General features: G+C 43.6%; 1 protein-coding gene across 12 annotated transcripts; it reads right to left on the bottom strand.

Annotated features, from left to right (window-relative positions):
* Positions 1-280,591: 280,591 nt before the first annotated feature.
* TNS3 (tensin 3) lies at positions 280,592-576,083 on the bottom strand. 12 transcript variants are annotated; one of them, XM_044294868.1, is made up of 33 exons: positions 575,885-576,080; positions 427,864-427,975; positions 426,836-426,873; positions 424,182-424,220; positions 421,687-421,728; positions 413,953-414,002; positions 412,686-412,857; positions 409,471-409,521; positions 404,348-404,470; positions 402,242-402,306; positions 396,609-396,692; positions 395,155-395,267; positions 392,948-393,008; positions 390,368-390,443; positions 385,013-385,142; positions 384,107-384,174; positions 375,030-375,132; positions 337,891-339,081; positions 330,277-330,443; positions 327,592-327,715; positions 326,719-326,781; positions 319,684-319,825; positions 318,878-319,476; positions 313,808-313,864; positions 306,898-306,984; positions 304,233-304,364; positions 301,495-301,590; positions 300,730-300,807; positions 297,771-297,848; positions 288,391-288,559; positions 284,744-284,812; positions 284,628-284,654; positions 280,592-283,081 (listed from the first exon to the last, which is right to left on the bottom strand). In XM_044294868.1, exons 1-33 carry the CDS (start codon positions 575,975-575,977, stop codon positions 282,940-282,942), a joined length of 4,641 nt encoding a protein of 1,546 aa, XP_044150803.1. In that variant the 5' UTR covers positions 575,978-576,080; the 3' UTR covers positions 280,592-282,939. The 12 variants fall into 12 exon arrangements, with proteins under 12 accessions (XP_044150803.1, XP_044150804.1, XP_044150813.1 ...); XM_044294869.1 differs by lacking the exon at positions 575,885-576,080 and adding an exon at positions 529,927-530,212; XM_044294878.1 differs by lacking the exon at positions 575,885-576,080 and adding an exon at positions 487,302-487,513.
* Between the last annotated feature and the right edge of the window lie 633 nt (positions 576,084-576,716).

Raw genomic sequence — 576,716 nt, 5'->3', positions numbered from 1 at the left:
TATATATCAAATGTCATAGAAAAAGGTTCAAATACCTCTGTTCATGCAAAATTAGAGTTTTTCCTTTTTAATAAACTTGCAAAAATGTCTAAAATTCTGCTTTCATTTTGTTATTACAGGGTATTCAGTGCAGATTGATAGGGGAAAACTTTAATTTGTTTGGTTTTAAAGAGGTTGTTCAACTGTTAATACTGATGACCTATGGTCAGGACAGGTCATCAAAATCAAAATCTGATCGGCAGAGGTCTGACACTCAGCACTCCCACCAATCAGCTTTTTAAAGAGAAGATGGAGCTCCAATGTGAGTTCCGTTTCCTCTTCATTACACTGTACTTTGTCTGGGAAGTGCACTGTAATACAAGTGCCTGCTCCATTCAAGTGAATGGAGGAAGTGCTTACTAATTACACTATGCCACTGATCCACAGGAGACGAGGCGCAGTGTGAAGACCAGGAAGTGACGCTTGCATGGAGCACCGCCTCCTCATCTCACAACTGATGGTGGGGGTACTGAGTGTCAGACATCAGGTCATCAATATTAATGGTTGGACAACCCCTTTAAGCATAAGGCTGCAACATAACAGAATGTGAAAGAAGTTAAAGGGTCTGAAGACTTTCTGAATTGATTGTATGTCAGTGACCTTGGGGGGGGGGGGCAGAAAAAGAGCAAAAATTCTTAATACAATAACAAGAAAAAATAACATATTTTCCTAAAAGAGATGTCAGAGTGTCATATACCAATTTTCAGTCCTGTTGGAGCATACTTGATTAGTGTAGAATTGACTCGCTGCTACAATTAACAGAGAGGAGTTTTGAGCAAGAAGGGGTCCCCAATTTGCCAGATTTTTTATATTTTCAGATTTATATTTAGACTTTTCCCAAAATCACTTTGATTTGGCTGCACATTGTAGGCGTTCATCTAGGCATTCTTCACCATTTAGTAACATGCTAGTCATTCTACTTTGGGTGTTTTTTGAATGACCAAGGGCTGTTTAGGTTTTATTGTAATAAAAAAAAATGTAAAAAATTGTCAAAGTAGAATGTGAGTAAAATAAGTGCATTCTATGATCATCACATTCTTGCATATTTTACATGCATTATTTATGACTGTAATTTTTCCTTATTGTTCTCTGACTATTTTAAATTCCAAAAAATATTTAATAATAAATCATTTAAATAAAACCTATCTTAAATAGTAAATTATGTTTTATCATGCATTTTTAGACTGTGACTCATGGCATTTTGGAGACAGATTTTTAAGATTGTAAAAGTGAAAAAAATGCTTGGTATGAGACCTGGTTTTTGAATCCTGAATGAATTTTTATATAATATAAAACTGAATAGTCGTGTCATGGATGGAGCCTGCTCACACTTTCAGCAGGCATAATGAAGCCAGCCAAAATTCCAAATATCACAAAGACACACATCCTGCCATGTTTTCTATATACATAAAGTGGAAAAACATGAACTTGTCTTGCTGAGACCTCGAGTTCCCTATGACGATAAAAGTAAGAATTCGTACCCAACTTCTCCACATGGATACTAGGAACACCAACCAGAATTCACTTTTATTACACTTAGGGCTCTTTCACACTTGCGTTCTTGTCTTCCGGCATAGAGTTCCGTCGTCGGGGCTCTATGCCGGAAGAATCCTGATCAGGATTATCCTAATGCATTCTAAATGGAGTGAAATCCGTTCAGGATGCATCAGGATGTCTTCAGTTCCGGAACGGAACGTTTTTTGGCCGGAGAAAATACCGCAGCATGCTGCGCTTTTTGCTCCGGCCAAAAATCCTGAACACTTGCCGCAAGGCCGGATCCGGAATTAATGCCCATTGAAAAGCATTGATCCGGATCCGGCCTTAAGCTAAACGTCGTTTCGGCGCATTGCCGGATACGACGTTTAGCTTTTTCTCAATGGTTACCATGGCTGCCGGGACGCTAAAGTACTGGCAGCCATGGTAAAGTGTAGCGGGGAGCGGGGGAGCAGCATACTTACCATCCGTGCGGCTCCCGGTGGCGCTCCAGAGTGACGTCAGGGCGCCCCACACGCATGGATGACGTGATTGCATGGCACGTCATCCATGCGCATGGGGCGCTCTGACGTCATTCTGGAGCGCCCCGGGAGCCGCACGGACTGTAAGTATGCCGCTCCCCCGCTCCCCGCTCCTACTATGGCAACCAGGACTTTAATAGCGTCCTGGCTGCCATAGTAACACTGAAAGCATTTTGAAGACGGATCCGTCTTCAAATGCTTTCAGTACACTTGCGTTTTTCCGGATCCGGCGTGTACCTCCGGCAAGTGGAGTACACGCCGGATCCGGACAATGCAAGTGTGAAAGAGGCCTTACAGACTTAAATGAAAAATAAGCTCAGCAATCATAAAAACAGTGGCACGCAAAGCTTTTGCCTGACCCTAAGTTTCACCATTGCAATTTCTTTTGGGATATGAGATGTGAACTCTTTCCTATTTAGCTGTTTACCATATCTCCTTATTCATACATCTTATGTAAAAACATGAAAAAAAATATATATACTGTATATAAAGCTGAGTGTATGTGTGTATGTATGTCCATTACAGGAATCCGCAACATCACATTCACAATCACAAAATTTACATAGGTACATCAGGTGTCAATCAGGAAGTTTTTAGACCGGGTCTCAGCTCTCTAGCATGTACTGTTCTTGAGATATTCCCAAAAATGCATTAGCCTTATCAGCCAATATAAGCTGGCAGGCCCTTAGTCTCCAAACACAGTTTTACACCAGGTTTCCATAAAAACCCACCCATTTTTCTTCCCCACTGTAGGTCAGCTTTAAAGGGGCATGGTGCTGTGGATCACACTGTTAAGGGAGCGGAGTGCTGTGGAGGTCACAATTCAGGGGCAGGCAGGGTGGCCATTCAAAATATGGACTTAAAAACCCCACCCACAGGTCCTGCTAATCCACACCCTCAACCTGGTTAGGCCATGCCGCCTCCCACTCCGCAGCTGACGGGGATTGAAAAGATGAAGGTAGAAATCAACTTCTGTCCGCTGCAAGGGTGGGAGGAAGGGTGACTTTCTCCCTGCAGCTCACGCTGCAGCTCACGCTCAGACAGCACAGTGCTCTTGTCTGAGAGTGAGCTGTTCAAATGGACATCCCTGTGTCCGTCCAGGCCCTTTACTGGACGAAGGACAGGGAGTCTGAAAGCTGGACTGTCCAGCCAAAAAAACTGACCTCTGGCCACCCTAGGGGCAGGCTGCTGTGGAGGTCACAGTTAAGGGGATGGTCCGTTATGGAGGTCAGTGTTAAAGGGCAGATTGTTGTAGAGGCAAATGTCAAGGGGACGAAGTGCTGTGGAAATCACTGTTAAGAAGATGTGGTACTGTGGAGGTCACTAATAAATAGGTGGCCACTGTGGTCATTGTTAAAGTGGCAGGCTGCTGTGGAGGTCACTGTTAAGGGGGTCGGATGCTGTGGAGGTCACTGTTAAAGGGGCGGTATGCTGTGGAGGTCTCTGTTAAGAGGGTAGGGAATGGTGGCGGTCACAGTTAGGGGGATGGTCCGCTATGGAGGTCAGTGTTAAGGAGCGGGGTGCTGTAAAGGATACTGTTAAGGGGGCGGGTTTTTGAAAGTCACATTTTAAGGGAATGGAGCTCTGTGGAGGTCACTGTTAAGGGGACGGGTTATTGTAGAAATAACTGTTAACGAGATGGGTTACTGTGGAGGTCACTAATAAAGGGGCAGGGTACTGTAGATGTTACTGTTATAGTGGATACTGTCGATATATTTAACGATACACACAAATATTAAATAAAATTGATGAAATATACTGTGAAGCGGGGTCCTTCTGCTAGTGTATATACGGTCAGGTCCATAAATATTGGGACATCTACACAATTCTAACATTTTTGGCTCTATACACCACCACAATGGATTTGAAATGAAATGAACAAGATGTGCTGTAACTGCAGACTGATTACATGCATCAGGTGAACGGTGTAGGAATTACAACAGTTTGCATATGTGCCTCCCACTTGTTAAGGAACCAAAAGTAATGGGACAATTGACACACGGTATTACACATACAGCCAATGCATTCCAATACAGAAGTATTGGAATGCATTGTAAAGGGGACCAGACCCCAAAGTGTGACAAAAAATAAAATGAAAAAATAAATTTGAAAAAATAAATTATAAAAGTAGAGAAATGTAAATTTGGAAATCAGCAAATTTTTCCAAATTTTAGGTAAATTTAGCATTTTTTTTATAAATAAAAATAATTTTTGGGACTCCATTTTACCACTGTCATGGAGTGCAATATGTGAAGACAAAACATTCTCAGAATGGCCTGTATAAGTAAAAGCGTTTTAAAGTTATCACCACATAAAGTGACACATGTCAGATTTGCAAAACATTTCCTGGTCCTTAAGGTGAAAAAATTTTAGGGTCCTGAAGAGGTTAAAGAGAGTGGGCTATAGAATGAGAGAACTACAACTCCCATCATGACCAGACTGTTATTACAGAGGATCATCGGACAGATTTTGTAAATTTAATAGTGACCCAAACTCGTTTATATTCCCAGCATTATTTTTCCCAAAATCACACAGCATCATTCGCTCAACCCCAGAGGTGGACCCCAGTTGATACAGCAGAGATAATGCCATTTGGGGGGGGTCTTGTGCCGTATATGTGCAGTAGCTCACTGCAGAGAAGTGGTACACTGCAAATCAGGGGTTAACATTTTATTTTTGTGCAATAAATATATTCCTATATATAAGATATATATATACAAGATATTAATAGGCCATATTTACACCCACCAACCAATAGGAATGTCTGTTTCGATTCCCAAAAAGGAAGGAGAACTTTAGAACAATCTAGAATCTAAGGCCTCATGCACACGACCGTTGTTTGGGTCCGCATATGAGCCGCCGTTTTACCAGCTCGGATGTGAACCCATTCACTTCAATGGGCCGCAAAAGATGCGGACAGCACTCCGTGTGCTGTCCGCATCCGTGGCTCCATTCCGCGGCCCCATTAAAGAAATATAACATGTCCTACCCTGGACCTAGGTACCAGCCAGGGCAAGGCCAGAAAAAACTTTACTTGGAAAAGCAGGCCAGACAAGAAAGAGAGGTGCAGAGTAGAATCTCTGTAGAGATAAGGTGTCTAAAGAGGACCAATTAGCTCTACAGCATGTATGTTTTGGAGTTTTCTTCTGGTGCACGAATATACATTGAGGCAGACTGCTAATCTGAGTAAAAGAATAAAATATCACACAGAGGACCCTATGGAAGTGTACTGTAAGTACAGCAACTTGTTAAAAAAAAAGGTGCAGAATGTAGTATTTAGTTTACAGTCTGCCCTTAGGTTGTGTTGCACACCATGCCAGGATGCTTATGTCAAAGTCAGCTAGAGAAGTGCAGTGTAAGGAAGATTTCTTTAATAGTGATAAGCAGCAGGGGAAATATTCTAATTTGTGATATTTCGTGAATATTTGGTAAAATATTCCTCATATTTTCACAAATTCGTGAATTCGAGATGATGTTCTTGATCACGAAAAATCGTCAATGTAATATTCGTGTAATTTGCTCGAAATACAGGCGTGGGTCACTATAGCTACATTTTTCAAGCTGCTAGAAGTTTCCTGAGACTAGAGAAAATGCTTGGAAATGCAGAACATTACAATAGCTTTATATGCAGATAGAGTGGTCCAATATATTTGCGATTGCGAAATCAGCACCAATAATGCAAATATTTTGGGTCAATACATGCAACTTCACATTTTAACAGGTCTGACTACTTATTAGTGATTGGTGTGAACTTGTGACATCACAGCACTATGTATGTAGCATGTATGTATGGACAGCAGAACCTATGAGCTACACTATATCACTATCTAACCTACACTGACTATCTCCCACTAACTATTTGTATTATATATATAATCTAACTATCTAATGTAATGACACAGGAAAGCAGAGAGCACAGCAATAACACTGCTGTCTCTCTCAGATCTGCAAAATACTGCATACAAGGGCAGCTGGGGAGGTTCTTATATAGCAAGGCGTAGGCAACTTTCCTATTGGTTGCTAGGGATGTTGCTAAGCTCAAAGACATTGCAGCCTTCTCATTGGCCCACAAGCAAGAAGGGAGGTTACTGTTGAAAAAAAATATGGAATATTCTCGAAGTGCCGATATTCGCGATTAATATTCGCTATTCGAATATTCGAGCCCAACACTATTCTTTCACTATGTAAAAGTTTTCCCTGAGCTTAGCTACAGCTTTGGGAAAAGCACTTAAAGGGAACCTGTCACCAGTTTTATGGTGTCCTAACTAAGGGCAACATAAATAAGTCACTGATTCTCTTAGCAAAATGCTGGGTCGCTTTCTTTAATTGACCCAGTCAATCTGCCAACATCTTGTATTGAAAAGCTCCAGCTCATAATGATGAGTCCTGAATATTCATGAGCTCCTGACTCTTCCCGCCTACGTGCTACTGATTGACAGTTATTTTCCATATGAATCAGCAGCAGGTAGGCAGGGGAGTGGCTATAGCTCTGAATAAAAAAACGCTGGACTCACTGACATCATGCTGGACTTAAATCAGCTCATTAGCATGCGGCATGTGGCATCTTTGTGTGTATATTATGAGATAACCATCTGTCACACCAGTAAGTGAATACAGCTAAGGTACTTTTTAGTAGTTAATGATCGCATATAATTAGTTAGATTATAATCAAATAACCACATGACAGGTTCCCTTTAAAGGTGTTCTCTGGGAATTAAGAAAATGAAAATACTTAAATACAAAGTATTACTATACTATAAATATATTCCCAAATACCTTTTATTAGCTATAATTAGGGATGAGTGAACCCAGACAAGAATGTTTGGGTTTGTACCGAATATTACGGTGTCTATGCACCCAAACCCGAACACCGACATTAGCGTCCGTGTTTGAGTTTGGTGTTTATATTTTAACCACTACAGGACCGCCGCACTCAGGATCGCGTCCTGGCGGCGGCCCTATTATTCCTCCTGGACGCGCCGGCGCATCCTCTCGTGATACGCGCGATTTCCTGTGAACGTGCGCACACCTGCGCATGCATTCACAGGATCGGCAGGTAAACTAGTGCATCTACAGCCTGCCAGCGGCGATCGTTCGCTGGCAGGCTGTAGATGCGATTTTTTTAACCCCTAAAAGGTATATTAGATGCTGTTTTGATAACAGCATCTAATATACCTGCTACCTGGTCCTCTGGTCCCTTTTGTTTGGATCGACCACCAGAGGACACAGGCAGATCTGTAAAGTAGCACCAAGCACAACTACACTACACCCCCCTGTCACTTATTGACCCCTTATTAACCCCTGATCACCCCATATAGACTCCCTGATCACCCCCCTGTCATTGATCACCCCCCTGTAAGGCTCCATTCAGACGTCCTTATGTGTTTTGCGAATCCGCGGAACACATACGGACGTCTGAATGGAGCCTTACAGGGGGGGGGGATCAATGACAGGGGGGTGATCACCCCATATAGACTCCCTGATCACCCCCCTGTCGTTGATCACCCCCTGTAAGGCTCCATTCAGAAGTCCGGATGTGTTTTGCGGATCCGCAAAACACATACGGACGTCTGAATGGAGCCTTACAGGGGGGTGATCACCCCATATAGACTCCCTGATCACCCCCTGTCATTGATCACCTCCCTGTGTAAGGCTCCATTCAGACAATCGTATGTGTTTTGCGGATCCGCGGATCCACGGATCCGCAAAACACATACGGTCGTCTGAATGGAGCCTTACAGGGAGGTGATCACCTGATATAGACTCCCTGATCACCCCCCCTGTCATTGATCACCCCCCTGTCATTGATCACCCCCCTATAAGACTCCATTCAGACGTCCGTATGTGTTTTGCGGATCCGCGAATCCACGGATCCGCAAAACACGGACACCGCGGATCCGCAAAACACGGACACCGGCAATGTGCTTTCCGCATTTTGCGGATTCGCACATTGCCAGAACTATATAGAAAATGCCTTTTCTTGTAAGCAATTGCGTACAAGAATAGGACATGTTCTATAGGCTCTACAAAAAACGCAGTGTTCGCCCCATCAGGCCTAATCTTGTGCTCACACTTGCATTCAGTCCGCCCCACCGCAGTGACAGAATTTTTTTTTCTGATCACTGCAAAAACACAGTAAAATCGCTGCAGCGCTATAAAAAGATCACTTTTGAGGGGCATGGCGAGTTCATAGAAGATTATTTTTTTTTGGCACAAGTTAGCGGAAATTGTTTTAATTTTGTTTTGTTTTTTTCTTTTTTCTTACAAAGTCTCATATTCCACTAACTTGTGACAAAAAATAAAATCTCACATGAACTCACCATACCCCTCACGGAATCCAAATGCGTAAAAAATTTTAGACATTTATATTCCAGACTTCTTCTCACGCTTTAGGGCCCCTAAAATGCCAGGGCAGTATAAATACCCAACAAATTACCCCATTTCGGAAAGAAGACACCCCAAGGTATTCGCTGAGGGGCATAGCAAGTCCATGAAAGATTTAATTTTTTGTCACAAGTTAGCGGAAAGGGAGACTTTGTGAGAAAAAACAAAAAAAATCAATTTCCGCTAACTTGTGCCCAAAAAATAAATTCTATGAACTCGCCATGCCCCTCACGGAATACCTTGGGGTGTCTTCTTTCCAAAATGGGGTCACATGTGGTGTATTTATACTGCCCTGGCATTTTAGGGGCCCTAAAGCGTGAGAAGAAGTCTGGAATACAAATGTCTAAAAATGCCCTCCTAAAAGGAAATTGGGCCTCTTTGTGCATCTTAGCTGCAAAAAAAGTGTCACACATGTGGTATCGCCGTACTCAGAAGAAGTAGGGCGATGTGTTTTGGGGTGTATTTTTACATATAACCATGCTGGGTGAGAGAAATATCTCTCTATAATGACAACTTTGTATAAAAAAATGGGAGTACTTTCAGGATTTCACTGGGCATTTTTACGAATTTGGATTCCAAACTACTTCTCACGCTTTAGGGCCCCTAAAATGCCAGGGTAGTATAAATACCCCACATGTGACCCCATTTTGGAAAGAAGACCAAAGTATTTCGTGAGGCTTATGGTTAGTTCATGTAAAATTTTATTTTTTGTCACAAGTTAGTGGAATATGAGACGTTGTAAAAAAAAAAATTTGAAAAGAATAATAATCATTTTCCGCTAACTTGTGACAAAAAATAAAAACTTCCATGAACTCACTATGCCCATCAGTGAATACCTTAGGGTAACTACTTTCCTAAATGGGGTCATTTGTGGGGTGTTTCTACTGTCTGGTTTGTATCACCTCAGGAAACATGACAGGTGCTCAGAAAGTCAGAGCTGCTTAAAAATGCGGAAATTCACAAACGTTATAACATTTACCCAAACCAATAAATATACACTTATTGCATTTTTTTTTACTCAAAGACATGTAGAACAATAAATTTAGAGAAAAATTTATATAGAAATGTAGTTTTAATTGAAAAAATTTACAACCGAAAGTGAAAAATGACGATTAAAATAAAAAAAAGTTAAAATGTCAGCAGCAATGAAATACCACCAAATGAAAGCTCTATTAGTGAGAAGAAAAGGAGGTAAAATTCATTTGGGTGGTAAGTTGTATGACCGAGCAATAAACCGTGAAAGTAGTGTAGTGCAGAAATGTAAAAAGTGGTCTGGTCATTAAGGGGGTTTAAGCTAGGGGGCTGAGCTGGTTAAATAAAGCTTGTTGAACGGCTGCACCACAGCCAATCAACAAGCTTTTAAACTGTGGGCACTTGGAAGCCATCACAGTCATGGCTAGTATTGTCATGGCTGTGAATGGCCGGCGCAGCACATGACCCTGCATGCATAAATGCCGTATTACGTGTGGCGCCGCCATTCTGCTCTAACTATTGTAGGAACAGGACACTGCTACAGTGAGGGACAGTGGACAAATTTAATGGTGGCCCAAACTCTTTTGCATCAGTGACAAGGAAATACAATATTTAATCTGTATGTTAATTATTTGGGTGACATAAAGCCTTCTTTTTTTTTGGGGGGGGGATACACCTGCTTTGCATCTGTGACACAGAAATACAATACTCAATCTGGCTGTTAATTCTGTCAGTGACCTACAGTCATTTTTTGATTTGAGATACAGCTCATTTGCACCCGTGACACAGAAATATAATTGTTTGTCTGTCAGTCAATTTTGTGGGTGACCATAAAAAAACAGTGCCTCCAGTTCCTTCACATTGTCTTCCACCCGGTCCCATGCTGAAAGCGCAGAGTTGGCACTGGCGGCCCATGGGCATCTGTCTTCTACCTCAACCCCTTGCACATCAGCCAAGCAGTCTGAGCCTCAAGTCGTGCAGCAGTCACTCTGCTGGAGGAGTTTCCGTGGGCCACCCACCTAGCCCTTCCCCAGAGGTGGAAGAGACTGAGTGCGCAGATGCCCAACCACTTATGTTTGAGGATGAGGACGTGGGAGGACCACTGCAGCTATAATGATGATGACGAAACACAGGTGTCAACTGCTACAGTTTTCTGCAGTGTGCAGACCGACAAGGAGGGCAGGGGTGAGGAGTGGGTGGAAGATGATGCGGAGGATGATGAGGTCCTAGACTCTGCATGGAATCAAAGGTCATCCGATTGACGTGTGCAGTTTAGAAGAAGAGGTGGTGTCACGCAGCACCAGCTGGATGACACAAGAGGAAGTAGGGTGCAAAACCACAGTGGCTGTCCCCTAGCCAGTACACCTGCTACTGCCCACTGTGCCAAGGGACAGATCTTACCAAAGCCAGCTCAAAGGAGGTCCCTGGCGTGGCAGTTCTTCAGGCAATGTGCTGATGGCGTGGTTTGCCACTGTGCAGTCAGAGCCTGAAGCAAAGCATACATTTTCTACACCTGAGCATCACCTGCATGAACAGGCATCTAACTGCAAAGCACAAGCTGCAGTGGAGTAGACAACTGAAAAACCACAAAATATCTTAGGATCCTCCTGCTCCGAAATCTGCTGCTGTCTCAGCCTCTTCCTCCCCCTCTGGAGCAATAGGGCCACCAGGCACCCCGCAAAGAGAGGACGTGACAACAATGCCACTACCAGTGTCAACAAGCATCTCAACACTGTCCCATGGAAGTGTTAAGCTGTCTATCCACACAAGCAAGCCCTGACCCTGAATGTCAGCATTTCAAAATTACGGGCCTTTGAATTGCTGCATTTCCATCTGGTGGGATGGACACTTAAAAACGTAATGACGGTGACTATCTCACGGTACATGGTTCCCAACCACCACTATTTCTCCAGGCAGGACATCCCTGCCCTGCACGAACAAGTGGCTGAAAAAAAACAGGTGTGCGATGCGCAACGCCATAAGTGGCAAGGTCCACATAACCAGTAAGCACAGGCAGGGATATTATATCTCCCTAACTGCCCACTGGGTAAATGTAGTGGCGGCTGGGCCTGAGGTGGAAAGTGGTTTGGCGCAGCCCCACCGCCACCAATGATGTTTCTTGTTGACTCCTATTGCCTCCTACTCTGCTTCCTCCTCCTATTCCTCCTCTACTGCCTTCTCATCATGTCAGCACAACACCTGCAGCACCAACTTCAGCAAAACCAGGGGGAAATGAAAGCAGGCTGTTCTGAAACTCCTCTGTTTGGGGGAAAAAAACCACACTGCCCAGAAGCTGTGGACGGACATCGAAGAACAGACTGATGGGTTGGTTCCGCTCAGCATCAAGCACCGCCTGGTGGTGTGCGATAACGGGCAAAATCTCGTAGCAGCTCTGGACCTAGCCAGTTTGATGCAGATCCCAGGGGAGGCCTGGCAGCCTTAGTCCTGGGGGGCAAATCCAGTCAAGTGGCCCATTTTAGCCATGCCCATTATTAAAATCCCCTCCTACATATAATAGGCCACTCCCAACAAACACTTTATAGCTGACATCTATAGTTGAGGTCTGTCTCTGCACATCATATGGAGAGGGGGGGCCTGTCCTGGCTGCACTGCCTGCTTCACATTATACAATAAACAGCAGGCTACAGCCAGGAAGCTCCTCCCTCCCCGGATCCTGCTCAAGGCCTGTGGTTCCCCCCACCATCTGCCACCTGCCCATGGCCTGCTGCCCCCTTTGGCCGTCCTCACCCAGCTCTGAATCCTCCTTCTGCAAATGGCAGGAGGAGGAGCCGGAGCATCTCCTCTCCTACATAGCACCACATACCTCTTGCATCCATTGATGTCACCTTTGTTGTAGACGTTCTCTTTCTTTATCTTCTCCATTCAGACCAGACCGCCATGATGATTTTTCTGCCATCTCCCGTCTCTGCAGAGATTGACAAACAGACATTAGTTTCCCACATTTCCATCATCTTCACATCTTCTGAACACCCTTTCCTGCCACCCCCCAATACTATACTGCAGAAACAGTCCCCCTGGAAATACTACTACCACACAGATAGTGCCCCCTTAAACAATTATTGGCACACAGTGCTCTAAAAAAATATTTTGCGCCCAGACACTAATAGTATAAAGATAATGTCCCCCAAAAATAATTGTGCTAAGCTAATACTATGCCAGGGTGCCCCCAAAGTAACAGTGCTCCCCAAAATCCCACCAATAGAAATAATTCTCTGCCAGAGCACACTTAGTAGTAATAATGCCCTAGTAATAGTATAGTGCCCTAGTAATCATGTTCCTCATAGCCCCCCAGTAGTAGTAAAGGTCCCCATAATACCCCCTAGTAGTACTAATTCTCCCTATAATATTACAGTACGTGAAATACCCCCGCTTAGTGCCCGCAGTTGAGCTAATGTCCCCATAATGTATGCCAGTATAAAATACCCCTATATAGTACCCTAGTAAATGCCCTCATAGTGCTCCTCTCTTCCCCATAATATGCCAGTAAAAAAATGATCCTTCTTAGTGCCCCCAGCAGATGCCCCTATAGTGCTCCTCTTCCCCAAAATGTGCCAGTAAAAAAATGCCCCTTCTTAGTGCCACCATATGCCCCAATAGTGCTCCACTCCCCCATAGTGCCCCCAAATAATGCCCCATAGTGCCACTCTCCCCTATAGTGCCTCCTATAATGTGCCAGTAAATGCCCCCTTAGTGCCACCAAATGCCATAGTGCCCCCCATAATGTTCCAATACAAAAGCCCACTTTAGAGCCCCCACTTCCCCATAGTGCCCCCAAATAATTTCCCTATAGTAACACCAGATGCCCCATAGTGCTGCTCTCCCCTATAGTGCCCCCCAGAATGTGCCAATAATTAAAAAAAATCCCCTTTAGAGCCCCCAGATACCCCCATAGTGCTCCTCTCTCCCATAGTGCCAGCTCCCCCCCCCATAATGCCATCCCCCCAATGGTGCCAGATCCCCCCATAGTGCCAGCTCCCCCTATAGTGCAAGCCCCCCATAGTGCCAGATCCCCCCATAGTGCCAGATCCCTCATAGCCATAGTGCCAGCCTCCCCCATAGTGCCAGATCCCCCTCACAGTGCCAGCTCCCCCCCCATAGTGCCAGCTCCCCAATAGCCATAGTGCCAGCTCCCCCATAGCCATAGTGCCAGCTCTCCCCGCAAAGAAAAAAAACAAACATTAATACTTACCTCCATCAGCAGTGATGCAGGCCTCTTCCGGCCTGTGTCTCTGCTGTGTGCTGCCCGACTGCGGCCTATCAGAAGTACAGGGGAGGGACACGCCTCTCCCTCCCCTACCCACAGCACACAGCTGCCACCACCGCCTCCGCAATTACATCCAGGGCCGCGCCGCCTGTGGTGATCATCGGTGCGGCCCTGAAGAATAAAAAATAAAAGTAATTTTTGTTAAAGACGGGTGGCCTAGCGGACGTTTTTTTAGGGTGGCCTGGGGGACAATTGCATCCCTTCCCCCTGGCCCAGCCCGTTCCTGCTTGCCTGTCACATGTACTGAATTTGGTGGTGCAGAGGTTCTTGAAGAATTACCCCAAGATGTCAGAGCTTCTGCAGAAAGTGTGGGCCATCTGTGCTCTATTTTGGCATTCTCACCCTGCTGCTTGCCTGTCTCCACTGCAGCGTAACTTCTGCCTTCCCACTCACCGCGTCATATGCAACATACCCACAAGGTGGAACTCCACCTTGCTCATCCTGTAAATGTGCGAGCAGCAGCAGGCAATAGTGGAGTTTCAGTTGCACCAACATGGCCAGCGCGGATGACTCTGTCATCAGCGCTACTATCCCACTTCTATGCCTCTTTGAAAAAATGCTTCAGGCGATGATGGATGAGGATGTGGCACAGGAGGAAGAGGAGGCGCAACAGGGATCATTCTCACGGTTATCAGGCCAGTCGTCCACACATGGCTTGGCGAGTGGGTTCCTGCACCAACAGCTGCCAGGTACACAACTGAGAAGTATAATTAAAAAAAGAGGGGTTATAATAACCTACTTGATATTTGGATATACATCCAGGTTATCAATAAGATGTAAAAATAAGGGTGCCAGTGGGGTGGCTAATGTATAGGAATAAAAGTACTACTCCATATATATGAGAAAAGAGTGGGAGGTACTTATATATATATATAAAAAAAAAAGAGAGTAGACGATGTTAAAACAATGGAGTCAATAGATATCAGGGTAGGCTGCTCAGTGGTTACGTGTATCAAAATTAACACGTTTTCGTAGAGTCAAATAAAAATCAAAAGTAACGAAATGACCACTGGAGAGCGTCAATCCTAGACATAAATCAAGGTATTGTTTAGAACTAATTGTTTAAATATTATCTAGATAGATAGGTGGATATATACAAACCGGATTCCAAAAAAGTTGGGACACTATACAAATTGTGAATAAAAACTGAATGCAATGATGTGGAGGTGCCAACTTCTAATATTTTATTCAGAATTCAGAGCCCATTCTGTGATTTCCTTTACAGTAGCATTCCTGTTTGTGGTGCAGTGTCGTTTAAGGGCCCGGAGATCACGGGCATCCAGTATGGTTTTACGGCCTTGACCCTTACGCACAGAGATTGTTCCAGATTCTCTGAATCTTCGGATGATGTTATGCACAGTTGATGATGATAGATGCAAAGTCTTTGCAAATTTTCGCTGGGTAACACCATTCTGATATTGCTCCACTATCTTTCTGCGCAACATTGTGGGAATTGGTGATCCTCTACCCATCTTGGCTTCTGAGAGACACTGCCACTCTGAGAAGCTCTTTTTATACCCAATCATGTTGTCAATTGACCTAATTAGTGTTAATTGGTCTTCTAGCTCTTCGTTATGCTCAAATTTACTTTTTCCAGCCTCTTATTGCTACTTGTCCCAACTTTTTGGGGATTTGTTGACACCGTGAAAATTTGAATCAACGTATTTTTCCTTTAAAATGATACATTTACTCGGATTAAACGTTTGATCTGTCATCTACGTTCTATTACAAATAAAATATTGACATTTGCCATCTCCACATCATTGCATTCAGTTTTTATTCACAATTTGTTTAGTGTCTCAACTTTTTTGGAATCCGGTTTGTAGTAAAAACTGATTAAACATATTATTGAATTAAATATATATAATAAATATAAGTGTGTCTCCTCTCACTTCACTGTGGGGGGGGGGGGATATATATATACACCTATCTACCTAGATTGGCACTCTTGAGGTACACAACTGTCCAGCCAGGGCAGAGTTTTGGAGGATGAGGAGGGTGATGCAGTGTAGGGGGAACCGAGTTCCCGTGTTCATAGCAGGGTGGCACCCAAATCAGCTCACAGGCATCAATGAAGCATGGCTGGGGGATACAAAGGACAAAGACAATACACCGAAGACAGCTTGCTGTTACCTCTGGGCAGCCTGGCACACATGAGTGAGTACATGCTGCAGTGCCTGTGCAATGGACTGCCAAGTTGCCCTGATTTGTTCCACTGCTGATTACTGGGTGGCCACCCTGCTGGATCCCTGCTACAAGGACAACATGCTGTCCTTACTTCCATCACTGGAGCATGATCGGAAGATGCGTAAATATAAGTGCACGCTGGTAGATGGCGTTCCCACCTGACAGCGGCGGCTCAGTAGAAGCATGAGGCTGAGTAGGAGGAAGTCACCACTGCAGCTGGGGCACCGGCACAACCTCAGAAGGGAAATGTCGAAATGTGAAAAAGCTTTGTCAGCATGCCATAACATCCAGCACCACCATCTGACATAGACCGATTTAGCAAGAGGCAGCGCTTTAGCAACATGGTAGAAGAGTACGTGTACACACATCTGCACGTACTGACTAATGGGTCTGCCCAATTTAACTTCTGGGTCTCCAAACTTTACACATGGCCTGAGCTTGCCCTTTATGCCTTGAAGGTGCTGACCTGGCCTGCGGCAAGATAATTGTATGAACGTATGTTTAGCACGGCAAGGGGTGTGATCATGGACAGGTGCATCCGCCTGCCCACAGTCAACGTTCATTGAAATCAACCAGGCATGGATTCCACAGGAACTTGCCCGGAACTTGCCTCCCCAAAGCAAAAGAAAACAATTTTTAAAAAAATACTCACAAACAGTAATGGCTACCCCATCCGCCTCTTCCACCTACACTGCCATGTCCACCTCCTCTTCCACTCCTGGTTCAAGATTATTATTTGTTATATTGTCAGAGTAGAGAAGTATACCGTCCGCACCCAGTCATTGTTATACTCCAGCACAGTTTGTTCTGTTTGCCATTTCCCAATGCTTTGGGGCCTCCCCAAATAAAAAAAATAAAAACAACACAAAAACTGTGTTGGCTGCCACCTCTTCCAGCTACACCACCATGTCCACTTCCTCTTCCACTCGGACCTCCACCTCCTGGTTCAAGATTATTATTTGTTATAGCTGCACAGCTATGGCTTTATTGCCATTGGGATTAAAGTCCACTTGGACCATGCTGAGAAGATCCTCGTATGATAATATGTTTATGCTATTAGAGTCTGGGTGATTATTCAGTGCCCAACAAGATAACAGGGAGTCTGGAAAGTTATTTACTAAGACGTGGGGTACTATTACAGGTTGGTTGGGAATAAAGGAATCTCTCTACTGCACTCCCCTCTAGCATAATAATTTTTTACAGGAGCTAGATGAATTAGCTGGAGACAATTATTGGCAAAAAAATTATATTCTATATGTTGCACAAGTGGTGGGTGATGGAGCTATACTTCCATTCTTGGAGCAATTCACTAACTTATCTTGGTTTAGGTATCTTCAGTTACGTTCGGCACTCTCTAGTGTAAAGGGGAAATCTCTGTTAGAGATAGACACTTCTACACCTTTAAATGATTTGACGGGAGATCTGGGTCAGAAGTTAAGATCTCTCAACTTTATAAATTCTTATTGGAAGCACGATTTAATAATACATGCTCCCCTGGACAAAGGGCCTGGAGGCTGAATTTTTTTATGAACCAATTAGATCATTGGAAAAATATAATGGTTAATTTAAGATTAGTGTCTCACAATTGTATTCACATCATGTTGCAATTTAATATGTTACATAGAATATATGTCACGCCAGTATGGCATAATTTTCCTCCCAACATGTGCAGCTGGGCTGGTTCCCATCAGGTGAGTTCAAATACCAGACTGGAGTTTAAGTGCTGGTCCGGGTTTTGGCAGCACCTGGTTGTTCTTCAACTGGGCTCAGAGCCAGGGCTGTGTCTGTGTATGATGCTTGTAGCTGGATGCATACCTGCGACCTGTCTGGGAGGACAAGGGAACAACATCCAGGACTGGGACTCTTTCTGTGGTACCCGCAGCATGGTGTGAAGTGAACACCAGGACTTGATATATTTTTATATGGTACCGGCAGTAAGGTGTGAATGGAACACCAGGATTTAAACTAAGGTGACTTTGTTTATATTTTGTTAACCTGCCAAGTGTGAATAAACACTGAACTGTTTAAGTTAAAGACTTTGTTGTTGCCTCTATACTGCGTCCACTAACCTGCCTACCAAAGCGAATTCCCACACTATCCACATTTGTTTGCAGGGCAATTGTCCTGCCCTTAACCCCAATTTGCTTCCCTTTTCAGCCCTCTAGCCCTTTCTATGACTATTTTACAGCCATTTTACAGCACCAAAGTTCGGGTCCCCATTGTCTTCTATAGGGTTCAGGTTTGATGTCAAGTTCGGGTACCGGAACTGAATTTCGAAGGAAAGTTCGGCTGAACCCATCGATTCCGAACATCCACGGGTTTGCTCATCCCTAACCACGATGTTACCACGTTATGTGACAGATACAGTGGCTCCCTAGGGACATTCAGGGATTTGTAAGCTAGTTAACGAAACTGATTAAAAAGTTTTATACTGATTGGCAATCACCAGATGGAGCAATTACACCTGGAATGCAAAGCATAATACATATGCAATATAAGAAACATTGCTGGGGGGCGTGGCCTGAGCATGCAGCCGTGAAGACGTACCTTTTAGAGCTCCCGGATCCCAGGCCCTTCTAAACGATATTAAGGGCAGCAATTGGACTCTGACTGACTCGCACAGGATGGTCAGACGATCGGGTCGTCGCGGGTCCACTTACATTGCCTCAGAACCCCATATCGCGAGGTTCTTCTCCGTCACGCCAGCTCCCGTTCCGGAACCCTCTAAGATGGCGCCGGTGGAGGGCGCCGAGACGCTGCAGGCCCCTCCCGCTGCTCGAACGGGTGATTGCTTCGTCCAGACGGGAGTGATCCCCTCAACGCCGCTCTCCTCTTCTTCGGACTGGCCAGTGATATCGGCGGCCACATCGGATCCCTCATACTTGCCGGGCAAGAGGTCCTATGTCCAGGCGGCCTCATGGTCCAAGATGGCGGCGGAAGGTACGCCAGGGATGGGGGCTACCTCCGCTACGGCCGTTCGAGATGGTTCTCGGGACTCTCCTACGCAGGCCTCACTGCAGCAGGCCCTGGTGCCTCTTACTGGCGGTGGTCCGCTCCTGCAACCCTCAGCGCCTGACACCGGGCCCATGAACTCCGGCGCATCCCCCAAGCTTACTCCGGTGAGTGAGGCGTGTGGTGACGCTACACCTACACCAGCCGCCGTCGAACTGCAGGCACAGTCTCCGATGCCTAGTCGCCCTATACTACCCGAACCCTCTTCCATGCAGCTAGGGGGACGCAACTCCATACGGGACTCTCGTGTACTTAATCAGGAGGCCCAAAATGGCGCGCAGGCCGCAACGAGGGATGTACAGCCTTCACAGGCTCTTTCTGTGGACCTCTCCTCTACTCCTGCCATTTTCCACCCTCCAGACGCCTCAGATTTGTCTGACGCTTCATCATCCTCCTCCTCATCTCAAGGTAGGAGGGCAAAGCGGCCTAGGCTGAAGGACATTTGGTCTCTCCTCAGTATGCTCCCAACTAAGTCGGATTTGGAGGTGATCTTACAGAGGGTAGAAGCCAAACATGACCAGGCTATAGCTGAAGTCAAAACTGACCTATTGGCTGTTTCCACTAAAGTGACTTTGCAGAATCAATTCTCGGCCGAGCTGGATGCCCGCCTCACCGCCGTGGAATCGTCGGTCACCTCCCAACAGGCATTAAACAGGCACCTGCTGTTACAGCTAGATGACCAGGAGAACAGGGGTCGACGAAATAATGTCAAGATCCGCGGGATCCCTGAGGATATCAAGGCTATGGATTTACGGAACGCGGTGACCGCTATCTTCAACTCTCTCTTAGACAGACCTGAGGAGTCTGAAATTGAGCTGGACAGAGTGCACAGGGTCCAGGGACCCAGACGTTCAGAAAATTCTGCTCCACGTGATGTCTTATGCAGGGTTCACTTCTTCAGGGAAAAGGAGGAACTCATTCAGAGAGCTTGGAGACGGGGTCCAGTCTCCTTCTACGGCGCACAGATTCAAATCTTGCCGGACGTGTCCAGAAGGACCCTGTTCATGAGGCGCACTTTGAAACCTCTGCTGCAGGTCGTCACCACCTCTGGAGCCACCTACCGATGGGGTCACCCGTTTCACCTGATAATTCGCAGAAATGGTGCCACTTTTGCTCTACATTCTCCAGATCAGGCGGGTGAGCTTAGCCAGTTCCTGGACAGTCCGCCTATCGCTCTACCGGACTGGCTTGATGTGCCGATTTTCTTGACCCCAACAACTAGCTCCCTGCCACGCCTGAATAATGGCTCCCAAAGAATCCGACCTCAGGTCCCACACTCTCCAGGATAGGGGATTGTGCTTCTTGACGAGTTGTTCCTGTTGATAGGGGATGGAGCCTTACCCTTCTTATAAGTTCTACTGTACCTGGAACTGTTCTAGTTGGGGAGCAGACACAGAGGACAGCGTGATTTATCTTTGCTCTCACTGTCTTCCTGTGTCTCCTCCAGATTCCTTTATGATTGCTGTTCTTTGCATCAGAATGTTTAAAAACAGATTCTGGGCCTGGGGAAAGGGTAGCCTCATAGTCTGCTCTGCTTAACCCCCACTAGGTCCGTGAGTCTTGGCTCGCTCATTTGTTTTTGGGCTTTCCAAGAGTCGCATAGTGGATACCACTTTCCACTGTATTGGTTCTTATTAGTTTGGTCTGAACTGGGCTAGCCAGTTCTGATTGCTCGCCTTCCTTTTTTTTTTTGGGGCGTATTGATATCTGTTGAACTGGTCTGTTAGTGTGGTTTGTCTGGCCTTTTGTTTCCTGTCTCGTCTTCTTCTTCCCCCCCCCCCCCCCGATTGTTTTCTCCCTTATTTTTTTTGTTTTCCACAGTCTTTGGTCATGTCTGAACTCACCTTCGCATCTATCAATGCCAATGGGCTGAATACGCCTGAGAAGCGTTCCTCCATTCTCCGGCTCTTATGGTGTAAAAAGGTGCAGATTGCCTTCATTCAGGAGACCCACTTTCGCAAGGACTCTATGCCGAAATTTGGTTCCCCCAGATACCCGGATGCCTACCACAGCTGCTACGACTTATCCAAATCTAGGGGTGTGAGTATCCTTATTGCCAGATCTACTCCCTGGGAATTCCTAGATTCGAACTCGGATGATACCGGTAGGTTTCTGTTTGTCAAAGGTAAACTAGGTGGCCAGGTGTACACTTTGGCTAACATATACCTCCCTAACACAAAACAACTGAGAGCCCTAACTAGAATTTTAGCTAAATTGGATGATTTTGCTGAAGGCACTCTATTGGTCGGAGGAGATCTAAATGTCGCACTGGATCCACTTGTGGATGTATCGAAGGGTTCCTCTCACTTGGCCTATTCCTATATCCGCCGTATCAGGAGCCTTCTCCATACTCATCAGTTGATAGACGTTTGGCGTACAGTCCATCCGGAAACCAGAGATTATACGTTCTATTCGGCCCCTAGAGATGTGTATTCTAGATTGGATTACTTTCTAATTAGACACTCGGCTGTTCCACTAGTAGCTTCCTCCTCCATTGACCCTATTACTTTCTCTGACCACGCCATGCTGCATGTCTCCTTGAAATCTCCTCTTCCTACGGCTAGATCTTGGCAGTGGCGTCTTAATGAGTCGTTAATGCAGGATCTGGTAATCTCGCAAGACATTGACCTAGCTCTCTCACGCTATTTTGAGGAAAACCAGGTTAATGATACCTCTCCTTTGACGGTGTGGGCTGCCCATAAGTGTGTGATTAGAGGGGAGTTCATCAGACATGGAGCTCGGCGTAAGAAGGAAAGGGCACTGGAAATCTCTCAAATCCTGAAGGAGATTTCAGATTTGGAGCAGTTGCATAAACGCTCCCATGCGCAATCAGCTCGTTCAGCTCTTGTACTAGCTAGGTGTAAACTCAAGGATAAGTTAGACACCCGTACAAATTTTCTTTTATCCAAGGGTAGGAGGCATTTCTTTGAGTATGGTAATAAATGTGGCAGGCTACTGGCCAGATCCTTGAGGGAACAGAGAGCTAGGAATTACATTCCCCGTATCACTCCTCCTAGAGGTCACGCTCTGAGTAACCCCGATTCCATAACGGAGGCTTTTGCCCACTTCTATCGAGACCTTTATAACTTACCGCAGTCTACCCAAGCTGGTTTGTCATTGGACTCAGTCATGAGTACATACCTGTCAGATTCAGGTTTACCTAAACTACCGAGTGAGGCCCTTAAGGGTCTGAATGGCCAAATTACTACTGAGGAGATAGGTGTAGCCCTAAAGTCGATGCAACCTAGTAAGGCACCGGGTCCTGACGGGCTTCCGGCCTCATACTATAAGAGATATCTCTCCCTTCTTCAAACACCTCTTGCTAACGCCCTGAACTGTGTGAGCTCTGGTACTCCCCTCCCTAGGGATATGTTACACGCTCACATTACTGTGATCCACAAGGAAGGTAAGGACCCGACCGCCTGTGCTAGTTACCGTCCCATATCTCTGCTTAACGTGGACATTAAGTTGTTTGCAAAAATTTTGGCCACACGTTTATCCCCCTTCCTATCTGATCTCATACATACTGATCAAGTTGGATTTGTCCCTTCAAGGGAGGCGAGAGACAATACCACGAAAGTGCTGAACTTGATTCATTGTGCCAAACTACAACGCTCCCCCCTGTGTCTTTTATCTACTGACGCCGAAAAGGCGTTTGACAGGGTGGGTTGGCCTTGGTTATTTGCAGTACTTAGCCATGTGGGTATCGAAGGTCCTCTGTTATCATGGATAAGTTCTCTCTACTCCCTCCCCTCAGCGTCCACGAAAGTGAATGGAGTGCTCTCGCCTCCCTTTGAAATTAGGAATGGCACCCGTCAGGGTTGCCCTTTATCACCCTTAATTTTCATCCTGACTTTGGAGCCCCTTCTGAGATCGATAAGGAAAAACCCTGACATTTCGGGTCTGGTGGTGGGGAATCAGGAGTTTAAGATAGCAGCCTACGCTGATGATTTGTTGTTTATGATTACAAACCCCAGGATCACCCTCCCCAACCTTATAACGGAATTTCAGAAGTTCCATAACTTGTCAAATTTGAAAATTAACTTACAAAAATCTGAGGCCCTTAATGTTTCCATTCCAAATTCCCTTGAGGCGGATCTGGCGGGCTCCTTACCTTTCACGTGGACGAAAGATGCCATCAAGTACCTGGGCACGATGATCCCCAAGGATCTGAAGGAAGTGTTTTCTAGGAACTTTATTCCCCTACTGAGTCGGATTAGGGTGGACCTAAAGAGATGGTCCAAAGGCCTGTATACCTGGTTTGGTAGGTGCGCTATATTCAAGATGAATATCCTCCCACGCCTGTTATACTTATTCCAAACCCTTCCTATCCAGCTACCAGCTAGTTTTTTCAATTCTGTTCACCGTGACCTCTTCAAATTTATTTGGGCGGGAAGACGTCCAAGGATGTCTAGATCCTTGCTGCATGTCCCGAAGGACAGGGGGGGTTTGGGGATTCCGGACTTAAGGAAATATTATGCTGCCTCCATGTTTCAGCGTGTATTAGATTGGTGCCGACACGTCCCTTTTAAACAATGGATCTCTATTGAGCAACTCTCTTCCCGTACCCCGTTGGCTTTACTACCATGGGTGGACAGGAAGACCCCTACTGAAATTTCCTCACACCCTATCATAGGCCCTACTCTACTCCAATTTAGTAAATACCGAAACATTCCTGCGATATCGCCTACGCCATCCCCATTGTTCCCAATTTTGGGGCACCCGGACTTTCCGGCAAGTATTTCGGGAGGCCCTTTTGTGCAGTGGAGACGGAGTGGGAGGTGTCGGGCGCCTTTCTTTAGGAAAACGGGACGGTGGCTTACTCACACCGAACTGCTGGAGCAATCCGAGCCATGTTCTTTCGGTCCATGGAGAGCTATGCAACTGCATCATTTCCTTTCTTCTATTCCATCTTCTCCGGATTTTGATAGAGCCCTCACTCCCTTTGAAAAAATATGCATAGGTTCAGGTGTCTATCGCCACTCTCTCGCTGAGGTATACAAGACACTGGTACTGCCTGACAAGGATTTCCGCCCTTCTTACGTACACAAGTGGACTCAGGATCTGCAGCTGGATATCTCCTCTGACCAATGGCTTAGAATCTTCCAATTGGCTCATAAGTCTTCCATTGCCAGTAAATATCAAGAGGCTAGTTACAAAATTTTGTCACGGTGGTACTATGTTCCGACACGTCTCCAAAGGATGTTTCCGACAGCGTCCCCTCTGTGCTGGCGTTGTGAATCGTCTCAGGGTTCGCTTCTACATATTTTCTGGCAATGTGACAAAATTAGGCCCTTCTGGGACTCAATTCACAGGGCTTTGTCTTCCATTTTCCCTTTCGACATTCCGAATTCGCCTGTTTTTTTCTTACTGCTCCATTCGGATTTGCCCATGAGCTTACTCAGACGCTCCTGTTTGCGACATACGGTCATTGCGGCTAGGTCTTGCGTCCCGGTGAAGTGGAAATCCCCTGTTCCACCTTCCGTTGGAATGTGGATTCAAAAAGTGGAGGAGATCCGGAGAATGGAGGAACTCACGGCATCCTTGAGGTGCAACAATAAGACCTTTGTTACGTCCTGGACCCCTTGGTTCACCTTCCAAGATTCAGCGGAGTACAAGTCGTTACTTACCTGAGCTGTCCTTTATGCTTGATTGTTCTATGTAGTCTCCCCTTGTTGGCGTGTTCCCTTCCCCCCCCCCCCCCCCCTTTTTTTTTTTTTTTTTTTTTTTTTTCCGTATGTGGTGTGTCTTTTCCTTTTTGTCGGTCTGATTACTGTTTTCAGGTCTTGATAGGTGTTCTTCAAGACTAGCTACTTTTGGAGGATAGTTTCTATTTGTCCGCCATGTCCTTTATTATTTTGTTTGGTTGCTTTCATGATTGCCGTCGGTAATGTATATTAAGACTATATTGTCAGGATACCTGTGTGTCACCTGTATTAATATGCTGGACGGGTTTCGGCTATGCATATTTGTGATATGTGATGTAACATGTCGCAAGCTTTGTAATACTTTTGAAACATATAAATAAAGAATAAAAAAAAAAAAGAAACATTGCTGAAGGCATGACAGAGCCATTTTCCCGCAAACCTATGTCTGGCTATAAGAGTATTGGTTATAGAAGAAACATTCCCCCACTGCACTGGATGAAACACCCTCAGTCATCTGCCAAATAAACCAGAAGGAAATTGACAACTGTGCTTTCTACAAGATTGTTTTACTGGGGGCAAACTTATTTGCTCTTTACTTTTATCTTTTATTTGAGGTTTGGTGTTCCTTTATTAAAGCAAGGATAGGGTATGGCCACACAGCTTTGGAAACAAGGAGTGAGCTGAACACAGTTCTTACAATGGCTTATCTTCCAGGAATCCAAAAGGATTGGGCAAAAGTGGTAATTTCACTTGACCCTTCTATTCCTTGTCATCATCTGTCAGGAGGTCCCCATAAACTTTAGACTGTCAGCCAAACAGCCGGCAGGTTCGGCCAACAGTTGACTAAAGTAAACTAGGGGCATTAATGGCCATGTACACCTTCAGGGACAATTTTTTAAATAATTTACTTATTTTAGGATACAAATCATTTTTATCAACTGGTCTTTATTAAACATATTAAGCCTTTCTGTAACAAAGGGTTAACCGTTTTTCTAGCTGTGTAAATGTAACTTTCACTTTCAGTTTGTGCTGGTCCTTCTGTACCAGTCTGTAGCGCGTCTTGTTTTTGCTTAGTGCAGTTGTCTGTATTATGTATGTATACCCCTTATCATATGTACAGCGCTATGGAATAAATGTTGTTTTAAAAATAAATAATAATAATAATAATAACCCTTAACCTTTAAAACAAGGGCCTAATTGTATTTTCTCCTGTGCATAGTACTTAAAGGGGATGTCTGAGTTATGCGAAAGAATCAATAAATAGGTATTGCTGGTGGTCAGCTATATATACATAAGCTAAACAATTTTTAGACAAAAAAATTATATTTACTTATTTCCATAATTCTGTTCTGGCCCTTTGTTGACATGCAGTTGCAGAGTTGTGGAGGCGTGCAACAACAATCTCTGAACATTTGTTGGTGTAAAAATAGACTGCCTCTATTCTGCAAAGGGAGTCAATAAAATTGCTGTCCTGTCTGCAGTCTGACTGCTGGAATACTCATGTGGTATGTGTGGGACTACAAGTCCCAGCTATACAGTACAATGACACTGCTGATACACACAGGACCTTCACCCTACTTGTTCTTGTGCAATACTCTACAGACACTTTCTCACAGCCAACATGAGCACAGAGGAGAGAACTTTAGGTTTTTTGGCACCTGGACCCAAACCCAAACATTTACGTAAAAGTTCGGGTTCGGGTTCGGTGTTCGGCGATTTTAATGGCGCTTTTTTAAAGGCTGCAAAGCAGCCAATCAACAAGCATCATACTACTTGCCCCAAAAGGCCATCACAGCCATGCCTACTATTGGCATGGCTGTGATTGGCCAACTGCAGCATGTGACCCAGCCTCTATTTAAGCTGGAGTCACTTAGCGCCGCCCGTCACTCTGCTCGGATTAATTTAGGGAGAGGCTGCAGCTGCTGTGAGGGAGAGATCAGGGAGTGATCTTATCAAGGACTGGTTTATGTACTCAGCGATCTACAGAAAAAGTGTTTTGTGGGTGCAGTGCACAATTTTTTTAAGCCTGCCCTGAGCCAACTACTGCTGGAAAGTGGAAACGAATTTATTTTTATTTTATTTCATTTCATCAATATCAATACCTGATCAGCAGCCAGAAATATAGCTTTGGCATACTGGAGTAAAAAAAAACTCTAATATACTGCACATCTGGGATTAGACAAGCATAAGTGACTGTCACATTTAGGGCAGAAATACAGCTTTTTGGTTAGGGTGAAAAAAGCCTTTTAATATACTGCACATCTGTGATTACACATACATAAGTCACTGTCACATTTAGGACAGAAATACCGTTTTTTGGTTACTGGGGTGAAAAAAGCCTCTAATATACTGCACATCTGTGATAACACGTGCATAAGTCACTGTCACATTTAGGACAGAAATACAGCTTTTTTCTTACTGGGGTGAAAAAACCCTCTGATATACTGCACATCTGGGATTACACATGCATAAGTCACTGTCACATTTAGGACAGAAATACAGCTTTTTGGTTAGGGTGAAAAAACCCTCTAATATACTGCACATCTGGGATTAGACAAGCATAAGCGACTGTCATATTTAGGACAGAAATACAGCTTTTTGGTTACTGGGGTGAAAAAAGCCTCTGATATACTGCACATCTAGGATTAGACATGCATAAGTGACTGTCACATTTAGGCCAGAAATACGGCTTTTTGGTTACTGGGGTGAAAAAAGCCTCTGATATACTGCACATCTAGGATTAGACATGCATAAGTGACTGTCACATTTAGGCCACAAATCCCGCTGTCATATAGAGTAAAAAAAAATAATAGAGAGTGCAATACCCTACATCAGGGTTTATATTGGCGGTTAATTATTTTTAACATACTTAACCACTTTTTACTTTGCTTTGTGAACGCTAACTATGAGGCAAACATCTAGTAAGGGACGCGGTCGCGGTGGTGGTGTTGGTGGAGTCTCTGGTGCAGGGAGAGGACGTGGCCGTTCTGCCACAGCTACACGTCCTACTGAACCTACTACCTCAGGTCCCTAAGTATGGTAAGGCCTGAGCAAGTACAGGCGCTAGTCAATTGGGTAGCCGACAGTGGATCCAGCACGTTCACATTATCTCCCACCCAGTCTTCTGCAGAAAGCGCACAGGTGGCGCCTGAAACCCATGCCCATCAGTCTGTCACATCACCCCCGTGCATATCGGGGAACCTGTCTGAGCCTCAAGTCATGCAGCAGTCTTAGGCTACTTTCACACTAGCGTTCGATCGGATCCGTTCTGAACGGATCCGATCATAGTAATGCACACGGAGGCTCCGTTCAGTACGGATCCGTCTGCATTAATAACTTAGAAAAAATTCTAAGTGTGAAAGTAGCCTGAGCGGATCCGTTCAGACTTTCAATGTAAAGTCAATGGGGGACGGATCCGCTTGAAGATTGAGCCATATGGTGACATCTTCAAGCGGATCCGTCCCCATTGACTTACATTGTAAGTCTGAACGGATCCGCTCGCCTCCGCACGGCCAGGCGGACAGCTGAACGCTGCAAGCAGCGTTCAGCTGTCCGCCTGGCTGTGCGGAGGCGAGCGGAGCGGAGGCTGAACACCGCCAGACTGATGCAGTCTGAGCGGATCCGCTCCATTCAGACTGCATCAGGGCTGGACGGAGGTGTTCGGGTCCGCTCGTGAGCTCCTTCAAACGGAGCTCACGAACGGACCTATGAACGCTAGTGTGAAAGTAGCCTTATGCTGTTTGAAGACTCTGCTGGCAGGGTTTTCCAAGGACATCCACCTAGCCCTTCCCCAGGGGTGGAAGACATAGAATGCACTGACGCACAGCCACTTATGTTTCCTGATGAGGACATGGGAATACCACCTCAGCACGTCTCTGATGATGACGAAACACAGGTGCCAACTGCTGTGTCTTTCTGCCGTGTGCAGACCGAAAAGGAGGTCAGGGAGGAAGAATGGGTGGAAGACGATGCAGGGGACGATGAGGTCCTAGACCCCACATGGAATGAAGGTCGTGCCACTGACTTTCAGAGTTCGGAGGAAGAGGCAGTGGTGAGACCGAGCCAACAGCATAGCAACAGCAGGAGCAGGGTGCAAAAGCAGAGCAGCCATCGCCAAAACAGTTCGCCTGCTACTGGCCACCGTCAATAGGGACAGAGCACACCAAAGGCAGCTTCAAGGAGTTCCCTGGCATGGCACTTCTTCACACAATGTGTGTAATGACCGGGAGGGAGGGAAAAGGGAAAGCCCTGCCCAAGGGAGAGGGAAAGGTGGTGACCTCTGACTCACCTTGCGGCTGGCACCTGACTGCCCTGACGTCCCTAGATGGGTTCCTCACCCGTGCGGTGATCACGTGCCTAAACCCTGGCTTTCCCTAAAATGAGCCCTAGATAGTGAACGGGCCGGTGGGATCGCTAGTCCGCACCACTGACACTAAGAGGAAAACACCAAGGAGAGGACAGACAATACAGACAAACATATAATCCCAGGTGGGCGACAACAGCAGACCACAAAGGTCCAACAGGGATCCAGAGGGAAACATTCTGGACCAACAACCAAAGAACGCAGCAACACAGCTCCAGTGGGTCAGTATAGAAGTCCAGACAGGAATCTCTATATCTGGCAAACAGAGAAGTGAGAGAGGGGAATATAAGGAGGTTGGGAGTGCTGGACAAGGAACAGCTGAGGAGAAGGAGCTACGGATCCCTGAATGAGCCAAAAAGGGTTGCAAAGCAAACCCAGAAAGCTACCATAAAGAAACAGCCCTATCTATCTACATAGAGCACGCAGCCAACCGCTGCGACTTCCTGACCCCGGTTATAACGGAGTCAGGCGTGGTTCTTGACACCCTCGTGACAATGTGCTGACGACAAGACCCAAGTGGTCTGAAGCGAGGCATTAACGTTCTGAACCTTAGCACAACCTGCATGACCAGGCATCTACATGCGAGACACGGGCTGCAGTGGAGTAAGCACCTTCAAAACCAAGAAAGGGCTCAGGCCCCTCCTGCTCCCTCTTCTGCTGCTGTCTCGGCCTCTTCCTCCGCCTCTGGAGGAACATTGGCACCGGCCTCCTGGCAAACAGAGGATGTGCCACCAACAACACCACCTCCGTCACCAAGCATCTCCACCATGTCACACGGAGGCGTTCAGCTCTCCATCTCACAAACCTTTGAGAGAAAGCGTAAATTCCCACCTAGCCACCCTCGATCCCTGGCCCTGAATGCCAGCATTTATAAACTACTGGCCTTTAAAATGCTGTCATTCAGGCTGGTCAAGACGGACAGCTTCAAATAGCTCATGTCGCTTGCAGTCCCACAGTACGTCGTTCCCAGCCGCCACTACTTCTCCAGGAGAGCTGTGCCCTCCCTACACAACCAAGTATCGGATAACATCAAGTGTGCACTGCACAACGCCATCTGTGGCAAGGTCCACCTAACCACAGATACGTGGACCAGTAAGCACGGCCAGGGACGCTATATCTCCCTAACTGCACACTGGGTAAATGTAGTGGCGGCTGGGCCCCAAACGGAGAGCTATTTGACACACGTCCTTCCGGCGCCAAGTATCGCAAGGGCATCATTCTTTGCCTCCTGTTGCCTCCTCTTCCTACTTGGCTTCCTCCTCTTATTCTTCCACCTCCTCAACCAGTCAGCGACAGACCTTCAGCACCAACTTCAGCACAGACAGGGGTAAACGTCAGCAGGCCATTCTGAAACTAATCTGTTTGGGGGACAGGCCTCACACCGCACAGGAGTTGTGGAGGGGGTATAGAACAACAGACCGACGAGTGGTTGCTGCCAGTGGGCCTCAAGCCCGGCCTGGTGGTTTGCGATAATGGGCGAAATCTCGTTGCAGCTCTGGGACTAGCCGGTTTGACGCACATCCCTTGTCTGGCGCATGTGCTGAATTTGGTGGTGCAGAAATTCATTCATAACTACCCCGACATGTCTGAGCTGCTACATAAAGTGCGGGCCGTCTGTGCGCGCTTTCAGCGTTCTCACCCTGCTGCTGCTCGCCTGTCAGCGCTGCAGCGTAACTTTGGCCTTCCCTCCTACCGCCTCATATGCGATGTGCCCACCAGGTAGAATTCCACCGTGCACATGCTGGAGAGACTGTGTGACCAGCAACAGGCCCTAGTGGAGTTTCAGCTGCAGCACGCACGGGTGAGTCGCACTGCGGAATAGCACCACTTCACCACCAATGACTGGGCCTCCATGCGAGACCTGTGTGCCCTGTTGCGCTGTTTCAAGTACTCCACCAACATGGCCAGTGGCGATGACGCCATTATCAGCGTTTCAATACCACTTCTATGTCTCCTTGAGAAAACACTTAGGGCGATGATGGAAGAGGATGTGGCCCAGGACGAGGAGGAGGAAGAGGGGTCATCTATAACATTTTCAGGCCAGTCTTTTAGAAGTGGCTCAGAAAGAGTATTTTTGCAACAGCAGAGGCCAGGTACAAATTTGACCAGCCAGGGCCCACTACTGGAGGACGAGGAGGAAGAGGATGGGGATGAAGCATGTTCACAGCGGGGTGGCATTCAACGCAGCTCGGGCCCATCACTGGTGCGTGGCTGGGGGGGATACGGAGGACGCAGACGATACACCTCCCACAGAGGACAGCTTGTCCTTACCTCTGGGCAGCCTGGCACACGTGACTACATGCTGCAGTGCCTGCGCAACGACTGCAGAGTTGCCCACATTTTAACATGTGCTGACTACTGGGTAGCCACCCTGCTGGATCCCCGTTACAAAGACAATGTGCCGTCCTTAATTCCCTCACTGGAGCGCGATCGGAAGATGCGCGACTACAGGTGCATGCTGGTAGATGCGCTGCTGAGACCATTCCCTACTGACGCCGGGGGACAAGTGGAAGCACAAGGCGAAGGCAGGGGAGGAGGAAGAGGTCGCCAACGCAGCTGTGTCAGTGCCAGCACCTCAGAAGGCAGGGTTAGCATGGCCGACATGTGGAAAAGCTTTGTCACCTCTCCGCAACAACCGTCCCCAACTGCTGATATGGAGCATGTTAGCAGGAGGCAGCATTTGAACAACATGGTGGAACAGTACCTGTGCACACGACTACATGTACTGACTGATGGTTCTGACCCATTCAACTTCTGGGTCTCCAAATTGTCCACATGGCCAGAGCTTGCCCTGTATGCCTTGGAGGTGCTGGCCTGCCCTGCAGCCAGTGTACTCTCTGAACGTGTATTTAGCACGGCAGGAGGAGTCATTTCAGACAGCCGCAGCCGCCTGTCCACAGCCAACATGGACAAGCTCACGTTCATTAAAATGAACCAGGCTTGGATCCCACAAGACTTGTCTGTACCTTGTGCAGAATAGACATTTATACCACCATCAAACAGACATTCTTGTACTCAAGTCAAGTGCAATCATTCTTTGTTTTTTGTTTTTTTTATTTGTCCCAATATTTTGGGGGCTACCTACCCAATAAAAAATAAAAAATAAACATTGTTGGCTACCTGTTCCTCCTCCATTGCTGCCTCCACCTACAACACCACATTCGCCGCCTCCTCAACCTCCGACTCCATGTCCACTTCCTTCCCTGAGTTGCAGGTTAATAATTTGTAATTTTTTGTTATTTTATTTCATTCTAAGCTATTTCCCTATCCACATTTGTTTGCAGAGCAGTTGCCATGCTCTTAAGCACATTTTACTGCCTTTTACATCCCTCTAGCCTTTTCAATGACTATTTTAGAGCAATTTTAGTGCACTAAATTGAAAAAAATTCTTATTTTCAATTGTCGGGTGACATTTTACCATTTTTGGCATATACAAACCCCTGCTGTGCCTGGATGACAGTGGCCTAAATCTCTCAAAATCCTCTGTTCTATTGCTGGATGACATGAACCCCCTTTTGACGTGAATGAACCCCTGCTCTTCATTGCTGACATGGGCCTAAATCTCTCAAAATCCTCTGTTCTATTGCTGGGTGACATGAACCCACTTTTGCCGTGAATGAACCCCTGCTCTGCATTGCTGACATGGGCCTAAATCTCTCAAAATCCTTTGTTCTATTGCTGGGTGACATGAACCCCATTTTGCAGTGAATGAACCCCTGCACTGCATTGCTGACAGGGAACTAAGTTTAGTGAAAACATCTGTTACTTATAGGAAGATGCGCGACTACAAGCGCGCGCTGATGATAGCATTCCCACCTGACAGCGGGGCCACAGTGGAAGCACAAGGCGAAGGCAGAAGAGGAGGAAGAGGTCGCCAATGCAGCTGGGGCATCGCCAGCACCTGAGAAGGCAGGGTTAGCATGGCACAAATGTGGAAAAGCTTTGTCAGCCTTGGATTTGCTGACCTGCCCTGCAGCCAGTGTATAGTGTGAACATGTGTTTAGCACGGCAGAGAGCACTATCACAGGCCACAGCCAATGTGGACAAGCTTACGTTTATTAAAATGAACCAGGCATGGATCCCACAGGACTTGTCCGTACCTTGTGCAGACTAGACATTTATACCAGCCTCAACCATCTATTCTTGTACTCAAGTGCACTTATTCTTAGTTTTATTTTATTATATATCCCAATATTTTGGGGGATACCCCAATTTAAAAATAAAAAATAACACAAATCAGTGTTGGCTACCTATTCCTCCTTCACCGCCGCTTCCACCTACACCGCCACATCAACCTACACCGCCACATACACCTATCCACCGCCTCCTCAACCTCCTACTCCTAGATCCAGATTGTTATTTAAAATGTTTCTGTATTTTATGTTATTTTAAGTCATTTCCGTATCCACATTTGATTACAGAACAGTTGCCATGCTCTTAAGCACATTTTGATGCCTTTTGCAGCCCTCTAGCCCTTTCCAGGACTATTTTAGAGCCATTTTAGTGCCCAAAAGTCCGGGTCCCCATTGACTTCAATGGGGTTCGGGGTCAAGTTCGGGTCCCGAACACAAACTTTTTTTCAAGTTCGGCCGAACCTGCCGAACCCAAACATCCAGGTGTCCGCTCAACTCTAAACCTCTCCAGTCTTTGTCAGCTCTATGTTTGCAGTGAGGAGGGAGAGGGGATCCTGTGCACAGCATTTGTCTCTTCAGGGACTGGAGGAGAGGCAACCCTGAGCCTGTGCTGCGTATTGTAAAAGCAGGGGAGCGCCCAGGAATTTTGTCTAAGGGGGGGTCCAAAAGGCAAAAAATCTGGCACGTGTAGCGCGCTGTGCCAAATCTTTTGCCTGCCCATTTTTCAAAGTCCTATTCATATTTAAAAATGTGGGGCACGTAGCATGCTGAGCTGATTCTTTTGCCTGGACATTTCTAAAAGCCCTGTAGGAGCGGAAAAATGCGGTGACCGCAGCGTGCCATGCAAATTGTTTAGCCCCGCCCATTATTAAAAAGCCCTTCCTACATATGATAGGCCACTCCTAACAAACACTGTACAGCTGAAATTCTATTTTTCAGGCCTGTCTCTACTTATCATACGAAGAGGGGAGGGTGTGTCCTAGCTGCACTGCCTGCTTCACATTATACCATAAACAACAGCAGGCTACAGCCAGGAAGCTCCTCTGCTCTCCTCCCTCCCCAGATCCTGCTCAAGGCCTGTGGTTCCCCCCATGGGCCTGCTGCCCACCTTGGCCACCCTCACCCAGCTCTGCAACCTCCTTCTGCAAATGGCAGGGGAGAAGCCGGAGTAGCTCCTCTCCTACATAGCGCCCCATACCTCTTACATCCAGTGGTGTCACCTTTGTTGTAAACGTTTTCTTTCCGCATCTTCTCTATTCAGACCAGACCGCCATGATGATTTTTCAGCCATCTCCCATCTCTGCAGAGATTGACAAACAGACATTAGACATTCCCACATTTCCATCATCTTCTGAACAGCCTTTCCTGCCACCTCCAATACTATACTGCAGAAACAGTTACCGTGGAAATACTACTACCACACAGATAGTGCCCCCTTAAACAATTATTGGCACACAGTGCTCTAAAAAATAACTGCGCCCAAACACTAATAGGTGGTGTAAAGTTACCATTGATCATTTGTGCAGGCATCTAAACTGTTGTTTGCAGACAGCAGATCGTGCTGTCTAAACACACTCTGCAGCCGGCAAACAACAGGTCTGTTTGGGGATGAGCGATGGCATTAGTGATCGCTCCTCCCCATACTGAGAAGATCACTACATGTAATAGCAGCAGCCTCCTCACTGACGAGTGGGCGATTGCCAGGAAGGAATGCTTTAGATTTCTTTCACACTCCTGTTAGTAGTTTCGTCAAGCTGTTCCAGCAGAAAACAGCCTGCCGGAGCTCTCTGGAGTTGGCATTACTAGATGTTACCAACCCCATTGACTATAGTGCATGCATGTCTGGCCGAATCCCGGCATATTTGCCAGGTAGCAACCAGGTTTTCCCCGGACCCTGTTAAGGTCAAAGGGGTGGGCATTCCGGTAACATCCAGCAATGTCGTCTCCAGAGAGCTCTCACAGGCTGTTCTTTGCAAAACTAACGGACCACAATATGAAATATAAAACACCAGATGTAAAGTTTATTAATCTTTGATCCTCCATAGATCGCCACGAAATACTGGTATTATTTCCTACTCTACCTATAGAAACACAATGGCCATTAAATTTTAACTTTAAATCTCTACTGGTCACTAGAGAAAATAAATACACACTTAATCGGCTCCATCTCTACAGGTTTGAAAGCTCCTTAGCTAACCATGACCTTTGTGAAGTATATGACTGGGGCTACACGGCAATAAGCACTGTGCGACCAAAGATCACTGTGTAACAAAGCAGCCTTAAGACTTAAAGGAACTGAATGAGATTTCAGAAAAGCTCTCAAGTTGCCAAGACCACAACCCCAAAAGAAATTAAAAAAAACACCATTTTGGATTTTTTATAACTTTCAGTTCGTGCTTCAACCCCATTCAGTTTCATTATATTTTGAGCCTGCTCTGCTACACAGCAATTTTCGATCGTGCCACACTTGTTGCGACCTGAAAAACTGTGAAGAAGTTGTAACTAGTTAAGTAAAGTTCCATTTAGACGTTGCGAGGAACAGCCAATTGTCAGGAATAGAGTTGAGCAGACACCCGGATGTTCGGGCTCGACGGGTTCGGCCAAACTTCACAAAAAAGTTCGAGTTCGGGACCCGAACTTGACCCCGAACCCCATTGAAGTCAATGGGGACACGAACTTTAGAGCACTAAAATGGCTGTAAAAATGTCATGGAAAGGGCTAGAGGGCTGTAATTGGCATCAAATGTGGTTAAGAGCATGACAAGTGCTCTGCAAACAAATGTGGATAGGGAAATGACTTTAAATAGCATAAAATAAGTTAAAAAATATATATATATAGCGCAGTGGAGGAGAAGGAGGTAGCCTACACTGCTTTTTGGTTTTAAATCTTTTTTTAAAATTAGGGTACACCCAAAAACATTCGGAAATATAACCTGTGATAACCCCCTCCAGTCATGCTAAACACACGTTCAGACAATACACTGGCTGCAAGGCAGGCCTGCATCTCCAAGGCGTAAAGGGCAAGCTCAGGCCATGTGCCCAATTTGGAGACTCAGAAGTTAAAGGGGGCAGACCCATCCTATAATACTACTCCACCATGGCGCGCATCCCTGTGATGTCCACCATCCAATTGAATATCTTCTCTATCAACTTTCGATGTTCTTTTATGCGCCTACCATGGTGATCACGGGTGGTGGGGAATCAGGGTTCCAGGCCAGAGAGGGAGCCTGAGAAAGGGATACCACATCCAAGAGAGGTCAATGGATGAAATTAAACGTAATTGAGCGGTAATGTGGGACAAAGTATTGAAGCATAAGCTTCCAAGTTAAGGAAGTGGCCCGCGGCAATTACCCACTCCCGAATCGGGGAAGTAGTGACGATAAATAACAATACAGGACTCTTAAGATGCCCTGTTATTAAAATTATAGGGAATGTCACTGGGGTATTTTGGATTTGGAAACGTTAGCCAAGAGAGGCCCTGCTGACGCTTTGTTGACTCTAGATAAATTCTGCCTGAACGCACGTCCCTGTGACGTCCACGATTCATTTGGATATCTTCTCTATCAACTTTCAATGTTCTTTTCGGAGCCTACCATGTTGATCATGGTTATCGGTGAATCAGGGTTCCACACCGAGAGGGAGCGTGAGAAAGGGAGACCTCATCCAAGGGAGGTCAATGGCTGCAATGGGATGAAGCGGAAATGTGGGACAAGTAATTAAAGCAGAAGGATCTAATGAAAAGGCCAATTAACCCCTTAAGGACACGGCCCTATTTCACCTTATGGACCAGGCCATTTTTTGCAAATCTGACCAGTGTCACTTTAAGTGCTCATAACTTTAAAACGCTTTGACTTACCCAGGCCGTTCTGGGATTGTTTTTTTCGTCACATATTGTACTTCATGACACTGCTAAAATTGGGTCAAAAAAGTTAATTTTTTTGCCTAAAAAAATAAACATTTTACCAAAAATTTAGAAAAATTTGCAAATTTCAAAGTTTCTGTTTCTCTACTTCTGTAATACATAGTAATACCCCCAAAAATTGTGATGACTTTACATTCCCCATATGTCTACTTCATGTTTGTAGCATTTTGGGAATTATATATTTTTTTGGGGGGATGTTACAAGGCTTAGAAGTTTAGAAGCAAGAAGCAAATTCCCACTTTTTATGGACCAGTTCAGGTTTGAAGTCATATTGTGAGGCTTAGATAATAGAAACCTCCCAAAAAGAACCCCATTCTAGAAACTACACCCCTCAAGGTATTCAAAACAGTTTTTTCAAACTTTATTAATCCTTTAGGTCTTCCACAAGAGTTAATGGCAGATTGAGAAGCAATTTAGAAATTTCAATTTTTTTGAAAATTTTCCAATATAATCAATTTTTTCCAGGAGTAAAACAAGGGTTAACTGCCAAACAACACTCAAAATGGGTTGCCCTAATTCTGTAGTTTGCAGAAACACCCCATATGTGGTCGTAAACTACTGTTTGGCCAAACAGGAGCACATAGAAGGAGGGGAACACCATATGGGTTTTGGAAGGCAGATTTTGCAGGACTGGTTTTGTTTATACCCTGTCCCATTTGAAGCCCCCTGTTGCACCCCTAGAATAGAAATTTCTAAAAAGTGACTCCATCTAAGAAAGTACACCCCTCAAGGTATTCAAAACTGGGTTTACAAATTTTGTTAACCCTTTAGGTGTTCCACAAGAGTTAATGGCAAAAGGAGAAACAATTTTGAAATTTCTATTTTTTTAAAATTTTTCCAATATAATCAATTTTGGTAGTAAAACAAGGGTTATCTGCCAAACAAAACTTAATATGGGTTGCCCTGATTCCGTAGTTTACAAAAACACCCCATATGTGGTCGTAAACTACTGTTTGGCCGAACGGGAGCACATAGAAGGAGGGGAACACCATATGGGTTTTGGAAGGCAGATTTTGCAGGACTGGTTTTGTTTATACCATGTCCCATTTGAAGCCCCCTGTTGCACCCCTAGAATAGAAATTTCAAAAAAGTGACTCCATCTAAGAAAGTACACCCCTCAACGTATTCAAAACCGGGTTTACAAACTTTGTTAAACCTTTAGGTGTTCCACAAGAGTTAATGGCAGCTGGAGAAACAATTTCGAAATTTCTATTTTTTTGAAAATTTTCCAATATAATCAATTTTTTCCAGGAGTAAAACAAGGGTTAACTGCCAAACAAACTCAAAATGGGTTGCCATGATTTTGCAGTTTGCAGAAGCACCCCATATGTGGTCGTAAACTACTGTTTGGCCGAACAGGAGCACATAGAAGGAGGGGAACACCATATGGGTTTTGGAAGGCAGATTTTGCAGGACTGGTTTTGTTTATACCATGTCCCATTTGAAGCCCCCCGTTTCAACCCTAGAATAGAAATTTCAAAAAAGTTACTCCATCTAAGAAAGTACACCCCTCAAGGTATTCAAAACTGGGTTTACAAACTTTGTTAACCCTTTAGGTGTTCCACAAGAGTTAATGGCAGATGGAGAAACAATTTTGAAATTTCTATTTTTTGGAAAATTTTCCATTTTAACCCTTACTTTATTACTGGAAAAAATGGGTTAACAGCCAAACAAAACTGGGTTGCCCTGATTCTGTAGTTTGCAGAAACACCCCATATGTGGTTGTAAACTACTATTTGGCTAAACGGCAGGACATAGAAGAAGGGGAACGTCATATGGTTTTTGGAAGGCAGATTTTGCTGGACTGGTTTATTTACACCATGTACCCTTTCAAGCCCCCCGATGCACCCCTAGAAACTCCATAAAAGTGACCCCATCTAGGAAACTACGGGATAAGGTGGTTGTTGTTTTGGGACTATTTTAGAGGTAAATTTGATTTTTGGTTGCTCTATATTACTCTTTTTTGAGGCAATGTAACAAAAAATTTAAATTCTAAAATTGTTTCTACATTCGCTATTTAGTTTTGTGGAACACCTAAAGGGTTAACATAGTTTGTAAAGTAACTTTTGAATACCTTGATGGGTGTAGTTTCTTAGATGGGGTCACTTTTTTGGAGTTTCTAGTCTAGGCTACATCAGGGGGGGCTTCTAATGGGACATGGTGTCAAAAAAAAAAACTGTCCATCAAAATCTGCCTTCCAGAATCCGTATGGAGTTCCCTTCGTTCTATGCCCTGCCGTGCGGCTATATAGTCATTTACGACCACATATGGGGTGTTTCTGCAAACTACAGAATCGGGGCAATAAATATTTAGCTTTGTTTGGCTGTTAACCCTTGCTTTATTAAAATGGATTCAAATTGAAATTTTGCCCAAAAATTGGTGTTTTGGCACCATTTTTTTTTTATATTTTTAACACCGTTCATCCGAGGCGTTTGGTCAAAAGTTATTTTTATAGCGACAACTTTTAGGCACGCGACGATGCCCAATATGTATGGTCTCAGATTTTGGAGACACTAAGCAGGCATCCTAAAACTGCGGCCCTCCAGATGTTGTAAAACTACAATTCCCACCATGCCCTGCTGATGGCTGTAGGTTGTCTGGGCCTGCTGGGAGTTATAGTTTTACAACATCTGGAGGGCCGCAGTTTGAGGATGCCTGCACTAAAACTAATATTTTTTGGGGAAAGAAAAATTGTTTCCGTGTCTCCAAAGTTTGAGAGCCATAGTGTTTTATGTTCTTTAGTGGACTGTTGGGGATTATAAAAATTTAGTACTCCATGGAAGTGTGATACTCCCTGAAGCAATTGATAACGCAGAGCCCCGGATGATCGGGGTACGTGTCACATTGAGTAGTGGTGTCCTTCCGTATCCCCCTCTTGTGACACACTCTGCACTTTTTTTGGGTTCATCCCTTCTTTCCAGTATGGGGGACCACACCTGGAAAGTGTTGGCCAGGGACGATCCGGGCGCCTCCAGTTCCCAGGGTACTCCGGCCTGCTCTTTCCCGGTCTGAAAAGATCAGGTCCTTGAGGACTGCCTCATAGAACTGGAGGAATGTCCCTGTGCTGCCAGCGCTTCGGGATAGTACAAAAGAGTTGTACAAGGCAACCTGCACCAAGTAGACCGCAACTTTTTTGTACCATGCCCGGGTTTTGCGCATGGCGTTATATGGCTTGAGGACTTGATCAGAGAGATCAACTCCTCCCATATACCGATTTTAGTCGACGATACAATCGGGCTTGAGGACCGTTGCCGTGGTACCTCGCACAGAGACTGGGGTGGTGCTGTTACCGTGGATTGTGGACAGCATATCCCTCTTGTCCTTATACCTGACCAGCAACAGGTTTCCACTGGTAAGTGCACAGGTCTCACCCCTGGGGATAGGTACCTGGAGGGGGTAGGCAGGGAGGCCGCGTTGATTTTTCCACACGGTCCCACAAGCGAACGTGGATCTGGCGGCATGGGACCTGAACAAGGGGATACTGGTATAAAAGTTATCCACGTACAAGTGGTAACCGTTATCCAGCAGTGGGTACATAAGGTCCCACACGAGTTTCCCGCTAACACCCAGAGTGGGGGGACATTCTGGGGGTTGAATACGGGAATCTCGCCCCTCGTACACACAAAATTTGTAAGTGTACCCTGAGGTACTCTCACAAATTTTGTATAGCTTCACGCCATACCTCGCCCGCTTTGTGGGAATATATTGGCGGAAACTGAGTCTCCCCTTGAACGCAACGAGAGACTCATCAACCGCGACCTCCCTTCCAGGTACGTAGGCCTCCATGAATTTTGCCCTAAAGTGATCACCTCGGGGTGGACATGCTGCATTATCGGAATAATGCAGACATTTCCGGATGGCCTCAAACCGGGAGCGTGTCATGACCATACTGTACAGTGGGGTCTGGTATAGGACGTCCCCACTCCAGTATTGCTTGACACTGGGTTTTTGGACTAGACCCATATACAGCACGAGGCCCCAAAATGTCCTCATTTTGGCTGCACTGACCGGCGTCCAGCCACCGGGTCTAGCCAAAAATGAGCCTGGGTTTTGAGTGACGAACTGTTGGGCGTACAGATTTGTCTGCTCCACCATCAGATTCACCAGTGGGTTACTGAAAAAAAAAAACTACAGTAGTCAATTTCAGTAAACCCCACTGTGGGAATCTGGATTCCAGGATTGCCAGCAAAATCCAGAATCTCAGGCTCAAAGTCCACTGGGGGACACCAACTAAGTTCATCGGCAGGGGGGGGGGGGGGGGCTGGGGTCTGATAGATGGATCAAAGAAAGTTTTGAATAAAAGTACTTTTTCTTTTTTTTTTCCTAACTAACTTTTCCCTTCTTTCCCTGCCTAACGGTGCCTCTCCCTCACTGACCCTAACCTACCTGGGTGGCGATGAGTGCAGGAGGGTGATGGATGCCGATTAGGGGGACGCAGGAGCTGGTGCTGGACGATGCTGCCGGGTGCTCGTACAGAACAGGAAGAGGAGGGGAGAGAGGAGCGCAGGAAGTTTGAATCTCGCGCCTCTCTCCCCTGAACCAATCAGCACCCTGGACAGCGGCGTTCAGCACCAGGGCCAGCACCGCCTCCTCAAATCTTCGTACTGCGATTGGTGGTGTGTAATCACGCCACCGATCGCAGTTTTTTCCTGGTTCATCGAGTCACAGGACACCCGAATGGACCGGAAACGCAGAAAACCGCAGGTCTGAATTGACCTGCGGTTTTCTGCGATCGCCGATACGGGGGGGGGGGGGTAAAATTACCCCCCCCCCTCCTGCGTTGTTGCGGGATGCGATTAACCCCCACGGCGCCGGAATCCCGATTTTAAGTTAGGACGTACCGGTACGTCCTGTGTCCTTAAGGACTCGGGAAATAGGAAATTCCCTGTCACCTATGCAGAGCAGGGGTTTTTCATAGACAGAAATGGGTTAATGTCACCCACTAATGGAACAGAATATTTTAAAAAATTTCGGTCCCTGTCACCTATGCAGAGCAGCAAAATTGTAAAATGTCAACCCAAGAATGTAGCAGAAAAATGTGTGAAATTTATTAACCTTTCTACTAGGTAGAGCAGGGGTCTATCACAGCCAAAAATTGTTGACTGTCACCCGAAAATATAACAGAAAAATTACTGAAATTTATTAAGCAGTCAACTAGGTAGATCAGGGGTATATCACACCCAAAAATTGGTGAATTTCACCCAAAAATGTAACAGACAAATTTTTGAATTTTTTTCACCTGTCTACTAGATATAGCAGTGGTATATCACACCCAAAAATTGGTGAATTTCACCCGAAAATGTAACAGACAAATTAGTGAATTTTTTAAACCTGTCTAGTACTACCTACTAGACAGGTTTGAAAAATTCACTAATTTGTCTGTGGTATATCAAAATGTAACAGACAAATTAGTGAAATGACATAAAATAAAATACGTACAAAAAAATATTAAAAAAAATTATGAGGTGGAGGTCCATATGGAGTAGGAGTTTGAGGAGGCGGTGGATGTAGCGGTGTAGGTAAAATCAGCGGTGTGGAGGAGGATGAGGTAGCCAACACTGGTTTTTGGTTTTAATTTTTAATTTTTTATTTTGTTAAGGTACACTCCAAAAGAGTGTGAAATATCCAAAATACAAGAATGAGCAATTGCGCTGTAGTATAACAATGGCTGGTTAAGGCCAGTATACATGTCTATTCTGCACAAGGTACAGACAAGTCCTGTGGGATCCATGCCTGGTTCATTTCAATGAACGTGAGCTTGTCCACAATGGCTGTGGACAGGCGGTTCCTCCTGGTTCCTAGTCCTCCATCTCCTCATCCTCCACCTCCTCATCTTCCAGAACTGTGCCCTGGCTGGACAATTGTGTACCTAGCATTTGTGGGTGCAGGAACCCACCCTCGTAGCCATTTGTAAATGACTGTCCGGAAACCCTATAAAATTAACCCTCTTCCTCCTCATCCTCCTGTGCCACATCCTCTTCCATCATTGCCAGCAGCATTTTTTCAAGGAGGCATAGAAGTGGGATAGTAATGCTGAGAACGGCGTTATTGGCACTGGCCATGTTGGTGGAGTCCTCGAAACAGAGCAACAAGGAACACAGGTCTTGCATGGAGGCCCTGTCATTGGTAGTGAAGTGGTGCTGTTCCGCAGAGCGACTCACCCGTGCATGCTGCATCTGAAACTCCACTATTGCCTGCTGCTGCAGTCTGGCCAGCATGTGCAAGGGGGAGTTCCACATTGTGGGCACATCGCATATGAGGCGGTGAGCGGGAAGGCCGAAGTTACGCTGCAGCGCTGACAGGTGAGCAGTAGCAGGGTGAGAACGCCGAAAGCTGATGGCCCGCACTTTATGCAGCAGCTCTGACATATCGGGCTAATTTTTAAGGAATCTCTGCACCACCAAATTTAGCACATGCGCCAGGCAAGGGATGTGCGTCAAACGGCTAGTCCCAGAGCTGCTACGAGATTTCGCCCATTATCGCACACCACCAGGCCGGGCTTGAGACTCACTGGCACCAACCACTCATCGTTCTGTTGTTCAAGGCCTGTCCACAGCTACTGCACGGTGTGGGGTTTGTCCCCCAAACAGAAACGTTTTAAAACTGCCTGCTGTCGTTTACCCCTGGCTGTGCTGAAGTTGGTGGTGAAGGTGTTACACTGACCGGATGAGGAGCCGGTAGAGGATGAGGAAGCAGAGTAGGAGGACGAAGCAACAGGAGGCAAACTGAAGCACCCTGCAATCCTCGGTGGTGGAAGGACATACGCCAAACTGCTATCCGCCTCAGGCCCAACCGCCACTGCATTTGCCGAGTGTGCTGTTATGGAGATATAACATCCCTGACCGTGCTTACTGGTCCACGTATCCGTAGTGAGGTGAACCTTACCACAGCTGGCGTTGCGCAGTGCACATATGATTTTGTCCCCCACTTGGTTGTGCAGGGAAGGGATGGCACGCCTGTAAAAATAGTGGCGGCTGGGCACGACATACTGTCGGACAGCCACCACCATAAGTCTTTTAAAACTCTCTGTCTCCACCAGACGGAATGACAGCATTATTTTGAAATGCTGGTATTCAGGGCCAGGGATCGCAGGTGGGTAGTGGGGTACTTCCTCTTCCACTCCAGTGTTTGGGAGATGGAGAACTGAACGCTTCCATGGGACATTGTGGAGATGCTTGGTGACCCAGATGGTGGTATTGCTGGCAGATCCTCTGTTTGCAGGGTTGCAGGTGGCACTGTCACTCCAGAGGTGAAGAGGCCTAGACTGCAGCAGAAGAGGAAGCAGGAGGAGCCAGAGACCTTTCTTGGTTTTTGAGGTGTCTACTCCACTGCAGCTCGTGCTTTGCACTTAGATGCCTGGTCATGCAGGTTGTGCTCAGGTTGAGCCTAGGTTGTTTATGCCTAGCTTCAGCCTCTGATTGCACAGCATGCAAACCACTCATATCTTGTCATCAGTGTGGCGAAACCAACCTCGCCACTGGCATCTGAGCGCTGTATGGATATATTGAGCGCTCAGATCCGCCCTTCAGCTGGGAGGATATTGTGGATGTTTACTGGGAAGAACCCCAGGTGGCCGGTGGAGATGGGACCGAGGTCTCTCCACCAGTCCTGCAGGGAATTGGGAGCCCAGTCTCCATTCCCCAGCGGCAGGCTGAGTTACAGGGGGCAGAGACAGTCGGTTCTGTCCCCCAGCGGCAGTGTGATTTATAGGGAATTGGGAGCCCAGTCTCCATTCCTCAGCGGCAGAGTGTCCTACAGGGAATAGAGAGCCCAGTCTCCTTTCCCCAGCAACAGGACACTGTATTGGGAGCAGAGACAGTCGGTCTCCCTCCCCAGAGGCTGGAAGTATGTATGGGAGAGGAGCTTGTTACCCCCTCTCCCTATTGGCAGTGTGAATTGCAGGGAATTGGGAGCCCAGTCACCATTCCCCAGCGACCGTGTGATTTACAGGGAACTGGGAGCACAGTCTCCATTCCCCAGCGGCCGTGTGATTTAAAGAGAGTTGGGAGCCCAGTTTTCATCCCCCTGCGGCAGTTTAACGCACCAGGGGGAGAAAGTAAGCCCCAGAACAGTGCAGATAGGACCGTGGTCCCTGTACTCACAGCACAGGGGGTAGGGACAGTCGGTCCTGTCCCCCAGCAACAAGGCTGTTTAGCCAAAGGGGATATATAAAAAAAGGTCTCGTCTGCACTGGATACGTGCGGCGAGCCAATGGACTTAAGGCGCAAATCACAACCCGAGCTTGGATACGAGATTTTTTATTTTGAAAAGACGACGCGTTTCGGGGTACTCAGGACCCCTTTATCAAGTCTGTATCCTTGGCAACGTGAGCCCGCTGGTGCCCTCTCCTGGAGGTCCCTTTCAGAAGAAAGGCTGACGATAATTGCTGGAGAGTATCCTGCTGTTGCGGCGCTGCTGTGCTTGCTGCACGTGTAGTGTGCAGTCAGTCTCCCCCCACAGCAGCATGGTGGTTTATCTAAAGGGGACAGTCGGTCTCCCCCTCCAACAACAAGCTACAACCAGGCTTCTTCCGTGGTAGCGCTGGCACCAGGGCAAAGTACCGCTGGTCTCTGCCCACTCAGCAACCCACCAAAGCAGTCTACCAGTCCCCCACACAGCCGTAGTGAGGCACATGGACATGGACAAATGCATCCCTTGCTCAGGTGTAGTAACCATTTATTGTGGGTGGGCTGTACTACTGTTTCTATTTTGTGGGTGGGCTGCTGGACTAACAAGGGCACTGACCGGCAGAAGGTCAGATACCCTGTTAGTCTGTTTGGAAAAGGGGAGAAATGTGGCAAAACCAACCTCGCCACTGGGTGGTGGAGAAGCCTGGTTGCCAGCCTTTTGCCCCAGGATTATGGGCCCTCTCATCAGCCCATGCTAAGCTTAAACCCCATGGCGATTTGACTGTGTTTGTGGCATCTGAGCGCTGTTTGGATAGATTGAGTGCTCAGATCCAAATGTTAAATGTCTATGTGTACTGTCACAAAGACCGTGATCACCAAACAGTGTGCTGTCTTCCTGGCGCTAGAGTTCGACACATCGCGGATCGGGTTGACAGAGTACTGGGAGGGGCTCAAAGGACCTCAAAGGTAGTATTCTCCGAAATACTACCTGTACCACGGGCCACACAGGAAAAAGGCAGCGGGAGATTAACAAGTGGCTCAAGAACTGGTGTAGGAAGGAGGGGTTTGGGTTCCTGGAGAACTGGGCCGACTTCTCTGTTAGCTACAGGCTCTATCGTAGGGACGGGCTGCACCTCAGTGGGGAAGGGGAAGCTGTGCTGGGGAGAAAGATGGCTAGAAGGTTGGTGGAGTGTTTAAAATAGGGACTGCGGGGGAGGGAAATTACATTATAGGAGGGGAAGATAGTGCAGATAGAGACCGGGGCAAGGTAGTGGGACAGGGTGAGGAACGGAAGGAGGGACTAGAACAGTTCAGAAGGAAAGGTGTAGGGTAAAAAATATACATAAACCTCTCAAATGTATGTATACTAATGCCAGAAGCCTGACTAATAAAACTGGTGAACTGGAATTAGTGATGTGTGAGGAGGACTATGACATAGTGGGAATAACTGAGACTTGGCTGGATGATAGCTATGACTGGGCAGTTAATTTACAGGGTTACAGTCTGTTTAGAAAGGATCGTCAAAACCAGAGAGGGGGAGGGTTATGCTTTTATGTAAAGTCCTGTCTAAAGCCCACACTCCGTGAAGATATAAGTGAGGGACATGAACATGTGGAGTCACTGTGGGTAGAGATACATGGAGCTAAAAACAATAATAAATTACTAATAGGAGTTTACTATAAACCACCTAATATACCAGAGTCCACAGAAAATCTACTACTAAATGAGATAGACAAGGCGGCAAATCATAATGAGGTGGTTATTATGGACTTAATATTAACCAATAGACCTGACAGAACAACAGACGTGCAGGTTGGGGGACACCTGGGAAATACTGACCATAAAGTAATAACCTTCCAATTATCATTCAAAAGAGCGTTTCTACAGGGAGGAACAAAAATACCAAGCTTTAAAAAAGTTAATTTAGCCAACTAAGAGAGGCCATAGGCCTAACTAAATGGGATAAAGTCCTCACAAATAATAATACAGCCACAAAATTAGATATCTTTAAAAGCATCCTAAAATCTCATTGTGAGAGGTACATACCCTATGGGAATAAAAGGTTAAGGAACAAAAAGAAACCAATGTGGATAAACAGAACTGTAAAGAAAGCAATAAATGACAAAAAGAAAGCATATAAAACACTAAAACAGGAGGGTAGCACGGAAGCACTGAAAAACTATAAGGAAAAAAATAGAACATGTAAAAAACAAATAAAAGCAGCGAAACTAGAGACCGAGAGATTAATTGCCAAAGAGAGTAAAACTAACCCTAAAATGTTCTTCAATTATATAAATGTTAAAAAATATAAATCCCTTTAAAGAGTAATGAGGGGGGAGTCGCAGAGAGCGACGAGGAGAAAGCAAAGCTGTTAAATATTTTTTTATCCAATGTATTCACTGAGGAAAATAAACTGTCATATGAAATGCTGAATGTTGAAATAAATTCCCCATTAAAAGTGTCTTGTCTGACCCAGGAAGAAGTACAACAGCGACTTAAAAAGATTAAAATAGACAAATCGCCAGGACCGGATGGCATACACCCCCGTATCCTAAGGGAATAAGTGATGTCATAGCCAGACCCTTATTTCTGATATTTGCAGATTCTATACTGACAGGGAATGTCCCACAGGATTGGCGCATGGCAAATGTGGTGCCAATATTCAAAAAGGGTCCAAAAACAGACCCTGGAAACTATAGGCCGGTAAGTTTAACAACTGTTGTGGGTAAACTGTTTGAAGGTTTTCTGAGGGATGCTATGTTTAGAGCATCTTAACGGAAATAAGCAAATAACGCCATATCAGCATAGCTTTGTGAGGGATCGGTCATGTCAAACTAATTTAACCAGTTTCTATGAGGAGGTAAGTTCTAGACTTGACAGCAGCAAATCAATGGATGTTGTGTATCTGGACTTCTCCAAAGCATTTGACACTGTACCACATAAAAGGTTAGTATATAAAATGAGAATGCTCGGACTGGGAGAAAACGTCTGTAAGTGGGTAAGTAACTGGCTCAATGATAGAAAACAGAGGGTGGTTATTAACGGTACATACACAGATTGGGTCACTGTCACTAGTGGGGTACCTCAGGGGTCAGTATTGGGCCCTATTCTCTTCAATATATTTATTAATGATCTTGTAGAAGGCTTGCACAGTAAAATATCAATTTTCGCAGATGACAGTAAACTGTGTAAAGTGATTAATACTGAAGAGGACAGTATACTATTACAGAGGGATCTGGATAGATTGCAGGCTTGGGCAGATAAGTGGCAGATGAGGTTTAACACTGACAAATGTAAAGTTATGCACATGGGAAGGAATAATGCAAGTTACCCGTACATACTAAATGGTAAAACACTCGGTAACACTGACATGGAAAAGGATCTAGGAATTTTAATAAACAGCAAACTAAGCTGCAAAAACCAGTGTCATGCAGCTGCTGCCAAGGCCAATAAGATAATGGGTTGCATCAAAAGGGGGCATAGATGCCCGTGATGAGAACATAGTCCTACCACTTTACAAATCATTTGTCAGACCACACATGGAGTACTGTGTACAGTTCTGGGCTCCAGTGAACAAGGCAGACATAGCAGAGCTGGAGAGGGTCCAGAGAAGGGCAACTAAAGTAATAACTGGAATGGGGCAACTACAGTACCCTGAAAGATTATCAAAATTAGGGTTATTCACTTTATAAAAAAGACAACTGAGGGGAGATTTAATTACCATGTATAAATATATCAGGGGTCAGTACAGAGATCTATCCCATCATCTGTTTATCCCCAGGACTGTGACTGTGACGAGGGGACATCCTCTGCGTCTAGAGGAAAGAAGATTTGTACACAAACATAGAAGAGGATTCTTTACGGTAAGAACAGTGAGACTATGGAACTCTCTGCCTGAGGAGGTGGTGATGGTGAGTACAATAAAGGAATTCAAGAGGGACCTGGATGTATTTCTGGAGTGTAATAATATTACAGGCTATAGCTACTAGAGAGGAATCGTTGACCCAGGGAGTTATTCTGATTGCCTGATTGGAGTCGGGAAGGAATTTTTTATTCCCCTAAAGTGAGGAAAATTGGCTTCTACCTCACAGGGGTTTTTTGCCTTCCTCTGGATCAACTTGCAGGATGACAGGCCGAACTGGATGGACAAATGTCTTTTTTCGGCCTTATGTACTATGTTACTATGTTACGGTAATGGTTGGGACATTGTATATTTGAGTAGTGATGTCTGTCCTATTGTCTCCACGTGTGTATTGGCGATTTCCCTTTGTCCTGAGAGATAATTGAATTACTCCTCGGTTGTCTCCAGGACAGAATACATTGTGTATTCTCCTGCCTGTGATATTTACATCAACCCATTGTGTAAGGTAATTGTATCATAGGCAGAGGGGAGGATTTTGTGTGGGAGTGTTTTACTGTATTGTACATGTTTATTGGTTGTTTTTACAAAACCCTGTGGGTGGTACTAGTGTGTAACAATGTTATATAAGAACAATAAACCCACAGCTCTGGCTGACCACTGCTTGACCCTCAACACGGAGCCTCGTCTCGTTTTTGGGGGGATTCATTGTATGCTATTAGAGACTGATTGCTAGGAGTGTAAGCCGCTTGGGTGCGTTTCTTATTCGTCTGCTAGCAGCTATTCGTGAGGTTCCGTTCGGGAGTTTGGAGCATTCCCTTGTATGCTGCTACAGTCAGCACATTGTCTGAAGAACTGCCACGCTAGGGAACTCCTTGAAGCTGGCTTTGGTGTGCTCGGTCCCATGCTGCGGTGGGCAGTAGCAGACGTACTGCCTAGGGGACGGCCGCTATGCTCCCTGCTTCCTCTTCTGCTGTGCTGGTGGCTCTGTGCGACCACCGCCTCTTCCTCCGAACTACACAGGTCACTCGCCGTACCTTGATTCCATGTGGGGTCGAGGACCTCATCGTCCTCCACATCACCTTCCACCCAGTCTTCACCCCTGCCCTCCTTGTCAGTCTGCACACTTTCGAAAGCCACAGCAGTTGGCACCTGTGTTTTGTCATCATCTGAGACGTGCTGCGATGGTCCTCCCATGTACTCATCTTGAAACATAAGTGGTTGGGCATCGGTGCCCACTTCTGGGGCAGGGCTAGGTGGATTGCCCTGGGAAACTCTGCTAAGAGAGTCATCAAAAAGCAGAAGAGACTGCTGCATCACTTGGGGCTCAGACTGCTTGGCTGATTTGCAATGGGGGGAGGTGAAAGACTGATGGACATCGGCTGCAGGTGCCAAATCTGATCTTTCAGCAGGAGACTGCGTGGGAGACAATGTGAAGGAACTGGAGGCACTGTCAGCAACCCAATCTACTATCGCCTGTACTTGTTCTGGCCTCACCATTCGTAGAGCCGCATTAGGCCCAACCAAATACCACTGAAGGTTCTGTCGCCTACTCGCACCTGAGGAAGGTGTTTCACTTGTGCATGTAGCTGGCACAGATCTACCACATCCTCTCCCTGCAACAGGAGCTCCATCAGCAGCTCCACGACCGGGGCCACGTCCCTTATTTGACGTTCTCCTCATATTTCTCAAATTTAGGATCTTGCCCAAAATGGGTGTTTTTTTTAATAGCAGAATAGAACAACAGTATCTAAAGGGTGTATCTCACAATGACATATGCAGCAAAAATCTCCCTGCTAAGTTTTCAAGTGGTGTATGTTTATGTTATACACATATAGCCAACACTGTGCCACACAATATACAGTATACCTCTACACTGTGTAGGGGTTATACTGTTTATTGTACAGCATGGCACAGAAGTTATATTGTCCGGCATGGTGTAACCTCCATACATTTTATGTACAGTATACAGTAATCCGCCTTACCATATATGCTTTGAATCTGGTTTTATATGTTACTTGGTTTTTGTGCATTTACTTGTGTGTGTTAGTTGAGACCTGTTGTGGTTGGGTTTTAGTTAGTTATTAAATGCTAACATGACAGTTTTCCGGTTGTGCACATTATTGATTATTGCATTTCATGACTACTCTTCTAAGGGTATTGCCTTCCTTTATACTGCAGTTCTCCTGTACCACTCTGCCTGCGACTTTTAGCAGTTTAAGCAGTAATTTATTATTTTCTTTTGCTCTCAATAAATCTTGTGTTAAGCATAATTTATTTTTATTTCTTTAAATATATATATATATATATATATATGGAAAAAGGTCAGGCAGCACTCCTCCAAATGCAGATACAGTTGTATGGGTGCCCGCGGCGGTACTTCGATACAGGACAGAATCAGCAGACAAGGAAAATCCGCAGCACTCCTTCAAGTAAAAAAGTGTGTATTTTATTCACACATATCAGCAAAGACAACGTTTCGGTCCTCTCACAGGACCTTTATCAAGTCAAGTGAACTTAAAAGTGCATAGTGCAAAAATAAATACATCTCTACAACATGATCCAATCCATTATTGGCCAATAGAGTACTAGTGCACTCCCATTCGTGGGTGGGCTACAATTCATATAATTAATTCCATTTGTTAACATACGCACCAAGAAAAAATCTGAGCATATCAGTGATACATTCAGTAATAATCTATCAACATGTGTGTATACAAGTGCATACAATAAAGTGAATAGTGCAGTTTAAAAATGGCCTTGACTATATTACCGTGCCGCAGGCTTGATAGTGAATCGCAATAGTATGGGGAGAAGGCGTCTTTGCTTGTATTGGAGCGCGCCACTCACCCGCGTCCACTGCTCCTTACTGCGCATGTATCTAACCCCTTTTCCTTGACGCAGCATATAACAGTCATGCGTCGCCTCTAGGGTGGAAACCAGCGTGATGACGCACGGCCGATCATGTCTGAGCGCAACGCCCATACTAAGCGTGCGTCGACACACAGTCAAATCGTCCGCGCCCCTCCACGAGTCCAAATCCACCATCTTGCTTTCAGGCACTTTTTTTGGGCAATATTATTATGCCTCCATATATCCCCATACTTTTTCGTCCCCATCCAATGGCCGGCATAGGCAAAAGTCATGGCCATACAAATATATATTTTTAACATAAACAGATCATTATAGCTTCCATCTAATTCACCATATACAGAGAGCAGACAACATCAGGTCATAGGTCCTGTAGACTGGGTATCTAGCTAACCATTCCTCCTGTCACCCTAAATTCTACATTTAACCCTTTAGGTTTCAGGGTATCCAGCCGGAAGATCCACCTTAGTTCAGTTTTCTTTAATTTACTTAGTCGATCCCCTCCTCTATCCAATGGTTTCACATGGTCTATAACCATAAATTTCAAATCACTTTCTTTATGATTTTGTTCAGCAAAATGCTTTGATACGGGCAAATCTCTTCTCTTATTCCTGATAGATTGTCTATGGTTATTCAACCTAGTTTTTAGATCACAAGTGGTTTCGCCAACATATAATTTTTTACAAGGGCACCATAGTACATATATCACCCACGACGAATCACAGGTGAGATAATGTCTTATGTCAAAGGTCTCTCCCGTGTCTGGATGTGCGAACACCGATCCCTTGGCCATCTGTTTACAGTTCACACATCCCAGACACGGGAAAGAGCCCGTGCGCCTTGTTTTAAGAAACGTCTGTCTCAATTGTCCTTTGTCTGGTACTTTAGAGTGTACTACCTTATCCCTGATGTTGCCTGCTCTCCTGTATGCCATCATAGGCAAATTTTTAAAGGCAGCAACATTAGGGTGTCCACTGCTCAATAAACCCCAATGTCGCCTCACTATCTTTTCAATATCGGGACTCAACTCATTGTATGATGATACAAACGGCAGTCTGTCACTAATCTGTCTTTGTTTGAGGGTCAACAACTCATCTCTAGACATTTTTTGGGCCCTTTCCGCATGTCTTTTTACTAACCTTCTAGGGTACCCCCTATCTATAAAGGATTGTTCCATGTTTTTCATTGCTAAACTCATATTCTCATCTTTGTCAACTATTCTCCGTACTCGAAGCATTTGACTAAACGGCAGAGAATCTACCATCCTTCTTGGGTGCCCGCTAGTAAAATGCAACAATGTATTCTTATCTGTGGCCTTAATGTTCAAATCCATATGTATCTGTTCATCCTCAATGTATACTTGTGTATCCAAATATTGCACCCGGTCAGTCGATGCCGTTAACATAAACTGGATCTCCCGATCAAGGGAGTTCAAGTGTACGTGAAAGTCCATCAACTGCTCCATGGTGCCACCCCAGATGAGGAAGATATCATCTATGTATCTCCACCACGTCAAAACCTGGTTGAAGTGGGGAGATACATAGACGAGACGCTCCTCAAAAGACCGCACAAAGATGTTTGCATAAGTGGGCGCGGCATTAGAGCCCATCGCCGCGCCCATCTTTTGTAAGAAAAATTGTCCCTGGAACAATTTTAGGTAAAGTACCTCGTTCCATATGCCAGGGTTGCTCCCAGACATATACATGACCAGACATATAATCATTGATTATACGTCTGGTCATGTAGATGTCTGGGAGCAACCCTGGCATATGGAACGAGGCACTTTACCTAAAAAAAATTATCCAAACGCAATAAAGAAACCAATAAATGGGTGAGAAACAAAGATGCCAATGATGACTTCAACTCCAGCCAGCCTGGAACTTTTTTAGGCTCACGAGTTGCTATGGGAGACGCCCCACGAGACGGGGAGGGCTCCGACATAGAAGAACTTGGAAAAACCAGAGCACAGAGATTAGCGAGGACCAACAACTCCAGACAGATGAACAAGAAAAAGTAGAATCTAATGTGGTGGTAAACATCTCATCCTATACATTGACTGAACATGAACTGAAAGCCCTGAATAAGGGACTGTCCTTTTGCCCACAGGCTAAGCCTGATTGGTTCCAGTTGGAACTGGACTTGAACCGCCTCCTCAGGAATTTAAAACTGAGGGTGTGGTTCGACTCCGGTTCCACTGGCACTATGAATATTAATGAAGTTAGTAATCCTGATGGTCAACTTACTTTGAAACAATTTGATTTACATTTAAAAAGTGATTTTGTTCCACTTGTCAATTCACATGCCTTGGAGTGTTTTTCGGAGGCGGTTAAGAGAGATGTAGCTATGTTGAGGAAAATAACTCAGTCTAGTAGGTATATGAGGCCAAACATTTCGACACAGGAAATGTCTGCATTGGAGGGTTTGTCCAGTAACCCCGATCTCACCATCAAGCCCGCGGATAAGGGTGGTGGGATCGTGGTGATGGACACCACTCAATATATTAATGAGATACAAAGGCAATTGAGCGAACCTGGTGTCTATGAACCTTTGGTCAGGGACCCCAGATTCGACATTGCAAGGAAAATAGATGTACATTTGACTGTTGCGATGCAGAATGGTATTATTGACAGACAACTTAAAGAGTTTTTGGTGGTGAAGTCCCCGGTTACACCCACGATATATGTATTACCAAAGATACATAAAAGGTTGGGTCATCCGATAATCTCTGGTAGGGGTTCGATACTATCTAACATAAATGTATTTTTGGATAAGATATTGAGAAAATATGCCATGGGTGCAAAATCATATGTTAGGGACACCGGCGACTTCATCACCAAAATTAAAGGGATGCGGGTGCCTAGGGGGGCGATTGTGGCCTCCTTCGACATAGTGTCGCTATATACCTCGATCGACCATGGCAAAGGACTGTCGGCCGTAGCGGGGATGCTAGAACACTCAGAACACTCTGCTCCAGTACGGCAGTTTATACTGACATTGTTGGAATTGTCCTTGAGGAACAATTACTTTGTGTTCCAGGGACAATTTTTCTTACAAAAGATGGGCGCGGCGATGGGCTCTAATGCCGCGCCCACTTATGCAAACATCTTTGTGCGGTCTTTTGAGGAGCGTCTCGTCTATGTATCTCCCCACTTCAACCAGGTTTTGACGTGGTGGAGATACATAGATGATATCTTCCTCATCTGGGGTGGCACCATGGAGCAGTTGATGGACTTTCACGTACACTTGAACTCCCTTGATCGGGAGATCCAGTTTACGTTAACGGCATCGACTGACCGGGTGCAATATTTGGATACACAAGTATACATTGAGGATGAACAGATACATATGGATTTGAACATTAAGGCCACAGATAAGAATACATTGTTGCATTTTACTAGCGGGCACCCAAGAAGGATGGTAGATTCTCTGCCGTTTAGTCAAATGCTTCGAGTACGGAGAATAGTTGACAAAGATGAGAATATGAGTTTAGCAATGAAAAACATGGAACAATCCTTTATAGATAGGGGGTACCCTAGAAGGTTAGTAAAAAGACATGCGGAAAGGACCAAAAAAATGTCTAGAGATGAGTTGTTGACCCCCAAACAAAGACAGATTAGTGACAGACTGCCGTTTGTATCATCATACAATGAGTTGAGTCCCGATATTGAAAAGATAGTGAGGCGACATTGGGGTTTATTGAGCAGTGGACACCCTAATGTTGCTGCCTTTAAAAATTTGCCTATGATGGCATACAGGAGAGCAGGCAACATCAGGGATAAGGTAGTACACTCTAAAGTACCAGACAAAGGACAATTGAGACAGACGTTTCTTAAAACAAGGCGCACGGGCTCTTTCCCGTGTCTGGGATGTGTGAACTGTAAACAGATGGCCAAGGGATCGGTGTTCGCACATCCAGACACGGGAGAGACCTTTGACATAAGACATTATCTCACCTGTGATTCGTCGTGGGTGATATATGTACTATGGTGCCCTTGTAAAAAATTATATGTTGGCGAAACCACTTGTGATCTAAAAACTAGGTTGAATAACCATAGACAATCTATCAGGAATAAGAGAAGAGATTTGCCCGTATCAAAGCATTTTGCTGAACAAAATCATAAAGATAGTGATTTGAAATTTATGGTTATAGACCATGTGAAACCATTGGATAGAGGAGGGGATCGACTAAGTAAATTAAAGAAAACTGAACTAAGGTGGATCTTCCGGCTGGATACCCTGAAACCTAAAGGGTTAAATGTAGAATTTAGGGTGACAGGAGGAATGGTTAGCTAGATACCCAGTCTACAGGACCTATGACCTGATGTTGTCTGCTCTCTGTATATGGTGAATTAGATGGAAGCTATAATGATCTGTTTATGTTAAAAATATATATTTGTATGGCCATGACTTTTGCCTATGCCGGCCATTGGATGGGGACGAAAAAGTATGGGGATATATGGAGGCATAATAATATTGCCCAAAAAAAGTGCCTGAAAGCAAGATGGTGGATTTGGACTCGTGGAGGGGCGTGGACGATTTGACTGTGTGTCGACGCACGCTTAGTATGGGCGTTGCGCTCAGACATGATCGGCCGTGCGTCATCACGCTGGTTTCCACCCTAGAGGCGACGCATGACTGTTATATGCTGCGTCAAGGAAAAGGGGTTAGATACATGCGCAGTAAGGAGCAGTGGAAGCGGATGAGTGGCGCGCTCCAATACAAGCAAAGACGCCTTCTCCCCATACTATTGCGATTCACTATCAAGCCTGCGGCACGGTAATATAGTCAAGGCCATTTTTAAACTGCACTATTCACTTTATTGTATGCACTTGTATACACACATGTTGATAGATTATTACTGAATGTATCACTGATATGCTCTGATTTTTTCTTGGTGCGTATGTTAACAAATGGAATTAATTATATGAATTGTAGCCCACCCACGAATGGGAGTGCACTAGTACTCTATTGGCCAATAATGGATTGGATCATGTTGTAGAGATGTATTTATTTTTGCACTATGCACTTTTAAGTTCACTTGACTTGATAAAGGTCCTGTGAGAGGACCGAAACGTTGTCTTTGCTGATATGTGTGAATAAAATACACACTTTTTTACTTGAAGGAGTGCTGCGGATTTTCCTTGTCTATATATATATATATGGTGAGACGGTTGCAAGTACTCTTCTGATATGATTTTATCAAGCAGTTTTGATGGGGGGGGGGGAGTTTTTTTGACACTCGCCCTGAGATAAATTTTACCTAGAAACTGCACTGGACATATGCAGCAAAGGCTGCAAAATTAAGATTTTTGCCCTAAATGGGTGTTTTTTTAATACCAGAAGAACACAGCAGTATCTAAAGCGTGTATCTCACAAGTACAGATGCAGACAAGGCAGAAAATTTTGATTTTTGCCCTAAATGGGTGTTTTTTTAATAGCAGAAATAGAACAACCAAATCTAAAGGGTGTATCTCACAATGACATATGCAGCAAAGGATGCAAAATTAAGATTTTTGCCATAAATGGGTGTTTTTTTAATACCAGAATAGCACAGCAGTATCTAAAGCGTGTATCTCACGTACAGATGCAGCAAAGGCCACAAATTAAGATTTTTGTTCTAAATGGGTGTTTTTTTAATAACAGAATAAAACAACAGTATCTAACGAGTGTATCTCACAATGACAATGCAAAATTAAGATTTTTGCCCTAAATGGGTGTTTTTTTTAATACCAGAATATGACAGAAGTATATAACACTTGAATTTCACACGTACAGATGCAGCAAGGGCTGTAAAATTGAGTTTTTTGCCCCAAAAGTGTGTTTTTTTAAACCCAGAAAAATAAAACTGTATTTCTATCTTAAATTGCACACTGACTAATGCGGCAGATGCCTAAGATGGAGGGTATTGCCAAAAATGGGTGTTTTTTTCAAAGTCAGAAAATTATTGAAGTATTTCAAGCTTGTTTCAACAATAACAGATGCAGCAAATACTGCAAAATTAAGTACTTTGCCCAAAATGGGTATTTTCTCAATAAAGAATATGACAGCAGTATAGAACGCTTGAATTTCACACGTACAGATGCAGCAAGGGCTTTAAAATTGTGTATTGTGCCCCAAAAGGGTGTTTTTTAAAACCCAGAAAATTAAAGCTGTATTTCTAGCTTAAATTGCACACTGACTAATGCGGCAGAGGCCCCAGATGGAGGGTATTGCAAAAAATGGGTGTTTTTTTAAACCCAGAAAATTATTGAAGTATTTAAAGTTTGTTTTAACAATAACAGATGCAGCAAAGACTGCAATATTAAGTACTTTGCTCAAAAAGGGTGTTTTTTTAATAACAGAATATGACAGCAGTATATAACGTTTCACACGTACAGATGCAGCAAGGTCTGTAAAATTGAGTATTTTGCCCAAAAAGGGTGTTTTTTAAAACCCAGAAGAATAAAACTGTATTTCTAGCTTAAATTGCACACTGACTAATGCTGCAAAAGGCACCAGATGTAGGATATTGCCAAAAATTTGTGTTTTTTAAACCCAGATTATTATTGACGTATTTCAAGCTTGGATTTCAATGTCACAAAAGCACATATGCAGTGCTGGTGCACTGAGCTTGCATAAAATGGCCGCCACTGCCCACCTAACTAACAGACGGATACAATTTTTTTTTCTCTGTCACTGGGCTCAGGGCAGGGTAAAAAGATTTTGCACTGCAACCACACAACTAAATCTATGTAGATCATTAAGTTCAATTGCAGTTCTGATTAAAGTTTCTTTCCTATTCTCTCCCTCACAGCAGCAGCATCCTCTCCCTACACTAGTAACAGCAGAGTGACCTGCAGTGCTACTTGACTCCAGCTTACATAGAGGTTGGGTTACATGCTGCACTGGCCAATCACAACAATGACATTAGTAGGCATGGCTCTGATGGCTTCTAAGGGCACAGAGTTAAACGCTTGTTGATTGGATGCTCTGCAGCCTTTTAAAAAGCGCCAAGAAATTGCCGAACACCGAACCCAAACTTTTACTGAAATGTTCGGGTTCGGGTCCAGGGTCCAAAAATCCTAAGGTTTGGTACGAACCCGAACTTTACAGTTCGGGTTCGCTGAATCCTAGTCAGGAAGGAAATGTCAGCTGCCTGTTAAGTATTAGTATTCACAAATGGGAATTTGGTATCTGATGTTACTGTAGGGGAAAGCTTGGGATCTAGTGATCACCAGTCAGTGTGGTTTACTAAAAGTACAGTGACTGAGTCACACCACGCAAAAACTAAAGTTTTCGATTGTAGAAAAACTGACTTTTCTAAAATTAGATTAGAGGTATACGAGTCCCTATCAGATTGGAACAGTTTCATTGGAGTCCAGGAGAAATGGGACTACTTAAAAGTGGCACTATTGAAGGCAACAGAAAATTGCATTAGGCTTGTCAGTAAAAGCAAAAAAAAGGAAAAGACCACTGTGGTACTCAGCAGAAGTGGCCAAAATCATTAAAAACAAAAAGATAGCATTTAGGAATTATAAAAAAAAGATTAGGCAGAGAGAGGCCAAATAAGTTATAAGAGCTTCTAAAGCACAGGCAGAAGAGAAATTAGCTCAGTCAGGAAAAAAAGACGATAAGGCATTCTTCAGATATATAAATGAAAAAAGGAAACTAAAACAAGGAATTACCAAATTAAAAACAAAAGAAGGAAGGTATATGGAAGAAGATAAAGAACTGACTCCCTCAATGAATACTTCTGTTCAGTTTTTACAAAGGAGAAGGACCTCAGTTAGGAAAGAAGACTAATGAATCTTTTGATGCATGTGTCTTTACAGAGGAAGAGGTTCTAAGTCAGCTGTCTAAAATTAATACAAATAAGTCACAGGGGCCTGATGGGATACACCCAAAGCTATTAAAAGATGTCAGAGGTGAACTAGCAAAACCATTAACAGATTTATTTAATCAATCACTGGCAACAGGAGTCGTCCCAGAAGATTGGAAATTAGCAAATGTTGTGCTCATTCACAAGAAAGGTAGTAGGGAGGAATCGGGCAACTATAGGCCAGTAAGCCTGACATCAATAGTGGGGAAATTAATGGAAACCATACTTAAGGAGAGGATTGTGGAACATCTAAAATCCCATGGATTGAAAGATGAAAAACAGCATGGGTTTACTTCAGGGAGATCATGTCAAACTAATCTTATTGATTTTTTTGATTGGGTGACTAAAATAATAGATGGAGGAGGTGCAGTAGACATTGCTTATCTAGACTTTAGTAAGGCTTTTGATATTGTCCCACATAGAAGGCTTATCAATACATTGCAGTCTTTGGGCTTGGACTCCCATATTGTTGAATGGATTAGGCAGTGGCTGAGGGACAGGCAACAGAGGGTTGTAGTCAATGGAGTATATTCAGACCAAGGTCTTGTTACCAGTGGGGTACCTCAGGGATCTGTTCTAGAACCCATATTGTTTAATATCTTTATCAGCGAAATTGCAGAAGGCCTCAATGGTAATGCTGATGACACAAAGATTTGTAACAGGGTTGATGTTCCTGGAGGGATACACCAAATGGAAAAGGACTTAGGAAAACTAGAGGAATGGTAAAAAATCTGGCAACTAAAATTTAATGTTGATAAGTTCAAGATAATGCACCTGGGGCGTAAAAACCCAAGAACAGAATATAAAATCTGTGATACAGTCCTAACCTCAGTATCTGAGGAAAGGGATTTAGGGATCATTATTTCAGAAGACTTAAAGGTAGGCAGACAATGTCATAGAGCAGCAGGAAATGCTAGCAGAATGCTTGGGTGTATAGGGAGAGGCATTACCAGTAGAAAGAGGGAGGTGCTCATGCCGCTCTACAGAGCACTAGTGAGACCTCATTTGGAGTATTGTGCTCAGTACTGGAGACCATATCTCCAGAAGGATATTGATACTTTGGAGAGAGTTCAGAGAAGAGCTACTAAACTGGTAATGGATTGCAGGATAAAACTTACCAGGAAAGATTAAAGGACCTTAACATGTATAGCTTGGAAGAAAGACTAGCCAGAGGGTATATGATAGAAACTTTTAAATACATAAAGGGAATCAACAAGGTAAAAGAGGAGAGAATATTTAAAAGAAGAAAAACTGCTACAGGTTTAAAAGTAATATCAGGAAGTATTACTTTATTGAGAGAGTAGTGGATGCATGGAATAGCCTTCCTACAGAAGTGGTAGCTGCAAATACAGTGGAGGAGTTTAAGCATGCATGGGATAGGCATAAGGCCATCCTTCATATAAGATAGGGCCAGGGGCTATCCATAGTATTCAGTATATTGGGCAGACTAGATGGGCCAAATGGTTCTTATCTGCCGACACATTCTATGTTTCTATGTTTCTATGTAAGTGGAGGTTAACCTCTTAGGGACCGGGCTCATTTTCACCTTAAGGACCAGGCCATTTTTTGCAAATCTGACGTGTTACTTTATGTGTGAATAACTTTAAAACACTTTTACTTATCCAGGCCATTCTCAGATAGTGTTTTCTTCACATATTGTACTTCATGACACTGGTAACATGGAGTAAGAAAAAATCATTTTTATTTATAAAATATACCAAATTTCCCAAAATTTTGTAAAATTTGCAAATTAGAAAATTTCTATTTCTCTACTTGTATAATAGATAGTAATACCTTCAAAAATAGTTATTATTTTACATTCCCCATATGTCTACCTTATGTTTGGATAATTTTGGGAATGACATTTAATTTTTGGGGGATGTTATAAAGCTTAGAAGTTTAGAAGCAAATCTTGAAATTTTTCAGACATTTTCAAAAACCCACTTTTTAAGGACCAGTTAAGGACTCCACAGGAGTTAATGACAAATGGATTGGGCTAATTTTCCATTTTAATCCATTTTTTCCAGTAACAAAGCAAGGGTTAACAGCCAAACAAAATTCAATATTTTTTCCCCCGATTCTGTAGTTTGCAAAATCACCTTATATGTGGCCGTAAACTACAGTACGGGCACATGGTAGGGCATAGATGAAAAGGTGCACCATGTGGTTTTTGGAAGGCAGATTTTGCTGGACTGGTTTATTTACACCATGTCCCATTTGAAGCCCCGCCCGATGCACCCCAAGAGTAGAAACTCCATAAAAGTGACCCCATTTTTGAAACTACGGGATAAGGGGGCAGTTTTGTTGGGACTATTTTTGGGGTACATATGCTTTTTGGTTGCTCTATATTACATTTTTGTGAGGCAAGGTTACCAAAAATAGAAATTCTGAAATGTCATCTCCATTTGCCATAAACTGTTGAGGAACACCTAAAGGGTTAATAAAGTTTCTAAAATCAGTTTTGAAGACCTTGAGGGGTGTAGTTTCTTAGATGGAGTCACTTTTATGGAGTTTCTACTCTAGGGGTGCATCAGGGGTTCTTCAAATGGGCCATGGTGCCAAAAAAAGGACATCAAAATCTGCCTTCCAGAAACCATATGGCGTTCCTTTCCTTCTGTGCCCTGCCGTTTGGTCATCCAGCAGTTTACAACTACATATGGGGTATTTCTGTAAACTGCATTATCAGGGTAATAAATATAAAGTTTTGTTTGGCTGTTAACCCTTGCTTTGCTACTGGAAAAAATGGTTTAAATGGAAACTTTGCCAAAAAATTGCTGTTTTGGCACAGTTTTTATTTTATTCTTTTGATCGTGTTCATCTGAGGAGTTAGGTCATGGGGTATTTTTAATAGCACAGATTCTTAGAAAATTGTCTTTTTATTGAAAAGAAAGGCACGTTACAGTGACATACCACCACATTTTACCATGTTACAGTCACAGGATATAAATGTGTAATACAAAAAAGACTCATAACAGCATATCATCGCGATGAGAAGGACTAAATTGGTGACACAGAGTATAAATGACAAGGCAAACATGGCGACCATGGTACAAGTTAAACAATTGTCATAATTCACTCGTACCCATATCCTGTGAGCGGTCAGATCAAAGGAGTAACAGATGTCGCAGTATGGTCTGCATACTTTAATAACACAGAAAAAAGGGTGAAGGAACACGGGGAAGTAAGGAGTAAGGGAAAAAAGGTAGGGGATTAGGGAAGGGAGGAGGAAAGAGCAGGGAAAAGAGGGGGGGAGAAGGGGTGAGAAGGGGAACAAAAACCAAAGCCCATCCATAACCTTTCTACACATGTACTAGATCAACTGGTTATAGTAAATACTGACAGCAACTACATTCACAAGTTCTGCTATAATAATGACTTGCCCACAGCCCCAGAGATTGTTCGTTAGTGCACAAATATCACTTCTGACAATGGTTGTACCACGACTAATTGCTGTATAGCTTACATCCCATCAGACATTCTGTTGGTCACCCCTAAACATGAACCAAGGTGTCCAAAGCTTCATATATTTGTTGTGGTTTCTGTCCTGCCAACTCGCCAGTTCCTCCATACGGCAGATGTGATCTACCTTGTTCAGCCATGCATCCACAGTGGGTGGTTCTGTGCTCAGCCATTGCTGTGGGATGAGCAGTCTGGTGGCTTGGAGTAAGTGCGTGGTTAAGCACCTTTTCGAGGGAGAGAAGGAAGGAGTTGGGAGCCACAGAAGCACAAGGGTAGGGGGCGCTTCAACGTAACACGTGTTATCTTATGGATAGTTGACAAGACCCCTTCCCAAAATGGACGGATTTTTGGGCAAAACCAAAAGATGTGGGACAGAGTCCCTATCTCATCCAGGCGCCGCCAACATTTGTCATCCTGTTTTGGAGTCTGATACCATTGGGTAAGGACTTTGTACATGTGTTCTTGTATCCTGGTGCATCTAGAGAAGCCGCGTGAGTGCGCGTGTGTGCGCATAACATCAGTCTCGCTCAGCTCTAAGTTCAGTTCAGCAGCCCAATGCCTCAAGTATTGCAGCATTCCAGTGGAGCGGGGACTCACCAATGATAAGTAGCATAGTGATATAAGTTTGCGAGGGATAGTTTCCGATGAGAGGAGTTTCTCAAACCACGACTGAGCAAGATTATTTCTGTTAGTGCTTAATAGCGGTTTGCAAACTGAGTTCAGTTCAATTAGTTCCAGAAAATTACATGTTTTTATCAGTGCATGAAGCAGGTGTTGTCAGGGAGGTCACCCGATGATGCCCCCATTCCTCTGTCCTAAACTTACGAAATTTAAGCCAAGTCGTGGCTATGTGTTTGGTATTTGGCCTCATAGCAAAGGGGAGGAGGTCCGCTGGCATTAAGGGGGAGGGATTATTCAAGAGATTAAGTTTACTATTCAACTGTTGGATTACTGAAGCAGTTCCCCCTAATAAAACCTGAGATCTGAGATTAGACGTATTAAGACCCCAAAGACCCGCCCTTTGAACCGGTGTAAGCTGGGCAAATTCCAAATCACGCCCCCAAAGTTGACATTTATTTACATGTAGTTGGATCCATCTTTTTAAATGAATCGCCTGATAATATAGATGTGCGTCCGGTAGCCCAAACCCCCCCGTGTTTCTCCTCTGAATCAGCCTACTATGAGCTAACCTAGCCATCTTCCCACCCCACAGAAACGTTCTAAATAGTCTCCTAATCTGACAGAAGTAGGACATAGGTAGGAAAATGGGTAACATCTGTAGTACATACAGGAGCCTGGGCATAATAAAGGCCTTCAGAAGATTCTTCCTCCCTATCCAGGAAACATAGGGAATTTTAAGGGAGTGAAGCTGACTCTGCACATCAGTCAATAGTGGTTTAAATTTCAGCGTAAAAATATGATCCAGATTTGCAGGAAGCTTAATCCCCAGATATGAAAGGTGGGATCCCTGCCAGATGAATGGGGTTGTGCCCTTTAAGGAGGCGATCACACTACTTGACGCTGAGACATTCATAGCCTCCAACTTCGAATAATTAACCTTAGTTAGAAGTTGGAAATCCTCCCATATGCTTCAAAAAGGGATAGAAGACGCGGAAAGGCCTTGACAGGGTTCGTGAGCATGACGAATAGGTCATCCGCATAGGCGGCATTTATGAATTCAGCAGAGCCATCTTTAATACTGAGGCCCTTTATACCCGGGTGTTCCCGTATGGCTTGTAGCAATGTCTCCATTACCATGACGTATAGGGTGGGTGACAATGGGCAACCCTGGCGAGTCCCATTTGTAATCAGGAAAGGTTGAGACAGTGTCCCATTCACTCGTATGCAAGCGCTAGGTTCATGGTAAAGGGACATGATGGCGGTTTGGAACTGCTCTGGAATGCCAAATTTATGTAAGGTTTTTCTCATATAGCTCCAACTAACCCTGTCAAAGGCCTTTTCCGCATCCACTCCCAGAAGGACCAACGCGGTCTTGTTCTTTCTCGCTAATTGCATAGCAGACAGCACTCTACAAGAGTTCTGATTGCCTTCTCTTCCAGGCACAAACCCGGCCTGGTCAGGGTGAATTAGTTTCGGTAAGAGGGGTGCAAGGCGGGAGGCTAGCAATTTGGCCCATATTTTAATATCCACATTAAGAAGCTAAATCGGCCGATAACTACCGCATTGGTTAGGGTCTTTCCCAGCTTTCGGAAGAATTGTGACCGTCGCCTCTAAGGATTGTCTGTGGAGAGTGGCACCGTTTAAAAGAGAGTTACACCAGTCAGACATACAGTACAGACCAAAAGTTTGGACACACCTTCTCATTCAAAGAGTTTTCTTTATTTTCATGACTATGAAAATTGCAGATTCACACTGAAGGCATCAAAACTATGAATTAACACATGTGGAATTATATACATAACAAAAAAGTGTGAAACAACTAAAAATATGTCATATTCTAGGTTCTTCAAAGTAGCCACCTTTTGCTTTGATTACTGCTTTGCACACTGTTGGCATTCTCTTGATGAGCTTCAAGAGGTAGTCACCTGAAATGGTCTTCCAACAGTCTTGAAGGAGTTCCCAGAGATGCTTAGCACTTGTTGGCACTTTTGCCTTCACTCTGCGGTCCAGCTCACCCCAAACCATCTCGATTGGGTTCAGGTCCGGTGACTGTAGAGGCCAGGTCTCTGGCGCAGCACCCTATCACTCTCCTTCATGGTCAAATAGCCCTTACACAGCTTGAAGGTGTGTTTGGGGTCATTGTCCTGTTGAAAAATAAATGATGGTCCAACTAAATGCAAACCGGATGGAATAGCATGCCGCTGCAAGATGCTGTGGTAGCCATGCTGGTTCAGTATGCCTTCAATTTTGAATAAATCCCCAACAGTGTCAACAGCAAAGCACCCCCACACCATCACACCTCCTCCTCCATGCTTCACGGTGGGAACCAGGCATGTAGAGTCCATCCGTTCACCTTTTTCTGCGTCGCACAAAGACACGGTGGTTGGAACAAAAGATCTCAAATTTGAGCTCATCAGACCAAAGCACAGATTTCCACTGGTCTAATGTCCATTCCTTGTGTTCTTTAGCCCAAACAAGTTTCTCCTGCTTGTTGCCTGTCCTAATCAGTGGTTTCCTAGCAGATATTCTACCATAAAGGCCTGATTCACACAGTTTCCTCTTAACAGTTGTCCTAGAGATGTGTCTGCTGCTAGAACTCTGTGTGGCATTGACCTGGTCTCTAATCTGAGCTGCTGTTAACCTGTGATTTCTGAGGCTGGTGACTCGGATGAACTTATCCTCCGCAGCAGAGGTAACTCTTGGGCTTCCTTTCCTGGGGCGGTCCACATGTGAGCCAGTTTCTTTGAAGCGCTTAATGGTTTTTGTGACTGCACTTGGGGACACTTTCAAAGTTTTCCCAATTTTTCGGACTGACTAGCCTTCATTTCTTTCCAAGTAATGATGGCCACTCGTTTTTCTTTACTTAGCTGTTTTTTTCTTGCCATAATACAAATTCTAACAGTCTATTCAGTAGGACTATCAGCTGTGTATCCACCTGACTTCTCCACAACACAACTGATGGTCCCAACCCCATTTATAAGGCAAATAATCCCACTTATTAAACCTGACAGGGCACACCTGTGAAGTGAAAACCATTTCAGGTGACTACCTCTTGAAGCTCATCAAGAGAATGCCAAGAGTGTGCAAAGCAGTAATCAAAGCAAAAGGTGGCTACTTTGAAGAACCTAGAATATGACATATTTTCAGTTGTTTTACACTTTTTTGTTATGTATATAATTCCACGTGTGTTAATTCATAGTTTTGATGCCTTCAGTGTCAATCTACAATTTTCATAGTCATGAAAATAAAGAAAACTCTTTGAATGAGAAGGTGTGTCCAAACTTTTGGTCTGTACTGTATGAGGGGTTAAAATGGAAGACAGCTTTTTACAATACCCCACGGAGAACCCATCAGGACCCGGGCACTTCCCCATTGGCATAGAACCCAAAATGTTCGCTATTTCCTCTTTAGTGACTGGAGTGAGAAGCTGTTCCCTCTCTTTGGACGATAATTTGGGCAGTTTAAGATTAAGCAGGAACTTGTCAGCTGCCACCTCTATTTTGGCTTCCGTGTCACCGTCTGGGCAACGGATACCGTAAAGCTGACTATAGAATTTTTGGAATTCTCTTGCAATATCTGAGGTTTTGTGCATTAGCTTCCCGTCCGTACTTTTAATCCCAGGAATATAGGAGGCGTCTTTCTTTTGTTTGAGGAGTGAGGCCATAAGCTTTGTCCCTTTATCTCCATGCGCATAAAAGCGGAACTGGGCATACTGATAAGATTTGGCCTGGTGATAGTTAAGATGATCCTTTAGCTTCTTCCTAGCCAATAAAAGATCTGCTTGGGCCTCTAACGCTTTAGATTTCTTGTGCAAAGACTCTAAAGCCGAGTTTGGCCTCAATATCTTTCCTATCCACCATATCATCCAGAAGAGTTTCAGTTAGTCTCCACCTTTGAGACTGCTGCGGTAGATCAGAGAACACCACGGATGTCGTGATAGGGGCATGGTCTGACACTGTCATAGGGTCTATAGTAGAATTATTTACTAGCTCGGCATGATTAGCAGAGATAAATACATAGTCCAGCCTAGAGTATACCTTGTGTGGGGCTGAATAGAATGTATAGTCCCTCTCAGTGGGATGAGTCAGGCGCCAAGTGTCCAGCAGATGGGCCCCTACTAAGTGCTTATTTATCTTACCGATAGCTGCTTGTGTCAATTGAGAATAATGATCCGAAGCATCCATAAGTGGGTTTAGGGCTACGTTAAGATCACCTCCTACAAGCCATATGCCGTCCGCAAAGGAAGATAATTTAGATAGTGTAGCTTTTAACCATACCCCTTGCTCCCTATACAGACTCGCCAGAGTCATCGGCGTGGTCCCTACCTTCCCCTTCACAAAGATGTAACGTCCCTCCGGGTCAGCCAGAGATGCATTAAGAGAAAAGGGGACTTTCTTGGATATGGCTATCCCCGCGCCCCTGGACGCCTTGGCATGAGAGCTGATGAACCAGTGCTGAAAATAAGATTGCGAGAGTTTAGGAATATGACCTAATTTAAGGTGGAGCTCTTGGAAAAAGCAGATATCTGTACGCCGCTTCTTCAAGAGTCTAATCACTTGTGAGCGGTTCTGGGGTGTATTAAACCCCCGTACATAAAATGAGGTGCAAGTAATCAACGCCATCAGTATAGTGTTACATCTATACAATAGCAGCTAATGACATGTGTGAGCATGGATAGGTAAACAGGGGAAACATAACAAGGTGTGAACCCTGGAAATGCCTTGTCTTGGACAAGGACTTTTGAACCTCCTTGCCAAAGCCTTACCATCACAAGCAAGGCATGAGGTATGAAAAGCAAAGGAAGTTCAAGGATAATAATAGGACACCGTGCGGAAGCACAGGAACCACCGGTGGCAGGGTGGGAGTAGGTTGACATACTCAGTGTCGGTCAGCACTACTCCTGTAGCCACAAATCAGGATTCCATGCCCCTACAAAGTGTGCTAGTATTATATATAAGCATACATAACAACTCTCCTAGCCACAAGCAGACGACTTAAGAGGTATAGGAAAGAGTCGCACCGCACTGCGTGCATCTCCCATATGCAAACATGAGAATACAAAATATTAAACGGCTAGTTGCCCTATATGACAACATAGGGAAACAGCTCAGCCCCTGAGGCGCAGAGACTACTATTAACCACTCGTACAGCTGCACCCCCCGAACTCAATAACTCCTAACTTAGGGAGCCAGCATTAAAACAACCCACATACGACCTGTGGATAATGTTCAGGTGATTCTTTGTTTAGCCCATGGACCTTTTCTTGGCAGCACTTTAGACCACCTGGAGTTGCCAGGGAGTTCTGGAAGCGGGACGCCAGTGTCCGCCGATGGCAGCCATGATGGAATGTCCTGTGGCGTGGTGTTGAGCAGCTCCCATGCCGCCGGCAAATCACTGGTGGTACGGATCGTGAACCTCTTGCCGTCCTTAGAGAACGTTAGGCCAAATGGAAATAGCCATTTGAATGGTGTCTTGCTCAGCCGAAGAATCTCTGTTACAGGATGCAGTGCTCTCCTTTTACTCAGTGCCGAGGGCACGAGATCCTGGAATAGCAGAATTTTGGTACCTACGTGTTTCAGTTCCCCTTTTTCTCTGGCAGCTTTAAAAATCGCCGCAGTGTCTACATAACGTAGAAGTCCGCAGACCACATCACGAGGGGGGTCCCCATCTCTGGGTTTAGGTCGCAGGGAGCGGTGAATGCGCTGAATTGTAATAGCAGAAGCGTTGTCGGCACCCAGCAGTGAAGAAAAGATGGCGGACGCTGCTTCAGGTAACGCCTCGTGGGGCACCGATTCAGGCAGTCCTCTGATGCGCACATTCTTGCGCCAACTTCTGTTTTCTTGAGCCTCGATCAGCGTGTAGGCTCGGTCTAGGGAGGATGCATATGCAGCACAGTTGTCTCCGATCATTCGGGCATAATCCAGGATAGCCCCTTGTGTATTCTCGAGCCTCTCGACTATGTTGCCGATGTGCTTAATGTCCCCCTTTATTTTGGTGAGCTCCTGCATCACTGGCAATAAGGCTGATGAAAGCGCCTGCTGCAAGAACCTCTTAGAGATAGGCTCCGGGGCTTCAGCTTGCGATCCCAGGGAGCCCTCCGTAGACAGGCTGTCAGCTCTCTCCGCTTCATCAATGCCCTCATCAGGGTCTGGCGGCGCCATCTTGGGCCTCTCTGAGGCAGGAGCTGCAGATTTCTTGTTAAATTATTTCTCCATATCGGAGGGTCCCCGTTTGTGTCTGAGGGGTTCAGGCTTGTCTTTAGGCAGATACTTGCCGACTTTGCCCATTTTTGTGCGGTTAGGAAGCGAAATATACCACTTTGTAGGGTAGTGGAGAGGAGAGCTCTCGTCACATGCGGCCGGTCAGGACGCCGGTCAAGCTCCGCCCCCCAATAGCGCAGATTCTTACGGACGCGTTGATACCTAATATGTCAAATTTGTATTATTTATTTAGGTTTTGCATTATATTATATTACATTTTAGTATCTCCATAGTCTAAGAGTCAGTGTTTTTTTTTTTTAGCCAATTATCTTAGGTAGGCGCTCATGTTTTGCGGGATGAGAGGATGGTTTTATTGGCACTATTTTTGGGGACATATGACTTTTTGACTGCTTGCTATTACACTATTTGTGATGTAAAGTGACCAAAAAATACCTTTTTTTGCACCGTTTTCTATTTTATTTTTTTGACCATGTTCATCCGAAGGGTTAGGTCATGGGGTATTTTTATAGAGCAGATTCTTATGGATGCGGCGATGCCTAATATGTCTACACTTTTTTTTATTTATTTAGGTTTTACACTATATTATCCTTTTATAAACAAAAAAAAACATTTTAATATCTCCATAGTCTAAAAGTCATATTTTTTTTAGTTTTTATCTGATTATCTTAGGTAGGGGCTAATTTTTGGCGGGATGAGAGGACGGTTTTATTGGCACTATTTTGGGGGGCATGTGACTTGCTATTACACTATTTGTGATGTAAGGTGACAAAAAATTACCTTTTTTTGTACCGTTGTTTTTTTTTTACCGTGTTCATCTGAGGGGTTAGGTCATGGGGTATTTTTTATAGAGAAGATTTTTATGGATGCGGTGATACCTAATATGTCTACTCTTTTTTTTTTTATTTAGGTTTTACACTATATTATCCTTTTATAAACAAAAAAAAATTTTTGTATCTCCATAGTCTAAAAGTTTGTTTTTTATAGTTTTTAGCCGATTATCTTAGGTAGGGGCTAATTGTTTGCGGGAAGAGAGGGCGGTTTTATTGGCACTATTTTGGGGGGCATATGACTTTTTGATCGCTTGCTATTACACTATTTGTGATGCAAGGTGACAAAGAAATACCTTTATTTGCACCGTTTTTATTACATTTTTTTGACTGTGTTCATCTGAGGGGTTAGGTCATGGGGTATTTTTATAGAGCAGATTCTTACAGATGCACCTAATGTCTACTTTTATTATTTATTTTCGTTTTACAAAATAATATTTTTGAAAAAACTATTCTGAGTGGCTAAATGGAATAAAAATTGGGGAAAGGGATTATAAATTTAGTACTCCATGGAAGTGTGATACTCTCTGAAGCAACCAATAATGCAGAGGCCCGGATGATCGGGGCACGTCACACTGAGTGGTGGTGTCCTTTTGTATCCCCCTCCTGTGACACACTCTGCATCTTTTTTTGATCCGTCCCTTCTTTCCAGTATGGGGGACCACACCTGGAAAGTGTTGGCCGGGGACGATCCGGATGCCTCCAGTTCCAGAGGTACTCCGGCCTGCTCTTTCCCGGTCAGAAAAGATCAGGGCCTTGAGGACTGCCTTATAGAACTGGAGGAATTTCCCTATGTTGCCAGCACTCTGGGACAGCACAAAAGAGTTGTACAAGGCAACCTGTACCAAGTAGACCGCAACTTTTTTGTACCATGCTCGGGTTTTGCACATGGCATTATGTGGCTTGAGGACTTGATCAGAGAGATCAACATCTCCCATATACCGATTGTAGTCGACGTACCTCGCACAGGGACAGGGGTGGTGCCGTTACCGTCAATTGTGGACAGTACAAGGACATCCATCTTGTCCTTATATCTGACCAGCAACAGGTTTCCACTGGTAAGGGCACGGGTCTCACCCCTGGGGATAGGTCCCTGGGGGGGTGGGCAGGGAGGCGCGTTGATTTTTCCGCACGGAACAAGGGGATACTAGAATAAAAGTTATCAACGTACAGGTGGTATCCCTTATCTAGCAGTGGGTGCATAAGGTCCCACACAAGTTTCACATTCTGGGGGTTCAATATGGACATCTCAATATGGAAACCCTGAGGTACTCTCACAAAGTTTGTACAGCTTCACGCCATATCTCGCCCGCTTAGAGGGAACATACTGGCGGAAAATGAGTCTCCCCTTGAAAGCAATGAGAGACTCATCAACCGCGATCTCCCGTCCAGGTACATAGACCTCCAAAAATTGGCACCAAAGTGATCGATGACCGGCCTGATTTTGTACAAGCGGTCATAGGCAGGATCATCTGCATAATGCAGGCATTTCCAGATGGCCTCAAACCGGGTATGTGTCATGGCCATACTGTTAAGCTGGGTCTGGTAGAGGGTGTCCCCACTCCAGTAATGCCTGACACTGTTATTTTTTTACTAGGCCTATGTGCAGCACGAGGCCCCAAAATGTCCTCATCTCAGCTGCACTGACCGGAGTCCAGCCACCAGCCCTAGCCAAAAAGGAGCCCGGGTGTTGATCAATGAACTGTTGGGCGAACACGTTCATTTGCTCCACCATCAGGTTCACAAAGTGGTCACTGAAAAAAAGACTCAAATAGTCATATTCAGTGAAGCCCACTGTGGGAATCTGGATTCCTGGTTAGCCAACAAAATCAGGAATCGTAGGCTCAAAATGCTCTGTGGTACATCATGCCAGTTCACCGGTAGGGGGCTTCGGTGGACTTAACTGGTGGGCCGGAAAACTAGTACGAGCCCCAGAGCTTCTCGTACTAGTGTTGGCCACAGGGTCCCTAGCATGGTGGTCCCCTTGCTCTGCCTGCCGGTGTTTCCGCCGCCTTGAGGGCTCATCATCATCGCTAGATGATGAGGAAGATGCGGATGACAAAAGGAAAGTGGGGTCATCCTTGTCCTCACTGGGGCTCTTGGAGTCGGAGGCAAGCTGCAGCAGAGAACATCCGGCGGGCCATAGGGGAGTGTGTGTGCGTGTGCGTGTGTGCGTGGAATTCTTTATTTAGTGTGTGTGGGGGCACTTTGCTCTAAAACTTTGACCTAAAACTAACAGATAAATAAATAATTTTTTTTAAAAGGCCAAAAAATGTGAAAAAAATAAATAAAAATTCAAACTCGCTGATCAGCCGTCCGAAGCCCCCCCCCCCCCCCCCCCCCCACACACGCATTGTCCCAGGGTGCCTGCTCAATGATTTGAGCAGGCACTTTGTTCCAACACCGCGCAGCGGTGATCGGAGCTACACATAACGTACCAGTGCGTCATGTGTCCCCAAGAGGTTAAGCGCTGCATTTACATGCAATCACCTCCATAGTATGAGGATGAAGATGGGTGATGCCATCGCCCATCCCTATAGAATATAAATGTTCCTGAGCAGCAGAGTGCTGTTCAGGCAGCACGATCTGCTGCCTGGAAATGATGATTGAGGTGTCCGCATCTCAGATCATTTCACCCAATAAACAAACTATTCACTCGCTCGAGGTGCTATGTGGCAACTTTACACCAGATAATAGTCCCAAACTTGGAGCCGTGTAAGTAGAGCTTAAGTGAATTATGTTTTATCTTTTGATTCATTATGTTAATCACCACTTTTTATATATTTCCACAAGATATAAAGATATATTAAATGAACAATTGTGGTTCATTCTAATGTTTAGCTCAGTTTTCTTTCCTTTTCTTAAAACCTTTGTGTGATTTAAGCGATTCAGGAAGCAAAGGAGGAATTTGGCTTAAGTCACATAAACTATCTTGGAAAGAAAAAATGCAGGAAGCAAGGGGGAGGCTAAATACGTCACTAGCACATGTAAATCTCAGTTAGGATTGACTCTGTACATAAAAAAAATAGTTCAATAGGAAGTAACACAGCGAACCCTTGGTACGTGGCTTTTGCATTTCCCTCAGACAGATGAAGAAGAGCAATCTTGTGATTCAGTCTGAGTCACCAAGGTCAGAAAAGGTCAGCATTACCTTTCCCAGTCATCAGACCCATTGTTGTTCTTGTCAGCTGTCTCGGATGTGCTCTGTAGCAGCACGTCCCAAGCACCCTCCCATTATTTCCCTCCTCTGCAACCAGCGCACGAAATATGTGTTCCAGTAACAGGCTACTGACGTAACTTTGTGTGTCCTGTAAACTGGGATGATTACTCAGTCTTCAGTATTACAAAAGGAGACTTCGTGCAGGAAATTAGTGAACACACTGTTCATACATTACGTGTTTCAATATATTATAGATCACAGTGACATGTTCCTATTAGGTTTACTACATCATTGGAACATTTGAGGAAGCTTCTTTGTTGTTAAACAGAAATGAAGAAACCTTTTAAACATAACTTCGTAGCATGCTGTTAACAAATAATGGTAATTCATTCTACTGTAACAAAAGTCTTTATTGAAATTTTCTTTTTGCGTAACTTTTTTTACTTAACATAACTGTTGCATCAGTTAAGCAATATAGAAAAAATAAATCATTAGGGGCCTCTGAAAAAGTTTAGGATGATGAGTGCATGAAGGCTGGTGCATTGGCATAAGTTAAGTCCTGCAAAAATAAATAGATATCTCACAATTCTTTGCCAAAGGTTTTCCTATCACAGAAAGTGATGGCATAGGTTGATTGTGGTTCAGCTGTACTTATTCTGAGAAACAAAGGGCCACAGCACTGTGTTATCACTTCTGCACCTGGAGGAGCCAGAGCAGAGGATAAGAGTGGTAGTGGCTCTGGCTGTTACTTTCAATCATAGTGGCTTCCTCACACCATTGCTCCCTAGTAGAGTTGAGCGAACACCTGGATGTTCGGGTTCGAGAAGTTCGGCCGAACTTCCCGGAAATGTTCGGGTTCGGGATCCGAACCCGACCAGAACTTCGTCCTGAACCCGAACCCCATTGAAGTCAATGGGGACCCAAACTTTTCGGCACTAAAAATGCTGTAAAACAGCCCAGGAAAGAGCTAGAAGGCTGCAAAAGGCAGCAACATGTAGGTAAATCCCCTGCAAACAAATGTGGATAGGGAAATGAATAAAAATAAAATAAATAAAAATTAACCAATATCAATTGGAGAGAGGTCCCATAGCAGAGAATCTGGCTTCACGTCACCCACCACTGTAACAGTCCATTGTCATATATTTTGGCTCCGGCACCCAAGCAGAGGAGAGAGGTCCCATAACAGAGAATCTGGCTTGATGTCAGCAGAGAATCAGTCTTCATGTCATAGCAGAGATTCAGGCTTCATGTCACCCAACACTAGAACAGTCCATTGTCAGATATTTTGGCTCCGGCACCCAAGCAGAGGAGAGAGGTCCCATAACAGAGAATCTGGCTTGATGTCAGCAGAGAATCAGTCTTCATGTCATAGCAGAGAATCATGCTTCACGTCACCCACCAATGTAACTGTCCATGGTCAGATATTTAGGCCCTGGCATCAAGGCAGAGGAGAGAGGTCCCGTAACAGAGAATCTGGCTTCCTGTAAGCAGAGAATCAGTCTTCATGTCATAGCAGAGAATCATGATTCACGTCACCCAACACTGGAACAGTCCATTGTCAGATATTTAGGCCCAGGCACCCAGGCAGAGGAGAGAGGTCCCATTACAGAAATTCAGGCTTCATGTCCGCAGAGAATCAGTCTTCATGTCATAGCAGAGAATCAGGCTTCATGTCACCCAACACTAGAACAGTCCATTGTCAGATATTTAGGCCCTGGCACCCAGGCAGAGGAGAGAGGTTCCATAAAAAAGATTCAGGCTTCATGTCAGCAGAGAATCAGTCTTAATGTCATAGCAGAGAATCATGCTTCACGTCACCCACCAATGTAACAGTCCATGGTCAGATATTTAGGCCCTGGCATCCAGGCAGAGGAGAGAGGTCCCGTAACAGAGAATCTGGCTTCATGTAAGCAGAGAATCAGTCTTAATGTCATAGCAGAGAATCAGGCTTCATGTCACCCAACACTAGAACAGTCCATTGTCAGATATTTAGGTCCTGGCACCTAGGCAGAGGAGAGAGGTCCCATAACAAAGATTCAGGCTTCATGTCAGCAGAGAATCAGTCTTCATGTCATAGCAGAGAATCATGCTTCACGTCACCCACCAATGTAACAGTCCATGGTCAGATATTTAGGCCCTGGCATCCAGGCAGAGGAGAGAGGTCCCGTAACAGAGAATCTGGCTTCATGTAAGCAGAGAATCAGTCTTCATGTCACAGCAGAGAATCATGCTTCACGTCACCCACCACTGGAACAGTCCATTGTCATATATTTAGGCCCAGGCACCCAGGCAGAGGAGAGAGGTCCCGTAACAGAGAATCTGGCTTCATGTCAGCAGAGAATCAGTCTTCATGTCATAGCAGAGAATCATGATTCACGTCACCCAACACTGGAACAGTCCATTGTCATATATTTAGGCCCAGGCACCCAGGCAGAGAAGAGAGGTCCCGTAACAGAGAATCTGGCTTCATGTCAGCAGAGAATCAGTCTGCATGTCATAGCAGAGAATCAGGCTTCACGTCAGCCATCACTGTAACAGTCCATTGTCATATTTAGGCCCAGGCACCCAGGCAGAGGAGAGAGGTCCTGTAACAGAGAATCTGGCTTCATGTCAGCAGAGAATCAGTCTGCATGTCATAGCAGAGAATCAGGCTTCACGTCACCCAACATTGGAACAGTCCATTGGCATATATTTAGGCCCTGGCACCCAGGCAGAGAAGAGAGGTCCCATAACAAAGATTCAGGTTTCATGTCAGCAGAGAATCAGTCTTCATGTCATAGCAGAGAATCATGCTTCACGTCACCCACCAATGTAACAGTCCATGGTCAGATATTTAGGCCCTGGCATCCAGGCAGAGGAGAGAGGTCCCGTAACAGAGAATCTGGCTTCATGTAAGCAGAGAATCAGTCTTAATGTCATAGCAGAGAATCAGGCTTCATGTCACCCAACACTAGAACAGTCCATTGTCAGATATTTAGGTCCTGGCACCTAGGCAGAGGAGAGAAGTCCCATAACAAAGATTCAGGCTTCATGTCAGCAGAGAATCAGTCTTCATGTCATAGCAGAGAATCATGCTTCACGTCACTCACCAATGTAACAGTCCATGGTCAGATATTTAGGCCCTGGCATCCAGGCAGAGGAGAGAGGTCCCGTAACAGAGAATCTGGCTTCATGTAAGCAGAGAATCAGTCTTCATGTCACAGCAGAGAATCATGCTTCACGTCACCCACCACTGGAACAGTCCATTGTCATATATTTAGGCCCAGGCACCCAGGCAGAGGAGAGAGGTCCCGTAACAGAGAATCTGGCTTCATGTCAGCAGAGAATCAGTCTGCATGTCATAGCAGAGAATCAGGCTTCACGTCAGCCATCACTGTAACAGTCCATTGTCATATTTTGGCCCAGGCACCCAGGCAGAGGAGAGAGGTCCCGTAACAGAGAATCTGGCTTCATGTCAGCAGAGAATCAGTCTGCATGTCATAGCAGAGAATCAGGCTTCACGTCACCCAACATTGGAACAGTCCATTGGCATATATTTAGGCCCTGGCACCCAGGCAGAGAAGAGAGGTCCCATAACAAAGATTCAGGTTTCATGTCAGCAGAGAATCAGTCTTCATGTCATAGCAGAGAATCATGCTTCACGTCACCCACCAATGTAACAGTCCATGGTCAGATATTTAGGCCCTGGCATCCAGGCAGAGGAGAGAGGTCCCGTAACAGAGAATCTGGCTTCATGTAAGCAGAGAATCAGTCTTCATGTCACAGCAGAGAATCATGCTTCATGTCACCCACCACTGGAACAGTCCATTGTCATATATTTAGGCCCAGGCACCCAGGCAGAGGAGAGAGGTCCCGTAACAGAGAATCTGGCTTCATGTCAGCAGAGAATCAGTCTTCATGTCATAGCAGAGAATCATGATTCACGTCACCCAACACTGGAACAGTCCATTGTCAGATATTTAGGCCCAGGCACCCAGGCAGAGGAGAGAGGTCCCATAACAGAGATTCAGGCTTCATGTCAGCAGAGAATCAGTCTTCATGTCATAGCAGAGAATCATGATTTACGTCACCCAACACTGGAACAGTCCATTGTCAGATATTTAGGCCCAGGCACCTAGGCAGAGGAGAGAGGTCCCATAACAGAGATTCAGGCTTCATGTAAGCAGAGAATCAGTCTTAATGTCATAGCAGAGAATCAGGCTTCATGTCACCCAACACTAGAACAGTCCATTGTCAGATATTTAGGTCCTGGCACCTAGGCAGAGGAGAGAGGTCCCATAACAAAGATTCAGGCTTCATGTCAGCAGAGAATCAGTCTTCATGTCATAGCAGAGAATCATGCTTCACGTCACCCACCAATGTAACAGTCCATGGTCAGATATTTAGGCCCTGGCATCCAGGCAGAGGAGAGAGGTCCCGTAACAGAGAATCTGGCTTCATGTAAGCAGAGAATCAGTCTTCATGTCACAGCAGAGAATCATGCTTCACGTCACCCACCACTGGAACAGTCCATTGTCATATATTTAGGCCCAGGCACCCAGGCAGAGGAGAGAGGTCCCGTAACAGAGAATCTGGCTTCATGTCAGCAGAGAATCAGTCTTCATGTCATAGCAGAGAATCATGATTCACGTCACCCAACACTGGAACAGTCCATTGTCATATATTTAGGCCCAGGCACCCAGGCAGAGAAGAGAGGTCCCGTAACAGAGAATCTGGCTTCATGTCAGCAGAGAATCAGTCTGCATGTCATAGCAGAGAATCAGGCTTCACGTCAGCCATCACTGTAACAGTCCATTGTCATATTTAGGCCCAGGCACCCAGGCAGAGGAGAGAGGTCCCGTAACAGAGAATCTGGCTTCATGTCAGCAGAGAATCAGTCTGCATGTCATAGCAGAGAATCAGGCTTCACGTCACCCAACATTGGAACAGTCCATTGGCATATATTTAGGCCCTGGCACCCAGGCAGAGAAGAGAGGTCCCATAACAAAGATTCAGGTTTCATGTCAGCAGAGAATCAGTCTTCATGTCATAGCAGAGAATCATGCTTCACGTCACCCACCAATGTAACAGTCCATGGTCAGATATTTAGGCCATGGCATCCAGGCAGAGGAGAGAGGTCCCGTAACAGAGAATCTGGCTTCATGTAAGCAGAGAATCAGTCTTCATGTCACAGCAGAGAATCATGCTTCATGTCACCCACCACTGGAACAGTCCATTGTCATATATTTAGGCCCAGGCACCCAGGCAGAGGAGAGAGGTCCCGTAACAGAGAATCTGGCTTCCTGTAAGCAGAGAATCAGTCTTCATGTCATAGCAGAGAATCATGATTCACGTCACCCAACACTGGAACAGTCCATTGTCAGATATTTAGGCCCAGGCACCCAGGCAGAGGAGAGAGGTCCCATTACAGAAATTCAGGCTTCATGTCCGCAGAGAATCAGTCTTCATGTCATAGCAGAGAATCAGGCTTCATGTCACCCAACACTAGAACAGTCCATTGTCAGATATTTAGGCCCTGGCACCCAGGCAGAGGAGAGAGGTTCCATAAAAAAGATTCAGGCTTCATGTCAGCAGAGAATCAGTCTTAATGTCATAGCAGAGAATCATGCTTCACGTCACCCACCAATGTAACAGTCCATGGTCAGATATTTAGGCCCTGGCATCCAGGCAGAGGAGAGAGGTCCCGTAACAGAGAATCTGGCTTCATGTAAGCAGAGAATCAGTCTTAATGTCATAGCAGAGAATCAGGCTTCATGTCACCCAACACTAGAACAGTCCATTGTCAGATATTTAGGTCCTGGCACCTAGGCAGAGGAGAGAGGTCCCATAACAAAGATTCAGGCTTCATGTCAGCAGAGAATCAGTCTTCATGTCATAGCAGAGAATCATGCTTCACGTCACCCACCAATGTAACAGTCCATGGTCAGATATTTAGGCCCTGGCATCCAGGCAGAGGAGAGAGGTCCCGTAACAGAGAATCTGGCTTCATGTAAGCAGAGAATCAGTCTTCATGTCACAGCAGAGAATCATGCTTCACGTCACCCACCACTGGAACAGTCCATTGTCATATATTTAGGCCCAGGCACCCAGGCAGAGGAGAGAGGTCCCGTAACAGAGAATCTGGCTTCATGTCAGCAGAGAATCAGTCTTCATGTCATAGCAGAGAATCATGATTCACGTCACCCAACACTGGAACAGTCCATTGTCATATATTTAGGCCCAGGCACCCAGGCAGAGAAGAGAGGTCCCGTAACAGAGAATCTGGCTTCATGTCAGCAGAGAATCAGTCTGCATGTCATAGCAGAGAATCAGGCTTCACGTCAGCCATCACTGTAACAGTCCATTGTCATATTTAGGCCCAGGCACCCAGGCAGAGGAGAGAGGTCCTGTAACAGAGAATCTGGCTTCATGTCAGCAGAGAATCAGTCTGCATGTCATAGCAGAGAATCAGGCTTCACGTCACCCAACATTGGAACAGTCCATTGGCATATATTTAGGCCCTGGCACCCAGGCAGAGAAGAGAGGTCCCATAACAAAGATTCAGGTTTCATGTCAGCAGAGAATCAGTCTTCATGTCATAGCAGAGAATCATGCTTCACGTCACCCACCAATGTAACAGTCCATGGTCAGATATTTAGGCCCTGGCATCCAGGCAGAGGAGAGAGGTCCCGTAACAGAGAATCTGGCTTCATGTAAGCAGAGAATCAGTCTTAATGTCATAGCAGAGAATCAGGCTTCATGTCACCCAACACTAGAACAGTCCATTGTCAGATATTTAGGTCCTGGCACCTAGGCAGAGGAGAGAAGTCCCATAACAAAGATTCAGGCTTCATGTCAGCAGAGAATCAGTCTTCATGTCATAGCAGAGAATCATGCTTCACGTCACTCACCAATGTAACAGTCCATGGTCAGATATTTAGGCCCTGGCATCCAGGCAGAGGAGAGAGGTCCCGTAACAGAGAATCTGGCTTCATGTAAGCAGAGAATCAGTCTTCATGTCACAGCAGAGAATCATGCTTCACGTCACCCACCACTGGAACAGTCCATTGTCATATATTTAGGCCCAGGCACCCAGGCAGAGGAGAGAGGTCCCGTAACAGAGAATCTGGCTTCATGTCAGCAGAGAATCAGTCTGCATGTCATAGCAGAGAATCAGGCTTCACGTCAGCCATCACTGTAACAGTCCATTGTCATATTTTGGCCCAGGCACCCAGGCAGAGGAGAGAGGTCCCGTAACAGAGAATCTGGCTTCATGTCAGCAGAGAATCAGTCTGCATGTCATAGCAGAGAATCAGGCTTCACGTCACCCAACATTGGAACAGTCCATTGGCATATATTTAGGCCCTGGCACCCAGGCAGAGAAGAGAGGTCCCATAACAAAGATTCAGGTTTCATGTCAGCAGAGAATCAGTCTTCATGTCATAGCAGAGAATCATGCTTCACGTCACCCACCAATGTAACAGTCCATGGTCAGATATTTAGGCCCTGGCATCCAGGCAGAGGAGAGAGGTCCCGTAACAGAGAATCTGGCTTCATGTAAGCAGAGAATCAGTCTTCATGTCACAGCAGAGAATCATGCTTCATGTCACCCACCACTGGAACAGTCCATTGTCATATATTTAGGCCCAGGCACCCAGGCAGAGGAGAGAGGTCCCGTAACAGAGAATCTGGCTTCATGTCAGCAGAGAATCAGTCTTCATGTCATAGCAGAGAATCATGATTCACGTCACCCAACACTGGAACAGTCCATTGTCAGATATTTAGGCCCAGGCACCCAGGCAGAGGAGAGAGGTCCCATAACAGAGATTCAGGCTTCATGTCAGCAGAGAATCAGTCTTCATGTCATAGCAGAGAATCATGATTTACGTCACCCAACACTGGAACAGTCCATTGTCAGATATTTAGGCCCAGGCACCTAGGCAGAGGAGAGAGGTCCCATAACAGAGATTCAGGCTTCATGTAAGCAGAGAATCAGTCTTAATGTCATAGCAGAGAATCAGGCTTCATGTCACCCAACACTAGAACAGTCCATTGTCAGATATTTAGGTCCTGGCACCTAGGCAGAGGAGAGAGGTCCCATAACAAAGATTCAGGCTTCATGTCAGCAGAGAATCAGTCTTCATGTCATAGCAGAGAATCATGCTTCACGTCACCCACCAATGTAACAGTCCATGGTCAGATATTTAGGCCCTGGCATCCAGGCAGAGGAGAGAGGTCCCGTAACAGAGAATCTGGCTTCATGTAAGCAGAGAATCAGTCTTCATGTCACAGCAGAGAATCATGCTTCACGTCACCCACCACTGGAACAGTCCATTGTCATATATTTAGGCCCAGGCACCCAGGCAGAGGAGAGAGGTCCCGTAACAGAGAATCTGGCTTCATGTCAGCAGAGAATCAGTCTTCATGTCATAGCAGAGAATCATGATTCACGTCACCCAACACTGGAACAGTCCATTGTCATATATTTAGGCCCAGGCACCCAGGCAGAGAAGAGAGGTCCCGTAACAGAGAATCTGGCTTCATGTCAGCAGAGAATCAGTCTGCATGTCATAGCAGAGAATCAGGCTTCACGTCAGCCATCACTGTAACAGTCCATTGTCATATTTAGGCCCAGGCACCCAGGCAGAGGAGAGAGGTCCCGTAACAGAGAATCTGGCTTCATGTCAGCAGAGAATCAGTCTGCATGTCATAGCAGAGAATCAGGCTTCACGTCACCCAACATTGGAACAGTCCATTGGCATATATTTAGGCCCTGGCACCCAGGCAGAGAAGAGAGGTCCCATAACAAAGATTCAGGTTTCATGTCAGCAGAGAATCAGTCTTCATGTCATAGCAGAGAATCATGCTTCACGTCACCCACCAATGTAACAGTCCATGGTCAGATATTTAGGCCATGGCATCCAGGCAGAGGAGAGAGGTCCCGTAACAGAGAATCTGGCTTCATGTAAGCAGAGAATCAGTCTTCATGTCACAGCAGAGAATCATGCTTCATGTCACCCACCACTGGAACAGTCCATTGTCATATATTTAGGCCCAGGCACCCAGGCAGAGGAGAGAGGTCCCGTAACAGAGAATCTGGCTTCATGTCAGCAGAGAATCAGTCTGCATGTCATAGCAGAGAATCAGGCTTCACGTCACCCAACATTGGAACAGTCCATTGGCATATATTTAGGCCCTGGCACCCAGGCAGAGAAGAGAGGTCCCATAACAAAGATTCAGGTTTCATGTCAGCAGAGAATCAGTCTTCATGTCATAGCAGAGAATCATGCTTCACGTCAGCCATCACTGTAACAGTCCATTGTCATATTTAGGCCCAGGCACCCAGGCAGAGGAGAGAGGTCCCGTAACAGAGAATCTGGCTTCATGTCAGCAGAGAATCAGTCTGCATGTCATAGCAGAGAATCAGGCTTCACGTCACCCAACATTGGAACAGTCCATTGGCATATATTTAGGCCCTGGCACCCAGGCAGAGAAGAGAGGTCCCATAACAAAGATTCAGGTTTCATGTCAGCAGAGAATCAGTCTTCATGTCATAGCAGAGAATCATGCTTCACGTCACCCACCAATGTAACAGTCCATGGTCAGATATTTAGGCCATGGCATCCAGGCAGAGGAGAGAGGTCCCGTAACAGAGAATCTGGCTTCATGTAAGCAGAGAATCAGTCTTCATGTCACAGCAGAGAATCATGCTTCATGTCACCCACCACTGGAACAGTCCATTGTCATATATTTAGGCCCAGGCACCCAGGCAGAGGAGAGAGGTCCCGTAACAGAGAATCTGGCTTCATGTCAGCAGAGAATCAGTCTTCATGTCATAGCAGAGAATCATGATTCACGTCACCCAACACTGGAACAGTCCATTGTCAGATATTTAGGCCCAGGCACCCAGGCAGAGGAGAGAGGTCCCATAACAGAGATTCAGGCTTCATGTCCGCAGAGAATCAGTCTTCATATCATAACAGAGAATCAGGCTTCATGTCACCCAACACTAGAACAGTCCATTGTCAGATATTTAGGCCCTGGCACCCAGGCAGAGAAGAGAGGTCCCATAACAAAGATTCAGGTTTCATGTCAGCAGAGAATCAGTCTTCATGTCATAGCAGAGAATCATGCTTCACGTCACCCACCAATGTAACAGTCCATGGTCAGATATTTAGGCCCTGGCATCCAGGCAGAGGAGAGAGGTCCCGTAACAGAGAATCTGGCTTCATGTCAGCAGAGAATCAGTCTGCATGTCATAGCAGAGAATCAGGCTTCACGTCAGCCACCACTGTAACAGTCCATTGTCATATATTTAGGCCCAGGCAGAGGAGAGAGGTCCCGTAACAGAGAATCTGGCTTCATGTCAGCAGAGAATCAGTCTGCATGTCATAGCAGAGAATCAGGCTTCACGTCAGCCATCACTGTAACAGTCCATTGGCATATATTTAGGCCCCGGCACCCAGACAGAGGAGAGGTTCATTCAACTTTGGGTTGCCTCGCAATATAATGGTAAAATGAAATAAATATAGGATTGAATGAGGAAGTGCCCTGGAGTACAATAATATATGGTTAAGGGGAGGTAGTTAATGTCTAATCTGCACAAGGGATGGACAGATCCTGTGGGATCCATGCCTGGTTCATTTTTATGAACGTCAGCTTATCCACATTGGCTGTAGACAGGCGGCTGCGTTTGTCTGTAATGACGCCACCCCTGCCGTGCTGAATACACGTTCAGACAAAACGCTGGCCGCCGGGCAGGCCAGCACCTCCAAGGCATAAAAGGCTAGCTCTGGCCACGTGGACAATTTAGAGACCCAGAAGTTGAATGGGGCCGAACCATCAGTCAGTACGTGGAGGGGTGTGCACACGTACTGTTCCACCATGTTAGTGAAATGTTGCCTCCTGCTAACACGTTGCGTATCAGGTGGTGGTGCAGTTAGCTGTGGCGTGTTGACAAAACTTTTCCACATCTCTGCCATGCTAACCCTTCCCTCAGAGGAGCTGGCCGTGACACAGCTGCCTTGGCGACCTCTTGCTCCTCCTCTGCCTTGGCCTTGGGCTTCCACTTGTTCCCCTGTGACATTTGGGAATTCTCTCAGTAGCGCGTCTACCAACGTGCGCTTGTACTTGCGCATCTTCCTATCATTCTCCAGTGCAGGAAGTAAGGTGGGCACATTGTCTTTGTACCGTGGATCCAGCAGGGTGGCAACCCAGTAGTCCGCACACGTTAAAATGTGGGCAACTCTGCTGTCGTTGCGCAGGCACTGCAGCATGTAGTCGCTCATGTGTGCCAGGCTGCCCAGGGGTAAGGACAAGCTGTCCTCTGTAGGAGGCGTATCGTCATCGTCCTGCGTTTCCCCCCAGCCACGCACCAGTGATGGGCCCGAGCTGCGTTGGGTGCCACCCCGCTGTGACCATGCTTCATGCTCATCCTCCTCCACCTCCTCCACCTCCTCCTCGTCCTCCTCGTCCTCCAGTAGTGGGCCCTGGCTTGCCACATTTGTACCTGGCCTCTGCTGTTGCAAAAAACCTCCCTCTGAGTCACTCCGAAGAGACTGGCCTGAAAGTGCTAAAAATGACCCCTCTTCCTCCTCCTCCTCCTCCTCCTGGGCCACCTCCTCTTCCATCATCGCCCTAAGTGTTTTCTCAAGGAGACATAGAAGTGGTATTGTAATGCTGATAACGGCGTTATCGCCACTGGCCATGTTGGTGGAGTACTCGAAACAGCGCAACAGGGCACACAGGTCTCGCATGGAGGCCCAGTCATTGGTGGTGAAGTGGTGCTGTTCCGCAGTGCGACTGACCCGTGCGTGCTGCAGCTGAAACTCCACTATGGCCTGCTGCTGCTCGCACAGTCTGTCCAGCATGTGCAAGGTGGAGTTCCACCTGGTGGGCACGTCGCATATGAGGCGGTGAGTGGGAAGGCCGAAGTTACGCTGTAGCGCAGACAGGCGAGCAGTGGCAGGATGTGAACGCCGGAAGCGCGAACAGACGGCCCGCACTTTATGCAGCAGCTCTGACATGTCGGGGTAGTTGTGAATGAACTGCACCACAAAATTCAGCACATGCGCCAAGCAAGGGATGTGCGTCAAACCGGCTAGTCCCAGAGCTGCAACGAGATTTCGCCCATTATCGCGCACCGCCGGGCTTGAGGCTCACCGGCAGCAACCACTCGTCGGTCTGTTGTTCTATACCCCGCCACAACTCCTGTGCGATGTGGGGCCTGTCCCCCAAACATATGAGTTTCAGAATGGCCTGCTGACGTTTACCCCGGGCTGTGCTGAAGATGAGCAGGTGGAAGAAGAGGAGGAGGAAGCCGAGTAGGAGGAGGAGGCAACAGGAGGCAAAGAATGTTGCCCTGCGATCCTTGGCGGTGGAAGGACGTGCGCCAAACAGCTCTCCGCCTGGGGCCCAGCCGCCACTACATTTACCCAGTGTGCAGTTAGGGAGATATAGCGTCCCTGGCCGTGCTTACTGGCCCACGTATCTGTGGTTAGGTGGACCTTGCCACAGATGGCGTTGCGCAGTGCACACTTGATTTTATCGGATACTTGGTTTCATAGGCCAGTAGTTTAGAAATGCTGGCATTCAGGGCCAGGGATCGAGGGTGGCTAGGTGGGAATTTACGCTTTCTCTCAAATGTTTGTGAGATGGAGAGCTGAACGCTGCCGTGTGACATGGTTGAGATGCTTGGTGACGGAGCTGGTGGTGTTGGTGGTACATCCCCTGTTTGCTGGGCGGCAGGTGCCAACGTTCCTCCAGAGGCGGAGGAAGAGGCCGAGGCGGCAGCAGCAGAAGAGGCCGAGGCGGCAGCAGCAGAAGAGGTAGCAGGGGGAGCCTGAGTGACTTCCTTGGTTTTAAGGTGTTTACTCCACTGCAGTTCATGCTTTGCATGCAGGTGCCTGGTCATGCAGGTTGTGCTAAGGTTCAGAACGTTAATGCCTCGCTTCAGGCTCTGATGGCACAGCGTGCAAACCACTCGGGTCTTGTCATCAGCATATTGTTTGAAGAAGTGCCATGCCAGGGAACTCCTTGAAGCTGCCTTTGGGGTGCTTGGTCCCAGATGGCGGCGGTCAGTAGCAGGCGGAGTCTCTTGGCGGATGGTGTTCTGCTTTTGCCCACTGCTCCCTCTTTTGCTACACTGTAGGCTCGGTCTCACCACTGCCTCTTCCTCCGAACTGTGAAAGTCAGTGGCACGACCTTCATTCCATGTGGGGTCTAGGACCTCATCGTCCCCTGCATCGTCTTCCACCCAGTCTTGATCCCTGACCTCCTGTTCAGTCTGCACACTGCAGAAAGACGCAGCAGTTGGCACCTGTGTTTCGTCCTCATCAGAGACATGCTGGGGAAGGCCTGGGTGGATGCCCTTGGGAAACCCTGCCAGCGGAGTCTTCAAACAGCATAAGAGACTGCTGCATAACTTGAAGCTCAGACAGTTTCCCTGGTATGTATGGGGGTGATGTGACAGACTGATGGACTTGGTTTTCAGGCGCCATCTGTGCGCTTTCTGCAGAAGACTGGGTGGGAGATAATGTGAACGTGCTGGATCCACTGTCGGCCACCCAATTGACTAATGCCTGTACCTGGTCAGGCCTTACCATCTTTAGAACGGCATTGGGCCCCACCAAATATCGCTGTAAATTATGGCAGGTACTGGGACCCGAGGTAGTTGGTACACTAGGACGTGTGGCTGTGGCAGAACGGCCACGTCCTCTCCCAGCACCAGAGGGTCCACTAACACCACCACGACCATGTCCGCGTCCGCGTCCCTTACTAGATGTTTTCCTCATTGTTACCGTTCACCACAATAAGAAAAATATTATTTGGCCCAATGTATTGAATTCAAATTTAGGCCTTTTTTTACAGACACCTAACACTATCTGGCTATCTATTTAGGTACCGTATTACACTAATACAGGCACAGCAGTAACGACAGATTTAGCTGGATATAAATTTGAGGCCTAGTATTTAGGCGCTGGGTGACAGGTATAGGTTTACTGACAGAATTAGACTTGGAAATGCACAGTAGCGTGTGTGTGAAGTTATTCAGAATGACCCTATGTGCACCTTGAATCTTATATACCCTTTTAGGGATAGATTTAAAATAGCTCTGATACAGCAGAAACCACTAAATTAGGAAATTGCTAAATTGGGAATTGTATTTCAACCCAGAACAAAAACTGTGCTTTGACGGACACTAAATAACTTGACCAGCCACAGCAGTAACGACAGTTTTAGCTGGATATAAATTTGAGGCCTAGTATTTAGGTGCTGGGTGACAGGTATAGGTTTACTGACAGAATTAGACTTGGAAATGCACAGTAGCGTGTGTGTGAAGTTATTCAGAATGACCCTATGTGCACCTTGAATCTTATATACCCTTTTATGGATAGATTTAAAATAGCTCTGATACAGCAGAAACCACTAAATTAGGAAATTGCTAAATTGGGAATTGTATTTCAACCCAGAACAAAAACTGTGCTTTGACGGGCACTAAATAACTTGACCAGCCACAGCAGTAACGACAGATTTAGCTAGATATAAATTTGAGGCCTATTATATAGGCGCTGGGTGACAGGTATAGGTTTACTGACAGAATTAGACTGGGATATGGCCAGAAAATAACCAGACTATTGATGGTTAAATGCACTTGGTGTGACAGCTTGACCCTGATGTAGGATTTAGACAAAAAACAACCACACCATTGAGGGTTAAATGCACTTGGTGACCGCTTGCCCCTGATGTAGTATATGGCCAAAAAATAACCAGACTATTGATGGTTAAATGCACTTGGTGTGACAGCTTCACCCTGATGTAGGATTTAGCCAAAAAACAACCACACCATTGAGGGTTAAATGCACTTGGTGACAGCTTGCCCCTGATGTAGTATATGGCCAAAAAATAACCAGACTATTGATGGTTAAATGCACTTGGTGTGACAGCTTGACCCTGATGTAGGATTTAGCCAAAAAACAACCACACTATTGAGGGTTAAATGCACTTGGTGGCAGCTTGTGCTGGCGCATCATAAGACACAAAATGGCTGCGGATCACCCCAGAAAAAAGTGACTGAAAAATGCTCTGGGCAGCCTAAAAACAGTGAGCAATTCAATAGCAGCAGTTCAATCATCCACAGCTGCAGATCGATCTCTGAATGAAGTCTTTTGGAGGAGTTAATCACTGCCTAATCTCACCCTAAAGTCGCAGCTGCAACCTCTCCCTATGCTGATCAGAGCAGAGTGACGGGCGGCGCTATGTGACTCCAGCTTAAATAGAGGCTGGGTCACATGGTGCTCTGGCCAATCACAGCCATGCCAATAGTAGGCATGGCTGTGACGGCCTCTTGGGGTAGTAGTATGACGCTTGTTGATTGGCTGCTTTGCAGCCTTTCAAAAAGCGCCAAGAAAGCGACGAACACCGAATCCGGACTTTTACGAAAATGTCCGGGTTCGGGTCAGTGTCACGGACACCCCAAAATTCGGTACGAACCTGAACTATACAGTTCGGGTTCGCTCATCCCTAACTCCCTAGTGCTGTGCAGTGAAAGGAGAGTCCAAAGTAATACAACAGCACTCACCTACTGACTATCTTGGTAGTACAGAGGTGCCTGGAACATGGCATGCTTGTGCAAATCCAAAAGAAAAGATAAGATGCAGCTTCCTAATAAACACGGTAGGCTTTATTTTTCCAAACGATAAAAAGATACACTCTCATCTAGGCTTTTCGGATCAATATATCAAGATCCTTACTCATGACACTAAGAATGTGTATAGCCCACATTAATATACCAGCCCTCCTCCAATCAAAGTTGAATATCACATGCTCGCCACTGCTGGTATCAGCATCATATACAAGAGTTGGAATGGAGAATCCATGTCAAATAGGTGAGTAATACAAGACACACATATATAAATGAAACAACCCATCTAGATCAAACATATTGTAAAATCAGGTCATATCTCCTGTTCAGGCCGGTGGGAGAGCAACTGTCCACCTGGAACATCCAGTAAGTTTCTCTGCTGAGCGTTTTTTTCTTATGGTCACCCCCTCTAATCGGAGCAGTGACCTACTCCACCCTCTGCACTGAAAGCATGGAAAAATTGCAAAGTGCAAAGTTGCTGCCAATACATTTCTAGTCTTATAATGTGGAATATCGGAGATATATTTGCATATGCTGGTTTTGATCGCATTGGTGGTACACCCCATGTACTGTTCATAGTATTCCTTACATGTTACTGTTCAGAGTATTACTTACATGTTATTAAGTACACAGCATGATCAGTCTTGCAATTAATATATTGTTTAACCCCTTCAGAACCCTGCCATTCTTCACCGTAAGGACCAGGCAATTTTTTTCATATCTGACATATTTATGTGGTGATAACTTTAAAAGGCTTTTACTTGTCCAAGCCATTCTTAGATTGTTTTTTCATTTTTATTTATAAAAAAATACCAAATTTACCAAACATTTGGAAAAATTAGCAATTTTCTACATTTGTATTTCTCTGATTTTAAAACGGATAGTGATGCCTCCTAAAATAGTTATTACTTTATGTTTTCCATATGTCTACTTCATGTTTGGGTCATTTTGTAAATTACATTTTCTTTTTTGGGGGGGACTTTAGAAGGCTTAGAAGTTTAGAAGGAAATCTTACAATTTTTCAGAAAATTTCCAAAACCCAATTTTTAAGGACTAGTAACAAAGTAAGGGTTAACAGCCAAACAAAACTTAATATTTATTACCCTGATTCTGTAGTTTACAGAAACCCCCACATGTGGTCGTAAACTGCTGTACGGGCACACGGCAGGGCGCAGAAGAAAGGGAATGCCATATGGTTTTTGGAGGGCAGATTTCACTGGGATAATTTCAAGTCACCATGTCTCATTTGAAGACTCCCTGATACACTCCTAGAGTAGAAACTCCAAAAACGTGACCCCATTTTGGAATTTATCGGATAAGATGGCAGTTTTGTCAGGACTATTTTAGGGTACATATGATTTTTGGGTTGCTCTATATTATACTTTTAGTGAGGTAAGGTAACAAAAAATAGCTGTTTTGGCACTTTTAATTTTTTGTTTGTTACAATGTTCATCTGAAAGGTTAGATCATGTGGTATTTTTATAGAGCAGGTTGTTATCGACGCGACAATACCAAATATGATGACTTTTTTGGTTGTTTGCTTCAGTTTTACATAATAAAGCATTTTTGAAAAAAATATATTTTTTTTGTGTCTCCATATTCTGAAAGCCATAGTTTTTCTTTATTTTTTGGGCGACTGTCTTATGTAGGAGCTCATTTATTTGGTATGAGATGACAGTTTGATTGGTACCATTTTAGGGTGCATATGACTTTTTGATCGATTGGTACTACACTTTTTGTGATATCAGATGACTTTTTGACAGTCTTCTTTTTTTACGGTGTTCATGTTTTAGGTCATGTGATATGTTTACACAATAAATGACTTTTTGAAACAAAAAAAAAATCATGTTTTAGTGTCTCCATATTCTGAGTGCCATAGCTTAGGTATGGTCTCATTTTTTGCAGGATAGGATGACGGTTAGATTGGTATTATTTTGGGGTGTGTATGACTTTTTGATTGCTTGGTGTTGCTTTTTTTGTGATGTAAGGTGACAAAAAAATGGTTGTTCTAGCACAGCTTTTATTGAATTTTTCTACAGTATTCAGATGAGCGGGTGGATCATGTGATATTTTTATAGAGGAGTTTGTTACGGATGCAGCAATACCCAATATGTTTTTCTTTTTCCCCCCACAATTTTATGTGTTTTATATGATGACAGCCTGCCTGTGAGACCCAGCCTAAGAGCTGGATCTCACAGGCTTCCATAGGAGGCAAGCCCCGATGCCTATGGAAGGCATCGGACTTGCCTTCTCTGCCATCGGGTGCCTGCCACTGCAGCACAGGGACCCAATGGAGATGCGGAGGGCACCACTACCCTCCGCAAACAATATGCATGCCGAGGTCAGCTTTGACTGTGGCATACAAGGGGTTAATACGCCGGCATCAGTGTTTTCACTATGGGGTGAATGCAGCAGGGTCCGTGCCGCCCGATCAGCCCGATGTACATGTACGTCCCTGGTCCTTCAGTTACGTCCAGCTGTGACGTACATGTATGGCAAGGGTCCTTAAGGGGTTATTCTGATATTGTTTATTATTAGCTATTGAAATCTCCTTAATAAGGCCTCTTTCACACAAGCGATTTTTGCACGCGGGTGCAACGCGTGATGTGAACGCATAGCACCCACACTGAATATTGACCAATTCATTTTTTTTTTTTTTTACGCATCAGTTCTGCATTGCATGATAAATGCAGCATGTTGCGTTTTTCATGCAGCCCTGGCCCCATAGAAGTGAAAGGGGCTAGGGCAGATTTTTTGTTGCAGTGTAGTCGCCCTGCGTGTTCCACATCGTACACTCATGGCCGCAATTGTGCTCAATTCCTCGCCATAATTCAAAACTGGCAGATGCTTCTTAACTAAGTTGCAGATTTCATTATACTCCCTACTTTAATTTGTGATAATAGTTATATTGTTGTTAAATGTTGTTTTCTTTTTCTTCCTCCTGGCTGAATCAGGAAAAATCTGTGTCTTTCTAGATAATGATTGTGCCCAGTTTTTGGCTTTATCTATAATTTGTAGGGGGTAATTTCTCATCCGCAATCCTGCGGATATCATCTCACTTTCCACACTAACCCTAAGTTCAGACCTGAGCGTTTTACAGCACGTTCCTACGCGCTGTAAAATGCTCAACAAGGAGAAACCAATGATTCCCTATGGGAATGGTTCTCACCTGGGCGTTTTACAGCGCATACGATCGCACTGTAAAACGCCCGACGCTCAAACAAGTTCTTGAGCTTTTTTGGGGTGTTTTGTCACGCATTCCCGTACATAGATATTCGGGAACGCGCGACAATGTGTGTTCACTTGTCTCTGTATGCGTGATTGTAAACGCCCGTACAATCGCGCATACAGAGCGCTCCTTTCAGAACGCGAAGGTCTGAACCCAGGGTTAAACTTAAGTCCAATAGGAATTAGTGTAGGAATCATGGTGAAGGGTGAAGAAGAGAGAATAGCAATTATTATTACGGAATTCTCCAAACAGCAGGTCGTCCGCCATATCACTTAAGATGACGAGAAAACATGAAAATATTAGCTATGGAGGGCAAAAAATTAGAGACACAATCAAACATAAAAAATTATGCGGCAATAAAAACTCAACTGCAACACAAATTAAATCCTGCAATTCAAAAGTATAATTGCTGTAAGTTATCAAAAACCATTTGAGTGCTATAATGGCAAGGTTGTGAGGAATGTTGGTGTAAAGAGAAACCACATCATCAGTAATCCATGTGTACTCTGCACACCATACAAAACTTTCAAAAGATTGCAGAGCTGACCTTGTGTCTTGAAGATAACCTGGTATAAATTGCACAAGGGGTTGTAGCAGGCTGTTCACCCACTCCCAAAATCTTCAGAGTAGGAGCCAATGGCCACTACAATAGGTATCAGAGGCTGATAAAGGTGGGCAGGACTGCAACTTAATGGGTGATAAACACTCCTATCTTCTAACATCTTAATATTTTGTGATTTATAAATAGGTTTATCCAAAATCACAACTGCACCTCCCTTACCAGCCTCCTTGACAACTATGTCCTGCATCTGCATGAGTTCTCTCAATGCTATACATTCTTTATGAGAGATTGTTGTTGTCTCTGTTGTCATCAAACAAGGCATTGTTTTCACTTTCTCATGCAGATCGCAAAGATCCTTTTCTACTTCAAATCGAAGTGAAAGGAGAGTGCATCTTTTATTCCTATGGAACCCACTCTGATTCTGGGGCGCCGCTGCAGAGAAGGGAATTGTTGATGAAGGGAATGGAGAAATGAATTGAGTCCAGTCTTTATCTTGGTCACCAGCAGGCTTTGGCTTAAATTCTGGCAGGGAAACACATTCGGCTCTGCTACATCTGTCACTTTCTAGCTCAGCTGTGCTAATAGGATTAAATAGAAACTTTTCCTCTTTGCTGCACTTTGCTTGCTGTAGTCTGACTCGGTCTTTATCTTGATCTGTATCTTTTATCTTGTCTTTATCCATGGAACCTTTCCTCCTGGCTTCTGAGGCTCTTTGCTTTACTCTCTTATTCAAGCAGAGCTGATGGTGCTCCACTGGCCTTGGCAGGGCCCATCCAGCAGGGACGAGGGCCTGCTTCTTACCTCATAGAGGGGATACTCTACACTGCTCCTCAATAACCAAAACTCCTCCCTCTCTAGAGAGGGCTAGAATGGATAGAAGGTTCCATTCTAGGCAAACTAGCTCTGCCATTGATGCCGCCATCTGTTGGTGAACCAGGCACATTATATATTAACATAACATCACAGGGAAATGTGAATATGCATAGTGTTTTGAACCTGGAATAAATACACATGATGACAATATATTAACCACAGCAGATAGTGGAGAGGCGCAAAAGGTGGTAATGCCACTCTGGGCATTACAGGATCAGCCGACTATCTAATGCTTAGGGGGTTTTGCAACTCTCCCCCCGATGGCAGTAATAGGTAAGGCAGCAAGTAAGGTAAGATTGGATAAAGGCACAGGAACATTAGGTCCAACCTATAACTCTACGTGAAGTGTACAGTACACCCTAAACTAGAACTCTCAGATTGACAGAATCTAGGAGGAAATGCAAATGACAAACACCAAACCTGACAATCAAAATGAGGCCTGGATACAAATAAATTCAATGATCAACATTCCACCCTAATCAACCAGGCAAGGCTACATGATAATCAAACCCAGATTCAGACGCAATGATCTTGCATAGCAACTGCCCAGACAAAGGTACTAGGTACACTTTTCAGAATAAAACCCAGGATCAGCACCCAATTTTCAGAAATTTAGTACCCATAGCCTGCAATATTTTTACATTAACTAGTTCCCATTGACGCTACTGCAGTCCCGGTTGCCATGGTTACTTAGCAATTTGTAGAAGCATTATACTTACCTGCGAGCTGCGATGTCTGTGACCGGCCGGGCGCTCCTCCTACTGGTAAGTGGCAGGTCTGTGCTATAAGCAATGCGCCAATCTACAGTACTACAGGGGAGGGAGGGGGGGCAGGCCGCACTGGCCACCAATGTGTTAACTACAGGGGAGGGAGGGGGGACTGGCCGCACTGGCCACCAATGTGTTAACTACAGGGGAGGGAGGGGGGGCCGGCCGCACTGGCCACTAATGTGTTAACTACAGGGGAGGGAAGGGGGGTCGGCCTCACTGGCCACCAATGTGTTAAATACAGGGGGGGGGGTCTGCCCCCAGCTGCCTGGCAGCACCTGCCAGGCAGCAGGGGGCAGTCATGTACACAGTTCTTTGAGTATATTCTAACCTGAAGCGTCCCCATCACCATGGGAATGCCTCTGTGTTAGAATATACTGCCGGATCTGCCTCTGAAAAAGCTTTTATGCAGACGGATCTGCGGATCCGTCTGTGTAAAAGTAGCCTACGGCCACGGACGCGGATACCAATCTTGTGTGCATCCGTGTTTTTTCACTGACCCATTGACTTGAATGGGTCCGTGAACCGTTGTTCGTCCAAAAAATAGGACAGGTCCTATTTTTTTGACGGACAGGAAACACGGATCACGGATGTGGCTGCAAAACGGTGCATTCTCCGATTTTTCCACGGACCCATTCAAAGTCAATGGGTCAGCGAAAAAAAACGGCACAACGGCCACGGATGCACACAACGGTCGTGTGCATGAGGCCTTAAATTGAGAGATTAGCCAACATATCCTACTGTGGAGGACATGTCTGAGCCCGAACACCACACCAAGATTTCTCAAGTATCTCGGGTCCTAACACTCACCTACCTGAGCCGTATGGGCAATACCAGCGGCCAGTGGGTGAATTACAGGAGCATGAGGTCCGACTCACAGACAATTCGCCAGTTACCTCCAGCATGTAACCATGCTAGCAATGGGAGGAGGGAGGAGTCTGTGAGTCCCACTCAAGACTGGCTGATATGGCCCAGGCCTAAATGTAGCCTGTGGATGGAAAACAGGCACATTTAAATTGGAGTTTATACACCTCCAGGCATCTATATGTACAAACTGAAAAAAATGGTTTGGTGTTAAACAGGCAGGAAGTGCTCAAACCCATATGCAGTTGTGCATATATAAGCAGGGGAGCAAATCCTGCACTTGTGGCCCGTTGCTAATGGCGATCCCCAGCAAAAACGCATACAGTGGAGGATGCCCGCAGCGGACCACAATTACCACAATAAACATCCTATGCAGCGTCCCACTCATGTACGTGGGTACTGCAAATCTTGATATATTATATGTTGTATTGCACTCTGTAAAGGGGGAATATTAATCACCAATATTATGCGAATATTGATAATTAATATTCATAAATAGGAGGAACCGTCTATTGATGACTCCGCCTATTTATGCCTTTATATAACAATACAATACTTTCGCTATGCTTTACACTAATCACTAATGCTAGCTGCATGCGCCTTACTGTACTAACTATCGCCAATAACTACACGTTACACAGATAGGTACAAGTAACACAGTATTTATTACTATCAACTACACTACACGTTCCCAAATTCCACCCACAAACTAACTAGACAATTCACACATACAAGTATATTAACAATAACCCACCCGTCTGTCTACTCACTGTCCCTACGGGGTTACAAGAGGGTTAATTACACAATTGTGGCACTGCAGGGGTTAATGCCTGCAGGCCAAGGAACACAGGGTTAAAGGATTGTTTGCAGAGCAGAGGCATGCTCTACAGAGAACAGACAACCAAGGCAGGGAACCAGGTTAACCACCAGGGGTTAATCAGGGCCACCAGGGTAAATCAGGGAACAGGAAGGGGTTAATGCTAGCAGGGGATCAGGGAAGGAACAGGAAGGGGTTAATGCTAGCAGGGGATCAGGATCAGGGAAGGAGTTTTGGGCAGGACAGGGGAACAGGGCACGGAAGGGGTTAATGGGGCAGTGCTACTTAGCCATCCAGCTCTTTCCTCTGGAGCAGGTCGACTGCTCGGTCTTCCCCTCCTCTGGTCTGGTGGAGAATGCAGAGCAGCTAGTGTGGATTGCCTGCATTCCTCTCTATGTCCGGAAGCTCTCTCTCTCAGGGGGGTGTCGGGGTTCCTGTGTCCCAGCGCATCGCAGCCCGGATAGCTGCCTGCGCTCTTTGGGGAGACTAATGAGCACAGCGCTCTGCTGGGATGTGTTCTCCTTCAGGGGGAGGTCCGGTCGGCCGCCTTTTCCTGAACGCAGGATGCACTCTCCTTCGGGGGGGGGGGGGGGGTCGAACTCCCTGAGCGCAGTGCTGCTGGGGTATTTAAACCCTGCAGCGCTCGCGCCCGTTTTACCGCCCTGCTCCAGCCCGCGCTCCCAGGCAGGGGGATCCTTTGATCCTCCCGCCTGTGGAGATATCGCACATCTCTGGCGCTGTAATTACAGCGCCGGAGGTGAGCGGCACACAGGGGCATGGGAACTCTGTTCCCATGTCCCTGTTAGGCATACCATCTCCAGCGCTGCCGGAGATGGTGACAAAGGGCAGAGGATCTTTTTGATCCTCTGTCCTTTGTAGAGGCCGACGCTGGACATAATTGTCCAACTGTCGGTCTCCTCCACTCACCCAGCAGGCGCATATGAGCGGGATTCCGGCCATATATGCCCATAGATGCTTGGGGCACATCTATAAGCATATATGAACGGACATTATTCACATAGGGGCAGGAATAAGCCCTCCTATATAACTGTATAGGGGCACATATAAGAGGGCACAAGCCCCTACACTATAAGGGGGCACAAGCCCCTACATATATTAAAAGGGATCACATATATCCCACAGGGGCCTACATGAGCCCCTGTGGGCCACTAAGGGCAGACGTGCGCAGATGCTGGGAATATCTCCGCACATCCTCCTATAACGTGATTAATGCATGCATATATATCATACATGCACACACGTGTTTGCATGCATGTATGTCTATATATATACGCATGCATCTCAACCCTTCCTCAACAATCCCCCTGTTGTCGGACTATATAATACGACAATATATTGGGGGAACGGGTTGAGATATATTTGCCCCCCCTCAACCCCATCCTGGGTGGAAGTTCAGGAAGAACTGTAGTGCCCACTGATCTTTAGGTACTTAAACATCCCTCTTCCTCCGACCTGCCCTTCACCGTAACCTACTCCTCCGTCCACAGGATACACCGTCTTCTTTTCGCTGGAACTTTCTTGACATCTTTAGGATACCACACACCCAGTCTCCTGGTGTCGGCCACCCCCACTTTGGAGTGACCACACCCCTACAGTCTCTCGGTAATTCTGCCGATCTTCAGGTATGGCCCGCCTCCACGGAATCTGGAGCGGGTTCACCCTCACAGTCTTTAACTGGCCTTTCTTTAACAGTCTCTTGGTGTCGGCCACACCCACTTTGGAGTGACCACACCCCCACAGTCTCTCGGTAGTTCTGCCGATCTTCAGGTATGGCCCGCCTCCAAGGCATCTGGAGTGGGTTCACCCTCACAACCTAAGTCCCAACTTTCTTATATCCAACGTCTGTTTCCATCTTGATGGGTGTGGTTCTCCCGTGGACAGATTAATAGGTCTTTACAAGGCAGGTCAAACTCTTAAGAGGTGATGTCATAGTACTTAAATTCTACTGCGGAGAACACCTCCGCCACACTACACCTCCAGCCCTTCCCTTAAGAACCTCACCGTTCCAGGGTTCAAGGTGGCAAATGGCAAACAAAGGATGCCTGTCCCTATCGTGACCTAACCTTGACCCCATTCACACAAAATACATGTCATATCCCTCCCAACACCAAATTCCATTATATGTGTGTACCCATAGAGACTCATGCAACCTGGCATATCTCTCTACACCTCCAAAGACACCGGTAGGTTGCAGACCCCTGTGTCAATGGGAAATGACTATAGGATGCAAATGTGTACAGTCAAATATAGGCTGTCACACATTTGCACCTAGAGTGTCTATGGGTACACAATCAACTGACAAACAAAATCAATAAATACAATGTGCTATGGGGTTTCAGGGTAGTACAGGTTATACGTCCCGAACCCTCATAGAAAACAATGTGTGTCCATACAATAATATTTGGCTACAGGAACAATGTTTGGTTATGTCCTGAGCCTCCTCCTCCGGATAGTTCTGTAAAGTTCTGTCTGGTTCTGGTGTATTTTGGTCAATAAGTCCCTTGACCCTCCGACTGTAGATGACAATCACCAGAACCAGAAGAAGTTTCACTGGGTGAAACAAGTGATATGCTCTTCCACCCGAACGTCTCCAAATCTTCCTCCAGAGCCTTAAATAATGCTCCCGCTGGATTGTGGCACAGTCTTCCATCTCTAGAACACCTCTAGGCAGAGGTCGCTTGGTTGCCAAAATCCAGTGGGATCCTCTGGAGCCTCCCAAGAGTGTCAGGGGGAATAGCTGGCCTCTTCCGTGGCCTCTCCTGGGTTTTAATTCCGCTCCATATAAAACCTATGGCAGAAGAAAATACCAGGCGCTCCCAGGGGAATTTCTCCCCTAACGGTGCAGTTAAATGTACAAAAATTCCCAGCACCAATACCTTTGACCCATGGGTAGAGAAAGGTATTGGGCTGCCCTTTGTCTCACAGGACTCCTCATTATCCCAACACTGGTGTCTGAACACCCTACCTTCAGAGGATCGCGTCCTCTGCTACACATCCCTCTGCACCAACAGATAAGGATGGCCACCCTACTAGGTTAGGATAACTGGAGTTCTGTGGACAAAGCACCATCTTGTTATTGATGGCACCGCATCCCTGTCCACTCATGTGTACCCAGGCTGACATCCCCCTGTGATCCCATCTTGTGGTGGCCCGCAGAACCAACGGCATAGGCATGCCCTGGCTCCCCAGGACCCCACAACACAAGAACACAGTCCACACTCTGCTGCCAAACACTCTGCGTCCAATCCCTATCAGAGCTGTGCTACCTGCTCGGACTAGAATTAAGTGCGCAGCACAACATTACACCAATGTTGTCTGTCCGCCCCAGTCCCCAGCGCAACACAGCCCTACCGAAAACCTTGAGCACAACAGTGTTATCTGTATCGATCCGAGACCCTGGTTGCCCAGAATAATATCACATCATCCTTTGTGTGCTGCATGAAGAAGGTCCTTATGCCTTCTCCCGACCAGCAGGATTTCCCGTGTGATATTATCTGCTCGCGACCCTATTCGTTCTCGATCCACAGTATAACACTGCTCCACTCCAAGGGGACACAGAATGAAACAAGACAGCAGACGGGACATTACAACACTACATAAATCAGCCTGGTGGAACACACTCATAGACAAGGACCACCATCAACATCAAGAAGAACGTTACAACAGACAACAAAAACACACAACATGGACATGTATAGGGAACAAACAGTGTAACAAATAGTACAGGGGTGTCAAATGTTGCCTAGCCTAGCTTGGCCACTCTGGCCCCTCAGCAGCTGATGATGCTGCCGAGAGGTTACCCCTTTATGGCCAAACTGACTAGACCCCGCTGCACCATTTGTTACCTGCATCCCATCACTGGACACATTGCAATTACTTGCACGAGGGCAATTCCTTGCAATGTGTCCTTTGTTCCCACACCTGTAGCACCTGATTGGGCTTTCTGTCTTGTGTGTTTTGCAGTACTTCGCTGTATGACCCAAGCCACCACACACAAAACATTTGATGTTTGCCCGGCATGGCTTAGGTCCGTCCACACTGCAACCCCGCTCTCTGAATTGTTCCATCTTCAGGGAGGCACTTTTCATGATATTTCTTTTCCCCAAAGTCAGGGAAAAATCTCTGTTAGTCTGGACAGGCTTGGTCCGGTGATTTGGCCTGTCACAGACTACTCTCCCCCCTTTTTGCCCTGCATAGGGCAAAGTTTTGGGATATTCCGACCCTGACTTTATGGGAAAAGAAAGGGCCGGCACCAACTTGGTGATGACCTGTTGCATGCCAGTCATTATCTGGGAGCTTACAGCAACCTGAGCCTTCAATTTGGCTACCGTCACATTAGTAGAGGCAGTCCGCTCCTTGAAGGCCTTGACCTCAGTATAAGACTGAGTCAACTTAGCCTCAATTTCCTCCTTCTGCTTCTGCAGCTCTACTAACTGTGACTGTATCCTAGCCACCTGCGCATCCCGGTCAACAGTAGACTGCACATTCTACGCCAGCTGTGCCCGTAATGCCGAAACCTGGTCGGAATTATTGGCACAGCACTGGCAGTGAACAGCCGGAGGAATTGTCTCTGTTGACTGAGACACCAGCGCCACTTCCTTTGGCTTACAGATGCTAGCCTCAAACGTATGAACGAGTTTGGCCAGCATCTGAAGCCGTTTGGTGGCCTTGTTTAACACCATCCGTTTGTTCACACAAAGCTTGTCATAACTACAAGCCTGTGCCAACAAATCGGACCACAGCATTTCTGCTGACTTGTATGTGGTGGGGAGGATGGGGTTAAATGTGCTGTGTCTGCTCAAGTGTTGCAGTGTGGGGAAGTCCATACTCACCGTTTGATGAGCGTCCATCTTCTTCTTGGGGCCGTACCTCTTCGTCCTAGCAGCTGCTTGGAAGAAGTCCATTTTCCCGGATCGCTTCTTCCCGTTTCCCGCTGGACTTGTACGCCGCTCCAATGAAGATGGATCTCCTTCAGTGACGTGTCCTCTTCTCCCTCGCAATCACTTGAGCGATGCAGTGACCGTGTAAAGCAAATAGCAAAATATTAATTCACAGAACAATTATAGATTCTCTGCTAAAGATTTTGATCTGCGCTTGGTGCTGTGAGGAAGAGTCGCGTTACCTGTCCGAATTATCAGGTCCTAGACGCTCAGACCGCTGACCACGTCTCTCCTAGACGCTCAGACCGCTGACCGCGTCTCTCTTGCCTGACAATTCACAGGACCACCGACCTCTAGCCTCAAACACCATAAGGGAGAGTCGCGTCACCTGTCCGAATTATCAGGTCCTAGATGCTCAGACCACTGACCGCGTCTCTCTTGCCTGATAATTCACAGGATGACCGACCTCTAACCTCAAAACCAAACACAGATTTCAAAATCTAAGCAGTGGGCCTGGCTCGCCAATGTAAAGGGGGAATATTAATCACCAATATTATGCGAATATTGATAATTAATATTCATAAATAGGAGGAACCGTCTATTGATGACTCCGCCTATTTATGCCTTTATATAACAATACAATACTTTCGCTATGCTTTACACTAATCACTAATGCTAGCTGCATGCGCCTTACTGTACTAACTATCGCCAATAACTACACGTTACACAGATAGGTACAAGTAACACAGTATTTATTACTACAATACACTACGCACACAATACACTAACAATACAGCACTAAATATACAGTACTCAACTACACTACACGTTCCCAAATTCCACCCACAAACTAACTAGACAATTCACACATACAAGTATATTAACAATAACCCACCCGTCTGTCTACTCACTGTCCCTACGGGGTTACAAGAGGGTTAATTACACAATTGTGGCACTGCAGGGGTTAATGCCTGCAGGCCAAGGAACACAGGGTTAAAGGATTGTTTGCAGAGCAGAGGCATGCTCTACAGAGAACAGACAACCAAGGCAGGGAACCAGGGTAACCACCAGGGGTTAATCAGGGCCACCAGGGTAAATCAGGGAACAGGAAGGGGTTAATGCTAGCAGGGGATCAGGGAAGGAACAGGAAGGGGTTAATGCTAGCAGGGGATCAGGATCAGGGAAGGAGTTTTGGGCAGGACAGGGGAACAGGGCACGGAAGGGGTTAATGGGGCAGTGCTACTTAGCCATCCAGCTCTTTCCTCTGGAGCAGGTCCACTGCTCGGTCTTCCCCTCCTCTGGTCTGGTGGAGAATGCAGAGAAGCTAGTGTGGACTGCCTGCATTCCTCTCTATGTCCGGAAGCTCTCTCTCTCAGGGGGATGTCGGGGTTCCTGTGTCCCAGCGCATCGCAGCCCGGATAGCTGCCTGCGCTCTTTGGGGAGACTCCTGAGGACAGAGCACAGCACTCTGCTGGGATGTGTTCTTCTTCAGGGGGAGGTCCGGTCGGCCGCCTTCGGGGGGGGGGGGGGGTCGAACTCCCTGAGCGCAGTGCCGCTGGGGTATTTAAACCCTGCAGCGCTCGCGCCCGTTTTACCGCCCTGCTCCAGTCCGCGCTCCCAGGCAGGGGGATCCTTTGATCCTCCCGCCTGTGGAGATATCGCACATCTCTGGCTCTGTAATTACAGCGCTGGAGGTGAGCGGCACACAGGGACATGGGAACTCTGTTCCCATGTCCCTGTTAGGCATACCATCTCCAGCACTGCCGGAGATGGTGACAAAGGGCAGAGGATCTTTTTGATCCTCTGTCCTTTGTAGAGGCCGACGCTGGACATAATTGTCCAACTGTCGGTCTCCTCCACTCACCCAGCAGGCGCATATGAGCGGGATTCCGGCCATATATGCCCATAGATGCTTGGGGCACATCTATAAGCATATATGAACGGACATTATTCACATAGGGGCAGGAATAAGCCCTCCTATATAACTGTATAGGGGCACATATAAGGGGGCACAAGCCCCTACACTATAAGGGGGCACAAGCCCCTACATATATTAAAAGGGATCACATATATCCCACAGGGGCCTACATGAGCCCCTGTGGGCCACTAAGGGCAGACGTGCGCAGATGCTGGGAACATCTGCGCACATCCTCCTATAACGTGATTAATGCATGCATATATATCATACATGCACACACGTGTTTGCATGTATGTATGTATATATATATATATATATATATATATATACGCATGCGTGTCAACCCTTCCTCAACACACTCTTATTTAAAGATCCCTGTTAACAGGCTTTTGGGTGCACTACACATATTTCACCACTAGATGGGGATAACACCACAGTATATATACCACAGTTCAGGCCTAGTTAGAAGAGGGAGTGAGTAGTGTGGAGTGGGAGTAGCTGGAGTGAGGAGCAGGGGGAAGGAGACGACCCCCTCCTCTCAGTTCTCTCTTGGGCTCCACAGCCCAGAGGAGCCAATTTGTTTGTCTCAGTGTCAAGCTAAGAAACCGGCAGAGGTGAGATCTTTATTTTACCGTCTACTCTTCTGAAGTGCCATGTGGATTTCACCATTTTCTATGTAAAAAGACAAAGGAAGGACAGTAGCCATTATTCTAGGCTTTAGGCGCCTTTGTACCAAGGTACATTTTCCAAAGATCTCAAATTTGGACTCATCAGACCAAAGCACAGATTTCCACTGGTCTAATGTCCATTACTTGTGTTCTTTAGCACAAACAAGTCTCTTCTGCTTGTTGCCTGTCCTTAGCAGTGGTTTCCTAGCAGATATTCTACCATGAAGGCCTGATTCACACAGTCTCCTCTTAACAGTTGTTCTAGAGATGTGTCTGCTGCTAGAACTCTGTGTGGCATTGACCTGGTCTCTAATCTGAGCTGCTGTTAACCTGCGATTTCTGAGGCTGGTGACTCGGATGAACTTATCCTCCGCAGCAGAGGTGACTCTTGGTCTTCCTTTCCTAAGGCGGTCCGCATGTGAGACAGTTTCTTTGTAGCGCTTGATGGTTTTTGTGACTGTACTTGGGGACACTTTCAAAGTTTTCCAAATTTTTTGGACTGACTGACCTTCATTTCTTAAAGTAATGATGGCCACTCGTTTTTCTTTACTTAGCTGCTTTTTTCTTGCCATAATACAAATTCTAACAGTCTATTCAGTAGGACTATCAGCTGTGTATCCACCTGACTTCTCCACAAGGCAACTGATGGTCCCAACCCCATTTATGAGGCAAGAAATCCCACTTATTAAACCTGACAGGGCACACCTGTGAAAACCATTTCAGGTGACTACCTCTTGAAGCTCAACAAGAGAATGCCAAGAGTGTACAAAGCAGTAATCAAAGCAAAAGGTGGCTACTTTGAAGAACCTAGAATATGATATATTTTCTGTTGTTTCACACTTTTCTGTTATGTATATAATTCCACATGTGTTAATTCATAGTTTTGATGCCTTCAGTGTGAATCTACAATTTTCATAGTCATGAAAATAAAGAAAACTCTTTGAATGAGAAGGTGTGTCCAAACTTTTGGTCTGTACTGTACATGAGAGACTGTTTATGTCTAGATGTAAATTTCTGTCAAGACTCTGCTTACAGAACCCTGTCTCATTCTTCCATCTCCATACTACAACACCTCTCATCATTTTGCACCACCAAGGTGCTGGCGTCACAATCTTACCAAATTCAGGGGCCCAGCCGCACAAGCACCCAGAAAATCCAATCACCATCAAGGGCACTTCGATCACCATCTGGCCCTGTGTCTCATGTAAAAGAGTGTGCCCTGGAGAATTTGGTTCTGTTCTCCCCTTCACTGCATCCCGGCCCAGGGAGCATCAAAACTGAGTAAAGAACTGACTGTTTATTATTCCTCGGTACACTGTCACCTCACAAGTTATCCCCCTGCGGTCCCGGCTAGTGCAATTGTGCACCTACACAAAATAGCAATTATGTGGATGTTATAACCAATATAACAATATAATAACAGCAAAGACAGGTGCACTCTGCAGTCTTACTAAACCCTCAAACTTATGTTAAAATTAAGAGATTAGCCAACATATCCTACTGTGGAGGACATGTCTGAGCCCGAGCACTGCACCTCTCAGAACATGACAACACAAAAACAAGATTTTATTCTGTTCAAAATTGCTTTCAAACTTAAAAATAAAAATAATAGACATATTGGGTATTGCCACATCCATAACAACCTGCTCTATAAAAATATTACATTATATGTCCCCTCAGGTGAATACTGTAAATGTATCTTTAAAAAGATATGCCAAAGCAGCCATTTTTGGTCACCTTGCCTCACAAAAAGTGTAATTCCAAGCGATCAAAAGGTTGCATGTACCCCAAAATGGTACCAATCAAACTGTCATCTCATCCCGCAAAAAATGAGACTCTACCTAAGATAATCGCCAGAAGCTATTCAAAAATGCTTTCACTGTGTAAAACTTAACAAAAATAAAAATAATACACATATTATGTATTGCCGCGTCCATAACAACCTCCTCTATAAAAAAAAATCACATGATGAACTCTGTAGAAATAAAAATAAATACAGTGCTGCCTATAATTATTCATACCCCAGGCAAATTTTTACTTAAAGTTACTTTAATTCAACCAGCAAGTAATTTTTTGACGTGCAATGACATAGGTGTCTCCCAAAAGATAATACGATGTACAAGAGGCATTATTGTGGAAAAAAAAAAACATTTCTCAGCTTTTATTTACATTTGATCAAAAAATACAAGATGTTCCGCACTGTGGAAACTCTCAGAGGACGTGGTCAGAAGCCAAAAGTGACACCTGTGCTGGCCAGGAGGATGGAGAGGTGAAAAAGAATCCAAGGGTCACCACCAAGGCCATCCTGGTGAATCTGGGATCTGCTGGTGGCAATGTCTCAAGGCAGACAATCCAACGGACACTGCACACTGCTGGGTTCCATGGATGCAGACCAAGGAGTAAGCCGCTTCTCCAGATAGGCTACTTTCACACTAGCGTTCGTCGGTCCGCTCGTGAGCTCCGTTTGAAGGAGCTCACGAGCGGACCCGAACGCCTCCGTCCAGCCCTGATGCAGTCTGAATGGAGCGGATCCGCTCAGACTGCATCAGTCTGGCGGCGTTCAGCCTCCGCTCCGCTCGCCCCCGCACGGCCAGGCGGACAGCCGAACGCTGCTTGCAGCGTTCAGCTGTCCGCCTGGCCGTGCGGAGGCGTGCGGATCCGTCCAGACTTACAATGTAAGTCAATGGGAACGGATCCGCTTGAAGATGACACCATATGGCTCAATCTTCAAGCGGATCCGTCCCCCATTGACTTTACATTGAAAGTCTGAACGGATCCGCTCAGGCTACTTGCGCACTTGCTAAATTTTTCTAAGTTATTAATGCAGACGGATCCGTACTGAACGGAGCCTCCGTCTGCATTAATATGATCGGATCCGTTCAGAACGGATCCGATCAAGCGCAAGTGTGAAAGTAGCCTAAGACACACAAAAGCTTGCTTGGCCTTTGCAAAAGCTCATCTGGACAAAGACGAAGACTTTTGGTCTACTGTGTTATGGTCGGATGAAACAAAAATTGAATTGTTTGGTCACAATGATGTTTCCTTTATTTGGCGTAAAAAATGAGAAGCCTTCAATGCAAAGAACACCATCCCCACTGTCAAACATGGTGGTGGGAACCTAATGCTTTGGGAGTGTTTTTCAGCCAATGGACCAGGGAACCTAATCACAGAAAACGGCACCATGAAAAAAGAGCAATACAGGAAGATTCTCAACGACAACATCAGGCAGTCTGCAGAGAAACTTGGTATTGGGCACCAGTGGACATTTCAGCATGACAATGACCCAAAACACACAGCAAAAGTGGTGAAGAAATGGTTAGCAGACAACAACATTAACGTTTTGGAGTGGCCCAGCCAGAGTCCAGACTTGAATCCAATTGAGAATCTGTGGCGGGAGCTAAAGATCAGGGTGATGGCAAGAAGACCCTCCAACCTGAAAGATTTGGAGCTCATTGCTAAAGATGAATGGGCATACATACCTGTGGAGACATGCATAAAGCTGGTCTGCAATTATAGGAAGCGTTTGATTGATGTAATAGCCAATAAAGGCTTTTCTATTGATTATTGAGAAGGGTATAAATAATTTTGGATTGGACACTTTTTGCTCAACTGTAAATAAAAGCTTAGAAATGTATTTTTTCCACAATAATGTCTCTTGTACATTGTTTTTTGGGAGACACCTATGTCATTTCCCGTAAAAAAATTACTTGCTGATTGACTAAAAGTAACTTTAAGTAAAAATCTGCCAGGGGTATGAAATAATTATGGGCAGCACTGTAAAAACTATGCCAGATCTATGTCAGTTTGTGTAACCTCGCCATACAAAATGCATAATATCGAGTGATCAAAAAGTCATATATACCCTAACATGGTACTAATGAAAATGTCACCTCATCCCATAAAAAATGAACTCCCACATAAGACAATCAGTAAAAAAATAAAAAGCAATGTCACCTGTAAACCAATCCATCAAACTCCGTGTCCTGCCATGTGCCCCCACAGCAGTTAACCACCACATATGGGGTGCTGCCTCATTCAGGAAAAATTTTATTAGAAGCAATGAAACTTTCCATTTTCACAGCCAAGTGTTTCGGAATTCCCTAATAGGCTTAGGGGTCAAAGTGCTCAGTACATCCTGTAATATATTCTTTGAGGGGTATAGTTTCCAAAATAGGGTCACTTTTTGGTTTCCACCATAGGGGTATGTCAGGGTCTCTTCAATACAAAATGGTGCCCAAAAACATTCTAGCAAAATCTGCCTCCAAAATTCATATGGCGCTCCTTTCCTTCTGACCACTGCCATGTGCCCCGACCACAGTTTACTACCACATATGGGGTATTTCCACAAACTGCAGAATTAGAGTAATGTATATTGAGGTTTATTTTACTGTTAACCCTTGCTGTGTTGCAAGAAAAAAAATTGATTAACATAAAAAATCTTTTGAAATTTGAGGGGTGTAGTTTCTAAACTGGGACTATTTATGGGTGGTTTCCATTACGTAAGCCCTTCGAAATGACTTTATAACTGAATTAGTGCTTAAAATTTTTGGGGGGGAAATTTGAAAAATTGGTAAAATTCTAAGCCTTCTAACAACCTAAAAAAATAAAATGACATTTACAAAATTATGCCAACATAAAGCAAACATATGGGGAATGTTAACTAGTTTGTGAGGTATTACTATCTGTCTTAAAAGTAGAGAACTTCAAGTTTATAAAATTGTGAATTTCCCAATTTTTTTTGTAAATTTTAGATTATTTTATAAATAAAGGTGAAATATTTTGACTCAAATTTACTACTGATGATGTACAATGTGTCACGAGAAAATATTCTCAGAATGCCTTAGATAAGTAAAAGCGTTCCAAAGTTATTACCACATAATTTCACATTTGCAAAAGGGATTTAAGATGAAAAGTAACATAGTAACATAGTATGTAAGGCCGAAAAAAGACATTTGTCCAACCAATTCGGCATATTATCCTGCAAGTTGATCCAAAGGAAGGCAAAAAAAAAAAGTGAGAAACAAGCCAATTTTACCCACTTAAGGGGGGAAAAATTATTTCCCGAATCCAATAAGGCAATCAGATTAACTCTCTGGATCAGTTGCGGCTGGGCACGACGTACAGTGGGACAACCACCGCCATTAGGCTTTTAAAACTCTCCGTCTCCACCAGACGAAATGACCGCATTTCATAGGCCAGTAATTTTGAAATGCTGGCATTCAGGGCCAGGGATCGCGGGTGCGTAGGGGGGTACTTACTCTTCCACTCCAGTGTTTGGGAGATGGAGAGCTGAACGCTTCCGTGGGAAATTGTGGAAATGCTTGGTGACCCAGATGATGGTGTTGCTGGCAGATCCTCTGTTTGCGGGGTGGCAGGTGGCACTGTCACTCCAGAAGTGGATGAAGAGGCTGAAACTGCAGCAGAGAGGAAGCAGGCCTCAATCAGTATTTTGTGGAGGCAAGTATATCAAACCCCTTAATCAGTATGTTGTGGAAGCAGGTATATCGCAGCCCTCAATCAGTATTTTGTGGAAGCAGGTATATCAAAACCTATATTCAGTATATTGTGGAAACGGGTATATCGCAGGCCTCAATCAATATTTGGTGGAAAAAATTATATCGAACCCCTTAATAAGTATTTTGTGGAGCAGAAATCTGGCAGGTCTCAATCAGTATTTTGTGGAAGCAAGTATACTCAAACCCCTTAATCAGAAATTTGTGGAAGCAAGTAAACCGCACCACTCAAACAATATTTGGTGGAAACAAGTATATAGAACACCTTAATTTGTATATTGGGGAAACAGGTATATAGCAGGCCTAAATTAATATTTGGTGAAGACAGAAATATCGAAACCCATAATCATTATTTTGTGGAAACAGGTATATCGTAGCCCTCAATCAGTATTTTGTGGAAACAGGTATATCGTAGGCATCAATCAATATTTGGTGAAAACAGGTATATAGAATCCTTTAATCAGTATTATGTAAAAGCAGGAATCTCGCAGTCCTCAATCAGTATTTTGTGGAAGCAAGTATACCACAACCCTCAATCAGAATTTTGTGGAAGTTGTTATATCAAACCCCTTAATCAGCATGTTGTGGAAGCAGGTATATCGCAGCCCTCAATCAGTATTTTGTGGAAGCAGGCATATCAAACCCTTTATTTAGTATATTGTGGAAACAGGCATATCACAGGCCTCAATCAATATTCAGTGGAAACAATTATATTGAACCCCTTAATAAGTATTGTGTGAAAGCAGGTATATCTGAAAGGCCTCAATCAGTATTTTGTGGAAGCAAGTATATCGCAGACCTCAATCAATAAATTGTGGAAGCAGGTATATCAAACCCCTAATTAGTATTTTGTGGAAGCAGGTATATTGCAGGCCTCAATCAATATTTGGTGAAAGCAGGAATTTCAAACCCCTTAATCAGAATTTTGTGGAAGCAGGTATATCATAGCCCTCGATCAATATTTTGTGGAAGCAGGTATATCAAACCTCTTAATCAATAATTTGTAGAAGCAAGTATATTGCAGGCCTCAATCAATATTTGGTGGAAACAGGTATATCGAACCTTTTAATCAGTATTTTATGGAAGCAGTTATGTCACAGCCCTATATCAGTATATTGTAGAAGCAGGTATATCAACCCCTTAATCAGTATTTTGTGGAAGTAGGTATATCACAGCCCTCAATCAGTATTTTGTGGAAGTAGGAATATCAAACCATTAATCGGTATTTTATGAAAGCAGGCATATCGTAGGCCTCAATCAATATTTAAAGAAAACAGGTATATCAAACACTTTAATCAGTATTGAGTTGAAGCAGAAATCTCGCAGGCATCAATTAATATTTTGTAAAAGCAAGTATATCAAACACCATAATCAGTATTTTGTGGAAGCAGGTAAATCACAGCCCTCAATTAATATTTTCTGAAAACAGTTATCTCGAACCCCTTAATCATGTGCAAACAGGTATATAGCAGGCCTAAATTAATATTTGGTGGAGGCAAGAATATCAAACCCCTTAATCAGTATTGTGTGAAATCAGTTATCTCGCAGGCCTCAATCAATATTTGGCGGAAACAGGTATATCAAAGCCCTTAATCAGTATTTTGTGGAAGCAGGTATATCACAGCCTTCATTAACTATTAAGTGGTAGCAGGTATATCAAACCCCATAATCATTATTTTGTGGAAACAGGTATATCGTAGCCCTCAATAAGTATTTTGTTGAAGCAGGTATATTGTAGGCCTCAATCAATATTTGGTGAAAACAGGTATATCGAACCCTTTAATCAGTATTATGTGGAAGCAGGTATCTCGCAGACCTCAATCAGTATTTTGTGGAAGCTGTTATATCAAACCCCTTAATCAGTATGTTGTGGAAGCAGGTTAATCGCAGCCCTCAATCAGTATTTTGTAGAAGCAGGTATATCAAACCCTTTATTCAGTAAATTGTGGAAACAGGTATATTGCAGGCCTCAATCAATATTTGTTGGAAACAATTATATCGAACCCCTTAATAAGTATTGTGTGGAACAGGAATCTGGCAGTCCTCAATCAGTATTTTATGAAAGCAAGTATATCAAACCCCTTAATCAGTATTTTGTGGAAGCAGGTATATCACAACCCTCAATCAGTATTTTGTGGAAGCTGTTATATCAAACCCCTTAATCAGTATGTTGTGGAAGCAGGTTAATCGCAGCCTTCAATCAGTATTTTGTGGAAGCAGGCAAATCAAACCCTTTATTCAGTATATTGTGGAAACAGGTATATCGCAGGCCTCAATAAATATTCAGAGGAAACAATTACATTGAACCCCTTAATAAGTAGTGTGTGGAGCATGAATCTGGAAGGCCTCAATCAATAATTAGTGAAAACAGGTATATCGAACTCTTTAATCAGTATTTTGTGGAAGCAGGTATATTGCAGCCCTCAATCAGTATTTTTTTAAAGCAGGTATATCAAACCCCTTAATCAGTAATTTGTGGAAGCAAGTATATCGCAGACCTCAATAAATATATTGTGGAAGAAGAAATATCAAACCCCTTAATTGGTATTTTGCGGAAGCAGGTATATCGCAGGCCTCAATCAATATTTGGTGGAAGCAGGTAATTAAAACCCCTTAATCAGAATTTTCTGTAAGCAGATAAATTGCACCCCTCAATTAATATTTGGTGAAAGCAGGTATATAGAACAACTTAATCAGTATTATGTGAAAGCAGTTATCTCGTAGGCATCAATCAATATTTGGTGGAAACAAGTATATCGAACCCCTTAATCAGTATTTTGTTAAAGCAGGAATCTCATAGCCCTCATTCATTATTATGTGGTAGCAGGTAAATCAAACCCCTTATTCATTATTTTGTGGAAACAGGTATATCGTAGCCTTCAATCATTATTTTGTGGAAGCAGGTATATTAAACCCATGAATCAATAATTTGTAGCAGCAGGTATATTGCAGGCCTCAATTAATATTTTGTGGAAACAGGTATATCGAACCTTTTAATCAGTATTTTGTAGAAGCAGGTTTATGGCAGCCCTCAATAAGTACTTTGTGGAAGCAGAAATATCAAACCTCTTAATCAGTATTTTATGAATGCAGGTATATCGTAGGCCTGAATCAACATTTTGTGGAAGCAAGTATATTAAACCCCATAATCAGTATTTTGTGGAAGCAGGTATATCACAACCCTCAAACAGTATTTTGAGGAAGCAAGTATATCAAACTCCTTAATCAGTATTTTGTGGAAGCAGGTATATCGCAACTATCAATCAATATTATGTGGAAGCAGTTATATCAAACTCCTTAATCAGTATTTTGTGGAAGCAGGTATATCGCAGCCATCAACCAGTATTTTGTGGAAGCAGGTATTACAAACCCCTTAATTGTTATTTTGAGGAAGCAGGTTTATCACAGGCCTCAATCAATATTTGGTGGAAGCAGGTATTGTCATGGTCTTACCTTCTTGCTGTTCTCCTTCGTTTGACATGTGCTGGCGGCCATCTTGGTTTCTGGGTTTCTTGTAGCCTCCCACCCTGCGGCTTCTCCTTCCCACTGGGAGGAGCTGGATGCCTGCTCATATATATAGGAGGTCTGTGGCTTCAGTTCCTTGCTTGGTCCTCCTGTGTTCACATGCTTCTAAGACTGCTGCTGCTTCTGGTTCCTGATCCTGGCTTCGTCTGACTACCCTGCTGGTTCCTGATCCAGGCTTCGTCTGACTACCCTGCTGGTTCCTGATCCAGGCTTCGTCTGACTACCCTTCTGGTTCCTGACCTCTGGCTTCGCAAGACCCTGCTTCGGTTTAGCCATCCGTTTGGACTTTTGCCTTACAGCTTGATTTTCAATAAAGCCTTCTTATTTCCACTTATCTCTTGTTGTACGTCTGGTTCATGGTTCCATGACATTAGGACCAAGCCATGAATTCTGACGGTACAGGGCCATCCTCGCTACCTACGCTGGTTGCCAGACTTGATCAGCAGGATCACCTGTTGGGTCGGTTCGCTGTGGCGTTGCAAACCCTGCTTGAACGCACGGCTCATTTAGCTTCCGTTGCCGATGGGTCGGTTGTCGCTCCTGGGCCCGCTCCTACTGCCGCTCCGGTTGTTGCGCCAGAGTCTACCCCGACACCTGTTGCTGCGCCTGCGGTGTTTCGGGGTATGACCGGTTCTGCCCCCCTTCCACAGCGCTTTGGGGGAGAGCCAACTCAGTGCCGAGGTTTCCTTAACCAGGTGGGCATTTATTTCGAGTTGCTGCCACATGCCTTTCCTACTGAGAGATCAAAGGTGGGCTTCTTGATCTCGCTGCTCTCGGACAAGGCCTTGGCCTGGGCCAGCCCTTTATGGGAGAACAACAATCCGGTGGTTGCCGAGTTTTCCGGTTTTGTTGCTTCTCTTCGGAAGGTATTCGATGTGCCGGCTCGTGCTGCCTCTGCTGCGAAGCTCCTTATGTCCATCAGACAGGGTTCACGATCCGTAGCTGAATACGCCATTGAGTTTCGTACCCTGGCAGCAGAGGTGGGCTGGAATAATGAGGCTCTGGTCGCTGCTTTCTCTCATGGTCTCTCGGATGCCTTGAAGGATGAGGTTGCAGCTAAGGACCTACCAGTGGAGCTCGAGTCTCTTATTTCTTTCCTGATTTTGATTGACACCAGACTCAGGGAGAGACCTTCCTTTAAGGAGAGCCTGCGGAGGTCTTCTAACAGATTGGCGCCTACGTTTGCTGTCCCACCCGTGCCTCCCTCTCCTCCCACGCCTCCTGGGGATGACTTGTCTGGGGGTGAACCCATGCAGCTGGGGTTTGCTCGCCTGTCCGAGGGGGAGAGGGCACTCCGGAGACGCGAGGGCCGATGCATGTACTGTGGTCTCGGTGGGCATTTTCGGTTGGCATGCCCGAACCGTCCGGGAAACGCTCGCACCTGAGATCCTGTCGGGGGCAGATCTTGGGTGGAGTCTCCTCGTCCCCGGTTTCCCGTGTTGACAAACCACTGATTACTGTTGTCCTCTCCTGGGTCGGGGGCTCGGTGACGACCCAGGCGTTGGTGGACTCTGGTGCTGGTGGTTTGTTCATTGATAGTGTGTTCGCTGCCGCCAATTCCATTCCTCTGCAGCCTCGAGGTTCCCCACTGGCTCTTGAGGCGATAGACGGCAGACCCCTTCTGCCGCCACACGTGACTCATGAGACCCTTCCAGTGGGGATGGCCATTGGTGCCGTTCACAGAGAGTCGGTCTGTCTCCAGGTTATTTCGTCTCCACACTACTCGGTGGTCTTGGGGTACCCCTGGCTCCAGAAGCATAATCCGACTTTCGATTGGAGATCGGCCGAGATCCTCTCGTGGTCACCGCAGTGTGGGGCTAGTTGCATCCATGGGTCTGTCAAGTTGCTGTGTACTTCCTCGGACTCTCTGTTGCCTCCTGAATACGAGGAGTACCGGGATGTATTCGATAAGGTGCGTGCGGTTGCCCTACCTCCGCACCGCCCATACGATTGTGCCATAGAGTTACAATCTGGTGCCGTTCCTCCTCGTGGCAAAGTCTATCCACTGTCGGTAGCGGAGAATGAGGCCATGGAGGAGTACGTGAGGGAGGCGCTTTCACGCGGACACATTCGCAAATCCTCGTCCCCGGCAGGGGCTGGATTTTTCTTTGTGAAAAAGAAGGGCGGTGAGTTGAGGCCTTGCATCGATTACAGGGGTCTCAATCGCATCACGATCAAGAACGCTTACCCGATACCCTTGATTTCCGAGCTGTTCGATCGCCTCAAAGGGGCCACGGTCTTTACCAAACTCGACCTGAGGGCGGCATATAACCTGGTAAGGATCAAGGCGGGCGATGAGTGGAAGACCGCGTTTAACACCAGGACCGGTCATTATGAATCCTTGGTTATGCCCTTTGGGTTGTGCAATGCGCCCGCAGTCTTCCAGGAATTCATCAACGATGTTTTCCGTGACCTGTTGCAGCAGTGTGTGGTGGTCTATTTGGATGACATCTTGGTATATTCTGAATCCATGGAGGCCCACATTCTGGATGTCAGACGAGTGTTGCAACGATTACGAGAGAACAAGCTGTTCGGTAAGCTTGAGAAATGCGAATTTCACCGATCCCAGGTAACCTTCTTAGGTTACATCATTTCCGCTGAGGGGTTCTCCATGGATCCTGAGAAGGTTTCGGCTGTCTTACAGTGGCCCCAGCCCAGTGGTCTTCGTGCCCTGCAGCGCTTTTTGGGCTTCGCCAATTATTATCGGAAGTTCATCAGGGACTTTTCCATGCTAGCCAAGCCTCTCACGGATCTGACCAGGAAGGGCAGTAATCCCCAGGTCTGGCCGCTCGAGGCCATCCGAGCTTTTGAGGCTCTAAAGTCCGCCTTTGTGTCGGCTCCGATTCTGTCGCATCCCAACCCTGGGTTGCCTTTTGTCCTCGAGGTGGACGCGTCTGAGACGGGAGTAGGCGCCCTTCTGTCTCAGCGTAGAACACCAGAGGGTCCCTCTGCTTCCTTGTGGGTTTTACTCCCGGAAACTGTCTTCCGCGGAGTGCAACTATCAGATTGGTGACAGGGAGTTATTGGCCATCGTGCAGGCCCTTAAAGAATGGAGGCACTTGCTCGAGGGCTCGGTGGTTCCGGTTCTCATCCTGACGGACCACAAGAATCTGACCTACCTCTCTGAGGCCAAGAGATTGACACCACGTCAGGCCAGATGGGCTCTGTTCTTGTCACGTTTTAATTACGTGGTCTCCTACCTACCCGGTTCCAAGAACATCAGAGCAGATGCCTTATCACGGCAGTACTCCGAGCTGTCCGGGGAGGAGTCGATTCCGACTTCGGTCATACCTCCGAATCAGATCCTGGCCGCCATTCGCACCAGCCTGACCTCTCCCCTGGGTGAGCAGATTTTGGCGGCTCAATCTGGTGCTCCCTCTGGGAGACCCAACGGCAGATGTTTTGTGCCTGAGGAGTTGCGCACTCGGTTGTTGCGAACCTACCATAACTCCAAGGCCGCGGGGCATCCTGGAAAGAATCAGCTGTCATGGGCTGTTTCACGTCTGTTCTGGTGGCCTTCTCTACGTTCCGACATCGCCGCATATGTAGCGGCATGCTCCGTTTGTGCCTAGAGTAAATCCCCTCGGCACCGTCCGTTGGGCCTTTTGCAACCCATAGCCACCGGGGAGCGTCCATGGTCACACCTGGGGATGGATTTCATTGTGGACCTCCCTGCATCCCGAGGCCATACGGTCATTCTCATGATTGTGGATTGATTTTCCAAAATGTGCCACTGTGTTCCTCTCAAGAAGTTACCCTCTGCACGAGAGTTGGCCACGATTTTTGCCAGGGAGGTCTTCTGGTTGCACGGTTTGCCCAAGGAGATTGTGTCGGATCGGGGGAGTCAGTTTGTGTCCAGGTTCTGGCGCTCCTTTTGCTCCCAGTTGGGGATTCATCTCTCTTTCTCCTCGGCCTACCACCCTCAGTCCAATGGGGCCGCAGAACGATCCAATCAGGCCTTGGAGCAATTCCTTCGTTGCTATGTCTCCGATCACCAAGACAATTGGGTTGACCTCCTGCCTTGGGCTGAGTTTGCCAGGAACACGGCGGTGAACTCTTCCTCTGGGACGTCTCCCTTCATGGCCAATTATGGGTTCCAACCTGCCGTGTTACCGGAGGTATTCTCTCCCCAGGATATTCCGGCTGTGGAGGATCACCTTTCCGTCCTACGTGCTTCTTGGGTACAGATCCAGAGGTCCCTTGAGGTCTCTGCGCAGCGCCAGAGACTCCAGGCTGATCGCAGACGAGCGCCCGCTCCTTCCTACCAGGTCGGAGACCGCGTATGGTTGTCCACCCGCAACCTCAACCTTCGAGTGCCCACTCCCAAGCTGGCGCCTCACTTTGTTGGTCCCTTCCGAGTGCTTCGCAGGGTAAACCCGGTAGCCTATGCCCTTGCGCTTCCTCCTGGCATGCGGATCTCCAACGTGTTTCATGTCTCCCTGTTGAAGCCACTGGTGTGTAATCGTTTCACTTCCTCGGTTCCTCGGCCTCGTCCGGTCCAAGTGGGCAATCGTGAGGAGTATGAGGTGAGCAATATCCTGGACTCACGCCTGGTCCGCGGTCGGGTGCAGTTTTTGGTCCATTGGCGTGGTTATGGTCCAGAGGAGCGTTCCTGGGTTCCCTCCGCAGATGTCCATGCTCCTGCCTTGCTCCGAGCCTCCCACACACGCTTCCCTCAGAAACCGTTCTTTACTCCGCGGAGGAGGGGCCCTTGAGGGGGAGGTACTGTCATGGTCTTACCTTCTTGCTGTTCTCCTTCGTTTGACATGTGCTGGCGGCCATCTTGGTTTCTGGGTTTCTTGTAGCCTCCCACCCTGCGGCTTCTCCTTCCCACTGGGAGGAGCTGGATGCCTGCTCATATATATAGGAGGTCTGTGGCTTCAGTTCCTTGCTTGGTCCTCCTGTGTTCACATGCTTCTAAGACTGCTGCTGCTTCTGGTTCCTGATCCTGGCTTCGTCTGACTACCCTGCTGGTTCCTGATCCAGGCTTCGTCTGACTACCCTGCTGGTTCCTGATCCAGGCTTCGTCTGACTACCCTTCTGGTTCCTGACCTCTGGCTTCGCAAGACCCTGCTTCGGTTTAGCCATCCGTTTGGACTTTTGCCTCACAGCTTGATTTTCAATAAAGCCTTCTTATTTCCACTTATCTCTTGTTGTACGTCTGGTTCATGGTTCCATGACAGGTATTTCAAATCCCTTAATCAGAATTTTGTGTAAGCAGGAAAATCGCACCCTTGAATCAATATTTGGTGGAAACATGTATATAGAACCCCTTAGTTAGTATTTTTTGGAAACAGGCATATAGCAGGCCTAAATTAATATTTGGTAGAAGCAGGTATATAGAACAACTTAATCAGTTTTGTGTGAAAGCGGGTATCTCGCAGGCCTCAATCAATATTTGGTGGAAACAAGTATATCGAACCCCTTAATCAGTATTTTGTGAAAGCAGGAATCTTGTAGCCCTCATTCTCTATTATGTGGTAGCAGGTATTTCAAACCCCTTATTCATTATTTTGTAGAAAAAGGTATATCGTAGCCTTCAATCATTATTTTGTGGAAAAAGGTATATTAAACCCATTAATCAATAATTTGTAGAAGCAGGTATATCGCAGGCCTCAATTAATATTTTGTGGAAACAGGTATATCGAACCTTTTAATCAGTATTTTGTAGAAGCAGGTATATTGCAGCCCTCAATCAGTATTTTGTGGAAGCAGGAATATCAAACCTCTTAATCAGTATTTTACGAAAGCAGGTATATCGTAGACCTCAATCAACATTTTGTAGAAGCAAGTATATTAAACCCTATAATCAGTATTTTTTGGAAGCAGGTATATCGCAACCCTCAAACAGTATTTTGAGGAAGAAAGTATATCAAACCCCTTAATAAGTATTTTGTGGAAGCATGTATATCGCAACCCTCAATCAATATTTTATGGAAGGAGGTATATCGCAGCCATCAACCTTAATCAGTATTTTGTGGAAGCAGGTATATTCTAGGCTTCAATCAATATTTGGTGGAAACAGGTATATCGAACCTTTTGTCCAGTATTTTGTGGAAGCAGGTGTATCGTAGCCCTCACTAATTTTTTTGTGGAACCAGGTATATCAAACCCCTTAATTGTTATTTTGTGGAAGCAGGTTTATCGCAGGCCTCAATCAATATTTGGTGGAAGCAGGTCTTTAAACCCCTTAATCAGAATTTTGTGTAAGCAGGAAAATCGCACCCCTAAATCAATATTTGGTGGAAACATGTATATAGAACCCCTTAATTAGTATTTTTTAGAAACAGGTATATAGCAGGCCTAAATTAATATTTGGTGGAAGCAGGTATATAGAACAACTTAATCGGTATTGTGTGAAAGCAGGTATCTCGCAGGCCTCAATCAATATTTGGTGGAAACAAGTATATCGAACCCCTTAATCAGTATTTTGTGAAAGCAGGAATCTCGTAGCCCTCATTCACTATTATGTGGTAGCAGGTATATCAAACCCCTTATTCATTATTTTGTAGAAACAGGTATATCGTAGCCTTCAATCATTATTTTGTGGAAAAAGGTATAATAAACCCATTAATCAATAATTTGTAGAAGCAGGTATATCGCAGGCCTCAATTAATATTTTGTGGAAACAGGTATATTGAACCTTTTAATCAGCATTTTATAGAAGCAGGTATATCGCAGCCCTCAATCAGTATTTTGTGGAAGCAGGAATATCAAACCTCTTAATCAGTATTTTATGAAAGCAGGTATATCGTAGACCTCAATCAATATTTTTTGGAAGCAAGTATATCAAACCCCATAATCAGTATTTTGTGGAAGCAGGTTATATCGCAACCCTCGAACAGTATTTTGAGGAAGCAAGTATATCAAACCCCTTAATCGGTATTTTGTGGAAGCAGGTTTACTGCAGGCCTCAATCAATATTTGGTGGAAGCAGGTATTTCAAACCCCTTAATAAAATTTTTGTGGAAACAGGTATATTGCACCCTTCAATCAATATTTGGTGGAAACAGGTATATAGAACCGCATAATCAGTATTTTGTGGGAGCAGGTATATCGTACCCCTCAATCAATATTTGGTGAAAGCAGCTACTGTATATCAAACACCTTAAACAGTATGTGTATGGATGTGCCCCAAGCATTCAAACACATATAGTATAAGGACAAGATGTGGCCCCCCCCTCCTCCTGCATCCCTGCAGGGGACGAGAAGGTCACCAGATGGCTGGACAATTATGTCCAGCCTCTGGTGACCTCAAAAGGCATGCGCGCCGCAGGACGGACTGCCTCGGGAGCGAGCGCCGCCAAACTTAAATAGTCCGGCGGCGCTACACTGAGGCAGTCCGGACCACGAGCCCAGCTGGAGAGGATCATTCCTGGACAAATGAGCCCCCCTGGACAACGAGCAAAAGACAATAAGTATCCTTAAAACCCTGCTATACCCTATACCACCAACGATATTATTAACCCTATATCACCCCCTTATCTACCCCTATACCCTATTCCCCCAACGAACCCTATATCACCCCCCTATCTACCCCTATACCCTATAATATATATATCACCCCCTATATCATTAACCCCTTATTTCCCCCATACAATTCAATAACTCTTATTCCTTATTCCCCCCATACAATACCCTTACTTCCCCCCATACTATATCCCAAATTACCTTCCCCTGTTGTATACCCTCACCCCCTGTACCCCTGGTTACCCCTACCTTCCCCTGTCCCGAGTCCCCCTATATTTTATCCCCTGTGTTCCATCATATCCCCTGTTCCCCGATGTCTCTACCCCGTCACGGCTGTCCTGCTTACCCCAGCGGTACAGTGTCCGTAATAACCCCTGGTTATTCCCTGTAGGGATAGCATATTGTCAGGATTGGGTGGGCTACTGGTAAAGTGTATGAATGTGTATTGCCATTAATTATCGATAGATTTGGGGGAGGAGTTGGGGGAGGAGTTGGGACTGTATTAGTGTAGTTAGAACCGTATTAGTGTATTGTATTAGTATGTGTACTTATTGTTGTGCGCTGTTATAACAATATATATCTATCCCCTTGATATAGATATATATAGTTTTAAACATATATATTCCTTGGTATTAGTAAGGAGTCTCCGCAATAGATGTAGTATATTGTTGACACTGGATTATTAGTGTATTCTGTAAGGATTAATAAATACTGTGTCATTTATACCTATTGTGTAACGTGTGATTACTAGCGGTAGTCAGTAAGGCGCATGCAGTTAGGGTAGTTTGGTGATTAGCGTAAGGCAATCAGCAGTGATTTGTTGTTAATTCAGGCATAAATAGGCGGAGTTATCACAAGACGATTCACGCCTATTTATGAATATTAATTATTGAGATTCGCATAAATATCAATAATTAATATCCCCTTCAACATTGGCGAGCCAGGCCCACTGCTAGGAATTTGTATCTGTGTTTGGTTTTGGTGAGAAGAATCGATTACGCTGTGAACTAGTCAGGTGGGAGGGACGCGGTCAGTGGATTCTGAGCGTCCATAGCCTGATAGTTCGGACAGGTAAAGCGGTTTTCCTTGATCAGAACTAGACACAGAGCAAACTCTACAGCACAGAATCTAAAATCTTTTCTTATCTTTATGTACTAATATTTTCTGATTCCCTTACATGCCAATTGGAGAGAAGTCATCACATACACCACTGAAGAGAGAACTATCATAATTGAAGCAGAATTCGTCTGGCTGGTCGGGAGAAGGACTATCACAGTACGATCAATGACACCAATGAAGATGGCCTCTCGTTAAAAAGTGAGTATGAATTTCACCACACTGCAACACCTCAGCAAACATAGCACATACAACCCCATCATCCCTACCACTTACAAATCCACTGAGCTGCTATGGTCCACTTTATTAGACCAGGCATACGCTCACAATAAACTCTGCATTAATCGTAGTATGTTAAAAAAAAACAAAAAACGACTCCAAATGTTAGCCAAATTGGTTCACAGCTTTGAGGATATCATTTGGAAGCCAGAACATCTAGAAACACTTAACAGCACAATGAGGCTCTGGTCGCTGCTTTCTCTCATGGTCTCTCGGATGCCTTGAAGGATGAGGTTGCAGCTAAGGACCTACCAGTGGAGCTCGAGTCTCTTATTTCTTTCCTGATTTTGATTGACACCAGACTCAGGGAGAGACCTTCCTTTAAGGAGAGCCTGCGGAGGTCTTCTAACAGATTGGCGCCTACGTTTGCTGTCCCACCCGTGCCTCCCTCTCCTCCCACGCCTCCTGGGGATGACTTGTCTGGGGGTGAACCCATGCAGCTGGGGTTTGCTCGCCTGTCCGAGGGGGAGAGGGCACTCCGGAGACGCGAGGGCCGATGCATGTACTGTGGTCTCGGTGGGCATTTTCGGTTGGCATGCCCGAACCGTCCGGGAAACGCTCGCACCTGAGATCCTGTCGGGGGCAGATCTTGGGTGGAGTCTCCTCGTCCCCGGTTTCCCGTGTTGACAAACCACTGATTACTGTTGTCCTCTCCTGGGTCGGGGGCTCGGTGACGACCCAGGCATTGGTGGACTCTGGTGCTGGTGGTTTGTTCATTGATAGTGTGTTCGCTGCCGCCAATTCCATTCCTCTGCAGCCTCGAGGTTCCCCACTGGCTCTTGAGGCGATAGACGGCAGACCCCTTCTGCCGCCACACGTGACTCATGAGACCCTTCCAGTGGGGATGGCCATTGGTGCCGTTCACAGAGAGTCGGTCTGTCTCCAGGTTATTTCGTCTCCACACTACTCGGTGGTCTTGGGGTACCCCTGGCTCCAGAAGCATAATCCGACTTTCGATTGGAGATCGGCCGAGATCCTCTCGTGGTCACCGCAGTGTGGGGCTAGTTGCATCCATGGGTCTGTCAAGTTGCTGTGTACTTCCTCGGACTCTCTGTTGCCTCCTGAATACGAGGAGTACCGGGATGTATTCGATAAGGTGCGTGCGGTTGCCCTACCTCCGCACCGCCCATACGATTGTGCCATAGAGTTACAATCTGGTGCCGTTCCTCCTCGTGGCAAAGTCTATCCACTGTCGGTAGCGGAGAATGAGGCCATGGAGGAGTACGTGAGGGAGGCGCTTTCACGCGGACACATTCGCAAATCCTCGTCCCCGGCAGGGGCTGGATTTTTCTTTGTGAAAAAGAAGGGCGGTGAGTTGAGGCCTTGCATCGATTACAGGGTTCTCAATCGCATCACGATCAAGAACGCTTACCCGATACCCTTGATTTCCGAGCTGTTCGATCGCCTCAAAGGGGCCACGGTCTTTACCAAACTCGACCTGAGGGCGGCATATAACCTGGTAAGGATCAAGGCGGGCGATGAGTGGAAGACCGCGTTTAACACCAGGACCGGTCATTATGAATCCTTGGTTATGCCCTTTGGGTTGTGCAATGCGCGCGCAGTCTTCCAGGAATTCATCAACGATGTTTTCCGTGACCTGTTGCAGCAGTGTGTGGTGGTCTATTTGGATGACATCTTGGTATATTCTGAATCCATGGAGGCCCACATTCTGGATGTCAGACGAGTGTTGCAACGATTACGAGAGAACAAGCTGTTCGGTAAGCTTGAGAAATGCGAATTTCACCGATCCCAGGTAACCTTCTTAGGTTACATCATTTCCGCTGAGGGGTTCTCCATGGATCCTGAGAAGGTTTCGGCTGTCTTACAGTGGCCCCAGCCCAGTGGTCTTCGTGCCCTGCAGCGCTTTTTGGGCTTCGCCAATTATTATCGGAAGTTCATCAGGGACTTTTCCATGCTAGCCAAGCCTCTCACGGATCTGACCAGGAAGGGCAGTAATCCCCAGGTCTGGCCGCTCGAGGCCATCCGAGCTTTTGAGGCTCTAAAGTCCGCCTTTGTGTCGGCTCCGATTCTGTCGCATCCCAACCCTGGGTTGCCTTTTGTCCTCGAGGTGGACGCGTCTGAGACGGGAGTAGGCGCCCTTCTGTCTCAGCGTAGAACACCAGAGGGCCCTCTGCTTCCTTGTGGGTTTTACTCCCGGAAACTGTCTTCCGCGGAGTGCAACTATCAGATTGGTGACAGGGAGTTATTGGCCATCTTGCAGGCCCTTAAAAAATGGAGGCACTTGCTCGAGGGCTCAGTGGTTCCGGTTCTCATCCTGATGGACCACAAGAATCTGACCTACCTCTCTGAGGCCAAGAGATTGACACCACGTCAGGCCAGATGGGCTCTGTTCTTGTCACGTTTTAATTACGTGGTCTCCTACCTACCCGGTTCCAAGAACATCAGAGCGGATGCCTTATCACGGCAGTACTCCGAGCTGTCCGGGGAGGAGTCGATTCCGACTTCGGTCATACCTCCGAATCAGATCCTGGCCGCCATTCGCACCAGCCTGACCTCTCCCCTGGGTGAGCAGATTTTGGCGGCTCAATCTGGTGCTCCCTCTGGGAGACCCAACGGCAGATGTTTTGTGCCTGAGGAGTTGCGCACTCGGTTGTTGCGAACCTACCATAACTCCAAGGCCGCGGGGCATCCTGGAAAGAATCAGCTGTCATGGGCTGTTTCACGTCTGTTCTGGTGGCCTTCTCTACGTTCCGACATCGCCACATATGTAGCGGCATGCTCCGTTTGTGCCTAGAGTAAATCCCCTCGGCACCGTCCGTTGGGCCTTTTGCAACCCATAGCCACCGTGGAGCGTCCATGGTCACACCTGGGGATGGATTTCATTGTGGACCTCCCTGCATCCCGAGGCCATACGGTTATTCTCATGATTGTGGATTGATTTTCCAAAATGTGCCACTGTGTTCCTCTCAAGAAGTTACCCTCTGCACGAGAGTTGGCCACGATTTTTGCCAGGGAGGTCTTCTGGTTGCACGGTTTGCCCAAGGAGATTGTGTCGGATCGGGGGAGTCAGTTTGTGTCCAGGTTCTGGCGCTCCTTTTGCTCCCAGTTGGGGATTCATCTCTCTTTCTCCTCGGCCTACCACCCTCAGTCCAATGGGGCCGCAGAACGATCCAATCAGGCCTTGGAGCAATTCCTTCGTTGCTATGTCTCCGATCACCAAGACAATTGGGTTGACCTCCTGCCTTGGGCTGAGTTTGCCAGGAACACGGCGGTGAACTCTTCCTCTGGGACGTCTCCCTTCATGGCCAATTATGGGTTCCAACCTGCCGTGTTACCGGAGGTATTCTCTCCCCAGGATATTCCGGCTGTGGAGGATCACCTTTCCGTCCTACGTGCTTCTTGGGTACAGATCCAGATGTCCCTTGAGGTCTCTGCGCAGCGCCAGAGACTCCAGGCTGATCGCAGACGAGCGCCCGCTCCTTCCTACCAGGTCGGAGACCGCGTATGGTTGTCCACCCGCAACCTCAACCTTCGAGTGCCCACTCCCAAGCTGGCGCCTCACTTTGTTGGTCCCTTCCGAGTGCTTCGCAGGGTAAACCCGGTAGCCTATGCCCTTGCGCTTCCTCCTGGCATGCGGATCTCCAACGTGTTTCATGTCTCCCTGTTGAAGCCACTGGTGTGTAATCGTTTCACTTCCTCGGTTCCTCGGCCTCGTCCGGTCCAAGTGGGCAATCGTGAGGAGTATGAGGTGAGCAATATCCTGGACTCACGCCTGGTCCGCGGTCGGGTGCAGTTTTTGGTCCATTGGCGTGGTTATGGTCCAGAGGAGCGTTCCTGGGTTCCCTCCGCAGATGTCCATGCTCCTGCCTTGCTCCGAGCCTCCCTCACACGCTTCCCTCAGAAACCGTTCTTTACTCCGCGGAGGAGGGGCCCTTGAGGGGGAGGTACTGTCATGGTCTTACCTTCTTGCTGTTCTCCTTCGTTTGACATGTGCTGGCGGCCATCTTGGTTTCTGGGTTTCTTGTAGCCTCCCACCCTGCGGCTTCTCCTTCCCACTGGGAGGAGCTGGATGCCTAGCTCATATATATAGGAGGTCTGTGGCTTCAGTTCCTTGCTTGGTCCTCCTGTGTTCACATGCTTCTAAGACTGCTGCTGCTTCTGGTTCCTGATCCTGGCTTCGTCTGACTACCCTGCTGGTTCCTGATCCAGGCTTCGTCTGACTACCCTGCTGGTTCCTGATCCAGGCTTCGTCTGACTACCCTTCTGGTTCCTGACCTCTGGCTTCGCAAGACCCTGCTTCGGTTTAGCCATCCGTTTGGACTTTTGCCTCACAGCTTGATTTTCAATAAAGCCTTCTTATTTCCACTTATCTCTTGTTGTACGTCTGGTTCATGGTTCCATGACAGGTATTTCAAATCCCTTAATCAGAATTTTGTGTAAGCAGGAAAATCGCACCCTTGAATCAATATTTGGTGGAAACATGTATATAGAACCCCTTAGTTAGTATTTTTTGGAAACAGGCATATAGCAGGCCTAAATTAATATTTGGTAGAAGCAGGTATATAGAACAACTTAATCAGTTTTGTGTGAAAGCGGGTATCTCGCAGGCCTCAATCAATATTTGGTGGAAACAAGTATATCGAACCCCTTAATCAGTATTTTGTGAAAGCAGGAATCTTGTAGCCCTCATTCTCTATTATGTGGTAGCAGGTATTTCAAACCCCTTACTCATTATTTTGTAGAAAAAGGTATATCGTAGCCTTCAATCATTATTTTGTGGAAAAAGGTATATTAAACCCATTAATCAATAATTTGTAGAAGCAGGTATATCGCAGGCCTCAATTAATATTTTGTGGAAACAGGTATATCGAACCTTTTAATCAGTATTTTGTAGAAGCAGGTATATTGCAGCCCTCAATCAGTATTTTGTGGAAGCAGGAATATCAAACCTCTTAATCAGTATTTTACGAAAGCAGGTATATCGTAGACCTCAATCAACATTTTGTAGAAGCAAGTATATTAAACCCCATAATCAGTATTTTTTGGAAGCAGGTATATCGCAACCCTCAAACAGTATTTTGAGGAAGAAAGTATATCAAACCCCTTAATAAGTATTTTGTGGAAGCATGTATATCGCAACCCTCAATCAATATTTTGTGGAAGGAGGTATATCGCAGCCATCAACCTTAGGCCTCCTGCACACGAACGTTTTTTTACACGGTCCGCAAAAACGGGGTCCGTAGGTCCGTGATCCGTGACCGTTTTTCCGTCCGTGGGTCTTCCTTGATTTTTGGAGGATCCACGGACATGAAAAAAAAGTCATTTTGGTGTCCGCCTGGCCGTGCGGAGCCAAACGGATCCGTCCTGAATTACAATGCAAGTCAATGGGGACGGATCCGTTTGATGTTGACACAATATGGTGCCATTTCAAACGGATCCGTCCCCATTGACTTTCAATGTAAAGTCTGGACTTCTGTTATACCATCGGATTGGAGTTTTCTCCAATCCGATGGTATATTTTAACTTGTAGCGTCCCCATCACCATGGGAACGCCTCTATGTTAGAATATACTGTCGGATATGAGCTACATCGTGAAACTCATTTCCGACAGTATATTCTAACACAGAGGCGTTCCCATGGTGATGGAGACGCTTCAGGTTAGAATATACAAAAAAACTGTGTACATGACTGCCCCCTGCTGCCTGGCAGGTGCTGCCAGGCAGCAGGGGGCAGACCCCCCCCCCCCCCCCCTGTTTTTAACTCATTGGTGGCCAGTGGGCCCCCCCTCCCCTGTTGTTAACTCGTTGGTGGCCAGTGTGCGCACCCCCCTCCCTCCCTCTATTGTTTTAATACATTGGGGCCAGTGTGCGCGCGCCCCCCAACCCCCCCTCCCTCCCTCTATTGTTTTAATACATTGGGGCCAGTGTGCGCGCGCCCCCCCCAACCCCCCCTCCCTCCCTCTATTGTTTTAATACATTGGGGCCAGTGTGCGCGCGCCCCCCCAACCCCCCCTCCCTCCCTCTATTGTTTTAATACATTGGGGCCAGTGTGCGCACCCCCCCAACCCCCCCCCCCCCCCCCTCCCTCCCCCCATTGTAATCATCATCGGTGGCAGCGGAGTAGAAGATTTTCATACTTACAGACGTGGACAAAATTGTTGGTACCCTTTGGTCAATGAAAGAAAAAGTCACAATGGTCACAGAAATAACTTTAATCTGACAAAAGTAATAATAAATTAAAATTCTATAAATGTTAACCAATGAAAGTCAGACATTGTTTTTCAACCATGCTTCAACAGAATTATGTAAAAAAATAAACTCATGAAACAGGCATGGACAAAAATGATGGTACCCCTAGAAAACACAGAACATAATGTGACCAAAGGGACATGTTAATTCAAGGTGTGTCCACTAATTAGCATCACAGGTGTCTACAACCTTGTAATCAGCCATTGGGCCTATATATATGGCTCCAGGTAATCACTGTGTTGTTTGGTGATATGGTGTGTACCACACTCGACATGGACCAGAGGAAGCAAAGGAAAGAGCTGTCTCAAGAGATCAGAAAGAAAATTATAGACAAGCATGTTAAAGGTAAAGGCTATAAGACCATCTCCAAGCAACTAGATGTTCCTGTGAGTACAGTTGCACATATTATTCATAAGTTTAAGATCCATGGGACTGTAGCCAACCTCCCTGGACGTGGCCGCAGGAGGAAAATTGATGACAAATCTAAGAGACGGATAATCCGAATGGTAACAAAAGAGCCTAGAAAGACTTCTAAAGAGATTCAAGGTGAACTTCATGCTCAAGGAACATCAGTGTCAGATCGCACCATCCGTCGTTGTTTGAGCCAAAGTGGACTACATGGGAGACGACCAAGGAGGACACCATTGTTGAAAACGAATCATAAAAAAGCAAGACTGGAATATGCCAAACTACATGTTGACAAGCCACAAAGCTTCTGGGAGAATGTCCTGTGGACAGATGAGACAAAAATCGAAGTTTTTGCCAAGGCACATCAGCTGTATGTTCACAGACGAAAAAATGAAGCATATCAAGAAAAGAACACTGTCCCTACTGTGAAACATGGAGGAGGCTCTGTTATGTTCTGGGGCTGCTTTGCTGCGTCTGGCACAGGGTGTCTTGAATCTGTGCAGGGTACAATGAAATCTCAAGACTATCAAGGAATTCTAGAGAGAAATGTACTAGCCAGTGTCAGAAAGCTTGGTCTCAGTCGCAGGTCATGGGTCTTGCAACAGGACAATGACCCAAAACACACCGCTAAAAACACCCAAGAATGGCTAAGAGGAAAAAATTGGACTATTCTAAAGTGGCCTTCTATGAGCCCTGACCTCAATCCTATTGAGCATCTTTGGAAGGAGCTGAAACATGCAGTCTGGAAAAGGCACCCTTCAAACCGGACACAACTGGAGCAGTTTGCTCATGAGGAGTGGGCCAAAATACCTGCTGAGAGGTGCAGATGTCTCATTGACAGTTACAGGAAGCGTTTGATTGCAGTGATTGCCTCAAAAGGTTGCGCAACAAAATATTAAGTTAGGGGTACCATCATTTTTGTCCATGCCTGTTTCATGAGTTTATTTTTTTACATAATTCTGTTGAAGCATGGTTGAAAAACAATGTCTGACTTTCATTGGTTAACATTTATAGAATTTTAATTTATTATTACTTTTGTCAGATTAAAGTTATTTCTGTGACCATTGTGACTTTTTCTTTCATTGACCAAAGGGTACCAACAATTTTGTCCACGTCTGTACCTGGCTGCTGGCTGCTGCGATGTCTGCGTCCGGCCGGGAGCTCCTCCTACTGGTAAGTGACAGGTCTGTGCGGCGCATTGCTGTCACTTACCAGTAGGAGGAGCTCCCGGCCGGACGCAGACATCGCAGCAGCCAGCAGCCAGGTAAGTATGAAAATCTTCTACTCCGCTGCCACCGATGATGATTACAATGGGGGGGGGGGGGTTGGGGGGGTGCGCACACTGGCCCCAATGTATTAAAACAATAGAGGGAGGGAGGGGGGGTTGGGGGGGCGCGCGCACACTGGCCCCAATGTATTAAAACAATAGAGGGAGGGAGGGGGGGTTGGGGGGGCGCGCGCACACTGGCCCCAATGTATTAAAACAATAGAGGGAGGGAGGGAGGGGGGTGCGCACACTGGCCACCAACGAGTTAACAACAGGGGAGGGGGGGGCCGCACAATGATATTCAAACTGGGGAGGGGGGGTCTGCCCCCTGCTGCCTGGCAGCCCTGATCTCTTACAGGGGGATATGATGGGGTTAATTGTACTATCATATCCCCCTGTAAGAGATCGGGTGCTGCCAGGCAGCAGGGGGCAGTCTTGTACACAGTTTGTAGTGTATTCTAACTAGAAGCGTCCCATCACCATGGGAACGCTTCTGTGTTAGAATATACTGTCGGAAATGAGTTTTCACGAAGTGAAAACTCAGCTCTGAAAAAGCTTTTATGCAGACGGATCTTCGGATCCGTCTGTATGAAACTAACCTACGGCCACGGATCACGGACACGGATGCCAATCTTGTGTGCATCCGTGTTCTTTCACGGACCCATTGACTTGAATGGGCCCGTGAACCGTTGGCCGTGAAAAAAATAGGACAGGTCATATTTTTTTCACGGCCAGGAAACACGGCTCACGGATGCGGCTGCCAAACGGTGCATTTTCCGATTTTTCCACGGACCCATTGAAAGTCAATGGGTCCGTGAAAAAAAACGGAAAACGGCACAACGGCCACGGATGCACACAACGGTCGTGTGCATGAGGCCTTAATCAGTATTTTGTGGAAGCAGGTATATTCTAGGCTTCAATCAATATTTGGTGGAAACAGGTATATCGAACCTTTTGTCCAGTATTTTGTGGAAGCAGGTGTATCGTAGCCCTCACTCATTTTTTTGTGGAAGCAGGTATATCAAACCCCTTAATTGTTATTTTGTGGAAGCAGGTTTATCGCAGGCCTCAATCAATATTTGGTGGAAGCAGGTCTTTAACCACCTCCGGACCGCCTAACGCGCCGATGCGTCCGGAAGGTGGTTGCTTTTCTCCTCCTGGACGCATCGGCGCGTCATCTCGCGAGACGCGAGATTTCCTGTGAACGCGCGCACACAGGCGCGCGCGCTCACAGGAACGGAAGGTAAGCGAGTGGATCTCCAGCCTGCCAGCGGCGATCGCTCGCTGGCAGGCTGGAGATCCGAATTTTTTAACCCCTAACAGGTATATTAGACGCTGTTTTCATAACAGCGTCTAATATACCTCCTACCTGGTCCTCTGGTGGTCCCTTTTGTTAGGATCGACCACCAGAGGACTCAGGTAGGTCAGTACAGTCCCACCAAACACCACACCACACTACACTACACTACACCCCCCCCCCCGGTCACTTATTAACCCCTTATAAACCCCTGATCACCCCATATAAACTCCCTGATCACCCCCCTGTCATTGATCACCGCCCTGTCATTGATCACCCCCCTGTCAGGCTCCGTTCAGACGTCCGCATGATTTTTACGGATCCGATCCATGTATCCATGGATCCGTAAAAATCATGCGGACGTCTGAATGGAGCCTTACAGGGGGGTGATCAATGACAGGCGGGTGATCACCCATATACACTCCCTGATCACCCCCTGTCATTGATCACCGCCCTGTCAGGCTCCATTCAGACGTCCGCATGATTTTTACGGATCCGATCCATGTATCCATGGATCCGTAAAAATCATGCGGACGTCTGAATGGAGCCTTACAGGGGGGTGATCACCCATATACACTCCCTGATCACCCCCTGTCATTGATCACCCCCCTGTCAGGCTCCATTCAGACGTCCGCATGATTTTTACGGATCCGATCCATGTATCCATGGATCCGTAAAAATCATGCGGACGTCTGAATGGAGCCTTACAGGGGGGGTGATCAGTGACAGGGGGGTGATCACCCTGATTACCCTGATCACCCCCTGTCATTGATAACCCCCCTGTAAGGCTCCATTCAGACGTCCGCATGCGTTCTGTGGATCCGATCCATGTATCCATGGATCCGTAAAAATCATGCGGACGTCTGAATGGAGCCTTACAGGGGGGGTGATCAGTGACAGGGGGGTGATCACCCTGATTACCCTGATCACCCCCTGTCATTGATAACCCCCCTGTAAGGCTCCATTCAGACGTCCGCATGCGTTCTGTGGATCCGATCCATGTATCCATGGATCCGTAAAAATCATGCGGACGTCTGAATGGAGCCTTACAGGGGGGGTGATCAGTGACAGGGGGGTGATCACCCTGATTACCCTGATCACCCCGTCATTGATAACCCCCCTGTAAGGCTCCATTCAGACGTCCGCATGCGTTCTGTGGATCCGATCCATGTATCCATGGATCCGTAAAAAATCATGCGGACGTCTGAATGGAGCCTTACAGGGGGGGTGATCAGTGACAGGGGGGTGATCACCCTGATTACCCTGATCACCCCCTGTCATTGATAACCCCCCTGTAAGGCTCCATTCAGACGTCCGCATGCGTTCTGTGGATCCGATCCATGTATCCATGGATCCGTAAAAATCATGCGGACGTCTGAATGGAGCCTTACAGGGGGGGTGATCAGTGACAGGGGGGTGATCACCCTGATTACCCTGATCACCCCCTGTCATTGATAACCCCCCTGTAAGGCTCCATTCAGACGTCCGCATGCGTTCTGTGGATCCGATCCATGTATCCATGGATCCGTAAAAATCATGCGGACGTCTGAATGGAGCCTTACAGGGGGGGTGATCAGTGACAGGGGGTGATTACCCTGATCACCCCCTGTCATTGATTACCCCCCTGTAAGGCTCCATTCAGACGTCCGCATGCGTTTTGTGGATCCGATCCATGTATCCATGGATCCGTAAAAAATCATGCGGATGTCTGAATGGAGCCTTACAGGGGGGGTGATCAGTGACAGGGGGGTGATCACCCTGATTACCCTGATCACCCCCTGTCATTGATAACCCCCCTGTAAGGCTCCATTCAGACGTCCGCATGCGTTCTGTGGATCCGATCCATGTATCCATGGATCCGTAAAAAATCATGCGGATGTCTGAATGGAGCCTTACAGGGGGGGTGATCAATGACAGGGGGGTGATCAGGGAGTCTATATGGGTGATCACCCCCCTGTCATTGATCACTCCCCCCCTGGTAAGGCTCCATTCAGCCATTTTTTTTGGCACAAGTTAGCGGAAATTTTTTGTTTGTTTTTGTTTTTGTTTTTTCTTACCAAGTCTCATATTCCACTAACTTGTGTCAAAAAATAAAATCTCACATGAACTCACCATACCCCTCACGGAATCCAAATGCGTAAACATTTTTAGACATTTATATTCCAGACTTCTCACGCTTTAGGGCCCCTAAAAAGCCAGGGCAGTATAAATACCCCACATGTGACCCCATTTCGGAAAGAAGACACCCCAAGGTATTCCGTGAGGGGCATATTGAGTCCATGAAAGATTGAAATTTTTGTCCTAAGTTAGCGGAAAGTGAGACTTTGTGAGAAAAAAAACAAAAAAAATCAATATCCGCTAACTTATGCAAAAAAAATAAAATTCTAGGAACTCGCCAGGCCCCTCATTGGATACCTTGGGGTGTCTTCTTTCCAAAGTGGGGTCACATGTGGGGTATTTATACTGCCCTGGCTTTTTAGGGGCCCGAAAGTGTGAGAAGAAGTCTGGGATCCAAATGTCTAAAAATGCCCTCCTAAAAGGAATTTGGGCCCCTTTGCGCATCTAGGCTGCAAAAAAGTGTCACACATGTGGTATCGCCGTACTCAGGAGAAGTTGGGCAATGTGTTTTGGGGTGTCATTTTACATATACCCATGCTGGGTGAGAGAAATATCTTGGTCAAATGCCAACTTTGTATAAAAAAAAATGGGAAAAGTTGTCTTTTGCCAAGATATTTCTCTCACCCAGCATGGGTATATGTAAAATGACACCCCAAAACACATTCCCCAACTTCTCCTGAGTACGGCGATACCAGATGTGTGACACTTTTTTGCAGCCAAGGTGGGCAAAGGGGCACCTTTCAGATTTCGCAGGCCATTTTTTACACATTTTGATTTCAAGGTACTTCTTACACATTTGGGCCCCTAAATTGCCAGGGCAGTATAACTACGCCACAAGTGACCCCATTTTGGAAAGAAGACACCCCAAGGTATTCCGTGGGGGGCACGGCGAGTTCCTAGAATTTTTTATTTTTTGTCACAATTTAGCGGAAAATGATGATTTTTCTTTTTTTTTTCTTTTTTCCTTACAAAGTCTCATATTCCACTAACTTGCGACAAAAAATAAAAAATTCTAGGAACTCGCCGTGCCCCTCACGGAATACCTTGGGGTGTCTTCTTTCCAAAATGGGGTCACTTGTGGCGTAGTTATACTGCCCTGGCAATTTAGGGGCCCAAATGTGTGAGAAGAACTTTGCAATCAAAATGTGTAAAAAATGCCCTGCAAAATCCGAAAGGTGCACTTTGGAATATGTGCCCCTTTGCCCACCTTGGCAGCAAAAAAGTGTGACACATCTGGTATCGCCGTACTCAGGAGAAGTTGGGCAATGTGTTTTGGGGTGTCATTTTACATATACCCATGCTGGGTGAGAAAAATATCTTGGTCAAATGCCAACTTTGTATAAAAAAATTGGAAAAGTTGTCTTTTGCCAAGATATTTCTCTCACCCAGCATGGGTATATGTAAAATGACAGCCCAAAACACATTCCCCAACTTCTCCTGAGTACGGCGATACCAGATGTGTGACACTTTTTTGATGCCAAGGTGGGCAAAGGGGCACATATTCCAAAGTGCACCTTTCGGATTTCACCGGTCATTTTTTACAGATTTTGATTGCAAAGTACTTCTCACACATTTGGGCCCCTAAATTGCCAGGGCAGTATAACTACGCCACAAGTGACCCCATTTTGGAAAGAAGACACCCCATGGTATTCCGTGAGGGGCACGGCGAGTTCCTAGAATTTTTTATTTTTTGTCGCAAGTTAGTGGAATATGAGACTTTGTAAGGAAAAAAGAGAAAAAAAAAAAAATCATCATTTTCCGCTAACTTGTGACAAAAAATAAAAAATTCTAGGAACTCGCCATGCCCCTCACGGAATACCTTAGGGTGTCTTCTTTCCAAAATGGGGTCACTTGTGGCGTAGTTATACTGCCCTGGCAATTTAGGGGCCCAAATGTGTGAGAAGAACTTTGCAATCAAAATGTGTAAAAAATGCCCTGCAAAATCCGAAAGGTGCACTTTGGAATATGTGCCCCTTTGCCCACCTTGGCAGCAAAAAAGTGTGACACATCTGGTATCGCCGTACTCAGGAGAAGTTGGGCAATGTGTTTTGGGGTGTCATTTTACATATACCCATGCTGGGTGAGAAAAATATCTTGGTCAAATGCCAACTTTGTATAAAAAAATGGGAAAAGTTGTCTTTTGCCAAGATATTTCTCTCACCCAGCATGGGTATATGTAAAATGACACCCCAAAACACATTCCCCAACTTCTCCTGAGTACGGCGATACCACATGTGTGACACTTTTTTGCTGCCAAGGTGGGCAAAGGGGCGCATATTCCAAAGTGCACCTTTCGGATTTCACCGGTCATTTCTTACACATTTTGATTGCAAAGTTCTTCTCACACATTTGGGCCCCTAAATTGCCAGGGCAGTATAACTACCCCACAAGTGACCCCATTTTGGAAAGAAGACACCCCAAGGTATTCTGTGAGGGGCATGGTGAGTTCCTAGAATTTTTTATTTTTTGTCGCAAGTTAGTGGAATATGAGACTTTGTAAGAAAAAAAAAAAAAAATCATCATCATTTTCCGCTAACTTGTGACAAAAAATAAAAAGTTCTATGAACTCACTATGCCCATCAGCGAATACCTTAGGGTGTCTACTTTCCGAAATGGGGTCATTTGTGGGGTTTTTCTACTGTTTGGGCATTGTAGAACCTCAGGAAACATGACAGGTGCCGTTTCAAAAAGCGGAAATTCACATTTTTGTACCATAGTTTGTAAATGCTATAACTTTTACCCAAACCATTTTTTTTTTGCCCAAACATTTTTTTTTTATCAAAGACATGTAGAACTATAAATTTAGCGAAAAATTTATATATGGATGTCGTTTTTTTTGCAAAATTTCACAGCTGAAAGTGAAAAATGTCATTTTTTTGCAAAAAAATCGTTACATTTTGATTAATAACAAAAAAAGTAAAAATGTCAGCAGCAATAAAATACCACCAAATGAAAGCTCCATTAGTGAGAAGAAAAGGAGGTAAAATTCATTTGGGTGGTAAGTTGCATGACCGAGCGATAAACGGTGAAAGTAGTGTAGTGCCGAAGTGTAAAAAGTGGCCTGGTCATGAAGGGGGTTTCACCTAGCGGGGCTGAAGTGGTTAAACCCCTTAATCAGAATTTTGTGTAAGCAGGAAAATCGCACCCCTAAATCAATATTTGGTGGAAACATGTATATAGAACCCCTTAATTAGTATTTTTTAGAAACAGGTATATAGCAGGCCTAAATTAATATTTGGTGGAAGCAGGTATATAGAACAACTTAATCGGTATTGTGTGAAAGCAGGTATCTCGCAGGCCTCAATCAATATTTGGTGGAAACAAGTATATCGAACCCCATAATCAGTATTTTGTGAAAGCAGGAATCTCGTAGCCCTCATTCACTATTATGTGGTAGCAGGTATATCAAACCCCTTATTCATTATTTTGTAGAAACAGGTATATCGTAGCCTTCAATCATTATTTTGTGGAAAAAGGTATAATAAACCCATTAATCAATAATTTGTAGAAGCAGGTATATCGCAGGCCTCAATTAATATTTTGTGGAAACAGGTATATTGAACCTTTTAATCAGCATTTTATAGAAGCAGGTATATCGCAGCCCTCAATCAGTATTTTGTGGAAGCAGGAATATCAAACCTCTTAATCAGTATTTTATGAAAGCAGGTATATCGTAGACCTCAATCAATATTTTTTGGAAGCAAGTATATCAAACCCCATAATCAGTATTTTGTGGAAGCAGGTTATATCGCAACCCTCGAACAGTATTTTGAGGAAGCAAGTATATCAAACCCCTTAATCGGTATTTTGTGGAAGCAGGTTTACTGCAGGCCTCAATCAATATTTGGTGGAAGCAGGTATTTCAAACCCCTTAATAAAATTTTTGTGGAAACAGGTATATTGCACCCTTCAATCAATATTTGGTGGAAACAGGTATATAGAACCGCATAATCAGTATTTTGTGGGAGCAGGTATATCGTACCCCTCAATCAATATTTGGTGAAAGCAGCTACTGTATATCAAACACCTTAAACAGTATGTGTATGGATGTGCCCCAAGCATTCAAACACATATAGTATAAGGACAAGATGTGGCCCCCCCCTCCTCCTGCATCCCTGCAGGGGACGAGAAGGTCACCAGATGGCTGGACAATTATGTCCAGCCTCTGGTGACCTCAAAAGGCATGCGCGCCGCAGGACGGACTGCCTCGGGAGCGAGCGCCGCCAAACTTAAATAGTCCGGCGGCGCTACACTGAGGCAGTCCGGACCACGAGCCCAGCTGGAGAGGATCATTCCTGGACAAATGAGCCCCCCTGGACAACGAGCAAAAGACAATAAGTATCCTTAAAACCCTGCTATACCCTATACCACCAACGATATTATTAACCCTATATCACCCCCTTATCTACCCCTATACCCTATTCCCCCAACGAACCCTATATCACCCCCCTATCTACCCCTATACCCTATAATATATATATCACCCCCTATATCATTAACCCCTTATTTCCCCCATACAATTCAATAACTCTTATTCCTTATTCCCCCCATACAATACCCTTACTTCCCCCCATACTATATCCCAAATTACCTTCCCCTGTTGTATACCCTCACCCCCTGTACCCCTGGTTACCCCTACCTTCCCCTGTCCCGAGTCCCCCTATATTTTATCCCCTGTGTTCCATCATATCCCCTGTTCCCCGATGTCTCTACCCCGTCACGGCTGTCCTGCTTACCCCAGCGGTACAGTGTCCGTAATAACCCCTGGTTATTCCCTGTAGGGATAGCATATTGTCAGGATTGGGTGGGCTACTGGTAAAGTGTATGAATGTGTATTGCCATTAATTATCGATAGATTTGGGGGAGGAGTTGGGGGAGGAGTTGGGACTGTATTAGTGTAGTTAGAACCGTATTAGTGTATTGTATTAGTATGTGTACTTATTGTTGTGCGCTGTTATAACAATATATATCTATCCCCTTGATATAGATATATATAGTTTTAAACATATATATTCCTTGGTATTAGTAAGGAGTCGCCGCAATAGATGTAGTATATTGTTGACACTGGATTATTAGTGTATTCTGTAAGGATTAATAAATACTGTGTCATTTATACCTATTGTGTAACGTGTGATTACTAGCGGTAGTCAGTAAGGCGCATGCAGTTAGGGTAGTTTGGTGATTAGCGTAAGGCAATCAGCAGTGATTTGTTGTTAATTCAGGCATAAATAGGCGGAGTTATCACAAGACGATTCACGCCTATTTATGAATATTAATTATTGAGATTCGCATAAATATCAATAATTAATATCCCCTTCAACATTGGCGAGCCAGGCCCACTGCTAGGAATTTGTATCTGTGTTTGGTTTTGGTGAGAAGAATCGATTACGCTGTGAACTAGTCAGGTGGGAGGGACGCGGTCAGTGGATTCTGAGCGTCCATAGCCTGATAGTTCGGACAGGTAAAGCGGTTTTCCTTGATCAGAACTAGACACAGAGCAAACTCTACAGCACAGAATCTAAAATCTTTTCTTATCTTTATGTACTAATATTTTCTGATTCCCTTACATGCCAATTGGAGAGAAGTCATCACATACACCACTGAAGAGAGAACTATCATAATTGAAGCAGAATTCGTCTGGCTGGTCGGGAGAAGGACTATCACAGTACGATCAATGACACCAATGAAGATGGCCTCTCGTCAAAAAGTGAGTATGAATTTCACCACACTGCAACACCTCAGCAAACATAGCACATACAACCCCATCATCCCTACCACTTACAAATCCACTGAGCTGCTATGGTCCACTTTATTAGACCAGGCATACGCTCACAATAAACTCTGCATTAATCGTAGTATGTTAAAAAAAAACAAAAAACGACTCCAAATGTTAGCCAAATTGGTTCACAGCTTTGAGGATATCATTTGGAAGCCAGAACATCTAGAAACACTTAACAGCACAACAAAGGCAGAGGAAGTTTCCAACATGGCAGGCTTTCACTGCAATTGTTGTGTTGAAAACATTAAACAGTTGCACACATTACAAACACAACTACAAGAGAAGTCCCAGTGTACGGTCGAGAAGGGCAGGGAGATTTGCGTGTTAGAGTCTAGACTCTCGGACAAAGAGAGTTTCTACTCTGACATGGACAAAGAACTGCTCAGACTGTACACTGAGATAAATCAGTTCAGGAACAATACGGTATCTACTGTATGGATAACATGATTGTTCAACTTCGAGAGGACCTGGCTGCAAAAACGCAAACCATTGCGGATTTGCAGCAGGTTATCTCGAATCTGTCACGGCCTGGTGCTAACAGCGTGTTGCCCACGAAACAAGTTTGTGTTTCGGGAACGGCACAGGGGGAGACAGCGGCAACGGCGCCAAGGATCAAACACCCGACGCAGTAGACACCAGGGGACAGGTGAATCGGACGCTACCATTCACCCAAACACCCAGGGAGAATAGGGGTAGCAACCGAGTCCAGGAACAGGACAACGATTGGAGAGAGGAAAGTGGTTGGCCATTTACCACTTCCAATCCTCCAACGCGTCCGGAAAGACAGGAAGATTTTTATCCTAACCATTCCAGTATGGAAAGGATAAACTTCCTGTTACGGATTTGCAAGGAGATCCCAAAATATGATCCCAGTGTAGATCCGTTTACTTCATGTGATATCTTCGAGGGTCACTGTAACAAGTATTCAGTGGCTCACGAATATCGCATGGAGTTATTCAAGTTATGGTTACCTACACAACTAAACCAAAGGACGCAACCCATGAATGGACAGTTTTATGACAAGGAGGAACGTCTCTCCATACTCATGAGACTGGCAACGGGCCATTGGGATGTCACTCCAGATATCCTGTCCAAGTTCAAACCCACTATACATGACGAACCTTTGTCTATGTGTAGTCGGTTTGAAGCCATGTATAGAAGGGTTACAAAGAATCACGGTATTGGAATTCCACAGGGTATGATACGTATGTTTGTGGAGAAGTTCCCATACCTTGACACTGCAATCCGGTTGAGCGCAGCCAGGGAGCCATCCCTGACCGAAGGTTGCTATGATTATTGAGCAGTGCAGACAGGATACACTGCTCAATAAGAAATCCGTCGAAGTGACGGAGTGTGCGCCTTTACACAATACATCTCAAGATGAACGGGTACAGCACACAAAAGGTAATTCAGCTATTCGCCCCACGGCCCCGCCATTGGAAAGAATAGGAGGCATTCGATGCTTCCTATGTTTACAATACGGGCACATAAAGAGGAATTGTTCACAATGGTCACGTAATAACCGGACAAATCCTGAAAGAATGGGCAATAATAACGGTTTCAAGATGAAACCTAATTATGCCAAACCAGTGGGGGAATATCTGGTACATTCACAGGTCCAGACACCAAAACGTGTGGCTGTTGTGAATGACCTAGCGCGTTCGGTAAGAAGTGTGGAATCCCTGGAATCCACACTAAGGGTCCATAGCAAGAACCCACAAGTTGCAGTATGTACCTCACAGGTACCTACTGGGAGTCTGGTAGAAATTGATGGAATATCAGGGATGCCTAAAGATCTGGCGCCAGTATGTCCTATCATACTGGATTCTTCAGGGAGACCCCACATAAAAGCCAAAATCAAAAATCAGGACGGCGAAATCATTCTTGACACTGGTGCGGAAATTTCCATTACCAATGTCAAACATGATTTACATCCCAACAGCCCTCAGTGTGTGGTGATCGGATTTGATCACCAGCAAGGGGAGTGAAGGCCCACAGAATAGAAGAAGTAATTGTCCAGATTACCAGTCACACGACTCTTAGGATCCCCATGTAGTATTACCCCGGTTCTGACAACATTATCGGAACCGACGTAATGACACAAAATGGGTGGATCCTAGATCTTTTTTTTTTTTTTTTAAATATTTTTTTTATTATGATACAAAAACTTAAATACATATTGCATAGTTAATATTATAAAGTCCATAAGTCCGCCAATTCTAATCTGTGAACATGATTGACAATAATTTCATACAAGTATACATAATAGTGTCAACATTTGAAAATCAAATGGAGGTCTCCTACTGGGGAGGGTGACGGGACTCCCCCGACATCAAAAGCTTAATAAAGCTGATGGACAAAAAGTCCCTTTTAGCCCGGATTCTATATAGACTACAGGGATAAGGGGCCTGAAGTCCAGTCAGCCGCCAAGCAGCGAGCGCCGTTCGCGCACGCCCTCCCCCAGACACGGGTAGGAAGGTTGGCACCCATGTGGCCGATCGCTTGATATTCCCATACTGCCTAAGAGGCGATCTTACAGCGATCTTTAATCGTGGGCATTTGATACAGCAAGTACCGGAAAGGGGGGTCCAGCAGTCTTTTACCACAGTGGTGGAAAACCCACTCGCATATTTTACTGCCTCATCCCCATATGATTGAATTGAATATCCGGACCATGATTCGCCGTGCCTCGCGTTTATTCACGTGGATATTTCGTGCAGCAGCGAACTCAAATCGAGTATCACTTGGCAGTCACCGGCAGTTGAGAAGAATGTAAACGGAAAGCAGAGCCAGAGACCCGCTCTGTCTCCTTAAAGGAGCACATAATGGCGAGCCATCACGAGTGACACTTCCCTACCCGCAATTGAACCCCGTGTCCGACGGGAAGAGCTGTACCCCGAGCCGCGCCCGGTACCCGGACGCCCCCGTGTTCCAAGCCACAGTCCCCTGCCCATCCCACCATTATTTAGTGCCATGAAGCCCCCCCCTCCACCAGTCCTAGAGACCCTCCTGTACTCAGATATACCTTCACATTCTACATCTATAGAATACATGCAGAAAAACCGGACAAATAGAATTTTCCCCATCTCGCCCCACCAACCCGCCCCCCTCACCTTGCAGGGGAAAAAAAAAAAAAGAAAGAAGGATCCTAATTAATTAGCCATATCCCAATCTTTCCATAGACTATTCCACTTTAAGTAGGATCCTCTTTGTTTGTACAGGATCTTCTCGTAGCTTTTCACTTTCTCCACCAGGCCCAGCCAATTCTTACAATCTGGGGCAGAAGAGCAAAACCAGGATCTAGAAATCAGGAGCCTAGCCAAGAACATCACCTTAATCAACAAATGACTTTTTATGGGTTGATGATTAACCTCAGATAAATCTCCCAGGACCCATATCCTAGGGGACAAAGGAACAACAATTTTAAGTTTACGCGCCAGATTCTTTTGGACCAGGCTCCAGTACCTACTCACCATTGGGCAGTCCCAGAACAGATGTAGATGATCTGCCCCGGGATCGCCACAGCGGGGGCAGTCAGAGGAGGCCCTGAGTCCTCTTCTGTATAACCATATAGGTGTCGCATAAATTTTGTGCAGAATATTAAATTGTACAACAATGTGATTAGAATTGTGTGAAACCAATTTTAAACTTTCCCCTATATTCTCCCAGTTTGGGGGACCCACCTCTGAAAGAAGAGAAGACCAGGCTCTCTGTCCTGGAGAAAGAACATCCAGAAAAAAATTATCCATTAAGTGTCTATAACAGTGAGATAGTTTAATTCTCGTGACAGTTTTCTTACAAATTAGATCCTGTAAAAATAAAGGAGTGTCTATAATAAAGAGGTGGCTATTCAAAGTGCTGAAAAGTGCTGACCTCAATTGAAAATATGCAAACCAGGCCACCTCACCTAAATTTGCCCTTAGTTCCATAAGGGGCAAAATTTGTCCACTACTGACTACTTGATGTAAGTACTGCACATTTTTAGTCCTCCAATACTGGCGGCAACTTAAGTCGTTTAGATTAAGAAGTTTCGGGTTGTGCCATAGTGGGGTGCAGATAAGCGATGCCTTAACTCCGCACCAACACCTTATGACCGACCAGATCTTTGTAACCATTCTGCAGAAAAGTGTGTACCCGCTCAGTATATTTAATAAGTAATCGGATTCCAGTACGGTGAAGAAATCGGAAAAACCTGCATCCTTCACCACTTTACTGCAGAAAGGACTATTTTCCCAATCATCAAAAAGGCAGAGTTAGGAGGCCACAAAATAGCCCCTAAAGTATGGAAGATTTAGACCTCCCCGACTGCAGGGCATAGAGAAATAAAGTGCCTTCAGTCTCACACGCTTCCTCCCCCATAGTAAGTCATTGAGCATCCGCTCTATCAATCTAAAATGCTTGTCTGTAATCCATATAGGCGAGTTGCGCAGGACATAAAGAACCTGGGGCAGCACTACCATTTTTATTAATGAAATTCTATCCGCTCTTGCTAGCAGGATTTTTTGCCATATCTTAAATTTTGCTCTTAACTTCATCAACAAAGGGATCAGGTTAAGTTGTAAATATTCCTGAGGTTTGGCCGAAACTGTTATCCCCAGGTACTTTATTGAGTCAGAGATTGTTAACTGATTATTAAATTCACCTCGCAACTCGTCTATAGGGAGAAGTACGGTCTTCTCCCAGTTGATCTCAAGTCCAGATAGGTCAGAAAAGTGACCAACCAGGTCCATTATGCGAGGGAGGGTGGTATCTGTTTGATGAATAAAAACCAGAATATCATCTGCGTAAAGGGATACACGGTCATGCTTCCCCATTATGCCAAAGCCAGCCACCTCCGGATCATGTCGTATCATGGCCGCTAAAGGTTCGATATAGATATTGAATAAAAGGGGGGAAAGGGGACAGCCTTGGCGGGTGCCTCTTCCCAGAATGAAGCTCTCTGTCATCGAGTCATTGATCCTAATCCTGGCAACTGGGGAGTTATAGAGTAGCCGGACCATCGCCATGAATCTTGGGCCAAAGCCCATTTTTTTCATTACCTCCCAAAGAAAAATCCACTCCACCCTGTCGAAGGCTTTAGTGGCATCCAACGACAGGATGGAGCGGGCGCCACGCCCCGGGGATTGAATATTCATAAATAGCCTGTGCAAATTGTGATGGGTGCCCCTCTTTGGCATAAAGCCGTTTTGATCCGGATGAATAATCGTGGGGATAACCCGCGAGAGCCTCCTAGCCAGGACTTTTGATAGTAACTTAGCATCTGTATTTAATAAGGAGATTGGTCTATAGGAGCTCAATTATGCCGGGTCTTTATCCTTTTTTAGAATTAAAACAATGAGGGCCTCCATCATAGAGTGTGGTAATCTCCCTCCCTGTGCTGCTTGGGAGAAAACCTCCAACAGCTGGGGGAGGATCACCTCACTATACTTGCGATAGACCTCATATGGAAGGCCATCTGCTCCTGGCGATGAGTTCCCCGAAACAGACCCAAGGGCCTCCTGCAGCTCAGTAAGAGACAGCTCCTCCTCCAGATATTCTTTTTGAGCTTCATTTAACATGGAAAGTGGAATTTTCTCCAGGAACCGCATCACCAGCTCAGACGACAGTCCAGGGGAGGATCTATATATCTGAGCAAAATATTGTAGAAAAATATTCCCAATTCCCTCTGGATCTGTTATGGTTTCGCCCTCTGCATTACGGATCGAGATAATAGATTGTTTTTTCTTATCTTGTTGTGAAATTATTCTAGCTAGAAGCTTGCCCGGGCGTCCAGACTCGATAAAATAATTGAGCCCCTTGAAGAATACCCTATGGTTTGCTTTCTCTGTTACGTATTTCTCCAAGGAGCAGCTAGCCTTCTGCATCTCTTCCCTATTGTGCTCAGTAGGATGGCTAGCGTATCGCTCAGCTGTGAGTGCAGCGATCCTAACCAATTCCTCCTCTTTCTTCCTAAATGTTCTCTTTGCTGCGGCAATCTCACTTATAAAGACCCCCCTCAAATATGCTTTCAAGGCATCCCATACTGTATTGATATTGGCAGAGGGAAGATTGACCTCCCAAAAGGAGGACATCAGTAGTTTAATCGACTGCAAATTGTCCAGAATAGTGAGCCAGTTTAGCTTAAATCCTAGCCCCCTAATATCCTTATTCTTCCCTAATATCCTTATTCTTCCCGCTGCGAACCTCAACCAGTATGGGTGAATGGTCCGAAACTGTTCTTACTCCGTATCGCATCTTACAGATATTACTCAGGTTGCTCTCATTAGTAAATGCTAGATCGATCCTAGACATTGCTCTGCCCCCCCTACTAACACAGGAGTATACTCTCTTTCCTCCACCAAGATATTCCCATATATCCACCACTCCCACCTCAGAGCAGAATTGAGGCAGCGGGGAATTACAGGGATACCTCCCCTTTTCAGGGTGGATCCTAGATCTGGCAAATAATATTGTATGGAAGGGTCCCAGACAATCCAAGGTGTTTGTCATCCAACGCCAGTTTCTGGGACCACTATTGCCAACAGTAGATGACTCTACTGAAATACTTGAACACAAATGGCCTGAGATCTCGCATAATCCAGTCCTTGAGCCTATTGTGTATGAGTACCCCGATCTGTGGGCCCAGGGAAAAAACGATTGTGGCAGACTGATTGGAGTTCAAGTGGACATACAAGGTCCCGACCCTCCACCTCAACGCCAATACCGCTTTCCGCCAGAAGCCACCCATTCAATTTTGGACACCGTCCAAGAATTGAAAACTAGGGGGGTGGTCATAGAGGGTAATTCTAAATGCAACAATGCCCTCTGGCCAGTAAAGAAAAAGGACACCAATGCATGGAGGCTCACCATAGACCTCCGGGTCCTCAACAAATACACCCCAATGTCCACTCCAGTAGTGGCACAGACTCCCGACATCATGGCCAGAATAAGAGGCAAAATTTGCATATTCTCAACCATAGATGTTGCCAATGGGTTCTTCTCAATTGAACTCACTGAAAACTGTAGGTACAAATTTGCCTTTACAGTAGGGGACAAACAGTACATGTTCAGTGTACTCCCCCATGGTTTCCACAGTAGTCCCACGTATTTTCACCAGGCATTGGCGGCCGTTCTGAGTGTATTTTCACGGCCGGGATGCCTTCTGCAATACGTGAATGACCTGCTCTCACACACAGAAACCATAGAAGAACACTTGGTTCTGTTAAAAGAGCTATTGGGACTCCTGGCCAAGTCAGGACTCAAGCTGAGTCTCCACAAGGCAAATTTGGCCAGAACAGAGGTTACTTTCCTTGGAGTCCAAATTTCTTTTGGAGCCAAAGGAATCGTGGCAGCCAGAGTGGAAGCCATGGTAAAGTTACCTAGGCCGGGCACTCTACAGGATTTGAGAAAATTCCTGGGAGTTGCTAATTTCATGAGGGAATTCATAGAGGATTTTGCTGCCAAAGCAAAACCCCTCTATGAACTCCTCAGAGGAGAAGACCCTTCAATCAAAGGTTGGTCTGATACACAGGAAGAGGCCTTTTCTACTTTGAAAAGGGACCTCTCCTCTGCCCCTGTATTGGCCACCCCCCACCCTGAAGGGGAAATAGCCATACAGTCTATCTCAGCGGTCCTCCTACAGCAGATACTTCTCCAGGTTACTTTTGCCTGTTGAACGAGGGTTCGATGAGTGTGCCAAACAACTAGCAGCCATACACTATGCCGTCAAAACCACCTAGCATATTGTAGGCTTCAGGCCCCTCACTTTGCAGACTCCACACTCTCCATTGGCCCTCCTGCTCCGTGATATACTCCCTGGAGTCTCCCAACAGAGATTCGGGAGGTGGATTATGGATCGCAGTGGCCGGAGTCTGCAGGTGAACCACAAAGCCAAGTATGTTCTGTCCCAGTTACTGAACCTAGCTGGCACCGAACATGACTGTGGCCAACCAGCGCATATCAACGTGCCACAAATTTTCAGGACCGATAAACATCCAGAAGACAGAGTCATCTTTGTTGATGGCTCTCGATTTTTCATGGATGGGACCTATGTCACAGGTTTTGCTGTGCTGGATGAGACCACAGGTACCCAGAATCTTGTCACGTTACCAGGTCAAATGTCGGCACAGCGGGAGTAACTGGAGGCTGTCAAGGAAGCCTTGCTTCTTCAACCCCCAGGAAAACGAACTATATATATCGACAGTTCATATGTATTTCGTTCTCTCACCCTGCACCTGGACACATGGAAAAGACGAGGATTTGTGGATAGCCAATACAAACCTCTGGCTCATTTGTCGGTCCTGAAAGAACTTTGGGAATGGGGCATGGCACACACGGCGGAAGCAGCCATCATAAAAATCCCTGCGCATCAGAAAGGGGATGAGCCTTTGACGCTAGGTAACAACAAGGTGGATGAATTGGCCAAACTAGCGGCAGTGTCTGGGATCCTTCAGGAAACAGACACTGAGCTGCTACCCGCCTACCAGATTGCAGTTCGTACCAACCTGAGTAAAGGCCCGGTGTCATTTGAGGAGGAACAAGCAAAAGATCCTCTTCTAATGACACACCTCACATCTCCACAGCATCCCTGGTCAATACAGCAAGGGATCCTGTGCGACGATACCGGTACACAGCAACTTCCTCTTCCCGTGGTTCCACAGCATCTGCAAGCAGAGCTAACCAGATTGAACCACCGACTGTTTGGACACCTGGGCCGGGATAAACTCTTGTCTCTCCTGAGAGACAAATTATACTGGCCGGGAATGTCCAACACAGTAGAGGAAGTAACACAACAGTGCCTGGTATGTGCTCAGGTTAACCCAAGAGCATCAGCCCTGAAGCCGGTGTTGCAGCGAGTTCCTCCTGCAGATGGTCCGTGGTCCGCACTACAAATAGATTTCATAGGACCTTTACCAACAGGAAGTCGTAACTATCGTTATGCACTGGTGGTAGTGGATGTATTCTCTAAGTGGGTAGAAGCCATCCCCATGGTTAACGATTCGGCTACAACCACTGCCCGTGTTCTCTGGGAACAGGTTCTGTCACGATGGGGTATCGCCAGATTGATAGAGTCAGACAGAGGGACCCATTTCACGGGTAAGGTAATGAAAGCGCTTTGTGGTCTTTTAGACATAAAGCAAAGGTTTCATGTGCCTTACCACCCCTCAGTCTGCGGGCATCGTGGAGCGGATGAACCGGACCATAAAAACACGACTTTCTAAAGCACTACTGGAGAAAGGTTCCTCATGGGTAACCTCTCTGCCAGCCGTGCTAATGGGAATCCGAGCTACCGAGGCTACCAGTACCGGTATCACCCCGTTCGAACTAATGACCGGATGCAAAATGCCCCTATGCCTGCCCAATGAACCCCTAGTGTCAGAACCAGTGAAGAACGCCATCGCCAGAGACCTGTTTCTCCAACAGGTACAACTAAACCTGAAGGAGTTATTGCCTCATGCAGCGATACGGCTACACAGACCGTATCTACAGGGGGAAACGCCAATGAGGAGAGCTGGTGATGGTGAAAATCTTCCGTCAGGCCAGCCCCTGGGATGCAAACTGAGAAGGACCCTATCAGGTCCTTGAAGTAATGGGTGACACCATGGTAAAGGTGCAAAGGCCGATGACGACCAAGAAAAAGTCACGTAGGCGGCAGGGAGTTTTATGGATCCATATTGACCAGGCCAAGGCCACCCGAGCCTCCCCAACTCAGTAACATGAACCCTCGCAGAGTTGGGTGACCGGGGGGGGGGGAGTTTGGTGGGTCGGGGGTGGATCCATGAAACTAATTACATTCACATTGAATTAACAGATCACGGGAGGGAGACTCACCAAGGTTACGACTAGCCTGAAAAGATATAGAAATCCTCTGAACATGGCATATCCCCAACTTGTGGCACTGGTGGTAAGCATGATGATGGCAGGCTCAACCTCTTCGGAGGAGGGCCTGGGAGTTAATAATATCTATGAATAAACCCAGCCTTTTAATGGTGGAATGTTTGGAGGGCAAAATCCTGAAACCATACGAGAACTTTTCCTTTACACCAGGACAGTGGTATCTGTATGGTTTCCAGAGGGAGAGTTTTGCCCAAGGTGTAATTCAACATTATACCCCTGTGGAGAATGTGTCTGCCATACAACATGATTTACATGCCCTCTGCCTCAAAGAATTCAGACATTTTCGGGACTCTGACCCTACCTCCTATGAGATCCTTAAGATGGGTGCCTAGGGACCCTCACTTGCATCCTTACAAAAAAGTGGAAGCCAACACTACCACAGTGTTGTGTACCAAGGAGGGGGTTCTGAGTCCCGAAGATGTCACGGGTGCAGAGTATAGTGGCTGGTATATCCTTACAGCTACCTTCATAAGGAGGGATAGCCAAGATGGGCTGAGGGTAAGGACATATTTTGACAGACCCATTCCGGTAAAGGGCACCCTAAAAGCTTATTGTATGTTAAGAGATTCCCAGATGATTATCACTAGGGAATCCAGTTATGTTCAGGGACATGTGTCCACAGATTACATACGAACCAGTATAATGATGCTAAAGTTAAACTGCAGTAACTCTGGCCAGGCCCTATGGAATGACCAGAGTGGTCCGGTAAAACTGGAAGGCTTTTACCGAGCCACCATTTTAAAAGTACGGACAGATGCCAAGGATCCCAGGTATGCTCAGTTAAAGGGATCTCCATCCACACGGTCTTTTATGATCACCATCATGAGAGACAATTGTGTTCAGGAGGTGACTGGATATTATTTCATCACCTATGCCCACTGGGAACAAGATACCCAGATGGTAACCTTGGACACTAATCCCTGGAGTTGGGATTTAGTGTCCAATGGGGTGGATACCCCTACAGTGGATGTATAGATGGACGGTACCCCTATGAATGAGGAATACCGGGGTAGGTATGTGTCTTCTGATTGGAAAGACCCCAGTGGCAGGGATATTAACTTTGACATCAATATAGATGGTTCGTTTAGATGGCCTTTTTGCGAGGCAGTAGATGAAGGGTGCTGGACATTTACACAATGGGTCTATCTGTCTAAATCCAAACCCGTAGGAAAACTAGTGCTACAGGTTGGAGAAAGTGACCAATGGTATCCGTTCAGAGGTAGAGGGCAAGTTTGTGTAACAGTGGTGAGGATCCCCTATGAAGCGACAGGTCTCCAACCTGTAAAAATGCATTTAGACTCTTGCAACGCCCCTATCCATCAATTGGCAGATCCTATAGCTCCTCAACTGTCACCCCCATGGAAGATCATCACGGGGACAAAATTCATCCTATTTACTTGGAGAATTTCCGTTGATGACTTCCGAGTCGACCAGTGGGATCACAGATGTGGGGAGTTTGTGAGGAACCAAATTGACATGATAAGAGGTTGGATAGAGGCGGGGCAAGAGGTAAGAAAGGACGATCTCATACGCAGGAATCAAAGGGGAAGAAGAGATCTGATAGCCATGGGACTAGGCGGAGGTGCATTGGGAGTGGGCGCCCTGAACACTATGGACATGGAAGTCCTGAGAGGTAAACTTGGGGATGTTGCGCGACACGCCGGAGTAGGATTTGAGACCCAGCTTGATGTAAACCACGTCTTAGAGGGTTTGCAGCATTCGCACATAGATGCCACTACCTCTCTATCTTCTGCTTTACGAGAGAAGTTTAGAAGGTTAGTTGTGGGTCTCTTGGAGGAACAGGATAGAGCTCAGCTCGCTCTGGCATGTACGCAAGTCCAAAGTGAACTCTCGGGCAACCTTAAACATATTGTATCATCATTGTACGGCGGCCATTTCCCATTTAACCTCCGCCAACGGGTAAGTCCTCTTATATCTCCTTTTGCAGCCAATCACACCAACTGGTGGGTAGTCCAGTGGCACGGCTGTAGGAATCTCACTTGCACTGCTTCGTCATTGGCTCCTGTATCTGGTCATCTTAGACAGGGTTACAGTGCAGTTAACCTAGGGATTGTCATAAATAACCAGACGGAGCTCCATCCACAGCTCCCCTCGGGCGTTCTAACCTATGAGGGAGGCCATCCTTATCTGTTAGACACAGAGGGATGTTGGAAGAAAGAGGATGCCATCCTCTGTCAAGGTAGTCAGGATCGGGTGTTAAGACACCAATGTTAGAGCACCGAGGGGTCCTGTGAGATGAAGGCCAGCCCAATACCCTCCTCGCCTAAATACTTGGGACAAGGGTATCGGTGCTAGTACCAGAGGCAAAATATGTCTTATACCATTTATGGGACTAATTGCACCGAGAGAGGAGAACTCCTCCCTGGAGCGTATTGCACCCTTAGTCCCGTCCTAGGTTTAGATGTCGCAGAGCTACAAGGAAGAACACCAAACACCCCGGAGAAGAGACTCGACATCAGCCCTGACGTTCCGGTGAGACTCCAGAGGATTCCTCTTGGCTTTGGGATAGAACTCAAACACCTCCTGCTAGACTTCAGCCAAGAAGACGAAATACTTCAGAATCTTCGAGAAACTGAGAAACGGGCCACCATCCAACTGACGCACGACAAGAACAAAATAACGGCAATCACTACCGCCTTGTACAAGTACTCCAAGGTTTCCTGCTGGGAAAGTCTGTTCGGCTACAGTCCAAAGGCAACATCCTTCTTTAACCTATTGATACACCTATTGGGGTAATTTGAGGTAGCCATACCCATACTAAGCTAGCTAAACCCAAAAGGATCCCAATTTTCAACAGCTCCAGAGCACCTTTAACTTTTGAAAAAAGCCGCAGCCACTTATTCCCGCCATCGGACACCACGTGTAACGCCGATGAGAATTGAGCAGGAGAGTCAGCGAGCGCAGGTGACGTCACCGTAAGTTCACGCGCAGCCGCAGCAGCAGACGGGCCGAACACACAGCTCCGTAAGCAGGAAGTAAGTTTCCAGCGGGAAGAAGACACGTGGACGCTACCCGCCCGCCAGGAGCCGCTCACCAACCCACATCTCATCTACAGGAGGGTAACATACCTGCTAAAACAGCAGCACTCTATCATAACACCACTTGTTGGATAATTGTGGAAACAAATAACCACTAATCGGAGGTGAAACAATCTATCCATCTAAAACAAAGGGGGCAATTTTTGATCAAATACTAATTCCCTCAAAAAAAAGGGGGCCCCCACCTCTCACCCTTTTTGTTCCTCATATGACAACATTGGACTTGGTACCCACACCTACCTTTTTTAACATCTGACTTTTAATACTACCTGATCTTTTTATACTATCATCATCCTATGTATTGTATGCATTGTTATCATATTGTATACATTATTTTTCTATTATTTTTCTGTTTTTCCGTTTTACAATTTTTTCTTCAAAGGAGAACGCCATTCTGTGCCTAGGATCTATCACTACTTATGCTTGTAGCGATCGACAGAGACGAGCCACATATTGATTCATGTTATTTTTATGCTTTTTAATCCACAATTTGTACATCGATACTACATTGTCCACATTTTATACTTCTAGGAAAACGCTATCTTTTATCTAAAGTTTAATATTAGATAATTCTTATCTTTTTGCCAACAGCTGGCGTAAACCAGCTAGTTATCACTAATAAAATATTCTTTTACATGCAATACCTATGACTAGAGTGCCATCCCTATACTTTTCCTATTGATACACCCGGTGATAGTTCTTCTGGTTCTGGTAATCATCATGTACACGGGACTGTGTCTAATCTACAGGAGGGTCAAGAGACTTGCGGACCAACTAAACCAGAACCAGACAGAGCTTCATGAAGTCAATCGTAGGAGGCTCAGGACTTAGCTCCAACAAAGTCCTGGAGCCAGAGATCACATGGACATACTGTTTCCTATGAGGGTCGGGATGAAAATCCAAAGGACATCCTGTGACCTCATAGCATTATATATATATATATATATATATATATGTATTGTATTGTAGTAGACTTTTGTATAAGGGTTCGGGATGTATCCTAGGCCACCCTGTAACCTCATTATACTGTGTATAGATTTATATTTATTATAAGCATGTGAGTTCCTTGTGTGCCCATGGACGCTCTAGGTGCAAGTGTGCGACAGCCATACTACAATATGGCTGGGCGCACACTTGCATCCTATAGTAATATCCCAATGACACGGAAGTCTGTTAACTACCGGCATCTTTGGAGGTGTAGAGAGATAAGCCAGGTTGCTGGAGCCTCTATGGGTACACACTAAATTGAATTAGGCTGTATTGGGAGGGATGTGACCTGTTTGTGTGAGTGGGGAAGAGTAGATTCCCTAGGGTCAGGCCCCTCATTTCCAAAGTATTTGCCACTTTAACATCGACAATGGTGACTTTTTGTAAGGGTTGGACTGAATGGTGGTAGTTTGGGGTTCCTTCCCGCAGTTAGAATTTAGGTACTATGACATCACCTCTCACCAGAAATTCTGTCCTGCCTTATAAATATTTACGTATCTGTCCATGGGAGAACCTCTCCAACAACTGAGTCTTCAATCAAGATAATTCGTACTTGTGCTAAAAGGCCAACCTATGGCCGTCCGTACCCCAGAAGGAGGTGCTACATAAGGGAGGTGCTACGAAGTCATTCCGGAATCATTGGAAGTGACTGACACCGAAAGACTGGCACTGACATTGCGGGTGACTGACGCCGGGAGAGCAACACTGGCAAAGAGAAAGAAAAGACAGTACACGGTCGCTGAAGTGGAGTGATCTAAAGACTGCAAGGGTGAAGCCATTCCGGAGTCAGGAATAGACTACGTTGGGTGTGGCTGACACCTGAAGATCATAAGATAAGATACCAAGAAAGTTATCCAAGGAGAAGATGATGGTTGATTCGGTGGATGGAGACGTTTTGATGAGAGGCAGGATGGAGATGTTAGTCACGATGGGTGATGTCTAGGTACCTAAGAGTCAGATTTAGTCCTCCCTGAACTGTCACCAAGGGTACGATTGAGGAGGCAGATGCATCCCAACCCTTCCCCCAAAATGTTTATTGTCGTATTCCCAACAACAGGGGGATTGTTGAGGGAAATGTCATATTTAAATATATGTGTATATGCCTTGAAATATATACATATATATTAGCCCTCGTCTATAGGCTCGTCCATGGGATCTATGGATATGCACAGAGATGTATATAGGCCCCTTGGCGGCATACATCTCTGTGTATATGTATAGACATGTGTATTGATGGGCTTAATGTTTGTGTCCTGTGTGTATATTCATGGATGTGCCCCAAACATCCATGGATATACATATATACATATGATCTCTCCCCCCCCCCCCTCGGTAGGTGTATTTATATATATATATATATATATATATATATATGTGTGTATGGATGTGCCCCAAGCATCCATACACATATAGTATAAGGACAAGATGTGGCCCCCCCCTCCTCCTGCATCCCTGCAGGGGACGAGAAGGTCACCAGATGGCTGGACAATTATGTCCAGCCTCTGGTGACCACAAAAGGCATAGGATCAATAGAAATCCGATGCCTTTTGATTTTTAACTATCCCCAGCTGCTGGGGATAGTTAACATAACAGAGAGAGGGAAACAAACATCCCTTCCTCTGTTATCTGCCTACCTCCGGCGCGATAATCATCGCGCCGCAGGGTGTGCAGATGCACTACAGGCAGAGGATCAAAGGAACCCTCCGCCTGGAAGAGCGTTCTGGGATGAGCGGGCTGGCGAGGTGACGTCATATCACCGTGCCAGCCCACGTGTTCTGGCCGGAGGCGCGCATGCGCACCGCAGGACGGGCTGCCTCGGAAGCGAGCGCCGCCGAACTTGAATAGTCCGGTGGCGCTACACTGAGGCAGTCCGGACCACGAGCCCAGCTGGAGAGGATCATCCCTGAACAAACGAGCCCCCCCTGGACAATGAGCAAAAGACAATAACTATTCTTAAAACCCTGCTATACCCTATACCACCAACGATATTATTAACCCTATATCACCCCCCATCTACCCCTATACCCTATACCACCAACGAACCCTATATCACCCCCCTATCTACCCCTATACCCTATAATATATATCACCCCCCTATATCATTGACCAATTATTTCCCCCATACAATTCAATAACTCTTATTCCTTATTCCCCCCATACAATACCCTTACTTCCCCCCATACTATATCCCAAATTACCTTCCCCTGTTGTATACCCTCACCCCCTGTACCCCTGGTTACCCTTGCCTTCCCCTGTCCCCCTATATTTTATCCCCTGTGTTCCATCATATCCCCTGTTCTCCGGTGTCTCTACCCCCGTCACGGCTGTCCTGCTTACCCCAGCAGTACAGTGTCCATAATAACCCCTGGTTATTCCCTGTAGGGATAGCATATTGTCAGGATTGGGTGGGCTACTGGTAAAGTGTATGAATGTGTATTGCCATTAATTATAGATAGATTTTGGGGAGGAGTTGGGACTGTGTTAGTGTTGTTAGAACCGTATTAGTGTATTGTATTAGTGTGTGTACTTATTGTTGTGCGCTGTTATAACAATATATATCTATCCCCTTGATATAGATATATATAGTTATAAACATATATATTCCTTGGTATTAGTAAGGAGTCGCTGCAAGAGATGTAGTATATTGTTGGCACTGGATTATTAGTGTATTCTGTAAGGATTAATAAATACTGTGTCATTTATACCTATTGTGTAACGTGTGATTACTAGCGGTAGTCAGTAAGGCGCATGCAGTTAGGGTAGTTTGGTGATTAGCGTAAAGCAATCAGCAGTGATTTGTTGTTAATTCTGGCATAAATAGGTGGAGTTATCACAAGACGATTCACGCCTATTTAGGAATATTAATTATTGAGATTTGCATAAATATCAATAATTAATATTCCCTTCAACAGTCGGCATATGGCACCCCTCAATTGTTATTTGGTGGACAAAGGTATATAGAACCCCTTAATCAGTATTTTGTGGAAGCAGGTATATAGCAGGCCTCAATCAATATTGAGTAGAAGCAATTATATCGAACCCCTTAATCAATATTGTGTAAAAAGCAGGAATCTCGGCCTTAATCAATATTTAGTGAAAACAGGTATATCGAACCCCTTAATAAGAATTTTGTGAAAGCAGGAATATCGCACCCATCAATTAATATTTAGTGGACACAGGTATATCGAACTCCTTCAACAGTATTTTATGAAAGCAGGTATATCGTAGGCCTCAATTAATATTTGGTGGAAACGGGTATAGCAAACCCCTTAATCAGTATTTTGTCGAAGCAGGTATATCGCAGCCCTCAATCTGTATTTTTTTTACTTGTTTTATTGAAGAGTAACATGGCAGGTCATGTGATATGCAGTATCACACAGTCATACAATTAGATCGTTTAAGACAAGGTTATGGGTAATTCCAGTTACAATGTAGTAGCATACAAATCCCATATAGATATATTGAGATATATGCACATTGGTAAAAACAGAAGGAAGAGTGACAAAGTGATTATTGTGTCGTTTCACTTTACATAGTTGAGCTTGTTGGTATAGTTACGTTATTAGATATGGTCAGCGGTGAATCATACCATGGACCCCATACTTTCAGGAACTTTTGAGGGCATTTCCGATGTATAAACACCACATTTTCTAATGGGATCAGCTGATTTACTAGCCTTTTCCAAAGACCTACTGTGGGTAAATCATCTGCCATCCACTTGAGAGCTTTAACTTTCCTGGCCAGAAATAGAGTTTCCCTAAGTAAAATTTTGTTATAATGGGTCCATCCATCCTGTTCCAGGAGGCCAAGAATGCATGCCTTAGGACACAATGGAATAGGACCCAGGCTTAAAGTGGATAAAATATCCAGCACTTATTTCCAGAACGATTTAATATATCTACTTTCCCATATCATGAGCCAAAATTAAAAGCAGGCATATCAAACCCCTTAATCAATATTTTGTGGAAGTCGGTATATTGCAGGCCTCAATCAATATTTTGTGAAAGCAGGAATATCAAACCCCTTAATCATTATTTTGTGGAAGCAATTATATCACACCCCTCAATCAATATTTGCTAAAACAGATATATCAAACCCCATCAGGCCTCAATCAATATTTGGTGGAAACAGGTATATCAAACCACTTAATCAGTATTTTGTAGGTATATCGTAGGCCTCAATCAATATTTGGTGAAAATAGGAATATCAAACCTTTTAATAATTATTGTGTGGAAGCAGGTATCTCACAGGCCTCAATCAGTATTTTGTGAAAGCAAGTATATCAAACCCCTTAATTAGTATTTTGTGGAAGCAGGTATATTGCAACCCTTAATAAGTATTTTGTGGAAGCTGTTATATCAAACCCCTTAATAAGTATGTTGTGGAAGCAGGTATAGTGCAGCCCTCAATCAGTATTTTGTGGAAGCAGGTATATCAACTCCATTATTCAGTACATTGTGGAAACAGGTATATCGTAGACCTCAATCAATATTTGGTGGACACAGTTATATAGAACCCCTTTATCAGTATTTTGTGGAAGCAGGTATATTGCAGGCTTTAATCAATATTTGGTGGAAGCAGGTATGTCGAACCCCTTAATCAGATTTTGTAGAAGCAGGTATAACGCACCCCTCAATCAATATCTGGTGGACACAGGTATATCAACCCATTAATCAGTATTTTGTGGAAGCAGGTATATCGCAGGCCTCAATCAATATTTGGTGGAAACAGGTATATATCGAACCCCTTAATCAGTATTTTGTGGAAACAGGTATATCACAGCCCTCAATCAGTATTTTTTAAAAGCAGGTATATCAAACCCCTTAATCAGTATTTTGTGGAAGTAGGTATATCAACGATTTAATCAGTATTTTGTGGAAGCAGGTATATCGCAGCCCTCAATCAGTATTTTGTGGAAGCAGGAATATCAGACCCCTTAATCAGTATTTTATGGAAGTAGGTATATCGTAGGCCTCAATCAATATTTGGTGAAAACAGGTATATTAAACCCTTTAATCGGTATTGTATGGAAGCAGGTATCTCGCAGGCCTCAATCATTATTTTGTGGAAGCAAGGATATCAAACCCCTTAATCAGTATTTTGTGGAAGCAGGTATATTGTAGGCTTCAATCAATATTTGGTGGAAACAGGTATATCGAACCTTTTGTCCAGTATTTTGTGGAAGCAGGTGTATCGTAGCCCTCACTCATTTTTTTGTGGAAGCAGGTATATCAAACCTCTTAATCATTATTTGTGGAAGCATGTATATTGCAGCACTCAATCAGTATTTTGTGGAAGAAGGTATATCGCAGGCCTTATTCAATATTTAGTGGAAATAAATATATCGAACCCCTTAATCAGTATTTTGTGGAAGCAGGTATATCACATATTTCAATCAGTATTTTGTAAAAGCAGGTATATCAAACCCCTTAATCAGTATTTGTGGAAGCAGGTATATCGAACCCCTTAATCAGTATTTTGTGGAAGCAGGTATATCACATATCTCAATCAGTATTTTGTGGAAGCAGATATATCAAACCCATTAACCAGTATTTTGTCAAATCAGGTATATCGCAGCCCTTAATCAGAATTTTGTCGAATCAGGTATTGCAAACCCCTTATTCAGTATTTTATGGAAGCAGATATATCGTAGCCCTCAATTAGTATTTTGTGGAAGAAGGTATATCGCAGGCCTCAATCAATATTTGGTGGAAACGGGTATATCGAACCCCTTAATAAGAATTTTGTGGAAGCAGGTATAACGCACCCTTCAATCAATATTTGGTGGACACACGTATATCAACCCATTAATCAGTATTTTGTGGAAGCAGGTATATCGCAGGCCTCAATAAATATTTGGTGGAAACAGGTATATCGAATCCCTTAATCAGTATTTTGTGGAAGCAGGTATATCGCAGCCCTCAATCAGTATTTTTTAAAAGCAGGTATATCTAATCCCTTAATCAGTATTTTGTGGAAGTAGGTATATCAACGATTTAATCAGTATTTTGTGGAAGCAGGTATATCGCAGGCCTCAATCAGTATTTTGTGGAAGCAGGAATATCAGACCCCTTAATCAGTATTTTATGGAAGCAGGTATATCGTAGGCCTCAATCAATATTTGGTGGAAACAGGTATATCAAACCCTTTAATCATTATTGTGTGGAAGCAGGTATCTCGCAGGCCTCAATCATTATTTTATTGAAGCAAGTATATCAAACCCCTTAATCAATATTTTGTGGAAGCAGGTATATCATAGGCTTCAATCAATATTTGGTGGAAACAGGTATATTGAACCTTTTATCCAGTATTTTATGGAAGCAGGTATATCGTAGCCCTCACAATTTTTTTTGTGGAAGCAGGTATATCAAACCCCTTAATCATTATTTGTGGAAGCAGGTATATCGCAGCCCTCAATCAGTATTTTGTGGAAGCAGGTATATCGCAGGCCTCAATCAATATTTAGTGGAAATAGGTATATCAAACCCTTTAATCAGTATTGTGTGGAAGCAGGTATCTCGCAGGCCTCAATCAGTATTTTGTGGAAGCAAGTATATCAAACCCCTTAATCAGTATTTTGTGGAAGCAGGTATATCGCAACCCTCAATCAGTATTTTATGGAAGCAGGTATATCAAACCCCTTAATCAGTATTTTTTAGAAGCTGGTATATCGCACCCCTCGATCAATATTTGGTGGAAACAGGTATATTGAACCCATCAATCAGTATTTTGTTGAAGCAGGTATATGGCAGCCCTCAGTCATTATTTTGTGGAAGCAGGTATATCAATCCCTTTATTCAGTATTTTGTGGAAGCAGGTATATCGCGGCCCTCAATCAGTATTTTGGTGGAAGCAGGCATATCAAACCCTTTTATCAATATTTTGTTGAAGCAAGTATATCCTAGGCCTCAATCAATATTTGCTATAAACAGATATATCGAACCCCTTAATCGGTATTTTGTGGAAGCAGGTATATCTCAGGCCTCAATCAATATTTGGTGGAACAGGTATATCGAGACCCTTAATCATTATTGTGTGGAAGCAGGTTTATCGCAGCCCTCAATCACTATTTTGTGGAAACAGGTATATTAAACCCCTTAGGCAGTATTTTGTGGAAGCAGGTATATCGCACTCCTCAATCAGTATTTGGTGAAAGCAGGTATATCAAACGTCTCAATTACAAACCGGATTCCCAAAAAGTTGGGACACTAAACAAATTGTGAATAAAAACTGAATGCAATGAAGTGGAGATGGAAAATGTCAATATTTTATTTGTAATAGAATGTAGATGACAGATCAAACGTTTAATCCGAGTAAATGTATCATTTTAAAGGAAAAATAAGTTGATTAAAATTTTCACGGTTTCAACAAATCCCAAAAAAGTTGGGACAAGTAGCAATAAGAGGCTGGAAAAAGTAAATTTGAGCATAACAAAGAGCTGGAAGACCAATTAACACTAATTAGGTCAATTGGCAACATGATTAGGTATAAAAAGAGCTTCTCAGAGTGGCAGTGTCTCTCAGAAGCCAAGATGGGTAGAGGATCACCAATTCCCACAATGTTGCGCAGAAAGATAGTGGAGCAATATCAGAAAGGTGTTACCCAGCGAAAAATTGCAAAGACTTTGCATCTATCATCATCAACTGTGCATAGCATCATCCGAAGATTCAGAGAATCTGGAACAATCTCTGTGCGTAAGGGTCAAGGCCATAAAACCATACTGGATGCCCGTGATCTCTAGGCCCTTAAACGACACTGCACCACAAACAGGAATGCTACTGTAAAGGAAATCACAGAATGGGCTCAGGAATACTTCCAGAAACCATTGTCAGTGAACACAATCCACAGTGCCATCCGCCGTTGCCAGCTGAAACTCTACAGTGCAAAGAAGAAGCCATTTCTAAGCAAGATCCACAAGCTCAGGCGTTTTCACTGGGCCAGGGATCATTTAAAATAGAGTGTGGCAAAATGGAAGACTGTTCTGTGGTCAGACGAGTCACTATTCGAAGTTCTTTTTGGAAATCTGGGGCGCCATGTCATCCGGACCAAAGAGGACAAGGACAACCCAAGTTGTTATCAACGCTCAGTTCAGAAGCCCGCATCTCTGATGGTATGGGGTAAATGGCCAGTCTGCAGTCCAGATCTTTCACCTATAGAGAACATTTGGCTCATCATAAAGAGGAAGGTGCAACAAAGAAGGCCCAAGACGATTGAACAGTTAGAGGCCTGTATTAGACAAGAATGGGAGAGCATTACTATTTCTAAACTTGAGAAACTGGTCTCCTCGGTCCCCAGACGTCTGTTGAGTGTTGTAAGAAGAAGGGGAGATGCCACACAGTGGTGAAAATGGCCTTGTCCCAAATTTTGGGGGATTTGTTAACACCTTGAAATTCTGATTCAACATATTTTTCCCTTAAAATGGTACATTTTCTCAGTTTAAACTTTTGTTCCGTGATTTATGTTCTATTCTGAAGAAAATATTAGAAGTTGGCACCTCCACATCAGTTTTTTTTCACGATTTGTATAGTGTCCAAACTTTTTTGGAATCCGGTTTGTATATTTTTTTGCCACAACAGTTATATCACACCACCCTGTTTATTTGGGCAACAGGTATATCGTAGCCATCAATCCGTATTTTGTGAAAGCAGGTATATCAAACCCCTTAATCAGTATTTTGTTGAAGCAGGTATATCGCAGCCCTCAATCAGTATTTAGTGGAAGCAGGTATATCGAACCCCTTAATCAGTATTTTGTGGAAGCAGGTATATCATAGGCCTCAAGCAATCTTTGGTGTAAGCAGGGATATCAAACCCCTTAATCAGTATTGTGTGAAAGCAGGTCTCTCACAGGCCTGAGTCAATATTTGGTGGAAACAGGTATATCGAACGCCTTAATCAGTAATTTGTGGAAGCAGTTATATCACAGCCCTCAATCAGTATTTTGTGGAAGCTGGTATATAGCACCCCTTAATCAATGTTTGGTAGAAACAGGTATATCGAACCCCTTAGTAAGTATTTTGTTGAAGCATGTATATCGTAGCCCTCAGCCATTATTTTGTGGAAGCAGGTATATCAAACCCCTTATTCAGTATTTTGTGGAAGCAGGTATATTGAAGCCCTCAATCAGTATTTTGTGGAAGCAGGCATATCAAACCCCTTTTTTTAATATTTTTGGGAAGCAAGTATATCCTAGGCCTCAATCATTATTTGCTATAAACAGGTATATCGAACCCCAAAATCAGTATTTTGTGGAAGCAGGTATATTGCAGGCCTCAATCAATATTTATATGCAGTTTAGGTAGCTCACTTCCAGTAGCAGAATTATAGCTGTGCTCAGTCCAAGGAAGCTAAAGTTTATTAGATAATAAGAATAGGGGGAACTTAAAAGGTATCAATTAGTAGTCGTCAGTTGGTAATTGACATATAGTAGTCTGGATTGACTATGTGGTTTTAATAGAACTTGTGATATGTGTACTCATTAGGGAATAATGAGAAGTGACTGGATATATAAATAGATAGATTAAATAAATAGATAATAGGTGACAAGGTGCTGGTTCCAATAAAAATATATAATATTCAGGGTTTGACAGAGTTATAAGTTGATGTCCATATATATAGAGGACATATAATCAATAGGTGTCAAAATATATTAATCAGTGTCCATCTGTGATTAGAGATTCTTATAGTTCATTACCAAGTTCAAAAAATTCAGAGAAAGTCCATAAAAAGGTTCATAAAAATTGTTCCTAGAAAATGTTCATAAAAAATGTTCATAGAAAATGCTTATAGATCATAGATCGCAAAATTCATGTAGTTCAAAAGGTTGTTATGAGTTCATATAGATAAATTCATATAAATGGTAAAAAAGCAGTTAGTTCAAAAGGTTGTTCTGAGTTCATATAAATAGATTCATATAAATGGTAAAAAAAACAGTTCATATTAATAGTGGATTGATCCCCAATGATAGCTTTTATGTTAGTCACTGATATTAAAAGAGAAAAGTCAGAATGAAGTCAGAGTTAGTGCATACAGATAGATCTTTTGCAACTAGATGTTTCATGTATCTGCTCCTATATTTGCGTTTGTATTAAAGTGCTGGGTCTTCATCTGGAAAGGAAATAACACAGTGGTACATTACTGCTCTTCTGTGTTTCTCCGGCTGTCCAGGTAGTAGGCAGCGTCCTTGCTCTGTCTAGGTAGTTGGCGGCGTCCTCGCTCTGCACGTGGATTTACAGAAGTCTTGCCGTTGCGCGCTTTTCTCCTCCGGTGACGTCACTTCCGGGTAGTGAGAGTTTTTTCGGCGGTCGGCGTCCCACGTGTTCTACTGAGCGGTATTATTCGAAATGAACACGATTATTTAAAATGCGGGGTCTTCTTAGTATCCACTGCAAACTTTTCCATATACTGGCCAGTATGAATATGGGACTTATGGCTGCTCTCTCCCCATACGCGTTTCAGAGCTTTTAGCTCCTTCTTCAGTGGATATGAGTAGCCATAGTCCTCTTTGCCCATATATACTCTTTTGTCTTTATTGCTATAATTGATTAGTTGATTGATTAATTGGGAGGAGGGGATTGTAAGCTCCTCCTTTGGTCTTTCAGAAAACGGGACGGATAATTAAATGGATGCCGTAGTCCAGAGTCCACACAGAATTGTGCAAAAATTGTGTTGGTTAATATATTGAGAACATATGGTATATAGAAGTATTCACAATATATATATATATATATGTGTATATATATATATATATATATATATATAAAAAAAATTATATATATATATATATATAAATGAAGATAATATAAAAATGATAAAATAATAAAATATAAAATAGAGATAAAAAATTTGATGAAAATGAAAGTAGATATAAAAATGGAACATATATGAATGTTAAAAGTATGTCAAAATGAGATGTTTGGGATCATGGGGTTCTACATATGTAGTAGTCTTGTTAGATGTATCTATTCTTGTGTATGAGCTGAATATAGTGGTAAAGGGGTGAGAGATCACCCGGGGAGACGGGGTCAAGGTGCTGATAGACAGCCGGACACTTGACTCTGTGTCACCAGGGGACATCCCACCCAGTCTGGAGTTTCTCTTATGATCACAGGAAACCAAATATCTCCATTTAAGCATTGAGGCCCATAGGTATCATTGTGTTGCTTAATTCTTTCGAAAGCCGTATAGGTCAGTAATGAGGGGTCACTGTTCTGATGTTCTTTGAAATGTTTCGAGATTGTGTGTAATTCGTATCCCTTAGTGATGTTTGCCATATTTTCTGACACTCTTGTTTTAAAGTCTTTTAGTCCTGCCCACATATTGTTTTTGGCAAGGACATTGTAGTAAATAAATCACGTCCATAGAGTTACAGGAGAGGTGTTCTCGAATTTGGTATGTAAAGTCGTTTTGTGTGGACACGACTGTATTTGTTCTTTTAGGGAACTTTGTGGTTTTGCAGTTTTTGCATCTTCCACATCTGAAGAAATCAATGAATCAATATCTGGTAAGAAACGGTATATCAAACCCCTTAATTAGTATTTTGTGGAATCAGGTTTATCGCAGCCCTCAATCAGTATTTTGTGAAAACAGGTATATACACCCCTTAATTATATATTTTTTCCACAATAATTATATCACACCACCCTGTTTATTTGTGGCAACAGGTATATCGCAGCCATCAATCTGTATTTTGTGGAATAAGGTATATCAAACCCCTCAATAGTTGTTCCAATAGCACTTGTCCCTCTATATAGCTGCAGTATCGCAGCAGAACTGCACGCAGCTGTTGCACAATTCAAATGCGCTATATACTTTCTATGTTATAAAGTATATTATAGGTATATCACACGCTCAATCAGTTTTTTTTGGGGTGCAACAGGTATATTGCACCCGTTGCAATTAGTTGTTTCAATAGCGTTTGTCCCTCTATATAGCTGCGGTATCGCAGCAGAACCGCACACAGCTACTGCACAATACAAATGCACTATAATATACTTTCTATGTTAAAAAGTATATTATAAGTGTATCACACCCCTTAGTATATTACACCTATCGATAGCACACCTATTCCAGTCCTTAAAAGGACTTCTTTGGCCCTATTAGCTAGCGTTTGGTGTCCCTAACAGCCTGTCTCTGCTCCACAAAGCAACCTCTCCCTACACTGGCAAAACAAAAAATGCAAAAATGGCTACCAGATCGCTTTCTTTGATAGGGTGGGCGGGTGTTCATGTGCTGAAACGTCTCAATTGGCTGTCCTGTCCCACCTGATGGATGTGTCATGGGTCAAAGTTCGGCGCAATGCAAAATAATATGGCGACGGCGGATATCGCCATTTTTTTACATGCTAGGTGAAAAGTTCACCGCAAAACAACCGCAGGCAAAGGCATGGTACAGCTCTTGATACAAAGCATACCACATCATCTGTAAAACATGGCGAAGGTAGTGTGATGGCTTGAGCATACATGGCTGCCAGTGGCACTGGGTCCCTAGTGTTTATTGATGATGTGACACAGGACAGAAGCAGCTGGATGAATTCTGGGGTTTTCAGAGACATACTATGTGCTCAAATCCAGCCAAATGCAGCCAAACTGATTGATCAGCGTTTTACAGATGGGCAACCCAGGAGTTTATTTAAGCAAGGAAGTGGAATATTCTTGAATGGCTGAGTCAGTCCCCTGATCTGAGACCAATAGAGCATTTCACTCATTAAAGACTAAACTTCAGACAGAAAGGTCCGCAAATGAACAGCAACTGAAAACCGCTGCATTAAAGGCCGGGGGAGCATTAAAAAGGAGGAAACACAGCGTCTGGTGATGTCCATGAGTTCAAGACTTCCGGCAGTCATTGCCAACAAAGTGTTTTCAACCAAGTATTAGAAATTAACATTTTATTTACAATTATTTAATTTGTCCAATTCATTTTGAGCCCCTGATATGAAGGGATTGAGTTAAAAAAATGCTTTAGTCCCTTACATTTTTATGCATTCATTTTGTTCAACCCACTGAAATAAAGCTGAAAGTCTAAACTTCAACTGCATCTGAATTGTTTTGTTCAATATCCATTGTGGTAATGTACAGAACAAAAATTAGAAAAATGTTGTCTCTGTCCAAATATATATGGACTAACTGTAAATGCTTCTGAGTAGTCTCTCCACAAGTGGATTATCTGCAGAGCATTCAGATCACTGCTTTCTCATGACTACTGTAAATTATATCACTTTATGAGAATGAAATATCCCTTTAAAAAGTAACTGTACATAGCATACAAATTACTGCCACTTCTTTTGTGTATCTTAATAAGCTGCTTCCAATTTATTCCTCAAGGCTTTTCAAACCACTTAAAAGCTTCTCTTTTTTTTATTAAGAAGGAATTTGTATTTTCGGATTTAAAGAACAACTAGGGTCAAGCTTTTGACTTTGGTGTGGGTTCAGCTCACTTCTAGGAATTATATTTATTTCATTCACATATTATTAATGAAACCTGGAAAATGAAAAGAATGGATAAACTTAAATCTCTTGTTGCAGTACACAACATTCACAAATGTACTTTATAAAGATAGCATTATGGAATGTTTGCTTTGCACTCTAAGTCCTTAGTAATTGTCAAATCTGTGCTTCCACCTTGGCATTGAATTCCAGAGGTCTGATCTAATACGGTATCTCAGACATAAGACACAGGCTAAGCAGTGTAATGTACAGTCAACCTGATATCATGTCTGAAACTCACCATAAGTTAACATTAATTAAAAAATAATAAAAAAATAATACAAAAAAAACATTCTGTCTAGGATATGACTTGGAATGGCAGAATCATTCCATTACTTTAATGAAACTACTGCTCATTTTTATACACTTTCTGTGAAAACTGCCCTGGATGTCCAGGAAGCACCCCAGGACCTACTGTAATTCAAATCAATTTCAATGCAGTAATCAGCTACGGCTACTACACAGTAGATGTGCAGTGACCAGGCTGTAGGGGCACATGCGAGTGAGGATAGCCAGATGGATGCAGAAGGTTTGATGCAGAGGTTCATATGTACAGTAGAAATAATGGGGGTCATTTATTATCCAGTTATACACCTATATTAGGCATATTTCTGGCGTAGATTGCGGCTCAATGGTTAGAGACGGCAGGCCAGTCTCAGTCATCATTCTCTATGCCTGCTTTAGGCGTGGGAAATTGTATAAACGTTAGGAAGCTGGCTTACATTTACTGTAGACTGGTACTGGATGCACCGAAGTTATGTAGAGACCTGCGCCTCTTCATATCTTCGGTGGATTCACTGACAGATATAACGGTTATTAAGACTGTTGTCTAAAACTCCAGTCTTAATAAATGACCCCCAATGAGTCTAGGTTAACAACAATTCTTTACTGAAGCTTTACATGCAAACAATTGAGGACAGGCCATACTTGTTATGGACTGGCTGATGACACAGAAATGTAGTCTCCTCAGATGGTACAGTTCTCACAGCTTCACAGATAACCATCGGTCAAACTGGTGTCTCTTTAGATGTTTTAAGCAATCTCCCTTATTCCGCACTTTACTAACTGACTTGTACACATAAGCATCCAGGAACGGGGTGTACACTTTACTTCTAGCAACCAACAGGGTGGTTCTCCCTAACGGCCGGCAAATTCTTCTGCTCCCTTCTTTGAACAAATTGCTGTACTTACAGTACACTTCCACAGGATCCAGCTTGAGACGTGGAGATTCTCACAGTGGGCCATATTGTAATTTGGTATGCTCAGGCATTGGAGGCAATTCCTGAACCATGGGTGCCATGGAGTCCATAAGTCCTTTTAGACAAGTTACCTTTACTGTACTTGCACTACACCTCTCTTTTACATCTGGCCTGCTTCTGGCAGTTGTTTGTCTGCTCTATTAGGCCTCCCCTGGCTGATACCTGGTCCAGGGGTGGCTAGAGCGTCAGCTTCACATCTTGGTGCTTGCTCTAATACTGCGCTGTCTCTGACTGGTTTGGACTGGATTAGCACACTGAACTCACTGTGCTGACTCACTCCTCTCCTTATATAGAGGGTGACACCAGTCCCATCTAGTGGTGGCTGTGAGATATAGCCTATGATTATCATGTGCTTACATAAATACACAGTGAATGCATACATCACATGATGACAATATACTTTTGCACTCTGCAGTATATGACGCTTGTAAGAGCAGGATGCTGCACATGGAGCTGTGCTTTTCTAGTGCCTAATTTCGATGCACTGCAAACAACTGGGTATGTGGCTGCAGCGGGTTGAGTCCCACTTATCTGATATTGATGATCTTTACTAAGTCATTAGTATTAAAATCCTGCAAAGCCTCTTTAGAATTAGAATGGTTTATAACAGATATGCTCAAGTAGTTGCTTACCTCATGTACATCTTCCCTGTGCTTTTTTGTTTCAATTTGAAATCTCCTGACCCATTTTCATCATGTTCATAGTTCACTCTGGATGTTTACATCCTGTATGCAGCACTTCCTGTTGTTGTATACAACCGATCCCATGATGCACCTGACCTTTCTCTGTCACAACCGCGACACTGCCTCTAACAATGCCCAGCTACTTTATAGCTCTTCTCACCCTGTTAGTTACATAGACAATCCCTTATCACTGCCCACTGATCTTGTGGCACACCCATGTGCAGTAATCCAGACCTTGGGGCATCTGCAATTCTTTGGTATGTTCTTGTTTTTATGGTATGTATGTACACTTGGCATGAACTGGTGTGGCTGGATACCCATCACTTAGACAACATGCAGGCCAGACCAACACAAAGCCGGTATTTCACTGTTTTCACCTACATCCACAAGTACCAGCATACAGCTGTTATTCAGAACTGTGCATGTGTGAGAGAGAGAGAGACGCACACACACCAGTAAAATAACACACCTGAGGTGCCATAAACTGCCATTTTGCCAGCCACTCATCACCTGGGGATAGAAATTGCACTTTGTCCAAACTACTGCTGAATGTACTACAATTTATATTTTGCACTGAGTAAAGAGACTGTTATTCTTTTACTTCCGGCCTGATTCCTCCAACTAACTTTCTACTGCAACGATCACTAGAGAGCAACTGCTTGACAGAGTACACCACGACACAACATCTCATCAGGGCCACTATTACCCCCATCCTCTGCACCACCTCCACAGGGGCTCACCACACATAGAAATAACATCACAGGAAATAAGAAAGAGCTACTTAGAAATGGTCATATGACCACAGGCCAGAATGGAAGATAGCAATAAAGTTAAAATAAATAGATTGCAAAATTACAGCTACCATCATAAATTATTATTTTAAAAGATGTTGATGTAAACTGGAAAACCCCTTTAAGTAACAGTTTGGGATATTAACAACCCCTTCTGCAATGTAGAAGATTAGCTTAAAGGGATTGTCTTACTTCAGCAATTTATCGTGTAGACAAAGTTAATGCAAGGCAATTATTAATGTATTGTGATTGTCCATATTGCTTCATTTGCCGGCTTCATTCCTTTTTTTATTGCATTATACACTGTTCTTTTCTGAGAGTTGCAGCCCCCCTTGCAATCCAGCAGTTGTGGTCATGATTGCTCAATATGGGAAAAAGTGCTGACTTCTCTGGTATCCTGGAGAGGAGGAGCGCGCATAGGCACGCTATCACAGCAGCTCTTATCCCTGGCACCACCTCGGAGCAGTTACAAGCCACCAGAGAGGCCATGCTTTTACCTATAGTGTGGAAGTACAGCCACCGCTGCTGGATTGCAGGGTGGTCATAACCCCTGGATATGAGCAGTGTATAATGTAATACAAAAATAAATCAAGCCAGAAAAGGAGGCAATATTGACAATAACAATACATTAGTAAGTGCCTTGTATTTGTCTACATGAAAAATTCTATTTGCTGAAATGAGACGACCCCTTTAAAGAAGACATGGTCAGCAGAGCAGGACAGCTTTGCATGTCAAAGTGAGTTGGGCAACTGGAGTGCTGCATTTTTAGATCCCCATGTAAGAGAAGCAGTCACTTGTCACGAGGGTATCGAGAACCACGCCTGACTCCGTTATACCCGGGGTCAGGAAGTCGCAGCGGTTGGCTGCACGCTCTATTTAAGATAGGGCTGTTTTCCTTATGGTAGCTTTCTGGGTTTGCTTTGCAAACCCTTTTGGCTCACTCAGGGATCCGTAGCTCCTTCTCCTCAGCTGTTCCTTGTCCAGCACTCCCAAACCTCCTTATATTCCTCTCTCACACTTCTCTGGTTGCCAGAGATAGAGCTTCCTGCCTGGACATCTATTCTGACCCACTGGAGCTGTGTTGCTGCGTTCTCGGATCGTTGTTTCAGAACGCTACCCTCCGGATCCCTGTTGGACCTTTGTGGACTGCTGTGGTCGCCCACCTGGGTGTTTGTGTTTGTTTGTATTTGTCTGTCCTCTCCCTGGTGTTTCCCTCTTAGTGCAGTGGTGCGGACTAGCGATCCCACCGGCCCGTTCACTATCTAGGGCTCATTTCAGGGAAAGCCAGGGTTTAGGCACGTGATCGCCGCACGGGTGAGGAACCCGTCTAGGGACGTCAGGGCAGTCAGGTGCCAGCCGCAAGGTGAGTTAGGGGTCACCACCTTTCCCTCTCCCTTGGGCAGGGCTTTCCCTGTTTTCCTCCCTGTGTGTGACGCCGGTCATTACATTATCTCTGGCCCTTATTTTGTGTAGGTAAAAAAAAAATAATTTTTTTTTTTACCTACTTAGAATCCAGTATGGATCAAATTGCTGCTCTGTCCAAACAATTTCGTGGCCTGTCTTTGGAGGTGGTAGGATTGAAGGCGTCGGTCCTCCAGCAACAGCAGCAATTACAACCGACCGCAAGCCCAGCGGTTGCTACTGGTAACCAGGTTGTTGCGGAACCCAAGGTCCCTCTCCCTGACAGATTTTCTGGGGGAAGGGACAAGTTTTTGACGTTCCGTGAGGCCTGTAAGTTATACTTTAAACTGCGCCCTTACTCCTCTGGTAATGAAGATCAGCGGGTGGGGGTTGTTATTTCCCTGCTGCAGGGGGACCCGCAGTCCTGGGCGTTCTCTTTACCTACTGATTCCCAGGCTCTTCGGTCAGTGGATGAGTTTTTCGGGGCCTTGGGTCTCATATATGACGACCCTGACCGAGTAGCACTGGCTGAATCAAGATTACGGAGACTCTTACAAGGAGAGCGGCCGGTAGAGGATTATTGCTCTGAATTCCGTAGGTGGGCTACGGATACCCAATGGAACGACCCGGCTCTCAGGAGTCAGTTCTGCTCTGGGTTATCCGAAAGGGTTAAGGATGCGCTTGCATTATATGAGACCCCCGTTTCCCTTGATGCGGTTATGTCCCTTTCTATCCGTATAGAGAGACGCCTTAGGGACAGGTTGAAAGAACCGGAGAAATTGGTAACCCCTCCCAAGCAGCAGTTAGTCTGTACGGACTTAGACGAGCCTATGCAGCTAGGAGGAACTACTCGTCAGGTCCGTCCTCCTGAGGCTCGCCGTAGGCGTGGGGTTTGTTTTTTTTGTGGGGAGAGGGGTCATTTCATTAATGTCTGTCCTTCTTTCCTCAGAAACAAAAGACCGTCGGAAAAACTACTAACCCCAGGCTGTGTGGAGGATGTCAGCCGGGGGGTATACGTCTCCTCCATACGTACATCGCAATTTGTGTTGCCAGCGGTTATTATTTTTGGTGATAAGACAGAGACTATTTCTTTCTTTCTAGACAGTGGAGCAGGGGTAAATTTGATAGATGCCAATTTTGCCCGCTCTTTGGGTTTGTCTCTCTGTACGTTACAGAGACCCATTCCCATATTCGCTATTGATTCTGCTCCCCTGTCTCAGAGAAACCTCACCCACATCGTTCATAATTTACACCTTCGGGTAGGGGACCACCATAACGAGATGCTTTCAGGTTATGTTCTGGAGGGGCTTCCCACTCCGGTGGTGCTGGGCCTTCCCTGGTTGGTAGCGCACAATCCAGTGGTGGATTGGCAGGCCAGGGAGATATTGGAGTGGAGTGAGCAGTGCAGAGAAAATTGCTTAAATAGCAATTGCTTAGTCGCCTCCATAACTACCCTACCTACATTTATTTCGGATTTTGAGGATGTTTTTTCTGAAAAAGGTTGTCAGAAGTTACCACCTCATCGTCCTTATGATTGCCCGGTTAACCTTATTCCCGGCGCAAAATTACCCAAGACCAGGTTATATAATCTTTCGGGTCCAGAGAGACAAGCCATGAAAGATTATATCTCCGAGAGCTTGGCTAAGGGACACATCAGACCCTCTTCTTCACCCGTGGCTGCAGGGTTTTTCTTCGTTAAAAAGAAAGATGGGGGCCTGCGTCCTTGCTTAGATTTTCGCGAATTAAATCGGATAACCATCCGAGACCCATACCCTCTTCCTCTCATTCCTGACCTGTTTAATCAGATTGCGGGTGCTAGGTGGTTCTCCAAACTTGATCTTAGGGGGGCCTACAATCTGATTCGTATTAAGGAGGGGGATGAGTGGAAGACAGCGTTTAACACCCCTGAGGGGCATTATGAAAATCTAGTTATGCCTTTCGGTCTGACCAATGCTCCTGCCGTCTTTCAACATTTCGTTAATGACATTTTTAGTCATCTAATCGGCAGGTTTGTGGTAATATACCTAGATGATATTTTAATTTATTCATCTGATCTGAAAACACATGAGGTGCATGTCAGACAAGTACTGCAGGTCCTACGGACGAATGAATTATATGCTAAGATTGAAAAATGTGTCTTCGCCGTTCAGGAGATACAATTCCTGGGTTATTTTTTATCTGCGTCAGGTTTCCGTATGGATCCTAGGAAGGTCCAGGCAATTTTAGATTGGGATCTTCCTGAGAACCTCAAAGCACTACAACGGTTCTTGGGCTTCGCGAATTTCTATAGGAAATTCATTAAAGATTATTCACTTATTGTAAAACCGCTTACTGATATGACTAGGAAGGGGACTGATTTTTCTAAATGGTCTGACGCCGCTAAAGTTGCTTTTTCCTCTCTAAAAGAGAGGTTTACCTCAGCACCTGTACTAGTCCAACCTGATGTCTCTCAGCCTTTTATTGTTGAAGTCGATGCGTCAGAGGTGGGAGTGGGGGCTGTGCTGTCTCAGGGTCCGTCTCCTGGCAAATGGCGCCCTTGTGCTTTCTTTTCTAAAAAACTATCTGCAGCAGAAAAGAACTACGATATTGGCAATAGGGAACTATTAGCTATTAAACTTGCGTTTGAGGAGTGGCGTCACTTCTTAGAGGGGGCAGTCCACCCCGTCACTGTGATTACGGACCACAAAAATCTCCTGTACCTCGAATCAGCTAAGCGTCTCACCCCTAGACAGGCTAGGTGGTCGCTATTTTTTACCAGGTTTAACTTTGTGATTACCTATCGTCCTGGGGCAAAGAACACCAAGGCTGATGCACTATCTCGTTGTTTCCCTGGAGGGGGTACTGTGAGTGATCCGGTGCCCATTCTACAGAGAGGAGTGGTTGTCTCTGCGGTACACTCTGTTTTGGAGGGGAAGGTGCTAGAGGCCCAGGGGGACGCCCCGGTCTCTTGCCCCTCAGAGAAATTGTTTGTACCGTTGAACCTGCGTTTCGAATTATTAAAGGAACATCATAATTCGGCACTTGCTGGGCACCCGGGTAGTAAAGCAACCTTGGAGCTATTGTCTCGTCGTTTTTGGTGGCCAAGGTTGCGTCAGGATGTATTAGATTTTGTGTCTTCTTGTTCTACCTGTGCGCGCGCAAAAGTTTCACATACACGTCCTGCAGGGTCTCTATTACCACTCGTCATTCCCAATAGACCGTGGACACATCTGTCAATGGATTTATCACTGACTTACCTTTGTCTGCGGGTAAAACAGTTATTTTGGTAGTAGTGGACAGGTTTAGCAAAATGGTACACTTCATTGCGTTACCCGCACTACCTAATGCTAAGACTCTTGCTCAGGTATTCGTCAGTGAAATCGTGAAGCTTCACGGGGTCCCCTCCGATGTTGTTTCGGATCGGGGTACCCAGTTTATTTCTAAATTTTGGAAAGCTTTTTGTTCCCGTTTGGGGGTACACTTATCCTTTTCCTCAGCTTTCCATCCTCAGTCGAATGGACAGACTGAGCGTACCAACCAAAACCTTGAGACATATCTAAGATGTTTTGTGTCTGAAAACCAAGAGTTGTGGTCATCATATTTACCGTTAGCTGAGTTTGCCATAAATAATCGTCGTCAGGAATCCACTGGCAAGTCACCATTTCTTGGTGCATATGGTTTTCATCCCCAATTCTGTACTTTCAAAGAGGGGGGGTCTTCTGGGGTTCCCGAAGAGGAACGTTTTTCGTCATCTCTTTCATCGGTATGGCAGAAGGTGCAAGCTAACTTGAAAAATATGGGAGGTAAATACAAATGCATGGCTGATAAGAGACGGTCGCCAGGTCCGGACCTAGGAGTGAATGACTATGTGTGGTTGTCTACTAGGAATATTAAATTGAAGGTTCCCTCTTGGAAACTGGGTCCTAGGTTTATTGGCCCTTACAAAATTGTAGCCATCATCAACCCCGTGGCTTTTCGCCTGGAGTTACCTCAGACTTTTAAAATTCATAATGTTTTTCATAAGTCGTTACTCAAAAAATATGTTCCACCTCTAGAACCATCACCGCTGCCACCCCCTCCTGTTGTCGTGGATGGTAATCTAGAATTTCAGATATCCAAAATTGTTAATTCTCGTCGGGTCCGCCGCTCTCTTCAATATCTGGTGCATTGGAGAGGTTACGGTCCCGAGGAAAGAATGTGGGTTCCTGCGTCTGAGGTAAACGCCGACAGGTTAGTTCGGGTTTTTCATGCCTCTCATCCTGAGAGACCTGGTACTGAGTGTCCGGAGGCCCCTCGTAGAGAGGGGGGTACTGTCACGAGGGTATCGAGAACCACGCCTGACTCCGTTATACCCGGGGTCAGGAAGTCGCAGCGGTTGGCTGCACGCTCTATTTAAGATAGGGCTGTTTTCCTTATGGTAGCTTTCTGGGTTTGCTTTGCAAACCCTTTTGGCTCACTCAGGGATCCGTAGCTCCTTCTCCTCAGCTGTTCCTTGTCCAGCACTTCCAAACCTCCTTATATTCCTCTCTCACACTTCTCTGGTTGCCAGAGATAGAGCTTCCTGCCTGGACATCTATTCTGACCCACTGGAGCTGTGTTGCTGCGTTCTCGGATGGTTGTTTCAGAACGCTACCCTCCGGATCCCTGTTGGACCTTTGTGGACTGCTGTGGTCGCCCACCTGGGTGTTTGTGTTTGTTTGTATTTGTCTGTCCTCTCCCTGGTGTTTCCCTCTTAGTGCAGTGGTGCGGACTAGCGATCCCACCGGCCTGTTCACTATCTAGGGCTCATTTCAGGGAAAGCCAGGGTTTAGGCACGTGATCGCCGCACGGGTGAGGAACCCGTCTAGGGACGTCAGGGCAGTCAGGTGCCAGCCGCAAGGTGAGTTAGGGTACACCACCTTTCCCTCTCCCTTGGGCAGGGCTTTCCCTGTTTTCCTCCCTGTGTGTGACGCCGGTCATTACATCACTATAATAGCAGATAAATTGATCTGCCCACAGGAGGCATCAGATCCTCAACTAAGGTCAGTTTCAGCAAATCGGTTCTGATCTATAAATAAGTTAGAAAAATATCCCAATTAAGTTTTTAATGCAAAGGTTGAAAAAAGTACCCTTACAACAACCATAGAAAGACAGGACTTTTTTCCATTATGTATAACGGAACAAAACAGAACCATTATTTGTGGCCATAGACATGTATAAGGACACAGCAAAATGTAATGCCTCTTAAAGGGTTCAGTTTTGCATTCCATCCTAAAATTCTGTTATAACTCTATTTTAACGGAACCTTATAATGGAATTTATAACACGAAAGCAAACCCACCCCTTATGGGTTAAATCCTGTCCCTGGGATGCTGTTTCTAGAGCTTACACGTTTTGTATATCTTTGGGGGGGTTGGCAACCTCCCTCTCTGGCTGACCTCCAAAGGGAGGCATATTTACCGTATTTTCCGGCGTATAAGATGACTTTCTAACACTAGAAATTATTTTCTAAAGTTGGGGGTCGTCTTATACGCTGGGTATGCTCAGATCCGATGGTATATTCTAACCCCCAGGTGTTCCCATGGTGACGGGGACGCTTGCCTGGGGTTTAGAATATACCATCGGATTTGAGTTTTCACAATCTCAGTGAAGTCGTGAAAACTCAAATCCGATGGTATATTCTATCCCCCAGGTGTTCCGATGGTGACGGAGACACTTGCCTAGGGGTTAGAATATACAGGGCCACGCCGCTCACAGGAGTACATTTATAAACTGTAATCAGTAACTTTAACTTTAATCATTGCTCATCTCTTTACTAGGATACCTTACTCTCAGCTCCGGTAACAGCAGGCAGTGCGGGGGGTGGCGCTCACTCACTGATGTGAGCACAGGCGCGTGACGTCAGTGAGTGAGCACCGCCCGCACTGCCTGCTGTTACTGGAGCTGCGAGTAAGGTATCCTAGTAAAGAGATGAGCAATGATTAAAGTTAAAGTTACGGATTACAGTTTATAAATGTACTCCTGTGAGAGTCAGGGAGGAGGATCAGTGGATGCCACGGTTTAGAGGGGGATCAGTGGATGCCACTGTTTAGGGGAGGGGGGATCTGTGGATGGCACTGTTTAGGGGGGGATCTGTGGATGGCACTGTTTAGGGGGGATCTGTGGATGGCACTGTTTAGGGGGGATCTGTGGATGGCACTGTTTAGGGGGGATCTGTGGATGGCACTGTTTAGGGGGGGATCTGTGGATGGCACTGTTTAGGGGGGATCTGTGGATGGCACTGTTTAGGGGGATCGGTGGATGGCACTGTTAAGGGGGATCTGTGGATGGCACTGTTTAGGGGGGATCTGTGGATGGCACTGTTTAGGGGAGATCTGTGGATGGTACTGTTTAGGGGAGATCTGTGGATGGCACTGTTTAGGGGGGATCTGTGGATGGTGCTGTTTAGTGGGGGATCTGTGGGTGACACTGTTTAGGGAGATCTGTGGATCGCACTGTTTAGGGGGATCTGTGGATGGCACTGTTTAGGGGGGATCTGTGGATGGCACTGTTATGGGGAGGGGTATCTGTGGATGACACTGTCATGGGGTGGATCTGTGGATGACACATATAGCATAAGATGCTATATAGTGTCATCCACAGATCCCCCTCCCCATAATAGTGCCGTTCACAGATCCCCCTTCTCATAACAGTGCTATCCACAGATCCCAGTCAGTTCCCTGGACTGGAGAAGATTGTCTTGAAGACAGAGAGGGCTGGGCATTCAGGGGTAGTCTTATACGGCGAGTATAGCCCAAAACCTGTATTTTAAATGGAAAAGTTGGGGGTTGTCTTATACGCCTGAAAATATGGTACCTAATTTCTGGTGCTGGCTCCGAGATCTTTCCCTTCCTTCTCTGCTTCCCCGCTCGGCTCCTGTGTTTTACCATAATTAAGTAATGATTGGTTCTGTCCCCTTTAATTCTTTCCCCTTTTATATTCTGTTTAATAATATTCCTTGTAATGTAATGAGTTATTAGTTAGATAGTTAAATGTTCAGAAATTAACTGTCTAAGTCTTTGTTACTCTAACGCTATGTGTGTCCAAGTAGGAAAGATTTATGGAATTAGAGCTTGTTAAATGTTCAGAAATTAACTGTTTAAGCTTTTGTTAAATTAATGTGGTGTGTATCCGAGTAAGGCCTCTTGCACACAAACGTATTTTTTTTCTGTGTCCCTTCAGTTTTATTTGAAGACCCATTGAAATGAATGGTTCCGTATACGGTCTGCAAAAAAAAAATTGAAGGTACTCCGCGTGCATTGCGTTTCCGTATGTCCGTATTTCCTTTCCGCAAAAAAATGGATCATGTCCTATTATTGTCCGCATTAAGGACAAGTATAGTACTGTTCTATTAGGGGCCAGCTGTTCAGAATGCACACGGACGTCATCCGTATTTTTTGCGGACCGCAAAATACATACGGTCATGTGCAAGAGGCCTAAGAAAGACCTATGGCCATAGCATTGCATTAGAGATTGTTTATTATGAATAAGAATTGTACCTAGTGTGCTAATAGATGTGTGGTTAGCACTAAGAATATGAAGGTGTTAGAAGAATATCTATATCTGTTGAAACAGGTCTGGTTTCTAGAGACACATCACAAATAGGAGTTTGTGACAAGATATTTTGGTTAGTGATGAGCGGCAGGGGCAATATTCGAATTCGCGATATTTGGCGAATTTTTGGGCGAATATTCGCCATATATTCGAGAATTCGAGATCTCCAGGCATTATTTTCTTGATTGCGAAAATTCGCATAAAATTCGCATTTAGATTTTTCGCATAAAAATTTGCATGAACTGGTATTTTCCCAAAAATTGAATATTCGCAATTACGAATATATTTTGAGATATTCGAAATATTCGCGAATTCTCGAAGTGCCAATATTAGCGATTAAAATTCGCAATTCGAATATTCGTGATCAACACTAATTTTGGTCAGAAAGATTAGAGTAAGTATTGTGTGGTATATGTATGAAGTTAAAAGGCTAAATTAAAATGTGCATAGATGGTTCTGAAACCTGCATTTAGGATTGTGATCACAGCTGCAATCTCCTCAAAAATCAACATATATCAGAAAGGAGGGGTAAGAGACTGAACTATAAAGTACATATTGACAAGACCAGTTCAATCAGGAGACTCCTTCTGATAAAGCTCTTTTTTACACTTTGCCAGATGACCAGGCTGTTGGGCCAATGCCTTAAATGCTGTCAATTAATAACATATAATATAATGAGGGCAATTTTGGCAACCACCTAGAACTCAGCGCTCCAGGGGGCCCATGAGAGTTAGCCCTCAGATTTCAGTCATGAAAACGGCATATCAGAAAATACAGCAGAGCGGAGCACAATTTCAGCAGGACTGCTGAGTAGCAGCAGCATTAAATATCATCAATGCAATCAGCCACTGATTTGACGTCTAAGCTGCTGCTCCTGCTACTCAGCACTCGTACACTCTGTTATACTGTCTGATGTGACTGTTGCTGTCCAGTGGCGTACTTCCCATAGAGACAGACCACACAGCTGCTATGGGGCCTCTGAGGAAGTGTGGCCTGCAGTTGAGAATAGCCTCCCCCCCCCCCCCCCCAATTATCTTCAGTACTGGCTCCCGTCCATCTTCAGTCAGGAATTCCTATCATCAGTGGAGAACGCTAAAAGACATTTAATGATCTCACAGGTCTTGTAAGAGAACTGTACAGAGCATAGTGTAGCTTCCAGGTTAGAACAGTGCCAGGACCTATGATGATATCCTCTTCAGCCTCACAGGTCCTGCAAGATCAAACAAAGGAACTGCACCAAGATGCTGGGCTGATTTACAGCCAGGTGAGGTCAAATACCGGACCGGATTTTAAATGCCCCGACCTGTCACCCCTAGGCAAATAAAGTAATTCCTGAGAATGGGTCGCTATTTCATGAGGCTTGTTCCCCACTTTGCTACTCTAGCCATGCCCTTGACAGGACTCTTAAAGGGAAACAAGTAAATGATGGTTCACTAGGCTGATCGGGCGGCAGAGGCTTTCTCCGCTTTAAAGTCGGCCCTGTGTGGGTCCCCGGTTTTGGTGACGCCCAACTTCAAAAAGAAGTTTATAGTACAGACTGATGCCTCCGAAGTAGGCCTAAGTGCTGTACTGTCTCAGGAAGTCAACGGGGAGGAGAATCCCGTTGTCTTCCTCAGCCGTAAGCTCACCCCCAGCCGAGACCCGGTATAGTATAGTGGAGAGAGAGTGCCTTGCTATCAAGTGGGCACTAGAATCTCTCCGCTATTATTTATTGGGGAGAAAATTCCGCCTGGTGACTGACCATTCCCCTCTTTATGGATAAGCCAGGCCAAGGACAGAAATGCCCGGGTCACCCGATGGTTTCTCTCCCTACAAAACTTTTGGTGGAACACAGGGCAGGCCGGTTACAGGGAAACACAGATGCCCTGTCCCGGGTACACTGTCTGGCGTGTGTTCACCCCCTCGTTGAACAAAGGGGGGTATGTGACACAGTGAGAGGTTTGGTCTGAGAAAATAGGTATTTTCCTCCCAACATGTGCTGCTGGGCTGATTTACAGCCAGGTAAGGTCAAATATTGGACCGGATTTTAAATGCCGGTCCAGGTTTTGACAGCACCTGGCTGTCCTTAAATAGGCAGCTGGGCTCGGAAGCCATGTCTCTGTGTTGGAATCTGGGAGCCTTTTGTCTGGATAAAGGCTTGCTACCTGTTTGGCTTGAAAACAGGTTGGTGCTTCTATGAGAAAGGACTATTTGAGGCAGAATTGCCGCATGGTGTGAATTACCACCAACACCACAAGGTGACTTTTTGTTTGAATATGACTGCTTGTTTTGTCACTTGCCTAAAGTGTGAATAAAACACTGAACTGCTTGATCCAAAAAACTTGTTGACTGTATACTGCGTCCGCTAATCTTGTCTACCAGAGCGAGTATACTTGATAAAACTTCACTTTTAATAGTATATAGGAGATAAAAATGGCCCCTACTGACAAACAACAAGTAAGACGTGCACCCTCAACAAATTTATAGTGAGAGAGCAATGATGGTTACAATACAGACAAAAATACCAATAGTGGGCTGGACAAATATCACGTAGAAGGTCAGGCATGAGGGTGTAAGTGTGTACTACCCACTAGCCCTAGTGCCTCCCTACTTGTCCTAGTTCACCCTAAAGAGTGTGTCCAAAGGACGGGGTCCAAAAATGCCCCGCAAGGGGTAGCCCAGACAGGAACTCTAGTCCTATGTTGGAAGCCCTAGTGAGGCCCTAATCAATGGAGAAAAAAGAAAGAGAATTCCATACATTGGAGCAACACACATGCAAACAAAAACAAGAGAGAATAACTCCACCCAAAAAAACTAAATGGGGGAATACTCAAGTGTTCCGACGCGTTTCTTCAATCGAAGCCCCAGGATTCTTCAGGGGACAAGGGGCATAAATGATGGTTATCCCTGGCGGCTGATAGCCCAGTGGTTAGGGAGTAATCTATGAATTCGCTGCAGTCAGTATGTGTTTTTTCATTATCCACAGATTTGCACACTAATGTTGGATTGTGAGGTGGTTTGTGATTCTACTAGTTGAAGACTTGAAAGTGAACTTTATACACAGAGAAGATTTTCCTCTTGCAGCGCAGTCTTTTTCCGTATATTTTCGTCAAGTAATAGACTTTTCCCACATTGTCTTCAGACTTGCAGCGCTCGAGGATATTGGTGTATTTAACAGAGACTCTATTTTTTTATTGCTAGTATGTGGCTGAGCCTAAAGATAATGGTAAAAAACAAACACACATACACAATGCATGAAGAGAGTAACCAGAAAACATCTCCATCAGTCATCCAGTGTAGGACCGTGGAGAAAATCACGTACTTTCTGGTGGCTGCGGTCATAAATGGCTGTAAACCCACGATTAGGCAGGACCCAGGGTGGTGGTGTCTGCTGAAGTAGTGACCGGCAGTCAGTGGGGCGAAACTGCCCCATTATAAGGGCTGAGGGGCATCATCTAGGCCGGTTACATCCGGCGGGACACCTGCTGATGACGTCCTGTGAGGTGCCTACTTTACACGGTCATTTGATCGGAAAGCCCAAAATCACATGACTGCGCATGCACCTCAAACCCCTGCCCCATGCATTTCACGAGGCTAGAAGTGGAACGCACGGCTAATGCTGGACTTCTGCATCACATGACCGCAACCACTTAGGACACAATTGCGTCATGGCCACGGCCACAGGATCGAAGCCAGGTAGCAGCCGCACTACCGCAGATGTGCCCCAAACGGCCGATGGAGTAAGCATCTCCATCGGGATGCCATCAGTTTAGCAAACCGCCGGACTGGGGCACATTAAATATCATGCAGAAGCCGCTCCTCCGGCCTGCAAGATCTCATAACTGGCTTGCCCCCCATTGGGAATATATTCAAAGGGGGGACTCGGATCCATTATGAATTTAACGTGGGTAGAGAGAGCACAGAGGGGGAGCAAACTACTCATTGGTCTTTCGGGACCATAACCCCCCTGTCCCTCCCACACCTTCGTCAGGGACATGGCAGTATGTGCCCATTGTCCCACATAGAGGACCAAATAAAAGGGGTTTGTATGGCAAGGACCTGACCAAGAATACTGGTAATCAGAGAAAACAACTGAAATTCAGTTGAGTCACTCTCAATACGGTTGCCCCTCATGGTCTCAATGAACAACTGAATTTCAGTTGTTTTCTCTGATTACCAGTATTCTTGTTCAGGTCCTGCGGCCATACTCCTTGCCATACAAACCCCTTTTATTTGGTCCTCTATGTGGGACAATGGGCACATACTACCATGTCCCTGACGAAGGTGTGGGAGGGACAGGGGGTTATGGACCAATGAGTAGTTTGCTCCCCCTCTGTGCTCTCTCTACCCACTTTAAATTCATAATGGTGTTTTTGTCTGTATTGTAACCGTCATTGCTCTCTCACTATAAATTTGTTGAGGGTGCACGTCTTACTTGTTGTTTGTCAGTAGGGGTCATTTTTATCTCCTATATACTATTAAAAGTGAAGTTTTATCAAGTATACTGCCCCTTATAGTTTTCCCTATTGCATTTTTGAGCAGTACTCAGGGGGGCTCTCACTGCCTTTCCTGACCGACCAGCTTTATTTGTTTCTACCAGTGCGAGTCCCCACTATATATATAATTTTTTAATTTTTTTTATATTACTATTTACCTGTACACACTGCATCTATTATAAATTTTTTGTGTGTCAGGCAGGGGGGTAATTTCCATAGCGGCAGACCATGCAACTGCTATGGAGCCCAGGGCAAGAGGGGGCCCAGTTGGGATCATCTGCTCTTCTACTGGGGTTGAAAACTTGGTTAGGATACTACCTTCTAAAGAAACAACTTATAGATTGCTATTGGGCCCTTACTTATCTATGTACGCCGCTGGTGCAAGGGCTTTTTTGTCATCCCAGTCTGGCCCTGAGGGCCTACAGTAAAACATGCAGCAGCAAGTACAGTTCATGGAGCAAAGGGAGGGGAGAGGCCCGGGATAGGTATTGGGATGTGCTATAAATGGGGCATGGGGGCCCAATTTAAATTCTTACTATGGGGTCGAGTGATTGAAATGTACGCCCTGCTGCTGTCCACCAAAAATCCTCTGTACCCCACCAGTTTTTCTTGTGGAAAATGTGTAGTGTCCCACTAGGTAGGAGTGGGCACTACACAAGGGTCAATTGGGTAGCATGTACTTCTACTCACAAGGGACAGTGATATTGTATTGATCTATGCATTTGATGTAATTTACTGTGTGTTTTACATGCAATGGTTTCCCCTGTTATATGCTTTGCAGGCCTAGTGGGGTGTAATTTAGCCTCCCAGACACTAGAGGGAGATAGGGAGCCCCTAGTATAAATGTCCAGGCCCAGACAGGGAGTGGTTAGGTCATAGTCAGGAGTCTGTGGAGACAGAAGTGAGAAGGCACCAGCCCAGGATATGCTGAGGGCCTCCTCCTGACATGCAGCTGGATAGTCCTGGTTTCTAGCTGCACCAGGAGGCTAGATGGAGTACAGCCTGCTTGAAGACCGAGTGTATTCCAGGGGACTAGAGGAGTTACCTCGTCAGCCTGAAGCTCCTGAGGCTAAGGATAGCTCAGTTGAGATACCCCAGTAGTAGGACAGCACCTCCTGGGAGAAACCTGCAGCCACCTTTCACATCAAGCAGTGAGACAGCTAGGAAACAAAGGTACTGTAACCTTAAGCAAGTGCCAATACTGGAGGAAGGAATTTATACCAAGGATTTAAGCCAGCGATTAGGCATCCGGGCCTTGGGATCCAGCCAGCTAGAATAGCTGTGGGGATAGAGCAGCATAGCACTGCAAAGCATTAACTATATATACCCTCCAAGTATCTTGCAAGATTGAAACTTGCTGTGATATAAACCTGCTGTGCATTTGGAACTGTAAATGACTGCATTAACATCTTCTGTAACTGCATGTATAAAGTTGGACTGTTTTCTCCAAGTAAAGCAACGTTTGGTTCAACAACTGCGTACTCATTTAATCCTCCTGCAAACCGGTGTGCCACCGTTACAGGCACTGGCGTCACGATCCTTAAAGGGACCTTGCCTCAGGCACTCTAAACACCTGCAACAACCAGGGCACCTCACCCAACATCAGGCCAGGTCTCTACACCCAGAGTGTGCCCCAGAGGACTTAGTGTCTGCCTCTCATTCACTGCTGCATGCCTTCCCAGGGTCCTCCAAAAAGTGAGTAGCCCTCGATTGCCCATACCGTGACCTCACTGTCGCTATACCCTGCAGGTCTGGCGTGCTGCAAATGGCCTACCGTCGGCCTTCTGTTCATCTCCCCTCTCCCTTGCTCTAACTCAGCTGTGTATATACTTTATAAATACACACACATATATACCGTGTGCATACGTTATGTATGTAAGTTTATCCTTGAGTGTTGAGTGTGTGTGTGTGTGTGTGTATATGAATGCATCCATATGTGTGGTATGTGTTTATGAATACATCAATGTGTGTGGTGAACATGTGTATAGGTATGTCCATATGGATGGTGAACATGTGTTTGAATGCATCCGTGTGGGATGAATATGTGTATGATAAACATGTGTATGAGAGTGTACATGTGTGTGGTGACCGTTTATGGTGTATGTGTATCCATGCAGGGATATAGCAAAAGGCTCATGGACCCTGGTGCAAGAGTTCGGCTTGGGCCCCCCTTCCCTCAATGCTTTGCGGCAAGGGGCAAGGGTGCACCTAGCTTTCCCCCTGCCTGAGGCAAAAAATTGAAATTACATACAGCCCTACAACACATTACAGGGTAATACAGTGCTCCATACCTCTTACATGCTGTGACATCTCCTCTGATCTAAATGTTATCTATTTCTATCTTCTCCATTCAGACCAGACCATCATTATAATTTCTTTCAGCCATCTCTTGTCTCTGCAGAGCTTGACACACAGGCATCTTAATTTCCTACTTTTCCACCATCATCCTCCCACCATCTCAACACCCTAGTACTTAGTAGTGTTGCCACTGTGTTCCTTAATGCTATACTGCAGAAACAGTTCCCATGAAAATACTAGCAGCACACAGATAGTACCCCCTTCAACTATTATTGGCACACAGTGCCCCCAAAAATAACTGTGCCTAGCAAATAGTGCCCCTGACACTGATAGCTATTTAAATTGACAACATTCTGAGAGAATTGGCAACTAATTGTCAAAGACACAAATGATTTTCTGGGATAAGTTACAGTCATTACAATGCCCAAAGGAGGTTATATTAATGTATTTTGATGTGGTCAGCCTATATACATCTATAGATCACAACAGGGGAATTCAGAATGGTGAAAATTATTTTCTTTGCTGATGTACACGCCTTTCTTCTGGATTTGGAGGGAATCGTCCTCAGGCAGAATTATTTTGTGTTTGGGGATGGTTTCTACATCCAGAAGACCAGTTTAAGCGTTTCATACACTTAGTCCTTAGTCATAACTGATGAAAAATGCAGAGCTCTGTGGTATAAATAGGTGGTTTCAACTTCCTCTCAGCAAATCAAGCAAGGAGGAGAGAAAAAGGAGAGGGTGGGAAACCACTTAATTAATTAGGCAAGGCATTTGTCTTTCTATTGTGTAACATATATAAAAATAGAAATAAAAATACTGAATTGCCTGAATGGAGTCGGGAAGGAATTTTTTCCCCCCTAAGTGTGGAAAATTGGCTTCTACCTCACAGGTTTTTTTTTTCTTCCTCTGGATCAACTTGCAAAATAACAGGCCGAACTGGATGGACAAATGTCTTTTTTCGGCCTTATATACTATGTTACTAAAAACATATCTATTCCAAGAAAACCTATGTAGTTATCATTTCTTATCACATAATTACCAAATTAGCATAATCAATATCATACATTATTTATGGATAAAAAAATGCACACAGGAAAAAAAAAAAGCTAAAACCATGATTTTCTATAGTACATATTGTGAAAACACAATATAAATGGTGTAAAAATTAGTTGAATGCAGACAAATAATCCTTGTTGACAAAATGGAATATCAATCAATAAAAATACATTAATTATTTTCTGAGATTCAAGCCAAATGGACATCTGGTATTTAAACGAAAAATCCAATATGTATCACGATCGGCGTAACTGTCACATACGTGACACGGAGGGAGGAAAAGAGGGAGGCCCTGCCCTAGTGAGAGGGAAGGTGGTGACCCCTGACTCACCTTGCGGCTGGCGCCTGACTGCCCTGTCGTCCCTAGACGGGTTCCTCACCCGTACGCCGATCACGTGCCTAAAAACCCTGGCTTTCCCTAGGATGAGCCCTAGATAGTGAACAGGGCGGTGGGAACACTAGTCCGCACCACTAGCTCTAAAGGAAAACACCAAGGGGAGGACAGACAATACAAACTAAACATATAATCCCAGGTGGGCAACAACAGGAGACAACAAAAGCCCAACAGGGATCCGGAGGGTAGCACTCTGGAACAACAACCAGATTCTCAGCTCCAGTGGGTCAGCATAGATGTCCAGGCAGGAAGCTCTATAACTGGCAACAAGAGAAGTGTGAGAGGAGAATATAAGGAGTTTGGGAGTGACAGACAAGAAACAGCTGAGGAGGAGAAGCTACGGATCCCTGAGTGAGACAAAAAGGATAGCAAGGCAAACACAGAAAACAAACACTAAGAAACACCGTGATCTTTAGACATAGAGCGCGCAGCCACCCGCTGCGACTTCCTGACCCCGGGTATAACGGAGTCAGACGTGGCTCTTGACACCCTCGTGACAGTACCCCCCCTTTCACGAGGGGCCTCCGGACACTCAGGACCAGGTCTCTCCGGATGAGAGACATGGAAAGCCTGAATCAACCTGTTGGCGTTTACCTCTGACGCTGGAACCCACATTCTTTCCTCGGGACCGTAACCCCTCCAATGCACCAGATACTGAAGAGAGCGGCGGACCCGACGAGAATCAACAATTCTGGATATTTGAAACTCCAGATTACCATCCACAACAACAGGAGGAGGTGGCAGCGGTGATGGTTCTAGAGGTGGAACATACTTCTTGAGCAACGACTTATGGAAGACGTTATGGATCTTAAAAGTCTGAGGTAGCTCCAGGCGAAAAGCCACAGGGTTAATGACGGCTACAATTTTATAAGGACCAATGAACCTAGGACCCAGTTTCCAAGAGGGAACCTTCAACTTAAAATTCCTAGTAGACAACCACACATAGTCATTCACTCCTAGGTCCGGACCTGGCGACCGTTTCTTATCGGCCATGCATTTGTATTTACCACTCATATTTTTCAAGTTAGCTTGCACCTTCTGCCATACCGATGAAAGAGATGAAGAAAACCGTTCCTCTTCGGGAACCCCAGAAGACCCCCCCTCTTTGAAAGTACAAAATTGGGGATGAAAACCGTATGCACCAAGAAATGGTGACTTGCCAGTGGATTCCTGACGGCGATTATTTATGGCAAACTCGGCTAACGGTAAATATGATGACCACACCTCTTGGTTTTCAGACGCAAAACACCTTAAATATGTTTCTAGGTTTTGGTTGGTACGCTCAGTCTGTCCATTCGACTGAGGATGGAAAGCTGAGGAAAAGGATAAGTGTACCCCTAAACGGGTACAAAAAGCTTTCCAAAACTTAGAAATAAACTGGGTTCCCCGATCCGAAACCACATCGGAAGGGACCCCGTGAAGCTTCACGATTTCACTGATAAACACCTGAGCAAGAGTCTTAGCATTAGGAAGTGCGGGTAGCGCAATAAAGTGTACCATTTTGCTAAACCTGTCTACTACTACCAAGATAACTGTTTTACCCGCAGACAAAGGTAAGTCAGTGATGAAATCCATTGATAGATGTGTCCATGGTCTATTGGGGATGAAAAGTGGCAATAAAGACCCTGCTGGACGTGTATGAGAGACTTTCGCGCGTGCACAAGTAGAACAAGTAGACACGAAATCTATTACATCCTGACACAACCTTGGCCACCAAAAACGACGAGACAATAGCTCCAAGGTTGCTTTACTACCCGGGTGCCCAGCAAGTGCCGAATTATGATGTTCCTTCAATAACTCAAGACGCAGGTTTAACGGTACAAACAATTTCTCTGAGGGGCAAGAGGCCGGGGCGTCCCCCTGGGCCTCTAACACCTTTCCCTCTAGAACAGAGTGTACAGCAGAGACAACCACTCCTCTTTGTAAAATAGGTACCGGATCACTAACATTACCCCCTCCAGGGAAACTACGAGACAATGCGTCTGCCTTGGTATTTTTTGCCCCAGGACGATAGGTGATTACAAAGTTAAATCTGGTAAAGAATAGCGACCACCTAGCTTGTCTAGGGGTGAGACGCTTAGCCGATTCTAGGTACAGAAGGTTTTTGTGATCCGTAATTACCGTGACGGGGTGGATTGCTCCCTCTAAGAAGTGACGCCACTCTTTAAACGCCAGTTTAATCGCCAACAGTTCCCTATTTCCAATATCATAGTTCTTTTCTGCTGCAGATAATTTTTTGGAAAAGAAAGCGCAAGGACGCCATTTGCCAGGAGACGGACCCTGAGACAATACAGCCCCCACTCCCACCTCCGACGCATCAACTTCAACAATAAAAGGCTGGGAGACATCAGGTTGAATTAGGACAGGTGCCGAGGTAAATCTCTCTTTTAGAGAGGAAAATGCAATTTTAGCGGCGTCAGACCATTTAGAAAAATCAGTCCCCTTCCTAGTCATGTCAGTAAGGGGTTTAACGATCACTGAATAATTTTTAATAAACTTTCTGTAGAAATTTGCGAAACCCAAAAACCGTTGTAGAGCTTTAAGGTTCTCAGGAAGATCCCAACCTAAAATTGCCTGGACCTTCCCAGGATCCATACGGAAACCTGAAGCAGATAATAGATATCCCAGGAATTGTATTTCCTGAACGGCGAAGACACATTTTTCAATTTTCGCATATAATTTATTCGTCCGTAGGACCTGCAGTACTTGCCTGACATGTACTTCATGTGTTTTCAGATCAGCCGAATAAATAAAGATATCATCTAGGTATATGACTACAAACCTGCCGATGAGATGACTAAAAATATCATTAACGAAATGTTGGAAGACAGCAGGGGCATTGGTTAGACCGAAAGGCATGACTAAATTTTCGTAATGCCCCTCAGGGGTGTTAAAAGCTGTCTTCCACTCATCCCCTTCCTTGATACGAATCAGATTGTAGGCCCCCCTAAGATCAAGTTTGGAGAACCACCTAGCACCCGCAATCTGATTAAAAAGGTCAGGAATGAGAGGAAGAGGGTATGGGTCTCGGACGGTTATCCGGTTTAGCTCACGGAAATCTAGGCAAGGACGCAGGCCCCCATCTTTCTTTTTAACAAAGAAAAACCCTGCAGCCACGGGTGAAGAAGAGGGTCTGATGTGTCCCTTGGCCAGACTCTCGGAGATATAATCTTTCATGGCTTGTCTCTCGGGACCCGAAAGATTATACAACCTGGACTTGGGCAATTTTGCACCGGGAATCAGGTTAAACCGGGCAATCATAAGGACGATGAGGTGGTAGCTTCTGACAACCCTTTTCAGAAAAAACGTCCTCAAAGTCCGAAATAAATGTAGGTAGGGAAGCTATGGAGGCGATTAAGCAATTGTTATTTAAGCAATTCTCTCTGCAATGCTCACTCCACTCCAATATCTCCCTGGCCTGCCAATCCACCACTGGATTGTGCGCTACCAACCAGGGAAGACCCAATACCACAGGAGAGGGAAGGCCCTCCAGAACGTAACATGAAAGACGCTCCTTATGGTGGTCCCCTACCCGAAGATGTAAGTTATGGACAACGTGAGTGAGGTTTCTCTGAGACAGAGGAGCAGAGTCAATAGCGAATATGGGAATGGGTCTCTGCAGCGTACAGAGAGACAAACCCATAGTGCTGGCAAAATGGGCATCTATCAAATTTACCCCTGCACCACTGTCTAGAAAAAAAGAAATAGACTCCGTCTTAACACCAAAAACAATAACCGCTGGCAACACAAATTGAGATGTTCGTATGGAGGAAACGTATACCCCCCGGCTGACATCCTCCGCACAGCCTGGGGTTAGTAGTTTTCCGACGGTCTTTTGTTTTTGGGAAAGGAGGGACAGACATTAATGAAATGACCCTTCCCCCCACAGAAAAAACAAGCCCCCCACCTACGGCGAACCTCTGGAGGACGGACCTGACGAGAAGTTCCTCCTAGCTGCATAGGCTCATCCAAGTCAGTACAGACTAACTGCTGCTTGGGAGAGGTTACCGATTGCTCAGGAATTTTCGATCTCTCCCTAAGACGTCTATCTATCCTGATAGAGAGGGACATAACAGCATCAAGGGAAAGGGGGGTCTCATACAGCGCCAGCGCATCCTTAACCCTTTCAGATAACCCAGAGCAGAACTGACTCCTGAGAGCCGGGTCGTTCCACTGAGTATCCGTAGCCCACCTGCGGAACTCTGAGCAATATTCCTCTGCTGGCCGATCTCCCTGTAGGAGTCTCCGTAACTTCGACTCAGCCAGGGCGACACGGTCAGGGTCATCATATATGAGACCCAAAGCCCCAAAAAATCCCTCCACTGACCGGAGAGCCTGGGAACCAGGGGGTAACGAGAACGCCCAGGATTGCGGGTCCCCCTGAAGCAGGGAAATAACAATCCCCACCCGCTGTTCTTCATTACCTGAGGAGTAAGGGCGCAGCTTAAAATATAATTTGCAGGCCTCACGGAACAACACAAATTTGTCCCTTCCCCCAGAGAATCTGTCAGGAAGAACAACCTTGGGTTCTGTAACAACCTGGTTACCCATAGCAACCGCTGGGCTTACGGTCTGCTGCATTTGCTGCTGCTGTTGGAGGACAGACGCCTTCAATCCTGCCACCTCCAAAGACAGGCCTTGAAGCGGTTTTGCCAAAGCAGCAATCGGATCCATATTGGATTCTAAGTAGAGAGAAAAAAAATAAAAAAAATTATATATATATTTTTTTTTTTTTTCCTTCTCAAAAAAAAAAATAAGGGCCAGTTATAATATCACGATCGGCGTAACTGTCACATACGTGACACGGAGGGAGGAAAAGAGGGAGGCCCTGCCCTAGTGAGAGGGAAGGTGGTGACCCCTGACTCACCTTGTGGCTGGCACCTGGCTGCCCTGTCGTCCCTAGACGGGTTCCTCACCCGTACGCCGATCACGTGCCTAAAAACCCTGGCTTTCCCTAGGATGAGCCCTAGATAGTGAACAGGGCGGTGGGAACACTAGTCCGCACCACTAGCTCTAAAGGAAAACACCAAGGGGAGGACAGACAATACAAACTAAACATATAATCCCAGGTGGGCAACAACAGGAGACAACAAAAGCCCAACAGGGATCCGGAGGGTAGCACTCTGGAACAACAACCAGATTCTCAGCTCCAGTGGGTCAGCATAGATGTCCAGGCAGGAAGCTCTATAACTGGCAACAAGAGAAGTGTGAGAGGAGAATATAAGGAGTTTGGGAGTGGCAGACAAGAAACAGCTGAGGAGGAGAAGCTACGGATCCCTGAGTGAGACAAAAAGGATAGCAAGGCAAACACAGAAAACAAACACTAAGAAACACCGTGATCTTTAGACATAGAGCGCGCAGCCACCCGCTGCGACTTCCTGACCCCGGGTATAACGGAGTCAGACGTGGCTCTTGACACCCTCGTGACAATATGCTTCTCTGAGCAGGATTGTTCTTTTAATATCACCACCTCTAGGTGTAGCTATTACTTTTTCAATGGCAAAGGTTTGAAAACCTTTCACACATCGATTGTATTCTTGGATAAAGTGTCTTGCTACATTTGAAATACCCGTACTTGAAGGAATGGTGATGTCATTGATATGCTCAAGAATTCTAGTTTTGAACTTTCTTGAAGTGCTGCCCACATACAATAGATTACATTCTGTACATTTTATAATATATTTAACTCCTGTTGTGTTACAATTAATATACGATTTAATGGGGAAAATAGCAGAACTGTCTGGACTATCCTGCTAAGGGCTGTTTCACACGAGCGGATGCCGTGCATGACATACACTGCGTGAATGACAGCCAAGACCTGATGCGGACTGCAGAAGGACGGAGCATTAACATGATTGATAATGTTCCGTGCCTCTCTGTGATCTCTTTACTACGAAATCACAGTGACAACTTTATCTCACTGTGATTTTGTAGTAAAGAGGTCACAGAGAGGCACGGAGCATTATCAATCATGTTAATGCTCTGTGCTTCTTCTGTCCGCAGCGGGTCTTGGCTGTCATTCACGGAGCGGATGTCACGCACGGCATCCGCTCGTGTGAAACAGTCCTAACACTTCCAACTCTATCCCTTTAATGGCGTATAATTCAATACCTGATTGCAAATTAAAAGCAGATCAAGTTTTCTCAACACGTGATCAACAATCCCAAGATACTCTGGATATGAAAAACAAAATGCAAGAAATTGAGAAATTAATGTCCCAAGAAATCAAATTTTGGTGGGATCATGCAACCCTCCTCAAATATTTAGAAAAATCTATGATTCCTCGAGGACTCAGAATAAAAAAGATTCCCACCACCATTTTCTCTGACAATTTTGTCACACAATGGAATACCATACTCTCCAATTGTTCTAAGCAACTAATGAAACTTATTGTTGAACATGAAGGAGAAAAACTTGTTGGTATTCAAATAGAAATAGATCAATGTAAACAACCTTTAAAAATAAATATGAATCTTCTCTGGATTACACCTCTGTGCAACAAAAAATTATTTCTTCAATAAGACAATTGGAAGAAAACATTGTGGAAACCAAACACGTTAAATTTCTAAGGGACTTGCATGATTATGTTAATAATCAATTCACATTTATAAATGGGGGAGGAGAGAAAATCTACATCTTGAAAAAACCCAAAAGGAAATAAAAAATGCAATCAAAACAACAAAAAGTGAGTTTTAATTCCTCTAAATTGGATACATCTGATATACTCAGCGATACCCAAGAGTCTATTCATGAAAAATCCACAAGCGATCCAGAGTGAATGGGCACACAGCCTAAAGTGTCCTACTACAAAAAAACTAAAAATAAAAATAAATCTAATGCAGAAAAACATTAAAAAAAATGAGTTAGATATAGAGGACGCAAGCATCAAAAAAACTCACAATTTGGCTACTTGGTTAAAGAAAAAATTGACTTTTCGGTGAATTTTATGCTCCATTGGATCTTGTGAATTTGTCAAATTACAGTGGATATAAAAAGTCTACACACCCCTGTGTAGACACCATACACCTGCCATCATTTAAAGTGCCTCTGATTAACCCCAAATAAAGTTCAGCTGCTCTAGTTGGTGGCATCCCACAGCAAAAGGTAGCAGTCAGGAGAAGGGTACAAAATAATTTACAAGGCATTAGATAAACCATGGAACACAGTGAAGACAGTCATCATCAAGTGGAGAAAATATGGCACAACAGTGACATTTACAAGAACTGGGCGCCCCTCCAAAATTGATGAAAAGACAAGAAGAAAACTGGTCTGAGAGGCTACCATGAGGCCTACAGCAACATTAAAGGAGCTGCAGGAATATCTGGCAAGTACTGGCTGTGTGGTAGACGTGACAAAAATCTCCCATATTCTTCATATGTCTGGGCTATGGGGTAGAGTGGCAAGACGAAAGCCTTTTCTTACGAAGAAAAACATCCAAGCCAGGCTACATTTTGCAAAAACACATCTGAAGTCTCCCAAAAGCATGTGGGAAAAGGTGTTATGGTCTGATAAAACCAAGTTTGAACTTTTTGGCCATAATTCCAAAAGATATGTTTGGCGCAAAAACAACTCTGCACATCACCAAAAGAACACCATACCAACAGTGAAGCATGGTGGTGGCAGCATCATGCTTTGGGGCTGTTTTTCTTCAGCTGGAACTGGGGCCTTAGTTAAGCAAGAGTGTTATGAACAGTTCCAAATACCAGTCAATATTGGCACAAAACCTTCAGGCTTCTGCTAGAAAGCTGAACTTGAAGAGGAACTTCATCTTTCAGCATGACAACGATCCAAAGCAAACATCCAAATCAACAAAGGAATGGCTTCACCAGAAGAAGATTAAAGTTTTTGAATGGCCCAGCCAGAGTCCAGACCTGAATCCGATAAAAAATCTGTGTTGTGATCTGAAGAGGGCTGTGCACAGGAGATGCCCTCGCAATCTGAAAGATTTGGAGTGTCTTTGTCAAGAAGAGTGGGCAAATCTTGCAAAGTCAAAATGTGCCATGCTGATAGACTCATACCCAAAAAGACTGAGTGCTGTTATACAATCAAAAGGTGCTTCAACAAAGTATTAGTTTACGGGTGTGTACACTTTTATTTTTAGATTTTTTTCTTCCCTCTACCTAAAAGATTTCAGTTTGTTTTTCAATTGAGTTGTACAGTTTATAGGTCACATTAAAGGTGGAAAAAGTTCTGAAATTATTTATATTTTTCAATTTTGTTTACAGAACAGAAACCTGACATTTTAACAGTGGTGTGTATACTTTTTCTATCCACTGTATGTACTTACCAAAGATCAAAGACAAGTATTAAGTCTGGGGTTAAATTTTGTGCCTACTGTTGACTTTGACCTATTTTCAACTATAGTAGATATCAATAAATATGTCTCAGAGTCAGCAGTCTTTAATGATAACGTTGTCAATAATAATTACATGAATTTATCTTTTAAGGATCAAATGTCTCTTATATGCCTTGCAGACCTAGAGTTTAAAAACAATGACAGTGCTGTGGAGGGCGCGGTTCCAGAACCCACAGTTCTATCTATTGAAATCAAGGACGCACAGCATGGACATTTTTCAGGAAGTCTTAGAAAAAGAGCTCACCTCCATACATGCTAACAAAAAAATTCAGGGAAATAGATACAGCAACCTAAATAAGAAACTAAGAAAAGCACTTGAAACTTTAGAAAAAAACTGAATAGATAATAATAAAAATGGCAGACAAAGGAGGTGCGGTAGTTTTTTGGGATAGGGAGGCATACTATCAAGAGATGATAAATAGTGACAGATGTCCAAAATTGAAGGCATACTGAACTAGCATGGCTACCACAGCATCTTGCAGCGGCATGCTATTCCATCCGGTTTGCGTTTAGTTGGACCATCATTTATTTTTCAACAGGACAATGACCCCAAACACACCTCCAGGCTGTGTACGGGCTATTTGACCATGAAGGAGAGTGATGGGGTGCTGCGCTAGATGACCTGGCCTCCACAGTCACCGGACCTGAACCCAATCGAGATAGTTTGGGGTAAGCTGGAGTGAAGGCAAAAGGGCCGACAAGTGCTAAGCATCTCTGGGAACTCCTTCAAGACTGTTGGAAGACCATTTCAGGTGACTACCTCTTGAAGCTCATCAAGAGAATGCCAAGAGTGTGCAAAGCAGTAATCAAAGCAAAAGGTGGCTACTTTGAAGAACCTAGAATATGACATATTTTCAGTTGTTTCACACTTTTTTGTTATGTATATAATTCCACATGTGTTAATTCATAGTTTTGATGCCTTTAGTGTGAATCTACAATTTTCATAGTCATGAAAATAAAGAAAACTCTTTGAATGAGAAGGTGTGTCCAAACTTTTGGTCTGTACTGTGTATATATATATATATATATATATATATACACATTTATTTGTCTGTGTTTGATATATATATTTATATGTTATATATAGATATATATATATATATATATATATACATATATCTAAATGTATTTATTTATATGTGATATACATATATATATATGCTCTATATATATATTTATTATGGGTATATTATTTATAAGCGTTGGTGGTATAGTGTGTCTAAATATACTTTTTGTAAAATGCTGGCACCCCATTTCGTTGGTGGTTGTAGTGGCTGCATGCTTATTAGGCAAATACTTACCTAAATCAAGCATCCAGCGACGTCACCGGACTCTCCGCCTCCTTACCAGCGATGCCGGCGTCTTCTCTTCTGGGTGTAGGGCTGACATCATCGGCGCACTCACACTGAGGAAGGAGCAGCCAAGCGAGCGTCCTTCACTCAGAGCACCTGCGCTGAATGAGGATTTGGGATTTGAGCTGCAGGCAGGGCCAGTAGGAGGAGGAGAGCGCTCGCTGACCCTGTCAATCAAGTGGTGGAGGGGGGCGTTTTTTTAGACCGAGGATGCGGTGAAGAAATTTGCATATCACAAAAGTACTATTTTTAGCCAGTGGTAAGAGGGGTATATATGGACTCTGCGTACATTTGCAATTATATTAAGTCCAATACTGAAAATTGCTGTTTGGGAGTGACGAAAGCCTTTTAATGTATTTTATTGATTGACATTCCATTCAACAAGGATTTTTTGTCCGCATTCAACTAATGTTTTAAGACATTTATATTGTGTTTTCACAATATGTACTATAGAAAATCATGGTTATAGCTTTTTTCATTTTTTCCTGTGTTCAGACTGTGCTTTTTTTTAATCCATAAATAATTTGTGATATTTATCATGCAAATTTGGTAATTATGTGCTAAGAAATAATAACTGCATAGTTTTTTCTGGGAATATATACGTTTTTAATACATTTTTTGTGTGATTTTATATATGTTACACGATAGAAAGACAAATGCCTTGCCTAATTAATTAAGTGGTTTCCCCACCTCTCCTTTTTCTCTTCTCTTCTCCTCCCTTGATTTGCTGGGAGGAAGTTGAAACCACCTATTTATACCACAGAGCTTGGTATTTTTCATCAGCTTTGACTAAGGACTAAGTGTCTGAAACGCCTGAACTGGTGTTGGAGTGTGAGGATTGAACCACATGCTGTAATTTTGTTACCATAAATAAAGAAACAAGCAACACAAGGAGTGCTGGAACTTTATTTATTGTTTTGCTACCAAAGGACTTACTTACCTGTTCCGTGCACAAGGGGCTGATAAAATCTACTAAGGGTCCATTCACACGTCCATAATTCTGTTCTGCATTTTGCGGAACGGAATTGCGGACTCATCCACTTCTATGGGGCCGCACAATGTGCGGCCCGGATCCGGAAATACGGTCCCGCACTTCCGGGTCCCCATTTCCGTTCCCGAAGAAAGAAATAGAACATACCCTATTCTTGTCTACAATTGAGGACAAGAATAGGCATATTCTATTAGTGTCGGCGATGTGCGGTCCGCACATTGACGGTGTCCATGTTTTGCGGATCTGTGGATCCACAAAACACACAAGGACGTGTGAATGAACCCTAAAGGTGAGCTGGAATTTTACTGTGGAGTAATATTTATATGGCAGAATTTGCAGAACTCTTCATATACACCAGTTTCCAGTATCAATAAGTTTTAAAATGATTCTGATATATTGATGACATGTTTACTATGTGGACAGCAGATGAGTATATGTTAAAGGCTTTTTATCAGAACTGAACAGCGTATTTTGTGAACTGCAATTTACCATGGTGTTTTCTACTGAGCAGATACAATTTCTTGATACTTTAATTACTGTAAAAAAAAATGGCAAATTTGAAACTGATCTGATAGAAATAGCATGTTGACTTTTGATAGTTTTCACCCTTGCCCTATGGTGGAATCTTTACCATGGAGTCAAACCCTACAAATCAAAAGAAACAAGGTAACCCAAATGGCACGCCCTCTTCTACAGAAAACTTTAGGGCAGATTTCTAGTAATGATGAGGAGAAAGATAGGAGACAAGACACCAAAAAACACAACAGGATACCCGGATCCCCTTTGTCACCACCTATAATACGCTCAGCAACAAAAAAATGCTAGGATTATTTGTGGTAACTGAGATCTGGTTAAGAGAATTACCAATTTAACTGAACCCCCATCATGGCATATAGAAGAGGAAAGAATGTGAAGAATATGTCAGTAATTATGGGAGTAGGCCACACAACAAACAGACTTTTGGAGATCTTACGTGTTACCAATGTAATGTTGTGATTGTGACATGATGATTTAATATTCACCTTTTGACCATGTTGGTTTGGTCTCCCTTGACCACAAGGTTTTTGGGCTCTTATTCATCATATTTTCTCCTTGTGAAACTTAACATCTTTTCTTTCTTCCTTATCTTCTCTACTCACCAGTCGTCGTCCCTTATTCTTCAACCTGTATTGCATTGCTGCCGCCAACTGACCCAGTAAAGGATGACGACTGATCTTTCTCTTATTCTCCTTTCTCAAAGTCCCTTTTTAAAACTTTGCTGTTTTTTTAGGATTATATGAAGTATAATATACACAGTATATGTAATAAATAAGGGTCAATAGTTAGGAATTGAAATTTGTATTGAAAATACAGTTGTTGTGGGACAGTAAAACACTTTAGAAATACCTCACAACTTTTGAAAATGTGAAGGAGGGACAATAACAGCAGCAAATTTTATAGTACTAAGTGTGACGACCACCCGCCAATCCCGTCGTACTATGCCACAGTTGCCATACAGGTCTCGTCAACTAGAGACTCCTGGAGGCGAATCCACTGTGAGCACAGAAGACGTGTAAGATTGGTTGGTGGGCCCAGAAAGGATGCAATCGCGATTGTATGTACAATCGGTAAAAATAAAATGACTGATTTCACGCTGGAAATCAAATTAATTTGCTGCCACCACTCTTCGTATTGAATCGGGGCGAAGAGACCCCGGCTAGCTAATCCTAAAGGGACGAAACGGTTATTTGCAACCTAGCTAGTACATTAACAATTTATAAAAATAAAACAATTTGGTAGTATGTCTTCTGAGGACAGAGCTCTTAGCATAGATCAGGTCATCAAGTAACAAGGGCAAAACTGGAACGATGAAATCGTTAGTTTTTATTCTAAAACTACACACAAAAATATATATATTAAAGCTGACAGATAAATATACCTGCCAGGTGAACAGATTGGTTTGGATAGAAATAGGTAAGAGGTGGAAGGGAATAGAATGTCTGTAAGTTCAGAATTACCGTGGTAGTGTCCAGTAATAGGCAAAGTCTTTGAAATAATAATCCAAGATGGTGGGGTGCCCGTGTCCCTGCGGGCGGTCGAGATGTTAGACGACGTCAGATGGTAGATGAAGGACCCAGGACCTGAGTGTGTCACTGTTTTTACCTACTCTGAAGCGGGGAGTGGTTATGACACGTTCAGGTCCAGCCTTGGGTAATTGGAACAGGGGCAGTCCTTTGCCCCATAGGGAGAAAACCTGGCAGCATCTTTGCTTTGCCCATTTCTCCATATCCCGTAAGTCCAATCAAGAAATATAGTAGATATTGATAATCAGTACAATTTTACGCATCATCTGATAACAAATACGACTAGAAGATAATACAGGGTGCCTGAGAACCTTTATATCTCAGAGCGGGAATCTCTGATTTGTCCGCGGGTTTCCTAGAAGGTGGGTTAGGAGAACCAAAACCATCTCTGAAAAGATGGTTCCTTTCCCATTTCCATAACCCATGAAATATTAGGAAAATATGGGAAGAATATGAAGTTTATGGATTGGAGGTGACTTTCAGGTCATCTTCCCTCCTGTACCAGCCAGCTGTGTGATAAGGATCTGTCCTTTTCTTCTGAAGCTCGCTGCCCAGGCTAAAGGTGTGAGACCCCTGCTGGTATTGGAGACACTATGGCTGCAGAGAGACCAGGTTTATGAGGTTCTGTCAAGAGAATACCAGATTGATGGGTACTTAAACCTGGCATGGGGCAGGAAGATTCTTTGGCAAGAAGGTGCTAATTGTACCTCTGATCTGTGAGTTACTCCTTTAGTGAAAGAGAAGATTCTTAGTGAAGGCTCTTTTGTCTTTGTGATTGAGAAATATGGCGCATTTGTGATTTCCTAGTATCGCTGTGGATCACAAAGCGTCACACCTCCCCCCTTTGGAAGATTGGGGAAGGAGTGGTCAGCAAGACTGGGACTGAAGCAATCCCAACTCCCTATTTGAGCTAGTTACAGCGGGAAAGTCCGTCAGCATTCTGATGGCGACTTCCCGGTTTGTGCTGAATCGTGAAATCGTACTGTTGGAGCGCTAAGCTCCAGCGGAGAAGTTTTCCGTTGGTACCAGAAGTACGTTTCAGCCAGCTGAGAGGGTTGTGATCTGTGATGACCATGAAGGATCGTCCGTATAGGTACGATTGAAGTTTCTGTAGGGCCCATACGATCGCTAGGCACTCTTTCTCAGTGGTGCAGTATGCGGTTTCCCGCGGGAGTAGTTTTCGGCTCAGGTAGAGGACAGGGTGCTCATGCCCGGTTGCGTCCACCTGACTAAGGACGGCTCCCAGACCGTGGTCTGAGGCGTCAGTTTGTACTAGGAACTGACGGGAGAAGTCGGGAGCTTGAAGGACAGGAGCGCTAGCTAGCGCTTCCTTCAGGGCCCGAAATGCCTGTTCTAGTTCCGAGTTCCATGTGACCGTGTTGGGTTGTTTTTTGCCCGTTGCATCGGTCAGCGGTTTAGCCAGAGTACTATAGGATGGAACAAACTTCCTATAGTACCCTGCCGTTCCCAGAAATGCCTGTATTTGTTTTTTGGTGTTAGGCCGTGGCCATGCTACAATGGCATCGACCTTCCCTATCTGAGGTTTCAGGGTCTGGCTGCCTACTCTGTGTCCTAAGTACTGAACCTCTGTCATGGCAATCTGACATTTGTTGGGCTTAATGGTCAGATTGGCAGCGGACAGTCTTCCCAATACCTGTGACAGATGATCAAGGTGATCTTCCCAGGTTGGACTATATATGGCTATATCGTCCAGATAGGCTAGGGCATAACCTTGCATTCCTTCCAACAGTTCATTCATGGCCCGCTGAAAGGTGGCGGGCGCATTCTTCATCCCAAAGGGCATACGAGTAAACTCATAGAGGCCAAAAGGGGTGATGAATGCGGATTTCGCTCTCGCCTCTGGCGCAAGCGGAATCTGCCAGTATCCACGGCTCAAGTCCATGATTGTTAGATAGCTGGCGGACGCCAGCTGATCCAGCAATTCATCAATTCGAGGCATGGGATACGCATCGGTTATGGTGATGTCATTCAGTCTCCGATAGTCGACACAGAACCGGGTTGTCTTGTCCTTTTTGGGGACTAAAACAACCGGGGCGGCCCATGGACTAGAGGATTTCTGGATGACCATTAACTGTAGCATCTCATCAATCTCTCGTTTGATTTCAGCCTGCACTTCGGGTGAGGTGCGATAGGGGCCCTGCCGTAAGGGCTTGTGGGTCCCTGTATCAACTCGGTGAGCTGCTAGGTTGGTTTGGCCAGGGATGCCTGAGAATGTGGCGCTGTGCGCACTCAGGAGAGTGGTGAGCTGAAGCTTCTGTGGGTACGAGAGGTGGGGGTTGATGTTCCAATCATCTGCCACGTCTCGTAGCTCTGCTAGCAAGTCTATCAGTGGATCTGGCTCTTCGGGTTCTAGCTGGCTACACACTGCTAATACATACTGCTCCCTTTCCTCGTGTGCTTTTAACATGTTCACGTGGAACAGTTTCTGTCGCTTACCCCCGAGACTCACTAGGTAAGTGACTGGGTTCACCTGTTTCAGAATGGTGTATGGCCCGTCCCAGGCAGCCTGCAATTTGTTCTGCCTGACAGGGAGTAGGGCGTATACCTTCTGACCTGCTGCGTATGACCGCTCTCTGGCATGCTGATCATACCAAGCCTTCTGTTTGGCCTGTGCCTTTGCAAGGTTTCCCGTCACTATGGTCATGAGGGACTCCATCTTGTCCCGAAATTTTAGGACATATTCAACCACAGAGACTTCTGAGGGGTCACCTTTTCCCTCCCAGGTCTCCCGAATCAGTTTTAAGGGCCCTCGAACGTCTCGTCCATATAGGAGTTCAAAGGGCGAGAACCCAGTGGACTCCTGTGGCACTTCTCTGTAAGCGAACAGCAAATGAGGCAGGTGCCGCTCCCAGTCCTTCCCCTGCGATTCCACGAACGTGGCCAGCATTTGCTTTAACGTTCCGTGGAAACGTTCGCAAAGGCCGTTGGTTTGCGGGTGATACGCGCTGGAAGTGGTGTGCTTGATTTGCATCCTCTCACAGAGGGCTTCCATTAGCTCCGACATGAAGCAGGAGCCCTGATCAGAGATCATCTCGGCGGGGAAACCTACACGCGAGAAAATCCCGATCAAGGCGTCTGCCACCGTGGCCGACCTAAGGGAAGACAGTGCTACCGCCTCTGGGTAACGGGTGGCATAGTCCACGACCGTTAAGATGTAGCGCTTGCCAGAACTGCTAGGAAGGGGAAGGGGACCAATTATATCCACTGCCACTCGCCGGAAGGGCTCTGTGATCACGGGCAGTGGCTGCAAAGGGGCTTTGCGGGGTCCTCCAGCCTTCTTAACCCTCTGGCAAGTGGTACACGATCGGCAGTACTTCGTTATGTCCGTTCCCATCGTGGGCCAGTAAAAATGGTTCTGAACACGTTTGTGGGTCTTTCTGATACCCAAATGTCCTGCAAGTGGAATGTCGTGGGCTGCTTTGAGCACCTGTGCCCGAAATTCCCTAGGGAGTACCAGCTGTCTCGTGTTCTCACCTGCGCCACCTTTTGTAGGCTGTACAGCTTCACAGTACAGTCGGTCGTTCTCCCAATAGATTTTATATGGAGTGCCCTCACCTGGAGGCTGGCCAGCTCGGGCCCTAAGTGCCTCCAGACTAGGGTCACCCTTTAAGGCCTGCACGAATGCAGCGCCACCGGTCTCCTCCAGCTGACCAGTGACGTATGAGGTCAGCTGTGGAGAGTTACCTTCAATGCTGGGGTCAGAGGTGGGTGGAGGGACGGCTGGTTCTGTCCCCGCAGCCCCATCTGAGCCCAGGTTACTGGCGACACTGGAAGCGTCTACCAGCGCAGTGACACAATCATCATCATCATCACATGAAAAGGTCTTTCTCGCATTGTTATCCACCTGAGGGTCAGAATCGCCCGAGGGGGTCCCTTCGGTCGGTTCTGAGTTCAGGCGGCTGGCCATAGAACGTGTAATGGCCAGAACAGGTACAGCATCATTTATATCACCATTGCTAACACTAACACACGCATTCGGATCAACAATGACAGGTGCAGAAGTAGGCAAATGACATTCGGTTGCTTGTACATTTAAATCTGATACCTCCCTAGGTGCGTTAGGGACAGTAGAAATAGCAGGCAAAGTGTCCCCGTCTCCCTGTTTCCCCAAAGGGCTGTACAGTACCTGGTTTTGGTCAGGGAGTCCTGCTTGGGCCTCCTGCGCGCTTGCAGGGTATTCGTAATGGGAAACAAGGGTGCCCAAATCAGTGCCAAGCACTGTGGCAACGGGAATATCATCCAGGACCCCAACAACTCGCTTTTGCCGTCCCATTCCCCAATCAATGGTGACTTGGGCTTGGGCCACATGAGTGCGAGTGCCCCCAACTCCGGTCAGAGCGAGGTACTTTCCTGGAAGGATATCCTTCTCCGTAACAAGATGTGAACGGACCAAGGTTACATCTGCACCGGTATCACGGAACCCGATGACAGTCTGGCCGTTCACAGTGACAGGCTGGTGATTCTGGGATCCGCGGTGCACCTCGGGTCCTCCGACCAGCAATACAGCAGACGAGGTAGGTGAGGAAGCGTTGGCCCCCTTAGGGCTTGGCGTCGTCGCGGTGCTAGGAGGTTGGGCCGGCTTCCCTGCGTAACAGGTCTGCTTGGTGTGACCGGGCCTGCGACACAGCTCACACCAGGGCCTGGTTGTCTCACGGTTCACAGGGCCAGTGGGCCTGCCTTCTCTCCAGTTCTGGGACATGGCTCTGTCCTGGTTGGGTACTGGAGTTTTGCGGCTGTCAGGTACCAGGGGTTTGCGGATGTCTGATACCACCGGCCTGCGGATGTCCGTCATCACAGGTTTGCGAATGTCCGGTACCCGGGTTGCGACAAACATGTCTGCCAGCTCAGCAGCTTCTTTCACAGACTGGGGCTTGCGCTCCAGCACAAACTGTCTCACATCTGTAGGGCATATTGCAAGGAGTTGGTCATGGATCATCAAATCCTCAAGGGTAGCATAAGTCTTTTCTTTAAGAATTCTAGTCCATTGGCGGAATGTGGTGCATAAGCGGCTAGCCACATCCGCGTAAGAGTCTGTGGATCCTTTCAGGATGGCACGGAACTTTCTCCGGTAAACCTCAGGGGTTAACTGGAACTTAGCAATTATGGCATCCTTGATAGTCTGATAATCGCAATCTTGGTCTGTGGGTAGTTCCGCAAAAGCATCCAGCGCTTTACCAGTCAGCTGAGGCGTCAGGTGTAGAGCCCACTGATCCTCAGGGATGCAGAACTGGCGGCACGCTCTCTCAAACGAGCGTAAATATAAATCAATGTCCCCGTTTTTCTCCATAACTGGAAACCTTGCTTTGGGGACCCCGGGTAGAGGAATGCCTCCTGCAGCAGGAGTGTTAGGAGAGGCAGACCGCTCGGCCTGTCTCACTTGGGCCAGTTCTAGTGCACGCTGGTGCTGCAGCACTTCTCTCTGAAGCTGGAACTGCCGCTCCTCTCTTTGCTGCTGTTGCTGTATCTCCAGGTAAAAACGTAAATCCGCGCCAGTCAGGCCTGGTATCAACTGCTGGCTCATAGGGCCCAAGGCAGTGAAGTTCAGTCCAGAGCTGCTTGTTCCTTGCTGAGGGTTAGCAGGAGCTGTGGACATAGCGTAATCCAGGGTATCCACATCACCCGGAGCTAAAGTAGCAACATCAGCACTCCCATAGCTGGCGATGCTGGGTGACGTTGAACGAAGGGGCAGCGAAGCCTCCCGCACGGGATTGGAATCCTCCATCGCTTGGCCGTCTCTCTCCGTCAAAGCTTTGATCAGCTGTGATCGATTTTTGTTCAGAATGGCAATGCCTTGCGACTCACACACGGCTTGTAAGTCGGCGACAGACCAACTTAGGTAATTTGGAACTGAATCAGACATTCAGAAAAGAAGAGAAAAAGAATAGGATATAGCAAGGAAAAGGTGGAAAATGTAAACCAATCTATTCCTATCAATGTGTACCGTTTTGCACCCGGAACTCAAGTTCCGCAGGACAGGATACTAAGTAACCACTGTCCTATTGTTATGATTGCGCAAAAAGCTGCACTTGTCAGTTCTTTGTGCTCTGATCTCCCAAAAGCTGACTTCTGCCTGGTTTTGGGTTCTGCTATCCCACTGCTGCCACCAATGTGACGACCACCCGCCAATCCCGTCGTACTATGCCACAGTTGCCATACAGGTCTCGTCAACTAGAGACTCCTGGAGGCGAATCCACTGTGAGCACAGAAGACGTGTAAGATTGGTTGGTGGGCCCAGAAAGGATGCAATCGCGATTGTATGTACAATCGGTAAAAATAAAATGACTGATTTCACGCTGGAAATCAAATTAATTTGCTGCCACCACTCTTCGTATTGAATCGGGGCGAAGAGACCCCGGCTAGCTAATCCTAAAGGGACGAAACGGTTATTTGCAACCTAGCTAGTACATTAACAATTTATAAAAATAAAACAATTTGGTAGTATGTCTTCTGAGGACAGAGCTCTTAGCATAGATCAGGTCATCAAGTAACAAGGGCAAAACTGGAACGATGAAATCGTTAGTTTTTATTCTAAAACTACACACAAAAATATATATATTAAAGCTGACAGATAAATATACCTGCCAGGTGAACAGATTGGTTTGGATAGAAATAGGTAAGAGGTGGAAGGGAATAGAATGTCTGTAAGTTCAGAATTACCGTGGTAGTGTCCAGTAATAGGCAAAGTCTTTGAAATAATAATCCAAGATGGTGGGGTGCCCGTGTCCCTGCGGGCGGTCGAGATGTTAGACGACGTCAGATGGTAGATGAAGGACCCAGGACCTGAGTGTGTCACTGTTTTTACCTACTCTGAAGCGGGGAGTGGTTATGACACGTTCAGGTCCAGCCTTGGGTAATTGGAACAGGGGCAGTCCTTTGCCCCATAGGGAGAAAACCTGGCAGCATCTTTGCTTTGCCCATTTCTCCATATCCCGTAAGTCCAATCAAGAAATATAGTAGATATTGATAATCAGTACAATTTTACGCATCATCTGTTAACAAATACGACTAGAAGATAATACAGGGTGCCTGAGAACCTTTATATCTCAGAGCGGGAATCTCTGATTTGTCCGCGGGTTTCCTAGAAGGTGGGTTAGGAGAACCAAAACCATCTCTGAAAAGATGGTTCCTTTCCCATTTCCATAACCCATGAAATATTAGGAAAATATGGGAAGAATATGAAGTTTATGGATTGGAGGTGACTTTCAGGTCATCTTCCCTCCTGTACCAGCCAGCTGTGTGATAAGGATCTGTCCTTTTCTTCTGAAGCTCGCTGCCCAGGCTAAAGGTGTGAGACCCCTGCTGGTATTGGAGACACTATGGCTGCAGAGAGACCAGGTTTATGAGGTTCTGTCAAGAGAATACCAGATTGATGGGTACTTAAACCTGGCATGGGGCAGGAAGATTCTTTGGCAAGAAGGTGCTAATTGTACCTCTGATCTGTGAGTTACTCCTTTAGTGAAAGAGAAGATTCTTAGTGAAGGCTCTTTTGTCTTTGTGATTGAGAAATATGGCGCATTTGTGATTTCCTAGTATCGCTGTGGATCACAAAGCGTCACACTAAGCCATCTCTCTAACTCTACCCTATGCAAATCTATACACACCCAAACCTGCCCAGTCCTTTTAGTACCCCCACATTATGCCTCCCCACAGAAGTTATGCTCACGTCACTCCCCCACACAGGAGTTATACCCACATTGTGCCCCCTGAGTGTAGTTATGCCCACACAGTACCCTATTTCCATAGTTATGCCCAAATTGTGCCCCTTTCAATAATTATGTCCAAATTGTGCCTCAATTTCAGTAGTTATGTCCATATTGTGCCCCATTTCAGTAGGTGTGCCCATATTGTGTCCCCTTTTCAGTAGTAAGGCCAACATTTTGCACCCATTTCAATAGTTATGCCCATATTGTGTCTCCATTTCAGTAGTTATGCCCACATCATGCCCCCTTTTCAGTAGTTTTGCCCAAAGGGGGCCCTTATTTCAGTAGTTATGCCCACATTGTGCCCCTACACAGTAGTTATATCTATTTTGTGCCCCCACACAGTAGTTATGCCCAAAATGTGAAAGCCATCTCTGAAAAACATGCGGCTTTGCTACACCAGTTAAGACTTTCCATAATTAAGACAGTTCTGCCATTTTCCCCATTAAATCGTATATTAATTGAAACAGAATAGGAGTTATATATATATATTATAAAATGTACAGAATGTAATCTATTGTATGTGGGCAGCACTTCAAGAAAATTCAAAACTAGAATTTTCAAGCATATCAATGACATCACCAACCCTTCAAGTATGGGTATTTCAAATATAGCAACACACTTTATCCAAGAACATAATCGGTGTGAAAGGTTTCCAAACCTTTGCCATAGAAAAAGTAACAGCTCCACCTAGAGGTGGTGATATTAAAAGAACGATCCTGCTCAGAGAAGCATATTGGATTTTCAGATTAAATACCAGATGTCCATTAGGCTTGATTCTCAGAAAATAATTAATTTATTTTATTGATTGACATTACATTCAACAAGGATTTTTTGTCTACATTCAACTAATAATTTACGCCATTTATATTGTGTTTTCACAATATGTACTATAGAAAATCATGGTTTTAGCTTTTTTCATTTTTCACTGTTTTCAGACTGTGCGTTTTTTTAAATCCATAAATAATTTATGATATTTATCATGCAAATTTGGCAATTATGTGATAAGAAATAATAACTGCATCGTTTTTCTGGGAAAATATCAGTTTTTAGTAATTTTTTGGTGTGATTTTTATATATGTTACATGATAGAAAGACAAATGCCTTGCCTAATTAATTAACTGGTTTCCCACCCTCTCCTTTTTCTCTCCTCCTCCCTTGATTTGGTGAGAAGAAGTTGAAACCACCTATTTATACCACAGAGCTCGGCATTTTTCATCAGTTATGACTAAGGACTAAGTGTCTAAAACGCGTAAACTGGTGTTGGAGTGTGAGGATTGAACCACATGCTGTAATTTTGTTACCACAAATAAAGAAACAAGCAACACAAGGATTATATTGGAGTGCTGGAATATTATTTACTGTTTCGTTACCAAAGGACTTACTTACCTGTTCCGTGCTCAAGGGACTGATAAAATCTACTAAAGGTGAGCTGGGATTTTACTATGGATGTTGTATATTGAAGATTTTCTGTGTCTCCCTGTTTACCCCCTATGTATGCAAAAGTTGCAACCACAGTGGTAATAACAGCAAAACAATTAGTGGACTATCCTGCTAACACTTCCAACTCTATCCCTTTATGGCATATAATTCAGTACCTGATCGCAAATTGAAAGCAGATCAAGTTTTCTCAACATGTGATCAACAATCCCAAGATACACTGGATATGAAAAACTAAATGCAAGAAATTGAGAAATTGATGTCCCAAGAAATCTGATTTTGGTGGGAAAAATCTATGATTCCTTGAGGTCTCCTTGAGGACTCAGTATAAAAATGATTCCCACCATTATTTTCTCTGGCAATTTTGTCACACAATGGAATAACATACTCTCCAATTGTTCTAAGCAACTAATGAACCTTATTGTTGAACATGAAGGAGAAAAGCTTGCTGATTTTCAAATGGAAATACAGGGAGTGCAGAATTATTAGGCAAGTTGTATTTTTGAGGATTAATTTTATTATTGAACAACAACCATGTTCTCAATGAACCCAAAAAACTCATTAATATCAAAGCTGAATATTTTTGGAAGTAGTTTTTAGTTTGTTTTTAGTTTTAGCTATTTTAGGGGGATATCTGTGTGTGCAGGTGACTATTACTGTACATAATTATTAGGCAACTTAACAAAAAACAAATATATACCCATTTCAATTATTTATTTTTACCAGTGAAACCAATATAACATCTCAACATTCACAAATATACATTTCTGACATTCAAAAACAAAACAAAAACAAATCAGTGACCAATATAGCCACCTTTCTTTGCAAGGACACTCAAAAGCCTGCCATCCATGGATTCTGTCAGTGTTTTGATCTGTTCACCATCAACATTGCGTGCAGCAGCAACCACAGCCTCCCAGACACTGTTCAGAGAGGTGTACTGTTTTCCCTCCTTGTAAATCTCACATTTGATGATGGACCACAGGTTCTCAATGGGGTTCAGATCAGGTGAACAAGGAGGCCATGTCATTAGATTTTCTTCTTTTATACCCTTTCTTGCCAGCCACGTTGTGGAGTACTTGGACGCGTGTGATGGAGCATTGTCCTGCATGAAAATCATGTTTTTCTTACCTTGCAGACTTCTTCCTGTACCACTGCTTGAAGAAGGTGTCTTCCAGAAACTGGCAGTAGGACTGGGAGTTGAGCTCGACTCCATCCTCAACCCAAAAAGGCCCCACAAGCTCATCTTTGATGATACCAGCCCAAACCAGTACTCCGCCTCCACCTTGCTGGCGTCTGAGTAGGACTGGAGCTCTCTGCCCTTTACCAATCCAGCCATCTGGCCCATCAAGACTCACTCTCATTTCATCAGTCCATAAAACCTTAGAAAAATCAGTCTTGAGATATTTCTTGGCCCAGTATTGACTTTTTAGCTTGTGTGTCTTGTTCAGTGGTGGTCGTCTTTCAGCCTTTCTTACCTTGGCCATGTCTCTGAGTATTGCACACATTGTGCTTTTGGGCACTCCAGTGATGTTGCAGCTCTGAAATATGGCCAAACTGGTGGCAAGTGGCATCTTGGCAGCTGCACGCTTGACTTTTCTCAGTTCATGGGCAGTTATTTTGCGCCTTGGTTTTTCCACACGCTTCTTGCGACCCTGTTGACTATTTTGAATGAAACGCTTGATTGTTCGATGATCACGCTTCAGAAGCTTTGCAATTTTAAGAGTGCTGCATCCCTCTGCAAGATATCTCACTATTTTTGACTTTTCTGAGCCTGTCAAGTCCTTCTTTTGACCCATTTTGCCAAAGGAAAGGAAGTTGCCTAATAATTATGCACACCTGATATAGGGTGTTGATGTCATTAGACCACACCCCTTCTCATTACAGAGATGCACATCACCTAATATGCTTAATTGGTAGTAGGCTTTCGAGCCTATACAGCTTGGAGTAAGACAACATGCATAAAGAGGATGATGTGGTCAAAATACTCATTTGCCTAATAATTCTGCACGTAGTGTAGATCAATGTAAACAAACTAAAAAAATATGAATCTTCTCTGAATTAAACCTCTATGCAACGAAAAATAATTTCTTCGATAAGACAATTGAAAGAAAACATTGTGGAAACCAAACACGTTAAATTTCAAAGGGACTTGCATGATTATGCTAATAATCAAATTTATGAATGGGGAAATCAAAAATGCTATCAAAATAACAAAATGTGAGTTTTAATTCCTCTGAATTGTATACATCTGATATACTCTGCGACACCCAAGAGTCAATTCATGAAAAATCCATGAGTGATCGAGAGCAAATGGGCACACAGCATAAAGTGTCCTACCACAAAAAAACTAAATATAAAAATAACTCTAATAAAGAAAAACTTTAAAAAAACGATTTAGACGTAGAGAACGCAAACATCAAAAAACCTCTTAGTATGGCTACTCGGTTACAGAAAAAATAGACTTTTCAGGGGAATTTAACCCCTTATGGACCCAGCGATATTTCACCTTAAGGACCCGGAAATTTTTTGCAAATCTGACATGTGTCACTCAGAATGGCCTGGATAAGTAAAAACGCTTTTACTTATCCAGGTCATTCTGAGATTTTTTTCTCGTCACGTATTGTACTTCATTACAGAAACACCCCATATGTGTTCGTAAAATGCTGTACGGGCACACGGCAGGGCGCAGAAGGAAAGGAATGCCATACGTTTTTTTGGAAGGCAGGTTTTGCTGGACTGGTTTTTTGACACCATATCCCATTTGAAATAGTGATGAGCGGGAGGTGCCATATTCAATTTCGCGATATTTTGCGAATATTCATTTGAATATTCGCCTTATATTTGTCGATATCGAATATTCGTCATTATTCTATTTATCGCAAATAATATACGATTTAATTATTCACGTATTGCAATTTTCGCTGGTAAGCTGATGATTTTTAAAAAATCCAATGAGAGTGCCAGATAGCAGATCATATTAGTAAATATGATCTGTTATATGGCTGCCTGCTCCTCTGCTGGTTCTTTTCGTCGGTTGGATCCAGCAGAGGAGCAGGCTACACAGTGAGTACACCAACACTACACACTGAGCCCCAGATCACCCCACTGAACCCAATTAACCCTTTGATCACCCCTGTCAATCACTAGTGAAAGGAAAAAAGTGATCAGTGCAAACTGTCACTTTTTATTTTCACTGGTATTGACCGTTAGGTTTTAGGTATAGTTTAGGCCCCTTGGTTAGGTAGTTTAGGGATCAGTTAGCGCCCAGCCCACCGCACCGCAGTCCGTTATTCGCTGATTAGCGTATCGCTAATCAGCATTTGTACTTTTATAGTATCTGGAAGTGATCAAAACTGATCACGGTCAGATCTATAATTGTATTAGTGTCACTTTAGTTCTCCCTCCACCCAAAACACAGTGCTTGCCCGATCAGGCCTGATCGGTCGCCCACACGTGCGTTCGCCCACACCAGCCCCACCGCAGTGACAATTTTTATTTATTTTTTTATCACTGCACATTCACTTTACACGCACTGCGGCGATAAAAAAAATCTGTTTTAATATTTTTTATCAACCGCAGCGGCCTCCGGTACTTCGCTAGCCTCCCCTTTGTAAGACAGGCTTGCTTTTTTTTCTTGGGTAGTCTCAGGGAATACCCCTAAATTTAGTTGCCCACATGTCAAACAGGGGGTATTCTTCTGAAGAGGCCTACAGGCTTCTGACCCAGTCGGATGAGGAATGGGAACGCTCATCTGATGAATCTAGCGGGTTAGAATACGAACCTGTAGAAAGCAGTGGCTCTCTGACCCAAAGTTCGGACGAGGAGGCTGAGGTCCCTGATAGCACCAGGCGTACCCGGCCCTGTGTTGCTAGACTGCAGGTTGCGCAGGATCCGCTTCAAGAGCAGCAGAGTGGGGCTGCTGCTGTCGGATTACGTGGTGAGGCATACACCAGCAGCGCAGCCCTCCCTGGACCTAGTACCAGCACTGCCGTACAATCTGGTGAAGTGGCGAGCACCAGAAGGGCAGTTGAAGCTGGTACGGTGGCACGAGCAGTAGTGACCCCGTCGCAGCCACCGCAAAGACGTGCCCGTAGAGCCCCTAGAATCCCTGAGGTGCTGGCAAACCCTGATTGGCAGTCCCCAACTTCAGCCGCACCTGTAGTTTTCCCTTTCACTGCCCAGTCTGGAGTTCGGGTTGAGACAGCTCAGATCGGTTCGGCCCTGGGATTTTTTGAGCTGTTCTTGACTGCGGAGCTCTTAGACATAGTTGTGGCCGAAACAAACAGGTATGCCACACAATTTATAACCGCCAACCCGGGAAGCTATTATGCCCAGCCTTTCCGGTGGAAACCAGTCCAAGCTTCCGAAATTAAAACTTTTCTGGGCCTCCTCCTCAACATGGGTCTAACTAAAAAGCATGAATTGCGGTCATATTGGTCCACGAACCCAATTCATCACATGCCCATGTTCTCTGCTGCTATGTCCAGGGCACGTTTTGAGGCCATCCTGCGTTTCCTGCACTTTAGCAACAACACCGCCTCCCGTCCCAGATGCCACCCTGCTTTTGACCAGCTCCACAAAATTCGGCCCCTCATAGACCATTTCAACCTGAAATTTGCAGATTTGTATACCCCAGAGCAAAACATCTGCGTAGACGAGTCCCTGATACATTTTACCGGGCGCCTTGGCTTCAAACAATACATCCCAAGCAAGCGCGCCCGGTATGGGGTCAAATTGTATAAGCTCTGTGAAAGGGCCACAGGCTATACCCACAAATTTCGGATCTATGAGGGAAAAGATCAGACCCTGGAGCCGGTCGGTTGCCCTGACTACCTGGGGAGCAGTGGGAAGACAGTTTGGGACTTGGTGTCACCCTTATTCGGCAAGGGGTACCATCTTTATGTGGACAATTTTTACACAAATGTGGCCCTCTTTAGGCATTTGTTTCTAGAACGGATTGGCGCCTGTGGCACCGCGCGAACTAGTCGTGCGGGCTTCCCCCAACGGCTCGTTACCACCCGTCTTGCAAGGGGGCAGAGGGCCGCACTGTGTAACGAAGAACTGCTCGTGGTGAAATGGAGAGACAAGCGTGACGTTTACATGCTCTCCTCCATTCACGCAGACACGACAATACAAATTGAGCGAGCAACCCGTGTCATTGAAAAGCCCCTCTCAGTCCACGACTATAACCTTCACATGGGAGGGGTGGACTTCAATGACCAGATGTTGTCTCCGTATTTAGTTTCCCGCAGAACCAGACGCTGGTATAAGAAGGTGTCTGTATATTTAATTAAATTGGCTCTGTATAATAGTTTTGTTCTCTACAGTAAGGCTGGGAGAAGGCAAGAAAGGAGGAGGAGTGGCCCTGTATGTGAAAGATAGCATTAAATCTAACCTAATACAAGTTGGTGAGGCCAACATAGAGTCAGTTTGGGTTACATTGCAGTTTGCTAATCATGCAGTAACTCGTGTAGGTGTGATATATAGACCACCTGATCAAGTTAAAGAACTAGATGATCTACTAGTTGAAGAAATAGCTAAAATGACAATGAAAGGAGAAGTTATCATTATGGGAGATTTCAATCTTCCAGATATAAACTGGAAAACCAAAATAGCAAGTTCTACCAGGAGTACAGATATTCTAAATTCCCTACAGGGGTTATCCCTACAACAAATGGTTGAGGAGCCAACCCGGAGGGAGGCCATTTTGGATTTGATATTCACAAATGGGGATTCGGTATATGATGTCATTGTCGGCGAAACCTTGGGATCTAGTGATCACCAGTCAGTGTGGTTTAATATAAGAACTGTGAAAGAGTCCCACCACACAAAAACAAAAGTTTTAGATTTTAGAAAAACAGACTTTCAGACTGGAACGGATTACATGGAGTCCAGGAGAAATGGGACTACTTAAAAGGTGCATTATTGAAGGCAACAGAAAATTGCATTAGACTTGTCAGTAAAAGTAAAAAAAGGAAGAGACCACTGTGGTACTCAGCAGAAGTGGCCCAAATCATTAAAAATAAAAAGCTAGCATTTTGTAATTATAAAAAAAACCAGAGCAATGAAGATAAGGAAATCTACAAGATTAGGCAGAAAGAGGCCAAGCAAGTTATAAGAACTTCTAAAGCTCAGGCAGAAGAAAAACTAGCTCAGTCTATGAAAAAAGGGGATAAGACATTCTTCAGATATATAAATGAAAAAAGGAAATTAAAACAAGGAATAACTAAATTAAAAATAAAGGACGGAAGGTATGTAGAAGAGAATAAAGGGCTAGCCGACTGCCTTAATGAATACTTCTGTTCAGTTTTTACAAAAGAAAAAGAAGGAGAAGGACCTCCACTAGAAAGGATGACTATTAAATCGTTTGATGCATGTGTCTTTACAGAGGAAGATGTTCTAAGTTTGCTGTCTAAAGTGAAGACAAATAAGTCACAGGGGCCTGATGAGATACACCCAAAATTATTAAAAGAGCTTAGTGGTGAGCTGGCAAAACCGTTAAGGCTACTTTCACACTAGCGTTTGATCGGATCCGTTCTGAACGGATCCGATCATATTAATGCAGACGGAGGCTCCGTTCAGTACGGATCCGTCTGCATTATTAACTGAGAAAAAAAATCTAAGTGTGAAAGCAGCCTGAGCGGATCCGTTCAGACTTTCAATGTAAAGTCAATGGGGGACGGATCCGCTTGAAGATTGAGCCACAGGGTGACATCTTCAAGCGGATCCGTTCCCATTGACTTACATTGTAAGTCTGAACGGATCCGCTCGCCTCCGCACGGCCAGGCGGACACCCGAACGCTGCAAGCAGCGTTCAGCTGTCCGCCTGTCCGTGCGGAGGTGAGCGGAGCGGAGGCTGAACGCCGCCAGACTGATGCAGTCTGAGCGGATCCGCTCCATTCAGACTGCATCAGGGCTGGACGGAGGCGTTCGGGTCCGCTCGTGAGCTCCTTCAAACGGAGCTCACGAGCGGACCAGCGAACGCTAGTGTGAAAGGAGCCTAACAGATTTATTTAACCAATCATTAGTAACAGGAGTCGTCCCGGAAGATTGGAAATTGGCAAATGTCCCATATTGTTGAGTGGATTAGGCAGTGGCTGAGTGACATGGTACTGGGGAGTGGATTAGGCAACCGGGGAGTGTTGAGTGGATTAGGCAACCGGAAGTGACATGGTACTGGGGAGTGGCTAGTTGTCAAGGGGATCTCACACCGCGTCCCCGGCAGGCTCTCTGCATCGTAAGGTTCTGGTCCGCAGTGGCTCTAATATCATCTAATACTAGATAAGATTCAAAAAGAGGAGTTAGTAGATGTATATTTGCATCTTATGTCAGCCCTAACTAGTATCGATGTTTAAAAGCATTTTTTGTCTACATTCAACAGAATAGCCAGGCTGAATGCATCTGGCATTGCAGATCGTACTGCATGATTATTCTAAAAAATATACATAGGATATTCTAATAGAGATCCTTCTATACTTTATTATTGGTATGGTTCACTATTATAATATTTTTGGTAGTCCAGGAAGGAACTGATATGGTGATATATCGGGTCCATTTTTATATGTGCATGCACACATATATGTAGTTGTGAGCGCATGCATATAAAGAGGCCTCCACATGCAAACATACATACATGTAAACCCCTATATGCATACGTACATACGTGCATGCATGCGCACACGCACTCCACGCCTCCATTTACATAGTCGCATACAGTGCGGGTTTTACAGGAAGGGTTTATAAGACAGGTATTCGTTAAGACCGTTTGGTGTTACTGATTTCATTTTATAGATCCATCGAGTTTCAGCCCTCAGAATCATTTTATCCCAGTCACCTCCCCTCCTGGGTCTAGGCACCTGTTGGATGCCTATGAATTTGAGACAGGCGGTGTTGCCGCCATGGCAAAGGTTAACATGCCGTGCCACTGATGTGTCTTTATTGTTTTGAATGTCATTAAAGTGGTCTCTGATACGTCGTCTGAATTCTCTTTTTGTTTTCCCTATATAGTCAAGGGGGCAGGAGCATTGTGCCAGGTATACTACTCCCATTGTTAAGCAGTTCACATAATCACGAATGACGTAGTTAATGCCGGTATATGAACATGTAAAGGTCTTGGTCTTGGATACCTGGCTACACGCTACGCACCTGCCGCATTTAGAGGTACCAGTGGGTTTCTTTGACAGCCAATTACCAGGGTTGGTGGGAGGCTGGTAATGGCTGTTAACCAATCTGTCTTTGAGGCTTCTTCCCTTCCTATAGGTGATCATGGGGTATGGTCCTATCATGTCCTCCAAATCTGGGTCCGTTTTGAGGATATCCCAATATTTTGAGAGTACCTTTCTGACCTCCTGATGAGCATCATCAAAGGTCCCAATGATGCGAGTGTTGTTTACTGATATGATAGGTTCCAGCCTCTTTCTCTTTGGTATGAGCAGCATGTCTCGATTTTCTGAGCATGCTCCCTCATAAGCTACCCTGAGTACTCCGTCTGGGTATCCCCTCTCTCTAAATCTGTACCTAAGGTCCTTTGCTGCACTCTTAAAATTTCTCATAGTGGAACAATTGCGCCGGAGTCTCAGGTACTGCCCTTTGGGTATGCCCTTACGTAGAGCATAGGGATGAGAACTCTCCCAGCGGAGTAAACTGTTGGTAGCTGTCTTTTTACGATACACCGAGGTAACAATGTTGTTACTTGGGCCTCGTTCTATAAGTACATCTAAGAACGGTAAAGAATCACGACTAAATTCAGAAGTGAATCTTAGACCCAACGTATTATCATTGATTACCTCCATGAAATCCGTAAAGGAGTCTACAGTCCCTCTCCATAGAACAAAGACATCATCTATGAACCTCAGCCACAGAACTATCCTGTCTTGCCACTTTTCCATCTGATCTGAACCTATCACATTGGCTTCCCACCAGCCCAGGAGCAAATTTGCATAGGACGGCGCACAGGAACTTCCCATCGCCGTCCCCCTGAGCTGGTGGTAGTGGCGACTGTCAAAGACAAAACAGTTCTTAGTGAGGCTGAAGTTCAATAGTTCAAGTACGAATTGGTTATGACCGGATAGTCTTTTGTCTCTCATAGATAGATAACTCTCCACTGCCTTGAGGCCTAGGTTGTGCTTGATTGAGCTGTATAACGCTTCAACATCTATAGATACAAGCATAGTCTCGTCGTCTATACAGACACCACTCAGTCTCAGCAGGAGATCAGAAGTGTCCCGTATATACGATGGCAGTGTCTCCACAAATGGTTTTAAGATTTTGTCAACATAGACACCTATGTTTTGCCCTAGACTTCCTACCCCTGACACTATCGGACGTCCTTTTAGGGGTGTAGTGCCCTTGTGGATTTTAGGTGTGGAGTAGAAGGTCGCTGTAATCGGATATTTAGGAAGAAGAAAGTCTAGTTCTGTCTGGTCAATAATTTTTTCTCTCAGTCCCCGGTACAGAATTTCCCTGAGTTCTGAGAGAAAAAGGGGTCCTGGATCTTGTGGTAATATTACATATGTGTCCCTATCCTTCAGAATGTCAAGGCACATATTTTTGTATTTATCTTGGTCCATTATAACTAGATTTCCCCCCTTATCTGCTGGCTTAATTATTATGTTTCTGTCTTTTTCCAGACTAATTAGGGCTTGATCTTCTTCCTTACTCATGTTCGATACCCCCCTGCTAATATTTATTGATTCCAGGTCCCTTGACACTAATTTGTGGAAAATGGACACACTCGAGTCTGGTAATGGTGGTGGCATCTGGGTACTTTTTAGTTTTAGCTCAGTAAATGGACCCTCTGCCCTATCTTTCTCACCTTCTTCCATAAGTTCTACAAGGATACGAGTGGCTTCCAACTCTCTGGGGTTCATATTAAGCTCTTCAAGTTTCTTACGATCCTGAAGGCGGAAATGTTTGTGCCAGAGTAGTTTACGTGTAAAGAGAGCTAGATCTTTGCTCCATTCGAACATATTGTATTTTACCGTGGGAACGAATTACAGACCTTTGCTTAGGAGGGATATGTCACTAGAAGACAAATTATAGGATGAGAGATTAATGATTTGCATCTTATTAGGTGTATTCTTTTGTTGTACGTATCCCCGTACACCTTGTTTCTTAGGTGGTAAGGCATCTGTGTGGGGGCCTGGGCCAAAAAAGAGGAGGATGATGCAGCTGAGGATGAGTGGGCAGGTGTGGATCCTACTGTATTGCATGTTTGATAGCTCTCCCCGTAGGTATTCCTAGCTGTTCTAGGTCTACCTCTGCCTCCTCTCCCTCTATATCTCTGCCCCCTACCTCCTCTTGTTCTACCTTGTTCACTTTCAGATCCTTCAGCTTCTGATGATGAAATCTCGCTAGGTATTTCTTTCTGTTGTGTTTTATTCAAGAAGAGATATGCTCTGTTTTCTTTGAATTCCGTTGAGTCACGAACGTATTGCTGATGCTTACGGTCTCTAAAGGTAAAATGAAACCTCTCAATAGTATTTTGCAGAGCCTCTTCTTTAGTGGTGAATTGAGCCTCGTCTTTAAACCTAAGGGCCTGCTCTCTCAGGTTGTCCACCCTTTTCTGTTTGTGGTCCAGGTTCTGCTTTTCTTCCTCTAGCAGCAGGCGCATAAACCTATGGGAACTGGCCGTGGCTTCTTCCTCCCACTTTTTGATAAGATTTGTATTTCTCAGCCTATCTGCAGGGGTCAGATTGATTCTAAGACCTTTTGGAACAATATTTTCTTTAAGGTAATGGTCCAGGGATTGTATTTCCCACCAGGATACAATTAGGTCTTTATATGCTCCTGTCAGATCTTTGAACACGTTTTTGATGTTGGTAGTCGAGTTTGTCTGAATGTAGTCAGTGTCTGAAAAAACGCTTTTGGCCTCTGTGGCCCATGCTTCCAGGTTTGGACTTACAGACAGGAAGCCTGCCATTTGCGTTATATATTTATATTATAAATATTGTATATGGTTATGATTAGTGTCTAAGTCACATAGACCTGCTCATAGAATGTCTCAGTGGTCTCAAGATATATATAGTATGTACTGAGTGTGCCTTATTGTATTTAAATTAAGATTTAACTTTTAATTTATATCTATTAAAAAGATATTTGAGACTTTGTGGAATAAAGTAAATTCCTGCGCTTTATAGGGAGGGTAGCATAGGTGCTGGATAAATTAGAGTGTATTCCTACTGGAATGCCTGCAGGGGATGTAATACATAGAGGGAATGGGTCTGAATGGACCAGTAACTTTCCCTATATATTAACCCTACTTGGCCTGGTCTAATGAGTGGAGGGGCCTCACTGGCTGTAGTCGGGGCACTCGTCCTTAAAAGGACGACCCCCAGCCTCCGGAACCTCGGACCTACACTTAAAGTCCCTATGCTCTTACCTCCCTGATGATAGGCATGCTCTGTGTCCTCCTCCGACGCGTTTCACCAGGTAAGGGCCTGGCTCTTCAGGGAGAATTGAGGATCGTTTAGGCGCCTGGAGCAGTGGCTGTGCGCCTATTAGGATCAAGCGGCAGTGGCAAACTAATGATTCGTTTCTGTCTCTTTATGTGTGCCTAGCTCCACCTGTGATTCGACTGACCAATCCGTCAGCATGTGGGATGTGCACTCAAACTTTTCCCCCCTCCCCTAGTTACCTGTCAGATCCAGGCGGAGAAGTGTTCAGCCAGATGCCGCTTTCTTACTTGAGCGGTCTCGCTACTCTCCGCCGCTAAACCGGAAGTGACATGGTACTGGGGAGTGGCTAGTTGTCAAGGGGATCTCACACCGCGTCCCCGGCAGGCTCTCTGCATCGTAAGGTTCTGGTCCGCAGTGGCTCTAATATCATCTAATACTAGATAAGATTCAAAAAGAGGAGTTAGTAGATGTATATTTGCATCTTATGTCACCCCTAACTAGTATCGATGTTTAAAAGCATTTTTTGTCTACATTCAACAGAATAGCCAGGCTGAATGCATCTGGCATTGCAGATCGTACTGCATGATTATTCTAAAAAATATACATAGGATATTCTAATAGAGATCCTTCTATACTTTATTATTGGTATGGTTCACTATTATAATATTTTTGGTAGTCCAGGAAGGAACTGATATGGTGATATATCGGGTCCATTTTTATATGTGCATGCACACATATATGTAGTTGTGAGCGCATGCATATAAAGAGGCCTCCACATGCAAACATACATACATGTAAACCCCTATATGCATACGTACATACGTGCATGCATGCGCACACGCACTCCACGCCTCCATTTACATAGTCGCGTACAGTGCGGGTTTTACAGGAAGGGTTTATAAGACAGGTATTCGTTAAGACCGTTTGGTGTTACTGATTTCATTGGAGCTAGGCACACATAAAGAGACAGAAACGAATCATTAGTTTGCCACTGCCGCTTGATCCTAATAGGCGCACAGCCACTGCTCCAGGCGCCTAAACGATCCTCAATTCTCCCTGAAGAGCCAGGCCCTTACCTGGTGAAACGCGTCGGAGGAGGACACAGAGCATGCCTATCATCAGGGAGGTAAGAGCATAGGGACTTTAAGTGTAGGTCCGAGGTTCCGGAGGCTGGGGGTCGTCCTTTTAAGGACGAGTGCCCCGACTACAGCCAGTGAGGCCCCTCCACTCATTAGACCAGGCCAAGTAGGGTTAATATATAGGGAAAGTTACTGGTCCATTCAGACCCATTCCCTCTATGTATTACATCCCCTGCAGGCATTCCAGTAGGAATACACTCTAATTTATCCAGCACCTATGCTACCCTCCCTATAAAGCGCAGGAATTTACTTTATTCCACAAAGTCTCAAATATCTTTTTAATAGATATAAATTAAAAGTTAAATCTTAATTTAAATACAATAAGGCACACTCAGTACATACTATATATATCTTGAGACCACTGAGACATTCTATGAGCAGGTCTATCTGACTTAGACACTAATCATAACCATATACAAAACTTTGTATACAAAAAATTGGAAAAGTTGTCTTTTGCCAAGATAAAAAGAAAAATCATCATTTTCCGCTAACTTGTGACAAAAAATAAAAAATTCTAGGAACTCGCCGTGCCCCTCACGGAATACCTTGGGGTGTCTTCTTTCCAAAATGGGGTCACTTGTGGGGTAGTTATACTGCCCTAGCAATTTAGGGGCCCAAATGTGTGAGAAGTACTTTGCAATCAAAATGTGTAAAAAATGGCCTGCGAAATCTGAAAGGTGCACTTTGGAATATGTGCCCCTTTGCCCACCTTGGCAGCAAAAAAGTGTCACACATCTGGTATCGCCATACTCAAGAGAAGTTGGGGAATGTGTTTTGGGGTGTCATTTTACATATACCCATGCTGGGTGAGAAAAATATCTTGGTCAAATGCCAACTTTGTATAAAACAATGGGAAAAGTTGTCTTTTGCCAAGATATTTCTCTCACCCAGCATGGGTTTATGTAACATGACACCCCAAAACACATTCCCCAACTTCTCCTGAGTACGGCGATACCAGATGTGTCACACTTTTTTGCAGCCTAGGTGGGCAAAGGGACCCACATTCCAAAGTGCACCTTTCGGATTTCACCGGTCATTTTTTACAGATTTTGATTGCAAACTACTTCTCACACATATGGGCCCCTAAATTGCCAGGGCAGTATAACTACGCCACAAGTGACCCCATTTTGGAAAGAAGACACCCCAAGGTATTCTGTGAGGGGCATGGCGAGTTCCTAGAATTTTTTATTTTTTGTCGCAAGTTAGTGGAATATGAGACTTTGTAAGAAAAAAAGAGAAAAAAAAAATCATCATTTTCCGCCAACTTGTGACAAAAAAATAAAAATTCTAGGAACTCACCGTGCCCCTCACGGAATACCTTGGGGTGTCTTCTTTCCAAAATGGGGTCACTTGTGGGGTAGTTATACTGCCCTGGCAATTTAGGGGCCCATATGTGTGAGAAGTACTTTGCAATCAAAATGTGTTAAAAATGGCCTGCGAAATCCGAAAGGTGCACTTTGGAATATGTGCCCCTTTGCCCACCTTGGCAGCAAAAAAGTGTCACACATCTGGAATCGCCGTACTCAGGAGAAGTTGGGGAATGTGTTTGGGGTGTCATTTTACATATACCCATGCTGGGTGAGAAAAATATCTTGGTCAAATGCCAACTTTGTATAAAAAAATGGGAAAAGTTGTCTTTTGCCAAGATATTTCTCTCACCCAGCATGGGTATATGTAAAATGACACCCCAAAACACATTCCCCAACTTCTTCTGAGTACGGCGATACCAGATGTGTGACACTTTTTTGCAGCCTAGGTGGGCAAAGGGACCCACATTCCAAAGTGCACCTTTCGGATTTCACCGGTCATTTTTTACAGATTTTGATTGCAAAGTACTTATCACACATATGGGCCCCTAAATTGCCAGGGCAGTATAACTACGCCACAAGTGACCCCATTTTGGAAAGAAGACACCCCAAGGTATTCTGTGAGGGGCATGGCGAGTTCCTAGAATTTTTTCTTTTTTGTCGCAAGTTAGTGGAATATGAGACTTTGTAAGAAAAAAAATATAAAATCATCATTATCCGCTAACTTGTGACAAAAAATAAAAAGTTCTATGAACTCACTATGCCCATCAGCGAATACCTTAGGGTGTCTTTTTTCCGAAATGGGGTCATTTGTGGGATTTTTCTACTGTTTGGGCATTGTAGAACCTCAGGAAACATGACAGGTGCTCAGAAAGTCAGAGCTGCTTCAAAAAACGGAAATTCACATTTTTGTACCATAGTTTGTAAACGCTATAACTTTTACCCAAACCATTTTTTTTTTTTTGCCCAAACATTTTTTTTTTATCAAAGACATGTAGAACTATAAATTTAGTGAAAAATTTATATATGGATGTGTTTTTTTTTGCAAAATTTTACAGCTGAAAGTGAAAAATGTCATTTTTTTGCAAAAAAATCGTTACATTTTGATTAATAACAAAAAAAGTAAAAATGTCAGCAGCAATAAAATACCACCAAATGAAAGCTCTATTAGTGAGAAGAAAAGGAGGTAAAATTCATTTGGGTGGTAAGTTGCATGACCGAGCGATAAACGGTGAAAGTAGTGTAGTGCAGAATTGTAAAAAGTGGCCTGGTCATGAAGGGGGTTTTAGCTAGCGGGGTTGAAGTGGTTAATTCCATCTGTTCAGAGTGGATGGGCAGAAGAGGAGGAAGAGGATGAGGAGATTGAGAGTAATCCTCCTGATGATGACAGCGAAGTCTTGCCTGTTGGTGCTCTGTCACACATGGCTGACTTCATGTTAGGCTGCCTTTCTCGTGACCCACGCGTTTTACACATTTTAGACAACACCGATTACTGGTAGTTCACCCTTCTCGACCTTTGCTACAAAGAGAACTTCACATCTCTCATTCCTGTGGTGGAGAGGAAGAGAAAAATTGTGCAATACCAGAAGATCTTTGTGGAAACATTGCTCCAAAAATTCCCTGCTGACAACGCGAGGGAGACGAGGGGAACACACAACAGTACCAACAGAGGCAGGGCAACACTCTCCAAAGCCTGGGACAGTTTTATGACACCCCGCCAGCAACCTTACCCTGATGCGCAGCCTAGTGTCACAAAGAGGGAAACATTTTGGAAAATGGTGAAGGAGTACGTAGCAGACCATGTCAGGGTCCTCAATGATCCCTCTGTGCCTTACAACTACTGGGTGTCCAAGCTGGACATGTGGCACGAACTGGCACTCTTGGAGGTGCTGGCCTGCCCTGCCGCAAGCGTTTTGTCAGAGCGGGTATTTAGTGCTGCTGGGGGCATAATAACTGATAAGTGCATCCGGCTGTCAACTGAAAATGCTAACGGGTTGACTATAGAAATGAACAAGGCCTGGATTACCTCTGACTTCTCTACTCCACCAGAGGAAAGCGGCTGAACATAAAGTCACTTTAAATGTGTTTTTTATGGGGGCGCATGCGCGCGGCTCACGAGGAGGTCATGCTTCAGTGAGCTCCGCTCCGCACATCGAGAATTCCCTAATCATAGCACCTATTACCGGGCTCCATTTAGCCTGAAATTTGATGCAGGGGTCCCCGAAGATGACCCGCACCAAGGGGAGAACTAGAATACCGGGCACTCCCGTCCCGTCGCAGACTTTGCCGGAGATCTTCCGACAGACCAGGCAGACTGTCGTGGCGGACGCGCCAGCTACTCCCGCCAGCCCAGCTTCATCGGATGGCGGTGATCCGCCCCAAGAAACAGCAGACAGTCGGGTGGGTCAGGACGACTTGTACAAGAATATTGCGGCACTATTTAAAGCAGAGTTGTCCCAAGCTGTCTCGGATTTTACACGCCAGATACAAGATCTAGGCAACAGAGTCTCACACTTGGTGGTGAGAACAGACGATTTGTCTGACGCTTTAGGCCGTGACCGGGAGGACATTGATTCCCATGAAAATCAACTAGCAGAGCTGGAACTTAAAATAGAAGACCTCGAGAACAGGTCCCGGAGGGGTAACCTAAGAGTTAGAGGTTTACCTGAATCGTTTAACGACCTACAATCCACTCTGTCTGCTTTATTCACTACCCTACTCCCTCAATCAGAACCGCATTTTCTGAAAATGGACCGTGTCCACAGGTCTCTGGGGAAACCTCGGAACTCGGATCTTCCCAGGGATGTAATCCTGAAGTTCCACCATCCTGACACAAGGGACAAGGTTCTCGCAGCAGCGAGGGACATTCCAGACCTACCTGGACTTCCGCAATCAGTCCACCTTTACGCTGACCTAGCACCATCCACACTCCATAGGCGCAGGGAAATGAGGCCGGTCACTCAAGCCTTACAGAAGGCTAACATCGGATACATTTCCCTTCAACTTATCTTTCAAACTGAACTCGCGCTCTCACACAATCCGTTCTGTGGCAGAGGGCCTGGAGGCACTGCGGCGGGCTGGGGTCCCGTATGAACATCAAGATTTACCGTCTTCATCGCCGAAACTGCAGAGACCAGCAAGGGTCTGGACAAAAGTCCCACCAGCCTCAGGTGGCCCGACCAGACTGCGGAACACTTGACTTACCATTTATTCTCACCTAGAGAGCGGTAACAGTTATGTTTATCTGCAAAGGTCTCATACAGGGTCTCTTGTTCTATACCCATAACTACTACATTGGGCCAGTTTTATTGCTACAGGGCCTCGATATTGCGGACTTTCATGTTGTCCCTGATTATGGGATGTTGCGAGAGAGGGCTGCTAGCCGTTACTAGGCTGACTCCTCTTTCCTATTTCCCGCCATTTTTTGCTTTTAGGTTGGGGCCTTTTAGTCCCACTTTATATTTCCTGTTCACTCAGGTTGTTATGATGTTCCATTGTATTGATGTTTTGCTCTTGGATAGTATTGTCACGATTGTCAATGTATGTGCTGGAGTGAGAGGGAGGGCGTCTGGCGAATACCACCATAGAGATGTTGTCCTTATACTACTAATATGTTTAAACTAGTAACTCATAATGTAAGGGGTTTCAATACCCCTAGGAAAAGGAAAACCGCCTTTGCAATTTATCTCAAACACGCGCCTGACGTCATCTGTCTCCAAGAGACGCATTTCACACCAACGTCACACCCGAAATATTTCCACCCACAATATTCTAGCTTTCATTCTTCCACCTTTACGTCAAAATGTAGAGGGGTTGTTACGTTGCTAAGAAACTCCTTTTCTTTTACTGTAACTCAGACATGTATTGATCCTAACGGGAGGTATGTGATTTTAGTTGGGACCCACCAAGAAGAATCTCTCTGCATTGTTAATTCCTATGCACCCACAGATAATCCCATCCACTTTTTCAAATCTGCCAGCAAAGTAATTGAGACGCTCGCATTTCAGAAATTAATATGGTGTGGGGACTTTAATTTCACGTTCCATCCAGTATTAGACCGTTCAGTCCCCCCTGCAACCCCACGCCCGGCAACTCAGGTGACGATGATCAATCAGGTTATGCAATCATTAGCTCTGGCTGACACATAGAGGGAACACAATGGTCCACAAAGGGGATATACGTATTACTCACCAGCTCATCAGACCTATACACGTATTGACATGATATTGGCATCCACCTCTATTTTACCCTATATGTCTTATTCTAGGCATGTTGTATCGTCATGATCAGACCATGATTTAGTTATTTCTGAATTTATGACATCCCATCAAATGAATACCCCTTATCACTGGAGGTTGAATGAATCTATCCTTACTAACCCAACCATCTTTTCCCAATTACAGGAAGACCTCTCAAACTTCTTCACCGAAAACAATACTCCTGAAGTTAACCCTATGACGCTTTGGCTGACCCACAAAGCCTTTATGAGGGGTAGGTTAATAAGAGTTGCCTCCAGGAGGAAGAAGGAAAGGACCCAAGCTCAGATAAGTTTGGAGGCCAAAATTAATAGGTTGGTCTGGGCCCACCAAAGATCCCCTTCATTATACCTACTCAAAGCAATAAAAGAAGTTAAGCAACAACTGAATATGGTTCTCTCGAACAATACAGAAAAAGCTCTTAGGTGGACTAACTCCTTTTATTATAAATATGCGAATAAACCAGACAAGCTACTAGCCAACCAACTTAAAACTAAACAAAGGACCACCCATGTATTTCAAATACAAGGACAGGCCAAAACACCTCTAATCCAGACAACATTTATACAACCTTCCAAAAATATTATAGATCCCCTTGTTCTGCTCCTGAAGGTGACTCCAGCACTCAGATTGATAGCTTCCTAACGTCTATACGACTTCCCTCATTAACCCCTGAAGCTCAATCTGATCTAAGTAATCCTATTACTACTGAGGATGTGACATCATATGCCATTAACTCCCTGAAATTAGGCAAAGCCCCAGGCCCTGACGGGTATTCTACGTTTTATTACAAAAAATTTAGCCATAATATTATACCTCATGTAACAAATTACTGTAACCAACTGATGCAAGGGACTACTCCTCCAGAGGAGTTTCTAAAAGCGTCAATCACGGTCATCCCTAAACCAAATAGAGATCCACTACTTCCATCCAATTATAGGCCAATTTCTCTCCTAAACATTGACAATAAATTTTTTACCTCTATTTTAGCGAATAGGCTTAAAAACTACCTCCCATCCCTTGTTCATAAGGATCAGGTCGGGTTTATACCGAGAAGGGAAGCCCCTGATAATATCAGGAAGATTCTAAATGTCATACATTCCTCTAACAAAAATAAAACCCCATTAGCACTTCTAGCCCTTGACATTGAAAAGGCCTTTGATACTGTCACCTGGACCTATCTCTATAAAGTACTTTCAATGATGGGTATTAACGGTCCTTTCTTGGCAGCTATCCAAGCTTTCTACTGTAATCCAGAGGCTTACCTTAAACTCCCCATCACGAAACCCTCCCCTATACCCATTAAAAGAGGTACGAGACAGGGATGCCCTCTCTCCCCAGCTTTATTTGCCCTAGCTATAGAGCCCCTGGCTATTCATATTAGAGCCCATACTGATATAACGGGATACTCAATTGGGGGATCAGAATACAAGCTGAGTCTGTTTGCAGATGATCTGTTGTTAACTATCACTAACCCCATTGTTTCTTTCCCCTCCCTCCTAAAGCTCCTAGAAGCTTTCACTAAAGCTTCAGGCCTAGCAATCAACCATTCCAAATCCAAATTACTTTTATGCAATACACCTACCTACACTAGGTTGGCACTGCTGCATAGTTTTCCCTTTCAATACAGGCCTTGGCACCTCTCTTATCTAGGGATCCAGATGCCAAATAGTCTTGACTCAGTCTACAAATTAAATTACCTGCCTATTTATCGCAAGATTCGACAGGATTTAATGTCATGGCAAACCTTGCAGACATCTTGGGTAGGTAGAATAAACATTATCAAAATGGTGATTCTCCCTAGGCTTCTATATCTATTTAGAACTTTGCCAATGCCAATCCCTATAGGGGATCTTAGGTTCATACAGAGAGGTTTGTTTGGGCGAACAAGCGACATCGCATATCCAGGGTAACGATATGTAGAAATAGATCCCAAGGGGGCTTATCTGTACCTGATTTTGTGAACTATTATAGAGCAGCGAGATTAGCCCAGATGTTTCTGACCCTTCTTGATCCGCGCGAGCACCCTCTCTGGATTGGGCTTGAACTCAACAATTTTAAACCCTATACATGGAAAGCACTTCTCCCATCCCTCAGGTTTTACGTACTAACTCTATACTGTATACTGTATATTATTCAATACTGCTCTGGAGGTCGGTCAGATTTAAGTTCGCACTGCAGGCCAAACCTTCACCATTGGAAAACTTGTTGAGAAACCCTGCTTTCCTACCGGGTACTCAACCTCACATTCTGGATTGGTGGGCGAACAATAACTTGTGTTCACTGCTTAAGTTCCTGACTAAAGGCAAACTGATTTCCATGACGGATTTTAAAGAGAGATTCTCTCCTCCCATTAGAGAATACCTCACCATGAACCAAATTTTTTCCTTTTTTAGAGCGATTCTTCCATCTGATCGACCTGTAGAGCTAACGCCGTTTGATCGTTCAATTAACTTTTCACCATATAGACAAGGGTTGCTATCCAGAATGTACGAGGCACTCAATTCGGTCCCTGTAGATCATAAAATGCCATACATGAGAGCTTGGGAGGAGGACTTGAGTCGGGAATTCACACCCTCCAAATGGTCAGAACGTTCCATAAGTCTCACAAAGGGTTCATGGCAAGTTACATTGGCCGAGACCTCTATAAAAGTGCTTCATAGGACTTACATGGTTCCTGCACGCCTACACTGTATATACCCAGAAGTTTCCCCACTATGCTTTAGAGGCTGCGGTGAGGTGGGATCCATGTTGCATACGTGGTGGTCATGCCATGTAGTGAAAAGATTCTGGGGCAAGGTGATTAATCTAATTTCATCAGTCTTAGATTGCAATTGCCCCATGACAGTGCCCTTCTGTCTACTAGGAGACAAACCTCACAAGCTTCCTTACGCCAGATTCAAACTTGCCCAATTAATCCTTGTTGAGGAAGGGTTGAGACGTATGCATATATATCCATGCATGCCTGCAAACACGTGCGGGCATGTATGGTATATATATGCATACATTAACCACCGCATCATGGGGTGATGTGCGCAGATGTGCACAGCAACTGTGCACGTCTGCCCATGGTGATCCCCAGGGGCTCATGGTGGCCCCTCTGGGAAATATGTGCCTCTTTAGATTGTGCCCCCTTATAATGTAGGGCTTGTGCCCCCTTATAATGTAGGGGCTTGTGCCCCCTTATAATGTAGGGGCTTGTGCCCCCTTGCCCTTTGTAATGTAAGGGCTGAGTCCCCTTATAATATATATGCCCCTTTATATATAATAGATCCCCCTTACAATAATACATGCCCCAATATCTGCAGCCAGGTGCATCAGCGTGAATGTGCCCTAAGCATTCACACTGATACAATCTGGTTGATTGCATCAGAATGACCGGACAAGGGTCCGGTCATCCTGATGACTACAAAGGAGTGACTCAGGTTCAACAGAATTTGAGTCCTTTGTTCTAATTATCTCCAGCGCCGCTGGAGATAATTATGCATGATAGAAGAAGAGGAGAAGCCTCCCCTCCTTCTATTATGTGCATTCCGGCAGCGAAATTAACATCTCGCTGTCCGGAATCATAGAGGCTACAGACGGGAGATCAAAGGCATCTCCCGCCTGTTAGCCCATAGCGCGTCCCCGACGTGCGTGCCGGCGCAGTGACGTCATATCACTGCGCCGGCCCACATGGCTAGGATGGGCGGAGCGGGAGTGTGGGCCGCCGGGGATAAATATCCGGCGGCCACGGCACTCAAGTTAGTCAGGGTCAGGGCCCCCACTTGGAGGAGAGCGCGTCCTGCGCTCCGGAAGAGGAGGAAGGACCGGACCCCCCCTTGAAGGGAAGCGCGATCCTGCGCTCAAGAGGAGAGCCAGCCGGCCGCCCACTGACCCATAAGAATCATCCCCAGGACGACGAGCATCCCCTGGACAACGAGCAGAAGGACTGAGTATCCCCCCCCCCCACTATCCCACTAACGAACTATCTCCATTAACCCCCACTATCCCACCAACGAACCCCCACTCCTCCCCATTGAATTTAACCCTATAATCCCACTATAACCCCTAATCTACCCACCTTATTATCCCCTATCCCACCAACGATCCCTACCACTATCCTGACCCCCCTACTGCAATATTAACCCTTTACCCTGGTACCCTTGCCTACCCCATAACCCCAGGTTTACCCTGGTCCCTGATACCCTTGCCTCTGATTACCCCTGATCCACCCTGTTCCCTGGTTAACCCTTGCAGTTAGCCCCCCCCTGGTTTAACCTCAGCACTCACTTGCAAGTAACCCTTGCAGTGCTGAATCTATAGTGTCTGTGGCCTGCACTCGCCCCTGCAGCGCCACTGTTAACCCTTATTGTACCCCATAGGGACAGAAAGTAGTCAGGTGGGTGGGTTGTTAATATACTTGTATGTGTGAATTGTATAGCTAGTTTATGGGTGGAATTTGGGAACGTGTAGTGTAGTTTAGGATTGTATATTCGTAGTGCTGTGTATTTACTGGTGTATTTACTGTAATCGTGTGCGTCAGGTATTAATAAATACTGTTATATTTGTACCCTTTGTGTAGCGTGTACTTGTTAGCGGTAGTGAGTTAGTTAGGCGCATGCAGCTAGTGTAGTGATTAGTGTAAAGTATAGCGAAAGTATTGTTAATGTTATATAAAGGTATAAATAGGCGGAGTCATCAATAGACGGCTCCTCCTATTTAGGAATATTAATTATCGATATTCGCATAATATTGGTGATTAATATTCCCCCACCCTTCCTCAACAATCCTTCTGGCAGCCAGGATTCACATCGCCTTTAAATGGCGCTCAGACTCACTATCCTTCCAAGCTGTTTTGGACAGGGTCAACAAAATATAATTATTTGAAAAGCTTTCAGCTATCCGCACTAACACATTTGCTACCTTTGAGAAGGTTTGGGAACCCTGGTTAGCTTCCCCCCACTCTCCAGATATCCGATATAGTATTTCCCTCTGATCTTATGTAATGTCAGATTGATATATGACACTGGATGCACTTTCTCTCCTCATTTGAGTGTTTTTTATTCAGCTAAAAATACACTGCTTAATGTGATACATACCATGTATAACTCCAAGAGACATATTTGTTTTGTTACTTGTTTCATCAATTACCCATTTTCTTTTTAATATGCAAAAAACCCAATAAATGCTTTTTGAAACTAAATGTGTTTTTTATAATGTACTGAATACACTGTATTCCCATGCACCCCTTCAACCAGAAAAAAGGGTATATGGTTCAATCTTTCTTTTTCTCGTCGTCCTCCTCTTCTTCTTCCATAATATCAACATGCTTATTAATCTGCCCTCGCTCCTAATGTTGTAGAGCAGGGGTGTCAAACTCAAATTCATCGGGGGCCGCATCAGCAGTTTGGTCACCCTCAAAGGGCCGGTTGTATCTGTAGGACTATGTGTCCACTCTTTATTATCATAAATTATTGTCACTGCATTCAATTATTACTGTTTTTTGTAATAATGTAAGTAATAACTAGCTCTGAAAGCTTGGCCTGCAAGCGCTGACTGGGGTCACATAGCATTATACTGATTTATGATGCTATGTAACCCTTACAGTTCTGGAATGTGTTGGATAACACTGACATAATGCTGTCAGTGTTATCCAACACATTCCAGAACTGTAAGGGTTACCGTATTTTTCGCCCTATAAGACGCACCTAGGTTTTTGAGGAGGAAAATAAGAAAAAAAATATTTTGAACCAAAAGGTGTGCTTTTGGTGTGTTTTGAACTAATTGTGGTCTGTGGGTGGCACTGTTATGGGGGATCTGTGGATGGCACTGTTATGGGGGATCTGTGGGTGACGCACTGTTATGGGGGATCTGTGGGTGACGCACTGTTATGGGGGATCTGTGGGTGACGCACTGTTATGGGGGATCTGTGGGTGACACTTATGGGGGATCTGTGGGTGACACTTATGCAGGGCCGTCTTTGCCGCAGGGAAAAAGGGGCAGCTGCCCTGGGCCCAATTGCTCCTGGGGCCCAAGGGAGCTCCGTTTCCCGACTCCCCAGGGGCGTCACTAGGTTAAAACATTCGGGGCCTGGGCCCCGGATGTTTTGTCCCAGGCCCCGAATATCCTGCGTATCTGCTAGATACAACTGTATTGCCGTACACAGAACGGCAATACAATTGAATCTAATACACTGGGAAGAGGCGAAGGACCTGTGGTGACATCACAGGTCATGTGATCAGCAAAACAGGCTGTGATAGGATGACCTGGATGATGTCACTATCATGTGACCAGTGCAGGATTGGACCGGAGTAGTGAAGAGGAGAAGGAGCCTAATGCTTATGTCTGTATATCAGGACTGGAGAGGTAAGTAAAGGGAGAGGCAGAGCAATGCTGGGAGTTGTAGTTATTTAACTGGGATGTATGTTAGGGCTGAAGGGAGGGATGTTATTGACATGGGACTGTATGTTGAAAGTGGATGGTGGGGGGGAATGATGTTTATGTACATGGGACTTAATGTTTAGGCTACGTTCACACTTGCGTTTGGGGATCCGCTTGTGAGATCCATTTCAGGTAGCCTTAGGGGGTAATGTTTACATTGGATTGTGAGTTGGAGGCGGCTAGGGAGGAGGTGATGTTATTTACATGGGACTGTATGGTGGAGGGAGGAGTATAACTGCAGGGGGCACTGCAGATCCAGGGGACATTATAGGCGGTCTTATTACTACTGGGGGCTCTATAGGAGGGTCTTATAGATCCGCCTTATTTCTACTAAGCGCACTATGGGGGCCTTATTACTACTTAGGGGTCTGTAGGGAGCTTTATTACCACTGGGGGACCAATAGGGGGCCTTATTTCTACTGGGGGCTCTGTGAGGGTATTATTAATATGGGAGGGCTCTTCTAATAATGGGGGCATTGTTGAGGAGCATTATCACGGTTGGGGCAGTGTTACTAATGAGGGCATTCCAGAAGGGAATTACTATTGGTGAGACTATGAGGAGCACTATTACTATGGGGGGCAGTAATGTTTCTTCAGGATAGTATGGGGGAGCAGGGGCGTAACTAAAGGCTCATGGGCTCCAGTGCAAGAGTTCAGCTTGGGCCCCCCTTCCCTCAGTGCTTTGTGTGTCTTCTTATGCGGCACAAGTGTCTTTGGGCCCCTTCAGGCTCCTAGGCCCGGTAGCGACTGCTACCTCTGCACCCCCTATAGCTACACCCCGGGGGGGGGGGGGGCACAGCAAGCAGCAGGATAACACTGTGGGGACTCCAGTTGGGGGATAATGATAGAATGTGAGGAAGCTAAGATGTCTGTGTGTCACACTCTGCAGAGACAAGGCGGCTGAGAGAAGTTGTCCAGACCGAGTGGATAGAAGATCTACAGAGAAGATGATGACACAGAGGAGACGTCACCTGGAGGCCCTGGATGTGACAGGTAAGTGCTGCTGTATAGCAAGTACAGCAAAGTGCGGGGGGGGGGGGGGGATCCAGGGGGCCCAAGTAAATTCTTGCCCAGGGTCCAATCAATATTAAAGACGGCCCTGCACTTATGGGGGATCTGTGGGTGACACTTATGGGGGATCTGTGTATGACAGTTATGGGGGGGATCTGTGGATGACACATATATAGCATCTTATGCTATGTGTCATCCACAGATCCCCTCCATAAGTGTCCCTGTAGTAGTGAATGACCCTCAATACAGGCCTGGGGGCCGGCAACTGCTTTTATAATGACAGCGGGGCCCGTGCAGTGACTATTCTACTACACAGGCCCCGCTCACTGTATAATTGTATCTCTAATAGTAAATTGTTATGTACATAATTGCATAATGAGCGCTGTGTATTACCGGTACTTACAACTACAAGCGCTCGCCGAGAGGAGGGAGGAGGCAGGCCGGGAGGACAGGTGCTGGCAGCGTGAGTCATACGTCATGCGCCCACACCGCCTGCTTCATTCATAAAGTGGGCGGCGCGTGACGTATGACTCACACTGCCAGCGCCCGTCCTCCCAGCCTGCCTCCTGCCTCCTCCCTCCTCTCAGCGAGCGCTTGTAGTTGTAAGTACCGGTAATTCACAGCGCTCCTTATGCGATTTATTATCACTTCCTGCAGGGGCCGCCTGCAGGAAGTAATAATAAAAGGTGAAGGCTGGCGGCCGAAGGCAGCTACGCAGGCCACATGACGAGGTCTGGCGGGCCGGATTCGGCCCGCGGGCCTTGTGTTTGACACCCGTGTTGTAGAGGGTCAGCTCACCTACAGGCCCTCGCATATAATGTTTTAGAGGGTCAGCTCACCAGTAGGCCCTCACCTACAATCTTTTAGAGGGTCAGCTCACCAGCAGGCCCTCGCATGTAATGTTTTAGAGGGTCAGCTCACCAACAGGCCCTCACCTACAATCTTTTACATGCTCAGATCAGCAGCAGTCACTCGCCCCTAATGTTTTAGAGGGTCAGCTGTGCAGCAGACCCTCACCCCTAATGTGTTAGATGGACAGCTCAGCAGGCCCTTGCTCCTAATGTTTTTGAGGGTCACCAGCAGACCATCAATCATAATTTTACAACGGTGTATGATGCCCTCCTTTATGTGCAATAAAGGGTGTATTGGAGTGCTAGTTCCTTGTAGTTTTTGGAAGCCCTTTCACTTAGTGCATAGGCATTATGAGTGTAGGAGTCCCACTACCTGAACAATTGTACCACAATGTGAATGAGGCCCTCCATTATGTGATATACAGGTTGTATCCGAGTGCCTCTTCCTTGTAATTTTTGGCAGCACTTGCAGTTTATGTACAAGAAAATATAAAGGAAAGAATGTTTCCTAACAATTTTTCCTCTAAAATCGATTTTATCTTCGGTTTTGTGCATATTACTATCAGTATGTAAAAGTGGCATACTACTTGGACAAAATCATTCCCAGCAGCGACCTGGGAGTCCAAGATGCATCCAGACATCATCCCCATTCTGTTCCCGAACCATTTTGGTGGTGTTTCCATCCATTTCTGAACTTTTCTTATGAACCAGACACCCTCCCTTCTTCAGAGCATGGGGTGCCTGGTTTAATGCTCGGGTTCTCCCATTGACTTCCATTGTGTTCGGGTGCTCCCAAGCATCCCGAGGTGTTCGACCCGAGCAACCAAACACCTGAGCACTTTGATGCTTGATCAACACTGCTCACCTCCATACATATTAACAAAAAAATTCAGGGAAATAGATACAGCAACCTAAATAAGAAACTAAGAAAAGCACTTAAAACTATAGAAAAAACTGAAGAAATAATAATAAAAATGGCAGACAAAGGAGGTGCAGTAGTTGTTTTGGATAGGGAGGCATACTACCAAGAGATGATTAAAATAGTGACAGATGTCCACACGTATCAAAGGCTTGACGAAAATCCTATTTCTCAATATAAAGAAGAATATATGAGGATTCTCTGCAAAGGCAAAGACTTCTGTATTTTTTCCCATAAACAGTTCACCTTTCTTAACGTGGAGACACCTGTCACACCAATCATGCATGCCCTACCCAAGATACAATAAGGTTTAAACCCCCCTCCATTACGCCCCATAATATAAGGTATCGGCTCTCTTATGGAAAAATTAGGAGAATGGTTAGATTCCATACTACAACCACTGGTCAAATGTATCCCAGGTGTCACCGCCAGATATCTGAGAAGCTCTGACAGGCGTTCTTCAGAACCTCCTGCTTGAGGTTCTTTTGTTTTTCTTTTGTTTTGTCATCTCGTTTCCCTCTCTCAGCTGTCATCTAGTGGCACTGATTGCATCCCTTTAAATCCCCTCCCATACTGCATCACTTTGCGGTTTATACAACTTCCTGTATTGTGCGCATGCTGGATGCTGCAACTGATGCTTCTACAGATAAGTCAGTTCCTTTATTTGTGTTTTCCTGTTGGCTTGATCCTAGGTGACCCTGACTCCCTCCGTATTAAGTGTAGGGAGCCGGTGGTCGTGTCCCCTCACTATTATAGGGTGTTCAGGTGTCATACAGTCAAGGCACGAGGGCATGCAATTATCTATCATAGAGATCTTTGCATGGGCTGAGAAGTCAGGGAGAGCACGATGGCTTTTACAGGGCTCACCGTTATGTTCCTTAGTTTGGGATCAAGTCAGTCGGATCTTCATTTGTTGTCTTCTAGTTTTCTGCAACACCATCCGTGACACCAGGATATATCAAAGACACAGGAGATTTGTTGAGAGGCTTTTACAATAAGCAATGGAAAGAGGAATACACTTGGTTAACTATCAATGTTATTTCCTTATATCTTTAGATTCCACATAAGGTTGCTCTATTAGCCCTAGAATATAATCTACACAAATACAGTAAACATACAATGGAATACAATGATTATGTATTGGAGGTAACCAAATTAATATATAACTATTTTTCTTTTGATCATACATTTTTTGTTTAAAGGCAAGGAGTTTGCATGGGGGCCAAATTTTCACCTAACTAGCTATTTTGTCCATGGCCTATTGCAAAGAATGCTACATTTACTGTGATGACAACCCGTTCATGCAGGAGATAGAGTGGTATGACAGATAAATCGGTGATTTGCTCCTCATTTGGAAAGACAATGTGTCTGCCATACCCTCATTTATATTGTATCTGAACAACAACCCTTACAATCTGCATTTTGAGTGTTCATATGAGGCCTTCAAGATAGATTTGACATTGATAGGCATCAACAATGAACACATACAAACGCAGACTTATCGCGCACAAACTGCAGGCAATACTATCCTTACAGCAGACAGCCATAATCCTATTCACATTTTAAAAGCGATTCCTGTGGGGGAATAGATAAGTGCCAGAAGAAATTGTAGCACTGATGTTGCCTTCCACAGAGAGTGTTAATCAATTAATACACGGTTACTTGAAAGAGGATATCCACAATGGATGTTATTGAGAGCCTCAAACATTAGTAAAAAGAAATCCAGAAAAGATCTTCTGTTTAAATCAAAAAAAGTAAAAGAAATAGGAAAAATTACTCTCAAGAACAACCTACTTTAGTGCTAACTTACAGTAGATAATTCACACAAATTCAGCAAGTCATTACAAAGTGTCTTACAATCCCCTATGAGGATGATACTCTGCACGAATTGCCAAAAGGGAGATGCGGAATAGTCTCTAGGCGCCCACCTACCTTGGCCAAGTCACTGTCCCCTTCCTTTTTTTCTCGTACTAGCAAAGCCACATCTAATACTTGGTTGAAAATATGCAGCTTTGCTACATCAGTTAAGACTTTCCACAATTCAGACAGTTTGGCAATTTTCCCCATTAAATCGTATATTAATTGTAACACAACAGGAGCTATATATATTATAAAATGTACAGAATGTAATCTATTGTATGTGGGCAGCACTTCAAGAAAGATCAAAACTAGAATTCTTGAGCATATCAATGACATCACCAACCCTTCAAGTATGGGTATTTCAAATGTAGCAACACACTTTATCCAAGAATACAATCGATGTGTAAAAGGTTTCCAAACCTTTGCCATAGAAAAAGTAACAGCTCCACCTAGAGGTGGTGATAATAAAAGAACGATCCTGCTCAGAGAAGCATATTGGATTTTTAGATTAAATACCAGATGTCCATTAGGCTTGAATCTCAGAAAAGAATGTATTTTATTGATTGACATTCCATTAATCAAGGATTTTTTGTCCGCATTCAACTAATGATTTACCCCATTTATATTGTATATCTGTAAAGAATAAATCAAGGCAACTGGACGTACTGTAGATTTCTTGAAAATGTTTCACTCGTTCTTCCAACGAGCTTTCTCAATAGTTGTTGTTTTGTTACATCACATTCCTGTTTGCTTTAAACCCAGCAACACACTGAGGCAACAACTGGTTCACCCCAAAGACCCAACGCCTAAACACAAGATGGACAACAATGTGTACGCAGTCCAGTGCAATGAGGAATGCTCAGAACTGTATATCGGCGAAACAAAACAACAACTACATCAGCGTATGGCCCAGCATAGAAGAGCCAAAACCTCTGGTCAAGATTCAGCCGTGTACTTGCATCTAAAAGGAACAGGTCACACCTTTGAAGACAGTCAAGTACGTGTTTTGGATAAGGAGGCCGATTGGTACAAACGAGGCGTGAAGGAGGCCATCTACGTAAAAATGGAGAAGCCAAGCTTGAATAGAGGTGGGGGGGTTAGACATCTATTGTCTGCCACGTATAATGCTGTCTTGACACCTTTTTCTGGGAAGTATTTATCACCTACTGACTCCAATTAGGATAATGGAATCAACACCTTTGACCCAATCCTGGGTCTAATTACCAGATGTGGATTCAGTTACATATTTATTCCCAGAATTTTTTGTACAATCACCCAGATTTGAGAAAGCTCGTTGGAAGAACGAGTGAAACGTTTTCAAGAAATCTACAGTACGTCCAGTTGCCTTGATTTATTCCTTACAGATATATACCATGACCTGGATAAATGAGAACCTTCACAGACCATTTATATTGTGTTTTCACAATATGTACTATAGAAAATCAGGGTTTTTAGCTTTTTTCATTTTTTTCCTGTGTTCAGACTGTGCGTTTTTTAATCCATAAATAATGTATGATATTATTCATGCAAATTTCATAATTATGTAATAAGAAATAATAACTGCATTGTTTTTCTGGGAAAATATATTTTTTAATACATTTTTTGTGTGATTTTTATATATGTTACACGATAGAAAGACAAATGCCTTGCTTAATGAATTAACTGGTTTCCCACCCTCTCCTTTTTCTCTCCTCCTCCCTTGATTTGGTGAGAAGAAGTTGAAACCACCTATTTATACCACAGAGCTCGGCATTTTTCATCAGTTATGACTAAGGACTAAGTGTATGAAACGCGTAAACTGGTGTTGGAGTGTGAGGATTGAAACACATGCTGTAATTTTGTTACCACAAATAAAGAAACAAGCAACACAAGGATTATATTGGAGTGCTGGAATATTATTTACTGTTTTGTTACTAAAGGACTTACTTACCTGTTCTGTGCACAAGGGGCTGATAAAATCTACTAAAGTTGAGCTGGAATTTTACTGTGGAGCAATATTTACATGGCAGGATTTGAAAAACGCTTTGTATACACCAGTTTGGTATTAATAAGTTTTAACATGATTCTGATATATTGATGACATGTTTACTATGTGGACAGCAGATGAGTATATGTTAAAGGCTTTTTATCAGAATTGAACAGTGTATTTTGTGAACTGCAATTTACCATGGTGTTTTCTACTGAGCAGACTACAGTTTCTTGATACTTTAACTACTGTAAAAAAATGGCAAATTTGAAACTGATCTGATAGAAATCACCCTTGCCCTATGGTGGAATCTTTACCATGGAGTCAAACCTTACAAATTAAAAGAAACAGGATTACCCAAGTGGCACGCCCTCTTCTACAGAAAACTTTAGGGCAGATTTCTAGTAATGATGAGGAGGAAGCAGTGGCGTACATACAGGGGTCGCCGTTGCAACCGGGCCCTGCACTCCAGGGGCACTGCCGCCTATGGACCCCCCAGGCCCCCCCTAAAGCATGTTAAAAATGGCTGCTGGCAGGGGCCCCGCTGTACTCACATGTAATGAAGCGCTCTGATGGGGCCCGGCATGAAGTACAGTGGAAATTTTGGGCCCCATCAAAGCGCTCCATGCCTCCATTACATGTATAATATGGGGGGGAGGAAGAGGGGGGGGGCACACTCACACACACCCGGCCAGGCAGTTTGTTTCCATAGTGAAGCAGGGAACCTCTCTGCTCCCTGCTTCACTGATCTTCAGAGCTCAGGAGCTCCCCCTGCTGGCCCCACATCATTTGCTGGCTGTGGGAGGAGAGCTGAAAGCCCGGGAATCTGCCTTCAGCACAGTCAGCAGCGCGATGTGTGTGGGAGCCTGTCATCAGGGAAGAAAGTAAGTATGTTTTTTTTTTTCTTCTAACGCTGCAGAATGGGGGGTAGGGGGGTGTTTGATAGGCACAACTAGAGTGAGGGGGCACAAAAGTGGGCATCTCTACTGAGGGGCATCTAATCTGCCATAACTAATTTGAGTAGAGCTTGGCAGGACAGCATCCAAAATCGGCCTGCCCCGCACAAAGCGGTAATGTTGGGAGGCATGTTGGGTGAATGGTAGGGGAGGTAGTCGGGGCGAGGGGGGAGTGGAGGCAGGTTGGGGGGGCCCCATGGATCAGTTTCGCACTGGGGCCCCATGGATTATGTGTATGCCACTGGGAGGAAGATAGGACACCAAAAAAAAAAAAACAGGATACCCGGATCCCCTTTGTAACCACCTATAGTACGCTCAGCAAAAAAAATGCTAGAATTATTTGTGGTAACTGAGATCTGGTTAAGAGAATTACCAATTTAACTGAACCCCCCATCATGGCATATAGAAGAGGAAAGAATGTGAAGAATATGTCGGTAATTATGGGAGTAGGCCACACAACAAACAGACTTTTAGAGATCTTACGTGTTACCAATGTAATGTTGTTATTGTGGCACGATGATTTAATATTCACCTTTTGACCATGATGGTTTGGGCTCCCTTGACCACAAGGTTTTTGGGCTTTTATTCGTCATATTTTCTCCTTGTGAAACTTAACATCTTTTCTTTCCTCCTTATCTTCTCTACTCACCAGTCCCCCCCCCCCCTTATTCTCCAACCTGTATTGCATTGCTGCCACCAACTGACCCAGTAAAGGATGACGACTGATCTTTCTCTTTGTCTCCTTTCTCAAAGTCCCTTTATAAAACTTTGCTGTTTTTTTTAAGATTATATGTAGTATAATATACACTGTATATGTAATAAATAAGGGTCAATAGTTAGGAATTGAAATTTGCATTGAAATGTATTGTATTGTTGTGGGACAGTAAAACACTTTAGACATACCTCACAACTTTTGAAAATGTGAAGGAGGGACAATAACAGCAGCAAATTTTATAGTACTAAGCCATGCCTCTAACGCTACCCTATGCAAATCTATACACGCCTAAACCTGTCCAGTCCTCTTAGTACCCCCACATTATGCCTCCCACAGAAGTTATGCTCACATCGCTCCCCTACAAAGTAGTTATGCCCACACAGTACCCCATTTCCATAGTTATGCCCAAATTGTGTCCCTTTCAGTAATTATGTCCACATTGTGCCTCCATTTCAGTAGTTATGTCCATATTGTGCCCCATTTCAGTAGGTGTGCCCACATTGTGCCCCCTTTTCAGTAGTAAGGCCAAAATTTTGCACCCATTTTATTAGTTATGTCCACATTGTGCCCCCATTTCAGTAGTTATGCCCACATTGTGCCCCTACACAGTAGTTATGCCCACATTGTGCCCCCTTTTCAGTAGTTTTGCCCAAAGGGGGCCCTTATTTCAGCAGTTATGCCCACATTGTGCCCACACACAGTAGTTATAACTATGTTGTGCCCCCACACAGTAGTTATACCCACATTGTACCCTTATTTCAGTAAGAAATTAGCAACTATTTTAAATATTCGCTGGGTCGCTGAATTTTTGGGGAAAAATGCGGTTCGTTCCAAATATATTCTCTGCAAATTACGTTAAAAAGCGCCTATTTCATGGCTGCAGATCCAGAATCCTAGGAGAAGCCTATTCCATCTCAGCTAGTCTGTCCCCACACAGCAGAAGTTACAGATAAGTGCAGAAGCTAATCCTGCCACAGTTACAGAGCTACCAAGCAGGTAGGAGACACTGTGACACAACTACCACCAAACTGCAGAGACATTATAGGCCATTACACCACTCTGGCATTCCTAATCTGGGACGTGCGTTATAACACCTTGGATGGGCCCTGGGATAGTACCCAGTGCACCCTGCAATTGGCATCACAGCAAGTACAGAATATTATTCACCCGGACCAGGAGGTACCTGATTAGGTACCTGAATTACAAGCGTAGTCAGGCAGGCTGGGTCGTTACCAGGAGTAACAGCGCAGGACCGAAGGTTGAAGCAGAAGCGTAGTCAGAAAGGCAAAAGGTCAGGTCAGGCGACACAGGAACAGGTCAGGCAATCCGGATCGGGAACAGAAGAGTCAAGGCAAGCAGACAGGGATCAGAGGAGTAGCAGAATCCAGGAACAAGGTGTAAGTCAGGAGCACACGTGAGTATCAAATAGTGTTGAGCACGAATCTTGGAATACCGAATTTTTTTATATCGCAACTTTGAGAATTAGCGAATATTTTGAATATAGTGCTATATATTTGCTATATCAAATATTCGTTATATTTTTACATCTGAAAACATGATTTCTCACTGCTTCTTGCTTGTGGGACAATGAGTCATTGGCCCACAAGCAACTTAAGCAGGAAGGAATCATGTTTTCATATGGAAAAAAAATGTATGAATATTTAAAAAAAAACATATATAGCAATATAGAGAATATATTTGTTATTTAGTATATTCGCCTTTTTTTTTTTTTCAACCTGTACAGTTAGTTCCCTGCGATCGTGAAAACTCAGATCCGATGGTATATTCTAACCCACAGGCATTCACATGGTGACGTGGAAGCTTGTCGGGGAGGAGTATGCCGAACAACTGTACAGGTTGAAAAAAAAAAGGCGAAAATACTAAATAATTAATATATTCGCTATATTGCTATATATTTGTTTTCTGAATATTCGTCATATTCTAAAACAAGTATATTTCGTAATATAGCGAATATTCGCTAAATACAATCGGGAACGTTATGAATGATCTTGTGAGGAAGCGATCTTATGAATTAATCGTGTCACGTGTCATGTGCCCTGGTTTCGGTTTCGCTTTGGCTACTAGTGGAGTTTGGCAGTCTGCCTGAAATAAAATCGTAGATAGAAAATGGTGCGAAACTGCTTTCAAAAAGAAGAATGTCTTCTCACTGTAAGTAATATTGTATTACAGCACTGTATTTTATTACAGATTGCATGCATGGCAGAACAATATTTTGCAACACTCGATCTACGTATAAATTAGTTATATTTAGATCGAGTATTGCTAAATATTCGTGTATGCGAATAAGAACTACATTGATACAATTTTTTTCTTTCCTCTGCCGTCCGTCCTCGTCCCCTCCAATAGTAGATACTACTGATATTGGTGCACTGAGTTTTCTTGTTACTTCACAGTACTATGTCAGTAGCATGTAGCACATGCACATAGCACGTTCGTTTTCCTGCCATGCATTATATACCATACACTATATACCATACATACAATATACAGTACAGACCAAAAGTTTGGACACACCTTATCATTCAAAGAGTTTTCTTTATTTTCATGACTATGAAAATTGTAGATTCACACTGAAGGCATCAAAACTATGAATTAACACATGTGGAATTATATACATAACAAAAAAAGTGTGAAACAACTGAAAATATGTCATATTCTAGGTTCTTCAAAGTAGCCAACTTTTGCTTTGATTACTGCTTTGCACACTCTTGGCATTCTCTTGATGAGCTTCAAGAGGTAGTCACCTGAAATGGTTTTCACTTCACAGGTGTGCCCTGTCAGGTTTAATAAGTGGGATTTCTTGCCTTATAAATGGGGTTGGGACCATCAGTTGCCTTGTGGAGAAGTCAGGTGGATACACAGCTGATAGTCCTACTGAATAGACTGTTAGAATTTGTATTATGGCAAGAAAAAAGCAGCTAAGTAAAGAAAAACGAGTGGCCATCATTACTTTAAGAAATGATGGTCAGTCAGTCCGAAAAATTGGGAAAACTTTGAAAATGTCCCCAAGTGCAGTCACAAAAACCATCAAGTGCTACAAAGAAACTGGCTCATATGCAGACCGCCCCAGGAAAGGAAGACCAAGAGTCGCCTCTGCTGCGGAGGATAAGTTCATCTGAGTCACCAGCCTCAGAAATCGCAGGTTAACAGCAGCTCAGATTAGAGACCTTTTACCCCTGAGGAAGCCGGATTGCTCCGGCAATACGCGCTTTGCGCTTGTCATGTTTCCAGGTCCACTGCACCAGCTGGCTATGTAGGTTTGGCTCTTGATATTTGACCTTATGTCGGTCTGTCTTTATCCTCACTTCTAGTGGTCTTACCTTACCTCATATTTGCTAGATGGGATTCATTATATTGTTGTATATGCTGGTTGATAACGCATACATTCATATGTGGTAATTCAGTGGACCTGTGTGTGTCTGTTACATATATTTTATTGCAAACCGCACTTTGTTCTATATTGTATACAGTTTTTTAATGCGTGTCTGTGGTTGTTGTGTCTAATAAACTTTATATATATTTTTAACATCTTTTTATGGTCGGATGTGCATTCATGGGGTGGTTCTTTTGACTCACTCTTGGGTCAGGTCATTTGTCAGATTAGAGACCAGCAGACACATCTCTAGAACAACTGTTAAGAGGAGACTGTGTGAATCAGGCCTTCATGGTAGAATATCTGCTAGGAAACCACTGCTAAGGACAGGCAACAAGCAGAAGAGACTTGTTTGGGCTAAAGAACACAAGGAATGGACATTAGACCAGTGGAAATCTGTGCTTTGGTCTGATGAGTCCAAATTTGAGATCTTTGGTTCCAACCACTGTGTCTTTGTGCGACGTAGAAAAGGTGAACGGATGGACTCTACATGCCTGGTTCCCACCGTGAAGCATGGGGGAGGAGGTGTGATAGTGTGGGGGTGCTTTTCTGGTGACACTGTTGGGGATTTTTTCAAAATTGAAGGCATACTGAACCAGCATGGCTACCACAGCATTTTGCAGCGGCATGCTATTCCATCCGGTTTGCGTTTAGTTGGACCATCATTTATTTTTCAACAGGACAATGACCCCAAACACACCTCCAGGCTGTGTAAGGGCTATTTGACCATGAAGGAGAGTGATGGGGTGCTGCGCCAGATGACCTGGCCTCCACAGTCACCGGACCTGAACCCAATCAAGTTGGTTTGGGGTGAGCTGGACCGCAGAGGGAAGGCAAAAGGGCCAACAAGTGCTAAGCATCTCTGGGAACTCCTTCAAGACTGTTGGAAGACCATTTCAGGTGACTACCTCTTGAAGCTCATCAAGAGAATGCCAAGAGTGAGGGGGCGGAGCTAGCGCCTGTACTGAATGGCAGCGTCCGGCTGAAGCTCCTGCTTTTAACCTGCCGAGGGAACGGCAATCTTTAGCCTAAGGAACAAAAAATGGTCAAATACGGTGGACAGAAACACGAGGATCCTGCCCCGCAAGCTAAACCTTCTCCTGCCGTGTCAGACATGACAAAATACCTGAAAAAGCAGCAAGCAGCTGGACCGGCCAAGGAATCTAAAACGGCCGCGGCTCCCTGCAGCGTTCCACGTGGCCGCGCCTCAAGCCAATCTGAGGGCAAAGATGACATGGAAGAAGATGGTGAGTCTCACAACCTCCCGATTTCATGCCGCTTTATTAAACAAGAATTAGAGGAGGCTATACACCCCATTTATTCCAAGCTACAGGAGGTAGCACAAGATATTCAGCAGAGAGGCCACAGAGTAGACTCGCTGGAGACTACACAGGCTGCGGCGCTGGACCATAGCGCTGCAGTCACTCAATCCCTGTCAGCTTGCCAGTTCCATGTTGACCAGCTATATGCATCCCTGGAGGACCAGGAAAATCGTGGCAGGCGAAATAACCTCCGGTTCAGAGGGATCCCAGAATTGGTCTCTGCCTCTGACATCCCAAGTGCTATCACGAAGATAGTCGCCTCTCTACTAGGGGACTTTGACCCTGCTATGTTAATAATTGAAAGGGCTCACAGAGCTCTACGCCCCGTGCCAAGGACAGTGACCCTCCTAGGGACGTTATTTGCAGATTCCTGAATTTCCAGGATAAGGAAGCGATTTTAAAAGCAGCCAGAATCGCACCCTCAATCCTCCTGGAGGAGGCCCCTATACAAATATATCAGGACCTATCCCTGTCTACTCTGCAGAAACTGCGGTTTCTACGGCCTCTCACACATCACTGCTTAAAGATAGAAATATCCCATACAGATGGACCTTCCCATTTGGGCTTTCTTTTCTGGTCGCTGGAAGAAGGATCACGATATCTTCCTTTTCTGATCTCTCAGAAGCATATGCAGCTCTGGACTCTCCTCCATTGAACATTCCGGACTGGGATAAAGTGCAGGATATTTCAGCTTTACCTCCTCTTCCTATTCTCCAGCCCTGGGAGCTTACTACAACTCCGAAGAAACAGAGATCCAAGAAGTCTAAAGATTTAATAACACCCAAGAAGACTCCACCCAAGACGGTTCCTGAGAGCTTTGTATCTATTCCATTCTTCATTGAAAGGACATTATAACCAGTCCTATCCTCTACTTCGATCATTTCCCATGTGTATCTGGTAAAGATATATTTGGGGTTCACTTATAGTAATATGCATTGCTCCTTTCATCTTATTTTTCCATATATCTCTCATCTCACCTACCCTCACCCATGTGCCTTCCCTTACTGCCATTTCTGTTCTGTTATTAACTACTCCTTTAGTCCCCATTTAATGTTCTTCTGTCTCTATTCTACCTATTTCTTTTTTCTCTTGCCTATTCCCTCCTTGATGCAGGTTACCTGTGAATATAATTCACTTTCCCCCTACTTACTTTTGGTTGTTAACCATACGACTCCTCAATATGTTGTTATACCACCCATTGTGGTCTCAAGTTTTAGTTCTTTTTTCAATATGTTATAATGCTGGGTTTTTTGCCTCTATCATGCTCTCTGCTTTTAGCTATATCTCCCGCCTTACTGAATCCAAGTCATGTCTGACTTAACCATAGTCTCATACAATGTAAAGAGTTTAAGATCTCCCTCTAAACGCAGCCACATTTTCTCCCTTCTCTGGAAGGAAAAAAGTTCTGTGGTTTTCTTACAAGAAACCCACTTCAAGCAGAATAACTACCCGGATCTCTCAATCTCTAGATTCCTCATATGGTATCACTGTGGCGCAAATGGAGCGGCATCTAGGGGGGTCAGCATTGGCTTCCGCCGTGGCACCCCTTTCACTTACTTAAGCCATATACAAGATTCTGAGGGTCGCTACATTATACTAAAAGGTAAAATTGGCCAAACGCTATACACTTTTGTCAACGCCTATGCCCCCAATGCAGACCAACCTAGATAGATTGCTGACCTTCTTTCCCTAGTAGAGAAGCATAGTGAGGGTATATTAATACTGGCGGGTGACCTGAACATGCCTTTTAACCCCCTGATAGACACGTCCTCGAAAAAATCAGCTCTGTCGTCTAGGGCAATCCGCGCTACTCTGGCTAGATTGTTTAACCTAGGGCTCACCGATGTTTGGAGATGCCTTAACCCTAATACTATTGACTATTCTTTTTTCTCTGCAGCCAACAATTCATATAGCAGAATTGACTACATTCTGATTTCAAAGGATCATCTGCAACTTTGCTCCTCAGCAAAAATAGGGTCCATGACGCTGTCAGATCACTCACCAATCTTCTGCTCACTCCGCCCTCCTTAGGGACTGGGTAAGAAAACTGGTTGGAGGTTCAATGAGTCCGTCCTGGGCAATGCTACTCATAAAAAAACGAATAATGACCCTTCTAAGAGAATACTTTCTCATTAACCAAACGTCTGACACCTCTCCTAACACTCTGTGGGATGCCCACAAAGCTTATATAAGAGGCCAACTAATTAGTCTTTGCTCATATCTGAGGAAGGAATCCGATAAGAAGATAAACTCCCTCCTCTCCAGGATTAACACACTAGAGAAGACCCATAAAATATCCTTGCTCCAATTACATTTATCTGAATTACTGCTGCTTAAAACGGAACTGAAAAATCTGTTAAATGAACGCTCTGCTAAATTCTTCTTAGCATCCCAACAAAAAATCTTCGCCCACTGTGATAAAGCTACAAAATACCAAATACAGAAAATCAAGGTCAGAAAAATGGCAAGTTTTGCGCAAAATATAACTTCCCCCGTCGGGCTCCTCATTGTTCAAAACTGAAGAAATTGCAGAACAGTTCAAACTTTACTACGAATCCAGTTCAAACTTTACTATGCAAAATATCTCCTCCTTCCTCAGTATAATAATCTCCCAGCCCTTTCAGATAGTCAACGTGACTAACTCGCGGCTCCCTTTACCGTGTCTGATATCCAGGAGGCACTAAACTCCTCTCTAACAAGGAAAAGCCCAGTCCCAGATGGTCTACCTCTGTCCTATTACAGAGTTTTTTCTGATATCTTATTTCCCCACCTTCTTCCAATTTGCAATAATGCCCTACTCAATACCCCTGTATCATCTGACATGTCCAGAGCCACAATAACGATCATCCCCAAACCTGGTAAAGACTCTTCATTATGTTCAAATTACCTCCCTATCTCTTTGCTCAACGCCGACTTAAAACTATTAGCTAAAATGTTAGCTATTAGATTACAAAAATTCCTCCCCTCACTAATACATCCTGACCAGGTAGGATTTGTTAAAGGGAGAGAGGCGAAAGATAATGTTATGAAAATTCTGAACGCCTTATATTTCTCCTCCTTTAGAGGGACCCCTATAGTCCTCTTAGGTACTGATGCTGAGAAAGCTTTTGATAGAATAGATTGGTTGTTTATTAACCTCACGCTCTCTAAATTCAACATTCCGGAACAATTTTCGAATGCAGTCACAGCTATGTATCACTCTTCCTCGGCATCAGTATCAGTTAATGGCACCTTATCCCCTAGCTTTCGCATACAAAATGGCACTAGACAGGGATGCCCCTTTTCCCCACCTTATATTTGTATTAGTAATGAAAACGCTTTTACAAGCCCTGAGACAGCAGAAAGATATCATAGGACTTAGAGTTGGTAACCAGGAAATCAAACTGGCCGCTTTTGCAGATGATCTCTTGATTCTCACAACCAACCGAAGAAATCCCTCCCATCCATCTTATCCCTGTTGGATTTATTTGGTTCCCTATCTAACTTTAAAGTAAATCCCGCCAAATCCCAACTCCTACATAGAGGCTTCCCCCCTCGGCAATTAGGTCTCTCAAACTTCATTCGCCATTCAACTGGTCCACACAATTACTAACATACCTAGGGGTGAAAATCTCCCCCAATACCGCAGACTTATATAAATTAAACTTTTTCCCACTCTTGCACTCTGTTATTGCCCAGATGGACTCATTGGACCTCCCATACCTCTCATGGTTTGGCAGAAAGAATATGGTCTCGGCTTTGATTTTGCCCAGATTAACATATGTCATGCAGGCTCTCCCTATCAAACTACCGAAATCCTTTTTCAACAAATTTAACAAAGCAGTTCACAAATTTGTTTGGAAAGGACGTCGATCTAGAATTTCCTTTGACACTCTCACTAAACCCAAACACCTAGGAGGTAATTATCTCCCTGATCCTGAATTATATATGAAGGCCATACATCTAGCCAGAGTAGTGGACTGGATCAGAGCCCCCCCCCCCCCCTCCCCTCCCCATAAGATCTGGGTAAATATGGAAATAAATTTTCTTCCCTCCTCCCCCAGAGCTTTATTACTTGCTGGAAAACCCTTCCCCTTATCCCACCAAAACCCCTTGATAAGGTGTACGCTAGCAGTGTGGGAATGGTTCTCTTCACACAACAAAGTACTAACCACTCCTTCACCACTTCTCACCCTTAAGAATGTTATAGATTTGGCCCCACTGGATTTTAAAGAGACGAGCCACCCCCAGATTAGACATTCTGGTTTACTTATCTCAGAGATTCTAAACGATGATGGTAATGTCCATCCCCTACCGTTTCTTTTTAAAGATCTGAAGGAATCTGTGGCCCTCTCTTTCACACACAACTTTATCATATCTGAAGTGTCCTCTATACTTAATTCCTCCCCTTGCAACACCTGTCCTCATGGTTTGACAAAACAATTGGGTCAAAACAATCACCCCAAAGACTCATTTCATCCTTGCCAAACCAGCAATAGTCGGTACCTGGGAAAAGGACCTAGACCGCTCCCTGACACCTACAGAGATCAAATTAATGTTCTCTATACCCCACAAAATTTCTAGATGTGTCCGAATCCAAGAAAATGGATATAAAATCATGATGAGATGGTACAAAACGCCAGAAAATATTGCCTTATACTTCCTTAATGTTTCCAATGTTTGCTGGAGATGTAAAGCCTCCAAGGGCACTTTTTACCACATATGGTGGAGCTGTCTGATCATTAAGGACTGGTGGTGTAATATAGTAAAAAGATGTAACCACATCTGCAACACCTCTCTTCAATGTTCCCCAGACCTGACCCTTCTTAGCTTAGGTCTAGATAAGGTTAGCAAAAAAGACAGGTCACTGCTTCTCATACTTCTAGCCGCTGCCAGAATCCTAGTAGCATCTGCATGGCTATCTACTGAAGCTCCGGAGGAAGCCAAGCGGGGCCAAAAGGTCGACCAATTATACAGATTAGAAGAACTTTCCCACTGGGAAGCTCGTACTCGCTCTGCTTTCTTAGATATCTGGTCTCCATGGAAGAAATATAGAGGTTTCCCATGAGACTCCCCCCCCCCATCCCCCTATTACACTCTCTCCCCTCTTGCCTACCCTTTACAGATTAAAGCATCCTTTGGATTTCTGTACTCTATTGATCCACATTGATAGCTAAAACATGTATTCAGTCTGGATTAAGCCCGCATTTATGGTTAAAATTTTGTTAACCTTTTTCTTTATGTTACTTTATTGCTTTTGGTAAAACACATTTCAGTATTGTGCTTTATGGGTATGATTTAATACCTTATGTCTTTATTTTTGTACCCTCTACGATTGTACTCTTTCACTGCTGATTTAAGCCTGTTACTTGCTTAAAAATAATAAAAAACTTAATAATAAAAAATACACACCAAAAAAAAAAAAAAAGAGAATGCCAAGAGTGTGCAAAGCAGTAATCAAAGCAAAAGTTGGCTACTTTGAAGAACCTAGAATATGACATATTTTCACACTTTTTTGTTATGTATATACTTCCACATGTGTTAATTCATAGTTTTGATGCCTTTAGTGTGAATCTACAATTTTCATAGTCATGAAAATAAAGAAAACTCTTTGAATGAGAAGGTGTGTCCAAACTTTTTTTCTGTACTGTATATAGATTAAATTTTATGTCCATGAGCTTTTTTTGTCAGACCAAAAGTATTGAACCCCAAGACTAATGACATCTCCAAGAGTTAATTGGAGTGAGGTGTCAGCCAACTGGAGTCCAATCAATGAGATGAGATTGGAGGTGTTGGATACAGCTGCCCTACCCTATAAAAACACACACACCAGTTCTGGGTTTGCTTTTCACAAGAAGCATTGCCTGATGTGAATGATGCCTCACACAAAAGACTGCTCAATGAAGTGAAGAAGAATCCTAGAGTGTCAGCTAAAGACTTACAAAAGTCTCTGGCATATGCTAACATCCATGTTAGCGAATCTACGATACGTAAAACACTAAACAAGAATGGATTTCATGGGATGATACCACAGAGGAAGCCACTGCTGTCCCAAAAAAACAACATTGCTGCACGTTTACAGTTTGCACAAGAGCACCTGGCTGTTCCACAGCAGTACTGGCAAAATATTCTGTGGACAGATTAAACCAAAGTTGAGTTATTTGGAAGAAACACACAACACTATGTGTGGAGAAAAAGAGGCACAGCACACCAACATCAAAACCTCATTTCAACTGTGAAGTATAGTGGTGGGGGCATCATGGTTTGGGGCTGCTTTGCTGCGTCAGGGCCTGGACGGATTGCTATCATCAAAGGAAAAATGAATTTCCAAGTTTATCAAGACATTTTGCAGGAGAACTTAAGGCCATCTGTCCACCAGATGAAGCTCAACAGAAGATGGGTGTTGCAACAGGACAACAACCCAAAGCATAGAAGTAACTCAACAACAGAATGGCTTAAACAGAAGAAAATACACCTTCTGGAGTGGCCCAGTCAGAGTCCTGACCTCAACCCAATTGAGATGCTGCGGCATGATCTCAAAGATTCACACCAGACATCCCAAGAATATTGCGGAACTGAAACAGTTTTGTAAAGAGGAATGGTCAAGAATTACTCCTAACCGCTGTGCACCTCTGATCTGCAACTACAGGAAACTTTGGTTGAAGTTATTGCTGCCAAAGGAGGTTCAACCTGTTATTAAATCCGTTCACATACTTTTTCAGATGCTAGAGGTTACTGGGAGATTGCTTTGAGTCGGACCTTGCGCTCCTGTAATTCGCCCACTGGCTCCTGGTATTGCCCATACGGCCCAGGTAGGTTTAGCGTTAGGTCCCGAGCTACTTGAAAAACCTTGGCGCGATGCTCGGGCTCAGACATGTCCTGCAAGCAGGATATGTTGGCTAATTCTCAATTTTACAACAAGACGTGGGTTAGTAAGACCGCAGAGTGCACCTGTCTTTGTTTTTGTTATATTATTATCACATACTTTTTCCACCTGCACTGTGAATGTTTAGGGTATTTTCACAGTAGCGGCAGGACAGATCCGACAGGCTGTTCACTCTGTCGGATTCGTCCTGCCGCTATTTTGCTATGCCGACAGACCGCCGCTCCGTCCCCATTGACTATAATGGGGACGGGAAAGGAGCTCCGGCGCAGCAAGGCAGTTCGCTTTGAAAGGCCGCCGGACAAAAAAGTTGCCTATGTAGAGGTGCCCCAGCATGGGCGTTGCTAGGGTCTCAAAAGATCCGGGGCACAAGCCCCAATAATTTACCTGTCACATCCAGGGCCTCCAGGGGACGTCTCCTCTCTGTCATCATCTTCTCCACTCTGTCTGGACAACTTCTCTCAGCCGCTTCGTCTCTGCAGAGTGTGACACACAGACATCTTAGCTTCCTCACATTCTATCATTATCCCCCAACTGGAGTCCCCACAGTGTTATCCTGCTGCTTGCTTTGCCAAAACCTCAACCCCCCCCCCCCCAATACCCCCCAAATACTATCCTAAAGAAACATTACTGCCCCCCATAGAGTAATAGTGCTCCTCATAGTCCCACCAATAGTAATTCCCTTCTAGAATGCCCTCGTTAGTAACACTGCCCCAACCGTGATAATGCTCCTCAACAATGCCCCCATTGTTAGAAGAGCCCTCCCACATTAATAATACCCTCACAGAGTCCCCAGTAGAAATAAGGCCCCCTATTGTTCCCCCAGTGGTGATAAATCTCCCTACAGACCCCTCAGTAGTAATAAGACCCCCATAGTGCGTTTAGTAGAAATAAGGCAGATCTATAAGACCCTCCTATAGAGCCCCCAGTAGTAATAAGACCGCCTATAATGTCCCCTGGTTCTGCAGTGCCCCTGCAGTTATAATCCTCCCTCCACCATACAGTCCCATGTAAATAACATCACCTCCTCCCCAGCTGCCTCCAACGCACAATCCCATGTAAACATCACCTCCTAAGGCTACTTTCACACTTGCGTTTGTGCAGATCTGTCCTGTACTTGTACAGGACGGATCCGCACCGATATAATACAAACGAATGCATCCGTTCAGGACCGATCCGTTTGTATTAGATTTGAATTTCTAAGTTCCAATACGGATCCGTCGTGACTTACATTAAAAGTCAATGGGGGACGGATCCGTTTACAATTGCACCATTTTGTGTCAATGCAAACAGATCAGTCCCTATTGACTTACATTGTAAGTCAGGACGGATCTGTTTGGCTCCGCAAGGACATGCGGACACAAAAACGCTGCTTGCAGCATTTTGGGGTCCACCTCCAAAATGGAACGGGGAGCCGTACGGAGCCGAACGAATGCATTCTGAATGGATTCGCATCCATTCAGAATGCATCGGGGTTAAACTGATGCATTTGGGGCTGCTTGTGAGAGACCTGAAACGGATCTCACAAGCGGATCACCAAACGCAAGTATGAACGTAGCCTAAACCAGTGTTTCCAAACCAGTGTGCCTCCAGCTGTTGCAAAACTACAACTCCCAGCATGCCCGCACAGCCAAAGGCTGTCCAGGCATGCTGGGAGTTGTAGTTTTGCAACAGCTGGAGGCACACATTTTTTTTTTTTTTTTACCTGCCTACTCGGTATAGCAGTGGTACATCACACCAAAAATCGGTGAATTTCACCCGAAAATGAAACTGACAAATTATTATTTTTTAACCTGTCTACTAGGTATAGCAGTTGTACTTCACACCCAAAAATTTGTGAATTTCACCAGAAAATGTAACTGATGTAACTGAAATGACATAAAATAAAATACGTACAAATAAAAAAATTAAAATTTGATTTATGAGGCGGAGTTCCATATGGAGTAGGAGTTTGAGGAGGCGGTGGACGAAGCAGTGTAGATGGAAGCGGCTGTGGAGGAGGATAAAGTAGCCAACACTGGTTTTTGGTTTAAATTTTTATTTATTTTTTTATTAGGGTACATTCCAAAAGAGTGTGAGATATCCAAAATACAAGAATGAGCAATTGCGCTGCAGTATAGCAATGGCTGGTTAAGGCCGGTATACATGTCTATTCTGCACAAGCTACGGACAAGTCCTGTGGGATCCATGCCTGGTTCATTTTAATGAACGTGAGCTTGTCCACATTGGCTGTGGATAGGCGGCTGTGTTTGTCTGTGATGACGGCCTCTGCCGTGCTAAACACATGTTCAGATAATACACTAGCTGCAGGGCAGGCCAGCACCTCCAAGGCGTAAAGGGCAAGCTCAGGCCATGTGCCCAATTTGGAGACCCAGAAGTTGAAGGGGGCAGACCCGTGCAGCATACGGGTAGGCTACCCGACACTGCTAGATTTGAATGTGTAGTTCCCTTTAAGCCAGTCAGGCCGGTTACCGGCAATCCTTATCACAGCCAGCAGAGGGAGCCCCCAGTTCAGTATAAATAGGCTAGGGCCTAGCTCAGGAAGTGGAGAAGTTTCCAGACTCAGTGCAGAGAGGGTTCCCCTCCTGAGTCCGTATGCATAGAAGTCAGAAGGGCATAGCTAATCAGCCTGAAGACACAGAATACCACAGAGGCCGATCAGATAGAGCAAGAGGTACTCAAGATAACAGAGGAGGTACTAGATAAGGACAGCTTCAAGGGTACGCCAGATAAAGGGCATTAGACCTTGGAGAGAAAGTCACATGTTTCAGGACCAGTCAGGAATAGTGTGCAAGCCGCCTGTACTGCATCTCCTGTAATCAACACTCTGTATAATGCCTTGCTAAGACCGGCCATTCTGTACTCCCAAGAACCAGCTGTATTCACTGATATTCAGTAAAAGTTCCAGTTTTTGTTGGCTATCCTATGCTTGCTTCATTCTTCTACCATATCCTACACGGCGTGTCATCGTTTAATTGACACTGGCGTCACGAACTTTTAAATACCTGCCTGTTCCAGTATTTGCCCCAATTGAAGACGACAGTGGATCCCAGGTTAGTGAGTCAATCTGCACTACAAAGCCCAGCATACACTACTGACCCCCTGGGATGCTGCATCGCTCTTTTTGGCGTCACGAACAGGATCCGCATACTTCTGAAGTGCAGAGAAGTGTGAACTGTGTGCTTTAACCATTCCACCACCGTATTACAAAGACTGTACCCTTTATTTCCAAGCCGGTGGATTAAAATTGTGCCTGGGAGGAATCAGAGGCGCTGTACTGTGTTGCGCTACCCCCAGAGGGAAAATCGTATTTGTGGACTGTGATTTATTGGACTTTTCAACACCCTGCTTGCTGTCAGGGAATCGTGATCAAGATGGCCACCAGCCGCCTGGAGTAAAGTTTCCCGCGCTGCTGAGGACCTCCGTGGGCGGATCCCTTCAAAGACACAGAGAATCCCGCCCCTCTTCATCATCGCACCGCCGCGGCCCTGCTTTTCCTGCGTCAGCAACTTCACCGCGTACACAGGACGTCCGGAGTCTCACGAGATTTGGCCTGCGCGAACCCGGCGATACCGGTAAGAACTTGTATCCGGAGGGAAGGGGATTGTTCCGGCCCCTTTAGTCACCAGCGGCCACCTCGTAATAAGTTAACATGTCAGATCCGGGAGTTGCCGAGCGGCCGGACCCGGGAGAGCTTGCGGCTCCTAATCATCCTATAGCCCCCAGCATGATGCCCTTTACCATGCCTTACTATTTTGGGGCCCCATGGTTTCCCCGCTATAACGGAGAGGCCCATACCCTAAGAGACTTTAAAGAAAAATTGCTGGCCTTATTCAAACTGTACCCCATAAATGCCGATCAGCAAATGGAAATCTTGCTAGCGCAACTGGAGGGGGCTGCCCGCAGAGAGGTATTATCCTGGCCTGCTGCTGAAAGGAGTACTCTGGAGCAGATATTCACCCGCCTCCGGGCCACTTTTGAAACGAGGACTGCCTCAGAGATAAAGATGCACTTCTTTGGCAAGAAACAGAAGTCCGGTGAGTCCCTCCGTGACTATGCCCTATCACTTCAGGAGGCTTTGGGGGCTGTAATTCAGATAGATCCCAAGGAAGCTGATAACCAGGATCAGACCCTGAGGGAACAATTTATTACCGGAGTGTCTAGTGAGCAAATAAGGACCCAATTAAAGATGCTGTCCGCCCAACACCCTAACAGTACCTTTCTGGACTTTAAAGAACTGGCTATAAAAATTCTGGGGTCAGCAGTATCTACAGAGTTGAGCACCCCACCTGAGTTATCAGCCTGCAGGTCAAAACCGTTTATCATTAACCGAGCTGAGGCCGGTCAAGCTGTTCAAGCTACAGCTACCGATACTATCGCCATGCTGACAGAGCAAGTAAATCACCTCACTAAAAGCCTAGAGAGAGTGTGCAGAAAAATGGAGGAATGGGAAAAACCTATGATGTCAGAAGAGGAGTTCCTGTCACCCTCTAAGCCGTTCCCACCTCCATACCAAGAGACTCACCCCAGGGATCCTGGGAGGCGCAATAGGGGTCGCAAGCGGCCCGTGTGTACATACTGCAAAAAGTTGGGACACACAGAATCCACTTGCTGGCAGTTAAACGGGCAACCCCTGAGGCTGAGGACCACCCCTCGGGAGGTAGAACACTAGGTCCAAAAGATCCAAATTGGATGCCACGGTATGTAGGATCCCATCCTAAAATCAATGTGGAGATTAACGGGGTCCCCTTTGAAGCCCTATTAGATACTGGGTCTCAGGTCACTACTATTCAGCTGCCCGCCTTTGAAAGATTCTGGGACACCAATCAATTGACCCAGCCGCCTGAATCCTGGGTAGAGATTATCGCCAGCAATGGCAAACCGGTAAAGATCCATGGATACTGGGAACCCACCCTGCAGGTGGGAGAAGTAACCTTGCCTCAACAGGGGGTGATAGTAGTACAGGCCGGCGACCGAGGAGGACATCCTGTCATTCTAGGCACCAATGTCTTCAAAAACTGTTATGCTGAAATACTTGCCGTATTACATCAGACTCTGCCCACCGCTTCCTCTGCATCCAAGAGGGTGATTCAAAAGACTATCACTGTGTTAAGTGCCCAGCAGAGGTTTGCTAACGGGAAAGGAGAAATTTGTACTGCCAAGATTCGTGATAATAAGCCTGTGACTTCTAATTCCCAAACTCTCTTATGGTGTCGTGCTGTCCTGGGAGTCCAAGGCCAAGATTATCCAGCCCTGGTGGAACCAATCCAGATGGAGAACTACCCTTATGTGAGAGCTGCCAAGTGCCTGGTGAACGTCTCCCAAGGTAAAGTACCTGTCCGTCTGATTAACCTGAGTGATCATCCTGTTGCGCTTACTAAGCATTACCCTGTTGCCCAGCTTTCTCAGGTGTTCTTCCAAGACATCATCCGTCTTCCAGTGACAGAAAAGCCGCCAGCTGCAGTCAGCGGATGTCCGCCGGTGCCCCAGTCACAAGTACCCTGGTGGGAAGAGCTACATGTCGGGGACGAGACTACCCCCCAACATCAACAAGAAGGGATACTACGGCTTGTCAAAGAGCACCACCAGGCCTTCAGTAAACATGCTGCTGATTATGGAGAGGTTAGTGCCATACAACACACCATACCTACTGGCTCTCATCCTCCTATTAAGGAGAGATACCGACCCTTACCGCCTACTTCATATCAGACTGTAAAAGAAATGATCCAAGAGATGAAAGACTCTAATGTAATCCGGGACAGTCGTAGCCCGTGGGCGGCACCCCTGGTCCTTGTAAAGAAGAAGGATGGTGGTATCCGTTTCTGCGTGGACTATAGAAAAATTAACCAAATAACCCACAAAGACGCATACCCACTGCCCCGCATTGAAGAGTCACTAACTGCTCTGGGCTCCGCTGCCTATTTCTCCACATTGGACTTGACCAGTGGCTACTGGCAAGTACCCATGGCCCCGGCAGATAGGGAAAAGACTGCTTTCACCACTCCCATGGGCCTGTTCGAATTCAATTGTATGCCGTTCGGGTTATGTAATGCCCCAGGAACTTTCCAGAGACTAATGGAGCGGTGTTTGGGTCACAAAAACTTCGAAACAGTGCTGCTGTATCTAGATGACGTCATTGTGTACTCAAAAACATATGAAGACCACCTGAAACACTTAGCAGAGGTCTTTGAAATCCTTGTCAAATATGGCCTGAAGGTAAAGCCATCTAAATGCCACTTGCTCAAACCTGCGGTAAAATACCTGGGGCATGTGGTAAGCGGAGAGGGCGTACAACCTGACCCTGATAAGTTAGCGGCTGTCCGTAACTGGCCGGTACCCACTACCGTCAAAGAGGTGAGGGGTTTCCTTGGTTTTGCCGGCTACTATAGACGTTTCATCCCCCATTTTGCTCAAATAGCCGATCCTATCCAGGAACTCTTGAGGGGGCAGCCCAAGAAAAGTCCTAGAACTCCAGTGCTCATTGAGTGGAATGAAGAGAGAGAGATAGCGTTCCAGTTGTTAAAAAAGAAACTGACCGAGCCTCCCGTGTTAGGTTATCCCGACTACAGCAAGCCCTTCCATCTGTATACTGATGCTAGCAAGCGGGGCCTGGGGGCTGTGTTAGCCCAGATTCAAGAGGGAAAAGAAAGAGTGATAGCTTATGCAAGCCGCTCCCTGAAAGGAGCTGAGAAAAATGACCAGAATTATAGTTCCTTCAAACTAGAATTCCTGGCACTAGTGTGGGCAGTGACGGAAAAATTCAAAGATTATCTAGCCGCTACCCCATTCATTGCATTCACTGATAATAACCCTCTGGCACATCTAAATACAGCTAAATTGGGGGCTTTGGAGCAAAGATGGGCCTCTCGTCTCGCCAACTATGATTTCTCTGTAAAATATCGCGCTGGACGTACTAATGACAATGCTGATGCTTTATCCAGACTTCCCACAGAGACAGCTCCTGATGATGTGCGAGATGCTTGGGAAGATGTAGAAATGCCGGCCTTCTACCATAAATTTGCTCAACAGGATCAGGCTCGGGCTACCAGTAACGGAGCTGCAGTTCCTTCACCCTCCAGTAGGCCGGAACTCAAAGAAGAAAAGTGGGTGAAACTACAGTCTGAAAGTAGAGTGCTGGGTGAATTGTTAGACTTCATTACCAGTGGCAGAGCCCCTGAGAGGATTCGGCGTAAGAGTACAGATCCTGAGCTCATCAAACTGTGGAGACAGCGCCATCAACTCTTCATACAAAAGGGCCTGTTGCTACGGAGAAGCCTAGACCCAGTGTCCAACGAAAGAGTGCATCAAATTCTCATACCCCGACGAGATGCAGGTATGGTGTTGGAGATGTACCACAATCAATCCGGTCACTTTGGGGTCCAAAAGACTGAGGCAAATATCCGCCAGCGGTTTTACTGGGTGGGCATGAGAGAAGACATGGAGAAGTGGTGTCGGAAGTGTGTAGCCTGTGCCTTGAAACGAGGTGAACACCATGATCAGAGGGCACCACTGAGACCCATTGTAAGTACTCGTCCTCTTGAACTTGTCGCCATCGACCATGTGAAACTGGAGCCTAGTCGCTCAGGGTATGTGTACGCTATGACTATTATTGACCATTTCACTAAGTTTGTTGTAGCGGTGCCTGTGAGAGACCAGACGGCCAAGACTACAGCCGAACTGTTCTGGAAACACTTCCTCCTGCCCTACGGTTGTCCAGAAAAGATCCTCACCGATCAAGGTCCTGCTTTTGAGTCCCATCTGTTCCATGAACTGTGCCGCCTGCACAACTGTAAGAAGATCCGGACGACGGCCTACCATCCGCAAGGTAATGGATTATGTGAAAAAATGAATCAGACCTTGATAGAGATGCTGAGGACCGTGCCTCCTGAAACCAGGGGAGATTGGCCTAATCTGTTGCCACAGCTCATGTTCACATACAATCATACCATACACTGTTCCACCGGGTATACCCCCTTTTATTTGATGTTTGGGCGCCAAGGATTATTGCCTGCTGACCACTCCTTGGATGTACTCGTACCTGATTGCATCAACCCATTCCCTAATACCGACTGGGTTGCTGAACACCAAAGGCGATTGAATACAGCCCAAGCTATTGTTCAGGAACGTATGGACTATGCTAGAGACCGGCAGCAGAGAGACTATGACCAAGCAGCCCATGCAGAACCCCTGAAGATAGGGGCTGTGGTATGGTTAAAAAATAACCGCCGTACCAGTAAACTGGACAGTAAATGGGAGCAAAGTCCTTATGTTGTCACTGCAATCCCAAATGTTGGAACTCACACTTATGAGATCACCCGGGAGGGCAGGGGATCCCAAATTGTACACCGAAACCGGTTAAAGCTCTGCCTGACACCAGGACCCAGTGCCGAGAGTTCTATATCTGAACCCCCTGTGTCAGAGTCATCGATACAGCCCGAGGATCCTATGCAGGCTGTCCGAAATCTAAGGTATGATGCTGATCCCATGCATTGGCTTCTGACACCATGGTTGAACTTGTTGGTGCCCGCTCCGGCACCTACTGTACCTTTACTTCCAGAAGAGCCGGTTCAAGATGCCCCGGATCCAGTTCCCCCTCTAGTGGATCCTGTTGTTCCTGTTGTTCCTGTTGTTCCTGACCAAGGTCTCACGGATGGAGATCCTCCTGTTGCTCCTCTCTCTTCTACCTCGGTGCTAAGGGAAGAGGAAACCCCTGTGTTGAGAAGGTCCACCCGGATGACCAGGGGACGTCCGCCAGTCCATTTAGGAGACTTTGACTATGCTGGTGGTGTCTCCTCCCGAACAGTTGTTACTAGAAATAGCCTGCTTGACGTGTGTGCGCAAGAATGGACTCCTCCACGTGAGCCCTTGCCTGTTCTACACCCACGGGGAAACCCTGTGTAGTTCCTTATTATACTTCAGTCAAGAAAAATAGACTAACCTGGTTCACCTTAAGTCCGCTGTGCCAGGTCAGCGGCCGTGCCTAAGAAGAAAGAAGACGCCCCTTTTTCTCGCGTCATTTATTGCAAATGTTATATTTTTGTGTGAAATAGTTGTTTATTATATTTATAATGTAATGTTTAAATTATGCATCAGCTTAGGTTGGTTCAGGCATGTGTGTGAGTACGAGGCCTTACTCACGTCAAAGTCTGGGGGTGTGCAGCATACGGGTAGGCTACCCGACACTGCTAGATTTGAATGTGTAGTTCCCTTTAAGCCAGTCAGGCCGGTTACCGGCAATCCTTATCACAGCCAGCAGAGGGAGCCCCCAGTTCAGTATAAATAGGCTAGGGCCTAGCTCAGGAAGTGGAGAAGTTTCCAGACTCAGTGCAGAGAGGGTTCCCCTCCTGAGTCCGTATGCATAGAAGTCAGAAGGGCATAGCTAATCAGCCTGAAGACACAGAATACCACAGAGGCCGATCAGATAGAGCAAGAGGTACTCAAGATAACAGAGGAGGTACTAGATAAGGACAGCTTCAAGGGTACGCCAGATAAAGGGCATTAGACCTTGGAGAGAAAGTCACATGTTTCAGGACCAGTCAGGAATAGTGTGCAAGCCGCCTGTACTGCATCTCCTGTAATCAACACTCTGTATAATGCCTTGCTAAGACCGGCCATTCTGTACTCCCAAGAACCAGCTGTATTCACTGATATTCAGTAAAAGTTCCAGTTTTTGTTGGCTATCCTATGCTTGCTTCATTCTTCTACAATATCCTACACGGCGTGTCATCGTTTAATTGACACTGGCGTCACGAACTTTTAAATACCTGCCTGTTCCAGTATTTGCCCCAATTGAAGACGACAGTGGATCCCAGGTTAGTGAGTCAATCTGCACTACAAAGCCCAGCATACACTACTGACCCCCTGGGATGCTGCACCCGTCATTTAGTACGTGTAGGCGTGTGCACACATACTGCTCCACCATGTTGGTGAAATGCTGCCTCCTGCTAAGACGTTCCATATCAGCTGGTGGTGCTGGTTGTTGTGGCATGCTGACAAAGCTTTTCCACATTTCGGCCATGATAACCCTGCCTTCTGAGGTGTTGGTGGTGACCCAGCTGCGTTGGTGACCTCTTCCTCGTCCTCTGCCTTTGCCTTGTGCTTCCACTGTTCCCCAGCTGTCAGGTGGGAATGCAACCAGCAGCGCATCTACCAGCGTGCGCTTGTACTCACGCATCTTACGATCACGCTCCAGTGAGGGAATTATGGACGGTACGTTGTCCTTGTAACGGGGATCCAGCAGCGTGGCCACCCAGTAATCAGCACAAGTTAGAATGTGGGAAACTCGGTGGTCGTTGCGGAGACACTGCAGCATGTAATCGCTCATGTGTGCCAGGCTGCCCAGAGGCAACGAAAAGCTGTCCTCTGTGGGAGGTGTATCGTCTGTGTCCTCTGTATCCCCCCAGCCACGCACCAGTGATGGCGATGAGCTGGTCTGGGTTCCACCCTGCTGTGAACATGGTTCTTCCTCCTCCATCTCCTCCTCCTCATCCTCCACCTCGTCATCCTCCATAACTGTTCCCTGGCTGGACAATTGTGTACCTGGGTGCAGGAACCCACCCTCGGAGCCACTTGTGAATGACTGGCCGGAAACCCTACGAAATGATCCCTTTTCCTCCTCCTCCTGTGCCACATCCTCTTCAATCATCGCCAGCAACGTTTTTTCAAGGAGGCATAGAAGTGGGATAGTTACGCTGAGAACGGCGTTATCAGCACTGGCCATGTTGGTGGAATACTTGAAAAAGCGCAACAAGGAATACAGGTCTCGCATGGAAGTGGTGCTGTTCCGCAGAGTGAGTCACCCGTGTGTGCTGTAGCTGAAACTTCACTATCGCTGGGCACTTCAGTTTGTAGCTGAAACTTCACTATCGCCTGCTGCTGCTCGCACAGTCTGGCCAGCATGTGCAAGGTGGAGTTCCACCTTGTGGGCACGTCGCATATGAGGCGATGAGTAGGAAGGCCGAAGTTACGCTGCAGCGCTGACAGGCGAGCAGCAGCAGGATGAGAACGCCGAAAGCACACACAGACGGCCCGCACTTTATGCAGCAGCTCTGACATATCGGGATAATTTTTAAGGAATCTCTGCACCACCAAATTCAGCACATGTGCGTCAAACCGGCTCGTCGCAGAGCTGCTACGATATTTCACCCATTATCGCACACCACCAGGCTGGGCTTGAGGCTCACTGGAACCAACCACTCATCAGTCTGTTCTTCAAGGCCCGTCCACAGCTCCTGCGCGGTGTGGGGTTTGTCCCCCAAACAGATAAGTTTTAAAACTGCCTGCTGTCGTTTACCCCTGGCTGTGCTAAAGTTGGTGGTGAAGGTGTTACGCTGACCGGATGAGGAGCTGGTAGTGGATGAGGAAGCGGAGTAGGAGGAGGAAGCAACAGGAGGCAAACTGAAGCACCCAGCAATCCTCGGTGGTGGAAGGACATGCGCCAAACTGCTATCCGCCTCAGGCCCAGCCGCCACTGCATTTACCCAGTGTGCTGTTATGGCGATATAACGTCACTGACCGTGCTTACTGGTCCACGTATCCGTAGTGAGTTGCACCTTGCCACAGATGGCGTTGCACAGTGCACACCTGATTTTTCCCCCTACCTGGTTGTGCAGGGAAGGGATGGCTCGCCTGGAAAAGTAGTGGTGGCTGGGCACGACGTACTGTGGGACAGCAACCGCTATAAAGCCTTTAAAACTATCCGGAATGACAGCAGGTCAGATTAAGAGGCCGAGACTGCAGCAGAAGAGAAAGCAGGAGAAGCCAGAGACCTTTCTTGGTTTTTAAGGTGTCTACTCCACTGCAGCTCGTACTTAGCACTTAAATGCCTGGTCATGCAGGTTGTGCTCAGGTAGAGAATGTTTATGCCTCGCTTCAGGCTCTGATTGCACAGTGTGCAAACCACTCGTGTCTTGTCATCAGCACAATGTCTGAAGAACTGCCACGCCAGGGAACTACTTGGAGCTGGCTTTGGTGTGCTCGGTCCCTTGCTGCAGTGGGCAGTAGCAGGCATACTGTCTAGAGGACAGCCACTCCGCTTTTGCACCCTGCTCCCTCTTCTGCTGTGCTGGTGGCTCTGTGCGACCACCGCCTCTTCCTCCGAACTACATAGGTCACTTGCATGACCTTGATTCCATGTGGGGTCGAGGACCTCATAGTTCTCCACATCATCTTCCACCCAGTCTTCACCCCTGCCCTCCTTGTCGGTCTGCACACTTTTGAAAGCCACAGCAGTTGGCACTTGTGTTTCGTCATCATCTGAGACGTGCTGCGATGGTCCTACCATGTACTCATCTTGAAAGATAAGTGGTTGGGTATCGGTGCACTCAATCTCTTACACTTCTGGGGCAGGGATAGGTGGATGGCCCTGGGAAACCCTGCTAACAGAGTCATCAAAAAGCAGAAGAGACTGCTGCATGACTTTGGGCTCAGATTGCTTGGCTGATTTGCAAGTGGGTGAGGTGAAAGACTGATGGACTTCAGCTGCAGGTGCCAACTCTGATCTTTCAGCAGGAGACTGGGTAGGAGACAATGTGAAGGAACTGGAGCCACTGTCAGCAACCCAATTTACTATCGCCTGTACTTGTTCAGGCCTCACGATTCGTAGAGCCGCATTAGGCTCGACCAAATACCGCTGCAGGCTCTGTCGCCTACTCGCACCTGAGGAAGGGGTTTCACTTGTGCGTGTAGCTGGCACAGACTGACCACTTCCTCTCCTTGCAACAGGAGCTCCACCAGCAGCACCACGACCTGGGCCACGTCCCTTATTTGACGCTATCCTCATATTTCTCGAATTTAGGATCTTGCCCTAAATGGGTGTTTAATTAATAGTAGAATAGAATGACAGTATGTACAGGGTGTATCTCACACGCACTGAACCAGACTAGGCCTCAATTAAAGATTTGTGCTCAAAATGGCTGTATTTCAATTAACTAAATATAACCCCTGTATCTCACAATGACATCTGCAGTAAAGGCTGCAAAATATATATTTTTTTGTTTAATAACTGAATATGACAGCAGTATATAACCCTGGAATTTCAAATGTCTTGATGCTGCAAGGTCGGAACAATTGTGTATTTTACCCAAAAAAGGGTGTTTTATTAATAGAAGAATATAACCCCTGTATAAAAAGGGTGTATCTCACATGCCCTGACCCACACTAAGCCGCAATTAAAGATTTGTGCTCAAAATGGCTGTATTTCCATTAACTGAATATAACCCCTGTATATAAAGGGTGTATCTCACAATGACCTCTGCAGCAAAGGCTGCCAAATATATTTTTTTCCCCAAACGGGTGTTTGTTTAATAACGGAATATGACAGCAGTGTATAACCCTTGAATTTCACACGTGCTAATGCTGCAAGGGCTGTAAAATAGTGGATTTTGGCAAAAAAAAGTGTGCTTTTAAAAACCCAGAAAATTATGTCTGTATTTCTAGCTTAAATTGCATACTGACTAATCCAGATGTTGTATATTGCCAAAAAAGTGTTGTTTTTTTTACTAACAGAATATGAAAGCTGTATATATTAAACTTGAATTTCACACTTGCTGTAAAATAGTGGATTTTGGCCCAAAAAAAATGTGTTTTGAAAAATCCTGAAAATTATAGCTGTATTTCTAGCTTAAATTGCACACTGACTAATCCAGATATATATTGCCCAAAAAGTTTTTTTTTTTTTTTACTAACAGAATATGAAAGCTGTATATATTAAACTTGAATTTCACACTTGCTGTAAATTTGTGGATTTTGGCAAAAAAAAAAAAAGTATTTTGAAAAACCCAGAAAATTATGGCTGTATTTCTAGCTTAAATTGCACACTGACTATACTAAGATTTTGTATATTGCCCAAAAAGTGGTGTTTTTTTACTAGCAGAGTATGAAAGCTGTATATAACGTTTGAATTTCACGCGTCCAGATGCAGCTAGGGATGTAAAATAGTGCATTTTGCACAAAAAAGGTGTTTTAAAAAAACACCAAAATGATGGCTGTATTTCTAGCTTAAATTGCACACTGTCTAATCCTGCAAATGCACCAGATGTTGTATATTGCCAAAAAAGGGTGATTTTTTTCAACCAGATTACATTGGATATCAATGTCACAAAAGCTCAGATGCAGTGCTGGTACACTGAGCTTGCATAAAATGTCTGCCACCCACCTAACTAACAGACAGATAAAAGTCATTTTTTTTCAGTCACTGGGCTCGGGGCAGGGTAAAAAGGACGTAAACAAGGGCGCATTTTTGTTCCTTTCTAGTAATGTACTTTTTATTGACCCACTCATTGTTGCCTCTTATAAACAATTACCAACCGGCCCATTTACTAGTACGTCGCTGCAGGAAGTGACTGGATGCACAGGGACGTACTATTATGGAACAACAAACCCCCGGGGGGCCCCAGGCATAATCGCCTGGTAACCGGGGTGCAAAGGCTGTTCCTCTAAACAGGCAGCCATGTTAAATAAGGTCTGCTATAGTTTGGATTTCCTACACACGTGCACTTTAGCTCCTGAGTTGAAGGTGGGTGGGGGAATCATATGTTATTATGTTATGTATACCGAATTATACTGATGTGTGCACATATTTACCCTCCTGGTGGGGAGGGGTGCAGACCACCTCTCCCTCATCCTCCTCTTCTGGAACTGGGTGGGTGGATTCTGGTGGCTGTGAAGTTCCGGGCTCCTCAGCCTCGACTTCCACCAAGCGCACACATCTGGGGAAGAAGTGCGTACATCAGGGGAGGAAGTGTATGCATCAGGGGGGGAAGTGGCCAAGACATTTTCAGAGGGTCCAGCCTGCTCTCCCTCTGACTCTTCATCTATTGAGACCTCCACCATGTTCAGAGGAACCTTTTGGGGTCTTCTGCGTTTTTGTAGATGGAATGGGAAGCCCTGTAATCACACAATGTTAACAATTTAGACAAACAACTCAGAATTCATTACAAAGTAATTGATCAAGAAATTCCTATAGGTAGTGATTTGCTTAGGATTACGATTAGGCCTCATGCACACGACCGTTGTGTGCATCCGTGGCCGTTGTGCCGTTTTCCGGGTTTTTTTTCGCGGACCCATTGACTTTCAATGGGTCCGTGGAAAAATCGGAAAATGCACCGTTTTGCAGCTGAGACCATGATCCGTGTATCCTGTCCGTCAAAAAAATATGACCTGTCCTATTTTTTTGACGGACAACGGTTCACGGACCCATTCAAGTCAATGGGTCCGTGAAAGAACACGGATGCACACAAGATTGGCATCCGTGTCCGTGATCCGTGGCCGTAGGTTACTTTCATACAGACGGATCCAAAGATACATTGGTGGCAGTGTGCGGCCTCCCCCCCCCCCCCCCCCCACACACAGATCATTGGTGGCAGCGGAGTTCCGATCGGAGTCCCAGTTTAATCGCTGGGGCTCCGATCGGTAACCATGGCAACGAGGACGCTACTGCAGTCCTGGTTGCCATGGTTACTTAGCCTTAGCAATAGTAGAAGATTTATACTTACCTGCTGGCTGCTGCGATGTCTGCGTCCGGCCGGGAGCTCCTCCTACTGGTAAGTGACAGCAATGCGCCGCACAGACCTGTCACTTACCAGTAGGAGGAGCTCCCGGCCGGACACAGAGATCGCAACAGCCAGCAGCCAGGTAAGTATCATGCTTCTACTCCGCCAATGATTGGGGGGGGGACAGGGGAGGCCTCACACTGCCACCAATGTATTAAAACAATAGAGGGAGGAAGGGGAGGGGCGGGGGGGCACACTGCCACCAATGTTAATGCAATAGAGGGGGGGGGGGGGCGCACACTGCCACCAATGTTAATGCAATGGGGGGGGGGGGCGCACACTGCCACCAATTCCCCCCCAGCAGGGGGCAGTCATGTACACAGTTTTTTTGTATATTCTAACCTGAAGCGTCCCCATCACCATGGGAACGCCTCTGTGTTAGAATATACTGTCGGATCTGAGTTTCACGATGTAGCTCATATCCGACAGTATATTCTAACATAGAGGCGTTCCCATGGTGATGGGGACGCTTCAAGTAATGTTCGGGTGTCCGCTTGTGAGCTCCGTTTGAAGGGGCTCACAAGCGGCCCCGAACGCATCCGTCCAGCCCTAATGCATTCTGAGTGGACGCGGATCCCTCAGCAGGCGGACACCTGAACTCTGCTTGCAGCGTTCGGGTGTCCGCCTGGCCGTGCGGAGGCAAGCGGATCCGTCCAGACTTACAATGTAAGTCAATGGGGACGGATCCGTTTGAAGATGACACACTGTGGCTCAATTTTCAAACGGATACGTCCCCCATTGACTTTCAATGTAAAGTCTGGACGGATCCGTCTGAGGCTACTTTCACACTTAGAAATGTTTTAACAATATAATGCAGACGGATCCGTTCTGAACGGAGCCACCGTCTGCATTATATGAACGCAAGTGTGAAAGTAAAGGGACTCCTGACTTTACATTGAAAGTCAATGGGGACGGATCCGTTTGCAATTGCACCATATTGTGTCACTGTCAAACGGATCCGTCCCCATTGACTTGCATTGTAATTCAGGACGGATCCATTTGGCTCCGCACGGCCAGGCGGACACCAAAACAACTTTTTTTTCATGTCCGTGGATCCTCCAAAAATCAAGGAAGACCCACAGACGAAAAAATGGTTACGGATCACGGACCTACGGACCCCGTTTTTGCGGACCGTGAAAAAATACTGTCGTGTGCATGAGGCCTTACCTCATTTTGTGGTTTTAAAACATGCCAAAACCAGTGTTATAGATGGGTAGAACTAGTCGAAGTTACAAGGTAGGATGAGGTGACAGGGGATTTGTTAGGAGGATGTCCTATAGGGAATTGTGGCTGTGTTATTGACGGTTAGGGGAAATAAACAACAGTTCGGAAATTAGATAAGGGGTTATTAGATGGTGTTATGTTGGGTATGTTATTTTTGGTGGCTGCCAGCGTTATTCTTTCTGCCAAGCTGCATATTGATGATCTATAGCCAGCCTGCCCTCACTCCCTGTTGATTTAGTTGTCACAGTCACTTTATTATTCAACTCGCTTGCAGATAGGTGGTGAGCGGACTCCATTGTTATATTCTATTTATCCAGAGTTTATCGCTGGTCTATTCTGCAGTTAATGTTAGTCTTTCACGTAAAATCATCAATTTACATCACTAACATCTGATCTCCCATACCTTCCCCCTATTACAATCTTATATTTCATATTGCATTTAATTAGTGGTTTATGAGGTTAATTTACTGGTGTGTGTGTGTACATATACATATATATATATATACTCACCTAAAGAATTATTAGGAACACCTGTTCTATTTCTCATTAATGCGATTATCTAGTCAACCAATCACATGGCAGTTGCTTCAATGCATGTAGGGTTGTGGTCCTGGTCAAGACAATCTCCTGAACTCCAAACTGAATGTCAGAATGGGAAAGAAAGGTGATTTAAGCAATTTTGAGCGTGGCATGGTTGTTGGTGCCAGACGGGCCGGTCTGAGTATTTCAAAATCTGCTCAGTTACTGGGATTTTCACGCACAAACATTTCTAGGGTTTACAAACAATGGTGTGAAAAAGGAAAAACATCCAGTATGCGGCAGTCCTGTGGGCGAAAATGCCTTGTTGATGCTAGAGGTCAGAGGAGAATGGGCCGACTGATTCAAGCTGATAGAAGAGCAACGTTGACTGAAATAACCACTCGTTACAACCGAGGTATGCAGCAAAGCATTTGTGAAGCCACAACACGCACAACCTTGAGGTGGATGGGCTACAACAGCAGAAGACCCCACCGGGTACCACTCATCTCCACTACAAATAGGAAAAAGGGCTACAATTTGCACGAGCTCACCAAAATTGGACTGTTGAAGACTGGAAAAATGTTGCCTGGTCTGATGAGTCTCGATTTCTAGACATTCAAATGGTAGAGTCCGAATTTGGCGTAAACAGAATGAGAACATGTATCCATCATGCCTTGTTACCACTGTGCAGGCTGGTGGTGTATTGGTGTGGGGGATGTTTTCTGGGCACACTTTAGGCCCCTTAGTGCCAATTGGCTATCGTTTAAATGCCATGGGCTACCTGAGCATTGTTTCTGACCATGTCCATCCCTTTATGACCACCATGTACCCATCCTCTGATGGCTACTTCCAGCAGGATAATGCACCATGTCACAAAGCTCGAATCATTTCAAATTGGTTTCTTGAACATGACAATAAGTTCACTGTACTAAAATGGCCCCCACAGTCACCAGATCTCAACTCAATAGAGCATCTTTGGGATGTGGTGGAACGGGAGCTTCGTGACCTGGATGTGCATCCCTCAAATCTCCATCAACTGCAAGATGCTATCCTATCAATATGGGACAACATTTCTAAAGAATGCTATCAGCACCTTGTTGAATCAATGCCACGTAGAATTAAGGCAGTTCTGAAGGCAAAAGGGGGTCCAAAACCGTATTAGTATGGTGTTCCTAATAATTCTTTAGGTGAGTGTGTATATATATATATATATATATATACTCTATAATCCCATTTAAATTATGAGGGGGGTGTATGTAATGGACGGGGCCTTTCACGGGAATACTAAATGATGTTTTTAGTTTATGTATAGATAAACAACGAGACCTATATATATTTATGTGTGTGTGAAACTTATGAAATCATCCGGTAACATCATACATCTGTACCGCGCTGTGTGTATAACTCTATATGTATACAATCACAGCGAGGGAGAGATATGACGTAACCAGATGATTTTGTACATGTCAAAACCGGTATTAAGTAATCATTTTTAAAAGGATAAAATACAGATGTAGTAAAGTTAACACACATGCTTTATGAGACATGTTATGTAAAATATGTAAAAATTTTTAATTTAATGCGTCAAATTTCTTTAAATGGCTTTTGTTTCAAGAAAGCGTGATGAGTTTATAAATTTAAGTTAAAATGCAGTGATTTTTTTTTACTTCAGAGAAACAGATACTTTTGCAAATTTCCAATTGCCAGTTTCCAGAGAAAGAGACAATGGCGACCAGGAGGGAACAAGAACGTATCTAAATTTCTCTCTTTTCAAAAGAAGACTATACAGATTACCTGGACAGCCTTTCCCTGTCTTGGAGCAAGATAAAGGCCTCATGCACACTGCCGTGTTTCACAGCCGTGTGCGGGCCGTGGAACCGCGGCCTGGATCCCTCCTGAGAGCAGGAGCGCACGGCGTCACTGGTTGCTATGACGCCGTGCGCTCCCTGCTGCCGGCACAGTACAGTAATACACTGGTACGATCTATACCAGTGTATTACTGTACTGTGCCGGCAGCAGGGGGCGCACGGCGTCATAGCAACCAGTGACGCCGTGCGCTCCTGCTCTCAGGAGGGATCCAGGCCGCGGTTCCACGGCCCGCATACGGCCGTGAAACACGGCAGTGTGCATGAGGCCAAAGGTGTATATTTCCCCCATTTCCACTGATAATGAAGACTCTGAACAAAGTGATGGAAAATCAGGAATCTGTCATCGCAGTTCTCCTATTCTGGTAGGGCAGTGCATGGTTTCCTTTCACACTGAGACGGTCGAAAGGAAGGTTCTGGGAGATACCTTTTCATCCAGACATGTTCAAGCTGTCCGCATCCGTTGCTCCGTAAAAAAAAAAAATATAACGTCCTATTCTTGTCCGCGCTTTGCGGACAAGAATAGGCAGTTACATTAAAGGCTGTCCCTGCCATTCCGAAAAATTGCATGTTTTGCGGACCGCAAATCACACCACGGTAGTGTGCATGTAACCTTTTTTGCATATTTCTCAGCGTTTCCGCGTAAAATCCGCACCAAAATCCACATACTACTTTCTGCCTCAATCCCACCTTTTCCATTGCAAAGGGTAAAAAAATTTGCACATCAGGTCAATTTCCACATGGAAAAAAACAATAAGATTTGTCAAATTTCATTTACTTTGCTGGAACTACATCTGCATAACCTGTTCATGTAGCCCTAAAGTTCACCTGCCATTAAATCGACCTTCCTAAGTAGTTTCTCAAATCAACCTATAACTGGGAGAATTTCTGGAGCATTTAAAATCCTGAGGCCTCCAGTTAAAACTCTGGCTATTTCATAGGATCTGCCTACAGTGCTTGAAGATTTTAGGCTCCTTTTGAACCTCTGAAACCTATGCTGTTCGAGGCCATTACATCTGCCAAACTGGTAGGAAAAATACAAGCTAACTACCTGATGCATAGTGTGTATATGGTTGTCCAATAAACTTCCTGCTGCCCTCGGATGGGCTAGTACTACTCAGAAAAGCAGTGTTGGTGAATCCAAGAGCGGGGTTGGATGAGCAGAAAGTCTCTTGGACTTGTATTAGTGATGCACAGTATATATGCCCTCTTGGATGACAGAAGTGGATGAAAAGGTGGTCATCATGTAAGTATTCTGTTCATTCCCCAGTTAATTTGAATTATTTTCCTTGACCCAGAGGGTAACTTTATATAGGGATTATCTGAGTATAAATTTGTCCCTTTCCTTGTGCTTCACCTGCTAGGCCTTGCAACTTGCGCTACTTTCATACTCGCGTTTAGTGCCGATCTGGCATGTATCTGCACATACGGATCCGCACTGATAATACAACCGCATACATCTGTTCAGAACGGATCCATTTGTATTATCTTTAACATTGGCCAAATTGATCCGTTTTGTATTGTGTCAGTCAAAATGGATTCGTCCCCATTGAGTTACATTGTGTGTCAGGACGGATCAGTTTGCCTCCGCATTGTCAGGCGGACACCAAAATGCTGCAGCGTTTTGGTCTTCGACTCCAGAGCGAAATGGAGGCAGAATGGAGGCAGACCAAGCACGCCCATAGAAGCCTATGGATCCGTGAAAATCACTGACAAACATCCATTTTGTGACCGTGTTGCTTTCGTTTTTCACTGGAGACCAATAGGAGATTCTTTGGAAATAAATTTTCAGCTGAGCATTGTCAGTGAATTAAGGATGACACACAGATGATAAAAAAAAGGACACAAGAACCCACCACGGATTAAACACATACACTTTTTTCACGGATGTGCCACTGACAGGAATTTCAACGAGGCCTTAACCTGGATATTTAGGTTTTCAACAATGGAGCACTGCGGGAGCATGGAGATTGACACAGAAAAAGTTGACAGATACACTGTCATGCTCTGTAGGAGACTAGACAACGTTTACACAATTAACTGATTTTCAATTAAAACAAAATAAAATAATTATGTGCACAATAGTGATAAGTAAACAAGTGAAAAATAAAATGAAGCCATATTGGAAAGGAACAATTGCTGAGTTGATTAAAGGAGTTGTCCGGGTTCAGAACTGAACCCGGACATACCCTTATTTTCACCCCGAGGCATTTTTGTTTATAATAACACACTGCTGGACAGAAACTTCCACCCGGCAGTGTTCGGTGACATCACCGGCTCTGATGGGCGGGCTTTAGCGCTGCATGAGCCGTTTTACTGGCTAGGGCAGCGCTAAAACCCACCCATCAGTGCCGGTTATGTCACCAGGCTTCCTAGCAGCCCCATGGAGAGCCCCCAGTACGTCACTGAATCTCCAAAAAATGCCTTTTCCCTGCACGATTTAGCGCAGGGCAAAGGAGAGCATCGGAGCATGAACTCCTCCGATGCTCAAGTCAGGGGGGCTGCCGAGGTGAAAATGGAGGGATGTTCACTTCAATGGGGCCGCAAAAGATGTGGACAGCCCTCCGTCTGCTGTCCGCATCCGCTGCTCTATTCCGTGGTCCGCAAAAAATATATAACGTCCTTTTCTTGTTCATGCTTTGCGGACGAGAATAGGCAGTTATATTAAAGGCTGCCCATGCCGTTCTGCAAATTGCGGAACACACACAGACCCCATTCGTGGTTTGCGGACCGCAAAACACACAACGGCCGTGTGCATGAGGCCTAACACTAACACTGGAAAAGGACCTGGGAATTGTTGTGGACAGCAAACTAAGGGGATAATGGGTTGAATCAAAAGGGACATAGATGCCCGAGATGAGAACATAGTCCTGCAACTTCACAGTTCTGGGCTCCTGTGAACAAGACAGACATAGCAGAGCTGGAGAGGGTTCAGAGGAGGGCAACTAAAGTAATAACTGGAATGGGTGGACTACAGTACCCAGAAAGATTATCAAAATGAGGGTTATTCAGTTTATAATAACCATGTATAAATATATCAGGGGCAGTACAGAGATCTCTTCCATCATCTATTTAAAGGGAGTCTGTCATCACAGTTTCACCTTTTTAACCCTTCCTATAGCTTTCTAGCAGCATTACAGTTGATAAAAATGTTACCTTTATAAGCAATCGTGGACTTGGCAAAAACTGGCACAAATCATCTTAGCAGGATATTCAAATGAGGGCTCGCAAGTGCCCAGGGGCGGCGTCAACCTCGTAGGTGCCCAGGCAGCTCTGCCTTATCGTCGCTTCCCCCCACCCAGTCTTTCCCTCTGCCCGCCCATCTTCTTACTTCTTCTCTCGCCGAGATCCCGCGCCTGCCCGCTGAGTCCATCGGCTGGCGCATGCGCACTGTGATGTCCATTCCTGGTACGGCATCACAGTAATTAATGTGCATGCGCCGGCTAACTCGCCATTAGCCAGCGCATGCGTATTAATTACTGTGATGCCATACCAGGAATGGACATCGCAGTCAGCATGCGCCGGCCGACTGACTCAGTGCGCAATCTCGGCTAGAGAAGAAGTAAGATGGGCGGGCAGAGGGATAGACTAGGCGGGGGGAAGCAACGATAAGGCATTGCTGCCTGGGCACTTGTGAGCCCTCATTTGCATATCCTACTAAGATGATTTTTGCCAGTTTTATAAGTCCACGATTGCTTATAAAGGTAACGTTTTTATCAACTGTAATGCTGCTAGAAAGCTATGGGAAGGGATAAAAAGGTGAAATTGTGATGACAGACTCCCTTTAATCCCAGGACTGTGACAAGTGGACATCCTCTGCATCTGGAGGAAAGGCGGTTTGTACACAAATATAGAAAAGGATTCTTTACGGTAAGAGCAGTGAGACTATGAAACTCTCTGCCTGAGGAGGTGGTGATGGTAAATTCACTAAGCGAGTTCAAGAGGGACCTGGATGTATTTCAGGAGTGTAATAAGATTACATGCTATAGTTACTAGAGAGGGGTCGTTGATCCAGGGAGTTAGGCCCCATGCACACGGCCGTTGTTCACGGCCGTGTGCGGGCCGTGGAACCGCGGCCTGGATCCCTTCCTGTGAGCTGGAGCGCACGGCGTCACTGGTTGCTATGACGCCGTGCGCCCCCTGCTGCCGGCACAGTACAGTAATACACTGGTATAGATCATACCAGTGTAGTACTGTATTGCGGCGGCAGCAGGGAGCGCACGGCGTCATAGCAACCAGTGACGCCGTGCGCTCCAGCTCACAGGAAGGGATCCAGGCCGCGGTTCCACGGCCCGCACACGGCCGTGAACAACGGCCGTGTGCATGGGGCCTTAGTCTGATTGGAGTCCGGAAGGAATTTTTTTCCCCCAAAAGTGAGGGATAATGGCTTCTACTTCACAATTTATTTATTTTTTGCCTTCCTCTGGATCAACTTGCAGGATAACAGGGAAAAACTGGATGGACAGATGTCTTTTTTCGCCCTTACAAACAATGTTACTATGTTTTTAGGAGTTGTGTGACAGATATTTTTTTTTGTGGGGCAATATGTAGTTTTTTTATACCATTTTGGCGTGTGTATGATTTCTTTTTATCGCTTTTTATAAAATTTTTGGGAAAGGGAAATAACCAAAAAACTGAAAATCTACCATTATTATTTTTCCGATATGTCGTTCACCGTAGGGGATACTTATATTTTAATAGTACCGGTATTTTGGGATGTGGCAATACCAATGATCTAAACATGACCTGAACATGTGATTGTCAGGGCTTGAAAGGAAGTTAGCTATGACAGGACTTTGAGCCTTATTTTGGGACCCAACGTACGGATATATTCAAATATAACCTGCTTACACAGCAGCAAGACACTACAAGATGAATGATTATAGAGGTCCCTGCAACGACTTTGACAAGGCAGGTCCCTAGAGGATACTAGCTGGCCTTTCTCTGTACCTTTAAGTCAGCCACCTGATTGCATCTATAATAAACCGGGTGTTAACACAGGCTAGTTGAGGTAACGCACACTGCCCATCTATATGTAGTGCAGAAAATCCACTGTGTTATGTGCCACGTGTGCAAGGGGTGGGAGACTAGGGGCCGAATGGGGGATTCACCCGAATCCCTCTGGGCCAGTCATAGCCTGGCCACTATCTCGTTGCGGGCAAGCCATTCAGCAACACTGCTCAGATGCTCGGACCATCGCATCTGAGGGGTTAAAAGTCTGAGACTGGCGTTATTGCAACTGGCAGCTGTGGCGCCAACTCTGCTCCAGAGTAGGCGCTATATTTCAAAACCCAACATTGGGCGTACATACAGATGTAGTAGCGTTAACACATGCTTAACTAGACGTGTCAACTAAACCCCTTCAATTGCTTTTAAATGGCTTTTGTTTTGAGATATCGCAATGAGTTAAAAAATTTGAGTTAAGAGTTTGTGTATAAGGCTACTTTCACATTCTCATTTGGTGCGGATCCGTCTTGTATCTGCACAGACGGATCCGCACCAATAATGCAAACGCTTGTATCCGTTCATAACGGATCCGTTTGCATTATCCATTGAAAAAAAAGTCTAAGTCAAAACGGATCCGTCTTGACTTACATTAAAAGTCAATAGGCGACGGATCGGTTTTTAATTGCACCACATCATGTCAGTGAAAAACGGATCCGTCCCCATTGACTTACATTGTAAGTCAGGACGGATCTGTTTGGCTCTGCCTAGTCAGACAGTCACCAAAACGCTGCAAGCAGCGTTATAGTGAGTCTAAAAAACGCAACGGAGACCAAACGCAGCCAAATTGATGCATTCTGAACGGACCCTCATCGATTCAGAATGCATTGGGGTTTAACTGATCTGTTTTGGGCCGCTTGTGAGAGCCCTGAAACGGATCTCACAAGCGGACCCAGAAACGCCAGTGTGAAAGTAGCCTTACTCTGCTACATCGATGCTGGGAAGGGGTTAAAGTTTACAGCGAGACATAACATCTACTACACACAAAGCATTTTATGTTGTGCTTTGGTGTGTTTCTTCTCGGTCAGCTTTGTTTTATTCAAAATACAATATTGCTCTGGGAATGTTTTTTATGGCAATTTTCCACGAATGATACAAAAGTAACAAAATGAAGAACTTCACTATAAACGCTTGTAAAAAACAAAACTATGAAAAACGATTGAAATTCATAAAGGCTGCCGTACACAAGCCTGGGCTGCATGAGCGAGCAGGTATGCCTCTGAGCACAAAACATCACTGTAGGCTGTGCTGGTTGGAGTGACAAGACACCCTGTGGGGTCTGCAGAGCACTGCACAAGTACAGCTGCCTGTACAGTATTCACAGTAATACTCAGCACTGCTATATAATATCCTCCATGTTGCGAGACAGAGCATGAGGGAGCGAGAGAGAAGCAGTATGAATGATGCATAGGAGAAGAGGGTATGTTTTTGGCAAACTCTGTCTCTAATGTCACTAGATGTAAGGCAGCTCTACTATAATTAAATGTTTAACTCTTTAAACGAGCCTTGAGACAGGACTTGGATAACAATTTAGCCAGTACCTTATCTGAGACAGCTGTCTCAGGTGATTGTCCCTTATCAGTGCAGAGCAGAGATTACTGGCTTAATAGGGGGTTGCCCGCAAAAAATATTCAACCAGAACCTGAATACTTTGTAATTGCATTCAATTAAACATTTTGTATAGCCAGTGAGTTATTCAATAAAATTTATCTGTATAGCACCATCTGCACTTTGTTCTTTTTTTTTTTATTCTTTGACCTGCTCACTGAGATGGCCGCACATGCTCAGTTTTATCCTTCAACTGTGGTAGGGAGAGAGCTGCAGCAGAATAGACACGCCTCCTGAGCTGTGGTAGGGAGAGAGCTGCAGCAGAATAGACACGCCCCCTGAGCTGCAGCAGAAAAGACACTCTCCTTGAGTTGCCAGCTTCATATCAAGCTAGCAGAGCAATTAATGTGGAGATCTCTGGATCCATGTGAGACACAGGGCTGATTCTTGCTTTGTTAGAAAGATATTACCATGTACTATATGATGTCCGAGTTTCATTTTTTACATTAATCATGGCATAACCCTTTAACTGGGTAAGAGATCTAGGTTGGGATTCAGGGAATACTGTATCTCCTTATGGACAGCTCCTTGCCAGGCGGCACTCCTCTGGTATTCTGGGAAAAGGGTATGCAAATGAGCGCTTATCAAGCTCTTCCTCCAATGAATGATGAGGGGCAATCACTCCAAAACTGCTGTCTGCAGATGAGGTGTTGGCTTAATTATTATCCAGGTCATGTCTCATGGCCTGTTTAAGGCTACTTTCACACTATTGTTTTTACTGGATCTGGCAGGGTTCAGCAAAAACGCTTCTGTTACTGATAATACAACCACCTGCATCCGTTATGAACGGATCCAGTCGTATTATCTTTAACATTGCCAAATCGGATCAGTCATGAAATTTATTGAAAGTCAATGGAGGACGGATCCGTTTTCTATTGTGGCAGAGAAAACTGATCCGTCCCCATTGACTTGCAATGGGGGTCATGCCGGATCCTTTTTGCTCCGCATCCCAGGACAGAACGCAAACTACAACATGTTGCGGTTTTCTCTCCGGTATGGGAACGCAACTAAACGTAACTGAATGTATTGTGGAGCATTCCATTCAGTTCAGTTTTGTCCCCATGAATGGGGACAAAACTGAAGCGTTTTTTTTCCGGTATTGAGCCCCTATGACTGAAATCAATACCGGAAAACTAAAACGCTAGTGTGAAAGTAGCCTAAAACGCTGAATATTGACTTATAGGCTTGCTACCTTACATGGCAGCATTAGGCTACTTTCACACCTGCGCTCGATCGGATCCGTTCTGAACGGATCCGCTCATATTAATGCAGACGGTGGCTCCGTTCAGAACGGATCCGTCTGCGTTATAACTTAGAAAATTTTTCTAAGTCTGAAAGTAGCCTGAGCGGATCTGTTCAGACTTTACATTGAAAGTCAATGGGGGACGGATCCGCTTGAAGATTGAGCCATATGGTGTCATCTTCAAGCGGATCCGTCCCCATTGACTTCCATTATAAGTCGGAACGGATCCGCTCGCCTCCGCACGGCCAGGCGGACACCCGAACGCTGCTTGTAGCGTTCAGGTGTCCGCTCACTGAGCGGAGCGCTGGCAGGCGGATGCATTCTCAGTGGATCCGCCTCCACTGAGAATGCATTAGGGCCAGACGGCTGCGTTCAGGTCCGCTCGTGAGCCCCTTCAAACGGAGCTCACGAGCGGACACCTGAACGCAGGTGTGAAAGGAGCCTTGGAGGCAGAGCATGTTAAGAGTTCATTTGCATACCATCTTCCCAGAATTCCAGAGGAGCGTTGCCTGGCCTTTAAGCTTCCTGATATCAATTAGGCACTTTATATAAGGAGATATAGGAACACTAGCTCAGGGAAAACTGTCAATTTGATATAGTACCTGCAGAAGAGAAAACTTGTGAAAATTTCTGAATACAAGACATATTACGGCCAGGTATAGTGTTCCGACTCATGACAGCTTATTCTGAAAGGACAGATAAAGGACAGATAAACCTGAAATCTTATCCTCAAGCTAGCGATTTAAAATATTTAAACAAAACCCATTAATGTAAAAGAAGAAAAGACACATGACACTATTAAAGTCACATTTTATTATAATCTAAATAAAGTTGATATTTTAATGGTAGGTAGAGGACTATACATAAAATGTGTAAAGCAATTATTTTTACATAGTGGATACATTTGTACAGAAGAAAAAGCAAAAGAACTACTGCAGCAATATAGCAAAGTATATATAAGTGAAATGACAGGATTATAAATACACTGACATTATATTATTTAAACATGGCTTTTAGGAAATTTGCATTTGTATGCATTAACACTGTGTGATAGCAGTATATGTAAAAAGCAGGATAACTTGCATATACTTGATTCATATTCTGTGTACAAAATATTAAAGTACCGGTGTAAAATCGAATAAAAGACTACGAAGTGAAGGGCTGAAAAAGTCTATTGTTTTCAACCAGAAAATGTAAATTAATTCATATTCCCATTTCTCATCTACTGTTAATTCTGTGCAGCATTAAAATATTTCATATAAAAAATTACATGGTAATATACCATTAAAAGAAGGCACACACTACAAAAGCGTGTCAACTTTTTCAAAAGTACACTGACTTCAGGTTGGTCCACAAGTGGATTGCTGGCCTATAAGAAGGACAAGGACTGGCAAGAACAATACATTTAGAATAGGAAACTGATTATCACAATATAATAAAACAATCTTTGTGTTAACTTTGAAATAAAAATAATTACAAGACAAAGACGAAGTGCATTCAAAGTAGAAGTAAGGACATACTGCATGTTTTAAGAATTAATGTACAACTCAGTACAGAAGGGGGAACAACACAATGTAACACTCAAAAACATTTATGGTCACAAACTGTTTTCAGTAATGTTCCTTTCTCAAGATTTTATTGTAGAATACCTTCTAAAAACCCTCATTTGGCCAACAGTTTATACAGGGAGATCAACTTTATACAAAGCACAAGTATAACAATAGCATTTTAATCTTTACAATCCTGATAGAAATTAAACCATAAGGTTCATATTAATTTAGAAATTGAAAATAGTATGTTGTTTCAGGTGCCCGCAAGGCTGAAGTACTTACCGGTATATCACCCCCTTTTTCATAAGCTGTGGAGACCTGGATATCACATGTTTAGCACTATCTAACCATACTTTGAAATCTGTGGCTATGATTTTACAAATACTATGTACATTTCTGCAAAATGAGAAAAGGACAATGAAGTTGGGTCTTCCATGATTATATAAATGTGCATGGATAAAAATTTTAAATGGCTTTGTCCTAATAATTTAAATTATTATTTTTATTTTTTTGCTTGCAGTTTGCTTTTTTTTTGCCTAGGACCACCTACTGGACTCCTAATTACAGAAAGAACAGGAATGTACATGAATACAAGCTATAGTAAATATTTTTCCATAAACTATATATCAGTCAGCTCAGCTCCTTCTGCATGTATATTACCTCTGCATTACAGCAGCTGTTTCATAGCCGTCCTTTTTCACATTGGAATAATATATAAGCTACTATTGATATTTCTGACAAAGTTATCACTACACTTTGAAAATAGTAATTTAGTTCGATCTTGGATCTGCCTGACACTTAAAAAAAACCTCCCAAACCACTTACCTTTCCACTAGTTATAGATAACTTCCCCCCTAATTGCCTTCAGAGTTCTACTTACAATAAGCCTTTAGTGCATTAACCTCCTATAAGCATCCTATAATGATAATTCTCAACTTCACTCTCTTTACTACTTGCACTTTCCTTTTTTTAAAACAAACCTGCTTAAACATTTGCTTCAATCCCAAGGTGGTTTTTCATTTCTTCAGACTCTATTGGGTTTATTGTTACCAAGACCTGGAGCTATAACGCAATTAAAGGAGCTTGTACTAGGACTCATTTCACAGTCATATCTATGCTCCTTAATTTTATTTTATTTAGAAATTTGTAATCACAAATTGGAGGGTTCCACAATAGAGAAGAAAGATTCCCCCTAGTAGAACCTGTTCTTGTTTTTGGTAAAATAAATATAATGGCAGCATACTGTGAGTAGGCTGTATAGGGTCTTAGGAAATATTAAAGATTACATTTTATTTTTCTATTATACAGTGTAAATAAAAGTATTTTAATAATGTTTCCTATGTGGTGTTTGTAGAAGGGACAATACTATGAAATTATAGAATCTCTGGAACCATAATACTGAATTTCCACATGACCAAAACACTTAAAAGTATGTGTCATGAAATTTCCGTTATAGTTTTTAATATTGGTCCTTTTCTACTTATCTTCTCAGTCTTGTAATTACTTGTGTTTAAACATTTGCTCTTAAGAGGATACAAAGTAACATGTGAATGCTTCATTGTCCTTCAATCAATTCTCCTGGACACAGATTCTAAATTTTCTTCTGAGACCCAATCATGACCTTCGACACAAAGTTCACAATGGCACTAGCGGGTTGCTCTGGATCGTGTTCCGCAAAAAGATGACAGATGTTGTCGTTACCATTGCCCCTTCTGGCTACAAAGCCAAACACCCTGATAAGAAAACAAAAATTAAATTTATAGTAGTTTTACATTTTTACATGCATTACCTAAATTCAATTTCCTGTGTTTGCTTGAGCAACAGACCTGATCCACATAAAAGCATAGTTATATGGGGATGCATATGTTGCAGCTGCACCAAAGGTCTGATACCACAAAGAACACCAGTAGTATAACTAGCAAATTATGGTTGGGGCAACCTGGTATAAATGCTTGGCCCAAGAAGATTCATGATACCCTTCTGCATTTAGGCTGGGGCTACACCCATTGCATGACCAAAGATCACTGTGAGCCCTAACAAGTGAATGGGGTTGCAGTAAGGCCTCTTTCACAAGAGCGTGTCCAGATAAGGTCCGGATGGGTTGCGGCAAACGCGCACGAGTAGGTACGCAATTGCAGTCAAGTTTGACTGCACTTGCATTCCGTTGTTCAGTTTTTATCGCGTGGGTGCAATGCGTATTGCACGCGCGTGATAAAAAACTGATTGTGGTACCCAGACCCAAACTTCGTCACAGAAGTGAAGGGTTCAAGGTTGTGTAGATTGTATTATTTCCCCTTATAACATGGTTATAAGGGAATATAATAGCATTCTGAATACAGAATGCATAGTACAATAGGGCTGGAGGGGTTAAAAAAAAAATATACATTTTTTTTTTAACTCGCCTTAATCCACTTGTTTGCACAGCCCAGCTTCTCTTCTGTCTTCTTCTTTGAGGAATAGGACCTTTGATGACGTCACTACACTCATCACATGGTCCATCACATGATCTATTACCATGGTGATGGATCATGTGACGGACCATGTGATGAGCGTAGTGACGTCATCAAAGGTCCTATTCCTCAAAGAAGAAGACAGAAGAGATGCCGGCTGCGCGAACAAGTGGATTAAGGAGAGTTAAATTATTATTTTTTAACCCGTCAAGCCCTATTGTACTATGCATTCTCTATTCAGAATACTATTTTCCCTTATAACCATGTTATAAGGGAAAATAATAAAGATTGGGTCCCCATCCCGATAGTCTCCTAGCAACCGTGCGTGAAAAATTTTCATGCAGCCCCATTCACTTCTATGGGGCCTGCATTGCATGAAAAACTCAGAATATAGAACATGTTGCGATTTTCACGCAACACACAAGTGATGCGTGAAAATCACTGCTCGTGTGGACAGCCCCATAGAAATAAATGGGTCCGGATTCAGTGCGGGTGAAATGCGTTCACGTCACACATTGCACCCACGTGGAATACTCGCTTGAGTGAAAGAGGCCTAAGACTTGCAAGTTAAGTGTGAACGTGACCCCAGAGTGTATAAAATACCAGCAGTGCAGAATTTTTTTGCAATTCTAGGGTCACTGTCATGGCCAAGTGCTAGCCATGCTGCAACCCAACTAACTTGCGAGGGTGCACAGTGACTTTTCGGTGCGTGATACAATACGCCAAGATCATTGTTTAGTCCAACCTTCACATGTACTTGTTTCTTTCTTCTTCATTTTTTTTTTCTAAAATGTTTTTTATATATTTCAATGATGCATGTTTAACTTACTTTGCCGAAAGTCCATCTCTTGTCCACCTGAATGTGGGGAAAAAACACAAATTAAAAAGTGTAAATAAAGAAGTAAAGTGCAATCGAGTCAAATTAAAAAGGAAAATGGTTCTTACTTTCTGTCTTGTGGATCCAGGGCACAGAATATGACAGTATTTACTGGATAATGTCTTCGGAAAAACAATCTGTCAGGGTTTAAACAAACATACTGTTACAACTAATGCACATAACTGACCAACACCAATCATTTTTCTAGACATCATTTACACAAAATATTCAATTGAAAACAAAGAATAAAACAAAACACAGAATTCTACTTTACCAATATGTCATTAAGTACACTTTTTGTGCCCAACATGTACTGGGTGCAAATGTAACATTTTTGTCAGTTGATCCAAATGTGATCTGTGACTATTTGCTGCCCTCTTGTGGCCACATTATGAAATAAAGAAGCAGTGGTTGACAGTATGCTAGTCTTTATCCACTAGAGATAGTAGAGTTGCAAATATAAAATATAAATAAAATACCACCCCATATGTATATATATATCACATTATACTATACAGAAATTCACCACCACTGCGAACTGTTCAGCAATGAAATACAATTTTGTAAATAATCCTCCACGGTTTATTTCAATTAGTCATGCAGTACTCCAGTTAAGCCTTGTTACAATATCCCTGTGCTTGTGTAATATAGGTTTCTAACACAATGTCCCCACTCACAAAAAATCTTATGCTATTTTGCTATACAAAAAGTATATTAACCCCTTAAGGACCCTGCCATATTTCACCTTAAGGACCAGGCCATTTTTTTGCAAATCTGACATGTGTCAATTTATCTTTCAAAATATTTTATTGATTTTCCATAGTGTAAAGTACACTTAAAACATATATGTAAATTGCAATTAGAAACATATAATTTGTAATTACTTGGCGAGTTGTTACAGAAAATTAAGAATAGAGTAATTAGTTGCAGTCATCGTCGCTTAAGTCATTACAATTTATGTGATGATAACTTTAAAACGCTTTTACTTATCCAGGCCATTCTGAGATTGTTTTCTCATCACATATTGTACTTCATATTGTAAAACTGAGTAAAAAAAATTTTCATTTTTATTTACAAATAAATACAAAATTAACCACATATTTAAAAAAAAATCCAAATTTCTATTTCTCTACTATTATAATAGATATTAATACCTCAAAAAATTGTTATTACTTTACATTCCCCGTATGTCTACTTCATATTTGGATCATTTTGTGAATGCCATTTTATATTTTGGGACCTTAGAAGGCTTAGAAGTTTAGAAGTAAATCTTGAAATTTTTCAGAAAATTTCCAAAACTCAGGTTTGAAGTCACTTTGTGAGGCTTACATAATAGAAACCACCCAAAAATGACCCCATTTTAGAAACTACACCCCTCAAGATATTCAAACCTGATTTTAAAAACTTTGTTAACCCTTTAGGTGTTCCACAAGAATTAATGGAAAAGGAGATAAAACTTTAGAATTTCACTTTTTGGGCAGATTTTCCATTTTAAACCATTTTTGTTCGCAAACAAAGAAAGGGTTAACAGCCAAACAAAACTCAATACCCCACATGTGGTCGTAAACTGCTGTATGGGCACACGGCAGGGCGCAGAAGGAAAGGAACGCCATATGGTTTTTGGAAGGCAGATTTTGCTGGACTATTTTATTTATTTATTTTTTACACCATGTCCCATTTGAGTAGAAACTCCAAAAAAAGTGACCCCATTTTGGCAGCTTTGTTGGTACTATTTTAGGGTGCATATGATTTTTGGTTGCTCTATATTACACTTTTTATCCCCGTCTTTATTTTTTATTTACAATGTTCATCTGACGGTTAGATCATGTGCTATTTTTATAGAGCAGGTTGTTATGGACGCAACAATACCAAATATATATTTTTGGTTGTTTGTTTCAGTTCTACATAATAAAGCTTTTTTTGCGTCTTCACATTCTGTAAGCTGTATTTTTTATTTATTTTTTGGGCAACTGTCTAATTTAGGGGTTTATTTTTTTCGGTATGAGATGATTTGATTGGTACTATTTTAGGGTGCATATGACTTTTTGATCACTTAGTATTACACTTTTTGTGATGTAAGGTAATTTTTTTTTTATGGTGTTCACCTGAGGGGTTAGGTCATGTGATATTTTTATAGAGCAGGTTCTTATGGACACGGCGATACCCAATATGTATTTTTTTATTTTATTTAAGTTTTACACAATAATATCATTTAAAAAATAAATAAATAAATAAATCATTTTAGTATGACAGCCATAGTTTTTTTTTTTTTTTTTTTCTGGCCGATCTTAGGTAGGGTATCAATTTTGCGGGATGAGATGACTGTTTGATTGGTACTATTTTGGGGTGCATATTACTTTTTGATTGCTTGGTATTACACTTTTTGTGATGAAAGGTGACAATTGGCTTTTTGACCCTTTTTTTTTTACGTGTTCAACTAAGGGGTTAGGTCATGTGATATTTTTATACAGCAGGTTCTTACGGACACGGCGATACCCAATATGTATACTTTTTTTATTTACTTAAGTTTTACACAATAACAGCATTTTTTAAACCCCCAAAAAAATATGTTTTAGTGTCTCCATATTCTGAGAGCCATATTTTTTATTTTTTTTCCTTCGGGCGATTGTCTTAGCTAGGGGCTCATTTTTTTGCGGGATGAGAGGACGGTTTGATTGGCACTGTTTTGGGAGCATACGCCTTTTTGATCGGTTGGTGTTGCACTTTTAGTGATGTAAGGTGACAAAAAAAGTTTTTATTTACATTTTTAGGGGTTAGATCATGTGATATTTTTATAGAGCGAGTCGTTACGGACGCGACAATACCTAATATTTATTTAAGTTTTACAAAATAACATTTTTGAAACAAAAAATAATAATCATGTTTTAGTGTCTCCATATTCTGAGAGCCATAGTTGTTTTTTTTTAATGTTTTGGGCGATTTATGTTTTGGGCGATTGTCTGAGATAATTTTTGTGGGATGAGATGACGGTTAGAATGGTACTATTTTGGGGGGCATACGCCTTTTTGATCGCTTGCTATTACACTTTTTGTGATGAAAGGTGACAAAAAATAGCTTTTTACGGTGTTGACCTGAGGGGTTAGCAAAAATATTTTGCTTTATTTTGGGAAAAGGACGTTTTTTTTTTTTGTTTTTTTTTTTACTTGAAACTTTAAAAAATATGTGTTAAACTTTATTTTTTAACTTTTTTTTTTTGTCCCACTCTGAGACTTCAACTTTTGGTGGTCTGATCCCCTTTACAATACTTCTGTATTGTAAAGCATTGGCTGTAAGTGTATTACTGAATGTAATACACTTAAAGCTTCCTGCATGTGAGATCCAGGGGGCTGGATCTCACAGGCTGTCACGGAAGGCAGCCGCGATGTCTAAGGAAGGCATCGGGCTGCCTTCCCTGCCATCGGGTCTCCGTCACAGCAGTGCGAAGACCCGATGGCTGCTTCCTCCCTGCACGGACATCGCGTGTGCTGTGGCCAGCGACACCAAGGGTTAAGTCGCTGGCATCGGTGATTTCACAGATGCCGATTCATGCAGCAGGGTTCCAGCAGTCACTGATAGCATCTCCTGCACCCGCCCGATCACCGTGCCGTACATGTACAGCGCAGGTCCTTCAGTCATGGACATCTGCGCCGTACATGTACGGCATGGGTCCTTAAGGGGTTAATAATAATGATAATGTTTTGCAAAGAATTCTTACTTCCGTTGATTGTCTGTTAGAGTGATTCCTTGTGCAGACACCTTGAAGTGCACCACTGTAGAAATAGGTGGGGGATCTTGAAGTTGAGTTATACTCAATGCTTTCTGCACAGCCTGATATCCTGTAAGTGACTCCAGTTCTACTGAATTCAGATACCAAACATTGCAAGCTGAAATCAATAAATATAATAAAATAGCATTAATAAGACTAACACATTAATGAAACACATCCACATAGAGTACATCTACAAGCTTGGCTCTTAACTTTTCTTGTTCAAATACCAGGTTTATAAAAATACTTCAGCTACTCGATAAGTCCAGTGCAGATATTTCTTAGTACTCTTAAATTGAAAGGATTTCTACCTACTTTGCGAGTCCATAGGTCCTGGTATGTAGAGAAGATTCTCCAGGTACGACATATCAATGTACATAAAGAGGTTTTATTTAAAAAAATAAAATACTAAAATTACAAACTTGTATGATGTGTTTCGGTGTATCTCAAGAAAGAGGCAGACCACCCAAGAGCCACATCATACATATGTGTAATTTTATTATTTTATTAAATAAAACCTTTTTATGTGCATCGATGTGTGGACAGCGCCCTGGTGTACCCAGTGAATTTTCTCTACATACCTTATTCATGGAAGCTCTGGGTTTGATCAGGAAGGAGCTACAGTCATTATACACAGGAGGTAGTCACCTCTACAATGTTCTTAACCGAGTTGTGCTAGGCCTCTGCACAACTCTCCTTGGTGAGTGTATCCATCATCAACCTTTTACTGCATATGTCTAAAAAGGTTTACACTATGGAGCATCTTTAGTTTCCTCTTTTAATATACCCATTTAGTTTTTATGTTCCTATGCCTATTGTAGATGCTATTGGTGGGGGACAGGACTCAACAAGTGCTCATTGACCAGTCAGGGGTCAGGCAGCAGCCCCATATGCAGTAAACTGAGATGCACTGTGTGTTTTGATACCTGTTATAGCCAGAATTAGCTTTTTAAGCAATTTCCTATATAGTAGCGCTTCTGTGGGCCAAGACAAAAAGCGCTAGCCTTCACTCACTTACACACAGCCAAAGGAAAAAATAAAAATAAAAATCTGCAAACTGGTTTGAAGTTGTTTGGGAATAGCAGCTATATAAGCAGGCTGAAAGCGCAAGTTTGCAAGTGTTTGTTGTCTTAGGCCTCTTTCACACTTGCGTTGTCCGGATCCGGCGTGTACTCCACTTGCCGGAATTACACGCCGGATCCGGAAAAACGCAAGTGTACTGAAAGCATTTGAAGACGGATCCGTCTTCAAAATGCTTTCAGTGTTACTATGGCACCCAGGACGCTATTAAAGTCCTGGTTGCCATAGTAGTAGTGGGGAGCAGCATACTTACCATCCGTGCGGCTCCCGGGGCGCTCCAGAATGACGTCAGAGCGCCCCATGCGCATGGATGACGTGTCCATGCGATCACGTGATCCATGCGCTTGGGGCGCCCTGACGTCACTCTGGAGCGCCCCGGGAGCCGCACGGATGGTAAGTATGCTGCTCCCCTGCTCCCCACTACACTTTACCATGGCTGCCAGGACTTTAGCGTCCCGGCAGCCATGGTAACCATTGAGAAAAAGCTAAACGTCGTATCCGGCAATGCGCCGAAACGACGTTTAGCTTAAGGCCGGATCCGGATCAATGCCTTTCAATGGGCATTCATTCCGGATCCGGCCTTGTGGCAAGTGTTCCGGATTTTTGGCCGGAGCAAAAAGCGCAGCATGCTGCGCTATTTGCTGCGGCCAAAAAACGTTCCGTTCCGGAACGGAAGACATCCTGATGCATCCTGAAGGACGGACTGTCCATTCAGAATGCATTAGGAAAATCCTGATCAGTATTCTTCCGGCATAGAGCCCCGACGACGGAACTCTATGCCGGAAGACTATAACGCAGATGTGAAAGAGCCCTTAGGTGTGCGACTTATGATAAGGGACTTTAGATTCAGGGACTTTAGGAGGGGACTGCACAAGTTAGTTGTTTTTAATTTTATTGCATTGTATTTTTTCTTGTTTCTTTTTCCTCTTTTCTTGTGTAATCCAGTCTAGTCCAATGCACATCTTGTGAAATGTATGCAGTCCTGGAACAGTTGTTTGAGGGTGCATATTTTTGTGCAAAATGTGAGCAAATTGCATGTTTGGAATCCTGGATCTTGTATCTAAACTAGCAAATTTCAATAATAAGATGCATTGGCAATATTTTGCTGTTCACGGAGCAGACATTGTATGAAATATTGCAGTATGGGCTGATAGATTACTGGGAGGGGCTGGCGAAGACCCAGCGGTCACAGTCCACACTGGAACCAATAACAAAGTTAGCGGCAGGTGGGGCATCCGTAAAAATTATTTCAGGGACTTATACCACAAGATCAGGGCAAGGACCCCAAAGGTAGTATTTGTTTTAAATACTACAGTGCTGCCCATAATTATTCATACTCCTGGCAAATTTTGACTTAAAGTTACTTTTATTCAACCAGCAAGTAATTTTTTGACGGGAAATGACATAGGTATCTCCCAAAAGATAATAAGTCAATGTACAAAAGGCATTATTGTGGGAAAAAACATTTCTTAGCTTTTATTTACATTTGAGCAAAAAGTGTCCAGTCCAAAATTATTCATACCCTTCTCAATAATCAATAGAAAAGCCTTTATTGGCTATTACAGCAATCAAACGCTTCCTAGAATTGCAGACCAGCTTTTTGCATGTCTCCACAGGTATTTTTGCCCATTCATCTTTAGCAATGAGCTCCAAATCTTTCAGGTTAGATGGTCTTCTTGCCATCACCCTGATCTTTAGCTCCCACCAGATTCTCAATTGGATTCAAGTCTGGACTCTGGCTGGGCCACTCCAAAACGTTAATGTTGTTGTCTGCTAACCATTTCTTCACCACTTTTGCTGTGTGATTTGGGTCATTCTCATGATGAAATGTCCACTGGTGCCCAAGGCCAAGTTTCTCTGTAGACTGCCTAATGTTGTTGTTGAGAATCCTCATGTATTGCTCTTTTTTCATGGTGCCGTTTACTGTGATTAGGTTCCCTGGTCCATTGGCTGAAAAACACCCCCAAAGCATTAGGTTCCCACCACCACGTTTGACAGTGAGGATGGTGTTCTTTGGGTTGAAGGCTTCTCCATTTTTATGTTTACTCTGAATTTTATTGAAATCACCAATTTCAAAAGGAAGAGGTGACATTATATGAACATAAATGTTACAAGCAGACCGCACAGGGTCTAATATATAAAATAACAATGAGGCTACTTGTTATCAACAACACATACATGAAGCATACCGTCATCAATTAATGAATAGACATATTAATGCATATGTATATATCTTGCTGCATGTGTCTATGATGATGAAAACCAGCAATACTCAATGGTCTGTGCAACCAAATGCCAGTGCTAATACCTACTTAGTGGCCCTAAGTCTATGGCTTCTCCTTTTTTACGCCAAATGAAGGAAACATCACTGTGCCCATAACACGGAAGACCAGAAGTCGTCTTCTTTGTCCAGATGAGCTTTTGCAAAGGCCAAGCGAGCTTTTGTGTGCCTTATCTGGAGAAGTGGAACCCAGCAGTGTGCAGTGTCAGTTGGATTGTCTGCCTTGAGACATTGCCACCAGCAGAGCCCAGATTCACCAGGATGGCCTTGGTGGTGATCCTTGGATTCTTTTTCACCTCTCTATCTTCCTAGCCAGCACAGGTGTCACTTTTGGCTTCCGACCACGTCCTCAGAGATTTTCCACAGTGCGGAAACATCTTGTATATTTTGCTCAAATGTAAATAAAAGCTAAGAAATTTATTTTTTTCCCCACAATAATGCCTCTTGTACATCGTCTTATTATCTTTTGGGAGACACCTATAACATTCCCTGTCAAAAAATTACTTGCTGGTTGAATAAAAGTAACTTTAAGTCAAAATTTGCCAGGGGTATGAATAATTATGGGCAACACTGTACCTTTACCATGAGCCACACCAAAGAGGCAACGGGTGATTATAAAACCAAAATATTTTAACTCACATTAATCCACTTGTTTGCACAGCCGGCATCTCTTCTATCTTCAGCTGTGAGGAAAAGGACCTTTGATGACGTCACTACGCTCATCACATGGTCATTCACATGATCCATCACCATGGTGATGGATCATGTGATGGACCATGTGATGAGCACAGTGACGTCACCACAGGTCCTTTACCCACGTCCTGAAGAAAATATTATAAAAAAAATTTAACCCCTCCAGCCCTATTTTACTATGCATTCTGTATTCAGAATGCTATTATTTTCCCTTATAACCATGGGGCCTGCGTTACGTGAAAAAAACGCACAAAGAGGAGCATGCTGCAATTTTCACGCAATGCACAAGTGATGCGTGAAAATCACTGCTCATGTGCACAGCCCCATAGAAATGAATGGGTCCGGATTCAGTGCGGGTGCAATGCGTTCACCTCACGCATTGCACCCGCACGGAAATCTCGCCCGTGTGACAGGGGCCTAATGGTAAACAAGTGGAGACCATTAGGACAATTTCCTCGAAAATAAAAATGCAGCTAAAAAACTGGATATTTTTAAAAGCATCCTAATCTCTAACTGAGAGGCACATACCTTTTGGGAATAAAAGGGTGAGGGACAAGAAAAAAACCAATGTGGATAAATAGAAATGTAAAGGAAGCAATACATGGCAAAAAGAAAGCATTTAAATCATTAAAACAGAAAGTTAGTGAGAAAGCATTAAAAAATTATAAGGAAAAAAAGAATATGTAAAAGACAGATAAACGCAGCCAAGCTAGAGAGAGAAAGACTCAATGCCAAAAAGAGTAAAACTTAGGTTACTTTCACACTAGCGTTCAGGGTTCCGCTTTTGAGTTCCGTTTGAAGGCTCTCACAAGCGGCCATGAACGCATCCGTACGGCCCCAATGCATTCAGAGTGGATGCGGATCCGCTCAGAATGCCTCAGTCTGGCACCGTTTGGCCTCCGCAGCGTTCGGGTGTCCGCCTGGCCGTGCGGGGCCAAACGGATCCGTCCAAACTTACAATGTAAGTCAATAGGGACGGATCCGTTTGACGTTGACACAATATGGCTCAATTTCAAACGGATCCGTCCCCCATTGACTTTCAATGTAAAGTCTGGACGGATCCGTCTGACTTTCACAATTTTTCTGAAATATAATGGAGACGGATCCCATCGTCTGCATTATAGGAGTGGATCCGTCTGTGCAGACACCATACGGATCCGCTCCGAACGCAAGTGTGAAAGTAGCCTAAAAGAGTAAAAAAATGTTCTTCAATCAATAATTGGTAAAAATGTTTAAACCTGAAAGTGTTGGCCATTTACAGAGTGATGATGGAGGAGTTGTAGAGAGTGATTAAGTGAACGCTAAGCTATTACATATTTTTTTCATTGTATTCACTGAGGAACATGAACTGTCAGATGATATGCAGAGTGTAAAAGTAAACCCCGTAGCCTAATTGAATTAAGTAATTAACTAGACAGACCCATATTTCTGATATTTAAGGACTCTATAATGACAGGGAGTGGGCCACAGGATTAGAGCTTAGCAAATGTGGTGTCAATATTCAAAAAGAGTTCAAAAACAGAGCCCGGAAAGTATAGGCCGGTAAGTTTAACATCTGTTGTGGGTAAACTGTTTGAAGGTTTTCTAAGAGATGCTTTCTTGGAGTAACTCAATGAAAATAAGCAAATAACGCTGCTTCAAGCTTCACAGTTGTAACGCTCACATAGTAAAATAGAATGTGTCGGCAGATAAGAACCATTTGACCCATCTAGTCTTCCCAATATACTAAGTACTATGGATAGCCCCTGGCCCTATCTTATATGAAGGATGGCCTTATGCCTATCCCATGCATGCTTAAACTCCTTCACTGTATTTGCAGCTACCACTTCTGCAGGAAGGCTATTCCATGCATCCACTACTCTCTCAGTAAAGTAATACTTCCTGATATTACTTTTAAACCTTTGCCCCGCTAATTTAAAACTATGTCCTCTTGTAGCAGTTTTTCTTCTTTTAAATATTCTCTCCTCTTTTACCTTGTTGATTCCCTTTATGTATTTAAAAGTTTCTATCATATCCCCTCTGTCTCGTCTTTCTTCCAAGCTATACATGTAAAGGTCCTTTAATCTTTCCTGGTAAGTTTTATCCTGCAATCCATGTACCAGTTTAGTAGCTCTTCTCTGAACTCTCTCCAAAGTATCAATATCCTTCTGGAGATATGGTCTCCAGTACTGAGCACAATACTCCACATGAGGTCTCACTAGTGCTCTGTAGAGCGGCATGAGCACCTCCCTCTTTCTACTGGTAATGCCTCTCCCTATACACCCAAGCATTCTGCTAGCATTTCCTGCTGCTCTATGACATTGTCTGCCTACCGTTAAGTCTTCTGAAATAATGACCCCTAAAACCCTTTCCTCAGATACTGAAGTTAGGACTGTATCACTGATTTTATATTCTGCTCTTGGGTTTTTACGCCCCAGGTGCATTATTTTGCACTTATCCACATTACATTTTAGTTGCCAGATTTTTGACCATTCCTCTAGTTTTCCTAAATCCTTTTCCATTTGGTGTATCCCTCCAGGAACATCAACCCTGTTACAAATCTTTGTGTCATCAGCAAAAAGACACACCTTACCATCGAGGCCTTCTGCAATTTTGCTGATAAAGATATTAAACAATATGGGTCCCAGAACAGATCCCTGAGGTACCCCACTGGTAACAAGACCTTGGTCTGAATATACTCCATTGACTACAACCCTCTGTTGCCTGTCCCTCAGCCACTGCCTAATCCATTCAACAATATGGGAGTCCAAGCCCAAAGACTGCAATTTATTGATAAGCCTTCGGTGTGGGACAGTATCGAAAGCCTTACTGAAGTCTAGATAAGCGATGTCTACTGCACCTCCGCCATCTATTGTTTTAGTCACCCAATCAAAAAAATCAATAAGATTAGTTTGACATGATCTCCCTGAAGTAAACCCATGCTGTTTTTCATCTTTCAATCCTTGGGATTTTAGATGTTCCACAATCCTCTCCTTAAGTATGGTTTCCATTAATTTCCCCACTATTGATGTCAGGCTTACTGGCCTATAGTTGCCAGATTCCTCCCTACTACCTTTCTTGTGAATCGACAACATTTGCTAATTTCCAATCTTCTGGGACGACTCCTGTTGCCAGTGATTGGTTAAATAAATCTGTTAATGGTTTTGCTAGTTCACCGCTGAGCTCTTTTAATAGCTTTGGGTGTATCCCATCAGGCCCCTGTGACTTATTTGTATTGATTTTAGACAGCTGACTTAGAACCTCTTCCTCTGTAAAGACACATGCATCAAAAAATTAATTAGTCTTCTTTCCTAACTGAGGTCCTTTTCCTTCATTTTCCTTCGTAAAGACTGAACAGAAGTATTCATTGAGGCAGTCAGCTAGTTATTTATCTTCTTCCATATACCTTCCTTCTTTTGTTTTTAATTTTGTAATTCCTTGTTTTAGTTTCCTTTTTTCATTTATGTATCTGAAGAATGTCTTATCGCCTTTCATCACTGACTGAGCTAATTTCTCTTCTGCCTGTGCTTTAGAAGCTCTTATAACTTGTTTGGCCTCTCTCTGCCTAATCTTGTAAATTAGCCTGTCATCCTCGTTTTTTTTTTTTTTTTTTTTTTTATAATTGCTAAATGCTATCTTTTTGTTTTTAATGATTTTGGCCACTTCTGCTGAGTACCACAGTGGTCTTTTCCTTTTTTTTTGCTTTTACTGACAAGCCTAATGCAATTTTTTGTTGCCTTCAATAGTGCCTCTTTTAAGTAGTCCCATTTCTCCTGGACTCCAATGAAACTGTTCCAATCTGATAGTGACTCGTATACCACTAATCTAATTTTAGAAAAGTCAGTTTTTCTAAAATCTAAAACTTTTGTTTTTGTGTGGTGTGACTCAGTCACTGTACTTATAGTAAACCACACTGACTGGTGATCACTAGATCCCAAGCTTTCCCCTACAGTAATATCATATACCAAATTCCCATTTGTGAATGCTAAATCTAAAATGGCCTCCTTCCGGGTTGGCTCCTCAACTACTTGTTGTAGAGATAATCCCAGTAGGGAATTTAGAATATCTGTACTCCTGGCAGAACTAGCTATTTTGGTTTTCCAGTTTACATCAGGAAGATTGAAGTCTCCCATAATGATAACTTCCCCCTTCAATGTCATTTTAGCTATTTCCTCATTTTTTGTGCCCCCTTCACAGTTGTAACGCTCACATGTGCCCCCTTCACAGTTGTAACGCTCACATGTGCCCCCTTTAAGGTAAAAATGCCCAGATGTGCCCCTTCACAGAAAAAATGCCCAGCTATTTGCCCCTTCACAGTAGTAATGCTCACACGTGCCCTCTTACAATGTTTGTATTTCTTTCTGGCAAAGCTACCTGGTTCTGGCCCGCAAAATTTATACCATGTCTAGTGCGGCCCTCAGACAAAAAATGGTTGGGCACCACTGCTCTAACTCATTCATCTAGCCATCACAATTTGGATGGCCTTTTTCCTACTTTCTAAGAGAGTTGTGCTTCAATAACTGACTGTTTAAAAGGTAGATATCATTGTCATAGGATAATGATATTCACTTCACTTGTCAGTGGTTTGAATGCTTTGGTTAGTCAATTATGCTTAGATTATTTGTACATAACAGCGAAAATATTTCATAACATGTATTTCTACACATTTCAGCTAAATATTTGTCCCAGGCATGTAGCGTGAGACTTGAGCTGAAATCTATATGATAAGTAAATAGTTTAGATAAGAAGAAAGGCATCTGCACAGCTTCAGGATGTGAAATGTAAATACTCATGTAACTTATACGTAAGGCAAGCAATAACTTTAAAATGATCTCAAACAGGAAAAGCCCAGCAGGAAACTCAAATGTACAAAGGCAAAACACCACCAGAATAAATCTTGGTACATAAACTCGTTATATCAGGGGTTTCTGTATAAAGTCACTTGGGAGCAAGGACAGGTGTACTTTTAAAGCCGGCCATAAACATTTGTTTATTCAGTAGTTTGAATAACGCGTGTGAAGATGAGTGCTGACAATTATGGAGCAAAATAATAGGATGAGATAGATAAAATCAAACATGTCTGATCCTTTCCCTTTCCAGGACTTTGTATCATATTTATTAGTCTTTACACATTACGGTACTTCCACCACCGAGCATTGGAATCTAGGTGATGACCGTTTTGGTACATGGCCTCTACACATTATTCTGATTACTAGGCTGCGAGCCACAGGTGAATGTGGCCATCCACACATCGATATGGGAGTGACAGCAGCTGTAGAGAACTCATACCGCTTACCTGCTCCTTGTTTCAGCAGCTCTGCAGCAGAGTTTGCAGCTGTCTGAGGAGCGGTCTCTGCAATCTCTTCTACAGGATCTAAAAACAAAGATGTCATTATTAAATGTAAAGTGTACTAAATATAATCAGGAAGACTATAAAACTTGTCAAACCTTTTAGGTGTACACCCATAAATCTTATATTGCTTACATTTCCTACCATTGAACTTGACAAGTATTCCCTGCATATCTGTCCACACAAGTAATGGTTAAAATGTCTGCCATTTGTAAGGTAGTCTTAATATAATATAAGGTAAGGGGCCACTTGAGTAATTGCCCTAAACATCCAACTCCTGTGATCTGTTTTCCCCAATCCCTAAGAAAACATACGACCGGCTATTCTCTAGACCAGGGATCAGCAACCTCCGGCACTCCAGATGTTCTGAAACTACAACTCCCAGAATGCTGCATGTACTTCATATTTGCATGCTGGGAGTTGTAGTTTCACAGCAGCTGGAGTGCAAAGCTTGCTGATCCCTGCTCTAGACCATAGGGTGCTTTATGTCTGCGGTTTACAAGGTGGAAGCATTGCGCACATTATGCCAGGTTCCTGGCACAGGCGACACAATGATGTCACTGCATCGAGTTATTACTATGTGGGGGACACAAAAGGGGCAATATTACTGTAAAGGGTAACAATGCTAAACATTATTACTGTGTAGGGCACTAAGAGGAACACTATAAGTATGTGAAGTCTAAAAGTGGCACTATTGCTGTTTGTGAAACTGAGAAGTTCCCAAGGACTGTACACATGCACAATTACTGTGTGGAGTAAAAAAGGTGACAATGTTACTTTGTGGGACATAATGGGGGAGACTTTCATTGTGTGGTGGGGTACAATATTGGGCATGATACATTTAGCAATACTATTTTTGGTAGTACCATCCATCGGGAAGGGGGAGTGACACTAGTTCTGACACATTGCTGAACTACACAGTTGAAGGGCACTGTGCAACAAAACAGGTACAGTAATAGTGACATACAGGGGGCACACAGGGACAGAGCCGGGCATAACAACAGGATGGGGAGTTTGTGTAGGTTTGGAAAAGGTAGGTAGGGACATTGATGAAAAAGTAGGGAGTAAAGATGTCTGGACAGCAAATTTGACAGAAACAAGTTGTGGCTGAAAGAAGTCTTATGTCGGACTGGACCAGATGGAAAAGACAGGAAACGGTGTGCTCCAATCAGAGAAGATGTCACCTGTTAGTCGCTGCATTTAACTGCACTGTGATTAGTTATAAGGTCTGCAGAGTCACTACTGAGGGGTATTGGTCCTGGTGTAGAGGCATTGCAGCATTTGAGCAAAGTGTAACGTATTATTAGTAATACTGGTCTTTGTATAACCATTTGTGAATATAGTACATGACTGTATTATAGGTACAATTATTCATCATTTGGGGGCCTTTTTTTAAATTTTGCCAGAGCCATACCTTGTCTAAAAATGGCCCATGTGCCACATGCACCCTATACATTGACCATATTACATTTATCAGACCCTACTGTATGACTGTTTCATATGGAGCATCTGCTGTCAGATTCAGTATGAATCCAACATAAAAAGTAAATAGGACTGCCAAGCTGCAGGTGACTGTGTGTGCTAAAATACAGATACTTGCACATGTTTCTGTCATGTTTGTGAGGCCATAAGGTAAGCAAAAATAGCAATCATTTTTGTTCTCAGAATGGAGTGTAGTTACTTTACTTATCCACCAGGTGTCACTTTTGCCAATGCCTTATACAGAAGCACATGAGCCACCTGTATCTTTTAGAACAGTGACACCAGCTGGCAACATGCAGTATTTCAAGAAGGAGATATGTCGACAAAGCCATCTGTCCACTCACCTTTCCAAACTTATGGTGCACCTATGATTGTTATGCTTTCTTTCCCATGCAGGATGTTGCAGCAACATAACAAATAATCAGGCCACTATCTATAGGCTACTGGAGGTGGAAAGCAGCAAAGGAATTTTCAAGAGTGGACAGATGAATAATATTTATCAAGGTTTTCCTCCTGTTCTCCCAAGAATGTGCTCACTCCCATGCTTTTACTGTAACACCCTCAATAACACTAGGCAACCACCTGTTGATGCGTGAATGTACTCCAGCTGTCTGCGCGCTCAGCTATAGCACCGCGTTCACAGTGTAACTCCTCTGCATGAAAGAATCTACAGCCGATCCCCTTCATATGCTTCCATGACTCTGAATCCTTGCACCTTGCTGCTGTTCATAAATTACAGAGCGTGACTCAAAGGCTTTATAGAGTCATGTGCTCAGAACAACCCCCTCCCTGCAATAGTGGCTCCTGCTCTGGTGGCCATTCTTCTGCAATGTTAAAATCATATTCTCCTTGTAATAAATGTTAAGTGCTGCAAGTTACGGAATCCAAATCCACAGTAGTCGGCTAACTGCCTATCAACATCCTTAATAAAAGCAGTTGCAGTCATGAAAAACTTAAATAAAACCGGAGCCACATGCTGACTTAGGGTACACAGATATCAGAGTAGATTCATGGACCTCCTCCATTAGCCATCCAGCATGCTGTCTGATAGTTTGAATGGGTGCTTTGTAATATCATGACGCCGTACGCTCCTGCAATGCCAGTCCGGTATCTCACGGACGTCTGCATGAGGCTTTAGGCATCATTGTCAACAGAAATCAACAGGACTGGCTATAATCAAGCCTGACTGGGATGAAGAACTAAGGCTGTATTCACACATGCCAGGTTTACTGTGGTTTAGCGTCACACAGTTTGTGAATAGATTTGGGTTCCTTTTTGCATTCCTTCATTTTAATGTTGTATTTTTTTCCATGGTGTTAGTTATGCACATGAACATATCTGCTTTTACGCATTCACAGATGTCTTCTACTTGTACCTTTCAAAAGTAATAGAGAGGCGATCTGTGTACATTTAAAACACATACCTTTGTCAGGGATGAGCAATTTGCATGGCAGTGCCAGGGGAGTGATTGAATGTTGATAAACCAAAGCTGTCAAACTCCCTAGAGTTAAAAGATAAATATTATTCATACAATACAAATTAGAGATAAGTCTTCAAGTACTACGTCAAAATGAAGATAAGTAAAAACAACATAGTTCCCAGCATCAGTATTGGCTTCAGATTTTCTCTCTGGATAGTGTAAGCTTAATCTGAAGTTTCCCTACCCCTCACCCTATAAAGTACAGTAACGTCAACCATTCAGTACCCTCATGTCTAGGGGCTAACTGGCCATAGACTCTACAGGGAAACTGCCCAGAGCCCTCCTCATGGCCACTGACCAGGTACATGATGATGTGATGCTCTTGGTATTAATTAAGGCTGGGAGAATCAAGTACTTAGGCTACTAGCCAGCAGGTGCCCTCCTGAACTCAGGACATGGCAGCTGGTACCGACGACCAAAGGAGGGCAGCTTCTGGGAAGGTATTTTGGGCTGCATTATGGTATTGCTGACTCCGTCTACTTGCATCGTCGCACATTCTGTCATTTTGTGCCATCCTTTCATCCCATGTAAATCCGGGATTTACTTTCAGGACACTGTTTCACATACATTTTGCAATCATGTTGTCAGGTACAAATTAGAATAATCTGTAACCATTATACTGAGCTCAATAAAAGTACTACTTATATTACACAAATTAGATACTTGTAACTGTAGATAACAAACTAAAGATATAAACACAAAATTTACCAAAATACGGTTCATTGGGGCATCCCTTCAAGCGGACACCCTTTTGAATGCATTCAATTAAGAAGTGTCGGACAAGTTCGTTTGTCAAATCTCCACCTAATAAAAGAACATTATAGGAACTTCATTATTTTGCATTTCCTTTAAATGGAAAACATATATATTACACCTAAAATCCCCCACCAAGTAAGCTAGTGAACTGGCCTTCTCATTCTCTTTGCTATTATGTTACATATCACAATGCAGGACCGTCATCTTCTCCATCTTTTATACACATCTTACTGAAAGTCATTGTATATTATGGTAACAAATCTCATTGTGGCTAAAAGAAAGGTCACTGCTACAGGAAACATTTAAATGGATGATGTAAGCATCTCTAACATGGTATACGTGGTAGTTACATTAGGTTTTAAAAAAATAATCAAGGGGTTGCTTCACTATGAAAACCACCGTCCATACGCCCCATTAGGGCAATGGACATCAAAGACGAGGACCCTCCTGTCAAGACACCCTTCTATGTGCCATGTTCCATGTGTCTGTTTTTAAGGGTCCATTCACATGTCCGTAAAATGGGTCGACATCCGTTCCGCAATTCATTTTCAATGGCGCTGCAATGTGCTGTCTGCATCCGCATTTGCAGATCCGCACTTGCGTTCCGCAAAAAAATAGAACATGTCCTAATCTTGTCCGTAATTGCGGACAAGAAACTGCATACTGCATTTTCTATGAGAGTTCTGGTGATGTGCGGTGTGCAAAATGCGAAACGCACATTGCCGGTGCTGGTTATTTGCGGATTCGCAAAACACACATGGACGTGTGAACGGACACTTAGAGTGGGTCCCCTTCTAGCAAAGACAGGGGCTAATGCATTTTGTTTTTAATTGATTTGAACCCAAATGTATTTTACCCCAATCAATTATGTTCCATTATGTCGTGCTAAAAAAATCGTATAACACTCTGAGGTCTACTAGGACTCATATTTTTTAATATTAAATTAAAGAGAAAGAGACAGAGATAGAATAAATTATATTAGGGATTATGGAATTCATCCCAAATTTTCCCAAAAACTTGGATTATAAGAGAAAGATTTATTCACTTGTAGTTTATGGATTCAAACCTCTGCTCTTTTATCCTTAGGAGTAATATGGACCGTCGTACACAGGATTGCGTCCTGGCGGCAGCCCTGTTATTCCGAGTGGACGCGCCAGCGCGTCCTCTCGCGAGAGGCGAGATTTCCTGTGAACGCGCGCGCACAGACGCGCGCGTTCACAGGATCGGAAGGTAAGCGAGTGGATCTACAGCCTGCCAGCGGCGATCGTTCACTGGCAGGCTGTAGATGCGATTTTTTTTTAACCCCTAACAGGTATATTAGATGCTGGTGGTCCCTTTTGCTTGGATCGACCACCAGAGGACACAGGCAGCTCTGTAATAAGTAGCACCAAGCTCCACACTACAGTACAACCCCCCCCCCGGTCACTTATTAACCCCTGATCACCCAATATAGACTCCCTGATCACCCCCTGTAAGGCTCCATTCAGACGTCCGTATGCCCTCCTAAAAGGAATTTGTGCCCCTTTGTGCATCTAGGCTGCAAAAAAAGTGTCACACATGTGGTATCGCCGTACTCAGGAGAAGTTGAGGAATGTGTTTTGGGGTGTCATTTTACATATACCCATGCTGGGTGAGATAAATATCTTGGTCAAATGCCAACTTTGTATAAAAAAAATGGCAAAAGTTGTCTTTTGTCGAGATATTTCGCTCACCCAGCATGGGTATATGTAAAAAGACACCCCAAAACACATTCCCCAACTTCTCCTGAGTACGGCGATACCACATGTGTGACACTTTTTTGCAGCCTAGGTGGGCAAATGGGCCCACATTCCAAAGAGCACCTTTCGGATTTCACATGGCATTTTTTTACAGATTTTGATTTCAAACTACTTCGCACGCATTTGGGCCCCTAAAATGACAGGGCAGTATAACTACCCCACAATTGACACCATTTTGGAAAGAACACACCCCAAGGTATTCCGTGAGGGGCATTTTTTCTTTTATTTTTTCTTGCAAAGTCTCATATTCCACTAACTTGTGACAAAAAATAAAAACTTCCATGAACTCACTATTCCCAGCACGAAAGACCTTGGGGTGTCTTCTTTCCAAAATGGGGTCACTTCTTTCTAATGATGTTCTTGTGTAAGATGTCTGAGGCGCATGATCAATGTAAAACAACTTTTATTCCACCACAGGTTGTATGCAAATGAGGCTTCCTTGCTTCGAGTCTAGGTAAGCATGCCCCCTAACCGTCCCCTCTTTTGTTAGATTGACAGCCTGCAGCGCGGGCGGGGTGGCATAAGTCTTGCACCGCTGAAACCCGGCTAACAGTGGCAGCCGGAGACAGGATCGCGCCTTACCAAGGCGCATGCACGAGACTTATGCGATCCCGGCCACACTACAGGCTGTCAATCTAACAAAAGAGGGGGTGGTTAGGGGGTGTGCTTACCTTGACTCGGACCAAGGAAGCTCACGCGAGATTCTATCTGTATCTGAAAATATATGACTCTTCTCTGGTCAAGCAAAAGGCGGGAAAGCGTTATAGGGCGATAAAATAGGACAGGTTAGTCCTGAGAATATTATGGATCGATCGCTGGGATCTATCAGGGTAAACAAGCATTAAGGTACATTTGGTTTTATATGTCAGAACATGGTGACCGGTTCCCTTTAAGGCTATTCAGATGACAAACCTTTCTTGTTTAGCTGCATAACTGATGGAGGTGGCGTGGCAACTTTCATAGCCAAACCATATGCTCCTCTAAAGGAATGGCTATCTCTAACAATAAATGAACCAGGTTCCTTGTCCTTCAGAACTGCAATAGCTACATGAGAAAAAGAATGGAAGAAACCGTGTAAAGTGAAACACAAGACTGATTACAGGGAATTACAACATTTATTACTACAGTCACTTTCTGCAAGCAAAGTTCTATACAGTAAACCTCACAGAACACAGATATGCAATGAGATGATATAATAATAATTGCAATCAAGAAAAAAATAATACATTTGCAGTAATATACAGTCTCCGAGTGGAGCCTGGAAAAAAATCTCAAATATTTCTTCTACAATAAATCAGTGATGATATAAGTGGGAAAAAAACACCAACGTCTGTTTGAAATGTTCCTGGCACAGAAATTCCGTGTACCTGTCTTAACATGTGCACACCTGCTGAAGCCTCTACAAACAAACCCATTGAAGAGAGAATGGTATGCTCTTCAAAAATGCTGTGCCAGTATGGACAAGTGTGCTAATGTTTTCATGGCCAGCATTGCACACAGAATGGGATTACTGCCTCTCTCTATTTTGATCAAAAATGAAAAAAAATAACAAATATTACTATATATAAGCAGAGTGAATTGTTCTGACTAATGAGAACGTTTCAGATCTGAGCAAGGCCAATTATCTCACAGAATATCTGTACTGCAGAGTCAGTATGCCGTAAACCTATCATGCATGAATAAAGTAAATACTATACCTGCCACATTAACATGTGTCCAATAAAAACACTCAGACTCAAGAATCATATGAAATTATAAGAACACTTTTTGGTGTTTTACACCAGAAACAATGCCATTCTTGTATGTGTCTGCTATATGACAAACCAGGCAGAATCTGTGTATGAAAGCTCATACACAATAAATGTATTACTATCCACAATCAAAACACCATTGAATATTTACATCGGAAACTACACTCCTCAACATTTAAATTGCAACCAAGAAGGAAAAGTAGTGGCATTGTTGAAATCACAGGATCAATAAACATGTTTTATCTAGATTGATTTATTAGTATGGGCACCATGGACAGAAATACATGCACTTCTAAGCCTTACCATGCTATCAATGAGGTGATTAGTGGCATGCTGAATGCACTTGGTCATACAAATCAGCAAGATCTGCTGCTGGCAACTCCCTTTACAATTGCTGACAAATTACTCCCAGAGGTGCATGATGGAAAACAAGTCTGGAGCCGCTGCAGGTAGCTCATTTATGCCATGCAAGCTGCTTAAATAGCACTAGCAACATGCAGACCGATGCGGTCCTGCTGAAACCAGCTTCTGGGACACTTTGGAGAAATGGCCGTACCACCGTTTCCACTCTTCCACGACTAAATCAATGTAACATCAAGCTGTTACTGTACCTAAAATGAAGACTAGAAGGATTTGGCTACTGTACATGATGCCACCCCACACCATAATCTTGGGAGTAGGACCAATGTGACATTCCCTTGTGAAGGCCTCTTCATAGTATTGCCCAGACCAATCTCTGGCTGTCACTACATTCGAAACAAAAACGGGACTCATCACTGAAGAGTATAGACCTCCATTCCTTCCAGCCTCCATTGCCATCTTGCTGTGCACCTTGACAGCCTTTGACAGGAGTGGCGTGAGGTCAATGGAACACCTCTAGCTGGACATCTGGCTCATAGCCCAATGTTGTCCAAACACCTTCTGATGGATTGTGTAGACACTGTTTGCTGCCCTAGGCTTGGGATGTTATGTCCACTTGCACTACAGATCACTACACACCATTCTTTTAATCAGATCATCCAACAAAGCAGAGGTCTGTGCAATCCCGTTTGTCATTGGTCTCCCAACCACCATTGTTCTCACACAACATTAAACAGTGCTGACATCTTGGCCTAGGCACGTAGTGATGTGCTGGAGTGATACACCAAGTTCAATGATTCTGTCACTCTCAGTTTGCGACAAGTGGTGATAACTGGCACGTTGACAAACAAGAGGCATCTCAGAATCATCCCACATCAACTGACACAATTTTTTGAAGTTTCATGTGGCTAAAAACCTTTGCTTTCAAATCCAGCTTTTATGCTCCTTACACATGCCATAGATTAGAGTTTGGTGCTTAAAAAAGGGGATCGCCTGCAGATCTTAGTGATACTTGCTCAATTCACATAACTTTATGACTTGTCCTTCTTGGTGCCGCAATTTTAATGTTGAGGGGTGTATGTCTGTCCAGAAATACGACTGAGATGGGGACTGGATTAGCAACTGTCGCATATTGTAGGCCCCTGAACATGCTATACAATGCTCTCATCTACAAGGTGCAAAACAATACAATGGGGGATGACTATGCAACTGCAAAGCAATGATTTAACTGAGCTACAGCAATGGTTTATAGCTGCTGGTGCTGCCAATACCATCATTTTGAATAGGTTTGACTAGGTGGCCCTAGCCTATTTTTATGTGATGATTTACACCATACGTAAGGAATTGTGTATATAAGACCCAAATAAATTTTAGATGTACAACCAATAGGTAACTGTCTGAAATCCACAATTTCTGTGTAGTTCCTAAGCATTTGGTGGCACTCTTACACACAGAAATTAATATACCTTGTTCTCTTGAAATATCAGGCTTGTACCAGAATTTTGAGGTGTCTTGCACAAATTTTACAGTCATGTGCTTATCGGTTGAATGTTCTGCAAAAACAAAAAGTGACATTATAATACTGATGTATATGATGTAACAGAAAAATGTATACATCTTATGCATATACTTAGTGATGAGCAAATCAAAGTCAAACAAATTGACTTTGATCAGAATTTCAGGATGGCAAAAAAATATATATACTTGAAAGCCCTCAATGTTAATCTAAGATGCCACGATCTGCGATGAACGTGGCATCTGAGGGGTTCAATCATGGGGGATGGCGAGATGGCCGTTTCCAATCATTGTGTCCACTACATACAAAGAAATGTGCTTCATGACAAATTAATTTGTCACAAAGTGAATTTCTTCTAATTTTTTATAACTTTGCTCAACACTACATATAATCATAGAAAGGAAAAGCAATTACAATACAATGACTGCATTAACCGGAAACCAAATAAGCATGACAGTGCAAAGTGTACTTCAGAAAGAATATAGCTTCTGCCTGCGTTCTGCTGAGCTTTGTTTGCATTTGGGCTTTAATTATAAATATATATATATATATATATATATATATATATATATATACACAGGTCCTTCTCAAAAAATTAGCATATTGTGATAAAGTTCATTCTTTTCTGTAATGTACTGATAAACATTAGACTTTCATATATTTTAGATTCATTACACACCAACTGAAGTAGTTCAAGCCTTTTATTGTTTTAATATTGATGATTTTGGCATACAGCTCATGAAAACACAAAATTCTTATCTCAAAAAATTAGCATATTTCATCCGACCAATAAAAGAAAAGTGTTTTTAATACAAAAAAAGTCAACCTTCAAATAATTATGTTCAGTTATGCACTCAATACTTGGTCAGGAATCCTTTTGCAGAAATGACTGCTTCAGTGCGGCGTGGCATGGAGGCAATCAGCCTGTGGCACTGCTGAGGTGTTATGGAGGCCCAGGATGCTTCAATAGCGGCCTTAAGCTCATCCAGAGTGTTGGGTCTTGCGTCTCTCAACTTTCTCTTCCCAATATCCCACAGATTCTCTATGGGGTTCAGGTCAGGAGAGTTGGCAGGCCAATTGAGCACAGTAATACCATGGTCAGTAAACCATTTACCAGTGGTTTTGGCACTGCGAGCAGGTGCCAAGTCGTGCTGAAAAATGAAATCTTCATCTCCATAAAGCTTTTCAGCAGATGGAAGCATGAAGTGCTCCAAAATCTCCTGATAGCTAGCTGCATTGACCCTGCCCTTGATAAAACACAGTGGACCAACACCAGCAGCTGACATGGCACCCCAGACCATCACTGACTGTGGGTACTTGACACTGGACTTCAGGCATTTTGGCATTTCCCTCTCCCCAGTCTTCCTCCAGACTCTGGCACCTTGATTTCCGAATGACATGCAACAGTCCAGTGCTGCTTCTCTGTAGCCCAGGTCAGGCGCTTCTGCTGCTGTTTCTGGTTCAAAAGTGGCTTGACCCATGCGGCACCTGTAGCCCATTTCCTGCACACGCCTGTACACGGTGGCTCTGGATGTTTCTACTCAGTCCACTGCTTCCGCAGGTCCCCCAAGGTCTGGAATCGGTCCTTCTCCACAATCTTCCTCAGGGTCCGGTCACCTCTTCTCGTTGTGCAGCGTTTTCTGCCACACTTTTTCCTTCCCACAGACTTCCCACTGAGGGGCCTTGATACAGCACTCTGGGAACAGCCTATTCCTTCAGACATGTCTTTCTGTGTCTTACCCTCTTGCTTGAGGGGTCAATGATGGCCTTCTGGACAGCAGTCAGGTCGGCAGTCTTACCCATGATTGCGGTTTTGAGTAATGAACCAGGCTGGGAGTTTTTAAAAGCCTCAGGAATCTTTTGCAGGTGTTTAGAGTTAATTAGTTGATTCAGATGATTAGGTTAATAGCTCGTTTAGAGAACCTTTTCATGATATGCTAATTTTTTGAGATAGGAATTTTGTGTTTTCATGAGCTGTATGCCAAAATCATCAATATTAGGCCCCATGCACACGGCCGTTGTTCACGGCCGTGTGCGGGCCGTGGAACCGCGGCCTGGATCCCTCCTGAGAGCAGGAGCGCACGGCGTCATTGGTTGCTATGACGCCGTGCGCTCCCTGCTGCCGCCGCAATACTGTAATACACTGGTATGATCTATACCAGTGTATTACTGTACTGTGCCTGCAGCAAGGAGTCGCACGGCGTCATAGCAACCAGTGACGCCGTGCGCTCCTGCTCTCAGGAGGGATCCAGGCCGCGGTTCCACGGCCCGCACACGGCTGTGAACAACGGCCGTGTGCATGGGGCCTTAAAACAATAAAAGGCTTGAAATACTTCAGTTGGTGTGTAATGAATCTAAAATATATGAAAGTCTAATGTTTATCAGTACATTACAGAAAATAATGAACTTTATCACAATATGCTAATTTTTTGAGAAGGACCTGTATATATATATATATATATATATATACACACACACACACACACACACCCCGTATACACTCGAGTATAAGCCGACCCGAATATAAGCCGAGGCCCCTAATTTTACCCCCAAAAAATGGGAAAAATTATTGACTCGAGTATAAGACTAGGGTGGGAAATGCAGCAGCTACTGGTAAATTTCTAAAATAAAAATAGATAGATACCGTACCAATAAAATTACATTAATTGAGGCATCAGTAGGTTAAAGATTTTTGAATATTTTTTTCAAAGAAAAACAATATGGTATCAACAATAACTTTAACAGTACAAAACCCAACTAAAACGAATATTCGAGTTTTGGGAAAATACCAGTTCATGCGAATTTTTATGCGAAAATTTGAATGCAAAATTTTTAGTGAATTTTCGCAATCAAGACCTAAACTCGAGTATAAGACGAGGGGGCTTTTTGAGCACAAAAATATGTGCCAAAAAACTTGTCTTATACTCGAGTATATACGGTATATATATATGGATGTATTTATGCATGTTCCGCTATCACTCAAAAACACAACCATCGATTTCAACAAAACTTGATATACACATCCCTTGCTACCTGGAAAGAAATCTTGTGAGGGTCACAAGGACGTACTGTTCCTGAGATATTCCCAAATGACCTGCATTAGCCAATACAAGCCTGCAAGTATTTCACTCATATCCCAACTGCCATACACACGGTCACATGTCCCTTATCAGCCAATAGAGGCTCGCAGGTCCTTAGTCTCCACATACACAAAGTTTTACTCCAGGTTTCCATAACAACCCAGCCATTTTTCTTCAATGCTGTAGGTCAGCTAAACGACGACAATAAGTAGCACGACACATAGGGCACAACTACACTGATACATGTGTCGTGCGACAATTTTTTTTTTTATGATAGTCTATAGTGTTGCACTGCGTATGTAACATGCTGCAACTATGATGGATGGATTTTCTGCAACAGTCGTGTCGCAGTATGTCACAGTGCTGCTGTGGAGGTCACCATTAAAGAGGCAGACACTGTGGAGGTCACTGTTAAGGCAGCAGAGTGCGACACCATAGCCTATCATTACAAAAATTGTTGAGACAAAATGCTGCGTCGTGTAGCCCTAGCATTAAAGGGGCAGGCCACTGTGGATGTTACTGTTAATGGGCCAGGCCGCTGTGGACGTCCCTGTTAAAGGGGCGGACACTGTGGAGGTCAATGTTAAGGGGGCAGGGGCCACTATTAAAGGGGCAACTGCTGTGAAGGTCAGTGTTAAGGCAGCAGGGTACTGAGAGGTCACTGTTAAGGCAATGGGGTACTGTGGAGGTCACCGTTAAGCGGGCGGGCCCCTGAGGAGGTCACTGTCAAGGGAGTGGGGTGCTGTGAAACTCACTGTTAAAGGAGCGGGCTGTTGTGAAAGTCAAAGTTAAGGGGATGGGCTGCTGTGGAGGTCCCATTTAAAGTGGTGAGGCACTGTGGGTGGGGTCAGTGTTAAGGGGTGGGGGACTGTGGAGTTCACTGTTAAAGTCGCAGGGTGCTGTAGAGGTTACTGTTATGGGGGATACTGTCAATATCTTTTAACGACACACACAAACATTAAGTGAAATAGATGAAATATACCCATTCGAAGCCGGGTCCGTCTGCTAGTAATTATTAAATGATTAACCACTTTGTCTGGGATTTTGATATTGATAAGTCTATCCTCAGGATAGGTCATCAATATCGATGGGGTCCGACTCCCAGCACCTTGCTGATTAGCTGTTTGAAGAGGCATGGCACAGTGGGAAACACTGTGGCCACTTGGCAGCATACCAAGCATACCTCATTAAGAGCATACCAGTTGGTCAGTTCTTGCAGGTGAGGAGAATTTGCTCAACAGAGCGGTCTTTTGAATTTCAGGCTGAGGAACTCCGCCAGAGATTCTATGAGAGAGGTTACAATATACGAGCATTAGAAGCAGGATACCAAAGAGCAGGAAGGTCCAAAACGTCAGATTTACTTCATAAAAAAAGAAAAATGAGGGAGAAAAAAATACGGTTCATTACTGGATAAAACTCACAATGGCGGGATGTCCGTGCAGCACTCAGCAAATATTGGGAGATATTGAGGACTGACCCACAACTGGGTAAAATAATATCACCCTATCCACAGAATACTTATCGGAGAGCAAAAAACCTGAAAGATCATTTGGTGAAAAGCCATCATTCTACCAATAGACCTGGGATTTTTGGCACAAAAGGTCCACCGTGGGGTAATAGAGAATGCGGTAAATGTGTCACATGTATCAACATGGATCGGGTCGAATATTTATGGGACTCTTCTCATAGGAAACAATATAAAATAACATTTCCAATAACATGTAGAACAATTGGGGTCATCTACTGGGCTTTATGCCCATGTGGTATGATATATGTAGGGATGACATTGAGACATTTCAAAAGGCCAATTATAGAACATGTGTTGGCAATAAAGGCTGCCAAAGACATAGAAGATATGGTAAATCTACAAACTATTCCAAGACACTTTAAAAAGAAACAACTTGCAGGATGACAGGCCGAACTGGATGGACAAATGTCTTTTTTCGGCCTTATGTACTATGTTACTATGTTACAATAGCAAGAGCAATGGGGGAGACATGGGGTACGTTTTCCTACTAAACTTTTGTCACTTACACTATGATGGTATGTACAAGGCTTTTTATTAGGCATTGTAATGATGGATATGCACTTATAATATGTTATCTGTTTTTAATCAACTTTTTATATTTTCATTATTCTTAATGTTTTTTCATAATTACTTTTGGATTTCCTTTGCACGTTGCCCTTTCACCTTTTACTTGCACTTTAATTCACATGCTCTGCACTAAATGTGATCCAAAAATATGGCTAACGTGATATGGGATTCAAACAGTTTTTTTTTATTAAAACAGTGTGCACTATTCGGAATACGTACCTCCTGTCAATACCTTATAGCTGTTTAGTGGTTTATAATTCCTGGTTACATGGATTAGTTATGGCCCCTCTTAGGGGAATATATTTGTGTGTGTTCAGCCATGGGATGGCGAGTCTTATAAATACATAGCACATACAAAATGGTATGAATTAAACCCTCTTTTTTTTATCTATGATGTGGATCTACATTATAAGTTGATATTTAAGAATGTTTTAATATATATATGTGGTTGTCCATTTCTATTATGTTCAAGTTAAGGTGTGTGTAGGGACCATGATATAGGCATTTTGACCTTTTCAAATATGGCGCCCGGCCCCCGATTTACCATTAAGATTTGCCCAATTGTCATGCTGGCTGGCAGTTTTTCTTCTTGTCTGAAATACTTTATGATAGAGGAGGGATTACAAGATTGCTTGGGGTATTTAAGTGTGGGAATGAATCAGATGGGCACGCCCCCAGAGGAAGCGCAACGAAACGTACGTCGGGGTTTGTCCTGCTCTCCCCAGGTCTTGGTCTGTATTGTCTCTCTTTGCCTTTGTGGTACTGTATTTTTTCTAATGCCATAGCGTGTAGTCCTCCTTTCAGGAGATACTTCATATCCATAGTTGATGTATTGCTATAATCAATGGCTCCATTGAGCTTTTACAGTAGAGTACTTACAAGTGCTATGAAGCAATGTAACAGTGGAGTATGGTCTACAAGTTTATAGATATGTGTAATAAGTTAGTAGACACGTTGGGAGTCTATTATTTAGTGCTGAAGGAGTGATTAACCATTTCACTCCGAATTATATGATTATTTATGCAACATACATAAGACCAGGGAACGGGAAGGGGGGGTTTGTACTTCCATAGCTCTTGCACGCACACACACACACACACACACACACACACACATATACTCACCTAAAGAATTATTAGAAACATCTGTTCTATTTCTCATTAATGCGATTATCTAGTCAACCAATCACATGGCAGTTGCTTCAATGCATATAGGGTTGTGGTCCTGGTCAAGACAATCTCCTGAACTCCAAACTGAATGTCAGAATGGGAAAGAAAGGTGATTTAAGCAATTTTGAGCGTGGCATGGTTGTTGGTGCCAGACGGGCCGGTCTGAGTATTTCACAATCTGCTCAGTTACTGGGATATTCACGCACAACCATTTCTAGGGTTTACAAAGGATGGTGTGAAAAGGGAAAAACATCCAGTATGCGGCAGTCCTGTGGGCGAAAATGCCTTGTTGATGCTAGAGGTCAGAGGAGAATGGGCCGACTGATTCAAGCTGATAGAAGAGCAACGTTGACTGAAATAACCACTCGTTACAACCGAGGTATGCAGCAAAGCATTTGTGAAGCCACAACACGCACAACCTTGAGGCGGATGGGCTACAACAGCAGAAGACCCCACCAGGTACCACTCATCTCCACTACAAATAGGAAAAAGAGGCTACAATTTGCATGAGCTCACCAAAATTGGACTGTTGAAGACTGGAAAAATGTTGCCTGGTCTGATGAGTCTCGATTTCTGTTGAGACATTCAAATGGTAGAGTCCGAATTTGGCGTAAACAGAATGAGAACATGTATCCATCATGCCTTGTTACCACTGTGCAGGCTGGTGGTGGTGGTGTAATGGTGTGGGGGATGTTTTCTGGGCACACTTTAGGCCCCCTAGTGCCAATTGGCCATCGTTTAAATGCCACGGGCTACCTGAGCATTGTTTCTGACCATGTCCATCCCTTCATGACCACCATGTACCATTCCTCTTATGGCTACTTCCAGCAGGATAATGCACCATGTCACAAAGCTCTAAACATCTCAAATTGGTTTCTTGAACATGACAAGGAGTTCACTGTACTAAAATGGCCCCCACAGTCACCAGATCTCAACCCAATAGAGCATCTTTGGGATGTGGTGGAACGGGAGCTTCGTGCCCTGGATGTGCATCCCTCAAATCTCCATCAACTGTAAGATGCTATCCTATCAACATTTCTAAAGAATGCTATCAGCACCTTGTTGAATCAATGCCACGTAGAATTAAGGCAGTTCTGAAGGCAAAAGGGGATCCAACACCGTATTAGTATGGTGTTCCTAATAATTCTTTAGGTGAGTGTGTGTGTGTGTGTATATATATGTATGTATATATATATGTCCTTTTTACGAGGCACAATAAAGATGCCTTTATTATTACTACATGTGCAGAGTTTGTAGTTTGGTTTTAGAGACATGCCACCACACATGATTGTTTGCTTTATGGTTCTTTTTCTTTGGTTATCTATGGCACTGTACTTTGTAGAGACGCTGTGTTTGGTATTGCAGACCAGTAACATTCACTTGTATAGGACTGAGCTTACTTAAGACACATGACCAATTAATGTGACTTCACTGGTCTAGGAAGAGGCCGCAGAGCTCACTGCAGCCTCTTCATACAGTTCAGGATAGGCAATCAATGTCAAAATCCCAGACAACCCCTTTAAAGAGGACCTGTCACCAACCTGAGCATGGCATACTTATATCTATGAATATGCAGCCCCACCCTGTCCTCCAAGATTTCTGGCACCACACATCAATCTGAAGTCACTAGCCACAGAGGTGTGGCTAGTTACTTCTCTTCTTTGCTAGGGGAGGTTTCTTCCCGCAATGACATTCTCCATCACTCAGCCTCCTGATGTAATGCAATGTCACAACTTCTCGTGAGACCACTCTGTTTAATACCTTCTGACGAGACAGTCTCACTCAGACTAGAGTGAGATGCCACTGGAGAGAAGAGCCCTCTCTGCGACAGTGTCTCACTCTGGTCTGCGTGAGACTCTGGCCCATCAGAAGATTTGGTACAGCGGAGTCTCAGTTCTCACAAGATCACGCTACATCAGGAGGCTGTGTGACGAAGATCCTACTCTGTACAGACACTGAACTAACTAGAAATGCTGGGACAAGTCAGTGAAGCCTACAGAATTGTGACAGGAGCTCAAGAAATACACCATATGCTGCATCATATTATATCAAAAATGAAACAAAGCAGTTTTAGCAGCTCACCTCCTGAATGTCCACCTTTTAATACTATTATGGCATTTGTGCTGATAAATTTCTTAAGGGGGTTCTCTACCGTTTTCTTACTGATGATGTAGCCATCATTTCATCCATTCACTTCAATGGGGCCAAGCTGCTCCCAGGCCACGTGACAGTCGTGATGTCACGGGCCTGTGGGAAGCTGAGAGAAGGCCACGGCTTGGTTTGTAGATTAATTTCTCATGCCTATGGCCAACTTTAAAGTGCCCATTCACATTTGTGCAAAGTCAGCTGAACCCACAGATTTCTTAGGGGACAGGCCGACTATCTTATGCATTAGGGAATGCCCCAACTCTTCTTTAACACATGATGTAGAGAAAAGAAAGATCAGGTTCTCACAGGAGAAAAGTTGCTGGAAGAGGTGTCTTGCAGAAGCTTACTATCATACTGAAAAACACATGCATGCTTAGCTTAACCAAGCATGCATGTGTAGAGGGCAGTCGGCTGAACAAGTGCTTGGCCAAAAACTATTGAAGCTGTATGGCTAGCTTACAGACTGCCATTCACATTAGATATATGTCCCACTGAATTTGAACATCCATCTACTGCATGTGGTGACTTCCAGACTGACGTGGGAGGAGATAATCAAGCAGATGGATTGCTCTCTCCCTATTCACAAAATAGGCATGCTCTGCTGAGCCATGACTGCATATGTATAGGATAATGGGGAGAGATAGCTGTCAGCCGAACACTAGTTCTACCTATATACAGCCGATGGCTATCTTAGATGTATGGGTGTCATAAGTCACTCAACAATAGAATACAATGTAATGTACTCAATCAGCCTGTGGTTGATCCATTTGCAAAAAAAATTTAATAAACTAATGTAAGACCTAATTCAGCCAAAACAATGAATACAGAAAGAGGCAGTGAAATAAATGACATTCATAGTTTTATACCAGTGAATAATATGGAATGACCGATCTGAGTTAAATGAAGAATGAAGAGAAAAGACAACGGATGATGAATGGCTATGCCACAAATAGCAATGAATAACTCTATTCAGCATTGTACTCATTAGTAGCATGACTTCATCTGTGGCACTAACTGAAGAAGAAGTGTGTGTACATGTTCTGTAAGGCTACTTTCACATTAGCGTTTTTGCGGATCAGTCAAGGATCTGCAAAAACGCTTCTGTTACAATAATACAACCGCACGCATCAGTCATGAACGGATCCGGTTGTATTATATCTTCTATAGCCATGATGGATCAGTCATGAACACCATTGAAAGTCAATGGGGAATGGATCAGTTTTCAGAAAAAAAGGATCTTGCAGCGTTTTTCTGTCCGCGATGGAGACGCAACCAAAGGGAACTGAATGCATTTTGGTGTACTTAGTTTCGTTCAGTTCAGTTTTGACAATGAAACTGAAGCGTATTCTTCCGCTATTGAGATCCTATGACAGATCTCAATAACAGAATTGAAAACGCAGATGTGAAAGTAGCCCAACTCAACATACATATCCTTATAACCTAGACCAAATATGTCCTACAAATGAAAGTAAAATTTGGTATGTGGTATTCTGTACTAACTGCTTAAGATGCATCTTAAACAAATATTTCACTATGCAACCTTCAAAAATCCAACATTTAAAGGGTGAAACAAGTGTTTCTATTCCAGCACGTTTGGCCCGATTTCCAATGGTCACGCCATTTTATTTTCAGTATCTATGGGGTCAACAGTGGAGCGCTAGTACCACAGATTTCAGCAGAACTATTAGAATAGCTAGGTGTTATATTCATCCATGGTTACTACCTTACAGTCCCATGTCCAGACCTCCCCTACTCGTCACTTTCAGTCCCGTGTCCAAGACCTTCCCTATCCCTACCTTATAGTCCTTTGTACAAGACCTCTCTTACCTTACAGTCTCATGTCCAAGACCTCCTTTGCTGCTACCTTACAGTCCCATGTCCAAGACCTCTCCTACTCCTACCTTACAGTCCCGAATCCAAGACCTCACCTACTCCTACATTTCAACCCTATGTCCCTATGTTTCAACCCTATGTACTCCTACCTTACAGTCCTTTGTACAAGACCTCTCTTACCTTACAGTCCCGTGTCCAAGACCTCTCCTACTCCTACCTTACAGTCCCATTTCCAAGACCTCCCTTACTCCTACCTTACAGTCCCGTGTCCAAGACCTCCCTTACTCCTACCTTACAGTCCAGTGTACAAGACCTCCCTTACTCCTACCTTACAGTCCAGTGTACAAGACCTCCCTTACTCCTACCTTACAGTCCAGTGTACAAGACCTCCCTTACTCCTACCTTACAGTCCAGTGTACAAGACCTCCCTTACTCCTACCTTACAGTCTAGTGTACAAGACCTCCCTTACTCCTACCTTACAGTCCAGTGTACAAGACCTCCCTTACTCCTACCTTACAGTCCAGTGTACAAGACCTCCCTTACTCCTACCTTACAGTCCAGTGTACAAGACCTCCCTTACTCCTACCTTACAGTCCCGTTTCCAAGACCTCTCCTATTCCTACCTTACAGTCCCATGTCCAAGACCTCCCTTACTCCTACCTTACAGTCCAGTGTATAAGACCCCCCTACTCCTACCTTACAGTTTTTTGTACAAGACCTCTCTTACCTTACAGTCCCGTGTCCAAGACTTCTCCTATTCCTACCTTATAGTCCCATGTCCAAGACCTCTTCTATTCCTAACTTACAGTCACATGTCCGAGACCCCTCCTACTCCTCTTTGTCTGAAAGCTTTTCCATTTCATAAAACTACCCACCAGCATACAGGGCTCGAAAAAGACCTAGCTACTGAACTATGCTGCATATTTTACTGCCCTGCGTGTCTCTATTTCATCCTTGCCTTACAACAGTCTGAGTTCTGATATGCATTCAGTGAGCTGCTACTGGATGTTATTGAATGACGTTACACCATCATGTACAGTAGATACATCATTTTATTGTCTATGCTGTCCCCGACCTAGCAGAAAATAGTACAAACATTTAGGATAGTACATGTCTGTAGGAACCATGCTTAGCTGCTATTGCAGTTTAGTGAACACTTTTTTATGGACAATCTTAAATAGAAACATTCACCATGAGAGTGCAGTGCAATCTGAAAGCAGCACGCTACCGGGCAAGAGAAGCTGAGCATACTGATATATAGTTTTGTGGTAAAAGATTCAGAAAAAAAATTGAAAATATTAATGTAATTCTCTGCTCTTTTTGAGCTCAATTGGCCAAGTGGGCAGTCCTATCAGTGACAGACAGCTATCTGTATATGCATACACTGTATGCTGTTTGTCACTGATAAGGCCACCCACTTGGCTGCTGAGTTCAGAAAGTGCAGAGATTTAAATGAATACATTACAAGTTTTGCCTAATTTTTTTCAATAAAATGATACATCAATCTGCTCAGCTCCTCCTGCTCTATAACATACTACCTGCAGATTACACTTCATTTTCATGGCAACAGGTTCTCTTTTAATTGATACCCAAAAAGACATTACCTTGGACAGGAGATTCGCTTAACACCTTCGAAAAGTCGGGGAGTACATTGGGAAATGGAATGCTGATTGTACTGCCACTGTTTGGACTTGAAAATCCACTGGAAGAAGGGGAGACCGAGCCAAGCGAATGTTCCCCTTCAGAAATTCTCTTTTTCTCAGGAAGGGGTGGTTGTGAATGGAGATTTTTTACATGTTGTAGGACTGGACTGCCTTGGTTTTGGAAGTTATTACTATCCAATGAAAATGCTGTTCTTATGGTTTTTGGAGAACCATTTGTACTTGAAAGAAGGGATACATGTTTTTCATCCCTCTGAGGATTACTGCTGGCGATAACATGACTTTCAAAGTTCAAATAAGCCTGGGCATTTCTGTTTGCAGAGTTCTCTTGCAGATCTGTGTGTCCTGGATCGGAAGCACTTATATTAAGACACTGATGCCCTGGGTTGGAGTCTTGGGTCAAAACTGATCTGTCAGAGTTCAAAAACTCTAACGAATGCATGTCACTTACTAGTGACCTATTTCTGTTCTTCAGTGAAGACTGGTAAGATAGTGCTGCCTTTGGTGCATTTTCCGCCCAGAGATGTTCAACTTCGGAAATGCTAATAATGGAAAAGAAAACATTTTACTGAAAAATGATAAAACTTATGATACAACAATGTTCGTAATTTATTTTTGCAAGCTGCATATTGCTGTTGACACTATAGTCATCTGAACAAGTTGCAAGAGGGAAGAAAAGAGCAGTCTTTATTACATATTATAGTGTATATCATTTATGTTTATAGCACTAGATGTACAAGAGAATGCACCTTTCTTCTCTGGTTGCAGGAGACGCAGTCCTTTGTACTGAAGATCTCTGTAACTCAGTCATGAAGAACACAGAGTTTGATCCGATGGAACTCTCAGGGGGGAGGACTCTTTGTTTAAGACCTTCACTGTAACTTGTCATATCTGAAGAAAGCACAAATACTGATGTTGAGCTATGATCTCCTCTGTTGCACTCTGCTCAAAGTACATAAATTTAAAAAGACTGACAATATATTAGTTAGAAAGGCAGAACACGCAATTTACAAAAAATTCTGCGGACCATCTATAACTACTGTGAAAATAGTGAAAATTGTGTTCTGGAAAATGTCCTTCTCAAAAGAAGAGTACCAATTGGATATAAGTAGGATACAAGTGAAATGAAAATCCATCATAAGAAGATCTGGTCAAGATTAGTGGTAGTGATCTGTTGGAGATCTATTGCTATTTAACACTAAGATATTTGCTTATAAAAACAGATAGGTAGGTTGACATTTTTTGTGAAATAACTACTTCTATATGATTCAAATTATAACTCTAAAGCTTAACTAAAGACATTTTTGCATTTGATGCCTTCACACTTTTCTCTCCCACCACTAGATTTATGACAGACTTGTATCACTACTCACACAAATACCAATACTAAGAGGCCACTCAAAGCAAGAGCGTTCTCAATTAAGCAGCCACATTCCACACATTCCAGATCTTCTGGTGCTAAGTAACTTTACACTCCTTAAATGTACTTAACTGTTAATGGGACACTATCATCCTCTGTTCTTTGTGTTCATAAAAATGAACTAAGAATATTTTTGCAGCAGTATACAACACTAAGCTGTGGTACTTTTTCTAACATCTCTGATTTCCTGCAAAAAAGCATATTGATCTTAAAGGGGCTTTTCAGCCTGCTGATCAGCAGGGGTCCAACACCTCTCTAATCAGCTGTTCCCTGTAGCTCTGTCACTAGAACTACTCTGCACAGTCAACATTGTAGCGGACAGTTCTCCTCACAGCGGCATTGCTCCCATTCACTTCAATGGGAGTAGCACTGCAGTTGCAAGCACTGTCCACTACGATGTTGACAGGGCTGTGTAGTTCCATCATCGCTGACTTGCACAGATAGAGCTATACAGAACAGCTAATCCCACCAATCAGTTAGTGGAGGCCTATGCTTAGAATAGGCCATTACTTAAAAAGGGATGGACAACCCCTTTAAAAGTTTTTTTTTCTACTGAAATACTTCTAGAATATGAAAATCAAGCATATAAAAACTGTGTGATCACTGGGTCTGGCAGCCATCAGCCTCCAGATCACAACAACCATACACATTGGATACATTCCATCCTTACACCTAATTCAGAGGGCCTGATCGACCATGTAGTGTGTATGAGGGCCTCCTGCCTTTCCACTGTTGACAGATGTTGGTAGAGACAATGACTGAGCAGTTGAACCGCCCAGTCCTTCAGATCCCGGAGAGATAAGCTGCTGCCAGAAGTGTCTGGCAGTGACTTGCTCCCCATTCCCCCTTCAAGACAGGACACCTGCATGCTCTGAAAAGCATCCATGGTTACAGACCGTTAGCATGGCCAGCTTAAGAAGCTTTGAGTGCCTTTACACTCTTCAATAACATGTTCAATTTAACCATCTTTGACTGCCTCAATGTGTAAGTACCTGTAGGTGAAAACTTTAGGGATAACCAGTCTTCAGGTCTGCGTAAAACAAAGAAACTGCTGTGTGTGATCCTTAAATTTTTACTTTGGGGCCCCACTTTTGTACCTTGTGACTACGATTTCAATTCCATCACAATGCTGAGGAATTACAGTACCACATGTCAACACTCATACACTATCAACGGGTGGAAGGGCACCTAAGAGATTTGATTGGTTGCTATGTGGCTTATGCCTTACCGAAGGGGGTCCATCTACTGGGGCCCCTGGCGAACATGAGTCAAACAGGGATTAGTTCTTGTAATGATCCAACCCTGGTTATGAGATTAAAGAGATTGTCTGAGATAGTTAAAATCTTGGACAAGACCTCCAGCAACCTACTTAAGACAAAAAACCTGTTCTACTCATTCCTTTCTCCTTTTCCGCAGTGCTAGTCCGGTCCTCCTGCTGCTTGTCTAAAAACTACAGGGGTTCAGCTCTGAACCTGCAAAACCCGTTTAACTCTGTTGGGCCTTATAACTTACACCCAGAAGCTTCTGGCACACAGACCTCCCACAATACATCAAAATTAGGAGGCATGCCCCTCTGAATAATTCTGCCACATCTTACACCAGGGAACTTTATATATGGTTCTTTGTAAAGTTCCCCTTTAGCTGAAGGTTAGCCTGTTCTCACCCAATAAATTGAGGATATCCCTAGGAAGTCAGACTGAAAAAAAAAACATTAACCTTTGAGATACCAGCAAGTGAACCCTAATAATGTGCAAGTTTGGACATATGTAAAATGGAAATGCATCTCCACAAAAATGTTAAATGCACAGTAGTAACAATAAGATTTTCATAGACATAAATGCTATGCTAACGGCCATTGTGAGGATTTGTGTACTGTTCCCTGTAGTATGTGTCGCCTGCCAGTAGATTTCCTGTTCAAACTTCTATGCCTGAGAATAGGATCACAAAGCTATAGGAGTCTAAGGCCCCTTTCACACGCGCGGGTGCAATGCATGATGTGAATGCATTGCACCCGCACTGAATCCAGACCCATTCATTTCAATGGGGCTGTGTACATGACCGATGTTTTTTTTACGCATCACTTGTGCGTTGCGTGAAAATCGCTGCATGTTCTATATTCAGCATTTTTCACACAACACAGACCCCATAGAAGTGAATGGGGCTGCGTGAAAATCGCATTGCATCCGCCAGCAAGTGCAGATGCAATGCGATTTTCACAGACGGTTGCTAAGAAGATGATGTTAATAAATAGGGATGAGCCCCGGGACCCCATTAAAGTCCATTTACTTTATTATTTTCCATTATAACATGGTTATAATGGAAGATAATAGCATTCTTAATACAGAATGCTTACTAAAATGTTAAAAAAAAATAAAAAAAAAATTACTCACCTCATCCACTTGTTCGCGCAGCAGTTATGGGCTTCTTGCAGGACCTGGAAAACGACCTGCGCTGACGTCATTGCGCTCACCACGCTGTGACGTCAGCACAGGTCCTTTTGCAGTATATAATGGAAAATAATAAAATCTACAGAACACCGAACCCAAACCCAAACTGCAGGTCTTGGGTATCAACATTCAGTTGATTAAAACGCTTTGCACTCGCGTGGAAAAAAACTGAACAACGCAATCGCAGACACATTGCATGCGAACTCGCACGGGTTTCCCGCAACGCATCCGGGCTGAATCCGGCTCGTCTGCAAGGGGCCTAAGGGGGCCTTCATACACAGAAGATTTTGTTACAGAAAATGTCTGCGCTGGAAATCGGTTCTATTCCTCTGAATGGAACTTGCAGAAATCCATGTATTTCCAGTCAAAACAACCCCGATTCAGACGAATGGAAATGATTTTCAGTTGCAGTTATGATCCGTGGTAGCAGAATTCATAAAGAAATTCTTAGATAACCCGAACCTTGTATGCCGAACTTGAAACCACAAGTTCGCGCAACACTACTTGTCACCTCTCCTTACATGCCAGTTTTTTGCCTTCCCCATATAATAACAATTCTGGAGCATCTCTTTTTGTAGTCTATGATATGTCAATCCTTTATTATTCCTGCTAGAAACAATCAATTCATTAATTACTAGCAGTTTGCAATGAAGGTCCAGAGGAGTGTTCCAAGTTTGGGTGGGAGGCTCTGCACAGACTGGCAGCACTGCCTGGATAGTATCAAACTGTGCAGGGAGATGGCGCCCCCCCCCCCCCCCAACTAGTAACACCCATCTGGACCTTCACAACAAAGTGCTAGTAATTCATAACTTATAGAAGGAATAATAAAGAAAGGGCACACCATAGAGTCATAAAAAAAGAGATGGACCAGACTTGTTATTACAAGGGGGATTTCAGACATGTCAGAGGATTTTATTTGGCCAATTTAAAAGGGAATATGATAGATAGATAGATATACCGATGTAATTTTTGTATCACACTCTATCCCCAGCAGCTGGAGCTGTAGTCTCCACAATAATGTGCAATTGCAGGGCAGTCCTTGGTATTCATGAGCTTTGGTTCCCCCTCAGTTCAGGTAGCATACACCTACTGACAGACTCCCTTTACTGTATGGTCCTAACTGTGACCAGAGAAGCCTCGGTTTCTACTCCTATTATTTTAACAGCGCTGAAGATATTCTTGATGCAGATTATTTTTTGTTAATCTTATGTACTACAATGCAGGCTATATTCACAGCTGTTAAAAACGTCAAAACGGTCTAACTTTAATGGCCTTTTTTTCACTTAAAAATGACCTCCATGAATTGTAACAGTGCTCAATAGGACATGTTTTAACTGATAACAAATATAGAACTTTTGTTTAAACAAGCTTTGCTTCATATTTCATAAAGTACTGCTTTTATCTCAAACTCTAAATTAAAGACTGTTGACTTAAGCCAGGCCTGCTTTTTTGTGGAATGCTGTCAGCTGTTGGGGCATCTCCTACAGTTGCTGGGTGACAATGACTTGACTTATAGCCCTCCCCATGACAAATAAAGCTGCTTTGTAACAGCTGTTAAGGACAGTGTCCTTACATTATCTCACCCAAAAATGGTGAGGCCAGCAGAAAAGCAAGTTCAAAAGTAACAGTGATATGATGTATTGTTATCTCTTGATACACAGAGATGTAAAAGATACAATGCTTAACATCATAAGTGCAGCCATGGAATCCTGCATCAAGGTCCATGGCCAACAATGAAGACACAAATATTCTACCAGGGTCAACTATCTTGATTCTACATGTCATACATCACATTTCACAAAACAACCCCACACACAGACGTACACATCCATCACATTCTGCAGGAATGTAATCAATCCATGAAACAGCGTAAAGGAAGTGCAAGGACACAAACCTACCAAATGAAGCAGACAGGTCATGTGCAGCTTAGCAAACGACTCGAGAAGAATCCAGCAAATCCGTAACTTTTCCTCAACGATAAAAGTCACAGGAATTCTAAAGCTCAATAAGCGGCTCTTCTGGCAGTGACCGTTCCTGCTGAGGAGCTCTTCCACTTTATAGTGAAGTTTCTTGGATGTCCTCCACCCATTGACCAGTTGGAAACAAACATTCTAGCAAAGGATATTCATCTAATCAGCTATTAGAAGGGGAAGGGTAGTACAAGCCCGTGTTCAACCCAGCAGAGGAGTTTACTGTGGGCAGCTGGAAAAGAATTCAGCAATTGTCTGGAGCTGCTGCCTGCTGTCCCTGCCAGCCAGAGATCTCCCTGCGCATAGTCCACCAGAACTCCGCCTCAGAGTCCTGCTCCCTAACCAGCTCACATACACACAGCACATTGTTTCTCATGCTCCCATTCCACATTTTCCAATGGGCCGACTGTGCTGCAGGGCAAAGGCCACATCCTTCATCTGAATTCAGAAAATTATAGCAATGCAACCCAAAAGTATACACAAGCATGCACCGTCTGCTGGGTTCTGCTAAGCATTGTAATGGATGTGGCATAACTACTGGAGATGTCCTCATTATACAGGTAGCTTGAGTGTCCGTAAAATATTCTGTCTACTGTATATCGTCAAATGAAATTGAATGTATAGAGTAGCTTATAGCATATAATCCATGTATTATTACAATAAAATTGTACCCAGCATATTGTGCATGTTGTACAAACTAACACATCCAGATCCCATACTTATGACTGCCATGTTTAGTTCTGATGACCATAATCCAATCTATAGCTCTCATGTAAACATGAACACATGCAAACAATGTAAAGGGGTTATCCAGGATTAGGAAAACATTACTATTTCTGACAAAAATAGCCCCACGTCGGGTCCATAAGTTATGGGTAATCCTGCAGCTCAGCTCCATTCACGTCAATGGAGAGGAGTTGCAATACCAGATACACCCTGTAGACAGATATATCACCGTACAATTGCTGCAGAGCTGCAGCCAGTTAATGCAGAAATCCAATACGATAAAGACTAGGATTCTTCTTACCACACATCATGTGAAACCTACAAGTGGAGATGTTTTAGTCAAAATAAAACCAGGAACCTGAGCTACATCCATACGACTCAGGGTGCCATTATTATTTTAGTAGTCATCGTCCAGGAAAACACTTGGTGGTGCCTGACAATACATTTCCTCTACAGATTGTTCTTTTGTCAACTTCAGGGAAGCAAAGCAACAAAAAGGATGTGTGGGGGAAATGGAGCGGCTTTACTTTGTAAGACACAAATACAAGGCCCATTAAACGTATAGCAATGCATCAGTGCTACCGGATTTGTAACAGCTCAGAATTTTCATGTTTCTATTGAATGGGTCAGGACAGCAAAAACATATATGAATATGGATTTCCTACATATAGCCTCCCATAGCAGTAATGATGGCAGCCCAGTACTTAAACTAAAAGCACTATAACTATAGGAGATCCCATTAGATAATGAAGTTGTGGCGTAAATGACAAGGGCACTGGGATACCACAGGCTACAAAATACGTAGATTTACAGTGACAGCACACTATGAACAGAAGGAAACACCATCGCTTTAATTTACAGCTTGATTAATGATGCATGTGCCACACATATACACGAGTTCTCGGTACTGAGGAAATCCATGCGAATGTAACATGTCTGATAGTATTCATAGAAACACGATACTATGTGTCCTTTAAATATTAAACCTCAGGATAATAATGCCCTCTTAATCCACAATGTGCTTTATTGTTTAGGTGATGCCACCTGAAACCCAGATCAGATGGTCTCACATACCTGTATAACGCTTACAGCGCCTTCTAGGCCAGGGGCATCACGACAGTCAGACGCCATTGTCTTAGGACACTGATATTTCTACATTTCACGTTATGCCACCATTACAACACTCTCATGCTTTCTTACCACACCCTGCCGTACACATACCAGAAGGGCTGTAGAACTGATGTTCTGCCTCAGTCATCTGAGAGTAGTTTGGAGGTGTACGCACTGAAAAGCAAAAAACAAGTTTACCTTCACTTTACAGTTACTGGGGGTCATGTATGATTAGGCCTACTTTCACATCTGCGCTTTGTACTAAGATACAACGGAGGATCTCAAAACTAGAGCAAAATGCTTCCGTTCGATTTACTACAAACTGGGTCAATGAGTAACGGATCATTTTATTTTTATTTTTTCCAGGGATCCAGTTTGTTCGGCTTCACAGACCGGACACAAAACAGCAGCTTGCAGGGGTTTTGTGTCCAGTCAAAAAATCTGAATAAACCGTAACGGAATGCATCCTGATCTGTTCTGCCCCCTTGACAATGCACGCGAACAAAACGTAAGAATTTTACTCTGGTTTTGAGATCCTCTGCCAGATCTCAAAAAGGGAATGCAAAGCACAGATGTGAAAGTAGCCTTACTTCTACGACAGTTTCTGATGTAAAAAAGTCACCCATTTTACAACATTTTCAGTACCCCTGCACCTAAATTTAGCTGCACAGATTTTGTTATGCCACCTTCAACACTGCGGAGTGGCAGAAGTGGTGTGGAGGTGGGGCAGGGCCATCAGCCCCAGCAAATTCACTAACATTTACGCCAGTTTCCTGGGGTAAATGACGATTGAAACCTACTCCAGCCGCTGGCTTGATTTCAATATAAGCGCATGGACTGGCGGAGGGTGCGCCTATTTTATGACCAGATCTGTACCTTGCCATAAATTAAGTGTATCCTCTGTAAAACACCGGCCTTTGACAAACAACCCCCAAATTCTGTATAGGAGTCCTTGATGCAGATACTCAAGAAACTTATACTCACCATACGGAGTTTCTGGTGAAATAGGGAAAGCTGGTGTCGGTGGAACAACTTCGCCACCATGTTTTGAACAACTGAAGATGTTATCTACTTCGTCAACATCCCCCTGGTATCTGTAAAATGTATCCTATAAGTAAACACATGGAAAATAGTCGTAAGAGATATCAGCTGCAGCCTTAACATACATTATATGCGGGGGAAATTCTCAACTCATACTTGGAGTGGTAGTGCGACACTGACTTTATAGGGGCCTTTTTACTTAATGGCCCAAAAGTCTGACCAATGGGTGGGTGTTTGTACACTGGGGACCCACCATTTCTAAGGGCTCCTTGCCAATAGCAGTCAGCAATGCTGTGGAACCATTGACGTGAATGGGTCCACTATCCGCAAGATACGGCAAAAGATAGGACATGTCTTATCTTTTGCGGCGTGGAGGCACGGACCTGAAAGCCCACGGAAGCAGTTTGTAGTGTTTCCAATCTTTGCCTCTGCTCCGCAAAATATAGGATATGTCCTATCTTTTGCCATATCTTGAAGATCGAGGACCCATTCAAATTCATGGGTCCGCATCCGCAGCATGGAGCCCTTTTAGTTTCAATGAGCCCTAAGAATTGGATTGCCCGTGTTTACATGAAAGCATTTTGCATCAATATTTCTAAGCCAAAACTAGGGGTGGATCCAAACACAGAAGAGGAACACATATTTCCATTATACCTTTTAGGATGACATTATACTGATGTGAAATACTGCTGTGTGAAAGTGGCTTTAGGCAAATTTCAAAGGAGGGGAATGTGTTTTTGACTGGGTAAAAAACCTAACTACCAGGAAACCCACACAAACACAGGGAGAACAGACAATCTGCAAGTATTGGTTTCATTCAAGCATTTTAATTCATATACTGTACTTATGTGTATGTTTTTATGTCTGTAGTATATATGCATTCTATACATATGGGAGCGTGAATGGATGTGTGCGAGTGTACCTGAATGTTTCAAGATGTGTATTTGTCTGTGGTTCTGCGTCTATATATGTGTACACAATGTTGTTAATTATTCAGTAGTTAATTACTCCACCTAGAAATGTAAAAGCAAAAATGCAATCACAGCCATATTAGGCCCAGTTCACACAGTTATTTGGTCAGTTATTTCCAACACTTATTGAGTGAACACCAGTAGTAAAGCCTACTCAGAGATCAGGTGTAATGTTCTGTGCTTTAGACCCACACCTGGTTTTGGCTCACAATAACTGTTCGAAATAACTGAACAAATAACTGAAGTGCGGACTTGTCCTTAGTTAAAGGGATTCTGTCACCAGGATTAACGCTATAGCGATATCTATATGTGCCCATCAGTCTCCTTGCTGTGTTTAAAATGATCCCACTGTTATTGCTCTGTGTGTGTTAGATTCTTATAAAAAACGATCTGATTGATATGTAAATTACCTTGGTCAGGAGCCCAAGGGGTTGTCCCACATCTGTTGGAGCCCAGCCGTGCCCATCCATCCGGAGCCCAGCACCGCCTACCACTTAATTTATTCACTCCACTTGCTCTGACGTAATTTCTTCTCAGTGCCGTAGTCTCGCACAGGTGCAGTGGACAGCACTGTAGTCTTCGCTCGTGTGGACTACTGGCACTGGCTTCGGCAAGTCAACAGCGCATGCGCCAGCTCCCTGCGCACCACACTGGCACCGGAAAAGGGAGCCGGCGCTTCTCGAAGCCGGTGCCAGTAGTCAACACGAGCGCAGACTACAGTGTCCACTGCGCCTGTGCAAGACTACGGAACTGAGAAGAAATTACGTCAGGGCAAGTGGAGTGAATAAATTAAGTGGTAGGCGGTGCTGGGCTCCGGATGGATGGGCACGGCTGGGCTCCAACAGATGTGGGACAACCCCTTGGGCTCCTGACCAAGGTAATTTACATATCAATCCGATCGTTTTTTATAAGAATCTAACACACACAGAGCAGTAACAGTGGGATCATTTTAAACACAGCAAGGAGACTGATGGGCACATATAAATATTGCTATAGCGTTAATCCTGGTGACAGAATCCCTTTAAGTCATCTCTGTTAGGTCTGATTTTTTTCTGGCCAATGCCGGTAAGTGTATGGAACAATGCACCAAACCACTTTGCGCAAGCTCACTGTTGTTTAGCCTTTTTTGTTTTATAGTTCCTCTACTAAACCACTAATTTTGTCTGGCCAAACAGATAATCCGCCTCAGTTTGACCTGGGCAACAATGTGACTAAACAAGCACACCATGCAGATAAAACCATTCCTCAATCTGGATTCAGTAAGGGTCCTCCTATACTTACTACCCAATGCACGGCCAGCAAAAAGTGGAGACTGACGATAATCAGTTCGATTTCCGCTAGTTTAGAGTACCTTTCATTTGACACATTTGATGCAAAATGAATTGGGATGAATAATGTCTATTACAATCGTTCATCACCCATTCAGTTTGCAAAGTGTCAGCAGAACACATCCAGGGTACACACGGTTGTACGCGATAACCCAATAGACCAGCATTTTCTTGTTTGTCTGGTAATCTATGGCACCGTTACACAGGCCAATTATTGGGAACGAGCATTTGTACAAGTGTGAATGTTCTCAATGATTGGCACAATCAACAGGCCATATAAAAAGGGCCCTTAGACATGGTGCACCCTCTTGTAAACATATCGGCATTACCTCTTTGGACTGTGACTGCCCCATGGCAGCAAATGACTTGGGTGCAGAATCTTGCTCTGGAGATCTCTTCCATTCATATCTGTTACATTGTGGATCTGCAGCATCATTGTCATATTGACCAAAACTAAGCTTTCTGGCTCTGGTTAATGAACTGCTGTTTTGTGAGCCTGTGAGAACAAACAAATATTAGAATTAGTTGTTGTGTATGAAACATAGAATTGCACAATCTGTTGTGCTCCTTAAAGGCCAAAAGTAGAGTTCCTACATAGATTTCTAACCAATCAGACCGATCTTGGGGTCTTTTTACATGGGCTGACAGAGCATACAATGATCAGGAACGCAAAATTAATTCCCAATCATTGCCTTCTTGATAGCTGCATTTAAATGCAGTATGGGAATGAATGATCATTACTACCATCATTCTTCCTACATACAGTTTCCTAGTTTGTCAGCATCAAAAATAGTTTAAAGGGATTCTGTCACCTCCCCTCAGCCAAAAAACGATTTAAAAGCAGCCATGCAGCACAGCTTACCTGGATTAGGCTGTGCTCTTTTATCCTGAAATCCGTCCAGCAGTTACTTCAAAAAACGACTTTGATCAATAAGGAAATGCGTCCTGAAGGTGCCCAGAGGGGCGTTTTTTTCTTCCTAGTGAGCCCAGTACCGCCCCTCTTTCAGTGCCCAGCCCGCCTTCCTTGTATTTTCTAACCGCCGCCCCCAGCCTGCCACAGCCTCCCCTCCCTCTCCTCCCCCTCCCTCACGCCGAACGAAGTCTCGCACAGGCGCAGTACCCACTGAGGGCTGCGCCTGTGCGATCATCAGGAGACTGAGGGCGGCAGCTTCATCTTCGTCACTGGGCATGCGCCGAGCCCAGTGACGTCCGATGCTCGCTCTTCCCTCAGTCAGTCAGGGAAGAGCGAGCATCGGACGTCACTGGGCTCGGCGCATGCCCAGTGACGAAGATGAAGCTGCCGCCCTCAGTCTCCTGATGATCGCACAGGCGCAGCCCTCAGTGGGTACTGCGCCTGTGCGAGACTTCGTTCGGCGTGAGGGAGGGGGAGGAGAGGGAGGGGAGGCTGTGGCAGGCTGGGGGCGGCGGTTAGAAAATACAAGGAAGGCGGACTGGGCACTGAAAGAGGGGCGGTACTGGGCTCACTAGGAAGAAAAAAACGCCCCTCTGGGCACCTTCAGGACGCATTTCCTTATTGATCAAAGTCGTTTTTTGAAGTAACTGCTGGACGGATTTCAGGATAAAAGAGCACAGCCTAATCCAGGTAAGCTGTGCTGCATGGCTGCTTTTAAATCGTTTTTTGGCTGAGGGGAGGTGACAGAATCCCTTTAAAGGGCTTCTGTCACCTCCCCTTGTGCAATTTTCATTAGCTATTTGCTAATGTCAGCTGAGTGCAACCATACATGTCCTACCTTTGTCGTGGCTTATTTCTTGTAAAAATCATACTTTTATCATATGCAAATTTCTTCACTACCAGCAAGTTGGGGGCGTGTACTTGCTGGTAGCCGCCGCATCTGCCGCTTCTAGACACACCGCATCTCTTGATAGACAGGGCCAGCGAGAGCTCTCCTCCTCCTCCCGTTGGCCCCGTCTGCTGCTGAATTCCTGTGCCTGCGCCATAACGTTCCTTGATTGGCGCAGCGTACTGAGTGAATGATGCACGCTTGCCAGCTCCTTCCTCAGTGCGCCTGCTCCAATTACGTCACACTACACCCGGAAGAGAAGACTGTCGGCATCAGCGATAATCGTCAGTCTTCTCTTCCGGGTGTAGTGTGACGTAATCGGTGCAGGCGCACTGAGGAAGGAGCTCGCAAGCGCGCCTCCTTCACTCAGTACTGTATCTGTATGTGAATGGCCAACTCAGACTACTGTGCAAAAGCTTAAGGGTACTTTCACACTTGCGTCAGGACGGATCCGGCAGGCTGGTCTCCCTGTCGGATCAGTCCTTCCGCTGTTTCGCCGGACTGCCGCTCCGTCCCCATTGACTATAATGGGGACGGGGGCTGAGCATTGGCGCAGCACGGCGAAATCCGCCGGACTAAAAAGTCGGACATGCAGGGCCTTTTAGTCCAGCGGCTTTCGCCGTGCACCGCCATGCTGCGCCGGAGCTCAGCCCCAGTCCCCATTATAGTCAATGGGGACGGAGCGGCGGTCCGGCGAAACAGCGGAAGGACGGATCCGACAGGGAGACCAGCCTGCCGGATCCGTCCTCCCGCAAGTGTGAAAGTACCCTTAAGCTTTTGCACAGTAGTCTGAGTTGGCCATTCACATACAGACATTTTGGCAAGATAGAACCAATTCCCATGTTTCTCTTCACAAAAAATCTACCCTTTGTAGATGCCTGCTGCAGAATACTACTAACTGTATCCAGTGAATTGCCCGCTCACAGGAACCATGATCAGTTTTTGGAATCACACGTGTCAATTCCCTAAGACAGTAATTAAAGGGTGACCAAGCAGGAACCTCAATAATCCATCACATTTTACAGTTCATGAGGCTTTCCCAGCCAACACTTACTCCATTAGAAAGCGGTGTGTGGCCCTGGACTGATGCAGGTCCTCAGGACACTAGTCCAGTGCACTGCAACCCGACCTCGCTATTCTTTTCAACTTGTTTTAAAATCACAAACAGACAATGACATCATCTAAAGAAGGTTTTGCATTCAATGAGGTAAATGATTTGACTAACAGAGTTAGTACCATGCAGGATGTAAAGATAAACCAAACTACTTCTAGGACTCAGATTTAGAGTAAGTGTTCCCTGCCCCCACTCACATTGAAACCTGGGCTGTAGGTCTATAAGGATACTCTTGAGACAACAAAAATGTTCCATTAAGGAGAATGAGCAGAGCTTTTCAATTAAAAGTCAATGCTTTTAACAGGAGTTCCTCAAGAACATTTCTGTGAGCTTGCTATGTGAATACACATCCATATAAAGAAAATCAATAGAACAATGAATCTTACAAGTCATTTTGCATCTGTCTATGTAGATCGGCACAAAAACAATCATTTGTTAAACTTCTATGGACAAGTGGAATACAGGTAAGCAGACACGTCTTGGTAGGAAAACTAAGAGCAGGCACTGTCATTTGCCTTTTTAGTTTTTTAATAGGAAGTTTTTTTTTAGTCCATTAAAAATAAGAAGGTAAAACCTTAAGCTGGCCATAGGTATTTAATGCTGTGGTCTCTCCCGGTCCCTCTGTACATGGGTACTGAGTAGGGAAAAGGGAGAAAGCCTTTTCCTAGAAACGTCCCCAAGTAAAGAAGGATCGCAGAGCTGAAATTCAAATGCCAATCCTTATTTTTCTAACATCCACACATTATATAGGCTGATTTAGCCAACATCTAGCTAAGGCTACTTTCACACTCGCGTTTGGTGCAGATCCATCTTGTATCTGCACAGACAGATCCACACCGATAATGCAAACGCTTGTATCTGTTCAAAACGGATCCGTCCTGACTTGCATTAAAAGTTTTCAATTGCACCATATTGTGTCAGTGAAAACGGATCTGTCCCCATTGGCTTACATTGTAAGTCAGGATGGATCCGTTTGGTTCCGCATTGTCAGGCTGCAAGCAGCGTTTTGGCGTCTGCCTCAAAATGGGAACGGAGACCAAACGCAGCCAAACTGATGAATTCTGAACGGATCCTTATCCATTCAGAATGCATTGGGGCTGAACTAATCAGTTTTGGGCCACTGCTGAGAGCCCTGAAACTGATCTCACAAGCTGACCCAGAAACAGGGTGAAAGTAGCCTAACATTGCTAAAACTGATCCATCTTGAACACCATATAAAGTCAATGGGGGACAGATCCGTTTTCTATTGTGCCATACTGTGTCAGTGAAAACGGATCCGTCCCCATTGACTTAGGCTACATTCACACGTCAGTATTTTTCTATAATCCGAATTTCGGTCCGTTTTTTGCGGATCCGTTGTTCCTGAAAATGTTTCCGTATGTCATCCGTTTTTTGCGGATCCGCAAAAAACGGAAACATGTATATATTTCAATAATCAAATAAAGTTGTTTGGATTTCTTTGAAAAAAAATAAAAAAAATAAAAATAATTTGCTATGTGTTTCCAGGAACGGATTCCGCAAAAAACGGAAGACATACGGAATGACATCCGAATGTCTTCCGTTTTTTGCGGAACCATTGACTTTGCATTGTACCAGGATCCGATTTTTCAGGAACATAATAGGACATGTTTTATATTTAAACGGACATGCGGAACGGAACAACGGAAACGGACAGCACAAATTGTGCTGTCCGATTTTTTCCAGGACTCATTGAAAATTAATGGGTCCTGATCTGGTCCTGATCTGTTCCGCAAAAAACGGAACAGATCAGGAAAGAAAAAACGGACGTGTGAATGGACCCTTACATTGTATGTCAGGATGGATGAATTTGCCTCCGCAGGCAGCGTTTTGGGGTCCGCTTCCATTCCGCTCTGGAGGCAAACTGATGCATTCCGAGCGGATCCTTTTCCATTCAGAATGCATTAGGACAAAACTGATCCTTTTTGGACCGCTTGTGAGAGCCCTGAACGGATCTCACAAACGGAAACCAAAACACCAGTGTGAAAGTAGCCTATGTAGTCAAACTGTTCTAAGACCGTGTCTGAGTTGTCTATAGCAGCAAAGCAGATGCCAGTTCTCATATTTCCAGAGAGTTGTATTATCCTAACTGCTTAAAGGACATAACCCCTTCTTCACCTATTAAGCCCCTACCATTTTTATGCTCTACATCGCGAAGGGCAAGGGCTGTTTAGTTTACATTGACACACTGCTAAGCAGAGGTTTCAGCCTAACAATGTTCCTGGTGACATCACTGGCACTAATGGGCGGTCTTTAGCGCTGCCCTATGTTGTTTTACAGGCTAGGGCAAGTGCGGTCTTTAGCGCTGCCCTAGGCTGTTTTACGGGTTAGGGCAACGCTAAAGACCACCCATTGGTGCCAGTGATGTTACAGGACTCACTGCTAGGTGGAAACCTCTGCATAGCATGCCCATCAGAAACTCGGTACGCCAATGGATCTGAAGAATAAGCCCTTGCTCTGCAGTGGTGCGTACTAGGCTTTGTTCCGATTTATGCTAGTGACTGTCTCTGTTCTGCTCTGTCACAGCACATCAACGAAAATCATGGTAGTGCCGGATCTGGTACATCACAGATGACAACACCTGATGGAACCCGCTAACAATGATGATCTCTGATGGGTTTCCATCTTGGATCCTGGCAGGCTGCAAAACTTTTTCCAGTATTTAATGTATGACCTGATAGGCAATGAAGGATGGCACACTATATAAAAGGCAGCAACAGTCGGCAGTTCATCAGGTAAGGCTAGGTGCACAGTTACAATCAGATTTAGATTTAGGTATTCTGTTCCAGCATAGCAGCAGAAATACCAGAATCACCAAACACCTCCTGCACTGGCCAGATCCTATTCACAGTAATGGCATACGTAGGGATCCGGCGAGACAACAGACATTTTGCCTGATGAAGTACCGCTGCATGCAGCATTCTTTTGCCCTTTGTTTTTTGCTGGAATCTGAGATGGAGGCTCCTGCTGGAACCTCTCAGCAGATGCACAGGTAGCCTAAGGGGTGCTATGGGTGGCTCATAAGTCTTCAGCTGCAACGCAGTCCATATGTGGGCTGACTGCAGATACAGTTCATGGGAGAACATGATGAGACTGCAGTAGATCGTGGGGCAGGGGGTGGTAATTTTGTAGCAGTCCTTGATGGTGTGGGTGACGTTTGCTGATAAGAATTTGGACTTTCAGGCATGAATGGTTGGGTGGTGGTAGATACAATTTTCTCTTTAGTGTGCAAGCACGACCACCTGGACTGGATTGCAGGGTGGTCACAACCCCTGGATACGAGCAGGGTATAATACGATAGAAGACCAGTCAAAGTATATTCATCTAGAGCATGTATTGCTCCTGCAGTGGGTAGAGACGGCTATTTTGTTTTATATGCTTTACTATTGTTAGCGGTTTAATAAAAACTACTTGATACAAAAAAAGATTTCAAGGAATTTTAGGAGAAATATTACATTTCTCTTAAAGGATAATCAAAAAGTAAGCCTTTTCATAATTTGCCTCTAGTACTGACTTTTCAGAGATCTGTCAGTCAGGTAAGGCCAGAAATTTCACGGTTTCTATCATCCTGTGTGGTGCTTTACTGCACAAAGCATTGGCTTGTATCCTCCTCATCAGCCCCTTCCTGGACAGATCTGTGAGATACACACACATATTAAGGTCAGCAGAACTGACGACGATATACTATGTATAGTCGAGTCTTGCCTGAATGTTGATATATAGGGAGAGAAGGTTTGGGTACTCTGAATGTCAGAGCCTGATCTGCTTGTATTTAAAATCCATTGTGCACATAGGTGCACAACCAAACCAGCGTGTATGTGTATGGAGGATTTGACAGCCGTATAAGGTATATGGGCACAATTACTTTATGATAAGAAGAATGTTTAGTGTCTGGGTGGGAGGAGCTATAGACTAGCTGGGTGTTATTAGGGGCAGTGCTGGAGTGCATGGGATTGGTTGGATACAGGAACAGGAAGTGCTACTGTACATACAGGATGTGAGCAAATCAGAGTGATTTGTTTACATGGTGAAAATGGGCCAGGGAATCCAAAAAAAAAAAAAAAAAAAACAAAAAAAAAACAACAAGCATGGGGAAGATGTACATGAGCTGAACAACTACATGAACAGGTCTGTTATGAGCAATGCTTCTTTCCTGCTAAGCTACTCCCCCTTGTTGCAAGAGATGCAGGAAGCATTTTTTTGTTGCCAGTTAAGCCAAAACTCTCCCATATTTAGCTTAGAAAATCTCATCCAAAGTATATAAAACTGACACATTTCCAGTATATCTGTGGTCAGTAGGGAATAGTTGCCCATAGATGTCAACCAAGTGCTATATTTAAAAAAAACAGACCAATTTTAACCCCCCCCCCCCCCCCCCGGAATGCCCAGCATTTATAACACGTTGAGATTTCAGATTCAACAAGTAAAGCTTGTAAAAAGTTCTTCATTTGTGTGAGCATCAAAAGGCCAGGACGAATGTTGTCTCTAGAACAGTGACCGTTACAATTCAATGACATGTTGAGGATGTTAAAAGGGTTTTCCAAGACTTAACAACTGATGACCTATCCTGAAGATATCTGATCATGGGGGTCCAACACCAGGGACCCCTGCCGATCAGCTGTTTAAGAAGGCACCAGCGCTGCTACCTTCTCTACATTGTATAGCGGCTGTGCTTGGTACAGCGCTCAGCTCCATACACTTCTATGGGGCTGAGTTGCGCCTAAGCCATGTTGCTGATTGATGTGTCGTTACTGGCCTAGGAAAATCTATCGGAAGGCTGCAGTGCCACTGCCTTCTCAAACAGGCGGGAGTCCTGGGTGTCAGACACCCACCGATTACATACTGATTACCTATCTTGAGGATAGGTCATCAGCATTAAAGTCTCGGAAAACCCCTTTAAGTAATTCCTGCATAATGTATACTGGAAAGTTAAACATATTTTCAATACACCACACAATGAAAGCTTTGGCCCATTAAATGAACACAACTACTTTATTTACAGTTCTTACCTTCTTGAAATAGCTTTCGTCTTTTGTCTGCATCTAAAGGAGTATGGAGACCACTGTTGTCCACATCAGCAGCCAGTAAGCTAGCATTTGCTGTACTAGAGTTCATCCGGGTTGGAATTGGTTCAAAAGTCGGATCCAGCTCTAATATTAATTTATTAAGCTGCTCAATTGACTGGTCAATATCCAGTGTTGGAGAAGATGGCATGTCTTCACTGCCCACCTCAGTGCCATTGGGTGTTAGCTCTGTTAATAATGGGAGATGGTTAATTTCAGGAGCTATGTTCTGAGCAGAACTTGAAACACTTCTTTGCACTGAATCCCTGTGATTAAATCCTCTGTTCGATACAGGTGAGACTTTAGACATTTCAGGCACATTAGATGAAGACAATTTAGGTGAAGTATGTATACTGAAGCGACTTTCATTATCACTATAGTTGTACTGCTGTGAACTGACCATCTGTTGTTGCTGGACCCACGTTTGAGTAGAGTAATTGCTCTGTACATAAGGAGGAGGTTGGGCTGTAGGCTGTTGAACTTGCTTTGGCTCATGGATGGCATATGATCTTTCATACATATGGTCAATGCTGATACCCAAGTCAGGCACTACATTATGACCATGTTCATCTCCAGTGTTACTGCAAAACCCATCAGACAGCAATGAATTCTGACTACTCTTATGGCAGCTAAAGTTACCAAGATTGTTTGAATGTTGGCCTTCTGATGATGATAAAGTACCTATACTGTCCACACTGTGTAAATCATGATTTGGCATTTCGTCATCTAAAATATCAGTTTCCCTTTCTTTGAGTTTTATATTTCCATTTACATGAATTTGTGCAGGTACTATATGGCGTGTCCCACTATATTTGTTTTGAGCATCGGTCATATCCTTCAGTGAGCTTGTTGGGTTATTTACCCCAAACCCACTTAGAAGTTGATCCAATTCTGCTTTTTCTTTTGGACTCAGACCTCGTTTGCTTCTTAATCCAAGTTTCTCTTCAGTTCTTTCAGTTCTAACAGAAGCAGTAGAGTGTCCAGAATCACTGCTAACAGACAAGGTGTGATCACTATGATCTGGACTGCTTGTCAGCGGAACTTCAGGGTCAATAACTGTAGCCGGTCCATCAGAAAGACTTTTCTTTCTCACTTTGGCATACAAGCTTCCATCAAGAGGTCCCTGGGTGTGGGGCACTGTAAAATAAAGTAAAATACAAAAATTTTAGCAGTGTTTCAATTATTTTTTATTTTATGTATCAATTTCAAGTGGTTTGTTGGGTGTCTGGCATTTGACCAGATAATAGAATACAATGTGCTATTTTTTTCTCAAAATCTGAGAAGGAGGGCCCTAACGGACCTTTCAAAACAGGTGTGAGCAAATTCTCTGTCTCTGTCTGTGACCTTCTACTCCTTGGGAATGGGCTTTTCACACAACAAGCACTCGAGTGTATGAACAACGTAACTGGCTAATTAGCACATATTACCTGGGCCAATCAAAGAGACTGAAACAATTTAATTCTCAGCTGTTTGGCCAACATCTCATCTCTATCTTATCTCCATCGAAATATCACCTGTCACAAAGGATGCGAACACCTTCACTCTGTTTTCACAACATACATAAATTACTTGATGTCAGTCACAAAAAGAAAGTTATGGACATAATGAACACCGCTTACAAACAGGACATTCCGAAGCTGGCCTCCAAGCATTTCATGTTTAGTAGACAGCCGAAACAAGCTAATAACAAATGGATTTTAATTATGCATTTTTGCACCTATTTTCAGCCAGTGTATCAAGCAGATGTTGAAACCTATGCATCTTGTAAACAGCTGGTCCAATGTTAAGTAAATGGCTATACAGTATACAGTTAATGTTTTAGACAAAAGGAATCTGTCGCAGATTCTGGCATAAAAAGGATTTGCAGCCGAATCTGAGACTTTTACCCACTTACACCAGGTGTAAAAAAGGTGGGTGTGGCGTGGGTAGGCTGGCCGGTCCATCTCATCTATTATTTTCTATGCCTGTTAAAAGGCGTAGAAAATTATCTAAATGTATGCCAGCAAGGGAGCTGGTGTAGATTTAGACAGGCGGTCGATGCGCCTAAGTTATGTAGAGGCTGGGGCCTCTACATAACTTCAGCACATCCACCACCAGCACAGGAGTTATTAAGACTGGCATCTAAAATGATGGTCTTAATAAATAACCCCATATGTTCGTAGGGGTGTCCAGACTGTCCCTAGACAGCACATGTTGGAGAAAGATGTCAACATGCCCGATCCTTTGTTTTCAAGGGAGATAAGCCACAGGCAGTGGCAGAAGCAGCTTATTCCCCTCTCCCATGAAAACACATGCGTACCCATCTGAGAGTGGAAAATGGGAGGAAGAGGTGTATCTAAGGTTTATGGTCACCTTAAATGGGGAGTTTCACAAAAAATATTCTACAGGTTTCAAACCACCACATGGATCTGAATACTTTTGTAATTCCATGTAATTAAACATTTAGTATAGCTACTGCGTTAATAAAATGTATCTGTATAGCGCCACCTGCTGTTTTATTTTTCTTATTTCTTTGTCCTACTTAATGAGAAGGCCGCTCAGTTTAATCTTTTAACTGCCTCCTGAGCTGTGATAGAGAGGGAGTTACAGAATAAAGACACCGCCCAACGCCCCCCTATCCCCCCCCCCCCCTTCCCCGGAAAAGAACACTCCTCTTGAGCTGCCAGCTTGATATAAATCTAACAGAGCAATTGGAGAAAAGAATGGAGAAATCTCTGGATCTACGTGAGGTACAAAGCTGGTTCTAGCTTTGTTAGAAAGAGCGTGTCACGAAACCATAAAAGATGTTTGATTTTCATTTTTAACATTAAGGATAGGATAACTCCTTAAAGAAATTTTCTGAAATTCATGGGCCAATCACCATTAATACTCCTCATACATAAATAACTTCGTAATTACTACCTGGAGTCAATCAAATTCAAAGTAAGGGTACTTTCACACTAGCGTTGTTAGAATCCGGCAAGCAGTTCCAGCAACAGAACTGCCTGCCGGATCCGGCGATATACCGATTCCTTCTCATCCGGAATAACAGATCCGGCAACGCAGCAATTTCCGGAACACTTGTTACCGGATACGGCTTTAATACATCTCTATGGAAATTAATGCCGGTTACGGCAAGTGCAGTATTTCGTCCGATCAAATATCGTACAAGGGACAGAACGGAGGACATCTTGATGTATATTGAATGGATTGCTTTCAATTTAGAATGCATTAGGACAAAACTGATGCGTTTTTTTCCGGTATTGAGACCCTTTACCAGATTTCAATACCGGAAAAGGATAATGCTAGTGTGAAAGTAAAGTACCCTAATGGTATACTGGCATAGAAGTGTTCAAGGAATCCAGCTTCACTTCGTTAAAGGAAAAAATTACAATTACAAAAATCTTGTCTACGCGTTTCGGGCTACCAGAAACAATTCAAGCCCTTACTCATGATACCTGGTGGAGCTGGAGCTGAAATCCTTGAACCCTTTTGCATTGTGTTACCTGGGCCTGACACGGGTCCTATGTGCTCAAAGGTGAATGTGGGGCAGGTGAGAGCTGCTGAACTTTCCTTTTTTCCACTGGCATAGAAGTGTATGAAACCTACAACTTCATGTCATCAATGCATAATACATCCTGCCTATTCATTATAAAAGCATGGTTTCCATCATGTAATCATGCTACATGACATCTCAGCAAAGAGTAACTTGTGTTCACAATTCTCAGACTTGACATGTGTGGTAAATAATGCATTCCTCCTGGCTGTGGGGGTGACTGTCTGTGAAAGTGCTTTGAACTCAGGCATGGCGTTGCCATTAAGATGTTACAATACACATGAAATGAAGGTAAATCGACCTACATAATTTAAAGTAAATAAAAGTATGTATGGAAATGTCTGTTGCACCACTGGAAAGTATGTGACTATCCATATAAAGGGAATCTAAAAATATTCCAGTTTGCACCCTATAGCGTATACTATTGGCTTTTGCATCCAGTCTTCTGTAGCTTACTTGTCAGCTTTGTCGTGTAGACTTTGACAGAGTCAGTAGAAAGTGGGAGTTTAAAGGAGTTTTCTGGGATTTAAATAGTGATGACCTAACCTCAGGGCAGGTTATCAATATCCAATCGATGAGGACTCCCAGCATGCCCGACAATCATCTGTTTGATGAGGTTTCGTCACTCGGGTGAGCACCACAGCCTCATCCTAGGCCTGTGATGTAATGTGGCTTGTGTGCTGCTCAGTCCCATTCCAAGGAAAGATAGTAAGCTGCAATACCAAGCACAGTTGATATACAATTGACAGAACTGTGCCTAATATATTATCCAAACGGCTGATCGGCTATTCTATGACCTGTCAATTAAAGGGGTTATCCAAAGTCTAAAACATGCCCCCCCCCATGCCCGGCCCCCTAATATAGACTATACTTACCCAGCATCCGCCTCACTCCTGTTACCGGCGTGGCCACCACTGCACGGATAAAAACATCCAACTATGGGGCGAGCAGTCAATACCAGGCCGAGATGGGGGTGAGCCTCCCTAGCATCGCGGGTGACACTAGGGAGGCTCGTCCCCATTGCAACCTGCTATTGGCTACTCCCCCCATCGCCAGATGTTGTGGAGGCTGTGCAGGGATCAGGAGCGACGTGGGTATTGGAGAGTGGGGTTAGTATAATCTAAATGAGGGGCCCGGGCATATGTTAGACTTTGGATAACCTCTTTAACTCACATTAATAGCAGCTGGCATAAGTACAGCGGACACGTCCTGCCACATTGAGCGTTTCGTCTTGCTCATGCTTAGTGCAATTGTTTGTATTATGTATGTATACCCCTTTTCTTATGTACAGAACCATGGAATGAATGGGGCTTTACTGATGAAAAATAATAATATTATGCCAAGCCCTAATCTACATACTGTACTCGAGGTATTAGTATAAGTTTTGATCAAAATGTGGAGCTGCATGGTTGCTGGGCCTGTGGGTCGGTTCTGCCCAGTGCCAAGGGGGCTGTTGGACAGCTGGGTTGCACAGCCTGCCTGTGAGGTGTTGTGGCGGCAGTGGTTATAATGTAGTGCTGCACCAATTTAGAGTAGGTATCCACTCGTAGAGGCAACCTTGGCATGTTGAGTGGGTGTACACAGTTTGATCAAAACGTACATTAATGTCTTGTGTATAGTATGTAGATTCGGGATTGGTATTAGAAATTAGCGAGATTAGTGATATGAATTGTGCTGAGAAGCAATAATAGATCAAAGCATGGCATGTGGATGTGCGATCCACGCTTTTTTCTCTTTTTTAAATAAAAAAAAAAAATTAATGCATGTTTACCCCCTCAATGCAAAATGATTTGTGTGTAAGGCCTCTTTCACATGGGCGAGATTTCCACGCGGGTGCAATGCGTGAGGTGAACGCATTGCACCCGCACTGAATCCGGACCCATTAATTTCTATGGGGCTGTGCACATGAGCGGTGATTTTCACGCATCACTTGTGCATTGCGTGAAAATCGCAGCATGCTCTAAATTGTGCATTTTTCACGCAACACAGGCCCCATAGAAGTGAATGGAGCTGCGTGAAAATCGCAAGCATCCGCAAGCAAGTGCGGATGTGGTGCGATTTTCACGCATGGTTGCTAGGTGGTTCCAGTGGAGCTCACAATCTAAGTTCCCTATCAGTATACCTATAGAGTGTGGGAGGAAATTGGATTACTTTGAGGACACCCACTTGGAGGACACCCACGCAGACAAGGAGAGAACATGCAGATGTGGTCCTTGGTCGAATTCGGACCTAGGACCCCAGCTCTGTAAGGCACCAGTGCTAACCACAGAGCCGTCGTGCTTATAAGCTGAGCGCGATACATATGTGGCGAGTGCTAGCTGTGTGTGTGTGACACCCACCAGCAAAGAAGGGGTTTGGAGATAACTCCAATCCTGGTCATTAACAGAGGACCCGTCGCTGGTCGAATGAATGGTAATTACACCTGCTCACCAGGGCAATTGCGACAGCAAGCAGGTTAACAGTGGAAAGAAGGCAGTGCTTGGACGAGCTCTGCATTCTCTTCAAACAGCTGATAGGTGGGGGTGCTGGCTGAGGTCCCACCCGCCGATCTGATATTGATAACCTATTTTGAAGATGGCTGAGCTCCAAAGAAGATATTGTGTGCAGATGAAAGAATCATCCAGAAAGTCAACCATCACTGCAGCATTCCACCAATCTGTGCTTTATGGCAAAGTGGCCAGAAAGAAGCTTTTCCTCAGTAAAAGACACATGAAAGTTTGCAAAAAAAGCACCTAAGGTCCCCCTCTCAATTTTTTGACTGACAAGGCCAAGCAGTGGCAAAGCAGTGAGGGAGGGGCTGGCCACAAAAGGGCATGGAGCTCCGATGCAACAAGAGAAATGGTGACGTCCTTGTTGCACCAAAGGACTAATTTGCATATAAAAACTGGGTAACAAAGCCACGGATCAACAAAAGAAAACAGTGTTTCAATCAGGTGAACCACAGCTATGTGTCTATGCAAACAGTTGAATACGGAGGTCACTGTTGACAGATTACCTTACACATTTTTTTTACGTATTTCTAAAGAATTTTTGAGGATTTTATTTTTAATTTTCCATGTCAATTTCTATATTTAAACAAAAAACATAAAATTCTGCTGTTTTCGCACTGCCCACTAAGCCTAATAATAGGTGCCACTTCTTGGTATGTACAGGTTACATTACTGCAGTTACCTGCTTATCTATACACAGAGGTGATAACATTACAGGCAGGATTACAATGACAGATAAGACAGGATCCACCATTCACAATAGGCGATTGTCAAATCTCATCTATTCTTTCCTTGTACAAGAACCTCTGCACAGCTCACAGCGCATGCTAGAAAACTCCCCCATAGACGTCAATAGGGTCCGCCTTCCCCTTCCTGTCCATTCTGTCAATGGCCCATGGGGCTACCATAAAGCAATTTTCTTAATGCCTTTTAAATGCTGTTTAGAAAAGCTCAGGCAAGAAGGTAAACCCCATAATCATGATCAGGAAATAGAAATAAAAAAATCTGTAATGAGGAAAAAAAGAAAAAAGAAAAGAAGATTAGATAAAAGGGATGTGTGTCACTATCTGATTTTAAATGACAGAAAAAAAATTTGGTGACATGTTTCCTTTAAGAAAATAGATAGCAGGTAGCGATGGATATAATGTATAATTCTAGAGACCACAATTGCATTCCAGCAGACTTCATTAGATAGACAGATAGCTAAAAAGATAGATTGATAATTATATGTAATTGATTACTGCTGTTTTGTCAATTACTGTACTTTACAGTACAAATAGCAGTCATAGTGCTCTTCATAAGCTTCCTAACTGTAATACCCGATACAAAACTGTTGGCTCAATACTGACAGTCTATAACAGAGATGGCAAACCTTTTAGAGCCGAGTGCCCAAACGACAACCCAAAACCCACTTATTTATTGCAAAGTGCCAGCACGGCAATTTAACCTGAATACTGCAGTCCAGTATAGTATATCTTCCATGTACTTTAGCTATAACAGCCTGCCTACATTCAGTGCATTGCCTTTGCTGTTCATAGTGCGCCCTGCGCTGCTGAATGGCAGAAAACGTCTAAGGCATATTGGTACACCGTAGACTTTTTCCAGAGTGTGGGTGCCCACACCCGTGCAATAGGTTCGCCACCACTGGTCTATAATTTACCCCAGCTTAACAGAAAGCTCAATGACGTAAAAATGTATTGGGACATTTATCAAACTGGTGTAAAGTAGAACTGGCTTAGTTACCCATAGCAACCAGATTCCACCTTTTATTTTGTACAGCTCCTTTGGAAAATGAAAAGGTGGAATCTAATAGGTTGCTATGGGCAACTAAGCCAGTTCTACTTTACACCAGTTTGATAAATGACCCCACTAATATACCGTATATTGTGAAGTCTAGAAAGAAAAACAACAGAAGAAAAAACAACACTAATGCAAACCTCAGCAATGTGAATGTAGGCTCCATCCATGAATGAGGACTGCACTTGACTTTTATATGACTGGTTATCAGTGGTTTTCATTTCCGCAGTAAATAATGTTTCACAGTTCTAGAATGGTCAGCCCTAGACATTTATATAAAAACAGCAAATAAAATATAAAGCAACATTACCATATCGTGATTTCCAAAACGTATTGGTAATGAAGAGGATGCTACATGTGTAAATGGCTGCCTTATGCTGATAACTCCTAGGTAGTGCAGCCACACAGAGACACTGACCATGTTACCTTCTGCATTGAAATTCCAACGGTAACATGTAAGCAGGAAGGGAGTTATGACCTCCAGGAATGTTGTAAGTCATTAAAACATCAAACTCAAAACTCTGTCAATGATTTACAATGGTACCCTTGTCCAGCAGAAAGCTATACCTTAGTAGCAGCACGTCTTTCTAGAACGTAAAAATAAAACTTCCATTCATGTTTATGTTGTGTTTTATATATAATGTTATTGACCATGGCAACTGCCAGGGACCAAATGGCTTAGAACACTATGTAATACACATTTCCCCTTGCTCTCCTGATTTAGACTATAAATGATCAATTATTTAAAAGAATACCCAAAACGGAGGCAATTCAATTCTCATCATCTCCAAGTTACAACAACTGAATAACAGCCACACAAATCATCACGAACGATACATAATTTAGTCAAGCGGTAACAATATGACAAACCTTACATACATTTAAAGATCAATACAAAGGCAGGCATCTTTACTCTGTTACTTTGTAAGCCCTGACACCAGATATATGATAATACAGCCATACAAATGTCCGAAAACAAAGCAGTAATAAATCCTCTTGTCATTACAACATGCATCACACAAGCAATGCAAAAAGTACAATAAAACAAAAAACGACTTACGCGGCTCCACTTAAGCCCTGCAATTGGCTCCTGACGTTTCCTGCCTTGAAACCCAAATACCTGAAGCAAAGCTTTGAGTAAAAGACCTTCTTTTCTTTCCCTCAGAACGTCTTTGATGTCCCACAGCTATCCCCTTTCCAGTCAATCACCACTTGTGAAAACAGTCAAACACAAGCCAGCTAGGCAAACACATCCAAGGCTGAACTGTACAAAGTATCTTAGTGCAGCAAGCCTTCGCAGTTGTGGCAGACATTTCAGACTGTCCTGCATACATGACCCTCTTTCTCTGTTCTCCCTACCACTCCCCAAAGAATCCTGCAAAATTTAGACAACCCTAAAGTGCAGAAAAGCTTCTTACCTTCCAAGATAAGTGCAGGAATGTGGAAAAGTACAGCCAACTGGACAGAACCGATGCACAGAAAGGGCTTAGACTGAATAAAAAAGTAAACATGAAGGCGGAGAGAAGAAAACCCTAATCAGAGTCTGAAATAGGAACTCTTGGAAGAGAAATGTAGAAAGGGGGAGGTGAGGGGAGCCCAGGAGAAATGTGAAAGTGAGCCTGTAAGCCATTCAGGCAGGCTCCACCTCTACCAGATATGTCATTTAACCATATAAATGCCTATACTATGATGTTCCAGCTTACCCAAGAAGAATTTTTAAACAAGGGGTAAAATGTTCCCCTCCCCCTTCACACTAAAGGCAGCATGTTAGCCAGCCGCATATACCACATAGCCATAGTGAGGAATACCGTTTGAAAGACACAGTCTCGTTATTATATTATCTCAATCTCTCACAATTACCAAAAACACTCCTGGTACAAGCTGGACACATGCTGTGTGTACGTGGACTTCAGTGCACAGGTCCAGCCACTACAGATTGACAGCGCACCATGTAGCGTTTTTCTCACCGATGCACCCAGAAACGATCCCACATAAATGCTGAATTGCCAGACGTGTGAAGTGGCCCTTAGTGACGTCACAAGAAAATGTTTACTTAGCAGAACAAAAGCATCCAAATGTATACTATGACGCACTAATCCTGGTTAATACTACCAAATTTAGGTAAAAAAAAAAGACAGATAAATATTTTTTTGTTGTATACCAGAATTTCAGACGGCAAACTAGGCAATACTGCAAAAAAATGAATATATTAGATAGAAAGTGAATAACAGCAGGCCTATGCAACTGTACACAGTACAGATGTGTGAAGTTTTTTCTTATTATTTCATGCAGTCAGGTATACAGAAAGGCCTCTTGCACACAACCGTATGGCTTTTTCAGTATTTTGCGGTCCATAAAAAACAGATCCGCAAAAAATACGGATGACGTCCGTGTGCATTCCGTGTTTTGCTGAACGGAACAGCTGGCCCCTGATTAGAACAGTACTATCCTTGTCCGTTATGCGACTATCTTTGAACAGAACGAAAAAACTGAAATACGGAAACGGAAGGCATACAGAGTAGATCCATTGAAGTTAACAGAAAAAGATAAAAAGTTTGTGTGCAAGAGGCCAAAAAAAAAAACTAAATGGAAAAACAAATACTGAAAACTGTGCTCAAAGCGTGGTGTGATGGGGGCCTGATAGGGGCGGAAGGAGCAGGGAAGAGCTGCCTTTGGAATGACAAGAAGACTGGTGGGAGATACTGACAGCAATCATACAGCCCTTCTCTTCATTAACAGCAAATGCGCCTGCATTCTGCTGCTGCCACCAGTAAGGGCATTTCCCCACAACTGCTATTCTCTATTACCTGGATCACGCCTATCCGTATCCAAGCATTTCAGAAATCCTAGAATATAATATAAAACACTGCATGAACTTGTGCCTTATGTTAAGTAATTGCATAGACAAACACCCATCCATACATATTATCAAAATCTAGGCTGAGCAGGAGCTGTCATACAATATTAAAGAAGGAATTCACAACCCCTATGCCTTTCCTGCAGAAGCTGGAGACAGTCTGTCTTCTGCATTTATAATAACAAGTGTAAGGGTTTCCACACAACTACTCCATCTGCACAGTACAGTGCTGTGGTTCCCATCCCCTCTGCTTCGTAGACTGCAGGGCTTCAGCCGCCACACTGCTTACTCCACAGCAGATTCCATCCATGGTCCTTTGTGTATACATTTCTGTCCAGCATCATATAACAAATAGGATTAGGAAATGACCTCATTTTCCCCCCATTCTGAAGTTGAGTAGATTGATAGTCAATTATAACCATGCAAAATTCAGATAGGAAACTGTTAAATCCCAAATACTAGACCAGTATATCTAAAGTATTGAGCAGACAAGACACGACATATAATTACATAACTACAAAGCTTGTAATCTAAGAAACACTCGTCCATGTAAGTGTCATTGCACTGAAGAATGCATGGAAGAATGTTGTGCCTGTTCCAGTAGTAACAGTTCATGTAAGTCTTTATTAGCAACCTCCTCTGAAGGGCTAATGTGGTCACTCAAGATGCGATCTTTGACCTCAACAAGCTAGCCTCCTGGACTCTTTTCGGCTCCAGACTTGGAGCTCTCTTTTTGATGCTTCACCTAGGATCTTTATCAGTTGCTCAATGTGCACATATTTTATATCTGTCTACAGTATATAATTACATTGGAGAAATGTATAATTAAGCCAGAAAACAGTAATAGATGATCATTGTTAACAAGTGTTTCATATACCTTGTCAATGTGTTCTCAGCGCATCTTCCTTTAATTTCCCTATCACTCCATGTATTCTACTTCCTGCCCTGGCTCTTAATTTCCTACTTTGGACTTTTAGCATGGCAAACAACCTCCCTTGACTTTATCAGTTAGGGCTGTATGAGGCTACTTTCACACTTGCGTTCGGGGTTCCGCTTGTGAGTTCCGTTTGAAGGCTCTCACAAGCGGCCCCGAACGGATCCGTACAGCCCCAATGCATTCTGAGTGGATGCAGATCCGCTCAGAATGCATGAGTATGGCTCCGTTTCGCTCAGAAGGTGGACAACCGAACGCAGCTTGCAGTGTTTTGGTGTCCGCCTGGCCGTGCAGGGCCAAACGGATCCGTCCTGACTTACAGTGCAAGTCAATGGGGACGGATCCGTTTGACGTTGACACAATATGGTGCAACTGCAAACGGATCCGTCCCCCATTGACTTTCAATGTAAAGTCAGGAGTCCCTATTAATATACCATCGGATCTGAGTTTTTTCCAATCCGATGGTATATTTTAACTTGAAGCGCCCCCCATCACCATGGGAATGCCTCTATGTTAGAATATACCATCGGATTTGAGTTAGATCGTGAAAACTCAGATCCGACAGTATATTCTAACACAGGGGCGTTCCTATGGTGATGGAGACGCTTCAAGTTAGAATATACTAAGAACTGTGTACATGACTGCCCCCTGCTGCCTGGCACCACCCGATCTCTTACAGGGGGCTGTGATCCGCACAATTAACCCCTCAGGTGCCGGGTTAATTGTGCATATCATAGCCCCCTGTAAGAGATCAGGTGCTGCCAGGCAGCAGGGGCCAGACCCCCACCAGTTTTAAATTCATTGGTGGCCAGTGCGGGCCCCCCCCCCCCTCCCTCCCCAGTATTAAATTCATTGTCAGCCAGTGCAGCCCCCCTCCCCTGTATTAAATTCATTGGTGGCCAGTGTGGCCTTCCCCATCATTGGTGGCAGCAGAGTGTTCCGATCAGTCTCAGTTTAATCGCTGGGGCTCCGATCGGTTACCATGGCAGCCAGGACGCTACTGCAGTTCTGTCTGCCATGGTTACTTAGCAATTTTAGAAGCATTATACTTACCTGCGCTGTCTGTGGCCGTCCGGGAGCTCCTCCTACTGGTAAGTGACAGGTCTGTGCTATAAGCAGTGCGCCACAGAGACCTTTCACTTACCAGTAAGAGGAGCTCCCGGCCGGCCACAGACAGCGCAGGTAAGTATAATGCTTCTAAAATTGCTAAGTAACCATGGCAGCCAGGACTGCAGTAGCGTCCTGGCTGCCATGGTAACCGATCGGAGCCCCAGCGATTAAACTGGGACTCTGATCGGAACTCTCCGCTGCCACCAATGATGAGGGAGGGGGGTGATTTTAATTAGGGGGGGAGGGGAGGCCGCACTGGCCACCAATGAATTTAATACTGGGGAGGGAGGCCGCACTGGCCACCAATGAATTTAATACTGGGGAGGGAGGGGGGTTTGATCTTGCTGTCTCAGGCTACTTTCACACTTGCGTTCGGTGCGGATCCGTCTGGTATCTGCACAGACGGATCCGTACCTATAATACAAAAGCTTGCATCCGTTCAGAATGGATCCGTCTGCATAACAGCTTTTTCAGATCGTGAAAAAATTGTGAAAACTCAGATCCGACAATATATTCTAACACAGAGGCACCTGAGGGGTTAATTGTGCGGATCACAGCCCCCTGTAAGAGATCGGGTGGTGTCAGGCAGCATGGGGCAGTCATGTACACAGTTCTTAGTATATTCTAACTTGAAGCATCACCATGGGAACGCCTCTGTGTTAGAATATACTGTTGGATCTGAGTTTTCACAATTTTTTCACGATCTGAAAAAGTTGTTATGCAGACGGATCCGTTCTGAACGGATGCAAGCTTTTGTATTATAGGTACGGATCCGTCTGTGCAGATACCAGACGGATCCGCACCGAACGCAAGTGTGAAAGTAGCCTGAGACAGCAAGATCAGGCTGGCAACTGTTGGGAGAGAAGTGTTCCCTCCCGACAATTGCTTGCTTGCTAGTGGAGGAAACAACTGTTATTATATGCAACAATCTCCTTCACAGCATGGAGGGGAGCGATCGCTATGCCATCGCTCGTCCCCTGCTATTTAGTGGCTTGCCGGCGGCAGATTGTAATTAGACAGCACAATCTGCTGCGGGCAAACAATGAATTTTAAGCAAGCTTAAAAATCTAGATTGTACAATGATTAAGTGTTTGCTTGTTCATCAGGTAATTGGGGGCAGAAATACACTGCAAGATGATCGCTAACAAGCATTCCTACGAACGCTCGTCAAGGATGAACTGGGCGATAATTGGCCAGGCTAATACAGGCTTCAGACCAGGGATCAGCAACCTGCAGCTGTTCTGAAACTACAACTCCCTTTTGCTTCTATTACAAGAACAGCCAAGCAAGTGCGGTTCTCTTACCTTCTTCCAGACGAAAACAGCATAATATGTTACACTAGATGTAATTAAATCCTTTTTCTTTTTAACCTTACTATAAAGCACTACTGTATCATAGATTATTTGTACTGTCATCACAAATGGCCGGTATTGGTTAAACTGCCTGCACACAGATTTATCAGCACATAGCTTCCGTGTATCAAGAGTATGGAAAAAACATCAGCAGCATGTTTTTTTATTTTTATATATATATAGATTTCTGTTTACAAAACAATTCTTTTTCTTTGTGGTTTCCTCATTTCCCAGGCATTTCTTCTAAAACTAAAATGAAAAGCTGCACAACTTAGACATCTGTGGGGTGGAATCATCCAAGCAGCTGTGGTTTATTACTAAAGCCAAAATTAAAAGAACTCTACTTAACGTCCCTAAAGGAGACCTATCCCACTGTATAATGAGAGCTTCTCCTCAATTACATGAGCTTCTTCTTTTAAGTAGAACAGACTGTAGATGAGTAAACAAAAAACAACTTTGTCTCTCGACACTGATGCAAAAAATAAGTTCTCAAGAATGTGGTTCTTAGGACCTACTCATATCACATTAAACGTGTCCACATCTTTCCAATCCTGGAGTCCAGTAAAAAAAAAAAAGGCAATTTTTTTTTTGTAACATAGTAGCTTATAGGTGATGTATACCACTGTATGACGTCATTAAATAGCTTTTCATGACATATGCATTGTCCTCATAGCCTATAGGTGATGGATGCCACTGACAAACCAGAGGACCAAATCCTGTCCTGTCTGGCTAAGGTAGCAACAGAGTGAGTACTTCCTGACTTCTTCACTGTCCAGCAGTAGCAGTCCTTCTTTATCTCCAGATCTGATATTGATGACCTATCTTGAGAATAGGTCAATATAGTAAAAACATAGAACCCCTTTAAATATACAGAGTTTAGGGGCAGCGCATGGGTCATGAAGGAAGGCATGTGTGGGGAGCTGGCTTAGTGGGTATATAAGGTGTGAGATAGGCTGTCTGCACATACATCCCTCGTTGTTGATATGGGTAAAAGAGGCGATATAACAGAGTTGCAAAAAGGGATCATTATTGGCTTTCAGGCCAAGGGTCGCAGTATATCTAAAAACTGCGCAGTTTGAACTGTTCACGTGCTGCTTTGATGAAATTGTATCATAGTAACAAAGTAACATAGTACATAAGCCCTAAAAAATACATTTGTCCATCCAGTTCGGCCTGTTATCCTGCAAGTTGAGTGGACAAATGGCACCAATATGAAAAAGCCACGTGAAAACTGTGGAGCACCACATACTATTGATGTGAGAAGTGAACATCGGCCACGAAGGTGAGGAGGGTAGACTGACTACAGTGGAGCAGCTCACCACCAAAATTAACCAAGGGGCTACCAGACGTGAACTCTACTGTATACTGGGCTTCAAAGCAGATGTACGGTCATTGTAGCTCTCCTAACACAGTTGCATTGGCAGAAAAGGGCTCCATTTTTACAGCAGTATCGGAATAGAACCATTGATGATTGGCAAAGGGTTGCCGTCTCAGATGAGTCACGGTTTCTGCTTCATCGAACAGATGGACGCTGTTCTGTCAGGCGAAAGACATCAGAAAACAAATACCCTGCAACCATTGCTAGAAGAACACAAGCTGGTGGTGGTAGTATTATGGTCTGGGGAATGTTTTCGTGGCATTCTCTAGGTCCTCTCATCCATGTGGAAGGCACTCTTAACCGATGAGGGTATGAATCCATCCTTGCAGATCACTTACACCCAAAGGGCTCCCTCCTGTCAATTGTCTATTACATGCAGCCATCTCCTTCTCAGTATAAGTACGATGGACTGCTAATGCATCGCTTGTCACTATACTGTCTCATTGATCACTGGCAGCAGAGCGCATATTACACGGTGCGATCTGCCGCCGGCAAACCAGGATTTTAAACACGTTAAAAGATCCCAATTACATGATGAACAAGCAGTTGCTCGTTTATCAGGTATTCAGCGGCAGTATTACACTTCCAGATGATCGCTAACGAGCGTTCATATGAACGCTCGTTAGCAATCATCTTAACAATAATCTGCCAATGTAATAGGGCCTTAACATTGTTTGAAAGAGCATGATCAAGACTTTCAAGTACTACCCTGGCCCACTAATTACCCAGACTTGGTCCCACAGATGCTCAACTGGGTTCACTTTAATCATCATGTCCGCTCAATGGATGCTCCACCAGGTGCCTTGCAGCAGCTGTGGGATGCACAGCGGTCAGCATGGCTCCAGATACCTGTGATAACCTACCTGAAACTTATTGGGTCACTTCCAGCCCGTCTAACTGCTGTCCGTGCTGCACATGGCGGTTAGTCTGGATATTAGCTGGTGATCATAGTAGTGTGACTCATCAGTCACTTAGGATTTTACTAAAATGTTCATAGGCTAGACTATTTTCAGAGCTATTGGTGTTCTTATCATCCAATAACATACAGCCTGTTGTATAGATAGGTGCATTGTGATCTTTCTACATACAATATTTATACATTTCAGAATTTGGGGACCCACTACTTTTGTCCAATGCCACATTTTTTCTAGAACTGGCTCTGCACATATGTGCATGTTACTGAAGGGGTATAATCCTACGGGTACATCATGGTAGGTACATTTCTAGGAGGGCACAGTGTTTGGATGTATTGGCTATCCTGACTAGTCTTGACGTGTTTATGCATGAGGCAGTAGATGGTATGAGAAGATAAGAGGCGGAATGAAGAAGACAGTTTGACTGGTATAAACATCAGTTTCTGTACATGAGTTAGCCATGTTATATATCCTTCTAATTTTGCTACACATTGAAGATATGTGGTGCAAAGGGTACTGTACGAGTTTTCTTTTTTCCATTAAAATATAAATAAAATTATTTAAAGGGGTTCTCCAGGAACTAAGAAAATGAAAATACTTAAATATTAATTTAGTATAAATACATTCCCAAATACATTTTATTAGCTATAATGGTTCATTTTGTCTAGGGAGCAATCATTGGGAGAAACAAAATGGCTGCCGTCCTATTAGCACACACAAAACCTGTCCTAATCGCATTATGATCCTGAATACAGATGATAAGATCTTCAGCTGAATCTCTGTAGGAATGGAGTTCATGAGGAAGCATAAAGTACAGAGAGGATGGACAGGACAGACTGTAGTAATGGAGACTGCATACAAGTGCTGCTGCTCATTATCTACACCCCCACTATCCTCTCTGTACTTCATGTCTCCTAATGAACTCCATTCCAACAGAGATTCATCTGAAGATCATAAAATCATTAAACTGTATTCAGGATCATCATCCCTGACAAGTAAGAGAGGAAGATGACGCAGCTCTTTAACTTGTCTTCCTGTGTAATTAGGACAGGTTTTGTTTGGACTAGTAGGATTGCAGCCATTTTTTTTTTCCTAATGATTGCTCCCTGGACAAAACGAGCCATTATAACCAATGAAAGGTATTTGGTAATATATTTATAATGAAATAATATTTAAGTATTTTTTTTTAATTCCCGGAGAACCCCTTTAAGGTTGCCATAGGAGGAAGTTATGCAGCTGAAACAATGACTGATGAAGAGACTGAATATATTCTGCAACTGGCTTAATGGAAAGCCTATCTATATGTGAGATTATTTCTCCCAATGGAAGAAATAGAAACTTACACAAATGAGACATGTCTATTCACACTAATGTTGAAATCCTCTGTTTACACTGCCGATACCTCTTCCAGTAATTTTTATGGCACAAACACTGCCATCAGCCTATCGACATTAGAAATGCCAGAATCTTGAAAGATCACATTAAAGACAAAGGGCTTCCAATCAGGTTTTAAAAAGTCCAACATATCCATGATGGCTTATGTTTATAATGACACAAAAACCTATAAGAATTCCACCAATCTAAACATACTGAAGATGAGCCTATTAGATTTCAGGGTGCGTTTTTGATGGTCATAAGCATAGTCAAGTACCAGGATGGAACTGCACACGGCAGCAAACTGATCATCATTCAATGTCAACCACTGTCTTCTAAAAGACAATTCCTCTGCAATCTAATACCTTCACTGGGCACAAAAAACAAAAATCATGCCTTCTGTACCAATATGTCCAGTGCACACTAGGAATAGGGGCATGATCTGTGTTGTCTCATCTAACATATAAATAGGAAATTTAACTGTGGGGCAACCCTTTTCTTCTACATTGTGAACATACAGCATTATTTTTTTTATTGTTTTCTTCTTCACTATAGATCATTGAGCAGTTAATAAAAAAAAAAGAAAAGAAAAATCATCTGTCCATGTAAAAATTATAGCCAAACAAACAGAAATACATGGCAAAAAATTAAAGGAGACTGTGGCAATGTTTAAAATATTGTCTCAGAAATTCACAGGACTTCTTTGACAGTCAAGTATAGGAAGGAAAAGGGTGTCTATTATCTTTCCTTGTAAGCACGAAAATCATGACTTCCTCCTATCATGAGGTGAAATGCATGGTAAATTATGAAGCAGAAATATCAGCACTCCATGGAACATGATATTTGATCAGTCATGCTAAGAGTAACTGTAAGATATTGTGAATACTTAATCATGGTCTTGCATCATTTTCATGATAACCATGGGCCAGGCACATTAAACTACTAATATATATATATAGGGTGGGCCATTTATATGGATACACCTTAATAAAATGGGAATGGTTGGTGATATTAACTTCCTTTTTGTGGCACATTAGTATATGTGAGGGGGGAAACTTTTCAAGATGGGTGGTGACCATGGCGGCCATTTTGAAGTCGGCCATTTTAAATCCAACTTTTGTTTTTTCCATAAGAAGAGGGTCATGTGACACATCAAACTTATTGGGAATTTCACAAGAAAAACAATGGTGTGCTTGGTTTTAACATAACTTTATTCTTTCATTAGTTATTTACAAGTTTCTCTTTGTTTACAGCCATTGACATATCGCCGAGGTTAACATGTGCGGAGCGGATAGAAATTGTGTTGATGTCTGGTGAACACAGTAACCAGGTCATTGCAGCAGATTTCAATGCAAGACAGCCTACGAGACCACCCATCTCACATGCTACAGTTAGCAAACTGAAAGCTAAGTTTGGTGAAACTGGTTCAGTGTTGGATTTGCCTAAATGTGGACGCATGAAATCTGTCACTAATGAAGAAACATCAGTGGCTGTCCTAGCTTCATTCAGCAAGAGCCCACAGCATAGCACTCGCTGCATGTCACTGGAGAGTGGCATTAGTCGAACATCCCTTCGGCGGATATTAGCTACTCACAAATGGCCCCCTTACAAACTCCAGCTACCTCAGCATCTCAACGAGGATGATCCAGATCGGCGCACTGAAGAATGGGCAAAACAAAAATTGGAACAGGACCCTCAGTTTACGCAGAAGATTTTGCTCAGCGATGAGACAAACTTTTATGTGAATGGTGAAGTTAACAAACAAAACCACCGCTATTGGTCTGACACTAACCCACATTGGATAGATCCCTCCAAGACTGTTAGAACGAAAAAAAATGATGGTATGGTGTGGTATATGGGGTACAAAGATAGTGGGGCCATTCTTCATCAATGGAAACCTCAAGGCCACTGGATATGCGAAATTGCTACATGATGATGCGTTTCCCTCTTTATGCACTGAAGCTGGCACGTTCCCTGAGTTTTTCCAGCAAGATTGTGCACCACCACATTATGGGTGTCAGGTCCGAGCATTCCTAGATGAACAGTTTCCTGGAAAGTGGATTGGTCGTCGTGGCCAGTTGAATGGCCCCCAAGGTCTCCCGTTCTGAACCCCTTAGACTTTTATCTTTGGGGTCATCTGAAGGCAATTGTCTATGCTGTGAACATACAAGATGTGCAGCACCTGAAACTACGGATACTGAAAGCCTGTGCTAGCATTTCTCCTGCGGTGTTGCTATCAGTGTGTGAAGAGTGGGAGAAGAGGGTTGCATTGACAATCGAACACAATGGGCAGCACATTGAACACATTTTATAAGTGGTCAGAAACTTGTAAATAACTCATGAAAGAATAAAGTTACGTTAAAACCAAGCCACTATTGTTTTTCTTGTGAAATTCCCAATAAGTTTGATGTGTCACATGACCCTCTTCCTATTGAAAAAAGCAAAAGTTGGATTCAAAATGGCCGCCATGGTCACCACCCTATCTTGAAAAGTTTCCCCCCCCTCACATATACTAATGTGCCACAAACAGGAAGTTAATATCTCCAACCATTCCCATTTTATTAAGGTGTATCCAAATAAATGGTCCACCCTGTATCTCTATTATATATACAGTACAGACCAAAAGTTTGAACACACCTTCTCATTCAAAGAGTTTTCTTTATTTTCATGAGTATGGAAATTGTAGATTCACACTGAAGGCATCAAAACTATGAATTAACACATGTGGAATTATATACATAACAAAAAAGTGTGAAACAACTGAAAATGTGTCATATTCTAGGTTCTTCAAAGTAGCCACCTTTTGCTTTGATTACTGCTTTGCACACTCTTGGCATTCTCTTGATGAGCTTCAAGAGGTAGTCACCTGAAATGGTTTTCACTTCACAGGTGTGCCCTGTCATGTTTCAAACAGCCGAGGTCCCCCAAGGTTGTATAATGTAGTACTTTACATGCATATCCCACCGCCACCGTTTTTCTGCACATATGCAAGCATGACGCTCCATATATCGAGCCAACATTTTTATTATTTACATATATAATTTTTCATATTTTTTATTTTATTTCATTTATTCTATATCATGGATTTGTTCATTCTTTTTTTTTTTTTTTTTTACACACACACACATATATATATATATATATATATATATATATATATATATTCCTAATTTATTATTGATTAATATATAATAAATCCCCTTTCCTTTTATCATGTATTATTTATCATTTATTCATCATCTATATATATATATATTTTTTTTTTTTTTTTTTTTTTTTTTTTTTTTTGATCCATTAATATACCCATTATCATCAATTGCTGTAATCAACAACATGTACATGCATCATTATGGAGTAATACCTTCCTATTCATTTATCACCTCCCTCCTCACCATCCCATCTTTCTCCAATCATTAGCCCCCAATTAATTATTGGTTGATAATTATTCTATCAGTTGGTTCTTCTACTACTAATTATGCATCACTAATTAGTTATCCTGTAATGGCCATTTTTTTTTTTTTTTTTTTTATGCTATTATATCATTATTAGAAGTGATTAATCCTTTTAACACCAAGTATCATCAATTTATCTGTTTTGAGCGTCTCATATTCCTACTCCCTTCAGCCCCTGATCCGGATAATATGACAGAGCCTCCCCTTGCTATCAATAGATTTCACACCACAGGTCCGCCCTCCCTGCAACACCGACTCCACCTCCCTCCCCTGTCATCCTCGCTGCGCTCGTGTCCGCAATACATCAGTGTGGCCACTAAGCGTCCTGGTTACCCAGCAACCAGGATACTATCTGCTGCCAGCAAGCCACGATCACGTGACCGGGTTCCAATCATGTGACCTCCCTCTTCAATACGAGCGCTCCTGGATAAGAGGCAGATAAACTGATCGGAGCACTACACCCTCACGTTTCTGGCTTCACCAGCATTGTTGGTGCCTCTGCATTGTTATCATTATATATATATATTTTATATCAGCAACTATTGAACTTTTTTATCTATGCACATCGGCTGGGGACTCCTCCCCACAAGCCACGCCCCCTTTTCTTAGCCCATACTTTTCCATTTTGGCGTTTTTTTTGAGTGTATTTAAATGCTGCGTGTTTATGTGATTTCATATGCAGTGTTATGTACCTGATGAAGGGGAACTACTCCCTGAAACGCATTGTACTTCTGCAATAAATACGTTTCTATTTACTATTACTATCTGGACTGGATTCTTGCTCCCTGGGATATTTTATCTATTTATATCTGTATCCTACCACTTCTTGGAGACTTCTGGGATCTCCGACAAGAAGTCATCCCTCCGCGGCTGCAGATCCACCAGTGAACCGAGACTCCATCGCAGTCATTGACAAGCTTTTACTAGAGTTGTGCCTACAAATAGCACAACCACAAAAGGTGAGCCCTGTACTGGAACCATTTATTTTATCTGTCTACCAACGGTATTACCCTATGGTGCGCCCTGCTTTGTTTTTAACAGCATAAAGTAAATCCTGTGGATCCATTCATGTTTAATAAGTGGGATTTCTTGCCTTATAAATGGGGTTGGGACCATCAGTTGCGTTGTGGAGAAGTCAGGTGGATACACAGCTGAAAGTCCTACTGAATAGACTGTTAGAATTTGTATTCTGGCAAGAAAAAAGCAGCTAAGTAAAGAAAAACGAGTGGCCATCAGTACTTTAAGAAATGAAGGTCAGTCAGTCTGAAAAATTGGGAAAAACTTTGAAAGTGTCCCCAAGTGCAGTCACAAAAACTATCAAGCGCTACAAAGAAACTGGCTCACATGCGGACCGCCCCAGGAAAGGAAGACCAAGAGTCACCTCTGCTGCGGAGGATAAGTTTATCCGAGTCACCAGCCTCAGAAATCGCAGGTTAACACCAGCTCAGATTAGAGACCAGGTCAATGCCACACAGAGTTCTAGCAGCAGACACATCTCTAGAACAACTGTTAAGAGGAGATTGTGTGAATCAGGCCTTCATGGTAGAATATCTGCTAGGAAACCACTGCTAAGGACAGGCAACAAGCAGAAGAGACTTGTTTGGGCTAAAGAACACAAGGAATGGACATTAGACCAGTGGAAATCTGTGCTTTGGTCTGATGAGTCCAAACTTGAGATCTTTGGTTCCAACCACCGTGTCTTTATGCAACGCAGAAAAGGTGAACACATGGACTCTACATGCCTGGTTCCCACCGTGAAGCATGGAGAAGGAGGTGTGATGGTGTGGGGGTGGTTTGCTGGTGACACTGTTGGGGATTTATTCAAAATTGAAGGCATACTGAACCAGCATGGCTATCACAGCATCTTGCAGCGGTATGCTATTCCATCCTGTTTGCGTTTAGTTGGACCATCATTAATTTTTAACAGGACAATGACCCCAAACACATCTCTAGGCTGTGTAAGGGCTATTTGACCATGAAGGAGAGTGATGGGGTGCTGCACCAGGTGACCTGGCCTCCACAGTCACCGGACCTGAACCCAATCGAGATGGTTTGGGATGAGCTGGACCGCAGAGTGAAGGCAAAAGGGCCAACAAGTGCTAAGCATCTCTGGGAACTCCTTCAAGACTGTTGGAAGACCATTTCAGGTGACTACCTCTTGAAGCTCATCAACAGAATCCCAAGAGTGTGCAAAGCAGTAATTAAAGCAAAAGGCGGCTACTTTGAAGAACCTAGAATATGACATATTTTCTGTTGTTTCAAACTTTTTTGTTATGTATATAATTCCACATGTGTTAATTCATAGTTTTCATGCCTTCAGTGTGAATCTACAATTTTCATAGTCATGAAAATAAAGAAAACTCTTTGCATGAGAAGGTGTGTCCAAACTTTTGGTCTGTACTGTATATCTATATAATATACACACACATATATATATATATAAAATCATGAGGCATGGTGCTGCATAATATAGGAAACTCTATTACAGTGGTCCCTCAGGTTACAATACTAATTGGTTCTGGGATGACCATTGTTGAACCCATGAGTCAATAACTCTATGGAAAACCAGTAATAGGTTCCAAAGCCCAAAAATGTTATTGCAAAATACGAGAAAATAAAGGTTTAGGAAAAATAAGCAGATCACAGACAGCTAAAGCAGGTTCTTACAGATAAAGGCCGCTTTACATTAGCAGATGTGAAAAAAATCATGAAATGGAGCAAAAGTGATCGATTATCGAGTAGTGTAGTACGCACTGAATAATAGAACGACAAGAGCTAATCATTTAATTTTTCATTCTTGTGACCGCTGATGTAGACACCTAAATCATCTTTTGCCTTTCAGAATTCCACAGGTGTAGACTAGTATCATTTTCACTGTATGGGATAATTATTTTTCTATTTTAATAGTACAGGCATTTTTTGGATGTGGCAAGGTTTAGGTTTTTTTAAAATTAATTTTAGGGAAAGAAAGTGATTAGAATTTGTAATTTTTTTAACTTTTTTTTTTTTTTTCTGTTACCCTAGGTGACTAACAGGCAATCAGCAATTGGAATGCATGTTGCATGTTGCATTCTGTATTGCATATCTATGCAATACAGAATACTGAATTTAGTATATTCAAATGCAGTGCTGCCACCTACAGGCCTGCATTCGAATATACTAGTAAATTAGCCTATTTTTTTCCTAAATAAAAAACTTACCAGGAAAGGTTAAAGGGCCTTAACATGTATAGCTTGGAAGAAAGACGAGACAGAGGGGATATGATAGAAACTTTTAAATACATAAAGGGAATCAACAAGGTAAAAGAGGAGAAAATATTTAAAATAAGAAAAACTGCTACAAGAGGACATAGTTTTAAATTAGAGGGGCAAAGGTTTAAAAGTAATATCAGGCAGTATTAATTTATTGAGAGAGTAGTGGATGCATGGAATAGCCTTCCTGCAGAAGTGGTAGCTGAAAATACAGTGGAGGAGTTTAAGCATGCATGGGATAGGCATAAGGCCATCCTTCATATAAGATGGGGCCAGGGGCTATCCATAGGATTCAGTATATTGGGCAGACTAGATGGGCCAAATGGTTCTTATCTGCCGACACATTCTATGTTACTATGTTAATTTATATTTTTTTTAGGTATTAAAAACACAAGAAAAACGATTTGAAAAAAAATATGATACTGTATTGCAGTAATTCCACTGACCTATAGCATGAAGGAAAGTCTGTTTTACCGCTTAGGGAAGGCACAAAAACAGAACTCATAAAGCTATCCTGGTAGGGTTTATGTATTACAGTTCATATAATACACATCACAGATTGCATTTGAAAGAAAACTCCTATGCCCCAATCATAAATAACTGATACATTTATACACTGCCTGTCCCAAAAAAAAGTTGCCACCTGGATTTAACTAAGCAAATAGTTTTGAGCCTCCTATTGGATAATTACTGCATGGGCGATTATCTTTTAGCTGGCAATAAGTTATTTAACCCCAACTGGTGCAATGAGTTGCTTCTCATTTCTTAAACAACCATGTCGAAAGACATCTCCTGGTCGTGGAAAAGATGTTAGTCTGTTTGAGAAGGGTCAAATAATTGGCATGCATCAAGTAGATTTTTTTTCTCTAAGGAGATTGCAGAAACTACAAAAATTGGGTTAAGAACTGTCCAACGCATTATTAAAAACTGGAAGGATAGTGGGGGTCCATCGTATTCGCGGAAGAAATGTGGCAGGAAAAAATCCTAAATGATCGTGATCGGCGATCACTTAAACGTTTGGTGAAATCAAAATCAATGAAAAACAACAGTAGAATTCAAGGCTATGTTTAATAGTGAAAGTAAGAGCATTTCCACACGCACAATGTGAAGGGAACTCAAGGGATTAGGACTGAACAGCTATGTAAGCGTAAGAAAACCACTAATCAGTGAGGCAAACCAGAAAAAAAAAGCTTCAATTTTCTAGGGAGCATAAAGATTGGACTCTGGAGCAATGGAAGAAGGTCATGTGGTCTGATGAGTCCAGATTTACCCTGTTCCAGAGTGATGGGTGCATCAGGATAAGAAGAGAGGCAGATGAAGTGATGCACCCATCATGCCTAGTGCCTACTGTACAAGCCTGTGGGGGCAGTGCTATGATCTGGGGTTGCTGCAGTTGGTCAGGTCTAGGTTCAGCAACAGTATGTGCTCCAAGAATGAGGTCAGCTGACTACCTGAACATACTGAATGACCAGGTTATTCCATTAATGGATTTGTTCTTCCCTGATGGCACAGGCATATTCCAAGATGACAATGCCAGGATTCATCGGGCTCAAATTGAGCATGAGACATAATTTTCAGACATGGATTGGCCTCCACAGTGTCCAAACCTTAACCCCATTGAGAATGTTTGGGATGTGCTGGAGAAGGCTTTGCACAGCAGTCAGACTCTACCATCATCAATGCAAGATCTTGGTGAAAAATTAATGCAACACTGGATAGAAATAAATCTTGTGACATTACAGAAGCTTATCGAAACAATGCCACAGCGAATGCGTGCCGTAATCAAAGCTAAAGGCGGTCCAACAAAATATTAGAGTGTATGTGACCTTTTTTTTTGGGACAAGCAGTTTATATCTGTGCTTTTTTGGACTTCATTTGTACATGGGGAGGGATGGTCAGTGATTGAAAGCATAAGTGTTTATAACTGTATATACAGAGATAGTTGTAGACTGATGTTATCAGGGACTCGCAGCTAAGATCAGAAAAGAGACATTTAAATGAACAAATTACAAGTTTTACTGTGTATTTTACCACATTTTTACATACATCAGTCTGCTCAGCTCCTCCTGCTCCATAACATGCTGCCTGCAGATTACATTGTATTTTGTGGTGACAGGCCCTCTTTAATCCCTTCACAACATCTGCTTTACATGTATAGCAGATGTTGGGTCTTTAAAGATGGCACCTGGTCCGGGAACGGAGCGAGCGCCATAGCCGCAGGGCACCCGCTTTTTCATCTAGCAGACACTCGTGGGAAATGAGCGCAATCAGCAGTAATGTGACCACGGCGTCTAAGAGGGCTAAAACCCAGAAGCACACGCTTCTGGGTAAGGAACGACTCCCCCAGGCAGAGATCAGGGAAGGCGTTCATTCATAGTAATGAACCTGAACTAGGCTTCCAGGCTTATTACTTTTATATTACAGTTCACGCCAGCAAGTGGAGGGACTGAACTGTGATTTCTGTATTATGATTATGGAACAAATTCCATTATTTTACATAACGTCCAATTAGGATCCAATTGGGGACCTCACAAAAAAAACAGAAAAATAAAAATATCAAAATTTTAATCACCCCCTTTTCCCCAAAATAAAAAAAACAAACATCATGGGCATTGCCGCACGCAAAAACACCCGTACTATTAAAATATACCGTATTTTTTATAAGATGCACCTAGGTTTTTGAGGAGGAAAATAAGAAAAAAATATTTTGAACCAAAAGGTGTGCTTTTGGTAGGTTTTGAACTAATGGTAGTCTGTGAATGACGCACTGTTATGGGGGGGGGGAATCTGTGAATGACGCACTGTTATGGGGGGGGGGGGAATCTGTGAATGACGCACTGTTATGGGGGGGGGGGGGGAATCTGTGGATGACGCACTGTTATGGGGGGGGGGATCTGTGGATGACGCACTGTTATGGGGGGGGGATCTGTGGATGACGCACTGTTATGGGGGGGATCTGTGGATGACGCACTGTTATGGGGGGAATCTGTGGATGACGCACTGTTATGGGGGGATCTGTGGATGACGCACTGTTATGGGGGATCTGTGGATGACGCACTGTTATGGGGGATCTGTGGATGACGCACTGTTATGGGGGATCTGTGGATGACGCACTGTTATGGGGGATCTGTGGATGACGCACTGTTATGGGGGATCTGGATGACGCACTGTTATGGGGGATCTGTGGATGACGCACTGTTATGGGGGATCTGTGGATGACGCACTGTTATGGGGGATCTGTGGATGACGCACTGTTATGGGGGATCTGTGGATGACGCACTGTTATGGGGGATCTGTGGATGACCCACTGTTATGGGGGATCTGTGGATGACGCACTGTTATGGGGGATCTGTGGATGACGCACTGTTATGGGGGATCTGTGGATGACGCACTGTTAGGGGGATCTGTGGATGACGCACTGTTATGGGGGATCTGTGGATGACGCACTGTTAGGGGGATCTGTGGATGACGCACTGTTATGGGGGGATCTGTGGATGACGCACTGTTATGGGGGATCTGTGGATGACGCACTGTTATGGGGGGATCTGTGTGACGCACTGTTATGGGGGATCTGTGGATGACGCACTGTTATGGGGGATCTGTGGATGACGCACTGTTATGGGGGATCTGTGGATGACGCACTGTTATGGGGGATCTGTGGATGACGCACTGTTATGGGGGATCTGTGGATGACGCACTGTTATGGGGGATCTGTGGATGACGCACTGTTATGGGGGATCTGTGGATGACGCACTGTTATGGGGGATCTGTGGATGACGCACTGTTATGGGGGATCTGTGGATGACGCACTGTTATGGGGGATCTGTGGATGACGCACTGTTATGGGGGATCTGTGGATGACGCACTGTTATGGGGGATCTGTGGATGACGCACTGTTATGGGGGATCTGTGGATGACGCACTGTTATGGGGGATCTGTGGATGACGCACTGTTATGGGGGATCTGTGGATGACGCACTGTTATGGGGGGATCTGTGGATGACGCACTGTTATGGGGGAATCTGTGGATGACGCACTGTTATGGGGGGAATCTGTGGATGACGCACTGTTATGGGGGAATCTGTGGATGACGCACTGTTATGGGAATTTTTAGGATTGGAATCTGTGGATGACGCACTGTTATGGGGGAATCTGTGGATGACGCACTGTTATGGGGGGGAATCTGTGGATGACGCACTGTTATGGGGGAATCTGTGGATGACGCACTGTATGGGGGAATCTGTGGATGACGCACTGTTATGGGGGGAATCTGTGGATGACGCACTGTTATGGGGGGATCTGTGGATGACGCACTGTTATGGGGGGAATCTGTGGATGACGCACTGTTATGGGGGGAATCTGTGGATGACGCACTGTTATGGGGGGAATCTGTGGATGACGCACTGTTATGGGGGGAATCTGTGGATGACGCACTGTTATGGGGGGAATCTGTGGATGACGCACTGTTATGGGGGGAATCTGTGGATGACGCACTGTTATGGGGGGAATCTGTGGATGACGCACTGTTATGGGGGGAATCTGTGGATGACGCACTGTTATGGGGGGAATCTGTGGATGACGCAACACTTTATTGGGGGAAGTCTGGGAGTGACGCACTGTATGGGGGGAATCTCTGTGGATGACGCACTGTTATGGGGGGCGATTTTTGGGGGAATCTGGGATTGACGCACGGTTATGGGGGATCTGTGGCTGACGCACTGTTTACTGGGGGGAATCTGTTGATGACGCACTGTTATGGGGGAATCTGTGGATGACGCACTGTTATGGGGGGAATCTGTGGATGACGCACTGTTATGGGGAGGGAATCTGTGGCTGACGCACTGTTATGGGGGGGAAATGCTGTGGATGACGCACTGTTTATGGGGGAATCTGTGGATGCCGCACTGGTTATGGGGGGAATCTTTTGGATGACGCACTGTTATGGGGGGAATCTGTGGAGATGACGCCAATGTTATGGGGGGAATCTGTGGATGACTCACTGTTATGGGGAGGGAATCTGTGTGATTGACGCCCTGTTATGGGGGGAATCTGGTGGATTGACCCAACTTGTTATGGGGAATCTGTGGATGACGCATGTTATGGGGGGAATCCTGTGGCTGACACGGATGGGGGGATCCGTGGATGACACGGATGGGGGGATCCGTGGATGACACGGCTGGGGATCCGTGGCTTGACACGGATGGGTGTGCCGTGGATGACCGTGGATGACACGGATGGGGGAATCCGGGATGACACGGATGGGGGATCCGTGGATGACACGGATGGGGGATCCGTGGATGACACGGATGGGGGATCCGTGGATGACACGGATGGGGGATCCGTGGATGACACGGATGGGGGATCCGTGGATGACACGGATGGGGGATCCTGTGGATGACACGGATGGGGGATCTGTGGATGATGCAGTGATTCTACTTTAATATACCAGGCCCCGCAGCTGTTAAGTACATTCAATCCGATCCATATCTTAATGTATACTGCAGTACCGTATGTACAGCATTAAGATGGCGCAGACCAGCAGCTCCCTCGATCATGCGCCGCCTGCCACAGCTCCCTCCTCATGCACTGCCTGCCTGCTTATCTCACTTTATGAATGAACAGGCAAGCGGCACATGATGAGGGAGCTGCGGCAGACGGGGCAGACGACGCATGACCGAGGGAGCTGCTGGTCTGTGCCGTCTTAATGCTATACATACGGTACTACAGTAAGTACAGAACAGTGCGGTATACATTAAGATATGGATCGGATTGAATGTACCTAACAGTTGCGGGGCCCGGTGTATTAGAATAGAGTCACTGCACTGGGCCCCGCCATGAGTGTCCCCATGATTTTTTTTCTAAAAATTTTCTTGTGTAGAACGTAAACATTTTAATAGACATATTTGGTATCATTGAATCCATAACGACCGGATCTACAAAAATATCACATGATCTACCCTATCAAGTGAACAGTGTAAAAAAAAATATAGAAAAATATATAAAAATGACAAACAGCTTCACCTCCCAAAAAATTAAATAAAATGTTACCAGAAAGCCAAATGTACCCCAAAATGGTTCCAATAAAACTATAGCTTGTCCTGCAAATAAAAATATACCCTCACGCAGCTCAGTCAACAAAAAATTAAAACGTCATCGCTCTTAAAAACAGAAAATTCCATGTTAGAAAATCCAGATGCCGCTCCTTCCCTTCTGAGCCCCAAATAACAGTTTACGACCACAATTGGGGTGTTACTGTATTCAGGAGAAAATGGGTAGCAAATTGTGGGGGGATACTCTCCGGTTATCTTTTGTGAAAAAGAAAGTTTAGGCCTAAAGCATCATTTTCTTGTTAAAAAATGAAATAAAAAAATTAAATGTAAATTTTCATTTTCACAGCCAAGGGTTATAAATTCTATGAAACGTCTGTTGGGTCAAGTGCTCACTACACAGCTTAAAAATTCCTTGGGTGGTGTAGTTTACAAAATTGACACTTTTGGGGGGTTTTCACTGTTGGGACACCTCAGGGTCTCTTCAAATGCAACATTAGGCCCTAAGACCATTCCAGCAAAATCTGCCCTCCAAAAAACATATGCTGCTCCTTGCCTTCTGAGCCCTGCAGAATCAGGGTAATAAATATTGAGGTTTGTGTTGTTAATCCTTGATGTGTTACAGGAAAAAATAGTTTAAAATGGAAAATCTGAAAAAAAAAAAGGTGAAATTTTGAAATTTCATCTCTATTTTGCTTTAATTCCTGTGGAATATTTAAAGGATTAACAACATTTTTAAAACCATTTTTGAATAGTTTGAGGGGTGTAGTTTTTAAAATGGGGTATTTGTTGGTGGTTTCTATTATATGAGCTCCTCAAAATGACTTCAGAACTGAACTGGTCCTTAAAAAAATTGGAATTTTGATATTTTCTTTCAAATGTCAAAAATTGCTTCTAAAATTCAAAACTTTCTAAAATGCCCTAAAAAAAAAAATTACATTACTTAAATGAGGCCAACATAAGGTAGACATATGGTGAATGTTACTTAATTAGTATTTTATGAGGTATCACTATCTGTCTTAGGCCTCTTTTACACCGGCGTGTGCGGCCCGTTGCCATATTGCGGCCCACATAATGCAGCCACAATACACGAGCACAGTCCGTGGGGCACTTGAATCTGTCCGTGATCCGGCCATTCCGCAAAAAGATAGGACATGTTCACGAGACAACAATCTCTGAATGGCTTGGATAAGTAAAAGCATTCCAAAGTTATCACATAAAGTGGCCCAGTCTGGAATGGCCCAGTCTGGAAGTGGTTAAACAGGTCATTTTCTGATAACACATTCCCTCTAATTCCTTAAGGACACAGACTATTGTGTTGTTTTTTTTTTTTTTCATTTAAAAAACAATAACATTCATATTATTGCATCAGCATAGCTGAGTGTTTGTTTTCCACAGTCAGGATGATCCAACAGAGAGAGCTTATACAGCGCTGGGGAGGAGCCGTCGCACTGCAGTGAATGGGATGGCTGAGATGTAATTACAACCTGCTCACTGCTGTAGCTCCAACAGTGAGCAGGTAAACAATGAAGAGAAGGCAGCACTTATACAAGCGCTGCTGTCTCTTCAAACAGCTGATCAGCAGGGGTGTTGGGAGTTGTCCCCCACAAAGCTGATATTGATGACCTGTCTGGAGGATAGGTCATTAATATGAAAAAAAAAAGGGGGGGGGGGCAGTTGGGATAACGCCTTTAAGTACAAGATGCCTGTATATTTCCTCCTATCACTTTTGCTTTACACAGCTGTCACAAACCTGTCTAAAATAAATATGAAATAATCTCTTTCATCATACAACTTAGACAAGTTTTATCCTCTACTTTTCTGTATTTAGTCTTTGCTTAGGAAGCTCTTAACTACCGAGACCAAATGTGGATTGGAATCTTGTTATTCAAAGTTTTAATCTCCTTGGTCGCATGTTTATACATGCAATTAAGATAGAGTCAACCATCCATCACATTCTCCTCATTCTTCCATGAAGCTTATAAACAAACATGAGATAAATTATTGAGGTAGTGCATAGGTAACAAGAAACCCCTCCACAAAGACACAATACCTGAGCACAGGAAGAAGAGCATACTGCAGGATACTTGTCACAGCAAACTGCTTAACAGCAATATCCAAAGGCTGCACAAAGGGCATTTATTATGATTATGGTTGGGGGGTCCAGGACTTTGCTGGCATTGCTGGGGTGGAAAATGGCATTGTGCTACTGAACCACTTTACTCCTATGCATTTACATACCAGGGAATATACAAAACACTATAGAATGGAATGCAAAAACAGGTCATGACAAAAAATTAAAGTGTTATCCATTCCTCCATTTTGTAGATTGTCAGACTTGAGTGCGTTACCGGCTGCCTATGCATAGTTTGTCTTCCTAGTGCCCTGTAAGGTGCTGCACGTAGAGCTCTTTATTTCTTGCATGTTTGCAAATACTTTTTTGTAAATTCAATAATCTCAATTTAGTAGTTGGCTGTTTTAAACACATTTGTTATTTTAAAGCTTTTGTAAATGGACAATGTACTGGGATATATCTATATGCTAGTATTGCAGGAAAAGAATAAAGGAGAAAAAAAAAATGGGAGAAAAAGCTGAGCACAACATAGAACAGTATGTTTATTTGCAATACATATATGGCTGATAATAGTGAGTAAAAGTTCAAGCGCTCACCTGCATAGGTTGTGCACGAGCACCACATTTTAAACTGTAGTAAAATAAATGTTCTCAAGTTGCAGCAGGCTTGGCAGGTTCAAATTCACAGGACAATGTATTGGTTTTGTGAAGATCAAGGTGAAAGGAATAAACATGAGAACCACCTTATGGGGCCGTACTCCATAACACAAGTTGCATTATAGGGCAATGTTGAATTCGCCGCAATGTTAACTTTATTTAGTCAGCTTGCAACACATTTTGGGGTGTCTACCTCTTATTCAAACAATGCGAGCAATTCTGTTTGAAGAAGGAGTGGACACCCTGAAAAGGTTAAAAAGATTGCCCTATAGCAGGAACCAGCAACTTTTGGCACTCCAGGTGTGGTGAAACTACGACTCCCAGCATGCACATTTGCTTGGTTGTATTCAGAACTCCCATGGAATTGAATGGAGCATAGTGGGCGTTGTAATCTCACAACAGCTGGAAAGCCGGAGGTTGCTGACCCCTGCCCTATAGTATAACTTATTTTATCCTGGAGTGCGACCCCAAAGGAGGTGCTCTTCCTGTTTGTATTCCTTTTATCATATCTATATACTAGTACAATAAACCTGTACATAGTACTATGTGTATGTCATAGAAATCTATGGATTCTAAAGGAGTTAAACCACACGTCAAATGAGTTTGAGATTCTGAAACAGATTCAATGTACAAAAAAAATGACTTTTTGTGCCTTGTGTTTGGCAATATCTCAGTTCAATAGCTCCATTTGGTCTTATTTGTATATTTAGCTGATTCATTTCAACCCAGATGTTACAAAGATATAGGGATGTTACAAAGAAATGCTGAAAACATACACAAATATACAACTAGGGAAGACTGATTATCGGTTTTACCGATATTATCGGCCGATATTCAGGATTTTGAACGTTATCTGTATCGGCATCTATTTTGCCGATATTCCAATGACGTATCGGGAACAAGTATCACGCTGCTGTCAGCGCTCTCCATGTTCCCTCAGCAGCACAGGGAAGAAGGAAGCAGTGTCTCCCTCCCCCCCTGTGCCGCTGCTGCCAATGAGGGGAGGGAGGACAAGAGGAGGGGAGGGGCTGTGGCCACTGCGCCACCAATGAAGATAACTCTCTCATTAATTCATATACAGGGGTTAACTGCCGCGGATTGCAGCTAATGCTCCGTACTGGGGCTTATTTTTGGAGGTTTCTATCACCGCTGTACATTTGGTTTGTGGAATAAATGTCAAGCAAGAAAAACAAGGTGCTGGATCTTTCTTGCTTTCCGTTCAAGTTTAAATGTTCATAGGAGGTCAGGAGCCGGCTATGTGATTCTGCCTCTATGAGAGAGTTATCTTCATTGGTGGTACAGTGCGCCCCCCCCCCCTCCCCCAAGTATTAACATTGGTGGTGCAGTGCGACCCCCCCCCCCCCCCACCCAAACCCAGTATTAAATCATTGGTGGTGCAGTGTCACAGGGGTCCCCTCTCCAACCCCCTCGCGCCCCCCCCCCCCCCACCCGTTAGTTCCGTCCGATCGATTACCATGGCAGCCAGGAAGCTACTGAAGCCCTGGCTGCCATAGTCAGCTCCCTGCTGCTGTGTGCACTATGCACAGAGCAGCAGGGAGAGTGTGAGGTTCTATTCACCCTGATAAGAGATCTATCAGGGTGAATAGGACAAGGATTCTAGTCCCTAAGGGGGCTAATAGTTAAAAAATAAAAACATAAAACAGACCAAAATATTAATTATAAATTAAAAATAAAGATTTACAACAACAAAAATACACGTTAACAATAAACATTCATTTCTTAGCAGATTTGTTTAGGAATTTATTTTTATTTTTTTCAAAAATGAAAATTCAAAGAATATAGGTATAAATTATCGGCCCTAAAAAATCTATATCGGTCGATCCCTAATTACGACATAAGGAAATGACATGTAACTTTAATATTAAATGTGCATATAACAAAAGCCACTGCTCTTCTATGGGCATATGGACATCAGAAAGCAGTCCCCTAACTTGGGCCTCTACTTCATGAGGTCTGAATAACTACTATTTATGTAAATGGATGGCATGTAAAACATTACCTTTGCAAATTGTATTGTAGAGAAAATTAGTGGATGGATGAATCTTTCCCAGCAAAAATCAGCTGACTAACAGAGTTAGGATCCAAAACTGCGGCAATATTAAATGGCTTGTCCCTGGTCAAACAACCTCTTATAAACACTCAGGGCAGGCCATCAATATCTGATTGGCAGGGGTCCAAGACCCCACACCTTTGTCGATCAGCTGTTCCCGAGTAGCTCCAGCACCAGAACTACACAGTTATGTCCATTGATCTGGTTACTGCACCGCTGCTCCCACTGAAGTAAATTAAGTGACGTTCACTCTGTAGTTCTGGTGGTGGAGCTACTCATAAACAGACACTCACTCATCAGATATTATTGGCCTATGCAGTGGATAGACCATCAATATAAAAAACCTGGAGAATATCTTCAAAGAGGAGACGTCCACACCAAATGCAGGGCACGCTGCAGCAGCATGTTATAGAGCAGGAGGAGCTGAGAAGATTAATATATAGTGTTATGGGAAAAGGTTCAGTAAAACTAAAAATTTGTACATTTATATCTCTGCTATTTCTGACTTCAGTTGTACATGAGGAGTTATCAGTGATTGATAACATTCTCTATTTAAGTGTTTATATAGAGATACCTGTCAGTCACTGATGGTTGTACACAGAAGGTGGTCTTAAAAGGGGTTGTCCAGGTTCAGAACTGAACCCGGACATACCTCCATTTTCACCCCGGCAGCCCCCCTAACAGGAGCATCGGATGCGCCGATGCTCTCCTTTGCCCTGCGCTAAATCGCACAGGGCAAAGGCATCCGGTGACATACCGGGGCTCTCCATGGGGCTGCCAGGAACACGGGTGACATCACCGGCACTGATGGGCGGGATTTAGCACTGCCCTAGCCAGTAAAACGGCTAGGGCAGCGCTAAAGCCCGCCCTTCAGATCCGGTGACATCACCGAACACACTGCCGGGCGGAAGTTGGCCGTGTGTTATTGAAAACAAAAGAGCCCGTGCCCATAATATACTCAGATGCTAGCCTCAGGGGGCTACCTGGGTGAAAATAAGGGTATGTCCGGGTTCAGCTCTGAACCCAGACAACCCCTTTAAATGGACCTAGAATCTGTCCTAGAATGTGAGCAGAGACGGTTACCTCCACTTGCAGAGCTGCCTAAGGGGGTGAGGGGGCAGAGACTCACTACACACTATGATTCTGCACTTGCATATACTACATATTGGTGAGTTTTCCTGTCAGGCTGCTCAGCCATGATGGCATATAATAGGCAGGATTGCATCATTACTATCTACTGTAGAGCACTGTAGTGTGTAGTGAGGTCCTGTCCCTTCATCTCTCTTTGTAGCTCTGCAAGTGTAGGAAACCATTGCTGCTCACATTCTAGGGCAGGTTGTTGGCGGACATTTTAAATCATCCCAGAGAACCCCTTTAAGTTCAGAAAAAGCAGAGATATACATGTATAAATTGCAAGTTTTGCTGAATATATTACAACAAAATTATAGCAGTCAGCTCAGCTCCTCCTGCTCTATAACATGCTGCCTGTAGATTGCATTTCATTTTGTAGTGACAGGTTCTCTTTAAGCTTTCTCGAGAGAATACAGCAGCACAAGAAATAGTGATAGAACTACAAGGTTCTCAGCACAGCTATGCTTTATTTTATTTTTTAAATGATTACTACAGATAACATGATAAACCTCTAACTGGGGAAAGGAATTTCAGTGTTTATACCTAAATTTATGCGGCTCACTTCTTGATGAACCATACAAACCGTTATAGCACTAAAGAATTTCATGCAAAGCCAAGGAACAATCATAGGTGATTCTTCAGACTTACAGGGCAACATACTAACCTTCTCCATTCAGACTTGTATTTTCATAGGAATCCCAGCGTATCAAAGGATCACAAGTATTGTAATCAATGGTTATCCCCTGATTGTTCTGAAAGTTTGCAGCGGGTTGGAGCCGCGCTGCTCTAGATTAGATTCCCGGTCAGTGATGAATAGTGTCGGGCTCCACACGCCTTTACTCTGACACTCTAACAGGGTCCGGTCTTCCAAGCACAATAGCCTCTGTGAGGTTCAAAGGACAGGCAAAATAGTGAAGTACCCTTTACTAGATGGTATAAAAAAGGTTTTAATCTACTCACAACAGAGTTGTTCAACAAAGGCATATAATGATTCCACGTTACAACGTCTCGTTCCTGCCCGACCCGGGTTTCGCTGCTTCGCTTCCTCAGGGGCGAACTGCGCATATGCGCAATCAGGCTCCTTAAGTAGCCCAGCTGTATCATTACATTCAAAATTTCACCGGATCAAATCCGGGAATTACAAATCAAGCTTTTATGCTATACATTTAAAAAGCAACATTCCTTTCATTTTCATTACTTTCATCAGTCTTATCATAAATTATGACCATACTTCTCTTACATTATATTATCATTATAATCAGCTTAGACATAATCTGTTATCATAATCATCTAGAACATCACTTCCCGCTAATCAGCCTAGACATAATCTGTTATTATAATCATCTAAAACAGAACTGGGGGACATTAAAGAATGATCCCGTTTTAGGGAAAATCATACCCGAAAACCCTTCCTTCATTTTTAAGAGAGCGGCCAATATTAAAACCAAGCTTGTACATAGCGCCATTCCACCTGCGAATATTAAAATGAGTAGAGAGGGAGGAAAATTCACCTGGTGCAGTTTCTGCACAGGTTGCAGAAACCGGAACGTGAAGGAACGTAGGAGAAAAAGTAACAGCATAATATCTAATAAGAATGGAATGGAATTCCGCATAAGAGGGAACTGCTCATGTGAGAACGAAAATGTCATATACGTACTGGAGTGCCCATGTGGGCTCCAGTACGTGGGTAGGACGATAAGGAAGCTTAAGGTCCGGATACAAGAGCACATACGAAACATTAAAAAAGGTCTCATCACTCATAGTGTATCAGCCCATTTCAAACTTGTACATGGAAAAAATCCTTCGGGTTTGAAATTTTCTGGGGTTGAGACAGTTAGACCACATTGGCGAGGAGGGGACTCACTGACACAAATAAATAGGAAAGAGGTCGAGTGGATCTATCAGTTGGGGACTCTGCAGCCAGGGGGGTTGAATATCGAATTTGACCTAAAACCGTGCCTTTTGTGAAACATCTTACCTGGTGCGATATTCGGTTCTTCCCTATTTCGCTCCTTGAGGACCTTCGGGTGACGTCAGGAGGTTGGACTGTCCTGATAGGGTAGCGTCATGGAGTGACGTGGCCGGAGGTAACCGGGAGGGGCGTGATTGGGCAGATCCGAATGACGCTCTGGGGGAGGGTGGGGCGAAGTGACGATGTCATAATGACTGGCAGATGAAGAGAGACGGCGGACAAAATTACGAGAATGAAAGTGTGTAACGAACTTGAGAAAATGTGTTTAAAGTGCGGCAATTAGCGGGAATTGATGTTTTAGATGATTATAATAACAGATTATGTCTAGGCTGATTAGCGGGAAGTGATGTTCTAGATGATTATGATAACAGATTATGTCTAAGCTGATTATAATGATAATATAATGTAAGAGAAGTATGGTCATAATTTATGATAAGACTGATGAAAGTAATGAAAATGAAAGGAATGTTGCTTTTTAAATGTATAGCATAAAAGCTTGATTTGTAATTCCCGGATTTGATCCGGTGAAATTTTGAATGTAATGATACAGCTGGGCTACTTAAGGAGCCTGATTGCGCATATGCGCAGTTCGCCCCTGAGGAAGCGAAGCAGCGAAACCCGGGTCGGGCAGGAACGAGACGTTGTAACGTGGAATCATTATATGCCTTTGTTGAACAACTCTGTTGTGAGTAGATTAAAACCTTTTTTATACCATCTAGTAAAGGGTACTTCACTATTTTGCCTGTCCTTTGAACCTCACAGAGGCTATTGTGCTTGGAAGACCGGACCCTGTTAGAGTGTCAGAGTAAAGGCGTGTGGAGCCCGACACTATTCATCACTGACCGGGAATCTAATCTAGAGCAGCGCGGCTCCAACCCCCTTCTATTAGTCGCATTGAGTGTGAATACCTACCACACTACCACGGAGCCTGCAGCAGCGCAAGTACTTGTCCTCACTGGGACACAGGACTGACGTGTTTTGTACTGTTTCTGAAAGTTTGCAGCACCTGCAGGAAAGAGTTTCGTGTTTATATGATTTTATTATACAAGTGATGATCAGAAATTCAGTGAAGAAAAAGACTCCAGCGTGATTTGGATAATCTTGATTTCTTTTTATTGTATGGTTATTGCGGCTTTAAATGTTAAGTTTCGGCCATGTGGCCTTCTTCAGACCAATGCCGCTGGTGATGAAGGGAGATCAAGCGCAATGTAGAGATAAATTTGCGGAGCTACCGCTAGTATGAATGTGGCATTTATACTCCTTCACAGAGCATATGGACATTGGCAACTACAGTTGCACAATGCATCTGTTTAGAGATGGCACCCGCTCCTGCCACCATAGCCGCGGGTTGCCGCCTGCTTTTTTTAGCAGACACCCGCAGCTCATGTCCGCAACCAGCAGTAATGCCGATTGCGGACATTTAACTCCTCAGATGCAGTGATCAATCCTGACCACGGCATCTGAGCGCGCTGAAACCGAAAGTGTGCACTTTCAGTTGCGCTCTGGCTCCCCCGTGTGGCGATCGGAGGAGCCGGAGCGTGTATGCAGCAGCCCCCGTCTTTATGAATGACAGGAGGCTGCTGCATAGTATTTCCTATGGAGCCCTTGCCTGTAATAGGGCTCCATAGGAAACTAGTAAAATCATCATAGATTCCAATTCAAGTGTGTGATAATAACAATCAGATGATTGGGAAAAAAAGAAATAAAATAAAAAACATAAAAATTCGTACTGACCTGTAGAATAAAAGTAACCGGTCAGTTTTAGCGCGCATCGGTAGTCGTAAATATAAAAAAAAGTTACGTAAAACTGTGGTGGAATTGTTATTTTTTTTATTTATTTTTCTAACCCATTTTGATTTTTTTTTCCTGCTTCCCACTACATGATAGCCAATATTAAATGGTGGCATTGGAAAGTACTACTTGTCCCACAAAAACAAGCTTTCATATGAGTATGTGAACAAACAAATAAAAAAGTTATGTCTCTGGGAAGGCAGGGAGCGCAAAACGAAAACGCAAAAAAAAAAAAAAAAAAGGGCATTTCACAATCTACTGAACACTGCATTGCTCATCTGTTTGCATGTTTATCTAGGACAATCAAGACACCAACAGAGCTGCCATTACAGTTAGCCACTTACTAATCTAGTGAGGAATACCTTCCAGATAACCTGCTTCACTGTTTAGCAGGATTGTAAATGGAAATTACACTACTGTCCCATCCAAGACATGTATCTCTCTGAGATTACATAGGATACTATTTTGTATTTACTTGTCAATGGTATAAAAAAAAAAAAAAAGAAAGTCAAAAATATTAAAAATATATATTTGGTTGCGGTGGTGACATCGGGTCCCCGTGCGGCTGTAATGGGTACCCGATGACATAAAAGGCAGCGCGATGCCTTCCTTGGGCATCTGCGCTGCCTTCCAGTGAAAAGCCTGTGAGATCCAGCCCCCTGGATCTCACAGGCAGGAAGCTGTATGAGTAATACACATTGTATTACTCACACAGCCAATGCATTCCAATACAGAAGTACGGCTCTATAAACATATAACATGACCTAACCCCTCAGATAAACACCGTAAAATAACTGTGCTAAATAAACAATTTTTGCGTCACCTTACATCACTAAAAGTACAACAGCAACCGATCAAAAAGGCGTGTGCCTACCAAAATAGTACCAATCTAACAGTCACCTCATCCCGCAAAAAATAAGCCCCTACCTAAGACCATTGTCTAAAAAATGAAAAAACTATGGCTCAGAATATGGAGACACTAAAACATCATTTTTTGTTTTAAAACAGCTATTATTGTGTAAAACTTAAGTAAATTAAAAAAAATATATACATATATTGTAATAACCTGCTCTATAAAAATATCACATGACCTAACCCTTCAGGAGAATACCGTAAACATTTTTAAATAAAAACTGTGTAAAAAAAAAAAATGCAATTTTTTGTCACCTTACATCACAAAAAGCGGAATATCAAGCGATCAAAAAGTCATACGCACCCCAAAATAGTGCCAAACAGTCATCTAATCCTGCAAAAATCATACCCTACCCAAGATAATCGCCAAAAAAATGAAAAAACTATGGCTCTCAGACTATGGAAACACTAAAACATGATTTTTGTTTCAAAAATGAAATCATTGTGTAAAACTTACATAACATTTTTTTTTACACATATTAGGTATCGCCGCGTCCGTGACAACCTGCTCTATAAAAATACCACATGATCTAACCTGTCAGATGAATGTTGTAAATAAAAAAAAAATAAACAGGTGCCATTTCTTGTTGCCTTGCTCACGAAAAGTGTAATATAGAGCAAACAAAAATCATATGTACCCTAAACTAGTACCAACAAAACTGCCACCCTATCCCGTAGTTTCTAAAATGGGGTCACTTTTTTGGAGTTTCTACACTAGGGGTGCACAAGGGGGGCTTAAAATGGGACATGGTGTAAAAAAAAAAAAAAAAAGTACAGCAAAATCTGCCTTCTAAAAAACGTATGGCATTCCTTTCCTTCTGCTCCCTGCCGTGTGCCCGTACAGCAGTTCTGTAAACTACAGAATCAGGGCCATAAATAAATATTGAATTTTGTTTGGCTGTTAACCCTTGCTTTGTAACTGGAAAAAAATAAATAAAAATGGAAAATCTGCCAAAAAAGTGAAATTATATCTCTATTTACCATTAATTCTTGTGGAACACCTAAAGGGTTAACAACGTTTGTAAAGTCAGTTTTGAATACCTTGAGGGGTGTAGTTTCTAAAATCTGGTCACTTTTGGGTGGTTTCTATTATGTAAGCCTCACAAAGTGACTTCAGACCTGAACTGGTCCTTAAAAAGTGGGTTTTTGAAAATTTCAGAAAAATTTCAAGATTTGCTTCTAAACTTCTAAGCCTTGTAACATCCCCCAAAAATAAAATGTCATTCCCAAAATGATCCAAACATGAAGTAGACATATGGGAAATGTACAGAAATAACCATTTTTGTAGGTATTACTATGTATTATAGAAGTAGAGAAATTGAAACCTTTTTGGTAAATTTGGATTTTTTTTTATAAATAAAAATGAATTTTTGGGACATTTTACCAGTGTCATGAAGTACAATATGTGACGAAAAACAATCTCAGAATGGCCTGGATAAGGCAGAATGCACACGGCCGTTGTGTTCACGGCCGCGAGCGGTCTGTGGAACCGCGGCCTGGATTCCTGCTGAGAGCAGGAGCGCATGGAGTCATAGGTTGCTATGACGCCGTGCGCTCCCTGCTGCCGCCACAGTACAGTAATACACAGGTATGATCTATACCAGTGTATTACTGTACTGCGGCGGCAGCAGGGAGCGCACGGCGTCATAGCAATCCATGACTCCGTGCACTCCTGCTCTCAGCAGGAACCCAGGCCGCGGTTCCACGGACCGCTCACGGCCGTGAACAACGGCCGTGTGCATTCGGCCTAAGTCAAAGCGTTTTTTTTTTGTTTTGTTTTTTTTGAGTTTCAAAATATTTTTATTCTGAATCATGAGCAGAAAATACAAAAGGTACATAAACCCCACACTGGGGTACTTGCCATACAGCCAAAAATGAAAACACCGTTAAGTACCATCAATATAGGGGGAAGGAAGGGGGGAGGGGAAGGAAAAGTAAGAAGGTAGGTAAGTAGTGGGAAAGGGTAGGGGGGGGGGGGAAGAAAAAACCTACGACCCAGATACAAATACTGTATAGCCCTAAGCACTATTAGGACGAAAAGCCTCTAAATTTTTTCCATGGGGACCATGTGGCTTCAAACACATGTGATCTCTTGGTTTCCCACCCAGCAATTTGCTCCAATCTGTAGAGCGCATCACATTTCGCAGTCCACTGGGAGATAGAAGGGGCTCTGCTACTCTTCCAGTTGAAGGCTATGAGAACCCTAGCAGCGGCAAATAGTTGACCCAGCAAAGCGGTGATATGTCTATTCCCTTTAAAGTCACCCATCAACCCCAACAGACACCCTTTAGCTGAAGGTAAAAACTGCATCCCACTAATCTGTGAACATATAGTACATATCCTTTTCCAGTACTTGACAATATCAGGACACGTCCACCATATATGCACTAGCGAACCTTCTGCGTTATAAGTCAAAGCGTTTTAACCACTTCAACCCCCCCTAGCTGAAACCCCCTTAATGACCAGGCCACTTTTTACACTTCTGCACTACACTACTTTCACTGTTTATTGCTCAGTCATGCAACTTACCACCCAAATGAATTTTACCTCCTTTTCTTCTCACTAATAGAGCTTTCATTTGGTGGTATTTTATTGCTGCTGACATTTTTACTTTTTTTGTTATTAATCGAAATTGAACTATTTTTTTGCAAAAAAATGAAGTTTTCACTTTCAGTTGTAAAATTTTGCCAAAAAAACGACACCCATATATAAATTTTTCACTACATTTATTGTTCTACATGTCTTTGATAAAAAAAAAAAACGGTTTGGGTAAAAGTTATAGCGTTTACAAACTATGGTACAAAAATGTGAATTTCCGCTTTTTGAAGCAGCTCAGACTTTGAGCACCTGTCATGTTTACTGAGGTTCTACAATGCCCAGACAGTACAAACACCCCACAAATGACCCCATTTCGGAAAGTAAACACCCTACGGTATTCACTGATGGGCATAGTGAGTTCATAGAACTTTTTATTTTTTGTCACAAGTTAGCGGAAAATGATGATTTTTTTTTTTTTTTTCTTACAAAGTCTCATATTCCACTAACTTCTGACAAAAAATAAAAACGTCCATGAACTCACTATGCCCATCAGAAAATACCTTGGGGTGTCTTCTTTCCAAAATGGGGTCACTTGTGGGGTTGTTATACTGCCCTGGCATTTTAGGGGCCCAGATGCGTGAGAAGAAGTTTGAAATCAAAATCTGTAAAAAATGACTGGTGAAATCCTAAAAGGTGCTCTTTGGAATGTGTGCCCCTTTGCCCACCTAGGCGGCAAAAAAGTGTCACACATGTGGTATCGCCGTACTCAGGAGAAGTTGGGGAATGTGTTTTGGGGTGTCATTTTACATATACCTATGCTGGGTGAGAGAAATATCTTGGCAAAAGACAACTTTTCCGATTTTTTTTATACAAAGTTGGCATTTGACCAAGATATTTATCTCACCCAGCATGGGTATATGTAAAATGACACCCCAAAACACATTCCCCAACTTCTCCTGAGTACGGCGATACCACATGTGTGACACTTTTTTGCAGCCTAGATGCGCAAAGCGGCCCAAATTCCTTTTAGGAGGGCATTTTTAGACATTTGGATCACAGACTTCTTCTCACGCTTTCGGGCCCCTGAAATGTCAGGACAGTATAAATACCCCACATGTGACCCCATTTTGGAAAGAAGACACCCCAAGGTATTCAATGAGGGGCATGGCGAGTTCATCTAATTATTTTTTTTTGGGCACAAGTTTTTTTTTTACATTTTCTCACAAAGTCTCCCTTTCCGCTAACTTGGGACAAAAAATAAAAACTTCCATGAACTCAATATGCCCCTCACGGAATACCTTGGGGTGTCTTCTTTCCGAAATGGGGTCACATGTGGGGTATTTATACTGCCCTGGCATTTTAGGGGCCCTAAAGCGTGAGAAGAAGTCTGGAATATAAATGTCTAAAAAATTTTACGCATTTGGATTCCGTGAGGGGTATGGTGAGTTCATGTGAGATTTTATTTTTTTACACAAGTTAGTGGAATATGAGACTTTGTAAGAAAAAAAATAAAAAGAAAAAATTTCCGCTAACTTGGGCCAAAAACAATGTCTGAATGGAGCCTTACAGGGGGGTGATCAATGACAGGGGGGTGATCACCCATATAGACTCCCTGATCACCCCCCTGTCATTGATCACCCCCCTGTAAGGCTCCATTCAGACGTCCGTATGCGTTTTGCGGATCCGATCCATGTATCCGTAAAAATCATACGGACGTCTGAATGGAGCCTTACAGGGAAGTGATCAATGACAGGGGGGTGATCAGGGAGTCTATATGGGTGATCACCCCCCTGTCATTGATCACCCCCCTGTAAGGCTCCATTCAGACGTCCGTATGTGTTTTGCGGATCCGATCCATGTATCCGTAAAAAATATACGGACGTCTGAATGGAGCCTTACAGGGGGGTGATCAATGACAGGGGGGTGATCAGGGAGTCTATATGGGGTGATCAGGGGTTAATAAGTGACCGGGGGGGGGGGGGGGGGGTGTGTGTAGTGTAGTGGTGTTTGGTGCTACTTTACTGAGCTACTGAGCTACCTGTGTCCTCTGGTGGTCAATCCAAACAAAAGGGACCACCAGAGGACCAGGTAGCAGGTATATTAGACGTTGTTATCAAAACAGCGTCTAATATACCTGTTAGGGGTTAAAAAAAAATCGCATCTCCAGCCTGCCAGCGAACGATCGCCGCTGGCAGGCTGGAGATCCACTCGCTTACCTTCCGTTCCTGTGAACACGGATGCGTCCAGGAGGAATGAATCAACCACCTTCCGGACGCATAGAGGTGGTTAAAGTTATCACCACATAAAGTGACACTGGTCAGATTTGCAAAAAATGGCCTGGTCGTTAAGGTAAAAATGAGCCCGGTCCCTAAGGGGTTAAAGAACACATTCAGAATAATGAATACAATATTTCTCATCTTGTTACATCAGGGTTTTTTTTGTCTACCCACTATGGAAAATACAACCTAACAAGTAAATCTTTTAAGACCTAAAAAGAAAAAATCTGAACAAATTCCTACACAACACGTACCAACGATTTTTTCTGGAGTTCCTGAAAACACTAGTTCGATTTTTCCAAATTCTGGAAATCTGTCATCTATTATATACAAAAACATAATAAAAAAACGTTGAATGTAAATAACAAATCAAGTGCATCATAAAAATTTCACAACACATAATATTTTACTGTCATCTTATTAGGAAATTGATGAGTCATGTTTGCACAATGATATAGAAGAGCATCTAAAACAAATAAACCCTTAAACTATTACCAGGAAACACTGTTTATGGAGCATGCTGAAGCTTTCGGCGAGCAGCCGTCTGCCACCTGCAGGTCTGACAAGGAGGGGCCTCTTCAAGTAGCCCACCTCTCGCTGTCTCGGTTACCACAAGTAGCAGAAGCCACAGCAGCTAGTACAGTCTCATGAACATGATGGAGCAGTATTTGTATTTGACACAAATCAGCCCAATGGAAATGTATCACCTGAACAACCAGATTCAGTTCTACCTGGACTGTGGCCTTTCTCCAGCATACTGTCTTCCTATTATTGCTGTCCCTCATCAGACAGCAGCACACATATCCATAGCATACAAAAACAGAAAGACGAAACAGAAAAAGTCGTAGGATACTACAGAGTGTTATTTTCCAATTTTCAGGCCAATTGGAGCACTTTTGAGTTGGGTAGAATCGCTCTTTATAATAGAGAGATTAGTTATTAAGTTTAAAATATTTGGCAATAAAAATACACTAATGTTCCCATTAAAAAAAAATGCCCAACACTAGGAGGAAACGTGTAAACATATCTGCATGTTAAGAGCCATGGAATATTAAACCCAGTAGACCTGACAGATGCCCAGGTATCTCCTTGGTGCTTGCCCCATGTATGGGTTCCAGTCATATAGTTAAAAGCAATAAATCATGGTAATGACTGCACCTTTATTTGCATGATCTAACTCTTCTTTTCCAAAAATCAGTCGGTGACCATGAACAGCCCCTGTATGAAACTGCAGCCTGAAAATGACATCACGGGTTACAGAACGATATTTCTTATGGTAACATTTGATCTGTCAAAGTAAGAGAAACATAAATTGCAATGTATTATATGCTGAAATAAGCTTGATGTTATGCCATGCTTTCATTTTATTATACAATTTCATGTTTGATCACAACCTCCTAGATTTTGCAGTAGACTAAAATTAAATTTCAGCAGTGATTGTGCAAAAAGGATGTAAACAAACTAATCAACTATATCTGTCATAAGACAAAAATACAAATACGGTTTACTTCTTGGGGAAAATATGTGTTTGTGGCAATAAGTAGCTACACTAGAAAACAATGTTGCATTTGTAATATATTGTTCTTCAGACAGTGAACTGCTCCTGGGTTTTAGTGAAGTCCTTTATCACGTTTACCATTCCTCCAGACCAAATCTTTGAAGTTAATTAGATAAAAGTTACACCCTATATCAGGTGTGCATAATTATTAGGCAACTTCCTTTCCTTTGGCAAAATGGGTCAAAAGAAGGACTTGACAGGCTAAGAAAAGTCAAAAATAGTGAGATATCTTGCAGAGGGATGCAGCACTCTTAAAATTGCAAAGCTTCTGAAGCGTGATCATCGAACAATCAAGCGTTTCATTCAAAATAGTCAACAGGGTCGCAAAAAGCGTGTGGAAAAACCAAGGCGCAAAATAACTGCCCATGAACTGAGAAAAGTCAAGCGTGCAGCTGCCAAGATGCCACTTGCCACCAGTTTGGCCATATTTCAGAGCTGCAACATCACTGGAGTGCCCAAAGGCACAAGGTGTGCAATACTCAGAGACATGGCCAAGGTAAGAAAGGCTGAAAGACGACCACCACTGAACAAGACACACAAGCTGAAACGTCAAGACTGGGCCAAGAAATATCTCAAGACTGATTTTTCTAAGGTTTTATGGACTGATGAAATGAGAGTGAGTCTTGATGGGCCAGATGGATGGGCCCGTGGCTGGATTGGTAAAGGGCAGAGAGCTCCAGTCCGACTCAGACGCCAGCAAGGTGGAGGTGGAGTACTGGTTTGGGCTGGTATCATCAAAGATGAGCTTGTGGGGCCTTTTCGGGTTGAGGATGGAGTCAAGCTCAACTCCCAGTCCTACTGCCAGTTTCTGGAAGACACCTTCTTCAAGCAGTGGTACAGGAAGAAGTCTGCATCCTTCAAGAAAAACATGATTTTCATGCAGGACAATGCTCCATCACACGCGTCCAAGTACTCCACAGCGTGGCTGGCAAGAAAGGGTATAAAAGAAGAAAATCTAATGACAAGGCCTCCTTGTTCACCTGATCTGAACCCCATTGAGAACCTGTGGTCCATCATCAAATGTGAGATTTACAAGGAGGGAAAACAGTACACCTCTCTGAACAGTCTCTGGGAGGCTGTGGTTGCTGCTGCACGCAATGTTGATGGTGAACAGATCAAAACACTGACAGAATCCATGGATGGCAGGCTTTTGAGTGTCCTTGCAAAGAAAGGTGGCTATATTGGTAACTGATTTGTTTTTGTTTTGTTTTTGAATGTCAGAAATGTAAATTTGTGAATGTTGAGATGTTATATTGGTTTCACTGGTAAAAATAAATAATTGAAATGGGTATATATTTGTTTTTTGTTAAGTTGCCTAATAATTATGCACAGTAATAGTCACCTGCACACACAGATATCCCCCTAAAATAGCTAAAACTAAAAAACTAAAAACTACTTCCAAAAATATTCAGCTTTGATATTAATGAGTTGTTTGGGTTCATTGAGAACATGGTTGTTGTTCAATAATAAAATTAATCCTCAAAAATACAACTTGCCTAATAATTCTGCACTCCCTGTATTAGCCACACTTTGGCGGTACAATTAAATTTTAATCAACTTTCAGAAAATATATCATTTTTAGACATATATAATCTCCCTAGTCACCACTGTGCAAGTTTGAATGCGTTGCATCAGTTCTTTTGTGGCTGCAGTGAGAGAAACAATGGCTTCCTCACTTAGGATTTGCATGAAATAAGATCAAAGTGCAGTGATTCATTTTTTGTGGTCTGAGAGTGTGCCTGGTGCCCCTATTATTGTCAAAGACCTTGTGCAGAAGGTTGCAAAAGTGTCAGCCATGAAGAAGGAGCCTGACACCTGTCCACTACTGATGACAACAATGCACGTTAGTGATTATGTTGGATATACAAGTGACAGATTGTGTGAAAATTCATATCTGATGAAGAGGTGAAGACAGTGGTGCATTACTGGCTCGCAGCTCAGCCTAAAACATTTTTGAATGGGGGAATAGGAAAGCTTGTTGACAGATGGACAAAGTGTATTGAAAATTAGGTAGAATATTATGTAAAAAAAAAAATAAAAAATGATGTATATGTCTTTTCTGAATGTTGAATAAAAAAATCCTATAGCCAAGGTATCAATTTTTCACTCACCCTCGTAATAAAATTAAAGAGGCCATTACTCTATTTTATATTCAAACTATTGAATAGACAAAGCTAGAACAACTTTTCTTCAAGCTACTCTTTGTAAGTGAAGTACTGAGGAATAGAGAACAGTAAAAGGAACAAATGCAAGTTCTATAGAGAAGCATAAAGGAGCTACATGTATGGTCAATAAGTGTAAGAGTACACCCCACATCTTTGGCTGTAGCATATTACTAGAGTGGGCGGATGCTACAGTGTAGTGAAGGGAATTTATGAAATTCCATTTCTCCGGTAGTTATAAGACAAGTTTTGAAGAGCATGCCATAGTTTTTGAAAAACACATTTGTGGCATTTTCACATAATAAGGATGTCCAGCATCTGTATGACCGTTACCATGCCAGAGTGGCAGCCTGCATCACAGCAAGGGGAGACTCCACTTATAAAAAAGGTCACCCTGCCGCAACATATGCCCTGCTGCAGAACCCAAAATAGAAGGTGCATCACTTTGTAGTTTATACTTTGTTACTCTTAGCTCAATCGCATTAAAGGGAACCTGTCACCTGGATTTGGGGTATAGAGCCGAGGACATGGGTTGCTAGATCGCCACTAGCACATCCGCAATATCCAGTTCCCATAGCTCTGTGTGCTTTTATTGTGTAAAAAAAAAAAACAATTTGATCCATATGCAAATTAACCTGAGATGAGTCAGGGGCAGGACTCCTCTCAGGTTAATTTGCATATGAATCAAATCCTTTTTTTTTACACAATAAAAGCACACAGAGCTATGGGGACTGGGTATTGCGGCCATCTAGCAACCCATGTCCTCAGCTCTATACACAAAATCCCAGTGACAGGTACCCTTTAAGTTTTCCAGGTGATCTTTTTTCATTTTCCACTAGTGTAAAATTGAGCTTTAAAATGATGCCATCCTAATAATCCAGGAGCATTAATAAATAATTAACAACAAACATTCAGTTTCTCAGCTAACCATTTATCAAGTGATAACAAAAAAAGTTAAACATAAGCAGATAAGGGAAATAAATGTAAAGGACAAGAACATTTATCTTTGATCTGTGTAAGCAGAATGTGTGGGGTCAAATACTGTCTGAGGTCAGGAGACATGTGATGCATATGTCTCTTTAGGCTTTCATTATAAACCCATTCCATTATAAAACCATCAAGTTCCTTAAATAAATTCACTTTTCATTAAGCACAATTTAAAAAGATTATATCATAATTACAGTAGGGATGCAAATATATAGCGTAGTATCTCATCTTCTGTACTTAATTCATATTCATAAAATAGTCCATTAGTACCAGAAAAAATAATATCCTACATCTATTTACCGTATTTTTCACCCCATAAGATGCATTTTCCCCCCCAAAAGTGGAAAATGCCCCAGCGTCTTATAGGGCAAATACTAATGAGCGCTTTCATTATGGAAGCGCTCATTAGTACCATAGGAAGGTACCAGGAAGCGGTGAAGGCTCTGTACAGTGAGAGGGTGCTCTGTGCAGTGGCTGTGTACAGTGAGAGGGCGCTCTGTGACCTCACGCTGTGTGCGACGGTTCACAGCACAGCCGACAGCAGTAGGAAGCAGATCGCAGGCAGTGAGGAGCGGCGGCATCCAGGAGCAGGTGTTTTTTTATTTTATAAAACAGGAGGCTGCTTGAGACTGAGGCAATGGGGGTGATGAGAAGCATAATGGGGGCTTATAACAGGCATAACATAAGGCTGATAATGGGAGCTAATAAGTGGCATACGGCTGATAATGGGGGCTAATAAGAGGCATACGGCTGATAATGGGGGGGTAATAAGGAAGCATAAGGCTGATAATGGGGGCTAATAAGTGGCATACGGCTGATAATGGGAGCTAATAAGTGGCATACGGCTGATAATGGGGGCTAATAAGAGGCATACGGCTGATAATGGGGGCTAATAAGAGGCATACGGCTGATAATGGGGGGGGGGGGTAATAAGGAGGCATAAGGCTGATAATGGGGGCTAATAAGAGCCATAAGGACTGATGAAAGGCATGGGGCTCTTATCTGAGGTCTGATTAGGGTCATAATAATATTGGGGGTCTGATTCAGACTGTCGGTGTAGGTCTGATTAACATTGGGGGGTCTGATTGGTGGTCTAACCTGAGGTGGAATGAAATATTTTTTCTCTTATTGTCCTCCTCTAAAACCTAGGTGCATCTTATGGGCCAGTGCCTCTTATAGGGCGAAAAAAAAAACGTTAATTCTTGTGAAGTATAACAAACTTCCTCTTATATACCTGTTCGTTTGGTGGCTATGGTTAAGGGATATATAATAATGTATATTAGGGCGGTAAAATGTCGCCTCAGTAAATGTCCCTCACACCTATCCTATCTGTCCATGAAATGTAATACATGATGTAGAGATGATATAAACAAATACGGTTGTACCTGGACCTTCTTATAAGGGACATACCTGAACTTATAAAATGAGAATGACAACGTCACCAAATAAAACTGGTATACAAGAGTAAGTTTGTTATACTTCACAAGAATTAAATAGATGTATATTTATAATTTTTTCTGGTACTAATGGACTATTTTATGAATGTGTATTAAGTACAGAAGATGAGATACGACGCTATATATTTGCATCCCTACTGTAACTATGATATAATCTTTTTAAATTGTGTTTAATAAAAAGTGAATTTTTTAAGGAACTCGATAGTACTCATTTGTTTTTAGGTTTATAGTATTTAATTGAGTATTCCGGTCAGGTGTAGATTTAGTCACATTGTGGATCTAATATAGTGTGAATTATAATTTAATTTAAACCTGTACAAAAAGACTGCAATTTTCTACAGAAACTCACCATAATGTCACCCTTGATGAGCTGGGCTGGCTCAATGGCAATGCTTAATCGGTTTTCATTTTCTGGTCCAACATTGCTAAACAAAAGGTTAGAAAAGGAAAAAAAAATATGAATGTAGTCATATCTACTACACAGAACAAATATACATATCATCATAATCGTATCATATAATCAGTTAAAAAACTTAAATAAAATAAAGAGCATAGCAAATGCAATGGAAACGGGTATCATGAGAAAAACTATAATAACCAATTATTGAAAGAAGCAAAAAATAATAATAAAATAGATCACACAACATAGCCCTTTTCCCATGTTAAAGGAAATTACATCTTGCTTAATCAGGGTGCTATAATGAGAAACCATGACATTATTGCTTCTATCTTGTGTGTTTCTTAGTTGCTTCTTAGTGGTTTTAATCGGTTCCACTGGCATGTATAGACTCAGCAATCACATACATTCTGCCCACAACTTTTGCTGTCAGATCATAACACTAAGGGCTGTATTACCCTGCATGATGTTTGGGAAGTGCAAGCGCAGATGGATCATGACACTGTGCTGGAGGATAGACCTTCAGTTTAAACAAAGTGCAGGACCCCTTTAATTAAAACATTCTAAGAGAGCTGTTACAGGCTCCCTTTTCAAATACACATGAATGCAAACTATAATGCACTGCAAGCCTCCTCCACTGATTTAGTAATTCCAATGATTGTTCTGGAACATCATATAACTTTATGTTGTGCCGATCCTAATAAAAATTGTTAAGTGAGAGTTACCACTTGTGAGTGAATTCCTGCACAGTCTGGGTCTCTACAATCACTGATGCCAGGGTCTGACTGTGAAGGGACGCACTGAACCGGTAATAACCAGTTGGCAAATCAGTAATAAAGTTATAGTAGGAATAACAGAAGAATGGCATAGAGAACATAGTCGTGTGAAAAATACTCCAGAATTGTTATTGCATGGGGAATGCATACAGTATATCAGAAGAAGAGGTGAGAGGTCTCTTTAAGGGAGCTTGTTATCCCTACAATGGGGCTGTGGGTTGCAGGACAAATGGCTACTCTCCTGCGTAACTAGGAATCTGCAATATCCCTGGGGTATTGAAGTAAAAGGGAGGAATTATACAAAAATGTATACTTTATGCCCTAGTCAAATCTACAGTTTTAAATGTGTTTCTGTCTTTACAAAAGAGAGGTAATGTACATGTTGTAATACATTTCCTCCTTTTATGATACACTCTTGGCTTTAACGAAAAAAAATGTAATGTTTAACTCTGGCTTTAAAAGATTTTTTTAGGGGATTACTATGATTTTGAACAGATACGTTCATGTAGCTGCTTACCCCATGTAGATCTTCTCCATGCGCTATTTTTTGAGTCTGGACTCTCCTGATCTGCTATCGCCAGGTTCACAGATCACTGTGGTTTGCTTACATCCTATATATTGCATATCCTGTTGCTGTATCCAACCAAACCCATGATGCACCACTTCTCAGTACTGCCCCCAACAACACTCAGTTGGTTTATAGCTCCTTCTGCCCAGTTAGTTAAACAGACACAACCCTATCACTACCATTGTTGCTGCATTGACAACCTATGGACATAACATCACAGGAAGTAATAAAGAGCGGCATGGACATGGTCACATGACCAAAGCCCAGAAAGGAAGATAGCAGCAATACAGATAAAAAATACATTACAGAATTACAGCTAACTTCACAACTTATTGGGATGTTGATGCAAACTGGAAAACCCCTATAAAGCGAGTCTCACACAAACAACAGTTTCTCCACGTCCTATATGGGCACATGGAGGTCACAGAGAGGTCCTCTGATTAAATCCCCTACTATTAGGCAGAGTGGCCACTACATGGGCAACATATGGTCATCTGCAGTTTCTCATAATGATACCAGCAATTTACTGGTATTAAAGCTTTACCAACATTATTTGGGGGTTAAAGCACCTCTACAACCACTGGTTTAGACTCACAATGACTATCATTTCACAGACCATAAAATAAATAAAATATTACGACTGGATGAACCAAAGGTAAGACCCGCCACAAAATACTTTTAATAATGGTAGACAAGAAAACCATTTACCAGTGGAAATCTGCAGCTCATACATAAAGGTTTCATTCTTTTCATTCTACAAGTAAAATTTTGAAAATGTACTAAGAATATGAAAAGGGAAAAGAAACCTACACTTGGAATCTGCACACAAAGAAGGGTTTGTTATAAGTAGCTGAGCTAGCCGGTAATTCAGCGTGTGGCATTTAAAATGGTTTTCTAACAAGTAACTGGCATTGCAAACACTAATTTATCTCTGCGCAGTGCTACCATACTGATGGTAATCTCAGAGTAGGTTATCAATATCAGATCGGTGGGTCTCCAATTCCTGTTACCCCCGCCGATTCGCTTTTTGAAGTGGATGGTATGTGCAGTTGTAATTACACTGCACCACTGCTACAAAGGAGACAGTGTGCAGGTAATTTTGCAGAGGACCAGCCGATCAGCAGGGGTGCTGGAAGTAGGACCCCTGCCAATCTGTTACCTAAACGATTCACTGGAGAAATCACTTACTATATTCCTGATGTATACACGGGTTGCATCGCCTGGTAAATTTTTATGAAAGGTCGACATACTGCAAAATAAACACATTTTTCAAATTTAAGCTACACAATATATATATGGTATCTTAACTTGTTCAGGGAATGTGTCATAAGATCATAACGTATTATTGTAATCAGGTTTTCGTGATCAAAATCTAACTTTTTGGTGGCTTTTTTTCTTGTTATATGACTATATTACTGAAGTTTTCACACTGGTTGGTTGACAAAAACCTCCACTGATCAATTCAGAGAAGGGGACCTATCATTGTTTACATAGGCACAACGACCATGTATGTCTGGCTGTGCCTGGTAGGTACTGCATCCTGCAGATTGATCCCTTTTACTTAAAGGTATATATCCATCAGAGATAATGGGGGGGAAATTGCTAGGATATGTCTGATAGGTGTGGGTCCCACCTCTGACACCAGGACCTACATTAAGGAACGGAGCGGGGAAGGTGGCGACCACCGTTCCCATTCATTTCTATGGGGCCGACGGTAATAGCCGAGCCATTCCTCAGCTATTTTCGGCGGCTCCAGAGAAAAGAATGTGTATGTGCAGTGTGCCCTCCGTCACCTTTCCCGCTCCATTCTCAGTGTAGGTGTGGGTCTCAGAGGTGGGACCCACACCTATCAAACAATGGGGGCATATCCTAGCAATATGCCCCCATTGTGATGGGAATACCCCTTTAAGTGAAAGGGATCAAGCTGCAGTACCAGGCCCTGTGCAAACAATTAGGAGCCCCCTTCTGTAGAGATTCTGGGGCTTGGAGCGCCGCTGCTCAAACTTTGATAAGGGAAGTCCCAGAGAACTCCTTTAAAGGGTTTTGTTTTTCCAAGATTCTGATATTGATGACATATCCTCAAGCTAGGTCATCAATATCAAAATGGTGGTTTTCCAGGTATCAGACCCGCTGCCTTCTTGCAGTTTACCAAGCACAGCAATGTTCATTAGATAGTGACTCTGCTTTATATTGCATCCACCTAAATGGGACTGAGATACACCTAGGCCACGTGACCAATGAACGAAACGTTACTGGCCTAGGAAGGGATGTCGTGCTCCCTGAAGCACAATGGCCTCTTTAAACAGCTGATCTGCGGGTTGCCGGGAGTCTGACCCCAATGATTTGGTACTTATGACCTATCCTGAGGATAGGTCATCAATATCAAACTCTTGGAGAACCCCCTTTAAATGTAATATAACTAGTAAATGTTCAGCGTTTTAAACAAACAGTGAACACTCTCACTTCCTGTAGCCATTTGTTAAAGAGTAATTGACCAATTAAATGTAGCAAATAAAAAAAAATTAAGTTATATCTGCACTGCAGTAGGTTTTACCGCCTGCTGTACCTCTCGAACAGCAAATAAAAAGAACAACCAACCATACAGAAACATGTAATTGTAAACTGTATGGTGTAACATCTCTAATAAAGGGGATGTGTCACTTCAGCAAACGGCATTTATAATGTAGAGAAAGTTAATACAAGGCACTTACTTATGTACCGTTTCCATGCTTACGACCACCCTGCAATCCAGCAGCTGCGGTCCTGCTTGCATACTATAGAAAAAAAACGCCACCTATGCATGCTCCAACTGTCCCGGCCACCAGAGGGTCCAGCACTTTTTCTTTTAGTGTGCAAGCATGACCACCGATGCTGGATTACAGGGTGGTCATAACTAGGGATGAGTGAATCGACTTCGGATAATACTTAATTGGAATACTGTACGAAGCATGTGCTCCGTAAGTATTAGAATCTACTGGCTATAATGAGCCGAAGTTATTACTTTGCGAAGTCTCGCGAGACTTTGCATAATAATTTCATAAATTCATTTCTACTGTAAAAAAGCATTTCCCAAACTGGGGTTCGGTTCCAACGTGCCATTTGGAACCGAACCAGAGTTCAGGAAATGTTTTATTACAGCACAAATTAATTTATGAAGTCGATTCGCTCATCCCTAGTCATAACCATGGAAACAACCAGTGTATAATTTGATGGAAAAATTCCTCCAACCAGCAAAGGAGACAATATGGACAATCACAGTTTATTAGTATAAATGCCTTTCTCTACATGATAAATGCCATTTGCTGAAGCGAGACAACTCCTTTAATGAGCAGAACTATTGCGTCGTTTCTCATGTACAGTACAACAATAATTGCTTAAAAATCTGAAATACTTACATCCACCGGCATCAAAATTAGGAACACCATGAAGAATGACATAATGCAAGAAGAGAGGGCTGGCATTCATCTTTTCCATCCCAGATAACAGTCCATTCAGAAAACTGACATATCTAGGAAAGCAAAGTGGCGTTGGGTTTACGAACAGTCTTTTTATTTGGTTTATAAGGTAATGGTGTCTAGAATCCCATACAAGTAGTATCTTATGTTAAGCAAGCAGTATGGGTTCCACATTGTAGCAACTTGTCTAAGTCACATTTTCCCAAGAGCGATTGTCTGCTACGTTTCCCTACAAATGTGTGACTTGGGTTGTGCACCTAGTTATGATTCAGATCAACTCTGCCCAGGGTAGAAAAAAAATGAAATTGGCAGCAATGGTGTGTGATTTTGTTATAGCCAGAGTTTTCATCTCTTTTCCGTTCAGTTGTGGTTCAAATTCCGGCGAGCTGATTTGTTATAAATGCCGTGTGCTAGACATAAAACACTGTATTTCTAGGTCCGAATCCTGGCATTTAATGCCTGAAGGCTGGCAGATCACCTGCCAAATCCCATTATAGTCAATAGGGATCCGGCGGTGAATGGTAGAATCTGGCCAAGCTGGATCTGGTAAACTCCAGCAGGTTGTTCCAAGGAAGTCTGCCAGATTTGGCAACCGCAACTGTGAATGTACCCTTAAAAGGGAAACTGGCTATAACATCACACAACATTACTGCCAGTTTCAAATTATTTAGTACCCTGGACAGAGTTCATCTGAATCATAACTAGTGACAGATGTGACAATCCTTGTTGGAAAAATGTGACTTGGGCAAGATGCTATAATGTGGAATCCATACTGTAACAGCAGAGACATGGACAGTGCCGTTAGGCGATATACACTAACATTATACCACAGATGGGTTTTCCTACAGATACTCTTATGTAAAAGCTTTAGTTTCCCAGACACAATAACAGTTCATCATGGAGACTATTAGGAAATCTATGGAAACAAACAGCTGCTTAGGGCATATTCACACCTGCATTGGTGTCACAGAATTTACCAAGAATAGCAGAGAAGTCCTGCATGGAAGACTTTTTTCTCTGCTATAAAGGCATTCTGCCAAGTGGAAACCGAAAGGATCCCATGTTAGCCAATAGGATCTGTTTGGCTCTGTACCTGTCAGTTATGCGCCAAATATGGCATCTCCATTATTTCCATTGTTCTGATCTTATTACGGAGCAGGACAATGGAAATAAAGAAAGCTGATGTGAAAGCGTCCTTAGATGGTCAGAGCAGTAAAATTATTTTACTTTAAAAAAAAAAATTTAGACACTTTTGTTGTGGCATTCTCATAGATATGACATTTAGGCTAATACATTTTAATGCATTAGAATGAGAAATGGAGCTTGAGATGACATTAATTGCACTTACACTGAGATTACACAGCAGAAACTAATCTGTATCACAAAACACCCACCTTAGTTGAGATGGCTGCATGAGTACTGACACCTTATCATCATAAAACTTCTTCATGGCAAAGCGATCTAGAGCTTGGTCAGCACTGAAAGGAAATATTCACATGCCTTTAGAAACATGTATTAATTAGTATGCTACTTCCCTATTAACCCCCTTAGTGACCGGTCAGAAGCAGTGATAAGCTATGTGAGCTTCCATTGCGCTGTTCTGATGTATGACATACCACATTGGTACAGGCTTTGAACAGAGTGGAGTGAGCACAGGCAGACGCCCACACCGCACAACACTGCTACTACTGGCGCTCGCTCTACTAAAGCCTGACATAGCACATTACTGATGTGCTATGCAGAGCTTTTAGATAGCGGAGCTGGTACAGGCAGGAGCAGCGATGTGTGCTCCAGTCTGGACATCGCTTATGGTGGCCCCAGTGGTATCCGTACACGTATACTGGCATGGCAGTGGTGTATGAGTGTATGGATTAAAAAGTTTAAAAACATTTCTTTTTAATCTCTTTCAGTTTAGTTGAAAGTTCAGGAACATTTTAATGGTTTCAGGAGGAGAGGTGTGGAGAAGGAAAAAAAATATATATAGCTTTTCCACCATTTTGCAACATTCACTTTGCGGCATAAATAACAAGATAACTTTATTCAGTCAGAGTGAAGACAAGAACAAGCCATACACACCCACACATACATTTTGATTGTTTTTAGTCCTTTTTTTGGTTGTCAGATAAGCCAAAAACAGCAATTTTCACATTGCTTTCTACCGCACTACATAACATCCACTGCGAAAGTCAATTAAAAACAGTGACCTCCACAGTGGCCGACCCTTTATTAGTGACCTCCACAGTACCTCATCTCCTTAACAGTGACCTCTACAGCTGCTGCCCCCTTAACAGTAACCTCCACAGCCCCCGCCCCTTTAACAGCGACCTCCACAGCGGCCCGCCCCTTTAACAGTGACCTCCACAGTGGCCCGCCCCTTTAACAGTGACCTCCACAGTACCCCGTCTCGTTAACAGTGATTTCCATAATAACCCAGCCCCTTATACGGCTTTTCTCTTAGCATCAAGTTCCTTTACTTACGGGGCATTATTGTCTTTAACTGACAGTATATAAAACCCCACAGAATTAGTATACATTTAAGGTCATGTGACTTACATCAGCTTCTACAACAACGTTGGCTAAGCGTCGCAATCAAAATTATATTAACTTTTATACTAAGAATGTCCTTAGAATTTTTTTTTGACACAATAAAAGCTCCTTTATCAATTTTTTTTTAATGTTTTGGCATCGCCACGTCTCTTTTTTAAAGCCATTTACTTGCAAGATAAATTACGTGATCTTTGTATAGTTCCGGTCATTACAGATGTGGCAATACCAGTGATGAGGAGAGTATTCTATTTTTCTTTTCTTTTTTTCCATTGGGGATTTTATTACATTTTTTTTACAAAACTTTCATTTTTACGTTTACCACTTAATAGTCCCACAAGGGAGCTTTGACATTCAATCATTTGAATTCTTACGTAGTACAATGTATTATGCTGTCAGTGGCAAACTATTAGGCCATGCATCTGACAGAGCCTAATAGACATTTACCAAAGGCAGAACTAGGGGCCTTCATAAGACCTCCTAATGCCATGAAAAGGCATCGGCACATCATGATTGCATTTGGAAAGAAGAGCCCCCTCAACAACAACTAAGGGGTTAATTGGTTAGGAGGTTTCTCAAACCACGGCCATTAAACTAGGTGCCCTGCACTGAACAGCTGGGTGCCCACTCTACCTGGTACAGGACACCTTCACATAAAAAGGCAGTTGTGCAGGTTTAAAGCATGTCATATTAAGACATTCAAATTTTCAATGGCATAGTTCTAATGAAAAGTAAAAGAAAAAAAAGATAAAAAGGTCAAAAGGTCAAAAAAATTATCTATGAATAATAGGGGAATTTATCATGAGAAGAATTTTTGAACAAATTTTTTCTGTCTGTGAAATGCTGCACATTGATAAGTCTGGCACCTTTAAACACTACATTTTTGTCTATAGATGTTACTCCAGTTTTAATTTTCTGTGACATTCAAAAAGTTAGTTGATAAATCTAGAGTGAAACTCATTAACATAACAAAACAAACTCGCTTATCAAAACTGAATTTCTGATGGATGAATTCCTTTAAATGGAGACCACAGGCTATTCTTTACGTGACACACTCAACTGAACTCATCACAGCGAATGCCAGGGTGATTACCAGATATGGCATTGTATTGCTCTCCATAGTGCCAGCTGTTTTCATCCACTGGGATAAGATAAAGGAGTTTTCTGTGATTTTAGATTGATGTCCTTTTTTTTCAGGAAAACCCATCAATACAAACACCAAATCAGAAGAACGAGGGGGCAGAAGCCTGACATACCTGAATTGTGCCATAAATTAAAAATCCCAGAAAAAATAAATTATAATAAACTGTGGTGCAGATATACTATGACTGCCATTATAAACTCCAGTTTCAGTATAACGTCCATTGGCCCAGAATATGCAAAATTTATTAAAAAGCACAGGCCTCTTAATAAATATGAAGCATCTCCAGGCAGTCTGTGTGCCAGAAATCCAAATTCACGAGTCATGACCCTCTTGATAAACACCACCACTTTTCTAGCTGCTTTAGAAACATGGCAAAAAAAAGTGAAAAAAAATAAATCACAAATTATGACACCATTATAGTCAGAACAACATACACCCATCCAAAAACCTAAAGAGTCCATAAATGCGTACTACATATACAACCAAAAAAGCCGATGGGAATCATCAATAAATATATACACCTTTATTAATATACATCAAATAATTTACATAACTAATAAAGAGGAGAGTAGCACGATTTAAAAAGAAAGGGATACAGAGAAATAACAAGGAGCAATGTTCCATAAAAATCTTATATGAATTATCACTAGACATACTATAAGTATCTTCACTAAGATATTATAATCAATATCTTTATGAGTGACAATATTTGCCAAGCCCTTTAAATAAAGGGCACAGGGAGGATCTCTAGAACATTCCAAATAACTATCCCTAAGATTACACTCTAAAAGATATTCATGTAATCCATAGTATGATCATTATATTCACAAAAGGTATAAAAAATAAATCAAATAAATATAATTAAAGAAAACATATAAGCATCCTATGTACGCATACTGTGACATGACATGATATAAGTCCGGAACATGGCCCCAAGCACATACACCTCGAAGTGCATTTCACCCTCAAGACTTTCTCAGGGAGCCTTCAGGGTAAAGCCTTAGGCCCCTTTCACACTGGCGAGATTTCCGCGAGGGTGCAATGCGTGAGGTGAACGCATTGCATCCGCACTGAATCCAGACCCATTTATCTGGTCTGTGCACATGAGCGGTGATTTTCACGCATCACTTGTGTGTTACGTGAAAATCGCAGCAAGCTCTATATTGTGCGTTTATCACGCAACGCAGGCCCCATAAAAGTGAATAGAGCTGCGTGAAAATCGCAAGCATCTGCAAGCAAGTGCGGATGTGGTGCAATTTCCACACATGGTTGCTAAGATGACAGTCTAGTCACTGTATTACTTTCCCTTATAACATGGATATAAGGGAAAATAATAGCATTCTTTAATACAGAATGCTTAGTACAAGGTCAATTGAGGGTAAAAAAAAAAAAAATGAACTCACCCCCTCCTCTTGATTGCGTAGTTGCCGATCTCTTCTTACTTCTCCTGGGCTCCAGTGAACAAGGCAGACATAGCAGAGCTGGAGAGGGTCCAGAGAAGGGCAACTAAAGTAATAACTGGAATGGGGCAACTACAGTACCCTGAAAGATTATCAACATTAGGGTTATTCACTTTAGAAAAAAGACGACTGAGGGGAGATCTAATTACTATGTATAAATATATCAGGGGTCAGTACAGAGATCTATCCCATCATCTATTTATCCCCAGGACTGTGACTGTGATGGGGGGACATCCTCTGCGTCTGGAGTAAAGAAGGTTTGTACACAAAAATAGAAGAGGATTCTTTACGGTAAGAGCAGTGAGACTATGGAACTCTCTGCCTGAGGAGGTGGTGATGGTGAGTACAATAAAGGAATTCAAGAGGGGCCTGGATGTATTTCTGGAGCGTAATAATATTACAGGCTATAGCTACTAGCGAGGGGTCGTTGATCCAGGGAGTTATTCTGATTGCCTGATTGGAGTCGGGAAGGAATTTTTTTCCCCTAAAGTGAGGAAAATTGGCTTCTACCTCACAGTTTTTTTTTTGCCTTCCTCTGGATCAACTTGCAGAATGACAGGCCGAACTGGACGGACAAATGTATTTTTTCGGCCTTATGTACTATGTACTATCATGAACTGCCGGCTAAAGGACCTGCAGTGACGTCACATCACATGGTCCAATCACATGGTCCATCGCCGTGGTGATGGACCATGTGATGAGCTCAGTGACATCACCACAGGTCCTTTGACAGGCCCTGAAGAAAGAACAGGAGACTGGCAGCTACGCGATCAATTGGAGGAGGCGAGTTAATTTATTTTGTATCCCTCAATTGACCTTGTACTAACTGACTGCAATTGCGTACCTACTTGCGCGGGTTTACCACAATGCACCCGGAACGCATCCTGGCCTAATCCGGACACGCTCTTCTGCAGGGGGCCTTAGGGGTGAAATGCACATTCTGGTGTTGGTGCTTGGGGCCGTGTTCCGGACTTATATCAGGTCAAAGGGTTTGGTAAATATTGTCACTCAAAAGGATATTGATTATAATATTTTAGTGCCATATTTGGAGACACTTCTAGCATGCCCAGTGATAATTCATGTAAGATTTTTATGGAACATAACCGCTTGCCATTTCTCTGTATCCTTTTCTTTTTCCATCGTGCTACTCTCCTGTCTTGCAATTATGGTCTGAGCCATAATTGTCAACTTTTTACTGCCACAAAAGTGGCGTAGGACATTTGATAAATATCCTTATGTGCAATTTAATTTTCATTGGCTCCAGTGCTTAGCTGTGCTGAGCTTATCCCATCAATGTGTGATGGGCGAGTTTCCCAGCAAATCAGCTGTACTTTAATGACTAATGTGGAGGAAAAAAAGCATCAAGCATGTTGGATTTCAACAGTCCGACCCTTTGTCTAGCAGGTAAACAGTTTCAGAGATGTTTGCCCACTTATCTCCATAGAAATAACCATCCAAGGAGCTCAAAGGTGAGAGTGGATTTTACAGATATCTAAGGTGTCTAGCAAAATGTAATGTTATGCCATGATTGATGTAAAAGGCAGTATATTGTAGTACATGACATTCTTTCTAAGGCTAGTTTCATACAGGCCACAAACTGAAGAGCCAAGCATACAATGATTAGCTTGACCAATTACTCCGAAAGTGAAATGGCAAAATGTACTGATCCCCTAGGGGACACAGGCATCACTTTATTGAATAACTCAGCGACTATAATACATTTGAATGACCTTCTAAAAGAATTCAAATCCAGGTACTGGTTTGAAAAATATAATAGTTTGCATTTCATAGGACAACCCTTTTAATGAAAGCATTTGATAAGGAAATTAACTTAATTCATAACTGAAAATACAAGCTACACGCATTTATGGTCACTTACCTTGCAGATACATTTGTAAAGTGCATGTATGATGATATCACTACTCCAATTCTTCCTTTTCCACCCTGAGAAGAATAAACAGGTTATTATTATACTACAGTCAAATGACTTTCATAGGTAATTGTAGTTTTTTTCTTCTTATATTAGGAAAAAGCTGTTAAAGAGTTAATAAACCAATGCTTTAACAGGGGTTGTTCATCTTTTGGGGGTCTTTCAGGAGACCCCTTCTCCTTGTGGCCAGCACTGCAGAGGGAAGCATACTTACCTGCTACCCGCTACTGGATCCTGGCTCCTTCACACCTCGACCACCACGGCGCTCAAGTACCCACTGTATGCTTCCCTCTACAGGTCCAGCCACCAAGGGGGAGGATCTGACAAAGACCCCCAGAAGATGAACAACCCCTTTAATTAAATATATATATTTCTCAACACTGAAATTGCAACACTATAATGGAAAAAAGACATGGAATTATTTTATTAAAATTCATTAAAGAAATGTTAATGATATACAAATGATTTAAAAAAATGGAAACAAAATATTTAAAACCTCTCAACGTTTCCTTGTGAAGGCCTTGGCATGACACCAATCTCCAGCTACAATTGCTTCCAAGGCTGTAGCGGGACTGATTGCTGAAGAGGATAGACCTCCATTGCTGTCCTGCTGTGTCTTATGATAGCCTTTGAGAGCAGTGTAATCAGGTCAATGGAACACCTGTAGATGGACATCTGACTTGTAGCCCAATCTCATCCAAACGCCTTCTGGTGGATTGTGTAGACACTATTTGCTGCCCTAGGCTTGGAATTTGACATTAAATGTCACTTGCAGTAGAGAATGGATCACTACGTGCCATTCTTCTAATCAATCTGTCCACGCAGAGGTACGCCTCAGGGCACCTCTTGCTGTCAATTCCAGTTCGTTGCTGTTCTCCCAACCACCAGGACATGCAACATTGAATAGTGCTGTCATCTTGGCACAGGCACGTAGGGATCCGACGGTGATAACCCATGCTCTTTCAGTTCTATGAGGCAGCAACCTCTGGTACTCCAGCTGTGTGAAACTACAACTCATGGAGCTGGGAGTTGTAGTTTCACAACAGCTGGAGGGCTGAAGGTTGCTGACCCCTGTTATAGGCATCTACCCTAATGTTTATGTTACAAATAAGTCAATGATCTCAAATTCTTATTATTTCAGAAGAGTTTCCTTCTATGTGACAAAAAAGCACTTTTGTTGAGCATTACTAGTAATTACCTAATACACCGTCAGAGGGCAATTTGCGCCCACTAAAATAGGTTTGTATACTGCATCATATAGGCAGACTACAGATTGTTGTGAAAGATCTAAGACCACATTCTGACAGGTGTCTTATAACTCTATATGAAAAGATAGTGACTGCATCCAAGTAGGTGTGAAAATAATCCATATATTATACGTATATAGTGCACTGCCATTGGCCAGTGCTACAGCCTAGGAGAAGGAGACGCCCAGGAGAACAAGGGCAGACTCTGCCTACTATAACCAAGAGTCCTAAGTCTCCGCCTTCTATAACCAAGTCCCCGAACATACCGGAGGACATAACGGGAGAACGGAGCAGCGCCCAGGGATAATAGTGAGTAAAGTGAGATCCCTGGGCGCCGCTGTATATGTCATGATACTTAGTTCACAATGTTTGGACCAATGAAAGGTCCTCTTTAAGGGGTTGTCTCATCTGAGACATTGGTGAATATCCTAGCGATGTGCATCAATGTCAGATTGGTGTAGGTCTCACCTCTGTACCAGACCTATCTCCAGAATGGGCCCCCTAAAATGAGCAGAGAGCACCCGCAAATGCCCAGCAACTCATTTCTATAGGACTGGTGAAAATAGCCGTCAGTGCTAGAAGTTAATAGCACAACGCATTCTCCTTCACCTTTGGGGACCTAGAAATAGGTAATGGTCTCAGGGGTGAGACCTGCAGCTATCTGACATTGGTGGCATATCCTAGCGATATGCCATCAATGTCTCAGATGAGACAACCCCTTTAATAAAAACACACTGTGCAAAGAACAAACATGAAGTTGAAGTAAATTTAAATATGTAGAAAATCACAGTTAAAAGAATTAACTTACTCTGCAATGAATAACCACCACATGTAAAGGGTCAGTGTTCAGCCATGATTCCACTGCCTTGCAAATAGTGCACATTTTATCTAGTGGGGGAGCATGTAGATCCGGCCAACCCACATCCATTACCTATATTTTAAAAGAAAGGAATTCATTATAACTATATAAGTTAAACACAGCATGATGAATAGTGAATAACCAATGCATATAAATGGCAGATAAACAAGGAAGCTCCTGACTAAACATGCCAGTGAAGCAATGCTCTTGACTTTATTACTTCATGAAAGGCTTTAAGCTGCCGCTCCATGATCCTCAGCACTGTCTCCCATTGATATGAATGATAGGCAGAAAGACACGGCCACCTTCGGGTTTTCAGTTAAATTTCGACACAGCCGTCCGTGCAAAAATTCCGCTGTAAAACCTATTGTGTGAACGTCCCATTATACAAACAACTTATTTACACAGTTGGGTAACATACATGCTGCTATAAATATGTCTAGAACATAAGAATACAAATACAGTATCTGTACACTGACAGCTTATCTACACCATCCTTGTAAATCATGAAATGATGGTAGCTGGTGAGGGATTAAAAATGATCTGTCATCAGATTTCATAAAACAAACTGCATATATTATCAACCCCATAAGGGCAGAGCCAATTTTTGTTTTTACACTTTAATTTCTTTCTGCATTGCAACAGCCATACTATCCATATGAGGGCTTATATTTTGAAGTACAGTTGCATTTTTAATGGTGCCATTTAATTTACTATAGCTTGCATTGGAAATGAGAAACAAAAATTCTGACCCCGGTCACTGCAAGCAGTGGGCGATATAAACGATATAAATTTGGGACAGATATACATTTTGTCTATATCGCTCTATCGCGATAGATTACCACGGAGCGGTAGTGAATTGAAGAAGCTTCTCACTCACCGCTCCGTGACCTCACGACTCAGCACCGAGCTGCACTGGCCAGGGACTTGCGTGCACACATCGTCAGCAAGCTGGCTGACGCTGTGTGGGACATCAGGTCCCTCCCAGTGCATGCTGGGAAGAAGACGCAGTCCGTCTCCTGTGGACTTTATCAGCCAGCTGTGCACCCTGCAGGAAAGGTAAGTATATTAGCAGGGGCCCATATCTACCCGGGGAAAGAGGGAGGGGGGTATCGGGGGCCGGGGTTGGGTTGGAGGATGGCTGTGGCATAGGGCTAACGGGGCTGGTGAGAATTACATATACTGTACTGTGATTTTAGTTTACAGTTTAGTTTACAAGTGCTTGATGGTCATATGTGGTGAGCTGCTGCCCACCAAAGGAAACAAAAGAGCCAAATGTGAGTTTAAAAAGAGCAAAAATGTGCCTTACTCCAAATTATACGCTCCTCAACACAAATTGAAGCACTAAAAGGACAAGCAGTAAGGTTATGTAAATCGACAGGGGTTCCTTGGGCCCACCAAGGTATATAATATATTTTGATTTAAAAAAAATAGATCCTAGTGGCAATTTATTGGCTCCTGTACTTTTGAGTGCCACTATGGTAACAAAACCTGGGTCCTCTGGTATTACAAGCTATCAGACAGTGTTTGAACGACATTGGGCTACAAGTCAGACATCCAGCTAAAGGAGTTTCACACCTCACACCCACACTCTCCAATGCTATCACGGTGGATAGCAAGAATGCAATGGAGGCTGGAATGAAGGTCTGTCCTCTTCAGCCACGAGTCCTGCTTTTGTCTCAGGAGCAATGATAGCTACAGATTGGTCTATATACCATGTGGGCAATCCATTAAAGAGGCCTTCACAAGGGAAAGACACAACGGTCCAATTTCCAGGATTATGATGCGAGGTTGACATACTGTAATGTATAGTAGCAGGCCCACTCTAGTCTTCACTGTAAGTAAACTAACAGCTCGACATTTCATTGATTTGGTTATGGTGTTTAAATGGACAAGTGGTACAGCCAATTCTCCAAAATGTCCCAGGAGCCATTTTTCAACAGGAACCACACAATCATTAATAACCTCACTGATAGTATGCCAAGCCATGTATGTGCATGTATTTTTGTGAGTGCCACTCATACCGGATACTGAATAAATCAAGATGTTTTCAACATTTGTTATCACTTTTTTTTTATTTGTATATCATTTACATGTCTATGGATCCTATAATTTCCATAATTCCATGACTTATCCTTTTTGGTGTTGCAACTTCAATGTTGAGGAGTGTGTATGTATATAAAATATATACAGTCATGGCCGTAAATGTTGGCACCCCTGAAAGTTTTCAAGAAAATGAAGTATTTCTCACAGAAAAGTATTGCAGTAACACATGTGTTGCTATACATTCCGTTTTCGGTAAACAGTAGAATGATGTGCTTTACCAAAAAGCTCTATCTTGGTCTCATCTGTCCACAAGATGTTTTCCCAGAAGGATTTTGGCTTACTCAAGTTCATTTTTGCAAAATGTACTCTTGCTTTTTTATGTCTGTGTCAGCAGTGGGGTCCTCCTGGGTCTCCTGCCATAGCGTTTCATTTAAATGTCAACGGATAGTTTTACGCTGACACTGATGCTCCCTGAGCCTGCAGGACAGCATGAATATCTTTGGAACTTGTCTTGTTTGGGGCTGCTTATCCACCATCCGGACTATCCTGCGTTGACACCTTTCAACAATTTTTCTCTTCCACGCCCAGGAAGATTAGCTACAGTGCCCTGGGTTGCAAACTTCTTGATAATGTTGAGCACTGTGGGCAAAGGCAAATCTAGATCTCTGGAGATGGACTTGTAACCTTGAGATTGTTTGATATGTTTTCAGCCCATTTTTGGGAGTTTGGTGTGACATTATGTCCAATTAGCTTTTTTTTCCTCCTTTTTTGGTTTTGTTCCAATACATACAAAGGGAATAAACAGGTGTATAGCCAAACATGTGTTACTGCAATACTTTTCTGTGAGAAATACTTAATTTTCTTGAAAAATTTCAGGGGTGCCAACATTTATAGTTAGATCTCTCATATATATATATATATATATATATATATATATATATATATATATATATATATATATATATACACATATACATATACATACATACACACACACAGTAAGTACAGACCAAAAGTTTGGAAACACCTTCTCATTCAAAGAGTTTTTTTATTTTCATGACTATGAAAATTGTAGATTCACACTGAAGGCATCAAAACTATGAATTAACACATGTGGAATTATATACATAACAAAAAAGTGTGAAACAACTGAAAATATGTCATATTCTAGGTTCTTCAAAGTAGCCACCTTTTGCTTTGATTACTGCTTTGCACACTCTTGGCATTGTCTTGATGAGCTTCAAGAGGTAGTCACCTGAAATGGTCTTCCAACAGTCTTGAATGAGTTCCCAGAGATGCTTAGCACTTGTTGGCCCTTTTGCCTTCACTCTGCGGTCCAGCTCACCCCAAATCATCTCGATTGGGTTCAGGTCCGGTGACTGTGGAGGCCAGGTCATCTGGCGCAGCACCCCATGACTCTCCTTCATGGTCAAATAGCCCTTACACAGCCTGGAGGTGTGTTTGGGGTCATTGTCCTGTTGAAAAAAATGATGGTCCAACTAAACACAAACCGGATGGAATAGCATGCCGCTGCAAGATGCTGTGGTAGCCATGCTGGTTCAGTATGCCTTCAATTTTGAATAAATCCCCAACACTGTCACCAGCAAAGCACCCCCACACCATCACACCTCCTCCTCCCCCATGCTTCACGGTGGGAACCAGGCATGTAGAGTCCATCCATTCACCTTTTCTGCGTCGCACAAAGACACGGTGGTTGGAACCAAAGATCTCAAATTTGGACTCATCAGACCAAAGCACAGATTTCCACTGGTCTAATGTCCATTCCTTGTGTTCTTTAGCCCAAACAAGTCTCTTCTGCTTGTTGCCTGTCCTTAGCAGTGGTTTCCTAGCAGATAGTCTACCATGAAGGCCTGGTTCACACAGTCTCCTCTTAACAGTTGTTCTAGAGATGTGTCTGCTGCTAGAACTCTGTGTGGCATTGACCTGGTCTCTAATCTGAGCTGCTGTTAACCTGCGATTTCTGAGGCTGGTGACTTGGATGAACTTATCCTCTGCAGCAGAGGTGACTCTTGGTCTTCCTTTCCTGGGGCGGTCCGCATGTGAGCCAGTTTCTTTGTAGCGCATGATGTTTTTTGTCACTGCACTTGGGGGCACTTTAAAAGTTTTCCCAATTTTTCAGACTGACTGACCTTCATTTCTTAAAGTAACGATGGCCACTCGTTTTTCTTTACTTGGCTGCTTTTTTCTTGCCATAATACAAATTCTAACAGTCTATTCAGTAGGACTATCAGCTGTGTATCCACCTGACTTCTCCACAACGCAACTGATGGTCCCAACCCCATTTATAAGGCAAGAAATCCCACTTATTAAACCTGACAGGGCACACCTGTGAAGTGAAGACCATTTCAGGTGACTACCTCTTGAAGCTCATCAAGAGAATGCCAAGAGTGTGCAAAGCAGTACTCAAAGCAAAAGGTGGCTACTTTGAAGAACCTAGAATATGACATATTTTCAGTTGTTTCACACTTTTTTGTTATGTATATAATTCCACATGTGTTAATTCATAGTCTTGATGCCTTCAGTGTGAATCTACAATTTTCATAGTCATTAAAATAAAGAAAACTCTTTGAATGAGAAGGTGTGTCCAAGTTTTTGGGAAGAGAGGAAGAGAGGAAGAGAAAGAAAGAAAGAAAGAAAGAAAGAAAGAAAGAAAGAAAGAAAGAAAGAAAGAAAGAAAGAAAGAAAGAAAGAAAGAAAGAAAGAAAGAAAGAAAGAAAGAAAGAAAGAAAGAAAGAAAGAAAGAAAGAAAGAAAGAAAGAAAGAAAAAGAAAGAAAGAGAGATTTCTTGAGTGAGCCCAGAGGAGCATTGCAGGCTGGGAGAAGAAGGAGCAGGGAGCCAGGTAGGAATCTTCTCATTACAGGTCTGGCCAAGTGGGGAAGGGCTACCAAATGCCCAAACCACCCTCACTCTTGCACAATCCATTTAAGGAAGAAAATAACTTAGTTACTCTCTGTATGGATATGGGCAATCAATAAAAACAGAATATAAAGACCATCTTTAATACCTTAGTGTTAAGTTTGGAAAGGTCAAAGCGTTTTTCTGATAGATTCAATACCTGTTTAAAAATAAATAAAAGTGGTTTACAAATTTTTAATGCCAGACATATCATTACAATAATTTTACTTTAAAGGGACATTCCTATAATTTTTATTACACATAAAAAAAATGTATATGTGAATATACTAGTAATTTTTTTTGCAGTGACTTGTGACTTTGCCACGCAACTAAATTGACAGATCCAATTTCATAAATGACCCCCATAATCTTTTAAGATCACTCCATGTATTGTACTTCCGGTCCTGGCTCTTTAACTTCCCCTTTGCTTGGGCTTTTAGCACGACAGACTGTCTTGCTTAAGTTGTGGTGACAATTACCAATAAATTGTAGCATCTAAAGCAGGCATCTCAAACTGCGGCCCTCCAGCTGTTGCAAAACTACAACTCCCAGCATGCCCCGACAGCCTACAGGTATCAGCCTACAGCAGGGCATTATGGGAGTTGTAGTTTTACAACAGCTGGAGGGCCGCAGTTTGAGATGCCTGAAAGCCTCATTCACACGTCCGTGTCAGTGCTCAAATCCTGTCCATGAAGGATCCGTGTGTCCGTTTTTTGCTGTCCATGTTGCATTAGTGTTTCACTGACACTGAACAGCTGAAAAATGATTTTCAAAAGCATCTCTTCTTAATGATCCATGAAACACAGATGCAACTCAGATGGCATCCGTGTTGTATTCGTGGTTTTCATGGACCCATAGACTATAATGGACGTGATGGACCCGTGAACACAGACAAAATAGAGCATGTATCCGTTATAAAAACACTGACCCATGAACCGTGCTAAAACACTCATGTTTGAATACACCCATTAAATAGAATGGGGACGTATGCTATCCGTGGAGAACACGTACAGCACACGTCCGGGAAACACCGACGTGTGAATGAGGCTTAATTCATATGGACAAGAGCAACTATTCCGCTAAGGGACACCTGAGTCTTTATCAGTACTAAGTAATGTCATCAATCGGGTTACATAGCTGGTGATTAAGGCCTCATGCACACGACTGTTGTGTGCATCCGTGGCCGTTGTGCCGTTTTCCGTTTTTTTTCGCGGACCCATTGACTTTCAATGGGTCCGTGAAAAAAAAAAAAAAAAGGAAAATGCACCATTTTGCAGCCGAGACTGTGATCCGTGTTTCCTGTCCATCAAAAAAAAATATGACCTGTCCTATTTTTTTGACGGACAACGGTTCACGGACCCATTCAAGTCAATGGGTCCGTGAAAGAACACGGATGCACACAAGATTGGCATCCGTGTCCGTGATCGTAGGTTACTTTCATACAGACGGATCCGAAGATCCGTCTGCATAAAAGCTTTTTCAGAGTGAAAACTCAGATCCGACAGTATATTCTAACACAGAGGCGTTCCCTTGGTGATGGGGACGCTTCAGGTTAGAATATACTGAAAAACTGTCTACATGACTGGCCACCAATGAGTTAAAAACAGGGGGGCAGACACCCCCCCCCCCCCCGTTTTTAACTCATTGGTGGCCAGTGCGGGCCCCCCCCCCCCTGTAGTTAACTCATTGGTGTCCAGTGGGCCCCCCCTCCCTCCCCTGTAGTTAACTCATTGGTGTCCAGTGGGCCCCCCCTCCCTCCGCTGTAGATAACTCATTGGTGGCCAGTGGGCCCTCTCCCCTCCCTCCCCCTCCTAATTAAAATTGCCCCCCCTTTCATTGGTGGCAGTGGAGAGTACTGATCGGAGTCCCAGTGTAATCGCTGGGGCTCCGATCGGTAACCATGGCAACCGGGACGCTACTTCAGTCCCGGTTGCCATGGTTACTTAACAATTTGTAGAAGCTTCATACTTACCTGCGAGCAGCGATGTCTGTGACCGGCTGGGAGCTCCTCCTACTGGTAAGTGACAGGTCTGTGTTATAGGCAATGCGCCGCACAGACCTTTCACTTACCAGTAGGAGGAGCTCCCGGCCGGTCACAGACATCGCAGCTCGCTGGTAAGTATGAAGCTTCTACAAATTGCTAAGCAACCATGGCAACCGGGACTGCAGTAGTGTCCCGGTTGCCATGGTTACCGATCGGAGCCCCAGCGATTACACTGGGACTCCGATCGGTACTCTCCACTGCCACCAATGATGGGGGGGGGGGCGATTTTAATTAGGAGGGGGAGGGAGGGGAGAGGGCCCACTGGCCACCAATGAGTTATCTACAGCGGAGGGAGGGGGGGCCCACTGGACACCAATGAGTTAACTACAGGGGAGGGAGGGGGGACGGCCGCACTGGCCACCAATGAGTTAAAAACGGGGGGGGGGGGGTCAGCAGGGGGCAGTCATGTACACAGTTTTTCAGTATATTCTAACCTGAAGCGTCCCCATCACCAGGGAACGCCTCTGTGTTAGAATAAACTGTCGGATCTGAGTTTCACGATGTAGCTCATATCCGACAGTATATTCTAACATAGAGGCGTTCCCATGGTGATGGGGACGCTTCAGGTTAAAATGTTCGGGTGTCCGCCTGGCCGTGCGGAGGCAAGCGGATCCGTCCAGACTTACAATGTAAATCAATGGGGACGGATCCGTTTGAAGATGACACACTGTGGCTCAATTTTCAAACGGATCCGTCCCCCATTGACTTTCAATGTAAAGTCTGGACGGATCCGTCTGAGGCTACTTTCACACTTAGAAATGTTTTAACAATATAATGCAGACGGATCCGTTCTGAACGGAGCCACCGTCTGCATTATATGAACGCAAGTGTGAAAGTAAAGGGACTCCTGACTTTACATTGAAGGCAATGGGGACGGATCCGTTTGCTATTGCACCATATTGTGTCAACGTCAAACAGATCCGTCCCCATTGACTTGCATTGTAATTCAGGACGGATCCGTTTGGCTCCGCACGGCCAGGCGGACACCAAAACGACTTTTTTTTCATGTCCGTGGATCCTCCAAAAATCAAGGAAGACCCACGGATGAAAAAACGGTCACGGATCACGGACCTACGGACCCCGTTTTTGCGGACCGTGAAAAAAAAACTGTCGTGTGCATGAGGCCTAAGAAAATGACATCATATGGAAGATAATATTGGACTCTGAGGAAAAAAAGGTTTCTCTTTCCCATAGTCATTAGAGTGTGTGGTTAATTTTCCAGTGCAGATAGACCACAATGTAATGGCCCCTAAACCAGTTAACAATATACTGCTATTTACCAAATAATTGTCCCCATGCTTTGATTTTAGCATCCGTGTTACATCTTGGAGATTGTGAAGGTATGTTTCATCTGAGCAGCCACTGGGGAATGACACTGATATAATGCGCTCTGTTATAAAGGTGAGGTCAAGCTCATATCCTTCTTCCATGATTCGGTCAAAGTCCAAGTTTCTGGTGAGAAAAGAATATAGAATAGAATACAATACCGCTGCGGGGCAGATTCATTAATGTATTTATATCAGTTTTCTTGTCAGTCTGAGATGATCAATTATTCAAAGCCCAACTTTCTGTAACACTTAAAAAAGGGTAAGTCCAACCAGGCGACATTGTCAGCCTACACCACATCCACCATCGGCGTGTGTACCGTGCTGATGACAGAGGCGCACAATGCAGGGATGGGGGGGTAGGAGATACTTGCGCATTGTTCGCACAAAGAAAACATGAGACAGAAATGGAGATTTTACAACATGGAAATGTCAATAACATAAAAATGTATAAAGATTACAATATCTTATTCTACTTCATAAAATGACATGACAAAACAATAAAATATACTGAAGAACGGACAGGAATTTAGGACACAATGTAAAAGAAAACTAGCTTAGGCTACTTTCACACTGGTGTTTCTGGGTCCTCCTGTGAGATCAGTTTCAGGGCTCTCACAAGCGGCCCCAAATGGATCAGTTCAGCCCCAATGCATTCTGAATGGATAAGGATCCGTTCAGAATGCATCAATTTGGCTACGTTTGGTCTCCGTTGCGTTTTTCAGACGGTCACTAAAACGCAGCTTGCAGCATTTTGGTGACCGTCTGATTATGCAGAGCCAAACGGATCCGTCTAGACTTACAATGTAAGTCAATGGGGACAGATCCGTTTTTCACTGACAAAATATGGTGCCATTGAAAACAGATCAGTCCCCCATTGACTTTCAATGTAAGTCCAGACGGATCCGTTTTGACTTAGACTTTTTATTTATGAATAATGCAAACGGATCCTTTATTAACGGATACAAGCGTTTGCATTATTGGTGCGGATCCGTCTGTGCAGATACAAGACAGATCCGCACAAAACGCGAGCAACCAATCAGATTCCTCCTTTCATTTTCTAAAGAGGCTCTAAAATTCTTACTATGCCAGTTTTCCTTTACATCAGTTTTGATAAATCCACCCCAATGTATCCAAATGCAATTAAGAAAGAAATCTCAAAGCTAAGAGAACCAGTCACACAGAGGCTTAGAAGCATACCAAGAATGTCAGAGGGACTTACTGAGACAATTTGTCACAAGAAGAGGAACTTTTTGAAAAGCTGTTTGATTCCTAACAAAGAAAACACAAACAGTATAGTATGGTAAGAATACATTAACTCCAATATAATAAGGTGATTAATCAGAGGATACAAAGGCTCCTACCAGGAGCCCTGAGCCACAAAGCGAAAGCAATAAACACTGACCAGGTTCAGCCATGCAAAGTGGTCATACACGCTAGGCTGGTTACATCACATTTATGAACCAGGACCTATACCTTGAATGGATGCTTCCGATTCCCATTGTAAAAAACATACTGCAATAATGTATGCGTTTCCTTATATTAAGTGGAAAATTGCTGAATACTATGGGATTGCGGTATTCTAATGTATTCCTACCAGATGGGAGCCCACATTGACACTCTTTTGCCCTCAGTCTTGGTAATGTAGTGTAACCCTATAAACATGTTTAGTGCGCATGTTTGGAGCTTTCCCAGAATACACACTAAAAGGGACATCACAAACTTGATGTCAACCAAGCCTTAGCGAGAAAAAAAGATAAATTATTCCACTACAAAAAAAAAAAAAAAGCCTATAACCTAGTTTAGAAGCCTTCTACGTAGTTTATTAAGGGTTTGTTCAAACTGCTAAAATCTGCCACTGATTCATCAGCAGGAAAAAAGGAACATTTCACTGCTGGATCCACATTCAAAACCTCCATCTACAATGTCCCTTTGACTTCAATGTAAAAAACTCAACCATGTTTTTTTCAGTAGCCAATTTAAAAAACTCTTGAGAAGTGAGATGCTACTACTTTTAAGCAAATTTGATTGTAGATTTCATAGAAGTCAATAGAGCAGAAAAACTTCACTCAAAACCCCTTCTAAAATGGTTTTAAAAAACTAAACTCTAAAACCAAATCATCAAATTACAAATCTGGGGTATAAAATTACCTGTTTTCAGCTACAGATTTTGCTGTGGGTTTTAGCTGTGTGAACATATCTTAAATCTCCTAAGTACCATTTTTTATCTGACTCTTGGGCTAATTCGGCTCTATGGCAAGGAGGCACAAGCTTCAAGTTCACACAGTGACTTTAATGGGATCCATTGAGGTTCCAATATTTTTGATGGAATAGCTTTGCAAACTACTATCCTTGCAAAAATCATAGAATGGCAATGAAACCCCTAGAGAAGCTAAACATCAGTGTGAACAGAGCCTAACCAGTAATGGAGTATGGTCTGTGCAGTCGTGTGTTTCACTTAGGTCACCTCCAAAACTTTGTACTGCTCTAACACTCTAAGAAAACCTGTAGTAGCTTTCTAAATTTGTGCACCGAGCATGTGTGACAGATCAGAGACCCCTTACCTGATTTATTGGAGTATTCTCCCAGACACCTATCTAATACTTGACCCTACAATACACTACATGCCACAGTTGCTACTTCCTACTTCTGTTTGATATTAGATTATAAAGTAGGAAGTAGTATTTTTGTATGTAGACACATACTCTAATAAACACTTCAATTATTTCATGCACAGTTAATTCCTTTTCTACCAGCAGAGGGAGCTTGTAGACCAATTAATGTCAAAGGCTGTATTGTCTGAAAATATGATTGTAACTATACCCAATATACTTTTACAACACAAGGCTCTAAATTTGTAATTCGATCATTAAAAATGTTAAATTACACATACACAGTATTTCACAAAAATGAGTACACCCCTCACATTTTTTAACTATTTTATTATTTCTTTCCCTAGGATAACACTAAAGATATGTCACTGATACAATTTAAAGTAGTTAGTGTACAGCTTGTATATCAGTGCAAATTTGGTGTGCCCTCAAAATAACACACAGCCATTAACCCTTTCACTACCAGAGTTTTTTTTTCCATTTTTGCGTTTTCATTTTTCTTCCTATCTTCCTTAACTTTTTTATATTTCCATTCACCTAGCTGTATAAGAGCTTATTTTTTTGCGGGACAAGTTGTACTTTTTAATGTCAGCATTAATTATGGCATAAAATGTAGTGGGAAGCGGTAAAAAAATTCTAAATGGGGTGGAATTGTAAAAAAATAAAAAAAAAATAAAAAGAAAACACAATCCCTCCACCGTTTTACGGGTTTTGTTCCCACGGCGTTTCATTTGCGGCAAAACTGACCCATGCCCTTCATTCTCTGGGTCAGTACGATTACAACGATACCCCATTTTTAGCTCATTTTTTATGGGACAATCCGTAGATTTTATTAAAACCATTTTGGAGTGTGCTTGACTTTTTGATCACATTTTATTAAATTTTTTGGGGTAAGAGAAGCAATAAAAAAAATAGTAAATCGCCCATTTTTACCCTTTTTTACGTTACGACATTTTCTGTATTGTGTTATTGTTAATGTTTTTATATTTTATTAGCATGGGCGTTTTCGGTCGCGGTGATACCCATGATTTTATATTTATTTTTATTTTATTTATTTTTTTAATTATACGGAAAGGGAGGAGGTGATTTAAACTTCATTATGTTTTATATATTTAAAAATATTTAAAAAAATTGTGCTGACTTTGAAGCTCATATATGAACCTATAAATGTTATGTTTTTTTTATTTTTAATCTTGTACTATCGGGGATTTTTTAAATGCGGTTTAGACTGAAAATTGATCATTTCTTATCTTCGTCTGCCATCTGGTGGCCAAAGTAAGAATTGCAGCATGAACACTATTGAGCCTCGTCAGCAAGGCTCAGTGTTCATCGCAACACTACCGTTGGCCTCATTGGCAACAGGGGGTGTCAGCAGGAAGCCTAGTAGCACGAGCTTCAGGGTTTCTGCGCATTTATATGCCATGATCTCACTTAATCACGGCATATAAAGCCTTTAATTACAGCAATCAGCATTATTGGCGGTCAAGGTAATTAGCCGCAGGTCTCTGCTGTTTGAAACAGCAGAGACTTGCCAGCCATGACGCCCGCTGTACGTGCGAGCGGGCTCCATGTTCCCACATCACTCCAGCGCCGTACATGCACGGCACTGTTAGCAAAAGGGTTAATGTCTAAATAACTGGCAGCAAAAGTGAGTACACCACTAAGTGAAAATGGCCAAATTGTGCCCAAAGTGTAAATATTTTGTGTGGCCACCATTATTTTCCAGCACTGCCTTAAAGGGGTTATCCAATATCATAAACAGACCCCCCACCCCATATGCCGGTTCCCTGATAGGGAATATACGTGCGCCACTCCTGGTCCCCGCACCACCGGTGACGCTTCTCCCTGTACACAAATTAAAACATCCGGTGTCGGGAAGGGTGAAGCCAATGGCAGGCGCGGACGGGGACGAGCCTCCCTAGCATTTTGGGTGACGCTAGGGAGGCACGTCTCCGCCTGCCATTGGCTGCTCCCCCCACCGATACCGGCTGTTTTACTCCATGTACAGGGAGAAACAGCAGCGGTGGTGGTGCGGGGACCATGAGCGGCGCAGGGAGCAGGGCAAGTATATTCTCTGTGAGGGGCTTGGCACATGGGGGGCTGTTTATGATATTGCATAACCCCTCTTGGGCATTTAGTACACTATAGTTTCACAGGTTGCCACCGGAATCCTCTTCCACTCCTCCATGACGACATCACGGAGCTGGCGGATGTTAGAGACCTTGCGCTCCTCCACCTTCCGTTTGTGGATGCCCACCAGATGCTCAATAGGGTTTAGGTTTGGAGACATACTTGGCCAGTCTAGCATCTTTAACCTCAGTTTCTTTAGAAAGGCAGTGGTTGTCTTCGCGGTGTGCTTGGGGTTGTTATGTTGGAATACTGCCCTACGGCCCAGTTTCCAAACTGAGGGTTCATGCTCCGATTCAGTATGTCACAGCAAATATTAGCATTTATGGTTCCCTCAATGAACTGTAACTCCCCACAGCCGGCAGCATTCATGCAGCCCCAAACCATGACACTCCCACCACCATGCTTGAGTACAGGCAAGACACACTTGAAGTGTACTCCTTACCGGGTTGCCACCACACACGCTTGACAACAAATAAGTTTATCTTGGTCTCATCAGACCACAGGACATGGTTCCAGCAATCCAACTCCTTAGTCTGCTTGTCTTCAGCAAACTGTTTGCAGGCTTTCTTGTGCATCATCATTAGAAGAGGCTTCCTTCTGGGCCGACAGCCTTGCAGACCAATTTGATGAAGTGTGCGGCGTATGATCTAAGCACTAACAGGCTCCCCCCCCCCACCCCTTTAACCTCTGCAGCAATGCTGGCAGCACTCATACGTCTATTTTTAAAAAGATAACATCTGGATAGGACACTGAGCACGTGCACTCAACTTCTTTGGTCGACCATGGCAAGGCCTGTCCTGAGTGGAACCTGTCTTGTCTGTTTCAGGGTGTTGTCAATCTTCTTATAGTCTAAGGCCATCTTTACGCAGAGCAGCAATTCTTTTTTCCAGATCCTCAGAGTTTTTTGTCATGAGGTCCCATGTTGAACTTCCAGTGACCAGTATGAGAGAGTGTAAGAGCGATACCACCAAATTTAACACACCTCCTCCCCCATTCACACCTGAGATCTTGTAACACTAACGAGTACCATGACACTGGGGAGGGAAATGGCTAATTGGGCACAATTTGGCCATTATCTTTTAGGGGTGTACTCACTTTTGTTGCCAGAAGTTTAGACATTAATGGCTGTGTGTTGAGTTAGTTTGAGGGCACACCAAATTTGCACTGTCATACAAGCTGTACACTGACTACTTTATATTGCATCAAACTGTCAGATCTTCAGTGCTGTCCCATGAAAATATATAATAAAATATTTTCAAAAATGTGAGGGGATATATTATATATATATATATATATATACACACACACACACACACACAGATAGATCGATAGATAGATATAGATATATATATATACACATACATACACACACACACAGTGAAGTCAGAAAGTCTTCAGACCCTTTCATTTTTTCACATTTTGTTTTTTTCTTGCAGCTTTGTTCCAAAATAGTATAAAAAAATATATAAAAAAAAAGGTTAAAAATGCTCCCCATCATTCTGCACTCAATACCCCATAATGAGAAAATGAAAACAGAATGTTTGAAATGTCTGCTAATTTATTGAAAAGGAATAACTAAAATATTCTATTGACATAAGTATTCTGATCCTTTACTCAGTACTTATTTGAAGCACCTTTGGCAGCGACTAAAGCCTCCAGTCTTTTTGGTGTTTTTCTGCCTTTTTTCTCTGAGAATCCTCTCAAGATCTGTTGGATGGGGACAGCCATTTTGAAGTCTCTCCAGAGATGTTCGATTGGCTCTAAGTCAAGGCTCTGGCTGCGGCATTCAAGGGCATTCATATAGTTGTCCCTATGTTATTCCTATGTTGTTCAGGCTGTGTGCTTAGAGTCAGTGTCTTGTTGGAAGGTGAACCTTCAGCCCCGTCTGAGATCCGGAGAACTCTGGATCAGGTTTTCATTAAGAATATCTCTGTACTTTGCGCCAACTTTCCCTCAACTCTCACCAGTCTCCCTGACCCAACCGCTTAAAAAAAAACACAATACTTCACTGTGGTATTTATGGAGCAGGGCCTGGTTTCCTCTAGAGAGGTTGCTTAGAATTGAGGCAAAAAGTTTAATCTTTGTTTCATCAGACCAGAGTGCTTTAGGTGCTTTCATGCGTCTTTTACTCAGGAGAGGCCATTATTCCCAGATTGGTGGAATGCTGCAAGGCAACGACGGTTTCAGAAAGTTTCTCCGATCTACACAATGGATCTTTGGAAGTCGGCCAGAGTGTACATTAGATTCTTGGTCACCTCTCTTACCAAGGCACTTCTCCCCCGATAGTTTGATGAGGCAGCCAGCTCTAGGAAGAGTCTTGCTTGTTCCAAACGTCTTCTATTTAAGAATTATGGAGATCTCTGTGCTCTTGGGAACTCAGTACAGTAGAAATTTTTGTACCCCTCTCCAGATCTGTGCCTCCACTCAATCATGTCTCTGATCTCTAAAAGGTAGTTCTTTTCTCCTCATGGCTTGGTTTTTGCTCAGATATGCATTCTCAGATATGTCTTTCCAAATCATGTCCAGTCAACTGAATTTACCAGCGGTGGACTCCAATCAAGGTGTAGAAGCATCTCAAAGATGATCAAGAGAAATGGGAGGCCATCAGAGCTAAATTTAAAGTGAGCAAAGGGTCTGAATACTTATGTTCATGTGCAATTGTACGTATTCCTTTTTAAGAAATTTGAAAACATTTTTAAAATTCTGTTTCACTTTGTCATTATGGGGTATTGAATGCAGAACGAGGGAGGGAAAACTTATTTTTTTTTATTTTTTTAACGCAGGGTCGCAACATAACAAAATGTGAAAAAATGTCTGAAGACTTTCTAAATGCACTGTATACTATTGTTCAAAAGTGTTGGCACTCTTATCAATGTCTTCTGGTCTTTTAGTCTGTCATCTGGGTTTTTCAGCATCTGAATAGTTTCAGCCATTTGTCAATTTAAACCAGAAATGTATTAGAGACCCTCCAGGCTCTGTGAGACTTTACCCTCAAAACACTTTGGTGACTTGCCTGTCTATACTAACAGACACATGGCCAGCTTTCAGCTGCAAAAGCATTTCCATCCAGCCCACAGCAGGACGGACAGTCTCTACAATGTGTCACTTTCCCTTATGCCATGCAAATTCTGTAAATTACGCAATCTGACAACGTGTCTGCCAGACCATAATGTTGTGCACTCTTGGACCTAAGTCTCTGGGAACAGGTAAGGGTACTTTCACACTTGCGGCAGAGAATTGGCAGGCAGTTCCGTCAGTGGAACTGCCCGCCGGATCTGGCAATATGGACGCAAATTGATGGCATTTGTCGCATGCGGATCCGTCTGACAAATGCATTGCAATACTGCATCCGTCTCTCCGGTGTCATGCATTTTTAAAGGTCTGTACAGACCGAAAAGACGGTCCGTTTTGCCTGAACACTTAACGCCGGATCCGGCACTAATACGCTTCAATGTAAATTAATGCTGGATCCAGTATTCCGGCAAGTGTTCAGTATTTTTGGTCGGAGATAAATCTGCAGCATACTGCGGTATTTTCTAAGTCCAAAAAACTTAAAAAGGACTGAACGAAGGCATTCTGATGCATCCTGAACGGAATGCTCTCCATTCAGAATGCATTAGGATAAAACTGATCAGTTTTTTTCCGGTATTGAGCTCCTGTGATGAAACTCAATACCGGAAAACTAAAACGCTAGTGTGAAAGTACCCTTAGGCGCTCTGTTTTTACTATATCATTCTAATGTGGTTGTGGATATTACGAAAGTGTCATAAAACATAGTTACATGTCTTAATGTTTTAAATAAGAGAAACTAAAGAATAGTTTTGCAGCTTGCCAAGGGCATGCCTAGTGATTCACATACTTTTGTTAAAGGGTTCTTGAAAGTTAGTTTTTAAAGATGCCTTCCTGGATGCCTTTTCATGAAAGGTCACTAATATCAGAATGGTGGGGGTCCAACACCCCGCGCTCCCCTCTCCCTGGTCGGACACTGATGCTGGAAACAATACAGTGGACAGAGATGAAAGCTAAAAGGCTCCACGATTGTATAGTAGCTGTGCGAAGGTACTGTAGCTCAGCTACCATGCAAGTGAAACAGGTACCTGAAACAGATGTTCGTGGGGGTTCCAGGGTATCCTGAGGACAGGTCATCAATATCTATGTCCCGCAAAGCCCCTTTAATGATGCATAGTCAAATTTAGGTACTAACCAATACCTACCAGTTCGGTTACATGACTTGTGTATGTGTCAATCTTGTTCGGCTGCAAAGAAAGAAAAAGATCATGAATCTAAATAATTAATACACAGGCGTTTACAGACAGGCATACATGAAACTACCGAGTGCAACATTACTCCAGGTCAGATGTATGTAATCATTCCCTCTATTCCAGGAGTCAGCACTCCAGTTGCTGTGAAACCAACTCCCAGCGAGCAAACATGCTTGGCTGTGCTTTTAATTCCCACAGAAATTAATGGAACATTCTGAGAGTTGTGGGGAACAGCAACAGCAGGATGCTGTTCCGCACTCTACCCTATGGTGGAGTAACCTACTCCAGCCTGTAGCCCTATGTGCTGGCTGTCGCCTACTCCAGCCTGTAGCCCTATGTGCTGGCTGTCGCCTACTCCAGCCTGTAGCCCTATGTGCTGGCTGTCGCCTACTCCAGCCTGTAGCCCTATGTGCTGGCTGTCGCCTACTCCAGCCTGTAGCCCTATGTGCTGGCTGTCGCCTACTCCAGCCTGTAGCCCTATGTGCTGGCTGTCGCCTACTCCAGCCTGTAGCCCTATGTACTAGCTGTCGCCTACTTCAGCGTGTAGCCCTATGTACTGGCTGTCGCCTACTAAAGCTTATAGCCCTATGTACTGGCTTGCTGCCTACTAAAGCTTGTAGCCCTATGTACTGGCTTGCTGCCTACTAAAGCTTGTAGTCCCATCTACTGGCTGTTGCCTACTAAAGCTTGTAACCCCATGTACTGGCTGTTGCCTACTAAAGTTTGTAACCCCATGTACTGGCTGTCACCTACTAAAGCTTGTAACCCCATGTACTGGCTGTCACCTACTAAAGCTTGTAACCCCATGTACTGGCTGTCACCTACTAAAGCTTGTAACCCCATGTACTGGCTGTCACCTACTAAAGCTTGTAACCCCATGTACTGGCTGTCACCTACTAAAGCTTGTAACCCCATGTACTGGCTGTCACCTACTAAGGCTTGTAACCCCATGCACTGGCTGTCACCTACTAAAGCTTGTAACCCCATGCACTGGCTGTCACCTACTAAAGCTCGTAACCCCATGTACTGGCTGTTGCCCACTAAAGCTTGTAACCCCATGTACTGGCTGTCACCTACTAAAGCTTGTAACCCCATGTACTGGCTGTCACCTACTAAAGCTTGTAACCCCATGCACTGGCTGTCACCTACTAAAGCTCGTAACCCCATGTACTGGCTGTTGCCCACTAAAGCTTGTAACCCCATGCACTGGCTGTCACCTACTAAAGCTTGTAACCCCATGTACTGGCTGTCACCTACTAAAGCTCGTAACCCCATGTACTGGCTGTTGCCCACTAAAGCTTGTAACCCCATGTACTGGCTGTCACCTACTAAAGCTCGTAACCCCATGTACTGGCTGTTGCCCACTAAAGCTTGTAACCCCATGTACTGGCTGTTGTCAGATGATCCATTGTATACTTTACAAAGTTTTTAGTGATTGAAGTTTCATCTGTTGAACAAAGCACATTCTACCATTTTGACTTGCAAGTGTTTGCCTAACTCTGTTCATAACTCACCCACAATCCATACATTACTAACATTCACAGATAAAGGTCAAAAATAAAAACTGTGTGAGAAAGTATAAAATTAAAAGAAATATATGGACATTCATTCACATTCTTTGTGCTGAGATACAACAATTGTGAAAATTTGGGCATTATTATTGCCAGATGTGGAAGCACTAAAGTGCTGATTACCAGGATTCGGGTAGACCTCCCCCACCCTTCTCTGCCTTACATAAAGGTTTGTATTGAACAGGTTTGTTACCCGCAGGGATTAGTGGCATAAACAGCGGCAGAGCATGTGGATTATTATACTACCAGCTGAAAAAATAGCCATCATTACCCATCTGGCCAATAGACCAAAAAGCATATCCATTTACAGCTGGAGGGCCGCAGTTTGGACATGCCTAGTCTATAGGATATATAAAATGCTGGACACACGCTTTTTTTGCTACTGGAGTTTGTTTTAATTAGGCGAAATGTTTTTGTCCGTTTTCTTTTCAAGAACTTTCCATGCTGTAGCTTCTGGCATTTTTTCCAGGAGTTTTCACTTCACAAAACGAATGAACCACTACAAAAATGTTAGTGGTAAGACACTTTGGCCCAGATTCACTAAGGTTTCTGCGACAAAAAACTGTCTACAAAGTGGGGAAAATTGGCACATTTTCAGTTTCCACACTTTCTCTAACACGCTTGACAAAGGGTGGGGCTTAAAATAAAGGGGCTGAGCTTCACAGGAAAGGGGCAAACCTAAGGTGCGCTATTTTGGGCCAAAATTGCACAACAATTCTGGAGTAAAAATCTGTCTCCAAGTAAGCCAACTAATAGTCAGATAAGAGAGTCTATCCGTGCAGCAGATTTATCATCCAGCCTGAGCCCCAGTGATAAATCTGATGCAGGTCTAGACAACATGTGTGAGGTTATTCTTATTATTAACTATCCACTTACCAACTCATAATTCACAGGAAGAGAGCATGGAGTCACCACCTAAATAAATGTAAAAAAAGGGAAAGTAGTTACATATACATGAAACCTCGAGGTGAGGATAGAAACCATCATCTTCCTATGTCGTCACAAGATGCTGTGCGCTCCCAATTTTACTTCTATATGGAACAAAGTTATATTAGAAAACAAGCTCCAGCGTCCAAGATTTTAATGATTAAAGCATCCTATTTTTACTAGCCTGTGTTGCCTACCTCTATTAATCTGATGCAAGGCGTGCAGTGGGTCAGGTTACCATTTCCACTCCTAGTAAGAACTTATACCATGTAACACGATCCACTCAATGCTATTTATTCAAAATTATTTGGCCTTATGTGAACAATCAGCCTTAGCTTACCACGACCACTGGCTCCGGTACAGCCAGGATCTGGAATCAATCCACAGCACCTCACTCTGAATAGAAACAGATGTCTGTGTCTAGCCTGCCTGCTTCAGGGTAAGAAGAAATAGAAGGGGGGGGGGGGGGGGGGGGACACCAGTCACCGCCATTCTGTGTGAGGAGGCCTGAAAGTGGAGATACAGATTTGCTCTTGCTCCGAGATAGTAGAACTAAATGAAGCAAAGTAATCAGGATGGTAGTTCTCTAGTGCCAGGTAAAATTGCTTGCATATTATAGCATCGAGCTGTATGGATGGCAATGTTTGAAGTTCAGAAGCTAGGTTTCCTTAAATAAAAAAATTAAATAAAAAAGTACAATCTAAGTTCTAGCCTCATCACTTATTTTACAGTTTATTTTATCCTGTCTTCTTACATTCACCATCTAGTCAATGGTGTATTTTGCACCAGAAAAATTCTTACATCATGAATCAAAAGTGGTGATTTGTTTCAGCTCATTTATCAAAAAGGTGCTATTTTGAAAATGTAGGGGAGATTTATCAAGACAGGCGATCACTGTCGGAGGCGCACACCTCATCAGAAATTGGGCACATTCCCCAGCAGTCACTGCTCCTAAACGAAAATCTGCGACAGCTCAAAGCTGCTGTACATTTCCGGCTTCATTTGCACCAGAAAACTGGCGTAAATAAAAACAAATTTGTCTTCACTATTGGCTACGCCTCTTTCCTGCGCTTGCCATTTGGAAAACTGGTGAGGGTGGCTTTAAAAAGAGGCACTTACAACTTTTTCAAGTCGCATTTAAAAATTAGCAAAACATACAGCCTGCAACTTTTTTAAGCCACTTTTCTGGAGCAAGGGAGATGATAAATTTCCCTCACACATGTCTTTTGTAATTGAAGGTTAATTAGGCTACTTTTACACAGGAGTTTCTGGGTCCGCTTGTGAAATCAGCTTCAGGGCTCTCACAAGCGGCCCAAAACGGATCAGTTCAGCCCCAATGCATTCTGAATGGATGCGGATCCATTCAGAATGCATCAGTTTGGCAGCGTTCCGCCTCCATTCTGCTCTGGAGGCGGACACCAAAACGCTGCCTGCAGCGGTTTGATGTCCGTCTGATGGGGACGGATCCGTTTTCACTGACACAATATAGTGCAATTGAAAACGGATCTGCCTCCCATTGACTTTCAATGCAAGTCAAAACTGATCCGTTTGCATTATCATGAACAAAATGGTAATGCAAACGGATCTGCTCTGAACGGATACAAGGGTTTGCATTATAGGTGCGGATCCGTCTGTGCAGATACCAGACGGATCTGCACCTAACGCAGGTGTGAAAGTAGCCTAGGCCGTCATTTTATATAAGTAAATGCAACATTTTTTACACCATAGTGTTAAAATGCCAAATTTGCAACAATGCATCTGTGCTCAACTGATTCTAAACATGTGACTTCTCTATAGCTGATATGCAACATTTAATCTCTAAAACTGTAACTTTTCGAATAAAAGTTGCATGTATCTGCTCTGCCATGCGCCTTTCTAACAATTTACACTACCACAGAAGCAGACTTAGGGTACTTTCGCACTAGCGTTTTTCTTTTCCGGCACAGAGTTCCATCCTAGAGGCTCTATACCGGAAAATAACTAATCAGTTTTATCCTAATGCATTCTGAATGGAGAGTAATCCGTTCAGGATGCATCAGAATGTCTTCAGTTCAGTCGTTTGACTGATCAGGCAAAATATAAAACCGTAGCATGCTATGGTTTTATCTCCGGTGAAAAAAACTGAAGACTTGCCTAAATTCCGGATCCGGCATTTTTCCCCACAGTAATGTGCCGGATCAAAATACCGGAATGCCGGATCCATCCTTCCGCATGACAAGCGGAGAGACGGATCCGTTCTTGCAATGCATTTGTGAGACTGATCCGCATGTGTCTCACAAATGCTTTCAGTCACATCCAGATCGGCGGATCCGGCAGGCAGTTCCAACGACTGAACTGCTTGCTGTATCACACTGCCGCAAGCTGTTTTCCCACCATGACACCTGAAATCCTGAATGCTCCTTACCCTATTCCTTCACCTAAAAGCATGTTTTAGTCATAAGTGGAGATGACCACTATAAGAGACAACAAATGCTCAAGAAGGGAGGAGGTAAACCATGCTCTTTAGGGGTTAAAATAACTTACACATGGAGAGCATTGCATGTGAGCAAAGTGCTCTATAACACACAAATACAAAGGGATAAACCATGCACAAATGCGCTCACCTTTATTTCACATCTTTTGTGGCAGACATACTTGCACACTTAAAAGAAAAGGAATAGATTAATAGTGTGATGTATTCAGACTACGCTGAGGCATTTTCACAATGCCGTTAAAGGGAACCTGTCACCTCTAGTGTGCTGTCCTCATTGAGGGCCGCCTACTGATTTCAGGAGTCTGTCACTTGTGGGCTAGTGCTCAGCACAGCACTGAAAGGCCGAACCTGTGAGACAGAGGAGACTCGTGCTCTCTCCAGCCTCCTGACCATGACTGGCAGGTTTATTTCCAGTCACGGGCAGGAGGCGGGAAAGGGCGGGGCCACAAGTCTCATCGGACTCCTCTCCCTCACAGTGCTAGTCTAGAGCTTTTTTAGACTTGTATCCGGTCTAGACCCGGGGTCTCAAAGCTAATCTGATATATGGGCCGCACACTGAAACTAAGTCCAGTAAATGGGCCTTGTTCATTACAAATATGAGTCAATACAAAATTAGTCAGTTATTTATTTGAAGTACTGTAACAATAGTACATTACAATAATACCACTAGATTTATGGGAAATTTTAGGGGTTTACTTCATGTATTTTAACAATCTAGCATACTTCTACGGCAGTACGCAGATGCAGTTGAACGTCGTGGCACTAACTGACCTGCCAGTTAGGGGGCCCGACGGGCACCTGTCAGACCTCCACTGATAAAAACTTTTAATATATTTTGATTACATATAAAAATACTTTTAAAAAAACTCAGAGACCCTTTAAATTCAGTTTTGCAGGAGTCTGATTGCAGGCTTCACTTAAATCCATGGTAGTTATACATTGCTGAAAATTTGTCGAATCCACAGAGGAAATCTGCTATTCTAGGGAAGTTTTATTTAGGTTCTTCAGGTATATTTTGCACATGCGTTAGAATCCCGTTTACTATATTTCATTACCAGATCCATATAATCACTTGTACACATAATATAAAGTATTTTACCGTCCAATGAAAGGAGAACGGAGTAAAGACAATAAATATGCTTATTAGTAACTCAATACCTCGGCATGATATTCCCTGGTCACTCACAGGTTGCTTGCAGACTAAACAAGGCTTGGACTTCTTGAAATATTTCTGCTTAAAAGTGTGAGAGCTCGAAGCAATATCTTCTGGCTGCAAGACAAGAGACAACCAGAAAACATTAGTTGCCAACCTCCACCAGACTGCATAAAATACACAGCAAAACCTTTGAAAATTGTCCCTTTACGATTTATAACAAATTACTGAATGTTAGTAAATCAGTACAAAAATAATGCCAGACCGTCCAGATGCCTCAGCTGTGGAGCAATGAAGAACTTCCTATTCTAGCCTAGCGATTCCCAACCTTATTAAAGGGGTTTTCAAAGATGTTTTTAACTGATGATCAATCCGCTGGATAGGTCATCAGTATCGGTTATGATCAGTGGGGGTCTGACATCTGGGACCCCTGCTGATCAACAGTTTGAGAAGGCAGCGGTACTCTGAGTAGCGCCGTGACCTTCTGTCAGCTAAGCACAGCACTGTACATTGTATTGTGGATGTGCTTGGTATTGTGCCATGTGACCTATGAATCTGACGTCACATGGCCTGCGAAAGCTGCAAGAAGACAGCAGCGCTACTGAGATCGGCATTAAATACTGATGACCTATCCAAAGGATAAATAAATCATCAGTTAAAACATCTTGGAAAAACTCCACTAACATAGGGAACCCCCTGAAAAATTATTTGGCTCCTTGGGAACCCCAAATAACATTCCTGCCCCCATGAAGCTTATTGTGGGGCCAGGTGAAGATACTATATATCAAATACAGTATAGATTCTATTCTTCTTGCCCAATGCCATCCTCCAATGCCATCCTCCAGCTTAAGTATGTTCACTGCTTTACAAAGCATCTTGCAGCAGGATGAAATTTGTCTACCCCATTGTAAAATAAATAAATAAATAAATAAATAAATAATAAATAAATTTGGGAAACATCTAGAATGCCATGATTTCTGTGAAATTTTGGGAAATGCTGTTCTAGACCAAAATAATAATCTAAACAAAAGCATTTAAAGTGGTATTCCGGTTAGATTAAGTTTTCCCCTATCCACAGGACAGGGGATAACCATTAGATCGGTAGGGGTCCGACCCCTGGGACCCACACCAAACATGAGACCAGGGGCCACAACCCCCTGAAATGAACAGAGCAGCCGGTCGCACATGTGCTTCATTCTTTTCTTTGGGGGTTCTGGAGTTAGCCAAGTACAGCGCTCAACTATCTCCGGAACTCCAAAAGACATGAAGAGGCCATGCGAATGTGCGACCGGCCACTCTGTTCATTTCAGGGTGGCTGCAGGGTGTTGGGGCCTCCGTTCTCATCATAGGTGGGGGGCCCAAAGGTAGGACCCCACCGATCTAATAGTTATCCCCTATCCTGTAGATAGACGATAACTTAATCTAACCGGAATACCCCTTTAAAGTCTATGATGTATGTTTTTTGGGTCAACATGCACACATGACTGCAACTGAAAGAAATCAGTAGATGGAAACAGATACAGATATGCAAAACCATGGAATCCCAATAGTGGTCAGGATGGGAATGGTACTGAATAAGAGGAGAATAATGCTAATAATACTAAAACTAAGTGTGTATCCATGAAATTATCATGAATTATGCCCTTCCTCCTCAGCAGATGTGGTCTGAAAGTCATTCCTCTCGACTGTCCATCTTCTGTCATGTCATTTAGATGGTGGGCTTACAGGAATGAAGAGATTTAACGGACATCTTGTATTCTGCTGGAGCACACAGTGTGGATGTTAGCACTGGTACATTTAAACCACTGAGAGCATGGTTTATCATGAGGGGGACTTTTTTAGTCAGTTTTTACAGGCGGCAAAAAACTGACAAATGTGGTTAATCTTCAAGTTTAATACTTCTGTATTGAGGTATTAGACTTTCTACACCACCCATTCCCTGGAGTAAAGCCATCGTTTTATGAGACTTAAAAAAAAAATAAAAAAAAAAAGTCCATAATTCTGGAGTGCATGGCTTGATAAATTCCTCCTGATGTGACCATTTGGTTAAAATTTCATCCCGCCTCCCTCATACATGTCAAGCCTGCAAGCCAACAAGATGTGTTTTATAAATGAGAGGCTATAAAAGAGTAAGGCTACTTTCACACTAGCGTTTCTATTTTCCGGTATTGAGATCCAATACTGAACTGAACAGAACAGAATGCTCCAAAATGCATTCTGTACCTTTTTCATACAGGAGAACAAACCGCAGCGTGCTGCGGTTTGCTTTCTGTCCTGGGATGCGGAACAAGACGGATCAGTCATGACCCACAATGCAAGTCAATGGGGACGGATCAGTTTTCTCTTCTACAAGCTAACACAATAGAAAACGGATCAGTCCTCTATTGACTTTTAATGGAGCTCATGACAGATCCATCTTGGCAATGTTAAAGATAATACAACTGGATCTGTTCATAACTGATGCAGATGGTTGTATTCAGCGGTTTTGCTAAACCCTGCCTGATCCAGCAAAAAAACGCCTAAGGCCTATTGCACACGATCGTATGGTTTTGCGGATCCGTTTTTCCCGTTTCATTAGTGTTCCACTTCCATTCTGTTTTGCCGTTCCGTTTTTCGGTTCGGTTTCCGTTTGTTATCCTTTTTTTTTTTTTCAGATCGCAAACGGAAGCATACAATAATGTTTAAACAGTAAGTACATAAAAAAAATGGACTGGGCATAAAATTTTCAATAGATGGTTCAGCAAAAACGTAACGAATACGGAAGACATACGGATGCATTCCGTTTATTTATTTTTTGTAGAGCCGTTGACTTGAATGGAGCCATGGAACGTGATTTGCAGGCAATAATAGGACATGTTCTATCTTAGAACAACATGGAAATACGGAAACGGAATGCATACGGACTACCTGCCATTGTTTTTGCGGACCCATTAAAGTGAATGGTTCCGCATACGGACCGCAAATGGAACACAAAAAAACAGAACGGAAACAAAAACATTTGTGTACAAGAGGACTAAGAATCACAAAACTGCACCGCCACATGCAGACAATCAAAGACTAGCCCACAATGACAAGGCAAGCAATCCTACCAGCAGCAAGCAGCTGAATGAACTTACAATGTAGAATCCAGATTGCTTGAAAGCTACCCGAAATGGAGTCAGCTCACACCTCATCCTCTTCTCTAACAGAGTTCCTTAGTCCAAGCAGCTGTAGCTCCATTCAGGTGGGAGAGGCTAAAACTTCATAATTATGACTTTCTGCAGCACAGACCCGCTTTTTCTTCCTAGACACAGTGAAGTGCCCTACTCTGACCCTTACGTATATGAAGGCCAAAAGAAAAGTTCAATTAAGTGACAACTGAAAGGCTTCTTTATGACGAGCTAGGCCCCCTGGTTAGAAAACTCTGGGAGTTTGGACTACACATGAATTTCAATCCTGCAAAGGCCGTGGCGAGAAATGTCACTACAATAGATGGGGTATTCTGCTGCCTCAAGGAAAAAGTAAGGTTTTGCATTTTTTTTTTAGTTTCATTATGATAGAAAAAGAAACAAAAACAAATGGAGAACTAGTAGTCTTCCTCATAATGGTCATAATCTAAAAAGTTACAAATGCTATTTTTGTAAACTACTTCAGGGATGCAAACACAGCACAGCTATACAATTGTGTACCATTCAACATAATCATTCCGACCCTAAAATATGATCATAAAAATCAGCTCCATTTTGTTACCATTTCATGGCAGAAATGATGAAGAATGAAGATCTACTGCATCAATCTGAGCCCCACAGAAATAGGCAGGATGTGTCAAGATAAGTTTCCTTAAATGGATTCTCTGAGAATTAGACAGTGATGTCCTATCCTCACTATAGGCCATCAATATCAGATCAGTGGGGGTCAGACTGCCAGAACCCCTGCCGATCAGCTGTTCGAAGAGGCCACACGCTTGGTGAGCACTCAGGCCTCTTCCTCAGTCCCATGCAAGTGAATGGGGTTGAGCTGAAATACCAAGCACAGCCACCACACAATGTACAGCGCCGTGCTTGGTAAGCTGCGAGGAGCCTGCAGCGCTCATGGGCCTCTGCAAACAGTGATCGGCAGGAGTCATACCCCTGCCGATTTGGTATTGATGACCTATTCTAAAGATAGGCTATCAGTATCAAATTTCCAGAGAACTCCTTTAAAAATAATAATAAGAAAAAACTTCTGCATAAAAGTTATCCGTTGGTTCTGTACATATAAGCATTAATGGTGGTCGGTTACAGTTATTGTTAGATCAGGCTTTCCTACAAGAATAGTGCGGCCTGCAATGCTAATTCTCAGCATCAACAATACTTGAAACCCAACTGGTCCATGGGGGTCAGTCAGGATTTGCAGATATTCATTTGAAAACAGATACGGTTCTGTAACAATAGTATGTAATAGTATGAACACAAAATTAGGCCTCATGCACATGACCAGAGTTTTGGTCCACATTTTTCGAGGCCTGCACATGGACGCATTCATTTCCATGCATTTTGTCCGCATTTGTGAGGATGTTCTGCAAATCATAGAATATGTCTTCTTGTCCGTTTTGCGGCAGTTCTAATAGGAAAGTGCAGCATACATACGGTCGTGTGCATGAGGCTTTGGGGTCACGATAGAAGTTTTTAATTTCTATATTTTTTTCCATATATTACAGAATCAACAATATATAACCTTACAACTATCCACCGTTTTTAGGATTCATTTAGTCACTTTCAGGATGTTGCAGTCTGACTGTCCTAAATAGAGCACAGAGCTCGGTTACCTCCAGTTGTACCATGGAGAATGAACAGAATGGCCACTGCTTCATTCATCTGGGAGAAATCGAGAAACCATTCTGGCAATCATTAGGGTTCCCAGTGTTCGGACTACTAGTCCCCTATCCTGCAATTTCTCATCATAGTACAAGCTCAGAGTTCTTTAAAACAATTCTTCCTTCACGGATATTTTGAGTTGCAGTAAGGAATAAGTGAATGGTAGCCAGGTAAGAGGGCTGAAAGAAAACAAGGGTCAATGGTTTGGCTCGTATAATGGTATGATCAGTTGTACCTTACGTCTATGAAATATGTATTTTACACAACTGTTACAAGTAGAATTTGTATTCCGAGAGCCACGTGTGAATATTCTTGTCTATAGGGGGCAGTATTATGTTATCTAGATATTTACAAAGCTCGGGCTGCACCTCCAGTAATATGTCATATGCTTTGACCATGAGCCTTATTACAGTTGGTGATAAGAGTGGTAAGAGTACATTCACACGACAGTAGAAAACGCCCATGTTCATAACCATTGCCGTCTGTGGGGCTATTGAAATGGTCTTTTTTTTTTTTTTTTAAAGGGAGTCTGTCACCAAAATAATACCTTTGTAATTTTCTTCTGAGTTTCACCAGCAGGAAAAACGCACTTTAATCCATATGCAAATGAGGGCTCGCAACTGCCCAGGGGCGGCGTTCAGTGTGCCGCCAGCACGGCATGCGGCATCGCTACATGTAGTGCGCATGCGCCAGCACAGGAATGAAACCAGTGACTAGAGGGCGGACCAGAAGCAAACAGGAGGACTGGAGGCTGACGCATGCGCACTACATGTAGCGATGCCATGCCCACAATTGGCATCACAGTGCGCATGCCCGTGCCGGAGGCGCACTGCGCATGCACGGTATGTCGGCCAGTCCTGTGGATGGCGCAAGGGACTTGCAGGGCGTGCTAAGGAAGAGGCTGGGGAGGAGTAATGTAAAAAGAAGGCAGAGCTGCCTGGGCTCCTACACACAGAACGCCGCCCCTGGGCACTTGCGAGCCCTCATTTGCATATGGATTAAAGTGCGTTTTTCCTGCTGGTGAAACTCAGAAGAAAGTTACAAAGGTACCATTTGAATAATGGATAGTTATGCTAGAGAGCCATGTAAGTGGTGTATAACGTCATATTTTGGTGACAGAGTCCCTTTAAAGGCCAGTGCAAAGCAGCACGTGTCTGTTTTGACAGCCAGACAGACCCTATTGAAATAAATGGGCCAATTTAGACAGAAGTGTACCCATGTAACGTTATTAACAATGGGTACAGGGACCATAATATATATAGAAGGGCACCAAGGGCCATAATATATACAGGGGACATTATAGATTCATAGGTACTGGGGGACACAAGGCAGCCATCATAGATAATGATGGCACAAAGGGGGTCATAATATATACTGGGACACTAAAGAGGAGCATTATTTATACTGTGGGGGGTATAATATATACAGAGAGCACTGCAGGTGTTGCGGCTTAAAAAATTAAATTCTATGAAATGTCTGTTTTCAACTAACATAAAACATAGATGCAAAATGGACTTTTAATACAGATAGACTGATAAAAAATGGATTCCCACATTAATGCAAAATGGCCATGAAAAACTGACAGTTTATCCGTTTTTAACAGATGCTTTATCAGTCACGTGACTGCACCCTAAGCAACAAGAGAGAGGTTTCATAGTTGGTACCCACTTTACCTGCAAAGATTTTATAAACAGTGCCCAAATTAGGGTTGTCACGATACCAAAATTTTGATTCAATTTCGATACCATAAAAAAGTATTGCGATACTCGATACCACGCAAAGAAAAAAAAAAAAAGAACACCAAAAACGCTGTGTGCATTTTATGGAACATCCAGCCCATAATAGAACAGTTTTTTTTCACCGCATAGGAAATATTTTTTAGGGAGTGACAATATGTAATACGTTTATTTTTTCATTGTTTATATATTTTATATGTTAAATTGACAAAAGGGGTGATTTAAACTTTTAGTAATTTGGTGGATTTTTAAACTTTGTATTTTACTTTTTATTTACTATTTCCCCCCTTATGGACTATAACCTGGGATCTTTTAATCCCTTGTCCTATTCACCCTAATAGAGCTCTATTAGGGTGAACAGGATCTCACACTCTCCCTGCTGCCCTGGGCTTTGTGCACACAGCAGCAGAGAGCTTACCATGGCAGCCACGGCTTAAGTAGCGTCCTGGCTGCTATGGTAACCAATCGGAGTCCTGTGATTTCACTGCTGGGGCTCCAATCAGAACGGCCACTGCACTACCAATGAGGAGGAGGAGGGCCGCTACCACCAATGATTATAATAGTTATAATACTGGGGGAAGGTTGGGGGCGCACTGCGGCACCAATGATCATCATTAACGCATTCATTTAAGTGTAGGCAGCGGGTGCTGGTAGTGATTTCACATACCCAGCACCCGCCCTCTATGACATGGCGCTGAAATTCCCGGCAATTTGCCGGGGATCGCAGCGCTAGTACTACACTCCCATTGGTGGTAGACTCCCTCCTTCTCCACGGTGCTAGTGAAGATAATATGGTGCGCGCTGAGAGCCGCGCGTGCCATGTTCCTAGTATCGTTAAATAGTAAGACCCAGTATTGTATCGATCCGGGTCTAAAAGTATCGATTGGGTATCAAAACTTCAATACCCGGAGTAACTCTAGCCCAAATTATGATAGGTGCACTTGCTGTCTGCAGTGGGTGCCATATAGCATGGAAGAAGAACAAGTTAACACAGAGTGTTGCAGGGGGACCAGGAGTACCAGTATCCATCCGTCGTAAAAAAAAAAAAAACGACTACTGATGAAGCATACAGCAGACATTTAAATAATTTTTCCCAAATTGTATTTTCACAGGAAGAACGGTCTTCTCATCTGAAAAAGGTCTGTGAACTCCAATTTGTTTCACAGATGTCCAGAAGGGTGCATGAAGCACTACAAAAACTGTCCAAAACCAAGTACAAATGTGCAGTTTAGTGCAGTTTTAGTGTTTCAACTGAAATATTTGCCAAATATATGGTTTTCTCATTTAATTCAAGACTGAATATTTTCCAAGATCTGTACACAAAATTCCAGTATTAGAGCCTGCTTGCCTTCACTATACAGAAGATAATCCAGCAAGCATGGGTGGTTATTACGCAGTGTGGTCTCTTATAACATGGATTTTATTGGTAGTGTGAAGGCAGAATGAAGACCTTGTCAAATGTAACTAAATCTCAGTGGTGTCATAATCCTATAGCCACTACAAAGTGAGACAACACAAAGTGTCAGTTCATAGCTGGACGCCACATCTATCTGCCATTCCTGGCAGATCCAGCAGAACTTTCCCCTACACATCAGGACTTCCCACCTCTCACTACATTGCGGGGCTGTGCACAGTGGGAGAGTCCTGCCTCTTTATTCTCTGCCATATCAAGAATATATAATTGGAAAACACCTTCAAAACAGTAGAGATGGAGAAAAGAGTGACCCGGTTGCTGCCAGGTGCTCTACCCAAACTGCAGTACATGGCTGAGGACAGTGACTGACGCAGCAGTCGCTGTCTAGAAACAAGAGCGCAGCACCCGAAAAAAAGCCAAGTATAACATGATTTGTTCTTTTATGGCATTCAGGGGAATGTCCGAGGTTTATAATCATCTAGAACAATCCCTTTAGTCACCTACTTTTTGTGACTAAAAGGGTTATCTATACTTTTCTATTTGTCTGACACACATAGTCCATAGAGTCCTACTGTAAAACAAAAACAGATCTACACACATACACTCATTGACAAGAAGATGTCTGAATGGAATGAAACTTTCTGTGAGTGTGAATGTACTGATTATATATGCAAGTGATTACAATATTACTGTGAAATGATACGTTTATTGGGGAAAACTGTACAATTGAAAGGAGGCTCTAGTCCCCAGGCTGCTTCTAGTCTGGATACAAGATGAGATACGGTGGGAATGAGGCATACAGGTTCTGTATGGTATCCTGTGGCACATCTGTCCACAGATGTTACAGCTGGTGGCCCAGCTAAATCTGGAGACTGGGCAGGCCAAGAAAGCGCAGTGTTCTGGCTAAGAAATTCCTAGGAAACTCTTGCTGTGTATGGGAGAACATTACCCTGCTGAAAAATGCCATGAGAGGCAAAACATGTGGCCATTGGATGTCCTCAACATAATCGCTGAACTGTTAGTGTCCCTCCTATCACTACTAGTGGTGACCGCCATATTGATGGCTCCCCAGAACATCACAATTGCAGTGTGTCGCTCCACAGCAAAAACAGGACTGGAGTGCTCATCATGAGGCCTCCATACTCGAAACCAACCATGGTGGATGCCAAACAGAACCTCAGTTTGCCACAGTTTCAGTCCATAGCAGTCCAGGTTTCCTTTTCATGACACCACTGCAAACGATGGCTGTCAATGGCAGGATGTGTAATGAGCACTGTGACACAGAATTTCCTTCTGCGAAGTGCCTGGAAATGGTCTGACCAGAGACAGGGGTGTGTAATGAAGGTGCCGCCTGTGTCTGGATGGACAATGAAACAATGACACTGTGAGAAATGCTTCTACTAGTGGTCATTCTGGGTCGTCAAGAGCCTGCTCAACAATGTAACCAATGCATCCAACACCAGCTAAACAGCTAAGTCATAATATCCTAGATTGCAGACAATTCCTCTAAACGACCATCCTGCTTCTCTCAGTTCATCCGTCCAAGCATGTCTAGCAGGCAATGATCGCTCACCAAGAGGGACCACTACTCAATAGTGGCAGCAGGAGAAGCAGTTGTACGCCCCTTTGTGACAAGACCCAGTGTCTAATCAGATCTGCCTAAGACATAACTGCATGATGAGTTTTGCAGCAATCTGACATTTCTATCTGGGTGCGTTTTTTTTTTGTTTGTTTTTTTAGGTCATAGCAACATATGAAAGGTTTGAATTGTTGGACATCTAAGTGCTAAGACCCCCAACAATCGCTAACACGAGGAGATAGAGTTCTCTGCTGAAGACGGGCTCAAGAAAAGTCTATGAGCCCGTCTCCAGTGGCAAGAAAAGAGAGGTTACTGTGAGAGTGCTTCATTTTCATTGTTCTAGTTATTCGCAAGGGGTGTCAGCACTCACACCTCACCAATCAAAACCCCTTAGATCACTAAGGATGGGTTCACACTAGCGTTAGGGATTCCGTTATAACATGGTTAGGGACGGATCCGTTCTTCTACTTATAGACTTGTATTATGACGGAATGCAAAATGGAAGCCTTTAAAAGGCATTCCGTTTGCTTTCCGCGGTAATAGAAGTTTATGGGAATCAAAACGGATCCGTCTGGATCCCGTTATGCAAGACTGAAAACAAAGTCCTGTCGTTAGCCATAATAGAATCCCTAACGCTAATGTGAACCCACCCTAAGACTTATTACAGGTACACTCAAAGGATATTACCTATAATTTGAAACTTTTTATTTTATTTTAGATTGTAGTTATTCTATTTTCTATGCAAGGCTAGCCTGCGCTGTGGTAAACAGCATTAAGAGATATGCTTTATAGCAGCCATATGGCCCATAGACACAAAAGACAGGAGATATTGACTGCGGTTTATGGGAGCGTTCATACAAGCTCTGTGACCTGTGCAGAGGTCACTGAATGGGGGGGAGCTGTGATCATCACCTATTGTGAAAGGTGTGATCCTGTTATCTATGCAGAGATGTTATCCTTCCCTGTAGGGGCTCTTTTACAGTGGCCAAGGATCAGAGCAATTATTGGTAACGAATGTTCATAGAAACACTCATCCCCAGAAAATGCCCCATGTAAAGTTGTCAATGAAAAGGTTTGCTTATCAGGGGATCGCATCTTTAAAGGGCATCTGTCAGCCCATGACACTGGCTGACCCGTTACATGTGCGCTTAGCGGCTGAAGGCATCTGTGTTGGTCCCATGTTCGTACAGTATGTGTCTGGATTGCGGAGAAAATTGATGTTGTAATATATGCAAATGAGCCTCTAGGAGCAATGGGGGCGTTGCAGTTACTCCTAGAGGCTCTCCTCTCTCTGGAACTGCTGTGCCCACTGAACTTTGATAGACAGGGCCAGGCAGTTAAAATGTCATTACACCACCTGGCCTTGACTTCTCCTAAAGTCTCGCGCTGAGCGCTTCAGTATCCAGCACAGGTACAGGAAAGAGTAAAGTTCACTTCTGTATTGCGAGCCTCTTAACTGTACTGATACCTTCAGCTGCCAAGCGCACATGCAACAGGTCCGCCAGTTTCCTAATTACAAATCTGCTGACAGATTTAATGTGACACCCTAAAATCATTAGTGTCAGTAAATTGCACTGTGTAAATAAGGGATGTGCAGCCTACAATCCGCAAACTAAATGGAGGATGAATGATCACAATAACGATCATTCGTCCCTCATTGATTCTGCATGTGACAAATAAAAGCCCTTTGATTAACTTGAATATCATCGATCAGAGCATGTTATTGACCTCGCATAGGGCCATGTAAAAAGACCCTTATCCTGCCAGTGAAGGTAATAAGATGACGTCTGAAAAGTGATCACAGAACAGGAAGTGTCAAGGTATTATTAGGCTAACTCAAAAAACTCTAAAATCTGCCGTACTTTAGTATTTTTAATTTTTTAACCCTTTAGTGACCACCAATTCGCCTATTTGCAGTGGTCACTAAGGGGTCTTAGGCTTGGCTGCCACCTTTTTATGGCAGCCCAGTCACAAAAAATGGATTCGCAAAAAATATCACATCCGTGTGCATTCCATATTTTGCGGGAACAGAACAGCTGGCCCCTAATAGAACAGTACTATCCTTGTCCGTAATGCGGACAATAATAGAACATGTTCTATTTTTTTGCGGAACGGAAATACGGACATACGGAAACGGAATGCACAAAGTAACTTCCTTTTTTTTTTTTAGAACCCATTGCAATGAATGGTTCTGTATACGGTTCGCAAAAAAAATAAAAATGTAACGGACACAGAAAGAAAATACGTTCATGTGCATGATTCCTAACACTGACATTAAAATACAGTATTGCACTGCAGGAATAGTTCAATGTATTTTAGAAGCCCTTTCATCAGGTGATAAGCTGCACATTTAGATGGCCAGATTATTGGAAACGAGCGTCCGCAGATACGTTTTTTCCCGATAATCTGGCGTGTAAATACACATTAAGTAATGGCGAGATGAGACAACCCATTTAAAAAGGCCCAAAACAGACTGGTTAAGGCCCCTTTCACACGGGCGAGTTTTCCGTGCGGGTGCGATGCGTGCGGTGAACGCATTGCACCCGCACTGAATCCTGACCCATTCATTTCTATGGGGCTGTGCACACGAGCGGTGATTTTCACGCATCACTTATGCGTTGCGTGAAAATCGCAGCATGCTCCTCTTTGTGCGTTTTTCAAGTAACGCAGTCTCTATAGAAATGAATGGGGTTGCGTGAAGATCGCATGCATCCGCAAGCAAGTGCGGATACGGTGCGATTTTCACGCATGGGTTCTAGGTGACAGTCTATTCACTGTATTATTTTCCCTTATAACATGGTTATAAGGGAAAATAATAGCATTCTGAATACAGAATGCTTAGTATAATAGTGCTGGAAGGGTTAAAAATAATAAAAAAGTTAACTCACCTTCTCCTCTTGTTCGCGTAGAGGCCGGTCTGTTCTTTAGCTGTGGCTGAAGGACCTTTGATGACGTCAGATCACATGCTCTATCACCATGGTGATGGACCATGTGATTGGAGCATGTGATCTGACATCACCTCAGGTCATTCAGTCCACAGCTAAAGAACAGACCGGCATCTACGCTAACAAGAGGAGAAGGTGAGTTAACTTTTTTATTATTTTTAACCCTTCCAGCACTATTATACTAAGCATTCTGCATTCAGAATGCTATTATTTTCCCTTATAACCATGTTATAAGGGAAAATAATACAATCTTCAGAACATCAATCCCAGACCCGAACTTCTGTGAAGAAGTTCGGGTCTGGGTACCAAACATGCGTGATTTTTCTCACGCGAGTGCAAAACGCATGACAATGTTTTGCACTCGCGCGGAAAAATCGCGCATTTTCCCGCAACGCACCCGCCTCTTATCCGGGCAAAAAACATGACGCCCGTGTGAAAGAGGCCTAACAAAGAAAGTTATGGCCGGACTGGGGGGCAGAGCCTTTAGGGGAGGCCATAATGACGGGTGGTTTGGTTCAGGGAGACGCCAGGTAGATGGTGATAGGCTGGGTTTAAGGGGGTGGGTTTTGAGGGGCTTTGGAAAAGGGGGGATTGGGTGCTTTAAGTTTGAGGGGAGTGGTCAAGGGGTTAAATAGTTAGAGCCAGGAGAGGAAAGGGGCCATTTTAAGTTGTGGCAAAAGAGCTCCCGCCCACCCTCCCTAGGTTTAAGGAAAAAAAGGGGGAGAGGTCAGGGGAGAAAGGGGGATCAGGGAGGCTTAAGGTTGTCACGGTAGCTGTGGCGAGGGGAGGTCCTTGAAGTTGGTTATATTCACAGAGGAGGATGCAGGGAGGGCTCCATGGTTGGGGCTGGACTCCCAGTGGTGGCGGATTTAAAAGGGGACATTCAGTGGTGCTTCTGAGCTGGTGGGCAACGGCAGGAGGCAAGATGGCAAACCCCAGTGGGGTATTTGCAGTTGTTTGGGGCTTTAAGGACCTCCCCTCGGAGGGAATTGCTATTTAATATATGGTCATGGTTTTTATATGGTTTTGATATGTTTTGTATGTTACTAAAAACGGCTGCTGTGGCCGATTTATGCCAAACCCGGTGTCTGAGTGTTCATTAAGGAATGTTGGGGATAGAACACTGGGGGGAGGTAATTTAAATCGGGGGAATTGGGGGAAGGGGGGAAGTTGAGGAATAGGGGAGGATTACAGGGGTCGGACGGTAAGTAACCAATACCACCGTCAAGTGATATGATAAAATGTTTAATATAAAACTTATAGGTCAATTTCTGATAACACATTTCCTTTAAAGGGCTGTCTGATAGGGATTTCAAATATGCTTGTGTGCATAAGGCCTTACAGAGGTATTTCCATTTCCAGAATTTATGGTATAGTTGCAGAATACGTCATGAGGGCCTGGGAGAGGTGGCCATGCCTGCTGCCCTCTCCATATGTCTATAAAGTTATGGAAACGGCTGAGCATGGCTACCTCTCTTCTGGGGTCAATGCAGGTGGGGGCCGCTCTGCATCTGCAAACTGGGTAAAGGGGCCTTCTCTGAGGCAATGGTGAACCATTTACAGCATATTCTATTACATAGCTTAGGCTCTGGTCTCCTCACGTCTGCCCCGATCAGACGTTACAATACTAGGTATCCACACTGGAGAAGCAGACGTATGTTGAAAGAATGTCATTTTGGCGTGTGTTTGGCAGATTTACATCTGGATACTTTTTTACTGGACAGAACTGAGAAGCAAAGGTGAATTTTAAAGTCTCAAGGTAATAAATATGAATCCCTATACGAAAACTATTTTTCGCAGGAAAGGAATATGCTGTCACAAGACGCTTCTTAAATGTATTTGAAAAGTTCTATTGAGAAGAGACTTCAAAGAATTCCATTTTTACGGGAATGAATAAAGTATAGTTTTGTGTGGGCCAAGGGTAATGTTTCAGATATTTATAAAAAGGAAAACAAACAGAGGTCGGAGTAAATCTGCCTTCATTTTAACAAGCTAAAACAAGCCAGCTTCCAGATGGAAAGGATCAAAGTGTCTGAGTCACTTCAAAAATTAATCCCCTGGAGGAATGCTTCCCTCTTCTATTTTATACGTGCTCTTCCTCAGTAAAGGAGAAAGGGACAAAGACAGGGGAAAACAATGCAATCCTTCAGTGATAGCACATATGTAAAGGAACATAGACTCTTATGTATGTAAACCAGACCCCCACAGCTCGTCTCCACCTCCATGATGGCAATCTGCGGCAATACAACAAGCACATTAAACTTGTTTTTGATCAAAATGAAAGGCAGCTACAGAAACTATACGAGCAAAAAAGTGAAATAGCTGTGGTGGTTTGGGGAGGCAAAAAGCTTGTGACAGGTCCCCTTTAATACGGTTGACTGGAGACCAAAGAGAATTAGACCAGGTGTACTTTGCATTTGCTTTTGCCGATTTATTATGCCTTCACTCCAGAATTCTGGCATCAAAAAGTAGCAAAATCTGGCTGTGTGACTTTTTGCATTTTTACACCTGTTTTGAAATATGTGTGAGGAAGTGTATGTGGTTATCTGTGTTAGGCCTCATGCACACGACTATGTATTTTGCGGTCTGCAAAAAAATGTATCTGCAAACAATAAAGAGGACATCCTTGTGCAATCCGCATTTTGCAGAACGGAGCAGCTGGCCCCTGATAGAACAGTACTATCCTTGTACGTAATGCGGACAGTACATGCACACCTTCCGGCTTTTTGCAGACCTGTTGAAATGAATGGTTCCGTATACGATACGTATAAAAAACTGAACAGACACGGAAAGAATATATGTTCGTGTGCATGAGCCCTTAATGAGTTTCATTCCAAAATGATCACTGAGACTCTCTAACCACTTCCAGACCGGGCCATTTGCCCCCTTAATGATCAGGCCTAATTTTGCAAATCTGACATGTCTCACTTTATGTGATAATAACTTTGGAACAATTTTTTATCCAAGCCATTCAGAGATAATTTTCTTGTGACACATTGTACTTTATGTGAATGGTAAATTTGAGTCAATATGTTTTACCTTTATTTATATAAAAAATATAAAAAAACAAAAGTTAACGAAAATTTGAATCTTTCTGCTTTTAAAACAGTGATACCTCATAAAATACTACCGTAATTAAATAACATTCACCATATGTCCACTTCATGTTGGCATCATTTTGGCTATATTATTATTTTTTTTTAGAACGTTAGAAGGTTTAGAATTTTAGAAATAATTTTTCAAATTTTTACGAAAATTTCCAAAACCCACTTTAACACCTTAACGACCCAGGACGAGATGGCTCGTCCTCAAATGCCGGCACTTAGCGCTCGAGGACGAGCGCTCTCGTCCTGGAGTCGTTCCTCCCCCCGCATGCGGTCCCCCCGGTCAGCAGCAGAGATCCGGCGGTTACTGACCGCTGGATCCCTGCTGCATCCACCAGCATCGGCGATAACGCCGATGCTGGTGGATTAACCCCTCATATGCCACGGTCAGCACTGACCGCGGCATATGGGAGGTTTGCGCTCCCTCATCTGATGCATCGGGGACTCAATCGTTGCCATGGCAGCCCCAAGCCATTCCAAGGCTTGGGGCCTGTTATGTACGGAAGCCTAAGAGGTCCAGCCCCCAGGATGGGTCTTCTAGGCAACTGTTAGCGTCTTACAGTGTAAGACACTAACAGTTCAATACAGCACAATACAGATGTATTGTGCTGTATTGAAACAAGGATCAGACCCTGTCCCATAGTGGGACAAAAAATAAAGTGAAAAAAAAAAAGGTTAAGAAAATTAAAGTTTTACAAAAAAAATTAAGTTTCAAGAAAAAAAAAAAAAAAAAAAAAAAAAGCGTCCTTTTCCAAGAATAAAGTAAAGTAAAAAAAAAAAAAATGGGAAAAGACATATAAACATATTAGGTACCGTTGCGTCCGTATCGACCAGCTCTACGAACATATCACATAACCTAATCCCTCAGATGCACACTGTAAAAAATACTAAATGAAAACTGTGCTAAATAAACAATTCTTTTGTCACCTTACATCACAAAAAGTACAACAGCAAGTGATCAAAAAGGAGTACACCCACCAAAATAGTATCCCGCAAAAAATGAGCCCCTACTTGAGACAAACTATGGCTCGGAATATGGAGACACTAAAACATCTTTTTTTTTTTTTTTAAAAGCTGTTATTGTGTAAAACTTACATAAATAAAAAAAAGTATACATATTAGGTATCGCTGCGTCCGTATCGACCGGCTCTATAAAAATATCAAAAAATTTGCTAAATAAACAATTTTTGGGTCACCTTACATCACAAACAGTATAATAGCAAGCGATCAAAAAGTCATATGCACCCCAAAATAGTGCCAATCATCTCATCCCACAAAGATCATACCCTACCCAAGCTAATCGACCAAAAACAAACTATGGCTCTTAGACTATGGAAACACTAAAACATGATTTTTTTTGTTTCAAAAATTATATTATTGTGTAAAACTTACATTAAAAAAAAATTGTATACATATTAGGCATCACCACGTCCGTATTAACCAGCTCTATAAAAATATCACATGACCAAACCCCTCAGATGAACACCGTCAAAAATAAAAACTGTGTAAAAAAAATAAGCAATTTTTTGTCATTTTACATCACAAAAAGTGTAATAGCAAGCAATAAAAAAGTCATATGCACCCCAAAATAGTGCCAAACAGTCATCTCAGCCCGCAAAAAATGATACCCTACCTAAAATAATCGCCCCAAAACTGAAAAAACTATGGCTCTCAGACTATGGAGACACTGAAACATGATTATTTTGTTTCAAAAATGAAATCATTGTGTAAAACTTACATAAAAAAAAAAATTGTATACATATTAGGTATCGCCGCGTCTGTGACAACCTGCTCTATAAAAATACCACATGATCTAACCTGTCACATAAAAAAAACAGCTATTTCTTGTTACCTTGCCTCACAAAAAGTGTAATATAGAGCAACCAAAAATCCTATGTACCCTAAAATAGTACCAACAAAACTTCCACCCTATTCTGTAGTTTCTAAAATGGGGTAACTTTTTTGGAGTTTCTACTCTAGGGGTGCATCAGGGGGGCTTCAAATGGGACATGGTGTAAAAAAACCAAAACAAAAAAAATAAAAAAATAAAAACAGTCTAGCAAAATCTGCCTTCCAAAAACCGTATGGCATTCCTTTCCTTCTGCGCCCATACAGCAGTTTACGACCACATATGGGGTGTTTCTGTAAACTACAGAATCAGGGCCATAAATAATGAGTTTTGTTTGGCTGTTAACCCTTTGTAACTGGAAAAAATAAAATAAAATGGAAAATCTGCCCCAAAATTTTTTATTTTGCCAATTGAAATTTTTAAATTGTATCTCTATTTTCCATTAATTCTTGTGGAACACCTAAAGGGTTAACAACGTTTGTAAAATCAGTTTTGAATACCTTCAAGATTAACTTTTAAACTTCTAAGCCTTGTAACATCCGCAAAAAATTTACTATCATTCCCAAAATGTCTTTTTTTTTGAAGATTTCCATTTTAATAAAATTTTTCCTGTAACGCATCAAGGGCTAACAACAAATCAAACCTCAATATTACCCTGATTCAGCAGTTTACAGACCCACCCCATATGTGGTTGTAAACATGTGTATGGGCACACGGCAGGGCACAGAAGGCAAGGAGCGCTATATGGTTTTTGGTGGGCAGATTTTGCAGGAATGGTCTCAGGGCGCTATGTTGCGTGTGAAGAGACCCTGAGGTATCCCCACAGTGAAAACCTCCAAAAAGTGACCACATTTTGTAAAGTACATCATCAAAGGATTTGTTAAGGGGTGTAGTGAGCACTTGAACCAACAGGCGTTTCATAGAATTACTGGATTTGTTGCCCCATAAGATGCATTCCCCACCCCCCAGGAGGGAAATGCCCCTGCATCTTATGGGGCGAATACTAATTAGCGCTTCCATTATGGAAGCGCGCATTAGTACCGGAGGACCAGGAAGCAAAGGCTTTCTACTCTCAGCTTCCTGGTCTGGTCCTCGGCTGTGCAGGGCTGCGCACAGCGTGAGGGCGCACTGTGACCTCAAGCTGTGCATGCCAGTTCACAAGGAAGAGGATCGTGCTGGAGGAGAGGGGCGGATGCGTCCAGAGCAGGACAGGTATGTGACCGTATTGCGGCCTGCAAACAGCAATATGCAGGCACCGGCCAAATGCATCCCGCATCCCGGATGCGGACCCATTTACTTGAACATCCGGAACATGTTCTATGTTTTTGTGGTGCGGACAGATCACAAATCCATTCAAGTTGAATGGGTCTGGATCCGCCACTGCAGCCGCGCGGATGGTGCCCGTGCATTGGGGACCACAAATTTCGGCCCCCCAATTCATAGAATGGCCGAACAACGGCTGTGTGAATGAGTCCTTAGGAGCAGATTTATCCATGGGGTAGTAGTGGGCTGTGCAGTCAAGAACTCCAATTTATTTCATTACAAGCGGTGTAGCTGATTTCTGATCAAATCAATAAAGTCCAGCAGAATTCAGCAACTGAGCGTTCAGGAGAGGAGAGGGACTATAGATGAGCCTAGAGATTTCCTTGACTAAATTATTTAACTGGAAATGCTTGTCTGATATATTTTGCAACCTGCTAAGGGTACTTTCATACTAGCGTTATTCTTTTCCGGTATTGAAATCTGGTAAAGGGTCTCAATACCGGAAAAAAAAAAAATGTTTTGTCCTAATGCATTCTGAACGGAAAGCATTCCGTTCAGTATGCACCAGGATGTCTTCTGTTCCGTCCCATGTACGGTATTTGACCAGACAAAATACCGCAGCATGCTGCGGTATTTTTTCCTGACAAAATCCCGAAACACTACCGCACTTGCCGCAATTTCCATTGAAATGTATTAAGGCCGGTTTTCTGCGCATTCACAGTTCTTTCTAGCTGTGAAAAAATTAAATACCGGATCCGTTATTCCAGATGATACCGGAAAGACAGATCTGTTATTTCAATGCAAAAGTCTAATGGATCCTTAAAAAAAAAAAAAAAAAAAAAAAAAAAAAAAAAAAAAAAGAGATATCAGTTTGCATACAGATTTCCGGATATGGCAGGCAGTTCCGGCAACGGAACTGCATGCCAGATTCTTCTAACGCTAGTGTGAAAGTACAGTACCCTAAAAAGCCAAGCAGTCTTTAAAAGAGTTTCTCATGACAGACTTGACATATTGAAAAGCACCAATGTCAGAAGAGGCAGAAAATGGGACATATGGGAATATGGATGAATAAAATAATTTAACATTGCATATACACAAACAGACAAAAATGCATTAGGTGGGGAACAAGTACACATGGTCATTACCATCAGAAATAAAGGCCTATGTATGCCCACAGAAGCACATTCAAAATGACCATAATCAGAAGGTGAAAAAGTCACTTAGCGAAAACACAAACAGCTTGACGGAGCAGGTACAGAAGCAGGCACATTTGGTATGTCGCAGCAATCAGGCCAAATTCCTTCCAACAATAGCTCCAAGCTTAAAACGTACTTTCCACTCCAAGTGATGAAGACTAAAGGCTCTCAGTGTGCGCATGCTAGATTTCAAAAACATTTGTGGCACAAACCACGTGCTTAAACTCCTTGGTGCCATCTACAAATCATTTTACAGCTATACTTGTAATTATTAACCTTTATATCAAGACATTCTGTAACATCTCAGTGACAGACATTTAAAACAGGTTTGGGTGCAGCCATTCCTAGGTTAGGAGAGCCGAGGTCCCTTTCATTCGCTATACTCCTTACCTAACGCGAGACACAAAAACATTGTCATTTCAGGACATCTCCACACAAGGTAGATGTCTTCTCAATTACCTTTTTAGGCTACTCTCACATGACCATGTGTCTAATATCCACATCATTACAGTACAGGACAGCAACTCACAGCATCATAGATCATCAGGAGCTGCTGTCAGCCTGCGCACATCACATGGAGCAGCCTTACAGAACATCTAAATCGACTCATATATTGTGATATTATGGATATGTTTTCATTTCAATTAATCATTTGCATAGAAATTTTGAAAGAAGATGTTATTAGTAGACACCCCCTAAAAATTTTCATAATCCCCTGGTGATACAAATTTAGGGCTCATTCACACAGCCGTTGTTCGGCTGTGCCCGTATTGCAGCCCGCAAACAGCGGGTCCGCAATATGCAGGCACCAGCAAATTGCACCCCTCATCACGGATGCGGACCCATTCACTTGAACATCCGAAACATATTCTATTTTTTTTGCAGTGTGGACGAATCACAAACCTATTCAAGTTGAATAGGTCTGGATCCACCGCTGCAGCTACACTGATGGTGTCCGTGCATTGGGGACCACAAATACACGAAGCCGTGTGAATGAGCCCTTTGGAGCAGATTTATCCATGGGTCTCAGATCTAAAACTGAGTGTCCATGTGGTGGTAGTGGGCAGGGCGGTCAAGAACTGTGAGGCAAAAAACACAGCGACTATGTTTATTTTTCACTTATAATTTTTAGTAGTAAAATCGGTAAAGGGGGCAATTTGTATTAAATTAATATCTTTTTTACCTCCTAGAGGGTTTGAACATAGAATCTTTACATAGCTACATAGTTAATACGGTTGAAAAAAAAAGTCCACCAAATTCAACCAAGGTATATGTGGGGATGTGAATTTTAGAAAAGGGGAGTGAGACCCAGGCTTCTACACATTTTCATAAACCTTATTTAATTTTAATAATTCATCTAAGCTTCTTTTAGATCTCTTATAGTATAGACTACAATGATTTACTATTGCAGTCTATCGTAAAATCATTGTGTTCCTAATTAAGGGTTCATGCACATGAACGTATTTTCTTTCCATGTCCGTTCCAATATGCGGAACCATTTATTTTAATGGGTCTGCAAAAAACAATGGAAGGTACTCAGTGTGGACTCCATATGTCCGTTTCGCAAAAAAAATAAAAAAATAGAACATGTCCTAAATTATTGTCCGCATTACGGACAAGCATAGGACTGTTCTATTAGGTGCCAGCTGTTCTGTTCCGCAAAATACGGAATGCTCACGGACGTCATCCATATTTTCTGCGGACCGCAAAATACATACGGCCGTGTGCACGAGGCTTTAACCCATGGTTCAGGCGAGGCCTAATAGGGACTTCGCTATGGCAGGCCTGGCCTCTAAAAGACTCCAGGCTGCCACAGCAACTGAACTGCTAAAGCGTTCTCGCATTCCTCTCGGCATCTGAGGAGTTAAAAAGTCTGTGAGCAGAGTTGTCTCCAATCATGGACTATGCCAGAGGTGCTGCTAGCTACGGCACCTTTAAAGCCCCGACATTCCCCATACATGTGCGGTGATTGTCAGGAAGGGGTTTGCAGTTTTAAAGTTTCATATTATGCTGCCTAATATGCCACTGCCAGTACCATTACTGCATACCAGGTTCTGGAGATCACAGAAAAGAACAATCCATGCTCCACTGGAGTAAATATATGACATAATCCAATGCTAGAAAAGGGCCTTTAGGAATGATAATTCTGGCCTATGAGGAGAAGTCATAATCCTGCTTAAACATCACTTTGGAACCGTACACAAAAAGCATGCCTTTGGGCTAATGACAAACCATTAGCATATACAGACAGGGTGGGTACTCACTACCGGAATAGTTGAGTCTGCTCAATCTAAGATGATCACAGATAAACTACTCATGAGAATAGATTAGATCATTTTACAAATGCTGAAAACTCCCAACAATGTTTTTAAGGAAAAGCCACCGAAGTCTGGTCCAGACTTTGCTTCTGAAACAAAAAGAACAGCAATCACTACCTTACACGCGCCTTGTCCTTGTAGTAACACGGACATAAAAAAAATACCACAATAAGAAAGAGTGGTTCCTCATTTGGGACTTCCATTAATTGCATTAGAGTCTGCCCAGGTCACTGTCTAAACATTAAATGGATAGTCAATTTTAAATGGGGCCCATATGTAATGTTCTGTTTGCACTATGGGGGCACGGCTGGGAATATCGCTGCACAAGTCGGGGATTCTACTGGGTATTGCCTAAAAGTTACATCATTGTTCTCTAAACACTAATGGGGAGATTTAATAAAGCAGGTGTAGAGGAAAACCGGTTTAGTTGCCCATATCAACCAATCAGATTCCTCCTTTCATTTTTCAGAGCTCCTTTGGAAAATGAAAAGTGGAATTTAATTGCTATGGGCAGCTAAACCAGTTTTCCTCTACACCAGTTTTGATAAATGTTCCCCTAAGCTAAGACTGGTCCTTGTTCCAGAAGTGACATGCATGTCTACAGAAGATAAAGAAATAGTCAAGAGTGGGTAGGCATGAATCCAGGGGTTGCGCCATCAAATGGATTGGCGGTACCCAATCAACCCAGAAAAAGGTCTTCTTTTGAAGATTCTAGAAGGGTGGATACACACACAAGTTTTTAATGCAGTTTTTGTTAAGATTTACAGCTTTAGTGGCATTTTTTACTGTAAAAAACACCAGCCCCGTGTTATTTGAAAGTTCACGGGAAACACAAGAGATTCAAGAACTTTTTTTTTTGCTACTGTTTGTTGTGTGAAAAAATCTTCACACAATTACTTTGAAATAACACTACAATGTATGCAAAAAGTGGTTTCTATGGTATTTTTTTGAGCGTTTGTGTGTAGGAGCCCTGTGGGTACAGCCAGGATCACACAGTAGCGTTGATCCCATAGAAGTGGAAGTGAAATCGCAGCACAAGTCACAGTCATATTAGATTTCTTGCAACTGCCGCAGCGATCCCATGCATTTCTATAGGATCACCACCGCACTTTAATCCTGGCCGAAACCAGTGTCGCGTGCAGCTCCTTAGCAATTGATTGTAAACTACCACTTCCTTGGTAACAATAAGGCTAGGCCTACATGTGTCACATAACTTCTTGTCACAGAAAAGTTGTACAACATTTCTTATAGTGATAGTCAAGGGTGTTGCACTGCAAAATTCCATCCAAGTGCGTGTCGCACTGTAGTTGGACCCTTTTTGTCACACGACACATCGCCGTTTAGCCCTATCCTAAATGTAGAGGATGTGGCAATTTGAAGCCTTTGGATTAAAACAATAAAAAAAAAACATTGTTTATTTAGTTAGGTTTTTTTTGTGGGGTGTTTTTTTAGAGGGAAGTATGTATCCTTCTGTGATGTCCCTTTCTCTGGAGAGCTGTATGGGGGGGAAAAAAAGCATTGGATAAGGGTACTTTCACAATAGTGTTAGAAGAATCCGGCAGGCAGTTCCGTTGCCAGAACTGCCTGCCGAATCCGGAAATCCGTATGCAAACTGATATCATTGGTTCTCGGATCTGGATGCAGATCCGTCTCTCTGGTGTCATCCGGAAAAACGGATCCAGTATTTATTTTCTACAGATTTAAAAGTCTGTGCATGAGCAGACCGGGAAACCAGATCCATTATTCTGGAACACTTGGTACTGGATCCAGCTTTAATACATTTCAATGGAAATTAATGCTGGATCTGGCAAGTGTTCCGGAATTTTGGCAGGAGAAAATACTGCAGCACACTGCGGTATTTTCTCCAGCCAAGTAGCGTAAAAGGGACTGAACTGAAGACATCCTGAACGGAATGCTTTCCATTCAGAATGCACTGGGACAAGACTGAAGCGTTTTTTTCCCGGTATTGAGCCCCTAGGCGCGAGATCTTGATAGCAGACAGGGCCAGCTGAGAACGATCCCGTTCCCTGGCCCTGTCAATCAACATACGGAGGGGGCATCTTTAGGATCGGAGGATGCAGCTGCTACCAGCAAGTAGCCATCCTACTTGCTGGTAGCAAGGTAATTTGCATATTTTAAAAGCACGTTTTAAACAAAATCTACATCTACAGGACCAAAATGATTAATTAGATTATGTAGGCATAAATCGCAGTGTAGGGATTATAAGTAAACAAAAAATAAATAAAGGTTTAGTGGGGTGACAGAAGCCCTTTAAAAGGGTTCCAAGATTTTGATATTGACAGCCTATCCTCAGGATAAGGAAGGGCTCCGTTACTGTGCTGCGGTCCGCATGCACGGGCACAGATTGTGGAGCAGCCACATGCGCTACTTTTTTGCAGTGCGAAGGCACAGACAAACACCATCCTGAGGATTGAATAGAACCTGTCACTATGAAGTTCAGCGCAATCTGTTATAGAGCAGTACACAGATATATAGTTTTGTGGGAAAATAAAATTCAACAAAATATGTAATATTATACATTTAAATTTCTCGGCGACACTCCTCTAGTATTCCTGGTGCTGTTCAAATAGCTGTGGTGCCATGCCTGGACACGGCTTGTGACTGCTGCAGCCAATCACTGTCCTCAGCTATCGACAGCTGTGGACAGCGATTGGCTGAAGCAGCGAGGCGCTGAATCCCACATGTCACAGTAGTCTGTGACATGTACAGCAACGTGCCTGGATCTGGCACCTCACCGCTGCAGTTAATCACTGTGATCAGCTGTTAATCTTTGAGGACAATGATTGGCTGCAGTGGTCATGTGCAGCAGGAGTACTGGAGGAACACCGCAGAGAAGTGCCCTGGATTAAGTGGCGAGTATATAATGATTTTATTTTTACTCCAAGAAATTTGAGGGGTTGTCCAAAATTTTTGGACAACCCCTTTAATGCAGAAATCCAGGAGGTTCCAAAGGTTTGCTTACTTTTACTTAAAACGCTATACCTTGTATTACTGTGCAAGTTAACAGATCCTATGGCTTTCAATGGGTACTATGCAACGCTTTACATAGCTTTGAGATGGTACTGCAGGGAAACTGATCACGTTCCATCAGGTTTCCTTCCTCACAGATAACTGATGGCTAACAAAAAATGATTGTCCAACTGATAACTCCTTTAACCACTTCCAGAAGGGGCCATTTGCCCCCTTCCTGACCAGGCCTAATTTAGCAAATCTGACATATCTCACTTTATGTGGCAATAATTTTGGAACGCTTTTACTTATCCAGGTCATTCAGAGACTGTTTTCGCGTGAGACATTGTACTTCATGTAACTGGTAAATTTGAGTCAATATGTTTTACCATTATTTCAACAACAACAAAAAAATCTAAAAGTTTATGAAATTTTTTTTTAAAAAATCACTTTTTTAAATTTGAATCTCTCTGCTTTTAAGACAGATAGTGATGCCTCATAAAATATTTATTAATTAACATATGGTTTTTGGAGGGCAGATTTTGCTTGAATAGTCTTTGGGCACCATGTTACATTTGAAGAGAACCTGAGGTATCCCCACAGTGAAAACCCCCAAGAAGTGCCTACATTTTGCAAACTACACCACCCAAGGAATTTTTAAGGTGTGTAGCTAGCACTTCACTCAACAGGTGTTTCATAGAATTTTTAATACTTGTGTGCGAAAATGAAAAATTAAAAAAAAAAATTTAACAAGAAAATTGTGCTTTTGTGAAAAAGAAAGTTTGGGCCTTAAGATAACAGAAGAATATCCCCACAATTGGCTAACCACTTTCCCCTGAAAACAGGAACACCCCAATTGTGGTTGTAAACTGTTATTTGGGGATACGCTAGTCCTCAGAAGGGAAGGAGCGGCATCTGGATTTTCTAACATGGTATTTTCTATCATGGTTTTAAGAGCGATAACTTTTTTATTTTTTGTTGACTGAGCTGAGTGAGGGAGAAGCTGTAGTTTTTATTGGCTTTCTGGTTGCTTTGTATCTCATTTTTGGGAGGTGAAGTCACAAAAAGCTCTTTGGTGTCATTTTTCTATATTTTTTTTTTTTACACCCTGATGGTGTAGATCATGTGATATTTTTGTAGAGCCAATTGTTACGGACCCATCGATACCAAATATTTTTATTTTTACTTTTTACACAATAATAGCATTTTTTGGAAAAAAAAAATCATTTTTGTGTTGCAATATTCATAGAGCCATATATTTTTTTTTTAATTTTCTGGCTATGGTCTTGTGTGGGGGCAAATTTTTTTGCGGGATGAGGTGATGTTTTTATTGCCACCATTTTGGGGTACATATGACTTTTTGATTGATTAACATTATGTTTTTTGGGAGGTGAGTTAACTAAAAGATCTGTTTTGGCACAATGTTTTATTTTTTACCATGTTCACCTGATGGGGTAGATCATATAATATTTTAGAGCCGGTTGTTGTGGACACTGTGATACCAAATATTTTTTTTGTTTTTTTTCAAATAACGGATTTGGGGGGGGAATTTTATTTTTTCAAAAAACACTTTTTTTAATTTTTAGTTTACACCAGGGGTAGGCAACCTCCGCCTCCCAGCTGTTGTGAAACTACAACTCCCAGTATGCATACTTGCTCTGCTCTTCTAAGAACTCTCATAGAAATGAATGGAGCATGCTGGGAATTGTAGTTTCACAAAAGCTGGGAGCCGGATGTTGCCTACCCCTGGTTTACACTTTGTGTCCCCCATATGGTTATATTTTTTTTTTACTATTGATTTCTCCTGTAACTGGGGCTGACATAGTAGCCCCAGTTACAGTGGAAATACACCCCCCAGAGAGGCTGTACACCATAAAGTCTCATTCACACATCAGTGTTCTACGGACGTTTGCTGTACGTGTCCTCCACAGACAACACACGTCCCAATTCATTTTAATGTGTGTATTCAGACATCAGTGTTTTAGCAACATGGATGCCATCCGTGTTTCACGGATCATTCAGAAGAGATGCTTTGAAAATTATTTTTCAGCTGTTCAGTGTCAGTGAAACACAGACAGCAAAAAACGGACACACAGACCCAACACGGATGCATCACTGACCACCTGCTCACGGATTTGAACACAAGAGGTGTGAAAGAGGCTTAATACTGCGCTGTACAGCCTCAGTGCAGGGCTGATCGTGGTCTATGGAAGACCAGACAACTCCTTCATTTCCCAGCGGTTACATGACCACCGGGCCTGGACAGGAAGCGGCACATCGCTTCATGATCTGTATACACAGCGCTCATTGAATCTGATGAACTTTTTCTGAAGGTTTGTGGTAGCATCAGAGAAGGTTATAATCAAACAACCTAAGGCAGCCATACACATTAGGCCTCAAGCACACGACCATATGTATTTTGCGGTCTGCAAAAAACGGATCTGCGAAAAATACAGCTGACGTTCGTGTGCATTCCGTATTTTGCGGAACGGAACAGCTGGCCCCTAATAGAACAGTACTATCCTTGTCCGTAATGAGGACAATAATAGGACATGTTCTATTTTTGGGCGGAACGGAAATACGGACATAAGGAAACTGAATGCACACGGAGTAACTTCCGTTTTTTTGCGGACCCACTGAAATTAATGGTTGCCGTACATGGTCCGCAAAAAAACGGAACAAGAGGCCATAGTCTAAGCTTGATCAAAACTGATAATTTCCACCAAAATGAACTTTCACATCGAACAATAATTTTAACAAACAGACGACAGACCATTAAGAAGTCGGTCGTGTTTAATATTTTCTTCTGATAGTCAGACAAAAGATCTTTCGTTAACAGGAAGATTTTCTTGAAAAAAAAAAATCTTTCTTTGAAAAAAGTTACCAGAAAGATCTTTCGTCGATTGCCAGATTTCATTGAACATCTATGTCCTGGTTGAACAATGCTAAAGGCTAATATGGACTAAATGTGTATGGCAGTGTCTGTGAAACCTACGTTCACCAGATGTTTGTTCAATTTCTGTTCACCCAACTTCTATGTAATGCGCATGGCCACCTCTACAGTACCAGTTGTCCATCTGTTGGCCACTTCTAATCTATGATCAGCATAATAAAATGAGGACAAATCTGGAAACGTGTGAACAAGTCTATGACTCATACACGTCCTTTTAGTAAAAGCCAAACTGATCTGTTCCGCTCTAAGTGCTATAAAAGTACAAAGGCACAATTGTACTGGGAAGGCACAGCTATCTTCACAAACAGGAGCACGGCTGTTCCCGCCACATCAGTCAGCAGCGCCTGCAGGCATGATGGGTGGGGACCTTTCCTTGAGTGTGCGGTCAATATTTACTCTCTATTTTTATACAGATTAGGAATCAACAGATAAAAGGGATTGTGGGGCTGACACCTGGAATACGGTTTCTTTACTCCTCCTACCGCCACAAAGCAAACAGCATCTCCAGATTAGGTAAAGTTCAGAGATTTCTCAGTGGTTGTCACCCAATTGCAGCACAAAAAAGCTGAATTTCATCTTTACTCTATATGCAGAACTGAGATTTAGTCCTTCCACTTCTCTCCTTTCTGCACAGATACACATATTGCTCCAGGAAGACTGCCACCTCCACAGAAGAAAGCCCTGGAGCAAGCATTGTGCAATTATTGTGGCACTTGACATCCAGCCCCTGGCTGAGCATCTTGGATTCCAAGCCCCGAATATAAAGCAAATTAGTAAATGATATTTGGCAATAAAAAAAAAAATATATGTATATAGCTCACGGGGTGTCTGCTTGATCAATGGAAGTCTCCTGTTCCCATAAAGAGGTTGTCTGAACATGACAACCACTTTCTACACCGACACCAACCCAGGCGTTCCTGCAGGGGTAATATAGTATTGCATGATTGCAGTGGCTCTCCACCTTCAGCTCTGAGTCCATATATCTTAACACACGATATAGGCAAGAGGTGCCCTGATAAAGATGGCCCCTTTAAATCCACAAACCTTCTTCAAATGATAAACCCAAGTTTTAAGCAATCCTCATTTAACTTAAATAAAAGACTTGGTATTTTTTTTTTTATACTATAGGGCAGTGGTGGTGAACCGGTGGCACTCAGAGTCCTCTCTGTGGGCACCCACACCCTGGAAAAAGTCTATGGTGTACCAATATGCCTTAGGCCTATTGCACATGGCCGTTTTTTTTTCCCGTTTACTGGCCGTTTTTTGCGTTCCGTATACGGTCCGTATACGGAACCATTCATTTCAATGGTTCCGCAAAAAAAACGGAATGTACTCCGTATGCATTCCGTTTCCGTATTTCCGTTTTTCTGTTCCGTTTTAACATAGAACATGTCCTATTATTGGCCGCAAATCACAGTCCGTGGCTCCATTCAAGTCAATGGATCCGCAAAAAAAACGGAACACATACGGAAATGCATCCGTATGTCTTCCGTTTCCGTTCCGTTTTTTCCTGAACCATCTATTGAAAATGTTATGGCCAACCCAATTTTATCTATGTAATTACTGTATACTGTATATGCCATACGGAAAAACGGAACAGAAACTGAAACACAACGGAAACAAAAAACGGAACAGCGGATCCATGAAAAACGGACTGCAAAACACTGAAAAAGCAATACGGTCGTGTGCAATAGGCCTTAGGGTACTTTCACACTAGCGTTTTTCTTTTCTGGCATAGAGTTCCGTCATAGGGGCTCTATACCAGAAAAGAATTGATCAGGTATATCCCCATGCATTCTGAATGGAGAGTAATCCATGCATCAGGATGTCTTCAGTTCAGTCATTTTGACTGATCAGGCAAAAGAGAAAACTATAAGGCCCCTTTCACACGAGCGTGACGGATTGGTTCAGGGTGCGTTCAGGGTTCAGGGTGCGTTCAGGGTGCGTTCAGGGTGCGTTCAGGGAAACTCGCACTATTTTGCAAGCAAGTTCAGTCAGTTTTGTCTGCGATTGCGTTTAGTTGTTCAGTTTTGATGCGTTTTTCGCGCGCGTGATAAAAAACTGAAGGTTTACAAACAACATCTCTTAGCAACAATCAGTGAAAAACGCATCGCACCCACATTTGCTTGCGGATGCAATGCGTTTTTCACGCAGCCCCATTCTCTTCTATGGAGCCGGGGCTGCGTGAAAAACGCAGAATACAGAACATGCTGCGATTTTCACACAACGCAGAACTTATGCGTGAAAAACAACGCTCATGTACACAGACCCATTGAAATTAATGGGTCAGGATTCAGTGCGGGTGCTATGCGTTCACGTCACGAATTGCACCCGCGCGGAAAACTCGCTCGTGTGAAAGGGGCCTAACATGCTACGGTTTCATCTCCGGCGAAAAAAAAACTGAAGACTTGCCTGAATACCGGATCCGGCATTTTTTCCCATAGGACTGTATTCATGCCAGATCTGGCATTCAAAATACCGGAATGCCGGATCCGTCCTTCCGGTCTGCGCATGTGCGCATGCGCAGACCAAAAAAAGAAAAGTGAAAAAAGTAAATGCTGGATCCGTTTTGCCGGATGACATCGGAAAGATGGATCCGGCATTTCAATGCATTTTTTTGACTGATCATGATCTTGATCAGTCTTACTAATGCCATCAGTTGGCATACGTTTTTCCGGATCCGGCAGGCAGTTCCGGCGACGAAACTGCTTGCCGGATCTCTCTGCTGCAAGCGTTAAAGTAGCCTTAGACTTTTCCTGCCATTCAGCAGCGCAGGGCGCACTATGAACAGCAAAGGCAATGCACTGAATGTAGGCAGGCTGTTATAGCTAAAGTACATGGAAGATATACTATACTGGACTGCAGTATTCAGGTTAAATTGCCGTGCTGGCACTTTGCAATAAATAAGTGGGTTTTGGGTTGTAGTTTGGGCACTCGGCTCTAAAAAGATTCACAATCACTGCTATAGGGGGTGGATATTAGTGTTCTGCTGGTTATTAATGGAAATATTAGAAACATCAGCAAATTATTGTCAGACAGATGTCTAACCCCTTAGTAAACTGGACTGAAAACACCTTAAGAAATCAGTCTCATTTTTTTTGAGCAGCCATAACATTTGTTTTTTTCTTATTGACGTTGTTGTCTTAGGCATTGTTTTATGAGGGAAAATTTTATTTTTTGGCGTTGTTCGGTGAGGGGGGGGGGGGGTAAATATTAATTATGGTGTCGTTTATACATTTTCTGCTGTTGAAATACAGAAAAGAGTGATTTTTGGTGTTTTGTTTATTATTTTTATGCTATTCATGTTTCACACTAAATAACCTGATAAATTCTTCAGGTTATTATGGACATGTGGTTCGACCCCGGCTGTGAAGCCGAATCCTGTGCCAAGTACAGAGGCCGTTAATAATGGCTGGTGCTTAGTGCAAGAGCTATTAACCACCCCCTCTTACCCTGCTTTCACACCTGAGCGTTTCTCAAACGCGCGTTTTACGTGCGTTTTTGTCGCACGTTTTTATGCGCGTTTTTTGTAATTGTAAACGCGCGTTTGACGCGCGTTTGTGTGATTGACTGCAGTGTCCTATGGCCACAAACGCGCGTCAAAACGCCCCAAAGAAGCTTAAGTACTTGATTATGCGTCGGGCGTTTTACAGCGCGATCGTACGCGCTGTAAAACGCTCAGGTGAGAACCATTCCCATAGGGAAGCATTGGTTTTCATGTGTTGAGCGTTTTACAGCGCGTTTGAACGCGCTGTAAAACGCTCAGGTGTGAACTTAGGGTTAAGTGCAGCGACACCAAAAAATATCACTGCAGACTGGGGTTAAGAATAGGCCTACACAGCAATGTCAAGGGTCATATGGCAAAAGAACGGAGTGTAGCACTACCTGCATTAGGCTACGTCTACACGACGACAATAAGTCGTGCGACAGATGGTGCAACAAAATAGTTGTGCCCTAATGTCGCGTGACAATTTTTATATTGGCAGTCTATGGTGTCGCACTGCAACATGCTGTGACGCAAAAGTCGCAGAAAAATCCATCTCGAATGGATTTTCTGCGACCGTTGCGTCGCAGTATGTTGCAGTGCGACACCATAGACTGCCATTATAAAAATTGTTGCGCGACATTGGTGCAACAAAATGTTGCGCGACAAATGTCGTTGTGTAGACGTAGCCTTAGAGCTGATGAAAGTGATTGGGGTTGTGTTTGCACTTGTGCACAAGTTGCCGAAACCATGACAGGACAGCCGTAATAAATCCTACACTACAATCTTTGGCTGTAGCCTAAGGCCTCTTTCACACTGACGTGTGCGGCCCGTTGCCGTATTGCGGCCCGCAAACTGCGGGCCGCAATACACGGGCGCCGTTCCGTGGGCATTCCGCATGAATTCACTTCAATGGGTCCGCAAATCCGGAGATGCGGAACGGAACCATGGAACGGAACCCTACGGAAGCACTACGGAGTGCTTCCGTGGGGTTTCTTCCCGTTCTTCCGTTCCGCAAAAAGATAGAACTTGTCCTATCTTTTTGCGCAACGGCCGGATCACGGACCCATTCAAGTGAATAGGTCAGTGAGCCGCTGCGGTTGCCCCACGGACTGTGCTCGTGCATTGCGGCCCGCTGCACGACCACGGGCCGCACACGTCAGTGTGAAAGAGGCCTAAATCATACCTTTCCTTACAGAGAAATAAAATAAAGTTTAAAAAACAGTCCCCCTTGAGCAGGTGTAGAACTGTATTAGTGCACAAAAAAATGGTGCATAGTCACCTCATGTGGCCCAGTCAATCAAGGAGGGGGAGGCTGGGAAGCAAGAATTGCAAGGGTGCACTGGGTGGCTTTGGGCTACCCTCTGTGCACTTAAACTGCTCATCTGCATATGGAATAGCATAACTTTTTCTCACTAACAAGCCTTGGACGACCATAACCCAGTCACAGGTTGTCCTTCCCTTGGACTATGTTTGGTAGATACCAACCACTGCATACGAGAAACACTGAAGACCTAGCATCATATTAGGGTGCATTCACATAACCGTTTAGCTTTCCATTCTTCTGATCCGTCAGAAGAAGAGAGAGAGGAAAAAAAAAAAAAGGGATCCTGACCTGTAAAAAAAAAAAAAAAAAAAAAAAATGATCCTACAACATCAGTTTTAGGGCTCATGCACACAAACTTATTTTCTTTCCATGTCCGTTCCTTTTTTTGAAGACCGTATGCGGAACCATTCATTTCAATGGGTCCGCAAAAAAATTTACGGAAGTTACTCTGTGTGCATTCCGTTTCCGCACATCCGTATTTCCGTTCCGCAAAAAAATTGTACATGTCCTGTCTTCAATCAGTGCAGGCGCACTGAGAGGCGGCCACTCGCTCGGCCGCTCCATCCTCAATGCGCCTGCGCCAATGACGTCACATCTACACCCAGCGCAGGCGCATTGAGGATGGAGCGGCCGAGCGAGTGGCCGCCTCTCAGTGCGCCTGCACCGATTGAAGACAGGTACGGCCGCGGCGCTGGCGCCAGATTTTGAATGCAAACAGGCAGGGCCAGCAGAGAACGGTCCTGTTCGCTGGCCCTGTCAATTAACATGCGGAGGGGGCGTCATTATGATAGGAGGATGCGGCTGCTACCAGCAAGTAGCCGCCCTACTTGCTGGTAGACAGGTAATTTACATATTATAAAAGTATGTTTTTAGCAAAATCTACTGAACCAAAATGAATAATCACATTATGTATGGATAAGGGCTCTTTCACACTTGCGTTCTTTTCTTCCGGCATAGAGTTCCGTCGTCGGTGCTCTATGCCGGAAGAATCCTGATCAGTTTTATCCTAATGCATTCTGAATGGAGTGAAATCCGTTCAGGATGCATCAGGATGTCTTCAGTTCCGGAACGAAACGTTTTTTGGCCGGAGAAAATACCGCAGCATGCTGCGCCTTTTGCTCCGGCCAAAAATCCTGAAGACTTGCCGCAAGGCCGGCTCTGGAATTAATGCCCATTGAAAGGCATTGATGCGGATCCGGCCTTAAGCTAAACGTCGTTTCGGCGCATTGCCGGATCCGACGTTTAGCTTTTTCTGAATGGTTACCATGGCTGCCGGGACGCTAAAGTCCTGGCAGCCATGGTAAAGTGTAGTGGGGAGCGGGGGAGCAGCATACTTACCGTCCGTGCGGCTCCCTGGGCGCTCCAGAGTGACGTCAGGGCGCCCCAAGTGCATGGATCACGTGATCACATGGCACGTCAGCCATGCGCATGGGGCGCTCTGACGTCATTCTGGAGCACCTCGGGAGCCGCACGGACTGTAAGTATACCGCTCCCCCGCTCCCCGCTCCTACTATGGCAACCAGGACTTTAATAGCGTCCTGGCTGCCATAGTAACACTGAAAGCATTCTGAAGACGGATCAGTCTTCAAATGCTTTCAGTACACTTGCGTTTTTCCGGATCCGGCGTGTAATTCCGGCAAGTGGAGTAAACGCCGGATCCGGACAACGCAAGTGTGAAAGAGGCCTTATCGCAGTATAGGGATTATAAATACACGAAAAAAAAAAAACTGTTTAGTGGGGTGTAGGGCTGCACGATAAATCGAAAAAATAATCGAATCGCGATAATCGGCAAATGCCATATGGCGATTTGGCCGACCCGAAAATGCCGCGATTATATATAAAGGGGCCTTCAGGAAGCAGGAGCGTTACTAAGTGACGTCAGTCATGGGCCGGCCGGCCAGCTCGCTGCAGTGCATTGCATAGTGAGTACAGAGGCCGGACCTCTTAGGAGAGAGATTGTTTCACCCACACACACACACTAGTAAAACACTTTACACGCAAAAGGCAGTTATGTGCCCAGTTTAGGACACATGAGGGGGACCAGCATAAGATGCTATATGTCTTAAGCTGGCCCCCCTCATGGTCCTATGTGTCCTCCACAGATCCCCCACAACACAGCGCCCTCCACAGATCCCCCACAACACAGCGCCCTCCACAGATCCCCCACAACACAGCGCCCTCCACAGATCCCCCACAACACAGCGCCCTCCACAGATCCCCCACAACACAGCGCCCTCCACAGATCCCCCACAACTATGTCATACCCAGCCGCGTCAGCGGCTCATATGGGAAAATCCAAGCAAATAGACCTCTAGCACAATTCCTTTAAAATATCGCATTGCATATCTTTATCGCAATTTTTAGGGCCCTAATCGCAATCGCACAAAATTCACATATCGTGCAGCCCTAGTGGGGTGACAGAAGCCTTTTAAAGAAATATGTTGTACAAGGCTTTGGGAAAAACACAAAGCATGTTGCTTTAGGATGCTATACACAGATGTGGATTTTTTTGCCCAGATTAGGTTCCTTTGTGAAGTTTGATGCAGATTTCTGTGCGGGTTACATTTACTATTGAAATGAATGGAGATATTCAGAAAAGCTGCAGTATATCATTTTTTACCATTTATTATCATTATTTACACTGCAAAGTATTATGGTGGATTTACCGTCCAGATAAGCTGCAGATTATCTGGAATGAACGTTCCTGTAAATGCTCATTCCCAATAATCTGCCAGTATAAAGGTGCAGGCGATCACCCGATGAAAGAGTGAAACGCTTGTATGATCCTGTTGTTCTTGCAGGCACATTAATCATTGTTTCTGGGCAGCGTGATCTGCCCAGAAACAATGCAGCTGTATGAGGACGCATGACAGCAATAGTGACTGCTCGCCCTCATACTGTGGAGATGATCGCTGCATGTAAATCCAGTGCGTCACCTCACTGAGCAAGCAGCCGACTTTCATGAAGGAACGCTTCCTTCCCAACAATCTGTAAATGCACCTTAATTCTGCAGCAGAACACATAGCAGGGATTGACTAAAGTGTTTATACTGCGGTTTTTCTGCCAAGTGTGAATGCACTCTTAGGCCTTGTTCACATGTCAGTTATTTCCATGAGTTATTGTGAGCCAAAACTACTGTAGGTGAGGGTGAAAAACAGAACAGTTGCAGATCTTTTCATTATATCTGATCCACAGATAGCCTCCACTCCTGGTTTTTACTGAACCGTGCATCTGGAGCCTTATTATTTCATAGCAAACACATCTTGCCATATACAGGTGAAACTCCTCCCCAGCCTCTGCCTTTGCCCGCCCTCCAAGTCTGGACCTATCGATGAGGCAAGAGACTTGGAGGACGGGCAAAGGCAGAGGCTGGGGAGAAGTAAAGTGAAAAGAAGGCAAAGCAGCCTGGGCACCTACACACTGAACGCTGCCCCTAGGCACTTGCAAGTGCTCATTTGCATATGAATTAAACTTCATTTTTCCTGCTGGTGCAAGTCTAAAGAAAAGAACAAAGGTACCATTACAATACTGTATAGGTGTGCTACAGAGCCATGTAAGCACTGTATATGGCCATATGGAGGTGACAGACTCCCTTTAAGGACTCGGCCCTATTTCACCTTCTGGACTTGGCCATTTTTTGCTAATCTGACCAGTGTCACTTTAAGACGATAACTTTAAAATGCTATGACTTATCCAGGCCATTCTGAGATTTTTTTGGGGTGTTACAAGGCTTAGAAGTTCAGAAGCAAATGTTGAAATTTTTCAGAAATTTTGAAAAACCCAATTTTTAGGGACCAGTTCAGGTCTGAAGTCACTTTGCGAGGCTTACATAATAGAAACCACCCAAAAATGACCCCATTCTAGAAACTACACCCCTCAAGGTATTCAAAACTGATTTTACAAACTTTGCTAACTCTTTAGGTGTCCCACAAAAATTAATGGAAAATAGAGATACGATTTCTAAATTTAACTTTTTGGGCAGATTTTCCATTTTAATAATTTTTTTCCCAGTTACAAAGCAAGGGTTAACAGCCAAACCAAACTCAATATTTATGGCCCTGATTCTGTAGCTTACAGAAACACCCCAAATGTGGTCGTAAACTACTGTACGGACACATGGCAGGGCGCAGAAGGAAAGGAATGCCATACGGTTTTTGGAAGGCAGATTTTGCTGGACTGTTTTTTTTTTTTTTTTTTCACACCATGTCCCATTTGAAGCCCCCCTGGAGTAGCAACTCCAAAAAAGTGGCCCCATTTTAGAAACTACGGGATAGGGTGGCAGTATTGCTGGTACTAGTTTAGGGTACATATGATTTTTGGTTGCTCTATATTACACTTTTTGTGAGGCAAGATAACAAGAAATAGCTGTTTTGGCACCGTTTTTATTTTTTGTTATTTACAATATTAATCTGACATGTTAGATCATGTGATATTTTTATAGAGCCGGTCGATACGGACGCGGCGATACCCAATATGTACATTTTTTATTTATGTAAGTTTTACACAATGATTTCATTTTTGAAGCAAAAAAAAAATAATAATAATCATGTTTTAGGGTTTCCATAGTCAGAGCCATCATTTTTTTAGTTTTTGGGCGATTACCTTGGGTAGGGTATGATTTTTGCGGGATGAGATGACTGTTTTATTGGCACTATTTTGGGGTGAAAGTGACTTTGATCTCTTGCTATTACACTTTTTGTGATGTACAGTGGAGGAAATAATTATTTGACCCCTCACTGATTTTGTAAGTTTGTCCAATGACAAAGAAATGAAAAGTCTCAGAACAGTATCATTTCAATGGTAGGTTTATTGTAACAGTGGCAGATAGCACATCAAAAGGAAAATCGAAAAAATAACTTTAAATAAAAGATAGCAACTGATTTGCATTTCATTGAGTGAAATAACTATTTGAACCCTCTAACAAAAAAAGACTTAATACTTGGTGGAAAAACCCTTGTTTGCAAGCACAGAGGTCAAACGTTTCTTGTAATTGATGACCAAGTTTGCGCACATTTTAGGAGGAATGTTGGTCCACTCCTCTTTGCAGATCATCTCTAAATCCCTAAGGTTTCGAGGCTGTCTCTGTGCAACTCTGAGCTTGAGCTCCCTCCATAGGTTTTCGATTGGATTAAAGGGAACCTGTCACCGGGATTTTGTGTATAGAGCTGAGGACATGGGTTGCTAGATGGCCGCTAGCACATCTGCAATACCCAGTCCCCATAGCTCTGTGTGCTTTTATTGTTGAGAAAAAACTATTTGATACATATGCAAATTAACCTGAGATGAGTCCTGTCCCTGGCTCATCTCAGGGACAGGACTCATCTCAGGTTAATTTGCATATGTATCAAATCGGTTTTTTTATACAATAAAAGCACAGAGAGCTATGGGGACTGGGTATTGTGGATGTGCTAGCGGCCATCTAGCAACCCATGTCCTCAGCTCTATACACAAAATCCCGGTGACAGGTTCCCTTTAAGGTCCGGAGACTGACTAGGCCACTCCATGACCTTAATGTGCTTCTTCTTGAGCCACTCCTTTGTTGCCTTTGCTGTATGTTTTGGGTCATTGTCGTGCTGGAACACCCATCCACGACCCATTTTCAGTTTCCTGGCAGAGGGAAGGAGGTTGTCGCTCAGGATTTCACGATACATGGCTCCGTCCATTTTCCCGTTTATGCGAATAAGTTGTCCTGTGCCCTTAGCAGAAAAACACCCCCAAAGCAAAATGTTTCCACCCCCATGCTTGACGGTGGGGACGGTGTTTTGGGGGTCATAGGCAGCATTTTTCTTCCTCCAAACACAGCGAGTTGAGTTAATGCCAAAGAGCTCTATTTTGGTCTCATCAGACCACAGCACCTTCTCCCAGTCACTCTCTGAATCATTCAGGTGTTCATTGGCCTGCACATGTGCCTTCCTGAGCAGGGGGACCTTGCGAGCCCTGCAGGATTTTAATCCATTGCGGTGTAATGTGTTTCCAATGGTTTTCTTGGTGACTGTGGTCCCTGCTAATTTGAGGTCATTAACTAACTCCTCCCGTGTAGTTCTAGGATGCTTTTTCACCTTTCTCAGAACCATTGACACCCCACGAGGTGAGATCTTGCGTGGAGCCCCAGAGCGAGGTCGATTGATGGTCATTTTGTGCTCCTTCCATTTTCGAACAATCGCACCAACAGTTGTCACCTTCTCTCCCAGCTTCTTGCTAATGGTTTTGTAGCCCATTCCAGCCTTGTGCAGGTCTACAATTTTGTCTCTGACATCCTTGGACAGCTCTTTGGTCTTTCCCATGTTGGAGAGTTTGGAGTCTGCTTGATTGATTGATTCTGTGGACAGGTGTCTTTTATACAGGTGACTAGTTAAGACAGGTGTCCTTAATGAGGGTGACTAATTGAGTAGAAGTGTCTAACCACTCTGTGGGAGCCAGAACTCTTAATGGTTGGTAGGGGTTCAAATACTTATTTCACTCAATGAAATGCAAATCAGTTGCTATCTTTTATTTAAAGTTATTTTTTCGATTTTCCTTTTGATGTGCTATCTGCCACTGTTACAATAAACCTACCATTGAAATGATACTGTTCTGAGACTTTTCATTTCTTTGTCATTGGACAAACTTACAAAATCAGTGAGGGGTCAAATAATTATTTCCGCCACTGTAAGGTGACAAAAAAAATTGTTTATTTAGCACAGTTTTTATTTTTATATTTTTTACGGTGTTCATCTGGGTCATGTGATATTTTTATGGAGCCGGTCAATACGAACGCGGCGATACCAAATATGTGTACTTCTTTTTATATAAGTTTGAGCCATAGTTTTTTTGGGCGATTGTCTCAGGTAGGGGGATGAGGTGACGGTTAGATTGGTACTATTTTGGTGGGCAAACGCCTTTTTGATCGCTTGCTGTTGTACTTTTTGTGATGTAAGGTGACAATTTTTTTTTAAATTTAGCACAGTTTATTTTTTTACGGGGTTAGGTCACGTGATATGTTTATAGAGCCGGTCGATACGGACGCGGTGATACCTAATATGTATACCTTTTTTTTTCCCTATTATTTACCAATTTTTTTTTACTTTATTTGGGGAAAATGACGTTTTAGGCTACTTTCACACTAGCGCTTGATCGGATCCGTTCTGAACGGATCCGATCATATTAATGCAGACGGAGGCTCCGTTCAGTACGGATCCGTCTGCATTAATAACTTAGAAAAATTTCTAAGTGCGCAAGATGCCTGAGCTGATCCGTTCAGACTTTCAATGTAAAGTCAATGGGGGACGGATCCGCTTGAAGATTGAGCCATATAGTGTCATCTTCAAGCGGATCCGTTCCCATTGACTTACATTGTAAGTCTGAACGGATCCGCTCGCCTCCGCATGGCCAGGCGGACAGCTGAACGCTGCAAGCAGCGTTCAGCTGTCCGCCTGGCCGTGCGGAGGCGAGCGGAGCGGAGGCTGAACGCCGCCAGACTGATGCAGTCTGAGCAGATCCGCTCCATTCAGACTGCCTCAGGGCTGGACGGAGGCGTTCGGGTCCGCTCGTGAGCCCCTTCAAACGGAGCTCACGAGCGGACCGACGAACGCTAGTGTGAGAGTAGCCTTAGTTTTTACTTGAAACTTAAAAAAAAAAATTTGGGGGGGGAAACTTTTTTTTTTCACTTTAATTTTTGTCCCACTTTGGGACTTGAACTTTTGGGGGTATATTCCTTTACAATGCATTCCACTTCTGTGTGTATACAATACTGTGTGTATTACTCATACAGCTTCTGGGGCCTGTGAGATCCAGGGGGCTGGATCTCACAGGCTCTTCACTGGAAGGCAGCGCAGATGCCTCAGGAAGGCATCGCGCTGCCTTCCATGCCATCGGGTCCCCGCCACAGCCCCATGGGGACCCGATGGCACCACCGCCGCACCAGGTAAAAGCCACAAACCGCAGGTCTGAATTGACCTGCGGTTTGCGGCGATCGCCGACACGGAGGGGTGACGGCCCCCCCCCCAGCGCATTTAGCCGAGGTGCCTGCTCAATGATTTGAGCAGGCACCTTGTTCCGATCACTGCCCGCCAGGCAGTGGTGATCGGAACAACCCATGACGTACCGGTACGTCATGGGTCCTTAAGAACTCAGGAACCATGCCGTACCGGTACGTCATGGGTCCCTAAGGGGTTAAACTCACCTGGGGCAAGTAACAGGTGTGGGCAACATAACAATCATACATGAAAGCAGATAATAAGGATAGAAGTTAACTTAGTCTTTGCACTGTGTGTGCAACACTAAGCACTGACAATAGAAAGAGAAGAGAACTGTCTGAGGACTTGAGAACCAAAATTGTGGAAAGATATCAACAATCTCAAGGTTACAAGTCCATCTCCAGAGATCTAGATTTGCCTTTGCCCACAGTGCGCAACATTATCAAGAAGTTTGCAATCCATGGCACTATAGCTAATCCCCCTGGGCATGGACGGAAAAAAAGAAATTGATGAAAGGTGTCAACGCAGGATAGTCCGGATGGTGGATAAGCAGCCCCAAACAAGTTCCAAAGATATTCAAGCTGTCCTGCAGGCTCAGGGAGCAACAGTGTCAGCGCAAACTATATATCGACATTTAAGGCCCCTTTCACACGAGTTTTCCGTGCGGGTGCGATGCGTGCGGTGAACGTATTGCACCCGCACTGAATCCGGACCCATTCATTTCTATGGGGCTGTGCACATGAGCGGTGATTTTCACGCATCACTTGTGCGTTGAGTGAAAATCGCAGCATGCTCTATATTGTCCGATTTTCACGCGACGCAGGCCCCATAGAAGTGAATGGGAAGCGTGAAAATCGCATAGCATCCGCAAGCAAGTACGGATGCGGTGCGATTTTCACGCACGGTTGCTAGGAGACGATCGGGATGGAGACCCGATCATTATTATTTTCCCTTATAACATGGTTATAAGGGAAAATAATAGCATTCTGAATACAGAATGCATAGTAAAACAGCGCTAGAGGGGTTAAAAAAAAAAAAAAATTTAAATTTAACTCACCTTAGTCCACTTGATTGCGAAGCCCGGTATCTCCTTGTGTCTCCTCTGCTGATGAACAGGACCCAGGAGGACCCCACTACTGACACAGAGACATAAAAAAGCAAGACTACATTTTGCAAAAATGAACTTGAGTAAGCCAAAATCCTTCTGGGAAAACGTCTTGTGGACAGATAGAGCTTTTTGGTAAAGCACATCATTCTACTGTTTACCGAAAACGGAATGTGGCCTACAATTAACACAGTACCTACAGTGAAATATGGTGGAGATTCACTGATGTTTTGAGGTTGTTTTGCTGCCTCTGCCACTGGGTGCCTTGAATGTGTGCAAGGCATCATGAAATCTGAGGATTACCAACTGATTTTGGGTCGCACTGTAGAGCCCAATGTCAGAAAGCTGGGTTTGCGTCTGAGATCTTGGGTCTTCAGCAGGACAATGGCCCCAAACATATGTCAAAAAGCACCCAGAAATGGATGGCAACAAAGCGCTGGAGAGTTCTGAAGTGGCCAGCAATGAGTCCAGATCTAAATTCCATTGAACACCTGTGGAGAGATCTTAAAATTGCTGTTGGGAAAAGGCGCCCTTCTAATAAGAGAGAGACCTGGAGCAGTTTGCTAAGGAAGAGTGGTCCAAAATTCCAGGCAAGAGGTGTCGGAAGCTTATTGATGGTTATATGAATTGACAGTTATTTTTTCCAAAGGGCGTGCAACCAAATATTAAGTTATGGGTGCCAATGATTTTGTCCAGCCCATTTTTGGAGTTTGGTGTGACATTATGTCCAATTAGCTTTTTTTCCTCCTTTTTTGGTTTTGTTCCAATACACACAAAGGGAATAAAACAGGTGTATAGCAAAACATGTGTTACTTAATTTTCTTGAAAAATTTCAGGGGTGCCAACATTTACGACCATGACTGTATGCATCATTATACTTTTCAGAAGTCCTACATTTTTCTATTTAAAGGGCTTCTGTCACCGCACTAAAGTGATTTTTTTTTTTTGGGCTAGTGAAATTAGTTACCGTATATTGCGATATATGACAATATAATTGTGTTACTTACTTTGATCCAGCAGTTTCTGCAAAAAACGAAGTTTTATAATATGTAAATTCGGTCTCTACCAGCAAGTAGGGCGGCTACTTGCTGGTCGCTGCTGCAGAAATCCGCCCCCTCGTCGTGTTGATTGACAGGGCCAGCCGGGATCTCCTCCTCCGGCCAGCCCTGTCGGCATTTCAAAAATCGCGCGCCTGTGTTGATTCGGCGCAGGCGCTCTGAGATGAGGAGGCTCGTCTCCTCAGAACTCCCTCAGTGCGCCTGCGCCGATGACATCACCGAAATAGAAGACGTCATCGGCGCAGGCGCACTGAGGGAGTGCTGAGGAGACGAGCCTCCTCATCTCAGAGCGCCTGCGCCGAATCAACACAGGCGCGCGATTTTTGAAATGCCGACAGGGCTGGCCGGAGGAGAAGATCCCGGCTGGCCCTGTCAATCAACACGACGAGGGGGCGGATTTCTGCAGCAGCTACCAGCAAGTAGCCGCCCTACTTGCTGGTAGAGACCGAATTTACATATTATAAAACTTCGTTTTTTGCTGAAACTGCTGGATCAAAGTAAGTAACACAATTATATTGTCATATATCGCAATATAACTAATTTCACTAGCCCAAAAAAAAAATATCACTTTAGTTGGGTGACAGAAGCCCTTTAACATATTTTTTATTGATTTCATGTAATATTCTAATTTCTGAGATTGTGACTTTGGGGTTTCCTAAGCTGTAAGCCATAATCATCCAAATTATACCAAATAAAGGCTTGAAATATCTCGCTTTGCATGTAATGAGTCTATCTCATATGTTAGTTTCACCTTTTAAGTTGCATTACTGAAATAAATTAACTTTGCCCGATATTCTAATTTTTCAAGTTTCACCTGTAAACAAGAGGAATCAGCTTCCTGGGCTCACAAAATCTTATCAGTATGTCCCAAGATGTCCCCTCAATAGTTGACAAGAAGCAGGGCTGCGTCAACACACCTGCCTGGTAGACAATGACTTGAGGGGGAGTCTTCTTGTCATATCTGGCCTTGAGTCAAAACAGTACTGCAATTCCAAGTAAGGCTACTTTCACACTGGCGTTTTGGCTTTCCGTTTTGCGAGATCCGTCATGGGCTCTCACAAGCAAACAGAAACGGATCAGTTTTGTCCTAATGCATTCTGAATGGAAAAGGATCCGCTTAGAATGCATCAGTTTGCCTCAATTTGACTCCGTTCCGTCTCCATTCCACTTTGGAGGCAGACACCAAAAACGCTGCTTGCAGCGTTTTGGTTTCCGTCTGACGAAACTGAGCCAATTGAAAAAGTCAATAAACACCATTGAAAGTCAAAGGAGGACGGATCCGTTTTCTATTGTGCCAGATTGTGCCATAGAAAACAGAGCCGTCCCCATTGACTTACATTGTGTGTCAGAACGGATCCGTTTTCTATGACACAATCTGGCACAATAGAAGACAGATCCCTCCTCCATTGACTTTCAGTGGTGTTCAAGACGGATCCGTCTAGGCAATGTTAAAGATAATACAAACGGATCCGTTCTGAACGGATGCAGACGGTTGTATTATCTGAACGGATCCGTCTGTGCAGATCCATGACGGATCTGCACCAAACGTGAGTGTGAAAGTAGCCTAATGGGAAAGGATCAAATCTCACAGAAGAACCGTATTAAATGAACTATAATCTTTTTGGAGTATAAGACACACTTTTTAACAAGAAAAAAAATGCCTGTGTCTTAAAGTCCATAGTTACGTGGTCCAGCTGTTCCAGACCTCCTGACTGATTACTTAAATGATAGAGCACTCATACAGCGCTGTGCTGGAGAGATGAGAGCGCTATGCACCGGCACACTTCTGTCTCCCTGCCCGACTCCGATCTGCGAGATCAGTGCAGACAGGAGAGGAGGCTGAGAGATTATGGAGAGGACTGTAAGAAACATAACCCTCTCCATCCTGAAGGTCTGCAAGCTGCGGGAAAGAAGAAGAAAGCTCCGACTAACTACAGCTTGAGGACCTTTGATGATGTCACGAGTGGGAGAAGCCAGACCAGGAAGACTATAAAGTTGTTGTAAGTAAAAAGCAATATGCTTTATAGTTAATATTGTGTGACATAGAGCTGTGTGTATAATATATATCAGCTGTGTAAGCGTGCATATATGTCAGCTGTGTATGAAGCAGGGCTGTATGTGCGTGTATATGTCAGCTGTGCATGCAGCAAAGCTCTGTGTGTGTGCATATAATGTGTTTGTATTTATAATGGGGGGGGGACAAAGGAAAACTTGCCTAGTAGCCCATAGCAAAAGATAGACTCAACGGCGTGTGCTCGCCTTCAGGGTCTAGAAATGTGATGGCTAACGTCCGGCACTCCAGCTGTGGTAAAACCACAACTCCCAAGATGCACACTTGAAATGAATGGAGCATGCTGGGAGTCGTAGTTTTCACCACAGCTGGAGTGCCGAAGGGTAAAAAATTAAAAAAGCTTTTCAATGGAAACAAAATTACTAAAATAATACAACCAATATTTGGTAGGACAGAGGCAATTTTTTTCTCCTAATGATTGCTCCCTAGACAAACAAGCCATTATAATTAATGAAAGGTATTTCAGAATGTATTTATAATAAAGTAATATTTAGGCATTTTAATTTTCGGAGAACCTCTTTAAAGTTCCCAATAAACAATGTAAAAAAAAAAAAAAAAAAAGCAGAAGATAAATGAATTATTACAAAATTCATCCAATAAATACGCTCTTACACTGCTACATCAACAACAAAAAAAAATTTACATATTTTTTTAAATTTAAAAATCGATTATTATCCTTATTGGGTTTTTCCAGCTTTAAACAATATAAAAATGGTCAGGCCAGCGTTGTCCCCGCCACTTCACTCCTGCACTGAGTTCCCATTCAGCAATATTTCAGCTCAAAAGACTGTGCTGCTCCATGCAAAGGTATCCAGTAAATAAAAGCAGGTAGATTATATCACACACATACATACATACACACACACCTATTTTTTTTTTTTTTTTTTAAAGCATGGGCGCTAATAGATGATGGATGCCTGCCCATTACACCCGCCTCACTGCGACAAATGGTGCATTAGGATGCTTGTGAAGATGTTCCAGGTCTGTAGAATGTCAATCAAGAAAGGAAGGGCACTGGCCAGGACTCCTCTGTGGAGTGGCTCCGCCCCCATGACTCCTTACTGGCATTTGAAAGCATTAAAGTTCTTTTTCGTCATTACGCAGAAACAATACTAATATTAAAAATTACAGAAATATTCCCGTTTGTCATAAAGCAGAGGGGGAGGTACAAGACATGGTTAAAAAGGAATAGGCAGAATAATTTCCCCAGCAATATGCAAATATTAGTATAAGAAGAATGCATCCACATGACTTCTATTCTCACAGAGGCATTTTACAATACCGCTTTTCTATTTTACTATTGGATTCATGTTTTTAACCATTTAAGGACTTTCTTTTTGGACATCAGGACCTGAGGAATGTATTTTGCCTCCTTACATTCTGTCTGTTGATTACGGAGCTATATGCCGCCTTTTTGAAGGCTAGAGGCATTAATCTGGGATAGATACAAGGCAGAATTTACATGAATCTTTATTAATGGCTGAAACTGTTTTTAGCTTTACATAGGCACTTCATAGCTCACTTTAGCAGAACTTTATTGTATGTGTACATTATGAATTTGTATAACAAATTTTTTAAATTCTGTTTAGTGCCTTTTATTTAACAGTTTGCAAAAAAACAAACATTGTCCTCCTACCATACCACAATATTTTCTGAAAATAGACACCCTGAACATTGTTAAAATGGCATTCAGCACTTTACAGACACAGATACCTTCATGCAACTTTGCGTCAAAGTGTAATATTTCCCAAAAATTGTATACAAGTTGATATTATTGGGTAAAAGTTATACGCACATCTCAGAAAAATAAAAGTTTTTGTGCAGAATACATACCGTATTTATCGGCGTATAACACGCACTTTTCCCCCCTGAAAATAGGGGGAAAATGATGTATGCGTGTTATACGCCGATATAATGTTAAAAAGCCATGTTTTTACATACCGGAGGTATAACATTAAGACGGCGCAGCGCCTGCCGCAGCTCCCTCCTCATGCGCCGCCTGTCCCAGCTCCCTCTGTCATGCGCCGCCTGTCCCAGCTCCCTCTGTCATGCGGCGCCTGCCCCAGCTCACTCTGTCATGCGCCGCCTGCCTGTTCATTCATAAAGTGAGATAAGCAGGCAGGCGGCGCATGAGGAGGGAGCTGGGGCAGGCGGCGCATGAGGAGGGAGCTGGGGCAGGCGGCGCATGAGGAGGGAGCTGGGGCAGGCGGCGCATGAGGAGGGAGCTGGGGCAGGCGGCGCATGAGGAGGGAGCTGGGGCAGGCGGCGCATGAGGAGGGAGCTGGGGCAGGCGGCGCATGAGGAGGGAGCTGGGGCAGGCGGCGCATGAGGAGGGAGCTGGGGCAGGCGGCGCATCAGGAGGGAGCTGAGACAGGCGGCGCATGACCGAGGGAGATGCCGGTCTGCGCCGTCTTAATGTTATACCTCCGGTACTACAGTAAGTACCGTACAGCGCGTCTTCAAGAGATCAGATTGAATGTTTAACAGTTGCGGGGCCCGGTGTATTAGAGTAGAGTCACTGCACCGGGCCCCGCCATGAGTGTCCCCGCCTCCTCTCTCCACACTGATCCATCTGATGGGGGATCTGTAGATGACACTTATGGGGATCTGTGGATGACATAAGTGTCATCCACAGAGCCCCATAAGTGTCATCCTTTTACATTATTTACCTTATAAGTGGTAATAATATTAATAAAAAAAAAGTTCTGAGCTACCCTTTTTTTCCTGAAATTTCCCTCTTTAAATGAAGGTGCGTGTTATACGCCTGTGCGTGTTATACGCCGATAAATACGGTAAATACTACTTAGGCTACTTTCACACCAGCGTTTTTCTTTTCCGGCACAGAGTTCCATCCTAGAGGCTCTATACCGGAAAAGAACTGATCAGTTTTATCCTAATGCATTCTGAATGGAGAGTAATCCATTCAGGATGCATCAGAATGTCTTCAGTTCAGTCGTTTGACTGATCAGGCAAAAGATAAAACCGTAGCATGCTATGGTTTTATCTCCGGCGAAAAAAAAGACTTGCCTGAATGCCGGATCCGTCCTTCCATTCTGCGCATACGCAGATCGGTAAAAATGTGAAAAAAGATACAAGACAGATCCGTCTGTCTGCATGACAAGCGGAGAGACGGATCCGTTCTTGCAATGCATTTGTGAGACGGACCCGTATCCGGATGTGTCTAACAAATGCTTTCAGTCACATCCAGATCTGCGGATCCGGCAGGCAGTTCCGACGACGAAACTGCTCGCTGGATCACACTGCCGCAAGGGTGAAAGTAGCCTAAGGCCTAAAGTTACATGCACATATCTTCATAAAATCACCAGAACTGGAAAGAGATATATATGAGATGCTGTGTACCGACATGTTACCTCCACAGTATTCTTTCTGTGTACCCAGTACAGAGCAATATGTGTGTAGCAAAAACAGTTGGCGCATACAAACTCCATGCAGCTGCTGTGTGGGGGCGTATGACCCCACAAGATTTCTTTCCAGGTAGCAAGGGATGTGTATACCAAGTTTCGTTGAAACTGATGGTTGCGTTTTTGAGTGATCGCGGAATAATTATATATGATTAGGGCTTTGGTGCAAGGTGGGCATCATCATTGCCCTTGTTGCACCCAAGCTCCACTTATTTCTGTGGCCACTGAAAGGGGCGGAGCTTGGACGCAACAAGGTCAATGATGACCCCTGCTTGCACCAAAGGCCTAATTTTCATATCAAGATAACTCAGTAACAGAGTCTCCGATAAAGAAAAGAAAAACGGATTTCATGAGATGCACTACAGCTATGTGTCTATAAACAGTGGGATAGAGGTCGCTGGTGACAGATTCCCTTTAAAACAAGCTCTGGCTGGTATCTGTAGCTGCTACTCAGCCTGACAACCAGCCATCAGTAGCAAGGACGTATGAGATAAGTCCTTGGACGTGTAACCTCTCCTGACCTACCGTACTTGCATCTCCCTTGTAATAATTCTGGAGCATCTATTCCTACTAATCTTTGTGGCGCCACTCCTTTATTATTCCTGCTATAAATTAATTACTAGCAGTTTGCAATGAAGGTCATATTGTATTACTAGCTGGGAATGTGTCCCTGCATAGTCTGATACTATCCAACAGTGTTGTCAGCGTCAGCCTATGCAGGGAAGCACTGGTAACACTCAGCTGGATCCTCATTGCAAATTGATAGCAATTCATTTATAACTTCTAGCAAGATTAATAAAGGAATGGTACAACCTATAGTTATAAGAATGGATGCTCGAGAATCAGTACAAGGAAGATACAAGTAGTAAAACAGACACGTCAAGAGAGTTTGCAGGACCTGTCACTACTTCTGACCAGTATATTTGTCTTACCAGGATATAATCAGCTTTGTGCTGTTCCCCCGTTATTCCAACTAGCAATTTATGAATAAATTGACCATTTCCTTGTCAGTGGGATGTATCTTTATTTTTGCACTGTCAAGACTTGAGACTGGGGCAGAGGTCACCGAAGCTCTCAACCACAGATCCCGGCATCTCTCCAAGCACATTGCTATACATAGAATAGCAGCTGTGCTAGGGTTGGGCGATATGAACAATATTTCCCTGATCACGATAATGATATATAATCGCAATAAATACCCATTTAGAATAAAGCACTCAAAACATGTACTCAGGATTAAAGTCTTTAAACGGAGTCTGTCACCTACCTGACCGGTTTTAAACAGATCACATTGTTCAGTGGGGCACAAAGACATGGCACAGATGTTACTCGTGTTTAGTTCTTCTGATGCTTCAAAGGGAGAGAGATATGCAGCGCGCATGCACCAGTTACTGGCGTGAAATTGGCGCATGCGCACTGCATATCTCTGTGCCTCTGACACTGCGCATGCCCGGGCCCGGCCACAGGGCTGGCCTGAGCTTACTGAGTGGCGGAGTTAGGCATGAGTGAGGAGGGGGAACTTGGGCACTTTTAGAAAACTCTCCGCCCCATGGCACTTGCAAAGGCTCATTAGCATATGATAAAAATGACTTTTTGGGCGATTTGAAGCATCAGAAGAACTAAACACAGGTAACATCTGTGTCATGTCTTTGTGCCCCACTGAACAATGTGATCTGCTTGAAAACAGTCAGGTAGGTGACAGACTCCCTTTTAACTGTAACGTATAAACCATTTTACAATTACTCCCATTATAAGTAGGCATAGGATTTAAAGAAAAAAAAAAAAAACTATATTTACATATCCTGACAGATTGCCTTAAAAAAATAATTCTGGACAACCTCTCTAATAGTTCAATAGTTCTGCCAACCTCAACCTTGGCATTTAAAAGTCATGCTCCCCAATGTGACAACAAACCACCCAGAACACGTTGCACCTGTTCTTATTCTACAAAACGGACACACTGTACTCCCTGACAACACGCCATCAGTTCTATTTACACACTCAACATCTCATATCCTTTTTATGTTTTCCAGGAGCTTATTCCTTCTGCCGAGGACATCATCTCAGGAGAATCACCAAATAAACAGCTCGCTCTGCTAGGTAAACTCCAGGATTACAAAAACATGGCTGCTTCCTTCCGGAAACAGCGCTGCGCTTGTCCACAGGATGTGTGTGGTACTGCAGCTCATCCTCTTGGTGATTCTGAGAAATGTGAAGGCGCAACCTCCATCTTTGCTGTGGGCAATGTTTCTATACAACCTACCTGTCGCCATAACAAATGAGTACTTATCCAGTTACATTACATATAGATTCTATGATATGACGTGATAAAAAGTCACTCATTTCTATCGTAGTGTGTATTTAGCAGTTTGCCCACAGCAAACATGGCTGCCTGGGTCGGCGTAAGCATAACATTGCCTACAGTTGAGGCTCCACTTCAGTCCAGTGACATCACTAAAATACAGTGGCAATTGAGAAACGGTGATATCGTCATATCACCATTTCTTAAAGGGTTTCTGTCACCAGAATCAACCCTATTAAACTGGGTAACATTAGCGATGTGCTAATGTCAGCAGACCCTAAGGCTAGGTTCACACCTGAGCGTTTTACAGCGCGTTCCTACTCGCTGAAAAACACTCAACAGGCAAAAACCAATGTTTCCCTATGGGCCTGGTTCTCACCTGAGCATTTTACAGCACATACGAACGCGCTGTAAAACGCCCTACGCCCCAAGAAGTACAGGAGCTTCTTTGGGGCGTATTGTCGCCGATTTTCATTGGATGCCTCTGTGGTTAATCACACAAACGCGCGTTTCCAAAACAAAAAAACGCCCCAAAATACGCCTCAAAAACGCCTGTAAAAAGCGCTTATCGAATACGCTCAGGTGTGAACCCAGCCTAACTCTCCTAATCTCATGCTTATGGATGCCCCAGTTACTGCAGTTTTAGCTTTGATGATATGCAAATTAGCCTCTAGGAGCAGGGGGGCATTGCTCTTGCTCCTAGAGCAGTGATGGCGAACCTATGGCACGGGTGCCAGAGGCGGCACTCAGAGCCCTCTCTGTGGGCACCCGCGCCTTGGAAAAAGTCTATGGCGTACCAATATGCTTTAGACTTTTCCTGCCATTCATCAGCTCAGGCCGCACTATGAACAGCACAGGCAGCACACTGAATGTAGGCTATTAAGCTATTATAGCTAAATGATAAAGTACATGGAAGATATACTATATTGGTATTCAGGTTAAATTGCCGTGTTGGCACTTTGCGATAAATAAGTGGGTATTTGGTTACAGTTTGGGCACTCGGTCTCTAAAAGGTTCACCATCACTGTCCTAGAGGCTCCGTTCGCCCACTTCAAGTCACGCCCTGCCGTCCTTGATTGACAGGGCCAGGCAGTGTTAGGCTGCGTTCACACGGGCGAGATTTCCGCGCGGGTGCAATGCAGTAGGTGAACGTATTGCACCCGCACTGAATCCTGACCCATTCATTTCAATGGGGCTGTGTACATGAGCTTTTTTTTCACGCATCACTTCTGCAATGCTTTAAAATCGCAGCATGTTCTATATTCTGCGTTTTTCACGCAGCCCTGGCTCCATAGAAGTGAATGGGGCTGCGTGAATAACGCATTGCATCCGCATGCAAGTGCGGGTGCGATGCGTTTTTCACTGATGGTTGCTAAGAGATGTTGTTTGTAAACCTTCAGTTTTTTATCACGCGCGTGAAAAACGCATCAAAACGCACTGCACCCGCGCGGAAAAAACTGAACAACTAAACGTAATCGCAGACAAAACTGACTGAACTTGCTTGCAAAATGGTGTGAGTTTAACTGAACGCACCCTATACGCATCCGGAACTAATCTGTCACGCTCGTGTGAACTCAGCCTTAGGCCTCTTTCACACGGGCGTGAGTTTTTTTGCCCGGATAAGAGCCGGGTGCGTTGCGGGAAAATGCGCAATTTTTTCTGCGCAGGTGCAAAACATTGTCATGCGTTGCACTCGCGTGAGAAAAATCGCGCATGTTTGGTACCCAAACCCGAACTTCTTCATAGAAGTTCTGGCTTGGGATTGATGTTCTGAAGACTGTATTATTTTCCCTTATAACATGGTTATAAGGGAAAATAATAGCATTCTGAATACAGAATGCATAGTAAACCAGCGCTAGAGGGGTTAAAAAAAAAATTAACAAAAAATTTAACTCACCTTAGTCCACTTGCTCGCGAAGCCCGGCATCTCCTTGTGTCTCCGCTGCTGATGAACAGGACCTGGGGTGAGCTGCTCCATTAAATACAGGTTAAGGACCTTCGATGACGTCACTCCGGTCATCACATGGTACGTCACATGATCTTTTACCATGGTGATTCACCATGGTAAAAGACCATGTGATGACCGGAGTGACGTCATCGAAGGTCCTTAAGCTCTATTTAATGGAGCAGCTCACCCCAGGTCCTGTTCATCAGCAGCGGAGACACAAGGAGATACCAGCTTCGCGAGCAAGTGGACTAAGGTGAGTTAAATTATTATTATTATTTTTTTTAACCCCTCTAGCGCTGGTTTACTATGCATTCTGTATTCAGAATGCTATTATTTTCCCTTATAACCATGTTATAAGGGAAAATAATAATGATCGGGTCTCCATCCCGATGGTCTCCTAGCAACCATGCGTGCAAATCGCACGGCATCCGTACTAGCTTGCGGATGCCATCCGATTTTCACACACCCCATTCACTTCTATGGGGCTTGCGTCACGTCAAAATCGGAAAATATAGAGCATGCTGCGATTTCAACTGAACGCACAAGTGATGCGTTAAAAACATCGCTCATGTGCACAGCCCCATAGAAATGAATGGGTCAGGATTTAGTGCGGGTGCCATACGTTCGCCGCACGGATCGCACCCGCACAGAAAACTCGCCCGTGTGAAAGGGGCCTTAGTCTCCTTCTGCCGGCCCTGTGTGCTGGGACTGCGCAGGTGTGAGATTTAACCAGCACACAGGGCCAGCAGGAGAAGACGAACGCTGGCCCTGTCAATCAAGGACGGCAGGGCGTGACATGAGGTGGGAGAATGGAGCCCCTAGGAGCAGGAACAACGCCCCCCCCCCCCCCCCCCGGCTAATTAGCATATCAAAGTTAAAATTTTGCACTAAGGCTACTTTCACACTAGTGTTGTTTGAATCCGGTGTTCAATTCCGACACCGGAACTGCCTGCCGGATCCGGAAAAACGTGTGAAAACTGATTACATTTGAATCCTGGTCAGAATTTTGATCACAATGAAAAAATGCATTGACAAAAACAGATCCGCCATTTATGGACTTATATTTTTCGGGTTTAACATACAAAAGCCGGATCCGTTTTGACGGAACACACAGCGCCGGATCCGGCGTTAATGCAAGTCAATGGGAAAAAGGCCTGATCCTGTCAAAGTGTTCAGGATTTTTGGCCGGAGGTAAAAATATTGCATGCTACGGTTTTCTGAAAAGCCTGATCAGTCAAAAAGACTGAACAGAAGACATCCTGATGCATCCTGAGGGACGGACTCTCCATTCAGAATGCATTAGGATAAAACTGATCAGTTCTTTTCCGGATTTCCGGATTTGAGCCCATAGGACGGAACTCAGCGCCGGAAAAGAAAAACGCTAGTGTGAAAGTATCCTAACTGGGGCATCCATAAGCATGAGATTAAGAGAGATAGGGTCTGCTGACATTTGCACATCGCTAAGGTCAGCCAGTTTAATAGGGTTAATTCTGGTGACAGAAACCCTTTAAAGGGAGTCTGTCACCTAATCTGGGCCTTTTAGACCGCTCAGATCAGGTTTTAGACTCCTGTGCCCTCACTACAATGTTACCTTTATTTGTAATGTGTCTCGCCGAGATCTTCCAAAAAAGACTTTTAAAACGTATGTTAATGAGGTTCGGAAGTGCCCAGGCCCCTCGGAGATATGCCCAGAAAAATCACACCTTTCACCCCTCTGGCCTGCCTTGATTCCTATTACCTCCCCCTCTCAATCCAAGATCTCACCCCTGTGCCGCTCCACACTTGCCCCGCATCTGCTCACTGCTGTGCCCCTTATGGGCAGAGGAACAGGGAATTGCACTGCACATGCGCCGACCCACCCCTTCTTTGGCTTCACTACAGCCCTCTGCTGCGGCTGGACACTTCTGCCGGCTGGATTTCGAGGTACAGACCGGCACATGCACAGTGCAACTCCCTGTTCCTCTGCCCATAATGGGCACAGCAGTGCACAGGTGAGGGCAGTGGCGTCGCCAGGGGGGGGCCAGAGGGAGCCACGGCCCCCCCTACATCATGCTGGGCCCCCCCATGTGCCCCCCCCAACTAAAATGCTTCTCAGGAGATAGATATGTTAAAGGCATCTCATTCAGTAGCTATATAACTAAGGGCCCTTTCACACTTGCATTGTCCGGATCCGGCGTGTACTCCACTTGCCGGAATTACACGCCGGATCCGGAAAAACGCAAGTGTACTGAAAGCATTTGAAGACGGATCCGTGTTACTATGGCACCCAGGACGCTATTAAAGTCCTGGTTACCATAGTAGTAGTGGGGAGCGGGGGAGCAGCATACTTACCATCCGTGCGGCTCCCAGGGCGCTCCAGAGTGACGTCAGAGCGCCCCAGGCGCATGGATGACGTGTACATGCGATCACGTCATCCATGCGCCTGGGGCGCCCTGACGTCACTCTGGAGCGCCCCGGGAGCCGCACGGACGGTAAGTATGCCGCTCCCCCGCTCCCCGCTACACTTTACCATGGCTGCCAGGACTTTAGCGTCCCGGCAGCCATGGTAACCATTGAGAAAAAGCTAAACGTCGTATCCGGCAATGCGCCGAAACGACGTTTAGCTTAAGGCCGGATCCGGATCAATGCCTTTCAATGGGCATTAATTCCGGATCCGGCCTTGCGGCAAGTGTTCAGGATTTTTGGCCGGAGCAAAAAGTACAGCATGCTGCGGTATTTTCTCCGGCCAAAAAACGTTCCGGTCCGGAACTGAAGACATCCTGATGCATCCTGAACGGATTTCACTCCATTCAGAATGCATTAGGATAAAACTGATCAGGATTCTTCCGGCATAGAGCCCCGACGACGGAACTCTATGCCGGATCCGGACAACGCAAGTGTGAAATGTATCGTTGTTATAGCTGCCCCCCCCCTACTTTTGTCCTGGCCCCCAGTGTGCCCCCCCAAAATTTGAAAGCTAGAGACGCCACTGGGTGAGGGCAAGTGTGGAGCGGTGGAGATTTGTGAGGGAGAGGAGAAGGTAATAGTAGGAAAGGAGGGCTGGCCAGAGGGGTGAAAGAGGTGTGATTTTCTGGTCACATCACCGAGGGGCCCGGGCACTTGCTGCAGTAACACTTGCCAAACCTCGTTAGCATAAGTTGTAATAGTCTTTTTGGAAGATCTCGGTGAGGGACAGCAGAAATAAAGGTAACATTGTAATGAGTGCAAGGGAGTCTATAACCTGATCTGAGCGGTCTAAAAGGCACAGATTAGGTCACAGACCTGCAGTATATGTTAGATACCGGTATATTGCCAAACCCTAGCTGTACTTCGTCTTGCAGCTCAGCCTCATTCACAACAATGGGGCTGAGTTGTACCTAGGAACTCACGGAGCGCCAGCCTCTTCTAACAGCGGATCGGCAGGGGTCCAAGGTGTCGGAGAGGTCATCAATATTAATTACCAGATAACGGATAACCCCTTCAAATTACACCAAGGAAGATTTGAACAGTTTCCTAGTACGTGAACAATGGAATAAATTAGTGGAGACCGGAGTCTTGTAGTCACATTTATAAATAAGTATTGTATACTTTATGCGATTTTTGTATTAAATGTGTTATTAGCTATTTGATTTACTGGAGGGTCACTGTATTTAAAGGGAACCTGTCACCTAGATTTTGTGTATAGAGCTGAGGACATGGGTTGCTAGATGGTCGCTAGCACATCCGCAATACCCAGACCCCATAGCTCTGTGTGCTTTTATTGTGTAAAAAAAAAAAAATTATTTTTTATACATATGCAAATTAACCTGAGATGAGTCCTGTCCCTGACTCATCTCACGTCCAGGACACATCTCAGGTTAATTGTACTGTATCACAATACATTAGTAAGTGCCTACATGATAAATGCCATTTACTGAACTGGACTTTCTCTCCTTTCATGATCCAGTCCTGATTTTGGCTTTAAAAACTGCTTCCTAAAACCCGCACATGTGACTGTACCCTTACAGGACAGTACAGCAGAACTTTGATGGCTCTATGCTGTGAGTATTAAAAAAAAAAAAAAAAAAAACGGACCCGAAGATCGGAAAGCTGGGAATGGCGGCAAAGTGTTGCCCATTAACATGGGATTGCAGCTATCAATCACAGCCCCCCTCACACCGGTGATCATACTGGCACAGCCGCCATGATCAGGCGCTGAATATAATGGGTCCTAAAAATTGATTATTTGGCAGATATGCTGCTACAAGAGGCTGATAATTTATGACCAGACGTGCACCACATCATAAATTAGGCAAATCAATGGGGGTCCATGTGCCTGGCGTACGGCAGGAGTATTTTTTCGCCATTTACTCCTGTAAACAGTCATAAAAGTTAGTAAATCTGCTGGGACCGGCATGGCCCCTGACAAGTCCCACTCTTCCCTCATCCTACCCAACTGTCAAATAAGACATAAAACTGGTCATGCAACTAAATATTGTCACCAGGCCGATCAAAAAAGGGACTTGTGACTTTTTTTTTTCCAGCTAAAAAAAGTCACAAGTCCTTTGATAAATGACTTCCAATGGGAACTAGTGAGCGCTGTATCAATCGCTTGTCCCCATACAGCGGAGGCGATTGCTGCATGCAAATCCCCCCTTATCTCCATTGACGACCAGGCAATTATCAGGATGTCCGCTTTCTTCCCAATAATCTGCCAGATCACTGGTCCGTGTAAAACAGGCATCTCAAACTGCGGCCCTCCAGCTGTTGAAAAACTACAACTCACAGCATGCCCGGACAGCCTACAGCAGGGCATTGTGGGGGTTGTAGCTTTACAACAGCTGGAGGGCCGCAGTTTGAGATGCCTGGTGTAAAAGGACCCAAAGTATTGGTGCCGGCAGAACGATATGATCGCATCTGCTCATTCATCGGGTGATTGGCAGCACCCTTTACACAGGCTGATTATGAGGAACGAGCGTTTATACAAACACTCCCCAATAATCTGACAGATCATTGGTCTGTGTAAAACAGGCATGCACAACACCCGGGCTACATGCAGGGTCACGTGTGATCAGCTGAGTTTCTGATTGGAGCGCCGCACAGTGGTGGGTTAAAGGTCCTGCACTCTAGCTAGTCGAGCCCCCAATATCAGTGACAGCAGGGGACCCGAGGAGAAGAGAGAGGTGCTGTACAGTTAATAAAGGAAGTGGCTATGATCGCTGGGTGTCTCAGGGCAGAGTAAAAAAATAAAAATAATAAAAAAAAATAAAAGAAATAAAGATGCCCACGCCAACCAAAACCACCCCCAGTATCTTCCCATTCACGTGAAAGTATATGTTATATAGCAAAATGGCTGACACTAAGTAGGGAACTCATTTAAAGTCAGTTAGCATATTTAAAGAATAAGGAGCTCTAGTGTGAACAAAAGTGTCTGGTCATGATAGGTTTAACCAACGAGTGCTGTCTGCTAGTATGGGATAGTGATTAGGCCTCATTCACACATCAGGGTTTGGTCAGTGATTTCCATCAGTGATTTTGAGTCAAAACCAGGTGCGGCTCTAAACACAACAGGTGCAGATCTTTCCCTTCTACCTGGTGTCTGTGGAGGCTCCACTCCTGGCTCGTGTGAATGTGGCTATGCTGGTTATTGCAGGGCACCGGTCACATGGATATAACCTGAGGGACAGGAGACGGTAATGACCAACGAGCGCCGTCTTCTGCAGTGAAGGAACAGGAGGCAGGATGGAAGGAAATGTCGCCACTTACGCCCCTATTACACTGCACAGTTTTTGGAACTACTGGGAACAAGTGTATATAACTGGCCGGTATGGGGCTGGACTGTTGAAAATCAGTGGGACTGAATGAGGGAGGAATGACAGTGGTAGAGATTAGGGAAGAGCGAATCGACTTCGGATGATCTGCATAAAACTTTGTTCCAATACTGTACTATGCAGGAGCTCCTTGGGAGACTTCAGGCAATAACTTCATAAATTAATTTGTACTGTAAAAAAAAAAAACATTTCCCGAACTCCGGTTCAGTTCCAAGGTAGCACTTGTTTCATCCGAAGTCGATTCGCTCATCCCTAGTCGAGATCATTCCTCCCCCGTTCACTTTGCATCGTAGTAGGCAGATGCAAACCAGCGGCAATCGTTTTTTTTTTTTTTCAGCCCTTGAAATAGAGCAATGTTACAATGCGGCCAAAACGGCGTGTGCCCCCCTGGTGAAAAAGACCACTTGCCATTACCGCCAGAGTCATACGTAACCATTGTGACTTCCGTGGCGATCTGTCCTGTGTGTGGATCTATAGGAAAAGTGGACAAACGCCACGTACAGAGAATGAGACCGGGGCAGCAAATCCGACACCGACAACTGCCACGTGCACGTACAATGACGTATCATTAGTCTGCCCTATGGATTCACACCTCAGGAACTACCTGCAGACCACTAGGTGTAGGTGGCTGTACTGTGTGAACTGAGCCAAGCAGAAAGCAGCAGCATGTGGACTGTGTGCACCTCACTCCCTGCAGCAGCACATTCCCCACATTCCTCCCAGGCATCCAGCAGGGCTCCATGTGAGGGCACAGCAGCCACCTGTCACTGCATGGGGCACTGACTGCAGCACCGCGCCCCAGACACAGCTCGTACCTTACCCCGGCAGCAGCGAAGAGGGAGGAGCTGCAGCTCACCTCACAGGTTCCGCTCAGTGCAGGTATTGGGCCAGGACCCTCCAGAGGACACGTACATGGGCTCCGGCTGCTGGTTCCGCGCTCCCAGTCACAACAACGTGCAGTCAGCAGAACTTTCCTCTCAACTCCACTCTCAGGCTCAGCAGCCACTAGATGCTGGACCTCACTGCGCGAAAGGCTCGCTGATGACGTCACGACCATGTGATCAGTCACATGGATGGGAGGGGCCGAGTAGGTGAAGCGCGAGCTCCGGTACCGCAGGAGCCGACAACGTTTACACTTCATGGTCCTTGGGAAGAAGGGTGCGATGTGTGCAGTTCACAGCGGAGTCCTCCGAGTGTTACGTGTACTCAGCAGAGCTGTGTGTGTTGTGTGCAGTGCACTTAGCAGAGCCCTCTGTGTGTTGTGTGCAGTACTCACCAGTGACCTTCGTGCACTAAGCAGAGCTGTGTGTGTTGTGTGCAGTGCACTAGCAGTGCCTTTCCTGTGTTGTGTACAGTACACTCAGCAGTGCCTTTCCTGTGTTATGTGCACTTGCCACCCAGCCAACATCTCACCGGCAAGGCCAGTATATTTTAGTGGCCCTGCTGGTGCCGGTAATTTTGGTAATTGCCAGTATTTTCCTAACAGGACTGCTACTAATGATTGCTTCCATTGCCCGCCCCTGTGGGCCAATCTGAGCCTGAACCTGAACACAGATCTCATCAGTATTTTCTGTGGATCTGCGTAGTGTGGACCACAAAATACATGCAGTCATGTGAAACGAAGATCTGTGAAAAATACGGATGACATCCGTTTTGTATCAGTTTTTTTTGCGGACCTATTGTAACAATGCCAATTCTTGCAAAACAAACAGAAATAGGGCTTGTTCTATCCTGCGGAATGGACATACGGATGTGGACAGAACACGATGTGCTAGGGGTGGGCGATATGGCCTAAAATCTATATTGCAATATAATTTGAAGCATGTGCGATATGCAATATATATTGCAATATATTATTTTCTTCTGTATGTATACAAAAAAATACAAATACAGACATGTCCCTCAGAGCTAGTGCCATCAGCCCCATGGCATTTGCCATCATCATCTGACATGTCCCTCTGTGGCCCAGATCCAGTGCTATCAGCCCCATGGCATTTGCCATCATCACCATACATGATTGTCCCTCAGAGCCAGTGCCATCAGCCCCATGGCATTTGCCAATTGACATCATCATTCATGTCTCCCAGAGCCAGTGCCATCAGCCCCATGGCATTTACCATCATCTGCCATCAAACATGTACCCCAGAGCTAGTGCCATCAGCCCCATGGTATTTGCCATCATCTGCCATCAGACATGTTCCCCAGAGCCAGTGCCATCACAACAGCCCCATGGCAATCCTTTGCAAATAGATCCCCCCCCCCCCCCCCTCCAGAAGAATAGCTATACTTACCTTTCCTGCAGGGTGCTCTGCAGTCCGCAGGTGTCGCGTCTTCTTCCCAGCATGCATTGGGCAGGACCTGACATCACACACAGCGTCAGCCAGCGGGCTGATGCTGTGTGCACGCCAGGCCCTGGCCTCTCCAGTACAGCGCGGTGAGAAGCTTCTTCAATTCACAACCGCTCCGTGGTCATATCATGGTCTGGCGATATATGCAATATGGACAAAATCTGTATTGTTGCAGAGATTCATATCGTGCATATCGCATATATCGCCCACCCCTAATGCCTGCATTTTTTGCAGCCCTTTGAAATGAATGGGTCCATTTCCGATTCATACAAAAGTGCATTGAATGAAGACCAAAAGTACAGTCGTGTGAACCCGGCCTTCCACTTGTCACCATAATCATTATTTTGGGCAGCAGCTCCCTGTTTACACAGCACATGTCTGCTGTTCTCTTTACTGCAGGAAACTCATGTCAAATCCGCAGCATTCCAGTCACGTGTGGCTGTACCCTTACACAGGGCAGCAGTGTTGGAGTGGGGTACCTAGGGCCCATCAGTAAAATGTATTTTGGGGGCCCACTGTACGGATACGCTCAAATATAATAAATAATCTAACAAGTTTGTTATATGAACATAGGCTGGTTGAGGTGCTGTGCATTGAATATATGTATGTAGTAGGGATGTCCCGATACTATTTTTTTAAGACCAAGTACAAGTACCGATACTTTTATTTAAGTACTCACCGATACCAATTATAACAGCGGCGCAGTTGCTGATAGCAATGAAAAAAACTAAAGCTGGAATTTGGTTGCTATGGACAACTGCTTTACTTTTCCTTTGTACAAGGGTTAATAAAAGCATATAACAGTGTTTCCCAACCAATGTGCCTCCAGCTGTTGCAAAACTACAACTCCCAGCATGCCCGCACAGCCTTTGGCTGTGCAGGCATGCTAGGAGGGATAGTTTTGCAACAGCTGGAGGCACACTGGTTGGGGATCACTATTATATTCCCATTTCCCCCCACCACCTTATTTTATTATTCATTGTTTGAACATGAAATGGAGAGAAATTAACTGAATTTCTCCTCCATTTCATGCACCGTACCCACCTGGCCTGCTGTAAGCCTTCCCATGCAGATGCACCAGAGTACTGGGAGGAAGTGGCTTTAACTTCCTCCCAGTGCTAGGCAACAGCAGGGGACTTGGGACACGTTGCCGTCCCCACGCTGATCAGCTGGGAGCAGCGCCGCCCGGAAGACAACATGAGACCCGCCACAGCCCCCACTGCTAATCATCTGGGAAACGGGACCCGCCGCTGCACGGCCATGTGGTATCGGCGACATTTGCACTAGTACAAGTACTCGTGCAAATGTCCGGTATCTGTCCAGATACTGGTATCGGTATTGGCCCCACTGCTAATCATCTGGGAAACGGGACCCGCCGCTGCACGGCCATGTGATATCGCCGACATTTGCATGAGTACAAGTACTCGCGCAAATGTCCGGTATCGGTCCAGATACTGGTATCGGCATTGGCAAATCCCTAGTATGTAGTGCAGGAAGTTTAATGTGCTATGTGCCACTTGTGCAGGGGGTGGGAGACTAGGGGCCCACCGGGGGATTCCCCTGTGGGCCAGTCCGAGCCTGCAGGGCAGTGATCGGTCCATGGAGAAACACCTTTACCTGTGACCTTTATAAGGACCCTACACTTCAGCATTGCATCAATCTTGGGGAGAAACAAAGCCCCATTCTAGGAGCAGAACAATAAAAAAATAACGGATTCAGCACATTGCTGACCCAAATGGGACCCACTGATTGTAATGGGTTCCGTCCGGTTTCCGTTTGGGAGTCTGGTACCGCACATCACTTCTGCTGGCTGCCCCATGTACAAGCAGCCTCAGCGTTACTTGCAATGTTGACCACTTCCGTTTCCTTGCATTTTCACTGCTTTTCCTCTATTGATGATCTATCCTCAATATCCATCATTATCAGATCGGCAGAGGTCCGACTCCCAGCACCCCCACCGATCAGCTTTATGAGAACGCAGCAATCGTATGAGCACTGCCTTCTCTGCTCTGCTTACCTGCTCGCCGACACCATTGCTGCGGTGATCAGTGTAATTACCTCTCCAACATCCCATTCACTTCAGTGGGAGGGCTCCGTCCTATTCAAGTGAATTTTTATTCATTTACGGATCAGAAATGGGCCATTTTGTAAAAACTGAACATTGCTGCTGTTCTTGACATTTCAGGGGGAAAAAATTGTAGAGTTGTTTGAATACCAGAAAATGTCTTCAAAATCGATAAGAAATGAGTGACAATAATGGAGAAAATGTTAAAAGGTGTAAGGAAAGTCAGCAAATCAACAGGAGTTACCTTTTCAGATTAAAGGCAGTCCTTCAGCGAATTTTCTGAACTCAAGCTGCTTGACTCGCATTGTAGTATACACAGTTCACAAATGGTGCTTGCCCAGGGGCGTTCTCTATTGCTGCAAGTGCCCAGGGGTGTTCTCTATTGCTGCAAGTGCCCAGGGGTGTTCTCTATTGCTGCAAGTGCCCAGGGGTGTTCTCTATTGCTGCAAGTGCCCAGGGGTGTTCTCTATTGCTGCAAGTGCCCAGGGGCGTTCTCTGTTGCTGCAAGTGCCCCAGGGGCGTTCTCTGTTGCTGCAAGTGCCCCAGGGGCGTTCTCTGTTGCTGCAAGTGTTCAGAGGCGTTCTCTATTGCTGCAAGTGCCCAGGGGCGTTCTCTGTTGCTGCAAGTGTTCAGAGGCGTTCTCTATTGCTGCAAGTACCCAGACCCCTCGGCACTTCTCATCTTTAGTGTTGATCACGAATATTCGAATTGCGAATTTTAATCGCGAATATCGGCACTTCGAGAATTCGCAAATATTTCGAATTTCGCAAAATATATTCGTCATTGCGAATATACCAGTTCATGCAAATTTTTATGTGAAAAATTTGTATGCAAATTTTCGCAATCAAGAAAATAATGCCTGGAGATCATGAATTCGCAAATTCTCGAATATATGGCGAATATTCGCCCAAATATTCGCAAATTCGAATATTGCCCCTGCCGCTCATCACTACTCATCTTCCCTTGTCTTTGTCTATGCCAGCCTAATGTCCTGCTTACTTTACTCTCTCTGCTCCTGAAATCTCGGGCCTGGGCACATGACCTCCGAGCCTGGTCATGCGCAGTACAGTCCTCTCTTCAAGTTGTGCCATTTGCTTGTGCAAAAAGGAATATGCCCAGTCTGATCATTGATGCAGATACCTAGAGTGGGTATTGCCCGGGCCCGGAGGTGATGTGCCCAGGCAGTGATGTAAGCAGAACACTGGGCTGGCTTAGAAAAATACAAGAGAGGCGTTATTGATGAGAAGCGCCAAGGGGTCTGGGAACTTGCAGCAATAGAGAACGCCCTTGGGCACTTGCAGCAAAAAAGAACGCCCCTGGGCACTTGAGTGATCATTAGCATATTGCTTTAAAACTGTTGTTTTTCAACATCACAACCACAGAAAAGGGAAACAAAAGTACCATTTGTGAACTGTGTATATTAACTACAATGCGATTCAAGCAGTTTGAATAAATTTGCAGTAGAGAGAAAGCGATTACAGTGTGTTCGCTTATGGTATTAGGATGTCATTCTCAAGTCATGAGAAAGGTGCCTGAATGACAATCACCCTTAGTCCTCATGGACATAACCACATGTGTCTTGGGGTCGTCAGACAGCGGATCCGCAAAACACATTTACCAGCCATGTGCATACTTTCTTTTTTTTCTCCTTTCTGTAGAAGTGTGCTATCCCTGTCCACATAACAGACAAGTATAGGACATGTTACGTTTTCTGAGGAAATGAATTGGTCCGCATCCAATTTACAATAAAAAATACAGTCATGCATGAGGGCTTATTTATACACAACACATTATGTGGCATAGCCATACATAGCATGTATAACAGCAGACATGGCCAAAAGACCTGACTGTATGGGGAGTTCTTCCTCTCTGTAGGTGGAATTTGCCAGAGGGAAATTCCTGTCTAAGATGATGGGGGATTTTTGTGTAATCAGCAAAACATAGCAATTTACAAGACTGACAGCTCCAAAGTCACTGGTTATGTGGAAGCAAAAACATCGGGCCTCATTCATAAAAATTTATTTGAGGGAAAAAAAGTGCAGGTATGGCATCCAGAACCAGTCAGATTGCAGCTGTCATTTTATCTGGGCAGGTTGGTAAATGAATGGCAAGATTTAATTTGTGTGGCAAGATCTCACCTTTCATGATCTCCCGTCTGCTGGAACCACTATGAAAGTATAAAACCATGTCAAGTTGGAAAAATCGCAGTTCATAAAAGGAATCGGCTTAAACGGGAAGTCCCACAAAAAATTACAGTTTTCAAACCAGCACCTGGATCTGAATACTTTTGCAATTGCATGTAATTAAAAATTCAGTATAGCCAGTGAGTTATTCAAAACAATGCATCTCTATAGCGCCACCCGCTGTTTGCTTTTTTCTAATTTCTCTGTCCACCCCACTGAGGTGGATGCACATGCTCAATTCCATCCTTCAACTGCCACCAGATGCATGAGACAGGACACTCCCCTTGAGCTGCCAGTTTGAAATAAATCTAGCAGAGCATTGAATGGGGAGATCTCTAGACCCATGTGAGGTACAGGGCTGGTTCTAGCTTTATTAGAAAGCGGTTGTCACGTACTATATTATTTCAATTTTTTACATAATTCGTGGGAGAACCCCTTTAACCCCTTCAGGACGCAGGGCGTACCGGTACGCCCTATTTCCCGAGTCCTTAAGGACTCAGGGCGTACTGGTACGTCCCGTCCTAACTTTAAATCGAGATTCCGGCGCCGCGGGGGTTAATCGCAACGGAATGCCGGCTGAAATCATTCAGCCGGCATCCCGTAACAACGCAGGGGGGGGTCAAATGACCCCCCCCCCCCCCCGTATCGGCGATTGCAGAAAACCGCAGGTCAATTCAGACCTGCGGTTTTCTGCGTTTCCGGTCCATTCGGGTGTCCTGTGACCCGATGAACCGGAAAAACACTGTGATCGGTGGCGTGATTACACACCACCAATCACAGTGCGAAGATTTGCAGAGGCGGTGCTGGCCCTGGTGCTGAACACTGCTGTCCAGGGTGCTGATTGGTGCAGGGGAGAGAGGCGCGAGATTCAAACTTCCTGCGCTCCTCTCTCCCCTCCTCTTCCTGTTCTGCACGAGCACCCGGCAGTATCGTCCAGCTCCTGCGTCCCCCTAATCGGCATCCATCACCCTCCTGCACCCATCGCCACCCAGGTAGGTTAGGGTCAGTGAGGGAGAGGCACCGTTAGGCAGGGAAAGAAGGGAAAAGTTAGTTAGGAAAAAAAAAAAAGCACTTTTATTCCAAACTTTCTTTGATCCATCTATCAGACTCCAGACCCCCCCCTGCCACTTGCCGTGGATTATGCTGTCCACAATCCACGGTAACAGCACCACCCCAGTCTCTGTGCGAGGTACCACGGCAACGGTCCTCAAGCCCGATTGTATCGTCGACTACAATCGGTATATGGGAGGAGTTGATCTCTCTGATCAAGTCCTCAAGCCATATAACGCCATGCGCAAAACCCGGGAATGGTACAAAAAAGTTGCGGTCTACTTGGTACAGGTTGCCATGTACAACTCTTTTGTACTATCCCGAAGCGCTGGCAGCACAGGGACATTCCTCCAGTTCTATGAGGCAGTCCTCAAGGCCCTGATCTTTTCGGACCGGGAAAGAGCAGGCCGGAGTACCTCGGGAACTGGAGGTGCCCGGATCGTCCCTGGCCAAACCTTTCCAAGTGTGGTCCCCCATACTGGAAAGAAGGGACGAACCCAAAAAAAGTGCAGAGTGTGTCGCAGGAGGGGGATACGGAAGGACACCACCACTCAGTGCGACACGTGCCCCGATCATCCGGGCCTCTGCATTATCGATTGCTTCAGGGAGTATCACACTTCCATGGAGTACAACATTTTTATCATCCCCAACAGTCCACTAGAGAACATAAAACACTATGGCTCTCAGACTTTGGAGACACGGAAACAATTTTTTTCCAGGCATCCTCAAACTGCGGCCCTCCAGATGTTGTAAAACTATAACTCCCAGCATGCCCAGACAACCTACAGCCATCAGCAGGGCATGGTGGGAATTGTAGTTTTACAACATCTGGAGGGCCGCAGTTTTAGGATGCCTGCTTAGTGTCTCCAAAGTCTGAGAGCCATACATATTGGGCATCGTCGCGTGCGTAAAAGTCGTCGCTATAAAAATAACTTTTGACCAAACGCCTCGGATGAACGGTGTTAAAAATATTAAATAAAACCGGTGCAAAAACACCCATTTTTGGGCAAAATTTCCATTTGAATCCTTTTTGCCGGTAATAAAGCAAGGGTTAACAGCCAAACAAGACTCAATATTTATGGCCCTGATTCTGTAGTTTGCAGAAACACCCCATATGTGGTCGTAAATGGCTATATAGCCGCACGGCAGGGCATAGAGCGAAGGGAACGCCATACGGTTTCTGGAAGGCAGATTTTGATGGACAGTTTTTTTTTGGACACCATGTCCCATTAGAAGCCCCCTGATGTAGCCTAGACTAGAAACTCCAAAAAATGACCCCATCTAAGATACTACACCTCTCAAGGTATTCAAAAGTTACTTTACAAACTATGTTAACCCTTTAGGTGTTCCACAAAACTAAATAGCGAACGTAGAAACAATTCTAGAATTTAATTTTTTTGTTACATTGCCTCAAAAAAGAGTAATATAGAGCAACCAAAAATCATATTTACCCCTAAAATAGTCCCAAAACAACAACCACCTTATCCCGTAGTTTCCTAGATGGGGTCACTTTTATGGAGTTTCTACTCTAGGGGTGCATCAGGGGGCTTGAAAGGGTACATGGTGTAAATAAACCTGACCAGCAAAATCTGCCTTCCAAAAACCATATGGCGTTCCTCTTCTTCTATGTCCTGCCATTTAGCCAAATAGTAGTTTACAACCACATATGGGGTGTTTCTGCAAACTACAGAATCAGGGCAACCCATTTTGAGTTTTGTTTGGCTGTTAACCCATTTTTTCCAGTAATAAAGTAAGGGTTAAAATAGAAAATTTTCCAAAAAATAGAAATTTCAAAATTGTTTCTCCATCTGCCATTAACTCTTGTGGAACACCTAAAGGGTTAACAAAGTTTGTAAACCCAGTTTTGAATACCTTGAGGGGTGTACTTTCTTAGATGTAGTCACTTTTTTGGAATTTCTATTCAAGGGGTGCAACAGGGGGCTTCAAATGGGACATGGTATAAACAAAACCAGTCCTGCAAAATCTGCCTTTCAAAACCCATATGGTGTTCCCCTCCTTCTATGTGCTCCTGTTTGGCCAAACAGTAGTTTACGACCACATATGGGGTGTTTCTGCAAACTACAGAATCAGGGCAACCCATTTTGAGTTTTGTTTGGCAGTTAACCCTTGTTTTACTCCTTGAAAAAATGGATTATATTGGAAAAATTTCCAAAAAATAGAAATTTCAAAATTGTTTCTCCATCTGCCATTAACTCTTGTGGAACACCTAAAGGGTTAACAAAGTTTGTAAACCCAGTTTTGAATACCTTGAGGGGTGTACTTTCTTAGATGGAGTCACTTTTTTGGAATTTCTATTCAAGGGGTGCAACAGGGGGCTTCAAATGGGACCTGGTATAAACAAAACCAGTACTGCAAAATCTGCCTTCCAAAACACATATGGTGTTCCCCTCCTTCTATGTGCTCCTGTTCGGCCAAACAGTAGTTTACGACCACATATGGGGTGTTTCTGCAAACTACAGAATCAGGGCAACCCATTTTGAGTTTTGTTTGGCAGTTAACCCTTGTTTTACTCCTGGAAAAAATTGATTATATTGGAAAATTTTCCAAAAAATAGAAATTTTGAAATTGTTTCTCCATCTGCCATTAACTATTGTGGAAGACCTAAAGGGTTAATAAAGTATGAAAAACCAGTTTTGAATACCTTGAGGGGTGTAGAATGTGGTCATTTTTGGGAGGTTTCTATTAGCTAAGCCTCACAATATGACTTCAAACCTGAACTGGTCCATAAAAAGTGGGATTTTGAAGATTTCGTAAAAATTTCTAAATTTGCTTCTAAACTTCTAAGCCTTGTAACATCCCCCAAAAATAAAATATCATTTCCAAAATGCTACAAACATGAAGTAGACATATGGGGAATGTAAAGTCATCACAATTTTTGGGGGTATTACTATGTATTACAGAAGTATAGAAACTGAAACTTTGAAATTTGCTAATTTTTCAAAATTTTGGGTAAAAATTTAATTGTTTTATGCAAAAAAATTAACTTTTTTGACCCATTTTTAGCAGTGTCATGAAGTACAATATGTGACAAAAAAACAATCTCAGAACGGCCTGGGTAAGTCAAAGCATTTTAAAGTTATGAGCACTTAAAGTGACACTGGTCAGATTTGCAAAAAATGGCCAAGTCCTTAAGGTGAAATAGGGCTGAGTCCTTAAGGGGTTAATGCCACTGAACAATAATGCAACCACATTAGTACCCAGGCAAAGGGGGTTCCAGTAACCTAAGCCTGGTTTACCATAGGACGACACAATCACTGTGCTGACTACGTTTATGAGGAGCGCGTGGACCTCTCATCATTATATATGGAGTATTGCTTTACAATTCACGCTCGTGGTGACAGTTTTTTCTCCATTGCAGTGTTCCTGGATGCAGTTAGATATGCGTCCTAACATTGCCAGGTAGATTATATACCATGATGTGGGCTGCGTTTATTGTAGCTGGCCAGCTAAGACCTGTCCTAGGTTACTAATACAGCTTATATGTTTATACAGCTAGACCTGCCAATAACCTTAATACAGTTTCTATGTTTGTGTGTTAAAGACAAAAGCAGAGTTATTTACAGTGACTTTATGTTTTGGATGTCATATTACTGTTCATATATTGTGTTCACAGAAGCCGAAAAGATAATATGCCTTTAAGATTCATTATATGGATGTGAGGAAAGCTCAAAGACACAGCAGAAACAACAGAAAGCATAGAGTTAAACTGTTGTTGCTGGGCAGGAGTCTTGACCAATCACAGCCAGCCTCACACACAGCCTGTGTGGGAAATCCCCCTAGCAGGAGCTGCTAGAATCATTACACAAGAGGAGAGAAGCTGAACAGACATTCACTCCACTAAGAGCTGTGTTTTATGGAAGCAGATAGGCCAAAATAGGTATTTAAAACAGTTATATAATGTTCCTATTGTTAGTATTGTGATTAGAACTGTATACTGAACCAGTTATATGTGTGTTTACTTACAGTTCCATCAATTGCAAACTACAAAGTTCTTTTTTTTTTTAATAGTGTTTATTTATAGAAAGCATTTTAAATTTTACAAAACTATTCTAAATCCCAAAGGGATGCAGAAACGAAGACAGCCAGACAACAAGTCTGAAGACCCGTACTTATACAAGAATCCCTAGTCGGGAAGTACCTCAGAATAATTCAATGGCAGAATGTTGCTACAAAGTTCACAATTCAAATTCCATATTGCAATCCAAATTGCATACAACCATACCAGATAATACTCAACCAATCTGAAAATAGTTACTGCTAACCGCATACTGCAATTTACGACCAAATTGAGCAAGTGAACTATTGTTTAGACCTCAGATATACAGTGGATATAAAAAGTCTACACACCCCTGTTAAAATGTCAGGTTTCTGTGCTGTAAGAAAATGAGCCAAGATAAATCATTTCAGAACTTTTTCCACCTTTAATGTGACCTATAAACTGTATAACTCAATTGAAAAACAAACTGAAATATTGTAGGCAGAGGGAAGAAAAAAATAAAATATTATGGTTGCATAAGTGTGCACACCTTTAAACAAATACTTTGTTGAAGCAGCTTTTGATTTTATTACAGCACTCAGTCTTTTGGGGTATAATATAAGTCTATCAGCATGGCACATTTTGACTTGGCAAAAACACTCTAAATCTGTCAGATTGCGAGGGCATCTCCTGTGCACCGCCCTCTTCAGATCACCCCAAGGATTTTCAATCGGATTCAGGTCTGGGCCATTCCAAAACTTTAATCTTCTTCTGGTGAAGCCATTCCTTTGTTGATTTGGATGTATGCTTTGGGTCGTTGTCATGCTGAAAGATGAAGTTCCTCTTCATGTTCAGCTTTCTAGCAGAAGCCTGAAGGTTTTGTGCTCATATTGACTGGTATTTGGAACTGTTCATAATTCCCTCTAGCTTAACTAAGGCCCCAGTTCCAGCTGAAGAAAAACAGCCCCAAAGCATGATGCTGCCACCATCATGCTTCGCTGTGGGTATGGTGTTCTTTTCGTGATGTGCAGTGTTGTTTTTGTGCCAATTATGGCCAAAAGTTCAACCTTGGTTTCATCAGACTGTAACACCTTTTCCCACATGTTTTTGGGAGACTTCAGATGTGTTTTTGCAAAATGTAGCCTGGCTTGGATGTTTTTCTTTGTAAGAAAAGTCTTGCCACTGTACCCCATAGCCCAGACATATGAAAAATACGGGAGATTGTTGTCACGTGTATCACACAGCCAGTACTTGCCAGATATTCCTGCGGCTCCTTTAATGTTGCTGTAGGCCTCTTGGTAGCCTCCCAGACCAGTTTTCTTCTCTTCTTTTCATCAATTTTGGAGGGATGTCCAGTACTTGGTAAGGTCACTGTTGTGCCATATTTTCTCCGCCTGATGATGACTGTCTTCACTGTGTTCCATGGTATATCTAATGCCTTGGAAATTCTTTTGTACCATTCTCCTGACTGATACCTTTTAACAATGAGATCCCTCTGATGTTTTGGAAGCTCTCTGTGGACCATGGCTTTTGCTGTGGGATGCGACTAAGAAAATATCAGGAAAGACCAACTAGAGCAGCTGAACTTTATTTGGGGTTAATCAGAGGCACTTTAAATGATGGCAGGTGTATGCTGACTCCTATTTAACATGATTTTGAATGTGCTTGTTTAATTCTGAACACAGCTACATCCCCAGTTATAAGAGGGTGTGTACACCAATGCAACCACATTATTTTAGTTGTTTTGTTTTTTTCCTCCCTCCACCTAAAAGATTTCAGTTTGTTTTTCAATTGAGTGGTACAGTTTATAGGTCACATTAAAGGTGGAAAAAGTTCTATAATGATTTATCTTTGTCTAATTTTATAAATCTTTATGCAACACGTGTTATGTACATGGACTATCTGCTGCGGAGACGGCAGTGTTATATGAAGAAAAGCTGAAGTTAATAAAGAAGTTATTTCAAGCATTTGGTGTGCTATTTAAACCTACTGCTTCCATAGAACGGCGCTATAGGAATTACAGAGTAACAGACAGTCTGGTTAAACTAATGCCACAGCGCAAATGGCACTTCATAGTGCTGCGCCTGCCGTAAAGAGCGCATTAGAGCAGCAGAGCGCCAGCATATACCTCCGCGCAGCAACTGTTCCCTGAGTGAGCAAGCAAAGACACCTCAGCAGAGCTACTAAAGAACATGTGCATTAGTCAAACTACAGCCGACTCTTAAAGTGGCAGAATGGCAAAGGCAAAATAGAGAAAGAGTGCCAACCTCCTGCGATCCATAGAGAGAGAAAGAGACGCATGGTGGGAGGCCAAAGTCCAGAGCTAGAGTGCCCGCACCACTATCCACGAAGAGGCCACGTACTGCAGCCAGCTAGTTTCCCGCCACTAGGCCCAAAGCCTGCAACAGCGTATCCAAGCCAGCACAGAGCATCACAGAGCATCGCATTATCAAGAAAAAGACACGTCTCCTTTAAGACAGACATTTGTTCCTGCTCTACAAAATAAGGTCAGAGCTTTCCGCTGCACATTTGTTTTGGTATAAAGTGACAGTTTCGTGTTTAGGAATAAAAGACAAAGGACAGTTTGTAATACACGGACTATATTGCATTTAAAGTGAAAGTAATTTATTGCCTGTATTTATCGCTGTTACATTTAAAGTTAAAGTCATTTATTTCTGCATTTGTCAATATTGCATTTAAAGTGAAAGGCATTTTATTATTATTGATTGTTATCGCATTTTAAGTAAAATGTCTGAGCCTAGTATTAAAATGCCACTGTTAGAGAATACAAAGATAGAGTAGAAGGTGAAGCGCAAGGGAACCTGTCTGAGGTAGTAGAGTCTGATGCAGTATTAGCCTTGCCTTAAACAAATATAGCCCAAACAGATGAACTAAGACGTTCATCACGTGCCAGAAAACCGACCTCAAAGATGCTGGAAAATTTGGAGGAAGAAGCAGCATTAAAAGATAAAAAGTTTGCCTCATGTATGATAGGTGGAAAGCATACATTAAAGACTTTCGTAGAAAGCTAAAGCAAGAAAGTATAAAATGGAACTTGAGTGATATGGTAGAGACAGTAGAATAATCAGAATCAGAGCTTATGGCAGCATATGTCAACCTGCGGTTGTTTTACGACACCTTCCCAGGATATTGTAAGGAACATGGACAGATGTACTGTGATCACTAAAGATTTGGTAAAGCTCATGAGAGAACTATCATCTGCAGAAAACTATGATGAAGTTAAAGCAAGAAGTAAAATGAATGAGGTTTTTTTTTAGAGGCTATGGTAGGTCCTTAGGTGGTAACACAATCTCAAGTGTGACTTCCTTCGCTAGCAAAAGTGCCACCCACATATCAGAGTCCTCAATTACTTCAGCCAAAAGAAAGGAATTAGCTGAACAACTTGTCAGAGATATTAGAATTCTTCTAATGCCACAGCGCAAAAGGCACTTCATAGAGACCATGGTAGGTCCTTAGGTGGTACCACAATCTCAAGTGTGACTTCCTTCGCTAGCAAAAGTGCCACCCACATATCAGAGTCCTCAATTACTTCAGCCAAAAGAAAGGAATTAGCTGAACAACTTGTCAGAGATATTAGAATTCTTCTAATGCCACAGCGCAAAAGGCACTTCATAGTGCTGCGCCTGCCACATTTAGGGTATAATCCTTCTCTGTCCCCAGCGACTGTTCATTTCCATTCAGTGATTTCAGTGTGCCATCTATGTAATGGATGCTTGAAATCAGCATATAACTGAGTTAGGCTAGTGCTGCTCACCAACATTTGTCGCACTACATTTTTTGTAATGATAGTCTATGGTGTCACCCTGTGACATGCGACATACTGTGACACTACAGTCAAGTCCAAGTTAGATTTTTGTGCAACTGTCGTGTCGCAGCATGTTGCATGTCACAGTGTGACACTATAGGCTATCATTACAAAAAATGTTGTGCGGCAAATGTCATGTAGCCGTACCCTTATTGAGTCCATCAGATAACATTTTTTCAGAGGGCCTGCTCTTCAGCTTTAAAGAACATGTGTATGTATTTTAATTGCTTTATAAACTGTTGGTATCATTGTACATACCAATAATCAGATCTAACAGGTTATTTGTGAAAAGAACCTAGCAGCATTTGGATTGGCTCCAAATGGAGTTTTGCTGGGACTTTAGGGCCTGTTATTCTATGAGAGCCTAGACCCACTGGAGGATCATCTTCTGTGCCACTGCGTCCTGGTTGAGATTGGTCCACCAGAGGAGAACTACTGTGTAGCTAATAGAAGTAGTCTAAAGTCCTCCCATTTAGTAGAGTCATAAGCAGTTAATATATTTTATACTGCTAAAAAAAAAAAACTGTCGTTGGGCCTCATTCACACCTAGTTGGGCTAATGCACCTCTGTTTTTGACATTTGTTTTTATGCTGTGATTGTCTAATAAAATACAGGATTTATGTTTCACTAAAATTTGTCCAAAAACAATGTAAAAAGGCTTTATATGGATGGAAAACGATATCTTCCTATTCTCTGACAGTTGACGTACTGTCCACATGATGGATTTTGAAAATCCATTAAAAAAAAATCAGCATGGAGTCCTTTTCGATTTTAAAAGTGGCTTTTTTGAGTCACATTTTTGGTGTGTTTTTTTGGAGGTGTATACTTCAATGCAAAACTGCATTTTCTGCTTGCTGTTTTTGGGACAGATTCACTGGAAAAAAAAAACGTGTAGATGCATATGGGGTATTTTTTGGCGATTCCCATTTATTTCAATGGGAGATTCAGCATGGATTCCAAGCCAAAATAGGGTATGTCGGTTCTTTTTTTCCGGCGTGGTATGAACCATGCTGAAAAAAAACAGCAAGTGCCACTTTGCATTGCAATGAATGGGAGGCTGCTTGAAGTAGTTTTTTTGACGCAGAAAATGTGCCCAAAAAACTCAGTGTGAATAGACCCTTAATGTTTTTTCCATGTGAAAATGGCAGAAGAATCTTCACGTAAATACTCTATCTAGAAACTCAGCCTAACACTTGTGTTCTGTTTGAAAAAAACATCTTTTATAAGTGTTATAAAAAATGTGACCTAAGGCCTGACTTTTTTGCAGCCGTGACTCATGCAGAGGTGAACAGCTTCATAACTGTAGCAACTGTGCAGTGTTGTGATTGCTCAACTGTGTTTAACAGTGACAGAAAAAAGTACGAGTACGAGGCCGTTGTCACACAGCAAATACTGTGTCTAGGGGAACTGTTGCGGGGCGGTGCACGTTCGTGTGCTTTTACTGTATTTATATATTACTATCCATGACACTATAAAGCATGACCTTTGGACACTTTTGTAATAACACTGTATCTGTCTAAGGCCTCATACACACAGCTGTATTTCGTTCTGCAAGAAAAAGATCTGCAAAATACTGATACCTTCCATGTGCATTCTGTATATTTCTGACTCCTATCAATTGAAAGGGCTATTCTCCACTGCAATACAAACATTAATAGGCCAGACAGATCTGCATGGCCCCAAAGAAATGAATGGGTGAGTGTGCTGTCTACAAAAAAACGTCATGTTCATGAGGTCTCATACATAGAAAGCAATCCATTAAAGAGTCATATGCACCCATACTAATAGACCTAGATTTTAATGGATTATCATCTACTGTATTATCTACAGTCAGGTCCATATATATTGGGACATGGACACAATTCTAACATTTATGGCTCTATACACCACCACAATGGATTTGAAATTAAACAAACAAGATGTGCTTTAACTGCAGACTGTCAGCTTTAATTTGAGGGTATTTACATCCAAATTAGGTGAACGGTGTAGGAATTACAACAGTTTGCATATGTGCCTCCCACTTGTTAAGGGACCAAAAGTAATGGGACAGTTGGCCTCTCAGCTGTTCCATGGCCAGGTGTGTAAAAGGTCCAGAGTTCATTTCAAGTGTGCTATTTGCATTTGGAATCTATTGCTATCAAGTCTCAAGATGAGATCCAAAGAGCTGTCACTATCAGTGAAGCAAGCCATCATTAGGCTGAAAAAACAAACCCATCAGAGAGATAGCAAAAACATTAGGCGTGGCCAAAACAACTGGAACATTCTTAAAAAGAAGGAACGCACCGGTGAGCTCAGCAACACCAGAAGACCACGGAAAACAACTGTGGTGGATGACTGAAGAATTCTTTCCCTGGTGAAGAAAACACCTTTCACAACAGTTGGCCAGATCAAGAACATTCTCCAGGAGGTAGGTGTATGTGTGTCAAAGTCAACAATCAAGAGAAGACTTCGCCAGAGTGACTACAGAGGGTTCTCCACAAGATGAAAGCCATTGGTGAACCTCAAAAACAGGAAGGCCAGATTAGAGTTTGCCAAATGACATCTAAAAAAACCTTCACAGTTCTGGAACAACATCCTAAGGACAGATGAGACCAAGATCAACTTGTACCAGAGTGATGGGAAGAGAAGAGTATGGAGAAGGAAAGGAACTGCTCATGATGCTAAGCATACCACCTCATCAGTGAAGCATTGAGGTGGTAGTATCATGGTGTGGGCATGTATGGCTGCCAATGGAACTGGTTCTCTTGTATTTATTGATGATATGACTGCTGAAAAAAGCAGCAGGATGAATTCTGAAGTGTTTCGGCCAATATTATCTGCTCATATCCAGCCAAATGCTTCAGAGCTCATTGGACGGCACTTCACAGTGCAGATGGACAATGACCTAAAGCATATTGCAAAAGCAACCAAAGAGTTTTTAAGGGAAAGAAGTGGAATGTTATGCAATGGCCAAGTCAATCTCCTGGCCTGAATCCGATTGAGCATGCATTTCACTTGCTGAAGACAAATCTTAAGGGAAAATGCCCCAAGAACAAGCAGGAACTGAAGACAGTTGCAGTAGAGGCCTGGCAGAGCATCACCAGGGATAAAACCCAGCGTCTGGTGATGTCTATGCGTTCGAGACTTCAGGCTGTAATTGACCGCAAAGGATTTGTAACCAAGTATTAAAAAGTGAAAGTTTGATTTATGATTATTATTCTGTCCCATTACTTTTGGTCCCTTAACAAGTGAGAGGCACATATGCAAACTGTTGTAATTCCTACACCGTTCACCTGATTTGGATGTAAATACCCTCAAATTAAAGCTGATAATCTGCAGTTAAAGCACATCTTGTTTGTTTCATTTTAAATCCATTGTGGTGGTGAAGAGAGCCAACATTTTTAGAATTGTGTCGATGTCCCAATATTTTTGGACCTGACTATACCTGGTGAAGTGAAGTTGGCTCACAATTGTCCCCAAGGACACTGCTTAAAGAGCTTCTGTCAGCACAAGGGCGTTGTGAGGGGGGATAGACTGGGCGTAGAGGCTGGGGGGAGGCACCCACCCAGAAGTTTTTTCTCTGCTGGGCAGTTTGTTTCCATAGTGAAGCTGGGAGTCGTGCGCTCCCTGCTTCACTGTTTTGCCAGCGCTCCCCCCTCAGGCCATACATTGCGCTGCTGGCAGGAATCTGCCTCCTGCATGTGCCTATCATCAGGGAAGCAGGTTTTATTTTTATGTAGCTGGAGAGAGTACTGAGGGCCACATGGAGGACATAATAACCCTGCGGGCATAACTACTGTGAGGGGGCAAAAAGATGTTCATAACTATTGTGACAGGCACAAAGGTGGGCATAACTTCTAGGTATTTAACAGGTACAGTCACCATCCCTTCTTTCCATCCCTTCCTTATGTTATTATACTTTTTTTTTCTATCACCACAGGGACCTTGTTCTACATCCAGCAGACATCACATCGACGCCAGCAGCACCCTGGATGAGGTAGTACCAGTTGGGACTTTTGTTTATTGCAAGTAGTATCGGTACTGCCGTGTACCCTATGATAGATTTTAATAGGCAGGGTTGGGTGAGTATACTTATGTATTGGGCTGAGTTAGAGGAGTGGCTTAGTGTACAAGTAAATTTGCTGCGCTGTGCTCGGTGCCATTATACCTACAAGCTCTGCTATCTCTGCAGCTGCCATGTTCTTTGCGCTTTCATTAACCACCTCAGCTACCCTAGCTTAAACCCCCTTAATGACCAGACCACTTTTTACAATTCTGCACTACTTTCACCATTTATTGCTCGGTCATACAATTTACCGCCCAAATGAATTTTACCTCCTTTTCTTATCACTAATAGAGGTTTCATTTGGTGGTATTTCATTGCTGTCATTTTTTCACTTTCAGTTGTAAAATTTTTCAAATAAAACTACATTTCTATATAAATTTTTCTCCAAATTTATTGTTCTATATGTCTTTGATAAAAAAAAATGCAATAAGTGTATATTTGTTGGTTTGCGCAAAAGTTATAGCGTTTACAAACTATGGTACAAAAGTGTGAATTTCTGCATTTTGAAGCAGCTCTGACTTTCTGAGCACCTGTCATGTTTCCTGAGGTTCTACAATGCCCAGACAGTAGAAACACCCCACAAATGACCCCATTTCGGAAAGTAGACACCCTAAGGTATTCGCTGATGGGCATAGTGAGTTCATAGAAGTTTTTATTTTTTGTCGCAAGTTAGCAGAAAATGATTTATTTTTTCTTACAAAGTCTCATATTCCACTAACTTGTGAAAAAAAATTTAAACTTCCATGAGCTCACTATGCCCATCACAAAATACCTTGGTGTCTTCTGTCCAAAATGGGGTCACTTGTGGGGTAGTTATACTGCCTTGGCATTTTAGGGGCCCTAATGCGTGAGAAGTAGTTTGAAATCCAAATGTGTAAAAAATGCCCTGTGAAATCCTAAAGGTGCTTTTTAGAATTTGTGCCCCTTTGCCCACCTAGGCTGCAAAAAAGTGTCACACATGTGGTATCACTGTACTCAGAAGAAGTAGGGCAACGTGTTTTGGGGTGTATTTTTACATATACCCATGCTGGGTGAGAGAAATATCTCTCTAAAAGTCAACTTTTCCCATTTTTTTATACAAAGTTGTCATTTTAGAGAGATATTTCTCTCATCCAGCATAGGTATATGTAAAAAGACACCCCAAAACACATTGCCCAACTTCTCCTGAGTGCGGCGATACCACATGTGTGACACTTTTTTGCAGCCTAGGTGGGCAAAGGGGCACAAATTCCTTTTAGGAGGGCATTTTTAGACATTTGGATTCCAGACTTCTTCTCATGCTTTAGGGCCCCTAAAATGCCAGAGCAGTATAAATACCCCACATGTGACCCCATTTTGGAAAGAAGACACCCCAAGGTATTTCTTGATGGGCATAGTGAGTTCATGGAAGTTTTTATTTTTTGTCACAAGTTAGTGGAATATGAGACTTTGTAAGGAAAAAAAACAACAACATCATTTTCCGCTAACTTGTGACAAAAAATAAAAACTTCTATGAACTCACTATGCCCATCAGCGAATACCTTAGGGTGTCTTCTTTCCAAAATGGGGTAATTTGTGGGGTGTTTGTACTGCCCTGGCATTTGAGGGTCTCCGCAATCATTACATGTATGGCCAGCATTAGGAGTTTCTGCTATTCTCCTTATATTGAGCATACAGGTAATGGGATTTTTTTTTTCCGTTCAGCCTCTGGGCTGAAAGAAAAAAATGAACGGCACAGATTTCTTCATTCGCATCGATCAATGTGGATGAAAAAATCTCTGCCCCAAAAAAAAATGGAGGGGAAAGGCGTCTGCCAGGACATAGGAGCTCTGCGCAACATCCATACCCACTTAGCTCGTATGCCCTGGCAAACCCGATTTCTCCATTTACATCAATCGATGTGGATGAATAAATTATTGCTGTTTTAGTTTTTTTTGTTTGTTTTTTTATATACAAAGTGTTTGCCAAAGCATATGAACACCGCCCCTCAGCTCATAAGCCTCGGCAAACGTATCTTTTTTACTGCAGAAGAGAAATCTCGCAGCGCCGCATACACCGACTCCACCTAGAAGGTAAAAAAAAATTAAAAAAAGATAAAACCAGGCCGCAACGCAATAAATTTATTAACATGAACTTTATAATAACATTTGAACAAAACATTAACTTTTTTGCTTACCAATGATTTTTTTTTTTGTTTTGCTTTTTTTTACCTTTTTATAGGACAAACCTCTCCTTCCCCATGGGACAATGTGCATAGCGCAAATCGCCCAGAGATGTGGCAAAGTACATTATGCACTTTGTCCCAGGTGAAAGGAGAGGTTTGCAGCAGCTCTGTGTGAAAGGGCCCTAAGAGCCCTGTGAGATGCAATCCCTATGCTAATAGTGTACCTGTGTGTGGTACTTCCAGAAACACTCCCCTAAGCATAGGGCAGGGTGGTCAGGGCAGTCAGGACAGAAATAGCGGGTGTCATGCCTTATTCCACTCCTGCTACAGACACAACATCTTTTTCGGGGTGGCGCTTGGGTTGAGGTACCAGAAACGACATTGGGGAAATGTCGCTCGTGTAGACGGCTCACTACACTGGTGGATGGGGCCACGGAACCTCCTGGATACAGGAGGTTCTCGATGACCTCTTCCTGAAATTTGAGGAAGGATCCTGTTCTCCCAGCCTTACTGTAGAGAACAAAACTATTATACAGAGCCAATTGGATTAAATATAGAGACACCTTCTTATACCAGCGTCTGTTGCGGCGGGACACTAAATAAGGAGCCAACATCTGGTCATTGAAGTCCACCCCTCCCATGAGCAAATTATAGTCGTGGACCGAGAGGGGCTTTTCAATGACACTGGTTGCTCGTTCAGTTTGTATTGTCGTGTCTGCGTGAATGGAGGAGAGCATGTAAACGTCATGCTTGTCTCTCCATTTCACCGGGAGCAGTTCTTCATTACACAAGGCAGCCCTCTCCCCCTTGCAAGACAGGTGGTAACGAGCCATTGGGGGAAGCCCCGGCGACTAGGTCGCGCGGTGCCACAGCAGCCAATCTGTTCTTAAAACAAATGCCTGAAGAGGGGCACACTTGTGTAAAAATTGTCCACATAAAGATGGTACCCCTTGCCAAATAAGGGTGACACCAAGTCCCAGACTGTCTTCCCACTGCTCCCCAGGTAGTCAGGGCAACCGACCGGCTCCAGGGTCTGATCTGTACCCTCCTAGACACTAAATTTGTGCGTATAGCCTATTGCCCTTTCACAGAGCTTATACAATTTGACCCCATACCGGGCGGGCTTGCTTGGGATGTATTGTTTGAAGCCAAGGCGTCGGGTAAAATGTATAAGGGACTCGTCTATGCAGATGTTTTGCTCAGGGGTATACAAATCTGCAAATTTGGTGTTAAGGTGGTCTATAAGGGGCTGAATTTTGTGGAGCTGGTCAAAAGCTGGGTGGCCTCTGGGACGAGAGGTGCTGTTGTCACTAAAGTGCAGGAAACGCAGAATGGTCTCAAATCGTGTCCTGGACATGGCAGCAAAGAACATGGGCATGTGATGAATTGGGTTTGTGGACCAATATGACCGCAATTCATGCTTTTTTGTTAGGCCCATGTTGAGGAGAAGGCCCAGAAAAGTTTTAAATTCGGAAACTTGGACGGGTTTCCACCGGAAAGACTGGGCATAAAAGCTTCCCGGGTTGGCGGCTATAAATTGAGTGGCATACCGATTTGTTTCTGCCACGACTAAGTCCAAGAGCTCCGCAGTCAAGAACAGTTAAAAAAACCCCAGTGCCGATCTGATCTGAGCTGTCTCAACCCAAACTCCAGACTGGGCAGTGAAAGGGGGAACTACTGGTGCGGCTGAAGTTGGGGGCTGCCAATCAGGGTTTGCCAGCACCTCAGGGACTCTAGGGGCTCTACGAGCCTGTCTGTGTGGTGGCTGCGATGGGGGAACTACTGCACATGCCACCGTACCAGCTTCAACTGCCCTCTGGTGCTCGCCACTTCACCATGTTGTACGGCAGTGCTGGTACTAGGTCCAGGATGGGCTGCGCTGCTGGTGTAGGCCTCACCACGTAATCCAACAGCGCCAGCCCCACTCTGCTGCCCTTGTGGTCTAGCAACACGGGGCCGGGTACGCCTGGTGGTATCAGGGACCTCAACCTCATCGTCCGAACTTTGGGTCAGACTGCCACTGCTTTCTACAGGTTCGTATTCTGACCCGCTGGATTCGTCAGCTGAGGGTTCCCATTTCTCATCCGACTGGGTCAGAAGCCTGTAGGCCTCTTCAGAAGAATACCCCTTATTTGCCATTTGGTCAACTAAATTTAGGGGGTATTCCCTGAGACTACCCAAGAAATAAAGCAAGCCTGGAAGCCGCTGCGATTGATAAAAAATATCAAAATAGATTTTTTTTATCGCCGCAGCGCGTGTAAAGTGATTGTGCAGTGATAAAAAAAAAAATATTTTTGGCAATGCGGCGGGGCGGGCGTGGGTGAACGCACGTGTGGGCGACCGATCAGGCCTGATTGGGCAAACACTGCGTTTTGGGTGGAGGGCGAGCTAAGGTGACACTAATACTATTATAGATCTGACTGTGATCAGTTCTGGTCACTTACAGATACTATAAAAGTACCAATGCTGATTAGCGATACGCTAATCAGCGAATCAGTGAGTGCGGTGGGCTGGGTGCTAACCGACGCGAACTACCTAACAAAGGGGCCTAAACTATCCTAAAGCCTAACCGTCAATACTAGTGAAAAAAAAAAGTGACAGTTTACACTTTTTTCCCTTTCACTAGTGATTGACAGGGGTGATCAAGGGGTTAATTGGGGGTGATCTGGGGCTAAGTGTAGTGTTTGGTGTGTACTCACTGTGATGTGTGCTCCTCTACTGGGACCAACTGACGAAAAGGACCAGCAGAGGAGCACATAAGCCAGTGTTATATGGCTTCTGATTCGATTTTTTGAAAATCACCGGCCTGCCAGCGATGATCATTGGCTGGCAGGCTGGTGATGAAATACTACTTTAACTTTTGCCGGGCCGCAATGCGCATGCGCGGGCCGGTTGAGTGCGTAATCTCGCGTCTCACGAGATGACGCACGGATGCGTCGCCGAGGAATGAATCGACCGCCTCCGGACCACGATCCTGTGTTAGGCGGTCCGGAGGCAGTTAATGGGGCCAGGCAGTGAAAATATCATAACACCTGGCCCTAATAATCAAAGTGCAGCGGGTGCGGCAGTTGAAGAGACAGCAGAGCCTCTAGGTGTAACATCAACACCCCAGTTGCTCCTAGAGGCATGCTTTCCATCCATTTCAATCCCATAGAAATGAATGGAGAGTGCACTGCACAAGCACAGCCACTGTTCCATTCACTTCTATAGGACTGCCAGAGATAGCCGAGCCAGCACTCAGCTCTACATGCACGACTGCTCTTCCCTCACTTGAGGGGTCCAGGTCTGCCATTGGTGGATATGTCTAAGAGACAACGCCTTTAATTTAACAATGGCTCAATGAATAAAAGCTTTTCAGAATTAAGTAACAGGTTTCTGTCACTAAAATTTTCACTATTAAACTGGCTGACATTACCCCCCCTGCTCCTAGAGGCTAATTTGCATATTATAAAAGTAAGAATTCGGCAGTAACGGGGGCATTATTAATCACAATAATAGCATCGTTAGGTGCAGCTGACATTAGCACATTGCTAATGTCAGCCAGTGTAATAGTGAAAATTCTAGTGACAGAAACCCTTTAAACAAGTACTTAAGTTATCTTAAACCATGCAATGACGGAATTGCAGTTTTTTCCCATTCCCCAATCAAAAAAAATGTAATAAAAGTGAAATATACATTATGTGCACATAATCTGAAATGATGCCACTAAATTTATAACTCATCCCATGAAAACAAGCACACATGCGGCCATGTCAACAGAATAACAAAAAGGTATGGGTCTCAGAATGCTGTTATGAAAAAAAAAAAATTGCTACTCAAAGACTAAAACAAGCTGGACCCCTATGCATGCTGAATGTCTGATTTACAGTTCTCTACATCTCTTACACTAGGCAGGCTGTTTGAGGTTTCTGAACATTTCCAAATACCTATATACAAAGAATTACAGATACTAAGATATATTTTTTTTTACGTATTCATATATACTACTGATTTGTGCAAAACAATTAGAACAATAGGTACACTTTAACCTCTTCCAGCAAAATCATGAACTGGTAGGTGCCATCCATTGCACACAGTAAGTAGAGGAGAATTTGTTTTCTAACCTTTTCTTTCTCACTCTAAAGCAGCCCCATGGAGGACATTACAGAGAAATACTAACCTATATGGTTGTGAATAAAGCACTTGTGCTAAGATATAAACTACCTGAGCTGTGGAGTCTCTTTGTGTGTTTCTCATTCAGGTCCTGCTACTCCCCCCTCCCCCATAGGCTTGTATTAACATGTGTAATATTATCCTACTCTTGAGCTGATCTGTCCTCCATGGGTTTAAGACATTTTTCAAAATGAAACACAATTATCAAGGGTGTAAACAGCTAGTCATTTCTCACTGATAAGACATATTACAAAGTTTATTTTAGTTGCTTGTGCTAGTGATTTAAGTTTTGTGAACATGAAATTAGTGACCATTTAAAGGGAACCTACAGTGAAGAACAGAAGTATTTGAACACCCTGCGATTTTGCAAGTTTTCCCACTTAGAGATCATGGAGGGGTCTTAAATTCACATTGTAGGTGAGACAGAATAAAAAAATAAATAAATCAGGAAATCACATTGTACTGCTGAACATAAGTATTTGCACACCTTAGAAACAGCAAGAATTCTGGCTCTCAAAGACCTGTTACTGTGCCTTTTAAAAAGTCCACCTCGACTCCACTCATTAATCTAACTTAGTTGCACCTGTCTGAGCTCTTTAAAGACACCTGTCCACCCCACAGTCAGTCATACGTCAACTACTACCATGGGCAAGACCAAAGAGCTGTCAGAAGACACCAGAGACAAAATTGTGGACCTCCACAAGGCTGGAAAGGGCTAAGGGGCAATTGCCAAGCAGCTTGGTGAAAATAAATCAACTGTTATAAAATGGAAGAGGCTAAAGACGACCGTCAGTCTCCCTCGGACTGGGGCTCCATGCAAGATCTCACCTTGTCGGGTATCACTGATGATAAGAAAGGTGAGGAATCAGCCCAGAATACAAGGGAGGAGCTGGTCAATGACATGAAGAGAGTGGGGACCACAGTTTCAAAGGTCACTTTCGGTGAACTATGGTTTCAAATCATGCATTGCACGGAAGGTTCCCCTGCTTAAGTCATCAAATGTCCAGGCCGTCTGAAGTTTGCCAATGACCATCTGGATGATCCAGAGGAGGCATGGGAGAATGTCATGTGGTCAGATGAGACCAAAGTAGAACTTTTTGGTCTAAATTTCACTAGTCGTGTTTGGAGGAAAAAGAAGGATGAGTTGCATCCTAAGAACACTATCCCTACTGTGAAGCATGGGGGTGGTAACATCATGCTTTGGGGGTGCTTTTCTGCGAAGGGGACAGAACGACTGAACTGTATTAAGGAGAGGACGAATGGGGCCATTTATTGTGAGATTTTGAGCAACAACCTCCTTCGCTCAGTCAGAGCATTGAAGATGGGTCGTGGCTGGGTCTTCCAACATGACAATGACCCGAAGCACACAGCCAGGATAACCAAGGAGTGGCTCCGTAAGAAGCATATCAAGGTTCTGGAGTGGCCTAGCCCAGGGATGGGCAAACTGCGGCTCTCCAGCTGTTCTAAAACTACAACTCCCAATATGCCCAGTCTGCCTACAGCTATCAGCCTACAGCAGGGCGGGATTTGTAGTTTTACAACAGCTGGAGAGCCGCAGTTTGCCCATCACTGGCCTTGCCAGTCTCCAGACCTAAATCCAATAGAACATCTTTGGAGGGAGCTGAAACTCTGTGTTGCTCAGCGACAGCCTTGAAACCTGACAGATCTAGAGGAGATCTGTGTGGAGGAGTGGGCCAGAATCCCTGTTGCAGTGTGTGCAAACCTGGTCAAGAACTACAGGAAACGTTTGACTTCTGTACCAAATATTAACACTGATTTTCTCAGGTGTTCAAATACTTATATTCAGCAGTGCAAGACAAATTCTTAAAAAATCATACAATGTGATTTCCTGATTTTTTTTTTTTTTTCTGTCAAAGTGGGAATGCACCTACAATGTGAATTTCAGACCCCTCCATAATTGCTAAGTGGGAGAACTTGCAAAATCGCAGAGTGTTCAAATACTTCTGTTCCTCACTGTATATCTGTGAAAATGCAATGTAACGGACAGACACCATGTTGTAGAAAAGGAAGAGCTGAGCAGAATATTACATAGTTTGTGGGAAAATAGTATAACGGTATATCATTTATTAATTTAAATTCCTGCTCATTCTGGGCTTTTAAGCCAAGGACATGGTCCTATCAGTGATTGACAGGAACTGTCAATACAGAAATAGCTTTCAATCACTTGATAAGACCACCCCCTTGCTTCAAAGCCCAAAATGAGCAGGAATCTAAATTAATAACTTAGAAGTTAGACTGAATTTTACCCCACAACTCAATGGGCCAGATTTATCATTAGCTAAGGTCAGAATAACGGAGTAAAAAAGTCCCAAACGCTAAAACTGCGCACCAATTTGCGACTTTTTTCTGCTCTGCACTATGCTCGCCAGTTTTCTGAAAGTGGGCGTGTTTTCTTATGTAAATGAATCTCTAGACAGATTTACTATTGGGACTATTTAAAAAGTCGCAAAAATGTTGCAATTTCACTCCAGTGAGGACCATGCTTATCTTATGAGACTTTTTAATAGAACATGCGACTTTTTCATAAAAACGTGCAACTTTTTTCGTAAAGATGTGCGTCTTTTGTAAAGCTGCTTACTGACGGATAAACTGCTACCGTCAAACCACATTTATTACAGTCTTAAAGGGCCGATCATAATTCTGACTTGGCTAAAACTGACTTTAGCCATATGTGAAAGTGGAGTGAGCTGTCAGAGTCATGATAAATCTGGCCCTATCTGTTCCGTTCTTCCTGCTCTATAACATTCTACCTCCAGCTCAGACACCAGGTTCAACATGACATAGTCCCTTTAAAGTTCTACCACTTGGTGACACTGTATTTCCACTACTATATTCTTGTAGCTCCAGCATTGTTAGGAACTTAGGACATAACTGGTAGTGAAGCAGTCGCTCTTGTATTCTGAAAGCATCATTAGAAAGTGCCTGAGGTTGTAAAGGCACCCCTCTCAACCAGAGAGTACAAGTGTCATTGACACCTGTTCAGGCTTATTTACTCCCTGGAAAAGGACTAAGGCATTCCAAAATGCCTTAGACTTTTCCCTGAAATTCTTCAGCCCTCGGCGCACTGTGAACGGCACAGGCAGTGCAGCGATGCTGCTTGTGCCTGAAATAGCCAAAAACAAAGCTCTTCAAAGCAAGGAGCTTTGCTATTGGTTGGTTTGACAGGCTGCCAACACAATACAGGCCCCTGCAGCAGGCGAAACTGGCAGGAGTTGGAACGGAGGAGGGGCCAGCTCCGGGGGTGGCTATATTAAGGAGAGCAGGGTGTGCTGCGCAAGGACCCAGGCAGCAAATATGGACCGGACATCAAGAAGACTATGACCTGGACAAAAATATGGATGCACAGAACAAGCTGAAACAGCAGCGTGTAATGTATCTATGTGTGTGATGTATGTAGTGCAGTGTGTGTGATCATCACATACTGCAGTACACACATCACACACTGCACCATACACAACACACACTGCACCACATACATCACACACAGATGTATTGGGTGCAGTGTGTAGTGAATGCAGGCAGGCTATTATAGTAAAATGATAAAGTACAGGGAGGATCCACTATATTGGACTGGACTTTATCGCTCGCTATAACAGCCTGATGTTGTTTAGATTAGTAAGGAGTTCCCTGCATAAATACTCACCTCTTAGGCCCTATTAACACCACCGTTATTTATTTCTGTTGTTCTGCTTCGTTAGATGAGCTGAATAACGAAAATAACGTAAGTGCTGGATTGGGCACATAAGGGTGGCTTTTTGTCATACATTCAACATACACAAAAACCATATACATTGACAGACACCTCAGACAGATGCCACACTTACGAAAATAACGTAAGTGCTGGATTGGGCACATAAGGGTGGCTTTTTGTCATACATTCAACATACACAAAAACCATATACATTGACAGACACCTCAGACAGATGCCACACTGTGGCATCCATCACCATGGGGTTCCATTATAAAAAAAAAATATATATATATATATATATATATATATCATATATATATATATATATATATATATATATATGTGTGTGTTTTTACAGGATGGGAAAGCGTAGTATACCACCCTGCAAAAAAAAATGCATAGGTAAACGTATATACTTTTTTTTTTTCTACAGTGGAATTCTATGGGACCGATGCACCAGTATGGCATCTGTCTGAAGCGTCTGTTAACATATATACATTTTTTGTGTACATTAAATATATGACAAAAACGTGATGTGAATCCAGCCTGACAGGGAAGAAGCTGAACAGACTCTGCCGACTATGAAGGAGTCCGCTCAGTTTCCATTCACAAATCTTTTTACCAGACAAAAATGCTACATATTAGGTCTTTTTGACAGAATCTGCAACAGAGGCTCCAACGCAGGTGTGAACCAGTGTAGGCCAATGTATTATGCATTTGTATTACTGCAACTTTCATACTCCTTCTCGGCTAAAAATACTCCTCAAAAATTGTAATAGGAGTATTTTTACTATTCTGGAAAAAAAATTGTGCAACCTCTGCTCTCAGCTGTCCTGCATCTAGTGGGACAGTCACGAATTTCGGCCACTGCCCCCCCATTATGGAATTGCTCACTAGTACACAGCAGTGAATTCAGAGTTCTTGGTGCTGGCTTTACTCGCCACTCCCTGGTATTCTTCAGGCACTGCAATGCACTGTCCTGACTGTGTGCAGCGTGTCGACATCAGGTCAAAGTGCACTGAAGCGACCAGAGCAAGCCAGTGAGCAGTGAGTGCAGGAATCCGCAGAGTGGTGGCGCCGTCTGGAGCAGGTGAGATAAGTTAGATTATTTTATGTTTGATGGAGTCTGATCTGAGGTCTAATAAAAAATGGGGTCTTATGTGAGGTCTGATGGGGTTCTGGGGTCTATTTATTAATGAGGGTCTAATTTGGGGGTCTGGGTTCTAGTAATCAATGGGGTCTGATGGGGGCTCATCTAAGGTCTACTGAGGAATTGGGGTCTGATTTAGGGGTCTGAGCCCTGATGAGGATTGGGGTTCTGGTGAAGTTTGGGGGTGTGATCTGAGGTGTGATGAAACAAATTTTTCTCTTACTTTCTTCCTCTATATCCTAGGTGCGCCTTATGGGCAGGAATAGCAAATAGGCCAGCACTACTCACTGTTATTGCAATGATTCCAATATGTGGTGGTGCCTGTAGCGATGAATCCTGGTCCTAGGATTCCCGTAGTAGCCAGAGAATGTATAGAATAAGCCACGGCACTCCAAAAGGATCCAATTGATTTCTTTATTACACCTTGTGCAGCAACGTTTCAACCTAATGGTCTTTATCAAGGGGAGCTTGATAAAGACCATTAGGTTGAAACGTTGCTGCACAAGGTGTAATAAAGAAATCAATTGGATCCTTTTGGAGTGCCGTGGCTTATTCTATACATTCTCTGGCCCTTATGGGCAGGTGCGTCTTATGGAGTGAAAAATATGGTCATGGTATAATTGTTCTGCATAAATCAGTAGTACATGTAAATACCTAAGAAAATATACATTTAGATCCATATATATTTGGACAACGACACAAATTTTGTTTTTATTACCTGTTTACTAAAACATATTCAAGTTATAGTTATATAATGAACATGGACATAAAGTGCAGACTTTTATCTTTCATTTGAGGGTATCCACATTAAAATTGGATAAAGGGTTTAGGAGTTTCCGCTCTTTTACATGTGGCACCCTGTTTTTGAAGAGACCAAAGGTAATTGGACAATTGGCTCACATGCTTTTTCATGTGCAGGCATGGGCAATTCCTTCATTATTTCATTTTACATTAAGCACATAAAAGGCCTGGAGTTGATATGAGGTGTGGTGCTTGCATTTTAAACATTTTGCTGAGAAGTAGACATGCGGTCAAAGGAGATCTCCATGCAGGTGAAACAAGCCATCCTTCATCTGCGAAAACAGAAAAAAACCATCCGAGAAACTGCTACACTATTAGGAGTGGTAAAATCTTCAATTTGGTACATCCTGAGAATGAAAGAAGCATACCACATCATCTGTAAAATACTGCAGAGGCAGTGTGATGGCTTCGGCATGCATGGCTGCCAGTGGCACTGGGTCCCTTTGTTGATGATGTGACACAGGACAGAAGCAGCCAGATGAATTCTGGGGTTTTTAGAGACATACTATGTGCTCAAATCCAGCCAAACTGATTGGTCGCATTTCATAATACAGATGGACAATGACCCAAAACATAAAGCCAAAGCAACTGAGGAGTTTATTAAAGCAAAAAAGTGGAATATTCTTGAATGGCCGAGTCAGTCACCTGATCCGACCCCAATAGAGCATTTCACTTGTTAAAGACTAAACTTCAGACAGAAAGGCCCACAAACAAACAGCAACTGAAAACCGCTGCATTAAAGGCCGGGGGAGCATTAAAAAGGAGGAAACTTAGCGTCTGGTGATGTCCATGAGTTCAAGACTTTAGGCAGTCATTGCCAACTAAGGGTTTTCAACCAAGTATTAGAAATTAACATTTTATTTACAATTATTTAATTTGTCCAATTACTTTTGAGTCCCCAAGATGAAGGAATTGAGTTGAAAAAATGCTTTAGTTCCTCACATTTTTATGCAATCATTTTGTTCAACCCACTGAATTAAAGCTGAAAGTCGGAACTTCAACTGCATATTAATTGTTTTGTTCAAAATCCATTGTGGTAATGTACAGAACAAAAATTAGAAAAATGTTGTCTCTGTCCAAATATATATGGACTTAACTGTATCTTTTTTGCAAGTGGGTCTTTCTCACCTTCCAACAGCCTGTAATTACTTGTACATAGGTATTCTGTAAATGTTCAGAAACCTCCTCGGTCCTCTTTCAAGTGTAATACAGTTAATATAAGCTATGATATGCATTCACTATCTGATTGTGAGGGTCCAACTGAACTTGAGAATGAAGGCCCCCAGCAATCAGAAAGTGATGGCATATGCTACTAATATAATTTTCTATGAGAGAAAACCTGTTTACACTTTTTGTCCACTTATTGGAGGCCTCTAGGTGGATGTAGAAGATTGAACACTTTTATTATGGGAACAAATCCTTGCTCAGGGTCAAACCAAAGAGTGGTAGGTTGTCAACAATGATTATTCCAACAAAGCATTCTTTCTCAGCAGTAAAGAAGATCTAGGGGTACTAATTCTCCTTATGGAAGCATCTAATAGGTGTACAGGGTCTTATGTGTCATGCAATACTCCTCTAGGAAAAGGGTATGCAAATCAGCTATCTTTCCAAAAGAAAAAAAGAAAGCTGTGCCTCTACTGTCAACTATTGGAAGGCAATTATTCTCTAAGTCATTGTTGACTTTCTAAAACAGGCCTCGAAACAAAGGGAAATTCCATGCTTTCTGCTTCTAAACGACATAGTAGGGTAACATTATGTACTTCCAAATTTCCATTAACCATATGACCTAATCACATAAAACATAGAACATAAAGTACAAAGCAGACAAAATGTGTTTAATGACCTATGTACCTTGTATTGTCTTCAGAAACATAGCACAATAAAGGGCATTTGTTAACTTGTTCTTGCTTATTAAAATAAGCATAGTGTCAGGTAGTGTTAGCAGAGGCATTGAAATCATTACCTTTATTATGGTAAGCCATTGCTACACTTAGCAAAAAAAAAGTAGTTTGAACACTTATGCAGATGTTCAGTTGTTCAGAGTGCCAAGGGTGGGCACTTTCTCCTCAGTACACTATTGTCTATCTTCTGCTCACTAAGCCTGGTGATAGACAGGACCAGGCTTCTGAGAACTGCTCTTGCCTGGCCATATAATCTTGTGCATGTACCATAATTTAAGTGCATGCACCGCACATCTTCTCATTGCTGCCCTGGAGAGAAGTGTAGTGCATGTGCACCGAAAATTCTGGTACTTCTGGCACACTTGTGGAATTACGAGGCCAGGCGAGAGCTGTCCTCAGAAGCTTGGTTCTGTCAATCACTAAGGAAGAGGGAAGGAACAGCAGTGCACTGAGGAGAAAAACAAGGTGATAGACTACCTTATTAAAAGGGAATATGTCACCAGACTTATGGTGTTCTGACTACGGGCATCATAAAGTAGCGACAGATCCCCTTAGCAAAATTCTGGGTAATTTTCTTTAATTGACCCATCTGTTTTACAAAAATCTTGTATTGAACAGCTCCAGCGCATAATGATAAGTCCCAAATATTCATGAGCTCCTGATATTTCCAAAACCTGCTGCTGATTCAGTTGGAAAAAAACTGTTAATCAGTTGCAAGAGGCCGAGAAAGCCAGAAGCCCATGAATATCAGGACTTGTTGGCTTGCGCTGGAGCTGCTAGAACCTAGCAGCATTAAACTGGTGACAAATTCCATTAAAGAAAGATGCGGTAACAAAGTGTCTCCTCAAAAAAAATAATTTTATAAATATATAATACATAATGTACAGATTAAAGTGAGTTTTAAATTGAAATAATGTTTGCTTATAAACTGGGTTTACAGTTCAGTATGTATACATGAATGAATTACAGGAAATATCTTTTGTACTGCTACTTCCTGCACCCGCTTTCTGACTTTCAGTTCTTTCCTCTTTATCGACAGCTTGCTAACAATGAAGTATGGGAGTTTCCAGCACTATTCCATGACTCCAATCTAATGTTTCACTTCTTGTTTACATAGCTGAATGCTTAACATCTGTGTGGGAGTCTTTACAGCCACCATTATATAATCCTAAATATAAAACGGTTTTACCTCTATTTACTTTAAAAAATTCAGACTAGTTAGAATAGCTCTGCACATAAATAACAGTGTTGGCTAGTTAAACAGGCATGTAATGTTTTTTTCCATGGTTGGTGATCTAATGATACCTTCCTGAGACTAGAACAAAGAATAGTTTTGTATCCTGTTCATAGTTACATACAGCATCTTTTCATAAACTCAGATATGGAAAATTAGTAACTATAATGAGGAAGTCTACCACATGATGACTTTTCCAAGACTTATTTTACTCAATATTTCTGGTTGTGGGACATCTGAGCTGTTTACATATCCATTGGATTGCTGATGATTTCTCTTAATGTTGTCCTAAAGGAGTTTAGGTTGACCAAATACAAAAATCGTAGTCACCTGGTCTTTCCCGCTCTAGTTCTGAATCCTCGCTGCTCTCTGTGATCTTCCCAGGCTTAACTTCTGATGGGGCTGCGGTTGGGGTCACGTGTGCTGCTGCTGCCAAAGAATATTCTCAGTGTGCACATGTCAACAAGCGGCCTGTCACTATTGAGTCACATGCCACTTGTGGACACATCACCACTGAGAAATTTCATTGGCTGCATCGGTGCACATGAGCTCGTCAGCAAGCCTGGAACCAGAAGTTTGCTGAATGCCACCATGGCAAAGTGTCATGGAACCATGAACCAGACGTACAACAAGAGATGAGTGGAAATAAGAAGGCTTTATTGAAAATAAAGCTGTAAGGCAAAAGTCCAAACGGATGGCTAAACCGAAGCAGGGTCTTGCGAAACCAGGGATCAGGAACCAGAAGGGTAGTCAGACGAAGCCAGGATCAGGAACCAGCAGGGTAGTCAGACGAAGCCAGGATCAGGAATCAGCAGGGTAGTCAGACGAAGCCAGGATCAGGAACCAGAAGCAGCAGCAGTATTAGAAGCATGTGAGCACAGGAGGACCAAGCAAGGAACTGAATCCACAGACCTCCTATATATATGAGCTAGGCATCCAGCTCCTCCCAGTGGGAAGGAGGAGCCGCAGGGTGGGAGGCTACAAGAAACCCAGAAACCAAGATGGCCGCCAGCACATGTCAAACGAAGGAGAACAGCAAGGAGGTAAGACCATGACAGTACTTCCCCCTCAAGGGCCCCTCCTCCGCGGAGTAAGGAACAGTTTCTGAGGGAAGCGTGCGTGGAAGGCTCGGAGCAAGGCAGGAGCATGGACATCTGCGGAGGGAACCCAGGAACGCTCCTCTGGACCATAACCACGCCAATGGACCAAAAACTGCACCCGGCCGCGGACCAGGCGTGAGTCCAGGATATTGCTCACCTCATACTCCTCACGATTGCCCACTTGGACCGGACGAGGCCGAGGAATCGAGGAAGTGAAACGATTACACACCAATGGCTTCAACAGGGAGACATGAAACACGTTGGAGATCCGCATGCCAGGAGGAAGCGCAAGGGCATAGGCTACCGGGTTTACCCTGCGAAGCACTCGGAAGGGACCAACAAAGCGAGACGCCAGCTTGGGAGTGGGCACTCGAAGGTTGAGGTTGCGGGTGGACAACCATACGCGGTCTCCGACCTGGTAGGAAGGAGCGGGCGCTCGTCTGCGATCAGCCTGGAGTCTCTGGCGCTGCGCAGAGACCTCAAGGGACCTCTAGATCTGTACCCAAGAAGCACGTAGGACGGAAAGGTGATCCTCCACAGCCGGAATATCCTGGGGAGAAAATACCTCCGGTAACACGGCAGGTTGGAACCCATAATTGGCCATGAAGGGAGACGTCCCAGAGGAAGAGTTCACCGCCGGGTTCCTGGCAAACTCAGCCCAAGGCAGGAGGTCAACCCAATTGTCTTGGTGATCGGAGACATAGCAACGAAGGAATTGCTCCAAGGCCTGATTGGATCGTTCTGCGGCCCCATTGGACTGAGGGTGGTAGGCCGAGGAGAAAGATGAATCCCCAACTGGGAGCAAAAGGCGCGCCAGAACCTGGACACAAACTGACTCCCCCGATCCGACACAATCTCCTTGGGCAAACCGTGCAACCGGAAAACCTCCCTGGCAAAAATCGAGGCCAACTCTTGTGCAGAGGGTAACTTCTTGAGAGGAACACAGTGGCACATTTTGGAAAACCGATCCACTATCATGAGAATGACCGTATGGCCTCGGGATGCAGGGAGGTCCACAATGAAATCCATCCCCAGGTGTGACCATGGACGCTCCCCGGTGGCTATGGGTTGCAAAAGGCCCAACGGAAGGTGCCGAGGGGACTTACTCTGGGCACAAACGGAGCATGCCGCTACATATGCGGCGATGTCGGAACGTAGAGAAGGCCACCAGAACAGACGTGAAACAGCCCAGGACAGCTGATTCTTTCCAGGATGCCCCGCGGCCTTGGAGTTATGGTAGGTTCGCAACAACCGAGTGCGCAACTCCTCAGGCACAAAACACCTGCCGTTGGGTCTCCCAGAGGGAGCACCAGATTGAGCCGCCAAAATCTGCTCACCCAGGGGAGAGGTCAGGCTGGTGCGAATGGCGGCCAGGATCTGATTCGGAGGTATGACCGAAGTCGGAATCGACTCCTCCCCGGACAGCTCGGAGTACTGCCGTGATAAGGCATCCGCTCTGATGTTCTTGGAACCGGGTAGGTAGGAGACCACGTAATTAAAACGTGACAAGAACAGAGCCCATCTGGCCTGACGTGGTGTCAATCTCTTGGCCTCAGAAAGGTAGGTCAGATTCTTGTGGTCCGTCAGGATGAGAACCGGAACCACCGAGCCCTCGAGCAAGTGCCTCCATTCTTTAAGGGCCTGCACGATGGCCAATAACTCCCTGTCACCAATCTGGTAGTTGCACTCCGCGGAAGACAGTTTCCGGGAGTAAAACCCACAAGGAAGCAGAGGACCCTCTGGTGTTCTACGCTGAGACAGGAGGGCGCCTACTCCCGTCTCAGACGCGTCCACCTCGAGGACAAACGGCAACCCAGGGTTGGGATGCGACAGAATCGGAGCAGACACAAAGGCGGACTTTAGAGCCTCAAAAGCTCGGATGGCCTCGGGCGGCCAGACCTGGGGATTACTGCCCTTCCTGGTCAGATCCGTGAGAGGCTTGGCTAGCATGGAAAAGTCCCTGATGAACTTCCGATAATAATTGGCGAAGCCCAAAAAGCGCTGCAGGGCACAAAGACCACTGGGCTGGGGCCACTGTAAGACAGCCGAAACCTTCTCAGGATCCATGGAGAACCCCTCAGCGGAAATGATGTAACCTAAGAAGGTTACCTGGGATCGGTGAAATTCGCATTTCTCAAGCTTACCGAACAGCTTGTTCTCTCGTAACCGTTGCAACACTCGTCTGACATCCAGAATGTGGGCCTCCATGGATTCAGAATATACCAAGATGTCATCCAAATAGACCACCACACACTGCTGCAACAGGTCACGGAAAACATCGTTGATGAATTCCTGGAAGACTGCGGGCGCATTGCACAACCCAAAGGGCATAACCAAGGATTCATAATGACCGGTCCTGGTGTTAAACGCGGTCTTCCACTCATCGCCCGCCTTGATCCTTACCAGGTTATATGCCGCCCTCAGGTCGAGTTTGGTAAAGACCGTGGCCCCTTTGAGGCGATCGAACAGCTCGGAAATCAAGGGTATCGGGTAAGCGTTCTTGATCGTGATGCGATTGAGACCCCTGTAATCGAAGCAAGGCCTCAACTCACCGCCCTTCTTTTTCACAAAGAAAAATCCAGCCCCTGCCGGGGACGAGGATTTGCGAATGTGTCCGCGTGAAAGCGCCTCCCTCACGTACTCCTCCATGGCCTCATTCTCCGCTACCGACAGTGGATAGACTTTGCCACGAGGCGGAACGGCACCAGATTGTAACTCTATGGCACAATCGTATGGGCGGTGCGGAGGTAGGGCAACCGCACGCACCTTATCGAATACATCCCGGTACTCCTCGTATTCAGGAGGCAACAGAGAGTCCGAGGAAGTACACAGCAACTTGACAGGCCCATGGATGCAACTAGCCCCACACTGCGGTGACCACGAGAGGATCTCGGCCGATTTCCAATCGAAAGTCGGATTATGCTTCTGGAGCCAGGGGTACCCCAAGACCACGAGTAGTGTGGAGACGAAATAACCTGGAGACAGACCGACTCTCTGTGAACGGCACCAATGGCCATCCCCACTGGAAGGGTCTCATGAGTCACGTGTGGCGGCAGAAGGGGTCTGCCGTCTATCGCCTCAAGAGCCAGTGGGGAAGCTCGAGGCTGCAGAGGAATGGAATTGGCGGCAGCGAACACACTATCAATGAACAAACCACCAGCACCAGAGTCCACCAACGCCTGGGTCGTCACCGAGCCCTCGACCCAGGAGAGGACAACAGTAATCAGTGGTTTGTCAACACGGGAAACCGGGGACGAGGAGACTCCACCCAAGATCTGCCCCCGACAGGATCTCAGGTGCGAGCGTTTCCCGGACGGTTTCGGGCATGCCAACCGAAAATGCCCACCGAGACCACAGTACATGCATCGGCCCTCGCGTCTCCGGAGTACCCTCTCCCCCTCGGACAGGCGAGCAAACCCCAGCTGCATGGGTTCACCCCCAGACAAGTCATCCCCAGGAGGCGTGGGAGGAGAGGGAGGCACGGGTGGGACAGCAAACGTAGGCGCCAATCTGTTAGAAGGCCTCCGCAGGCTCTCCTTAAAGGAAGGTCTCTCCCTGAGTCTGGTGTCAATCAAAATCAGGAAAGAAATAAGAGACTCGAGCTCCACTGGTAGGTCCTTAGCTGCAACCTCATCCTTCAAGGCATCCGAGAGACCATGAGAGAAAGCAGCGACCAGAGCCTCATTATTCCAGCCCACCTCTGCTGCCAGGGTACGAAACTCAATGGCGTATTCAGCTACGGATCGTGAACCCTGTCTGATGGACATAAGGAGCTTCGCAGCAGAGGCAGCACGAGCCGGCACATCGAATACCTTCCGAAGAGAAGCAACAAAACCAGAAAACTCGGCAACCACCGGATTGTTGTTCTCCCATAAAGGGCTGGCCCAGGCCAAGGCCTTGTCCGAGAGCAGCGAGATCAAGAAGCCCACCTTTGATCTCTCAGTAGGAAAGGCATGTGGCAGCAACTCGAAGTAAATGCCCACCTGGTTAAGGAAACCTCGGCACTGAGTTGGCTCTCCCCCAAAGCGCTGTGGAAGGGGGGCAGAACCGGTCATACCCCGAAACACCGCAGGCGCAGCAACAGGTGTCGGGGTAGACTCTGGCGCAACAACCGGAGCGGCAGTAGGAGCGGGCCCAGGAGCGACAACCGACCCATCGGCAACGGAAGCTAAATGAGCCGTGCGTTCAAGCAGGGTTTGCAACGCCACAGCGAACCGACCCAACAGGTGATCCTGCTGATCAAGTCTGGCAACCAGCGTAGGTAGCGAGGATGGCCCTGTACCGTCAGAATTCATGGCTTGGTCCTAATGTCATGGAACCATGAACCAGACGTACAACAAGAGATGAGTGGAAATAAGAAGGCTTTATTGAAAATAAAGCTGTAAGGCAAAAGTCCAAACGGATGGCTAAACCGAAGCAGGGTCTTGCGAAACCAGGGATCAGGAACCAGAAGGGTAGTCAGACGAAGCCAGGATCAGGAACCAGCAGGGTAGTCAGACGAAGCCAGGATCAGGAATCATCAGGGTAGTCAGACGAAGCCAGGATCAGGAACCAGAAGCAGCAGCAGTCTTAGAAGCATGTGAGCACAGGAGGACCAAGCAAGGAACTGAAGCCACAGACCTCCTATATATATGAGCTAGGCATCCAGCTCCTCCCAGTGGGAAGGAGGAGCCGCAGGGTGGGAGGCTACAAGAAACCCAGAAACCAAGATGGCCGCCAGCACATGTCAAACGAAGGAGAACAGCAAGGAGGTAAGACCATGACACAAAGTGCCAGAGCGATGGGGACTGGGTTATTATGATTCTTGTATTAGGTCAAACCCACCAAGGGGAGTGGGGCATCTAACTCAAAACCAATTGTATCGTAGACAACCCCTTTTAATCTTGCAAGAAGTATGAATGACCAGCTTTAATTTTCTGAATCAGCCTTCAGAAGATCAGTCAGGTTTACAAATTAATAATCGAGAGAAATGCACAGAAGACTGTACAACAATTTGTACATAAGGTGATGCATCATTAAGATAAGTCCAAGTAATCAAACTGAGGTTTTTGTTACAGATGCATAGAGCTACCTGGCTAACACAGTACCATGCTGTTCTTGCAGTACACTTTAATCCAATACAGTACCACATACACTGACGAGCAAAAGGGTGCTACATATCTCATCATCCACAACAGCTTCGAACATGAGACTACCATCATTTTATACAAAATCATCTTGGCTTTCTCATACATAAATTGGACTTGCAACTATTTTGTATATGATTAGTTATGCAGATTATTGTCATGTAACTGCATTGCTACAGTTTGCCCCATAAAATTCAAAATTTACATTTTTGTTAGTAATTTGTAAATCCACCTTTGGCTTTCAACGCTGCCTGAATGCTTCTGGGCATGCTATTGATCAGATTCAAGCATGTCTCGACCAAAATCTGTTCCCAGGTCTCTTCTACACATTTCCAATGTTGGTGCATACTGGTCGACTCACTTAGATATGAATACAGCTCTTTCTTCAACTCTACCCACAAGTGTTCGATTGGGTTGAGGTCTGGGAACTGTGGGGGCCAATCCAGCACCTCTACTTCATTGTCATTGAATCATTTCTTCATCAATCTCAACGTATGCTTCGGGTCGTTGTCCTGCTGGAACACTATGTCGCCCTTTTCATTCCCATAGTACTCGAGTATACGAAGTAACCTGTCTTGTAGGATATTTACATATAGCTCAGCATTGAGATCACCATCGATCCTGGTCAAGTATCCAATGCGTTTGGCTGTGAAACAACCCCATATCATCAGGCTTCCTCCACTGAACTTGACAGTTGTTTCAATTTCTAGATACTTTAGCCCCCTTTTCCATTGTTTATTCCAGACATTTGTACCCATCAGAGCCCAATCTATTGGCTTTCATCTAATCACTCCAAATCACCCATTTCCAATATTCTGCTGTCCACTATTCGCACTTTTCTGCAAACTTGAGCCGATGCTTCATATGATGATATTGAAGTAGAGGCTTCTTCACCTTTTTTCATGTCACCATTCCAGACTCGTGTAATGCACGTCACACATTGCTTGCATGGACGTCTGTGATCTCACTATTATGAAGCATACAAGCCACCTCCATGTTTGTCGCAACAGATTGATAGACCTTGTGATGAGTCGACTTGTTGACTCTGATATTTTGCCTTAGCGTCCACCTCTTGGCTTTGGAATGGATGGACGGACTTAATTTCATATTCTTACAACTGTCATGGCACTCACATGATGCTGTTTTGGCCGAGATACTGCTATCGATGAAATGGATAAAGCTGTTTCTGTTTTCTTGGGAAATATTCTTCATGGCTGCTCCTGGATTTGAACCAGTGACCTTTCACTTGGGAATCAACCTAATAACACACTGAGCTATTAGGGGATGTGAAAACAGGTTGTAATTTCTATCCAAGAAGAAAAATATTCCTCCACCACCAGGAGCAAAACAGTAACAATGCAGTTACAGAACAAGTATCCACATACCTAATCATATGCTAAATAGATGTAAGTCCAATTTATCTATAAGATAGCCAAGATGATTGTCTATAAAATGATGGTGGTCTCACATTCGAAGCTGTAGTGGATGGTGAAATATGGAGTCTGAAAGTGAAATGTTCAAAACATTGTTACCCTTTTTCTCATCAGTGTATCCATGTAAAAGAAATATTAATAGAGCAAATTCACGAACTATAAGCTTAAAAAATGAATGCAACAAGTCCAATAGAAAGTCTTATCTAATAATGCAAAAACTACAAGGCATAACCTTTCCAGCTATTAAAGTAAAAATCTAATCAGCCAGCAAAAAAGGGAGGAGGATTAATATAACAAACAATAGGGTTATGGGTGTCTCAACTTTCCCCTATCAGCAGACTTTGGGAGAAAAGGATCGGGCTTGTGGATTTCGACATGGATGTTAAGATGATGCCAGGTCATGTGACTAGGAGTTTTTCTGTAGCCTAATGCTGTGAGGTGACAGTAAATGGTCCTTGCAGATGCACAGCTGTACTATCCTTGCCCTGCACAAGACGGCACTGTAAAAACACTATAGTAAGACCCTTCAGCCAAGGAGACCAGGCTAATGTGGTGACAAAACAGAGAATCGGGGCTGGCAATTTTCTGATGTACTAGTTTACACAATAGTCTGAGTGAGCACAGTCAGGTACCGTAATCATTTTTAGTTATGCTGAAGGTATTATGAACAAAGTTTCTAAGTTCTCCTTGTGTGTGATTCTTGCAATATTGACAATACTGTACGAAAATGTATGCATTATATATACAGCATAAAAATAATATATCAATCTGTCCAAAAAGAATGGGTATAACGCTCCATGTATATATACACACAGGAATTACTATTGTGTCTCACATACAGTACATAGACTATTAAAGGGGTTTTCTCATATACCACATCTGTCATGTATCAACAGGTTCCCCATCCCTCCTCACCAGCATGTCCCTGATAAAGAGCAGTTTTATAGACTGGCAGTTGATCATGCATGCTCCTGCCTCATACCACTCTATAGGACATGATGATCAAATGATCTTATACTAATCAGTGGAATCTATCTCATATCTATCTATCTGTCTATCTAAACAGTTTATTGTAGCAGCATCCATTACGAGATTTCATCCCTGAAAGGTTTCCATTGAAGTAACGTTATGCATTTTCTAACATGGAGATTTAAAAGTGAACTTCTGCAATTTACTTACCCGAATCCTGAATTCATGTTCTTTGTTGAGTGAAGTAATATAGTAATCCATGGCGGCACAGCAAACCAGTGTCAGGACCTCCACATCTTGTAAGAAGGATCTCTCTTCATGTACATTTCAGTGCTCAGCACAATTCAAATTAGAATATTTAAACCAAGGTAAAAATTACTCTTTGAATATAGGAAATCATGTACTTTCCATCTACTACTGATTGTGCCTGAATGATTTCTGCATATTTTCTCTATCTGACCTTTGCAGACCACATTGTTCCCCTCTGAGCTTGGATCACAAGAAAGACGTTATTCGAAAACTGTCTGCAGCTGAGGAAACGTTGCCTTTCCTCTTTCAGGGGGAGGGTGTGGAATCACTAAATAGTATGGATACAATAAGAAGGAAACTAATAAACTTGACCATTCTCATTTGGAATGAGATAGCTGTTGTACCATGGTTATGTAGAAATAACACATTTTAGGTCTAGCAATGTACAAGGTGTAGTATATTTTCTGTGTGATATGTAACATTTCAATATACCATATTTGTCTCCAATATAAGTCAAATTATTGACCGATTTTATATAGCGCCAGAATTAGTTCCTGCTACAGTACTGGTAAATGTATGTATGTTCCATATTGTCAAACGGGCGCTATGAGAGAGCATGGGACAATCTGTTTGAGTGCTGTGGTGTGAGTCTAGCATAGCATAACTGTCCAGCTCCAACTGTAGTATATAAGCTCTGATTCACTGCAAGATGGATTTCTCCCACCAGGTACTGTAGAAAGCCATGAAAGGGACACAGTGATATAGAACAACCAGTCGATTTTCCCTGATGCCCATTGCCTAACTGTCCTTTTACATGGATTGATAATCGGGCCAATTATTGGGGCTGAGCCTTTGTTGCCAATAATTGGCTTGTTCATCAGGTGATTATGTATTTCGGGCAGCACCAAAAATCATTGTTTTTATGCAGCACATCGCCCTGTTCTGTCCATTAAAAATGTTTCTCTACGGTGTGGGCAAGCACTGTAGTAGTGATCACTAGTCCCCCAACTGAGGAGTTAATTTCTGTATGTAAATGACAAGCAGGCAATTATTTGGATTGAACGCTTCATTCTAAGGTAGCACCAGGTATCAAAGTATCGATACTTTCAGACCAGGTTGATATGATACCGGGTCTTACTATTTACCGATGCGCAGCCTAGTATCAGTTAAAGAACATGGCACGTGACGCTCTCAGCACGCGCCACATTCTTTTCACTAGTCCCTCCCCACTGTGACGCGGCTGTGGCTGCCACCAATGGGGAGATGGCAGAGAGAAGGAGGGGAGGGACTGCGGCCACTGTGCCACCAATGAATGTAAAACACATTAGTTCAAGTGTAGGCAGCGATATCACATACCCGGCACCCAGCCTCAATAACAGGGCATGCCACACCTAAGGGGTTAATTGCCGTGGATCGCATGCCCTGTTATTGAGGCCGGGTATTTGATACCTCTGTCGACACCCGCTGCCTCCTATATTTGAATTAATGTATTAACTACATTTATTGTTGGCGCAGTGTGACAGTATTATAAAGTATTGCCATTGGTGCCCGCCCCCCCATTGTTAGATAATTATTGTATCATTGTTGGCGCAGTGGCCACAGGTGCACCCCCCATTGTTATATTAATTGGTGGCAGTGGCCACAGGGTCCCCTCCCCTCCTCTACACTGGTGGCAGTGGCAGTGTAATCGCGGGGCTCCGATCGGTTACCATGGCAGCCAGGATGCTACTAAAGCCCTGGCTGCTATGGTAAGCTCCCTGCTGCTGTGTGCACAGGGCAGCAGGGAGAGTTTGAAGCCCTATAGGACCTGTTGTAGCCGCTATGGGGCTAATAGTAAATAAAAAGTAAAAAAATCACTAAAAGTTTAAATCGCCCCTTTCCCAATTTTATATAAAAAATTGACAAAAAATAAACATTACATATCGCCACACCCAAAATTAAAATAAACAGAAAAAAAATTAACAAAACCGCGCGATTCACCATTTTTTGTCACCTTATACACCCCAAAAATAGGATAAGACTGTTCTGTTATGGGCACGACGTTCCATAAAATAAAGTGCACACGGCTTTTTTGGTGTTTTATTTTTTTCGCGTGGTATCGAGTATTGCAATACTTTTTTATGTTTTAAAAACAAATCAAAATTTTGGTATCGTGACAACCCTACTTCGTTCCCAATTATTGCCTGTAACATCGGTCCCTGTAAAATGTCATTATGGCAGTCTACTGTCACACTTGTGTTGTTGTTTTCCGGTATTGAGATCCGGCAGAGGATCTCAACACCGGAAAAATACATTTCCGTTTAGTCCTTTGCATTCTGAATGGAAAGAGATCCATTCAGCATGCATCAGAATGTCTTCCGTTCCAGCAGTATTCCGTTTTGTGACCGGACATAAATCCGCTGCTAGCTGCGGTTTTGTGTCCGGTCATAAAAACAGGGGAAAAAAACGGATCCGGCACTGAAAACAATGTAAGTCAACGGTGACGGATCAATTTTTTTAGGAGCCTAAAAAAATGGATCTGTCACCCATTGACTTTCAATGTATTTAGTGACAGATCCTCTTTTTTCCGTTTTGATTTCACACAACCTCATCCTAACGGAACCGATGCATCTTGAGATCTCAGTACTGGAATTAACAATGCAAGTGTGAAAGTAGCCTAAGGCGGCCACAATTTGTTTTTCTCTAGATACTCCTTAACATTTTCTATAGGTGAGAAAACCAGAAATTATATAATTAAAATGCACCAAAAGTAATGTGTGGAAATAAAATAACTTTTATTAATGTGCAATTGACTTTCTGTTTTAGATGTTGTATCCCTAATTGTAAATAATAAGAATAATAAAAGTCCGTAAGGAGTTTCTATGACACATGTGACACAAGGGGAGCAGGTCAGTGCTGCGGCCTGCAATTGGCTGCACCAATCCTAATTCTTAAAATAATCTACCCAGTTATATGAACATATGTAGGCTGGTTGAAGTGCTATATGTAGTGCAGTAAGTCTACTGTGTTATGTCCTACTTGTGAAGGGGGTGGTAGACCAGGGCCGACAGGGGGATTCACCTGTCCCCCTGTGGGCCAGTCTGGCTACTGCAGAACCTCTGTTTGAAATTAAGAGATGACACAAGGCTTCCCCTTGGGTGCACAAGCAGCCAGGAAGGAGGTTGAGAAGAGCACCCAAGGTTGTATTCACATGTTAAGGTTTGAACAGATCAAACCAGGCTAGGAACACAAACTGAGAACACATATAAAGGAAAGCTGGAGTCTTATCACCTTTTTAATCCACTGCTTGCTTTGCTTCATAAACTGCACCAAGAAACCTAAACACGTTATTTCAGCCACAGAGCCAGTGAAGGAAGGTCATGAAATGAATTTTGAGGCATGCTGTGACATTCAGAGAAAAAGGAAATAGTCTGGTATCGTGTTAGCCAGTAGAAAACTAGTTTAGTGCTCTCATTAAGAGAAACAAAATATATTCCAAAGACATAATGAAGAACACATGAAAGGTAACTTCAAATCCCAAAGAGCTAGAAGAATTTGGGAATACAAATTTATAACACTGCTTGACACTTTGAATACTGGTCTGAATTTGTCCGAGGGATTTATGACACACTACAAAATCTAAAGAGTCTTCTATGGACATAGTCGGGGCACCAGGTCTCTGAGAAAACATTAATTTAGAGATCATTAAACTTTCACACCCCTTATCTGTAAGATAATTAAGGACTCATTCTCAAGATCTTTAATATGCTGTTCTGTTGTTTTTCAAATGTCCATTCATTCCCCCCATGCCTCTGTTCTTATTGTATATCTATTGCTGTTTCTTCATATATTCTTGTAGTACGCCTGATGAAGGGACTGGTGCTGTCTCGAAAGCTCGCTATGTAACATCATTACTTCTATTTTTGTTAGCCATTAAAGGGTATCAAACCTGCAATACTCTTATTTTGTTTATCTTAATGAGGGCACTAAACTAGTGACATTCAGAGAAAATGGAGCCACCAGTTAAGCTGTTGTAAAGCTATTGTTTTACTTCTGGATTTACATACAGTAACCAAATGTTACCTCAGAGTTGATGGGGATGTATGAATCTCTTACAGCATGATACCACCCGATTTGAGGGCCGCTGTATTACAATTCTGTGCACGGCAGGTGGCTTTGGGCACCACTGGGTGATGAAACTTCTAATGGGGATAAGTGGGATTAGAAAATGATGGCATAGCTTAGTCTTTTTCTTATAGTTACGTAGTATGCTTAAAAAAAAGACTTGTCCATTAAGAAAGGAGAGAAACTTTTATGGGGTACATGTTGTGGTCCGGCAGAGGGATCTGCAGGTGGGTCACCTCTAATTGCTGGGCTGCATCTGTACTTGCCGGCTCATGCCCATCTATGCGATTTATAACAAACAGAAAATACAGGTGACCCATTGCCTGGCACATTGTGTACGGTCAGCCTCCTGGACACTTAGTTTGTAATTGCTGTATGCTCTTTCTAAAACTTTGGGTTTAGTAAGTCTTGACAACTCTCAGATGAGTATTACTTATAGTCTTGACATTACTCTAAATGCTGTTTAGATTGTAGTTACATTTTGCTTTTTTTTTTGCCTTTGAAATGAACTCAAAACCCATGTATTCTATACCTTGAAAATGGGAATTGGCATCCATGTGTGAATAATACTAAGTTGTTTGAACCAGAAACAGTCATCTGTAACATTAGTTGCTGTTTTGCTATCAGAAAAATATCAGCTCTTTGATAATTACAATAAACGGACTGTAACCTGGCATAGGCTCACCTCATTTAACATTTTAAATCCCAAACATACACACAATATACTATTCTATTAATTTAATTTATTATAGGGTACATAGACATTGTCATAGTTTTTATCACCGTGGAGGGCATACATAAATCCATATTCATTCATATCAGGAAATTGGATCTCAAGTAATTGTTACCATATCAAATTATCAATGCATACTGTTACACTGGGCCAAAAACCTTTGTGTGTGTGGAAGGTTTTCCGTGTACCATTTTTCCCAATGCCAAGTAATCTCTTCAAATTGATCTGCTGACAAACCTCAATACAGTTTTTATTATGTCTTAAAAAAAAAAAAAAAAGCTGTTCATACAGTTTAGATGTATGTTGGTCAACCCTGATCATCTAATGTACATGCAGCCTCCCAACACTTCCCTGATGGCAGATGGCAGAGGAGAGAAGGATCAAGATGTTGGATATCAGCATGCTCTATTCTTTTGTTCTTGGGGACTTAAGCCACTACTAGATGTGTGTGGTAGCAGCTTGCTAACGTCTTCATATTGAGAACACATGCACAGTTGGATGAGCATGCATGTGTTTGGGATAATTGGGAGAGCACATCTCCCCCATACATATGCTTACCCAGGTTGGCCAAACATGGTTATCTCGTGAATAGGGAAAAAAAAGCTGCCGTAAGACTACTCTGGCAGAAGCTTATCTCCATGAAACCAAAAGGATTGGGCAGTTGAAATCTAGTTGCTCCAGTGCTACCCTGGAGTTATTGCTATCAGTGGAGAGTTGGGAGACCCCCAGACATATTGGCTGGCTGGTCCTGCTGAGATAGGTAGGTTCAGTCAACATTGTAAAGTAATACTGAAAACATGATAATATTGTTTCACTGTAGACTGCCAAGCTAGATATTTTTTTTGACTTGTTGCCAGTTTTAAAGTGTAGCTTCTTGTAGTGACATCTAGTGCCCAATATAAAAACTGCAATATGTTTGAAATCATTTGTGAAAGGACAAGCATACGGGAAAAAACTACGGTCAAAATTAATTTAAAAAAAAAGTTGCACATACATATTAAATAACAAAAAAGAATATCCGAGAATAAGTTCATAACTTTTTCTTTTAGTTATCATAAGCTAATAGTGATTTCTATTATTTTGTGCACACTCTAAGTTACACGGTGATAGTTATATTTCATTTAGTCCACTGTTTATTCTAAGGCTGATGTGGTTCCTTCAGTAAATAAAACGCTGCCATCAATATACATTATGAAGTGTTATATCAACTGCCTTCTAGCTGAACTGTTGCCATTGTGTGTCTTCTTAATTCACTATGCATCATTTATAGCTTTCAAATTTATGCAGGAATCTCTGGACAGCATCCAACATGAGAATTTGTAACTTTTGGTTATGTAGGACACTGCAATGAAAGTTGCACATAAATAAAGTTGCAGTTTTTACATCACAAACTGTAAAATACATCCCTGCATGAAGTTAAAAATGTACTTCTAAATCAGTAACTAGAAATGACTGGACCCCACAGCAAATTTTTGAACAGCCCACTCCGGCAACTTCTTTGCAACCCCCTCCTCCCGTGCAACACACGCTAGTCAAGATTGCTGTCTCAGATGAGGCCCGTCAGCTGTTACATCCTTTTCCTACGGTGTCTCTTTATATAATGGGGCAACATTTTTCCAGCTTTAACATTGTACTTTAAAGAAAAGAAAATGAACAAAATGAGCTACCAAATTCTGCCTGCACCAGCAGAAGTCTTCTACAAAATACAGGGAGGAAATGATGTGAACCTTCCAGCATGCAGATATTGCAAACATTGGTTATCATGTGTGTGTGTGTGTGTATATATATATATATATATATATATATATAACCTTTACATATTTACCAGCATTGCAAGTATGGGAATCTCCCATTAGAAATCATCCAAAACACCCTGGAATGCCCAATTTGAGGCATGGTTTGCACCACCCCTTTTGAGGGCCTGTTTGTGGGATTGTCATGGAAAATCTGCTTTATTGGCATGTCTGCTTTTGTAGTAATTGTTTTCTGTAGACCAGGGTATGGAGGAAACCATAGTAGCCAGGCCCATATATTTTTTAATGTAAATGCAAAATAATTTCAAAAATAGTCAATTTATCTTTTGCTTTATGGTTAGGAAAGCAGGCTAATATACTTTTTAAGGAGATGCAGTGAGTACTATAGATTTAAAATGCTAAATTTCTAAGTGGAAACCACACTTGTTTTATGGCCCAACACCTGGATTCACAAAGCCTCGTGCTACACTGAGACTGATGGTGTGTTACAGATTTAGGTTACATTCACATGACCGTTGTGCCGCTGTGCACATGTTGTGGACCTCGAATCATGGGTCTGCAAAACATGGGTACCAGCCATGTGAACTCCACATTTAGCTTCAATGGGTCCGTGATCCACAAGATGCATGAAAAGGTAGGACATGTTATATCTTTGGAGGCATGGACTTCCGTGGGCTTCTAGGTTAGTGCCTCCATTCCACAAATGATAGGACATGTCCTATCTTTCGCCGCATCTAGCGGATCATGGGGCCATTGAAGAGAATTGGCCCACATCGCGATGCAGAGCACACATGGCCAGTAATTGTGATGCCATTCAGCTTGTAGCTTCTATATGACAACAATAAGCGCTGCTCTTATCAGCCAATCAGATTTCACCATCCATTGAACACAGGACGGTAGCTTAGAGGTTAGCATTGTTGCCTTGCAGCACTTGGAATTTGTACCATGTCTGCACCTAATTCCTCCCATACTCCAAAAAACATACTAATAAATATGCCCTCTTATGAAAATGGGCCTATGGTCTTAGGTAATTTATATAGTGAAGCCTTCTTGGGAACAGGGACGGATGGGAGCTCAGGAATATGTTGCTATGTGAGCAGCATTCAGGAAGGTCCTATGTGCACAGGACCTATTGAGTTAGGACCCATGCTCAAGACTGTATGAGAACTGTATCATTTCCATAGCACCCAGCATTGCACCCTGCTCCTTTCTCCTCCCAGATCAGGAGAATTTAATAGAAGGAACAATTTAATGGGGTTTTACCGGTAATTAACATTCAATATGTATTATCAGGAAAGATGATGAATGTATGATCGCTGGGGATCTCACCACTGAATGTCAAATACCCTGTTTATCATACATGACTGCAGAGAGGAGGGCATTTGAACGGTGTAGCTGTGAAGCATGTGCCATGCACTCTGGTCGGTGCCTAAGGGCTGATTGTAAGGGTCAGTTCACATGGCTGATTTTGGCACATTTTGTGATGCGTTTTACGTATCAAAAAACATCCTTAAGCAGTCTCTTAATGGGAGTCAGCACTTGCTTCTTTTTTACAAGTACAAAAAAGAAGCAGCAATCCCCTATTTTGGGCCAGAATCAGGGCTGATTTTCCCATTCAAATTAATGGGAAACAGAAAAAACAGCCGTGTGAACTTGACCCTAAGAGCTGACAAAACACGGTGGATTTACCTTATCTAGTTGTTCTTGAGGATTATGAGACCTCCGACCTGTGTGCACAAAAGTCAGGTCTCGTTTTATTTCAATTGCTAGTAAGAAGTGAGAGTCGCCTTCTCCATGTCATTTATACCCCTGTGATTCTATTTATCAGCATTTCGGCAACCCACTCTCTAAACGTTTACAGATGTGTATCCTCGGTCACATCAGGGTGCGCTCACACGCTGCGGATTGTCATTCATTTGAATAGCACATGGATTTCTGAAAGCCCTATTAGGTGGAACTGACGTGTGAGTGCACCCTTATATCCAGATAAACCATATGCACATGTCATGTTGTTCTAAGCAGTTGTTAATTAATGCTGCCAAACCTAATTACTTCCCTCGTATGGTCATCTGTCAGGAAAACTAAGCTCATTAAAACAGGAAACATTAATCACACCTTCAAGACGTTTCCCTCTTCTCTTCCACAATCTCTCCAGGATAGAAAAGCTCTTGGTGTGACATGTTTTGGCTTTGTCCTTTCTTTAGCTTTTTCCTAATCTATCCTAGCTAGATCCTGTTACCAGTTAATGACAATGTCCCATATGTGGCTGCTTTCCGATGGCACTGATACGGCCGGATTTTAGCCAGTGTATTGCCTCTGCCATACTGTACATAACATTCTTGCTTATGTCCTGAAGCATACTTGGCCCATATCATTTGGTTACCTAAATCTGTACAGTACAGCCAGAAGATGTATAGGCACAGAACACAGCCCAATTCTGCATGTACTTAAATAGTAGGTGAAGTAAAAAAAACATACTCTATGGGTCACATGTATCACATCTATAGAATAAAAACTGTCTTTGTTGCCCATAGTAAGCAATCGGAGCTAAGCAACTGCTGTTGTACAATGAAAACGGCACTGTGATTGCTGAGGGCAACATAGACCATTTTTTTAAGACAGTTTTGATAACTCTATTGATTTGCGGACATAGTGATACAAGATAAAGTAGAAATACCAGTTCCCAGTAGGATGCAGGCAAGTACTACATGTAGCCATGACGGCTTCCTTACAGAAGCCTTATCCGCTTGCAATTCTAATACTAAGAAGCCTTGTGAATAGTAGGTGGATGTTCATCAGAATTGTTCCTCAGCTCTTGTGTCAGTAGTACGGCTTCATCCAATGAAAAATTTTACAGTACAATAAATAGGTATTTCAAATGAATGAAGTATTATGACACTATAATGCGGTTTTATTTTGTACATTACATTCTCCTCTCTGGTAGCACCCCCTGCTCTTTATCCTGTGGCCAAAATTCTGGTCCACCTTCTCCTGCATTCAGTGCTGAAGCAAGTGAAGCTGCCCAGACATCTTTCATTCATTATTAAATCCATCCCTGTATTTATATTTATAAAAGCATACAGCAATATCTGTGTATAGATAATGGAGAAGGAAATTGGGGTGGGGGGGCATTGCACAGTAGTGGAATTACTGGACCGTTGTGTGAAGGACTGACTCTTTTCTCTACAGAGGAGGAAGTTAACGAAAGCTGACTGCAATGCATCCCTGGTAGGTGCTGGCACTTGATTGTCACATCTGATGAGCCACTGCCCACCCACAGAAAGGGAAGATACAAGAGCTTCAAGTGGAGAGCATTAAAAGGTGAGAAATGGTGAAAATTACACTAGAAAGCATTGTTTTTGTTTTATATACTTAAAAAATGGTTTGCATTACTCCAGATATGTAAATGTTTCTAATTCATGGGATAACCCTTTTTAAATATAATCATGATAAATACTGTTGGATCATAGTTTACACCTTATAGATATTTTATTATTTATAAAACCTTCCGTGAGAGCAGCCATATTGGAGACACAATTTCTTCATGTACAGTTGTAAAGACAATAGAGTAGGGTATGTTGCTTTATGGTAAGGCTACTTTCACACTCTCGTTTTGGCTTTCAGTTTGTGAGATCTGTTCAGGGCTCTCACAATCGGTCCAAAACGGATCAGTTTTGCACTAATGCATTCTGATTGGATAAGGATCTGCTCAGAATGCATCAGTTTTCCTCAGTTCTGTCTCCATTCTGCTTTGGAGGCGGACACCAAAACTCTGCTTGCAGTGTTTTGGTGTCCATCTGACGAAACTGAGCCAAACGGATCTGTTCTGACACACAATGTAAGACAATGGGGACAGATCCGTTTTTTCTGGCACAATATTGGCTATATTACAGATAATACAAACGGTTGTATTATCTGAACGGATCCGTCTGTGCAGATCCATAACGGATCCGCACCAAAGGCCAGTGTGAAAGTAGCCTAATTCAAATGAATGAGAGAAATGTCAATAGACTATCATCTCCAAGAAACGTTGGAGTACAGAGCCCTTCTCTGTATACAGATGATGTCATGGGGGAGAGAAAGATTGGGTAAACAGAATTTTTCGCCTGATCCTTTTATTCTCTCAGAAGATAAGTCACCGCCAGAAGTGTCTGGCAGCAGCAGTACTTTTGTACACTGCAGTTGAAAGCAATGGGGATGTGTTGAAATATGCTACTTGTGGCATCTTGAGAAATTTCTGCTGCTGAACAGTTCTCAAATGTTGTTTATATCTTTTTAGGCTTAAATTCATAGAAAACCTTGTCAAGTATCAGGAGTCTGGACTCAGTTCTAGCTGATGCTAACTTTGAGTCCTGCATGCAGTACTTTTTTTCCATTTAACAGATCTCAGACGTTTTTAAAACGGATCTAAAACGGAAATGGCTCAAACAGATGCCAAATGTGTATAACTGATGCACAGGATCCTGTTTATATTTCTTTATTCTGTTCTCCAGATGGATCAGAAGAACTGAAAAACAACGGTGATGTGAACTCTTTTTTTTTTTTTTATACCATAACTTGGGGAGACCCAGGGAGTAGGACCATGATCCTTCAAGGACTGGGGCTCTTCCACATTTATGCTCATATGAAACAGAATGCGCCTATGACTTTGTGCAACTGGATGAATGCCTTTGTCCACCTGAAGATGTACTTGAATATTCTTCAGTATTCCAAATCCATTGAACAAAGAAGAAAATGAATTGAAGGGGTTATGCAAAGCTGTAAACTCCACCACCACACACACAATGCTTAGGCCCCTCATACAGACAATACTTACCTGGTCCCTGACCCCTGTGTCCTCCCGCATAACCCCTTTAATGTATAAATGATCTAAATGATACCCAGGTTTTTGGCAGCATAGTAGCTCAGAAAACAACCTCCAGAACCTTCTAAGATATAAAAAAACACCTTTTTCTATGTTATCCTTTTTGCTGTTTTCTGCAGTAGGTGATGGGATCTGAGATCCAGATGGGATGATTTTATCTCCAGGGAAGGATGTTCATATGTATTACTTTCTATGATGTTCACTGATGCTCCAGTACCAATGGTAAATGCAGTGGCGTAGCAAGAAATGACTGGGCCCCATAGCAAATTTTTGAATGCCCCCCATGCAACCCCCACTCCTGTGGCTAGTCAAGATTGTTCTCTCAGCTTGTCAGCCATTTCTTACAGTGTCTCTGCATATAATGTCCTTTTATAATACTGTTTAAGGGGCCCTGACATTAAAATATTTTAGTCCTCCTCCTGGATAGGACCCTTCTGAGTTTGGGCCCCAAAGCATCTGCTTCCCATATAGCTACGCCCCTGGGTAAATGCAATATCAGTACTGAGTACAATGATTGTGACACTTGGAGACTGCACTGATTTAATAGAGAGATAGTCAGTTGTGGTAGATGTCTCCTCTGCAGCCTGATGCAAGACTTTTTCATTTGCTTGTTTTGCTGGATTTGAAGGAGACTTAGTAAGGGCTTATTCACACACAGCTGCTAAATGGTTTCCGTTACCACATTTGCTACATGTCTATCCAAATCTGGACAATTATTTGTATGAGGAAAGTAATTCCGACATAGGTAACATGTTCACTTTTTGTAGGTTTGGTTGGTGTAGCTTTATGTTTGAGGTTATGCGCATCTGAGGATCTACTATTTGTATGATACAGAACATTTTGAGAAGGTCATGCAGTGAGAAATGTTGCTGTAGTGCATTACGTCTTGTGGTGGATGGTGTAGATCAGGCATGCTCAACCTGCGGCCCTCCAGCTACAATTCCCATCTTGCCCTATTGTAGGCTGATAGCTGTTTGCTGTTCGGGCATGCTGGGAGTTGTAGTTTTGCAACAACTGGAGGGCCACTGGTTGGGCATCCCTGGTGTAGATGATACAATTCCTTATGTTTATGATTTCATCATCAATATCAGTAAGAGCATACCCTTATTCTAGTTCTCTTAAGCGTGTGACATATGCATCCATAAGTATTTACTATTAGTCATACAGACTAGTAATTGCCTTATTTTACCATATGTCTCTTAGCAATTATAAAACTTAGCTTTTAATATCAAATGCTTAAAAGTGTAATCTGATAGAATAAAGAAAACTGAAACTATCAGTGGTGTCGCCTCTTTTCATTTATCAGGTTAGACTAACAGCACTATTAGGCTACTTTCACACTTGCGTTTTGGCTTTCCATTTGTGAGATCCGTTCAGGGCTCTCACAAGGAGTCCAAAACGGATCAGTTTTCCCCTAATGTATTCTGAATGGAAAATGATCCATTCCGCTCTGGAGGCAGACACCAGAACGCTGCCTGCAGTGTTTTGCTGTCCGCCTGCGAATCTGAGCCAAACTGATCCATCCTGGCATACAATGTAAGTCAATGGGGATGTATCCGTTTTCTCTGACACAGTCTGGCACAATAGAAAACGGATCCGTCTCCCATTGACTTTCAATGGAGTTCATGACGGATCCGTCTTGGCTATGTTACAGATAATACAAACGGATCCGTTCATGACGAATGCATGCGGTTGTATTATTGTAATGGATCCGTTTTTTCAGATCCATGATGGATCCGCCCAAAACATGAGTGTGAAAGTAGCCTTAGTTGCACAACGCTATTGCATTGGTGGTGGGCTTGGGAGGCTGGCAGCCGCGCACTGGCTCCAGACTCTTCCCCAACAATCTCTGTCCCTACCTACCACTCTATGTTTACGTATTATTAAGGTCAGTTCTGATAGAGACCACACTTCTGTGCTCAAAATCCCTCAAACACTATCTCTGGCGTCTTCAGGGGAACCAGCATAGACTCTTCTGAAGGCTGCTTGGCAATCCTTAAAGGGAACCTGTCACCTGGAAAACACATATTAAACCAACCAGAGTACCTTAAAGCAGGGTTCCCCAACTCCAGTCCTCAGGGCCCACTTGCCGGTCAGGATTTAGGAGTATCCCACAGAATGAATACCTGTGGTAAATCCTGATGGATGGACACTAATTATATCAGCTGCCCAATACTAAGGAAATCCTGAAAACATGACTGGTAGGTGGGCCCTGAGGACTGGAGTTGAGGACCACTGCCTTAAAACATCCCCCAGTGTGTTGCTAATCATGATTTTCTTTCCTCATTCTGTCTCCTCATATTTGTTAAAATCGCAGTTTTAATGTCTGTTGGCGCCTTCTCCAAGTCAGGCTTGAAGTCAAGGGGGCAGCGGCCTCCTTGCTTCAAGGCACGATAAGCCCGCCCCTTACCTCTCCTCTCTACATTGTGATCGTCATCTTGCCGAATGCCGGGACCGCACTCTTCTCACGCATGCGCCATGCGCTACCTGATACAGCGCGATCCCGGCTCCCTCACTCACCGCCTTCATTTTGCAGTCTGTGCATGTGCTGTTCAGGTCCATTGTGCTCGCGCCTGGCCGTTGCTTCTCGTCTTTAGCGTGAGCTTGATTACTGGCTTGAATATTTAAAAGAAGAAAAACTGCTACAAGAGGACACAGTTTTAAATTAGAGGGGCAAAGGTTTAAAAGTAATATCAGGAAGTATTACTTTACTGAGAGAGTAGTGGATGCATGGAATAGCCTTCCTGCAGAAGTGGTAGCTGCAAATACAGTGATGGAGTTTAAAGCAAACCTTCCACCTGCATTTCACTTAATAAACCAAAAGTACCTTATAGATCATCCTCATTGTGTTATCATACAGTCTTGTCCCGCTTTTCTGCCATGTATATGCATGAAAAAATTGCCTTATAAAGTACTCTTCTCCAGCTCCACAAGTCACGATAGAAGTCAAGGGGGTAGCCCTTCCCTCACTCCAGTCTGTAACTCCCCTGCCCTAACCTCGCCTCTATGCAGTCTAATTGACACCCGGCTCAGTCGCCGGGACCGCGCTTGTACAGGCGGCGCATGCTGTACAAGCGCGGTCCCGGCGACTGAGCCGGGTGTCAATTAGACTGCATAGAGGCGGGTTTAGGGCAGGGGAGTTACAGCCTGGAGTGAGGGAAGGGCTACCCCCTTGACTTCTATCGTGACTTGTGGAGCTGGAGAAGAGTACTTTATAAGGCAATTTTTTCATGCATATACATGGCAGAAAAGCGGGACAAGACTGTATGATAACACAATGAGGATGATCTATAAGGTACTTTTGATAGTTTATTAAGTGAAATGCAGGTGAAAGGTTCGCTTTAAGCATGCATGGGATAGGCATAAGGCCATCCTTCATATAAGATAGGGCCAAGGGCTATTCATAGTATTCAGTATATTGGGCAGACTAGATGGGCCAAATGGTTCTTATCTGCTGACACATTCTATGTTTCTATGTGTCTAATATCTGACATGAAATCAGAATCAACCTTTCCTGTTTTTGATCAATTAGGATTACCATAATAATGAGAGAGAGAGGGGGCTTTGTGATGGCCACTCCAAAACATTGACTTTGTTATCCTTAAGCCACTTTGTAACCAGTTTGGCAGTATGCCACTTTGTCCATGTTGATACAGTACTTGTTTCACTGTGGATAGTGACACAATCTTACCAGCTTCCTTCATCATCTTCACAAGGTCTTTTGCTTTTGTTCTTGGATTGATATGCACATGTTGGACCAAAGCACGTTCAACTCTGGGACACAGAACCTGTCTCCTTCCTGAGCAGTATGATGGCTGGACAGTCTCATCTTGTTTGTACTTGCGTATAATTGTTTGTACAGATGAACGAGGCACTTTCAGGTATTTTGAAATTGCACGCAAGGATGAGCCAGACTTGTGCAAGTCCACAACTTTCTTCTTGATATTTTGGCTGATTTCTTTAGACTTTCCCATGATGCTACACAAGGAAGCAGTGTGTTTCAGGTGTGCATTTAAATACATCCACAGGTGTGTCTCTAATTAACTCAGATGTTGCCAACAAACCTAACAGAAGCTTCCAAACACATGGCATCATCATATGTGCAGTCCAGAATTGTTTAAAGGCATACTAATCTTAGTGTATGTAAACTTTTGACATTGCAGAAAGTAATAAAAATGCCTTAAAACATTTTCTCTCTCATTATTCTGGCATTTGGCAAATAATAATGATTGTGGTAATCCTAACTGACCAAAGACAGGAATGGTTTATTCTGATTTCATGTCAGATATTAAGAAAAACATGCATATATTTATTTTTATATAGTGTATGTAAACTTCTAATTTCAACTGTATATATATATATGTGTGTCTATATACTGTATATCTATGTACTGTATATCTGTGTGTGTATGTGTCTATATATATTTATCAGACGTCAGATCCCCAATGTGAGTAAGGCTACTTTCACACTTGCGTTTTGGGTGGATCCGTCATGGATCTGCAAAAACGGATCCATTGCAATAATACAACCGCATGCATCCTTCATGAACGGATCGGGGTGACTGCAGTCTCTTATAACTTCTGAGTGCATCATCACTTGCCTGCTGGGCGTCGCACAGTGATGATGTGGCTACACCTGACTATATCAGTCTGCTCAGGCCTCAGGTTCATTGCCCTTGCGTTTATTCTCCAAGGTGCATCTCTGGCAGTCCGAGCTCCTTGTGTGTTCCTGTGTATGATCCAGCCTGGCTGACATTTCCTCAGGCTCTCGACCCCGCATCGGCAGACGTACCCACTTTGGATCTGACCCTAGCTTGGACAACTACCCACTTTGGACCTGACCCCGGCTTGGACGACTACCTGCATTGGACTTGACTGGCTTCTTCCTAACTTCGCTGTTCCTGATGAATGTTTATTTATGTTCCTTTATGTGACGAATACCACCCCTCGTGTCTTCTTGATGTCAACTATGTCGAGCTCACGAGATACGGTATGGTCACTGATTACCAAGGCGTGACGTTACACCCTTCTAGAGGAGTGGGTAAGGTCAGTCTTGGTACAGTTTTCACAGATTACTCCTGTCCATGAGGGCACTGAGAGGCAACAAGCTGAGAGAGCCTTTTCACTGCCCCAGTGAAACAGCGCGTTCTCAACCTGGACAGACTGCCACCAATTCCTTGTTTGATATAAGCCCGATCCATTAATGGGATTATATAGGGTAAGAAACCAACCCGCGGTAGCGTATAACTAGGCCGAAACACGGACGTGGGGATTTGTGATCGAGATACAAGACAGCACAAGATAAATTTATATATTTGATTGCCTTAAGGGCACGCTAGATAACACACTATACACAAAGAATATACTGTATTTTTTGTCCTATAAGACGCACCGGCCCATAAGACACACCTAGGTTTTTGAGGAGGAAAATAAGAAAAATATATATTTTTAACCAAAAGGAGTGCTTTTGGTGGGTTTTGAACAAATGGTGGTCTGTGGATGACACTATTATGGGGATCTGTGGATGACGCACTGTTATGGGGGCATCTGTGGATGACGCACTGTTATGGGGGCATCTGTGGATGACGCACTGTTATGGGGGCATCTGTGGATGACGCACTGTTATGGGGGCATCTGTGGATGACGCACTGTTATGGGGGCATCTGTGGATGACGCACTGTTATGGGGGCATCTGTGGATGACGCACTGTTATGGGGGCATCTGTGGATGACACTGTTATGGGGGCATCTGTAGATGACACTGTTATGGGGGCATCTGTGGATGGCATGACACCGCTATGGGGGGGGATCTGTGTATGACACATATATAGCATCTTATGCTATGAGTCATCCACAGATCCCCCCATAACAGTGTCCCTGAGTAGTGATTGACCCCCAAAACAGGGGGTGGGGGTCGGCATCTGGTTTTGTAATGGCAGTGGGGCCTGGTGCAGTCACTGTATTCTATAATACCGAGCCCCGCTCACTGTAGTAATCGTATCTAACCAGTAGGCAATGTTAAACTATAGAAATCATGTGCAATCCAGCCTGTAGTACTTACTCCAATCTTCCGTAGCAAGTAGGAGGCCAGGCGGCGGCAGCGTAACTCACTATGTCACGCACCTGCGCCGTCTGCTTCATTCATAAAGTGGGAGGAGCAGGCGCATGACGTAGTGAGTTACGCTGCCACCCACCCGCCCTCCTGCCCGCTACGGAAGATTGTAGTAAGCATTACAGGCTGGATTGCACATGATTTTTATAGTTTAACATTGCCTACAGGTTAGATATGATTACTACAGTGAGTGAGGCACGGTGTAATAGAATACAGTGTCTGCATCGGGCCCCAGCCCCTCCTCCCTCTCCGCTGATACACCCACTGGCCTCGCTATGCAGCATCGTGGTGGCGGTGTATCAGTGTAAATTGCAGCTTTCGCCCCATGAGACGCATTGCCATTTTGCCCCCACTTTTGGAGGGAAAAATTGCGTCTTATAGGGCGAAAAATACGGTATACAGTGGTCTGAGGTTACGAATACAGGTAGTATGGTACAAACAGGATTACACAGAGTACAAGTCAGTTACCGAGTAGATGAATGTTCCTTTGGGTTATGATGGTGGAATAGTCCTTGGCTGCGGTCACGTGGTGTCGGTGGTGTAAGCAGTTTCCAGGTCTCTCCAAACACATGGCACGATGTGACCCCTTTTCAGAGAACTGCCAGTTCCATGATGTCTGAGGAGAAATGATAGATTTGGGCAAGGGCTGAGACCCCCTACAGAGAGGATTTTAGCTGGCCTCCATACTGGCTGGTTGAGGTATGAATTTGTACGCATGTGGCTTCTTTGAAGCGAGAACCCCTGTGGAGTTCACAACTTCTGCTATCTGACAAGCATATGGTTGGAGTGAGAACTTGTTTTGCAGGTACACTGACAAAGGTGAATCAGATGAATATCATGGCTGCCGTTAAATAATGATCCATATTCCTCACACTTTAAATAAACGACTTTATTTTACCTGCGTTTGTATGGGGTCTGGTTTCCTGGCTCCCGTGACACGGATGTCCCTGCTGCTCTAGTTGTTCTCTGTGGAAACGCCAAAAGTAGCTGACAGCGCTATATTTTTTCCTATCTCTGGCAGTCCCATAGAGAAAGAATGGAATAGCAGGATGCTCGCTCAACCTGCCACTCCATCAGTCTTGGCGAGCAGGCAGGGTCAGATTGGCCATAGACCTAACAGGGAAATTTCCCGGTGGGCTGATGCCCAGGGGGCCACCTAAGCTCTCCTCACGGCTGCTGGCTATGTACATAATAATCTGATGCTCTCAGCACTGATGAATGCTAGCAGCATCTGGTACTTATGCACCTGGCTGGCAAGCCACAAGTGCCCTCCTTAATATTGTAGTGGGGGCGGCAGTATCTTGTGCTGTACTGTGGTATTAGGTTCTGCTGAAGCAGTATTTTGTTATGCCCTACAGTAATGCTGGCCCTGCTTTGGACCTACCTAGAACATGGGGCCATCTTTTTTCCAGGACAATGTTCTCGGGATCATATGGGTCCTAGTGTCAGATCCCCACAGATTAGTTAGTTATTCCCTGTTCTGTGGATAGGGAATAACTTGAAAACTTTGCAAAACCCCATTAAAGAAGTTGTCCTCTTTTTTTTCCCCCTCAGGATAGGTCATCAATATTAGATTGACTGGTGCCTGACTTCTGACACCCCAACTGTCAGCTGTTTGAAGTGAATTCAGCATTTGTACGCTCTCCTCATTGTTTACCTGATTGCCGTCGAATTTGCAGCACCATGCAGTGTAATTACACCTAAGCCGTCCCATTCACTTCTATGGGATGACTCTTTAGTATTCAAGTGTATAGGAACAAGCAGTCCCATAGAAGTGAATAGGACTGCTTAGGTGCAATTACAGGTGAAACTTGAAAAATTTGAATATCGTGCAAACTTAATTTATTTCAGTAATGCAACTTAAAAGGTGAAACTAACATATGAGATAGACTCATTACATGCAAAGCAAGATATTTCAAGCCTTTGTTATAATTTGGATGATTATGGCTTACAGCTTATGAAAACCCCAAAGTCACAATTTTGAGGTACCCTTTGCTCAGGGGATATGGATTAATTAGCTGACTAGAGTGTGACACTTTGAGCCTAGAATATTGAACCTTTTCACAAAATTCTAATTTTAAGCTGCATTAATGCAATTCCTTATAATTAGCATTACTGAAATAAATGGACTTTTGCATGATATTCAATTTTTTTGAGTTTCACCTGTTACATGCATAGCTCTGTGAATTCAATGGTGAGCAGGTAAGCAATGAGAAGGAAAGGGAGTGCTTGCATAAAGTGCAGCTTTCTCTTTACGCAGCTGATCGTGGGGGTGCCAGAAGTCAGACCCCTGCCATTCTGATATTGATGACCTACCCTGAGAATATTATGAATATTAAACCAATGCACAATCCCTTAAAAAAAAATAAAAAAATGCAAAATTCAAAAGTTGCAAAACTGAACATGATCTTTGTCAAATAATTTTTTTTCTCTGATAAGATATATTGCAAAGCTTATTATATTCGCCTGTACTGTTGATTAATGCAAAGTTTGTTGAATGTACAGTGATCATTTAAAATTGCACTAAAAGTAAAACCATTTCCCCAGCAAAGGTGTCCACAGCCTTCAAACAATATTATATACTTCAAGTTCTTATTTTTTGGAGTCGTTCAGTACATTTTATCATTGTATGATAATAATATATGGCCTTATTGTTTTCCATTCATGATTATAGTATACACAATAAAAGCTAACAAAATGTGACATAACTTGTATAATTCAATGCGATAATTATTGTTTGTATCCTTAGTGCCAAATGTTATAGACTGAAGAAAACCTGAGAGAAACAGTAGTTAACCCTCAGGCTTTATGTTATCCATCACCCCACCATTGTGTTGACATTCTAAAAAAGCAACATTTTTGCAGAGCAGTTGTTGGGATGAATGTCTGACGTTCTTGTAATGTCTTATTTAATGAATTTATTGAAGCTTTCAATGAATAAAGCTGCTGTATACCAAAGGACAGAAATATGATTTGTCTCTAGAAGAAAGCAGACTTTAAAACATGTCATAAATTATTAGATCAGTGGGAGCCTTAAGTAATATTTCAGATGGCTTCCTTACAGTACAAATATAGCTTTTATCTCATCTGCTTAGAAATACCAGATAAACCCTATACTGCTTACCTTAGTACAATATGAACAGAGATTTAACCACTCATATAAGATATTTCTGGCTATCTGTTCACAAATTAGTCCTCACAGTCCTAAAAATGAAATTATATGTTTCAAAGACCAACATCAAAAAGCTTAATCAAATGTCTTTCAAAAAGTTTAAAAAGTTTTTTTGGGACTTATATGTATATTCCAGTCACAAAAACATATAACATACTGATCGATGGGGTCCAATTGCTGGGTCTGCTATCAGTAACAAGAATGGGGTCCCATACCCTTGTCCTGATGGAGTGTCAGGTCGACCTGTAGTCCCATAGAGAATGAATGGAGCAGCAGGTTGCATCAGCATGGAGTTACGGGACACCTATGTATTTTTGAGATTGGTGGATCCCAGCAGTTGGATCCCCATCATTTAGTTGTCTACTATCAGTATATAGAGGAATACTTTTAGTTATCGGATTAACTTTTTAAATATTAAGGACCTAAGCACAGGTCTCAATCTGATCAGTGGGGGTCCAATTCCTGCCATCCTCAACAATCAGCTGTTAATGGAGGCTGTGTCAGTAGGGAAGGGATTGAGGAGTTTTTCTTAGGCCTCATGCACATGGCTGTGTGCATGAGGCCTTACCCTGAGAGGTCATGTCCATTAGCCACATGGCCTTTTTGCATTCCAGATGAATGAGATTGGGTTGCAATACCAAGAACAGCCACTATACAATATACAGCGCTGAGCTTGGTATATTATGAAGAGGCCATAGCACTTGTCCAAGCTTTGTGGCCCCATAAATCAGATTATCAGTTGGGGTTGCTGGGAGTTGGACCTCAATCGATAAGATAATTACTGATCCTGAGAATAGTCAGTCACTTAAATAATCATCCATAAACTTTAAACCTTGAATGCTACCTGCTATAGAGCACTACAGTGCTCCACACTATATGGACCGGTTCAGACAATACAAGGGCTCACAGCAAAACTTCCAATATATTAAATTGGTGATCAAATGATCACTACTCACTTATTTTCTTTATTAACATCTTCACAAAAGGCCCATGGCAATAAACTTTCAAGGAGTACATTTGGAGAACGCTCCTACTCCACATCCCAAGTGACATTTCAGTACAGCCCCCTTACTCATTCATACTGATGGGAGTCAATTGTATATTTAAGTAGGTTAGGCGAAATCAAGTGAATCCATTAAAAAAAATCTATAAAAGCTGCTAATTGTCATATGCATATACTGTATATAGTATATTAAACACATAACACTTGACTAATGCTCACAGTTGCACATCTCAATTAACCCCTTCAGTAACACTGTATCCATTTTAGTAATCCAATATGTTTTATGGTGTAATAATCTTCTTTTAATTTCAACCTGAGCTCCTGAAACATTTACACACTCTAAGACTACCCATCTTAGTTCACTCAATTGATGTTTCAGCTCTTCAGTAACAGTCTCATGTTATTTACTCTATTTTGATTTCTTCACAACATAACCTGTCTCCCCATTTTTCACTCTCAATTCCTTGTATCTGGTGCCAATTCCTTTTTATCCTGAGAACATGGCATCCATACTTAGTTCCCAGAAAACCACTAATAAGCCACCTTTGTTGTATTGCTAAGCCGTAAAGCGTCCTACAGTGTTAGGTCAGTCTCTTGTAAAATATCTGTCTTTTGGCGTCTGTACCATATTACAGCTGCAATGTGCAGACGCACCCTTCACTAAGATGGTAGTCTATATTCGAGTCCATAGAACTGTGAGGTTGTTACATCTGGCGGCCTTACTGCACAGGCTAAAATTGCAACCATATTGCAGTCATGTGAAATAGATTCAAGCAGAATCTATGCATCCAGGGCCCCTGTGCCCTCAGCATACCCTCTAAGTGAAACTCATGGATTTTGCTTTTTTACTGGAGACATTGATTATGAACCTATGACTTTCTGGTCGTGTTTAATCTGTAAAGTATGAAAACAATCTGTTCTTCACAGTAGAGTACCTGCATGATGAGATTATACTATTTATTTAAGGAATGTAAACTATGTTTGTTCAACTTTGAGATTGACATTCCTGCAATACAACTGTCTTAGGCACATCAAGTACAGATGACTGATCAATGTACCCAATTCACTGAACTTCCCGAAATGTCATTCCACAGAATACGGAGGTTTGGTTCCACTGGCAAATTAATTTGTCACCTATATTCATCTTGAGAGGATCCCATAAATTACCAGAGCAGAAGGTGGTTTCAGATAAAAATTACAATGGTATTTCAGTTGCATACCTCCCAACTTTTGAAAATCGCAAAGACGGACAATATATGCTGGCATGCATCACAGCATTTTTTCCCTACAGGGCCACACCTCTAACTCCGCCCAAAGCATAATAATTGACTCCTGTCACAACTGCAGCAGCCGGGGATCGGTGAGGTGAGTGTAAGGTTCCTTTTTTTTTTTTTTTTACATGGAGCCTCGGGGCAATTTTTTTCTTGCACTTCAATATTCATTTAAATATTAGCACATAAATAATCATATTGTAGATATTTTAAGGTAGAAATTGCACAAAATAATGAAGTGCTGGTCTGATATACAGGTAGAAACCATACAGATAGTTTAGTAAGGAGCAATTTAGTACATTTATTAATGCACATGTATGCATTAATTCCCCAGTTCAAAAAGAGGGACATTTAAGGATCAAAGAGGGACTTGAGTCAAAAAGAAGGACTGTCCCTCCAAAAGAGGGACACTTGGGATGTATGCAGTTGTAACAAAGTTTATTGCATGATGAAAAGTTATGCAATTTTCCAATATGCTTTCCATAGGAATTCCTCCTGATATCATTCAATGGAAACCTTATTTGCCTTGTTACAGAACATAAATCTTTGAGACCCACAGTTGCAGCAAACTGTAGATCATCAATGGCCTCTCTAATTAATGTTCGGTGTTGGACTGGATTTCTGTGTGCCTACCAGAGGAAATTCTTCTCAAGGCCCAACCCCTATATCATCAAAAAAGTTTAATAGGTTTTGAATAAAAGAAATAGACTCTAGTGGCAGGTCATTGGCTCCAAGGGCAGCTTAAGGTTTTATTTTCCTGGATCTTTGAGGCCTATTACGATATCAGAGCCTGGGCCCACCAGATGATCCTTTGGTAGGCCAGTCCAACCCTGTTTATTTTCCATTTATGTCAGGGAAGCCATACTTAGATTTCAGCTGTGTGCTTTTATTCAAACTCAGGCTCAATGAAACAAACAGGAAACTTATGTCCCCAAAATAAAGGTAATAATCTGAAAATTCTTCTTACAAGACTTTGATGAATAGACTCCTGGTTCATTCAGTTGTCTGTTGTTGCTGGAAAACATTCCTGTTTCATGTGGAGTCTCGTCAGTCACACACAGTTACTTGTGCTTGCTGAAACAGCAGCATGCAGGGAGGCATTTCACTTTCACAGTCACAACAGGCCCCCTTAAGCAGCATCTGGCGTGCTGAGAGACATCTAAGAACTTAATGAGGACGTATTAGGAGGCTAAATATGCTCTCACCTAAATAGGGTATTTCATCACTTCCGAAATTTGGCTTGGCCACCCAAATTGGTACATTTCAAAGGAGCACTTTTATATGAGATTTACATTTTTTGCCATACAGCCTGTATTACATGACAGATTTGGTAATGCATGAAATGGGGTAGGCCATACTGTACGGGTAGATGATCAAGTCACTACGGATCCACATTTGACTGTTTGCAGCTGTGCATTCTCATTTCTAACCATCACATTTCTGTGTTCTATTGCTTGATCAGTGGCACACCACCAATAAGACTGGACATGGGACTATTATGCATTCTGTAGTGGAGGGAGCCCAGCACTAAACTTCTTCCAATGCTAGTCATACTGTGGTAAATAGTTGTTCAGACAACCGTACTACACCCAAGAATTCCTCCGAACAAAGATGATAAATTGGAACAGGGCAGAGGACTTTAGAGCTTTTACCTTGCCAACTATACTGCCACAACATGCTGGTCATTATATGACTTGTTTCAGGCATTTCTTAACCAGTTTATCCCATTGCAATCTGTTCATAATTCTATTTCTTTTTTTGAGCTACTGGGTGGACGCTATCTGGTTTAATGTCTGGACATACGCAGGAGATGAGGAAACAGGAGAATCTTCTCCCTAACCCTCATAAGTAGAGTAATTAAGGACATTATACAACAGAACTAAGCAGGTTAGATGTGAATCCAGCAGCTAAATAACCCAATAGGTCATTTACATGTTAGTAGCAGTCTCTCTGTCAGTCTCACTCTTCCATCTCCTTCTGTCTATCCTCTCCATAAGATTCTATGCAATCTGTTCCTTCAGTGAGCAGGTAGCCCATCTTCACTGAAGATGGATATAAGCAGTAAATTGAGAGCTAGTCAAGAGAAGGGGGAGCAGGAAAGGAGCCTGAGGAGAAGGAGGCATCTTTCTCCAATTATATACACTATATGGACAAAAGTATTGGGCACACTTCTTAATCACTGAATAAGGCTACTTTCACACCTGTGTTTAGGTGCGGATCCGTCTGGTATCTGCACAGACAGATCCGCACCTATAATGCAAACGCTTGTATCCATTCAGAATGGATTCCGTTTGCATTACCATGAACAATCCGTTTGCATTTAATATTTTTTTTCATGATAATGCAAACGGATCCGTTTTGACTTACATTGAAAGTCAATGGGAGGCAGATCTGTTTTCAATTGTACCATATTGTGTCAGTAAAAACGGATCCGTACCCATTGACTTACATTGTAAGTCAGGACGGATCCGTTTGGGTCAGTTTCATCAGACGGACATCAAAACGCTGCAAGCAGCATTTTGGTGTCCGCCTCCAGAGCGGAATGGAGGTTGAGCGGAGGCAAACTGATGCATTCTGAACGGATCCTTATCTATTGAGAATGCATTGAGGCTAAACCGATCCGTTTTGGGCCACTTGTGAGAGCCTTGAAATGGATCTCACAGGCAGACCCAGAAACGGCAGTGTGAAAGTAACAGGGTGTTTCATTCAGTCCTATTACCACAGGTGTATACAATCAAGCACCATAGAGTCTACCTTTATGAGCACTCGTGAAAGAATGGGTCTTTCTAAAGACCTCACTGAATTTAAGCATGGTACTGTAATAGGTTGCCACCATTGCAACAAGTCAGTTTGTGAAATTTCTTCCCTGTTAGTTATGCCACCATCAACTGTGATTGGTATTATTACATAGTAGTACTGTTTAGGAACCACAGAAATTCAACCATGAAGTAGCAGACCATGTAAAGTACCAAAGCGGGTTGCCAAGTGCTAAGGTGCATAATGCATAAATGTTGCAAAAGCTCTGCTAAATCAGTAACAGAAGAATTCCAAACCTCCTAAGGTATTACATCAGCACACAAACTGTTTGCCGGGAGCTTCAGAGCATGAGTTTAAATGGCCAATCAGCTACAGGTAAGTCAACCCTAACATCACAATGCCAAGTGTCAGATGGAGTGGTGTTAAGCACGTCTTCACTGGACTCTGGAGCACTGGAAATGCTGTATAAGTAATGAATCAAGCTTTTTTATCTGGCAGTCCGATGGACGAGTGGGTTTGGCAAATGCCCCTTAGTTCAAGTGAAGGGAACTCGTAATACGTCAGCATACCAATACATTTTGGGTAATTGTATGCGTCCAACTGTGTGGGACCTTTTTGAGGAAGGCCCTTCTATGTTCCAGCTTGACTGTGACATAGTGCCGAAGAAAAGAATAAAGACATAGTCGGGTGAATTATGTATGGAAGAACTTGACTGGCTCGCACAGAGCCTTGATGTCAAGCCCATCCAACACCTTTGGGATCATCCATGCTTCTCATCCAACATCAGTGTTTGAGTTCACAAATGCTCATCTGTGTGACATACTCCAAAATCTTGTAGAAAGCATTTCCAGAAGAGTAGAAGCTGTTTTAGCTGAAAATGGAATTGGGTGCAACTCCATATTAATAGCTATGGATTTAGAAGAAAGAGATGCAAATGAGCTCTTAGCAAGCTCTGACTCTGATTCTACCACATGTAAGGCAGCTATCCTATAAGTCATTATTCAACCCTTTTAATAGACTTTGAGACACGACTTGGATAATAAATAAGCCAGCAGCTCATCTGTAGACAGCTGTTTCAGGGTGATTGCACCTCATTAGTGCAGAGCAGAGAGTACTGGCTTAACAAGGTGAGAGGCCTAGGCAAGGATTTTGGAGCCTCTTACCCAGTTAAGCAAGTACTCTGCAGATTTGATGCTGGCTTATTTATTATCCAAAGTCATGGCCTAGTTGAAAGGTCGAATGTTGACTTAAAGGATACTATAGCTGCCTTATGTTTGATAGCATCAGAGGCAGAGCTTGTTAAGAGTTCACTTGCATACCTTCTTCCCAGAATTCAAGAGAAGCATATATGGTCTATAAGCCATGTTATAAATATAAGCTATATCATAAAAGCAATAATAATTTAGGCTGGCTCACAGTATTTTTGCATATGTAAAATTTATTAACCCACTAAATATTAAACAAAACTTGATTTAGTGTCGACATATCAGCATAAATACATGTATAGATATATATAGTGCGGAGCTCACGCACAAACCTATATGGCTGGAGTACTCCAAACAAGTGAATAAATAGATAAGACCTTTTGGCTAACGTATAACTGCAAGATTCGTTCAATTGAACCACTCAAATGTCCATATAATTATGTGCTGATTTACCAGTTGTTGGAACCGGAAAGGTTCAAAAAGTGTCCCCTCTGCGGTCTCCCAAAAGGAAACTCTGCACTCAAATGCCGCTTGTTGATGGTGACCACACCACTTCCGACCGATGGCAATCCACTCACTTCTCTCACAGAGCAGGCTCCCGACCCATTCCACACTGCGTCTCACGTGACCAGCTGGATGGTAGCTCGCTGGTTCATGACGTAGTCGCTTGGACCCGTTGGGTTGGCGGAAGTTGGTACAGCAAAGTTCGCAGCCGCTTGAACCCGTCGCGTTGGCGGAAGTTGGTACAGCAAAGTTCGCAGCCGCTTGAACCCGTCGGGTTGGCGGAAGTTGGTACAGCAGAGTTCACTTGGTACACAATTTGATTTTGTTCGGCAGAGTTGCTTTACTGTATTGGGTATACCGGCATAGGTTGACCCACCTTGTCGGTAGTTTGCAGCTGGAATCGTTTGACGGTGGTATCGGACTTATTCCAATAATTAAAAAAAGTCCTTTTCTTGCAGGATTGTAAAAACCGCACCAATAGCCAGGTCTAATATCATAAAAGCTCCTGTAGTTGTAATGTGTAGGTGTCCCAATATCTTCATTTATAAAGTGTATATTACAAAGTTCCTTATATTCACTTACAATATTTATATAATATGAAAAAAATAATGAATTGACAGTTACTCTTTAAGTGGTGCACCCTATCATTTTTATGTTTGCTCCTGTGCTTGATGGTTGGGTCTCATGATTTAAAACTGTCTGAGAAAGTGGCCAGTGGAAAGTATTTAGTTTCTAACTTTTGTTTACTGTACTATACTTTTTTTCTAGTGACAGCTAAAAGATAAGATGTTACAGTGTTGCAAAATAGCATTTAAAGCTCATTTCTGCATGTACAGGGGTAGCATTTTCAATGAAGCATCTTGAATGCTGCCACTGGTGATTGTTGAGAACAGGAATGGCCTGTGGATCTCTGCTAATCTTCAAACGAAATACATACAGTAATTATATGACATTTTATAAATGTGCTTTCTCCATTTCTAGTATATGGTGATAGTTCCCCACTTTCCATGAATAGTAGCAACTTTTATTACTGTGTCCCACCTGCAATTGTGGGCCCAGTAGGAGCCGCTATGGCTGCAATGGGGGTAGTTCTGCCTCCTCATCTTAGGACAATCTGAGCTAATGGAACTCATCTATGAGGTATCATACTCAGAGGCATATACAAATAGAAATCCAGGTTTCCACATTTGACACGCCATCTTTAAGGCTAGATGTCTTTGTAGTAGGTATCATTTTTCTACCATACATAGACCTCAGTAATAAGAAATAACCAATTATGATAGAAATTCTGAAGAATGACACAAATGGATACACTTGCATGGCGTCTCATAGAAATTAATGGTATCCATAATTGTGTTAACCAAAAACCCTGCAAAAATTTCTGCACACGTTAAAGTAGTATTTGTATTTTCTTTGTTCTATTAAAAGGGTTATCTCATCTCACTGCTACTAAGGTTCTGACCACCAGCCGGTCAGGAAACAGCAGAGTGCTCCTGCGCTTGCTGTTTGAGTAGCTTCCATTGTGGTGCATGAAAGCTATGGAAACAGCTTAGCACAGCAAACTATGTTGTCTCCCTAACTCAGAAACAGTATAGCATGTTGTGCTACGCTGTTTCCGTTACTCTCATGCACCGCAATGGAAGCTACTGAAACAGTGAGCGCCTGAGCACTGCTGTTTCCCGGCTGGCTGGTAGTTGGGACTGTATCTCATCTGTTCTTTGTAACGGCGAGATGAGACAACACCTTTACGTTTCATTGGATGCCTTTATATTATTGGGGTATTTTGGACTCGTTTCAAATTTTTCTTGAAAATAATTCTAACCTATTTTTCGGCCTGGTTAGTTTTCTAGCTTTACTTGTGTAATTGAAAATATAAAATATTCTCCATCTAGTATTTGACAGTGACTGCACTTTCCAGGCAGTACTGTCTCATACCATGTTAATCATGTTGCCATACACTATTCAAATAAGAATGTCACTCAGATCTCTTATTTCTTATTCTGTAGTTTCATGATCTCCATATAAGGATAGTCACAGTGCACTGAGTCTGTTTTTCCAGATTTGGCAGTCGTTCATAAAAATCATTCAAAGGTTCACCGGCCAAGTTGCTTAATGGTTATGAAACAATCCTGGCATAACAACTGCTGAAAAATATATTATCTGTTTTTACTTCTTGTACTTTTCATTGATCAAACTTTTCCCATTTATGAATAAAAACCACAGAATCTTTGTTGGCACACAAAACAAGAAAAATGCAAGGCTGGGTAAAGCGAAATATTTTCAGTAAGCTTTACTAATTCATTTCATTTTTATCTTGCATTTTATTTTATTTCATTTATTCTTAGTGGTTATTTTACTTTCTTTGCTGATATCATAAACTTATTTCACTAATTTAATTAACAGGTGAACATTAAAAGGGAAATATAAGGTAGTATTAAAAATATATATATAATAATCATTTTTTTTGTCTCCAAACAATAATTAGCAATCTTGACGATTTCCCTAATTGAAACCATATGGTTCTTCCATAAGAGTGGGGCCCCTTCAGCATTCGATCTTAGCTGTGTGAATATCTAACACAACCCTTCTACTAAAAAATTGTTTCTCCATTGTTAAGTTAATAGCCCCTACATACATAAATTTTGTCTGGCCTTATTATATCACTAAAAAAATGCTATGGAAACTGCTTCTGTTTTTTATCACAGCATTTAGTTTTTATAGCATTTTTACTGGTGTTTTTTTTTATTTTTATATAGCAAATGTGTGGATAGCATTTAAAAAAAACACCAAATAGAAATGAATACCGCCAGGCAACAAACTGTTGTATGCCCTGCAGCTGGTGTTGTCACACCAAAAAACATATGTGCAAAAACACCACTCAAAAAAAAACCTGTGTGTTGAGCTTGATGGAATAGAAAAACCCTGATATTTGTCATAAAGAAGCTAAATTAAAATATAAGAATAATCTGCCAGGAAACCTTAAAAAAAAAATCAAGTGAATATTTTCTCCCCTGCCTTCCACAATCAACAATTTCTAGACATGTGAGCCATTGCATGCAGGACTAAGGCCCCTTTCACACGGGTGAGATTTCCATGCGGGTGCAATGCGTGAGGTGAACACATTGCACCCGCACTGAATCCGGACCTATTCATTTCTATGGAGCTGTGCACATGAGCGGTGATTTTCACGCATCACTTGTGAGTTGTGTGAAAATCGCAGCATGCTCATTATTGTGCATTTTTCATGCAACGCAGGCCCCATAGAAGTGAATGGGGCTGCGTGAATGGGGCTGCGTGAGAATTGCATGCATCCGCAAGCAAGTGCGATTTTCACGCATGGTTGCTAGAAGATGATCGGGATGGTAACACGATCATTATTATTTTCCCTTATAACATGGTTATAAGGGAAAATAATAGCATTCTTAATTCATAATGCTAAGTAAATTAGAGATGGAGGGGTAAAAAAAAAAAAAAAAAAAATTAAACTCACCTTATCCACTTGTTCGTGTTGCCCGGCTTCTCTTCTTTTTTCTTCTTTGATGACCTGGGAGGAAAAGGACCTTTGGTGGCGTCACTGCGCTCATCACATGGTCCATCACATGATCCATCACCTGTGAAGAAGTCCGGGTTCAGGTCTAGGTACCAAACATGCCGATCTTTCTCACGCATTAAAATGCTTTGCACTCGAGCGAAAAAAAATTGCATTTTCCCGCAACGCATCCGCATCCTATCCGGGCCTCACACGCGATGACTGTGTGAAAGAGGCCTAAGAGTTCATTCTCATGACTGTATTACAGCTCTTTACAATCTCCAAGTGGTACAAAGCTGTAATATGGAACATTTAGAAAGATATGGGCTTCTTCTGTTTGCTTCCAACTTCATTTTGAGATGCAAGAGGTCTCTCAACATACAATACTACTTGTTTCCGGGATGACCATTATACAGTATGTTAAAACCATAACTGTATGGAAAAACTGGTAATTGGTTCAGAAGCCCCCAAAATATCAACCTGATATAAGAAACAGAAGGATTGAAGCAAATTAAAGGGGTTGCCTGATTATTTATATTGATATTAATATCAGATCAGCCGGGGACCAACTACCAGCACCCCGGGGACCAACTAAAGCAGATACATGCATAGGTACAGTAAAAGCCCAATGCATACAGAATAGACCCCTAATATGGAAGTGTGAATTAGCCCTTGTCGGTTAGATATTAGTGTCTCTAAAGGCCAAATATTAAAATTAGAAATTGCTCTAGCTCATTAGTAAATAAGAAATTACCCTAGTTTATCAGTAAATTTTGGAGAATTCAAAATGTACAATTGGTATTAATGTTAAAAATTTGACTATAGACTCATTTGCTATGACAAGCATGTAGAATACAGTGGAATACAAAAGTTTGGGCATCCCTGGTCAAAATTACTGTTACTGTGAACTGTTAAGCAAGTTGAAGATGACATGATCCCAAAAAATATGTGAACCAAAGGAGATTTGCATGCTCAGATAACTTTGTTAGGGTTAAGGCTTGTTCACATTCATCATTAGGAAAGGCCAAATGATGCAGATTTCAAAGCTTTATAAATACCCAGAGCCCTCTAACCTTGTCCTAAAAGATAGCAGCCATGGATTCTTCTAAGAAGCCCACAAAGCAGGAGAAGTCTATAAGAAGATAGCGCAGTATTTTCAGGTTGCCATCTCCTCTGTTCAAATTGTTATTAAGAGGTAGTTAGAAACAGTGGAGGTCAAGAGAAGGTCTGGAAGACCAAGATAGCTGCTTGTAGAATTGCTAGAAAGGCAAATCAGAACCCCCGCTTGACTGCAAAATACCTCAGTCATGCTGTGGGGTTGTGTTGCAGTCAATGGCACGGGGAACATTTCACGGGTAGAGGGAAGAATGGATTCAATTAAATTCCAGCAAATTCTAAAAACAAATATTAACATCAACAGTAAAAATGCTGAAGTTGAAAAGAAGATGGCAACTACAAATAAGCAATGATCCTAAACACACCTCAAAATCCACAATAGACTACCTCAAAAGGTGGTGAGGGTTTTACCATGGCCCTCACAGTCCCCTGATCTGAACATCATTAAACATTTGTGGATAGACCTCAAAAGAGCAATGCATTCAAGGTGGCCCAGAAATCTCACACTGGAAGACTTTTGAAAGGAAGACTGGATAAAAATCCCTCAAACAAGAATTGAAAGACTCTTGGCTGGAGACAAAAAGTGTTTACAAGCTTTAATACTTACTTGCCAAAGAGGGTGATACTAGATACTAACCATACTGGGTCTTCAAAGTTTTGCTTCAGGCACTTTCCTTTTTTGTTATTTAAAAAATGTAAAAGATGAAAATAAAAAATTGTTTTTGCTTAAAATACAAAGGTAATGTGTCATTTCTAACTTTATTCTTTTTGGAGATCATTTACATTAAGGGCTCATGCACAGAAACGTATTTTCTTTCCGCTTCTGTTCCGGTTTTTTTTGTGGACCGTATGCAGAACCATTCACCTCAATGGGTCTGCAAAAACAACGGAAGGTACTCAGTGTGCATTCCGTTTCCGTATTTCCGTTCCGCAAAAAAGTAGTGCATGTCCTATTATTGTCTGCAAATCACGGTCCGAGGCCTCATTCAAGTCAATGGTTCGCAAAAAATACAGAACGCACACAGAACACATCCGTATGTCATCCATATGTCATCTGTATTTTGTGGATTCATACTGTAGAAATGCTATGCCCAGCCCATATTGCTCATGTGTTTGGTGATTAATAAGTTACTGTTTCCAATCCGCAAAAAAAGGATCACTTACGAAAACCATACAGATATGTTTGTGGAATAACGGAATGCAAGAGGACTTAAATCAGAGAAAAAAACAACTCAGATACAGAGCAACGGACCGCAAAACAGCAATAGTCTTGTGCATGAGCCCTAACAGTAATTTTGACTAGGGGTGCCCAGACTTTTGTATGCCACTGTATGTTACAATGAACAATTTAAAAATGTATCTTTTAAAATGTTCATATTTATCTTTTATCTCTGTATAATTTTTTCCCTATTATTTCCTTAAACACTCTTAAAGACTCATATGTTAAGCATGACACAAGGTTTCATATTACTCCAGGGAGAGAATCTGTGTGTCATTCCCCAGCCCCTCAGGTCATGCATTATGAATAACAATGTGCATCAGTTTTGCCTGGGGAATATCTTTAACCCCAAAACCTGCCCACTGGATTTGGTGTATAGAGCTGAGGACATGGGTTGCTAGATGGCCGCTAGCACATCCGCAATACCCAGTCTCCATAGCTCTGTGTGCTTTTATTGTGTAAAAAAAAAAAAAAAAATTGATACATATGCAAATTAACCTGAGATGAGTCCTGTACCTGAGATGAGTCCAGCGTGAAGGAGCCCAGCACTGCCCCGCATCCTCAGAATATCCTCCTTGCTCCCCGACGTCAGAAAGCTAGAGCGCGTAATCTCGCGATGCGCGAGCTAGCGCGTTCGCAGTTCCTTCCCTGAGGCTGATGCCAGCACAGAGAAGGAACACTATGATGACACTGCATATGTGCTAGCTCGCACATCGCGAGATTACGGCGCTCTAGCTTTCTGACAAAATCCCGGTGACAGGTTCCCTTTAATACAGAATGACTTAGATATAAGTCATCTGTGTGGGCTAGTTAGCAGTGTGCGAACATGTACAGTACATCAATCTGATTGCATGCGTGCAGATGCTGTGCCTGCTCAATCTCCATGGCAGCCCAACTGTAACTGACAGCCTGCACCATTCTGATTCTGAACAGACAGGGGTGGAGATAACTTTTTGTGGGTTAAGTTGTATTTTTTAAGGGCACCATTTAATTTACCATGTCTGTTATTGGAGAATGGGAAATAAAATTATTTGTGGGGTTAAATAAAAATAAAAAACAATACCACAATTCCGCAAAAGGTTTTTGGGATTTTGACATTACGGCTTTCACTGTAAATTAAAAATGACACGACATCCTTATTCTGCGGCTCAGTACAAATAAGGTGATACCAAATTTGTATATTTTTTTTGTTTTAACTACTTTAAAAATTAAAAATAAACATCAGCTTGTTTTTAGTGCAACAAATTGTAGTTTTTATTGGCACCATTTTTGTGGTATGTACGGCTTTTTGATTGCTGTTATAAAATTTTGGGGGTTTGGGGGAAAAAATGGCGAATTGTGTGGTTTCCATTTTTTGTTCACCGCACAGGAATTTAAAATATATATTTGAATAGTTTCGACGGCGGAGATACCTGACATTTATTTTTTGATTGTTAATATATTTTTATAAGTAAAATTGGGAAAGGGGGGTGATTTAAACTTTTACTTTTTTTTTACTTTTACTTTTACATGATAGCTTTTAACCCCTTTAGGGGGCTATAACCTGAACTCTTTTGATACCTTGTCCAATTCACCCTAAGGCCTCATGCACACGACCGTGCTGTGTTTTACAGTATGCAAATTGCGTATCCGCAAAACACAGATGCCAGCTATGTTCCAATTTGCGGAACTGAACGGGTCGCCGATTATAGAAATGCCTAGAATAGGACATGTTCGACTAAAAATTTTTTTTGCAGGGCCACGGAACGGAGCAACAGATGCAGACAGCCCACAGAGTGCAGTCTGCACCTTTTGTGAGCCCATTTAAGTGAATGGGTCCACATCTGAGCAGCAGAAAATGCAGCTCGGATGTGGACCCAAACAACAGTCATATGCATCGGGCCTAATAGAGATCTATTAGGATGAATAGGGACACACTCCCTGCTAAGCTGTGATTTGTGCACAGCTTAGCAGGGAGCCTCCAATGGCAGCCTGGTAAGCTTCATAAGCATCCAGGCTGCCATGGTAACCGATCAGAGCCCCACGATTTCACTGCAAGGGCTCCAAATGGAAGGCAGAGGGATCCACATCCACCATGGCATCTGAGGTGTTAAATGACAGGGTTTGGCATGATCACCTTTCCATGTCTGTGTGGCCAGATGCCACCGCAGCAGCCCTCTCCATACCTTCCTTCAACCACCCTGACATACCGGTTTAATAGTGCTAAATAGAGATTAGTATTTTTTGTTGTATCCTTCTGAGGAGAGTGGAAAACAAAACAGTAATTCCACCATTGCTTTTTGCGTTATAAAGTTTGTGACACTTGCCACAAGATGGGGGATTTATTCTCTCTGTTACACTCCAATGTTTTTTTTTTACATATATGTTTTTGTTTAGCATGTTCAATTATTGGAGATCCTGTGCTAAAGAGAAATTAATATAACACAAAGTGAGTTAGAAAAATATGGATGGATATTTGGAAGATACAAGATGTTGCACCATTAAGCTTATTGTACAACCTGCATCTTCTATAATCTGGCCCAGATGTCCATGTTTATGGTCCTCTAGCTGCTCATAGAGATTGATTACCTTTTTTCATGTTCTGCATGAAATGCTTTCTGCTTCACTGAGTGTGAATAAGGTCAGAAAAAAAGATCAGTAATTTCTTTTGTGCATAACATCTTCAATTTTATTTTATTTTTTGCCACTAAGATTTTTTTTTATATAAAATTGCATGAAGGCACTTAATAGCACTTCAGTTCTAACATTTATAAAGGAACTGTCTCTGCTCAGCCATTTGAAATCTATATTCTCCATAGTACTTGTTCTCTCCTGTCCTCCATATATTATGTGTGGCACTTTTTATGTGCGTTCTGCATGATCTGAGTTGAAAAACATGATGATTACAACTACGGGTGGGTATGCAAGTTAGACTGACTCACAATTGTCCCTTGATCCCCTTTTCTAAGGGGCATCATTGCAAGAATGTCAGAGGGTCATTCAGTGCTGTCAATAGCTAGCTTTACACTGGGAAAAAATTCCATGAAAACACAATACCTATGAATGAGCAGTTACCTCTGTATTTTTTCTGATGTTGGGCTCTCATGGCAGGTATACGGCTGACAATTTGCAGTCTTCTAGTAAATATAGTAGATGTGATATTTGGAGTGTAAATGAATATTCACTGGCCAGATAAATCAATGATGAATACAACATTGTGAATACTGTAAGAAAATATTCATTAGTTCTATATAAAACTTCCATCACAATGACCTAATATTTGCAGTATAATTTTCATAGTGTGTCATGCCTCATGATGAAGGTCTTGTATGTTACAGGCGGTAACTCTACGTCTGGCACCACCCCAATATTTTATGTCTACAGTGTGACTAACAAGTCATGGCCATATAATAGAACATTTGATTGGCTAGTAATTATTGTGTTAAGATGACCAGACCATTGTATAAAATTTGTACATTTAACTTTTTGTGTCACCCCTATCTCCTCATAGATTGTAAGCTCTTGTTAACGGGGCCCTCATTCCTCTTGTTTGAGTTTTTGACTTGTTTGTTGCTATGTTATTTATGGCTTTGTTTGTACATGAACCCGCTAATTGTAAAGCACTGCAGAATATGTTGGCTCTTTATAAATATGAATTATTATTATGGCAGATAGCAAGTGTCTTTGTATTGAAATTTCATTTTAAAGGGAAACTGTCACATTGAACATGGTGTTTTGAGCTGCAGGCAGCAAGTTTTAGAGGAAGACGAGCTGAGCAGAGTGATGTATATTTTTGTGGGAAAAGATTCAGTAAAAATTTAAATTCCTGCTCGTTCTTGGCTTTGAAGTCAGGGAGGCGGTCCTATCAGTGATTGGAAGCCTTCCCTCTATGACTGTGTATATACAGATAGCTGTCAGTCACTGATAGGACCGCCTACTAGACTTAAAAGCTCAGACTAAGCAGGAATATGAACAAATAAAATACAGGTTACATGGAATCTTTTCCCACAGAACTATATATCAATCTGCTCAGCTCCTCCTGCTTTATAACAAGCTACCTGCATTTTTATGGTGACAGGTTCTCTTTAATGTTGCTTATATATGACCAACTTATTCCACTGGAGTGTTCAGAGATTGTCCTCACTTCCATAAGCCTCTCACAATCTAATATCCTCTATCTCATATACATACTAAGACAGGTAGTTATCCTATCAGTATGTTTTTGAATTATGGGAGGAAACCAGAGAAATTCACGCAAACACAAGGAGAACATACTTGTCCTTGTTTTATTCTACCCCTCAAACATAAGTGTAGTGGATAATGTGCTCACATTAAGAAATGAAACAGGGGTTTTCAGCACTGCTGAAATTAGTAAAGATTACAGTGTTTAGTATTAATAATATTAATATATTCATAATAATATTAGTATTGAAAATATCTAACATTGAGTACACATTTAGGGATTCTGTGAAATGGTGGGTAGATTGATGATCAATTGCAAAACCATTACACAAAAAAAAAAAAAAAAACATGGAAAAGCCCTGAAAATCCAGGTTCACAGTCTGTGTATTTGCAGCATTTGGGGGATTTTTTTTACCCAATGACTTAAATGGATTAAAACATTAAAATAAAAAAATATTTGAATTTGACATGAGACTGAGATGCAAGATTTTATTTTCCTTTTAAAGGGATTGTCTCATCAAAAGACAACCTCTTTAAAAGAGTTGTCTTTGAATACATCACTTCTAACAGGTGGCGGTAGCCTGCCTACCTGACTGAAAGGATCATACTTACCTGCTCCCCCCTCACTGGTCCTCTGCACTGGCTCCCACGTTTCCATCTTCTGGTCCACAGTTTGTTTTTCTTCCTCCCCATCATGGGCATGGTAATCTGATCCTATTCTACAAAAGACACATCACCACTGAAGCCAGTGGTTGGCTGAAGGATTAGGTGACCATGCCCATGCTGTGTGAAGAAAATAAGAAAACAAACTCCATAGAAGATGGAGATATGGTAAGCATGACCCTTTCAGTAGTGGAGGCAGGCTGCCAGTCATTTACTATCAGAAATACGACTATATTAGGTGTATTTCTGGCACAGATTGCGGTGCAAAGGTAAATTGTTTTGCAATCTGCGAATTTACCCTCTAAAAAAGTGGGCGTGACATAGAAAATTGTCTAAATGTAAGCCAGCAAGGAAGCTGGCTTATATTTAGACTGGCGATGGATAAACTGAAGTTATGTAGAGGTGCTAGTGCAGGGGCTTGTTAAGACTGGAGTCTAGAACCCCCTATGTATTCCCAGACAACTCATTTACGCTGAATACTGCTATGGTACCAGATTGCGATATGTATTGCTATATCGGGCTACTGTCACGGATGGTTTAACAGAAAACAAGAAGTTACAAATGAGGATCCGACTGGCTTGATCCAAAACTAAGGAACAAAGGGGTGACCCCTATTGAAGCCCTGAAGCTCTCCCTGTCTTCTTAGCCCATGCAAAGATCTCAGTGATAGAAGGTTGCATGTCCACGTACCTACACTGAATGACACCTGCAAACCCTATAATAGTGAGGGGACACGACCACCATTTCCCTGCACTTAAAACGGAGGGAGTCAGGGTCACCTAGAACCAAGCCAACAGAAAACAACAAATGCAGAAATAGACTTATCTGAAAACCCAGCTGTAGCAACTTCTAGCAGAGAACACAATCCATGATGTAATATAAACCGCAAGGTGAGGCAGTATGGGGAGGAGATATATAGGTAGGCAATCACTGCTAATATATGACAGCTGGGAGAGGGAGGAGAGATGTCAAAGCGAAAGCAAAACAAAAGAAGATCATGCAGGAGGTACTGAAGAACGTCTATCAGAACTTCTCAAAGATCTGGTGGTGACAGCTACAGGGGCAGATTGACCATACTCTACAGGGAAAGTACCCAGTGGGGAGATGCCCAGGGGGCCGCCTGAGTACTCCTCACAGCCGCCGGCCAGGTACATAATGGTCTGATGCTCTCAATATTTATTAATGCTAGGAGTATCAGGTACTTATGCACCTTGCTGGCAGCCGCAGTTACCCTCCTGAATTGCACTGTATCACCGTCCTCAGTATGGTGATAGGGCAGTATTTTATGCTGCTCTGTGGTACTTGGTATATGGGGGATTTTAGATGAAAGGCTGTCCACATGATAGCTCTAGGGCATTAGTCCAACCTGCGCTGCTGTTTAGTAGTTGATCTCCACTCTGAGGGAACCCACCACTCTGATTTCCATATGCCCTAATACAACATATGAACAAGGACATAACCTTTAACTTTTTCTGCAGATATATGGAGGGATGTTGGTTCTCCTCAGCTCTAAAATAATTACTATTGTGAGTTGCAACTTGGCCCAAGAGTCTGGTAGGTAACAAAGTCTTTATGTGTGTATGTGCATATATATATATATATATATATTTAATGAAGAGAATCCACAGCAGATGCGGATTCTCTTCATTATTTCCTGTCCTGAGTCGAGGGACCACCGCGGGCACCCTGTCTTACTACTGAAGGGAGTGCTGCCAGATTTTCTTTATGTGTATATTTATATATATATATATATATATGCGTATATATATATATATATATATATATATATGCATATATTTATAGTTTTCTTGGATATTGTATTGGTCCAGTTCAAGCATTTGCATTATGTAATTGAGACAGAAGGACAACTACATCTTCTTGTAAAGAGCATGGTGGCATCACACTTTGTGAACAGTGTTAAAAGCAAATCATCTCAGCCTCTGGGAAAAATGAAACAAGATAGATAGTAACAACATCCAGACAAAAGAATTATCTCTTCTAAAAGACCCACCACCTGTTACAAAAGGTCCCACTTCCAGCAGATGAATGCACCACATAGTTCTTTGTTCCTCTATTTCATCTCATCTTATTTGGCTTGTAATCCTTTGCTGTGTGAAAGACCTATAGACAGTGTACAAGTATAGAGATCATACGAACATGGAGAACTTTTCTCTGATGTGTTTTTTGTGTTTTCCTTATTGAATACCATTCAGAATAATAACACGGATAAGGATGACCTTGTAGATGCATAGACATTGTTGTAATGCAACATCTTATGGTGGACCATTCAGTGGCATATGGAGCTGTGGAGTGCCCATGACTCCGTAGTACACTCCTCTGCCATGTGCAAGCAGCCTAAGCTAAATTATCCCTCCAAATGGTTTCCAAGACTTTTCCCTATTGGAGTTCAAATAAAAAAAAGCTGCAGCATTTAATTGTGTTTTATGTGAGATGATGCAATTGCAAAAACTTATATCTACTAGCACTAACGTGATTTTGCAACATTTTTGCTCCAGTTTTCACTTGTTTGGCATGGTGTAACCTATGGTGTGAAAATAAGGGAAGAATTTGTGTTGTTATTCAAACATCTTTTCACTAACCATACCTTACTTGACTAAAATTACCCCAAAAAATAATAACCTATGTACAATTATATTATGTTATGTCTGATTTATGTATCAACTTTTCACAGATATTGTTTGTGGTTTTCATGAAACGGAGGGTGGTACAGCTCTGTTTCTAGAACTTAGGTGTCATTTAGATAAGCGGTTTAAAACTTGATGTAAAACTCGAATTCTGTCAGCTAAAACCTGATGATTTTCCATGCGCGTAGAACTAATACTAAAAAATACAAACAGAAGTCTGTCCACCCAGCTTCTCCCATAATAAATGGACTACACATGGATGGCATCCGTGTGCTGTCTGTATTTTTGCATGGGCCCATCGATTTGAATGAGCAAGTCTAGGATAAATATCATAGCGCATGCTGCGATTTTCTCTGAAAGGACCAACGATCTGTGAAGAAAATCAAACATGTTAACTGGCCCATTGACTTTAATGTCTCAGTGTCTCATTCTGTATGCTGTGCATTCTACACAGCGGTGAAAATTGCTCATCTGAATAAGCCCTAAGTGAACAGCATAAGTGCCATATTTATGAAAATGTCATCCACTTAAAAAAGAGGTAAATTCCTCAGAAATTTGGGGCTCTGCACTTTGCAGTCTGCATTGCCTGGGAGCAATTGAAACAAGCATACTGAAAAAAATTGGTGGGGCATGGGGGTCCATAGTGTTTTGCTATGGGGCCCTTGGAGATCTATGTACTTCCCTGATTATTAGTTTTTAGAACTTTAAAGAGAGATAGAAATTTCATAAATTGTAAAATGATTAGAAGAAAAATAAAACAAATCTTTTAGTTTGCCTATATAAAGAAGTCCACAGAAAAAAAAGAACTTTATTAAACTTTGAGCTAGGTTATTTGCTTTTAGGCACCCTTAGTGTTTATCTTGAAAGACTATACCTTAAAAGTAACACATTTATGATTATCACAGTGCCTTCTTAAAAGGAAACCAGCCATTGTGTCTTCTCTTTTTTGGCCTTAATTGGCATCACATTTGAAACTCAGTAAGAATCCCCTGGAGAGTAGTTGCCAAAGACTTGTTTTGAATTAAAGTCCTAAATGATCCTTGCTGAAACCTTAGCAGACATAAACAGACAAAATGCAGCTCTGTGCACTCTAATGTGGCTGGAGAGCTGACATGAATGTAATATGCCAGAATAAAGCTTTGTTCTATTCCTGAGGCACACCAAGTTCTGGCCGAACCCCTGAGATGCCAGCTGTGAATTTCATTTACTGTCTGAACGGGACAGTTCGTCCAAACAATTTAGGTCAGTTTTTGGCAATTGCTTTCTACCTTGTTATTTTTTCATTATTAGACAATATTTTTTTTACTAACAATGTACTAAATCTGAAGTACTGTAGTTTCCTTTAGCTGATAGCTAAAAATAAGTCACTTGACATAATTTGCAACATACAGTCAGTGCAAAATCTGGATTCTATTTTATCCTGGAAATTCTTGAATTATGCTACATAAAATACAATTGTGACTGAAAGGATTTGGACCTTTCTGGACCTCTACGACAACCTTGGTTTGAGACACTGACGTCAGGAGAGTGTTTCTCAGTTGTGACCTTTCTGCAATCCTTGTCAGAATCTCATGTGTCTAGCTATAGTAATATATGACAAGGCCAAGTACTTGTTAGATGCATACTTGCCAAGATTCCTATCTGGAAAGTCAAGACTGATTTAATCTATTTCACATTCACCCAAATCTCTCATAAATGCTCAGTTTGCAAATAATTTCGTATATATGCAAGATGGATGATTTCTGGTCCAACATTGACAAAGTTTAAAATTTCCTGTGAATGCGTACATACAGTTCAGACAGATTCCGAGCTTGAGCTGGCACAATTATTGGCAGCCATATTATGTTCATAGGTAGAGCAAGCATGCGCCATGAACTAGGAAGATATTTGAAGGCGAGATATCTGCTTTACACAGTAATTGATAAATGATATGGCATTTAGTGGTCCAAAGTAAATGGTAAGAGGAATAGCTAGAAGTAACAGCCACATCTGACCCTGGCACTTAAGGGGGCCCAAAGTCAACTTTGCTAAGTATAACACACCAGTATTATAAATGGTACATGGTAAACCTTTGCAAATAACCACACTAATCAGGTGGAATATTACAAGCAAATGGGCCAATATCTGACCAGCAAACATCTATATGATAGGATGGATGAAATCAGAGTTATTTCTTAAAGGGAATCTATCACCATCATCCAGGACTATTGTCTGCTGTAATACTGTACATGAGTGGTGCTGGGGATAAGGAGCACAGATCACTATCTGTACTCCTGCCTCCCCCTCCCCACATATTCGCCCACTGTCAGCAATCAAAGCTGTGCTGAAATACATTGTTTGTAATGCCATGCATGCACACAAGTCTATTTCTATTGTACTAGCATGGCACAGCAGTCCGGATTGTATATTTCTATCTGCAGATTGTGGCGACATTGTGGTTTTATTTAAGTGATGAAGGACTGAAGAAAGAGTGTCAACTTCTGGGACTCCCACAATCTCAAAGACTGGGATTGATATACCTATCAAATTTTTATGCATTTTGTGGGGTTTTGTTTTTGTTTTTTTTTCTTCTTTTAATCTATGGAAAATATTAAATGCTGGAGAAACAGGCATCTTTTGTGATGACATTTTTTCACCCTTGAGTCAATGACATGTTTTTATTTTTTCCAATTGTAGCTGGCATGGAGTCTAGAGTTTTTGTCTTCATTGCCTGGTGTCTTTCTTCTCTACACCTCTACACCTCCTTAAAAAATTTTGTGCAACGTGTTCCCCCCCCCCCCCCCCCCCACAGCTCTATAAAGGAAGTAAAATTACAAGGGGCACCTACTTTCCTAAAAAAAACAAAAAAAAAAAAAAAAAACTGCTAGGCATGCAGAAAATATTATTAAAAACTCAAGGTGGTAAAACACGCTATGGGGGTCGTTTACTGAAATTAGGCATATTTAGGTGCAGATGGCGGCGCAACGGTTAGTTGCATCACTATCTGCGACCTTGCCCTGCTCACGCCAGGTCTAAAATTGTGGGTGTGGTGTGGGCAGGGGAGGGGACGGGTCAGCAGGACTGTCTCATTCACCATTTTCTACACCTGTTTTAGTCATTAAAAATTTTCTAAATGTAAGACAGCTTGGATGCTGTCTTACATTTAGAACTGGGGCTGGATGTGTTGAAGTTATGGAGAAGCCGGCACTTCTTCATAACTTCGGTGGATCCACCACCAGGAATCCTAAAAGCCCTTTTTTAATCCTTTAATCCTGAGGATAACCTGTTTAATGCAATATAAAGATACATCAAAGAAATTATGTTTTTTATGGTCTTGACTGGTCTTTATTGTTTGTTGATGCTTGTATATTGATGGCCTCAATAGCAATTCCCTAAGATATTTTGGTAAGAAAAGCCTAGGATTCATGAAGTACTATACAGATGACAAGATTGTTATTACTTTTGGCGTTTATGTGATCTTTACAAGTTTCTTCAGTGGCAAACTGCAAAGTGATATATATCAGTTATAGAGATCAAAATGTTCTGGAAGTCAGTGCTTGATCATGGAAACAAATACGTGATATCTGGTTCATATTCCTAATTCATTAAAGTTGACAAACCCAGTAGGTAACCCTATTGGGTTCAGGAAAACAATATGCCGAAAGTCATTTTATTTTAAATGATTCTAAATACACATTGCTCAAATATTGTTTGCATCATTCAGTTACCCCAACATTATTATGCAGTTCTCTAAGGAGGAGGAACACTAACCCCATATAATGCAATGTATCCAAAGGACAACTGCACATGGATATCATAAGTCTCTTTTCATACAATATACATCTATAAAAAGGTAAATGTCTGATAAAGGGCACAAATGTCATGTGAACCGTGCCTGAATATAACTTCTGACTCATAAATCATTTCCCAGACAAATTCTCTGTATCACACTTGCACAAATTCTCAGTATTACACTTGCCTAGTGATCCCAGTGATGAATGATTGTGATGTATTTTCATACCTTTCTGAGAAGCCAGTGCCAACCTGGTTCCATATTTATTGCTTCAAATGTAATTTGTATTTACCGGTTTTCCCTTTTTTATGTTAAAACAGAGATAATACTTAACATGTAACACTTAAATACTGAAGAAATAGTTCATCTATTACAAAAGGTTGGGAAACTAAACTGAAAACAAATTCTATATGACTTCAAAATATACAAGCTCTCTAGAAAAAAAAAAAACAAGATACAAAAAAACTAACCAATGGGAATTCCAGTTTGTATCCAAAATATAATCCAGTTTTTTACAAAACCAGTGATGCTCAAGTGAAGTGCTGGTCAGAATATACTAGGCAACTGCTTGAATAGCAATACACCAAAGAAAGTTAATTATCGTAAATGCTCCCACTAGCGGCAGTTGAGAAACACATGGCTGCTGTGAAAATTTCAAATGTAATGTTATGTATAACAGGATCAATGGGAGAAATTCCAATAATAGTGTGCTATGGAAATGCTATCCAAGCAATTCTCTACTGTAGGCCACTTTCACATGGTAAGTATTTGGTCATTATTTTGCATCAATATTTGTACGCCAAAACCAGTTTTAGAACCTACAAAGATAATGTATAATGGACAGATTTGTGGCTTTTCTGGTACATTGATTAAATACTGACCATGTGAGGGTGAATAATCCCACAAAAACCTCTACAACTCAATATGCTTGACCTCGCGATTTGGTAATAACATTAAAAAAAACTTAAGCCTGTGCCTTTCACAGCATAAAACTTTTGTTTCCAGAAACATATGTAAAGGTGACCATATAGCAAGCACAAACAATACTTTGTTCTATCTTGCTGACAGTTTTCTTGTGCATTCTTGCACTTCTCAGTACAGTAATACAACACGTGCTCAGATTCACAGGCAAAACCAGAGCAATTTCTCATACCCTAAAATGCCAGGTTGTGTGGATGTTTAGTCTAGATGTTTTGTGAAATTACTTATAGTTCTTCAGCATCAATCAGTTAGTGCTGTAAACCAGATCCCGACACAAGAGAGCATACTAAACACAATGCAGCAGCCTCTCCAGGCATGCACCACTTTACTACAATAGAACCAGAGGTTTGCATTACCTTTTGGAAAGTCTGTTCCAGCAGAGGCAGTTCACTCTCAGCTTGTTTCTTGTTATTCTTCTTTCGGCAGCAGGAAAAATAGACTCCTCTCATGTTTTCCCAAGGCACAAGTTTAAGAATATACTAAGTTTACAGAAGGCTCCACAATCCAACTTCCAGTAAAATGCTCCTCTCCATTCTAAATAAAAGTGCTGGAGATGTGTTCACCTAATGCAAGCTAACAAAGTGATGTCAACTCACACCCCTTCTCCTCCACACCCACCAGCCTTCTAATCCTTACAGCAAAGGGATTGGCTGGCTCCCTCACCCAGGAGACTCAACTTGGCATTTCAGATGTCAACATGCGTTTCCAACACATAGCTGAACATCCATCCTGGGAGTGTGTGCACCAGAGAGCCGCTGCAAGAAGTTCTGTCTTATGGCACCTTGCACATGCAGGTCTTATGTTGGCGAAGAAGGTAAGTAAATAGACGAGCCCACTTAACTATGTGTAGGATGAATAGGGAGGGATGATTACATAAGTTTATAAGCAAAGAGAATAGTTCCAGTATTCAATACAAGATAAAAGTATCCAAACTTTATTGAAGAGCCATAAAATCCGTTGAAAACATCAGTACACATAACAATAACTGCTTGCGCATTTCAGGCATATACTGACTACATGGTGTAAAACATGGTGGTCTTCCATTAGTAAATAAGCACATTGTAATGTTACTGATAGAAAAGAAGAATTTGCGAATACTGATAAAATTAAACAAATATGATAGTAGCAAAATCTATTAAACAAACATATAACTAAATATCCTTACAGTGAAGTATTAGAGTGTCCAAC

Source organism: Bufo gargarizans, chromosome 5 (genome assembly GCF_014858855.1).
Source record: "Bufo gargarizans isolate SCDJY-AF-19 chromosome 5, ASM1485885v1, whole genome shotgun sequence".
NCBI lineage: Eukaryota > Metazoa > Chordata > Amphibia > Anura > Bufonidae > Bufo > Bufo gargarizans.
Note: the sequence above shows the minus strand (reverse complement) of the source record. Positions and strands in the feature narration are given on the sequence as shown.

What these genes read in the sequence shown, in the direction of transcription:
- TNS3 (XM_044294868.1), bottom strand. Translation starts at nt 575,977, where the DNA reads ATGAGAGGAGTCTATTTTTCCTGCTGCCGAAAGAAGAATAACAAGAAA. An exon ending in TGATATTTCAAGAGAACAAG is followed by an intron (nt 304,365 to 306,897) that starts GTATATTAATTT and finishes TTTCTCATGTAG; the next exon opens with CTATTGCAGTTCTGAAGGAC. An exon ending in GCTGCTGAAACAAGGAGCAG is followed by an intron (nt 288,560 to 297,770) that starts GTAAGCGGTATG and finishes TATTGATTTCAG; the next exon opens with CTTGCAATGTTTGGTATCTG.